Source organism: Scyliorhinus torazame, chromosome 19, assembly GCF_047496885.1.
Source record: "Scyliorhinus torazame isolate Kashiwa2021f chromosome 19, sScyTor2.1, whole genome shotgun sequence".
Classification (NCBI taxonomy): domain Eukaryota; kingdom Metazoa; phylum Chordata; class Chondrichthyes; order Carcharhiniformes; family Scyliorhinidae; genus Scyliorhinus; species Scyliorhinus torazame.
Genome location: NC_092725.1, coordinates 140,212,144 through 140,788,859, shown reverse-complemented (window position 1 = coordinate 140,788,859; position 576,716 = coordinate 140,212,144). Strand labels below are relative to the sequence as shown.

The 576,716-nt window shown below is 47.5% G+C and overlaps 5 protein-coding genes and 1 long non-coding RNA gene across 14 annotated transcripts in view; 3 read left to right on the top strand and 3 right to left on the bottom strand.

The window, feature by feature from the left end:
* Nucleotides 1-6,602: 6,602 nt before the first annotated feature.
* LOC140395973 (uncharacterized) lies at nt 6,603-13,015 on the bottom strand. The gene is made up of 3 exons (XM_072484000.1): nt 12,706-13,015; nt 8,878-9,012; nt 6,603-7,258 (listed from the first exon to the last, which is right to left on the bottom strand). Exons 1-3 carry the CDS (start codon nt 13,013-13,015, stop codon nt 6,603-6,605), a joined length of 1,101 nt encoding a protein of 366 aa, XP_072340101.1.
* A 29,439-nt stretch (nt 13,016-42,454) lies between these two features.
* klhl42 (kelch-like family, member 42) lies at nt 42,455-56,963 on the top strand. The gene is made up of 3 exons (XM_072485331.1): nt 42,455-43,295; nt 50,099-50,292; nt 55,085-56,963. Exons 1-3 carry the CDS (start codon nt 42,535-42,537, stop codon nt 55,528-55,530), a joined length of 1,401 nt encoding a protein of 466 aa, XP_072341432.1. The 5' UTR covers nt 42,455-42,534; the 3' UTR covers nt 55,531-56,963.
* A 13,148-nt stretch (nt 56,964-70,111) lies between these two features.
* Nucleotides 70,112-76,755, bottom strand: LOC140395972 (galanin receptor 2a). The gene is made up of 2 exons (XM_072483999.1): nt 76,639-76,755; nt 70,112-71,092 (listed from the first exon to the last, which is right to left on the bottom strand). The coding sequence occupies exons 1-2, from the start codon at nt 76,753-76,755 to the stop codon at nt 70,112-70,114; spliced, it is 1,098 nt and encodes a 365-aa protein (XP_072340100.1).
* A 53,723-nt stretch (nt 76,756-130,478) lies between these two features.
* LOC140396561 (coiled-coil domain-containing protein 91-like) lies at nt 130,479-397,076 on the top strand. Of its 5 annotated transcripts, none has more exons than XM_072485328.1 (14): nt 130,479-130,584; nt 170,909-170,952; nt 175,479-175,557; nt 209,864-210,048; nt 229,207-229,407; nt 241,656-241,793; nt 243,853-243,954; nt 261,211-261,288; nt 287,982-288,089; nt 324,756-324,848; nt 324,933-325,001; nt 338,317-338,493; nt 344,177-344,290; nt 395,725-397,076. In XM_072485328.1, exons 2-14 carry the CDS (start codon nt 170,923-170,925, stop codon nt 395,845-395,847), a joined length of 1,497 nt encoding a protein of 498 aa, XP_072341429.1. In that variant the 5' UTR covers nt 130,479-130,584; nt 170,909-170,922; the 3' UTR covers nt 395,848-397,076. The 5 variants fall into 5 exon arrangements, with proteins under 5 accessions (XP_072341429.1, XP_072341428.1, XP_072341427.1 ...); XM_072485327.1 differs by lacking the exon at nt 130,479-130,584 and adding an exon at nt 167,834-167,920; XM_072485326.1 differs by lacking the exon at nt 130,479-130,584 and adding an exon at nt 167,844-167,950.
* Nucleotides 397,077-545,054: 147,978 nt separating this feature from the next.
* LOC140396559 (fatty acyl-CoA reductase 1) overlaps nt 545,055-576,716 on the top strand; it is a 328,616-nt gene continuing 296,954 nt past the window's right edge. Inside the window, exon 1 of one of the 5 annotated variants that reach the window (XM_072485319.1) lies at nt 545,055-545,158. Coding sequence is in view for 2 of the 5 variants with exons in the window: in XM_072485324.1 (XP_072341425.1) it covers nt 545,150-545,158 (9 nt within the window). In the remaining 3 variants the exon portion in view is untranslated. Of the gene's footprint in view, nt 545,159-549,247; nt 549,352-573,293; nt 573,317-576,716 lie in introns of those variants that run through there. The other 4 variants (XM_072485324.1, XM_072485320.1, XM_072485325.1 and 1 more) reach the window with 4 other exon arrangements.
* The window catches only part of LOC140396560 (uncharacterized), a 119,928-nt gene continuing 94,780 nt past the window's right edge, over nt 551,569-576,716 (bottom strand). The window contains exon 3 of the long non-coding RNA XR_011936570.1: nt 551,569-551,962. This is a non-coding gene — a long non-coding RNA (uncharacterized lncRNA). The remainder of the gene's footprint in view (nt 551,963-576,716) is intronic.

Below are 576,716 nucleotides of genomic sequence, written 5' to 3'. Positions count from 1 at the left end.
ATTTTCTGATAATGCTAATATGTATGCAAAAAATAAGTTCCTGTCGTACTGGGAAACAATGCTATTTATTTTCAGATTCCATAGTCACCATCTTATTTATCCTTTCAATTATGTTATACAGTCTCTGCCACACAGATCCACGCTTCATGTGTTCAGAACATAAGACTCAAAGTGACATTTTAAAACAGAGACTAGATAATATTTACAAAAGGGAATGGGAGAAGGTCTTTATGATAGTAATTTAACCTCTCGGTTTTGCTGTTAGTAATTGGTCTTGCAGACTGAAAACAGAAGCAAGCCATGGATTGAAATATTCCTCTGTCCAAGTGGACCTTCATCTTTACCAACTCATCCAACTGCTGCTCTTCTAACCTCATCGTGTTTTAAATCCATTTTTATTTAAGTATAAAGTTTCTAAAACATTAGTTTTTATTTGCTATATTCTTCCTTCATTCTTAAAATACATAAATTCTTCAATTTTGGCATTTTATGCCACCCCAAACCTCAGCCAGTGATCATTTTCATGTTTGAGCCTAAATGATGACAAACTGTTCAACTGTTGGGCAACATAATCTATGTTATCGGTGGTGGCAGCAACGCTAAGGATCTGGGACCAGTGGAGACGGCACAGGGGTGCAATGGGAGCCTCGGTGTGGTCCCCGATCAGGGGTAACCACCAGTTTGTCCCGGGGAGGATGGATGGGGGGTTTCAGAGCTGGCATTGGGCGGGGATTAGAAGAATGGGGGACCTGTTCATTGACGGGACATTTGCGAGCCATGGGGCACTGGGGGAGAAGTTCGAGATACCCCCAGGAAATGCTTTTAGATATATGCAGGTGAGGGCGTTTGTGAGGCGACAGGTGAGGGAATTCCTGTTGCTCCCGGCATCATGCATCAGATGCTGTAAAGGAAATTAATGGATGAATCTTTCATATCTTGGTGTGATATTTTTTAAGAACATTGTGCATTAAAATAACAGTCTCAATGATGCAATACGATTCGCCTGCTCTGCACGTTCTCCCCGTCTGTGCATGGGTTTCCTTCGGGTGCTCCCAAAGATGTGCAGGTTAGGTGGATTGGCCATGATAAATTGCCCTTCGTGTCTAAAATTGCCCTTAGTGTTGGGTGGAGTTACTGGGTTATGGGGATAGGGTGGAGGTGTGGGCTTGGGTCGGGTGCTCTTTCAAAGAGCCAGTGCAGACTCGATGGGCCGAATGGCCTCCTTCTGCACTGTAAATTCTATGAACCCCCCAAAAACATATTGCACCCACAGTAATTATTATAAACATGATTGAAATAGGCCAAAATCTTTAAACTTAAATACTGTGTATATGTTGAAAAAAACTCGATGTTTGGGCAACACGGTAGCATAGTGGTTAGCGTGTGGCTTCACAGCGCCAGGGTCCCAGGTTCAATTCCCTGCTGGGTCACGGTCTGTGCGGAGTCTGCACGTTCTCCCCGTGCTTGCGTGGGTTTCCTCCGGGTGCTCCGGTTTCCTCCCACAGTCCAAAGACGTGCAGGTTAGGTGGATTGGCCATGTTGAATTGCCCTTTGTGTCCAAAAAGGTTAGGAAGGGTTATTGGGTTACGGGGATAGGGTTGAAATGAAGGCTTGAGTGGGTCGGTGCGGACTCGAAGGGCCGAATGGCCTCCTTCTGCACTGCATGTTCTGTGTGTGTAATCTGCTAAATAAACTTTATTACTCACTTGTACAGATTTAGGGAAACCGTATGGCAGCCATGAAGTGCTTAGTACTAATTCTACAACATCCCTTATTTTAAATGCCAATTTTGCATTTCATCTCCAAATGTTGCATCAGTTTAATCCCTGAAAGGCCAAGAGAGAATGGAAGGCTTTGTTGATTGTCTTGTAAGGGAATAACAGCTTTGTCCCTTTAGGTTATTCAAGGTTTTGCTTGACTTACCTTCCTGCACTTCAGCAGCTTTCAAGGTCTTTCACTTGAGGATTTTCTCATAAGTATATCAAAGCAAAGCTGGAACATTTCATTTTTGGTTCAATCCTACAACATGTACTCGTGGATAACCACAGCGACACACATAGTGAGATTTTAAAAATAACTGATTTGTGAAGAACTGTCAACCTGGTTTTCATAGAAACTTTTTTTTCCCCGTTGCCTTAGAGATTCTTGACTCAAGGTTAAGGAACTATTGTTTTTTTTTTAAAACAACAGGAATTCAGGAAACGCTCAGCAGGTTAAGCCCACCTGTGGAGTCCGCAACAGGTTGGTGACCTATCTTCACATCTGGAGAAACGTTGGCAAGTAATAGGTTTTAAAAAATTATAGGAACAGGGAAACGAGAGAAGGAAAGAACAAAAAGAGCGGCAGGTCTGACAGCATCTGTGGAGAGAGAAGGGAGTTAACATTTTGAGTCTGGATGACTCTTTTCATAGCTGGAGAGAACTGGTGGGAGGGGGCACAATGGTGGGTGAAAAACAGATCAATGGATCACTCACCTTTGTTCTGCCATTCACACATAATAAGACATAGAAGCAGAATTAGGCCACTCGGCCCATCAAATCTGCTCCGCCATTCAATCATGGCTGATATTTTGCTCATCCCCATTCTCCTGCTTTCTCCCCATAACCCCTGATCCCCTTATTAATCAAGAACATGTCTATCTCTGTCTTAAAGACACTCAGTGATTTTGCCTCCACAGCCTTCTGCGGCAAAGAGTTTCACAGATTCACCACCCTCTGTTTCAAAGGATCCTCATCTCTGTTTCAAATGATCGTCCCTTTAATCTGAGATTGTGTCCTCTGCTTCTCATTTTTCCTACAAGTGGAAACATCCTCTCCACGTCCACTCTATCCAGGCCTCGCAGTATCCTGTAAGTTTCAATAAGGCCCCCCCCCCCCCCACTCATCTTTCTAAACTCCAACGAGTACAGACCCAGAGTCCTCAACCGTTCCTCATACGACAAGCTCTTCATTCCAGGGATCATTCTTGTGAACCTCCTCTGGACCCTTTCCAAGGCCAGCACATCCTTCCTTCGATATGGGGCCCAAAACTGCCTCACAATACTCCAAATGGGGCCTGACCAGAGCCTTTTACAGCCTCAGAAGTACAATCTCTTTATGTGCCACTATCAGCACCCTTCTCAGCCTTAATCACCCTTACATTCCTTTTGTCTTTCTGTCCACAGCATCTTTGTCAATCTCCACCTATGGCTGGCCCCCGATCCAACCCCACCACTCAACGACCCCCCCCCCCCCCCCCAACAGTATAAAGGTGACCCTATTTCCAGTTCCCTCCAGCTTTTATAAAGAGTCATTCGGACTCGAAATGTTAGCTCCCTTCTCTATCTGCAGATGCTGCCAGACCTGCTGTAGATTGTCCAGCGTTTTCTGCTTTTGTTTATGATTCACTTGTCTTTTTTTTAAATTATGTCCATTTCCAGGTTATCTAAAGATTCCTATGTCAACCTATAAATTATTTCCTTGTATTGACAACTTTCCATTGTTGCTTTTGGTATTTTTGTACAATATATTGGCAATTTTGTTTTTCACTATTTGATTGCTCTGCCCTGGATGGGTTGGTTAAATTGGAAGCATGGGATGGCAGTATGAGGAGAGATAGGGTCGACTAGGCCTGCATTCACTGGAGTCCAGAAGAATGAGAGGGGATGGCATTGAAACATATAAACATCTGAGAGGGCTGGACAGACTGGATGCAGGGATGATGTTCCCCCTGGGTGGGGGGAGGCGGGGGTCTAGAACAAGAGGCCACAGTCTCAGGATGTGGGGTAGGCCTTTTCAGATTGAGATGAGACGAAATCTCTTCAAAGGGTGGTGAACCCGTGGAATTTCCTACCACAGAAGGTTGTGGAGGCTAAGCCACTGAATAAATGTGAGTAGGAAATAGATTTCCAGACACTAAAGGTGTCAAGGGTTTGGGAAGGGTGCGTATGGTGTTGAGATAAAGGATCAGCCATGATCATATTGAATGGTGGAACAGCCTCGAGGGGCCGAATGGCCTCCTCCTGCTCCAACTCCTGTTTCTATGTCGGTATTTCATCTGTGTACCATACGGTAGACACATATGTATGAATACAGACAGATGTTCATAACTGTTCATTTTTTAAAAAACATTATTCTCATCATAGTCAGTAAAACTGGGCAGCACGGTAGCAGTGTGGTTAGCACTGTTGCTCCACAGCTCCAGGGTCCCAGGTTTGAGTCCCGGCTTAGGTGACTGTCTGTGCGGAGTCTGCACATCCTCCCCGTGTCTGCGTGGGTTTCCTCCGGGTGCTCCCGTTTCCTCCCACAGTCCAAAGATGTGCAGGTTCGGAGGATTGGCTAAATTGCCCTTAGTTTCCAAAAAGGTCAGGTTGGGTTACGGGGATAGGGTGCTCTTTCCAAGGGCTGGTGCAGACTCGATGGGCTGAATGGCCTCCTTCTGCACTGTAAATTCTAAGATATGAACAGGTAGAGCACGTCAGTAAAAAAAGTCTTGAGGCATTCGTGAGCAATTTTATTATGTGAAGAACTGTATTCACAACTTTCATTAAAAGCATTCACAAAAGAAAAACCTTTTTTTAAATATGGAATAAATGAACAATAACTTTGGCTAGACTGTGGATGTCCTTTTTTAATAGTGCAATGTTGATGCTTTGCCACTAGTGGCCACTAGCATTTGTAGTAAAAGACTTCTTATAAAACCAGCCTATGCGCAAATCATAACAGCAAAGGTCGCTTCAAAACAGTTCAGGGCAGACAACAAGATATTTTCTTTAATTTCACGGCATGAATCGATGTTGGGTGTGAGATTCAAAATAGATTCTTGACATTCCCAGATGTCGATGTTGAGATGGATCCATCCATCGGATTGGGAAACATTTGAAATGGATGGTTAGATCAAATCTTGGATCCAAGGTTTGATTTGATCAAATTCAGTCTATATACACAGACCACTACAGAAACATTTGCAAAGGGAGACAGACATCTGATCTGATGCTCTATACCAACCATTTGAATCAATGTGATGTTTCCTGTTTTATTATAAATAGAAATCAGGTAGCATAATATAGGATATAGTTCAAATGGTAGGCAGGGTGCGTTTAGATCACATGCAGAAAGGGTGTTGGATATCAATCCTCGGCGTACCTGGAATAAATGGGTTCCCTCGGGACTTTCCTGAAGTTAGGCTGTATTTACATTGTAAACAGTTTCAATGTTCAGCCAAGTCAATGATAATGTCAATGCTTCTTTGGAGTGATGCATTTTTTAAAGTGATTATTGATTCACAACATTTAGTCCAATCAGTTTTCAATAAGCACTCATCTTCTTATTATTTTCTCTAGCCAGTAAGAAGTCTTACAACACCAGGTTAAAGTCCAACAGGTTTGTTTCGATGTCACTAGCTTTCGGAGCGCTGCTCCTTCCTCAGGTGAATGAAGAGGTATGTTCCAGAAACATACATATAGACAGATTCAAAGATGCCAGACAATGCTTGGAATACGAGTATTAGCAGGTGATTAAATCTTTACAGATCCAGAGATGGGGTAACCCCAGGTTAAAGAGGTGTGAATAGTGTCAAGCCAGGACAGTTGGTAGGATTTCGCAGGCCAGATGGTGGGGGATGATTGTAATGCGACATGAATCCCAGGTCCCGGTTGAGGCCGCACTCATGTGTGCGGAACTTGGCTATAAGCTTCTGCTCGGCGATTCTGCGTTGTCGCGCGTCCTGAAGGCCGCCTTGGAGAACGTTTACCCGGAGATCAGAGGCTGAATGCCCTTGACTGCTGAAGTGTTCTCCGACTGGAAGGGAACATTCCTGCCTGGTGATTGTCGCACGATGTCTGTTAATTCGTTGTCGCAGCGTCTGCATGGTCTCGCCAATGTACCACGCTTCGGGACATCCTTTCCTGCAGCGTATGAGGTAGACAACGTTGGCCGAGTCGCACGAGTATGTACCGCGTACCTGGTGGGTGGTGTTCTCGCGTGTAATGGTGGTACCCATGTCGATGATCTGGCACGTCTTGCAGAGATTGCCATGGCAGGGTTGGGTGGTGTCGTGGTCACTGTTCTGAAGGTTGGGTAGTTTGCTGCAAACAATGGCTTGTTTGAGGTTGCGCAGTTGTTTGAAGGCAAGTAGTGGGGGTGTGGGGATGACCTTGGCAAGATGTTTATCTTCATCGATGACGTGTTGAAGGCTGTGAAGAAGATGTCGTAGTTTCTCCGCTCCGGGAAAGTACTAGACGACGAAGGGTATTCTGTTGGTTGTGTCCCATGTTTGTCTTCTGAGGAGGTCGGTGCGGTTTTTTGCTGTGGCGCGTTGGAACTGTCGATCGATGAGTCGAGCGCCATATCCCATTCGTACAAGGGCATCTTTCAACGTCTGTAGATGTCTGTTACACTCCTCCTCGTCTGAGCAGATCCTGTGGATACGGAGAGCTTGTCCATAGGGGATGACTTCTTTAATGTGTTTAGGGTGGAAGCTGGAGAAGTGGAGCATCGTGAGGTTATCCGTGGGTTTGCGGTAAAGCGAAGTGCTGAGGTGACCGTCCTTGATGGAGACGAGTGTGTCCAAGAATGCAACTGATTTTGGAGAGTAGTCCATGGTGAGTCTCCACATCATTTTCTCTAGCCAGTACCAGCTTGCCGGAGCGGTCCATAGTAACCCCTCTTCCTCCAAGACCGGGCTGCTACCCAGAGCAGAGGGCACACACAACACAATATGATTAATGAAACCATCAACCAGGATGTCAGCAAAGCCTCCGGGCCCAGTGGGGCTGTGGTCCCACCAACATTGCTGTTCTTTCCAGAGGACCCCGCAGTGAGGTGTTCTGAGTTCAGAGGGAGGTGGTTAGAATTCGCTGTGACATGAGCAGATCCTTCATCAAACGCGGTGGCCCAGGGGCGGGACGGCAGCCCGATGACTTGCAGTGCGCTGCTCAGGGTCACTTCATCCTCGGCGAAGGCTGGAGCATCTGGTGGCCCCGTCGAGCTGATTCGGCTGCTGTTTGTGCCGCTGGGATTGTTCTGGAAATCGGTGCCTGCCGCCGGGGTCAGTGTGGAAGGAAGTGTTGTCTGTGGTGTGAGAGAGACATGCGTGTCCTTGTTGGAGGTGGGAAGAGGTACTTGTGGTGGAAGAGAGACGAAGCTGCTGTAATGGCGTTGTTTGTCCAAACCGGGATATTCTGAATGGTTGAATCTTGATATATTGGCAGAGGAACGGGAGCCTGACTCTCTGCCTTTACTGCGACCCTTTCCAAAAATGAGCAAATCTGGATCCTCTCCTGTGGGACAATTAAACAAAAAATAAGGCCAGGAAATTGAAGTAATAGGTCAACATCAATAACATTGGGTGTAAGTGATAGCAGTGAAAAGGTAACATCACCATCTGCTGAGTGGTCACTCACTAGAGAAAGCTTGTATTTATAAAGCACATTTTAGATGATCTAACTGTTACAAAGCACGTTGCATTCAATTAATTGCCTTTGAAGTAAAGTCATGGTTAAGTTGGTTTTGTGAAGGCCACGAAGAATCCAGCACGAGTTTCAAGGATACAAAGAAATAACATCTATTTACAATAACATATATACAACAGCAGCAGCAACCTCGCTTGCTACATACTCCTTCCTGCTGGTTCCAAACTGGCCAGCTTTATTTATACAGGGAGTCTGCTAATGATTTCTCCGCCCCCCTCATTGGGGAAGCTCATACTCCCACAGGATTGTGGGATTGTCATTAGTCCCCAGCCAATGGTAAGCAGGCAGGTTATAACATCTGGCAAATAGCAAAAGGCCAGTTTACACCAGGTTCCACAAACAGCAATGAGATAAATCCAATCATAGAAGGGGAGGCCATTCGGCCCATCGAGTCTGCACCGACCCTTGGAAAGAGCAGCCTACTCATGTCCCTCCACCCTCTCCCGTATCTCCATAACCTAACCTGCACACTAAGGGGCAACTTAACTTGGCCTAACCTGCACGTCTTTGGACTGGGAGAGAAAATGCAAACTCCACAGATGGTCACACAAGGCTGGAACTGAACCTGGGGCCCTGGCGCTGTGAGGCAGCAGTGCTAGCCACTGTGCCGCCCGATCATTGTGCCACCTTGCCGCCCAATCTATTTATGGATGTGTTTGTTGAAGAAGAAGGTTAGCTATGGTTTAATTTAAATTATTTCCTGGACTGCGGGTGCCCACTGTCAGAGCCGATTTATATTTGTTGCCCATCCCAAATTGTCATTGAATTGAACATTTCAGAGGATAGGTCAACCAGATTGCTATGGGTCTGACGTGACAGGTAGGCCCAGACCAGATAAGGACGGCAGATTTTCGCATCCTAAAGGATGTTAGTGAACACGACGATAGTTTTAAGGTTTTAAGGTCACCATTACCGAGATGAACTTTATATTCTAGATTTATTACTTCAATTTAAATTCCACCCGCTGCCGTGTGATTTGGACTCTGGAACGCACTTCCTGGGAGGGGGGTAGAGACGGGTTGCCTCACATCCTTTAAAAAGTACCTGGGTGAGCACTTGGCACATCTTAATATTTGAGGCTATGGGCCAAGTGCGAGTGAATGGGATTAGGATTGGCAGATCAGGTGCCTTCCATGCGGTGGTGCCGACTCGATGGGCTGAAGGGCCTTTTCTGCCCTGTATTTTTCTGTGATCCTGTCATTTGAACCAATGCACCAGAGCCCACCCATCCGCCTGGATCACTAAACCCGGCGAGCAACAAGTCACCATCTTCTCCATCAGACTGTGTAGCCAGACTATGCAGCAATAATTCATTGTTGGTGTTCAAATTACAATCATCCTGCACTTTCAATAAAATATAAAGACAATCGTATGGATATTATACACTCTTTGACATTTAAATGTGGTGAAGCGGCGGGCGTCCTTACCCTTTGTAACGTTAAGCAGGATGAAATCAGCCTCCCTTCTCATTATGCAACTTTCCTGACTTGGGCAGTTCAGGTGAAAACAGTTGGAATTGCCCTGACTTTGAGCAAAGTTGAAAACAGCGACATTACATGTCCCTGGAATAAATGGTAGGACAGGTTAGTTTACAAAGTTATTCAAAGGAGCAGAAATATGTGGCGATGTGAGCGAGGGGGAAATAAATGTCATGCCCACTGATTGAACTTAGAACATACAGTGCAGAAGGAGGCCATTCGGCCCATCGAGTCTGCGCCGACCCACTTAAGCCCTCACTTCCACCCTATCCCGGTAACCCGATAACCCCTCCTAACCTTTTTATTCACTAAGGGCAATTTATCATGGCCAATCCACCTAACCGGCACGTCTTTGGACTGCGGGAGGAAACCGGAGCACCCGGAGGAAACCCATGCAGACACTGGGAGAACGTGCAGACAGTGACCAGCGGGCAATCGAACCCAGGACCCTGGCGCTGTGAAGCCACAGTGCTAGCCACTTGCACTACCGTGCTGCCCACTAATTGGAAAGATACACTTTAAGGGAGAGCTGGCTAGGCCCACACAAGCACATCATTAGAACGGGAGAAGGTAGAGTGAGTGGCGCTCTGTGACTGTAGGAGGGAAAGGTGGTGCAGGAACACAACCCTCATTGTCCTGCAAGAGAACAGGCTTCAGTTTCATGAAATTTAAGCTTCAGCCAGAATGTCAGCAGGTTTCCTGACTGCTTTAGTCAAACCTGCTTCTCCTGTGCTCTTCTTGGTCTCGTTTGATATTAGCTTTAAGAAACTCTTTTTTAAAAATTGAATTGAAATCGCTTTTTTAAAAGTCAAACCTCGGAGCCAAGTACATTTATTTCGAGCTGTTGCCATTAAAGTTGTGATTGTTTCAGCAAATGTCTGTAACAATCCATAAACTGTTTCCCAGACCAATAATCAAAGGTGGTTGTGATCAGTTTGTGAGTCCTCAAACTCTCTGACCTGGGAGGGGGAGGGGAGGGGGAGGGGGCTGGGGAGGGGAGGGGAGGGTGAGGGGGGGGGGGGGGGAGGGGAGGGTGAGGGGGCGGGGAGGGGGCTGGGTGGGAGGGGAGGGAAGGGGAGGGGGGGTCCAGCCCCGAGGGGTGGGGGAATGGGGCTGGGTGGGAGGGGGCTGGGGCGGAGGTGGGAGGGGGCTGGGGGGAGGGGGGAATGGGGCTGGGGGGAGGGGGCTGGGTGGGAGAGGGGAGGGGGCTGGGTGGGGGGGAGGGGGCTGGGGGGAGGGGGCTGGGTGGGGGAGGGGAGGGGAGAGGGCTGGGTGGGGGGGGGCCAGCCCCGAGGGATGGGGCTGGGTGGGAGGGGGGGCTGGGGTGGGAGGGTGGAATGGGGCTGGGGTGGGAGGGGGGAATGAGGCTGGGGGGGGGGAGGGGGCTGGGGGGGGAGGGGGCTGGGTGGGAGGGGAGGGGGCGGGGAGGGGGCTGGGTGGGAGGGGGGAATGGGGCTGAGGTGGGAGGGGAGAATGGGGCTGGGGGGGGAGGGGGCTGGGTGGGAGGGGAGGGGAGGGGGCGGGGAGGGGGCTGGGTGGGAGGGGGGGTGGGTGGGAGGGGGGAGGGGCTGAGTGGGAGGGGTGGGATAGGGCGGGGAGGGGTGTTCCTGCCCCGGGGGATGGGGGAGGGGGCTGGGTGGGGGGAGAGGGGAGGGGGCTGGGGCGGGGGGTTCCTGCCCCGGGGGATGGGGCGGGGAGGGGGCTGGGTGGGAGGGATGGGGCTGGGTGGGAGGGGGGAATGGGGCTGGGGGGAGGGGGCTGGGTGGGAGAGGAGAGGGGAGGGGGCTGGGGGGGCGGGTCCTGCCCCGGGGGATGGGGAGGGGGCTGGGTGGTGGGAGGAGGTGAGGGGGCTGGGTGGGGGGAGGGGGCTGGGTGGGAGGAGGTGAGGGGGCTGGGTGGGAGGGGGTTCCCGCCCCGAGGGGTGGGGGCGGGAGGGGGCTGGGGGGGGGCTGTGTGGGGGCGGGAGAGGGCTGGGGGGGAGGGGGCTGGGTGGGGGGGGAGGGGGCTGGGTGGGGGAGGGGAGAGGGCTGGGTGGGGAGGGGAGAGGGCTGGGTGGGTGGGGGGGTCCAGCCCCGAGGGATGGGGCTGGGTGGGAGGGGGGATTGGGGCTGGGGTGGGAGGGGGGAATGGGGCTGGGGTGGGAGGGGGGAATGGGGCTGGGGTGGGAGGGGGGAATGGGGCTGGGGGGGAGGGGGCTGGGTGGGAGGTGCGGGGAGGGGGCTGGGTGGGAGGGGGGAATGGGGCTGGGGTGGGAATGTGGCTGGGGGGGGAGGGGGCTGGGGGGGAAGGCGGGGTGGGGGCTGGGTGGGAGGGGACGGGGCTGGGTGGGAGGGGGGTCCAGCCCCGAGGGGTGGGGGAATGGGGCTGGGTGGGAGGGGGGAGGGGCTGAGTGGGAGGGGTGGGATAAGGCAGGGAGGGGTGTCCCTGCCCCGGGAGATGGGGGAGGGGGCTGGGTGGGATGGGGGAGGGGGCTGGGTGGGATGGGGGAGGGGGCTGGGGCGGGGGGTTCCTGCCCCGGGGGATGGGGCTGGGTGGGGGGAGGGGGCGGGGAGGGGGCTGGGTGGGAGGGGGGAATAGGGCTGGTGGGAGAGGGGAGGGGGCTGGGGGGGGGGCGGGTCCTGCCCCGGGGGATGGGGGAGGGGGCTGGGTGGGGGGAGAGGGGAGGGGGCTGGGGCGGGGGGTTCCTGCCCCGGGGGATGGGGCGGGGAGGGGGCTGGGTGGGAGGGATGGGGCTGGGTGGGAGGGGGGAATGGGGCTGGGGGGAGGGGGCTGGGTGGGAGAGGAGAGGGGAGGGGGCTGGGGGGGCGGGTCCTGCCCCGGGGGATGGGGAGGGGGCTGGGTGGTGGGAGGAGGTGAGGGGGCTGGGTGGGGGGAGGGGGCTGGGTGGGAGGAGGTGAGGGGGCTGGGTGGGAGGGGGTTCCCGCCCCGAGGGGTGGGGGCGGGAGGGGGCTGGGGGGGGGCTGTGTGGGGGCGGGAGAGGGCTGGGGGGGAGGGGGCTGGGTGGGGGGGAGGGGGCTGGGTGGGGGGGAGGGGGCTGGGTGGGGGAGGGGGCTGGGTGGGGAGGGGAGAGGGCTGGGTGGGTGGGGGGGTCCAGCCCCGAGGGATGGGGCTGGGTGGGAGGGGGGATTGGGGCTGGGGTGGGAGGGGGGAATGGGGCTGGGGTGGGAGGGGGGAATGGGGCTGGGGTGGGAGGGGGGAATGGGGCTGGGGGGGAGGGGGCTGGGTGGGAGGTGCGGGGAGGGGGCTGGGTGGGAGGGGGGAATGGGGCTGGGGTGGGAATGTGGCTGGGGGGGGAGGGGGCTGGGGGGGAAGGCGGGGTGGGGGCTGGGTGGGAGGGGACGGGGCTGGGTGGGAGGGGGGTCCAGCCCCGAGGGGTGGGGGAATGGGGCTGGGTGGGAGGGGGGAGGGGCTGAGTGGGAGGGGTGGGATAAGGCAGGGAGGGGTGTCCCTGCCCCGGGAGATGGGGGAGGGGGCTGGGTGGGATGGGGGAGGGGGCTGGGTGGGATGGGGGAGGGGGCTGGGGCGGGGGGTTCCTGCCCCGGGGGATGGGGCTGGGTGGGGGGAGGGGGGCGGGGAGGGGGCTGGGTGGGAGGGGGGAATAGGGCTGGTGGGAGAGGGGAGGGGGCTGGGGGGGGGGCGGGTCCTGCCCCGGGGGATGGGGGAGGGGGCTGGGTGGGGGGAGGAGGTGAGGGGGCTGGGTGGGAGGGGGTTCCCGCCCCGAGGGGTGGGGGGCGGGAGGAGGGGGCTGGGTAGGCGGGGGGGGGGGGGGTAACTCACCATGGTGGCGGTGGCAGCAGTTGGTGCCACACTGGCGGGCGCTCTTGGCGCTGTAATCAGTGACCAGGTTGGCACCTCTGCCCCTGGAAAGCGGCAAATCTATCAGCACCCCCGGAACACGGCGCATCCAACAGTTGCTACGGGGTCCCGCCGACCGACACCCGCAAACTGATCCCTGGAAAACCGGGAATAGCAGCAGCAGAGGGAGGACCATGTCTCCGGGCTGTGCGCGGGGCTCAAAGCTGCGATCCAGGCGCTTCACACAAGCTGCAGCCTGTGTGTCTGACCCATGCCCAGCATGGCACAGCATCGCGGCGTTATACTGAGAATGGGCAAGGTGGGAGCGAGCACAGACACTGCCACCTTGCAGAGAAACCTCTTATTCCCCATCACTTCATTATTGACAGACACGTTTCTGAGCCCTGAAGAAGTAATCAATTCGCTTAATGCTGCCGCACACAACCTCCAGTTAACGGAAAGGTCGTTGTGAGAACTTCACAGTTTGCAAAGAGTTCAGATAAAATCGCTTGGATCTTAGTTGCATTTTCCCCAGTCATAATTAAAGTGACTTTGGATCTGGAGGTTCTGAACTGTGCCCAATGTGGCCCCTCTTCACAGCTAACCCAGGACAAGTGCAGAAATACATGTATCCCTGGGATTTTCCCAAATGGACGAGTGTTTTGATAACAGGACTTTGTAGGTCACACCAACCAGAATGTCCAAGTTTCAAAATGAAGTAGGTCGAGCCAGTGGGACCTCTTGCACAGACAGGTTTAAATCGCCTTCTCCTGTTTCGGGAGCGGGTTTGTGGGGAACTTTTCCCTTCGTGGTCGGTTCTTTTATGTATTAACACAAAGTATAAAATTCGAAAATATGAAGTTGCGAATCCAAATGAGATTTAAGTGAGTTTGCTTCTCGGGGACTAGACTTAGACTGAGCTCTACATCCACAAAACTAACAATGCCGAATAAACTGGACAATAATCACAGATAGACAAGCCCGACCCGCACAGTGTTGTCAGATTTCGTTACTGGGAGAACAGGTTTGCCCAGTATCCACCACCGGGGTGAGTTCATCCCCACTCGGCGAAGCTGAAAGAAAACCTTGTTCTCGAGGGGGCGCTTAAGTTGTACATGGTGTCGTTTAATTCGGAACGGATACATCAGCACATTTCTGACCGGGAATTTCAATCGCAGCGAAGGGTCGCGTTTCACAACTCAGCCTTCTCTTCATTCGCACCTGCGTAATAAAAGTTCCTGGAGACCAGTCGGCATTTGTTCAGCAAACAGCGCCGCCTTTGAAATTTCTCATTTGATTCTGAAGTGCCGCGAGTGGTCGGATTTACCTGGAAAGAGCTTTGCCAGGACCACAGAGAAAGTGGGCAGGTAATTCTGTTTGTAAATGCAGCAGGAAGTTTTAAACAAGGGCCATTCTCTAACCGAGTTACACTGATCTGGGTTAGAGTAAATCTCTCTCTTACATTCAACGGATTTATGACAGCATACATATATCTGGATCAATAATGTTTACTCGTCCTGAGCATTTGCATCCAAATATTCCGAGTTAGCTACAGCACCTGGGCTGAGTGTACGGAATAGGTTGTCTGTGGTTGACTGTAAACTGAGAAGAATATTCCAATTTTGGTTGAACAGTTCAGAATAATGATGTGGAGATGCCAGCGTTGGACTGGGGTGAGAACAGTAAGCAGTCTCACAACACCAGGTTAAAGTCCAACAGGTTTGTTCAAACATTAGCTTTCGGAGCACTGCTCCTTCCCCAGGTGAACGGGTATCGCGCGACAATCGCCAGGCAGGAATGTTCCCTTCCAGTCGGGGAACACTTCAGCAGTCGAGGGCATTCAGCCTCTGATCTCCGGGTAAGCGTTCTCCAAGGTGGCCTTCAGGACGCGCGACAACGCAGAATCGCCGAGCAGAAACGTATAGCCAAGTTTCGCACACATGAGTGCGGCCTCAACCGGGACCTGGGATTCATTTCGCATTACATTCACCCCCCACCATCTGGCCTGCAAAATCCTACCAACTGACCTGGCTTGACACAATTCACACCTCTTTAACCTGGGGTTACCCCATCTCTGGATCTGTAAAGATTTAATCACCTGCTAATGCTCGCATTCCAGGCATTGTCTGGCATCTTTGAATCTGTCTGTATATATGTTTCTGGAACATACCTCTTCATTCACCTGAGGAAGGAGCTGCGCTCCGAAAGCTAGTGTTTGAAACAAACCTGTTGGACTTTAACCTGGTGCTGTGAGACTTCTTACTGAGTTCAGAAGAAGACATATTGGGCTAGAAACGTTCTCTCTCGTTTCTCCCCACAGATGCTGCCAGACCTGCTGAATCCTTCCAGCATTTTCTATTTTTATTTTGCATTTCCACAGACCTGAAACATTTTAACTCAATCTCTTCACAGATGCTGCCTGACTAATTTCATATCAAATGTCAACAGCCAGCAGGGACAGGGGGAGTTTTTGCCCCATTATTCACCACTGGGTTCATATTCAGGTCCAACAGTTCAACATGAGTACACCTATCAAAAAGAGTGGAAAAGAACCGACCATTCCTGCCTTTCCCATTCAGAGATATTGCAACCTGTTTGCACCAGAAACCCACTTCCCATGAAATTAACAGCAGCAAAAACAAAAAGGAAAACTTTAGGCTCATTTAGGAAATGTTTTTAATAAATATGTTTTCATATCCTTCCCCCAGAATAGAATATAAATGTAAACTGGCAAAAAACATAAAGCGAACTGTAAAAGCTACTTTGGGTACGTAAGATGGAACTGTTTGGCAAAGACAAATAGATCATAGAGTGCAGAAGGAGGCCTTTCGGCCCATTGAGTCTGCACCGACCCACTCAAGCCCTCACTTCCACCCTATCCCCATAACCCAATAACCCCTCCTAATCTTTTTGGACACTAAGGGCAATTTAGTATGGCCAATCCACCTAACCTGCACGTCTTTGGACTGTGGGAGGAAACCGGAGCACCCGGAGGAAACCCACGCAGACACGGGGAAAACGTGCAGACTCCGCACAGACAGTGACCCAGCGGGGAATCGAACCTGGGACCCTGGCACTGTGAAGCCACATGTGCTACCGTGCTGCCCTAAATGTGGGTCCATTACAGGCAGACTCAGGAGAATTTGTCATGGGGAACAGAGAAATGGCAGAGAAGGGAAATAATTACTTTGTGTCTGTCTTCACTGAGGAAGATACAATAAATCTCTCAGGATTAGAGATCCAAGGGTCTAGGGAATTAAGAATTAGTAAGAAGCTGGTATTTAGTAAGTTTTGGAGCATTTAATGGGACTGAAGGTTGCTAAATCCTGGGGACCGGATATTCTTCGTGCTGAATTCTCCGCCCCGCCACATTTCTGCCCCGCCGGGATTCTCCGTTATGCTGGCCGGTCAATGGGGTTTCCCATTATGGGGCAGCCCCACAACATCGGGAAACCCCTGGGCGGAAAATCAGGCCGGAAGAGAATCCCGCCCCAGATCCCAGAATGTTGAGAGAAATAGCCATGGAGATAGTGGCGGCATTGGTGATCTCCTTCAAAACCTCTACAGATCCTGGAACAATCCTGCAGATTGGAGGGTAGAAAATGTCAACCTACTATTTATGAAGGGAGGTAGAGAGGAAACAGGGAATTGCGGACTTTCTTTGCCTTACATCAGTAGTAGGAACATCCTAAGATCAATTCCAAAGAATGTGATAAACGGAGACTTGGATAATAATGATCAAATTGGGCATGGTGAATATGGAGTTATGAATGGGGAACCATGTTTGATGAACCTGTTTGAGTTTTTCTGAGGATATTGCTAACAGAGTTGATAAAGTTTGGACGTAGTATACTTGGACTTTCAGAAGGCTTGGGCTGGAGGTTAGGCAGCAAAATTAAAGCACATCGGATAAAAATATACTGCCATTGATCAAGGATTGGCCAACAGGCAAGAAGCAAAGTAGGAATAAACATATTGTTCTCACATTGGCAGGCTGTGACTCAGTGGGTACGGCAAGAATAAGCACTTGGGCTCCAGCTGTTCACAAAATATATTAATTATTTGGGGACCAAAACAATATTTCCCAGTTCGCAGATGACACAAAGCGAGGTGGGAATGTGTGTTGTGAGGAAAATGTAAAGTGGCTTCAAGAGAATTTGGACAGACTTAATGAGTGGCCGAGAACATGGCTGATGGAAAATAAAATGGAGAAATATGAGGTCATCCACTTTGGTAGGAGGAACAGACGTGCAGAGTATTCTTGTACGATCAGAGATTGGAAATATAGATGTACAAAGGGACCTGGATGACATTGTCAATAAGTGACTGAAAGCTAGCCTGCAGGTTCAGCAAGCAATTAGGACTGCTATTGGTAAGTTATCCTTTATACAAAGAATATTTGAGTACAGGAGTAGCAAAATCTTTCTTCAGTTGTGTAGTACCTAGGTTAGACCGCACCTGGTGTGCTGTGCGCAGTTTTGCTCCCTTAGGCATTATTGCCACAGAGGCGGTGCAATAAAGGGTCAGCAGACTTGTTCCCGGGATGCCGAGACTTTCATGGAACATAGAACAGTACATCACAGTACAGGCCCTTCAGCCCACAATGTTGGGCCGACCATTTATCCTAATCTAAGATCAACCTAACCTCCACCCCTTCAATTTACTGCTGTCCATGTGCCTGTCCAAGAGTCGCTTAAATGTCCCTAATGATTCACCTCTGCTGGCAGTGCATTCCACACACCCACCACTCCCTAAAGAACCTACCTCTGACATCTCCCCTATACCTTCCTCCAATCACCTTAAAATTATGTCCCCTCGTGACAGCCATTTCCACCCTGGGGAAATGTCTCTGGCTGTCCACTCTATCATGCCTCTCATCACCTTGTACACCTCTATCAAGTCACCTCTCTGCCTTCTTCGCTCCAGTGAGAAAAGCCCTAGCTCCCTCAACCTTTCTTCATAAGACATGCCGTCCAGTCCAGGCAAATCCTGGTAAATCTCCTCTGTACCCTCTCCTAAGTATCCACATCCTTCCTATCGTGAGGCGACCAGAATTGGACACAGTATTCCAAGTGTGGTCTAACTAGAGTTTTATAAAGCTGCAGCAAAACCTTACGGCTCTTAGACTCAATCCCCCTGTTAATGAAAGCCAACACACCATACGCCTTCTTAACAACCCTATCAACCTGGGTGGCAACTTTGAGGGAGCTATGTTCGTGGACCCCAAGATCCCTCTGTTCCTCCACACTTCCAAGAATCCTGGCTTTAACCCAGTATTCAGCATTCAAATTCGACCTTCCAAAATGAATCACTTCACATTTATCAAGGTTGAACTCCATCTGCCACTTCTCAGCCCAGCTCTGCATCCTGTCAATGTCCTGTTGTAACCTGCAACAACCCTCAACACTATCTACAACTCCACCAACCTTCGTGTCATCGACAAATTTGCTAACCCACCCTTCCACTTCCTCATCCAAGTCATTTAGAAAATTCACAAAGAGCAGAGGTCCCAGAACAGATCCTTGCAGGACACCACTGGTCACCAACCTCCTGGCGGAATTCTTTCCATCCACTACCACTCGCTGTCTTCTTTTGGCCAGCCAATTCTGTATCCAGACAGCCAAATTTCCCTGTACCCCATGCCCCCTAACTTTCTGAATGAGCCTACCATGGGGAACCTTATCAAATGCCTTACTGAAATCCATATACACCACATCCACCACATCCACTGCTCGACCTTCATCAATGTGTCTCGTCACATCCTCAAAGAATTCAATGAGGCTTGTGAAGCATGACCTGCCCCTCACAAAGCCACGCTGACTATCTTTAATCAAACTATGTTTTTCTAAATAATCATAAATCCTATCTCTCAGAATCTTTTCCAATATTTTGCTCAACACAGATGTAAGACTGATGGGTCTGTAATTCCCAGGGATTTCCCTATTCTCTTTCTTGAATAGGGGAACAACATTCACCTCCCTCCAATCATCTGGTACTACTCCAATGGAGAGTGAGGACGCAAAGATCAGCGCCAACGGCGCAGCAATCTCCTCCCTCGCTTCCCATAGTAACCTTGGGTACATCCCATCAGGCCCAGGGGACTTATCTATCCTGATGCTTTTCAAAATTTCCAGCACATCCTCCTTAATATTAACCTGTTCGAGTCTATTAACCTGGTTCACACTGTTCTCATGGGCAACAAGGTCCCTCTCTCTAGTGAATACTGAAGCAAAATATTCATTTAGGGCCTCCCCCATCTCTTCAGACTCTAGGCACAAGTTCCCTCCACTATCCCTGATCGGCCCTACTCTCACTCCGATCATCCTCTTATTTCTCACATAAGTGTAGAACGCCTTGGGGTTTTCCCTAATCCTTCCCGCCAGGGCTTTTTCATGCCCCCTTCTAGCTCTCATCAGTCCATTTTGAGTTCCTTCCTGGCTACCTTGTAACCCTCTAGAGCCGAGTCAGATCCTTACTTCCTCAACCTTACGTAAGCTTCCTCTTGACTAGAAGCTCCACTTCTCTTGTCATCCAAGGCTCCTTCACCTTACCATTCCTTCCTTGTCTCAGTGGGACAAAACTATTCAGCACTTGCAGCAAGTGCTCCTTAAACAACCCCCACATTACTGTTGTGCATTTCCCCAAGAACAATTGGTACCACTTTATGCTCCTCAGCTCCTGTCTAATAGCAGTATAATTTCCCCTCCCCTAATTAAATACCTTCCCATACTGTCTGTTCCTATCCCTCTCCATGATTATGGTAAAGGTCAAGAAGTTGTGGTCACTCTCCCACCAAGATATCTGACACCTGGCCTGGTTCGTTGCGAGCACCAAGTCCAATATGGCCTCCCCCTAGTCGGCCTATCTACATATTGAGTCAGGAATCCTTCCTGTACACACCTGACAAAATCTGCTCCATCCAAACCATTTGCATTAAGGAGGTTCCAGTCAATATTAGGGAAGTTGAAGTCACCCGTGACAACAACTCGGTTACTTCTGCACTTTTCCAAGATCTGCCGCCCAATCTGTTCCTCTATCTCGCTGCTGCTATTGGGGGGTCTATAGAAAACTCCCAATAAAGTGACTGCTCCTTCCTTGTTTCTGACTTCCACCCACACTGACTCAGTAGACAAACCCTCCTCAACTACCTCCTTTTCTGCAGCTGTGGTGCACTCCCTAATTAACAGTGCCACTCCCCCTCCTCTTTTACCTCCCTCCCTGTTCTTCTGAAAACATCTAAACGCGGAACATCTAATAACCATTCCTGCCCCAGTGAAATCCATGTCTCCGTAATGGCCACAAAATCGTAGTTCCAAGTACTGATCCATGCTCTACGTTCATCTCCCTTATTCCTGACACTCCTTATGTTGAAACAGACACACTTTAACCCATCCCATCGAGTGCAACTTTGCACTATCTACTGTCTATCCTTCCTCACAGACTTGCTGCATACTATTTCTGCCTGTTCAACAACTACCCTATCCTCTGATTCATAGCTCTGGGCCCCATCCCCCTGCCAAACTAGTTTAAATCTTCCCAAAGAGCTCTAGCAAACCTCCCACTCAGGATATTGGTGCCCCTCCAGTTTAGGTGCAATCTGTCCTTCATGTACAGGTCCCACCTTCCCCAGAAGATATCCCAATGACCCACATATCTGAAGCCTTCCCTCCTGCACCAGCCCTGTAGCCACGTGTTCAGCTGCACTCGCTCGCTGTTCCTTGCCTCACTTGCACGTAGCAATCCTGAGATCACTCCTCTGCTTGTCCTGCTCTTTAGCTTCCAACCTAACTCCCTAAAATCACTTTTTAGATCCTCATTCCTTTTCTTAGCTATGTCGTTGGTGCCAATGTGCACCATGGCTTCTGGTTGCTCCCCCTCCCCCTTACAAATCCTGTAGATTTGATCTGAGACATCCCTGGCCCTGGCACCCGGGAGGCACCATACCTTCCAGGAGTCTCGCTCGCGACTACAGAACCTCCTATCTATTCCCCTAACCATTGAGTCTCCTATCACTATTGCTTTTCTATTCTCCCCCTTCCCTTCTGAGCCACAGAGCCAGACTCAGTGCCAGAGACCTGGCCGCTCGGGCCTTCCCCCGGTAGGTCACCCCCCCCAACAGCATCCAAAACCGTATACTTGTTTTGAAGGGGAGCGGCCACGAGGGATCCCTGCACTGTCTGCCTGGTTGTTTTCTTTCCCCTGACTGTAACCCAGCTACTCTTGTCCTGTACCTTGGGTGTGGCTACCTCCCTGTAACTCTTCACTATAACCCCTCTGCCTCCCGGATGATCCGCAGTTCATCCAGCTCCAGCTCCAGTTCCCTAACACGGTCTCTGAGGAGTTGAGTTGGGTGCACTTCCCGCAGGTATAGTCAGCGGGGAGTATCCCTTACCACCCACATCCTACAGGAGGAGCATGCAACTGGCCTAGCCTCCATCTCCTCTTACCTTACAGAATATAGCTGCCATGTGGACCAACTGGACCTCCGCCCTTCGTCCCTGCTCCCAGTCAGCTGCACTCTCTGTAAACTCCCGGCTCCCTTCAGGCTCTTTGAGGAAATGTAGGAAATGAAATGAAAGGAGGACCTTACTCCCTCCTCACCTAACTCCCTCAGTCACCAAACTCTCACTATAGCACTCAAATGCACCCACATTCAGCACTCTTTATCCTATAAAGAGAGATTGGGCAAACTGCGAAGGATGAGAGGTGATCTCATTGAAACGTACAAAATACTGAAAAGGAATAGACCAGGTAGAGGCAGGTAATATGTTTCCCTGATTGTGGAGCCTGGAATCAGTAGGCACAATTTCGAAATAAGGGGGTAGCCATTTACAACCAAGTTGAGGAGTCATTTTCTTTACTCGGAGGGTTGTGAATCTTTGCAATTCTCTACCCTAGAGGTCGGTTGAAGATCAGTCATTGAATATGGTTAAAGCAAAGATTGACAGATTTCTACAAAAACAATGGTATGAAGGGATATGGGGATAGTGTGGGGAAAAAGGCATTGAAGTGGATGATCAGCCATGATCGTACTGAAAGGCAGAGCTCGCTCGATGGGCTGAATGGCCTACTCCTATTTTCCGTAATGGCAATCTTTAGGAGGGTGCAATACACTTAAACTTCCATAAACACCTTCCTTCTGTTACTTAAGAATTCCTGGGGCTTTTTTTCTTATAAAGTAACTTAATATATCTTACACCTGCTTGAACTCTGCCAACTGAAGGTCTGTTATGAAACCGCATTTATATATGTCCTGCCAATCTACTCAAGGGCAATGGCTGCAAAAGGAAATGCTTTTTGGCATCTAACCTAACTCCATGTTGTTTTCACTTCATACAGTACCTGCTGGGTTGCATTCACCCCCTTCCATTTCCATTCAATGAACCTATCCACATAAAGAAAGTCAATTTCCTTTATCACTTCAATAATCTCAGCCAGATCCTCTCAAAATCTATTCACCTCCAATGAGAAGACTACAGCTCCTCTCATTTGTCTTGGTAACCAAGACACTTAAAACTTTGTATCGTTCTGTTGGGCATCCTTCTCTGAGGCTTCAATGTTCCTTGCTATCTAAAGCACCAAACTGAACATAGTCATAGCAGAGAAGTAATATCTGTTTAGTTTTATATTTAATTCCCTTGCTAGACATCCGAACACCTTATCTGCTTTCCTACGGCCTTGTGGAGCACCTTCAGCATTTCATGACCACAATCTCAGGTCCTCATTTAGCTTACCAAGGGACATGATACATATGCCTAAAAGAATCATAACCAAAATACATTCAACTGCATTTATTCCTATTGAAGTCCACCTTGACAACCAATTCTTTCAACTTTTCTAAATCAACCTGCAGCCTTTATTTAATCTAAAGTGCTAATTCCCACAGACAGCTTAATGTCAGCAACAAAAGCGAGGAATGTTTTCCTGATACCTTTTTTGAAAATGCACATGAAGATAGTGAAAAGTAACTGTGTTAACCACAATCCATGCGGCGCTCCGCTGATAAGGACCCCATATAGAGCTGCTACCATTAAAATCTAACCTTTCATGTTGATATAATTGCAGGGTGTCAGAGTCAATGGACCTGCCAATCCCTCCACTCTCATGTTCCAAAATGATCCCTCATTGGTGACAGTGCTCACATTACACTCAGCTTTATTGCATACTAAAGTCTGAATTGTCGTATCAAAGCACAACAGCAGTACTGTTACACCCTGGGTACAACCATAATCTCAACTATTGCCTATGACTATCCCGCTAGTCAATGTGCAGGTTCTACTGCAAGGGTTCGTCTGCAAGATAATCCTAAGCTCCTAGTCAAGTACTTTTATATCTTATGTTCATAGATCATAGAAACCCTGACAGTGTAGAAAGAGGCTATTCGGCCCATGGAGTTTTCTCCGACCTTCCGAAAGAGCACTCTACCCAGTTCCACGCCCCCATCCACCCCACCCTATCCCCATAACCTAACTTGCTCATCCATAGACACTAAGAGGCAATTTAGAATGGCCTATCCACCTAACCTACACATCTTTGGACTGTGGGAGGAAACCGGAGCACCCGGAGGAAATCTATTCTCAAGGCATTCTTTCTGATATATTTGTTAGACAGCAAAGGTTTATGGAGACTGATTTAACTCAATCATTTCCTGTTATGATTTGAGCTGTTCAATTACAAAATATTGCACATCCTCATCTGCTCACCTAGACCAGGTCAGTGTCTCATTATCCCTAACGTTGCTTGCTTAGACTTATTAGCATGTCAATAAGGGCAGCACGTTAGCATAGTGGTTAGCACAGTTGCTTCACAGCTCCAGGGACCCAGGTTCCATTCCCGGCTGGGTCATTGTCTGTGCGGAGTCTGCACGTTCTCCTCGTGTCTGTGTGGGTTTCCTCCGGGTGCTCCGGTTTCCTCCCACAGTCCAAAGATGTGCGGGTTAGGTGGATTAGCCATGCTAAATTGCCCTTAATGTCCAAAAATAATGTTAAGTGGGGGTTACTGGGTTATGGGGATAGGGTAGATACGTGGGCTTCAGTAGGGTGCTCTTTGTAAGGGCCGGTGCAGACTCGATGGGCCGAATGGCCTCCTTCTGCACTATAAACTCTATGAAATCTATGAAGTATTTCAATACTAGTTCCTGACCAAAAACAAGAAACATGGTGGCCTTGGTAATGATGATCTTGTCTGGCTTTCAAGGTACGATTGATTTCTCTGGCCTTTTATCGAGATTGCGAAAATCATACCAAGATTTATCGAAATCATACCAAGGTGTGATCTTTTGGTTCTCATGCATCTCACCTGTCTGTTTTCACACTCCACTTAAATTTTGGCTGAATTTTATTTTTTGACAATTTGATCAGTTTTGAACATTTTTGGTCAATAAAACATTAGCTGCATGAAGACACAGGCTATCATTTCCCACCGTGTCACCTCTCAGCCACTCCTGACCTGTGCATATCACATGCCGTGTTAAAGATACAGTAAATTCTGAAGTAAGAATTTCTTGTGGCCTCTACGCTATGTGAATATAACCCTACTGTCAATCCCAAAAGATGCAAGCTTATTTATTAGATGTCCATGCACTTTATCAGATGACCCTTTGGAAGCCAAGATACGTTAAGGGGAGATGAAGAGAATTTTTTTACATTTTCACGGAATCATAAAATGGTTATAGATAGAAGAAGGCCAACAAGCCAGCCTTGACTGTACCAGCTCTTTGCAAGAGCCATTCCCCCATCCCAGACCTTTCCCCATTTGCCTGCAATTTGTTTTCTCTTCAGGTGCTTAACCAATTCCATTTAGAAAGCCATGATTGAATTAGCCTCCATTGCAGTCACCGAGAGTGCATTTTAGGCCCCAGCGTCTCGCTTCCCTCATATCCCCATCGGTTCTTTTGACGTCCACCTTACATCAATGTCCTCCTTCAATAATGAAATCTCTATCAAATCTCTTCTCAATCTTCTATTCTCTGAGGAGCGCAGTCTCCGTTGCACCAATCTATCCTTGTAGAGTGCCTCATCCATGGAACTTACACCTGATCTGCAATGCGCTGCCAGAAAGGGTGGTGGCAACAGGTTAAGAGTAACTTTCAAGAGGGAAGCAGCAAGCAACAAGACTAATTGGACAGTTCTTTCGAAAAGCCAACACAGATGTGATGGGTCGAATGGCTTTCTTCTGTGCTATGATCTACCAGGCAATCGCCTTCATGCAATTTTACAACCTCTTCAAAAGGAATTGGCTAAATTGGTGGGACAGGACCCCTGTTTCCAAAAAAATCATATTTGAATTCCCGAATAACTGCTACTGCTTCCGAATGACAAAGCAACACGTCTAATAATTCCTTCCAGCAATTTGCCCGTAGCCAACATCAAATGAACTGATCAGTAATTCCCATCTCACTGCCACGTGGTCCTCAGACATTAAGAGTATCATACATTGTTCCATCCTAATTTTGTCATACTATATAGCTGCTGTTTTATACTGTCTACACCTCCCGCTACCTTGGGAAAGCGGGCAACATAATCAAAGTCCCCGTCCCCCCCACGGGGTTATTCTCTCTTCCAACCTCTTCCATCGGGCAGGAGATACAGAAATCTGAGAACTTGCACCAACAGATTCAAAAACAGCTTCTTCCCCGCTGTTACCAGGCTCCTAAATGACCCTCTTATGGACTGACCTGATCTCTCCACGCATCTCTACTGAGTAGTACTACACTCCTGTTTGCTTCACCCGATGCCTGTGTCTATGTATTTACATTGTGTATTTATCGTATGTCCCATGATTTTCATGTATGGAACGATCTGTCTAGACTGTACGCAGAACAATACTTTTCACTGTACCTTGGTACATGTGACAATAAATCAAATCAAATTGAATCATATTGGAAAGCCAAGAGTCAAAGGAATGAAAAGAGATGACTTTTGGGACTTTAAGTGGGACACTCCCATTTCCACGCAAATCCTTTCCATTCAGACAACTAGACAGTCGCAAGGTCAAAGAATGAAATAACTGATTTTAAAAAATCAGAAGCAGGAGAATTTAAGAGAAGTGATAAGTTTCTTGACCTGCCAGTCTGAAACTAAATGCTACTTACCTGACAAAACTAACTTTGCAATCATATTTCTTTTGATTCATCTATTCTCTAAGGAGAGAAGTCTCAGTTTCACCAATCTATCCTTGTAGTTTAAGTGCCTCATCCATGGAACCATGGATATGAAGGAAAGTCCTTGTGGCTGCGGCAATAGTAGATGCATTGGTTACAATCTTTCAAAATCCCTTAGATTCGGGAAGGGTTTTGGTGGATTGAAAATAGTAAATGTAACATCTTTATTCAACAAAGAAGGGTGACAGAAAGCAGAAAACATAGGCCAGTTAGCTTAACATCTATTATAGAACATTTTCTAAAATTTATTAAGAAGGAGGTTAGAACAAGATACATGATTTAATTGCTGGCAGTTTGGACGAGTAAAGGGATGTTAATTTCTTTGTGAAAATCTAACGTCATTTGTATTTAGTATTTAACAGAAACATTCTGTCTAAATTCTACATTTTGCAGCCTGGAGCAGGGGTTTCGGAGCGCTGCTGGATGAACAGCTGAAGCCAGCTAATCAAGGAAAGCAGCTTAAACCAGTTTTTTGTGCAACTGAGCTAAGCTTGGTTTCAGTCGAATATATAGACAGACATTTCAGTGCTACTTCGCACAGAGTGTGACTTTGAACAGAGTGTTGGGGTTGGGTGGTCAGGGAAGGATGTGCTCCTTTGCTTTTGCCTTTTCTAACTTTTTCACCCGGTAGGAGTTGGTTCATTCTCTACTAGAGGGGTACAAGTCATTTAAGACTTCCTAAATGAGTGTCTAGGATCTAAAACTTATTGAGAGTAAGACTGCACAGTTTTATTTCTAATAGTATTTTTATTATAAAATACTCTCAATTGATACATACAGAATTGCAGAGTTAAAAATATAAATTGGTTAACAGTCCTTTGTTATCTGTAAAAAATATAAATCAGTTAACAGTCATTTGTAATCTGCTCACAAACTAACTTCGCTAAGAGCAGGATATATCTAAACATGGAAAATCCTAAAGGATCTCATAACAATTTCTAATACGTTTCTAAGAAGTTTAATAGAAACATACTTCAAAAACCACGATGGTCTTTGTTTGACGAAGCAGGCTGAAGAACAGAACGTTGACTGCACTCTTAGCAGAGAGTTGGGATAAAAGGCTCTTTTTCGGAATGGCAACCAGTGACAAGTGGTGTCCCGCAGGGTTCAGTGTTGGGGCCACAGCTGTTCTCTTTATATATTAACGATCTAGATGACGGGACTGGCGGCATTCTGGCTAAGTTTGCGGATGATACAAAGATAGGTGGAGGGGCAGGTAGTATGGAGGAGGTGGGGAGGCTGCAGAAAGATTTAGACAGTTTAGGAGAGTGGTCCAAGAAATGGCTGATGAAATTCAACGTGGGCAAGTGCGAGGTCTTGCACTTTGGAAAAAAGAATAGAGGCATGGACTATTTTCTAAACGGTGACAAAATTCATAATGCTGAAGTGCAAAGGGACTTGGGAGTCCTAGTCCAGGGTTCTCTAAAGGTAAACTTGCAGGTTGAGTCCGTAATTAAGAAAGCAAATGCAATGTTGTCATTCATCTCAAGAGGCTTGGAATATAAAAGCAGGGATGTACTTCTGAAGCTTTATAAAGCATTAGTTAGGCCCCATTTAGAATACTGTGAGCAATTTTGGGCCCCACACCTCAGGAAGGACATACTGGCACTGGAGCGGGTCCAGCGGAGATTCACACGGATGATCCCAGGAATGGTAGGCCTAACATACGATGAACGTCTGAGGATCCTGGGATTATATTCATTGGAGTTGAGGAGGTTGAGGGGAGATCTAATAGAAACTTACAAGATAATGAATGGCTTAGATAGGGTGGATATAGGGAAGTTGTTTCCATTAGCAGGGGAGACTAGGACCCGGGGGCACAGCCTTAGAATAAAAGGGAGTCACTTTAGAACAGAGATGAGGAGAAATGTCTTCAGCCAGAGAGTGGTGGGTCTGTGGAATTCATTGCCACAGAGGGCGGTGGAGGCCGGGACGTTGAGTGTCTTTAAGACAGAAGTTGATAAATTCTTGATTTCTCGAGGAATTAAGGGCTATGGAGAGAGAGCGGGTAAATGGAGTTGAAATCAGCCATGATTGAATGGTGGAGTGGACTTGATGGGCCGAATGGCCTTACTTCCACTCCTATGTCTTATGGTCTTATGGAGAGGGAGTGAGTGCCAGTTCTGTGAAACTGCTCCTCTTTTTATACACAATTTTCCCTATTTAGTGAACTTTAGAGAGCTTTCCTGTATCTTACCTTTTGATACTGGCTAATTTCCTATAGCCAAATGGTCAGATTTGTTGCTTTATCAACAATATGAGATTTAATGACCTTAGTGTCTGCTTGAATGTCAGGTGTCTAAGATATATGGTCGGACAGAGAGTTGTTTGAGACACATTTCTACCTCTGCCTATTTCCAATGTGTCAAGTTTCTTAGATATGTAGACATCCAAATCGCCACTATTCTGAATAGTGTTATCTTACGTGTCAAAAGTTATAAAGCTAAGGAAGAAGTTTGTTAATTTATTTTAGTTGCTATCTATGAGTGTTCTTCCCGCAGTCTAGCTTTTGATTATGATTGCAGGAAGGTAATTTTAAAAAATTTCGGGCTGTCAATTCAAGGATTTTCCTTATGCCGTATTTGTGTGGAATGGCTGAATGATCCGAGGGGTCAGCTAAAGTTTTTTGCAGCTCATGGTGACTTTTAAGAGACATTTCACTGAAGTGGTTTTATTCTACTTTGAATTAAAATACTTGATGCATTAATTTTTGCTGCTTATACATGTCCTTATTCTAAACCGAACTCTGCGGACAGTGTGATCTCCATCACACCCTGATATAGTGATAACATTCTATGAGCTTTCCTAATTACTTGCTGTACCTGTGTTACATTTTTAGGGGTCCCGTTCTTCTTTACATTAGAAACTAAGGATGAAAAAGTTGCCACACTGTCGGTTGCTTAATCAGTTGTCAGACTTTATTGGAAAGGTGTTGCAGGCTCACAGTCTAAAGTGAAAGAGAGGGAAAATCTCCCAAGTGCCTCTGATGTGACCGTGTAGTCATGTGACACACTACACAGAGATGCATTGGTTTACAATAAATAACCAATAAGTAACCCCTTTACTGCAGCAGTACGACAGCTTGAGACCAAGATTAAAGTGAGACATGTTTGGACATGTGAGCCGCTGTCTGCTGATGCTGCCGCGCCTGTGGCATGTTCAGCTGAAGGTCTGAAACCGACTCTAAACCACTGCTGCGGAGAAATTTGGGATCATGATCAGCCTGTAAAAGATGGTGTTAATGACTCAAGGTGGACAGACTGGGGCAGCACTGCAACCGAACAACCCTGAATTGAAAGATAGAGACAAATTCAGCAAATGGTCTCAAGTGAAATGGAACCTGATGGGAAGTTTCCGACTTGTAATCTTGGCCGGCTGGTGCAGCTTCAGCTAAGAGCCTGAAAACCCTCAAATGCACATATCTAAGAATCTATAATGCCTGCATGCTAAGTAGACTTCCAAATCATGCTGAAACCTGTATTAAAATCAGAAGCAGGAACACTGATTGAATTCATTTCATATGTGTTGCTTGAGAAAGATCGTTGAAATCTATTGGCAGAATAGAGACCCCAACACAGATGTTTTTCAACTCCGAGGATATCAGGCAATGCTTGAGCATTGACTATGTTGTTGGAGTGGATGATGGTCCCCCAGCGGGGTGCATTGGAGGAGGGTGCTACACCTGTGCCATGTCTTTGCAGACTTGGAGGATAGCCCCTCCCGCTGGCTGTCAACATCACTGCAGCCCTCAACTTCTACACCTCAGGGTCATTCCCTGGGACTGGGACTGCCCAACATCAACAGGAAGGGGTTCCACTCCCTGAACGTCCAACTCGTCTGTGACACCACATGAAGATCATGCACGTGTGTGCCCGCTTCCCAGGGAGTGTGCAGGGCAGCTACATCCTGGGGCAGTCGGTCATCCCCGGCCTCTTTGAGGACCACCCCAGGATGGCCGGCTGGCTCTTGGGAATAAGGGGTACCCACCTAGGGCCTGGCTAATGATGCCAGTATGGAGGCTGGTAACCGATGCAGAGACCCGGTACAATGAGACCCATGTGGCCACCTGGTCTGTAATTGATCAGTGCATCGGACTCCTCAAAATGCAGTTCCAATGCCTCGGCCACTCTGGTGGTGCCCTGCAGTACACCCTTCCCAGAGGGTGGCCCACTTTGTGGTGGTGTGCTGTGTCCTCCACAACCTGGCACAGCAGCAGGGAGACGTGCTGGGCGTGAAGGGGAGGAATGTGTGGCCACCTCCAAGGGTGAGGATGAGGAGGCGCCAGACCAAGAGGGGCTGGAGGACAAGCTGGGCGAGGACCTGCAGGACCAGCTGGAGGATGGTGGGAGCGGCAAGGGTCCGGCAAGCCCTGAGGGCCAGGGGGACTCTCACCCTCGTCCGCTTCACCTTGGACATGGCCTCATGCATCATCCGCCCCTCTTCCCAAACACTCCCCTCTTCCCACCCCCTTCCCCCTCTGCTTTCCCCCCGCACCATCCCCCTCCCCCCCCTCCCCACCCCCTGCCATTTCCCACCTTAGGTCTGTGTCACATCACTCAAGGGTGATGGGACTGTGTTGGCACTGTCATCGGGTCACGGTTGAGCACAGGGGGCGATGATAACCCACAGAGAGCTGAGCGCTGATGCTCCTCATTCTATGCCATTGTCTGACCACTGCTCGCTCACACCCATCAACTGCACGCTGTGTGCCGGTGGGGGCTGGGGGAAGAAGGGTCCAGGACCTCCATGTCCAGGGAGATGGGCATGGAATTGATGCTTGGCCCGCATTGCACAGGAACGTGCTGGAGGCATCAAGGTCAACACATTTTTCAGTTACAGAAATGTCCTCAATGTCCCCACTCTCCCGATGGTGCCCCCTATTCTCCTCACCCTCCCTGGCCTGCCCGCACCCTCCCCCACCAATGCACCCTCCCCCTCAACTCCCTACTCCTCTTACTCCCTACCCCCTCCTCCCCATGCCCTCTCAGTGATCCTCAATGTGCTTAGCCTTCTGTGCACTACTGCTGTGCCTAGGTGTGTCCCAGGATGCACATCACAGGTGGAAGAAACCTGCTGCTTGCCGCATGCCGTGACCTTCGATGCTCCTGGCGGGTGTCCTCTGGGTAGACGGCCATGGCACACTTGCCCCACTGTGCCACACTGTATCGGGTGCTGACTGCGGGATGCGCTGTTGTCAGTGGGCTGGAACTCGGGGGAGCGAGTGGCCCCCATCACCACTCCGTAGGATGGCTCTGGGTTGACACCCAGTGTTAAGTAATGGGTTAGGAGACATTGCAATTAGTTGTCTCATTTATGTTAAGTATCCATTAATTGACACTGATATGTAAAGGGGCTTCAGGTGGCCTCTGTCCAGTGGTGTGTTGTTAAGAGTTTTGTGCAGAAGCTGTGGAAGTGAAATAAATGGTGTTTGGTGAAAAGGAACAAGAACTTTAGACTATTCATTTCACAGCAACTAAAACGTCTAACAATTGGTAGCAGAGGATGGTTGCTGTGTAAATGTGAAGGGTTGAAAGATACAACTTTTCCAGATCAAACCAAGGAGTGAGTGAGAAAGAAAAAAGAGGGATATATGGCTGAACCGGGGATAAAGATGGCCGGATATGACTATCCTCCCTTATTTTCTGAAAGGGAATCGTACGACCAATGGAGAAGTGCAGTAGTTATGTGGACTAAAGTAAGTGCCTTGGGAAAGAGAAAACAAGGTATGGCATTGGCTCTTTCTCTACCTTATGACAGTAAAATCCGAAACAAAGTACTTTCTGAGCTGGAATTGGAAGAGTTAGACTCAGAAGAAGGTCTAAAGACTTTATTACATTATATGGATAAGATTTATAAGAAAGATGACTTGTTAAGTGCGTATGATGCATGGTCGGATTTTGATAAGTTCCGGAAAATGGAGGATATCTCCATGGAAGACTATATAATGGAATTTGGCAGACTATATAAAAGGCTGCAGAAACACAACCTGGAATTTCCACAGTCTGTGTTGGCCTTTAAATTACTTGACTGTGCTAGAGTGAGCAACATGGATAGGCTCCTGGTTTTGACAGGAGTTCAGTTTACTGATAAGGATACCTTATTCGAACAGATGATAAAATCTTTACAAAAGTTTCTGGGGAAACATTCGATTCCGATGGCTCTGATGACCCAAATAGGTCAGCCTGCTATGAAGCAGAATATGGAAGATACACTAGTAACAGGATGGCAAAATCGCATGGCTACGAACAGGGCTCAAGACTATAGAAGGAGACCGAGACAAGGACATTATGAAGACAGAAACCCAGTTGGAACCTACATTAGGAAGATGAACCCCAGAAATGCACGGGGCATGATAAATCGATGTTTTCGATGTGACTCTCAATACCATTATGCTTTCAACTGTCCAACTCGTTATGATAGAGTCTTTGAAGCGACACATGACACTGAAGAGTCAGAAGAGGAAAAAGATAGTGACCAGAAAGAAGGCATTGTCTTATTGACAAGCAGTTTTACGCTGGTAATGAGGGTGTTGGTTGCAGAATCCTTCAACTGTGCTGTATTGGACAGTGGCTGCACATCTACTGTGTGTGGAATTGACTGGTTAAAATGTTACCTGGACTCTTGGAATGCTGAAAATCATAACAAGGTTAAGGAATTTGAAAGTTCCACAAGTTTCAGGTTTGGGGATGATAATACTCTGAAGTCGCTGAAAAGAGTGGTGATCCCTTGCAATATTGCCGGAGTGAATCATTTCATTAGCGCGGATGTTGTATCAAATGAGATACCTTTGCTTCTGAGCAGACCGTCGATGAAGAAAGCACACATGAAACTGGATATGGAACAGGATAAGGTAACAGTTTTTGGAAAGACGGTGGACTTACAATTTACACAGTCGGGACACTATTGTATTCCATTACTGACAAATACTTTTTCAAGTAGAGTGGTTAAGGATGTGTTAATGGCAGTTGAAAATGGGACTTTAGCTGATAAAAAGCTTGTGGTATTAAAACTGCATAGACAATTTACACATCCTTCCCCTCGGAGGCTGAAAATTTTATTAAAGGATGCAGGGGTAAGGGATGACGATTATACTAAACTGATAGAACAGGTTAGTGACCGCTGTGAAGTTTGTAGGAAGTACAGAAGGACACCAGCACGACTGATAGTAACCCTACCTTTGGCCAGGGATTTTAACGACATTGTGGCCATGGACCTTAAGATCTGGGATAAAGCAAATAATATATTTATTTTGCATTTTGTAGATTTAGCAACCAGATTTAGTCAATCAACGATTGTACGAAGTAAAGAATAGAGAGTAATTCTGGATCAAATCGTGGAAAAATGGATAGGGACAGGAATGGGTCCGCCGGCAAAATTCCTTACGGACAATGAGGGAGAATTTGCTAATGATGAGTTTAGGGATATGTGTGAAAACATGAATATCAGAGTTATGAATACGGCTGCAGAAAGCCCATTTAGTAATGGTGTCTGTGAAATAAATCATGCTGTCATCGATGACATGCTTCGGAAAATTTTGGCAGATCGACCAAATTGCAGGCTAAATTCAGCTTTAGCATGGGCAGTACATGCAAAGAATTCATTGCAGATGGTTGGAGGCTATAGTCCTTATCAATTAGTGTTTGGTAGAAATCCTAAAATTCTGTCCATTTTGGATGACCAGCCTCCAGCTTGGGAGGGCATTACAATTAGCTCTGGTTTTGCTGAACATTTAAATGCATTACATAGCAGTAGAAAAGCTTTTTTGGAAGCAGAAGTCTCTGAAAGAATTCGCAGAGCTTTAAGACATAACGTGCGGCCATCAGATGCCGTTTTTCAGCAAGGAGGCATGGTAGACTATAAGAGAGACAATTCTAATGAATGGAAAGGCCCAGGGAAGATCATAGGCATAGATGGCAAAACAATTATTTTGCAACATGGTAATCAAACTGTTAGGGTACATTCATCAAGGATAATGGGTACAGATTACAAATTTTCAAATTTAGTCAGAGCATACAGACATGACGAGGAACCAGAGTTACCTGGTACGCATGTGTTACAGAACTATGAGGACCAATTAACTGATATAGACAGAGTTTCTGTGGAGGAACACAACACTTCTGGTGAATTAGAACAGGCCATTTTTCCAAAAGGGCAACTGCCAAAAGTTGATACAAAAGTGACATACTTGCCTGAAGGGTCTAGTCACTGGAAGGATGCAACTGTTATTAGTAGAGCAGGGAAGGCCACTGGAAAGTATAAACATTGGTTGAATGTACAGCATTCAGGGAAAGGAGTCAAGACAATGGATTGGGAAAACGAAGTTCAAAAATGGAGGGCACAGAAACGCAATGCCAGTTCAGATAGTACATCGGATAGTGAACAGGTCCGCAGGAAAAGGTCGAGAACTATTGAAAGGACATCCCACAGCAGAAGGGAAAGATCAAGCAGTAGCAGTACATAACGAGATACCAGGCGGGAGAGGGGACGTAGTTTGTCAAGATCTCAGAACATGAGTAAGACTACGAATGCTAATAGGAGTAGAAGCCCACATGCACGTGAGATTTTGGTGGCTTCAAATAAATTAGATGAAAAGTTATTAAAGAAGCTAAACAGCAAGAATTGCATAGTTGGAGTGAATTTGGGGTATACACGGAAGTACCGGATAGGGGACAAAGAGCTCTATCCCACAGATGGATTTGCACAGAAAAGGTTCTTCCGGATGGAACTTACAAGGCAAAGGCCAGGCTTGTGGCAAGGGGATTTGAAGAAAACTTAGAAGATCAGGATTTAAGGGTAGATTCACCGACAGCAGGAAAGGTTATTTTAAGGATCTTCTTGGCTCTATTAGCCACAAAGGCATGGGAATGCAAATCTATAGATATTAAAGCTGCCTTTTTGCAGGGACATCAGCTCCAGAGAGACATTTTTCTCTGTCCTCCTAAAGAAGCAGCTAACACAGAAGGGGTACTCGGGAAGTTGAACAAATGTGTATTATGGATTAAATGATGCATCTAGAGTCTGGTATTTTTCGGTAAGGTCAGTTTTGTTAAAGTTAGGCTGTTGCCAGTTGAAAGCAGATCCTGCAATGTTTTACTGGCACTATAAAGGAAATATTTCTGGCATTTTTACGATGCATGTCGATGATTTTTTGTGGGGTGGGACTAGTGATTTTGAAGCTATTGTAATCTCTGGTTTGAGGAAAGAATTAGGGTTGGAAGTCAGGCTTCTGGTGCATTTAAATATATTGGACTGGAAATTGGACAGACTAAGTTAGGGGCAACTTTACGTCAGCAATCGTATTTGGAAAGCATCAGCCCAATAGCAATTAGTCGTGGCCGAGTTTCACAAAAAGACGCAATGGTTTCAAAGATAGAAAAATAGCAACTGCGAAGTTTAATTGGGCAACTGAACTGGTTAGGTAGACAGACTAGACCGGACGTGAGTTTTGATGTCTTAGAGTTGAGTACAAAAATGAATGATCCCAAAGTGGAAGACATAATTAGAGTAAATAAAGTGTTGGCCAAACTAAAAATGCAGGAGTGTGTTTTGAAGTTCCCGGTTTTAGGTGACCTTAAGCACTGGAAACTCATAGTTTATAGTGATGCGTCCTACGCAAATTTATGTGATGGGGTTTCAAGCGCAGGAGGTTTTATAATTTTCCTTTTGGGGAACAATGGTAAATGTTTCCCGCTTGTGTGGGAAACAAAGAAAATAAGGAGAGTGGTAAAAAGCACTTTGGCTGCTGAGACGTTAAGCCTTGTAGAGGCAGTGGATATGGCCTTTTATATAAGTATGATATTGACAGAAATTTTGGGATTTGGGTAATATACCTATTGACTGTCACATTGACAATAAATCCCTGTGGGAAAATGTGCACTCTACAAAAAGTGTCAATGAAAAGAGGTTACGGATCGACATCGCAAGTTTGAAGCAGATGTTGGACAGAGGGGAAATAACAAAAATTAAATGGGTCGACAGGAGCTATCAACTGTGAGACTGTTTTACGAAAAGAGGGGCGAGTTCACAGAAACTTTTGGATATTGTTAATGAAGGGCGCTTGTTTTTGTGACTGTTTTTTTTTTCTCTTTCTCGTCCAAACAAAAAAAAAGGGGGGGAAATCATGTGTGTGTTTTTGAGTTTCTTGAAATTTTGTTTTCGCCTAATTATTTTTTTTCTCCAAGGAAGGGGAGACTGTTAAGTAATGGGTTAAGAGACATTGCAATTAGTTGTCTCATTTATGTTAAGTATCCATTAATTGACACTGATATGTAAAGGGGCTTCAGGTGGCCTCTGCTAGGTGGTGTGTTGTTAAGAGTTTTGTGCAGAGGCTGTGGAAGTGAAATGAATGGTGTTTGGTGAAAAGGAAGAAGAACTTTAGACTCTTCATATCACAGCAACTAAAACGGCTAACACCCAGCACCCACTACTCCTGGTATAGGATCCTGGGGTTCACTTTGGGATGGAGGGACAGCTGATTGAGCCCCGGCTGCCCCTGCACCATCTGGCTCTGCCAGCCCTGGCTGCTCCCCAATGTCTGTCCCATGGTGTTGATGTCCTCAGTGATGCTCCTCAGTGACTGGGACATGCTCTGCAGTGCCTCATCAAGGTCCACCTGGGTGACGTCCCTCAATAACTGGGACACGTTGCCGAGGTGCTGAGCCATGGCCGTCACCGACTGAGCCACGCCTTGGACAAGTTCACTCATACTGCCGACATCACCCAGCACCTGGATCCCATGAGCTCTTACCTTCTTGACCAGTCTCCCAGACAAAACCTTGTCAAAAGCCTTACTGAAGTCCATGTAGACTACATCAACTGCACTACCCTCATCTACACATCTCGTCACCTCCTCAAAAAATTCATCAAATTTGTAAGATTTGTAATTTGACAAAACCATGTTGACCATCCTGGATTAATCCTTGCCTCTCCATGTGGAGATTAAGTCTGTTTTTTACAGTAGTTTTCCTATCACTGAAGTTAGACTCACTGGCCTGTAATTTCCTGCTCGTCCCTACTTCGTTCTTGAATAATGGCCCCATATTAACTGTCCTCCAGTCCCCTGGTACCTCTCCTGTGGCCAGAGAAGATTTGAATTTTTTTGTCAGAGTTGCAGTAGTCTCCCCCCATGCCTCCTACAGCAGCTTGGGATCATCCCATCTGGTACTGGGAATTTATCCACCTTTCTGCCGACTAAAATCGTTAATACCTCCTCCCTCTCAATCTTAATCTGTTCCATTATATCTCTGTCCCCCTTCCAGATTTCTATACCTACATCGTCCTTCGCCACAGTGAACACAGATGTAAAGTACTCACTTAAAACCTCCCGTACACCTTCCAGCTCCATACACAGATTGCCATTTTGATCCCTAATGGGCCCTACCTATTCTCTGGTCATCCTCTTGCTCTCTAATATACTTATTTTAAAAAATATATTTTTATTAGGGTATTTGTGTTTTTATAATAATAACAATAACAGCGACATAAACATGGTACAATAAACATTTCCACCCCATCCCAATCTTCACACACCCCAACCACAAAAACAGTCCCCCCCCCCCCAGCTCCCCCCACCCTCCCCCCACCTTTGGAATGCTGCTTCTGCTGACATTTTAATTTCCCCCGAGATAGTCGACGAATGGCTGCCCCCTCCGGGTGAACTCTAACATTGACCCTCTTAAGGCGAACTTTATTTTCTCGCGACTGAGAAACCCAGCCATGTCACTAACTCAGGTCTCTACACTCGGGGGCTTCGAGTCCCTCCACATTAATAAGATCCGTCTCCGGGCTACCAGGGAGGCAAAGGCCAAGACGTCGGCCTCTTTCGCCCCCTGAACTCCCGGCTCTTCCGACACTCCAAAGATTGCCACCTCCGGACTCGGCATCACCCGTGTTTTGAGTACCGTGGACATTGTCTTAGCAAAACCGGGCATGCCAAAAACATGTGGACATGATTTGCTGAGCTTCCCGCGCACCTCGCACGCCTGTCCTCTACCCAAAAAAACTTGCTCATCCGGGCCACCGTCATGTGTGCCCGGTGGACTACCTTGAATTGTATCAGGCTAAGCCTGGCACATGATGAGGATGTGTTAATCCTGCTTAGGGCATCCGCCCAGATACCCGCCTCTATCTCTCCTCCTAGCTCATCTTCCCACTTGCCCTTAAGCTCCTCCACTGGAGTTTCCTCCGCATCCAAAAGTTCCTGGTAAATATCTGATACCTCCCCCTCTCCCACCCAGGTACTGGATACAACTCTGTCCTGTATACCCCGTGGCGGCAGCAACGGGAAGGCCAGAACCTGCCTTCTCAAGACGTCTCGCACCTGCAGACACCTAAACCCATTCCCTGTTGGCAATTCAAATTTATCCTCCAAGGCTTTCAGCTGGGGAAGCTCCCATTATAAATAGATCCCCCATCCTCCTAATTCCTGCCCTTTGCCATCCCCGGAACCCACCATCCAGCCTACCCGGTACAAACCGATGGTTATTATAAATCGGGGTCCAAACCGATGCTCCCTCCACTCTCTTATACCTCCTCCACTGCCCCCAGATTCTCAGAGCTGCCACCACCACCAGACGTGTGGAGTATCGGGCCGGCGAGAACGGAAGAGGTGCCATTATCAGTGCTCCCAAACTTGTGTCTTTACATTACGCCGCCTCCATCCGCTCTTAATATATTTATTAATCACCTTTGGATTTTTCTTTATTTTACCTGCCAGTGTTTTTTCATGTCCCCTTTTCGCTCCCCTAATTTTGTTTTAAAGTAATTTAAACTCTCTTTACTCCTCTAGTGCTTCTGCTGTTTTGAGCCCTCGCTGTCTGCCATAAGCCTGCCTTTTTTCCTTATCCAACCCTGGATGTCCCTGACATCCCTGGGCTTATTGCTCCCACCCTTCACTATCATGGGAAGATGTTGGCCCTGTACTCTCTCTATTTCCTTTTCGAATGAATCCCACTGCTTTGATATAAATTTTCGTACAAGCCCTTGCCTGCGTGGGTTTCCTCCGGGTGCTCCGGTTTCCTCCCACAGACCAAAGATGTGCAGGTTAGGTGGATTGGCCACTCTAAATTGCCACTTTAGTGTCCAGGATAGTGCTGCTCAGGTTATGGGGTTACGGAAATAGGGGGGAAGTGGGTATGGGTAGAATGCTCATTTGAAGGGTCGGTGCAGACTCGATGTGCCGAATGGCCTCCTTCTGCACAATTAGGATTCTAGGATTCTAGCTGCTCCCAGGCAACCTTTGCGATGTCCTCTTTTATCCAATTAAAATTGGCCTTCCCCCAACGAAGAACATTAATTTCAGGCCCATTATTGTCCCTTTCCTTAAATCTTACTGAGTTATGATCACTGTTTCAGCCACGGAAACAATTACCACTTATCTGGCTTCATTCCCTAAACCTAGGTCCAGCAGCGTCCCCTCTCTTGTCAGACTTTCTACATACTGGCATAAAAATCTCTCCCGGATGCATTTTAAGAATTCCACCCCCTCTCATACTTTGACTGTCTTAAATTTTTATTCATCTTTACGGGATGTAGGCGTCGCTGGTTAGGCAAGCATTCCAATCCCATTGATCCTGCGCTAAGCTCCCAATTACAGATCCTCTCTGTCACCAAGACTACCCATTTCCGCCAACATACACATCACCGCTGCCTCTGCCCACCTGCTGCTTGTGATCTCTTCCACATCGTACCTCCAAACCTGACTGCTCCAATATTTCCTTTGGCCACCAGCCCACCTTCTCTGAAGTTAGAAACTCCTCCAAAACTCAGCTGTCAATAACTTAGCCCCATTGTGAGTGCTGCTCAGTCATCGCCTCTGTGTTCATTGACCTGCAACTGACACCTGGGGCGGGATTCTCCGATATCGGCGCGATGTCCGCCGACCGGCACCAAAAACGGCGCGAATCAGTCCGGCATCGCGCCGTCCCAAAGGTGCGGAAGTCTCCGCATCTTGAGGGGCCGAGCCCTCACCTTGCGGGGCTAGACCCACGCCGGACTGATTTCCGCCCCTCCAGCTGGCGCAAAACTGACTTTGCCGTGCGGCGCATGCACGGGAGCGTCAGCGGCCGCTCACGGCATCCCCGCGCATGCGCAGTGGAGGGAGTCTCTTCCGCATCCGCCATAGTGGAGACCATGGCGAAGGCGGAAGGAAAACGGTGCCCCCACGGCACAGGCTCGCCCGCGGATCGGTGGGCCCCGATCGCGGGCCAGGCCGCCGCGGGGGCACCCTCCCCGGGGCCAGATCGCCCCGCCTTGTCTCGCCGTCCCAAAGGTGTTTCAATCCACGCCGGCTGTCGTGGGTTGACAGCGGTGGGACTTCGGCCCATAGCGGGCCGGAGAATCGCCAGGGGGGGGGGGCTCGGACCCGGCGGGGGGTCGGAGAATCCCGCCCATGGTCTTCTGCACTACAAATTAAAATTCTTATGCTCACATTAAAATTATTTAATGCCCTTGCCCCTCCCAATCCCTGCAAGCTCTTCAAGCTCACTAAGGACGCAGCATTCTTCCAAACCTGGCCTACCCATCGTCCGTTACCTTCACCCTAGCATTGGCATCTTTCTGATCGTCCACATTGGTGCTCAGCAGTGGGCTTCTCTCCCTAAAGCTTTCTGACCTTTAAACCCTACCCTTTTGACCGTGCTTTAAGACGTATCTCCTAACATCTCCTACTCTGGCTTGCTGTCAGTTTTGGTCTGATTCGACCTCTGTGAAGAAGCATGAGAAATTGTTCAACTTAAAAGGCACTCGATAAGGTTGCTGCGAGCAGTGATTGTACTTACCAAGACGAATGAAGATGAAAGCGGGCATTCACCTCATCTGACGTATCCCCCCAGGTCAGACTAAGTTGCATCTCTGTCATTCCCATCATGGTATCAGATTGTCCCCTGAATGATTCCAGAGATTTTGCCTCTTTTTTGCCTTTTATTTGTTTGTAGCACGTTTATTCCCTGGTATTATTGTTTTGGTTTACTCTGAAAATGTTTGGATGAACCATTTCTGATCCATCTGCTACCTCGAAGGACCACTGACCTCCTTGGAATAGACAATGTAGGATAAATGACCGCCTTCTAGAATCTGTGGCACTCTTTCTCTCTGTAGATGTATTAGATTTTCAGCTGATACTTGATGCGGTTTAAGGGAAGGTGACATTTCAGAGATAAGACATTAAACAAAGGTCCTGTTTGCCTATTTCAGTGGAAGTGAAATATTTTGTGGCAGTTACCTGAAAGGGGAGGTGACCAATATTTATCTCTCAGCCACCAGCCAAAAAAAAACAATAATTTAAGGGATCTTACTGTGCCTAAATTGGCTGCCTTCATAGCAGTAGTCAAACTTCAAAACTAAGTAATTTGATGTGGAGCATTGTGAGATGTGAAGGATCCGATACAATAGAAGTTAGGAGCTTTTTCTTGCATATCCCAATGGGGACCCTGGCATTCACCTCATGGTTAAGTTTTTTTCCTCTTAAGGTCCCTTCACTTCTCTGACACTAATACCTTTATTCTGCAGTCCCTTCAAACCCTAGAGGTCACCGTTGGCCATCGCCCAATAGGTGATCTCAGCAGAATACCAAACATGGACATGATGTTGCAATTGGGGTTTATAATGCGCACACTTGCTGTTGGTTGCACAGGTATAGCTGAGTTATTTATTCAGGGGGAGCGCGTATAAACATTTCTCATCTGTTTAAAATAGTGTGTTTTATAATTTGGGCATCTGCATTCGGCTGTTTTAAAATATCCGGTGGTTTAGAAAGACAGGATTGGTGAAACAGCCTTTGCAATAACACGTTGCTGTTTTGCAGAAACATCGGTGAGTGTGTAGCAACTTGCAGAGAGTGTGTCTGGGAGGCTGTCAGAAGAGCAGAAAGTGCCGGGTTGCTGCCTTCTCCAGCAGCAGATTGGTTGTGGGAGCGGAACAAGAAGTGACGATCCCCGAATGACAAGGAAAGGGGATGAAGCGAGCGGAGACTTGAAACTTCTTCCTCCCGAGTGTGCAGCCGGGGTTAGTTTCAGCAGCTGTGTGTCCGGGTGGCGGGGTGCAGCCAGCCCGGGACCTGTCCTGTCCAACCTGTGAGTGGGCAAGGGGAGGGGCGTCCACACTGTGAGTGGGCAAAGGGAGGGGGGGGCAGCCAGCCCGGGACCTGTCCTGTCCACACTGAGTGGGCAAAGGGAGGGGTGTCCACCCTGTGAGTGGGCAAGGGGAGGGGCGTCCACACTGAGTGGGCAAAGGGAGGGGGGCAGCCAGCCCGGGACCTGTCCTGTCCCCACTGAGTGGGCAAAGGGAGGGGCGTCCACACTGTGAGTGGGCAAAGGGAGGGGGGGCAGCCAGCCCGGGACATGTCCTGTCCACCCTGTGAGTGGGCAAAGGGAGAGGGGTCCACCCTGTGAGTGGGCAAGGGGAGAGGGGTCCACCCTGTGAGTGGGCAAGGGGGGGGCTCCACCCCGTGAGTGGACAAGGGGGGGAGGGCAGGCATTGCATTGCCCGGGACCTGTCCAGTTACCCTGTGAGTGGGCAAGGGGAGGGGTGTCCACCCTGTCAGTGGGCAAGGGGGGGGGGAGGGCAGGCATTGCATTGCATTGCTGCAACATTAATAAAAGCTGATCCAGCCGCAGGGACGGGTGCCGGGAGTCCCCAGTCTGGTCCATGCAATGTCCTCCGAGGAAACCGTGGCCATCACCGTGGGGGACAAGACGTACAGTGTCAGCAAGAGGAAGCTGATTGAGAAGAGCGACTATTTCCGAGCCCTCTACAGCTCTGGGATGAAAGAATCGGCAATGGACTCGGTGCACTTGCAGGGTCTGAGCCCCCACGGGCTGGGGCTGGTCATTGAATTCATCAACACCTCTAAAGTACACTTCGACAACGAGACCTTGGAAGATTTGGTTGAGACGGCGTCTTTCCTCCAGGTCACCCCCATCTTGAAGCTGCTCCTCACTGAGGTCAGGGTGGACAACTGTGTGGAGTTGTACAAACTCTCTGAAATGTACGGAATCAATGATCTACTGAATGCCTCTCTCAGGTTCATGGTGCACCATTACCACCCTCTGCTGACCAGGCAGGAATTCAGGCATCTGACCATCACCGTGCGCCAACAGGTGAGGGAGAGGCGCCTGAACGGCACACCAGTCTTGGTGGCAGTCGGGGATTTCTTTAGCAGCTCCTTGAACCAGGCTGCGGATGAGGCCTGGTCAATGTTGAGATATGAGGAGGCCGCACAGAGGTGGCTGCCTCTGGCCAACAGCCTGCCTCCGGATATGGTGAACGTGAGGGGCTATGGTTCCACCGTCCTGAATAATTACCTTTTCATAGTTGGTGGATACAGGTTGAGCAGTCAGGAGATCGCGGCTGCACATTGCTACAACCCCTGCAAAAACGAGTGGAACCAGATTGCATCAATGAATCAGAAAAGGTACAAAGATGACACTCTTGTCGTCCATTCTCACCACAGGATGATTTCACAAATGCTATTTTTCGCAACCATCTCCTTGTGTTTTTAAAATGGGGCAGCACGGTGGCGGTAGTGGTTAGCATTGCCTGCCTCACGGCGCCGCAGTAGTTAGCACTGCTGCCTCGCGGCGCCGAGGTCGCAGGTTCGATCCCGGCTCTGGGTCACTGCCCATGTGGAGTTGGCACATTCTCCCCGTGTCTGCGTGGGTTTCACCCCCACAACCCAAAGATGTGCCGGGTAGGTGGATTGGCCGCGCCAAAATGCCCCTGAATTGGAAAAAATGAATTGGGCACTCTAAATTTATGAAAAAAATATGTTTTTAAAACAATGTTGCCTGTGTCAAATGTCAACATTACAGTTCTGCAGCATTCCAAAGAAAGGGCATGTTTCTCTTAAAAGGCCTGAGAAACAATCTTACATCATTAATACTAAACAACAACCAAGAAACACATATATCCTAGATGGGGGTGTGTGCAGCAAGAACAAAGTATTCAGATCCATATTCTGTGGAGGCCTCATTTGCACATGTCCTGTAGCAGAAATGAGTCCCCAGGTACACGTTTTTACTAATTCCCAGTCTTGGAAAAGCTATCTAAGCAGGAATTCCCCTCACCCACAAAGCTACAAATTGGTGTTTTATTGCTGCACATTTCCAATAGGCCTCATTTGCAGTGAGACAATGTGGTAAATGGGAGCACTGTGCAATGCCTGCGTTATGTGTCACTTCACAGTATTGCTGAGATTGTTTTACAAATCCTGGGCCCCATCTTTCTTTTTAAACCACCAAATACGTTTAAACAGCCTGTTGACCAAATAGGAATAAACAACTTTTGGAGTTCATCTATTCGTTCCTTGAATGCTGCTGTTGCCTGTCCACTGTCCTTCCTTTCAGTAATGTCCCCCAGTCCATCCTAGCCAGCTCATGCCTCATACCATCATAGTTAACTTTATTGAGGTTCAGGACCCTGGTCTCAGAATCAACTACCTCACTATTCACCTTGATAAAGAATTCTACCATATTATGGTCACTCATCCCCAAGGGTTCTCTCACAACTAGATTGCCAACTAATCCGTTCTCATTTCACAACACCCAGTCCAAGATGGACTGTTCCCTTGTTGGTTCCTCAACATACTGCTTCAATAGGGCGGCATGCAGCGCAGTGGTTAGCACTGGGACTGCGGCGCTGCGGACCCGGGTTTGAATCCTGGCCCTGGGTCACTGTCCGTGTGGAGTTTGCACATTCTCCCCGTGTCTGCATGGGTTTCGCCCCCACAACCCAAAGATGTGCAGGTTAGGTGGATTGGCCTCGCTAAATTGCCCCTTAATTGGAAAAATAAATAATTGGGTACTCTAAATTTTAAAAAAAATACTGCTTCAGAAAACCATCCCATATACACACTCCAAAAATTCCTCCTCTATTAAACTGTAACTAATTTGACTCACCCAATCTGCAGGTTAAAGTCACCCATAATCCCACATGTGCCTTTATCACATGCATCTCTGATATCCTGTCCAGTGCTATTCCCAACATCACCACTGCAGTTTGGTGGTCTGTGTACCACCCCTACGAATGTTTTTTGCCCCTTGATGTTTCTTCACTCGACCAACAAAGATTCCACATCATCTGTGCTAATATCTTTCCTCAATATTGTATCAATATCTTCTTTAATCAACAATGCAACTCCACCAACTTTTCTTTCTGTCTGTCCTTCCTAAAAACTGAATAGCCCTCAAATATTCAGTTCCCATCCTTGGCTACCTTTAGGGCCGCACAGTAGCTACAAGTGGCTAGCACTGTGGCTTCACAGCGCCAGGGTCCCAGGTTCGAATCTCCGCCAGGTCACTGTCTGTGCGGAGTCTGCACGTTCTCCCCGTGTCTGCGTGGGTTTCCTCCGGGAGCTCCGGTTTCCTCCCACAGTCCAAAGACGTGCAGGTTAGGTGGATTGGCCATGATAAATTGCCCTTAGTGTCCAAAAAGGTTAGGAGGGGTTATTGGGTTACGGGGATAGGGTGGAAGTGAGGGCTTAAGTGGGTCGGTGCAGACTCGATGGGCCGAATGGCCTTCTGCACTGTATGTTCTATGTTCGATGTACCTTGAAGCCATGTCTCCGTTATCCCAACTATATCATATCTCTTTACATTTATCTGCACAACTAATTCATCCATTTTATTTTGAATGCTTCACGCATTCAGGTACAATGCCTTAAGGCTAGTCCTTTTAATGTTCCTTGCCCCTATTATTTTTACAGTGTCATTATCTGATACAGGCCCTTGATTTCTCTGCCTATCACGTTTCTTGTTCTCCTTTCTGTCTTCTCTTGTTTGTGATTCCCTCTGCGCTTAATCCTTCCATTGGTTCCCACCCCCCTGCCATATTAGTTTAAACCCTCCCCAACCGCTCTAGCAAGGACATCAGTCCCGGTCCTTCCTAGGTGTAACCTGTCCAGTTTGTACAGGTCCCACCTTCCCCAGAACCGGTCCCAATGCCCCAGGAATTTGAAAACCTCCCCCTCACACCATTTCTTCATTCGATATATCCTCCTATTTCTACTCTGACTAACACGTAGCCCAGGTAGGAATCCTGAGATCACGATCTTTGAGGTCCAACTTCTCAACATTTTCCCTAACTCCCTATATTCTGGTTTTAGGACCTCATCCCTTTTTTACCTATGTCATTGGTATCGATGTGCATCACTGGCTGTTCACCTTCCCCCTCCAGAATGTCCTGTAACCACGCCGAGATAACCTTGACTCCAGCACCAGGAAGGCAACATATCATCCTGGAGTCTCGGTTACGCTCACAGAAACGCCTGTCTATTCCTCTTACAATCGAGTCCAATAACTATTGCATTCCCACACATTTACCCCTCCCCTCTAAAACAGAACCAACCATGGTGCAAAGAACTTGGCTGTTGCTGCTTTCCCCAGAGAGATCTGTCCTCTTAACAGTATCCAAAACAGTATATCATGTTTTGCAGGGGAATGGCTACAGGAGATTCCACCACTTCAACTGTTAATGTATCGGCGTTCAAAAGGCATCTTGACAAACACATGGATAGGATGGGTATAGAGGGATACGGCACAAGGATGTGCTGAGGGTTTTGGCCAAGGTTGGTATCATGACCGGTACAGGCTAGGAGTGCCGAAGGGCCTGTTCCTGTGCTGTATTGTTCTTTGCTCACTGCCTGTCTAGCTCTCTTGCTCTGCCTGGTGGTAACCCACTCCCTTCCTGCCTGTGGAGTTTGACCCTGCAGTGTGACCACCTCTCTATACGTGCTATCCATAACACTCTCCGCCTCATGGATGCTCCTAAGTATCCATGACTGCCGCTCCAGCTCCGAAACCCGGGCTTCCAGGAGCTGTAGCTGGAGACACTTCCTGCACACATGCTGAGCCTCGGTACTGGAAATGTTCCAGGCCTCCCACATGGAGCAAGAGGGGCAAACCAATGCTTTGAGTTCTCCTGCCATGACTTACCCTTTTAAGCTAAACCTTTGGAAGATGCTTGATATTAGATTAAATCCAATTCCCTGTGGCCTATCTTTGCTTGTCCTCGTTACTACCAATTAGAGCCTTTATAGATTATAAACCACAAAACCTATTTTCAAACTACAATTGATGAAAGTTGTCAAGTCTTACCAACCTTGCCCACTACTTACCAACCAGCACGTTCATGTACAAAGACATCCAGCTCCTTCTGTACTGAAGAATTCTTCAAACTCTCTATTTAAATGCCAATCTGCTTTCCTATTCTTCCTGCCAAGATGGGCAACCTCACATTTTCCCACATTACACTCTGTTTATCAACATTTTACCAACTCCCTAACCTACCTATATCCCTTGGCAGACTCTTTGTGTCTTCCACACAACTTGTTTTTCCACCTATCTTTGTATGGACAGCAAATCAGGCTGCAATACACTTCATCCATCATCCAAGTCACTGACATCGGTTGACCAACTTGAAAATGACCTATTTATCCCAACTAGAGCCAATCCTCTATCCATGTTAATATGTTGTCCCCAACATCATGAGCTCTGGTCTTGTTGAGTATAATTTATATTTGCACTAGCAAACTTCGTGCCAGCATTTAAAATAAAACACAACTGTTTAACAGCAATGGTTTGGCATCATTGCAGAATATTGGTCCACTGGAATTCTGATATTGTCCGAGGATAATTTTGTTGGCAGTGGATTGTCCATAGCTTTTTGTGATGCACAAAAGTTTACTTTGTGTAAAGGCCTATTCCTAACCATGTGCCTTATTAATCAAAACATCACTGTTCAAAGTGCAGGTGAACTATTAGCCATTATCAAGATATTATGTAAATTATTACGTTATTTTAATAAAATCTTTCACAGGTCAGAACTGGCCACATCCAGTAGGAAGTACAAATTCACAAGATTTTGCACTCTTTATAACAACAAAGTTGTACCCTTTTCCAAAGACTGTATTCAGGAAATCGGCAGGCGGCAAAGTGTTGCAGTTGTCTCAACATTCCAAATTTCCAAAGATGATCCTATCTGGATTCCCTTTCTGCCCCTAGCACAATGTCATAAACTTGGGTACTTTTTCGGTAAAAGTGTTGGTTTAGAGGACAGTACACGTTTTTCCACCTCTTTACTTCACGCATCATAAATCTCAGCCACCCTCAGAAAAGTATGGACGCGTTTACTTTTAAAACTGTGCCAGCCTGGCCTCCAATTCTAATTGAGTCTTTCAAATCATTTACCGTAGGAATGTGTCCTCAAGCAAGAGGCCTGAAGGAATTCCTGTGGCCTTTTCCCCCTGCCACAAAAGTGCCTTGACAGAACTTTGATATAATGAAATGTTTGTGGAAAGGATGAGAGGGATGAACAAAGGCATCCACCAAGAAAGCACAACAGCGCCTATACTTCCTCAGGAAACTAAGGAAATTCAGCATGTCCACATTAACTCTTACCAACTTTTACAGATGCACCATAGAAAGCATCCTATCGGGCTGCATCACAGCCTGGTATGGCAACTGCTCAGCCCAGGACCGCAAGAAACTTCAGAGAGTCGTGAACACAGCCCAGTCCATCACACAAACCTGCCTCCCATCCATTGACTCCATCTACACCTCCCGCTGCCTGGGGAAAGCGGGCAGCATAATCAAAGATCCCTCCCACCCGGCTTACTCACATTTCCAACCTCTTCCATCGGGCAGGAGATACAGAAGTCTGAGAACACGCACGGACAGACTCAAAAACAGCTTCTTCCCCGCTGTCACCAGACTCCTAAATGACCCTCTTATGGACTGACCTCATTAACACTCATTAACCCTGTATGCTTCATCCGATACCGGTGTTATGTAGTTACATTGTATACCTTGTGTTGCCCTATTATGTATTTTCTTTTATTCCCTTTTCTTCTCATGTACTTAATGATCTGTTGAGCTGCTCGCAGAAAAATACTTTTCACTGTACCTCGGTACACGTGACAATAAACAAAATCCAATCCAATCCACATGCCAGCTGCTGCTTGGAATCATTTGGGAAATATACACATTGACGGGCATCAGGCTACCCAGACATGTGGTACAAGTAAGGTTAGGAAGATAGCTGACTATTCAGAGAAATTAGAGAAGACAGTTGTGATAATTTCAGTGGACCTTCAGCATTTCAAGTATTGCATGAACCACATCATCCCAGAAGTTTTGTTATACCCATCCTTTCATGCCAGTCCTCTGGTGGCCTGATGTCATCTGGACTCTGATTACAGAGTCAAATAGGTATCGAGCCTGCTGCCTTTGACATTAACTTGTGCCATCCCAAAGGCAGAGAGATGTTTGTAGATGAGGGCAGCACATTCTTTACTAATGATAATGTTTAGAAAAAATATATGCTGTTCCAACAAGGTCCACCTTTTCATTGGGGTGACGGGACGCAATAGCAAGCATGTTCATTTTCACTGCAGTTTTATAATCTACTCAAACCTACATCTGAATTAAGTGTCCCTTGACAGGATCCAACTGTCCTGTCTCTAGGCTATGAGTGTGAAATGAGTCAGGGCAATCTCAAGCTATGAGGTATTAGCACACCACCCAAAAGTGTCCTGATTTTAGCACTAGAATTTACAGTGTAGAAGGAGGCCATATGGCCCATTGAGTCTGTCCCGGCCCTTGGAACGAACACCCTACTTAAGCCCACGCTTCCACCCTGTAACCTGGCAACCCCACCCAACCTTTGTGGACACTAAGGGGCAATTTAACATGGCCAATCCACCTAACCTGCACATCTTTGGACTGTGGGAGGAAACCGGAGCACCCGGAGGAAACCCACGCAGACCCACGGGGAGAACGTGCAGACACCGCACAGACTGACCCAAACAGGGAATCGAACCTGGGGCCCTGGTGCTCTGAAGCAACAGTGCTAACCACTGTGCTGCCATGCCGCCCGTAAATTGTCAATCTCACTCGCTGTTGTGAGATATGGGAAGCGATTCACTAGTTCTGTCGAGATTGAGGATAAGGTACATTGTTGAGACACTAGAGAGGCCTGACACTGCAGAGTGAACCTTTCTCTGCAACTATAACCATATTGCCTCTGAACTGTGAATCTTTGATGCTAATGGTGGGCAACCAAAATAGAGAATATACTATTGCCTAACTTCACTCTTGAGCACAAAATATATATTTTGTCACTTAAATAGCCATTCTTAACAGCTCTCATTGACACTGCAAATGTTATTGAAAAATACAGAATTGAACATTTCATATTGTTCCCATATTTCTCTCTCTTTAGATCAAATTTTAAACTGCTAGCTGTAAGTGAGAAATTGTATGCAGTCGGTGGACAGTCGCTTTGTAATGTCGAATGTTACAATCCTGAGATGGACTGGTGGAGTTTTGTAGCCTCAATGCCAGATCCACTTGTGGAGTTCTCCGCCTGCGAATGCAAAGGGATGATCTATGTAATGGGTGGATACACAACACGAGGTAGGCTGCGTTTAGTTCTGGGGTGTAAAGATTTGTTGACTGCTTAATCAATATATAAATGCTAAAATATAATCTGGAGTGATGTGTTTGTTCACCGACAAGTGACATCATCACAATGATGAGTCACTGCTTTTATTTCCCTCACAAATGGAGGCGTGTCATGTTTGTGCAGCCAGCAAAGAAAAGATGGACAGAAGGTGATCCTGGGCAAAGCTTGCTGGGCACACTGTGCAGATGTGCACAAAAAGTCCACTGCAGGCTTTACCTGCAGGTTTAAACACTTTCAAATCAACTTTTCAAAACACAAAGGATTTCTTGGGAAAAAAAACATTATTACAGTAGCCTCAATGCCCCTATTCACCCTCGCGGAATTTACTAACTGACATTCCCACAGGTTTTAACAGAAAAGTAAATTTCTTACATTTTTCTGAGCATCCCCATCGACTGCATGTCACTGGTTCCCCTGTGATCACTGATATATTTTTCGCCATTATGGAGCTGCCCAGGATGACCTTTAAATTTAACTTTCTTCGCTTTCCGATGAGATTTGATCTTGTTACAGAAGCTTCACATCTGCCACAGATGTTTGTATGTTCTTATGGGTGTAACTGAGTAACAGGGAGTCATAGGGGCCATAAAAGCGATGAGAGTTTAGTGAGAAGGAGCTTAAAAACAGCAAAAAATTCACTGAGAGGGGCTTTAGCACCAGAGAGAGTTAAGTGGGAGGGGTTAGGGTTCGCTGGGCAGAGTTGGGTCAAAGTTCAATGGGCCGGGTTAGGGTTCAGTGGGTGGGATAAGGTTCAGAGTTGAGTGGGCAACATTGGGGTCAGAGTTCAGTGGGCGGTGTTGGAGTCAGAGTTCAGTGGGTGAGGTTAGGGTTCAGTGGGTGTGGTTAGGGTCAGTGAGTGGGGTTATGGTTCAGTATGCGCATATAGGCTTCAGTGGGTGGGGTTAGGATTCAGTGGGCGTGGTTAGGATCAGTGAGTGGGGCTATGGTTCAGTATGTGCATATAGGTTTCAGTGGGCGGGGTTAAGATTCAGTGGGCCAGATTAAGATTCAGTGGGTGGGGCTAGGGTTCAATTTACGGGGTTAGGGTTCAGTTGGCAAGGTTAGGGTTCAGTAGACGGAGTTCGGGTTCAGTAGACGGAGTTAGGGTTCGATGGGCAGGGTTAGGGTTCAGCGGGCATGGTTAGGGTTCAGTGGGTGGGGTTAGGGTTCAGTGGGTGGGGTTAGGGTTCAAGTGGGGTTAGGGTTCAGTGGGCGGGGTTAGGCTCAGTGGCTGGGGTTAGGGTTCAGTGGATGGGTTTGGAGTTCAGTGTGCAGGGTTAGAGTTCAGTGGGTGGGGTTAGGATTCAATGGGCAGGGTTAGGGTTCAGTGGGCAGGGTTAGAGTTCAGTGGGTGTGGTTAGGGTTCTGTGGGCAGGGTTAGAGTTCAGTGGGCAGGGTTAAAGGTCAGTGGGCGGGGTTAGGAGTTCAGTGGGCGGGGTTAGGGCTCAGTGGGCGGGGTTAGAGTTCAGTGGGTGGGGTTAGGCTTCCGTGGGCGTGGTTAGGGTTCAGTGGGCGGGGTTAGGGTTCAGTGGGCGGGGTTAGGCTTCCGTGGGCATGGTTAGGGTTCAGTGGGCGGGGTTAGGGTTCAGTGGGTGGTGTTAGAGTACAGTGGGTGGGGTTAGAGTTCAGTGGGCGGGGTTAGGGTTCAGTGGGCGGGGTTAGGGTTCAGTGGGCCGGGTTCTCTGGGACAGGCAGAGCTCACATTCCGAAACAAAATCAAGATGTGACATCGCTGGGAAGCAGGTGAATGATTGGCTGGAGAGTTTCCATATCTTCAGCAGTCCAATCATAAGAGTACCAACCTTGGCCGGCTTTTAAGAGCCTGGTTCACGAGTCCCAAGTGTTAGGCCTCCGCCCCCCAGCGGGAGAGCTCCTATTCCATGGGGAGATCAGTTTAGACACCCCGTAAATCTTGTCAGTTATTATAACCTTCAACCCTCCCCCTTGAAGTCCGTCAATCCCCCTGTTATTGGCGGTGGAGGTGGTCTCCTTCACCACTTTATTTCCAGCGGTCGTGGGGTGTGGGTTTTTTATTAGTTTCTCAGAGTTACAAAGCCAGGGCTCAGAGTGCAGACAGGGGCAAACCCCTAATCCAGCTCCTTGCCTGCTCCATAAACCAATTCAAATTGAATCCCCACAAGAGAGACATCCCAGATCCAGGCATTACATCTGCTCTCACGCTCATCTTCGCCAAATGGCCGAGAAGCAACAGGGGTGTGTGTGTTTTTTTTTCATTAACGGGATGTGGGCCTCGCTGGCAGGGCCAGCATTTATTGCCCATCCCTGAGGGGGTTTCAGAGTCAACCACATTGCTGTGGGTCTGGAGTCACATGTAGACCAGACCGGGTAAGGGCGGCATATTTCCTTCCCTAAAGGACATTACTGAACCAGGTGAGTTTTTATGACAATCGGCAATGATTTCATGGTCATCATTGGACTTTTAATTCCGGATTTTTATTGAATTCAAATTTTACCATCTGCCCTGGGGGGATTCGAACCCAGTTCCCCAGAGCACGACCCGGGGTCACTGGATTACTCGTTCAACGACAGTACCACTACAACACTGCCTCCCCTAACACGGCGGGGAACGTTGCTTCCGCGGCGATCACCTGGGGGGTCCTGTCTCTCCCTGACCAAGCTGTCGTCTGAGACTACGGATGCTTCTGTCACATGTCTGACCCAGAACCCTCCATCTCAGGTGTATCTAAGCCTGGCCCTTGGGGATTGTTGCTCCTTGGCAACACAATGAGTCAGGACAAAGGGCACCAAATGTGGAAAAACGTACCATTAAACACTTATGCCACCAGCAGTCCATTCTGCCTCTCTCTGTTGTCCAGTGGGTGGGAAGGTTGGGCGGGAGCTGGGTCTTGGGATGTGACGGTTGTTGCGGGGGGGTGGGGGGGGGTGGGGGGGGGGGGGTGATTGCATTGGGAGGATGTTCAGGGCCCATCGGACCACCGATGTCCCACAGGTTCTTCACCCTCACCCAGGAGCGACAAGTGAGCTGCAACGTGAGACAGCCGAGTATGACAGCATCCCCGGCCAATGACCCCAAACCCGGCCCCATCCTGCTCCGCCCCTCCTTTCCGAAGATAATGTGACCCATGAGGAGGAGTCCCCATCACAGAACCAGGGATCATCCGAGTGGACAGCGGAATGGTATCTAAAAGGCAGGAGTCAGACTTTGTCGCACATTGAGGAGTACCAGAGCTCATCTCACAGTGAGTGGTCATCATCCTTCGTCCCGCCGACAAGACCCGCTGACACTGCCAACCCGGGGCCAACACCCTGTTGTGATGTTGAGATGTTCCTTGGAAGGGGGGCTGTGGTCATGGGAAGGGATGACAGGCTAGCAGGAAGTTGGGGTGAAAGGCTAAAGGGAAGTTGGGGTGAAAGGCTAAAGGGAAGTTGGGGTGAAAGGCTAAAGGGAAGTTGGGGTGAAAGGCTAAAGGGAAGTTGGGGTGAAAGGCTAGCAGGAAGTTGGGGTGAAAGGCTAGCAGGAAGTTGGGGTGAAAGGCTAGCAGGAAGTTGGGGTGAAAGGCTAAAGGGAAGTTGGGCACGGGTGCGTTGCGGTGGGACCAGAGAAACCCGCTGTCAGTGAACGGCGGGAGAATTCCAGCCGCTTTTTCCAGTTTTGTTTAGGAAGTAAAAGAATGGGGGAGGCAGCCATATTGTTTGCGGAGTGACACAGGAGAGTCCCCGGGTCCAGCAGCAAGGTGCTGTCGATGAAGACCAGCTCGGCCTGGAGGTGGAGGCAGGAAGCGGCCTACCCTGGCGGAGTGGTGAACAGCGCACCAGGAGCAGCGCTGTGGCAGAACGTTGTTGCACTCACCCTGAAATCTCTGAGACCCGCCTCATGCACGCCACTCATTCGCAACCGGGCTTGGCGACGGCATAAATTCCCACTGGCGTGACCCAAGATCGAAAGGCCTGATGGGATGCCAGTCATAATAGTAATAATAATAATCGATTATTGTCACAAGTCGGCTTCAGTGAAGTTACTGTGAAAAGCCCCTAGTCGCCACATTCCAGCGACTGTTCGGGGAGGCTGGTACAGGAATTGAACCCGCGCTGCTGGCCTTGTTCTGCATTACAAGCCAGCTGTTTAGCCCACTGCGCTAAAGCAGCCCCAGTGGGCAGCTGTTTTAATGAGCATCATGAGATGGAATAAACGTAAATGGCTTTTGTGCCACCTGCCAGTGGGAAGACCGACTCGCCACCCGGTGAACTGAGACGGGATTTTACACCGGTGCGCTCCAGACCTTCTGGCCCTCGCCAGATTTACCGCCTGCCTCCACCAAACCTGCTGTGGGCTGGTTGGGAGAATTCCACCCAATATGGCTGCCACCCCCACTGTGATAAAGATTCGTGCGACCATAATGTGGAGAATAAGATAGTGGAGCAGCGCGTGTGAACAGCAAACCGCTCAGCTGCATTTTAGCCACCCTGATGTGCCCTGATATCAATATTTACTCTGAACCCGTAGCAATTGAACTCGTTTGATTGCCGGAGATCCACTTTGGGTTAATTGTGTATGGATTGCATTTTTCTTTTCAGCTTCTTGAAACTATATTTTGGTTTTATAAGTCAGTAGCCTTCCTGCTTTGAAACTGAAACGAGGAATTTAAAATTATGCTGCCCAACTTTGAGTGTCCTAGTGTCCGTTTTATAATTCTATGTATATTTATGTGTATTTAAAAGTATCTTGTTTTTACATTCATTGAAAAGTACTTCTAATTCCAGATCGAAATATGAGCATACTGCGATACTGCCCGACCTCAGACGCCTGGACTGTATTAGAATCCTGTCAGGTCCATGTTCGGAAACAACAAATGGTCTCTGTGGAAGATACAATTTATCTTGTGGGCGGCTGCATACACAAGCAAGGTGCAAGTCGCAAGGGAAGCCAAGGCGAAGATATGCTGACTGTCCAGTCCTACAACGTCACCACGAGGGAATGGCTTCCTCTCAAGGAAAACACATCCAAATCCGGACTAAACCTAACTTGTACGTTGCACAACGATGGGATCTACATTATAAGCAGAGATATCGCACCCTCAACCAGCCTTGAACATCGTGTATTCTTGAAGTACAATCTGTTTGCAGATATGTGGGAAGCATTTCGCCGTTTTCCAGCATTTGGACAAAACATTTTGCTTTGCTCACTGTATTATCCTGACGTCATTTAAAAGTCAATGTTTCGTGGGGAAATGCAGCAAGGCCTGGAATGAGATGGGGTGGTGAAAGTGGGTGAATTTAGTGGAGCCAGACTGCTCTGCGACGGAAGAGTTTGGTACTTACCATTATCCTTGGGCAATTAGTAAAGATTTGAAACTTCACAATTGTTAATACAAACAGCTGTAACAATTCTGTGATCAGTTGGCCCCTACGCAATGGGATTTGGATGGGAAATTGTAATTGGGGAACAAAGTCAGTAATTATTTTTTTTAAAGACTAAAAAGGCTTTGGATTAATAATGCAAATGTTCTACATTTCTTGAAAGGCAAAGAACAGAAATGTTAATAATAATAATGATCTTTATTAGTGTCACAAGTAGGCTTACATTAACCCTGTCATGATGTTACTGTGAAAAGCCCCTAGTCACCACATTCCGGCACCTGTTCGAGTACTGTTAATGGAAAGGCTGTCTTCAAGTGAAGGATAACCTTCGGCCCGTGAGGGAGTTCTAGTGCTAAATACTTATTACCTAAAAAAGCTTAATTTTGCTCCTCTAAAATCCTCCTACTGCTCCTGAAAACACTAATAATTTCCAGTTTACTTCATGCAGGCATTTCATCAGCATCTTACAAAATGTACAGTACCAACCTGGCTTGTTGATCACTGCTGCTTTACATATGAGAGTTATGGGGCAATGAAATAAGATTCATTCTGAAAAGTCTGAAGATAGGGGTGGCACGTGGCACAGTGGGTAGCACTGCTTCCTCACAGTGCCAGGGACCCGGGTTCAATTCGAACCTTGGGTGACTGTCGAATGGAGTTTGCACGTTCTCCCCGTGTCTGCGTGGGTTTCCTCCGGGTGCTCCGGTTTCCTCCTACAATCCAAAGATGTGCAGGTTAGGTGGCTAAATTGTCCCATTAGTGCCCGACGGTTAGGCGGAGTTATGGGGTTACTGTGACAGGGTGGGATAGTGTGCCTAGGTCGTGTGCTCCTTCAGATGGGCCGAATGGCCTCCTGCATTGTAGGGATTCTATGATTGCCGGAACGAAACAGTGGGCGGTCTGCTCCGGTCCGCCAGCCCCGCTTTCCTGAGCGGGGTGAGCTCGCCGGCAGTGGGACCCTCCGTTCCAGCAGCCGACCAATAGGATTTCCCATTGTGGCCACCCCACGCCGTCGGGATGTGGGTGCGCTGGCGGCAGGGCGGAGAATTACGCCGACGGAGAATCCCGTCCTGTGTACTTTGAAATGGAATTGTCTCTTGTCAAGTTTTCTGTTATTAATGAAATCATTTCAATCTTAATCTTGATTAATTTCAACATTTTTCAGTGTTCACATTATGTATTTAATTTATTTTTGTTGAGCAGTTCTGTCAAAGTATTGAGTGAAGAAGAGTGATCGCATTGTTGGGGCTGAATTGACCCTGAGTTAAATAAATTTATTCTTTCCGCATTAAAGTTTCCACTTCACTGCCAGAAAGCAGCCCTGATATTATATAATGACGTTAGTCTTGGAAATCTCTGATATATTCAGTAGTTTGATACTGTCATGTATTTGTCACATTTTGTGCCAACTTCAACTATAAATTCCGGTGTCGACAATTAGATTGGCAATTTCCCATGGGAGCTTGTCGCACTGGAATCACAACCTCCCGACAGTGTTACGATCCCAGTTGATGTTATAACTGGACAGGCTAGGATAGTGGGCAAAGAAGTGGCAGATGGAATACAAGTGTGAGGTTATGCACTTTGGAAGGAGGAATGGAGGCATAGACTACTTTCTAAATGGGGAAATGCTTTGGAAATCAAAAGGACTTGGGAGTTCTTGTTCAAGATTCTCTTAAGGTTGATGTGCAAGTTCAGTCGGCAGTTAGGAAGGCAAATGCAATGTTAGCATTCATGTCGAGAGGGCTAGAAGACCAGGGATGTACTTCTGAGGCTGTATACGGCTCTGGTCAGACCCCATTTGGAGTATTGTGAGCAGTTTTGGGCCCCGTATCTAAGTAAGGATGTGCTGGCCTTGGAAAGGGTCCAGAGGAGATTCACAAGAATGATCCCTGGAATGAAGAACTTGTCGTATGAGGAACGGTTGAGGACTCTGGGTCTGTATTTGTTGGAGTTTAGAAGGATGAGAGGGGATCTTATTGAAACTTACAGGATACTGCGAGGCCTGGAGAGCGTGGACGTGGAGAGGATGTTTCCATTTGTAGGAAAAACTAGAAGCGGAGGACACAATCTCAGACTAAAGGGACGATCCTTTAAAACAGAGAAGAGGAGGAATTTCTTCAGCCAGAGGGTGATGAATCTGTGGAACTCTTTGCCGCAGAAGGCTGTGGAGGCCACTGAGTGTCTTTAAGACAGAGATAGATAGGTTCTTGATTAATAAGGGGCTATGGGGAGAAGGCAGGAGAATGGGGATGAGAAAAATATCAGCCATGATTGAATGGTGGAGCAGACTCGATGGGCCGAGTGGCCTAATTCTGCTTCTATGTCTTATGGTCTTATGAATGGGAAGATCCCAGAATGGAACCCTGACTCAAAAGACCATGGGCACAATTCACCCCAAAAAATCGCCAAGGGCACGATTCAACGGAACCATTTCCAAATGTTATTTTGGGTGAATTTGGCGGGGTGTTCCTCGACGGCCATGTTGGCGAGATCGCGGCCCGTATGAAACGGCACTGAGTGCTGAAAATGAGCCGACACTTGCGTCTTGCCATTACTGGCTGTCTCGCCATCTGATTCGCCATACTGGCACCTCAGCATCTCGCTGCTGACAAGGGGAGAAGATACTTTTAAATGCTCCCTCACCACTCACTCTGCGAGGGCTTGATCCAGATGGCACAGGGTAAGCCGGGTGCAATGCGGTGGTGAATTGTGCCTGAAAGGTTTGACTGCATGCCTCTACTCCCGCTTAGCTCCTCACGTGTATACAGGTTTCACAGCTAACACCCCATTCTGAAACCAAATGGCCGATTCCACTCAAACTTCCACGGATTTCTCTCCCAGATGATTGTCATATTCTCAAATTTCTCAAATTCCACTCCCAAAAATACACGCTGTAAAAGTGCTACGGGGCTCAGGAAACGTGGAATTGGTTGAAATTTCAGACCAGCCATTTAATTAGTTCAGAGGCTGATCCCCATTGGGTAATGTATTTTCTGTGTGGTATGAATGACTTTGGGGATGAAATGAATGAATTGGCCGAGATCTTCTGTTCCTGCTGAAATCAATGGTCATTTGCGACGCTCGCCAGCCGTGCCGCCGTGGATCCCACGGCTAGGGGGGGAGGGAGGCTGGGGCTCACTTTCAGCCGGACCGCAAGATCCCACCAGTGGGAAGGGCCTGAAAATCCCAGCTATTATTAAAAGTTTGAAGAATGTCGAAGAGAAGCTGCCACCATGAATGAGGGCGGCTTGTGTCTCGTGCAAATGGTGCCATTGGATTCTGTGCATGCGCAGACAGGTATCGATGGCTATCTTGCATTGGCAGGGGCAACAAGGTGGTGCAGTCGGTTAGCACTGCTGCCTCACGGCGCCGGGTCCCAGTTACGATCCCGGCTCTGGGTCACTGTCCGTGTGGAGTTTGCACATTCTCCCCGTGTCTGCGTGGGTTTCGTCCCCACAACCCAAAGATGTGCAGGGTAGGTGGATTGGCCGCGCTAAATTGCCCCTTAATTGGAAAGAAATGAATTGGGTACTCAAAGTTATATTTTAAAAAATCTTGCATTGGCAGGAGATGCGGTGTAATATAAAAATCACAGACGAGGAAGTGAAAAAGTCGTCCCTTCATGTTGCAGCAAGAGGAAACTGAGCTCTGTACCTGAGTGAACAACTGAGCCAGTGAGAATTTCCGTGATCAGATTGAATGGACTGTGAGAGAAGAATAAATTGGAGGGGGTGAACTCAATGTCATGTCAAGTACATAAGGAGAAATAGAGGGAAAGAAAGATTAGAGTAAGGGAGAGAAAAAAACAAGGGAAAAGGAAAAAAAAAAAAATCAAAATTATTTAAAATCACTGATAATTCACACCAAAAAGGGGGTGGCAACATTTTCAGTGCCAGGGAGGTTGGCAGTCATCAACACTTTGTCATCCGTTCTGTGCTTTGCAATTATTTGCTGATTCACAGCTAAGTGCTGTGATCTTTTACCGTGGGTAGCGTAAGGAGGCAGGCCCGGATTTACCTCTGCTGGAAACAGGGATTGAACTCTGTGCTGTTGGTGTTAACCTTGTTCATATGCTAGTCATCACGCCAACTGAGCTGGCCACCCCCACTCGCTAACACTCAACACATCATTGACAGGGTGACTGCTTTTGAAATGGCGAGTGTTAAATTTCTGTGTTGAGTTTAGATCATATCTATCACACAAATAGAGCAACTTCTCGGTGTTCAATGCTTATGACTGGGGAGGCAGACAGGGAGATGCCATTTCGGGAAGGTCACGGCAGGGCAATACCTTTTAGACAGCAGCTATTGGATATTGATACTTAAACGTGCACCTGCTCCTAACCTAAAGTTGCTGCACCGGTTAAAAATAAATTGCATCATTGGCCTCACCATTATTTTACTAGAAAACATCAAATTATTATTTAAATTGTTTAATTTTTATTCTCAATTGATCCTGATTGCTCGTGAGATTACTGTTTTAATAGGAGTGTAAGAATAAGAAGCCATTTAGTCCTCAAACATGTTCTGCCATTCACCAGGATCATGTTTGATCCTCAACACCATCCAACGGCCTTCGCTTGGGAGCTTTTAATATCTTATTCTAGCCAAAATCTATCAATCTCAGAATTAACGTTATTCATCAAGCCAGCATCTACAGCTTCATGTGGGATGGGAGAGAGCTCCATACTTCTAGCATCCATTGCATGGTGTTTCTTAACTTCCCTCCTGGATGATCTGGCTTGGTTTTTAAGGTCTTTTCCTGGACACCTCAACCAGTCGGGAAAGCTTTTTCTGATCTACCCTACCAACTCTTTACAAGGTCTTAAAGGTCACTGTCAATCAGCCCCCCCCGCCCCCCCCCCCCCCCAACCACCACTCTCTCCCCCCACGATGTTGTGCCAAACTAGTCTGAAACTAAAGAACAAAGAACAAAGAAATGTACAGCACAGGAACAGGCCCTTCGGCCCTCCAAGCCCGTGCCAACCATACTGCCCGACTAAACTACAATCTTCTACACTTCCTGGGTCCGTATCCTTCTATTCCCATCCTATTCATATATTTGTCAAGATGCCCCTTAAATGTCCCTATCGTCCCTGCCTCCACTACCTCCTCCGGTAGTGAGTTCCAGGCACCCACTACCCTCTGCGTAAAAAACTTGCCTCGTACATCTACTCTAAACTTTGCCCCTCTCACCTTAAACCTATGCCCCCTAGTAATTGACCCCTCTACCCTGGGGAAAAGCCTCTGACTATCCACTCTGTCTATGCCCCTCATAATTTTGTATACCTCTATCAGGTCGCCCCTCAACCTCCTTCGTTCCAGTGAGAACAAACCAAGTTTATTCAATCGCTCCTCATAGCTTATGCCCTCCATACCAGGCAACATTCTGGTAAATCTCTTCTGCACCCTCTCTAAAGCCTCCACATCCTTCTGGTAGTGTGGCGACCAGAATTGAACACTATACTCCAAGTGTGGCCTAACTAAGGTTCTATACAGCTGCAACATGACTTGCCAATTCCTATACTCAATGCCCCGGCCAATGAAGGCAAGCATGCCGTATGCCTTCTTGACTACCTTCTCCACCTGTGTAGCCCCTTTCAGTGATCTGTGGACCTGTACTCCTAGATCTCTTTGACTTTCAATACTCTTGAGGGTTCTACCATTCACTGTATATTCCCTACCTGCATTAGCCCTTCCAAAATGCATTACCTCACATTTGTCCAGGTTAAACTCCATCTGCCATCTCTCCGCCCAAGTCTCCAGACAATCTAAATCCTGCTGTATCCTCAGACAGTCCTCATCGCTATCCGCAATTCCACCAACCTTTGTGTCGTAAGATCAAGTCAACCTACTCCCAATCATTCTAGTGCACTCCATATGCCTATCCAATAACCGCTTGAAAGTTCCTAAAGTGACCGACTCCACTGCCATAGCTGAGAGTGCGTTCCACGCCCCAACCACTCTGAGTAAAGAATCTACCTCTGACATCCCTCCTATATCTTCCACCATGAACCTTATAGTTATGCCCCCTTGCAACAGCTACATTCACCCGAGGAAAAAGGTCGCTGAATTTCCATTCTATCTATCCCTCTCATCATCTTATACACCTCAATTAAGTCACCTCTCATCCTCCTTCGCTCCAATGAGAAAAGCCCTAGCTCCCTCAACCTTTCCTCGTAAGACCTACCCTCCAATCCAGGCAGCATCCTGGTAAATCTCCTTTGTACCCTTTCCAATGCTTCCACATCCTTCCTATAATGAGGTGACCAGAACTGCACACAATACTCCAAATGTGGTCTAACCAAGGTCTTGTACAGTTGCAGCATAACCTCACGGCTCTTAAACTCAATACACCTGTTGATAAATGCTAACACACTATAGGCTTTCTTCACGGCTCTATCCACTTGGCTGGCAACTTTCAGAGATCTATGGCCATGAACTCCGAGATCTCTCTGCTCCTCCACATCAGAACCCTGCCGTTAACCCTGTAATCCGCATTCAAATTTGTCCTACCAAAATGAATCACTTCACACTTATCAGGGTTAAACTCCATCTGCCGCTTTTCAGCCCAGCTCTACATCCTATCAATGTCTCTTTGCAGCCTACAACAGCCCTCCACCTCATCCACTACTCCACCAATCTTGGTGTCATCAGCAAATTTACTAACCCAACCTTCAACTCCATCATCCAAGTCATTGATAAAAATCACAAATAGCAGAGGACCCAGCACTGATCCCTGTGGTACACCGCTGGTGACTGGACTCCAGGATGAAAATTTACCATCTACCACCACCCTCTGTCTTCTATGTGATAGCCAGTTACTTATCCAATTGGCCAAATTTCCCTCTATGCCATGCCTTACTTTCTGCATGAAGGCATGGGACATCTTATCAAACGCCTTACTAAAATCCATTTATACGACATCGACTGCTCTACCTTCATCTATGTACTTAGTTATCTCCTCAAAGAAAACAATCAAACTTGTGAGGCAAGACTTACCCCTCACAAATCCGTGCTGACTATCCTGGATTAAGCTTTAATTACATTTGTAATTGCTTATTTAATCTCTCCTCATAATCTAACCATCGGAGTCCAAGTAACGTACTGCTGAACAAAATATGCTGGACTCTTCCCAAGGCGAAAATATAATTTCTAAGGCGTGATTCCCAGAATAGTACTCCAGATTTAATCTCATCAGCGTTTTGTATAGTTGTAGCATAACATCCTCCATGTTATAGTCTAGCTCACTAGTTAGAAAGGTTAACTTTCCATTGGCCTTTTTGATAAAGTTTTGTACCCAATTACTGTATGTTAGTGATCTGTCTATATGGATGTTAGTGATCTGTCTATATGGATGTTAGTGATCTGTCTATATGGATGTTAGTGATCTGTCTATATGGATGTTAGTGATCTGTCTATATGGATGTTAGTGATCTGTCTATATGGATGTTAGTGATCTGTCTATATGGATCATGCCTGATTCTGGTTTGTCACCATTTCAATAATACTCGGATCTGCATTTATTTGGTCTAAATGGACGACCCCACACTTAGCTTCTTTGAATTCTAATTGCCACAGTTTTGTCCACTCACTTTATCAAGCAATTTTCTTTGTAAGTTTATTCTCCCTTCTACACTAATTACTGCATCGTTAATCTTTGAGTCCTTAGCAAACTTGGATATATTGCTCTTAATTTCATCAGCTAAACTATGACTAAATATTGTCAATTGTTAAAGGCCTCAGCACAGATCCTTGTGAGAAACCCATGTATCACTTCCTTCCAATTTGGATAGTTGGCCATTATCGTCCTCGCTGCTTTCTCGATCACTTAACTAATCTTCCACAGATATTTTTTAAAATGCATTTAGGGGATGTGGGTGTCGCTGATTAGTCCAGCATTTACCAGTACCAGTACCCGTACCAGCCTCCCCGAACAGGCACCGGAATGTGGCGACTAGGGGCTTTTCACAGTAACTTCATTGAAGCCTACTCGTGACAATAAGCGATTTTCATTTTCATTTACTATCCATCCCGAGTTACCCTTCAGAAGGTGGGGGTAAGTTGCCTTCTTGAACCCGCTGCAGCCCCTGAGGTGTAGGTACACCCACTGTGCTGTTGGGAGGAAGTTCCCGGATTTTGACCCAGCGACAATGAAGGAATGGCGATATGTTTCCAAGTCAGGATGGTGAGTGACTTGGAGGGGAACCTCCAGGTGGTGGGGTTCCCAGGTATCTGCTGCTCTTGTCCTTCTAGATGGTAGTGGTCGTGGGTTTGGAAGGTGTTCCCTAAGGAACTTTGGCGAGTTACTGCAGTGCATCTTGTCGATGGTACACACGGCTGCCACTGTTCATCAGTGGTGGAGGGTTTGAATGTTTTTAGAAGGAGGAGCTATCAAACGGGCTGCTTTGTCCTGGATGGTGTTGAACTTCTTGAGTGTTTTTGGAACTGCACTCATCCAGGCAAGTGGGGATTATTCCATTACACTCCTGTAGATGATAGACAGACTTTGGGGTTCAGGAGGTGCGTTACTCACCGTAGGACCCCTAGCCTTTGACCTGCTCTGGTAGCCACAGTATTAATGTGGCTAGTCCAGTTCAGTTTCTGATCAATGGTAACCCCCAGGATGTTGGCTGTTGCTAACTTTTGGTTGGCTCTTAATTCGTAATTTGCTCTGTTTGTTTAACCTTTACTCTAGAGTCGCCAGGTATCTTTATGATACCGCCACGAGTTTCAAGTTCAAGTAATGATCAATAACTCAGTACACCAATTAGCAAGATTCAAATCAAAACACATTTATTATACACAGTAAATCACTACTCATGCATAAACTCTACTTTCTAGATTATTCTCTATCACTAAAAGGCCTATACTTGGCTTCGGAGTTGGCCCAGTAGGTCAGGGGTACAAATGGCCTTTCGTTCGAACTGAGTCTGCAGGATTCAAAAGTTGGTATGGACTGGTAGCTAGGAGCACCTATCTCGTAGCGTGCGTTGACTGGAGACTTACTTGGTTGATGCGGCAGCTTAGACAGTTCACTCTCACGGGTTGATTCGAGTTGCTGAGTGACCCTGCCAAGAAGGACGATTTGAACTTGGGGACTCTACTTTATAGTCCCCAGGGGCTTCCTGCCCTTCGGGGCAGACCCCGTACCTGATTCCAAGTGATTGGACTGCTTTCCGATCACTTGGATCGATTTCTCCAATACTGGAGTTGTCCCCTGATCGCTGGGCGGACCCTGAGTGTCCGTTGGCCTTCCTTTGTCTTGGTTCCTGCTGGCGCCGAGGAGTCTGGCTTGGCTTTATTCACCTTAAGTGTTGCAATTATGCCCAGGGATCGCTCATTACTATGCAGATGGCTGCTGGTTTCAGTGCTGTCTGGGCTTTTGCAAGTTCTAATACACAGGATTTCTGCACTTTCTAGTTTTTGCCTGTGTTGGCTGAATTTCCCTGTAGTCTCTGCGGTTCTCCATTTTAAGTCGGGAAGTGGCCAACCCAGGTGGCTACATGGCTAAGCTATCTGTCACACATTGCGGGAAAGGTAGCACAGTGATTGTGTTCTGGGGCTAGTAATTTAAACATCTGGGCTAAAATTCTGGAGGTAAGAGTTCAAATTTCATGTAACTATTAGATTATTGTAAAAATCTCTCTGGTTCATTAATGTCCTTTTGGGATAGAAATTTGTCATTTTGTCTGATTTATATGCGACTCAGACTCGCAGCATTGTGTTTGACTACTAAATGTCCCGTGAAATGTTAATGCATTAGAATTTCATATTGGCTCTCTGTAATAATCCCAACTTTCTCTCCAGCTGCCTACTTTCACCTTCCTAAATTATAGATTCCAATATCTTTCCTACAACAGATGTTAGACAATGAGATCTATGTCTCTCATCTTTCTGAAGTAATGGAGCTACATTTGCAATCTCCTAGCCTAGAAACAATTCTTGAGTAAAGAGACCGTTGGAAGATTATGACGAAAGCATCTTAATCTCCTCACTTGCTTTTGTTAATACCTTAGGTTGGAAACCATTAGGTCCTGAGGATTTGTCAGTCTTCTGTAGCATTTCTTTTTTCTGAAACTGTTTTCTTGTTCACATTATTTTTAGTGAGCTCCAGTTCTTGATTCATTATTCATCTCCCTGGAATGTCACATATATTATTACTTTCTTCCTCTTCTATGAAGACTGACCCAAAGTATTATTCAACAGGTTTGCCAACTCCTTATCTTCTTTTGCAATATTGTCCTCTCTATTTATAACAATCCCACATACCATTGACTACTCTTTGTCTTATATAATTGTAAAGGCATTTGTCTTTATCCTGATATCCTTTGTCTAGTTATTTTATTATTTTAATACTAATTGACAAAATACTATAGAATTGAAATTTGAGTGATTTCATTGCGGGTGTTGTGAAACTGTCCTTATTAAAATTAAAAAGCAAATAATCTGTCAAAAGGTTTATTTCTCAATAATGTGTACAAAAGGTATGAAATGTTTTGTTGCTGCCCACACTCTGTACACATAAACACAACTAAAGAGGAAAGGTTACAAACAAAATCACAGCTCTCCAGAAATGAGGAATATAACATTGTTATGGGCATGGGGAGATGATGGGATGGCTCCTCTTTTTTATCCACCTCTCAATTGGCCGCAGACAGCATGCATAAACATGCTTTAACCACAGTGCTGTAATGGTCAGAAACAGATACATGATAGGTTTTCTCATACGTTGCAAAAGAAGGATAAATGTTTATATTTCAACACCCCAATATATTTGCGACTGAACCCACTATCACAATTAGATACACATTCTCTCAAGAACAGATTGTGCTTTCGGAAATAGCATGCAAAGTTACAGAGTTCTGTATCACATTTGCATTAGTCCCAGGGCAGAAGACTAAAACACAGCAAGCCTGTGATCAGTTTTGGGCTAATTGAAGGAAATTATCTAGAGGTTCAGGAAGATCGATTCTCTGGAGTTTTATGTTTGCAGGAGCAGATTAATCTTGGTTTTCTCCAGTCAGGCCACAATAGTAAAACCCATGTAACAAATGGTTTAACTGGTTTAGCTCAGTGGGCTAGACAGCTGGTTTGTGATGCAGAACAAGGCCAGCAGCACGGGTTCAATTCCCATAAGCAGCTGAGAATTCTCCCTCTGTGTACCCGAACAGGCGCCGGAATGTGGTGACTAGGGGATTTTCACAGTAACTTCATTGCAGTGTTCATGTAAGCCTACTTGTGACAATAAAGATTATTTATTTTATTTATTAACAAAGCCCAGATACAGTTTGATTTTACTCTTTCACAGGACGTGGTTGTCGCTGGCTACCCCAGCATTTTCCATTGCCTATCTCTTATCACCCTTCCAAAGGTGGCGATGAGCTACCTTCCAGAGCTGCTGCAGTCTATTTGGTATTGGTACACCCACAGTGCTGTTTGGGAGGCAGTCCCACTTCCTCAGCTAGAGAGGTCAAGACCAACCTTGTCACTGCCTAATGGTGTATCTTAGGCAGGGACTTTCACCGCTGCTGTCCAGGTATTTCTCCACCGTATGCTCCAAAATTATGCTTTAGTAAATCTCCTTATCAGAAAGCTAGTTTTAGTCATGTGACCTGAGCATTATTTTCCTCTGGTCCTCCTAAATAGTTTCTGATGGCTAAGCCATCATCAAACAATGAAGTCCAGGTATTATTCAATCACTTACCACCACAATTGAAATTTTGAGTCAAAGAATCAGCAAACAGTATTGCGAAACCAGGCATTTAAATTAGTCGGAGAAGCACTGCTGTTTGCATTTTAAAGATTTTTCAAAGATATGTCCAAAAATGCCATTTGCATTTGAACAATTTTGTTAAGACTTGTTTAGACACAAAGATTAATTCTGGGGTGCTTGTATTTCAATCTGCCTCAACAGGTAAAAGGTCACCTGACCTCTCAACTCCATTTGATTGGAAACTGTCCATTTTGGGTTTGATAGGTTTATATTTAGCTCCTGTGTATGTATGGCGTGACCATGGCAACACCGATAAACTAAGCTGTTTTAAACCTGTACAAAATGTTTGCATCTTTTCCATGTTTTTCTTTTTCCTGGTGATATTTAAATTTGTTTTATTACAAAAATAATTTGAATACGGATGACATAATTTCTCTGGGTTTAGACAAAAATGAAAAAGCCACATGAAAAACCAATGGTGATTTCTGCCACTCATAGATTTTTTTATTCCACAGTCATGATGAAAATGAACTCCCCACTTTGGTCTGGAGCACGAACACCTTTTTGATTCGAGAAGTTTGATGTGAATGGTTCAGCTTCTGATTGTCTCTGTTTAAAGATGTTTCTCAGGTATATGACAATCCTTTCTTTGTTTGCAAGGTCAGGCCAGTAAGCTAGGCAGGTAACGAATGAAGTTCAAATCATTGTGCTATTATACTGTTTGATTGGTTTTGCTTCAAACATTCATTTTAAACCATATTAATTTATTTTATAGATATTCATGGAATAATGTATTTTTAATTAGACAGAAAGCAGACAATCGGCAGGATCTTCCGTTCTGAGATTAAGCGTTGATGCCAGGGCAAGATTTGTGGATTTCCACGGCCGCAAATCTGGTGTCGCAGCTGGACCGATTCTGTGACCGTGGACAGGCTAGCACCAGCTCCACGTGGAACACAATTGAACGGTGCAGGATTGGCCGGGTCCGTGATTGACACTCGGGAGGCTGACAAGTTGCATACACACCTCACTCCCCAACCAACAAGATGGCACTGGTTGCGCTGGAGCGCGCCCGTACAGCTGATGAGTCGGCTGGGGCCAGGGGGCACCTCGGGGGAGTGCACTGGGGAGAGGGGGGAGAGAGGGGGGGGACTCATATGACCTGTGGCCCTAATATCACAGTGGGCACTCAGCGGTGGAGAAATGGTGTTCCATGCCCGTCCACCCTGGGCCACCCCCGCTACCCCTGACCCCACAGCCCACCTCCTGGCCATCCCCAGCCCTGGCAGAAGGGCCAGCGACACAACTGTCAGTGAACTATGGTGATGTTGGACACTTTCCGTAACCCCACTCTCTCCCTCAGCAATCCTGGCGCCTGTTTCACGATCTTTAAAAGCACAAGGGAACCTCGCCAGTGGGAATTCGCCCCAGTGGAGGCGGAGAATCGCGGAGGCCCAGGTGAATATCAGGTCGGGCCCCAATGATATGCTACGGGTGTTTATTGTACATGCGTTCTGGAACGCAGTGCTGCTGCTGTCGAAGCGATGGAGAATTGCGATTTGGTGTCATGGTTTCTCCGCCCAATCGCGTTTCCCAATTCCGCCGTCCACTGATGGAGAATTCTGTCCAATATATGGGTGTCACTGTGGCACGTGGTTAGCACTGCTGCCTCACAGCGCCAGGGACCTGGATTCGATTCCGGACTTGGTTGACTGCCTGTGCGGAGTTCTTCCCATGTCTGTGTGGGTTTCCTCCGGGTGCTCTGGTTTCCTCCCCCAGCCCAAAGATGTGCAGGTTTAGGTGGATTGGTCATGGTAAATTGTCCCTTCGTGTCAAAAAGGCTAGGTGGGGTTACAGGGATAGGGAATGGCTAGGTCGGGTCCTCTTTTGGAGGGTCAATTCAGACTTGATGGCTGGATGGCCTCTTTATGCACTGTAAGGATTCTATGAATCTATGGTATGTAATCATGTTAGCTGATTAATAATCATTATTTTTAAAAGTCTTTATTATTATAATGAATAGGCTTACATTAACACTGCAATGAAGTTACTTTGAAAATCTCCTAGTCGCCCCACTCCGGCGCCTGTTCGGGTACACAGAGGGAGAATTTAGAATGTCCAATTCACATATCAGCACGTCTTTCGGGACTTGTGGGAGGAAACCGGAGCACCCGGAGGAAACCCACGCAGACACGGGGAGAACGTGCAGACACCGCACGGACAGTGACCCAAGCCAGGAATCGAACCCGGGTCCCTGGCGCTGGGAAGCAACAGTGCTAACCACTGTGCTACCGTGCCGCCCAATATATTCTACGATTTCTGCATGGTCGTTTACAGTTCAATGTAGTTGAATAAATTAGCAGAAAATGCAATTCTCTTTAATTCTCCATCTTATTGTGACTTTCTGTTATCTATATATTTTCTTGCATATAATGCAGAAACCTTCGCTATAATAATGATATATTTTAGGTTAAATTGGGAAGTGCTGCCTGGCAGATATGGAAGTAAATATTTGCCAAATAGAATTTAAACAGTGTACCTTCGGATTTCAATCTGGCTTCTGCTCATTTAAAAGGACTGAACTGTCTGATATCCTGATTAAAAACAATTCATTCGTATAAATCCTCCAATGAAGGTACAGAGAATGTTACTGGGATCATACTAAATCTTCCACGTTGAGGAGGTCTGGCTATCTGAGGTTCAGACTGGGGTTCAGTGGTGTGAGGACATCTCCTGTGGATCTGAAGCTCTGTTCCTGGGGTGCACTCTGTGAGATTTGAAAGGCAGGCTCCAGGATGCAGCTCCCCGGTATCTCTGGGCGAGCAGAAGATAAATGACTGGGTTGACACATGGGTAGAAATAGTTGAGGATGGTGCAGATGAAGTGGAGAATGTCCCAGCTGTTGCCGCGGTGGCAGGAACCCAGGTAGACACAGAGCTCCAGGATGTAACTGGGCAGCCAACAGGCAGAGAAGGAGCCGACAGTGAATATAATCATGATGGAAGCTCTCCTGGTGTTCCTGGAGCTGACCAGGGACAGCATGGGGCTCTTCAGGAGGAACACGGCGAGGCGGGTGTAGCTCCAGGCGATCAGCAGCATGGGGAGCAGATAGTGGAGGAGGAACTGGACCAGGAGGGTCTGGTACTTGTGTTGGTAAAATCCAGAGACGCAGATGGTGAGGTTGTCGTTCCCTGTCCCTGTTGTGGAGTTCATCCGGAGAGGGATGGTCACCCCCAGGCTCAGGACCCAGACCAACACCAACATGAGGATGCTCCACGTGACTGACGGGGGGCTGTGGGGATTGAGGATGATCCTGGCCCGGGTGAGGGACACTGCACACAGGGAGTAGACACTGGCCGCCACCGACCACGCCAGGAGGAACTGAAATATTTTACAGAATGTCCTCCCAAAGGGCCAAGTGTGTCCCAGGACAGCCAGGACCAGGAAAGGGTCCAAGAGGAGAGAGGTACAATCTGCCAGGGCCATGCTCACCAGCAGCATATCCAGGCGGCTATTGCGGAATGAAACAAACTTGGCGAAGTTGTAGAAGACCAGCCCATGGGCGGATAACCCAGCCAGCACGATGGCAGCGCAGACACAGGTGAAGATCAGCCCGTAAGCGGTGGACATGATGAGAAATCCCAATAACCAGAGTCTTCGCGATGAATGAATGACTGTGTCTAGCTGCAGAGACTGGGGGAATAATCCTTGTTGTTGGCCTCAATTCAGGTTTCACAAACCGCCCAATGATGCAGGGCAACAGCTGATTCCAGGCGGTTCGAATCTGTTCAGGGACATTCACTGGACTGGATCTCTCTCCCTGACCAGCACAAAGCAAAGAAATCGCTCCAGCTTCCTGTTCGCCTCTATCATTAAGTAAATACTCCAAACGATTCAATATCGACAAGTTCCATCCTCAAACACAGTCAGAGCCACATTCACTGACACATCCCAGCTCCTTGTCAATGATTAACTCTGCTCGATGAGCGACTGAGCTCCACTTCCGCAACAACACCCTCACCCCTGCACTTTCCCGAAATTAGCAGGCTGCTTTTCCCAAATCCAGCCTTTTGGTTAAGGAGATGGGGCTCAGATTGGGGACCTCAGGCAAGGGATGAAAGCAAATCACTGCGGATGCTGGAATCTGAAACCAAAAGAGAAAATGCTGGAAAATCTCAGCAGGTCTGGCAGCATCTGTAGGCAGGGAAAAGAGCTAACGTTTCGAGTCCGATGACTCTTTGTCGAAGTTTTGACAAGGGTTTGATTTTAGTATAATTAGGGGGTTGGACGCTTCATGCTCCCACCTTCCGCGATGCTCCACGCCTCTTAGGCAGACATCTCGTGGCCACAAATTGGTGCAGGTATTTACAAGCGGGGCCTGGGCCCCAAGACTTTCGAGGTGGAGTGGGTGGCAAAAACCCTCTCAAAAAGCCTCAAACCTTGTTTTAATAATAATCTTTATTGTCACAAGTAGGGTTACATTAACACTGCAATGAGGTGAGGATGTCAGTGCCGACTGAGTGTGTGGTAAGTGAAACACTTAGAAACAGCTCCGGCTGCCAGTCTCTTTAGCGTTAACTCTGGCCCCAGCCTGGGCGGGATTCTCCCCTACCCGGCAGGGGGTCGGGGAATCCCACCCCCTGTGTCAGCTTAAACACCAGCTTGAGACAACTTCTTTCCATAGAAAGAAATTACAGAGAATTAAATTTTAGTAACATTGGTAGCAGTATTTACAAAGGTAATGAAGATCTTTAGTTACAAATGTAAGTTTATACATTATTTTACACTTTTTTAGAATTAAAACTAACTTTAGAAGTTAAAACTAACTTTAGAAGTTAAAACCTTTTAGCAAGTAGTCGAATAAGAAGGATCAAGATTTAATGTCCCAGTTAGGTAACAATAAAGTGCATGTGTGAAATACTGACGCCAGTTAAATGCAGAGATTCAGAGGGCACTGCTTCAACAAAAAACAAAGAAATGTACAGCACAGGAACAGGCCCTTCGGCCCTCCAAGCCCGTGCCGACCATACTGCCCGACTAAACTACAATCTTCTACACTTCCTGGGTCCGTATCCTTCTATTCCCATCCTATTCATATATTTGTCAAGATGCCCCTTGAATGTCCCTATCGTCCCTGCTTCCACTACCTCCTCCGGTAGTGAGTTCCAGGCACCCACTACCCTCTGCGTAAAAAACTTGCCTCGTACATCTACTCTAAACCTTGCCCCTCTCACCTTAAACCTATGTCCCCTAGTAATTGACCCCTCTACCCTGGGGAAAAGCCTCTGACTATCCACTCTGTCTATGCCTCTCATAATTTTGTATACCTCTATCAGGTCGCCCCTCAACCTCCTTCGTTCCAGTGAGAACAAACCGAGTTTATTCAATCGCTCCTCATAGCTTATGCCCTCCATACCAGGCAACATTCTGGTAAATCTCTTCTGCACCCTCTCTAAAGCCTCCACATCCTTCTGGTAGTGTGGCGATCAGAAATGAACACTATACTCCAAGTGTGGTCTAACTAAGGTTCTATACAGCTGCAACATGACTTGCCAATTCTTATACTCAATGCCCCGGCCAATGAAGGCAAGCATGCCGTATGCCTTCTTGACTACCTTCTCCACCTGTGTTGCCCCTTTCAATGACCTGTGGACCTGTACTCCTAGATCTCTTTGACTTTCAATACTCTTGAGGGTTCTACCATTCACTGTATATTCCCTACCTGCATTAGCCCTTCCAAAATGCATTACCTCACATTTGTCCGGATTAAACTCCATCTGCCATCTCTCCGCCCAAGTCTCCAGACAATCTAAATCCTGCTGTATCCTCAGACAGTCCTCATCGCTATCCGCAATTCCACCAACCTTTGTGTCGTCTGCAAACTTACTAATCAGACCAGTTACATTTTCCTCCAAATCATTTATATATACTACAAAGAGCAAAGGTCCCAGCACTGATCCCTGTGGAACACCACTGGTCACAGCCCTCCAATTAGAAAAGCATCCCTCCATTGCTACCCTCTGCCTTCTATGGCCTAGCCAGTTCTGTATCCACCTTGCCAGTTCACCCCTGATCCCGTGTGACTTCACCTTTTGTACTAGTCTACCATGAGGGACCTTGTCAAAGGCCTTACTGAAGTCCATATAGACAACATCTACTGACCTACCTGCATCAATCATCTTAGTGACCTCCTCGAAAAACTCTATCAAGTTAGTGAGACACGACCTCCCCTTCACAAAACCGTGCTGCCTCTCACTAATACGTCCATTTGCTTCCAAATGAGAGTAGATCCTGTCTCGAAGAATTCTCTCCAGTAATTTCCCTACCACTGAAGTAAGGCTCACCGGCCTGTAGTTCCCGGGATTATCCTTGCTACCCTTCTTAAACAGAGGAACAACATTGGCTATTCTCCAGTCCTCCGGGACATCCCCTGAAGACAGCGAGGATCCAAAGATTTCTGTCAAGGCCTCAGCAATTTCCCCTCCAGCCTCCTTCAGTATTCTGGGGTAGATCCCATCAGGCCCTGGGGACTTATCTACCTTAATATTTTTTAAGACACCCAACACCTCGTCTTTTTGGATCACAATGTGACCCAGGCTATCTACACCCCCTTCTCCAGACTCAACATCTACCAATTCCTTCTCTTTGGTGAATACTGATGCAAAGTATTCATTTAGTACCTCGCCCATTTCCTCTGGCTCCACACATAGATTCCCTTGCCTATCCTTCAGTGGGCCAACCCTTTCCCTGGCTACACTCTTGCTTTTTATGTACGTGTAAAAAGCCTTGGGATTTTCCTTAACCCTATTTGCCAATGACTTTTCATGACCCCTTCTAGCCCTCCTGACTCCTTGCTTAAGTTCCTTCCTACTTTCCTTATATGCCACACAGGCTTCGTCTGTTCCCAACCTTTTAGCCCTGACAAATGCCTCCTTTTTCTTTTTGACGAGGCCTACAATATCACTCGTCATCCAAGGTTCCCGAAAATTGCCGTATTTATCTTTCTTCCTCACAGGAACATGCCTGTCCTGTAGTCCTTTCAACTGACACTTGAAAGCCTCCCACATGTCAGATGTTGATTTGCCCTCAAACATCCGCCCCCAATCTATGTTCTTCAGTTCCCGCCTAATATTGTTATAATTAGCCTTCCCCCAATTTAGCACATTCATCCTCGGACCACTTTTATCCTTGTCCACCAGTACTTTAAAACTTACTGAATTGTGGTCACTGTTACCGAAATGCTCCCCTACTGAAACATCTACCACCTGGCCGGGCTCATTCCCCAATACCAGGTCCAGTACCGCCCCTTCCCTAGTTGGACGGTTTACATATTGTTTTAAGAAGCCCTCCTGGATGCTCCTTACAAACTCCGCCCCGTCTAAGCCCCTGGCACTAAGTGAGTCCCAGTCAATATTGGGGAAGTTGAAGTCTCCCATCACCACAACCCTGCTGTTTTTACTCTTTTCCAAAATCTGTCTACCTATCTGCTCCTCTATCTCCCGCTGGCACCAGGGAGGCAACATACCATCCTGGAGTCTCTTTCACGTCCACAGAAGCGCCTATCTGTGCCCCTGACTATAGAGTCTCCTATTACTATTACTCTTCTGCGCTTTGACCGTCCCTTCTGAACATCAGAGCCAGCCGTGGTGCCACTGCTCTGGCTGCTGCTGTTTTCCCCTGATAGGCTATCCCCCCCAGCAGTATCCAAAGGGGTATATCTGTTCGAGAGGGGGACAACCACAGGGGATTCCTGCACTGACTGCCTGCCCTTTCTGGTGGTCACCCATTTCTCTGCCTGCACCTTGGGTGTGACCACATTTACATAACTGCGATCTATGACGCTTTCCGCCACCTGCATGCTCCTAAGTGCATCCAATTGCTGCTCCAACCGAACCATGCGGTCTGTGAGGAGCTGCAGTTGGGTGCACTTTCTGCAGATGAAGCCATCCGGGACGCTGGAAGCCTCCCGGACCTGCCACATCTCACAGTCAGAGCACAGCACCCCTCGAACTGACATTGCGTCAATTAATTAAAATTAAAATTTGTCTTTTTTTTAAAAATACTTTTTTTTTAAATTGCAAAGTTACTGTCAACTATCTGTTTCCTAGCACTAGATTTCTAATAGAAATGCGATAGCTAACTATAATACTCTCCGATCTCTGGCTTAGATATCCTCTAAATTATAATTAAGTTATTATGTTTAATTAGTTCCCAAATACTCAAATTTTTTTTAAATTTAGGTTAGAATCCCAACCAGCCACTCTGGCCACAGCTTTTCTGTGATGTCACTTCAGTTTCCCCCCGACACACACAATTTGAAAAAAGGTATAAAAGTAAAAATCACTTACTTACCTTCTTACCGTCTGAGTATCTGAGATGTTCTCAGGTTCTCTCGCTGACAGAGACTGCTCCTCCACCTCCGATCCTTGACCTGCACAATGCTAATAATATAATAATATAATATGGCACTTACCTTACACCAATGGGTCTTATTATTAGGTTAGAGGAGGAGGGCGGGTGGGAGACACTACACGTGTAGTGTCTCGGGTTTCCTCTCCACCAGAATTTATTGGTTGGGGGGGGGGGGGCGGGGGGACTTGCCAGAGGTCGAACTTCCGGTTCCCGCCTTATATAAAAACAAATAAAACAGAAAAGAAGAACAGACACGGGACCAGGCAAGGCTTTTTAAATTACTACTCACCTCCCAGAAGGTCCCTGCGCACCGCTGCCGCCGAAATCCAAAGGGCTGCTCCTGTAAAGGTAAGAGCTTTTAAACTCACTACTCACCTCCCAGAGGGCCCCTGCGCACCGCTGCCGCCGAAATCCAAAGGGCTGCTCCTGTAAAGGTAAGAGCTTTTAAACTCACTACTCACCTCCCAGAAGGTCCCTGCGCACCGCTGCCGCCGAAATCCAAAGGGCTGCTCCTGTAAAGGTAATAGCTTTTAAACTCACTACTCACCTCCCAGAAGGCCCCTGCTCACCGCTGCCGCCGAAATTCACTGAACACAAGTTATCATCAAACATTGGGGCTGGGAAGATAAGACTATGGTTTGATATCAGAACATTTGCTGATGAGGCAGGACCCAAATTTATTACCTGCCAACCGATTTTATTACCAGTCAAGCAAGATCCGATAGAACAAAGACTAAATGCAATTAGGGTCCGGTAACTAAAGGTTGTATTAGACATAAGTAGGACCAAATGTAAAAAGAAGTCACTTGTCAGCGCATGAAAGTTACTTTCAATAATATCATGTAATCACTTGGGCTGCTAGAAGGGCAATATAAATCCTGAATCGCATTCAGCCAGTGCTCACTCTCAGTTAGCAGAGTGATCTCGGTACATGGGATGGACATCATTCGGAAACCACAGCAAATCCATCAGGAGAAAATCAAAAGATAAAGAAGGGAGATTGTCAAGGTAGACCAGGAAGGTCGAATCAACCAACCAGGAGAATCCAAAAGCAAGGGGCGGGGTTCTCCGACCCCTGCCGGGTCGAAGAATCGGCGGGAGCTGGCGTGAATCCCGCCCCCGGTGGTTGCCGAATTCTCTGGCACCGGATATTCGGCGGGGGCGGGAATCGTGCCGCGCCGGTCGGCGGGCCCCGCCCCCCCCGGCGGTTCTCCGGCCCGCGATGGACTGAAGTCCCGCTGCTGTCATGCCTGTCCCGCAGTCGAGAATCAAACCACCTCTCTTACCGGCGGGACTAGGTGGCGCGGGCGGGCTAAGGGGTCCTGGGGGGGGACGTGAGGCGATCTGGCCCTGGGGGGTGTCCCCACGGTGGCCTGGCCCACGATCGGGGCCCACCGATCCGTGGGCGGGCCTGTGCCGTGGGGAAACACTTTTCCCTCTGCCTCGGCCACAGCCTCCGCGATGGCCGACGCATAAGAGACACCCCCCTGCATATGCGCGGAATGACGTCAGCAACCGCTGACGCTCCCGCGCATGTGCGGACTTCCACCGCCCGGCAAAGTCCTTTCGGCCCCGGCTGGCGTGCGCTGAAGGCCTTTCCCACCAGCCGGTGGAGCGGAAACCACTTCGGCGCGGGCCTAGCCCCTCACGGTGAGGGCTTGGCCCCTCAAGGTGCCGAGAAATCCGCACCTTTGGGGCGGCCCGACGCCGGAGTGGTTCACGCCCTCCATCCCGCCGGGACCCCCCGCCCCGCCGGGTAGGGGAGAATCCTGGCCAAGATCTTTTTATTTTTCTGTAAAGACAGTGATTTTATCTTTTAAAAAAAAAGAAAAGATAATAAAATAACTTAAAAATTTAACCTGAAACAGTGGTTATTACAAAGTTTACTTTACTTACTCAGCAACGCGGGACTCAGGATCAAAGCAACTAAGTGATAAGAATCTTCTATGAAGATATAGGTTATACCGGGGGACACCTTGAAGCACTAGATTGACCCGAAGAGCACCGACTTAAGTCTGCATAGGAGTCAGGGCGTGAGAATCCCTGTTCACTATTTATAATATCTTATTGACACTTTTCTGGTATAGGGGGAATTGTAAGAATAGTGGTGAGTTTGTTTACTTCACCATGCCTCCACAGACTCTGTGACAGGTTTCAGCACATCTCAAGACCAGTGGCAAGCCAGGGGTGGGTTCTGACATGCCAATGGGTTAAAGGTTAGACACGGTGAGGGGAGACAGGACAGAGGCAAGGGAAGGGCTGGACTGGCACTGGGGGAAGACTGGGGAATGGTGAATGCAGACAAATGACTCAAGCGTGGGGTGAGGGTGAAGATTGGGGCAAATAATACAGAGATTGAAGGGCAGCAGTCTCAAGTGACCAGGCAGAATGGTATGAGAGCCTGAAGGTTACGCTCCTCCAGGATGGTGGGAGGGATTTCCACAATCGCAGATGGGGGGTAGAATCTGGTCTGGTAATAAATCCTGAGGTCCACCATCTTGGAACCTCAAGCAATGGAGCAGTGGAAGATGAAACTCGAAACAATGCTGTTGGGGAGGGCTGTTGGGGCTCCGGGAGGCGTGACTCCCAGCAGTGGGGGGCCAACAAAAAGGAGCACCCATATGACATTATATTCCCAAATGCGGAGGCTTGCACAACTGAGACATGTCAGCAGCTTCACTACTTTAACAGAGGCAATAATGAGCCATCCATGTAAAAGTGTATTCTTGTGAGATTAATTCTGTGAATTCCAATTCTGGATCTCTGTGCATTAACGCTTTGCTACAATTGTGTTTATTGTCCTCGGTCATATTGACTCCAAAAACAAGTGGATAAGGAGGAGAATCCTTTTCTGAACATCAGCTCAGAACCTCATTACTGCCGGGTTCCGCACCACCCAATAAGAATCTCATGACCTCCCAGAACATCTGCCCACACGGAACATTTGCCCTGACGGAACATCTGCACTCATGTATATTGCAAAGGGTGTAGTCGTTCAGTTTTACTGAATGAGTAATTTGAAAACTGGAATAAATGCAGGCCATCCAAAGGCCCGACCAAGTCCATTCCATAGCAGTAAGCTCACTGAAATGGAGCAAGCAGGGGCTGGGTGGATTTGGGCATTAGAGGAAGGATACGGTGATACTGAAAGCTTCCACAGCCATAGCCACAATTGCACTGGTTAATAGGTGCCTATAATACAGCATGTCCTTAAAGCCCCAGTCACTCACTAGTCAGTAACAGAAAAATAATTGTTTGGGGACTGCTACTAACTTATTTTTTATATTCATTCCTGGAATGTAGGCTTCGCTGGCCAGGTCACATTTATTACCCATCCCTAATTGCCCTTGAGAAGGCGGTGGTGAGCTGCCTTCTTAAATTGCCACAGTTCAAGGGTTCCTGCACAATGATCCAACGGAGAGGAGAGCGTGAAGAAAATGGGGGCTGCATCGTTAGAAGGTAGACAGGAACATGCATGACCGCTGGCTGTGGCCTTTTTCAGTGCAGGGCCTCAGAGATGGCGGTGTGTGGAGAGAAAGAAGAGGTGACCCTTCTCCATGCATATCCTCATCTCTCCTTGCACACCTACACCTGTCCACCATACAGACAGGCTGTGGGACTACATGAGCCTCCATCTTATATAACCAAGAATGAACAGAATGTTTACCCACAACGCTTGTCAACAAGACATCGCACACAACCACATATTACACAGAGGCTGAGACACCACTGATGTTGCAGAGGAACTGAGAAGGGACATGGATTGTGATGAGATGGTTTCACACAGCATGGACCAAATGCACATGATGCAAGATTAGTGATAAGTGGGGAGAAGGAACAGGGTTTGACCCCGATAGACCACAACAAAACTCAACGTCCAGAAGAGGTATACGCAAGAGGAGATGTGGAATGGGGGCTATTTACACAGGGGGGAACTATAAACATGTGGTAAACACTGTTGTGCTCTTACTATTTCTTGATCTTCCTCACGCTGTCACTATGTCTTTGTGCTTCCCCAACATCCACAGCAGAGGTGGGACAGTTGCTGGCTTCCATGCCCTGTCATCTGGAATCACTTTGTCAGATGTCCTCTAGAGGACTTGGACTTGGAGGGTCCCGGCCAGCTTTGGACCTTCTGTTGTGGACAGATACACCCTTCTTTGCCTGTGGAGCTGGCGATCACAGGATCACAGTCAGATTGGGATCGGCTGGACAATTGCAGAGTCACCAGGGCCCTCCAGCTGCTGGTTCTTGTATATAGGCTGGTGTATGAAGGGTTAACAACTGCAGCACAGAGTAAGACAACCGCTAGATGGCAGCACTAGATTCATGTACAACCTGTGACCCTGGAAGATCCTTCCTCTCTTCGAAGCAGGAGTGACTGGACAGTAGTTAGAGAGATGTAGCTCAGGTAATTCTTATTGTTAAATACAGTTCATCTTTATTCTGATTTACTTTATTATCAGTGATAGTTCTGAAGAGTGAACAAACTCATTATTATTTAACTCGTTATTCATTAAACCTATTTTGCTGTGAATAGGGGCAGCATGATAGCACAGTGGCAAGCACTGTGTCTTCACAGCGCCAGGGTCCCAGGTTCGATTCACTGCTGGGTGACTGTCTGTGCGGAGTCTGCACGTTCTCCCCGTGTCTGCGTGGGTTTCCTCCGGGTGCTGCGGTTTCCTCCCACAGTCCAAAGACGTGCGGGTTAGGTGAATTGGACATGCTAAATTGCCCTTAGTGGCCAAAAAGATTAGGAGGGGTTATTGGGTTACGGGGATCGAGCGGAAGTGTGGACTTAAGTGGGTTGGTGCAGACTCGATGGGCCGAATGGCCTCCTTCTGCACCGTATGTTCTATGAATTGAAGATTGTTAGTTTCTGTGAAATCTAACCATCAGGAAGTAAAGCGAAGAGTAACAACATATTACAAACATGTAATGTAACAGTTATTATTCCTCTCGGTGCCCAAGGGCCCTCAACTGACTCTGAGAAGGGGAGATCGACGTGCCCTGGCCCCCCTCGCATAGCCACTGATAGGTTCCACCAATGCCTACAGTAATGGACCATAACCCCTGGCGCAGTGCAGGACCTAACTCCTGGACAACATTTCTAAGGGGACCGCCATCCTCCCTGTGTTGACCTTCATGCCCTGTTAGGCCGGCATTGTGACCCCAGACTGAACACAGAGGGACTCCTCCTCTGTACGTTGTAATCTGCTGAATGCACCTGACATCTCTGCCTGATGTTCCACTGTCTTTTGCTGCAGCTTCAACGCCTGCCTTAAGACCGAGTCCAGAGACTCGACCGAGCCCAGAGACTCGCCGTGTGACTCAGGCTCAGCAGAATCCTCGCCACCAGCCGTCCTTCGAGTGCCTGTGATCTTGATGTCCCAGCCTCCACTTACTGTGGACCAGAATCTGTACTATGCTCAGAGGGCCCCAGCAAATGGGAGGGCTCCATACTGAGGGGTGGCTCTGGTTTGGAAGCACCAATCAGAGCTTGGTAGCTCTGAATTTGCTGATAGAATTTCGAATGAGCCTATCAGCAGGCAACACCGGGCTCTGATTGGTGGACTCCCCTTTAGAGTGGGTAAACCGAGCCAGATGTTGAGAGGTGGTGAGGAGTTTGAGCCGTTCAGACACGGATCTCCATTGTCTGCTGTGAAGTTTCAGAACTTCCACTGAGTGGAGCAGCAGCCAGGTTTGTGACATTGAGCCTGGCAGCCTGAAGTAAAAGTGAGGTCGCCGACCTTACATCAGAGTGTCAGCCACGGAATCCTTCGGCGAGGCAAAGAGGAGGCCCTGGCCAACGTCTGTCAATGGGAGCAATGGGGCAACTCCCCAGGCTGAGAGGGCAGGTGGGGAACGAACTGAGGCTAGGCCTGGGCAGGCCAGATAAAGCCAACACCAGCAGCAGCCAGAAGCCGTACGGTTGTCAACGTTTGAGGCCCAACCACCTGATCAAGAGGTGAGCAGTCAGGAGGTGTGAGGGCCAGGTCAGCACTGGCATTGTGGTTTTCAGGAAGCTGTGGCCAGCTGGGTGACTTGACCAGAGCCAGTGGCCAATGCTGACAGTGAATGGGCTGGGAGACAACTGGACTGGCACGTGAGAGAGCCAGATGGCCAATAGCAGTGACCGGGCAGCCAGCAGGAGCACTCGAGGGTCGAAGCTCAGTCACCTGAGCAAGAAGTGAGCAGTAAGGAAGTGTGAGGGCCATGATGTGTTGGGTGCTCTGTTACACAGACGAACCAACACGGTTGCGAATGGTACAACTCAGTTTTATTACTAATATATATTTACAGTGGTAAACTGGTTACTGAGGTTCGATCATAACCCTAGAATCTGTGGACCTATTCCTAATACTATCTTGTAGTGGCACTCAGCACATGGTGGATGTCTGAGTGGCTTGCTGTGAGCTCTGTGCCCTGAGCTGTCTCCTGCTGGAATGAGCGGGAAGTGTCGTGTTCCCTGTTTTGTACTGTGTATGCTCTTGCCTGTGATTGGCTGTGGTGTTGTGTGTGTTGATTGGTCCGTTGATCTGTCCATCAGTATGTATGTATGTTTGCACCATGGGGCGAAATTCTCCATTATCGGCGGAAAGTCCGCCGATCGGCGCAAAAAACGGCGCAAATCCCACTTGCGTCACGTCATAAAAATGGGCCGATAGTCTGTGGCCCGAAATGGGCTAGCAGCGACGTATCGGGATCCGCGCTTGCGCAGTGGTTCACGCCGTGCAGCGTCATACGCGCCGCACGACGTGACGCCTCATAAGGCCGCGCAGCTCCCCGCCACCCGACCGGAACAGCCGACCGCAACACCCGACTTGATGGCTGGCCGTCGCTCAGCCCCGAGGTTCGAGTCATGCGATGTGGAGGCGCTCCTGGACGCGGTGGAGCATAGGAGGGACGCCCTGTATCCCGGGCACGGCCGCAGAGTTGCCCCACGCCACAGCCGGCGTCTGTGGAGGGAGGTGGCAGAGGCCGTCACCGCTGTGGCCCTAACACCACGGACAGGCACCCAGTGCCACAAGAAGGTGAACGACCTCGTCAGAGCAGGCAGGGTGAGCCTCCCCCATATCCCCCATATCCCCCCCTCCCCATATCCCCCCTCCCCCATATCCCCCATATCCCCCCTCCCCCATATCCCCCATATCCCCCTCCCCCATATCCCCCCCTCCCCCATATCCCCCTCCCCCATATCCCCCATATCCCCCCTCCCCCATATCCCCCATATCCCCCCTCCCCCATATCCCCCATATCCCCCCTCCCCCATATCCCCCCCTCCCCCATATCCCCCATATCCCCCCTCCCCCATATCCCCCCTCCCCCATATCCCCCATATCCCCCCTCCCCCATATCCCCCCCTCCCCCATATCCCCCCCTCCCCCATATCCCCCATATCCCGCCCTCCCCCATATCCCCCCCTCCCCCATATCCCCCCTCCCCCATATCCCCCCCTCCCCCATATCCCCCCCTCCCCCATATCCCCCCCTCCCCCATATCCCCAAGTGAATCCAGCCCTAACCTTAACCTCTGCAATGCACGCGCAACCGATGGCGTGCATTCATATACCTGCCTAACACTGTTGCCTTTTACCCCTGCCACCACCCCCCCCCCCCCCCACAGGAGAAGCGCGCACACAACAATAGGGAGCATGTGAGGACTGGAGGAGGGCCCGCTGATGAGAGGCCACTGACCGTACACGAGGAAAGGGCCCTGGAACTGGCTGGCGGACCTGAGGACCGGGAGGTTGCTGATGCAGAGGTCGGGGCCCCACGAGCAAGTGAGCCACCAACAGCCCGTCCCCATATCCCCCCTCCCTATATCCCCCTCCCCCGTATCACCTGATCACTGCCTGATGTCTAACCATGCATGCTTCATTGTGTATCGCAGGACCAAACGTCCAGGCACCCATCCCCGCAGATGCAGACCGCCCGCAGGATGCCCCTCGGAGACCACAGGAGACGGAGAGACCCGCACCCTCCAGCATGCGACGCCCGCAGGATGCCCCTCGGAGACCACGGGAGACGGAGAGACCCGCACCCTCCAGCATGCGACGCCCGCAGGATGCCCCTCGGAGACCACGGGAGACGGAGAGACCCGCACCCTCCAGCATGCGACGCCCGCAGGATGCCCCTCGGAGACCACGGGAGACGGAGAGACCCGCACCCTCCAGCATGCGACGCCCGCAGGATGCCCCTCGGAGACCACGGGAGACGGAGAGACCCGCACCCTCCAGCATGCGACGCCCGCAGGATGCCCCTCGCACACCACGGGAGACGGAGAGACCTGGAGCAACAGGGAGACGACACCCCCGTCATGTGCGGGAGCGACCACCCAGCGATGAGGGGGGCAGCCACAGGCCCCCGTCACATCCGAGCCAGGACACCACTACCCAGGACACCACTACCCAGGACACCACTACCCAGGACACCACTACCCGGGACACCACTATCCAGGACACCCCTACCCGGGACAGCACTACCCGGGACAGCACTACCCGGGACAGCACTACCCAGGACACCCCTACCCGGGAAGACGAAATACCGGACAGTGACTCAGAGTGGATGGGTGGAGACGAACCCCCACCCCAAAGTGCCATGGACTCAGAGTGGGACGAAGAGCACGACACAACGCCACTGCTGTCACCAACACCCTCCACCATCGCAGAAACACTCACCACGGTTGGGCACTTTAGTGATGAGGCGTCTGGTACACTCACTGGTGCGCACAACACAGCCGTCCCGGTACAGCAGGTGGAGGTAGGAGCAGCAGAGGGACCGGGCGGTCGGAGGGCAGCCCAGGCCAAGCGAACATCTGCCGCCCAGATGGATCCCGGGTTCCTGCAGTTACCACACCCACACATAGATCCGATGCAACCACCGACACGGAGACGAGCGAATAGGGTGACGGGTGGCTTGCGGCGGCTGCGGTCGCAGGTGGAGGAGTCCACCCGCGTCCAGGAGCTGGGAGTGGTCCCGGTCATGCGTGCCACCCAGGCTGACACCGCATGGGTGGCGTCCGCGGTGGAGGCAATGGGTGCGACGGTGTCAGACATGGGGAACGGTTTGCGAGGCCTGGGGCCTTCCATGCAGGCGGCGTCTGTGGCCCAGGAAATGGCTGCCCTCTCACAGGAGGCCATGAGCCAGTGCCAGCGCCAGATGGCAGAGGCGCTCAACGCCATAGCCCAGTCTCAGCAGGCCATGGCCCAGTCTCAGCAGGCCATGGCCCAGTCTCAGCAGGCCATAGCCCAGTCTCTGCAGGCCATGGCCCAGTCTCTGCAGGCCATGGCCCAGTCTCAGCAGGCCATCGCTGAGGGCATCGGCACCAGTGGCCATGTGCGAGCTGGCGTCGCACTGTCGCAGACAGGGTTCGACAACCCCCTGGGCTCCATGGCTGCAAACCTGCAGACCCCTGTCGATACCAGCACGGGCCTCCAGGACTGGCAGCGCCAGATGTCGGGGGCGCGTCGGATGGCCAGTCCGTTCGCATCCCCCACCCATGTAGAGGCCTGGGGGCCATCGGGCACCCCGAGGGAGGAGGAGGTGGTGTGGTCCGTCCCGGCTCCCTCTGTAGGGGAGGTCCCGGTACACCGCGACACCTCGGACTCCCCTCCTTCCGTCCCAGGTGCATCGGGTGGGCAACGGGCAGGACAGGCTGGCAGCTCGCCATCCCAGTCGCCCGGGCCGCAGCCTGGCCCATCTAGGCCAGGACGCCCCAGGAAACGGCCGCCAAAGGGATCCAGTGTCAGAGGGCAGGAATCACAGGAGTCCACCTCCAGTTCTGCTGTACCGTCTGGGGAACCACGTAGACGTAGTCAAAGGGCCCGTAAGGCCAAACAATTAGACACTGAGTAAGTTGGCACGGGTGCAGGGCACAGATGAGTTTTAGGGGCTAGGGCACGTGCATGAACTCCTTTGGTTATTAAAGTCAATGTTACACCTACCGAAGCTGCCTTTGTGCTCTGTCCAAAGTGTGCGGGCGTGTCATGTACGTTGAGCGCAAGTGTGTGTGTGACGGGTGGTCTTACCTCAGCCCCAGGTGAGTCTGCCCCCTTCCCCCTGGGCCGCCATCAACATCCCCCGGGCAGAGGACGGGACCGTGCGCTGCAGTGTCACAGCCGCATGCAGGGATGGTCCGGGTGGATGGTGGTACTGTGGCCATGGGTCAGACATAGTCCAACGATGTAGAGCCAGGAGCTCATCGGAGGCGGGTTGTCATCATCCTCCATGGCCTGCGATAGACACGCGTCCACCCGCAACTGGGTGAGCCCGGCCCATTGTGCCGCCGGTGGATCGGCAATTGGGGGTGGGGGGGTGGTGTGCATGCGGGTGGGGTGTGTGTGGTTGGGGAGGGGGGTGAGGGTGCTGGGTGGGTGGATGGGTGGGGGGTGTGGGTGGTCGGCTGTTGTCATGGTGTGCGGTCTGTGGCCATACTACCCAATTCCCACGCCCATCTAGTCAGTGAAGCGGGCGTCTATCAGTCTGTCCCGTGCCCGCTGGGCCAGCCGGTAACGGTGGACAGCCACCCGCCTGTGTCTACCCCGTCTGCCCTGACCATTGCCCCCATCCCCCTCATCTGGGGAGGACTGGGCCTCTTCCTGCTGCTCCTCCACTCCGCCCTCCTCTGCCTGCGGCACATCGCCCTTCTGCTGGGCTATGTTGTGCAGGACGCAGCACACCACAATGATGCGGCCGACCCTATCTGACCGATACTGGAGGGCGCCCCCAGAGAGGTCCAGGCACCTGAAACGCATCTTCAGCACGCCAAAGCACCTCTCGATCACTCCCCTTGTCGCTACATGGGCATCATTGTAGCGGTTCTCCGCCTCATTGCGTGGCCTCCGTATAGGCGTCATCAGCCACGATCGCAATGGGTAGCCCCTGTCGCCCAGCAACCAGCCCCTCAGCCGGGGATGGCGTCCCTCGTACATGCCGGGGATGGATGACCGTGACAACACGAATAAGTCGTGTACACTGCCTGGGTGACGGGCGCAGACGTGCAGGATCATCATGCGGTGGTCGCAGACCACCTGTAAGTTCATTGAATAGGTCCCCTTCCTATTAGTGAACACGGCCCTGTTCTCTGCAGGTGGCCGCACGGCGACGTGCATCCCATCAATCGCGCCCTGGACCATGGGGAACCCGGCAATGGCAGAGAAGCCCACGGCCCGGGCATCTTGGCTGGCCCGGTCCACGGGGAAGCGGATGTAGCGGTGCGCCATGGCAAAAAGGGCATCTGTCACTGCCCGGATGCACCGATGCACCGATGTCTGCGATATGCCGGACAGGTCCCCACTCGGTGCCTGGAATGACCCCGTTGCATAAAAGTTCAGGGCCACCGTAACCTTGACGGACACGGGGAGAGGGTGTCCCCCGCCAGTGCCACGCGGTGACAGGTGTGCCAGCAGGTGGCAGATGTGTGCCACGGTTTCCCGCCTCATCCGGAGTCTCCTCCTGCATTCCCGGTCCGTGAGGTCCTGGTATGACTGCCGGGGCCGGTACACACGGGGCGCCCTCGGGTGCCTCCGTTGCCGTGGGGCCGCGACGTCCTCCTCCCCCTCCTCGTCCTGTCGGTCAGGTGTCCCTCCAGCCTGGGCGGCTGCCGCCTGCCCCTCTGCGGCAGCCTGCGCCGCCTCTCTGGCACGCTCCTCCTCCTCCTCCTCATCCAGGGCAACATAGACATGAGCGGCTACCACCACGGCGGCCAACATCGCTGGATGGTCTGAAAACATGACGGCCTGGTGGGGGGGGAGGAGAACGACGACATGTCATCATTGCCCATATCCCCTCCTCCCCCCAGCCAGGTGGCATGGACCGCATGGGTCCAACTGTTGGAGGCTGGCACCTGGCCAGGTGGACCAACTCATTTGCCCTCCCATCACCCACCCCGGCACGGACCCCCTCCCCAACCTCCACCCCAGCACGGAACCCCCCCAACCTCCACCCCGGCACGGACCCCCTCCCCAACCTCCACCCCAGCACGGACCCCCCCCCAACCTCCACACCTGCAGCACGGACCCCCTCCCCAACCCCCAACCTCCACCCCAGCACGGACCCCCCCCCCAACCCCCAACCTCCACCCCGGCACGGACCCTCTCCCCAACCTCCACCCCGGCACGGACCACCCCCAACCCCCAACCTCCACCCCGGCACGGACCCCCTCCCGGCACTCCCCCGGAGCCCAGCCTACTCTAACCACCGCCCCCCCCGCCGCACACACACCCAAGCCGAGACACACCTCTCCTCACGCAATCAGTCTGCGGCCACGCCATTTCCTGCCCAGAGCCAACCCCCCAGGCCGTCACTCACCTCCTCGCTGGTCGGCGTGAGCCTGGAGCACTGGGTCACGCCGATGAAAAGGAGGTTTGATTGACGTCGACGTGAACGGTCATCACGTCGTCGGGACTTCGGCCCATCCGGAAGGGAGAATATCGGCAGGCCGAAAATCGGCTGCCTTGCGCAGACCCGTGACATTCTCCGACGGCAGCGGCGACATTAACGCCCCGCCGACTTTTCTCCCTTCGGAGACTTCGGCGGGGGCGGGGGCGGGATTCACGGCGGCCAACGGCCATTCTCCGACCCGGCGGGGGGTCGGAGAATGACGCCCATGATGTTTACCTGAATATCATGACAGGCCAGGCAGTTACACACTTGTTCTCATAAGTTAAAGAGCATTAAAACAGTCAAGCAGTGATTTCTGGGTCTGTGACTTGCATTTTGCAAGCTGAGGATGGACGGGGTAAATGGGCATTGATATCATTGGGGGCCGATCGTGATGTCATTGGGATGGGGTTTGACGTCATTGGGGGCAGGGCTTGACATTATTTGGGGTGGGGCTTGATGTCAGTTGGGGGCGGGCCGCCATGTCACCAGATGACGGGGTGTGATGTGGGGGTCCCGCAGAGAGGGAGAACATGGCGCCTCCAGAAGTGTAAGTCAACCTCTACTTGTACTCATCAGATTGTGGCCCCTGCCAGCTCTCTGTCTACGTCCTACTGAGATGTGTGCCTCTGCGGTGGTGGAGGGAGTGGGTGAGCGATGTGATGGTTCCTCATTTGTTGTACCCTCAGGACCCTCATCCGAACAGGCTGGGGATGAGGGGCTGAATCTCAGTGGTACTCGACAGAGGTACCCCTGAATGAAAGTCACGATAATGAGCATCAAAATACAAAACATCAAGGGCTGGATTGTCCATTTCAGTGGCTCAGTGCCGGTGCCAGCGGAGGATGTGTGGGTCTTGTACCCCCCCCCCCCCCCCAAATCACGTGGGACCCTAACCGATTCCAGGAACAGGTGAGGGACTAGCACCGGCGCCGGGTGAAACTCCCGCGTCCCGCACCGAAAACGGCTGGAGAGTGGCCGGGCCCCGGGCCGAGCATGTGCACGGCTGATGACCTGTAGTGGTCGTGCCGTACAGCTTGGCGCCGGTGTGCGTGGACCAACCCGCCATCCGCGAACCCACAGTCCACCCCCTGCCCACTCCCTGGTCAGCCCCAACCAGTCCCCCCAGCCCGCGGCACAGATCCCGGCGGAGTGTGGCAGAGCTGGACACATTCCGCAGCCACCACGCCGGGTTCCCGCACGTGTCCCGCGCCATCGGGAACTCAGCCATCGGGGGAGGAGCAATGCGGGTGGGCTGGCCAGTGACGCGCCAACGGCGCGCGGCATGCGTCGCTGTGATGCAATTTATGAGGGGGCGGAGCATGGCTGACTGGCGTCAAACCGCCGCCGGCCCCGATTTCGGCGTCGGAGCCCATTCGCCGCTCGATCGCCGATCACGATTTTGGCGTCGGGCAACGGGGAATCCCGCCGCACATTGCACTCGCAGTCTCGGAGTGTGGAGAGTGAGCTGGGGCAGGGTGAGCACTGTCGGCCTCACCATTACCACAGGCAGGGTCCCGGCGCTCTCGAGCACGCTCCTCGCACTGGCTGAAGGCCCTGATCTCCGCTATACCCCAGCATTCCGGGTCCTCTGCCTTTTATTATGAGTGAGCTTGGCCTGCAGCAAGAGAGACGGAGAGAGTGTGAGCAGGAGACATGTTAAGACGGATGTTAAGGATGGTTAAGTGTGTGTGCTGAGTGGAGCAATGTTCTGGATGAGTACACAAGCGACACAGGATTTGAGGCGAGATGGAAGTGATGAAATGTGTGAAGGAGGGTGAGTGGTAAGTCCCTGGTGATGTCAGTGTGTGAGATCCCTGTGGAGTTTGTTCCTCTGAATGTGTGAGGAGCGTGTGAGCTGAGAGTAATGAGAAGGATGACATACCCTGGCTGTGTGGATGGGATGATTCTGCACTGTATGGCTGATCTCCTCTGGGTGGAGTTGACATTCACAACCAGAGGCGTCCCTGCCAAGCCAGGTTGGGTACTTTTTTGAACCCCCTGTGGCCATGACGAGGGTGCAGAAGGTCTCGATGGGCCTCGACGGAGCCAAGCAGGTGTTCCAGTGAAGCATTGCTAAATTTTGGGGTCAGTTGCTTCTTCCTTTTGTGGGTCACCTTTGTCCTGCTGCAGTCCTGGGCTTCAGGGATTGAAGGACGTATTTCGTAGTGCGGTTAAAATATGGTACCCGGCGTGCAAACCCGCTGATGTCACGGCAAGGCAGGCGAATCGCAGGCCACCTACTAATTATACGACATTGATAAATATTTAAGGTTGTGTCTGGAGATAATAAAGATATGGATGTGTATTTCAGTAACAGGTGGACATTCAGGGTGGGGACCTGCAATGTTATGGAGGTGGAAATAGGCAGTTTTTGTATTGGTTGATATGAGGTTGGGAGCTCAGTTTTTACACATCTCGGATGCTGAGGTTGTGGCTTCAACCAGGAAGGGGTTGACATGGTAATGAGAGTAAGGAGGGGGGCTGAAGATCATCGTTCTGGTCTTCCCAATATTTATTGAGGTAACTGTGGCTCATTTGGGACTGAGTGTTGGGCTTAAAGGGCGACAACATAGAGGCAGCGTGGGCTGGTGTAGGGAGAGGAAGGTTCGGGGGGGGGGGGGGGGGATTCACACCACTGGTAAGAGAGATAAATCTGGGTATCATCAGCTTACACGTGAAACCTGGTGGCAAATGGGACAGAATTGTTTGCTCATTGCAATCGTTGAGTAGAAACTTTGCTTACATTAATAATCTGGAGGAAGGAACTGAAGGCATTGTTGCTAAGTTTGCAGATGATACAAAGATCTGTAGAGGGACAGATAGTATTGAGGAAGCAAGGGGGCTGCAGAAGGACTTGGACAAGCTCGGAGAGTGGGCAATGAAGTGGCAAATGAAATACAATGTGGAAAAGTGTGAGGTTACGCACTTTATAAGGAGAAATGGAGTCATAGACTATTTTCTAAATGGGAAAATGCTTAGGAAATCACAAGCACAAAGCGACTTGGGAGTCCTTGATCATGATTGTCTTAAGGTTAACGTGCAGGTTCAGTCCGCATTTAGGAAGGCAAATGCAATGTTAGCATTCATGTCGAGAGGGCTAGAATACAAGACCAGGGATGTACTTCTGAGGCTGTATAAGACTCTGGTCAGACCCCATTTGGAGTATTATGAGCAGTTTTGGGCCCCGTTTCTCAGGAAGGATGTGGGGGAATCTTAATGAAACTTACAGGATACTGCGAGGCCTGGATAGAGTGGACGTGGAGAGGATGTTTCCACTTGTAGGAAAAACTAGAACCAGAGGACACCATCTCAGACTAAAGAGACAATCCTTTAAAACTGAGATGAGGAGGAGTTACTTCAATGAGGGTGGTGAATCTGTGGAACTCTTTGCCGCAGAAGGCTGTGGAGGCCAAATCACTGAGTGTCTTTAAGACCGAGATAGATAGGGTCTTGATTAATAAGAGGATCAGCGGTTATGGGGGAAGGCAGGAGAATGGGGATGAGAAAAATATCAGCCATGAATGAATGGCGGAGCAGACTCGATGGGCCAAGTGGCCTAATTCTGCTCCAATGTCTTATGGTCTTAATCATTAATCCTTCCTGAATATCCTCACTCTTCCCCTGCACCTCACTGTGATAGTTCATATTACAATTAAAACTCTTAAAAACCATTGCAATCTTATCCGTGTAAATATTCTCCATGTGTGCAATGGTGTTTCATAAATTTAATACAACAAGTCTTTTACAGCATCTCCAGTACAATCATGTCCAGTTCCTCGATCTCTATTAAGATCTGCAGATCCCCAATTTGTATTTCAATCATCTTTCATTAATGTGCTGTTAAACCCAGAGAATTGACTCCCTGTGTGATTTCCACAAAATTGAGTTAATGTCTGTTATCAGAGTGCAACTGTGATTCCTTTTTTGCACGACTGCGTTCATTTTGTTAACATAACCCCCACCTTATCAGCGGTTTATAGTCCAATTCGCAGGTTTGAATCTAAACATTCCATGTTGGTGATATTTGATGATATGAAGGTACACACTTGTTCAATATCATTTGCTGTTTGATTTTCCACATGTTTTCTGCATGAGCAGATTTTAGGAGGTTTTTTTTCTTTATCAGAAAGTACCCTCCAGTTGTATAGTGCTTACCTTTGACAGAATGATATCAGATGCCTGGCTCCAGCATGCCTGTTATACACGGTACAAAGCAGAGGAAATCTCAAAAGCAAACATGATCACTGAGCACTGTTTACTCTCCATTTACATTTGCTGGAACAGAGACTGTCAAAGCAAAGGATTGGCCATGTAAAGGTCTGCTTTTAATATCCTGACATCAGGGCAAATCATTCCATTGAGATGGGTAAAACAAGAGACCCATTATCGTTTTAAAATGATTGCACCAGTTAAACTCTTTACAGATTCAAATCTTATTTTATACCAATATTACCCATTCAACCTCTAATTGTCCAGCTCAAAAAAAAAATCACAGAATTGTTTGTGCACAGAAGACCATCAGTCCTTTGTGTCTGTACCAGCTCCCCTGGGCGGCATGGCCGCTTCATTGTTGCTTCACAGCGCCAGGGTCGCAGGTTCGATTCCCGGCTTGGGTCACTGTCTGAGCAGAGTCTGCACGTTCTCCCCGTGTCTGCGCGAGTTTCCTCCGGGCGCTCCGGTTTCCTCCCACAAGTCCCGAAAGACGTGCTGTTAGGTGAATTGGACATTCTGAATTCTCCCTCCGTGTACCCGAACAGTAGGCGGAATGTGGCGACTAGGGGCTTTTCATAGTAAGTTCATTGCAGTGTTAATGTAAGCCCACTTGTGACAATAAAGATTAATATTATAATTATTATAAATGAGCAATTTATCTAGTACCATTCCCCCACTTTCTCCCCACAATCCTGCAGATCCTTCCTCCTTGGATAACAGTCTTTTGAATATTTTGATTGAACCAGTCTCCACCACACTCTCAGGCAGCGAATTCCAGACATCCGCTGTCTGCAAACAAAACCTCTCATTTTTTTCTCTCATATATTTAGAGTACCCAATTAATTTTTCCAATTAAGGGGCAATTTAGCATGGCCAATCCACCTACCCTGCACATCTTTGGGTTGTGGGGGCGAAACCCACGCAGACATGGAGAGAATGTGCAAACTCCACACGGACAGTGACCCAGGGCCAGGATTCGAACCCGGGTTGTGAGGCAGCAGTGCTAACCCACTGCGCCACCGTGCTGCCCACAAAACCTCTCATATCACTTTTGCTACTTCAAACCTGTGCCCCCTCATTCTCAATCCTTTCACGTGTGAAACCTGTTTCTCTCTCCTCTCTACTCTGTTCACACCCATCGTGACCTTTAATTCCTCTCTGAAATCTCCTCTCAGTCTTCTGTTCTCTGAGGATAACAGTCCCAACATCTCCAGTCTAGCTTCGTAGCCTCACCCCTGCAACCATTCTCGTGAATCTTTTCTGTTTTGCTGTCGGAGTATTGTGGGACCTTTATTTATTTTTAAAATCAGAATTTCATAAATCAGAGTGTATTAATGGTCCAATGAAAATTCGGGGAGCTGCGACCACACTGGCTGTAATGGGCATTTTTCAGACTGTGTGTAAGGGTATTTGCGAATTGACTCAATTCAGCCCATTCTAATGGGCTATTTCACAAGTACTAAACTCCTCACAATCTGCACAAATTTCCACTAACTTGACAAATTCCCAGAGAGAAGTAAGGAAGGTCGATGTGGGAAACTCTAATAATCATAAAATCATAGAATTTACAGTGCAGAAGGAGGCCATTTGCCCCATCAGGTCTGGACCAGCCCTTGAAAAGAGCAGCCCCATCCCCGTAACCCAATAACCCCTCCTAACCTTTTTGGAAACTAAGGAGCAATTTAGCATGGCCAATCCACCTAACCTGCACATCTTTGACTGTGGGACGAAGCCGGAGCACCCGGAGGAAAACGTGCAGGCTCCGCACAGACAGTGACCCAAGTCGGGAATTGAACCTAGGACCCTAGAACTGTGAAGCAATAATGCTAACCACTGTGCAGTAATAGTACAGCAATGTTCCTGATGAAAGAAATTAAGATGTTACTTAATAAAATGGAGTTTATTTTTGATCTATCTGTGTCGCATGTAACTATTTAGCTAGATTCACTTTCTTCATGAAGGAAGCATAAATCATCCTGCCTACACTGTTTATATCTCCCTTTCATTGCAATGTATTTTTCAAATTTTATAAGTTGCTTTTCTAATTCTTTATTGTACACCTGCAAAGAAGCTCTGCCAAGAATATTTTTACATCAACTCAAAGAAGTTGTTTTCCATTGGTAGGTTTTAATTTATAAGCTGCACATCCTTCAGCATGTCCATTACAATATCATTATGCTGCACCGGAGGAGTGAGATCGAGGTTAGGGAGTGAGAGCCAACATTTTTACTATTGATCTTTTTCTTTTATTTTAATTGAGTATAAACCACATGCTCTAACTCTATTCTTTGATCTGTGTGTGCCTAACTGAAGGGCAATGGGTGTAGTTAACTTTGGAAGAAAACAAATAAACAAAGCACATGTGCAACTGATCTTTTTAATGTGTTTTTTAGTTATTTTGGAAATTGAAGTGAAGATTTTAATTAATGACAGCTTTACAAATGTTTGATTGACCTCCGATCACCCCAGTCTCAACACATGTTCACTGTCTTACACATAACTGTGGAGAATTAAGACTTGGGGGAAGCATTGCAGAAGAAGTACGAAGGAAACGTTTATTGTCTTGATTACAAATGATACTACGAAACATCATCTTGAAAAATATTAGCTGTGGCATCTCCAATGTCAAAAATATCTTCAACTTTTCACTCCGGCAAAAAAAAAATTAGCCACTTTTTAAAGGCCTTTAACAATTTTGATAAGACATTGGAAATCTATACTTTCTAAGTCTTGAGAACATAGATGTCTGCGGGAGTAGGCCATTCTGTTTTTCAAGATGATGTTTAGTAGTATCATTTGTAATCAAGACAATAAACGTTTCCTTAGTACTTCTGCAATGCTTCCCACAAGTCTTAATTCTCCACAGTTATGCGTAAGACAGCATTCTGTCCTTTGAACCTGCTCCACAATTAAATGATCTGACATCCCGACTTCTCTCTCCTGCCCAATCTCCATATTTCTCGAATCCCTTTGTACCGTGCTTACGGGCACCGTAGTGTAGTATGGGTGGCATGGTGGCAGAGTGGTTAACACTGCTGCCTCACTGCGCCAGGGACTCGGGTTCAATTTTGGCCTTGGGTGAATGTTTGTGTGGAGTTTTAAAAAAATATATATTTATTAAAGTTTTTTAACAACACAATTTTTTCCCTTACAGACAATAACCCCCCCCCCCGTAACAAAATAACACAAAATTGCACTGAGCAAGATATATACGTGGCAAAATGGTATATTTACATAGCTTTATACACTGGCTCTCGCCCGCAACGTGCCAGTTTCCCCCACCCTCCATGTTATCTCCTGCTCATCCATCCCCTCAAACAATCTCTCGTTCCCTCCCCCCCCCCCAGGGTTGCTGCTGCTGCTGACCGACCTTCCTCTAACGCTCCGCGAGGTAGTCTAGGAACGGTTGCCACCGCCTGTAGAACCCCTGCGCAGACCCTCTCAAGACTAATTTTATCCTCTCCAGCTTTATGAACCCAGCCATGTCGTTTATCCAGGCCTCCAGGCTAGGGGGCTTCGCCTCCTTCCACAATAGCAAGACCCTTCGCCGGGCTACTAGGGACGCAAAGGCCAGAATTCCGGCCTCTTTCGCCTCCTGCACTCCCAGCTCATCCACTACTCCGAATATTGCTAGCCCCCAGCTTGGCTTGACCCGGACTTTCACCACCTGAGATATTGCTCCCGCCACTCCTCTCCAGAACCCCTCCAGTGCCGGGCATGACCAAAACATGTGGACATGGTTCGCCGGACTCCCTGAACACCTTCCACATCTGTCCTCTACCCCAAAGAACCTACTCAGCCTCGCCCCCGTCAAGTGCGCTTTGTGGACAACCTTAAATTGTATCAGGCTGAGCCTGGCACATGAGGAGGAGGAATTAACCCGACCCAGGGCATCAGCCCACAAACCTTCCTCGATCTCCTCCCCCAGCTCCTCCTCCCATTCAGCCTTCAACTCTTTTGCTAACGCTTCCCCCTCTTCTTTCATCACCTGGTGTATTGCCGAAACCTTGCCCTCCCCGACCAATACACCCGAGATCACCCTGTCTTGAATTTCTTGTGCCGGGAGCAACGGGAATTCCCTCACCTGTCACCTCACAAAAGCCCTCACCTGCATTTATCCCGGGGGTAACTCAAACTTCTCCTCCAGTGCCCCTAGGCTCGCAAATGTCCCGTCAATGAACAGGTCCTCCATTCTTCTAATCCCCGCCCGATGCCAGCCCTGGAACCCCCCGTCCATCTTCCCCGGGACAAACCGGTGGTTACCCCTGATCGGGGACCACACCGAGGCTCCCACTGCACCCCTGTGCCGTCTCCACTGGCCCCAGATCCTTAACGTTGCCGCCACCACCGGGCTCGTGGTATACCTTGATGGCGAGAGCGGCAGCGGTGCCGTCACCAACGCCCCCAAGCTCGTTCCTTTACAGGACGCCATCTCCATCCTCTTCCATGCCGCCCCCTCTCCCTCCATAACCCACTTGCGGATCATCGCCACATTTGCTGCCCAGTAGTAGCTCCCTAGGTTTGGCAGCGCCAGCCCTCCTCGGTCCCTACTGCATTCCAGGAACCCTCTCCTTACCCTCGGGGTCTTATTCGCCACACGAACCCCATAATACTCCTACCTACTCTCTTGAAAAAGCCCTTGGTGATCACGATGGGAAGGCACTGAAACTCAAACAAAAACCTCGGAAGGACCACCATTTTGACCGACTGCACTCTACCCGCCAACGAGAGCGGCAACATGTCCCATCTTTTGAACTCCACCTCCATTTGGTCCACCAACCTCATCAGATTCAACTTGTGTAGGGCCCCCCAACTCCTGGCTATCTGGATACCCAGATACCAAAAACTCCCCACCGCCCTCCTCAGCGGTAGGTCCCCTATCCCTCTTTCTTGGTCCCCTGCCTGTAATACAAAAAGCTCACTCTTCCCTACATTGAGCTTATAGCCCGAGAACTCCCCAAACTCCCTCAGAGTCTGCATGACCTCCACCATCCCCTCCATTGGGTCCGCCACGTACAGCAGCAGGTCATCCGCGTATAGCGACACCTGATGCTCTTCTCCCCCACGGACCACCCCCCTCCATTTATTAGACTCCCTCAGTGATATGGCCACGGGTTCGATCGCCAATGCAAACAACAGGGGGGACAGATGGCACCCCTGCCTCGTTCCTCGGTACAGCCGAAAGTACTCCGACCTCCGCCGGTTCGTCACCAGTTTGTGTGGAGTTTACACGTTCTCCCCGTGTCTGCGTGGGTTTCCGCTGGGTGCTCCGTTTCCTCCCACAGTCCAAAGATGTGTGGGTTCGGTGGATTGGCCATGATAAATTGTCCCTTAGCGTCCATAGATGTGCAGGTTTGGTGGATTGGCCACGATCAATGTGTGGGGTTACAGGGGTGGAAGAGTGGGTCTAGATTCGGAGGGCTGGCGCAGACTCAATGGGCCGAATGGCCTCCTTCTGTACTGTAGGGATTTTTTGATACTCAAAAATCTATCAATCTCTGTCATAATGATTAGGTAGATACAGTCTTCTGAGGAAGGGAATTCCAAACATTTAGAACCCGTCAAGTGAAGAAATTCCCCCTCATCTCATTCCTAAATGGACTCCTCTGCCCGGGAAAAAACATCCTCCCAGTTCCACCCTGTCAAGCCCCTGAGAATTTTGACAAAGGGTCATCTGGAGTCGAAACGTTAGCTCTTTTCTCTCCCTGCCAGACCTGCTGAGATTTTCCAGCATTTTCTCTTTTGGTTTCAGATTCCAGCATCCGCAGTAATTTGCTTTTACCCTGAGAATTTGTATTTGCTTCAACGAGACCTGCTCTCATCCTTCTTAACTCCAGGAAATGCTGGCCTGGTCTAATTAATCTCATCTCATAGGACCAGCCCCTCACCCCAGGCATCAGCTTAGTGAGTTTCTGTTGCACACCCTTGAAGGTAAGTATATGTTTCCTTAGGTAAGGATATCAAAACTGTACATGATTTTTTTTATTTAACAAAAATATATTTTTATTGAAGCATTTGCAAAAATTTTATAACAATAACAAACAAAAGAATAATAACATAAACATCAACATGGTAAACTAGACACTTCCCACCCAAACCCCTTCTGCACATCCCTTAACCATATTGCACCTACCCACCCCCCCTCCCCCCCCTTCAGAATGCTGCATCTGCTGACATTTTAATTTTCCCCGAGAAAGTCGACGAACGGCTGCCACCTCCAGGAGGTCCGGGATCTTTTTTTTAAAATGAATTTCGAGTACCCAATTCATTTGTCCAATTAAGGGGCAATTTTAGCGTGACCAATCCACCTAGCCTGCACATTTTTGGGTTGTGGGGGCGAAACCCACGCAAACACGGGGTGAATGTGCACACTCCACACGGACAAGGAGGTTCGGGATCTTGCCTAACACCCGTTTCATAAATCTCACATCGTCCCAGTTCGGAGCGTATACGTTTACAAGCGCCACCCGTACACCCTCCAGCTCCCCACTCACCATAATATACCTACCCCCCTTATCTGCCACAATTCTTCCAGCCTCAAACGCCACCCGCTTGCTGCTCAATATCGCTACCCCCCTGGTCTTTGAGTCCAGGCCAGAGTAAAACACCTGACCAACCCACCCCTTTCTCAATCTCGTCTGCTCAATAATCTTTAGATGTGTCTCCTGAAGCATTGCCACGTCTGCCTTCAGCCCCTTTAAATGCGCGAAAACGCGAGCACTTTTGACCGGCCCATTCAGACCTCTCACATTCCACGTAATCAGCCTGGACGGGGGGCTGCCCCCAGCCCCCCCCCCCCCCCAACCTGCCAACTAGCCATAACCTTTTTTTTGTCCAGCCCAGAGCCCGCGCCCCCCGCTTCCCTGAGCTCCCCCACAAGCAGCAACCGCCCCCGACCTCCCTTTTGTTCCCTGATAATAGTTCCTCCCCTGTCAGCGAAGCAGCCTCCCCCTTCCCCCCTTCCCCCCCACACAACAGCCCCCGAAACCTAATCCCCCAGGTCAAGCATCATCTTAGCACATGTACACCCCCCAACACGCTTCCGAGAGTCAGCTGACCCATGCTGACCCCGGCAACCCCGCCCTGGTGCCAAACAGTCTGGTTCTCTATTGTTCAAACCCCTCTCCCGACATGCATACACCATTTTAAAACATCGCAGTCCCTAGTAATTAAACAACCTCAAGTAAAAGAAATTAACATAAACCAATACAGAAACAGTCGCTTGAAACTAGACCCAACCTCCCACAGAATCGGGGGGCCCCTCCCCTCTCCGCATCCAATCTCTGCAAAAAACAAGGCACCCTCAAACCACCACCCCAGCCCAATACTTAACCCAGAACCACATACAGTTTTATTTGAACCAATACACAAATTACAAAAATTACAAACCGCCGCCACATAACTTCTTCAAGACTTAAGTGTCCTTTAAGACACTTCCAACTTCTTGTCCTTGATAAAAGACCGTACATCGTCCGGTGCCTCAAAGTAAAAGTGCCGGTCTTTGTGCGTAACCCACAACCACGCTGGATACAGCATCCCGAATTTCACCCCCTTCTTGAAGAGGATCGCCTTCACCTGGTTAAACTCAGCACATTTCTTGGCCAGCTCCGCTCCCAGGTCCTGGTAGGTGCGCACCTCGCTGTTCTCCCATCTGCTGCTCCGCTCCTTCTTGGCCCACTGCAAGACAAGTTCTTTGTCCGAAAAAAGGTGGAAACGCACCACCATGGCCGTCGGCGGGTCGTTCGCCTTAGGTTTCCTTGCGAGGGCTCGATGCGCTCCGTCCACTTCCAGGGGCCGGGAAAACGCCCCGGCCCCTATCAGCGTCTCCAGCATGCCCGCCACATATGCTCCTGCATTCGACCCCTCAATTCCTTCAGGGAGGCCAACGATCCTTAAGTTCTGCCTCCTGGACATGTTCTCCAGGTCCTCCAACTTCTCCTGCATTCTCTTGTGTCACTCATCCAACACCTCCACCTTGTGCTCCAGCACGGTTAGATAGTCCTCCTGGCTGGACAACCTTAGCTCAATTTCTTGTATCGCTTTCCCTTGGGCCGCCTGGTTCAAAACCACTTGATCGATCGCAGCCTTGATCGGGTCCAATGTTTCCTTTTTCAGCTCAGCGAAACAGTCCTTAAAGAACTTCATCTGTTGTTCCTTAGACCACTGAGCCCCCGCTCCCTGGTCCGGACCCTCTACCATGCTGTGCCTTGATACCAGCTCCGACTGCTTCACTCTATCAGAGCTGAGTCTTTTCACACGGCCACTTCTAGTCCAATTAGCCATACATCGGAGAGGAAATCCTTCTTAATATTGTCCACTTCACCGATCGATCCCATAAAGTCCGAGAAAAGTTGGGAAAAAGGTCTGAAAGTCCGTTTCAAGCGGGAGCTATCGAATGTGCGACCTACTCCTCCATGGTTGCCACCGGAAGTCCCCTGTACATGATTTTGAGATGTGGTCTCATCAGGGCTCTATATAATTGTGGTAAGACTTGTATACATTTATACAGCAATTACTGTTAATAGAAGCTAATGTGCCATTTGCTTTCTGTAATTCAAGTACAAGGGCATTCAACAACACTGCTTACCACCATTTCCAATCTCTCACTATTTTGAAAATATTCTGTTCTGGGGTTTTGTGAGGGTCACAAAGAGTCCAGCACGCGTCTGTAAAGTCAAAGAGTAAGTTACTTATTTCAAGCAATATTTACACAGCACCAGCAGTTTACTGCTGGTTCCCTCTCCCTAGCTGGTACTACACTGGCTAGCTCTATTTGTACAGCTGTAAGGTTACTGATTGCCCCACCCCTCCCCCCTCATCGGGGAACTCATATTTCCCAAGAGTAATGGGGTAATCAATTGTCCCTAGCCAACAGGATCCGGACAGGTTATAACATGGGGTGATCTATTTTTCTTACTGAAGTGAATAACTTCACACTTCCTCAGGTTATATTCCATTTGCCACCTTTCCCATTCACTTAAAATATCTATTTCCCTTTGCAGCCTCTTCACATCTTAACCTTATGCCATCACCAAGCTCAGATATATCACACCTGGTCCCCTCATCTAAGTCATCGATATAGATTGTAAGTAGCTGGAGACCAACCAATTATCCCTGCAGTGCCCCACTAATTACAGTGTGGAAACCTGAAAATGTTTATCCCTACTCTGTTTTCTGCCCATAAACTGATCCTCAATTCATCCAAATCTATTGCATGAGTCAGAATTTTGTACAGTAACCTTTGTGTGGTACCTGACTGAATGATTTTTGAAAATTCAGATACACTATATCCACTGGTTCTCCTTTATCTACTATGCTCGTTACAACCTCAGGCAACTCTAATAGATTTGTCAATATGGGTTTCCGTTTCATCAATCCATGTTGACTTTACCCAATCATATTATGATTTTCAGTGTGACCTGGTGCCATGCATTTAACAACAGATTCCAGAATTTTCTACTATTGATCACAAGTTATCTGGATGACAGGGCAATGTTTTCTGTCACCCTCCTGTCTTGATTAGCTAAATTACATATGGGAACTATTGCAAATCCTGGGGAATTCTGGAAGATGTAAAACTAATTATATGCATAGAGTCCCTACAGTGCAGAAGGAGGACATTCGGCCCACTAAATCTGCACCGACCCTCCGAAAGAACACCCTACCTAGGCCCACTCCCCCGCCCTATCCCTGTAACCCTGAACATTGATCCTGGCCAACCCACCTAAACCTGCACATATTGGATCATGGGAGGAAACCGGAGCACCCGGAGGAAACCCTTGCAGACACGGGGGGAACGTGAAAACTCCACACAGTCACCCAAGGCCGGAATCAAACCCTTGACCCTGGCAGTGCTAAACACTGTGCCACCGTGCCGTTCATTATCTCTGCAGCAACATTTTTAATGTAGGCCATTAGGTCCAGTAGATGTGCAAGATTTTAGTTCCATTAATTTCACCAGTACTATATCTCCAAGTTTATCATTGTCACTAAACCCTTGGTTCCCTATGAAGCACTTGTTTAATACCTCAAATACTTCCTTACTTCCTGTCATAATTTGTTTTACCTGTAAAGGAAGCACATCTTACTTTGATAATCTCGTTTTTACATTTCTTTTGAAGCTTTCATGATTTTTTAAAGTCTCTTGCTAATTTACAAAAAACATTTGTAGGGGTGGTATACTGCTGTGGTAATTTTGGGAATAGCATTTGATGGGAAACCACAGATTCATATGATAAAGGAACATCTGTGATAATGGGTGACTTTAATCTTCATATACAAAGAACAATATTGCACAGGAACAGGCCCTTCGGCCCTCCAAGCCTGATACCAACCTTTGCCAAAACCCTCAGCACTTCCTTGTGCCGTATCCCTCTATACCCATCCTATCCATGTGTTTGTCAAGAAAAGACATATAGATATAGATTGGGTGACTCAAATTAGTTCCAGTACAATTCAGAAGGAATTTCTGGAGTGCACACGGGATGGTTTTCTGGACCAGTATATTGAGGAACCAACAAGGGAGCAGGCCATCTTGGACTGGGTGTTGTGCAATGAGAAACGATTAATTGGCAATCTAGTTATGAGAGAACCCTTGGGGATGAGTGACCATAATATGGTAGAATTCTTTATCAAGGCAAATAGTGAAGTAGTTGATTCTGAGACCAGGGTCCTGAATCTCAATAAAGGTAACTATGATGATATGAGGCATGAGCTGGCTATGACAGACTGGGAAACATTACTGAAAGGAAGGACAGTGGACAGGCAACAGCAGCATTCAAGGAACGAATAGATGAATTTTAAAAGTTGTTAATTCCTATTTGGCGCAAGAGTAGAAAGGGAACTGTGGCCAAATCATGGCTTACAATGGAAATTAGAGATAGTATTAGATTCAAAGAAGAGATATACAAATTAGCAAGAAAAAGCAATCGAGCCGAGGATTGGGAACAATTTAAAATTCAGCAAAGGCAGACTAAGGGTTTGATGAAGAAACAGAAATATAGTTTGCAATTAAAATAGCGGGGGACATAAAAACTGACTGTAAAGGTTTCGCGAGGTATATAAAGAGAAAAAGATTGAAAACTAATGTAGGCCCCTTAAAGTCAGAAATGGGGGAATTCATAACAGTGAACAAGGAAATTATGAGGAACTAAATTTGTACTTTGCTTCCGTCTTCACAAAGGAAGACATAAGTAATGTCCCAGAAGTTCTTAGAACCACAAGTTTCAGTGAGGAGCTGAAGGGAATTAGTATTAGCAAAGAAATGGTTTTGGGGAAATTAATTGGATTGTAGGCGGACAATCTTCATCCCAGAGTACTTGAGGAAGTGGCCCTAGAAATATTAGATCCATTGGTGATCATTTGCCAAATTCTTTGGACTCTGGAATGGCTGCTACAAATTAAAGGGTAGCTAATGTAACCCCGTAATTCAAAAAGAGAGGTAGAGAGAAAACAGGGAACTATAGACCAGTGAGCCTAAGGTCGGTAGTAGGGAAGTTGCTGGCGTCCATTATCAAGGGTTTCACAGCATAGCATTTGGAAAGCAGTGGTGTAATCAGACAAATTCAGCATGGATTTACGAAAGGGGAAGCATGCTTGACAAATCTACTAGAATTCTTTGAAGCTGTAACTAGTAAAGTTGACCAGAGATGTGGTTTATTTAGACTTTCAGAAGGATTTCAACAAGGTTTCACATAGCAGATTAATGTGTAAAGTTAAAGCGCATGGTTGGAAAGCTGGTTAACAGATAGGAAGCAAAAAGTTGGAATAAATGGTCCTTTTTTCTGATTGGCAGGTAGTGACTAGTGGGGTACCGCAGGGATCTGTGCTAGAACCCCAATTGTTTACATTATCTATTAATGATTTGGACAAGTGAATTAAATGTATTATCTCCAAATTTGCAGATGATAGAAAGTTGGGTGGGTGAACTGTGAGGAGGATGCAGAGATGCTTCAGCAGGATTTGAACAGGCTGAGTGAGTGGGCACCTGCATGGCAGATACAGTATAATGTGGATAAATGTGATGTTATCCACTTCAGTAGAAAATATAGGAAGGCTGATTATTATTTGAATGGGTGTAAATTGAGGCGGATACTGAGCAAGACCTTGGTGTCCATGTGCATCAGTCGCTGAAAGTAAGCACGCTGATACAGCAGGCAGTAAAGAAGGCAAATGGTACATTGGCTTTCATAGCGAGGGGATTTGAGTATAGGAATAGAGATGTTTTACTGCAATTGTATTGGGCATTGGTGTGGCCACACCTGGAGTATTGCCTGCAGTTCTGGTGTCCTTATCTAAGGAAGGATATTCTTACTATTTGGGAGTGTCGCGAAGGTTTACCCGGCTGATTGCTGGGATGGTGGGACTGTCATATGAGGAGAGACTAAGTCAGTTTGGATAATATTCATTAGAGTTCAGAAGAGTGAAAGGGGATCTCACAGAAACTTACAAAATTCTAACAGGATTAGACAGGGTAGATTGCCTCACAGCGCCAGGGACCCAGGTTCAATTTTCGCCTTGGGTGACTATCCGTGTGAAGTTTACATGTTCTCCCCATGTCTGCGTGGGTTTCCTCTGGGTGCTCCGGTTTCCTCCCACAGTCCAAAGAAGTGCAGGTTAGGTGGATTGACCATGCAAAATTGCCGTTATTGTCCAAACGGTTAAGTTGGGTTACGGGGATAGGGTGGAGGTGTGGGCTTAAGTAGGGTGCTCTTTCTGAGGGCTGGTGTAGACTCGATGGGCTGAAAGGCCTCTGTCTGCACTGTAAATTCTATGATTCTATGAGTCCAGAAGTAGGGGGTCACTGGACTGAGGTGAGGAGAGTTTTATTCAGAGTGGGGAATCTGTGGACTTCACTGCCACAGAAAGTAGTTGAGGCCATTTCAAGAAGGAATTAGATATTGTTCTTGGGTGAAAGGGAAATGGAGGGAAGGCCGGGGAATTAAACGTGATGATCAGCCATGATCACAATGAATGGTGGAGCAGACTCGAAGGGTCGAATGGCCTTCGCTTCTATTTTCTCTGTATGTTTCTGTGTTTACTGCTGAGATGGACAGTGTTTGCATTAGGACATCACTCGGGAACCTGAAGCATAAACCTTTATATGCTGTCACGTGTCCTCGTTCAGGACAGACTCAGGAATTGTCCCCATCAAATTTCGGGTGATTGATATGGAATCGAATTAAAAATGGTTGGGTCATAGATCAATTGAGGGTCTTACAGCACAAATTGGAGTCGGTCTCCCCCTCAGACTTTAATCTGAAGGTTAGGGCAAGGGTTTCACCATTAATAGCAACGCTGGTTTTGCCATCTTTTCCCGTACCAGCCTCCCCGAACAGGCGCCGGAATGTGGCGACTAGGGGCTTTTCACAGTAACTTCATGAAGCCTACTTGTGACAATAAGCGAGTATTATTATTATTATCTAAACGTTTAGAAGCTCTGACGCCAAGGAAAATAATTATTCCTGGAGAGTGAAGATGTTGCAATTCACTTCTTGGTTGAGAGTCGTGTGCAGCAATAAACAATAAAACCTGTGCAAAGACTAACATCATACAAAACAGACTGAATTCCAAAATAAGAAACGTAATTTTTTTCTTTATGGAGGTTGATGTGCCGAATAACCTGGACTGTCTCATAGGCTGTGCATCGATATTTATTACACTTTCAGTATTTGCTTAATTCCTATCTGCGGGCTACTATTTGACTCAAAAGGTACAAGCTGCTATCGGCTGTTAAATAAGAAGGTTTTTGGGAACAAGGGGAGCGGGAGGCGGGTTGGTGTATCGAAGTCTAGAATAATAGTTGATCAGATAGCACTCATTAAACCGCCTGGACGAAGCGATCTCCCTCCAGTTGGCCCCTTTTTGATAATACGCTGACAAAAAAATGTTTCATTCATATCATCTTTCAGAGCCCCAGATTGAACCCGTTTGTATTGCTTTTGGCCGCTTGAATTGGGAAATGAATTCGTGCTGGGATCCGTGCTGCCTTCCATTGGGCAGATAGGAACTGAAGCTTTTCATCCTCGTGAGGGTTTCAGATCGCGGTGCTGAATACGCCGACATGCAGACAGACAGCCAGACATACTGACTGATCAATGTGTCTCTCCACAGAGCCACAGAATCCCTACCGTGCAACAGAGAGTTCCCCAGCTCGGCCCACTCTGTCCCAGTAACCCCACCACCCCACCCAACCTGCAGGGCAGGGAGAGAGTGCAAACTCCACACAGTCACCCAGGGCCAGAATGGAAGCTGAATGCCACCGTGCCTCGCGGGAGCAGGTTTGTGGCACTGATTGTTGCAAAGGACCGCGCCTGGCCTCAATAACAGTGACCCCACGTTACCAAATACCTTATTAATAAAAATATCACTCCGAAGATCCTGCTTATGATAGTTACTTCATATCTAAATATAAATGTCACTGCACTCACTTTCTTGTTGCAAAGCCAAAATTATCCCCTCCCCCCCAAAAATAATAAAATCAAAAGTTGGCATTTTTCGCTCGCAAAGATTTTGTTTCCAGGTAGGCATCACAGAGCATTCCTGAGTAACCAGGTGGGCCCAACACTTGTTCTGAATGCTTTTACCCGAGCTCTTTGTCAGTAATTATGGCTCCAGGTTACTGCCCCTGTTATTATTTCCCTAATCCCCGGTTGCTCTGAAGAACTGGATGCTCTGTCAGGCATTGCAGTGCTCTTTGCCAAATACTCTGAACTGTTCCGTCAACTTCTTTTTTCTAGTACGAAGTCTTACAGCACCAGGTTAAAGTCCAACAGGTTTGTTTCGATGTCACTTTTTTCTAGTTTCACCAGATGCTTCAGCAAAGTGTATAATTCATGTTATTAAAGCAGCAGCCACTTTCTTTTCCAATTCAACGAACGACGAAAACACTTTATTATAGGTCATGTAACAACATTACTTGAACTGTAAAGTGCATATATTTACAATATATCTATATATTAGCAGCACCAAGATACATCATTCAAATAAATAGATGATTTAACAAATAAATTACGGTATGTGACATTAATCATGGATTGTCAAATATTCACAATGTATAGTCCCATAGTGTACACTTACTTTTTTTTATTCTCGTGTTTTTTTAAATATTCACAATCAATAAATACGTTTAATACTTTAATTATGATCACAAATACAGAATACTGCAAAATATTTTTTTTCGGTCTTTCCTGGATAGCAGACCTGCCTGGAAAAAAAATGGAAAATTTGGGGTTCACTTTACATTCAAAACAAACAAAATCCATAGAAATATAATTAATAAGCAATGATATTGATAACTTTTGTCATATCTTTGAATCTTATCTAAAATACCAACAGCCGCGCGAGCTAGTTGTGTTACATCTACATTTTGTATCTACTGGAAACAGCTTCATCCGAGTCTGTTTGCATGTGTACAATTTGCTGTGTCCAGTGCAGCTTCGATCTGCTGGGTCCTAGTTCATTTTGCTGTATATTTCAAAGTTAACTGTAGTATGCTGATTACAATAACTGAACACTTGTTAGCTTATATTTTGAGTCATGTGGGAGGTGGTTGACGAAAATCTATAAACTAGTCAGAGAGGAGTGAAAATATATTTCTCTCCTCGTTCAGCTACCTATGGAGGGCCTTGTGGCACATTGTGCCACTTCAAATGTGTTCTAGTTCTCATGGGACGAGCTCAAGGTATAAACACTCTTTGGATGGTTACTCAAAGAGATCACAAGATGTGTTTGATTTGGCATCTTTTGACATCTGAAATTAAAAATTGTACTTCACCTTGATAGGCAGAGTTACACAATATAGCAAAAATGCCAACGTGTTGGAAATGTTGGTGTTCTCGTCCATCAAATAGGTCAGGAGGGTGAATTGCATGAGATTGCCTAATGCCTTAAAACTGTCTCAGGCTGAACTCAACTGTTTGCAACTTTGGAGTCATATTTGACTATGAGATGAGTATCCAACCACATAACTGTGCCATCACTAAGTGCACTAACTTCCACCTCCGTAAAGTCACCGACTCTGCCCATGCATCATCTCATCAGAGGCTGAAACTCTAATCAATGCCTTTGTTACCTCTAGCCTTGACTATTCTAACAAATTTTTGGCCAGTCTCCCACATTCTACCTTCCACAAAAAGCTCTGCTGCTTGCATCTTTACTTGCACCTAATCACATTCGCCCACCAAGACATACTCGCTAATAATACAAGACCGTAAGAGGCAGGATCAGAAATAGGCTATGGCCTATTGAGTCTGCTCTGTCATTCAATGAGAGCATGGCTCAACTCCATTTTCCCACTTATCCCAATAACCCTTGATTCCCTTACTGATTGAAAATCTGTTTATCTCAGGCTTGAATATACTTAACGACCCAGCCTCTACTGCTCTCTGTGGCACAGCATTGCACAGATTCACTACCCTCTGAGAGAAGAAATTCCTCCTCATCTCTGTCTTAAATGGCCGACACAGGGGGCGAAATTCTCCATCCCGCCGCGCCAGATTTCTGCCCCGACCCGCTGGCGGGATGCTCCGTTACACCGGCCGGTCAATGGTGTTTCCCAATGTGGGGCAGCCCCACGCCGTCGGGAAACCCCCGGGCGCCGGCAAAACGGAGACTCCCGCTGGCGGAGAATGACGCCCCCTGACTCTGATATTTTGCCCTCTGGTCCTAGACTCTCCCACAAGGGGAAACAATCTCTCAGCATCGACCCTGTCAAACCGCCAGGGAATCCCATATGTCTCTGTGAGGTCCCCTCTCAGTCTTCTAAACTCCAATGAGGACAGGCTCAACCTACACAACCTCTTCTCATAAAAAAGGTCCCTCCATACCGGGGTCAACCCTAGTGAACCTTCTCTGAACTGCCTCCAATGCCAATATTTCTTTCTTTAGATAAGAGGACCAAGGGCAGCATGGTGGCACAGTGGTTAGCATTCCTGCCTCACGGCGCCGAGGTCCCAGGTTCGATCCCGGCTCAGGTGTGGAGTTTGCACATTCTCCCATGTTTGTGTGGGGTTTGCCCCCACAACCCAAAGTTGTGCAGGTTAGGTGGATTGGCCACGCTAAATTGCCCCTTAATTGTATAAAATGAATTGGGTACACTAAATTAAAAAAAAAAGATAAGGGGACCAAAACTGTTTGCAGTATTCCAGATGTCGTCTAACTAGTGCCTTGTATAGTTTTAGCAGGACCGCCCTACTTCCATACTCTATTTCCTCTGAAATAGAGCCCAACGTTCCAGTTTGTTCCACTATTACCTGATGGACTTGCATGCTAGTTTTTTTTTAAAAATCATTTGCGCATGGGAACCCCCAAAGTTTGTGTGGTAGCTTATTGAATGCTCTTTGGAAATCCAAGTATATTACTTCTACTGGTTCTCTTTCATCTACCCTGCTGATTAATACCTCAAAGAATTCTAATAAATGTGTCAGGCGTGATCCAAATCCCTCCAAGACAAGTGCTTTTGGTCTCTTGAGCATCCCGGATTTGAATTATTTAACCACTGGTGATTCTGCCATTAGCTGTCCAGACCGAAAGTCACTCTCTAAACCTCATCACCCCACTTTCCTCCTTTAAGATGCTGTTTAAATCTACCCCTTTGAACAAACGCTTGGCCATTTCCCCCAATTTTGCCCCATGCGCCTTGTAAAACATTGCTTTGGTCCATTTTATTATTATAAAAACGCTATATAAATACAGGTTGTTGAAGTTGTTGTTACACTGTACCCACAAGACAGGCTGGTTTATGTTGTCGCTGCTCTAAGTGTTTAAAAGTGAGCAGTTTTGAAATGGGAGTTGGCCGCTTTGTGGAGTTACAGTCTTTGTTGGGTCAAGCCCAAGGGATCTGAGACTGTGACCTCCACAGAGTCTCCACTCACACTGCCATTGGCCCTGACTACAGATTCCTATCGCAACCTTTTCATTCCCATGAAGCCTATTTTAAAGTAACTCTAAAGTTCAACATAGGCACTTGTAACATGCGGGTTACTGCTATCACAGGTATGGGCTGAAGGTGGTTGTGAATCGGATGATGCTGGTTCAGCTTCTCATTCATTCCTCCCCATCTTTGGAAATCTCCAACAGCCCTCCGGAAATTCAGCACGTTTCAGATATTCTGGTCCTGGGTTCGGGAATTCCGTTTTCAAACTCTCTCTGTCTTTCTCTCTCCTCTTTCACCCTCTTTAACCTCCACTACTTTGATGAAGCTTTTAGGCCCCCTTCTATTATCACCGTCTTTAGCTGAATGAGCAGTTTCTAGGAAGTTCTTTGGGACCTTTCCCCTGTTAAAGGGCGGACAAGCTGTGCGAATGTTTGCACAGAGCTCCAGCCACTACTGCAGGAGTAATGGGCATTTCCTCAGTCCAAAGATGGGCAGGTTAGGTGGATAGGCCATGACAAATCCTCCCTTAGTGTCCAGGGATGTGTAGGTTAGGTTACAGGTTTGGGCAGAGTGGATCAGTGCCAACTCGATGGGCCAAATGGCCTCTTTCTGCACTCTAAGGGTTCTATGGTAACATGTAAATATTCACTGGACAAGTATAAAGAGTGTACAAGAAATGTATCTCAACAGCTTTGAAATCTGCTACACCGAACACTGGAATTAACCTGCCTTTCGTGACCTGGGCCAATCGGTGCAACATTGGATTCTGGGGAGATTTAACACCTTCCCGGCTTTAGGTGTGCAGGTTAGAATCATAGAATTTACAGTGCAAAAGAAGGCCATTTGGCCCATCGAGTCCACACCAGCCCTTGGAAAGAGCACCCCACCCAAGCCCACGCCTCCACCCCATCCTCATAACCCAGTAACCTCACCTAACCTTTTGGACACTAAGAGGCAATTTCGCATGGCCAATCCACCTAAACTGCACATCTTTTGGCTGTGGGAGGAAACAGGAGCACCCAGAGGAAATAGGCAGCAGTGCTAACCACTGTTAGGTGGATTGACCATGATAAATTGCCCCTTAGTGTCCAAACGGTTGGGTGGGGTTGGGTTACGGGGATAGGGTGGAGGTGTGGGCTTAAGTAGGGTGCTCTTTCCAAGAGCTGGTGCAGACTCGATGGGCCGAATGGCCTCCTTCTGCAGTGTAAATTCTCTGATTCTAATGGTCCTGTCAAACCAGCTTTGTGCGGAAGTGACAGCATCAATGCAGCGGGAGGACAACTTGCGAATGTTTCTGAAAAGTCGATTAGATTCCAAGATGCGACAGCCTCTGGCTAGAGTTACTGTCACTTTTTTGAAAAGAATTTTGGTTCGTTGACCATTGAAGCAAAACAAATCTGCGGCTGTATTAGATCTGGAGCACCGACTGTGAAAATGAGGAAAGTCTAAAAATAATAATACTGATGCAGATCTGACATCAGAATAACCTCCCCATCCAGGCCTCACAACGCTGGGAAGTTTGCACCGGACGGAAAGCCTAGTGCAAAAGTGCATTTGGGGGTCACCCGTTTAAAATTGGGAACAGAGTCAATTCTCTGGAACATTATGAGTTAACATTAAAAGTGCAGATGTGAACATACCGCCTGGAACTCGAATCTAACCTGCCCCCTGCTCGATGTGTGTGTGTTCCTCAACCTCTGAGATCATTGCGCACCTTTTGCGGACTGCATATCACAGCTGTGATTTTCCAGTCCCGGTTTTCCTGACTGTATATCACAGCGGTGATTTTCCAGTCCGGTATTCCCAGTCAGCTTTTCCTGGCTGTATATCACAGCTGTGATTTTCCAGTCCGGTATTCCCAGTCAGGTTTTCCTGGCTGTATATCACAGCTGTGATTTTCCGCTCCCGGTTTTCCCAGTCAAGTTTTCCTGGCTGTATATCACAGCTGTGATTTTCCAGTCCCTGTATTCCCAGTCAGGTTTTCCTGGCTGTATATCACAGCTGTGATTTTCCAGTGCGGTATTCCCAGTCAGGTTTTCCTGGCTGTATATCACAGCTGTGATTTTCCGCTCCCGGTTTTCCCAGTCAGGTTTTCCTGGCTGTATATCACAGCTGTGATTTTCCAGTCCCTGTATTCCCAGTCAGGTTTTCCTGGCTGTATATCACAGCTGTGATTTTCCAGTGCGGTATTCCCAGTCAGGTTTTCCTGGCTGTATATCACAGCTGTGATTTTCCGCTCCCGGTTTTTCCAGTCAGGTTTTCCTGGCTGTATATCACAGCTGTGATTTTCCAGTCCCGGTTTCCCTGGCTGTATATCACAGCTGTGATTTTCCAGTCCGGTATTCCCAATCAGGTTTTCCTGGCTGTATAATCACACCCGGGATTTTCCGCTCCCGGTTATTAAGCAGCTAAGTGTTTGTCATTTACCTGAAGGTGCGGTCTACGGGTTGGCGCCTCGGTTCCACGAGCGGCCCCGGGTGGCGGTGGGGAGCCGCGGGGACTGGGCTCGGCTGCCCGGGTCCCTCACCTCGGAAGCGGCGGAGCGTGCGGGCCGCCTGGAGCTCCTCTCCTCCCGGGCTCTGTGCGCTCTGCGCCGGCTGCTCTTGCCGGCTTTCCTCCTCCTGCCGTTCCTCCTGGCGCTGTGCTGTTTGGAGGCAGCAGGGTTGCTGGTGTCTTGCTCCTGTTCCAGCAGAGTCCCGCTGCCCTGCTGGGGGCTGCTGCTGGCCTCCAGGCCGAGGAGAAGCACCGCCAGCTCCGGAGAATCCCGCCCTGCCGCCCGCTGGCGAGCCGCCCGCCCGCCCTCCGCCGTGTGCAGCTCGCCTATCACATTGTGCAGCCAGATCCGCCGCTGCAGCTCCTGCATTGCTCTGCTCCTGTCGTGCATGAACTGGTGCTCGGAGACAGACCTCTTCCTGCAAAACACACACACCCCGGGTTATTATTGAATCAGACAGCTGGACACAGCGCAAAGCAGCCCCATCACCCCCCACACCACACCCAACCCCACCCCACAGCACACCCCACCCCACCCCCCACCCCACCCCACACCAACCCCCCCACCCCACACCACACCCCCCACACCACAGGCAGCACCCCCCACACTACCCCCAACCCCACACCACACCCAACCCCACAGCACACCCCACACCACAGACAGCACCCCCCACACCCCACCCCACACCCCACCCAACCCCACCCCACAGCACACCCCACACCCAACCCCACACCCTACCCCACCCCCCACAGCACCCCCCACCCCACCCCACAGGCAGCACCCCCCACACCACACCCCACAGCACACCCCACCCCACAGCACACCCACACCCCACAGCACACCCCACACAACAGGCAGCACCACCCACACCACCCCCCACACCCAACCCCACACCTCACCCAACCCCACACCACACCCAACCCCACACCCCACCCAACCCCACACACCACCCCACAGCACACCCAACCCCACACCCCAACCCACAGCACACCCCACCCAACCCCACACCCCACCCAACCCCACACACCACCCCACAGCACACCACACCCCACTCCACCCAACCACAAACCCCACCCCACACCACAGGCGCCCCACACCCCACCCCACAGGCAGCACCCCCCACCCCACCACAGAGAGCACACCCCACACCACAGAGAGCACCCCCCCCCCCCCACACACCACACCCCACCCCCCACCACAGACAGCACGTCCCAGGGAACCTCTCCAGTCCGACCCCGCTGCAGGAATTACACACTCAACATGTTCAATATTGTTCTCTTTTCATTGTCACTGACACTCCCCAAATTGAGTCCGAGGTGCGGCAGAAAATCTGAAGCAAGGGATCAGCAAATAGGTGAGGGAGCGAGAGCCCGCCGCCAGCAACCCGCTGAATCCCGCCGCCAGCAACCCGCTGAATCCCGCCGCCAGCAACCCGCTGAATCCCGCCGCCAGCAACCCGCTGAATCCCGCCGCCTGCAACCCGCTGAATCCCGCCGCCAGCAACCCGCTGAATCCCGCCGCCTGCAGCCCGCTGAATCCCGCCGCCTGCGGTTCACCGCAAACCTCCCACCTGAGGGAGAGGGCGCCCGGTTAACAAGCGGGAGCCGGATCCATGAATGGTCCTGTGCCCCACTGCCTCATTCCCACCATCTCCCCCAGTCGCCGCCACCCCCGGACTCTCCACTTCAAACTCTGCAAACTCCTCCTCATCAGACTCGACTGAAAAACAAACTGCGTCTCCAGGAATGGATGCACCGGGAGACACTCAATGCAGCATTTAAACCTGCAGAGTGTGCAGGCACTAAATAGGCAGCTCAGAGTAAAACAAGACAACTTACTGTATGGTGGACAGTCCATCCAGCGGCTTGCTGTTGGCGGGCACTGAGCAGCAGAACAGTAATATCGCCCAGTTCAGCTGCCGAAACCACCTCCTGCTGCTCCACATCTCACTTTGCTCAGCCTGGGGGGAGAATTGGCGGAGTCAGAGAGAAACGCGGGATAGAATCCTCACTCAGTCTTTACACACACAACTCTTCCCACAAAACCGCCTGGGAGAAAAATGTAAACCCAGAGCCCACTTTCAATCCACCGCCCCCCCTCCCCTCACCTACCCCTGGGCTGGGGGTCTGACTGAATTCGGTTTCTTCCAAAACAGCAGAGACCTCTCCAGGTGGCCTGTCTGTGGGACAGACAATAAAGTGAATTGCGGGAGGTTTACCCAGTCATGCTGAGCTTTCAGAGGCAATCTGCTGGGTGGAATAGCTGCAAGGGCGGCTCAGTGACTGGCTGGAGCTGGCGGGGTCTGGGCTGGGCAGCCGGAACACACTGGGCGGCAGCCCAGACGTTTCTATCCCAGCCGTTTTAAATTCTGAGAGCTATTCGGGGACATGCTCTTAGCTCGAGCCGTTTGTGTTTGTGGGAACATTCAGATCTGATCTAAGAGTTTACTCTGTGTCTGTTCAGTTCTGCACCGGTTATTCCAGCCAGACAGTTCAGCTCTCAGCAAAGCCAGGTGGTACCTGACCCAACTGGGAAAGAAAATCGGCTAGAATCTCCCCGGAATTTGCTGGAATCTCCCTGGAATCTGCTGGAATCTCCATGGAATCTGCTGGAATTTCCCTGGTATCTGCTGGAATCTCCCCGGAATCAGCTGGAATTTCCCCGGAATCTGCTGGAATCTCCCCCGCTAAACACTCACCAGGCAGCGGGATGCCGAATTGGCCAAATCTCTGCTACTCTCAGTGTTGTCCAAAAGTTCTCCCCTGAACGGGAACTTCACCCAAAAAGGTTCTAAACGGATGCGAAAGTGAGCGATTCTAGTTCTGGCACATGCTCCTGCACCAATGTCAACTCTTTCTGCGGGGGGGAGCTGAGGATTTTCCCTTGATAAGCACCTTTTCCATGACATCACAGGGCGCAAATCTGCGTTTGGGTAAAGTCATCACCGGTTTAATGATGACCAACACATCCGAACACTGGTTCAGAACCGTTCAACTGGAACAAATATGGTCAATCATTAAAGGAAACAAAAAAAAAGGCTGGCTGTGGTATGCAAGAAAGTTGAAAAAGAAAGACTTCAGGTCTTAGCCCGTGGATCCAGATTGGGCATCAGTATTCACCCCTGTCAGCAGATAGAGAAACAAAATGCTGCCAGATCTGTGGAGGACAAACCTGTCCCTCATTCTCAAAACCAGCCCCTGCCCCCTCTCTGATGAATCAATCTGACCTGGACACCAAATAAGTGAAAGTGAAGTGACACCCAGTAATCGGATTAACTCCCACAGTTCAGGGATAATTCAGTAAACCTTCGTTCGACAATGTTTTATCAACACAAATACATGCAATGAGACACATTATATTGCGGAATAACATCAGTATTTGGGAGTGATGTTGCTCCGCCTATATTGCAGAGGAATCCCCACCCCCTCTCCGAGTACCGAACTCTGTCCCAGCCTAAATTTCAGCTCGATGTGTGAATCCAGCTTGCACATCTGGCAGCACAGACAGAGAGAGCACCGACCGCCTGATAATCAGGCTGTACAGGAGCACATGGCCACCGTCCAAATGCCATCGGAAAACACCAGAAACACTTCGATTTTCAGTGATTGGCGTTGCACTGAGAGCTGTCCATGGTCATTACCACATTCAGTTCTTCCCGCAGCAAATCACTGGGAAAATGGCAGCTAGTCGCTGGGACCTGGGTGAGAGTGGGTTCCACTTGATGTTCCTGGTTGATTCTCGAGGGCAGGGACTAACAACTCACACACAGCACCATGGACAACTTCAACAAAAACCCTTCTGGAATATATCAAAGATGAGACTAAAAATAAAACTTTCAACCTGGTTTTCTTGTAGGTTTGTTTCGATGTCACTAGCTTTCGGAGCGCTGCTCCTTCCTCAGGTGAATGAAGAGGTCTTCATTCACCTGAGGAAGGAGCAGCGCTCCGAAAGCGAGTGACATCGAAACAAACCTGTTGGACTTTAACCTGGTGTTGTAAGACTTCGTACTGTGCTCACCCCAGTCCAACGCCGGCATCTCTACATCATGTTTCAGTCATTTTTACAGCGCAATTAAAAGCAAAATACTCCGGATGTTGGAATTCTGAAATAAACACAAAAGTGCTGGATGAGCTCGGCGGGTCGGCATCACCTGGGGAGAGAGAATCCGAGATTTACAGTGCATTCGCTGGCACCGACAAGACCCTCCCTCACAGGGTACCGTCAATCTGCCAGATCTAAACCCAAACTTCAGCCAAGGTGGCACACAAAGAAAGTATGGACTGGGGGAGACTCATTGGCCCCAGGAAATCCATTCCAGCCAAATATCACAATGTACACACCCTATTTGATCAACCTCCCAGGGTGGACGAAGGCAATGGGCATTTTCTGCATTGTTGTCTGAAAACAATCATTGTATAATTAACATCTGGCATCATCCAACTGAATTCACTCTTCACCCCATTTTCTGGTGGTAGCTCCCATGGCCCGGGTCTCCCACAAGCCTCTGCATATCTGCCAGGAAGCCCATTTCCCGTTGTTCCCAGAGTTATGCTATCTATCTAACTATGGCCAGTGACAGTGTTAAAGTGGCAACGTTTCAAGTGGAGCGTTGGCATCTGTGATGATGTCATGACGTGTATGTTGTCCAAAAACAATGGACAATTTGCAATGGCTTATCTGACCACTGTGTCTCTCAGAATTGATTCCAATAATTTGCCCACTACCGAGGTTAGACTGACTGGCCTGTAATTATCCGGCCTAGCCCTCACTCCAATTTTAAACAAAGTTACATTAATAATCCTCCAGTCCTTGCATTCAGTGAGGAACGGCTAACGATGATCAGATATTCTGCTATTTGCTTTCTGGCTTCTTTTAGCAGCCTGGGGTTTATTCCATCTTGCCCTGGTGACTTAGCCACCGTCAAAGATGATATTCCCCTTAATACTTCCCTTCCCCCATTTGTTTATGATATCCAATATTTAACACTCCTCCTTAATGACAATGTTCCTCTTTTGTGAAGACAGGTGCAAAGTATTCAATAAGAACCAAACCCACATCTTCTCCCTCTACACATGGATTAAAGGTAAGATAAAGTTGCTATAGTCTCAGATGACCATAGGCTGCTGTTCTCTTTGACGGGGAGAGCTGACCGGTGGTGGTTTAACCTGAGGATCACCACACCTCAGGCAAGGAGCAAGGTTGAGAAGGTGGAGCCTTCATGAATAACTTCAGCCGGCACATAAATTGAACCCGCGTTGCTGGCCTCGCTCTGCATCATGAACCAGCTGGCTAGCCAAGTGAACTAAATCGGCCCCCAGGGATTAACCTTTTGCTCTTTTACAGGCCCTACTTTATCTTTAGTTATCATCTTACTCTTAATTTATTGATAAAATATGTTTGGGGTCACCTTGATTTTGTTTGCCAATATTCTTTCATGCCCTCTCTCTTTGATTTCACCTCTCCACTCTCTGTAGCCCTCTTGGCATTTGGCAGTACTGGATTCTCAACACCTGACATCAACTTCACTTTCCTACTTTATCTCATCCTGTAAGTGCCTTGACATCCAGGGTGCTGTAATTTTGGCCATCACACCCTTTTTTCTTTTGAGAAGGTTTACTTTGAACCCCTTAAATGTGTCCTCTGAAGCCGCCCACTGCCCTGACACAGATTTTCCTTTAGCTGTTTTCAGTCCATTTTTGCTAAATTGCCCCTCGGTTTAGTAAAATTTTACCCTCATTTCGGACTTTAACTCCCACTAATTATGTTAAAACTAACTGAGTTATGATCGCTACTACCAAAATGCTCTCCCACTGTCACTTCCACCTGCCCAGCTTCATTTTCTAAAACTCCACCCTCTCCCGTTGGACTTCCTACCCGCCTGACCAAGAGTTCCCTTCAGTTGCTTTTTCACTAAAACTGTCCGGTTAAAATCCCCTGTAATCATTGTCCTATTGTGCTTGCCTTTCTCATGGACTTCTCTCCATATTTGTTCTTCTATAATCAAAGCAAGAAACTGCAGATACTGGAATAAAATCAGAAAATTCTGGTCACTGCCTCCCGGACGCATTCACCAAATTTCCTGCCTTCCATTTCCATTTCTGGTTGTGTCCCATCTGAATTGACTCTCAGGTCCCTGCCAAACTAGTTTAACCCCTTGCTCAGCAACACTAGTCAAATGTGCAAGATTGTCTGAAAACTGAAATTGATGTAACCAAAATAAATCCACTTTAGATGAGCCAAAAACAATGCTGCAAGTCAACCAGATTCGACCTTTCCAATTTGACCTGTCACTCTGGACCCGGTATCGAGGTTTCAAAGATCACACGCGTTACCCAGCACCCACAGCTGCAGGACCGGAATGTAACTCCTGAAGATTCCTGCTTTTTTATCTCGCGTTCAGGATGAAATGGAATGCACGTGGAAGGAACGTTCAGTGTGACAACTTGCAAGGCTTCCGCGGGGGATCTTTTTGTGAGCTCGATTGGCAGGGAAGGAGGCGAAGGGAATGGTTGTAGTATCATGTGAAAAATCTGTTCCCCCCCCCTTTCCAACAGACATCTTCAAGGGCAAACCTTTCAGCCTATCCGCCAATCGTGTGCCGCTGATTTCAATTGCCTAGAGTCACACAATCATGTTGTGTGATGGAGTTTGGGATAAGCCAGGGTCGGGGGTGGGGGGGGGGGGGGGGGGGCGGGGTGAAGATTTCATTTTTTAAAAACGATGCAGAACAAAGTCATTGATGTCACAATGTTTTCGGCATACCTATTAAAGTATAAAGGGAATACGAACAATCTGATTGATGCAGAAAACAGGTTCTGAATATCTGGAATGAAACTATTTGAACAGAAAATGGCAGAGCCAATGGTAAAACCGCCTGGAAGAGCTTTTTGGACCAGAATGTCTGAGGTGACTGTCCAGAGAGTCTGTCCACTAACACATGCAGTGAACTCGGTGAGATGAACATGGGGACAGGCATGAGTAATTTGCCTCTCTCTCTTTCCCCTGGCAGTGGCTCTGGAGATTTTTTCTAGCTTGATTCTTTATTCTGTACAAGCGGCCCTGGACTGGCTGCCGCTTCACTGTGACAGTCACAGCTCGGAAATCTGCAGGACGTCCCAATCTACGTTCTATCGCGCCCGTTAAAGCAAACCTGCTCCGGAATGAATGGGGTTGTTTGTGGAGATATCGGAGGACTGCCCCATGCTCCGCGCAAAGCGCCTTTGGGCGGCTGAATCGCAGCTGGTTTGAGGCAGCAAGCGGTCAAAACCCAGGTTCCAAACTAATTTCGTTAGGAATGTAAACCTGTTCGTTCCCCCACCCCTCCTGCTCCACCGCCGCCCAATATTACTCATCCTTCCCGGGTGAAACCCGAGCATTCGTTAATTCAGAAACAACTTTATTGGGTCTGAATCTAGTTTTGGGGCAAAGTGTCCCCCGGGGCAAAGAAACATATTTATTCCACGATCATTTAAAATAAAATTTCTCTCTGCTTTCTCTAAAATCTGTCAGTAAATAGCCACAGTTAGGATGTGACAGTCAACATTTCCTCATGTTTTCACACTCTGGGACAGGGAACAATTAAATGCATGTTATCACCGCAATGGTGAGTTCTTGGGGAAGTCAAGGACAATCGGGAAAAAAATAACTTACTTTGTCATAAACTGTACATTTAGTGGTGCATAATCTGCAATATTAACTCGACCTTTCTCATCTTTGAAAGTTTTTCCCCCAGAAATTGAATGGGTAACGACAGCTAGGATTGGCAATGTAACAACTCGGTCATTCCGTGCATTCTCTCTATTAATAACCAGGACAAAGAGTTTTAATGGGCACTTTACCCCTTTGGAGAGATAGCGAGGAACATTGCCAGTGCTCACAAAGTCTTCCTTTTTCCTCCAACGGGGGATTCTCCTCCCATCTACTTCACAGGACAATTAGTTTATTCTTTCCTGGGATGTGAGTGTCACTGGCTGGGCCAGTGTCCATCCCGAACTGCCCTTGAACTCAATGGCTTGTTTGACCATTTTAGAGGTAGTTAAGAGTCAACCACATTGCTGTGGGTCTGGAGTCACATGTCGGCCAGACCAGGTAAAGAGGCAGATTTCCTTCCCTAAAGGGCATTAGTGAACCAGATGGTTTTTTGTGACAATTCAGCTTTTATTAATTGAATTTAAACTCCACCAGCTGACATAGTGGATTTGAACCCATGTCACTGGGGCTTTAGTCTGGGTTTCTGGATTACTAATCCTGGTGCATCTCCACCTTCCATCCCACCAACCTCCATATTCACCAGATCATCCTGCACTATTCCCACCAGTTCCAGTGTGATGTCACCCCAATCACATCTCCCCTCCCCTCCATCAGAAAGGACTGTTCCCTCTGCAACACTCTTGTCTATCCTTCCATCACCTCTAACAATGTTTCCCTTCCCATGGCACCTTACCGCACATGTGTAAGAGATGCAATACCTGCCTTTCAGTTCCTCACTTTCCACTATCAAAGACTACAAACACCCCTTCTAGATTAAACTGTTATTTATATGTACCTCTTTCAATTTAGTATCCAGAATTCACAGCTCAGAATGTGTATCCTCAGGTGGTTGTTTTGTGAAATGCCTCAATTTGGTCTGAAAACACGATCGTGATAGAACCATAGAAAAGTGATGATGCAGAAAGAGGGCCATTCAGCCCATTGTGTCTGCGTCGACCATGAAAGGAAAAAAGGAAACTAGCCGCTTGTTTTGATCCCACTTTGCAGCACCTGGTCCGCAGCCTTGCAGGTTCCAGCACTTCAGATATAGATCCAGGTACCTTTTAAATTAGTTGACCATTTCAATCTAGATTACCAATTTAGGCAGTGAATTCCAGAAGCCCACCATCCTCTAAGCAAAAATGGTTTTCCTCAGGTCGCCCTCTAATCCTTCCACCAATCACCTTAAATGTATTCTCCCTCTTGATTGGCTCCTCAGCTGATCTTCCCAGTCAGTTGTCATTTTAATTCTTTGCCACATTCCTACTCTGATTTCTCTGCCCTTGTGTTCTTACACTGCTCCAATGAAGCTTAATCAAAGCTCCAGCAACAGCACCTCATCTTTCAATTAGGCAGCTTCTGGACTCAATGGCAAGTTCAACAATTTTAGACCATCAGCCCTGCCCTTATTTTCCAGGTTCTAGAATAAACTGTCCATAATTCAATATAATTGGCATTCACTTAATAATTTCATGACAAAAGGCTGGTATGGTGGAAGTTAAAAAATTGCTCGTGCAATGTAGGGTGTTTTCCTACAAGCATAAAGCGCAGAAGAGGAAGAAGCTGGTCAACAGAATTTGACTATTTTGAGTGATTGGAACATCAACCAACTTCCACCAGCAAGGCCCACGTTGGAAACTCCTTGCTCCTTAAATCTCGAAAAATTTCCATCCATTACATCTTCTTCTTGAACAGAGGAACAGCTCTCACCAGCATCCTGCTTGGTTGCTAACAAAAAATGTATTTTCCTGTTCTTCACGGAAGCTGCATTGTTTTTCTCTTAGCATCTCTGTGTTCCCCAAAAAACTGCTGTCCTTTGTCTGTGGCAATGTGTGAAAGCCGTCACTTAATTTTGAATGGGCTTCAGTAGGGGTTCTTTCCATAACAGATCAGATGGGCCTGCCTGTGGGCAAAAGCCCACCATCCCCCATTATCCAGAACATTCTATTTTACCTTAAATTAAAGAAAACATTATAAAAGATAAGTATTTTATAAAGTCCTGCATTCATATCACAATGTCCTCTGGTTCTTGACTCTTTTGTCAATGGGAATACTTTTCCTTATTTATTATGTCCAGACCCCTCATGATTTTGAACAGTTTTATTAACTCCCTCAACCTCTCTTCTCCAAGGAATACAGTCCCAGCTTGGCCAATCCATTCACACAATTGAAGTCTCTCATTCCCAGAACCATTCTTGTGAATCTTTTCTGCTCCCTCTCCATTGCCTTTACATCCTTTTTTAACAGTGGTTCCTGGAATTGGACATAATGCCCCAGTTGAGGTCCAGTCAGTGTTTTATAAAGGTTCAACATGACTCCCCTGCTCTTGTACTATATACCTCTATTTATAAATCTCAGGAGCCTTTTTTCCTGATTAACCACATTCTGAACCTTCCCTGACACATTCAATGACTTGTGTACAAGGATCCCCACTCCTCCACGCCCTTTAGAATTGAATCCTTAATTCTGTTGCCTTTCTTCATTCTTTCTACCGAGATGTATCACTTCACATTTTGCTGCATTCAATTTTGGCTGCCATGTCCGTCCATTTCATCAGCTTGTTTGTCTTATTGAAGTGTATAATTACTGTCCTCATAGTTCACAATACTTACAAGTTTTTTGCCATCTGCAAATTTTAAAATTGTGCCCTGCACACCCAAATCCATACATTAATATGTATCAAGAAAAACAGTGGTCTTAGGGCTAACCCCTGAGGGACCTCACTATATACTGTCCTGAAGTTCAAGATATAACCGTTCACACGATCTGTTCCATGTCACTCAGACCACTTTGTACCTACGCTGTCACCGTCTCCTTTATTCCATGGACTTCAACTTTGCTGACAAACCTGCAAAAGGCACTTTAACAAATGCCCTTTTGGAGTCCATACACACAATAGTAGCACAATAGCACGGTAGCACAAGTGGCTAGCACTGTGGCTTCACAGCGCCAGGGTCCCAAGTTCGATTCCCCGCTGGGTCACTGTCTGTGTGGAGTCTGCACATTCTCCCCGTGTCTGCGTGGGTTTCCTCTGGGGGTGCTCCAGTTTCCTCCCATAGTCCAAAGACGTGCAGGTTAGGTGGATTGGCCATGATAAATTGCCCTTAGTGGCCAAAAAGGTTAGGAGGGGTTATTGGGTTACAGGGATAGAGTGGAGGTGAGGGCTTAAGTGGGTCAGTGCAGACTTAATGGGCCGAATGGCCTCCTTCTGCACTGTATGTTCTATGTACTACATAAACTGTATTACCCTCACCAACCCTCTCTGTTACCCCATCAAAAAATCGCAATGAAATTAATTAAAAACAATTTGCCCTTATCAAGTTTGTGTTCTTCAGATATGTTTGGTTGCACCAACATATTTTCTTCTTGCACATGCCAAATATAGATCAAATGTTCCTTATTACATACACATAGCTGAGTTCTGATGTAAACATCACACTGTGCCTCAATATCTACTGTGTTCATATACATTTACAATGTAGCAATTTTCTAAGCTAATTTCAGCAGTACCCCTCAAGTCTGTAACCCCTACCACCAAGGTGTACAAAGGAAGCAAGTTCTTGGAAACAGTATCACCCCCGGCTTCTCCTCCGAATCACATACCATCCTAATTTGGATATGCACTTTTTTACAGCTCCGGCGGGAGAACATTGGGCAGAGTTCTCTGCCCTGCCACACCCATTTTCTGGTGCAGTGCTCCCTCACCGGCCATGGGATCCTCCACGCCATCGGGAAATCCACGGACAAAAGCGCGCTGCCGGGGAAACGGAGGATCCCGCCAACGGAGAATCCTCATTGTCTAGGACACCTCTGTGCTGCTGCAAACAACCAAGGCCTCAGGTTATCGGCCATCAATACAGATAGTCTCCCAAACGGAGAAACCTGCCCCTGATCTCCAATTGATTTCAGGATATTTTAACACCAATAGGCCTAGTGACCCTAAGCAAAGCACAGTAATTAAATCTAGTGGTTTTTAAGGGTCTATCAAGATGCCCACAAGTACACTTTAGCAATACAATAATATATTTTAAATGAGATGGTACATTACCACTATCGTTGGAAAATGGGTGGATTTTCTGCTTGCTAAAACTAGCACTGTGGACCCACAGTCACTTATAGAAATTACTTGATTTTCATTGTCATTATAAACAACCAGAGACCAGAGCAGGGTCATTGGCGATCTACATATCTATATCTATCACACATAGATACTGCTGCCTTCACCTGGCATTTGTTAATGTTTTGACTATTATGTTAGGTACTGTGTTAGCTGTGGATGGAGGCTGTAATTTATGTGTTAAGTTTGGGTCAACAATTCTGTTCACTCAATGGTTGGTATAAGGACAAAAATGTTGGAAAATCTCAGCAGGCCATGCAGCAGAGGGAGGCTATCCCACCTCTGTAAGTCGGCCTTAATGCTATTCACCAGGCTGGTAATGTTCAATGTACGAAGCCGAGCCCAAACCTGAGCTATCTGCACCCTAAATACCTAAAACGAGTGTCCATTAAACAGAGTGTCCATTAAACACCCCAAAATTGGCTCCTTTCCCCAGTGGAGTGACCGAAAAACACTCTCCACCAAATTCAATTTATATGCTGAAAAAGCGCCAAACCGCTTCAACAACCCCATTATGTCCCCCAATGTGGGGACTGGGTCCATGACATACTGAAGAAGATCATCAGCGTATAGGGACAACCTATGCTCTGCGCCTCCCCCTCAAAATTCCCCTCCACTTATCCAAATTCCTCACAGCGATGGTCAAAGTCTCATTCGTCAAAGCGAAAAGGAGAGGGGACATATGGCAGCACTGTCTCATTCTCCCCTGTGTCGCTGAAAATATCTCAAACTCACATTGTTTATGCAGACACTAGCCTTAGACGCCTTATATAGTAACTGGACCCATGCCACAAATTTTGGCCCTATTCTAACCTATTCCAACACCGCAAGCAAATAGCCCCACTCTACCCTATCAAAGATCTTCTCTGTATCCAAAGCCACAATAACCTCCTGTTTCCCCCCTTTCGACGGGGATAGTACCACATTTAACAGTCTTCGCACATTAGGGAACAAACGCCTAGCTTTTACAAATTCTGTCTGAACTTCCCCAGCAACCTGATGGAGAGACTCCTCCAACCTAAGCACCAGTACTTTGACCAACATCTTAGCATCCACATTCAGTTAGGAGATACGTCGGTGCGATCCACACTCCACCATGTCCTTATCTTTCTTTAATAGAAGCTAAATTCATGCCTGCCTCATTGTCTCCAGGAGAGACCTCCACACCACTGAATCCTCAAACATCTCCACCAACAATGGTACCAGCCGGTCAGCAAACATTGAATAAAATTCCACTGGGGACCCATTGGGCCCTGGTGCCTTACCAGTCTCCATTTCTCCTGTACCTGTCTGAATCTCCTGAACCCCCAGCAGCACCTCCAACCCTTCCCAATCCTCCTCCTCCACGTTTGAACACTCAAATCGCTCCAGAAACTCTGCCATATCTGATTCATCCCCAGATGGCTCCAACTTATACAACTTTTGGTAAAATGGTTTGAACACCCCATTCACTTTGTCCGTCGCCGAGACCTCCCATACCCCAAAGCTGAACGATCTCTCAGGAGGCCTTCTCCCCATATTTGTATATTGAGCGCCGTAAATGGCACACTGCCTTATCAGTGGACAAGTCAAACTGTGTCTACAGTTTCTTCCTGCTGGCCAGGAGCTTTGGGGAGGGCATCCTCTGAATATTTGCCATTTATGTGGGCGGCATGTGGTGCAGTGGTTAGCATTGGGACTGCGGCGCTGAGGACCCGGGTTCGAATCCCAGCCCTGGATCCCTGTCCGTGTGGAGTTTGCACATTCTCCCCATGTCTGCGTGGGTTTCACCCCCACAACCCAAAGCTGTGGCAGGGTAGGTGTATTGGCCACGCTAAATTGCCCCTTAATTGAAAAAAAAATATTTGCTATCTACCTCCAAAATCTCATCCAACAACTGTTCGAGTTCCTCCCTTGCCTCCCTATCTACCTGCTCCTTATGCAAGACTATTTCTTTTCTCACCACCGCCTTCAATGCCTCCCATAACACAAACGGCCAAACCGCCCCATTCGTGTTAAATCCTACCCAAGGTCAATCACTTGCCAACTTCACACACAATCCAAGATCGGTCAACAACCCCACATCGAAGCTCCACGACGGCCATTGAGCTGGCATCCACCAGGGACAGAGAATGATCCGAGATAACATTTATGGAATAATCGGTTTCCTCATCCCCGGCAACAAAGACCACCCCAATATAAAAATTAGCACTGCTGCCTCACAGTGCCGAGGACACGGGTTCGATCCCAGCCCAGGGTCTCTGTCCGTGTGGAGATGGTACATTCTCCCCGTGTCTGCATGGGTCGCACCCAGCAAACCCAAAGATGTGCAGGGTAGGTTGATTGCTCACGCTAAATTGCTCCTAAATTGGGAAAAAAAAAGAATTAGGCCCTGTACATTAAAAAAAAATGTAAAGAAATAGATCCACGAGTATACATTGTGTACCGGTGAAAAAAAGAACTCTCAGTCTTCCGGGTGTAAAAACTGCCATGAATCTGCTCCCCCCCCCCCCCCCCACTGCCCCCCCCCCCCCGGCCCCTCCCCCGTCTCCCTCATGAAGGCCGCAACAACCTTTGCTCCTCCTGAAGGGCTTAGACCTATCCATTTTCTGATTCAAGACTGTATTCAAATCTCCCCCCCTAAGATCAATTGGTACATGTCCATGTCCGGAATGGCCCCCACCGACTTCATGAACGCCACATCGTCCCAATTTGGAGCGTATAAATTCACCAAAACCACTGACTTGCCCTTCAACGATCCTGTAACTGTGACATGTGTGCCCCCCTGATCCGCCACCACCTTATCCATAAGAAACCAAACTCTTTTGTTGATCAGTATTGCTACCCCCCGGGCCTTGCTATCAAAGCCTGAGTGGAACACCTGACTCACCCAATTCCTTTGGAGCCCTACCTGGTTCATCGCCCGCAAGTGGGACTCCTGCAATAGCACCACATCGGCCCTCAAATTCTTCAAATGAGAGGAAACTCTTGCATGTTTGACTAGACCTTCAACCCCTGCACATTCCACCAAACCAATTGAATCAGGGGTCTCTCCTTCAAGTCAGTAATTTCCACCGTGAGAAATTATCCCCTCTCCCCACCAAACTCCTGGAACCGAAGTCCACTCAAGGTGGCACCCAGTCCCATCCAACGGATGGGACATAGAACAACTCCCAGTCACCATCAGCAAACTACCCCTTCCCCATCCCAGAAACCCCCTGACAACGCCCTCTTGAAACAACCACTCTCTTCACTATCCCCATTCCCTGACCAATAATAAACCTTTTTGGCTCACCGGAACCTGCCTAAACGGGCTAAGCAAGCCGCAGCCCCTCTCCCCCACCTTGCTCCCCCTGCCAGAGCCCCCCTCTCCCAGGTGAACAGCAAAGAAAAGACAAAACCCCTCATACCAAACCGTCCACCTCATGTACCGAAACTCCCCGTCCCTCACATCAACACAGGAACTGCAGATCTCCCATCCCCTCCCCGTCTCCATATACTTTCACAAACCCCTCAAAACGCCGGAGAAGGAGAGAAGAAAAAGAAAAAGACATAACCCCCCAAATATCAATTTCAATAAATAATAACTATATACAAAAAGTAAGGGCCGCATGATAATTAAACAAAGACAACACAGAACTTGTTACAACAATGTCCCCAAACAAACCCAGCCCAACCACAAAGTCCCTGTTCCACCACTCTCAGTTCAGACCAAATCCTTGAGCTTTCACAACCGTCTCTGCTTCCTCCGCCAGCTCGAAGAAATGATCTCTGGAGCTATGCGTAACCCTCAGCCTTGCCAGGTACACCACATCAAAACGCACTCCACTCTTGTGCGGCGCTGACTTCACCTTATTGAAGGCCGCTCGTCTCCTTGCCAGCTCTGCCATGACACCTTGTTATATACAAATACCACTTCCTTCCCACCTCACTCTCCTTGGTCCATCTCAGGACCTTCTTCTTCATCTGATAGCTGTGAAAACAGACTATCACTGCTGTTGGTGGCCCCTTCGCTCGTGGTTTTGCTTGGAGCGACCAGTGGGCCCTATCCAACTTAAAGGGGGTTGTTGTCTTCATGCCCCAACAACTCCAACATTGTCACAAAATACTTTGTTGGCCTTGGACCCTTCACACTCTCAGGCAACCCCATGATCCTGAGGTGCTGCCTCCGCGACCTATTCTCCAGGTCCTCGACCTTAGCCCTCAGGCCCTAATTCCGATCCTCCACCTTCAATAACTCTGCTTCCAATGAGGAGAGCTGATCACTGTGCTGCAACAGTGCTTTCTCCACCCCCTTCAACACCTTACCATGCTCCCACACTGTTTCCGATATTTTTCCAAGAGCTTCCTTTATTGGGGATAGTGCATCCTCCACCGACTGCTTGAGGGTCTCCAACATCTCCCTCCCTTGCTGTTCAAAGTGTTTATTGAACTGCCTTTCGAATTCACCTGCTATCACCTCCGCTAGCTTATCCAGCATAATAGGTGCCGTCCCATCTGATGAGTCTGCCTCCACCATCTTCTCTCCCAATGGACTCCACACCTTGCTCAACTTTGCAGGAGGACTAACGTTCGCACCCTTCTTCCCAATATTCCGTCTTGGGTTTTTTGACATTCTTTTGCAAACAGCTCTCCACCAGGACAAATGTGTACACCAATTATTCTTGGAAACCGGGTAAAAAGGGCCCAAACCGAGGACTCTAGCGGGAGCTACATTACGTGCGACCTCCTCCTACATGTCGCCACAGTATGTCGCTAAGTTAAAAGTTAAGGTGCTGTTCCAGTTTGGTATGATGGATTTCTATATTTGGACCAGGATTCTGTGATTCTATGATTATTTGGATTCGGTGTTAATCTGAAGTCAAGTGTACCAAAAAAAAGGGAATGACAATCCCTTAGCATATCCGTCCATCAGATTATCAATCTGTTTAAACAATGATTACTTGATCAACACAATGAAATTCTATTTTATGTGGAATTTCACAGAACACTGGGCGGGATTCTCCACTCCCGTGCCGAAGTGGCTGCGCCGTCGTGAACGCCGTCGAGGTTCACGACGGCGCCGATCCTGACCGATTCAGGCCCTGACAATGGGCTAGGATTGGGGCCGCATCATCTACACGCGCCAGGCCTTGTCGCCCGCATAAAGGCGGCGCCGCATAGATGACGCGGCCGGCGCCGCATAACTGGCGTCATCCGCGCATGCGTGGTTGCCGTCCTCTCTAAGTCCACCCCGCAAGAAGATGTCAGACGGATCTTGCGGGGCCGCGGAAGGAAAGAGGTCCTCCTTCAGAGAGGACGGCCCGACGATCAGTGGGCACCGATCGCGGGCCATGCCACATTTGAGGTACCCCCGGCGCAGGATCCCCCCTACCCCCCCCCCCCCCCCCCCCAGCAGGCCGCCCCCCAGCATTCACGCACCGTTCACGACGGCAGCGACCAGGTGTGGACGGTGCCTGGGGGAACCCGCCGTTTTGGCCTGGCCGCTCGGCCCATTCGGGCCTGAGAATAGCGGGGGTGCCGGAGAATCGCCATTTTGGGTGTCTCCGGTGATTCTCCGGCCTGCGGCCCGCGGAACTCGACAGGGCCGTTCCCGCCGCTTGGGAGAATCGTGGGAGGGCGTCGGACCGGCGTCCCGGGAAATTTTGGCGGCCCAGGCGATTCTCCCAATCGGCGCGGGAGAGGAGAATCTCGCCCACTATTTGCACATGGTGAACTGACCACACACTGGAATTTGGGTTTGGATTTTTGTGCTTCCAGTTTAGGAAATGTTATCCCTGAGCTATTTTGGGATGTTGCGTTTTGAAAATTAATTGCATCTTTGCTTTTAGTGCAACAGGTTGATGTTGAAGAAAAGTAAAAGCAGCAGCTGGAAACAATCGAAACCTCACCCCATGAAAAATGGTCTCACTCAGCAACCACCACACTGCTCTCAAGGTCACAGCCTTTGATTAAAAAATGGTAAGGGGAAATTAACTACATTTTCTGTATATCAGGTACACATTGTAGTATTTGCCCAAATTTTAACTGTAGTTCAAAAGCTTAAAGAGAGATAAAAGCATGTGTAAATATCTATGCAATTGTTGCCAAGCACTTCCGCTATTATTAGTGGTTGTGATGTGAATCTAAAGGTACTTATTATAAAAACATTAGACAATGAGTGAGTCATCATTTCCTGAGGGAGTCCATTCTAAGTTTTTATTGTCCCCGGAGAAAGGCTATATTTAAAACTGTTTACTGAAGCATAGAATTGAATATGTTGAACTTGCATCTTTTAGTGATAATTAATTTTGAAACATAATTCAGAGGAGGGCGGAGAAATGCCCCAAGATGTTTGCACAAAGAAACTTAATGGACCTAACTTTTCCCTTTAGGGCACAGGTGCAATTTTCGTCACAGCACAAATTTTCCATCTGGCAGACAGCTATGTAAAATTCCTCAACATTGCATTGCTATATCCATAGCATCACTTACTTTGTTATGTGCATGTACAAGAAGTAAAGGAAAATTTTCTTAACTCCTCATGCAGTAAGTTGTCCACATTTGAATTGGAAATTTCAGACATTGTATCTTGTACTAATTTGTAACCATAAGTAGAACTGTCAAATTAACAGATTATAATTGTACCAGCTGAGTCGGAGGTCATTTGAGGGTGTTAATACTGGTTCACTCATCAAGATGTATGCAATACAAGAATAAGTCCACCAACTATTGTTTTGTTAACTAACAAAGTACATTGATGTACATGCATTTTTAGAGACATATGGAGACATTGGGCTGGGGTTCAGGAGGAGGGAGGGGGGAAGAGTGTACATTGGACTGTGTTATTTCTTTTTTTGGATACGACACAGCCATCTAACACTCATATGGGGTTTGAGATGCACATGCACGCTTCTAACGGGAAATGCGCAGACAGCATCCTGGTAAGAGAGTTGTGCATGTACCAAATGACTGGTGTCAGCATGCAGAGGAGGCAGATGATGACACGATCAATTGTTATTTGACACCTGTGCTGCCATTTCAAACTGCATACTCATGCCAACACCTTGCCGTGACCTGGCACTAACGAATGCAATGTTAAATAGGATGACCAAACCCCACTAACTCTAGATTATTACTTCTGGCTGCTTGTGCCATGGTTTGTGCATGTGGAACTTATCATGCTTGACTTAAGTATGGGTTGTCTACAGAGAGTGGCTTGGCTTGGTGGGGTTTTCTCTGGGATTTGAACTCGGGGAATGAACAGGCACAAAGCAGGACAAGTTGCTAGAACAGGGTAGAGAAGGAAGGGGACAATATCCACCAAGTTTGTTTTTGTTCAGGAGGTGTGGGTGTTGCTGGCTGGGCAAACATTTATTGCCGATCCCGAATTGCCCTTGAACTGAGTGGTTTGCTAGGCCATTTCAGAGGGCATTTAAGAGTCAATCACATTTCTGTGGGTCTGTAAGCTGGACCAGGTAAGAGTGGCAGATCTCCTTGCCTTAAGGACATTAATGAACCAGATGGGTTTTTACGACAGTGAATTAGATTTTTAATTTCAGATTTTTTTACTGAATTAAAATTTCACCATCTGCCATGGTGGAATTTTAACCCAGGTTCCCAGAGCATTACCTGGGTCTCTGGATTACTCGTCCAGTGGCAATACCACTACACCACTGCCTCCTCTTATATTCAGAGGGCCATTTTCTGATTTCAGCTTTAGTGAGGAAAAATGCATGAGATGTCTTCATTTAATTAAAGAGGTCATGGCTAGAATCTTCCAACTGCAGTATCCACCATTGCAACCTTAAAGCAGGGCAAGAATCTGTACCTGTCAAGGTGACCGTGATCCTTGTATTTTATGTATCTATCTACTCCCAGGTGATCCTGGAGATTTAAGCATCATCCCACAGTTTGCAGTCCACTGATGCATAAGGGAGGTCATCAAGGCTGATTATACACAGAGAAACACTTCATCTCATTGCCTCTTGCCAGAGACAAACAGGTCGAGATTGCACAAGGACTTGCATGGATTGCAGGCTTCCACATGTGCAGGGTGGCTGCACACTGACTGCATGTGTATAGTCTTGTGAGTGCCACATGCACTGAACTGAAAGGAATTTCACCACCTTGATGGGCAGCTGGTGCATGACCACAGGCAGTTCATCATGTAAGCCCGATGTACAAACAAACAACAGTCACAATTCCTTCATTCTGAGCGACTCTCAGTTCCACCTCTCTTTGCCCCACCATGGCTATTGGTCAACAAGAATTATCCACTCACAGGGCAGCACGGTGGTGCAGTGGGTTAGCACTGTGGCCTCATGGCGCCGAGGTCCCAGGTTCGATCCCGGCTCTGGGTCACTGTCCGTGTGGAGTTTGCACATTCTCCCCGTGTTTGCGTGGGTTTCGCCTCCACAATCCAAAAGATGTGCAGGGTAGGTGGATTGGCCACGCTAAATTGCCCCTTAATTGGAAAAAATGAATTGGTACTCTAAATTTAAAAAAAAAATCATCCACTCAAGATGTGGTTTATAACTCTGGTTCAGAGCCCATGCGCACGTGCACCGCATGCCTACAATGAGAACCATGATGCTGCAAGGAACCTTTTAGGACACACCATCGGTGTCCTCAAACAACGTTTCCACTCCCTGAACCATTCAGGAGGAGCCCATCACTACTCGGGTAAGCAGGAACTAGGATTTGTATAGCTTCACCATAATGAGGTGGTGGCAAGAGGCTAAACAGCAGGAGAATGAGGAAGAGGAAGAAGTGGAGGAGCAAGAGGGAGGGAGGATACAACACAGACAGCCCCTTGCTGCCTGGGCTCTCTGAAATTATTCATGAGCGATACCAGCAACCTCAATTACAGCTCTTCATTCACCAACAATCCCGCATGCCTTACATTTCTCCTATCACTGATCATTACACAGTGCTCTTTCTGACAACACAAAAACAATAACCACCAGAAAATCCACATTCCAATTGTAGAAAGGTAACCATTATACTATACAAAATTAAAATAATCATCCTTCCAATCCATTAGTTTCCCTTGCTCCTTTGCTTATCCCAGTGTTGTACGAAGGGCTTCTCCAGTGGCTACATCATGGGCGGGGGAAGGTTGCTCACCTTCATTTGGCGAAAAGGCAGGTGGCTTCGGAGATCGACCTTGATCAACTTAGAAGAAAGGGGACCCAGTTTCAGACAACACTCTCTTCGCCTTGGCAAAAGCAAGGGCACGGGCAGAGTGACATGGGTGGGAGCAGCAGTGCTGGCATCTGGAGAGAGGATTACAGTTTCTGTTATGTGGAGCTACTGACACTCTCCTGGGATTGCCTCAACAATCCTATTGATCTGTTGGAGAACAGATTGTTGAATGGCTCTGAGAGCAGTATCTAAATCCATGATGGCATCAGTCCGAGATTCAACTGCATCGCTTAGGCTTTTGATAGAATCTGTTTATGCAGCAATGGATGCAGTGACATCAACCATCACACACTACATCGTGGTATGTTCCATGGGTATCCTGGTGGAAATTCATGTTGCAAAGGATGAACTCTAAGCTCTGCTTGGAGTTGGTGTTGGACTTACAGGTTCCTTGATGTAGTGAGCAGACTTTCTGACAGAATTCTCAGTACACCAAACATTGGACTGTGAACACCCTAAGTCTGCTTCTGAAACTTGACACATCCAAGGCCTCATCTGAAGTCCGTCCTCAAAAAAACTAGTGAGAGACCTCACCCTCCAGCAAGTATTATCCTTTATTTCTTAGCTTCTGCACAATTTGTGTCAGACCATGTGAAAATCCCTCATTTATTCTTGTCTCCAAAATATATAATGGTTGCAGTTCCCGCTTATCTGAACTGAAAAGGGGGCAAGGAATGGGTTGTAATGAGGGGAGAGGAAAAATGAAGAAATCTGTACTTATTCCATCTGCAGCTTGTGAGTCAGAAGAGATTGTGGGATGAAGAAAAAGTGGATCAGAGAAGGAGGATTAGGTATGCGCAGACCAACATCATTAAATCCCCCATCATGCCCGTGGCCACAGCACCAGCAGTGTCCCATCTTGGATGGCTTGTCTTCCTGAAGTTCTTTGTTGCTGCCCACTTTGTTATGTGCTAACTTTAACCGAAAGAAAGTGTCAGTGAATCCCCTGCAAAATGTTTGGGTGATGTGGCTGTCATGGTTGTATAGCTGCCGGTGAACACAAGCTATGAGTTGTGGTTATCAGCCTTACGACAACACTAAATGTGTGAGTGTGAGGTAAAGCCATTGTATTGATGGGGTGAGTATTGATTGATAGAGATTGTTATGGGTGCTGAGGTTTAGTGAATTGAGCAGTGGGTAGTTGGCCGGAAATGTCGTTTGAACTTTAACTCACTCACCTTGACAACCAAAATTGTTTGCGTGCGGTTTAGGTCCATTGTGTGCAGTTTTGGTCTCCTTTTCTGAGGAAGGATGTTCTTGCTCTGGAGGGAGTGCAGCAAATGTTTACCAGGCTGATTCCTGGGATGGCAGGATGGGCGTATGAGGAGAGATTGAGTCAGTTACGTTTGTATTCGCTGGAGTTCAGAAGAATGAGAGGGGCTCTCGTAGAAACCTATAAACTTCTAACAGGACTGGACAGGGTAGATGATGGGGGTGTATAGAACCAGGGGTCACAGTCTGAGGATACATTTAGGACAGGGATGATGAGAACTTTCTTCACCCAGAGCGTGATGAGCCTGTGGAATTTGTTACCATCGGAAGTAGTTGAGGCCAAAACATTATGTTTTCATTGAAGCAGTTAGATATAGCAGTTGGGTCGATGGGGATGAAAGGATATGGGGGGAAGGTAGGATTAGGTTACTGAGTTGGATGATCAGCATTGATCATAACGAATGGTGGAGCAGGCTCAAAGTGCTGAATGGTGTAGCCACCTGGGTTGGCCAATTCCCGAAGTAAAATGGAGAACAGCAAAGGCTGCAGGGAAAATCAGCCAACACAGGCAGAAACTAGCAGGTGCAAGTTTACTGTGTATTAGACTCTGCAAAAGCCCAGACAGCATCGATACCAGCAACCATCGGCATAATAATGTAGCAGCTATCTACATACTAATGAGCGATCCCCGGGAACAATCGAAACATTTGAGATAAACAAGGCCAAGCCAGACTCCTCGGCGCCAGCAGGAGCCAACACAAAAGAGGTTAACGGACACCTAAAGATCGGCCATCGAACAGGGAACCGCTCCAGTATTGGAGAAATCGAACCAAGCGATTGGAACGAAGTCCAATCACTTGAAACCAGGTACGGGGTCCGCCCCAAAAGGCGGGAAGCCCCTGGGGACTATAAAGTAAAGCCCCCAAGTTCAAATCGTCCTTCTTGACAGGGTCACTCAGCAACGCGAACCAACCCTTGACAGTGACCTGTCCAGCTGCCGCCAAAGAACGTAAGTCTCAAGTCAATGCTCGCTACGAAAGAGGCGCTCCTAGCTATCAGTCCATACCAGCTTTTGAATCCCGCAGACTCAGAACCCGAACAAAAGGCCATTTGTTCCCCTGACCTGGTGGGCCAGTCCGAAGCTAAGTATTGGCCTGTTAGTGATAGAAATAGCTTAGAAAGTAGAGTTTATGCATGAGTAGATTTCACTGTGGGTAAATAAATGTGCTTTGATTTGAATCTTACTAATTGGTGTACTGAGTTATTGATCATTACTTGAACTTGAACCTCGTGGCGGTATCATAAAGATACCTGGCGACTCTAGAGCAAAGGTTATAAAACAGAGCCAATTGAACCAACCAAAAGTTAGCAACAATGGCCTCCTCCTGCCCCTATTTTCTATGTTTCCATGTTCTTGGAGCTACAACCCCCTCATTGCCCTCCATATACGTCTTCCCACCGCATCATGAGCATGTGTTTGGATGCCCTCCTGAACCTCTGTGAATAAAGAATATCTAGTCTTCTCTCCACATCTTACTACAAGTCAACCAGTGTTGTGTGTGAAAACATTGATCACACTTTCATATGTTCAGTCATTCAAAGTGTAAGGGTCCTTCCTGTTTATTCCCTTATTTGGATTGGATTGGATTTGTTTATTGTCACGTGTACCGAGATACAGTGAAAAGTATTTTTCTGCGAGCAGCTCAACAGATCATTAAGCCTTCCTTTTATTTTTGCTGTTTCACTTTTGATCCATGGGTGATTTATGGACATGTGTCTTTAAGGTAGCGTCAATCTTTAGTTCATGCAGAAGAAAGCAGTGGCCTGTGCCTTTAATTCAAGCATTGGATTTCAGCAGCAGGAGAGACCACTGTGTTAGTTTGTGCTGATTCAAACCGGAGCTGTGGACTACCCAACATCAATGACAGAGATTGGCTGGGACTCGGTTTGTTTCATTTGGCTGGTGGCCAATGAATTGGCCCAACAGGCTGTGCTCTGCCCAATGACAGGTGGTAATTTGATCTGGTCCCACTGGAATGTTTTCAGAGTCACAAAGATTCCAGTTCTGTTTTGGTTTTGATTTTGGCAGCCTGGATGAAGAGATCTAACTAATTCTCTCCAAAAGGATCTAATTAATCTTCTCCAAAAAGCCTCTGTGGGGGCTGACTCTTTCTCCAGCAAGTATGGGAACCATTCTCTTGAGACTGCAGCGACCTGAGGTCAAACCATAAGCTTGAAGCAAGGTTTGATGGAAAACAAAGTGTCTGTCCAGAGAGGTATAGGCCTGAAGGTGAATCATGAGTTTAAGAGCCAGTTTGATAAGAACTAAAGTGTCTCTCCAGAAAGCCAGCTGCCTGTGGGTGCTGAAGTTTTTAATCTGAAGGGACTCTGAATGAATGACTCTATAAAGAAGATCATTACCAGCTGTAAACCAGAGACTTTAATCAGCAAGCATGCTGTGAGAAGAGCATGCTAAAGAACATGTAAAGACATTGTTTTACCTTCATCCTTGTCATTTTTACCCCTTCCCCCTCTGTGTTGTCTTTTTTTGGGTGAGTGGGTAGAGGGTGCAACAGTTAAAGTGGGTAGTAGGTATTAGCTTGTCATTGGCCAGTTGTATTTACTGCATATTTCATGATATTGTGTTTAAATTTACAAAACTGGTTTCTGTAATTATTGGACAGGCAAGGGCCAAAGACTTTGGGTATTTCTAAAAGAATTAATGGTTAATTCACTTGTGTTGGACTCCAGGACATGCGGGGCTGGAATTGACCGCATACTTGCCCAGGGTGTCTCAACAAACGTATCACGGCACAAATTAACTTTTCAAAAATAACCTCTCATTTCTTACAAGCAAATTGGACCTCTCATTTAAGAGATCCATAAAATTACTATTTTGCTGAAGCATTTATTTTTCTTGAAGTGTACTTACCATTCCAAAGTAAACATTTTGGCAAATAGTTGACCACAAATTTACTTTTGTTTATATTTAAAATTTGAAAAAAGTTCAAACAACACCAACAATTGTAACCCTCAGGCAAAATGCACAGCCAGCCAAAGAGGCAGAAATTAGTCGAGGTAACATTTTAGAATTATTGATACCGTTTTTATGACAATCTTGCAGTTTCATGGTACTTTACTGACACCGGGCGAAATTCTCCCCCAACGGCGCGATGTCCGCCGACTGGCGCCAAAAACGGCGCCAATCAGACGGGCATCGCGCCGGCCCAAAGGTGCGGAATGCTCCGCATCTTTGGGGGCCAAGCCCCAACATTGAGGGGCTAGGCCGGCGCCGGAGGGATTTCCGCCCCGCCAGCTGGCGGAAATGGCGTTTGTTGCCCCGCCAGCTGGCGGAAATGGCGTTTGGTGCCCCGCCAGCTGGCGCGGAAATGCGGCGCATGCGCGGGAGCGTCAGCGGCCGCTGACAGTTTCCCGCGCATGCGCAGTGGGGAGAGTCACTTCCACCTCCGCCATGGTGGAGGCCGTGGCGGAGGCGGAAGGGAAAGAGTGCCCCCACGGCACAGGCCCGCCCGCGGATCGGTGGGCCCCGATCACGGGCCAGGCCACCGTGGGGGCACCCCCCAGGGTCAGATCGCCCCGCGCCCCCCCCCCAGGACCCCGGAGCCCGCCCACGCCGCCTGGTCCCGCCGGTAAATACCAGGTTTGATTTACGCCGGCAGGACAGGCAATTTCTGGGCCGGACATCGGCCCATCCGGGCCGGAGAATTGAGCGGGGGGTCCCGCCAACCGGCGCGGCCCGATTCCCGCCCCCGCCCAATTTCCGGTACCGGAGACTTCGGCGGGAGCGGGGGCGGGATTCACGGCGGCCAACGGCCATTCTCCGACCCGGCGGGGGGGTCGGAGAATGACGCCCCAGCTTTCTATTTCCAGATTTCCTTAATTAACCAAAATAAAATGATCAAACTGCTGTGGCATTATGTGAACTAAAAAATTGGTCAAAGAGATGGGTTTTCAGTAGGGTCCTAAAGGGGGGAAGTGTGGTTCAGCTTGCTACAGAATGTGGTACCTTGGTGACAGAAGACAAGACGGTTGGTGGTGAGGTGAAGGGAGGAGGGATTCACAAAAGCCGGAATTAGAGGAAGTGGAGGGTGGTGGGACCAAAGGCATTTATGGTTAGGGAGGAGATGAGGCCATGAAGAGATTTAAGCATTGGGTTGAGAATTTTAAATCGGAAGTACTGGAAGACATCAGGACAGACTTTTAACACTCAGACCCTCTGGGGAGGCTGGTAGGTCAGGAATCTGAAATTCGCTTGAGTGGGTTTTGCTGTGGTTTTTGTTTAACTGAGCCACAGCATTTAACATGCAACTTCCAACAATTTTAGTTGGAAACCATTTTCATCAGATCACAAACTTAAAAAAATATATATTTTTTTATTCTCCTCCTTTTTCACATTCCCTCCCAAATTTACACCCACCAACAATAAACAATAATCAGTAACAAATATGTCAATCCCCATATCAATAATAACGATCCCATCCTCCCACCAAACCGCAAACATTAGCCCGCATGTTCACATAAAAAAATTACAAAAAGTATTCAGGAATCACCCATAGTCACCATTAACACACACCTGACCTGCTGAGCATTTTATTTCAGATTTTTACCATCCACAGTAGTATGGTACAGTTTTGTATTGCTGGTTTAGTAAAGGCTTTCTAGTCTGTCAATTTCACAGCCCCCCTCGATCCCCACTGTGTCCTCACCTTGTTGTCCCTCGTATGCATGCAAGTAAAATCAGAATGCAGGGCTAAATTTTCCTTCAATTGGCACTTTAGATGTTCTCATTGCCACCAGCACACTCCACATTGGCTTAAAACCATGCATTGCTTAAATGTGAAAGTGAGCAGAATAATATTTGGTTTCCCACGCTCCTGCATTTTTTGTTGTTTTTGCGCCTGTTAGGAAATCGAGCTTAAACAATTTATATTTGTATTATGGATATTAGAAATGGTATCAGTTTAAATTTAGTTTGTGTTTCTGAACTTATAAGAAAGAATTGAAACTTCAGTTAGCTAATGTTAAACAGCGGTGCTTGCATGTCTGTGGGGTTTGGCTTCACTTTAAATTGTAATTAAAGGTTTACGATGTAAAAGCAATTTTAGAGATTTTTTAAAAAGCAGAAGCTGTTGCTTAGCAACCAGGGGCCCACACTGAAAAACATAAGCACCAGGTATCTAAGAAGAAAACAGCTCTCACAGAAACTGTTAGCACAGGTAGGTCAATGGAGTAAGGGGTAGAAATCCAGTCTGGAACTGGAATCTGGACAAGTAATTGTTCACTCGAGTTGAAGAAATGAACAGAGAGAGAGAGGCTCCCAATTAAAGATGGAACTGCAAAGCTCTTATGACACCCTGGAATAGTACGCGGTCAATTCCAGCCCCACTTGACCTGGAGTCACAACACTAGTGAATTAACCAATAATTCTTTGAAAAATACCTAAAGGCTTTGGCCCTTGGCTGCCCAATAATTAGTCACCAGGTTTGTAAATGTAAACACAATTACTGTTTATTTATAACAAGAGCTGAAATGAAATATGCAGCAAATACAACTGGTTAACTATTATTTAATTCCTAATAACCCACTTTAACTTCCGCCCTACCCTCTACGCAGACACACACAAGTCAGACAAACACCGAGGGGAAGAAAGGGGTCAAACAAAATCATAAATGAAAGGAAAAAAGTCTGTATTTCAGATGGTAGTTTCTAGCACCTTACTTCTCTTCAAGCTCTGCTTTTAGTTTGTGGTTGGTATTCAGTCCTCTGTAATTTCAGGAATACAGTGCTCACAGGGTTTCTGGAGAGAGATGGCAGGGTCTGGTCTTTGATTGCAGCCTATAATGGTTTTCCTATAGATAGATTCATTCAGGTTCTCTGCAGTTTCAGAAATACAGCCTTTATGGAGAAAACACGGTGGAGAGTAAGACCTTGTTTCTGTCCTGCCAGGATCAAACTGAAACTCCTTGGGACTCTGAAAAGCATTCCACTGGGATGTTATCCAATCACCACCAGTTACTGGGTAGAGTACAACCTTTTGGGCCACTTCATTGGCCATCAGCCAATTAATCAAACCGAGTCTCATCCCATCTCTTTCTCTGGTGCCAACAAGTCTGCAGCCTCCTGTTCAAACCAGCTGAGACCAGAAGAATGTTCTCTTCTGTAACTTCTGAATTCTGCAGCTTGTCTTAAAGAGACATCTCCATTAATCATCCATGGATCAAAAATAATAATGTCAAAATAAAAGAAAGGGGAAATAAGGGAATAAACAGGAAGGACCGTTACAAGGTGAAGACCTGGAGAATTCGGCTAGCGAGATGCCAGATATCTGAAGTATTCCTAAAGCTGGTGACACCTCAGTACAGTCTGAAAGGAGAGTTTGAAATCCTGGATGTGGATCCTTGGTGAAGGCATCTGAGGGAAAACCTTGTGTGGGAGAAGATTTCAAAGCGTGTTTTTTCGAGAGTGGTGATTGGAAACCCTCGTGTGGACGTCAGATTCCAGTAGCTTATAGTTTAACAAGTGTCTGGGGGGATTTAATGAGAGATCCGCAGAAGTTATATTGAGTGGCATCTGCCACTTGGTTTCAGAGTGTGGCGTGTCAGACCGCATTTTGCCTATTGGTTTACATGGAATGTATTTACTGAGAACATTAGAGTATAAGATATCTTGTAACTTGTGTCAGCCTTATACATCTGTGTATACCTGTAAAGGTGTAGTGGAAGTGAAGGAGTAGTGCATTATAGTTTATCTTTTCTTGTTGAATAATTTTTTTATTATCCTGTTAAAAGTTAATCAGCAGTGGTGCAACTCTGTTCATCCACGTCTCTAAACAAACAATAAAAGTTACTGTCTATTGAGCCACCAGTAACATCAACATGGACAGCTGTTTCCTGTCACTCACCTACTGCTTGCAGGTTAAAATTTGCCTCTTTAGTCATGGAGCAGCAATCAAAACAAATGGGGTTTGTCAAACCTCACTTAAGTTCAGTGAGGCATATTTCTGTGAAAAGTATATAATCTGATTTCTATGTGGCTCCCTTTTTAAAAAAAAACTGCTCCATCATTACCAAGGTCAGGTTTTCAAAGCAGTGAAGGGTTTTGAGAAAATGCAGGATCATAGAATGGAAGTCAATTCAAATTAATGTGAGGTGTTCATGGAAATATTATTTTTCCTGTTGCAGGATTTAAGTCATACTACACAGGTTTGCAGCACGATTCATTTTAATAGGTTTGCAAGAGATCTTATTGGTTCTCTTAAGGCCTGACTTTTGGCAGTGACCTTGGTAACTCAGCAAAGGTCACATTTAAATGCCTGCTCATTATATTCTAATTCTGCATCTTTGCAGCATGTCTGTCTGCTGGCAAGTTGATTTGCTTTACAATTTTCTATGATGGACCAGGTGTTTCAAAGTCCGTAATGAACAACGCAGGTTGTCGGACAAGTTGGACCCAGACTCTTACAGTCCCATCTTGTCTTCAGTATACAAAACAAATGTTTATCACAAAACCATAAAAAAATAAAAGCACAGGAGGAGGCCTATGGCGGCTGTGCTGTATTTTTCTCTTGCTTTTTCCCTCAGTCCTCCTTTTTGCACATATATTGGACAGGATTTAGCTATGGACCAGGTGCTGGAAGGTGGGATTAGAATGGGTGCCTAGTTTTTGATTTTTTTGTTTCTTAGCCTGGCAGATATGATGAGTCGATTGACCTCTTTCTCTCTGTGGCGTGACTTTTCGATGGTTTTATTCTTCTAGTGGGGAAGCAAGATGGTTGTCACCAACCCTGAATAAAGCTGCAAAGATCTAGTTGGGTAGATTTTCCCTCTGCCATTGTTAGTTTGATTCTGGCGCCAACTCAGGGGGCCCAGCAACTGTCATCTCATAAAACAGGTTAAGCAGCAATTACAGAATCATAGAATCCCTACAGTACAGGAGGTCATTTGGCCCATCAAGCCTGCACCTCCGAAAGAGCACCCTACCTAGGCCCAATCCCCGCCCTATCTCCAAAACTCCACCTAACCTTTGGACACTAAGGAACACGGCTAATCCAACTAACCTGCACATCTTCAAACTGTGGAGGGAAACTGGAGCCCATGGAAGAAACCCACAGAATCACTGGAGATTGTGCAAATTCCACACAGACAGTCACCCGAGGTCGGAATCAAGCCCAGGTCCCTGGCGTTGTAAGGCAGTAGTGCTAACCACTGTTCCTCTGTACCGTCCATATTGTAGAAATCTTACAGACAACAAACCAAGAAGTATAATGCAGTGATTTCTTTCACTTTTCATCAGATTTTACAGACAGTGAAATAAATGACTGGAGCATTCATATAGGATCAATGTAGAAACTTAAATGTCTTTTCTGTCCATGACATCTTTGTCTGGCCCTCTATCCAGCCCCACTGCCCAACCCCCCCCCCCCCCCCCCCCACCCCCCCCCCCCCCCCCACCCCCCACCACCACAACAGTATAAATCTGATGTTCTCTCCAGGTTTGACAAAGAGACATCCAGACTAGAAACGTTAGCTCTTTTCTCTCTCCACAGACGCTGTCAGACCTGCTGAGATTGTCCAGCATTTTCTGTTTTTGTTTCAGATTCCAGAATCCGCGGTAATTTACTTTTACCCACCATTACCTTTATGGGCATCATTTTACCATTTTCACGGATCATCAATCCTTGACTACAATCTTTGGGCCATATAGAACCATAGAATTCATGTGGTTCTGAAGGAGGTCATTTGGCCCATCAAGTATGCACTGACCCTCTGAAAGATCACCCTACCTAGGTCCACGCCCCCATGCCATCCCTGTAGCCCCATAACCCCACCTAATCTGTACGTCCTTGGACACTAAGGGACTATTTAGCATGTCCAATCCATCTATCCTGCACTTCTTTGGGCTGTGGGAGGAAACCAGAGCACTCGGAGGAAACACACGGGAGAAAGTGCAAACTCCACACAGACAGTAACCCGAGGCCGGAATTGAACCCGGGTACCACTCTGGCATTTCCTTCTTTGGCAGCTTGTAGATTCCAAAGATGGTCATTGATGTTGTTGCCAAAATCGCAAGTCAGAGCAGCATTCAAATGCTAATGCTTTATCACGGTTGCCGTTACAAGTCAAGGATGACCCCGAGGAATATTTTACCTGTGACATCATCTGAAACTAAAAGGTTTGTAAGAACCGATCCAATGATGGGGAAGGCGATGGGCTTGGTTGAAAAATGAACGCTGTCAGACGCTGATAGGAAAAATCCGGATTTCAAGCCCTACATCACTTGAAGACTTGAGTTGACAGTGCAGAATAGAGTTCTATTGTGGGGAATCCGTGTGGTTATTCGCCCGTGCTTACGTAGTAGAGTGTGGCTGAAGGAATTAGCATGGAGTTATTTTTGGTGGACTGAATTAGATGCTCAAATTGAAGAGAAAGTTGGGCCATGCCAATCTTGTGAAAAACTAAGGAACATGCCACCATTACAACCATTACACCCATGGTAAGGGTCGGCTCAGCCACGGCAGAGAAGTCACATTGATTATGTTGGTCCATTGGAGAGACACATGTTCTTAGTGATGTGGGTGCGAACTCAAAATTGCCAGAAGTCGTGATAATGAAGTCAACAATGATTGAGCAGCCCATTGAGAAACTAGATGAAGTATTCACAAGATTCAGAACACTGAAGCAGATTGTCAGTGATAATGGTACACAGTTTACATCAAAATAGTTTGAGGACTACGCGAAAGGGAACGGTATACACCATATCAAGTCAACTCCATAACACCCAGTGATGAATGGATTGGCTGCATGTTTTGTGAAGTCATTAAAGCATTCTATCAAAGCATCAAAGAACCAGGGGACATTGGCAAGAAGAGCAAACACATTTCTAATGTCTTATCTGAACACTGCATATGCTACCATGCAGAGTTCACCGGCAATGCTGTTGTTCAAGAAGAAACTACAAATGCAGTTTAATTTGTTAACTCCACCTGATACTTCAGAGATTGTCAAACGATAACAACAAACACAAATTGCTAGAAGGGAAAAATCTCTAAAAGACTAGTATTCAACCAAGGAGAACAAGTGTTGGCTAGGAATTCACCACTAATGAGAAATGGGTATCAGCTATGATCCTAGCAAAGGCAGGTCCAATATCATACACGGTACAGACAGATAATGAAAGAGTTTGGCAATGTCATGCTGATCGGTTACTTGTTGCACAAAGTGAGTTTGCAGAAGTTTCTCAAGAGGTTCTGTTGTTAGAAGATCTGGAGAGCTGTATTTTGGAATAGAGACGAGAGACAGCGACGAGTTCAGGTTCTGAGGACTTTTCAGTTCTAATAGTGGCAGATATCGAAGTGACTACTCATGAAGTACCATCTATAGAAAGGAATGAGGACACTTCTGAGATTGCAAGTAGCTGAGTTCAAGAATGCAAAATTCTACTAAAATAGAATAGACATCCAACACAGGGACTATCCTTTTGAATTGTATTTATGTATAGAAATAATCTATCAGGGGATCTGTTGTATAAATGTTAATTGCTGTCATTGCACTAATGGAAGTAAAGAGGGAGGGGTGGTATGTATCCAGGAATATATTCCTGCTGGTTCTGTGTCACTTGGTGTGTAGGTATGTCAGCAGAGTGTTTGCGTGGACTTTGAACAGATCACCATCTTTATTGTATGAGCAACACCTTTAATAAACCTCTTATTGTGTTTTACAAGAATCCAGAGTGTGGGCACCTGATGGATCTGTGTGTCTATTCGGAACCCTGGATATCTGTTATCCCTTCTCAGTTCCCAAATAACAGAGGTCAAGTCTGTGCTTTTTGGCAAAGTCCACTTGTACTTTATTTGTCAACTGTGCCACTGGTAAACCTATTTTCAATACAAAATTTAGAAAGTTTCCAACTAGCCCTGCAGAAAGCTGGTCAGATTGGTTGTCTTTAGCGAATACAATAGTTGAGTTTTCATTCAATTACAGATTGTAGTAATTCTTCAAATCATAATACACAGGATAAAATAACGAAGTAATTTAAACAAAAGAAAGATGGCAATTAACAAAAGCAGCAGCATAGAAAATAGGTTTCAGAAATATAGATGGAGTGATCCCGGGATGAGTTTTCCATCCCGGTAAGTAATTCTTAAGGAGAATATTATCTTAAGGTCTAGCCTTCCTTTTACTTCTGACTGGCTTTGACTAATTTATAATTTACGCAATTCGGCCAAAATGTCTGTCCATCAAATTAAGAGATATATGTTTTTAAATGTATTGGTGCAAATTTCCCATTCCATCGCTTGCCAATTTTCCAAATGGTCCACACCTGCATCTAACATTAATTAGAAAAACAGTTTTCGTTAAGACATTATCACCCTAAACTGGCTGTTACCATAGAAATGGGACAACCCGTACTGGGACAGCAGCACCAGTTCTTACAATACAATGGGGCCTTTTAGCTGGTTGAAGTCACTGACCTTGCAGCCTCAAGCAACTTGCAGATGTGAAACCTCAGTTGAAGAAATAAATTAAAGTGTATGATTTGGATTAACTCTTAGTGGATTCCCAGCTATTGTTGCACTCAAGTAATGCTTAATATGATTGTAGTTAATTATTCTTAATGAGTTCTCATTTAACCCTTTTACCTCTATCATCTTCCCTTACTCTCATGGTTGTAGCTGACTAGAAAAGTCAATTTCTATCAGCACCTCAATACCTTTTCTTGCTGTGGCAGGTGCCAGCTCATCGGCAAGTCCCGGTGGAGGTCGTTGATCAACTTATGGCACAGGGTGATGGTCCTCCTGGTGACCCTCCCCGAGTTGACGGCTGCTGTCACTTCCTCCCAGGCGATACTGGCTGCCCTTCTGAGCCCCTCAGAGGAACAGGGCATCCGGTCCGGACTTGACCGTGTCCAACATTCTTGCCAGGTCGGCATTCCTGAATGGTGGGCCGGTCTCCTCAGTGACATGTCTGCGAGCTGTGTGGGGTTTGCTCCAATTTAATTGCTGCACCCCCTTGTTAGCGGGAGGCTGGCGGGTGTGTCCCAGCAAATGAGCCGGTAGGACCACCATTTGCGGCGTGAAGCCCTTGGGGCCTCGCTAAGTGGACCGATTTACGTTTCATACCGGTGACGGCCTCGCCAGGTCGAGCGTCAGGAAGCTCGCAGCAGTTCCCGCTCGCGACAACACTTAGAAACCTTTCTGTTAAATCGCGCCCGGGGAGTTTTCAGGCTTTACCATCAATCAGGAACAAAGTGAATTTATGCTGTTCACCGCTAACCTTGAATCTATTTTGTAACGCACTGTACCATTCAGAATTACAAAAGGCCATATTAAATAAATGGGAATTAATATACCTAGAAATCCAAAAAAATATTGCACTGATTTTTTTAAAGAAATGTTCAGCAAACTGAAACAAAATATTGAAAAATGGAGAGTACTCCCACTTTATATGACATGGAGCAGGCATGCCATTAAGATGTGTACCTGCCAAGATTTCTTTACATCTTCCAGAATTTGTCAATCTTTTTAACTGAATACATTTTTTCCAAAGCTTTGGACTCTATCATAAGGTCATTTATTTGGGGTCATAAAGCACTTTGGACAGCCAAGGTGCAATCCCAGATATACAGGTGGCGTGGGACTGCCACATTTTCAGCTTTATTAGTGGGCAGCTAATACAAGAGCATTGCATGGCTTTCCAGGAGACACTCCAACAGAAATTCCATCATCGCTTGCTATTGAAAAAAGTGTCAACATTAGCACTTCCATAGAACATAGAACATACAGTGCAGAAGGAGGCCATTCGGCCCATCGAGTCTGTACCGACCCACTTAAGCCCTCACTTCCACCCTATCCCCTTAATCCAATAACCCCTCCTAGGTTTTTTGGTCACTAAGGGCAATTTATCATGGTCAATCCACCTAACCTGCACGTCTTTGGACTGTGGGAGGAAACCGGAGCACCCGGAGGAAACTCACGCAGACACCGGGAGAACATGCAGACTTCCAGCATTTTAATTTTTCGTAGCGAAATCACGTAATGGAATAACAGATAACTTTCTACTGAAAAATTCTTTGAGAATATGGAAACAGGGGTAGCACGGTGCTGGAGTGATTAGTACTTCTGCCTCACGGCGCCAAGTTCCCAGGTTCAATCCCTGCCCTGGGCCATTGTCCATGTAGAGTTTGCACATTCTCCCCATTTTACGTGGGTTTCGTCCCCACAAACCAAAAGATGTGCAGAGTAGGTGGTTTGGCCATGCTAAATTGCCCCTTAATTGGGAAAGATGAATTGGGTACTCTAAATTTATTAAAATAAGAGAATATGGAATAAAGGATACCTTTATTCATAGCCCAATATGTTATAGCCACGTTTCCTCCCATCCCATAGATAAAAGCAAATTACTGTGGTGCTGGAATCTGAAACAAAAGAGAAAATGCTGGAAAATCTCAGCAAGTCTGGCAGCATCTGTGGGGAGAGAAAAGAGCTAACGTTTCGAGTCCGATGACTCTTTGTCAAAGCTAACAGACAGAGAAAGTGGGAAATATTTATACTGTGGAGTGAGAATGAAAGATGAGTCATAGCCACAGAAACCCAGGGAAACCGGGTGCTAATGGCCACAGAAACCAAGGGGAAAGAGTGCTAATGGCAGTCCCCCAGAGAGGACAAAAGATGTGAAAGGTCAAACAGCGGAGAAACTAACATCAGAGGGTGAACTGTAGATGTGGGGGAAGGGAAAGGGGTGCAAAGGGGAGAAAGGTGAAGGAAAGGTGGATAAGATGGGGAGCGGAATTTAAATGTATATTAAGAAAGAAAGAAATGGTAAAAGACAGTTAAAATGAAATGGAAACAAATGGGTCGAGGTGGGGTAGAGTTGATCATCTGAAGTTGTTGAATTCGATGTTCAGGCCGGAAGGTGCCTAACCGGAAGATGAGCTGTTGTTCCTCCAGTTTGCTTTGCGCTTCACTGGAACATTGCTGCAGGCCAAGAACAGACATGTGGGCATGGGTAAGCAACAGGAAGGTCAGGGTCCTGAATACGCTCAGACTGAAGATGCTCAGCAAAGCGATTACCCAGTCTGCGTTTGGTCTCTCCAATATAGAGACCACATTGGGAGCAGCAAATGCAGTAGACCAAATTGGAAGAGATGCAAGTGAAACGCTGCTTAACCTGGAATGAGTGTTTTGGGCCTGGGATGTTAAGCATGGAAGAGGTAAAGGGGCTGGTGTTACACCTTCTGCGATTGCATGGGAAGCTGCTATGGGTGATGGGAGAGGTACTGGGTATGGTGGAGGAGTGGACTAGATTTTCTCGGAGGGAACGGTCTCTACGGAATGCTGACAGAGGGAGTGAAGGGAAGAGCCCGCTGAAGGGACATCCCGCTTTTACCTACTTCGCAAAATCCACAAAAAGGACTGTCCCGGCATGCCCATTGTGTCAGCATGCTCTTGCCCCACCGAACCTATTTCCTCTTATCCTGACTCCATCCTCACTCCTCTGGTCCATTCCCTCCCCACCTACATCCGGGATTCCTCTGATGCCCTGCGTCATATTGACAGCTTCCAGTCCGCGGGCCCTAACCGCATTCTATTAACCCGGGCTGTGCAATCCCTCTACACCTCCATCCCACACCAGGATGGCCTGAGAGCTCTTCGCTTCTTTCTCGAAAAGAGGCCCGGACAATTCCCATCCACTACCACTCTCCTCTGCCTGGCTGAACTCGTTCTATCTCTCAACAATTTCTCCTTTAACTCATCTCACTTTCTCCAAATCAAAGATGAAGCAATGGGTACCCGCATGGGTCCTCGCTACGCTTGCCTTTTTATGGGGTATGTGGAACATTCCTTGTTCCAGGCCTATCCGGGCCCCCTCCCACAACTCCTTTACCGATACATTGATGACTATTTTGGTGCCGCGTCATGCTCTCGCCCGGACCTGGAAAAATTCATCAACATCGCTTCCAGTTTCCACCCCTCCATCACTTTCACCTGGTCCATCTCAAGACACTTCATATCCCTTCCTTGATCTTTCTGTCTCCATTTCCGGCAATAGACTATCCACTAATATCCACTACAAGCCCACTGACTCCCACAGCTATCTGGACTACAGCTCTTCGCACCCTACGCCCTGTAAGGACTCCATCCCTTTCTCTCAACTCCTTCGCCTCTGTCGCATTTGTTCCGATGATGCCACTTTCCAAAATGGTGCTTCGAAAATGTGTTCCTTCTTCCTCAACTGTGATTTCCCACCTACAGTTGTGGACAGGGCCCTCAACAGTGTGCGGTCCATCTCCCCCGCCACTACCCTCGCCCCCGCCACTACCCTCGCCCCCTCCATTCCCTCCCAGAACAAGGATAGAGTCCCCCTCGTTCTCACATTTCATCCCATCAGCCTCCGTATGCAAAGCATAATCCGCCGCCATTTTCACCAGCTCCAGCGTGATGCCACCACCAAACACATCTTCCCTTCATTCCCTCTGTCAGCATTCCCCAGAGACCATTCCCTCCGAGACAATCTAGTCCACTCCTCCACCATACCCAGTACCTCTCCCATCACCCATGGCACCTTCCCATGCAATCGCAGAAGGTGTAACACCTGCCTCTTTACGTCTTCCATGCTTAACATCCCAGGTCCAAAACACTCATTCCAGGTTAAGCAGCGTTTCACTTGCATCTCTTCCAATTTGGTCTACTGCATTCGCTGCTCCCAATGTGGTCTCCTCTATATCGGAGAGACCAAACGCAGACTGGATGATCGCTTTGCTGAGCATCTTCAGTCTGAGCGCATTCAGGACCCTGACCTTCCTGTTGCTTGCCCATGCCCACATGTCTGTTCTTGGCCTGCTGCAATGTTCCAGTGAAGCGCAACGCAAACTGGAGGAACAACATTTCATCTTCCGGTTTGGCACCTTCCGGCCTGAACATCGAATTCAACAACTTCAGATGATCAGCTCTACCCACCCCAACCCATTTGTTTTCATTTCATTTTAACTGTCTTTTACCATTTCTTTCTTTCTTAATATACATTTAAATTCCCCCCCCCCCCAATCTTAGCCACCTTTCCTTCACCTTTCTCCTCTTTGCACCCCTTTCCCTTCCCCCACATCTACAGTTCATCATCTGATGTTAGTTTTCCTGCTGTTTGACCTTTCACATCTTTTATCCTCTCTGGGGACTGCCATTAGCACTCTTTCCCCTTGGTTTCTGTGGCCATTAGCACCCGGTTTCCCTGGGTTTCTGTGGTTATGACTCATCTTTCATTCTCACTCCACAGTATAAATATTTCCCACTTTCTCTGTCTGTTAGCTTTGACAAAGAGTCATCGGACCCGAAACGTTCGCTCTTTTCTCTCCCTACAGATGCTGCCAGACTTGCTGAGATGTTCCAGCATTTTCTCTTTCGTTTCCTCCCATCCCAATCAGATGCAGAATTTACAAATTGGAGAAATAAAGGAAGAGTTATACTTTGAGACTTGTACATAGATAGTCATTTAGTCTTGTTGTGTTTGGTCTACTATGCCTTGCTATGGAATCCACCAAATACGTAGACTTGTCCAAACCAGGATCTTTATTGAATCACACGTGGTAAGATAGCGATCTGTTGCAGAGCAAGTTATCATGGAGTTTCTTTGTACTTCTCTGGAACTATACCTAGCACAACTGTTCACCTGTATGTCTTACTACTATTTCCTACAGTCATAATAATAATATCTGGTGATGGCCAATGTGCCTCCACTTATAAAGGAGTCCCTGGTCACATGACCATGGTCTTGAGATTGCATGGTATGTCTGCACTGCCACCTGTTGGAGGTCGCCCACTATCCATCTATGATATTGCTTACAGGCATATCACTACAAGCCTCACTTGAACAATTGTGGGAAAAATTTGATCTACCTTCAACACATTTTTTCCAATATTTGCAAATAAGAAATTCTGCACAACAAAGCATACACTTTCAAACCTTCCCAAAGGAATTGGAAATGTATAGCCTTTTACTGAGCCCACCCGGGTCAAAGAAATTAATTTATTGGTTTGCAGTATTATTTTCTAATGAAATTAATGATTCCACTAACTTTCTTAGAAATACATGGGATGAGATGGAGTTGCAGATCTCAGACAAGATATGGGAAGAGGCTCTGAGAAGAATACATACCTGTTTCATAAGTGTTAGGCACCATCTATTTCAGTATAAAATAGTGCACAAACTCCATTATTCAAAAGCAAAGTGACATAGGATTTCTCATAGATTACCCCAAATGTAAATCTGATGAGGGCACCTCAGTGCATTTTTTTTGGACATGTCTCAAGTTTCACAGATTTTGGCAATCAGTGGCATTCTGATGTAGGGGATTAATGGGATTTTCCCCTTACTGAGATCGCTGTATTGGAATGTGCTGATAAACGAAACTGAATGGGAGTGATGAACTGTATCATTTGGGATGGTGATAGTGAAAAAAAGTATTTCTGAAAGTGTGGGAGACAGAAACAATACGTCTTTCATGGTGAATGGAATTAATATGTGCATTTGCACATGGAAAGGATCCACTTCAGCGTTAATAACAAAATGGGTCAATTGTTTTGAAAAATGGCAGTCATTTCTGAAGCACTTGGATAGTGGCAAAATAGAAGAGGGGCCAGGGACTGCACCATAATTGTCTTATAAATGACAATATAAAGCGGTGACTAAATTCCTTCTGTGTACTTCCCCGTTAGGAGCAACCAGCCACCTGCTGTTCCTGTTTGTCGGTGCGTTTCTTTTGTCTGTTTAAGCACTCTGTTGTCATTTAATAATAATAATCTTTATTGTCACAAGTGGGCCTAAATTAACACTGTAATGAAGTGACTGTGAAAATCCCCTAGTTGCCACTCCGGCACCTGTTCGGGTACAATGAGGGAGAATTCTGAATGTCCAATTCACCTAATAAGCACGTCTTTCTGGACTTGTGGGAGGAAACGGGAGCACCCGGAGGAAACCCACGCAGATACGGGGAGAATGTGCAGACTCCACACAGACAGTGACCCAAGCTGGGAATTGAATCCGGGTCCCTGGTGCTTTGAAGCAACAGTGCTAACTAACCACTGTGCTATTGTTTGCATTTTTGTATCCCTGATGTGAGCGTTTCACATTTTTGATATCCAGTGTGACTTATGTTTGTTGTGGAATCATAGAATCTACAGGGCAGAAGGAGGCCATTCGGCCCATTGAGAAAAAAAGGAAAAAAAACTTTAAAATATATTTTAAAAATCCAGGCCTGATTGTTCCTTTTCTGATAAACCTTCTGGCAATTTGGTAACAAGGCACCCAGTGCCTTCTTACAGCAATGTTTAAATCCACGGAAAACTTTGGGCCTCTCAGACCTGCTTCTCTGGAGCAGCATGCATTGCAAAGTCTGCTCTCTTTACAGAGGTCTTTTTTTGTTACGTTTAAGTGTTTACCTTCTCTCAGCATTACCTCATCATTGATCCGTGTTTTGTTCTGTTATTTCTCAAACTGATCCAAGAGTTCAAGGCAAGGAGCCCTCAGGGAGGGGAAAGAGTGGCAACAGAAAATAATCTCTCCCAATTCAATCTGTGCAGTTTAAATTAAAAGAAAAATTAATTATGCAGAAAGCTGAAATTCCTCAGGCCATTTCTTTTGAACAGACCCTTGACATGCACTGGCACCCTGCCTCACTTTCCTTTGCAACTCAGCACCTTGTTCTCGCTCCACCAATAGTTGGCATCCATAGAGCACACATATTTTAAAATAAAGGTCCTGCCAATGAACCAAGAGCAGCAGATGTCATGGTCTGTACTTGTTTGACTCCCCAGTATTGAATTTTATTGCACTTTATAGGAAAAGTAAACTATATAGAATGAAGGAAGTAGAGAATAGAAATCTGGCATGAGGAACATAGAAGCAGGGTTAGACCCTTCAGCCTCTTGAGCCAGTTGTGCCATTCAATGAGCGCATGGTTGATCTAACTTAACTTCATCCATATTCTTTCATATTTTTGTCTAGCAAAAATCTCTCGATCGCAGATATAAAATTATTAATTGAGTTATCATCTACTGTTTTCTGTGGGAAAGAGTTCCTTACCTCTTTCACCCTTTGCATGAAGATGTGTTTCCCAACTTCTCTCCTGAATGACATGACTCTGATTTTAACATTTATTCCCCAGCGGGAAAATAACTTGCTGTCTAGCCTATCAAGTTCTTTTGAAATTCTAAAGTCTAATGACTCCTTGAGCTTCTACATTCCAGTGAATTCCAGCCTACTTTTTTACAATCTCTCCTCGTAATATGATTCTTGGTTCCCTGGTAGCATTCTGGTAAATCTGTGTGACATCGCTTCCCAAGCTAAACCTTTCTAAGGTTCGGTGTCCAGGACTTGTACCCAGTACTTCAGATGTAGTCTAATCTCGTCTTTGTATAGCTGTGGAAAAATATTCTCCTCTTTAAGCTATAGCTGTCTCGTTATAAGGGCAATCATTCTATTCGCCTTTTGGATTACATTTTGTACCTGACAAATATATTTTAGTGATCTATGCATGGACATCTAAATCTTGGAATTGCCCTGTTCCTAACTTTTCACCATTTATGCAGAAAATTGAGAAGATAGATCAAATTAAAGTTAGCTTAGTAGAAAGTTGCAGTGCACATAAAACAGGAGTGTGAGAACTGGGTAGAGCTGTGAGTTAGCACACACTATGTTGTAGCTAATGATGCCAGATGCAGATCAGTGGGAACACTCTTGTCCCTCAATTAGAAGGTATGCGTCCAAGTCCCACACCAGAGACTTGAGTGTATGATCTTGGTTGACACTTCTGTGCAGTACTGGCGGAGTGGAGTGCTGCCTTTTGAGTGAGACATTAAATCAAGCCCCTATCTGCCCTCTTAGGTGGATGTAATTGGATAGCATAATTCAAAGTAAAGCAGTTGAGTTCTCCCTGTTTACTGATATTTACTAAATGATTTATTGTTTTTTGGACTGGAGGAGGGTATGAAGTGGGATTTCCAGTGCTCGTTACCAGAACCATTGCTTTTCTTGATTCAGATGTGTTACAGACATAAACGTGGCTATTCACAGCTCAATTTCAATTTTTTTTTAAAAAGAGTACTCAATTATTATTTTCCAATTAAGAGGCAATTTAGCGTGGCCAATCCATCTAACCTGCACATCTTTGGGTTGTGGGGGTGAAACCCATGCAGACACGGGGAGAATATGCAAACTCCACACAGACAGTGACCCGGGGCCGCAATCGAACCCGGGTCCTCAGCGCCATAGGCAGCAATGCTAATCATTGCACCACCATGCCGCCTTCGCACAATTTCAAAATTTTAAGATAACACAAAATTTGGAAATATTGTGAACTGTGAGAAGCACAGTGAAGGATTTCAAGAGGATGTGGGCTGGAGGAACAAATGGACAGAAAAGAGAACATAAACTAAAAGGAACATTTCTAAAGGAGATGGAGGAACATTTGGGGGTATATGTACACAAATAGTTGATGAGGTCAGAGCAGGTTGAGAAAATTATTAATAGGGCATAAGGGATCTTCAACTTCCTCAAGGGAGGGAAAGAGTGGAAAAACAGGGACGTTATGATGAACTTTTATAAAATGATAGTTCGGCCTCAATTGGGCACCGCACCTTAGGAGATTTCAAAGAGGGTGGAGACAGGTTCCAGAGGTGAGGATCTCTGGTTATTGCGATAGATTGGAGAAGTTGAAATTGCTCTCCTTCGTGTTACGACACCCTGGGCTAGTGCACGGTTAATTCCAGCCTCCGTTGAGCCAGAGTTGCAACATAGTTGACAGTAACTCAATTTTAAAAGTACCCTAAATGGTCTTTGGCTGCCCAATAACTACAATCACCAGGTTTGTAAATTTAAACACAATTAACTTTTACTAATAATAATAATTATAAGTAAATAGGCAGCAAATACAACCGGTTAACTTTTATTTGATTTCTAACGCCCCCTCTTTAACTTGCTCCACCTCTCACACATTCATAAGACAGACAAACACAGAGGGGAAAGAGTGGTGAAAAAACAATACTAAAAGTAAAAGGATAAAAGTATCTTTTTCAGATGGACGTCTTCCAGTTAGATTCAGTCAAGGCCTCCAGTTGGATGTCTTTGATTTCAGTCTGTAATGGTTTTCACTGCAGGTTCATCATGGTCTTGAGACTTCTCTGCAGACTCCGAAACAGCAGGCAGGGGACATTTGAAAGAGGGAGAGAGTGAGCAACACACAGCCTAGCCTTTCAGTGTCCAGGAGCTTTCTCTGCTGGGTCCTCTCAAAACCCCCACATGGTAGAAAACAATCACTATCTGTTGCCGGGTAGGATACGGTCCTTGGCCAATCCACTGGCTGTCAGCCAGCTAATCAAACCAATTCCCTCCAATCTTCTGGGTGACAAAGTCTGAGTTCTGCTGTTCAAAATCTAAATCTTTATAGAACAGTGTACTATATTGAAACTTTTTAGTTCCTCACTTCCTCTGCTCAACTTAAAGTTATGTCTCTGTTAAAGATCAATTGGACCAAAATCAATAATGACAAAGTGGAAGAAATGGGATATAAGGGAACCAACAGGAAGGGACCTTACATTATAGAAGAGAAGGTTGAGAGGAAATTGGCTAGAGATATTCAAAATTGGGAGGAATCGGAGAAACTGTTCCAGTTGGTGGAAGGTTCAAGAACCAGAGGACACAGGTATGAAGGTGAATGGGAAAAGAACCAACAACGGCACAAGGAAAATGGTTTTATGTAGTGAGTGGTTAATCTCTCAAATGCACTGCCTGAGAGTGTGATGGAGGCAGATTCCATTGGGGCATTCAAATGGAATGAGATGACCATCTGCAGAGAAACAATCTTCAGGGCTATGAAGAACGGGTGCGGGAATAGTATTAACTGAGTTACTCTTGCAGACAATCGGGAGGGACACAATGAGCCAAATGGCCTCCTTCTATGTTGTATGGAATTCTATGGTTCTATGACTGCTAGCATCCAGGTTCAAATCCAGCCAAGACTGATGGGATCAAAGTCTGTTCTTGTTGCTGATTTAAAGGTCCAAGAGAAGGTTAATTAGTTGTTAATGGATTAGGGGTTGTACACGTGGCCCATAAATTCTAAGAGGTTACCAAAATAGTTGTTGGCAAATAGTTGAAGGAATAAAGTTGAGCTTGTGGCAATGGCATTTTGGTGAGAAAACCTCTGCTTCTCAGTTGTCGTAGCGCAAGCTTGGAGGGCCGAAGGGCCTGTTCCTGTGCTGTACTTTTCTTTGTTCTTTGATGCCAGACCTTAAGAAGGACACAAGTGAAATGTGGAACTTGTTCAAGGAACAGGTGCTACGTGTCCTTGATATGTATGTCCCTGTCAGGCAGGGAAGAGATGGTCGAGTGAGGGAACCATGGTTGACAAGAGAGGTTGAATGTCTTGTTAAGAGGAAAAAGGCGACTTATGTAAGGCTGAGGAAACAAGGTTCAGACAGGGCATTGGAGGGATACAAGATAGCCAGGAGGGAACTGAAGAAAGGGATTAGGAGAGCTAAGAGAGGGCATGAACAATCTTTGGCGGGTAGGATCAAGGAAAACCCCAAGGCCTTTTACACATATGTGAGAAATATGAGAATGACTAGAGCGAGGGTAGGTCCGATCAAGGACGGTAGCGGGAGATTGTGTATTGAGTCTGAAGAGATAGGAGAGGTCTTGAATGAGTACTTTTCTTCTGTATTTACAAAGGAGAGGGGCAATATTGTTGGAGAGGACAGTGTGAAACAGATTGGTAAGCTCGAGGAAATACTTGTTAGGAAGAAAGATGTGTTGGGCATTTTGAAAAACTTGAGGATAGACAAGTCCCCCGGGCCTGACGGGATATATCCAAGGATTCTATGGGAAGCAAGAGATGAAATTGCAGAGCCGTTGGCAATTATCTTTTCGTCCTCACTGTCAACAGGGGTGGTACCAGGGGATTGGAGAGTGGCGAATGTCGTGCCCCTGTTCAAAAAAGGAACTAGGGATAACCCTGGGAATTACAGGCCAGTTAGTCTTACTTCGGTGGTAGGCAAAGTAATGGAAAGGGTACTGAAGAATAGGATTTCTGAGCATCTGGAAAGACACTGCTTGATTAGGGATAGTCAGCACGGATTTGTGAGGGGTAGGTCTTGCCTTACAAATCTTATTGAATTCTTTGAGGAGGTGACCAAGCATGTGGATGAAGGTAAAGCAGTGGATGTAGTGTACATGGATTTTAGTAAGGCATTTGATAAAGTTCCCCATGGTAGGCTTCTGCACAAAGTAAGGAGGCATGGGATAGTGGGAAATTTGGCCAGTTGGATAACGAACTGGCTAACCGATAGAAGTCAGAGAGTGGTGGTGGATGGCAAATATTCAGCCTGGATCCCAGTTACCAGTGGTGTACAGCAGGGATCAGTTCTGGGTCCTCTGCTGTTTGTGATTTTCATTAATGACTTGGATGAGGGAGTTGAAGGGTGGGTCAGTAAATTTGCAGACGATACGAAGATTGGTGGAATTGTGGATAGTAAGGAGGGCTGTTGTCGGCTGCAAAGAGACATAGATAGGATGCAGAGCTGGGCTGAGAAGTGGCAGATGGAGTTTAACCCTGAAAAGTGTGAGGTTGTCCATTTTGGAAGGACAAATATGAATGCGGAATACAGGGTTAACGGTAGAGTTCTTGGCATTGTGGAGGAGCAGAGAGACCTTGGGGTCTATGTTCATACATCTTTGAAAGTTGCCACTCAAGTGGATAGAGCTGTGAAGAAGGCCTATGGTGTGCTCGCGTTCATTAACAGAGGGATTGAATTTAAGAGCCATGAGGTAATGATGCAGCTGTACAAAACCTTGGTAAGGCCACATTTGGAGTACTGTGTACAGTTCTGGTCGCCTCATTTTAGGAAGGATGTGGAAGCTCTGGAAAAGGTGCAAAGAAGATTTACCAGGATGTTGCCTGGAATGGAGAGTAGGTCTTACGAGGAAAGGTTGAGGGTGCTAGGCCTTTTCTCATTAGAGCGGAGAAGGATGAGGGGCGACTTGATAGAGGTTTATAAGATGATCAGGGGAATAGATAGAGTAGACAGTCAGAGACTTTTTCCCCAGGTGGAACACACCATTACAAGGGGACATAAATTTAAGGTGAAAGGTGGAAGATATAGGAGGGATATCAGAGGTAGGTTCTTTACCCAGAGAGTAGTGGGGGCATGGAATGCACTGCCTGTGGAAGTAGTTGAGTCGGAAACATTAGGGACCTTCAAGCAGCTGTTGGATAGGTACATGGATTACGGGAAAATGATATAGTGTAGATTTATTTGTTCTTAAGGGCAGCACGGTAGCATTGTGGATAGCACAATTGCTTCACAGATCCATGGTCCCAGGTTCGATTCCAGCTTGGGTCATTGTCTGTGCGGAGTCTGCACGTCCTCCCCGTGTCTGCGTGGGTTTCCTCCGGGTGCTCCGGTTTCCTCCCACAGTCCAAAGATGTGCGGGTTAGGTGAATTGGCCAATGATAAATTGCCCTTAATGTCCAAATTGCCCTTGGTGTTGGGTGGAGGTGTTGAGTTTGGGTAGGGTGCTCTTTCCAAGAGCTGGTGCAGACTCAAAGGGCCGAATGGCCTCCTTCTGCACTGAGAGTGTTGGCTCAAGGGTGTTGGCTATGAGGAGAGGTTGAATAAACTAGGCTTGTTTTCACTGGAAAGACGGAGGCTGAGGGGAGACCTGTTAGCGGTCTACAAAATTATGAGAGGCACAGATGGGGGGTGGATAGTCAGAGGCTTTTTCCAAGGGTGAACATGTCAATTACAAGGGGGTACAGGTTCAAGGCGAGAGGGAGAAAGTTTAAGGGAAATATGGGATGTACGTTTTTTTATGCAGTGAGTGGTGGGTGCCTGGAACGTGCGGCCAGAGGATGTGGTGGAAGTGGGCACATCAGCAACATTTAAGAGGCACCTGGATGGGTACATGAATCGGGAGGAAATAGAGGGATACCGACTGAGTAAGAGCAGAAGGTTTTTTTTAGTTGGACATCATGATCGGCACAGGCTTAGAGGGCCGAAGGGCCTGGTCCTGTGTTGTACTTTTTTTTGTTCTTTGTAGTCACTGTTAGTGCCTGAAATTAGGAATGGTGTGGAGATGGTGGCGTTGGACTGGGGTGGGCACAGTAAGATGTCTTACAACACCAGGTTAAAGTCCAACAGGTTTGTTTCGAATCATTAGCTTTCAGAGTGCAGCTCCTTCCTCAGGTGAATGAAGAGGTGGGTTCCACAAACATATATATAGACAAATTCAATGATGCAAGATGATACTTTGAATGCAAGTCTTTGCAGGTAATTAAGTCTTTACAGGTCCAGACGGTGCGACTAGAGAGAAGGATAATCGCAGGTTAAAGAGATGTGAATTGTCTCAAGCCAGGACAGTTGAAATCTGTGTTGTTTAAGAGTCTCCGTGATGTATTGTTCATCCTTCACATATGTAAGCGAATGTGAACTACCTCTCAGACAGATATCACAAAATCCAGTGCAGATTCCAAATCAGTAGTCAGGCTTCACCTCCGCTTGGGCATCACACTTATAGCTTGGCTTCTTAAAAGCCTTGAACTTCTTTTGATGTCTTCGACGTAGGCGCAGGGATCATGAGAGAAGAGCCAAACTATATCTCTGCCTGGCGAGGAAGCAAATCAATTACCCACCCCTAAGAGTGTACAGGCAAAGGACATCATATGAAATGCTGCCAGGGGAGATATGTGCCAGGAGACTGCACTTTAGCAAAGAAGCAATGAGACGCCTTTGTGAAATGTTGAAAGAAGTCCAAAAGCTGAACTCTAACCGCCGCACTGACTTAACAGTGGAAATGAAACTCCCGACAGCACTGAATATTTTTGCATCTGGGTCCTTTCAGAATTGGCGGCCTGTGACTTTCCGCAGATAATCGGAAGTTACGGGCCAATAAGTTGCCTTTCTATTTTTCTGACGAAAGTAGATAACCTCACACTTATCCCCATTAAACCCCACCTGCTACATTTTGGCTCACTCACCTAACTTATCCATAACCACTTGTAAATTTCTTATTTCCTCACTGCAATTTACTTTCCCAACTTCCTGCGCGCTCCTCATAATCCTTCATCCTGCTAATAATTATAAACCTATCTATTTCCTCCTTAAATTTGTTTTGGGTTCTGGCATCCACTGCACTTTGGGGTAAAGAATTCTAGATTTACGGCCATTTGTGTGAAGTAATTCCTCCTCCTTTTGGTTTTAAATCTGCCACCCCTTATCCTAAATCTATGACTTCTTAGTCTAGAATGTCCAACAACGGGAAACATCCGTTTTATGTCTACCCTGCCAATCTTCTTTACCATTTATATACCTCAATTAGATTGCCTCACATTCTTCTAAACCCCAGTGAGTATAGGCCTCAACTGCTCAATCTCTCTTCAATCTAGTGAACCTTCTCTGAACCGACTCTAATGCATTTACATCCTTCCTCAAGGGGACCAAAATAGTGCACAGTACTCTGGATATGATCTCACCAATGCCCTGTAAAGTTAAAACAGTACTTCCCTACTTTTATACTCTATTCTATTTGCAATTAATCCAAAATTCAATTTGCCTTCCTTATTACTTGTTGCACCTGCATATTAACTTTCTGTGATTCATGCATGAGGACATCCAGATCTCTCTGCAGTGCAGCATTTTAAACTTTCTCTCCATTTAGATAATAAGTTGCCTTTTTATTCCTCTGACCAAAATGGATAATGTCACATTTATCCACGTTAAATTTGATCTGCCAAATTTTGGCCCACTCATGTAACCTGCCCATATCCATTTGTAAATGTCTTGTTTCCTCTTTGCAACTTACTTTCCCACCGATTTGAGTGTCATCTGCAAACTTGGGTATAATACATTATATCTCTGCATCCAAGTCATTAATATAGATTGTAAATAGTTTGAGTCCTGAGGACCGAACCCTGTGGCCCATCACTAGTTACAGCTTGCCAACCAGGAAACAAATCACTTATCCCCACTCTCTGCTTTCTGCTGGTTAGCCAATCCTCTATCCAAGCTAATAAATTACCCCCAACCCAATGAGATCTTGCTTTGTATATTGACCTTTTGTGCAGCACCTTTTCAAATGCCTTCTGTTAAGAACCCTGTTGATGTTACCTGCGAGAGTATCTCAAAACTCTGTACCATAACTTAAAACACTGGCTCTTAGTGGTGTATTTTTGTTTGGAATAACGTGAAGACCAATGTACAACCCAGTGAGGAACCAGAACAGTCATTGTGTAAACAATTAATAAAGAATATTTATTCAAGTAAATGAAAAGAAAAACACACACAACAAAAGAATATACATTATGATACTTAAGTATATTAATAACTAAACACTGAAGTTACCTCTTGTTCCCAAAGTATAACCATGTTCCCTGAACTCACTGAGATACCCTTTTTCCCAAGCAACATCCAATTTTAGTAACTCTATACAGATCAAATCCAGCTAATAGTTATTGTTTAGGTGACCAAGTCTGGGAATCGTCTCTTCCTGGACTGGCAAAGGCACAAAATTACATCTTTTAGAGGAGAATATTTGCAATCTGCCATTGCTCTAAATGTCTGCGCATTCTCCCTGTGTCTGCGTGGGTTTCCTCCGGGCACTCCGGTTTCCTCCCACAAGTCTCGAAAGACGTGTAATGTGAATTGGAAATTTTAAATTCTCCCTCAGTGCACCCGAACAGGTGGCATAGTGTGGCGACTAGAGGATTTTCACAGTAACTTCATTGAAGTGTTAATGTAAGCTTACTTGTGACACTAATAAAGATTATTATAAATAATATAGATGAGAATGTTGGGGGGAATAATAAGTAAGTTTGCAACAACATAAAGATTGGCAGGCTGGTTAATAGTGAGGAAGAAGGTCTTAGGTTGCAGGAAGAGAAAAACGGGTTGGTCAGATGGGCCGATTAGTAGCAGATGGAATTTAACCCTAAAAATGGAGTACTCAATTAATGGCTTGACACCAGGAAGCTCAGAAGGATCCTGGGGTGCTTGTTCACAGATCCCTGAAAGCGGTCAAACAGGTTAGTGTAGGCAGTTAAGCAGGCAGATGGGACACTTGCCTTTATCAGGAGTGGCATAGATTAGCAGAGCAAGGGATGTTATGTTGGAGCTGTACAAAACTTTGGTTCGGCCACAGCTGGAGTACTTTGTGTAGTTCTGTTCACCTCCTTATGATTTCACTGGAGAGGGTGCAGAGGAGATTCCTGGGATGGAACATTAAAGCTATAAAGAGAGGCTGCATAAGCTCGGGTTGTTTGCTTTAGAGCAGAGAAGGTTGAGGAGGACCTGATTGAGGTGTATAAGATTATGAAAGCTATGGACAGGGTGGATAGGAAACAGCTGTTCCCATTCGTTAAAGAGTCAATAACGAGGGGGCATATTTTAAGGTGGAGGCCGGAGGTTTAGAGCGGATTTGAAGAAATTGTTTTTCACCCACAGGGTGGTTGGTGTCCAGAATGCTCTGGGCGGGTAGTAGAGGTGGGAAATCTCACAACCATTAAAAAGTACATGGATGTGCACTTGAAATATAATAATATTCAAGCCTATGGGCCAAATGCTGGAGAGCGGGATTAGTGTAAATTTAGTATAGTTTTGTCTGTGCAGATTTGAAGGGCTGAAGAGCCTCTTCTGTGCTGTATGATCATCTCTCAAATTCCTTGCCGTTAGAAGTTATCATTTGTATTTCCCACTGATCTCTGGTACACACTGTTTGTGATATGGCCATTCACACCTGAATGTCTCTAGATGCCTGCTAGTCTTGCTATTTGTCTGTTAATTTGTTTTCATCTCAAGTTTACTTTTAACCTCGTTGATTTCCTGAATTCCTAACATCTGGAAGTCCCGATACACTACATCTACAGAACCCCCATTATTCACTGGTGCAGGCTTTCATGCCATATTATTGCTGATATATGCAACCCTCTGGAACAAGACGTTCTTCCTTGTAGGTCAGGGTGTCATACATTGCTGGGTGTCGCTGAAGGGCCAACCTAGGGTCCCTGCCTCTTCCTGTGATTGTATACTCTCTTCTCCTTCAAGGAAAGAAAGCAAATAGTTTGATTAGTAATGGGTAGTGGGGAAGGCCAATATTTGTGGAGGGCGACTCAAGGATGCAATAGGATAATGGGATGAGGTTGAATGAGAGTGTTGGCTGTGAGATGCCTGGAGAGAGAGGAATGAATGCAGCCACAAGATGTATAGTTCTGAGAAGTGTTATAAAGCAGGCTTTTTCAAACTGTGGGTCGCAAGCCATGGGTGTTGGGAGAGTTGTGGATTTCCCGATCGCAAGAAAAGTACCCATCGGCTATGACCAGCTTTTAAATTGAGAAAGCCGGCTGCAACAGACTTTTAATTTGAGAATGCCGGCCGCGACCGACTTTTAAATTGAACAATGCAGTCTTCTGGCCAGAAGCAGTTGTAGCCATCTGGGATGGCCACTTCCCGATTACAAAATGGACACTTTGCAAAGATTGCAGAGAAAATGGACAATACTGAGAAAACAAGCAGGTTCAGGGTTTGTCTGTTGATTGGAGCCGCAACTCCCAGACAAGACCAAAACTGTAGGCCCATTAGCGTACTAATGGCCCCTCTCCGGGAACAAAAGAGTAACATTTGAGTAACCGATACTAAGGCAGACACACCGGCGCCAGAGGAGACCAGAACAAAGCAGGCCAACGGCCACCTAGGACACGCCCAGCCATCAGGGCACCCACCCCTTTATTGGATGAAATCGATAGGAACGATCGAGAAACGGCTCAATTGATTGGGGCCAAGTTCAAGGCCCGCGCAAAAGTGCGCAAAGCCCCTTTGGGTATAAGAAGGAACCCCCAAGACAGAATCGTTCTCTTGGCTCCGGCTCTCACCGAGGCGAGACCTGCCCAACAGCTGCACCAGAACAAGTAAGTCCAAGATCAACGCACGCTACCAGACAGACGACCTTAGCTGTTCCCCTTCACCACTTCGACCTCAGCAGCCTCAGAACCGAACAACAGCCATTGTTCCTCTGACTGAGTGGGTGCCGAAAGCTAAGTATAGGCTTTAGCAGTAGTGATAGTTTAGTCTGTCGTATTTGTGCATGATTATATTGAACTGTTTGTGTAAATAAATAAGCATTTGACTTTGAACTAACTGGGCAGCACGGTAGCATTGTGGATAGCACAATTGCTTCACAGCTCCAGGGTTCCATGTTCGATTCCGGCTTGGGTCACTGTCTGTGCGGAGTCTGCACATCCTCCCCGTGTGCGCGTGGGTTTCCTCCGGGTGCTCCGGTTTCCTCCCACAGTCCAAAGATGTGCAGATTAGGTGGATTGGCCATGATAAATTGCCCTTAGTGTCCAAAATTGGCCTTAGTGTTGGGTGGAGGTGTTGACCTTGGGTAGGGTGCTCTTTCCAAGAGCCGGTGCAGACTCGATGGGCCGAATGGCCTCCTTCTGCACTGTAAATTCTATGAAACTGGTGTATCGTGTCTTTGATCAGTATTCGGTTTGAACCTTGTGGCGGTATCGAAAGATACCTGGCGACTCTAGAGCAAACGTAATTAGAATTAAGGAAGGCGACCATATTGACCGCCAAATTCAGAGTCAACGAAAGAGCCAAACATTTAGTAACACAGTGTAGGGAGCAGGCCACACTCCAGGCACGGACACTGTATGTCCGTGCTTTTGGCGCAAACTCACGGGGGAGAGATTCCTCCATTTTCTAGCTGTGAGAAAGCAAGGCAACAGGACTGTGAAGAACAGAACATGGATCATGTTAAACTAAGAAAAAACTGAAATCGGGAACAAAGCAGTGTAAAGATACTTTGTTAATTGTGCCAATGCAAATCAGGATGCAAAGCCTATGTGTGCTATATGCAGAGAAGTACAGGCAAAAGGAAGTTTAAAACTCTCAAAACTTCAAAGGCATTTAAAGGCTATGCATGGAGAGTTAGAGGACAAACCTCTTGATGTTTTTCAAAGGATGCAGTGAAAACTTAAATCATCAGCTGAAATCCTAAGCAGAAATGTAACATGGAATGTCAAAGCAAGCGAGGTCATGAGGACCAAGCAGACTCAACTGGCGTATTAAAGGTGAGTGTAAATGGTATGTTGCAAAGGTCGGCTGGCGTGAGTTGCACAGGTCGACTGCCGTGGGTCGTGAAGGTCAGCCGTTTGGGAAAAGTGGGTCCAGGGAAAAAATGTTTGAAAAATACCGCTATCCAGGATAATACTGAGGAAGCCAGGATACAGGGTTGGGCACCTGAACTTGCTGTGCCACTCACCTTTTCTGCCTACCCGAGGTCCTAGATCCCAGATGAGGCAGCATGGTAGCACTGTGCCGTCGCAGCGCCAGGGTCCCAGGTTCAATTCCCGGCTGGGTCACTGTCTGTGTGGAGCCTGCACGTTCTCCCAGTGTTTGCGTGGGTTTCCTCCGGGTGCTCCGGTTTCCTCCTTCTAATTCTGAAAGACGTGCTGTTAGGCAATTTGGACATTCTAAATTCTCCCTCCGTGTACCCAGGCGCCGGAATGTGGCGACTAGGGGCTTTTCACAGTAACTCCATTGCAATGTAAACCTACTTGTGACAATAAATATTATTATTATTAGAGCCTCTTTGATGCACTGACCACATTTTTACTGCTGATTTCTTCATTCACGTCCATCCACATTGGCTTGGCTGGAAAGGCTACCCTCTTCCTTCCATCCTTGGGAAAACTCCATTGCAGTCCCTGAAATCCTGGTAAGACCCCTAGGCAAGATCTTCCCAAGTCTCGTCTCCATTTTTGTACTGTTGAATGTCAGGGGAAGATGGTTAGATTCTCTCTTGTTGGAGATGGCCGTTGTCTGGCGCCATGTTACTTTGCACTTATCGGCCCAAGCCTAGATATTGTCCAGGTTTCGCTGTATATGGACATGGACTGCTTCAGTGTCCGAGGAGTCGCAAATGGTGCTGGAAACATTGTGCACTCATCAGCATATGAGTAATGTGATGAACTGTACATGATACTCCAGGCTGTGGCACTAGTGCTTTGGACAATTTGAGCACAATCTCGTTGATCTTAAGACTTCCCTTCTGTACCAAGGTTTGTCACTGACCATGAGTGACCCAGCCACACATTTCTAAATTGTAAACCATACACTAACACTTTAGCTCTCGGGGTTAAACGTTCCCGCACACTATTTTGCTGTCAAATAAAAGGTCCACAAGCAGCTGGGAAATTCATGATGTTCCCCTCTCCTCAGATGGAGATTTTCCAGCTAGTTGAGATTCGTGTTTGGGGTGGATGGGCGAGGAGTGCGGCCGGGTGGGATGAGGGCCGGGGCGGTGACTGGGGGCCGGATCCGGGGCAGTGACTGGGGGCCGAGGCCGGGGCGGTGACTGGGGGCCGGATCCGGGGCAGTGACTGGGGGCCGAGGCCGGGGGGCCCGGGGCCGGGGCGGTGACTGGGGGCCCGGAGCCGGGGCGGTGACTGGGGGCCGAGGCCGGGGCGGTGACTGGGGGCCCGGGGCCGGGGCGGTGACTGGGGGCCCGGAGCCGGGGCGGTGACTGGGGGCCGAGGCCGGGGCCGGGGCGGTGACTGGGGGCCGAGGCCGGGGCCGGGGCGGTGACTGGGGGCCGAGGCCGGGGCCGGGGCGGTGACTGGGGGCCGAGGCCGGGGCCGGGGCAGTGACTGGGGGGGGCCCAGAGCCGCGCTCGGGCTCAGGGAAAGTTGTTGTCGTCGGTGGAGCTGAACGCGCGGCCCGGGGAGAGCACGTGTCCCGCTGCCGGCCGCCCATTGGCTGCGAGCGCGTCCGGGGGGAGGGCGCGAGCTCGGAGCCGTCAACTGCCGGCGCGAGACGGAGGCAGGAAGCGGACAGGTGAGCGGCTCCCCCTCCCCCACTGCACAGGTCAGCGGCTCCCCCTCCCCCACTGCACAGGTGAGCGGCTCCCCCTCCCCCACTGCACAGGTGAGCGGCTCCCCCTCCCCCACTGCACAGGTGAGCAGCTCCCTCCCCCCTGCGCAGGTGAGCAGCTCCCCCGCCCCTTGCGCAGGTGAGCAGCTTCCTCCCCCGGGTGCAGGTGAGCAGCTTCCCCCCGCCCCCTGCGCAGGTGAGCAGCTTCCCCCCGCCCCCTGCGCAGGTGAGCAGCTTCCCCCCGCCCCCTGCGCAGGTGAGCAGCTTCCCCCCCGCCCCCTGCGCAGGTGAGCAGCTCCCCCGCCCCCTGCGCAGGTGAGCAGCTTCCCCCCGCCCCCTGCGCAGGTGAGCAGCTCCCCCCGCCCCATGACGATATGCAATGCATTGTCCAGTTTGATGGCTCCACTTTTGGCAAGTTCAGAGTGAAGGATGGAGTAAAACATGTAAAAACTCCGCACAGATTTCCTAAATGTTTTGGCACTAATCAACCAGAGGTGGGTTTGGTGGATCAACATATCTGTAGGATGAAAGGCAGTTACATACCGAGAACTTTTGAATGGTGAGCTGACCGTGGGCAAGTGGGGAAATCTTGCAAGTGTGCCATGAAGGTCCTACACATCGATTATTGCACTTGGGAGTCACTAGCTGGCCTAAGAGGGAAAGTGACCATTCCTATGGGCTGGCGTGCACTATCACCAAGACCAGTGGCTACAACAGCTTGGCAACAGGTGCCAGTGCCAAAAACAATTACCTGCAACGTCACTTGACAGCTTCATGTGTAGCACTTTTGGCAGAATATGCCCCTTAAGGATTGGATTTCACAGTCTTCAGCAAAGGTGCACTAAGTGAAAACACCTCACCTAAATGGATTGTTTGCTGCCTGTCCATCATTTCTTGTAGATGGAAGGATGATAACAACACTGGTTGTCTGCTAGAAATGGCTGAAGAGCTAAAGGTCACTAAAGATTTATCAATGCCTTTATCTAAAAATTGGCAATAATTGCAGAATATTAACTACTGATATTCCATCTATGAAGATTTGAACATAGCTAACAATAACAACTTGCATTTATGTAGTGTAAAGCGCCCAAAGTACTTGACAGGAGGCAATCGGACAAACAACGCAAGATTAATGTTAGATAATTGTGACTTTTCTGTGAAACAGTTACCTGTGACATGTTTCTGTCAACCCCTAATTGAAACATAGAGCTTCATTTAAGGAAGTCCGCTGAAGTGGGAAATCTCTGGATAAAGGTAGCAAAATTTTGCAGTAAAAATGTTCGCTGTCCTATTCATACATTATGCCTCTTTTGCATTCCATCCGGGTTAGAATGGCAAAGAAAATGTTTTTTTTCTTCTTCTCCTCCATCTTTGGATCAACAGTCGGGGCCAATCAGCCAGGATTTCCATTCCAAATATTAAAAGCAAAACACTGCAGATGCTGAAAATCTGAAATAAAAACAGGAAATGCGGCGAAAAAGTCAGCAGGTCTTGCAGCATCTGTGGAGAGATAAAGAGAGTTAACATTTCGAGTCCAGACGAAGAGTCATATGGCCAAGAAGCGTTAAATCTGTTTCTCTTTCCCCAGATGTTGCTAGACCTGCTGGGTTTTTCCAGCATTTTTTGTAATAATTTTCCCATTCCAGAACCTCAAAAGATTTGACAATACGACTGGGCTTGGCTGTGATGTTTCTCTCCTTTGTCGTGCATAGCTTTGTAACCTCTACTTTTAAATAATAAATAATAATCTTTATTGTCACAAGTTTGCTTACATTAACATGGCAATGAAGCTAATGTGAAAATCCCTGAGTCGCCACATTCCGGCGCCTGTTTGGGTACACGGAGAATTCAGAATGTCCAATTCACCTAACAGCACGCTTTGTGGGAGGAAACCCATGCAGATACAGGGAGAACGTGCAGACTCTGCACAGACAGTGACCCAAGTCGGGAATCGAACTTGGGACACTGGCTGTGAAGCAACAGTGCTACCCACTGTGCTACCGTGCGCTCATACATCGTAGATATTAGAAATGCTCTAGTCTGTTGTCCTAATGTTTGGAATTGTGCGTTTAAATTGTACAGCCAAAATACTGAAGTGAAAACATTCCGAAAATAAAAGGAAACGTGTTATGAGATTTAAGAACTTTTTTTCATTTTTATATGCTATTTATTACCAACTCTGTACACCTAGTGGATGATCCCATTGATAACATAATATAATCTCGAGCAAGATCTTTGGAATAATTGTTCAATTTAAAATGCTCTAATAATTACAATAATCGCTTATTGTCACAAGTAGGCTTCAATGAAGTTACTGTGAAAAGTCCCGAGTCGCCACATTCCGGCATCTGTTCGGGGAGGCCGGAACGGAAATTGAACCCGCGCTGCTGGCCTTGTTCTGCATTACAAGCCAGCTGTTTAGCCCACTGTGCTAACCCAGCCCCTCTACCGTGCAAGGAGGTTGCTCGAGATTATATTATGTTATCAATGGGATCATCCACTAGGTGTACAGAGTTGGTAATATAAAAATGAAAAAAAGTTCTTAAATCTTATAACACGTTTCCTTTTATTTTCGGAATGTTTTCACTTCAGTATTTTGGCTGTACAATTTAAACACACAATTCCAAACATTAGGACAACAGACTAGAGCATTTCTAATATCTAATGTCAAAGAGGAGTATTTTGACAATGAAACTGAAATTTCAGATCCAGAATTTTTATTTTAGATTTTTCGATGTATGGGGAAATCCTTACTGTTTTATTTTTAAATCACAAAGGTCTGGTTTTATAGACTATCAGAAAGATAACATTATGTGAGATAAGGCTAATACATTTTTGGGTAAAAACTACGATGAAAGTTTAGCTAACATTTCTATTGATTTTTGAATGAATATTATGGTATATTATAATTGCTAACATATGTAAAATGATATTGTTATGTGATCTTTGTAGGTGCACAGTCAAAGATGGATGATGATGAATTTGGAGGATTTGAGGTATGTATTAAAGTCTACAGAATAGGTTCATGTGCAGCTTCAGACTCTTGTCTTTATGCTGGTTTAAGTATTGGACATCTACCATACAAGTGATGGGTGGTACAATGTGGTGGATTTGTGTGGTTTGTTTTTGGAATCATGTTTTGAATTCAGCCCAGACAGATGGGAATAAAAATCTCAGCTAGCTTAAGGCAATGAAGGTTTGAATTGGATTTTGGCAGTCTCATTGCAGTTCCCAGAAGAAACTGGTACACAGAATTGCTTTCACATTTGCTACAAAGGACCTCATTCTGGCTAATTACCAAGACAAGGTGAATGTTAATTTCTCCTGGAGCTGCTTGTGGAGGGTAACCAAGTGTTTTTCTTGCACCTCCTTAGAGGCTACCCTTATATTTAAGAAGGGACCCTGGATGCTGAGTTTTACGCCAAATGCTTTAAGTTGATCTTGATCTGAGTTATATTTTTGTGTTTTTCAAATATAAATTATTTCTGTGGAATGGAAACCATTTCTGTTTTTTACACACATTTTCAGACTCCAGTTCAAAAACATTATGGATGAAAATCCCTCTCTTTTGCTACCACAGAGATATTTTATATACCATTCTTTGCACCAGCAGGATTCTTTTTTCTTTCTGCACATGAGCCAATGTGTGAAATCCCTAGTTTATAAGCAATTGTAAAGTATGGCAAACGCGTTGAGATTGCCCAATTCATTTCAAGTGGAATTCTTGCAGCCTGCAGAGAGAAGAACTCTTCATTCTGAAAGTCTGGTCTGGATTCATACTCTGCTCCAAAGAGGAAAGGATAATGTGCCAAAACATGATGTATATTCAGAATGGTAAAAAAGGTCCATCTTTTTCACCATCCCATCTGTGCTTACTGTGGGGTCCCATATTGGATTGTGAGGGACTTGAAGCATAGAACATAGAACATTACAGCGCAGTACAGGCCCTTCGGCCCTCGATGTTACGCCGACCTGTGAAACCACTCTAAAGCCCATCTACACTATTCCCTTATCGTCCATATGTCTATCCAATGGCCATTTGAATGCCCTTAGTGTTGGCTAGTCCACTACTGTTGCAGGCAGGGCATTCCACGCCCTTACTACTCTGAGTAAAGAACCTACCTCTGACACCTGTCTTATATCTATCTCCCCTCAATTTAAAGCTATGTCCCCTCGTGCTAGACATCACCATCCGAGGAAAAAGGCTCGCACTGTCCACCCTATCCAATCCTCTGATCGTCTTGTACGCCTCAATTAAGTCACCTCTTAACCTTCTTCTCTCTAACAAAAACAGTCTCAAGTCCCTCAGTCTTTCCACACAAGATCTTCCCTCCATACCAGGCAACATTCTGGTAAATCTCCTCTGCACCCTTTCCAATGCTTCCACATCCTTCCTATAATGCGGCAACCAGAATTGCACGCAATACTCCAAATGCGGCCGCACCAGAGTTTTGTACAGCTGCAACATGACCTCATGGCTCCGAAACTCAATCCCTCTACCAATAAAAGCTAACACACCGGACGCCTTCTTAACAAACTTCTCAACCTGGGTGGCAACTTTCAGGGATCTATGTACATGGACACCGAGATCTATCTGCTCATCCACACTGCCAAGAATCTTACCATTAGCCCAGTACTCTGTCTTCCTGTTATTCCTTCCAAAATGAATCACCTCACACTTTTCTGCATTAAACTCCATTTGCCACCTCTCAGCCCAGCGCTGCAGCTTATCTATGTCCCTCTGTAACTTGTAACATCCTTCCGCACTGTCCACAACTCCACCGACTTTAGTGTCATCTGCAAATTTACTCACCCATCCTTCTACGCCCTCCTCCAGGTCATTTATAAAAATGACAAACAGCAGTGGCCCCAAAACTGATCCTTGTGGTACACCACTAGTAACTGGACTCCAGTCTGAACATTTCCCATCAACCACCACCCTTTGTCTTCTTCCAGCTAGCCAATTTCTGATCCAAACTGCTAAATCACCCTGAATCCCATGCCTCCGTATTTTCTGCGGTAGCCTACCGTGGGGAACCTTATCAAACGCTTTACTGAAATCCATATACACCACATCAACTGCTTTACCCTCATCCACCTGTTTGGTCACCTTCTCAAAGAACTCGATAAGGTTTGTGAGGCAGGACCTACCCTTCACAAAACCGTGTTGACTATCTCTAATCAAATTATTCCTTTCCAGATGATTATACATCCTATCTCTTATAAACCTTTCCAAGACTTTGCCCACAACAGAAGTAATACGACCGAAGATTGTGCTTTATTGAAAAGAGCCCCATGTAACTGTGCTAGCGCTTGATCAAAGGAGTTGAAAATGAAAATGAAATGAAAATCGCTTATTGTCACAAGTAGGCTTCAAATGAAACGCCTCTAGTCGCCACATTCCGGCGTCTGTTCGGGGAGGCTGGTACGGGAATTGAACCGTGCTGCTGGCCTGCCTTGGTCTGCTTTCAAAGCCAACGATTTAGCCCTGTGCTAAACCAGCCCCTAGTTGAACCTCTTTGTACCTCTGAACATTTAATTTACTCACTGAGGGCCCAAAACATACAAACATACAGATTAGGAACAGGAGTAGGCCACTTTGTCCCTCAAACTTGCCCTGCAATTCAATAAGATCGTTGTAGCTCTGATTTTAATCTCAATTCCACATTCCCACGTACCCCGGTAACCTTTCACCTCCTTGCTGATCAATAATCTATCTACCTTTTTCTTAAAAATACTCAAATATTCCACCACCTTTGAGGAGGCGTTTTAAAGATCCAAGACCCTTGCAGAGAAATAAAATCTCCTAATCCCCGATTTAAATGGGCAAACCCTTAATTTTAAACAATGACACTTCGTTCCAGATTCTCCCATAAGAGGAAACCCCTCGCCACATCCACCCTGTCAAGACCCCTCAGGATCTTGTATATTTCAATCAAATTGTCTGTTACTCTTCTAAGCTCCAATGGAAGCATATCCAACCTTTCCTCAGAAGACAACCCTCCCATTTGAGGGATTAGTCTATATGGTGATATGCCTGTAAGCAATATCACAGATGGATGGTGTGCAGCCTCCAACCAGTAGGTGGCGATGCAGACACCCCATCGGTCTCCAGACTGTGGTCATGTGACGAGGGACTCCTATATAAGTGGAGACACATCCAGCCATCAGCAGATGGTTGTAGGAGATGGTAGTAAGACATACAGGTGAACAGTTGTGCTAGGTGCAGTCCCAGAGGAGTACAAAGAAACTCCATGATAACTTGCTCTGTAACAGATCACTATCTTACCACGTGTGCTTCAATAAAGATCCTGGTTTGGACAAGTCAAGGTTTTTGGTGAAGTCCTTTGCAAGGTATAGAAGACCAAACACAACAGTCTAGTAAACTTTCTCTGAACGGCTGCCAACTCATTTACTAGACTGTAAGAAGTCTTACAACACCGGTTAAAGTCCAACAGATTTGTTTAGAATCATTAGCTTCCTTCATCGGGTGATTCACCTGAAGAAGGAGCTGCGCTTCGAAAGCTCGTGATTCTAAACAAACCTGTTGGACTTTAACCTGGTGTTGTAAGACTTACTGTGCCCACCCCAGTCCAACGCCGGCATCTCCACATCATGTTTATTAGACTGACAAGTTTCTTTCAGCATATGTGAATTGACTCTTGTGTTAATCTTTTGGAGTAGATTCTCTCCTCCCACTTGGCTGGAACTGACATTTATTGAGTAAATTGTTCACATTGCAAGAGCTCATTTCAGTTTTGAAAAGGAAAATCAATCAACGCCTTAGAATGCAAGTTTTTTTTTCCACTAGAAAGAAATAATTAGCAACTTGGCGTAATTCCTCCAAGAGGGGATCTTCACAGTTTTCTTCTTCCCTGCCCCTCCCCAAGCTTTGAGAAGCAGGCCAATTGTAATAGCCAACCCAGCTCAGATCCGCCAACACAGCACAGACCGCATCTATTGTAACTGTCTTGCTGGTTTGTATGGCTCAGTGCAGCCCTAAACAGTGAATTTACCCTCTGAACCATCGGGGGAGGCATTATTTTTATTCAACACAGCACAGAATGTTTTCAGAACTTTGAATGTGTGCCTTGAAGGCAGTGCGGCACAATAACATTATTGTAGATGTGCAAAATTTAGATTACTCTTGGTGCTGTTGTTTTATTTGGTATTTACGCACATGGGAGAATAAGACATTTCTTTGTCAACTGTTTGGAGGGCAGTTTGGAAGCTTGCTTTGCATTGGGGGCAGAGGATTCATTCCATAATGAACAACTGTTCAAAAATTAAATATTGCATCAAGATATGACTTCAGAACATTTAACATGCCTAACTGCATTCAGCTGGACATTTATAAACTGGCTTCCAAGTCAGCCCCAAGCTAACTTCAACCAAACACTTTCTCATCTTTCATTTGGATTTGCCTTTCTATTCTGAATTCTTCATTCTTTTGTTAAATATATTTAGGAAATAAGTTAGTACTGCCAAATTGAACTGTGCTTTTTAAAAAAAAATTGCTTAGGCAGCAGAGAGCTTTGAAGATGGTGAAATGGGAACACAGTCGATCTCACCAGCCATCCCCTGGGCAGCATTTTCTGCAGGTAAATAAATCTTATTAATTTATTGGTTCTTTCTACCCTGGTCACTTTGCATGTATTTTAAATAGTATGTTTGGCTTGGATATATTTTGTATTGAGTCTTAATTCTGAAAATAGATAACTCAGTAACTTTGTTGCATATACATATTATGGAAGGAAGGGATTTTTTAATAAAGTAATCTGTCACGTATATTTCATTGCTTGAATTTAGGTGACTGTCTGTGGTGCCATAAATGGTTTATATTTCATAATCATGCACTTGTCCATCCTTTATTGCACCATGTGTCTGGAGAGCTTGTGTTTGTTTGGTAAATGTGTTATGATAATTACTGTTGCTCATTGGTTTCATGATCTTTTATATTTACGGTTCAACATACTGATATTTAAACTGTGTTCACTTACTGCAGACCGATTAAGATTTCTTCCTGCCATTAGTGTCCCATCCGCTTCTCAAAAAAACAATTGTTTGGGGCAGCATGGTGGCGCAGTGGTTAGCACTTGTGCCTCACGGTACTTCGGACACAGGTTCAACCTCGGACACAGGTTCAACCTCGGACACAGGTTCGACCTCGGACACAGGTTCGATCCCGGCCCCAGGTCACTGTCTGTATGTATTTTCACATTCTCCCCGTGTCTGCGTGGGTCTCACCCCCACAGCCCAAAAGATGTGCAGGGTAGGTGGATTGGCCACGCTTAATTGCCCCCCTCATTAGAAAAACAATAATTGGGTACTATAAATTTACAAAAAAAAAATGGTTCGCAATGACAAGTATTGCCAATACATCAGCACATTTGAACTGCAGTTTGAAAATTGCCATTCGTTGATTTGACTGTTCACATAATACTCTTGGAGGGTGGGGGTGGTGCTATGGTCACCAAACATTTGAAACCATTGGCTGAACTTGAGGGACAGCAAGACAAATGTCAGACATAATCTTCAGTTGGGTCTGAATTAAATGATAGTGGTGTTTCCAGCAATTTGTGGTTTTATTTTAATTTTGCAGCATTTGTTTATTTTCCTTTTATCTCAAAATTTATGGAGCAAATGTATTCCACTGTATATGCCCTAATAAGTGGGCCAATCTCCCATTAGTTCTCGTCTCTGTAGTCAACTGCACTGCACTGAAAAATTTATCTTTTCTGTTCTTTTATGCACCTTCATTCTTTTAAGCACCTTCACTCACTTTAGGTTAATATATTATAGTTTACTTAGATGAGTTAGAAATGACTACAGATTGCAATAATAAATTACATTAATATAAATATTTCTACCTTCATAGAAGTAAGTTATTAAATTAATTCACGTATCAATTATTTCCTTTGGTCCATTTACTGATTGGAAATGGCAATTTAGATGCGTCTTTGAAAAATTCAGTAAGAATGCTGAGACAAAAGTTTCAATTGTCTGACTTGTAGTAGGAGTTAGTTACAATTTGGATCTAGTTAATTCTTAGCAAATGTTGGAATTACATTAATGTTTCACACGAAAGCAAAATCCGTCCATCTCCGCTGCAAGACTATTGTACGGCTAAATGATAGTTCGGCATGAAACTTAATGAAGGATATTGCAATGAGTACTGTGGGTTGAAAGAGTTGGTATTGGAGTAATTCCAGATATTACTGAGGGAATGCTTATTTTCAATGCAAGTATTTTTCTGCTGACTTTGTATCATTTAAAAGTACAGGTATCATCCAATCTTGGCATTAGATTTTCTTTTAAGTAGTCATATATGCCAAGAGTAAACCTTGTACAAACACTGAACAGGATATTTTGAACAAGTATCAGCAATATTGAATTCAAGAGAAAAATGCCTCAGGGTTGCATGTGGTCTTTTCAGATTTATAGAACATGCAGATCTTTGGCAGTTCATTTGTATCACTCATGTGGAAAATGAGCATGAATATTGAATGGAGGTATTCAAGGCATGATTCCTGGAGTTAGCACCTGTGTAGGTAAGTGGCTAGGCTGGGGTTTAGGAAGCATAATTAAATATGTATTCCTACAATTTTGGTTTCGATGTTTTTATTTAAAGGTTCTGGAATTTTAAGTAACATATATGCTATTTAAAGATAAAAAGACTTCAGTTACATTTTGGACGGTCCAGAATGGAAAGGAACTCAGTAGTAACCTTGCAAACACATCATTGCTTCTGTATCATAATTCTGTACAATCCATACTTTAAATGGATTCCAGACCTGCAAATAAATGATGTTCTGTGGTTTTATATGACAACATGTGCTTGTTCATTCAGAGGAGGTTGTTGTTTGCAAATGATGTGCTGCGGGTGAGAGAGGGGGAATCCTAGTTTTGAGCACAGCAACAAAAAGGTACAGGATGCTATTTTTCACTTGAATGCCTCGCTAGCAGTGCTTTTTAAAATTCCCTCCCCAAACTTCTACAGATATGATTGCTTTTGACACCCAGCCTTTTCTCTCCTCCAGTCCCTTTACTGTCTCTGTACTGTCAGCCTACTTATCCAACATCCAGTCTTTGGTGAGTCACAACTCCCTCCAGCTTAACATTGAGAAAACAGAAGCTATTCTCTTCAGCTCGCGCTGCCACATTTACTGCTTTGCTGGTGACTTTATTCCCCTTTCTGGCTATATTGTCTCATGGTGACCATGCCATTCACAGTTTTGGCTTCCAATTCAATACTATTCTGAGCTCAAAAAGACAGGAACCAGGCAGTTGGAATTTCTCAGCCAACTTCTTAAAAATAGCAAATCTCCCCTCCACGAACAGGTCCTCAAACAAACAAAGAACAAAGAAATGTACAGCACAGGAACAGGCCCTTCGGCCCTCCAAGCCCGTGCCGACCATGCTGCCCGACTAAACTACAATCTTCTACACTTCCTGGGTCCGTATCCTCCTATTCCCATCCTATTCATGTATTTGTCAAGATGCCCCTTAAATGTCCCTATCGTCCCTGCTTCCACCACCTCCTCCGGTAGCGAGTTCCAGGCACCCACTACCCTCTGCGTAAAAAACTTGCCTCGTACATCTACTCTAAACCTTGCCCTCTCACCTTAAACCTATGCCCCCTAGTAATTGACCCCTCTACCCTGGGGAAAAGCATCTGACTATCCACTCTGTCTATGCCCCTCATAATTTTGTATACCTCTATCAGGTCTCCCCTCAACCTCCTTCGTTCCAGTGAGAACAAACCGAGTTTATTCAATCGCTCCTCATAGCTAATGCCCTCCTTACCAGGCAACATTCTGGTAAATCTCTTCTGCACCCTCTCTAAAGCCTCCACATCCTTCTGGTAGTGTGGCGACCAGAATTGAACACTATACTCCAAGTGTGGCCTAACTAAGGTTCTATACAGCTGCAACATGACTTGCCAATTCTTATACTCAATGCCCCTGCCAATGAAGGCAAGCATGCCGTATGCCTTCTTGACTACCTTCTCCACCTGTGTTGCCCCTTTCAATGACCTGTGGACCTGTACTCCTAGATCTCTTTGACTTTCAATACTCTTGAGGGTTCTACCATTCACTGTATATTCCCTACCTGCATTAGACCTTCCAAAATGCATTACCTCACATTTGTCCGGATTAAACTCCATCTGCCATCTCTCCGCCCAAGTCTCCAGACAATCTAAATCCTGCTGTATCCTCCGACAGTCCTCATCGCTATCCGCAATCCCACCAACCTTTGTGTCGTCTGCAAACTTACTAATCAGACCAGTTACATTTTCCTCCAAATCATTTATATATACTACAAAGAGCAAAGGTCCCAGCACTGATCCCTGTGGAACACCACTGGTCACAGCCCTCCAATTAGAAAAGCATCCCTCCATTGCTACTCTCTGCCTTCTATGACCTAGCCAGTTCTGTATCCACCTTGCCAGCTCACCCCTGATCCCGTGTGACTTCACCTTTTGTACTAGTCTACCATGAGGGACCTTGTCAAAGGCCTTACTGAAATCCATATAGACAACATCCACTGCCCTACCTGCATCAATCATCTTAGTGACCTCCTCGAAAAACTCTATCAAGTTAGTGAGACACGACCTCCCCTTCACAAAACCGTGCTGCCTCTCACTAATACGTCCATTTGCTTCCAAATGGGAGTAGATCCTGTCTCAAAGAATTCTCTCCAGTAATTTCCCTACCACTGAAGTAAGGCTCACCGGCCTGTAGTTCCCGGGATTATCCTTGCTACCCTTCAGACCTCTCCAGACCCTTCCCTTCCCACGACTTAAACATCAAGTCCAAACCAGCTGATAGGAAAAGGTGATTGTTGCAGATGAGGGCTAGTGAAGACAGGGACCGAAGCTTGAAATGTTGACAGAACTACCTCCAAACCCTCAGAGTGGGGATCACAACTGGATTCATTGAAAATCTCACCGGGGAAAAGGCAACAGGGCAATAAGTATTGCACGAAGACTAAAAGCAGTGCAGGAGCTTGCTTCCATTTGTCCCCATATGGAACCAGATCGCTAAACCACAACAATATCTTCTGAATATTGGCTGCCCAATAGTAAAACAATAAAATGGGTAGGGCCAGGCTCCCTGTCTGTATATATCTCTTGGAGCAAAAACCCATAGATTCTGGAAGTCTTACCCGCCCAAATGAAAGAGGCCATCAATTTGTTGACTTTAACACAAAAGGACTTCGGGAGAAAACAGGGAGGTACTGAAAGAGAAATAAAAATCTCAGGAGCACATTCATTTTAATAGCCTGAATCCTACCCACCAAGGATAAGGGGAGGTTATTGCACCTCTGCAAGTCTGTTTTGATAATGTCTACCAAATAAGTTAATTTATGAAGGAAGACCCAGTTGTGGACCACCCGGACTGCCAGATAAAGAAAGTTAGTCTTGACAAGGCAAAAATGTAACGTCTCCAGTTGGGCTCTCCTCCTAGGGGGTTGACCGGGAAACATTCACTCTTGCCCGAGTTCAACTTGCGCCCTGAAAAAGAGCCAAAATATGAAGCAACTTCACTATCTTGAACGGAGGGGACCGGGTTCCTAACATAGAGAAATAGGTCATCCGCATAAAGGGACACTTGGTGCTCCACCCCTCCCCGATTTACCCCCCCTCCACTTAACAGAGGATCTCAGCACTGTAGCGAACGGCTCTATTGCCAAAGCAAACAGGTGTGGGGACAGTGGACATCCCTGTCTCGTGTCCCTATTCAACCAAAACTAACCAGAGTTCAGGGCATTCAAACGAACACTTGCAATGGGGGGCCTTATACAGTAGTCAAATCCAAGAAATAAATTTGTGTCCAAACCGAACCTCCAAAGAATCTCAAACAGATACTTCCACTCCACTCTGTCAAATGCCTTCTCAGCATCCAGGGAAACAATCACCTCCAGTTTGGGCACTGAAGAGGGAGAAAGGACAACATTCAGCAGGCGACATATATTGGCCAACAATTATCAACCCCTCACAAAGCCTGTCTGATCCTACGAGATTACATTGGAGAGGCAGGGCTCCAGCCGAAGCGTCCTTGGCAAGTAGCTTAACATCAGCGTTCAACGGTTAGATAGGTTGCTATGGTCCACACTAATGCTTTGTCTTTGTCCTTCTTAAGAATCAAAGAGATAGAGGACTATGTGGGTGGAGGGCAACGAGCCCTGGGATAAGGAGTCTTTAAACAAGCGTTGATAGCCTTTCTGGAAAGAGAGAGAAAAGCAGATCCTCGTCTTTCTGTGTCTAGGACTCAACTGCTCCTTCAGGTCTCTGAGAACCATCCCACTGGGATAGGATCCAATCACCACCTGTTACAGGGCAGAGTACAGCCTTTTGGCCAATTCATTGGCCACCACTCAACAATCAGTTTGAGTCCCATCCCACCTCTCTCTCCACCTCTACTAAAATCTACTTCGAACAAACTTAGACAAAACAAAAACTCTAAGCTCATAATCTAAACAAATGATGATTATGAACTGCAGCCAACCTTTCAAAACGCTTAGGTCCGCAGTCAGGGGCAAAATTCTCCGGAAACGGCACGATGTCCGCCGACTGGAGCCCAAAATGGCGCAAATCAGTCGGGCATCGCGCCGCCCCAAAGGTGCGGAATGCTCCGCATCTTTGGGGGCCGAGCCCCAACCTTAAGGGGCTAGGTCGGCGCTGGACTAATTTCCGCCCCGCCAGCTGGCGGAAAAGGCCCTTGGTGCCCCGCCAGCTGGCGTGGAAATGACATCTCTGGGCGGCGCATGCACGGGAACGTCAGCGGCCGCTGACGGCATTCCCGCGCATGCGCAGTGGAGGGAGTCCCTACCGCCTCCGCCATGGTGGAGACCGTGGCGAAGGCGGAAGGGAAAGAGTGCCCCCACGGCACAGGCCCGCCCGCGGATCGGTGGGTCCCGATCGCGGGCCAGGCCACCGTGGGGGCACCCCCCAGGGCCAGATCGCCCCGCGCCCCCCCCAGGACCCCGGAGCCCGCCCGCGCTGCCTTGTCCCGCCGGTAAGGTAGGTGGTTTAATCTACGCCGGCAGGACAGGCATTTTAGCGGCGGGACTTCGGCCCATTCGGGCCGGAGAATCACGGGGCGGGCCCGCCAACCGGCGCGGCGCGATTCCCGCCCCCGCTGAATCTCCGGTGGTGGAGAATTCGGCAACCGGCGGGGGCGGGATTCACGCCAGCCCCCGGCGATTCTCCGACCCGGCGGGGGTCGGAGAATCTCGCCCCAGGTTCCTGACTGGAGATAATAAAAATGGTTACAGGCAACAAAATCCCCAAACCCATCAATCTTATGCTCCAAAAGGGATCTATATATTACAACAAACAGGCAGAGCCCCACGTGGAACTAAACCCAAAATCTAAACAAGAACTATAAAAATTCAACCCCAACAAGAACAAGAGAATAGAGGAACAACCATGAAACTCCAACAAATTAACATGCCCGTCAACAGAACCAAAAATTCAAATACACTGTGCCCAGCCTGTTTCCCTTGACGAAAGAGCCTGCCTCTCCCGGCGCTTCAAAAATTACTCTAAGCCGAGCAGGGTGGACCACACCAAACCGGACCACCTTGGCTCTTGAATGCAGCTCTCGTCTTCACCAGCTCCGTACCAACGTCGTGATAGAACCTGATGGTGCGGCCTTCCCACTTAAAGTCACGGTGTTCCTTTGCCCCATCTTAGAAGCTGTAAAACCTCACTATCGCTGCACACGGGAGATCCTCAGGACGAGGCCTCAGCTGGAGTATACAATGGATTTGGCCCAATGTAGGAGGGGATGTGAATCCCCCCATACCCACCATCTTACCGAACATATTTGTGAAGTACTCTGTGGGCGTTGGGCCTTCCAACCCTACATCAGCCCCACAATTGCTTTGCCTGCTGGTCCTATTCACTCGGTCATTCATCTTGGCCTTTAACGACTTGTTTGCTTCGACCACCAAAGGTAGCTCCGATTCCAGTGAGGCAATCTGATTGCTGTGGCTCGAAGTGGCCACTTTCATACCTTTGAACGTGACCCAATGGGCTTCCACAGTTTCATTGATTTTCCCCAGAGCCGCTCGAATGGGGCCAAGGCCTCTTCCATTGATTTCCCAAGGTCCTCCGTCACAATTCATTTCGAATTCCTTCGCCATGGTACTAGCAAACGCCTCGTCCGTTAGTGGTGTAGCTAGAGCACCAGAGACTGACTCTGCCATTTTACCTGACGATGAACTCTGAGGGGCCTCAGACTCTGTCGACAAACCACTGCTTTCCCCTGATTCTTTGGGGCACTTCAGTGATACAAGATCCTTATAACATTAACTAATTATGTGGGTTTTTTCCAAAGAAAATAACCTGTGGTACTAAGAAAAGGGGCAAAAAGTACAGTATTCTAGTGGGAGCCACCTCGGGCACGTCTTCCCCTACATTACCCCACCGGAAGTCCACATTTATCTCTTCGCTGCTTCGACTCTGAACTGCAACTATCTCTGTTCCAAAAGTGAATTGATGACTTCAAAGATGTGTAAGAAAGCAAGTTGTGAGGAGAATACAAAGAGCATGCAAAGGGATATAGAAAGTTTAAGTGGAGCAAGCTCACTGGGCCAAATAGCCTACTACTCCTAATTCTTTGTGAACTGGCTCATGCTAGTGTTTATGCTCCACACAAGTCTGCTCCCATTCTATTTAATCAAACCCTATTTTCATAACCTATTCACTTCTCCTCCGTGTTGATATGGGTTTCTCTTAAAGGACCTAGGAATCCTTCAACTATTTCAGGTAGTGAATTCTGCATTCCAACCAATCTCTGGGTAAGGAGGTTTCTCCTGAATTCCCTGTTGAATTTATTAGGGACTTTAATGTGATCCCTACTTTTAGACTTGCCCAAATTTGAAACATCCTCTCTGTGCTTAACTTGTCAATTCCTTTCATAATTGTAAAGGCCACTCAGTCTGTAGCAAAATGAGTCTATCCTGTTAAATTTCTCCTGATAGGTATAATCTCTCAGTTCTGACAATTCTTGCAAAACTTTATTGGACCTTCTCCAGTGCCTCTCTATCTTTACTTTAATATGGAGACCAACTCCATAATAGAACATACAAATGTTGGCTCTAGTTGTGATGGGAATATTCAAACAGTTGCCCTGAGGATTATACTAAATGCTATGGAATGCGATTGATGCATTGAAGGTAGTTCAAAGAGCCACAACCAGGATAATTATAGGAATTGGAGCTCCAAATTATGAAGATTTTCTCTCCGAACTGCACCTGTTTTTATTAGAAAAGAGATTGAAAGGATATGGTTCCGATCTTCAATTTGATGAAAGGCATAGATAATGAAAATAAAAGCAGACTATTTAACTTGTACATTGATCACATCGCTACTTTAGAGGTGACTTACTCATACTGCAATTCTGTACTCCCTTGAGAACAATTATGTAACTTGAGTGTCGAGTAGCTTACTGACTAGAGCCAGAAGTTGTAGTTCATTGCCTGTATTTATTGTGCCGTAAGGTTAAATGCTCATTTATCGAGAATAAATCACTGTGATGTTGGAGAATACAGTGTTGATTGTCTTCTGAAGTCACTATTAAAAAGGAAGAAAAGTCTTTAAAGTTCATTGAGTTGCAATACTGAAAATAATAATTTGATGGTTCTTTGCATTAGCTTTACTGTATGAGAACAAATACATTCATTGAAGGCTGTACACTAGGAATAATAACGGTACGAAAATATGTAGAGACCAAAATTATTATTTTTATTAGTTCCTGAGATGTGAGCGTCGCTGACGAGGCCAACATTTGTTGCCCATCCTTAATTGCCTTTGAGAAAGTACTGGTGGGCCCTTAAATCTTTCAGTTCATCTGATGTAGGTACACCCAGACTCCCTGGAAGGGAGTCCCAGGCGTTTGACTGAATGACAGTGAAGAAATGGCAATATAGTTCCAAGTCAGGATGGTGTGTGGCTTTGAAGCAATGTGCAGGTGGCAGTGTTCCTATGCTTTTGTTGTCATTGTCCTTCTAGAACAAAGAGCAAAGAACAAAGAAAAGAACAGCACAGGAACAGGCCCTTGGGCCCTCCAAGCCTGTGCCGACCATGCTGCCCGTCGACACTAAAACCCTCTACACTTCCGGGGTCCGTATCCCTCTATTCCCGTCCTATTCATGTATTTGTCAAGATGCCCCTTAAACGTCACTATCGTCCCTGCTTCCACCACCTCCTCCGGCAGCGAGTTCCAGGCACTCTTGGAATTGGCTCTTTTGTCCATTTTTGGACCCCCCCCTGCCCCCCCCCCCCCCCCCCCCCCCCCCGGGTTGCTGCTGCTGCTGACCACCTCGTAACGCCCCGCTAGAAAGTCTAGGAACGGCTGCCACCGCCTGAAGAACCCTTGCACAGACCCTCAAGGCAAATTTTACCCTCTCCAATTTAATGAACCCTGCCATGTCGCTGATCCAGGCTTCTACGCTCGGGGACCTCGCATCCTTCCACTGTAGCAGAATCCTCCGCCGGGCTACCAGGGACGCAAAGGCCAGAATGCCGGCCTCTTTCGCCTCCTGCACTCCTGGCTCGTCCGATACCCCAAATAGTGCTAACCCCCCAGCTCGGCTTAACCCGGGTGTTCACCACCTTAGACACTGTCCTCGCAATACCCCTCCAGAACACATCCAGCGCCAGGCACGCCCAGAACATATGGGTATGATTTGCTGGGCTCCCCGAGCACCTCCCACACCTGTCTTCCACCCCAAAGAACCTGCTCAGCCTCGCCCCTGTCATATGCGCTCTGTGAAGAACCTTAAATTGTATCAGGCTAAGCCTGGCGCAAGAGGAGGAAGAATTAACCCTACCCAGGGCGTTCGCCCACATACCCTCGTCTATCTCCTGCCCAAGCTCCTCCTCCCATTTACCCGTTAGCTCCTCCACCGAGATCTCCTCCTCCTCTTGCATCTCCTGGTAGATCGCCGAGACCCTGCCCTCTCCAACCCACACCCCCGAGAGCACCCTATCCTGGATCATGAGTGTTGGAAGCAGATGGAACTCCCTCACCTGCCATCTTACAAATGCCCTTACCTGCATGTACCTGTTGGCATTTCCGGGGGGAAGCCCAAATTTTTCCTCCAACGCCCCAAGGCTCGCAAACGTCCCATCTAAAAACAGGTCCCCCATCCTTCTAATTCCTGCCCTGTGCCAGCTCAGGAACTTAAGAACATAAGAACTAGGAGCAGGAGTAGGCCATCTGGCCCCTCGAGCCTGCTCCGCCATTTAATGAGATCATGGCTGATCTTTGTGGACTCAGCTCCACTCTCCGGCCCGAACACCATATCCCCGAATCCCTTTATTCTTTAGAAAGGCATCTATCTTTTTCTTAAAAACGTTTAAAGAAGGAGCCTCAACTGCTTCACTGGGCAAGTAATTCCAGAGATTCACAACCCTTTGGGTGAAGAAGTTCCTCCTACACTCCGTCCTAAATCTACCTCCCCTTATTTTGAGGCTATGCCCCCTAGTTCTGCTTTCCCCGACCAGTGGAAACAACCTGCCCGCATCTATCCTATCTATTCCCTTCATAATTTTATATGTCTCAATAAGATCCCCCCGCATCCTTCTAAACTCCAATGAGTACAGTCCCAGTCTACTCAACCTCTCGTCATAATCTAATCCCCTCAACTCTGGGATCAACCTAGTGAATCTCCTCTGCACTCCCTCCAGTGCCAATATGTCCTTTCTCAGGTAAGGAGACCAAAACTGAACACAATACTCCAGATGCGGCCTCACCAACACCCTATACAATTGCAGCATAACCTCACTAGTCTTGAACTCCATCCCTCTAGCAATGAAAGACAAAACTCGATTAGCCTTCTTAATCACCTGTTGCACCTGCACACCAACTTTTTGCGACTCGTGCACCAGTACACCCAGGTCCCTCTGCACAGCAGCATGTTTTAACATCTTACCGTTTAAATAATAATCCATTCTGCTGTTATTCCTTCCAAAATGGATAGCCTCACACTTGGCAACATTGAATTCCATCTGCCAGACCCTAGCCCATTCACCTAACCTATCCAAATCCTTCTGCAGACTTCCGGTATCCTCTGCACTTTTTGCTTTACCACTCATCTTAGTGTCGTCTGCAAACTTTGACAAATTGCACTTGGTCCCCAACTCCAAATCGTCTATGTAAATTGTGAACAACTGCGGGCCCAACACTGATCCTTGAGGGACCCCACTAGTTACAGGTTGCCAACCAGAGAAACACCCATTTATCCCCACTCTCTGCTTTCTGTTAGTTAACCAATCCTCTACCCATGCTACCACTTTACCCTCAATGCCATGCATTTTTAGTTTATGCAGCAGCCTTTTGTGTGGCACCTCGTCAAAAGCTTTCTGGAAATCCAGATATACCACATCCATTGGCTCCCCGTTATCTACTGCACTGGTAACATCCTCAAAATATTCTACCAAATTAGTCAGACACGACCTACCCTTTGTGAACCCATGCTGCGTCTGCCCAATGGGACAATTTCCCTCCAGGTGCCCCGCTATTTCCTCCTTAATGATAGATTCCAGCATTTTCCCTACAACCGAAGTTAAGCTTACCGGCCTAGAATTACCCGCTTTCTGCCGTCCTCCTTTTTTAAACAGTGGTGTCACGTTTGCTACTTTCCAATCCTCTGGGACCACCCCAGAGTCTAGTGAATTTTGATAAATTATCACTAGTGCGTTTACAATTTCCCTAGCCATCTCTTTTAACACTCTGGGATGCATCCCATCAGGGCCAGGAGACCTGTCTACCTTTAGCCCGATTAGCTTGCCCAATACTGCCTCCTTAGTGATTACAATCATCTCAAGGTCCTCACCTTTCATATCTTTATTTCCATCAATCACTGGCATGTTATTTGTGTCCTCCACTGTGAAGACTGACCCAAAAAACCTGTTCAGCTCCTCAGCCATTTCCCCGTCTCCTATTATTAAATCTCCCTTCTCATCTTCCAAAGGACCAATATTTACCTTAGCCACTCTTTTTTGTCTTATATATTTGTAGAAGCTTTCACTATCTGCTTTTATGTTCTGAGCCAGTTTACTTTCATAGTCTACCTTACCCTTCTTTATGGCTTTTTTAGTAGCTTTCTGTTGTCCCCTAATGACTTCCCAGTCCTCTAGTCTCCCACCAATTTTTGCCACTTTGTATGTTTTTTCCTTCAATTTGATACTCTCCCTCACCTCCTTAGATATCCACGGTCGATTTTTCCCCTTTCTACCGTCTTTCTTTTTTGTCGATATGAACCTTTTCTGAACACTGTGAAAGATCGGTCGGAAGTTTCTCCACTGTTCCTCAACTGCTTCACCATGAAGTCTTTGCTCCCAGTCTACCTTAGCTAGTTCTTCTCCCATCCCATTGTAATCGCCTTTGTTTAAGCACAAAACACTCGTGTTTAATTTTACCTTGTCATCCTCCAACTGTATTTTAAATTCCACCATATTGTGGTCGCTCCTTCCAAGAGGATCCCGAACTATGAGATCATTAATAAATCCTGCCTCATTACACAGGACCAGATCTAGGACCGCTTGTTCCCTTGTAGGTTCCATTACATACTATTCCAGGAAATTATCCCGGGCACATTCTATAAACTCCTCCTCACGGCTGCCTTTACCAACCTGGTTAAACAAATCAATATGCAGATTAAAATCTCCCATGATAACCGCTGTACCATTTCTACATGCATCCGTTATTTCTTTGCTTATTGCCTGCCCTACCATCCTGTTACTATTTGATGGCCTATAGACTACTCCTATCAGTGACCTTTTCGCCTTACTATTCATGATTTCCACCCAAATTGATTCAACCTTGTCCTCCATAGCACCAATATCATCCCTTACTATTGCCCGGATGCCATCCTTAAACAACAAAGCTACACCACCGCCCTTACCGTCCATTCTATCCTTTCGTATAGTCTGATACCCTTGGATATTTAACTCCCAGTCGTGACCATCTTTTAACCATGTTTCAGTAATGGCCACTAAATCATAGTCATTCACGATGATTTGCGGCATCAACTCATTTACCTTATCTCGTATACTCTCCCCGGGACGAACCGATGGTTCTCCCGGATCGGGGACCAAACCGAAGCCTCTACCTCACCCCTGTGGCACCTCCACTGCCCCAACATTTTCAAAGTCGCCGCCACCACCGGACTCGTGGTGTACCTAGTCGACGGGAGCGGCAGTGGTGCTGTCACCAGCGCTCCCAGACTCGTGCCCACACAGGACGCCATCTCCAGCTTCTTCCACACCGCCCCCTCCCCCTCCATTACCCACTTGTGTATCATCGCCACATTGGCAGCCCAGTAATACCCACACAGATTAGGTAACGCTAACCCTCCTCTGTCCCTACTCCGCTCCAGAAACACCCTTCTCATCCTCGTGGTCTTTTTCGCCCACACGACCCGCTCTTACTGACCCGCTTACAAAAGGCCTTGGGGATCAGGATGGGGAGGCACTGGAATATAAAAAGAAACCTCGGGAGCACCGTCATCTTCACCGACTGTACCCTACCCACCAAGGAGAGTGGCAGCATATCCCACCTTTTAAACCCCTCCATCTGCTCCACCAGCCTCGTCAAGTTAATCTTGTGTAGGGCACCCCCAGCTCCTGGCCACCTGGATCCCCGGGTACCTGGGAGGGAGGTTTTCTAGTACTCTTCGGGAGGGTTTAAACTAATTTGGCAGAGGAATGGGAACCGGATTTGTAGTCCAGCAACTAAGCTAGCCGATATTCAGGACGCCAAAGCGTGTAGTGAGGCAGTGGGGAAGGGAACACTGACAAAGGAGAGTACTTGCAGGCACGGAGATGGGTTGAAGTGTGTATACTTCAACGCAAGAAGCATCAGGAATAAGGTGGGTGAACTTAAGGCATGGATCGGTACTTGGGACTACGATGTGGTGGCCATCACGGAAACTTGGATAGAAGAGGGGCAGAAATGGTTGTTGGAAGTCCCTGGTTATAGATGTTTCAATAAGATTAGGGAGGGTGGTAAAAGAGGTGGGGGGGGTGGCATTGTTAATTAGAGATAGTATAACAGCTGCAGAAAGGCAGTTCGAGGATTATCTGCCGACTGAGGTAGTATGGTTTGAAGTCAGAAATAGGAAAGGAGCAGTCACCTTGTTAGGAGTTTTCTATAGGCCCCCCAATAGTAGCAGAGATGTGGAGGAACAGATTGGGAAACAGATTTTGGAAAGGTGCAGAAGTCACAGGGTAGTAGTCATGGGTGACTTTAACTTCCCAAACATTGAGTGGAAACTCTTTAGATCAAATAGTTTGGACGGGGTGGTGTTTGTGCAGTGTGTCCAGGAAGCTTTTCTAACACAGTATGTAGATTGTCCGACCAGAGGGGAGGCAATATTGGATTTGATACTTGGTAATGAACCAGGGCAAGTGATAGATTTGTTAGTGGGGGAGCATTTTGGAGATAGTGACCACAATTCTGTGAATTTCACTTTAATAATGGAGAGGGATAGGTGCGTGCAACAGGGCAAGGTTTACAATTGGGGGAAGGGTAAATACGATGTTGTCAGACAAGAATTGAAGTGCATAAGTTGGGAACATAGGCTGTCAGGAAAGGACACAAGTGAAATGTGGAACTTGTTCAAGGAACAGGTACTACGTGATCTTGATATGTATGTCCCTGTCAGGCAGGGAAGAGATGGTCGACTGAGGGAACCATGGTTGACAAGAGAGGTTGAATGTCTTGTTAAGAGGAAAAAGGAGACTTATGTGAGGTTGAGGAAACAAGGTTCAGACAGGGCATTGGAGGGATACAAGATAGCCAGGAGGGAACTGAAGAAAGGGATTAGGAGAGCTAAGAGAGGGCATGAACAATCTTTGGCGGGTAGGATCAAAGAAAACCCCAAGGCCTTTTACACATATGTGAGAAATATGAGAATGACTAGAGCGAGGGTAGGTCCGATCAAGGACAGTAGCGGGAGATTGTGTGTGGAGTCTGAAGAGATAGGAGAGGTCTTGAATGAGTACTTTTCTTCTGTATTTACAAATGAGAGGGGCCATATTGTTGGAGAGGATAGTGTGAAACAGACTGGTAAGCTTGAGGAAATACTTGTTAGGAAGGAAGATGTGTTGGGCATTTTGAAAAACTTGAGGATAGACAAATCCCCCGGGCCTGACGGGATATATCCAAGGATTCTATGGGAAGCAAGAGTTGAAATTACAGAGCAGTTGGCAATGATCTTTTCGTCCTCACTGTCAACAGGGGTGGTACCAGGGGATTGGAGAGTGGCGAATGTCGTGCCCCTGTTCAAAAAAGGGACTAGGGATAACCCTGGGAATTACAGGCCAGTTAGTCTTACTTCGGTGGTAGGCAAAGTAATGGAAAGGGTACTGAAGGATAGGATTTCTGAGCATCTGGAAAGACACTGCTTAATTAGGAATAGTCAGTACGGATTTGTGAGGGGTAGGTCTTGCCTTACAAGTCTTATTGAATTCTTTGAGGAGGTGACCAAGCATGTGGATGAAGGTAAAGCAGTGGATGTAGTGTACATGGATTTTAGTAAGGCATTTGATAAGGTTCTCCATGGTAGGCTTATGCAGAAAGTAAGGAGGCATGGGATAGTGGGAAATTTGGCCAGTTGGATAACGAACTGGCTAACCAATAGAGGTCAGAGAGTGGTGGTGGATGGCAAATATTCAGCTTGGATCCCAGTTACCAGTGGCGTACCGCAGGGATCAGTTCTGGGTCCTCTGCTGTTTGTGATTTTCATTAATGACTTGGATGAGGGAGTTGAAGGGTGGGTTAGTAAATTTGCAGACAATACGAAGATTGGTGGAGTTGTGATAGTGAGGAGGGCTGTTGTTGGCTGCAAAGAGACATAGATAGGATGCAGAGCTGGGCTGAGAAGTGGCAGATGGAGTTTAACCCTGAAAAGTGTAAGGTTGTCCATTTTGGAAGGACAAATATGAATGCGGAATACAGGGTTAACGGTAGAGTTCTTGGCAATGTGGAGGAACAGAGAGATCTTGGGGTCTATGTTCATACATCTTTGAAAGTTGCCTCTCAAGTGGATAGAGCTGTGAAGAAGGCCTATGGTGTGCTCGCGTTCATTAACAGAGGGATTGAATTTAAGAGCCGTGAGGTGATGATGCAGCTGTACAAAACTTTGGTAAGGCCACATTTGGAGTACTGTGTACAGTTCTGGTCGCCTCATTTTAGGAAGGATGTGGAAGCTTTGGAAAAGGTGCAAAGGAGATTTACCAGGATGTTGCCTGGAATGGAGAGTAGGTCTTACGAGGAAAGGTTGAGGGTGGTAGGCCTTTTCTCATTAGAACGGAGAAGGATGAGGGGCGACTTGATAGAGGTTTATAAGATGATCAGGGGAATAGATAGAGTAGACAGTCAGAGACTTTTTCCCCGGGTGGAACAAACCATTACAAGGGGACTTAAATTTATGGTGGAAGATATAGGGCGGATGTCAGAGGTAGGTTCTTTACCCAGAGAGTAGTGGGGGCATGGAATGCACTGCCTGTGGAAGTAGTTGAGTCGGAAACATTAGGGACCTTCAAGCAGCTATTGGATAGGTACATGGATTACGGTAGAATGATATAGTGTTGATTAATTTGTTCTTAAGGGCAGCATGGTAGCATTGTGGATAGCACAATTGCTTCACAGCTCCAGGGTCCCAGGTTCGATTCCGGCTTGGGTCACTGTCTGTGCGGAGTCTGCACATCCTCCCCGTGTGTGTGTGAGTTTCCTCCGGGTGCTCTGGTTTCCTCCCACAGTCCAAAGATATGCAGGTTAGGTGGATTGGCCATGATAAATTACCCTTAGTCTCCAAAATTGCCCTTAGTGTCGGGTGGGGTTGTTGGGTTATTGGGATAGGGTGGAGGTGTTGACCTTGGGTGGGGAGCTCTTTCCAAGAGCCGGTGCAGACTCGATGGGCCGAATGGCCTCCTTCTGCACTGTAAATTCTATGATAATGACAATGTATTTAGCCCTTGTAACTTGGCTCTTTTGGTTGCAGATTATTCAGTTTTGCCTTTTTCTGGATGTGCAGGACTCCTCCATCATTGATGATGGGATGTTGGTTGAGCCCCTCCTCTGGTTAGCTGTTTAATTATCCAAAACCATTCATGGCTGGTTGCGGTAGAATTGCAGAGCTTTGATCTGATCCTCCTGCTGCTTCTCGTGAGCTATTGTCCCTGCTTTCAGCTGCTAGATCTATTCTGAACCTGACCCATTTAGTACAAAGGCAATGCCGCACAACACAATGGATGATATCCTCAGTGTCAATAGGGAGCATTGTCTCCACAATGACTGTGTGGTGGTCTATAATAGCAATGCTGACATGGATGGATCCATCTGCGCCAAATTGGTGATGTTGAGGTTGAAGAGATTTTCCATCTAGTTGGTTCTCTTTCCACCTGAAGCAGGCCTAGTCTGGTAGGTACGTCCTTCAGGACTGTCAGCTCAGTCATTCGTGGTGCTAGGGAGCCACTCTTTGTGATGGAAAATTATGTCACCTACCCGGAGTATATTCTGTGTCCCTGTTACTCTTGATGCTTCTTCCAAGGGGTATTCAACATGAAGGAGTCATGACTCATCAGCAGAGGGAAGGTGGCAATCACCAGGACATTATCTTGTCCATGTTTGACCTGATGCCAAGATGCTCCCTCTTGAACATACACCACGGTCCCTCTGGTGGGTCTGCCCTGCCGGTGGGTAAAGATATGTGGATGAAGAGGATTGGGACATGAGCTGTATGTATGATTCAGTGAGTATGTCAATGTCAGGCTTGACTGGGCTCTGGAACAGCTCTCCTGGCATAAATCCTCAGAGTGAGGAGGATTCTGCAAATCTACTGGGCACTATGTCCTTTGTCATTTCTGGTGCTTAGGTTGATGTTCAGTGTCTTCATCTTTTTCAGCTTTTTCAGCTTTTCTGTAGCAGTTTGATGCAACGGAGTGACTTGCTAGGCCATTTCAGAGGGCCGCTAAATGTCAATCGCTTTGCGTGGGTCTGGAATCACTAATAGGACGGACCGAGTAATGTTGCTGATTTTCTCCTTGGTTCAATTGCTCTGTTTTATTACCTTTGCTCTCGAGTCGCCAGGTATCTTTATGATACTGCCACGAGGTTCAAGTCCGAGTAATGATCAATAACCCAATACACCGATTAGTAAGATTTAAATCAAAGCACATTTATTATACACCGTAATCGCTACTCATGCACAAATTCTACGTCTAAGCTACTTCTACAACTAACAGGCCTATACTTAACTTCGGACTGGCCCACCAGGTCAGGGGAACAAATGGCCTTTCGTTCGGGTTCTGAGTCTGCGGGATTCAAAGTTGGTACGGATTGGTAGCTAGGAGCGCCTATCTCGTAGCGAGCGTTGAATTAAGACTTACTTCTGTCGGTCGTCACTGCACCGGTCACGGTCAATGTTGGTTCGTGTTGCTGGGTGACCTGGGCAGGACGCAGAGGTGAAGAAGAGCGTGAAGAGAGAGCGATTTGAACTTGGGGCTTAACTCTTATAGTCCCCAGGGGCTTCCCGCCTTTCGGGGCGGACCCTGTACCTGGTCCCAAGTGATTGGACTTTGTCCCAATCGCTTGGTTCGATTTTCTCCAATACTGGAGCGGTTCCCTGATCGATGGGCAGTCTTGAGGTGCTCGTTCACCTCCTTTGTGTTGGCTCCTGCTGGCGCCGAGGAGTCTGGCTTTGCTTTGCGTGTCCAACATGTTACTTATTGTTCCCGGGGATTGCTCATCAGTATGCAGGTGGCTGCTACTTTGTTATGCTGATGGTCGCTGGTATCGATGTTGTCTGGCCTTTGCAGTGGTAAATACACAGCAAACCTGCAGCTGCTGGTTTCTGTCTTGTTGGCTGACTTTCCCACCAGCCTTTGCCGTTCGCCATTTTAAATCGGGAGTTGGCCAATTTAGGTGGCTACAGTAAGGCTGCCAGATTTCCTTCCCGAAAGGACATGAGTGAATCATATTGGTTTTTTTCAGCAATCTGGTAACCCTATGATCATTGCAAGTGAGATTAGCTGCCTATTATAGATATATGCTCCCATCCCTGTATACTTCAGAGTAACTGCATTTTAATAAAAAGGCATAGGTTTGAATGGAGATCTAATGTAGTTCATTATTTTGAGGCAATTTTCAGTCAAAGGGTGATGATTAGAAAACACTTATTTTTTTTCAGTCGTTAATAAAATGTATGGGCTATCTGTCAGTTGGGAGTTTTTCTTTTGTAAAATAGGTGTATATTGTAAACTGGTAAAGTAAATAACTAATGTAAACAACATATTCTGGAAATGCTCAGCAGGTCAGGCTCTCTCTCTCTCTCTCTGCATGGATGCTGCGAGTTTTGCCATGTATTTCTAGCATTGTCTGTTTATATTTCAGATTTCCAGCATCCGTGCTATTTTGCCTTTTGAATTAAGTTTGAATTGTGGTTTGGGTTAGTGCATAAGTATCATTGTCAGCTGTAAAGTACAGAAACTGACTTCAGTTAGCGTGGATTCAATCAGCTGAATGACTTTCCTTTCTACTATAATGACGAAACTGCCAGCTCCTTGTCTTAACGGTAACACCAAAGTGTTACTGGGGGAGATGGGAATGATGAAGAAAGCTGGGAAGTTGGCAGCAGAGCGAGAATTCCGAATTTGGCTCATGCATTACAGCCTGAGGTTCAGATATGCTACATCTATCTCTGATCAGCGATAGGATATTGTAGACTTATTTGCTGGGTGATAGGGAATCCTGGCTCTCTCTCACCTAATGCATGCTCGAGCCTATCTATGCTCTATAACATCACAGATGTGGCTAGGATGAAAGTCTTTTGTGTCATTTCATGATTGCGTCACAAGACTCAACAACACTTAAGGGAGTTGAAAAATCTTTGTGTAAAGTATTCTTTTATTGCCCTCCGCTCAGTCCAGGCAAGAGATGCGCAAATATCAACTTTGCTCAGTTGGTAGTACTTAGCAAGTCAGAAAGCATTGGGTTCAAGCCAAGCTCCGGAACAGAATATTTAATCTGTGAAGTTAAATCTTTCTGATGAAACCTGAAACCAAGATCTCATTCACTGGTTCAGTGATAGGAAAGAAATAATTTGGCCCTGCTATTTTTAAAAAAAAGCAAAACCTTCTTCTGGTGTCCTTGTCAAGATTTCTCATTGAACAAATACAAACTATTTGTGGGTCATTGCAGTTTGAGGAACTGTGCTGTGTGTTTTGGTACATCCCGGGGGTAAGGTGCCATGTAAATCAGTTGTTTCATGCTCCAGTTATGGTTCCAGACTTGATTATGCAGCAGAGTCAATTCAGTATGATATTTATGGTACAAAACACTGACCCTCTGATCCAATTTCACCGATTCTACAGAGGAATACTCTGAGGGAGCTCTTGGCCATGGAGTGAAGCTCTGTTGGCTCCAGTTTAATAGCTGGAACCGAAACAACAGCCTGGAATACAATATTCATCTTTCTGTGCAGTGAAAACTCTTCACTATTGCTGTGAGTGTGAATCAGACATCTCAGCTAGACCACGAGCTCCAGTAAATGGATTTAGTGCATTTATGTTCATTATCCATTCTGCTTAGTCGGTGCTCCTTATTTCTTTGAAATGCTGAATGCTGTTCAGTGTATACTTGTGATTAAAATTTTGTTTGCTCATTAAGGTAATCTGGCCATCATAAGTTAGGTGGTAGTTGTCGGTCCCTCAATTGCTTAATCTGGAGGCATAATAATCAGATAACATATATCATATTGGCTCTGGTCAATAATTTATAAAGAAGCAAACTCCCCCCCCCCCCCCCCCCCCCCCCCCCCCCCCCCCCCCCATGAAGATGTCATTTTACTTGCCAAGGAATCATTCAGCTTGGCCTCTGAACCTGGAAACTTCAGTAACAGATGACTAGTGCCACATACCCAATCAGGATTGAAGTTTATAGGTTTGGAAAGGAAGAAATACTGGTCTATATTGTTCCCTTTGGAGCTGCTTGCTGATGCAATCTTTAGTTAACCTCATAACATAAGAACTAGGAGCAGGAGTAGGCCACCTGGCCCCTCGAGCCTGCTCCATCATTCAATGAGATCATGGCTGATCTTTTGTGGACTCAGCTCCACTTTCCGGCCCGAACACCATAACCCTTAATCCCTTTATTCTTCAAAAAACTATCTATCTTTATCTTAAAAACATTTAATGAAGGAGTCTCTACTGCTTCACTGGGCAAGGAATTCCATAGATTCACAACCCTTTGGGTGAAGAAGTTCCTCCTAAACTCAGTCCTAAATCTACTTCCCCTTACTTTGAGGCTATACCCCCTAGTTCTGCTTTCACCCGCCAGTGGAAACAACCTGCCCGCATCTATCCTATCTATTCCCTTCATAATCTTATATGTTTCTATAAGATCCCCCCTCATCCTTCTAAATTCCAACGAGTACAGTCCCAGTCTACTCAACCTCTCCTCGTAATCCAACCCCTTCAGCTCTGGGATTAACCTAGTGAATCTCCTCTGCACACCCTCCAGTGCCAGTACGTCCTTTCTCAAGTAAGGAGACCAAAACTGAACACAATACTCCAGGTGTGGCCTCACTAACACCTTATACAATTGCAGCAATGAAGGACAAAATTCCATTTGCCTTCTTAATCACCTGTTGCACCTGTAAACCAACTTTTTGCGACTCATGCACTAGCACACCCAGGTCTCTCTGCACAGCAGCATGTTTTAATATTTTATCATTTAAATAATACTCCCTTTTGCTGTTATTCCTACCAAAATGGATAACCTCACATTTGTCAACATTGTATTCCATCTGCCAGACCCTAGCCCATTCACTTAACCTATCGAAATCCCTCTGCAGACTTCCAGTATCCTCTGCACTTTTTGCTTTACCACTTATCTTAGTGTCGTCTGCAAACTTGGACACTTTGCCCTTGGTCCCCAACTCCAAATCATCGATGTAAATTGTGAACAGTTGTGGGCCCAACACTGATCCCTGAGGGACACCACTAGCTACTGATTGCCAACCAGAGAAACACCCATTAATCCCCACTCTTTGCTTTCTATTAATTAACCAATCCTCTATCCATGCTGCTACTTTCCCCTTAATGCCATGCATCTTTATCATATGCAACAACCTTTTGTGTGGCACCTTGTCAAAGGCCTTCTGGAAATCCAGATATACCACATCCATTGTCTCCCCGTTATCTACCGCACTGTTAACGTCCTCAAAACATTCCACTAAATTAGTTAGGCACGACCTGCCCTTTATGAACCCATGCTGCGTCTGCCCAATGGGACAATTTCCATCCAGATGCCTCGCTATTTCTTCCTTGATGATAGATTCCAGCATCTTCCCTACTACCGAAGTTAAGCTCACAGGCCCATAATTACCCGCTTTCTGCCTACCTCCTTTTTTAAACAGTGGTGTCATGTTTGCTAATTTCCAATCCGCCGGGACCACCCCAGAGTCTAGTGAATTTTGGTAAATAATCACTAGTGCATTTGCAATTTCCCTAGCCATCTCTTTTAGCACTCTGGGATGCATTCCATCAGGTCCAGGAGACTTGTCTACCTTTAGCCCCATTAGCTTGCCCATCACTACCTCCTTGGTGATAACAATCCTCTCAAGGTCCTCACCTGTCATAGCCTCATTTCCATCAGTCACTGGCATGTTATTTGTGTCTTCCACTGTGAAGACCGACCCAAAAAACCTGTTCAGTTCCTCAGCCATTTCCTCATCTCCCATTATTAAATCTCCCTTCTCATCCTCTAAAGGACCAATATTTACCTTAGCCACTCTTTTTTGTTTTATGTATTTGTAGAAACTTTTACTATCTGTTTTTATATTCTGAGCAAGTTTACTCTCATAATCTATCTTACTCTTCTTTATAGCTTTTTTAGTAGCTTCCTTCAATTTGATACTCTCCCTTATTTCCTGAGATATCCACGGTCGATTTTCCCTCTTTTTACCGTCCTTCCTTTTTGTTGGTATAAACCTTTGCTGAGCACTGTGAAAAATCACTTGGAAGGTTCTCCACTGTTCCTCAACTGTTTCACTATAAAGTCTTTGCTCCCAGTCTACCTTAGCTAGTTCTTCTCTCATCCCATTGTAATCTCCTTTGTTTAAGCACAAAACACTAGTGCTTGATTTTACCTTCTCACCCTCCATCTATATTTTAAATTCCACCATATTGTGATCGCTCCTTCCGAGAGGATCCCTAACTATGAGATCCTGAATCAATCCTGTCTCATTACACAGGACCAGATCTAGGACCGCTTGTTCCCTCGTAGGTTCCATTACATACTGTTCGAGGAAACTATCGCGGATACATTCTATAAACTCCTCCTCAAGGCTGCCTTGACCGACCTGGTTAAACCAATCAACATGTAGATTAAAATCCCCCATGATAACTGCTGTACCATTTCTACATGCATCTGTTATTTCTTTGTTTATTGCCTAATGTTACTATTTGGTGGCCTATAGATTACTCCTATCAGTGACTTTTTCGCCTTACTATTCCTGATTTCCACCCAAATGGATTCAACCTTATCCTCCATAGCACCGATGTCATCCCTTACTGTTGCCCGGATGTCATCCTTAAATAACAGAGCTACACCACCTCCCTTACCATCCACTCTGTCCTTCCGAAAAGTTTGATACCCTCGGATATTTAACTCCCAGTCGTGACCATCCTTTAACCCTGTTTCAGTAATGGCCACTAAATCATAGTCATTCACGATGATTTGCGCCATCAACTTATTTACCTTAATCCGAATACTACGAGCATTCAGGTAAAGTACACTTATGTTGGCTTTTTTCCCTCTGTTCTGAATCTTAACACCTCGATCGGTAAACTCTCCTAAGTTATATTTCCTCTTAACCTTTCTCCTAATTTTCCTTGTCGTTGAACACATATCTTCATGTCACAACCTGCCGCGTCGCTTACCATTAATGTTTTCACTTCCCGTTTTATTTCTTTTAGTATTCCTGGTCCTATTCACTGAGCTCCCCTCAGTCACTGTACCTTGTACTGTCGCCCTTTTCGATTTTTGACTATGGCTTCTCTGCCTTACACTTTCCCCCTTACTGCATTTTATTTCTGTCCCTGTTTTACTACCTTCCAACTTCCTGCATCGGTTCCCATCCCCCTGCCACATTAGTTTAAACTCTCCCCAACAGCTCTAGCAAACACCCCCCCAGGACATCGGTTCCAGTCCTGCCCAGGTGCAGACAGTCCGGTTTGTTCTGGTCCCACCTCCCCCAGAACCGGTTCCAATGTCCCAGGAATTTGAATCCCTCCCTCTTGCACCATCTCTCGAGCCACGCATTCATCCTCTCTATCCTGACATTCCTACTCTGACTAGCTCGTGGCACTGGTAGCAATCCTGAGATGACTACCTTTGAGGTCCGACTTTTTAGTTTAACTCCTAGCTCCCTAAATTCAGCTTGTAGGACCTCATCCCGTTTTTTACCTATATCGTTGGTGCCTATGTGCACCACGACAGCTGGCTGTTCACCCCCCCCAGAATGTCCTGCAGCCGCTCCGAGACATCCTTGACCCTTGCACCAGGGAGGCAACATACCATCCTGGAGTCTCGATTGCGTCCGCAGAACCGCCTGTCTATTCCCCTTACAATTGAGTCCCCTATCACTATAGCCCTGCCATTCTTCTTCCTGCCCAGCTGCGCAGCAGAGCCAGCCACGGTGCCATGAACCTGGCTGCTGCTGCCTTCCCCTGATGAGCCATCTCCCTCAACAGTATCCAAAGCGGTATATCTGTTTTGCAGGGAGATGACCGCAGAGGACACCTGCATTGCCTTCCTACTCTTGCTTTGTCTTTTGGTCACCCATTTTCTATCTCCCTCAGTACCTTTCACCTGCGGTGTGACCAACTCGCTAAACGTGCTATCCACGACGTCCTCAGCATCGTGGTGCTCCAAAGTGAGTCCATCCGCAGCTCCAGAGCCGTCAAGCGGTCAAACAGGGACTGCAACTGGACACACTTCTTGCACGTGAAGGAGCCAGGGGCAGTGGAGCTCCCACATCGCACATGAGGAGCATGACACGGGTCTGAGATCTCCTGCCATGTCTTAAACCTTCGGTTAACTTCAAAACTACAATTTCAACCAAAAAAACAACAAAGAAAAAATAAATAAATATACCAATGAAAAGAAACAGAAAAACAGAAACTCTACTTACCAGTCACTTACCAGGGATAAAAAGCACTTCCTCCCCACCCAGCTTCGAATTCCCACCTAGATTCAAATTCCCAAACTCATACTTAGCTATGTCTCACTCCTGGCTCTGTCTTCTCTGGCTCACTGGGAGAACTCTCATATGTGTTAAATATGAAGACCTAGAATAATGTGTCTCCATGGAAGAGAAGAATTTTGAAATTATAATATTGCCTGCTAGGCAGAATTTTTTTGAAAATTAACCTAGGCATTTGGGAGGCAAAAGGGTGAAAGAGAGAGGATTGACCATAAAAAATAGGAACAGGAGGAGGCCGTTCAGCCACTCGAGCCTACTCCGCCATTCAATAGGATCATGGCTGATCAGACATTCCTCACGTGCACTTTCCTGCCTTCCCGTAACCCTCGATTCCTTACTGATCAAGAATCTGTCTCTCTCGGCTGTAAATATATACAAGGACTCTGCCTCCACAGCTCTCTGTGGCAAAGAGTTCCAAAGACACTCAACCCTCTGAGAGAGGAAATTCTTCCTCATCTCAGTCTTAGATTGGCACCCCTTTATTCTGAGACTCTGCCCTCTGGTCCGAGACTCTCCCATGAGGGGAAACACCCTCTTCCCCTGTCAAGCTCCTTTGGTTATAGCTCTTTCATTTCCTTCCTCCAAGTCATTAATGAAATGAAATGAAATAAAAATCGCTTATTGTCACAAGTAGGCTTCAAATGAAGTTACTGTGAAAATCCCCTAGCTGCCATCTTCCGGCGTCTGTTCGGGGAGGCTGGTACGGGAATTGAACCGTGCTGCTGGCCTGCCTTGGTCTGCTTTAAAAGCCAGCTATTTAGCCCTGTGCTAAACCATTATGTTCTCAGTACTGACCCCTGTGGAACCCATCTGGTTACAGCTGGCCAACCTGGAAAAAAACCCTTATCCCAACTCGCTGTTTGCTGCCCATCAGCCAATTCTCTATCCATGCCAATATACTACCTTCAACACCATGAGCTCTTATTTTATGAGTTAACCTTTTGTGAGGCATCTTGTCGAGTGCCTTCTGGAAGTCCAAATACTTAAAAACTAAATTCAATTAAGGGGCAATTTAGGGTGGCCAATCCACCTACCCTGCACATCTTTGGGTTGTTGGGGTGAGCCCCATGCAGACACGGGGAGAATGTGCAAACTCCACACAGACAATGACCCGGGGTTGGGATTGAACCTGGGTCCTCGGCGTCACGAAGCAGCAGTGCTAACCACTGCGCCACTGTGCCATCTCTGAAAGTCCAAATGCAATACATCTAATGGTTCCCCTCAGGTTGACCCTACCTAGAGAACTCGAATAAATTAGTCAGATACGATTCCCTTTTCATGAAGCCATGCTGACTCTGCTTGATTCGGTTATTATCTTTCAAATATGCTGCTATTACTTAATAATTGATTCCAACATTTTTTCAACAATGGATGTTAGGCGAATTGGCGAATTTTTGGAAAATTGCAACCAATGCATCTACAATCTCTGTAGCTACTTCTGTTAGGATCTTAGGATGTAAGCCATCAGGCTCAGGGCACTTATCTGTCTTTAGTCCCATTATTTGGCTAATATTACGTCTCTAGTGATGGTGAAGGTATGTTATTCCCGGGATTCTTCCGGGTGCTCTGGTTTCCTCCCACAGGTCCCGAAAACGTGCTGTTAGGTGAATTGGACATTCTGAATTCTCCCCCCCGTGTTCCCGAACAGGCGGCGGAATGTGGCGACTAGGGGCTTTTCACAGTAACTTCATTGCAGTGTTAATGTAAGCCTACTTGTGACACTAATAAAGATTATTATTATTATTAATGGGATGTTTGTAGTATCTTCCACTGTAAAGACTGATGCAAAATGTTTAACTCCTCTGTCATTTCCTTATTCCCCATAACTACCTCCCCAGATTCGTTTTCTAAGGGGCCTATGTTCACTTTGACCTCTCTCTTTTTTACATACCTAAAGAAGCTCTTATTGTCAGTTTTTATATTCCTCGCTAGTTTGCCCTCGTAGTTATATTTCTCTCTATTTTTTAGTTCTCTTTTGCTGGATTCTGAATATATCCCAGTCTTCGGGACTATCAGTGAGTTTTGCCTCCTTATATGCTTTTCTTTCAACTTAATACTCTCTTTAACTTCCCAGGTTAGCCATGGTTGGTTTATCTCTCTCTTAGAATTGTTCCTCCTTACTGGGATATATTTTGCTGAGAGTAATGAATTAACTCCTTAAATGTTTGCCATTGCTTTTTTACTGTCTTTCCTGCTAACCTATTTACCCAGTCCACAACTAACTCTATCCTCATTTCATGTAGTTCCCTTTATTTAAGTTAAACACAGTTGTTTCCAACCCAAGTTTCTCACTCTCATACTGAATATTACATTCCATCATGTTATGATCACTACTTCCGAGGGCATCTTTTACTCTGAGGCCATTTATTAAACCTGCGTTATTATCCATTACCAGATTCAAGAAAGCCTGTCCCCTGGTTGACTCCATATTGCTTTAGGAAACTATCCCTAATGCACTCTATGACTTTGTTGATATAGCTATCCTTTCCAACTTGATTAACCCAATAAACATGAAGATTACAGTCACCCATTATTTTTGCTCAATTCTTTTTACGTTTTCATATTATTTGTTGATTTATACCCTTTCCTCCAGTGTGGCTAATATTTGGGGGTCTATGCAATACTCCAACCAATGTCTTCTTTCCCATGCTTTTTTTACCTCCATCCAAATGGACTCTACATCATTCGGATCTATATTGTCTCTCACAACTGTCCTCATTTAATCTTTTATTAACAGTGCTACCCCACCACCTTTTCCTTCTCTTCTGTCCTTCCGAAAGGTTAAATATCCCTGAGTATTAAGTTCCCAGTTTTGATCTCCTTGTAGCAATGTTTCCGTAATGGTTATGAGATCATATCCATTTACCTCGATTTGTGCCACCAGTTTGTCTATCTTATTCGGAGTGCTTCATGCATTCAGATACAAAGCCTTTAGACTTGCCTTTTTGCCATTTTTAATCATCCTAACTTTTCTTTGTACTGTGGCCCTATTTGTCTCTCTCTCTTGATTACCCCGTCTACTGTTTTTACATTTTACTCATCTTTTATTACTGTCTTTGTTTCTCTTTCCCATTGTCACCCTGCTTAGGTTCCCAACCCCCTGACGTTCTTGTTTTAGCCCTCCCAAACCACACTAACAAATACTTATCCTACGACATTAGTCCCAGTCCTGCCCAGGTGTAACCTGTTCAGTTTGTTCCAGTTCCACCTCCTCCAGAACTGGTCCCAATGTCCCAGGAATCTGAAACCCTCCCCTTCACATTGCCCTTCCAGCCATTCCAGTATCTATTCGATATATCCCGCTTTCTCTCCCTGACTAGCATGTGGCACTGGTAGTATTACTGAGATAACTACCTTTGAGGTCCTACTTTTCAACTTACTTCCTAGCTCCCTATATTCAGCATTTAGGACTTCATCCCTTTTTTACCTATATATTTGGATTTGATACTGATGTGCACCATGGCCACTGGTTGTTCGCCCCTCTCCCTCTAGAATGTCCTGTAGCCGCTGTGAGAAATCCTTGACGCTGGCACCAGGGAGGCAATATACCATCCTAAAGTGTAATTTGCAGCCACAGAAACATTCCCCTTACATTTGAATCCCTTACTATTGCATGCCCATGCTTTTTACTCCTCCCCTGTGCTACTGTGATGCAATGGAATTGGCTGGTGCTGCTTTCCCCTTAGGCCGTTCCCCTCAACAGTATCCAAAGTGATATATCCGTTTTGCATGGGAATAGCCACAGGAGATTCCTGCACTGCCTGCCTAGTCCTCTTGCACTGCTTGGTGGTCACCCATTCCCTTCCTGCCTGTGGACTCTTAGCCTACAGTGCAACCACCTGCCTATGCGTGCTATCCATGATATTCTCTGCCTTGCGGATGCTCCACAGAGTCCCCAGCCGCCAGTCCAGCTCCAAATCCCGGGCTTCCAGGAGCTGTAGCTGGAGACGTTTCCTGCACACATGCTGGCCCCTGGGCACTGGAAACACGCCCGGCTTCCTACATAGAGCAGGAGGAGCAAACCACGGCTTCAAGCTCTCCTGACATAACTTACCCACTTTGAATTAAACCTTTTAAAGGACTCTTAAAATCAAACCTACTTTCTTCCTTTGACCTCGTTAATACAGATATAGCCCTTCCAAACTGTAAACCAATGCTGTTAGGGAGAGGGTCATCTGGGATATTGACCTAGCAATAGTGAAGGAACGATGATATATTTAAAAATCAGGATAGTGTGTTACTGGAGGGAAACGTCCAGGTGGTGGTGTCCGCATGTATCTGCTGCCCTTATCCTTCTAGATGGTAGTGGCTGTGTGTTTGGATGATGCTGTATGAAGATCCTTGGTGAGTTCCTGAAGTGCATCTTGTATATGGTACACACTGCTGCCACGGTGAGTTGATTGAGGAGGGAGTGGATGTTTGTGGATGGGGTGCCAATCAAACGGCTGCTCTGTCTTGGATGAAGTCAAGCCTTTTGAGTGTTGTTGGAGCTGCACTCATTAAGGAAAGTGGATTGTATTCCATTGCATCCTGACTTGTGCCTTGTAAACTGTGGACAGGTTTTGGGGAGTCAGGAGGTGAGTTACTTGATGCAAGATTCCTAGCATGTGGCCTGCTCTTGTAGCCACAATATTTATGTAGCTGGTCCAGTTCAGATTCTGGTCAATGGTAATCCTCAGGATGATAATAGTGGAGGATTCAGCGATTGTAATGCCGTTGAATGTTAAAAGGCAATGGTTAGATTCTCTTTTGTTGGAGATGGTATTACAAATGGAGGATTTTAGGAAAATTGGCTTCTAAATATTGGGGCAATTTATGGCCTGGGGTTATAGTAAGTTTGACTGCAGTGGGCATGTTTTTAAAAAGGATTTTGTTTTGCAGGGCTTGGGTGATCTTAGGAGCCAAAAGGTGAAATTGACCAAAGGAATGTGTTTTTCAGTCTGGGCTAATGCACTGTGCTTTGACTGGGGGATGTCTGGGGAGTTAATGTGCTTTTACTCTGCAGAGTTCATTTGCTTTTCAGCTTGGGGAGATGATTTCATTGTTGAGTGTAGCTGAGGGATGTAGAGACACAATTTGGAAAAGCTGAGGAGAGGAGTTGAAGTCTGACCTGTTTGACATTGAGTCCACTATCCTTCACAGTAGGATAGCTAGAAAAAAAGTAATAATATTTAAAGCAGAGCAGTCCTGCCTAAAGACCAGGAAGAAACTGAAACACACCAGGTGAACCAGCTTTTTGAAGATATTCAGCCAGAGTCTGAAGGGGTTCTGACCAGAGCCACATCAGTTCTGTAAAGCAAGTATTATTCTATGTCATGCTGAATATAAGATGGATTTAGAGCTGCTTGTTCCTTGTTGTTTAATGGGGAATTGAGTAGTAGTGTTTAAGAGGTAATTGTAAACTGTTCTTTTCAGGTAAGAAGTTAAAGAGTTTAATATTGTATTCCTAATCAAATTTTGTTTTAAAAATACCAAATCACTTTCTTCCTGCAATCACTCATTTTTCCCACACCGTCTTAACTGTCCAACATCCTAGCCACTGTTGGGATCTGGTCTGGGATCATAATAATGGGCATTGCCTAGCATTTAATTGTGTGGCCTGAATTTTACTTGCCACTTAGCAACCCAAGCATGGACATCGTACAGACCTTGCTGCATTTGGACATGGACTGATTTGGTATCTGAGGAGCTGTGAATGATGCTGCACATTGTGTAATCATCAGCGGACATCCCCACTTCTGACATTATGATGGAAGGAAGGTAATTGAAACAGCTGAAGATGGCTGGGTCTCAAACACTCCCCTGAGGAATTCCTGCAATGATGTTCTGGACCTGAGACGATTGACCTCCAGCAACCACGACCATCTTCCTTTTTGCTAGGTATGACTCGAACCAGTGGAGAGTTTTCCCATTGATTCCTGTTTTACCAGGGATCCTGGATGCCATACTCATTTAATTTTTGATTCCAGATTTGTATTGATTTAATTCAAATTCTACTATCTGCTGTGGTGAGTTTGAACCTGGGTGCCCAGAGCATCCCTGGGTCTCTGGATTAATAGTCCAGCGACAATACCATTCTGCCACTGCCTCCCTTAAAGGCTGAGATTTTAGATAAATCTTAAGAATAATGTTTATCACTCTGTTTGAAGCACTGCTTGACCAGTGGAATGTGAAGCAATGGACTTGGATACATGCCTCATTTTAGGATTCATTTTCTCTGTCTGTCACTCTGTGGAAAATCTATTAAGTCTAAAATTTAGTAGAACCTTCTTGTCGTTGGTGATTGGATTCAGGTATGTCCAGTTTCAAAAGAAAATCCTGCGATTTAATATGTCAGCTTAGCCGGGCTTAGCCGGTAGCCCTCTCACATCTGAGTCCGAAAGTTATGAATTCAAGTCCCACTCTAAGGGTGAAATTTTCCGATCGGAAGTCTAAGTTTGGTGGCAAGCGCAGAAGTGGGAGTGATTCCCACAACATGGACGGGATAGCAAGCCATGAGAGAACTTGCATGGTCATTAAATATGCATCTGTGCAGGCTTTGCTGATTAAGAACAAAGAACAAAGAAAAGTACAGCACAGGAACAGGCTCTTTGGTCCTCCAAGCCCGTGCCGACCATGCTGCCCGACTAAACTACAATCTCCTACACTTCCTGGGACCGTATCCCTCTGTTCCCATCCTATTCATGTATTTGTCAAGATGCCCCTTAAATGTCACTATCGTCCCTGCTTCCACCACCTCCTCCGGCAACGAGTTCCAGGCATCCATTACCCTCTGTGTAAAAAACTTGTCTCGTACATCTCCTCTGAACCTTCTTGCATGGGGCTAGATAGGAAGTCACCATTTTATGGGCAGGAAGTTCCAGGCATCATATTTAAAAGGCATCCAGTCAACCATTAACTCACTGCAGCCAGGATGTCTGGATTACTTGTTCAGCATGTCATTGAGAAGAAAACAACATGTGGCCCTTCGGTTCAGCGAAGCCTCCTTGCAGACTCTCCGTGCTGTCTCGGAAAGGTGCTGTTTCCCCAGGATAGAAGCAGGGGGCCCTGTCGACTGACCGCGACCACCTGAATGGAGGTCGCAGCGGAGGTTAGCACCCATTGGACCCAGTGCAGAAATGCCCAGCAATATCACAAGAGGATGAATGATCTGCCGCACTTTTCTAGGGTATGTGCACCATCTACTGTCACTGCAAATTGACAATCTTATAATGGCATCAGGCAGTGTAAGTGTGTGCATTCACAGGTATGTCACCCAAGGGTTTGGATTGCATCACATCTTCTCTGAACCTTCTTGCAAGGGGCTAGATAGGAAGTCACCATTTTATGGGCAGGAAGTTCCAGGCATCATATTTAAAAGGCATCCAGTCAACCATTAACTCACTGCAGATGGGACATCTGCATTGTGTGCCAACCACTTCATACTCTCAGTTGTACATCAGTTGCAGGACAACCTGCTACTTTACTGCTTGATGGAGAGGGCTCAGCAACTGCCATAGACATGCATGCTCCTGAACTCATCCAATCATTGGCATGACAGTCAATCCTTCTGTCTTTCTTTAGGGGAAGAATGCCCACAACAAGCACTCGTGCCACCCCTCCCCCAATCCCCCATTCCCCCCTCACACACACGCACACACTTTCCTGGACACTCTGTTCCCCCTTCTTCCCCTGCCCATCTTAATGGACACACTTTCCCACCTCTTCTGCCTTTGCCTGCCTCCCTGGTGCAGCCTTGGTGCAGTTTTTGCTACTGGCACCTGATATGAGTGAAGCTATGAGCAGTGCCCAAGGAGACAAAAGTAACATCCACTCACTTTAATGTCATGGAAGAAGTGAAGCTCGCCAGTTGCATGCCAATGTTTTACATACGATCATAAAAAATTAACCTTCTCATTTTGACGTGGAACATAATTCTGATGAGGAGGCCTTTTGATGAGCATGCAGGAGGGCTTCCCAACATTATACATCGGGAAGCTTGAACCCCCTTTAAACCATCTTTAGAGTCCTGAGCATTTAATTCCAAAAGTTAATTCCAATGCTGGGTAACTGATTTTTGGCCTCATGCCAAATTCTGTTTCCCCACTGTCACACTGACCGCCGTTGGCAGGACCGGGAGATTTCTTTCACGGCTTGAGCACAAATATCTAGGATGATGCTCTAGTACAGTGAGAAGGGAGTACCTAACTGTCAGATGAAATGTTACATCAAGGTCTTATCCAACCTCTCAGGTGGACTTAACAGATCTCGTATCACTATTTCAAGAAGACCAGAGTTATCCCTGTTTTCCTGCCCATTATATAACTGTCAATTGACATCCCAAAAATAAGCCATCTGGTTATTATCACATTGCTCTTTGAGGGAACTTGCTGTGTGCTAATAGGTTGCTGCATTACAACAGTGATTACATTTCAAGAGTACTTCATTGCCCGTAAAGCGCTTTGGGATGTCTTTTGCTCATGAAAAGTACTATATAAATACAAGTAAATATTTTTCTTGTAACTTTACCTGTATATGATATCACAAGTTGCCAATGTGCTCAGAAACTATTCTTGCAATTGTTGTTAACATACTATATTACTTTGACTACCTCTGTAATCCTGAATTTTTGTGTATTAGGGCCAGGAGTGGAGCTGACTCAAAGTTCTTCTGCAGATGTCATTGTTGTCCAGCCTGCACAATCTGTTGAAAACTACACTTCAAAACCTGCTCTCTTTCCAGAAAATGAGTCTGACTCTACCTTGGGAGTTGAATCAGGAGACAATGCCTTTGTGGAACAAGTGGCAACAGAAAAGGGAAAGCATGTAAGTTTACTATTGAATTTAAGAAAATGGATAACTGAAAAAAAAATTAAAATGCAGACTACTAAGAAATCCCTTAATTGATTGGTCCAGTAGGACAGAGGTTATAAAGCATTATTGAAGGTACAATCCCATTTCTGCTCTTGCACATATTTATGTTCTCAGTCATACAGTCTGGACGTCAGTTGATCTTTGCAAGTGGTGAAGAGAAAAGCAGAATGATCCTGGGCTCTCGCACTGATCAGTTAAGAGGATACATTGGCAGAGAATCTGAGCAGATAATTAAATTAGAAAGGCGGTCCAATGTGAGAAAAGATCGAGAGGAAAAATAACTTTAGAATTCGACTGAAGAAAAATTGATCAGTTGAGAACAGATAACATGCAGTATCATTCTCCAACTTGTGATGGGTGGGGCAGAAAAGGTGATTTTTTTTTTTGTGAATACAATATGTTACCCCTGAAGGAATTGCTTGTTTTAAAAAAAATTATCTTGAAGCGCCTATTTGTCGAGGTTGAAAATCATTATAGCAGTTACACAGGGTGCGGTTAGTGTGGCTTTAGAAGTAAAGGATCTATCAAGCATGTTTGCAAAATGTATGCTACCTAATTTAAACTGTTTCTATGTTAGTGTTTGGGCTCTCTCTGTGATAGGTTTGTATGTAACTGAGTACTGTGGTTTTAATTTTAAGCTTGATGGAAGTTGTCAGTTACATAAAGTTAGCCCATTTAAACTCTAGTTGAAATGCATGTTGCACAAGTTTTCTTTGTAGCAGATGTGGGTAAGGAGGACAGGGGTGAGTAGGGTGATATGCTAACCTTCCCTGCCCTCATGATGTTCTTTAACTTCTTTCCGCATTATTGATCAGTCCTAGGTATGAGGGAATAAGGAGTCAGTGCCATTTCTCTGCAGGTGGCCTGACTGTTGTCTGACATGGCGAAAGATCCAGGGATGTGAAGCTCTTGTCTGGTTGGGCATGTATTGTTGGGGCATATATGTTGGTCTTCAACAGAGAAGACTATTGGGGCGGCAGGGTGGTACAGTGGTTAGCACTGTTGCTTCACAGCCCAGGCTCCCAGGTTTGAATCTGGCTTGGGTCACTGTCTGTGCAGAGTCTACACGTTCTCCTCATGCCTGCGTGGGTTTCCTCCGGGTGCTCTGGTTTCCTCCCACAAATCCCAAAAGACGTGCTTGTTAGGTGAATTGGACATTCTGAATTCTCCTTTTGTGTACCTGAACAGTGGCCGGACTGTGGTACAAAGAACAAAGAAAAGTACAGCACAGGAACAGGCGCCCGTGCCGACCATGCTGCCTGTCTAAACTAAAATCTTTTACACTTCCCGGTTCCGTATCCCTCTATTTCCATCCTATTCATGTATTTGTCAAGATGCCCCTTAAATGTCACTATCGTCGCTGCTTCCACCACCTCCACCGGCAGCGAGTTCCAGGCACCCACTACCCTCTGTGTAAAAAAAACTTGCCTCTCGCTGCTCCTCTGAACCTTGCCCCTCGCACCTTAAACCTATGCCCCCCTAGTAATTGACCGCTCTACCCTGGGGAAAAGCCTCTGACTATCCACTCTGTCTATGCCCCTCATAATTTTGTATGATGTGGAGATGCCGGCGTTGGACTGGGGTGAGCACAGTAAGAAGTCTTACAACACCAGGTTAAAGTCCAACAGGTTTGTTTCGATGTCACTAGCTTTCGGAGCGCTGCTCCTTCCTCAGGTGAATGAAGGGGTATGTTCCAGAAACATATATATAGACAGATTCAAAGATGAATCTGTCTATATATATATATGTTTCTGGAACATACCTCTTCATTCACCTGAAGAAGGAGCAGCGCTCCGAAAGTTAGTGGCATCGAAACAAACCTGTTGGACTTTAACCTGGTGTTGTAAAACTTCTTACCATAATTTTGTAGACCTCTATCAGGTCGCCCCTCAACCTCCGTCGTTCCAGTGAGAACAGTCTACCATGAGGGACTTTGTCAAAGGCCTTACTGAAGTCCACATAGACAACATCCACTGCCCTACCTGCATCAGTCATCTTTGTGACCTCTTCGAAAAACTCTATCAAGTTAGTGAGACATGACCTCCACTTCACAAAACAATGCTGCCTCTCACTAATACGTCCGTTTGCTTCCAAATGGGAGTAGGTCCTGTCTCGAAGAATTCTCTCCAGTAATTTCCCTACTATTGACGTAAGGCCCATCGGCCTGTAGTTCCCGGGATTATCCTTGCTACCCTTCTTAAACAAAGGAACAACATTGGCTATTCTCAAGTCCTCCGGGACATCCCCTGAAGACAGTGGGGATCCAAAGATTTCTGTCAAGGCCTCAGCAATTTCCTCTCTAGCCTCCTTCAGTATTCTGGGGTAGATTCCATCAGGCCCTGGGGACGTATCTACCGTGATATTTTTCAAGACGCCCAACACCTCGTCTTTTTGGATCTCAATGTGACCCAGGCTATCTACACACCCTTCTCCAGACTCATCATCCACCAATTCCTTCTCTTTGGTGAATACTGATGCAAAGTATTAATTTAGTACCTCGCCCATTTCCTCTGGCTCCACCCATAGATTCCCTTGCCTATCCTTCAGTGGGCCAACCCTTTCCCTCTCTACCCTCTTGCTTTTTATGTACGTGTAAAAAGCCGTGGGATTTTCCTTAACCCTATTTGCGAATGACTTTTCGTGACTCCTTCTAGACCTCCTGACTCCTTGCTTAAGTTCCTTCCTACTTTCCTTATATTCCACACAGGCTTCGTCTGTTCCCAGCCTTCTAGCCCTGACAAATGCCTCCTTTTTCTTTTTGACGAGGCCTACAATATCTCTCGTTATCCAAGGTTCCTGAAATTTGCCGTATTTATCCTTCTTCCGCGCAGGAACATACCGGTCCTGAATTCCTTACAACTGACATTTGAAAGCCTCCCACATGTCAAATGTTGATTTCCCCTCAAACATCCGTCTCCAATCTATGTTCTTCAGTTCCCGCCTAATATTGTTATAATTAGCCTTCCCCCAATTTAGCACATTTACCCTAGGACCACTCTTATCCTTGTCCACCAGCACTTTAAAACTTATTGAATTGTGATCACTGTTCCCAAAATGATCCCCTTCTGAAACTTCTACCACCTGGCCGGGCTCATTCCCCAGTACCAGGTCCAGTACAGCCCCTTCCCTAGTTGGACTGTCTCCATATTGTTTTAGTAAGCCCTCCTGGATGCTCCTTACAAACTCTGCCCCGTCTAAGCCCCTAGCACTAAGTGAGTCCCAGTCAATATTGAGGAAGTTGAAGTCTCCCATCACAACAACCCTGTTGTTTTTACTCATTTCCAAAATCTGTCTACCTATCTGCTCCTCTATTTCCCGCTGGCTGTTGGGAGGCCTGTAGTAAACCCCCAACATTGTGATTGCACCCATCTTATTCCTGATCACTCCCCACATAGCCTCGCTGCCCTCTGAGGTGTCCTCCCGTAGTACAGCTGTGATATTCTCCCTAACCAGTAGCGCAAGTCCGCCACCCCTTTTACATCCCCCTCTATCCCGCCTGAAACATCTCAATCCTGGAACGTTTACCTGCCAATCCTGTCCTTCCCTCAACCAGGTCTCTGTAATGGCAAGTACTAATCCAAGCTCTAAGTTCATCTGCCTTACCCATAATACTACTTGCATTAAAACATATGCACTTCAGGCCACCAGACCCGCTGTTTTCAGCAACATCTCCCTGTCTGCTCTTCCTCAGAGCCATACTGGCCCTATTCCTTAGTTCTCCCTCAATGTTTTCACCTTCTGACCTATTGCACCGGTACCCACCCCCCTGCCATACTAGTTTAAACCCTCCCGTGTGACACTAGCAAACCTCACGGCCATGATACTTATTCCTCTCCAGTTTAGATGCAACCTGTTCTTCTTATACAGGTCACACCTGCCCCAGAAGAGCTCCCAGTGGTCCAGATAACGGAAACCCTCCCTCCTACACCAGCTGTTTAGCCACATGTTTAGCTGCTCTATCTTTTTATTTCTAGCCTCACTGGCACGTGGCACAGGGATTAATCCCGAGATTACAACCTTATAGATCCTGTCTTTTAACTTTCTGCCTAGCACCCTGAACTCCTGCTGCAGGACTTCATGCCCCTTCCTGTCTGTGTCATTAGAATGTACCAATATGTACAACGACCTCTGCCTGTTGCCAATCCCCTTTCAGGATGCCCCCTACCCGTTCGGATACATCCTGGACCATGGCACCAGGGAGGCAACATAGCATCCTGGAGTCTCTTTCACGTCCACAGAAGCGACTATCTGTGCCCCTGACTATAGAGTCCCCTATGACTATTGCTCTTCTGCGCTTTGACCCACCATCAGAGCCAACCGTGGTGCCATTGCTCTGGCTGCTGCTGTTTTCCCCTGATAGGCTATCCCCCCGACGGTATCCAAAGGGGTATACATGTTCGCGAGAGGGACAACCACAGGGGATTCCTGCACTGACTGCCTGCTCCTTCTGGTGGTCACCCATTTCTCTGCTGCACCTTGGGTGTGACCACATTTATATAACTGCTATCTATGACGCTTCCTGCATGCTCCTACGTGCATCCAACTGCTGCTCCACCCGAACCATGCGGTCTGTGAGGAGCTCTAGTTGGGTGCACTTTCTGCAGATGAAGCTATCTGGGACGCTGGAAGCCTCCCGGACCTGCCACATCTCACAGTCAGAGCACTGCACCCCTCTAACTGACATTGTGTCAATTAATTAGTAAATTAAATTTAAATTTAAAAAAAAGAGTTACTGTTTCCTAGCACTAGATTTCTACTATAAATGTGAAAGCTAAATACAGTACTCTCCGATCTCTGGCTTAGATACCCCTCTAAATTATAATTAAGTAATTATGTTGAATTAGTTTAACAATGCTTAACTTTTAAATTTAGTGTAGATTCCCAACCAGCCAATCAGGTCACTGCTTTACTGTGATGTCACATCAGTCGTCGTCTCCGCCCCCCCCCCCCCCCCTAATTTGAAAAGGTAATAAAAATGCAAATAAATAAAAATCGGTTACCTTCCCAGGTTCTCAGATGCTCTCTGGTTCGCTCCCTGCAGATTAACAGTTACAGGCCAGAAGAAAGAGAACAAAACAGTAGGGAAAAAGCACCTTCTCCCACTCTGCACCGAATTACCAAGTTCCAATTCCCACTCAGGATGTGTCTCCTTCACCTGCGCAAAGCTTACTGAGTGCGCTTTCTGTCTGTCTTTTATACAAACCTCAGCTAACCAGGGTGACTCTCACTACTTAAGCTTCAAGGAGACGAATACAATGTGCACCTTTGTGCCACTAAACAGGCCTCAGGTGACTGACAGATAACGGCCTCTCAGCAATTAGGTGGGGGCAGCTTCAGCCAATCAGACACTAAGCTACACACTGCACTTTTTACTGACTTTTCACAGCAACTTCATTGCAGTGTTAATGTAAGCCGACTTGTGACACTAATAAAGATTATTATTATTAAATTGTGTGGATTCTTCCTGCTACCCTAGCATATCTATTGGATTCAATCAGTAACTAAATGGGCATGTTGATTCTATTCTAGACTGATGCTGACGGTGCAATATTATTTGGAGATTTGGTGCAAATAGCAAGTTACAACTATTTGTCAGTTGATTGCCTTGTTCCTAGACAGTGTTCAGCTGCTGTCAGAAATCAGTGGAGTACTTTTGAAGAGTTGAGCAGTTGTTGCATGGAGTTTTCTTGAGGGGGTAGGTGAGCAACTTATACGGTTTCTATACTTAAGTTACAACAAGAATATTAAAATTAACTAACCCGGGAACTTGTTCTCCTGATGAATATCTCTGCTATGGTGTAACAATGGCATAATTGACTTTGAGGCAATTCAAGACTATTGACCAACGTTTCTTTCATTTGTCATTTCATCTGATTATTGGTGGGAAACCTTACTGATTATTAGCATAGATCAGAAATTGGTACAGCTGCCACTAATGACATTTAAATGTTACTCCTTTTGATGCTGGTAAATTTCCTTGTAAAGCAAGGATCATAATTACGATATTTGGGTTGTTAAGAATTCTATCAGGTAAAGTAGAATCGTTCCGGGTCAGCTCTGACGCTGCTGCTAATTTATGCGTGGCAAGGAACACCCGGGATTCCATTACGAATCCTGCTATCGGGCACCATTTTGAGCAGGTGGCCCGATCCTGAGGTCTGGCTGGGTCAGTCCCCTACAGCACGCCACATGAGGGCAACCTGAACCCACCCTGCACCCCCCATATAGGGGACCACCCCTCCCCCACATTGGAGACCCCCCCCCACATCAGAAACCTCCATCCCCATATCGGAGGCCTCCACCCCCATATTGGAGACCTCCGGACCTCCCATATTGGAGACCCCCCCATATTGGAGACCCCCCCATATTGGAGACCCCCCATATTGGATACCCCCCCATATTGGATACCCCCCCATATCGGAGACCCCCCCATATCGGAGACCCCCCCATATCGGAGACCCCCACATATCGGAGACCCCCCCATATCGGAGACCCCCCATATCGGAGACCCCCCCATATCGGAGACCCCCCCATATCGGAGACCCCCCCATATCGGAGACCCCCCCCATATCGGAGACCCCCCATATCGGAACCCCCCCATATCGGAGACCCCCCCCATATCGGAGACCCCCCCCCATATCGGAGACCCCCCCATATCGGAGACCGCCCATATCGGAGACCCCCCATATCGGAGACACCCCCTTATCGGAGACCCCCCTTATCGGAGAGCCCTCCCCATATCGGAGAGCCCTCCCCATATCGGAGCCCCCCCATATCGGAACCCCCCCCCCCACATCGGAGCCCCCCCATATCAGAGACCCCCCATATCGGAGACCCCCCCCATATCGGAGACCCCCCATAATCGGAGACCCCCCCCATAATCGGAGACCCCCCCATAATCGGAGACCCCCCATAATCGGAGACCCCCCCATAATCGGAGACCCCCCCATAATCGGAGACCCCTCCATAATCGGAGACCCCCCCATAATCGGAGACACCCCCATAATCGGAGACGCCCCCATAATCGGAGACGCCCCATAATCGGAAACCCCCCCCATAATCGGAGACCCCCCCATAATCGGAGACCCCCCCATAATCGGAGACCCCCCCATAATCGGAGACCCCCCCATAATCGGAGACCCCCCATAATCGGAGACCCCCCCTATCTGGGCCCCCCCCATATCTGAGACCCCCCATAGCAAAAGCAGTTAAGTGCTTTCTGCAAAAAAAAATCAGGGAGTCCTCCCATATCAGAGACCCCTCATCAGCTAATGATCGTTACCACATCAAAAGTGCTTTCTGCTAATAAAAAAAGAGAAAGTGAAAGCACTTATCCCTTAGGTGATTATAAACAGTGTAGATTGCTTCACAGCAGAGTATTTGAGATATGTTCAAGCATAAATAAACAATCCAAACACCTGGCTGCGTGGAAAGAGCTTCCTAAAAACTATATCTCTTTGAAAGTTAATAGAATCCTCGCTGATCAAAGGATCTGGTGGGCTTTGTGATGTGTTTTGGCTTTCTACGAAGTAACAGCTGCGCTTTGTACACTTCTGTTTAAGGCAGCAGTTGTAAGGAAAGGGAAGTGAAATAAAATGCGATTTTTCAGTTTCTACCTGGACTACCCTTTTGCTTCCAGAGGATCTCTAATAAGAGGGAGGGTCTCTGATATGGGGGGGGGGGTTCTGATAGGGCTGGCAGGATTTCCATTGTGAGGGGGGTCCTGTGATAGACTTTAGGGTACCTATGTGAAATACATATCACCGTGATCCATTGCAAGGTCCACCGCATCAGGACTACGCTTAAAAATACTCAAATGGGAAGAGATGGGGATTAAGACTCTAAAAGATTTGTTTCTTCGGGGTCGGTTTGCAGGATTGAGGGAGCTGGAAGCGAAGTATGGGCTAGAGCAGGGAGAAGTGTTTAGGTACATGCAGGTTCGGGATTTTGCCGGGAAGGAGATACAGAGCTTCCCAGAGGAACCGGCCTCCACATTGCTGGAGGAGGTGTTGACGACAAGGGGACTGGAGAAGGGGGCAGTGTCAGCGGTGTACGGAGCTATTTTGGAAGAGGATAAGGCACCACTGGAAGGGATCAAAGCAAAGTGGGAGGAAGAGCTGGGAGAGATTATAGAGGAGGGGGTCTGGTGTGAGGTGCTCCGGAGGGTGAATGCCTCCACCTCATGTTCGAGGTTGGGGCTGATACAGCTGAAGGTGGTATATAGAGCGCACCTCACGAGGGCGAGGATGAGCCGATTTTTTGAAGGAGTAGAGGATGAGTGTGAGCGTTGCGGGGGGGGGGGGGGGGGGGGGGCTGCGAATCACGTTCATATGTTTTGGTCCTGTCCAAAGCTAGGGGAGTACTGGAAGGAGGTGTTTAGGGTACTTTCCAAGGTGGTACGTGTGAAACTGGACCCGGGTCCCCAGGAGGCCATATTCGGGGTGTCGGACCAGCCAGGGTTGGAAACGGGAGCGGAGGCAGATATCATAGCCTTCGCCTCGTTGATCGCCCAAAGGCGGATCCTGCTGGGATGTAGAGCAGCCTCTCCACCCAGTGCCCTGGCGTGGCGGGGGGACCTGTTGGAATACTTGACCCTTGAGAAGGTTAAGTTCGAACTGAGGGGAAGCTCGGAGGGGTTCTACAAGTCATGGGCACTATTTATTATGCACTTTCAAGAACTGGATAACATCGAACATTAGTTTGGTGGGGGGAGGGGGGCTGTGTAGATTAAGGGTGACTATGGGTAATCCCTGATTCCTTTTTGTCATTTGTTTATGTAAACATGCGGGCTGATGTTTGGGGGTTGGTGGGCGGATGGGATTGTTGTTATTATGGGGATTGACATATCTTGCTGATTATTGTTTATTGTTGATGGGTGTAAATGCAGGAGCAAATGTGAAAAAGGAAGAGAATAAAAATATTTAAAAAAAATAAAAAATACTCACACCAAGGGCAGCACGGTGGCACTACTGCCTCATGGCGCCGAGGTCTCAGGTTCGATCCCGGCTCTGGGTCACTGTCCATGTGGAATTTGCACATTCTCCCCGTGTTTGCATGGGTTTCGCCCCTACAACCCAAAGATGTGCAGGCTAGGTGGACTGGCCACGCTAAATTGCCCCTTAATTGGAAAAAAATGAATTGGGTACTCTAAAATTGAAAAAAAAATAAAATAAAATACTCGCACCAATCCACGCGTGCGTGAATCCTGGCTGAGAGGGCAGGAGGCGGTATGGAGAATCAGGCATTCAGCCTATTAATCGGATGCAAATAGATTCAAGTGACCCATTTGTATCCTCCCACTGGCGCGAGGCTGTAGCTCATTGTCGGTGGGGACCAGAGCATTTACCAATCCTGTTCTTTGCCCAGCACGTGATTCTCCGCCGAATTGGGAACTCCGCTACCGGTGGAGGGTGGCATGGACAACCCCCACACATACATACAAAACACCTTTGTCCAACATGAATCTAACAAGAGGTTTTACCCTTCCAGGCACTGAAACATTAAATTAAATCCACTTAAAACTAGACCTTATTTCTAATGTTTACCATTGCAAATATAAACCTTTTAACACTACCTTTGTTTTCCTAACATAAGGAACACTCTCATCTAGATAATCAAACCCCTCACAAATGATTCAGATCGTACTTTCTCCATCCACCTCTAAACCTAAAGAGACCAGCTCGCCCCATTAGTACCTATGAGCTAACGTTGTGATGCATAACAGAGGCGGAAGATTTTTGACATTGCTAATAGCAGAATCCCAAAGGCAGAAGATTTTGCCTACTGAAGGATTTCAATGCGAGTGGTCCAAAACAGGAGGTACGTCCTTCCTGCTTTGGACAATCATGGTTTGGGAAGATAAATGAGAACGGGCCGAGACTACTCGAGCCTAGCTCCTACCTTGAACTTGAGCAACAACACCTTGTTCTAGAACAGAGACATCTGGAATGAGGGCATTGGCACCAGCTGGATCTGATCATCATCAAATGCAGCTCTCTGAACAGCATCCTCAACACATGCAGCGACCACAGTCTTGACTAACACACTTTTTGGTGTGCACCAGGTTAGGATCTAATACTTGAAGTTTTTATCATTCAAAGCAGAAATGCCATCCTGTATCAAGACCAGCCTTATCCAGATAAAAGCTAATAGTTCCCTGATTTGATTGAACAGATGCTCTCTGGCAGTGAAATGGTACATAATTATGACACCATCTACAATACCGCATTCGCAACAATTATTTTAATTTTAATTTCGAGTTACCCAATTATTATTTTCCAATTAAGGGGCAATTTAGCATGGCCAATCCACCTACCCTGCACATCTTTGGGTTGTGGGGGTGAAACCCACGCAGACACGGGGAGAATGTGCAAACTCCACACACAAAGTGACCCAGGGCTGGGATTCGAACCCGGGCCCTCAGCACCGTAGGCAGCAGTGCTAACCACTGTACCACCCCTTTCTCAACAATTATAAGAGCAGGGGCAGCATGGTGGTGCAATGATTAGCACTGCTGCTTCACGGCGCCGAGGTCCCAGGTTCGATCACGGCCCTGGGTCACTGTCCGTGTGGAGTTTGCACATTCTCCCCGTGTTTGCGTGGGTTTCACCCCCACAACCCAAAGATCAGAAGGCGAGGTGGATTGGCCACACTAAATTGCCCCTTAATTGGAAAAAGCGAATTGGGTACTCTAAATTAAAAAAAAAAAGAATTATAAGAGTGATCTGAGCGAGAACATTCTAAATGCATTGTGAACCACTTGAAGTAAAGTCTACTAGACTGCGGGGGCGGTGCGCCAATGATAACTGTTATGTTTCCAGAACTTCCAGATGTACTTTGACACCGCAATGCTAGAGGCATGTACAAAAAGACAACCGGTCCTTCAGCAAAGAAAACAAAGGCAGGAAGGTCAGCACCGACTGCAATAAACAGTTGGAGGGATGTGTGCAAGACTACCTTGAGTTGTACACAAGGGAGAACACTCACTGAGGAAGCTCAAAACACAAAAGAAAATCTGCCTATCATGGAAGAGATGGATATTGAACCAGCATAGCTAAGCTACGCACTTGTGTGCGTAAGAAAGCAAATGCAATGTTGTCATTCATCTCAAGAGGCTTGGAATATAAAAGCAGGGATGTACTTCTGAAGCTTTATAAAGCATTAGTTAGGCCCCATTTAGAATACTGTGAGCAATTTTGGGCCCCACACCTCAGGAAGGACATACTGGCACTGGAGCGGGTCCAGCGGAGATTCACACGGATGATCCCAGGAATGGTAGGCCTAACATACGATGAACATCTGAGGATCCTGCGATTATATTCATTGGAGTTTAGGAGGTTGAGGGGAGATCTAATAGAAACTTACAAGATAATGAATGGCTTAGATAGGGTGGATGTAGGGAAGTTGTTTCCATTAGCAGGGGAGACTAGGACCCGGGGCACAGCCTTAGAATAAAAGGGTGTCACTTTAGAACAGAGATGAGGAGAAATTTCTTCAGCCAGAGAGTGGTGGGTCTGTGGAGTTCATTGCCACAGAGGGCGGTGGAGGCCGGGGCGTTGAGTGTCTTTAAGACAGAAGTTGATAAATTCTTGATTTCTCGAGGAATTAAGGGCTATGGAGAGAGAGCAGGTAAATGGAGTTGAAATCAGCCATGATTGAATGGTGGCGTGGACTCGATGGGCCGAATGGCCTTACTTCCGCTCCTATGTCTTATGGTCTTATGGGCAAAGCTGCAGGTTCTGATGAACTCCTCAAGAATGGGAAACCAGCACTCCTTCAGCAACTCCACAAACTTCCCGGTTTCAGCTGGAGGGGGGAGTTGGGTGCTGTGCCGCAGAATATGTGTGTACAAAGACTGTGACCCTGTGCAAGCACAAGGGTGACTGCTGCAATTGCAACAGCTATTGAGGCATCTCCCTGCTGAGTGGTGTGTGTTGCCCTTGTCAGACTTCAAATTCCAGACGAACACATCTACCCTGAATCCCAGAACTAGAATATCTACAACTGGCATGACCATTTTGGTCCAGCAGCTGGAAGAGAAATGCCGTGAACAAAGGAGACCATTATATATTGACTTCATCGATCTCATCAAAACATTTGACCATGTGAATAGAGTTGATCTATTCAAGCTTCTGGAAAAATTGGCTGTCCACTGAAGCTGCTCAATGTGATCCCCTCTTTCCATGACAATATGATGGATAAAGGTAGCTAGTAAAGGGGCAACATCAGAATGCTTTGAGATCTGCAGTGGGGTCAAACAGGGTTGTGTTCTGACACCAAAACCCGTTTGGCATATTCTCTTTGTTGCTGTCATATATCTCGGGTCATGATTTAGCACAGTGGGCTAAATAGCTGGCTTTTAAAGCAGACCCAGGCAGGCCAGCAGCGCGGGTTCAATTCACATATCAGCCTCCCCGAACAGGCGGCGGAATGTGGTGACTAGGGGCTTTTCACAGTAACTTCATTTGAAGCCTACTTGTGTCAATAAGCGATTTTCATTTCATTTCATTTTTCATTCTCAGAGTGTGATGATAAATAGATTGTGATCTATATTATCATCTGTATGTGAATAATAATATATGTATAACTGTTATAGTTCCAGCACCCAACCTGCAGGTGGTGAGAGTATGCAGGCACATGACCTGGAGGCACCATGTGTTCCGGGAGAAGGTGTCAGTAAAGAGTTTGTAGCAGTCCCATATTAGAATAGCTCTGTAATATCTTTGTGTAAGTTAGTGTTAGACCATTAGAACATAGAACATTACAGTGCAGTACAGGCCCTTCGGCCCTCGATGTTGCGCCGACCTGTGAAACCACTCTAAAGCCCATCTACACTATTCCCTTATCGTCCATATGTCTATCTAATGACCATTTGAATGCCCTTAGTGTTGGCGAGTCCACTACTGTTGCAGGCAGGGCATTCCACACCCGTACTTCTCTCTGAGTAAAGAACCTACCTCTGACATCTGTCCTATATTTATCTCCCCTCAATTTAAAGCTATGTCCCCTCGTGCTAGACATCACCATCCGAGGAAAAAGGCTCTCACTGTCCACCCTATCCAATCCTCTGATCATCTTGTATGCCTCAATTAAGTCAACTCTTAACCTTCTTCTCTCGAATGAAAACAGCCTCAAGTCCCTCAGCCTTTCCTCATAAGATCTTCCCTCCATACCAGGCAACATTCTGGTAAATCTCCTCTGCACCCTTTCCAATGCTTCCACATCCTTCCAAAATGTGGCGACGAGAATTACACGCAATACTCCAAATGCGGCCGCACCAGAGTTTTGTACAGCTGCAACATGACCTCATGGCTCTGAAACTCAATCCCTCTACCAATAAAAGCTAACACATTGTACGCCTTCTTAACAACCCTCTCAACCTGAGTGGCAACTTTCAGGGATCTTTGTACATGGACACCGAGATCTCTCAGCTCATCCACACTGCCAAGAATCTTACCATTAGCCCAGTACTCTGTCTTCCTGTTATTCCTTCCAAAATGAATCACCTCACACTTTTCTGCATTAAACTCCATTTGCCACCTCTCAGCCCAGCGCTGCAGTCCCTCTGTAACTTGTGACATCCTTCCGCACTGTCCACAACTCCACCGACTTTAGTGGCATCTGCAAATTTACTCACCCACACTTCTACGCCCTCCTCCAGGTCATTTATAAAAATGACAAACAGCAGTGGCCCCAAAACAGATCCTTGTGGTACACCACTAGTAACTGGACTCCAGTCTGAACACTTCCCATCAACCACCACCCTTTGTCTTCTTCCAGGTAGCCAATTTCTGATCCAAACTGCTAAATCTCCCTGAATCCCATGCTTCTGTATTTTCTGCAGTAGCCTACCGTGGGGAACCTTATCAAACGCTTTACTAAAATCCATATACACCACATCAACTGCTTTACCCTCATCCACCTGTTTGGTCACCTTCTCAAAGAACTCAATAAGGTTTGTGAGGCACAAACTACCCTTCACGAAACCGCGTTGACTATGTCTAATCAAATTATTCCTTTCCAGATGATTATACACCCTATCTCTTATAAACCTTTCCAAGATTTTGCCCACAACAGAAGTAAGGCTCACTGGTCTATAGTTACCGGGGTTGTCTCCACTCCCCTTCTTGAACAAGGGGACAACATTTGCTATCCTCCAGTCTTCTGGCACTATTCCTGTTGACAAAGATGACTAAAGATCAAAGCCAAAGGCTCAGCAATCTCCTCCCTAGCTTCCCAGAGAATCCTAGGATAAATCTCATCCGGCTCAGGGGACTTATCTATTTTCACCCTTTCCAGAATTGTTAACACCTCCTCCTTATGAACCTCAAGCCCTTCTAGTCTAGTAGCCTGAATCTCAGTATTCTCCTCGACAACATTGTCTTTTTCCTGTGTGAATGTTGACAAAAAATATTTATTTAGCACCTCTCCTATCTCCTCGGACTACAAGCATAACTTCCCACTACTGTCCTTGACTGGCCCTACTCTTACCCGAGTCATTCTTTTATTCCTAACATATCTATAGAAAGCTTTAGGGTTATCCTTGATCCTACCTGCCAAAGACTTCTCATGTCCCCTCCTGGCTCTTCTTAGCTCTCTCTTTAGGTCCTTCCTAGCTAACTTGTAACTCTCGAGCACCCTTACTGAACCTTCATGTGTCATCTTTACATAAGCCTCCTTCTTCCTCTTGACAAGTGTTTCGACTGCCTTAGTAAACCACGGTTCCCTTGCTCGACCACTTCCTCCCTGCCTGACAGGTATATACTTATCAAGGACACGCAGTAGCTGTTCCTTGAACAAGCTCCACATTTCCATTGTGCCCATCCCCTGCAGTTTTCCTCTCCATCTGATGCATCCTAAGTCTTGCCTCATCGCATCATAATTGCCTTTCCCCCAGATATAACTCTTGCCCTGCGGTATATACCTATCCCTTTCCATCACTAAAGTAAACGTAATCGAATTGTGGTCACTATCACCAAAGTGCTCACCTACCTCCAAATCTAACACCTGTCCTGGTTCATTACCCAGTACCAAATCCAATACGGCCTCGCCTCTCGTTGGCCTATCTACATACTGTGTCAGGAAACCCTCCTGCACACATTGGACAAAAACGGACCCATCTAAAGTACTCGAACTATAGCGTTTCCAGTCAATATTTGGAAAGTTAAAGTCCCCCATAACAACTACCCTGTTGCTTTTGCTCCTATCCAGAATCACCTTTGCAATCCTTTCCTCTACATCTCTGGAACTTTTCGGAGGCCTGTAGAAAACCCCTAACATAGTGACCTCTCCTTTCCTGTTTCTAACTTCAGCCCATACTACCTCAATCGACGAGTCCTCATCAAATGTCCTTTCTGCCACCTTAATACTGTCCTTGACTAACAATGCCACCCCTCCCCCTCTTTTACCACCTTCCCTGAGCTTTCTGAAATATCTAAATCCCGGCACCTGCAACAACCATTCCTGTCCCTGCTCTATCCATGTCTCCGAAATGGCCACAACATGGAAGTCCCAGGTACCAGCCCATGCCGCAAGTTCACCCACCTTATTCCGGATGCTCTGGCATTGAAGAAGACACACTTTAAACCACCTTCCTGCCTGCCGGTACATTCCTGCAACTTTAAAACCTTACTCATGACCTCACTACTCTCAACCTCCTGTATACTGGAGCTACAATTCAGCTTCCCAAGCCCCTGCTGAACTAGTTTAAACCCTCCCGAAGAGCATTAGCAAATTCCTCCCCAGGATATTGGTACCCCTCTGGTCCAGGTGTAGACCATCCCGTTTGTAGAGGTCCCACCGACCCCAGAATGAGCCCCAATTATCCAGAAATCTGAAACCCTCCCTCCTGCACCCATCCCTGTAGCCACGCGTTCAATTCCTCTCTTTCCCTATTCCTCGTCTCGCTATCACGTGGCACGGGTAACAACCCAGAGATAATAACTCTGTTTGTCCTAGATCTAAGTTTTCCAACTATATTGATTTTAGACATTTTAGTAAGCCGTTAGTGTAATGTTGGTAATAAATAACTTTGTTTATAAAGCAAAGTCTAATGTTCTTTGTTCACACTACAAGATTCAACATCAGCCCAATCAAAGAACATTACACAGAGGGTCTTTACTTACATACAAAAACAGACAGAAAGATGTGCCCCTTTGCTTGTCTGAGATACAAGGCAAAGTTGCGCCAAGTTGTCATTAGAGTTGCTCTACGCTGACAGTGCCACACGAGCATTCCGTATCAAGGAACATCTTCAGTGGCAAATGGACAGATCCTTTCACGCTTGTAAAGAGTTTGGTTGGACCATCAGCAGCAGGAAGACAAATGCCATGGCCCAGGATATTGCCGTAACACCATCTATCAGTGTTGACAATGTGACACAAGAGGTTGTTGTTAGCTTCACACATCTCGGCTCCACAATCAGCAGCAATCTCTCAGTTGATGCTGAAACCAACACGCGCTTTGCAAAAGCTGCAGCTGTCATGCCCAAGCTGAGTAAGAGTGTGGAACAACAGCAACTAAACTGAGAAGACCAAAATATGAGAATAACAAGCCTGCATCCTCAGTGCAGTCCTCTACCGTGGTGAGATCTGGACAACATGTGGCTCTACACGAGTTCCACCATTTCAGATGTGCCATTCGCAACTCTTGGCAGAATGAGGTCACCTTCTCCGAGGTCCCTGAACATGCTAATTCCATCAGCGTATAATCATTGCTAAGGCAATGACGTCTGTGTTGTGTCATGTAAGAGTCCCTTAAAAAAATGTGTGTTTCTCAAATGGCAGCAATGATGTCAGCGTGTGGGTGGAGCTGGGCTGTTTTTCTGTCTTGCACTTTGATTTTGAGCTGAAAAGCTGCTTTGTGGCTCTGTTTAGTTTTGTTTTAGATTTGGAGAAGCTGCAGTCACAGCAAGATGTGAAATGAAATGAAATGAAAATCGCTTATTGTCACAAGTAGGCTTCAGTAAAGTTACTGTGAAAAGCCCCTAGTCGCCACATTCCGGCGCCTGTTCGGGGAGGCTGTTACGGGATGTGACTGAATCTCTGCAAGCTAAAGAATATTCATTTGATGATTTCAAAGTGGTAACTGTTCTCAGTAGAGAATTTAAACCTGCTGTCCTTATGTAAAAAGGGTTTTTGTCTTCTGGATGTCTTATAGAGTACTGTATTCTTTGGGGGGGGGGTATTTGAATTGATGGTTGGTAAGATGTTCACTGTATGTTTATAAAAATGTTAATTGGGTTCATAGAATAAACATTGTTTTTGTTTAAAAATAATCTTAGATCTCTGTTGCATCACACCTGTAAAGTGGGCCCTTGTGTTCCCCATAACCAAAATCTATTAAAAGTTGTGGGTCAGGTGAACTCCATGATACACTTTGGGGTTCTCTAAACCCTGGACCATAACAGTTGGCTCGGCCATATTGATCGGATAGATGACAACAGTATACCCAAAGACATTCTTACGGTGAGCTGGCCCCTGGGTCATGACGTCTTGGGCGTTCATACCCCCGCTACGAGGACACTTGTAAATGAGATATGAAAACGGTGGACATTAACACTTGAGGTACAGTCACTGACAGCTGTGTCCCTTGGCCGCTGACTGTTTGGAAGGGAATTTGGTGAGACAGGCAGAAACAAAAATCATAGCAGGCAGAGAAGAGGGCCCAGAGGAAACAGAGGTCAGCAAATCATGCACCTTCTCAGCCCACTGTTTTCCTCTGCAGCAAATGTGGCAGAGACTGTCATGCCAGACTGAAACTCCTGATTCACACCAGGCAATACTTAACGTAGAGTTGACCGCCACAGCGCAAAGAACTGGAGCATTTTGCTCTTGAGAACAATATACAAGCATACGAACAAGGAGCAGGAGTAGCCCATTCAGCTCCTCGAACCTGCTCTGCCATTTAATAAGATCATCTGATCTGATAGTAACCTCAAATCTACCCCCCACCTACCCCTGATAACCTATTGCCCCTTTCTAACCAGAAATCTATCCTTCACTTGTCTTAAAAGTATTCAAAGACTCTCTTCCTGAAAGGCAGTGGAAGCAGAGCTCCAAAGACCGTGACCATCCGAGAGAAGAAATTGTGCCTCATCTCCATTGTAAATGGGCGATCTCATATTTTTAAACGGTGACTCCGAGTTCTAGATTATCCCACATACACCCTGTCAAGACCCCTCAGGAACTTAATCAAGGTGATTAAGGGAGGACTTCATGAAAATGCTGAATTTTCTGGAAAAAATAATCAAAAGTTATTACGGGACCTTGAAACCAAAGGATTTCAAATCAAACTGATGCAGACAAATTTAGGAGTCTGTTGCCATCCCAATTGGTGTTTTAACTGGATGGGAATATCCCAGAATGGAATCCTGGCTCAAAAGACTAACTTTTGTTTATAAAACGTGGAGGAACTGAGTCACAGAATTAGTTTTAACACCAAGAAACATTTATTTATTAAACATGAAAAAAATTGGATTATGATACATACACCTTCACTCTTCCCTTAGCATTACCAAGACACACAGATTTTAAGATTATGGATTACAGAGTATGATACTCCTTTACTCTTCCCTTAGCTTAACAAAGACACACGGGGCGTAATTCTCCGTTCCTGAGGCTAATGGTACCAACAGAGAATCCGCGGGTGATTCACGATGGGAAAACAGGCACAAACCTCTCATCAATTCTGGTACCGGTGACGGGCTAGCATCGGTGTCGCGTGGAGCACCCGCGGATTGTGCGGTAAACGACCGGAGAATCGCCGGATCCCGGACCACGCATGCGCAGGGCTGACAATCTTTAATATTTTTGTTGTGGAAAAAATATTTCAGAAATTTCCCTAATCTTGTGGCTGGAGAGGTACCTAATTTTTGTTTCCCAGGTAGCCTGGTTGAGATGGAGAATAATCGTTCCAAGAAGCATTGGTAAACATGATTCTCTCCTTGTATCTCAGGAGTCACGAGGTTTATTTCAATAGCAAAGATGAGAATGGCATCACTACAGATAATTTTGAGTTCTAGTATTCATCAGATTGTAATTTTTCTTTTACTTGTTTTATAGTGTGAAGTTCAAATTAATCATTAAGAATGATTTTACATTTCAAATACAGGTTCAACCATCAGTGGATTTTGCACCTGTACCAACAAGCTCACAAGAAATAGATCCACAACAGTCTGCATCTGCAGATGTCCTTGTCGGCCACGTGGTGCCCAAAGAAACAAACAAAATGGAAGCATGTTACAAAGAATCGCTGGAAAATATGGAAGCAAAGCTTTCTGCTGCAGAAGAGGAAAAGCTCAGAATTAAAGAGGTACTGTTGTCGCATGTGTAAAGTCTACATTGTGTGTCATAGTCATTGGGTAAAAAACATTCCGCAGTTAATTAGAAACAATTTTCACAGGGAAGATGTACCTATTTTGGAACTTGCAATATTTACATTTTTTGTGCAGGCAGTCCTCAACTTTGTGACATTCGAGTTACGACAAATGGCACTTACGATGTTTATAAATTAATACCATGCTTTGACTTTACAACTCTACGGGGAGGCGGTGGCGTAGTGGTATTGTTTCTGGACTAGTAATCCAGAGACCCAGGATAATGATCTGGGGGCCCAGGTTCGAATCTCACCACGCAGGTGGTGGAATTTAAACTCAATAAAATAGCTGGAATTAAAAGTCTAATGATGACCAGGAAACATTTGTCATAAAAACCCATCTGGTTGACTAATGCCATCCTTACCTGGTCTGGACTACACGTGACTCCAGACCCAGTGCAATGTGGTTGACTCTTAAATGCTCTTGAAATTGGCCTTGCAAGCCACTCAGTTGTTACAACTCTGTATTCAACAAAAAAGAAATGAAACCGGATGGACCACCCGATCCAGGCACTGGAAACGACAACGGCAAATCCAGCTCTGCCGACCCTGCAAAGTCCTCCTTACTGACTTTTGGAAGATTGTCCCAAAGGTGGGAGAGGTGTCTCACAGACTAGTCAAGTAACTGCCTGACACAGACATACTCACAGATTTATGTCCCAGCCACCACTATCATCGTGTCTCACTGGCAGGACAGACCCAGCAGAGGTAGTGGCACACTGGATGGAGTTGCCCTGGGAGTCCTCAACATCGTCTCATTGCTTCAGGCTAAACATGGGCAAGGAAACCTCCTGCTGATTATCATGTTGAACACCACTTGGAGGACGCACTGAGGGTGGCAAAGGTGCAGAATATGCTCTGGGTGGGGGACTTCAATGTCCATCACCAAGAGTGGCTCGGTAATACCACCACAGACTGAGCTGGCTGGGTCCTAAAGGACAGAGCTGCTAGACTGGGACTGCAGCAAATGGTGCGGGAACCAACAAGAGGGAAAAACAAACTTGACCTCCTCCTTATCAATCTGCCTGCTGCAGATGCATCTGTCCATGACAGTATCGGTAGAAATGATCACCGTACAGTCCCTGTGGTGACAAAGTCCTGTCTTCACGTTGAGGATACCCTCCATCGTGTTGTGTGGCACTACCACCGTGCTAAATGGGACAGACTTCAAACAGATCTAGCAACTCAAGACTCGGTATCCATGAGGCGCTGCCGGCCATCAGCAGCAGAATTGTATTCAACCAGAATCTACAACCTCAACCTGGCATATCCTCCACTCTACTTTTACCACCAAGCTAGGGGATCAACCCTGGTTCAATGAAGAGTGCAGGACAGCATGCCAGGAGCAACATCAGGCATACAGAAAAATTAGGTGTCAACCTGGCGAAGCTATAACACTTGTGTGCCAAACAGCATGAGCAGCAAGTAATAGGCAGAGCTAAGCGATTCCACAACAAGCGCATCAGATTTGAGCTCTGCAGTCCTGCTACATCCAGCCGTAAATGGTGGTGGACAATTAAACAACTCACTGGAGGAGGAGGCTCTGCAAATATCCCCTTTCTCAATGATGGAGGAGCGCAGCACATATGTGCAAAAGACAAGGCTGAGGCATTCGCAACAATCTTCAACCAGAAATGCCAAGTGGTTGATCCATCTTGGTCTCCTCTGGAGGTCCCCAGCATCACAGATGTCAGTCTTCATCCAATATGATGAACTCCATGTGATATTAAGAAACGGCTGAAGGCACTGGATACTGCAATGGCCCTAACAATATTCCGACAAGAGTACTGAAGACTTGTGCTCCAGAACTTGCTGCACCCCATGCCAAGCTATTCCATTCCATTACAACACTGACATCTACCCAGCAATGTGGAAGATTTCCCAGGTGTGACCTGTACACAAGAAACAGAGGTGAAATCCAACCCAGCCAATTACCACTCTTATCAGTCTACTCTCCATCATTAGCAAAGTGATGGAAGGATTCATCAATAGTGTTATTAAGCGGCACTTCCTCAGCAATAACCTGCTTACGGATGCTCAGTTTGGGTTCCGCCAGGGTCACTCAGCTCCTGACCTCATTACAGCCTTGGTACAAACATGGACAAAAGAGCTGCATGCCAGAGGTGAGAGTGATTGCCCTTGACACCAAGGCAGCATTTGACCAAGTATGGCTTCAAGGAGCCCTATCAAAACTGGAGACAATGGGGAACAGGGGGAAAACCCTCCGCTAGTTGGAGCCATACCTGGCACCAAAGAAGATGGCTGTGGTTGTTGGAGGTCAATCATCTCAAGCTCAAGGGCATTACTACAGGAGTTCCTCAGGGTAATGTCCTAGGCCCATCCATCTTCAGTTTCTTCAGCAACAACTTCCCTTCCATCATAGGTTCAGAAGTGGGGATGATAGCGGAATGTTCAGCACCATTTGCAACTCCGCGGATAATGAAGCAGTCCATGTTCCAAATGCAGAAAGTCCTGGACAATATCCAGGCTTGGGCTGACAAATGGCAAGTTACATTGGTACCACACAAGTGTCAGGCAATGACCATCTCCTACAAGAGAGGATCTAATCATCACCCCTTGACATACAATGGCATTACCATCACTGAATCCCCCACAATCAACATCCTGGGGATTACCATTGATCAAAAACTGAACTGGACTAGCCATATTAATACTGTGGCTACCAGGGCAGGTCAAAGGCTAGTAATCCTATGGCTTGTAACTCACCCCACCCCCCTACCCCCAAAGCCTACCCACCATCTACAAGGCACAAGTCAGGAGTGTAATGGAATACTCTCCACTTGCCTGGATGAGTGTGACTCCAACAATACTCAAGAAGCTCAATACCATCCAGGACAAAGCTTGATTGCTCCTCCTTCCATAAACATTCAAACCCTCCATCATCGACGAACGATGGGAGCTGTGTGTACCATCTACAAGATGCACTGCAGTAACTTGCCATGGTTCCAGAGACAGCACCTTCCAAACCCACTACCATCTTGAAGGACAAGAGCTGCAGATACCTGGGAACCCCACCATCTGGAGGTTCCTCTCCAAGTCGCTGACCACCCTGACTTGGAAATATATTGCTGTTCCTTCACTGTCGCTGGGTCAAAATCCTGGAACTCCCTCCCTAAAGGCACAGTGGATGTATCTACACCTCAGAGACTGCAACGGTTCAAGAAGGTAACTGACCACCACCTTCTGAAGGGTAACTTGTGATGGGCAATAAATGCTGGCCTAACTAGCCACACCCACTTCCCGTAAATGAATTTAAAAAAAAATGACTTTATTATGCCACGCCAGCGACAAGTTGGTCTTTACCAAATGTATGTTTCTTTATGTTCCACCTTTCACAACATCAGGAACTGCAAATTGCTTCTTAGATACAGCATAGAAATGTCTTTGAAATTGTAGGCGCTATTGTATAATGGAAAAAATTACTTTAAGAACATAAAACTGAAGCAAGATCTGACAAACATAATGTGACAAAAGTTCCAGTTTACAACTAACTGACTCAGCAGAAATTGGTTGGTCGGATATAAAAACTTACCTCGGGAATTCTGCATGCAGCCTGGGAAGGTAAGTGATACTCTGGAGTGTTGCAACTGGGGAAAAAAAACTGAGAAGTAACATCACAGGAAGGCTGTAATTTGATTTGCTAATCGGAAGCTGTGCTATATCTAAAAATCCATTTAAATTGCTGGTTATAAATTGCTTTCAGATTGAGGTAATGAGAGATGTTAAAAAAAAGTTTTAAACAAAAAGTTAAAAAACAAATTAGAAACTAATGAAAGAAAATCAAGGTGGAGGGTTGGGTGATGCGTTGTTCCTGCATGATGTGGGAGCTGATGGACGTTATTGTAATTGCCAGATACCAGATCTGTAATAAATGTTGGTTGCTTGAGATACTCTGGCTCAGAGTTGATGAGCTGGATTCTGAGCTTCGGTCGCTGCGACACATCAAAGGGGGGTGGGCGGTGGTATAACCTGGACATTGCGTTTCTGGAGGCAATCACTTAGATTAACTACCTTGAATTCGGCCAGTGGTCAGCGTGTGACTGCGAGTGAGGCAGGTAAAGGGACCCAGGAGGTTGGCCTTTGTTCCTGTCCAACAGGTTTCTGATTCTTGCTCCCTGTGAGGGACTGCAGGGAGGATGAGCAAACTGACCACAGCGCCGTGGTACAGGGAGCCGTTCAAGTGGGGGAGGGGAAGAAAAGAAATGTAGCTGTAATTGGGGACAGTTTAGTTAGGGGCATTGACACTGTTATCTGTGACAAGGAGCGAGCATCCTGAAGGATGTGTTGCCTGCCTGGTGCTCGGATTCAGGATATCTCATCTGGGTTGCAGAGGACGTTGGAGTGGGAGGGGAAAGATCCAGTTGTTGTGGTCCACATAGGTACCAACGATATAGATAGAACAAGGACAGACCCTCTGCTAAGGGAGTATGAACAGCTAGGAGTTAAATTAAAAAGCAAAACCAAAAGGTAATAATCTCTGGATTACTACCTGAGTCATGCCTAATTGGCATAGGGTCAATAAGATTAATGAGATAAATGTGTGGCTCAAAGATTGGTGTGGGAGAAATGGGTTTGAATTAATGGGGCATTGACACCAGAGAAGAGGGGACCTGTTCTGATGGGATGGTCTTCATCTGATTTATGCTGGGACCAGAGACCTGGTGAATCTCATAACTAGGGCTGTAGATAGGGCTTTAAACTAATAGTGGAGGAAGGGTTCAGATGTCCGGAGAATTAGAAAACAAAGTTAGAGCAGGTTGAAGTGCAGGTTAATGACGAGGACCTTAAACCAGTTAAAGGGGGCGAGGGTTCAGGAAACGTTGGTAAAGTTTCCAGAACACTTAATAGAACTGAGAGTATAGAAGGTGGCAGGAAACTAACTTCAGGCAGAGCAAAAATGGGGAATAATATGAGAAGGGAGGTGGGCAATGCAGGATTGAGGGTGTTGTATCTAAATGCACGCAGTATACAGAACAAGGTAAATGTGCATGTTGCGCACATCAGAATTGGCAGGTATGATGTTGTGGGCATCATAGATGTGGCTGCAAGAAAATCAGGGCTGGGATCTAAATATATAAGGGTATGTGTCCTACTGAAAGGATGGGCAAAGTGGGCGAGGTTGCATTGTTAGTAAGGAATTAAATTAAATCGATAACAAGAATGATAATAATATAATAATAATAATCACTTATTGTCACAAGTAGGCTTCAATGAAGTTACTGTGAAAAACCCCTGGTCGCCACATTCCGGCGCCTGTTCGGGGCGGCCAGTACGGGAATTGAACCCACGCTGCTGGCCTTGTTCTGCTTTACAAGCTAGCTGTTTAGCCCGCTGTGCTAAACCAGCCAGCGATTATAGGACAGAAGGCATATAATCTGTGTGGGTGGAGTTGAGGAATCGCAAAGGAAAAAATACCCTAATGGGAGTTATGTACAGACTCCCTAGTAGTAGTCAGGATGTGAGGCAGAAAATAAATCAGGAGATAGAAAAGGCATGTAAAAAAGGTAATCTTACAATAATCATGGGGGACTTTAATATACAGGTGGACTGGGAAAATCAGGTTAGCAGTGGAGCCCAAGAAAAGGAATTTGTGGAATGACTAAGATGGTTTTTGGAGCAGCTTGTGACAGCCCACTAGGGAGCACACTATTCTGCATTTGGTGATGTGTAATAAGGGGGGGGATGGGGAGAGAAGATGAAATATGAGTGTAAGCTTGCTCGTAATATAAAAAAAGATAGCAAGAGTTTTTTTCCAATATATAAAAGCTAAGAGAGAGGCAAGAATATACATTGGATCACTGGAAAATGAGGCTGGAGAAGTAGCAATAGGAAAAAAAGAAATGGCAGAGGAAACTGAATTGTTACTTTGCATCAGTCTTCACAGTGAAAGAGACCAGTGGGATATCAGACCTCCAGGAGAATCAGAGGGCAGAGGTGAATGTAATGGCCACCACTAAGGAGAAAGTTCTGGGGAAACTGAAAGGTCTGAAGGTGGATAACTCACCTGGACCGGATGGATCACACCCCAGAGTTCTAAAGGAGATAGCTGAGGGGATTGTGGGGGCATTGGTGGTGATCTTTCAGGAATCACAGCAGGAAGGAGGGTCCTAACGTAACACCCCTGTTTAAGAAGGGAGGGAGGCAGATGATGGGAAATTATAGGCCGGTTCGCCTGACTTCGGTCATTGATAAGATTTTAGAGCCCATTATTACAGATAAGATTGCGGAGTACTTGGAAGTGCATGGTAAAGGGCAGCACGGTGGCGCAGTGGTTAGCACTGCTGCCTCACGGCGCCGAGGTCCCAGGTTCGATTCCGGCTCTGGGTCACTGTCCGTGTGGAGTTTGTACATTCTCCCCGTGTTTGCGTGGGTTTCACCCCACAACCCAGAGATGTGCAGGATAGGTGGATTGGCCATGTTAAATTGCCCGATAATTGGAAAAATGAATTGAGTACTCTAAATTAAAAAAAAAGAAGTGCATGATAAAATAGGACTGAGTCAACACCGTTTCGTCAAGGGGAGGTGATGCATGACAAATCTGTTAGAATTTTTGAGGACATAACAAGGAAGTTAGACAAAGGAGAACCAGTGGACGTGGTGTATTTAGATTTTCAGAAGGCCTTTGACAAGGTGCCGTATAGGAGGCTGTTAAATAAGTTAAGAGCCCATGGTGTTAAGGATAAGATACTGTCATGGATAAAGGATTGACTGACTGGCAGAAGGCAGAGAGTGAGGATAAAGGTGTCTTTTTCAGGATGGCAACCGGTGACTAGTGGTGTGCCTCAGGAGTCTGTGTTGGGACCACAACTTTTCACAATATACATTAACGATCTGGAATGAGGACCTGGGGGCACTGTCGCTAAGTTTGCAGATGATACAAAGATATGCAGAGGGACAGGTAGTATTGAGGAAGCAGGGGGGCCTGTAGAAGGACTTGGACAGTCTAGGAGAGTGGGCAAAGAAGTGGCAGATGGAATACAATGTGGAAAAGTGTGAGGTTATGCACTTTGGTGGGAAGAATGGAGACATAGACTATTTTCTAAATAGGTAAAAGGCTTAGGAAATCAGAAGCACCAAGGGACTTGGGAGTCCTAGTTCAAGATTCTCAAGATTAACGTGCAGGTTCAGTCGGCAGTTGGGAAGTCAAATGCAATGCTAGCATTCATTTCTTGAGGGTTAGAATACAAGACCAGGGATGTACTTCTGAGGCTGTACAAGGCTCTGGTCAGATCCCATTTGGAATATTGTGAGCAGTCTTGGTCCCCTTAACTAATTAAGGATGTGCTGGCCTTGGGAAGGGTCCAGAGGAGGTTCACAATAATGATCCCTGGAATGAAGAGCTTGTCATATGAGAAGCTGTTGAGGACTCTGGTTCTGTTCTTGTTGGAGTTTAGAAGGATGAGGGAGGATCTTATTGAAACTTACACTATACTACAAGGCCTGGATCGAGTGGACGTGGAGAGGATGTTTCCACTTGTAGGAAAAACTAGAACCAGAGGGTACCAGCTCAGACTAAAGGGACGATCCTTTAAAACAGAGATGAGGAGGAATTTCTTCAGCCAGAGGCTGGTGAATCTGTGGAACTCTGACACAGAAGGTTGTGGAGGCCAAATCACTGAGTGCTTTAAGACAGAGATAGATAGGTTCTTGATTAATAAGGGGATCAACGGTTATGAGGGGAAGGCAGGAGAATGGGGATGAGAAAAATATCAGCCATGATTGAATGGTGGAGCAGAGTCGATGTGCTGAGTGGCCTAATTCTGCTCCTATATCTTATGGTCTTGTGCGTTTTTTACAAAAAGTTTGAGTTTACTTACCACTTGAGTCCTTTGAGTAACTATTGCTGAGTTATCGAATGGTTAGGTGATCCTAAGCAAGAAAGAATATGTGCATCAATCATTTTACCACGAACCTCATTATGACCTTTCAATGATAAATGCACAGTGCATTTGGGGGACCTTAGAGAGAGAAACAAATTTGCAAACCAGCAAATAAGGGGTGATTCTTTACCTGTGTTCATGGGCACATGGTGACTACGTTAAGTTTTTTCTACCAGAGCTGCTTGGTAGCCTCCTGTGCACATTGCTCTTTCACTTTTGGGGTATCCATTTTTGTTACTGTTTTGTCTGTTTATTTTGGTGATTTTCTGACTTTATCCCTCTCTCTTTCCCTGCATCTTTATTGATTTCCGGTTTCTGTGTTACTCTATCTTCATATCATCGTGCTCTCCACTTCAGTGATTTGTGTCGCTTTCTTTAAATAAAGTTAGCTGCTTGCATTGCCCTTTCTTCCAAGATGTTCTTTTAGTGGGACCAGAAGCAAGTGGATAACTATGGGGAAAAGATAATGTAGAACAGCTGGATTAGGCATAGGTGTGTGAGGCTGGCAGTATGTACGTAACCTTTGTAATTTAACCAGCAACGGACAGCCTAGTACCTTAACCCACCTGGTGAAGAAACTATTTCCCTTTGTACAGTTGTGTGCAGAGATGGGAAATCAGATGAACAAACTTTATCCCATCACTCTAAGTTGGGACTTTGAAATTTAGAAATTTCTTAGTTCCCCCATGCGTTTTTCCATATCTTCGGTGTTGTAAAGCTTCAAGTGTAAGTTGTTTATTTTGCATCAAAAGCATGGCATTAGCAACAATAGCATCAGCAACAGTAGCATGCTTCTCCTGAATAGCAACTCCTCTCAATGCCAGTTTCAGAGATTTCATAGAATTTACAGTGCAGAAGGAGGCCATTCGGCCCATCGAGCCTGCTCCGGCTTTTGGAAAGAGCACCCTACCCAAGGTCCACACCTCCATCCTAACACCGCAACCCCAAGAGCAATTTTGGACACTAAGGGCAATTTATCATGGCCAATCCACCTAACCTGCACATCTTTGGACTGTGGGAGGAAACCGGAGCACCCGGAGGAAACCCACGCACACACGGGGAGGATGTGCAGACTCCGCACAGACAGTGACCCAAGCCGGAATGGAACCTGGGACCCTGGAGCTGTGAAGCAATTGTGCTATCCACAATGCTACCGTGCTGCGCTATGCTACCGTGCTGCCCAGTTATTGCATTTGTGATGCTAATCTTAATTGTGGCTTTAATTTGATAGGATAAAGATGGAAGCTGCAAAAATGTTATTATGAATAAAGCCATGCAAGAATATTAGAATGATGCACAAAGTGAAATACTGGGAAAATACCAGTGTTTGAGCTAGCAATGAGCATCAATTTTTGTGATCCTTGTTGCTTGGATCAGTTTTTAATTGCACATAACTTTTTGCTTGGAAGAAGTTAATAGTTCATCTACATCCCTTGTGGTGAGTCAGTTGGTGTGCCAAATGGGAGTTTCATAACATTACATAGAATCATAGAAATATGTAGAACAGTGTGTCCATGCCTGCAGAAAACGGAGTTACCCAGCCTAACACCATGTTCCAGCTCTAGGCCTGCCATACTCTAGGGTATGTCATCTCATGTGCACATTATGGTGTTTATAAATCTGATGAGGGCTTCTGCCTCTAAGTGTTCCAGAACTCCACAATTATTTTGGTGCAAAAAAATACTCCCAACCTCCTTCTGCCATTACTAATGGAAAATGGTCTTTCCATTCCACTCTCTCTAGGCACTTCTTAATTTTATATGCGTTAATTAAATCTCCCCTCAGCCTCCTCTGTTCAGAAGAAGGATGCCACCCTATCCAATCATTCCCCATAACTAAAATTTGTATCACCATCCTCATAACCTTTCCTCTACTATCACCATAACCTTTGTATCATAACTATATGTAGTACTCCAGCTGTGTTCTAACTAGCGCTCTAGCATAATCCCCCCCCCCAGCTTAATAACTTGTTTTTATTTACATGTTCTGCTACCTTCAGGGGCCTGTGAATGTACACTGCAAGATACCTCAGAATCCTACCCTTCATTGTGTATTCTAGTCTAGCAAATGGAAGATTTTAGGAAAATTGGATTATAAATGTATTGGGCAATTAAAGGGTTAAACGCCTGGGTTAGAATCTACAAGTAAAGGCAGTTTTCGTTCCCAGCAGTTTAAAAAAGAGTAATAATATTGTAAAGCAGAGCAGTCTTGTCTGAAGACAAGGAAGAGGCTGAAACAACCCATTTGAAGCAGCTATTTGAGGACATGCAGCCAGAGTCCGCAGGGGTTCTAATCGGGGCCCAAATCTGTTCTATAAAGCAAGTAATACTCCACACCCTGCTGATGTTTAAGATGGATTAAGAGCAGTATGTTTATTTTCTTGTTGCTTAATGACGAATTAAGTAGTAGCATTACAGGGTAATTGTAAGCTGTTCTTTAAGGTGAGAAGTTGAAGAGTTTAATATTGTGTTCACAATAAAGTTTTAAAAAAAAATACCAAAGCCCTATTTTTTTCATGCGATCACTCCTGGAGCGAATAATTCTTTCAGCACAGTCTAAAAAATAAACTAAAATATTGGGGTTTTGGTCCAGTATCCTAGCCACTGTTGGCGTCTGGCCTGCGATCATGATACTAGAAAGCAACTAACACTTCCATAATTTTAGCCCAAGAACCACTAGAAATTAGTCAGAAACAAACCTGAAAGTAGTTGATGATCCCTTCAAATGGCACTGATAGGGCACCTGCTTGCTGCTAACAGAGGGCATTAGCTGGGACATTGTTCATCATTACAGACTGGTAGACGTAATTATCTGCCTTCTCTGTATAATTCTGACACATGCTCGCTGCATATGTACCAACCCTTTCAGCAATATGGCTTCTGGCACGACTGATTAGGAATGTTTGGACGCACCATGAATGCCGTTTTGGACTTTTGAGACCTGTAGCACCCGATAAAATGGATGCTATGTACCTGACTTTTGCAGTTGAAGTGACCGTAGAGGTATCTGTGATTGTTGTAGTTATACAAAAGGGTAACACAGAATATTGCTTAAATTCAAATGTGAGAGTAAAACAGCTAAAGAGGGATTTTCAGACTGAAATTATGAAATTCATGTTCATACAAAGAGGATCATTAAATGATAGAAATGATGTTGCAGGGAAAAAATAGAATGCAAGTATTTCAACCCTAGAACATTCTGTACTGCTGGTCCAATTGGTTTATTTTTCAAGAACCAGATTGTGGTCATAAAATCTGAACACTTTATCCTGTTAACGTTTGCTAGCACTGCTAGTCTCTCCTCGTTCTCAAGTTTTTGATTTTAATTTACTTTTTCTAACTGGTTCATTTAATTTAATATATTGATGCTTCCCACTAGTTCCTCTCAGATTTAATTTTTGTAAAATCTCTTATCACTGCAAGTGAATTTATATCATTTTCCAAAAATGAATATTTTTAAAAAAACTTTTAAAAAAAAATAATCTTTATTGTCAAAAGTAGGCTTACATTAACATTGCAATGAAGTTACTGTGAAAATCCCCTAGTCGCCACATTCTGACGCCTGTTCGGGTACACTGAGGGAGATTTCAGAATGAACAAATTACCTAACAGCATGTCTTTCGGGACTTGCGGGTGGAAACCGGAGCACCCGGAGGAAACCCACACAGACACGGGAAGAACGTGCAGACTCCACACAGACAGTGACCCAAGTCGCGAACCTGTGACCCTGGAGCTGTGAAAGAACAGTGCTAACCACTGTCCTAACCACTGTGAATATTTGACTAATTGGCTACAATTTGCTTCCAACGGCCCCAGCAAATAGTACTGAAATGGAGATTGGTGGGGCTAAGTCACTGACCCAGTGCTGCTGAGGGGCCACAATTATTAATATCAAAGCCAAGAAGAGTTATTGAATGCATACCGTGGCAGCATTACAGCGCTTACATAAGCACGCTGATCTGTGGTTCTTGGAGAGTTCATATTTGAGTCAATGAAGGGAATGATATTGATCAAGAAGTCGCTGTTTCCAAGCTAGGCCAATTTCAAATTTAAATTTTTAGCATTGAGAATTAATGACTTTATTTGTCATTGTTTTTGCTGCAGAGGAAATTGGAAAAATTGATTTTGGAATCAATGTGATTCTATCTTGTGTTTTGTACAGAAATTGGATAGTGTGCAAAATGGTTATTGTCCATTCTGAGATCCCAGTTTTAGATGCATTAAGGTTTTCTCTTAATGGGAGCATTGCAAAATAATTGCTATTTTTGATTTTTCTTTTATTTAGGACATTGGCAAAGTGGAAAAATCTGTGTTTATTTTCCATAGAATCCCTAAGTGCAGAAAGACGCCATTTCACCCATCGGGTCCACACCGACCCCCTGAAAGAGCATCCTACACAGGCCCACATCTCCATCCTATCCCGGTAATCCCACCTAACCTGCACTTCTCTGGACACCAAGGGGAAACTTTAGCATGGCCATCTGCCTAACTTGCACATCTTTGGTGGGAAACTGGAGCGCCCAGAGCAAACCAATGCAGAACAGGGAGAACGTGCAAACTCCACACAGTCACTCAAGGCTGGAATTAAAGCTGGGTCCCTGGCACTGTGAGGCAGCAATGTTAACTATTGTGCCACTGCGCCAGGAACCCGGGTTCAATTCCCGCCTTGGGTGACTGTCTGTGTGGAGTTTGCACTCCCTCTCCGTGTCTCTGTGGATTTCCTCCGGGTGCTCCTGTTTCCTCCCATTGTCCAAACATGTGCAGGTTAGGTGGATTTGCCATGCTAAATTGGCCTTCGGTGGGGTTACAGGGGTAGCGTAGGGTTTGGGCCTTGGTAGGGTGCTCTTTCAGAGGACCGGTGCAGACTCAATGGGCTGAATGGCCTCCTGCACTAGTGATTCTATGATCAAACGGGGTGCCTCGGTTTTTCCGGCCTCGGTTGGGAACACCCCGCCATGGCTGCACTTACCTCACTTCCTGCACTGGCTCGGGAAGAGATTAGGGCGCCATTTTTAAATGTGCCTTGATCTCTCGACCCTGCCATACACCACACCGCAGCCTCCGGGACCCCCCCCCCGGCCCATACCCCAACACTTAAGGGCATGGCACCACCGGGCCCAATCTCTGGCATGGGCAACATGGCACCTGGGCACCTTGGCTGTGCCAGTCTATATTGTGTGACTGGCAGGCATTATTTAATATATATAGCATAAGGTAATAAACTTTATACTCTGAAGGAGTATTGCTGCTAGGATTGAAATTGAATTTAATTGTGTTTTCTAAACATAAAACATGAAACTAGCCTGATTTTAAAAATTACATTTTGCTTTGTAAGTGTTTTCTCAGTTGTTTCTGCTGCTGTAATAAGGCCAATTTGCATGTTGCAATTCTTTACTCTATTGATATACATTTCATTATGTGGTGTCAAATTCAACACAACAGGACAGTCTAACCATTTGGCTTTGTGAACCATCTAGGCAGGGCTCCAGGGACAACATATTAAGTTAAAATTTACGTTCCATTCAGCTCATAAAATTGGTGTTCTGATTTTGTGTTATCTACTGTTGAGGCGAAAGTGTGTGTTTTAAAAAACAATCTCTCCAGACCACTAGGTTCATGAATTCCAAATAAAACAAATCAACAGCTAAGCAAAACAGCTGTTCTTCGGGCCATATTGCCAACTCGTTACAGGTTGCATTTGGCTGTGCTTTGTAGGCTGAGTTCATCGCTGTGGCTAGTGCTATTTCTACTTCAGACTGGCATTTACCGAATCATGGTAGCCACGCAAGCTACCTAATCATAATGATAGTATCCATAACATCCACATTATAAAGATCATTCACTACAGACTCATTAACAATATAAGAACTTCAACATCTTTCACCATCAACCACAAATTATATTCTTGTTGTTTTTCGTTAACAGTGAGAATGTGAATGTGGATAACCTTACTGACCATTTAGGTGCTAGTCATTCTGCAACAGGTATGGTCGCACCGGAGTTTGTGCACACATGTGCAATATTTTGGTGGGTTTGCCCGTCCAGTGAGATCGGACACAATTACCATTTGAATTTATTGATCACTTGCAAAGAGATTGAGTAGTTAGCAAATTGTTTCCAATCTCATCAGGCAGAATGGTTTTGTCATTGACTAGTGTTCAGCTACTAATGTTGTCTTGCCTCACGCCAGCCACTTTGTAGCTGGAAGTGGATACACTGGCATAATGGAATACACAACACTCCATACTGGGTTATTTCTTTATGTGAATCTGGGTTCATACCCAAAACCACCATAATAAAGAAAAGAGAACAGGAAGAACCATGTGAATCATAGTCCATTTCGTCTTACCTATTTGATATTGCCTGACTTTGAGAAGATAGTACACAATGTAGGTTAGCTAATTTTCATAAGTTGTTGATTATGTTGCATATTTATGTGGCAAGCCTTTTTTTGATTGCCAAATTCTTCTATTTTTTTTAAGGAATTGCAGGAGATGTTTGAGAAGTACTCAAAGTTAGAGGAACATCTGCAAGAAAAAAAAGCAGAGGAAATTTCATATGAAGACCATTACAATCAGCTCCAGGTAATTAAAGCTTGCATGAGTGCATGAATAATATTTGGGTTGGTAAAACGTGCAGTTTGCACTATATATGAAAGGTCTGTATTGGCCATGTTACACCATCGATCACCATTACCACTGATCTTATTTCTTAATTTTAAAATGGTCAGCCTTTGGAAATTGGGGAATTAGATTGTTTTGTGGCCTCAGTACAATTTGACAATTTGAATGCATATAAACCATGTCAACTCTGACCCCTTGAACTCATTTGGATTGCCAGTTGTAAGGAACATCTTTCCAATCCTTGTTTTCCTTTTTAATTCATGCCTTGCCTGCTGCCTCAGAATTACAGTCCTTGTTCTAAACTATAGACTTTGGGTTTTCAATTGAAACCCCTCCGCCCCCCCCCCCCTCCCCCCTCCCGTTGCTGCAAGTTGCTATGTACAATTACTCAGGCACACCCCTCTACCATGTGCTCTGTCACATTTTGATGGACTTGGCTAGCAGCCAATCCCCTCTACGTAAACTCTGGGACATCTTCTGTTTTCAATTGGATTTGGTGGAGTCCTTCAGAAGCTTCTGGAAGGTTCCGGAAAACCCAGGCGGGTTCCATTTTGCCTTTCAGTGTTTCTGCTTGAGACCTGGAAAGCAGCATGGCTGGGCTCTCTCGATTAACTATCTGCCTAGCGATTTAAAATGCTTCCAATCAGCTTCTGAGAAGTCCCACTAGAAGCGAAGGCACATCTCTACACAGCCAGGCCTGTGAAGGTAACTTTGATTAAAAGGCTGGGGAGCTGAATCTGATCTTTCTCAACTGTTGATCTGTGTTCAAAGGCCTTTTTCTCTGCAGTCAGTTCAACCTGTGAGGAGGTCTAGTTCAGTGCCACCTGTAGGAAGAAGAGGTTGGTTTAAAAACCTAGTGAAATCCTCAGGTGCAGAATTCTAATATTACCTCAGAGAGTCTGGGAGCCAGTCTGTTGGAGGTCATTCAACTGAAAGTGACTCCCCAGAGAGAATTCTACAGCCTGCATGTTCTAATTGAAGACAACCTTAAAAGATCGAAACTAACTAATGATTTCAAGAACTCCGACTACAAAGACCACTACCTCCGCAGCAAAGATTCACCTCTGCCCTTTTAATTCCTGTTATTTTTGAACCATTCCTTCCCGCTCACCATGTCTCGGCCTTGTGTGGAAGGAGAGTAGGACTGGGTTTGGGGATAGTTAGATTAGTAAGCTACTGTTCTATTGTTTCCATTACATGTTTATCTCTTCTCTTTTATAAATAAATAGTTTTTAAATGTTTTACGTACAAATCTGTTGCCTGTAAGTCATTGGAGCAGTTGAGGGTTGAAGATCTCAGGAAAATATATAAATTATTGGTTAATTCCCACTTGCGATGGGACTCCGGGGTCTATGGGGCTGGAATTGACCACGCACTTGGCCAGAGTGTTGTAACACAGTTGTATTGAGTTTTTAAAAAAAAGGAGAGGCAAGTATTTGTTAAATGCTGCGCTCTAGTGCAACAAGACCCAATTGTGATACATCCCTGCCATTTCTGGTTCAGTCTTGATCATATAGAAATGCTGGAAATACCCCTTTTGTTACAATTACGCTGAAGCTGGATCTTAGATTTTTGCTTTTATAGTAATGGAAGTCTCAACGATGTTAAGCTCAACAATGTAAAGCTTTGAGGCAGCTCAATGACTCAATTGCAGGTCACAGTGTATTCTCATAATGCCCTCTGTAGTGGGATTCCTGTTGAATTAAGCAAGATGGCAGGACGAAATGATTGATTTTTATCGTGTTTGAACATCCCCACTCCTGACCTTATGATGGAGGGAAGGTCATTGATGAAACAGCTGTAGATGGTTAGGCCTCAGACTACCCTGAAGAATTCCTGCAGCAATATCCTGGGACTAAAATAATTGACCGCCATTTTTCTTTGTCCTATTTATGACTCCAACCAGTGGATGGATTTCCCCCCAATTCCTATTCACTCCAGTTTTGCTAGAGCTCCATGATGCCTAAATTGTGTCACTGAGCAGCTTATTACTGAGTAAGTGCTGCTGATAGTACTGTCGACACTGCCTCCTATCATTTTATTGATGATCGTGAGAAGGCTAATGGGGCAAATGTTGGTGGGTTTAGATCTGTTCTGCTTTTTGTGGACCAGACATACCGGGCAATTTTCTATATTGCCATGTAGATTCCAGTGTTATTGCTGTACAGGACAATTTAGTGAGGGGGGCACGGCTTGTTCTGGTGTACAAGTCATTTGTACACTTCAGAAAACAGAATGTTGTCAGGGCCCATAGCCTTTGTAATATCCAATTCCTTCAGGCATTTGGTGTCACGTGGAGTGAATTGAATTGGCTGAAAACTGACATCTGTGATGCTGGAGACCTCGGGGAGACCAAGATGGATCATCCATTCAACACTTCTATCTGAAGATGTTTGCAAACACTTCGACCTTGTCTTTTGCACTGATGTGCTGGGCTCCTCCGTCATTGTGGATGGGGATAGTTGTGGAGCCTCCTCCTCCAGTTGTTTAATTGTCCACCACAGTTAACGACTGGATGTGACAGGATGCAGATTTAGATTTGATCCATTTGTTGTGAAATGGCTTCGTTCTGTCTAATGCATGTTGCTTATGGTGTTTGGCATGCACGTAGTCATGTGTTGTAGCTTCCTCAGGTTGACTCCTCACTTTTACGTATGCCTGGTGCTACTCCTGGCATGCCCTCCCACAATCTTCATTTAACAAGCGCTGATCCCTCAGCTTGATGGTAATGGTAGAGTGAGGGATATGCATCGGCCATGAGATTGTGGTTGAATATATTAACGCTGGCGCTGATGGCCCATATTGCTTCATGAATGCCTAGTTTTGAGTTACTTCTCTGAATACTGTTTAAATAGGTGCACAGACAATGCTGTATTTCTTGATAGGTTCCCTTCAATTGTACCAAAACACTCATACTGTGAAGGGAGTGAAAGATCCCAGTAAATGTATCGGGAAACTATGGCAACATTACAATATACATTGATTACTGTGATTTATTAGAAAAAGTGTTTTGTCATGCATACTTGCTGGAATGGACTTATGCCTGTGCAATGAAACATTGAATCATAGAAATTTTAGGCACAGAGGACTATCAGTCCATTGTGTTTGTGTGACTTAGTTCTCCAACTGGACCTGTCTCCTGTAATCTCATTCCCTTGCACTTTCTCTGTATCATTAAACAAATGAAGGATTGTGAATTGACCAACAATTATTTTCGACATTATGCATTGTTATGACATCCTGGGCTAGCGTAGGGCAAATTCCAGCCCCACTTGTCCCGTAGTCGCAGCGCAATTGAAATTAACAATTAAGTCTGAGAAGTTACCCGAAGTCTCTGGTCTTTGGCTGCCCAATAACTACAGTCACCAGGTCTGTAAAGGAGCAGTGCGGTTCTGGCCTCAGGAAAGGAAAAGTGCGATTCGGGCATTGAGAAAGGAGCAGTGTGGTTCGAGCCTTGGCAATAGAGCGGGGCGGTTCGGGCCTTGGGAATGGAGCAGTGCGGTTCGGGCCTTGAGAAAGGAGCAGTGCCGTTCTGGCCTCAGGAAAGGAGCAGTATGGTTCGGGCCTTTGGAAAGGAGCAGTGCAGTCCGGGTCTTGGGAATAGAGCAGTGCGGTTCGGCCTTGGGAATGGAGCAGTGCGGTTCGGGCCTTGGGAATGGAGCAGTGCGGTTCGGGCCTTGGGAATGGAGCAGTGCGGTTCGGGCCTTGGGAATGGAGCAGTGCGGTTCGGGCCTTGGGAATGGAGCAGTGCGGTTCGGGCCTTGGGAATGCAGCAGGGCGGTTCGGGCCTTGGGAATGGAGCAGTGCGGTTCGGCCTTTGGAAAGGAGCAGTGCAGTTCTGGCCTTGGGAATGGAGCAGTGCGGTTTGGGCCTTGGGAATGGAGCAGTGCGGTTCGGGCCTTGGGAATGCAGCAGGGCGGTTCGGGCCTTGGGAATGGAGCAGTGCGGTTCGGGCCTTGGGAATGTTGCGGTTCGGGCCTTGGGAATGGAGCAGTGCGGTTCGGGCCTTGGGAATGCATCAGGGCGGTTCAGGCCTTGGGAATGGAGAAGTGCGTTTCGGGCCTTGGGAATGGAGGGTTGCGGTTGGGCCTTGATAAATAGAAGTGCGATTTAGGCCCTTGGAAAGGAGCTGTGCGATTCGGACTTCGGGAATGGAGCAGTGCGGTTCGGGCATTGAGAAAGGAGCAGTGCGGTTTGGGCCTCGGGAATGGAGCAGTGCGGTTTGGGCCTCTGGAATGGAGCAATGCGGTTTGGGCCTCTGGAATGGAGCAGTGCGGTTTGGGCCTCTGGAATGGAGCAGTGCGGTTCGGGCATTGAGAAAGGAGCAGTGCGGTTTGGGCCTCTGGAATGGAGCAGTGCGGTTTGGGCCTCTGGAATGGAGCAGTGCGGTTCGGGCATTGAGAAAGGAGCAGTGCGGTTTGGGCCTCTGGAATGGAGCAGTGCGGTTTGGGCCTCTGGAATGGAGCAGTGCGGTTCGGGCATTGAGAATGGAGCAGTGCGGTTTGGGCCTCTGGAATGGAGCAGTGCGGTTTGGGCCTCGGGAATGGAGTGGTGCGGTTTGGGGCCGGGGAAGAAGCAGTGTGGTTCGAGAATGGGACGGTGCAGTTCGGGCTATGGGAAAGAGGTGGTGTGGTTCGGGCATTGAGAAAGGAGCAGTGCGGTCTGGGCCTTGGGAATGGTGCGGTTCGGGCCTTGGGAATGGTGCGGTTCGGGCCTTGGGAATGGAGCAGTGCGGTTCGGGCCTTGGGAATGCAGCAGGGCGGTTCAGGCCTTTGGAATGGAGCAGTGCGGTTCGGGCCTTGGGAATGCAGAAGGGCGGTTCGGGCCTTTGGAATGGAGTGGTGCGGTTGGGCCTTGATAAAAAGAAGTGCAATTTAGGCCCTTGGAAAGGAGCTGTGCGATTTCGACTTCGGGAATGGAGCAGTGCGGTTTGGGCCTCGGGAATGGAGCAGTGCGGTTTGGGCCTTGGGAATGGAGCGGTGCGGTTTGGGGCCGGGGAAGAAGCAGTGCGGTTCGAGAATAGAACGGTGCAGTTCGGGCTATGGGAAAGAGGTGGTGTGGTTCGGGCATTGAGAAAGGAGCAGTGCAGTTCGGACCTTGAGAAAGGAGCAGTGCAGTTCGGGCCTTGAGAAAGGAGCAGTGCAGTTCGTGCCTTGGGAATGGAGCAGGGCGGTTCGAGCCTTGGGAAAGGAACAGTGCGGTTCGGGCCTTGGGAATGCAGCAGGGCGGTTCGAGCCTTGGCAAAGGAACAGTGCGGTTCGGGCCTTGGGAATGCAGCAGGGCGGTTCAGGCCTTGAGAAAGGAGCCGTGCGGTTCGGGCCTTAAGAAAGTAGCAGTGCGGTTAAGGCCTAGGGAAAGGAGCAGTGCGGTTAAGGCCTTGGGAAAAGAGCAGTGCGGTTAAGGCCTGGGGAAAAGAGCAGTGCGGTTAAGGCCTTTGGAATGGTGCAACGCGGTTCCGGCCTTGGGAAAGGAGCAGTGTGGTTAGGGCCTTTGGAATGGTGCAATGCAGTTCCGGCCTTGGGAAAAATGCAGTGCAGTTCGGGCCTTGGAAAAAGAGCCATGCGGTTAGGTTCTTGGGAATGGTGCAATGTGGTTCGGGACTCTGAATGGAGCAGTGCAGTTCGGCTTCGGGAAAGGAGCAGTGCGGTTCGGGCCTTGAGAAAGGAGCAGTGCGGTTAGGGTCTTGAGAAAGGAGCAGTGCGGTTAGGGTCTTGTGAAAGGAGCAGTGTGTTTCGAGCCTTGGGAAAGGAGCAGTGCGGTTAGGGTCTTGGGAAAGGAGCAGTGCTATTCGAGACTCGGGAAAGGAGCAGTGCGGTTAGGGTCTTGGGAAAGGAGCAGTGCGGTTCGAGACTCGGGAAAGGAGCAGTGCGGTTAGGGTCTTGGGAAAGGAGCAGTGCGGTTCCGGCCTTGAGAAAGGAGCAGTGCGGTTAGGGCCTTGGGAAAGGAGCAGTGCGGTTAGGGTCTTGGGAAAGGAGCAGTGCTATTCGAGACTCGGGAAAGGAGCAGTGCGGTTAGGGTCTTGGGAAAGGAGCAGTGCGGTTCGAGACTCGGGAAAGGAGCAGTGCGGTTAGGGTCTTGGGAAAGGAGCAGTGCGGTTCCGGCCTTGAGAATGGAGCAGTGCGGTTCGGGCCTCAGCAAAGGAGCAGTGCGGTTCGAGCCTTGAGAAAGGAGCAGTGCGGTTCGGGCCTTGTGAAAGGAGCAGTGCGGTTCGGGCCTCAGCAAAGGAGCAGTGCGGTTAGGGCCTTGGGAAAGGAGCAGTGCGGTTCGAGCCTTGAGAAAGGAGCAGTGCGGTTAGAGTCTTGGGAAAGGAGCAGTGCGGTTCGGGCCTTGGGAATGCAGCAGGGCGGTTCAGGCCTTGGGAAAGGAGCAGTGCGGTTAAGGCCTTGGGAAAAGAGCAGTGTGGTTAGGGCCTTTGGAATGGTGCAATGCAGTTCCGGCCTTGGGAAAAATGCAGTGCGGTTCGGGCCTTGGAAAGGAGCCATGCGGTTAGGTTCTTGGGAATGGTGCAATGTGGTTCGGGACTCTGAATGGAGCAGTGCAGTTCGGCTTCGGGAAAGGAGCAATGTGGTTCGGGTCTTGAGAAAGGAGCCGTGCGGTTCGGGCCTTGGGAAAGGAGCAGTGCGGTTAGGGCCTTGGGAAAGGAGCAGTGCGGTTAGGGCCTTGGGAAAGGAGCAGTGTGTTTCGAGCCTTGGGAAAGGAGCAGTGCGGTTTGAGACTCGGGAAAGGAGCAGTGCGGTTAGGGCCTTGGGAAAGGAGCAGTGCGGTTAGGGCCTTGGGAAAGGAGCAGTGTGTTTCGAGCCTTGGGAAAGGAGCAGTGCGGTTAGGGTCTTGGGAAAGGAGCCGTGCGGTTAGGGTCTTGGGAAAGGAGCAGTGCGGTTCCGGCCTTGAGAATGGAGCAGTACGGTTCGAGCCTTGAGAAAGGAGCAGTGCGGTTTGAGACTCGGGAAAGGAGCAGTGCGGTTAGGGTCTTGGGAAAGGAGCAGTGCGGTTCGGGCCTTGTGAAAGGAGCAGTGCGGTTAGAGTCTTGGGAAAGGAGCAGTGCGGTTAGGGCCTTGGGAAAGGAGCAGTGCGGTTAGGGTCTTGGGAAAGGAGCCGTGCGGTTCGGGCCTTGGGAAAGGAGCAGTGCGGTTCCGGCCTTGAGAATGGAGCAGTACGGTTCGAGCCTTGAGAAAGGAGCAGTGCGGTTCGGGCCTTGAGGAAGGAGCAGTGCGGTTAGAGTCTTGGGAAAGGAGCAGTGCGGTTCGGGCCTTGAGAAAGGAGCAGTGCGGTTAGAGTCTTGGGAATGGAGCAGTGCGGTTCGGGCCTTGAGAAAGGAGCAGTGCGGTTCGGGCCTTGAGAAAGGAGCAGTGCGGTTCGGGCCTTGAGGAAGGAGCAGTGCGGTTAGAGTCTTGGGAAAGGAGCAGTGCGGTTCGGGCCTTGAGGAAGGAGCAGTGCGGTTCGAGCCTTGAGAAAGGAGCAGTGCGGTTAGAGTCTTGGGAAAGGAGCAGTGCGGTTCGGGCCTTGAGGAAGGAGCAGTGCGGTTCGGGCCTTGTGAAAGGAGCAGTGCGGTTCGAGCCTTGAGAAAGGAGCAGTGCGGTTCGAGCCTTGAGAAAGGAGCAGTGCGGTTCGGGCCTCAGAATGGAGCAGTGCGGTTCGGCTTCGGGAAAGGAGCAGTGCGGTTCGAGCCTTGAGAAAGGAGCAGTGCGGTTCGAGCCTTGAGAAAGGAGCAGTGCGATTCGGGCCTCGGGAAAGAAGTGGTGTGGTTCGCACCTTGAGAAAGGAGCAGTGTGGTTCGGGCCTCGGAATGGAGCAGTGCAGTTCGGCTTTGAGAAAGGAGCCGTGCGGTTAGGGTTTTGGGAAAGGAGCAGTGCGGTTCAGGCTTTGAGAAAGGAGCCGTGCGGTTAGGGTTTTGGGAAAGGAGCCGTGCGGTTAGGGTTTTGGGAAAGGAGCAGTGCGGTTCAGGCTTTGAGAAAGGAGCCGTGCGGTTCGGGCCTCGGAATGGAGCAGTGCAGTTCGGCTTTGAGAAAGGAGCCGTGCGGTTAGGGTCTTGAGAAAGGAGCAGTGCAGTTCGGCTTTGAGAAAGGAGCCGTGCGGTTAGGGTTTTGGGAAAGGAGCCGTGCGGTTCGGGCCTTGAGAAAGGAGCCGTGCGGTTAGGGTTTTGGGAAAGGAGCAGTGCGGTTCGGGCCTCGGAATGGAGCAGTGCAGTTCGGCTTTGAGAAAGGAGCCGTGCGGTTAGGGTTTTGGGAAAGGAGCAGTGCGGTTCGGGCCTCGGAATGGAGCAGTGCAGTTCGGCTTTGAGAAAGGAGCCGTGCGGTTAGGGTTTTGGGAAAGGAGCAGTGTGGTTCGGGCCTCGGAATGGAGCAGTGCGGTTCGGGCCTTGAGAAAGGAGCCGTGCGGTTAGGGTCTTGAGAAAGGAGCAGTGCGGTTCGGGCCTCGGAATGGAGCAGTGCAGTTCGGCTTTGAGAAAGGAGCCGTGCGGTTAGGGTTTTGGGAAAGGAGCCGTGCGGTTCGGGTCTTGAGAAAGGAGCAGTGCGGTTCAGGCTTTGAGAAAGGAGCCGTGCGGTTAGGGTTTTGGGAAAGGAGCAGTGCGGTTCGGGCCTCGGAATGGAGCAGTGCAGTTCGGCTTTGAGAAAGGAGCCGTGCGGTTAGGGTTTTGGGAAAGGAGCAGTGTGGTTCGGGCCTTGAGAAAGGAGCCGTGCGGTTAGGGTCTTGGGAAAGGAGCCGTGCGGTTAGGGTTTTGAGAAAGGAGCAGTGCGGTTAGGGTCTTGGGAAAGGAGCAGTGCGGTTCGGGCCTTGAGAAAGGAGCCGTGCGGTTAGGGTCTTGGGAAAGGAGCAGTGCGGTTAGGGTTTTGAGAAAGGAGCCGTGCGGTTAGGGTCTTGGGAAAGGAGCAGTGCAGTTCGGCTTTGAGAAAGGAGCCGTGCGGTTAGGGTTTTGGGAAAGGAGCAGTGCGGTTCGGGCCTTGAGAAAGGAGCAGTGCAGTTCGGGCCTTGAGAAAGGAGCCGTGCGGTTAGGGTCTTGGGAAAGGAGCAGTGCGGTTCAGGCTTTGAGAAAGGAGCCGTGCGGTTAGGGTTTTGGGAAAGGAGCAGTGCGGTTCGGGCCTCGGAATGGAGCAGTGCAGTTCGGCTTTGAGAAAGGAGCCGTGCGGTTAGGGTTTTGAGAAAGGAGCCGTGCGGTTCAGGCTTTGAGAAAGGAGCCGTGCGGTTAGGGTTTTGGGAAAGGAGCAGTGCGGTTCGGGCCTTGAGAAAGGAGCAGTGCGGTTAGGGTCTTGAGAAAGGAGCAGTGCGGTTCGGGCCTTGAGAAAGGAGCAGTGCGGTTAGGGTCTTGAGAAAGGAGCAGTGCGGTTCGGGCCTTGGGAAAGGAGCCGTGCGGTTCGGGCTTTGAGAAAGGAGCCGTGCGGTTCAGGCTTTGAGAAAGGAGCCGTGCGGTTAGGGCCTTGAGAAAGGAGCAGTGCGGTTCGGGCCTTGAGAAAGGAGCAGTGCGGTTAGGGCCTTGGGAAAGGAGCCGTGCGGTTCGGGCCTTGAGAAAGGAGCAGTGCGGTTCGGGCTTTGAGAAAGGAGCCGTGCGGTTCAGGCTTTGAGAAAGGAGCCGTGCGGTTAGGGCCTTGAGAAAGGAGCAGTGCGGTTCGGGCCTTGGGAAAGGAGCAGTGCGGTTCAGGCTTTGAGAAAGGAGCCGTGCGGTTAGGGCCTTGGGAAAGGAGCCGTGCGGTTCGGGCTTTGAGAAAGGAGCCGTGCGGTTCAGGCTTTGAGAAAGGAGCCGTGCGGTTAGGGCCTTGGGAAAGGAGCCGTGCGGTTCGGGCCTTGAGAAAGGAGCAGTGCGGTTCGGGCTTTGAGAAAGGAGCAGTGCGGTTAGGGTCTTGGGAAAGGAGCAGTGCGGTTCGGGCCTTGAGAAAGGAGCAGTGCGGTTCGGGCCTTGAGAAAGGAGCAGTGCGGTTCGGGCTTTGAGAAAGGAGCCGTGCGGTTAGGGTCTTGGGAAAGGAGCAGTGCGGTTCGGGCCTTGAGAAAGGAGCAGTGCGGTTCGGGCCTTGAGAAAGGAGCCGTGCGGTTAGGGTCTTGGGAAAGGAGCCGTGCGGTTCGGCCTTGGGAAAGGAGCAGTGTGGTTAGGGCCTTGAGAAAGGAGCAGTGCGGTTCGGGCCTTGGGAAAGGAGCCGTGCGGTTCGGGCCTTGAGAAAGGAGCAGTGCGGTTCGGGCTTTGAGAAAGGAGCAGTGCGGTTAGGGTCTTTGGAAAGGAGCAGTGCGGTTCGGGCCTTGAGAAAGGAGCAGTGCGGTTCGGGCCTTGAGAAAGGAGCCGTGCGGTTAGGGTCTTGGGAAAGGAGCCGTGCGGTTCGGCCTTGGGAAAGGAGCAGTGTGGTTAGGGCCTTGAGAAAGGAGCAGTGCGGTTCGGCCTTGGGAAAGGAGCAGTGTGGTTAGGGCCTTGAGAAAGGAGCAGTGTGGTTAGGGCCTTGGGAATTGTGCAATGCGGTTTGGGCCTTGGGAAAAGAGCTGTGTGGTTCGGGCCTCGGAAAAGAAGCCGTGCGGTTAGGGCCTTGGGAATGGTGCAATGCGGTTCGGGCCTCGGAATGGAGTGGTGTGTTCGGGCCTTGGGAATGATGGTGCAGTGCGGTTTGGGCTGCAGAAAAGGAACGGTTCTGGCCTCAGGAAAGGGAAGGGTTGGTTCTGACCTCGGGAAAGGGGTGAGGCTCTGACCTCAGGAAAGTGGGAGAAGTGGCCTTGCGAATGGAGTGGGGGTTGGGTTCTGGCCACGGAAAAGTGGGGCAGGGTTCTGGCCACGGGGAAAGGTGGAGGAGGGCTCTGGCCTCAGGAGAGAGCGGGGGGATGTGTGGCGGAGAAGGGGCAGATTCCACCCTCAGAGGTATGTGCATGTGAGTATGTGTGTGAGTTTGAGAGTGTCCGTGTGAGTGTGTGAGAATGTAAGGGAGAGAGACGTGAGCGTGTGTCCGATTTTAGAATTAGCCTTTCAGCATAATTCCTCCCATTAAAAATGACAAAGTGTGAGAGTAATATATTTTTAATCAGAGTATTTTAAAGTTATTACCAGATTAATATATGCACAGATATAGCTAGAGAAGACTTGTTTACATTTAATTTCTGTGTTCGCACCTACTTCATGGCAGAAAAAAGGGAGCTGACATGAGAATGCTTGGGGTTTCCCGATGCTTTTGGTAGGTCACTAGGGATTCCTCAGCTCAAAATGTTTCTAAAACATTGCTGCAGCTCAATATACTCTGACTAATGTTGTCTGAAATACCCTTGGTGCTGAAATTCAACTCTCGATTGAAGTGCACATTCTTTTCCCGTCAAACAACTAGTTTCAAGCTCAGATTGAATATGTTCATCTTCAGCAATTTTATTAATATAGTTCTGCAAATCAAATGTTCCTTATGTATGTCTGTTTCCCATCAAATATAGATTAAATATGATTCAATATTAGGGTTTCATGGTGAGGGTTTGCAGTTGCTGTGGGTAATGTGTAGTATTGAGTCCTGCTCATTCATGCTGGCATGATGACAGGTTAAAGATATTTACATTTCTCTTGAATACAATATTTTTTAGTCACATTCCCCTGTTTCCCTTCATTGTTTATTTGTCTTTTTAGGCATCCCGTTCATCATCATTCACGTTTTCCTAATTGAGTGGGAAGGAAGGTGCCTGCTTCCAGGCTTCTGCTTTCTGTAACAAACTTTTATGAACAATTATGGCAAAATGGTGCAGTGCTGTCTCTTTTCTTTGTCAAATTCTATTTGCTAAACATTCCTGCGAAGCCCCTTGGGATGTTTTACCATCTTAAAGCTATTTAAATGCAAGTTGTTACTACTGTCCTACTATCAGTCCCTGTGTGGAAATGTTCATTTTAATACTCAATAGGGGTTCGAGTATGGAAAGGTCATAGTACAACTGTAAAGTTGATTTACTGAACTGTGCTCTCTGCCAATGTTTTCCACTTTCTTCAGGGAGCTCAGCTATTTTTAAGATGGGGTGAATTGATGAATGTCCATCACACGGAACTGTTGTGATTCATCCTGGTGGTTCTTCATCTTCTCAATTGGTAGTTTGTTTTTCATTTACATTTTGTAAATATTTCAGGTATTTGCACAGTTCAAAGCATAAATGCAACAATGCTGGACTTGTTCTCAGTATTGCTGACAGTGGGATTATCTTTTCACAGTTCATTACTGGTTGTTTCGTGACATTGATTCTCATCTTCCCTTTATAGCTGAACCCTTGTCATTCACCTGTTAATAACATTTTAAATTTCATTCCGTGATCATAACATGATAGAATTTTATATTCAGTTTGAGGGTGAGGATCGTGGGTCCGAAACTAGTCCCTTAGACATAAATAAAGGCAATTATAAAGTTGTGAAGAGTTCACTAATGTGGACTGTGAAAATAGGCTCAAAGGTAAGATGGTAAATAAGCAGACATTTTATAATGCTCAGCAAAGATAATTCCATTACAAAAGAGAGATTCTATGAGAAGGCCACATCATCCATGGCTAATTAAGGAAGTCAAGGATGATATCAAATTAGAAGTAAAGGCTTACAATACTGTGAAGGTTAGTGATGGGCCAGAAGATTTGGAACAAAGAACATTACAGCACAGGAACAGGCCCTTCGGCCCACAAGCCTGTGTCAATCCAGATTCCTTATTTAGACCTCCTACTTATTTCCCAAACGCTCCTTCCATTATAATCCGGCAAAGGATGCCTACAAAAATAGATGTCAAAATTAAGAGAGTAAACTGGTTGAAATATAAAAATAGACTGTCAGAGCCTCTACAAGTATATAACATGGAAAAGAGAATTTAAAGTAAACATTGCCCCTTGGGGAATGAGACTGGAGAATTAATTGGAGATTCTGGAAAGGTCCCAACAGATTGGAAAACCAGAAAGGATGGAATGAGACAAAAAACTGGACACTATAGACCAGTCATCAAATTAATGTGCAGGTGAACATCACGAGTAGAAACAAAAATAAATGACATGTAATATATATTTATAAAATGTGACCAGAGGTAGGTAGAAAGAAAAAAGAACAAGACCCTCAGCCATTGGCACAGTAAGATGCTAGTTCACAAATTATTCGATTTTCTGAATTAAATTTTAAATTAACCTTGGTGGTATTTTCACTCATGACCCCCTAAGATTTTAACTTCATAACCATAGTCACTACATTAGAATACATGAGAGAGGCGTTTGTTAGGTTTTATATTGCAGCTTGTATTTTAGGAATTTAACAGAAGAAGTGTTGAATTGGTAACAATGGCTCAAGGCAAGAGGAAGGCCTTTTGTTTCAATTTGACAAGTGCAAAATATGAAGAGCTAAAAGTGTGGAAAGAGCAACTTTTATTTTTTTCAGACTATTGGGTATTTTCTTTACTGTACTTCCAATAGCGAGGAAAATAGCTCCGTATTATCTTCACATCGACAAACATAATCAGGTAAAGGTAAATTGTCCCGTGAATTTGACTCTTGTGAACTGGAGGGTGAAGGTCAGAGAGGCACAGTGTCTGTGTAAATTAAGTGAATATTGAAGGAGGAAACTACATTTGGAAACTGGGAAGGAGAGTGTTGTAGTGAAGAGAGAAAGGAATCCCGGGGGGGGGATTTTTTTTTAGATTAAAAATCTATGAACTGTGAAGTAATAAAGCGTTACACTGTTTTTGAAGTAAACTATCTGTCACAGTGCACACAAAAGTGAATTGGGGAGCGGTAGTATTTCGAAGTGTGCATGGTTTAAAATGTCCCATGAGAGAATTTCACAAGAAACTTTGCATTATTCATTGAACACCTGGGCCAGGAATCTAAAACTTTTACAAACTCCCGAGACTTGTGGTTTTATGTGTCAGATGTGTTTGAGATCAATCTTCCTTCAATAATTCTAGACAACCAGCTGCAATAGAATGGCTAGATCAATATAGTAACTGCCTCAAAGATCCTCTCAGCTACTCGCGATGATTTATTAAGAGTAACGTTATTAACTCTAAACTCTTAATAACTGACTAGACCTTTCAATTTATCTCCTGCTCGCCGCTTCCCACCTCCAACTTGCCACCTCTCCTGACGTGCCGCTTCTATCCCCGACCCGCCTGTTCCCCTTTTCTCTCCCTCCCTCCCTGACCCTCCCGCTGCCACCTTTCTCCTTCTCACTACTTTCCTCTCAACCCATCCGCCAGCCTCCTCTCCCACTTGCTGCTCCCCTCACTGTCTCTCCCATTTTGCTGCTTCTCCGGTTCACTGCTTCTCTCCCGTTGCTGGTCCCTCACTAATCCTCCTGCACGGTGTCTCGCTCTCTTGCCTGCCTTCCTCGTGCTCACTGCTTTGCTCATTTGAATGCTTGTTGTGGGTGGGGGAGGTGAAGGGGAAAGTGAGCAAGTGAGTTAGGGGTTTGTAAATGGGAATGTAGGGGAGGAAGTAGCCAATAAAGGGCTCAGGGAAGGAGGTGATGAGCAAGACGGAGACGCTAGAGAGGCAGCGCATAGGAAGCTTCGGAAGGGAAGTGGCAGGTGGAACAATTGAGAAGGGAAGCGGCAAGCGACAGGATTGGGGAGGGAAGTGGCAGGATCGGTCGGGGAGGGGTGAGCGGGGGCGGGGAGAGTCTGGGGGGGGGAAGAGTCGGGGGAGGGGAGAGTCGGGGGGGGGGGAAGAGTCGGGGAGGGGAGAGTCGGGGAGGGGAGAGTCGGGGGAGGGGAGTCGGGGGAGCGGATAGCGGGAGAGTCGGGGAGGGAAACAGTGAGCGGGAGAGTCGGGGAGGGAAGCGGATAGCGGGAGAGTCTAGGAGGGAAGCGGATAGCGGGAGAGTCGGGGAGGGAAGCGGATAGCGGGAGAGTCGGGGGAGGGTAGCGGATAGCGGGAAGGTCGGGGGAGGGAAGCGGATAGCGGGAGGGTCGGAGGAGGGAAGCGGATAGCGGGAGGGTCGGAGGAGGAAGGAAGCGAATAGCGGGAGGATCGAGGAGGGAAGCGGATAGCGGGAGAGTCGGAGGAGGGAAGCGGATAGCGGGAATGTCGGAGGAGGGAAGCGGATAGCAGGAAGGTCGGGGGAGGGAAGCGAATAGCGGGAGGGTCGGAGGAGGGAAGCGGATAGCGGGAAGGTCGGGGAGGGAAGCGGATAGCGGGAGAGTCGGGGAAGGTAAGCGGATAGCGGGAATGTCGGGGGAGGGAAGCGGATAGCGGGAGGGTCGGAGGAGGGAAGCGGATAGCGGGAGGGTCGGAGGAGGGAAGCGGATAGTTGGAGGGTCGGGGGAGGAAAGCGGGTAGCGGGTGGGTCGGAGGAGGGAAGCGGATAGCGGGCGGGTCGGAGGAGGGAAGCGGATAGCGGGCGGGTCGGAGGAGGGAAGCGGGTGGGGGGAGGGAAGCGGATAGCGGGAGGGCCGGGGGAGGGAAGCGGATAGCGGGAGGGTCCGGGTAGGGAAGCGGATAGCGGGGGGGTCGGGGATGGAAGCAGATAGATGCGGGGTCGGAGGAGGGAAGCGGATAGCAGGAGGGTCGAGGGAGGGAAGCGGATAGCGGGAGGGTCGAGGGAGGGAAGCGGATAGCGGCAAGGTCGAGGAAGCAAGTGGTGAGTGGAAGAGACGGGGAGGGAAATGGTGAGTGGGGGAAGCGGCGGGTGAGAGGGTTGGGCAGGGAAGCAGATAGCAAGAGGGCCGTGGTGAGTGGGAGGGTAGGGAATGGAAGAGGATTGCGGGGCTGGGGGGTCGGAGGAGGGAAGCGGCTAGTGGGACAGTCGGGGGAAGGAAGCGGATAGCGGGAGGGTCGGAGGAGGGAAGTGGATAGCGGATAGTTGGAGGGTCGGTGGAGGGAAGCGGATAGTGGGAAGGTCGGAGGAGGGAAGCGGATAGCGGGAGGGTCGGAGGAGGAGGGAAGCGAATAGCGGGAGGATCGAGGAGGGAAGCGGATAGCGGGTCGGAGGAAGGGAGCGGATAGCGGGATGGTCGGAGGAAGGGAGCGGATAGCGGGAGGGTCGGAGGAGGGAAGCGGATAGCGGGAGGGTCGGAGGAGGGAAGCAGATAGCGGGAGGACCGGGGAGGGAAGCGGATAGCGGAAGGGTCGGAGGAGGGAAGCGAATAGCGGGAGGATCGAGGAGGGAAGCGGATAGCGGGAGGGTCGGAGGAGGGAAGCAGATAGCGGGAGGGTCGGAGGAGGGAAGCGGATAGCGGGAGGGTCGGAGGAGGGAAGCGAATAGCGGGAGGGTCGGAGGAGGGAAGCGGATAGCGGGAGGGTCGGAGGAGGGAAGCGGATAGCGGGAGGGTCGGAGGAGGGAAGCGGATAGCGGGAGGGTCGGAGGAGGGGAGCGGATAGCGGGAGGGTCGGAGGAGGGAAGCGGATAGCGGGAGGGTCGGAAGAGGGGAGCGGATAGTGGGAGGGTCGGAGGAGGGAAGCGGATAGCGGGAGGGTCGGAGGAGGGGAGCGGATAGCGAGAGGGTCGGAGGAGGGAAGCGGATAGCGGGAGGGTTGGGGGAGGGGAGCGGATAGCGGGAGGGTCGGGTGAGGGAAGTGTCGAGAGACAAGTTTGGATGGGAATAAAATCGGACAAAAATTTTGCCAAAGGAGCAACCACTTCAGTCTGAATCAGGTGACCATTCAAATAGTTCCAGCATTCATCCATAGTTTTTATTTTGCTTAGTCAAGTTTATCAGGATGTGAAAATGTGCAATTTTTCGCAAACAATTTACATTATTTCCATGGATGTGACAAATATATCGCTGCAGGTAAATCATGTGAACATTCCTTTAGAGTGATATAAATGCCGATACTTTAATTGCTGTTTGATTGTATCATCTTTTTGATTGTATCATCTAGTGATGAAAGTTTGGTTACCTTGTCTTACTTTGAGTTGCTTAGAGTTTTAGCGTTTCTAAAATTATTACCATTATCATGCTTATCCTTTTATGGTGATAATGGAAAACTTCACCCATGAACAGATGTAATGGTATTATTTCCATGTTCAGCGCAAAAATAACTGGAGGGGGGGTCTCCCACGCTCCCGTGGCGTGTTTCTCGGCAGCTGAAGGCGACCACCATTGCCTGGAGGTGGGATCTTCCGGTTGCACCGCTGTCATTTGGGCTTCCCATTGAATCAACCCCCCCATCAGGAAACCGCTCGGCGAGGATTCACCGTCGGCAGCAGCGGAAGAGATCCCGCTGATCAGAACGGCCGTAACAGTGTTGACAGCTGAATTCTGTTGTAACATCTTTAATAGTCTCACTTTGAAACTTTAACAATATGTAATACTCTGTTTGCAGGAGAAACATAAACTAGAACTGGAAGACTTGAGGAAAGCTGGTCATGATGCTCTCAGCATTATCATTGAAGAATTTAAGGTTAGTATTCTGCATGTTAGGGCAGCACGGTGGCGCAGTGGGTTAGCCCTGCTGCCTCACGGCGACGAAGTCCCAGGTTCGATCCCGGCTCTGGGTCACTGGCCGTGTGGAGTTTGCACATTCTTCCCGTGTTTGTGTGGGTTTCGCCCCACAACCCAAAAGAGGTGCAGGCTAGGTGGATTGCCAAGCTAAATTACCCCTTAATTAGAACAAATGAATTGGGTACTCTGAATTTACTTTTAAAAAGCATTCTGCATGGTAGAAGGGGCTAAATAGCCTTCTCCTGTTCCAGTGCCTGATGGCGTTTCATTAACTCAAAAGAAAATTTGTTCCCACAAGTTGTAAACAAAAGTGAATAATTAATTGATTTATACAGAACTTCAATTGCATAAAACATAGCCAAATACTAATCGTATAATCCATTCCAAAGTTAAATGAGAAGAATCCAGCTTGCATCATAAAATGGGCTGAAATTCTCTGGCTATTGGCGTCCTCTTCTGCCAGTGGCGCACCCCCGCCCAGGGGTTTCCTGGCGGCATGGAGTGACTTAAATGGGAATCCCATTGACAAACAGCGGGAGAAGAGAAAACGGTGCGCTGCCAAGAAACAGGCGGCTGGGGGGCCATAGTATCCCACCCATGGTTACTGAAGAAAAAATTGTTTTTGTTGGCTCTTCAGAAGAACTCTGCCTTCTAGTGTACTTTTGGATATCTGTGTAAAACAATTACTTTTGTCTGATCACGTCATTAAATTACAAAGCGGTTCTCAGTTGAAACAGGCAAAAGGTTGTAACCTTATAATCTTTTTGAAGTTGAATTTTCTAACTTGATGTTGCTTTCTAATATACAAAATCATAAAGATAAGTAAATTAACACCAACAGCTTGTTTAAACAGACAAATTAAGAGCGGCAGTAGGTCAGTCGGCCTCTTGAACCTGTTCCACCATTCAATAATATAGCTGATTTGACTATGGCCTCAGTACCACACTGCCCACATCAGTACCCTTTGATTCCCCTGTTAATCAAGATCTAACCACCTCTGCCTCAAAAATATCCAATGGCCCTGGAGAAGAGAACTCAGGCCTTCTGAGAAAAAATACTTCTCGTTTTCATCTTAAGCGCTGGGTTGGAGAATTGGCGGGGACGCGGGAAATTCCCGCCAAGCCGCAACGCGATTCTTTGGCAACCGGGGAATCGGCGCCAATCGTGGCCGCACAGTCGCCGCTGTGCTGGTCGGGGGCCGCTGAAAGAGGCCCCCGCGGCGATTCTCCGCGGTCGACCGGGCAAACTCCCGCCGCGTCCCAAGCGTGGTTCCAAGCTGGTACCACCCGGCAGGAGCTCGGACCCGCGGCCGCGGTGGACGTCGTGTTGGGGGGCGGGGGGGGGGGGGGCGGGGGCGAGGGGATTTGACTCCGGGGGGAGCCTCGACGGTCCCCAGGCCTGCGATCGGGAGCTTCCGATCGGTGGGCGACACGATCTAGAGGGGGGCCTATCTCCTTCCCCGCGGTTCCGCTGTGGTCTCCGCCATGTTGCATGGCGCTGGCGCGGAGACGGCAACCAGGCGCTGGCGTCAGTGGGTGCATGCGCGGATCCGCGCCGGCCATGCTGGGTTGCCTTTCGGCGCCGGAGTAGTGCGCAGCACTCCGGGGCCGTGCTGGCCCCCTGAAGACCGTTGAATTGCTGGGCCAGGAGGCCCATTGACGCCAGCGTGCACCACTCCAGTATTCACGCCGGTGTCAACACTTGGTCGGGATTTCGGAGAATCCCGGCCCTTATCTTTAAACTATGTGCCCTAGTCCTGGTCTTTCTGGGTATTGGTTAAGTGAATCTTCTCTGAACTGCATCTAAAGCAATTATGTACTTTCTTAAATAAGGAGACCAAAACTTTACAGTATTCCAGGGGTGATCTCACCAGTGCCTTGTACAACTGTAGCAAAACATCCCTATTTTGTATTCCATTCCTCTTGTAATAAATGATAACATTCCATTTGCCTTCCTAACCACTTGCTGTTCACATTTTCCCACATTATACTCCCATCTGCCAAGTTTTTGCCCATTCCCTTAACCTTTCCATGTCCCTTTTCAAACCCCTTGGGCGTCATTCTCTGACCCCCCAGCGGGTCGGAGAATGGCCGTTGGCCGCCTTGAATCCCGCCCCCGCCGGTTGCCGAAGTCTCCGGCACTGGATATTCGGCGGGGACGGGAATCGGGCCGGACCGGTTGGCGGGCCCCCCTGCTCGATTCTCCGGCCTGGATGGGCCGAAGTCCCGCCGAGAAATTGCCTGTCCCGCCGGCGTAAATTAAAGTAGGTATTTACCGGCGGGACAAGGTGGCGTGGGCGGGCTCCGGGGTCTTGGGGGGTGCGCGGGGCGATCTGACCCCGGGGGGGGTGCCCCCACGGTGTCCTGGCCCGCGATCGGGGCCCACCGACCCGCGGGCGGGCCTGTGCCGTGGGGGCACTCTTTCCCTTCCGCCTCCGCAACGGTCTCCACCATGGCGGAGGCGGAAGAGACTCTCCCCACTGCGCATGCGCGGGAAACTGTCAGCGGCCGCTGACGCTCCCGCGCATGCGCCGCCCCGACATGTCATTTCCGTGCCAGCTGGCGGGGCAACAAACGCTGTTTCCGCCAGCTGGCGGGCGGGAATCCCTCCGGCGCCGGCCTAGCCCCTCAATGTTGGGGCTCGGCCCCCAAAGATGCGGAGCATTCCGCACCTTTGGGGCGGCGCGATGCCCGTCTGATTGGCGCCGTTTTGGGCGCCAGTCGGCGGACATCGTGCCGTTTGGGGAGAATTTTGCCCCTTATGTCCTCTTCACAACTTACTTTCCTTCCTGTTTTTGTGTCATCAGCAAATTTTTAATCTATACATTCTGTTCCTTTATCCCAAATCATTGATATAGATTGTAAACATTGAGGCCCCAGCACTGATCTCTATGGCACTCCACCCGTTACATCTTGCCAACCTGAAAATCACCCATTGAATAAACAAATTGAGTTTATTCAACCGCTCCTCATAGCTAATGCACTCCATACCAGGCATCATCTTGGTAAATCTCTTCTACACCCTCTCTAAAGCCTCCACATCCTTCTGGTAGTGTGGCGACCAGAATTGAACACTATACTCTACACTATACTGTAGAACTAAGGTTCTGTACAGCTGCAACATGACTTGCCAATTCTTATACTCAATGCCCCGGCCAATGAAGGCAAGCATGCCGTATGCCTTCTTGACTACCTTCTCCACCTGTGTTGCCCCTTTCAGTGACCTGTGGACCTGTACACCTAGATCTCTCTGACTTTCAATGTAGGAATGGTGTATTGATTGTAACTTTAATTCAATTTTACCCTTTTGATATCCTGTCCACCACGTCCTTGTTACCTGCTGAATTTGTTTTTCGCTTTTTGATACTGTATGAGCGTTGCATGTTTCTATGTTTTTAAGCTGAATACTTAATCTATGTGTAAATTTCTTTTCGATGTAAGTTACACTGCAATCCAATCTGGAGCGTATGTGTTTCTTGAATAAAATACCATTGTTAATAAATCTTTTTTCAGTTGAGGCACTATCCCAAAGAGGAAAACTGCCTGGTGAATTCCCACTCTATATGGAGGGAAAATGAGTTTCAGTCTGTGAAAATATAAAGATAATCAAATAATTCTTTGATCTAAAACAAAAAACTACTCTTTTAATTACAAATGCTGAGATCAATCCAAAGGTGTTCCATCTAGTAGTTTGTCTGAAAATGTTATTTAAATGCCCATTTTAAGACCTGGATGAGTGACCAATTATTAAGAACAAAGAACAATACAGCACAGGAAAGGCCCTTCAACCCTCCAAGCCTGCGCCGATCACGTGTCCCATCGAGACCAACAGCCTGTATCCTTCTATACCTCATCTGTTCATGGGCCTATCCAGATAAATCTTAAAGTCGCTAATGTAACATTGTGGGCCGAAGGGCCTGTTCTGTGCTGTATTTTTCTATGTTCTATGTTCTATGTATGTGCCTCAACCACCTCACTTGGCGGTATATTCCAGGCCACCACCTGGAAAAAACTTCCCCCGCACATCTCCATGGAACCTTTCCCCTCTCACCTTGAACTTGTGCCCCCTTGTAATTGTAATTTCCGCCCTGGGAAAAAACCTCCAACTGTTCACCCTAATAATTTTATAAACTTCTATCAGGTCGCCCCTCAGCCTCTGTCTCTCTAGGGAGAACAATCCCAGTTTATTCAATCTCCCCTCATAGCTAATACCCTCCATACCTAGCAACATCCTGGTAAACCTTTACTGTACTCTCTCCAAAGCCTCCGCATCCTTCTGGTAGTGCGGTGACCAGAATTGATCACGGTGTTCCAAATGTGGCCTAACCAACATTCTAGATAATTGTAACATAATTTTTGAGCTTTTATACTCAATACCCTGTCCTATGAAGGCAAGCATGCCAGATGCTTTCTTTACCACCATTTCCACCTGTGCTGCCACTTTTAAGGATCTGTGGACCTGCACGCCCAGATCTCTCTGTCTCTCTATGCTCGTGATGGTTCTGCCATTTATTTTATAGCTCCCACCTGAATTGGATCTACCAAAATGCATCACCTCGCATTTGTCCGGGTTAAATTCCACCTGCCATTTCCCTGCCCAATTTTGCAGCCTATCTATACCCTGTTGTATTCTCTGATGATCTTCATCACTATCCACAACTCCTGCAATCTTAGTATCATCCGCAAACTTGCTCATCAAACCCGCTACGCTTTCTTCCAAGTCATTTATATATTACAAAGAGCAGAGGTTCCAGAACTGATCCCTGCGGAACACCACTAGTTACAGACCTTCATTTGGAAAAACAGCCTTCCACCGCTACCCTCTGTCTTCTATGACCAAGTCAGTTCTGGATCCATCCAGCTAGTTCACCCCTGACCCCATGTCATCTAATCATTTGCACCAGCCTGCCATGAGGGACCTTATCAAATGATTTACCAAAATCCATGTAGACAACATCCACAGCCCTTCCCTGGTCAATCATTTTTGTCACCTCCTCAAAAAATTCAATCAAATTAGTGATACATGACCTTCCTCGTACAAAGCCATGCTGCCTGTCACCAGTAAGACCATTCACTTCCAAATATGCATTCATCCTGGGCGGGATTCTCCCCTACCTGGTGGGGCGGGGAGTCCCGGCGGGACGGAGTGGCGTGAACCACTCCGGCTAGGCCCGCCCCGGAGTGGTTGGCGCCCCACCGGCTGGTGTGGAAGGCCTTTGGCGCCACGCCAGCTGGGGCCGAAGGGACTCCGCCGGCCGTCAGGAGTCCGCGCATGCGCGGGAGGGTCAGCGGCTGCTGACGTCATCCCCGTGCATGCGCGGGGGGGGGGTGTGTCTCACCTACGCGTCGGCCATGGCGGAGGCTGATGGTCGCGCGTAGGAAAAGAGTGCCCCCCCCACGGCACAGGCTCGCCCGCGGATCGGTGGGCCCAGATCGCGGGCCAGGCCACCGTGGGGGAAGTCCCGGGGCCAGATCGCCCCCCCCCCCCCCCAGGACCCCGGAGCCCGCCCGCGCCGCTAGGTCCCGCCGGTAAGGGACATGGTTCAAATCACGCCGTCGGGACCAGGATAAAACCAGCGGGATTTCGGCCCATCGCGGGCTGGAGAATCGCTGGGGGTGGGGGGGGCTTCCGACCGGCGCGCCGTGTTTCCCGCCTCCGCCGAATCTTATGTGCCGGAGAATTTGGCGGGTCAGGATTCACGCCGCCCCCTCCCGGCGATTCTCCGACCCGGCAGGGGGTTGGAGAATCCTGCCCTCTATCTCTGAGAATCTTTTCCAACAATTTCACTATCACTGACGCCAAGCTCACTGGCCTATATTTGCCCGGATTATCATTGCAAACCTTCTTAAATAACGGTACAACTTTGGCTATCCTCCAGTCCTCTGCGATCTCACCTGTGGCCAATGAGGACACAAAGAATTCTGTCAGAGGCCCAGCGATTTCATCTCTTGCCTCCCTCAGAAATCTGGGATAGATGCCACCTGGCCCTGGGGATTTGTCCACCTTAATGCTTTTTAACACACCTAACACTTCCCCCTCGTAATAACGATCTGTTCTAAAGTGTTTACACATCCATCTGAGACAACACCAATCAACATGTCCCTCTCCTTTGTGAATACTGATGCAAAATACTCATTAAGGATCTCACCTACTTCCTTTGATTCTATACATAATTTCCCTCCTTTGTCCTTGAGTGGGCCAGCTCTTTCTCTAGCTACCCACTTGTTCCTAATATATGTATAAAATGCCTTTGGATTCTCCTTAATCCTGTCTGCCAAGGACATTTTGTGACCCCTTTTTGCCCTCCTAACTCCCTGCTTGAGTTCTTTTCTACTTTCCTTGTGCTTTATCTGTTTTTAGTTGTCCGTACCTCACATATGCATCTTTTTCCTTTTTGACAAGATTCTCAATTTCTCTGGTCATCCATGGTTCCCGAATCCTGCCTTTGCTGTCCTTCCTTTTTACAGGTACATGCCTGTCTTGCACTCCTATCAACTGCTCCTTAAAAGACTCCCACATGCCAATTATCGAATTTATCCTCAAACAGCCTCTCCCAATCAGCAGCCTCCAAATCCTGCCTAATCTGGTTGTAGTTAGCCTTCCCCCATTTTAGCACCTTAGCCCGAGGACAACACTCGTCCTTTTCCATGAGTATCCTAAAGCTAACGGAATTGTGGTCACTGTTCGCCACATGTTCTCCCGCTACAAGGTTGATGACTTGGCTGGGCTCGTTCTCTAGTACTAGGTTCAATATAGCCCCCTCTCTAGTCGAACTATCCACATATTGTTGCAAAAAACATTCTTGGACACACTTAACATATTCCTCACCATCCAGACCCCGAGCCCAAAGGGATTTTCAGTCAATATGAGGAAAATTAAAGTCTCCCACTACAACAACCCTATTATTTCTACATCTATCCGGAATCTGCTTAGATATCTGTTCCTCAACTTCCTGTGGGCTGTTGGGAGGCCTGTAGTATACCCCCACCATAGTGACTTCCTGTTTCTGAGCTCTACCGATAGTGCCTCATTACTTGATTTTTTTTCCATGGTGTCCTCCTCCCTCTGTACATGTTCCCTAACCACAGTGTTGCAACTCCCCCACCTCTTTTACCTTCCTTCCTGTCTCACCTAAAACACCTATTTCCTGGAATATTTAGCTGCCAGTCCTGTCCCTTTATTAACCAAGTCTCCGTTACAGCAACCACATCCAAGTTCCGAGCGTGAATCAAGGCTTCAAGTTCATCTGAATCAAGGCTTTAAGTTTCTCTGAATCATTGGATTGGATTAGATTGGATTTGTTTATTGTCACGTGTACCGAGGTACAGTGAAAAGTATTTTTCTGCGAGCGGGTCAACAGATCATTAAGTACATGGGAAAAAAAGGGAATAAAATAAAATACATAATAGGGCAACACAAGGTATACAATGTCACTACATAAGTACTGGCATCGGATGAAGCATACAGGGTGTAGTGTTAATGAGGTCAGTCCATAAGAGGGTCATTTAGGAGTCTGGTGACAGTGGGGAAGAAGCTGTTTTTGAGTCTGTTTGTGCATGTTCTCAGACTTCTGTATCTCCTGCCCGATGGAAGAAGTTGGAAGAGTGAGTAAGCCGGGTGGGAGGGATCTTTGATTATGCTGCCCGCTTTCCCCAGGCAGCGGGAGGTGTAGATGGAGTCAATGGATGGGAGGCAGGTTTGTGTGATGGACTGGGCGGTGTTGACGACTCTCTGAAGTTTCTTGTGGTCCTGGGCCGAACAGTTGCCATACCAGGCTGTGATGCAGCCCGATAGGATGCTTTCTATGGTGCATCTGTAAAAGTTGGTAAGGATTAATGTGGACATGCCGAATTTCCTTAGTTTCCTGAGAAAGTATAGGCGCTGTTGTGCTTTCTTGGTGGTAGCGTCTACGTGGGTGGACCAGGACAGATTTTTGGAGATGTGCACCCCTAGGAATTTGAAACTGCTAACCATCTCCACCTCGGCCCCGTTGATGCTGACAGGGGTGTGTACAGTACTTTGCTTCCTGAAGTCAATGACCAGCTCTTTAGTTTTGCTGGCATTGAGTTGGCAAGGCTTTTAAGTTGGTGAATGTTGCCACTACATATTTTGTATATATTTCAGGTCAGCATTTTTGGCAAACTGGTCCATACTTCTGAAAGATTGTTCTGTCTTTGCTATTGTATTTGCGGTGCTCAACACAGGATGAACAATACTTTATCTGCTGTTGTGTAAATTTTAGAGCAATGGATACAGTCATTATTATTAATGCAGGCTGCATTGTCCTGTGTGTTGAAGAAGAGGTTTGTTTTTTCAGAATCCCAGCATATTGATACCAAACTGCATCCTCAGTTTGTTTCAAGCTTTACCGATCTTGGCGAGAAGTCGGTTGAAATTAAGTTTTAAACGGATGGTTAAACTTAGTATTTCACAATGCAGGACAAAGTAATTATTGTTCCTTTGTGGCTCTATACACTATTTTTGACTTGATTCTCTGGCAGATATGGTTAATTAGTGGTTCATATTTTTATGACTGTACAGGAAAACTGCCTGGTGTAATCTGATAAGTCACAATCAGCAAATCCGCTTTTGCCCATTTGATGGAGTAAAAGTCTGGAATGTAAAAATAGTTCATTAATTAGGGTATTAAAATTCAAATGCCTTGTGATTTAAAACAAACTTTATGGATGTTGTAAGTGAATAACATCGTTAATTACATGCTGTTGTCAGCCATGCATATTTCAAAGTTTCCATTCTGGGTAGAACATTCTTAAAGGGACACTCATCTTTTCAGGCAGTTTCATGGGCCAACTCATTTCTTGGCGTAGGTTATTTAAAAATCTTTCTTCCACAGACACTGGGAATAATCCTGCTTTAGCAGATGTGCCATTTCAATTGAATATATTTTCCTTCTCTTCGATGGAGATATGGGACTAGATTCTCAGTTCTCCCGATGGAGTCGGCACTGGCACTGTGAGCAGTGCCCAGAAGCGATTCACTCTCCCTTCACCATGCAAATCTATGCATGGTGGTGGGGATCGCATGGGTTTCCGTTACGAATCACGCTATCGGGCCGCCCGATAGCGAGGGCGTCTGGGTCACTTCGCACCCCTCCCTCACAGAACTCGTGCGTGGGGTGACCAGAAACCCACATCAGGAGTTGGGTCCCATGGACAAGAGAGAGCATGAGCAGAGAGATAGGAGAGAAACTTGAGAAATATGCCCGTCAAGGACTAGTGCAGGGTACGTTTGGAGAATGTTTGGCCAGGTGGACCCGGGGAAGGTGAACTCGGTGAACAGCAGAGACAGGAAAAGGGATAGTCGCACTCTTTGTGACAAGGAAGTCCACCATCTCCTCGCTCTTGTTTTTGGTCATGAGGCTGGAGGTGAAAGGGGAGAAGAGTTTAAGGAGACAATTTGAAGTGAAGAAGAGAATCTAGGGGATAGTGGGAGCTTTATGTGGTTTACCCAAATCAGGGGCGTCATTCTCCGACCCCCCGCCGGGTCGGAGAATGGCCGTTGGCCGCCGTGAATCACGCCCCCGCCCCCGCCGAAGTCTCCGAAGGGAGAAAAGTCGGCGGGGCGTTAATGGCGCCGCTGCCGCGGAGAATGTCACGGGTCTGCGCAAGGCAGCCGATTTTCGGCCTGCCGATATTCTCCCTTCCGGATGGGCCGAAGTCCCGTCGACGTGATGACCGTTCACGTCGACGTGAATCAAACCTCCTTTTCATCGGCGTGACCCGGTGCTCCAGGCTCACGCCGACCAGCGAGGAGGTGAGTGACGGCCTGGGGGGTTGGCTCTGGGCAGGAAATGGCGTGGCCGCAGACTGATTGCGTGAGGAGAGGTGTGTCTCGGCTTGTGTGTGTGTGTGTGCGGCGGGGGGGGGGGGTGGGGTGGTTAGAGTAGGCTGGGCTCCGGGGGAGTGCCGGGAGGGGGTCCGTGCCGGGGTGGAGGTTGGGGGGGGGTCCGTGCTGAGGTGGAGGTTGGGGGTTGGGGGGGGGTCCGTGCCGGGGTGGAGGTTGGGGGGGGGTCCGTGCTGGGGTGGAGGTTGGGGGGGGGGTCCGTGCTGGGGTGGAGGTTGGGGGTTGGGGGGGGGGGTCCGTGCTGGGGTGGAGGTTGGGGGGGGGGGTCCGTGCTGGGGTGGAGGTTGGGGGTTGGGGGGGTCCGTGCCGGGGTGGAGGTTGGGGGGGGGGTCCGTGCTGGGGTGGAGGTTGGGGGGGGGGTCCGTGCTGGGGTGGAGGTTGGGGGGGGGGTCCGTGCTGGGGTGGAGATTGGGGGTTGGGAGGGGTCCGTGCTGGGGTGGAGGTTGGGGGGGGGGTCCGTGCTGGGGTGGAGGTTGGGGTTGGGGGGGTCCGTGCCGGGGTGGAGGTTGGGGGGGGGTCCGTGCTGGGGTGGAGGTTGGGGGGGGGGGTCCATGTTGGGGTGGAGGTTGGGGGGGGGGGGTCCGTGCTGGGGTGGAGGTTGGGGTGGGGGGTCCGTGCTGGGATGGAGGTTGGGGTTTGGGGGGGTCCGTGCTGGGGTGGAGGTTGGGGGTTGGGGGGGGTCCGTGCCGGGGTGGAGGTTGGGGGGGGGTCCGTGCTGGGGTGGAGGTTGGGGGGGGGTCCGTGCTGGGGTGGAGGTTGGGGGGGGTCCGTGCTGGGGTGGAGGTTGGGGGGGGGTCCGTGCTGGGGTGGAGGTTGGGGGGGGGGGTCCGTGCTGGGGTGGAGGTTGGGGGTTGGGGGGGTCCGTGCTGGGGTGGAGGTTGGGGGTTGGGGGGGGTCCGTGCCGGGGTGGAGGTTGGGGGGGGGGTCCGTGCTGGGGTGGAGGTTGGGGGGGGGGGGGGGTCCGTGCTGGGGTGGAGGTTGGGGGGGGCGTCCGTGCTGGGGTGGAGGTTGGGGAGGGGGTCCGTGCCGGGGTGGGTGATGGGAGGGCAAATGAGTTGGTCCACCTGGCCAGGTGCCAGCCTCCAACAGTTGGACCCATGCGGTCCATGCCACCTGGCTGGGGGGAGGAGGGGATATGGGCAATGATGACATGTCGTCGTTCCCCTCCCCCCCCCACCAGGCCGTCATGTTTTCAGACCATCCAGCGATGTTGGCCGCCGTGGTGGCAGCCGCTCATGTCTATGTTGCCCTGGATGAGGAGGAGGAGGAGGAGGAGGAGGAGGAGGAGCGTGCCAGAGAGGCGGCGCAGGCTGCCGCAGAGGGGCAGGCGGCAGCCGCCCAGGCTGCAGGGACACCTGACCGACAGGACGAGGAGGGGGAGGAGGACGTCGCGGCCCCACGGCAACGGAGGCACCCGAGGGCGCCCCGTGTGTACCGGCCCCGGCAGTCATACCAGGACCTCACGGACCGGGAATGCAGGAGGAGACTCCGGATGAGCCGGGAAACCGTGGCACACATCTGCCACCTGCTGGCACACCTGTCACCGCGTGGCACTGGCGGGGGACACCCTCTCCCCATGTCCGTCAAGGTTACGGTGGCCCTGAACTTTTATGCAACGGGGTCATTCCAGGCACCGAGTGGGGACCTGTCTGGCATATCGCAGACATCGGTGCATCGGTGCATCCGGGCAGTGACAGATGCCCTTTATTCCATGGCGCACCGCTACATCCGCTTCCCCGTGGACCGGGCCAGCCAAGATGCCCGGGCCGTGGGCTTCTCTGCCGTTGCCGGGTTCCCCATGGTCCAGGGCGCGATCGATGGGATGCGCGTCGCGGTGCGGCCACCTGCAGATAACAGGGCCGTGTTCACCAATAGGAAGGGGACCTATTCGATGAACGTACAGGTGGTCTGCGACCACCGCATGATGATCCTGCACGTCTGCGCCCGTCACCCAGGCAGTGTACATGACTCATTCGTGTTGTCGCGGTCATCCATCCCCGGCATGTACGAGGGACGCCATCCCCGGCTGAGGGGCTGGTTGCTGGGCGACAGGGGCTACCCATTGCGATCGTGGCTGATGACGCCTATACGGAGGCCACGCAATGAGGCGGAGAACCGCTACAATGATGCCCATGTAGCGACAAGGGGAGTGATCGAGAGGTGCTTTGGCGTGCTGAAGATGCGTTTCAGGTGCCTGGACCTCTCTGGGGGCACCCTCCAGTATCGGTCAGATAGGGTCGGCCGCATCATTGTGGTGTGCTGCGTCCTGCACAACATAGCCCAGCAGAGGGGCGATGTGCCGCAGGCAGAGGAGGGCGGAGTGGAGGAGAAGCAGGAAGAGGCGCAGTCCTCCCCAGATGAGGGGGATGGGGGCAATGGTCAGGGCAGACGGGGTAGACACAGGCGGGTGGCTGTCCACCGTTACCGGCTGGCCCAGCGGGCACAGGACAGACTGATAGCCGCCCGCTTCACTGACTAGATGGGCGTGGGAATCGGGTAGTATGGCCACAGACCGCACACCATGGCAACAGCCGACCACCCACACCCCCCACCCACCCAGCACCCTCACCCCCCTCCCCAACCCCACACACCCCACCCGCATGCACACCACCCCCCCCCCCCCCCCAATTGCCGATCCACCGGCGGCACAACGGGCCGGGCTCACCCAGTTGCGGGTGGACGCGTGTCTATCGCAGGCCATGGAGGATGATGACAACCCGCCTCCGATGAGCTCCTGGCTCTACATCGTTGGACTATGTCTGACCCATGGCCACAGTACCACCATCCACCCGGACCATCCCTGCATGCGGCTGTGACACTGCAGCGCACGGTCCCGTCCTCTGCCCGGGGGATGTTGATGGCGGCCCAGGGGGAAGGGGGCAGACTCACCTAGGGCTGAGGTAAGACCACCCGTCACACACACACTTGCGCTCAACGTACATGACACGCCCGCACACTTTGGACAGAGCACAAAGGCAGCTTCGGTAGGTGTAACATTGACTTTAATAACCAAAGGAGTTCATGCACGTGCCCTAGCCCCTAAAACTCATCTGTGCCCTGCACCCGTGCCAACTTACTCAGTGTCTAATTGTTTGGCCTTACGGGCCCTTTGACTACGTCTACGTGGTTCCCCAGACGGTACAGCAGAACTGGAGGTGGACTCCTGTGATTCCTGCCCTCTGACACTGGATCCCTTTGGCGGCCGTTTCCTGGGGCGTCCTGGCCTAGATGGGCCAGGCTGCGGCCCGGGCGACTGGGATGGCGAGCTGCCAGCCTGTCCTGCCCGTTGCCCACCCGATGCACCTGGGACGGAAGAGGGGGAGTCCGAGGTGTCGCGGTGTACCGGGACCTCCCCTACAGAGGGAGCCGGGACGGACCACACCACCTTCTCCTCCCTCGCGGTGCCCGATGGCCCCCAGGCCTCTACATGGGTGGGGGATGCGAACGGACTGGCCATCCGACGCGCCCCCGACATCTGGCGCTGCCAGTCCTGGAGGCCCGTGGTGGTATCGACAGGGGTCTGCAGGTTTGCAGCCATGGAGCCCAGGGGGTTGTCAAACCCTGTCTGTGACAGTGCGACGCCGGCTCGCACATGGCCACTGGCGCCGATGCCCTCAGCGATGGCCTGCTGAGACTGGGCCATGGCCTGCTGAGACTGGGCCATGGCCTGCAGAGACTGAGCCATGGCCTGCAGAGACTGGGCTATGGCCTGCTGAGACTGGGCCATGGCCTGCTGAGACTGGGCTATGGCGTTGAGCGCCTCTGCCATCTGGCGCTGGCACTGGCTCATGGCCTCCTGTGAGAGGGCAGCCATTTCCTGGGCCACAGACGCCGCCTGCACGGAAGACCCCAGGCCTCGCAAACCGTTCCCCATGTCTGACACCGTCGCACCCATTGCCTCCACCGCGGACGCCACCCGTGCGGTGTCAGCCTGGGTGGCACGCATGACCGGGACCACTCCCAGCTCCTGGACGCGGGTGGACTCCTCCACCTGCGACCGCAGCCGCCGCAAGCCACCCGTCACCCTATTCGCTCGTCTCCGTGTCGGTGGTTGCATCGGATCTATGTGTGGGTGTGGTAACTGCGGGAACCCGGGATCCATCTGGGCGGCAGATGTTCGCTTGGCCTGGGCTGCCCTCCGACCGCCCGGTCCCTCTGCTGCTCCTACCTCCACCTGCTGTACCGGGACGGCTGTGTTGTGCGCACCAGTGAGTGTACCAGACGCCTCATCACTAAAGTGCCCAACCGTGGTGAGTGTTTCTGCGATGGTGGAGGGTGTTGGTGACAGCAGTGGCGTTGTGTCGTGCTCTTCGTCCCACTCTGACTCCATGGCACTTTGGGGTGGGGGTTCGTCTCCACCCATCCACTCTGAGTCACTGTCCGGTATTTCGTCTTCCCAGGTAGGGGTGTCCTGGGTAGTGCTGTCCCGGGTAGTGCTGTCCCGGGTAGTGCTGTCCCGGGTAGTGCTGTCCCGGGTAGGGGTGTCCCGGGTAGTGCTGTCCCGGGTAGGGGTGTCCTGGGTAGTGGTGTCCCGGGTAGGGGTGTCCTGGGTAGTGGTGTCCCGGGTAGGGGTGTCCTGGGTAGTGGTGTCCTGGCTCGGATGTGACGGGGGCCTGTGGCTGCCCCCCTCATCGCTGGGTGGTCGCTCCCGCACGTGACGGGGGTGTCGTCTCCCTGTTGCTCCAGGTCTCTCCGTCTCCCGTGGTGTGCGAGGGGCATCCTGTGGGCGTCGCATGCTGGAGGGTCCGGGTCTCTCCGTCTCCCGTGGTGTGCGAGGGGCATCCTGCGGGCGTCGCATGCTGGAGGGTCCGGGTCTCTCCGTCTCCCGTGGTGTGCGAGGGGCATCCTGCGGGCGTCGCATGCTGGAGGGTCCGGGTCTCTCCGTCTCCTGTGGTCTCCGAGGGGCATCCTGCGGGCGTCGCATGCTGGAGGGTCCGGGTCTCTCCGTCTCCCGTGGTGTGCGAGGGGCATCCTGCGGGCGTCGCATGCTGGAGGGTGCGGGTCTCTCCGTCTCCTGTGGTCTCCGAGGGGCATCCTGCGGGCGGTGTGCATCTGCGGGGATGGGTGCCTGGACGTTTGGTCCTGCGATACACAATGAAGCATGCATGGTTAGACATCAGGCAGTGATCAGGTGATACGGGGGAGGGGGATATAGGGGAGGGGGGATATGGGGACGGGCTGTTGATGGCTCACTTGCTCGTGGGCCCCCGACCTCTGCATCAGCAACCTCCCGGTCCTCAGGTCCGCCAGCCAGTTCCAGGGCCCTTTCCTCGTGTACGGTCAGTGGCCTCTCATCAGCGGGCCCTCCTCCAGTCCTCACATGCTCCCTATTGTTGTGTGCGCGCTTCTCCTGTGGGGGGGGGGGGGGGGGGGGGGGGCGTGGTGGCAGGGGTAAAAGGCAACAGTGTTATGAATACACGCCATCGGTTGCGCGTGCATTGCAGAGGTTAAGGTTAGGGCTGGGGGAGGGGGGGATATGGGGAGGGGGGATATGGGGGAGGGGGGATATGGGGAGGCTCACCCTGCCTGCTCTGACGAGGTCGTTCACCTTCTTGTGGCACTGGGTGCCTGTCCGTGGTGTCAGGGCCACAGCGGTGACGGCCTCTGCCACTTCCCTCCACAGACGCCGGCTGTGGCGTGGGGCAACTCTGCGGCCGTGCCCGGGATACATGGCGTCCCTCCTCTGCTCCACCGCGTCCAGGAGCGCCTCCACATCGCGTGACTCGAACCTCGGGGCTGAGCGACGGCCAGCCATCAAGTCGGGTGTTGCGGTCGGCTGTTCCGGTCGGGTGGGGGGGGGAGCTGCGCGGCCTTATGAGCCGTCACGCTGTGCAGCGCGTATGATGCTGCACGGCGTGAACCACTGCGCAAGCGCGGATCCCGTTACGTCGCTGCTAGCCCATTTCGGGCCGCAGACTATCGGCCCATTTTTATGACGTGACGCAAGTGGGATTTGCGCCGTTTTTTTGCGCCGATCGGCGGACTTTCCGCCGATAATGGAGAATTTCGCCCCAGGTGCTTGAATGCATAAACCACTCCCCTCTACACTTCCTAATTTCTCAGCATTTCTTGGATCCAACATGGATGACCTCAGAGCAAACACCAAATTTCACCTACCGTAGTTTTGCTCATTCACTTAATTTGTCGATATCCTTTTGGAGATTCCTCCTCCTATCTGCACTACATGGTGTCCCTTCTAATTGAATTTCATCTTCAAGCTTGAATATATAATTTCCTATACCTTCATCCAAGTCATTAATAAATGTGAAGCATGGGGAACACCATGTGTCACATAATGCTACTCAATAAGTACATACCGTATACCTCAACTCTTTGACCAGACTTTTCCGCCCGTTCGCTGGCGACAGGATTTTCTGGTCCCGGCAGCGCTCCCGCACCGGCAGGTTTCCCTGCGGCGTGGGGTGGCTTCAATCGGAATTCCCATTGACAATGGCAGGAGCTGAGAATCCTGCTGCCGGCAAACGACGTGTTGTCTCCCGCTGCCAATAAACACATGGCTGGGAGGCCGGAGACTCCAGCCCTTTGTCCCTGAGCTCCCAATCAAGCTGACCAATGAATGATTAATCTGGAGTACAGTCCAGTAGTTTAAGATTTACCTTGCCTATTTATTAGAAAAAAGATGGAGATAAAAAGGATATGAACAAGTCGCTTCTTGGATGAAATCAGAAACTCCAAAACTAAATTCGGTTTGGAGGCATGAAGCAATCACCATATTTGTCGAGTTATACGTTTGGGGCGAGATTCTCTGGCCCTCCCCACAGCGTGTTTCTCGGCGGTGGGAGGCAGCCCACGTTGTCCGGCAGGGCGGGGAGGTCCTCTAGTCCTGCTGCTGTCAACGGGATTTCCCATGGAACCCACCCCACGCCACCAGGAAACCCATGGCGGTGGTGCACTGTCGGCGGGTTCGGAAGATCCTGGTTGTGTGAACAGCCATAAGATCTTGCCCGCAGAGCCCTTGATGTTCAGATAAAGGTTGATTATGAAACTGTGTCCCAGTATTGCAGTTATGTAGACTAGAAATATAAATCTTGCTCAGGAATTTCACTTTTTAAAATAAACTTAATTTACTGGGAAGGGAAGAATGCTTGTGAACATGAATTTTTTAAAAAAGCATTCAAAAATCTTTGAGTTGCAAATCAAACTTGTATCTGCATAATTATTGCCTTTTGACGTCAATAAGTTAAACAGTTAGATTTTAAACTAAGGTAGAGGTAACGTCTTGCCATCAGTGGATTCATTGAACAGAAACAAAGTAGATGGGAAGTTAACATAGTTGGAACTTTCCATTTGTGCACAGGCAATCATCTTGAAAGCACAAGTTGGAAAGTTTTGCATTTGGTGAAACTTTATTAGAACATAGAACATACAGTGCAGAAGGAGGCCATTCAGCCCATCGAGTCTGCACCGACCCACTTCAGCCCTCACTTCCACCCTATCACTTTAACCCCTCCTGACCCTTGCAACAAAGTAATATTTGTCATAAATAAAAGTTGTTTGTGTTAAGGCAGCCTCTTTTTGTTCAGGCTTATCGAGTTCATTCTTTGAAGTTTGGTATAGATGTTTAGTTTTATAGAATTTGCAGTGTAGAAGGAGGCCATTCAGCGCAGCAAATCTACACTGACCCTTGGAAAGCGCACCCTACTTAAGCCCACGCCTCCACCCTATCCCCGTAACCCAGTAACCCCACCTAACCTTTTGGACACTAAAGGGCAATTTTGCACGACCAGTCCACCTAACCTGCACATCTTTGGACTGTGGGAGGAAACCAGAGCACCTGGAGGAAACCCACGCAGACACGGGGAGAACGTGCAGACTCCGCACAGACAGTGACCCAAGCCGGGAATCAAACTTGGGACCCTGGAGCTGTGAAGCAACAGTGCTAACCGCTGTGAAGCAACAGTGCTAACCACTGCGCTACCATGCTGCCCACTCAGCCGTATACCGATCTTAAGCAGATTTTAATCAGATCTACTCTGATGCTGCTCATGAAGATTCAGAGATATATACGTATAGGGGCATTAAACCAAATTGTATCACCAAGCACACTGATGTGATGGTCAGTCTTTCAAATGGAAAAGCCTAGCATCTAAACGAAGTAGCTGCAGAGTGGATGCATTGGTTGTAATTTTCCCCAAATCCTTGGGTTCTGGAGAAGTACTGGAGGATTGGAAAGCTGCCAATGTGGCATCCCCATTCAAAAAGGGTGTGCGGCAAGGTGGGTAACTGTCGACCAATTAGCCTAACACCTATTATTGGAAAAAAATTGGAATCAATTATCAAGAAAGTAATAGCAGCACATTTGTAAAATCATAATCTAATCAAGCAGAATCAGATTTACTTTGTGAAAGGGAAATCGTGCCTGACTTAACGTATTTGAGTTTTTCGAGGAAGTGGATAGAGGAGAACCAGTAGACGTGTTGTATTTCGACTTCCTGAAGGCATTTGACAAGATATCTCACGAAAGCTTAAGTCATAAGACAGGACCCCGTGATGATGGAGGTAGTATATTGGCATAGATAGAAAATTGGTTAATGGGCAGGAAACAGCAAGTGGGGATGAGGGGTTCTTTTTCTGTGGGGTTCCACAAGGATCAATGCTGGGACCACAACTGTTTACAAAGTATATGAATGACTTGGAGGAAGGAAGCGAATATCCTGCAGCCAGGTTTGAGATGACACAAAGATATGTGGAAAGGCAAGTTGCGAGAAGGATACAGATAGGTTGCAGAGACATTGGTAGGTTAAGTAAGTGGGCAGAAAGTTGGCAGATGGAGTGTAATGTGCTAAAATATTGGGCGGGATTCTCTGATCCTGAAGCTAAGTGTTGACGCCGTTGGAAATGCTGTCGCGTTTCTTGACGGCGTCAACACGGCCCCAGGATCAGCAATTCTGGTCCCTAAAAGGGGCCAGCAGGCCACTCCAGCTGCTGATCCGGCCGTGGCATGAGTGCCGGGAGATGCGTGCATGCGAAGTGGGTCCGGCGCGAACCTGTGCATGCGCTGGCCTACCGGCACGATTTCCGCACATACGCGGTGTCTCTTTTGTCCGCGCAGGCCCCGAGCCAACATGGCACAGGAGTACCTGAGCCGGCGCGGAAGAAAGGAGGCCGGGAGACAGAGAGACCGGCCCGGCGATTGGTGGGTCCCGATTGCGGGCCAGGCCACATCGGAGGCCGCCCTCCCCCCGGGGTCAGACCCCCCCCTTACAGGCCGCCCCCGGATGCTTCAACGCCGAGGTCCTGCCGGCAGGACTCGGGTTCATTTCTACAACTACTCGGACCATCCAGGCCAGAGAATTGCGAGGGGGGGGGGGGCGCGTAGAGCGGCCTCCGATTGGCACTACTCCGGCCCCAATGGCAATCGTGTCCTGGCGTCGGGGCGGCGTGGCGCGATCCGCGCGGCCCCCTGGCGATTCTCCGACCTGGCGCGGGGTCGGAGAATCCTGCCTGTGAAGTTTATTTTGGAAGGAGAACAAAAGAACAGAATATTTAAATGGAGAAAAAGTGCAGAAATCTGCAACATAAGGACTTGGGGGTACTTGTGCATGCAGCACAGAAAGCTAGAGCACAGGCACAGCCGGTAATCAGGAAGATGTGGCAAGGTAGTACCGTGGTTAGCACTGTTGCTTCACAGCGCCAGGTTCGATTCCTGGTTTGGGTCACTGTCAGAGGAGTCTGCACGTTCTCCCTGTGTCTGCGTGGGTTTCCTCCGGGTGCTCCGGTTTCCTCACACAAGTCCCAAAGATGTGCTGTTAGGTGAATTTCACATTCTGAATTCTCCCTCTGTGCACCTGAACAGGCGTAGGAGTGTGGCAACTAGGGGATTTTCACAGTGACTTCATTGCAGTGTTAATGTAAGCCTACTTTTGACGATACTAAAAATTATTATTAGGTTAATGTAAGGTTGGCCTTTATTTCAGGGGGATTGGAGTATAAGAGTAGGGAAGTTTTGCTGCAACTGTACAAGGTACTGGTGAGACCACATCTAGAGTACTGTGAGCAGTTTTGGTTCCCTTGTTTAAGGAAATATATTATTTCATTGGAGGTGGCTCAGAGAAGGTTCACTGGGATGATCCCCGGTATGGAGGGATTGTCATATGAGTAAAGGTTGAACAGGTTGGGACTCTACTCATTGGAATTTAGAAGAATGAGAGGTGATCTCATTGAAACATATCGGATTATTAAGGGTCTTGACAGGGTAAATACTGAGAGGATGTTTCCCTCTTGGGAGAGTCTAGGACCAGAGGGCATAGCCTCAGAATATAGGGGTGCCAATTTAAGACTGAGATGAGGAGAAATTTCTTCTTTCAGAGTTGAGACTCTTTGGATCTATGGGGGCAGATTTGTGTATATTTAAGCCTGCAATAGATTCTTGATCAGTAAGGGAATCATGGTTTATGGGGAAAGGGGAGGAAAGTGGACATGAGGAATGTTGGATCAGCCATGACCCTATTGAATGACAGAGCAGGCTCAAGGGGCTGAATGGCCTACCCCTGTTCCTATTTCTTATGAGGCCCAGGAAGGTAGGGAGCGATGTTCTGGGAATCAGGGGTACTGAGAGGGGGGGGGGGTTGTGTTTGGGGGGAGGGGGGTGCAGATCTCAGAATCTGGTAGTGTTTTCAGGATGAGGGAAGACTGTTCCAGGGTGTGTGATCACAGAGTGTTTTTTGGGAGTGCAGGAGAAATCGCTGGAAAGGAACCTGGGGTCGAACTGAGATGTTCGGGTTTTGGAGCATGTCTGGTTGGGAGGGGGGTGAGAGTTGGAGAAAAGTCACAATATATGCAGAAGCAGGGTCTAATAGCTTATTCGGGAATGTAGCTCCTGAGAATGAAACCCATACTATTATTTATCCCTTTCGAATTATTGAATTCAAATTTTTCATGTCTGGTTTATCTACCATGACTCTGGGTCTCTGGATTATTAGTCCAGTGACAATACCACGACGCCACTACCTCTCCTATAACCCCCATGAAACTCACGGGACAACTTAACTGATCTCCCCATGGGGCTCGTGGAATGAGGGTCCCCTGCTGAGGGGCACGGCCCAACAGTGGGATTCATTAAAATCCACAGATAATAGCCAGCCAGGAGGGGAACCGGTATCTTTGGATGGTTCCAACTGGAACTAGTTGTACTCCCCGCCGCTTTGTGGCTTGCATTTCATTTTGGAATAAACCAATTTGCTTTAAACCATTTCAGATCGCCTGTGATTGTAATAGACACATTTGCATTCGAAACGGTACAGCAAAGGTTCACTGGTTAGGTCCCTGAGATGGTCTCTAGGTGTCCGATGATGACAGGATAAATAAACTGGGCTTATGTTCTCAAAGTTTAGAAGAATGAGAGGTAATTTCATTGGACCTTCCAAAATTTTGAAGGGGTTTGATAGAGTGGACGCTGAGAGATTGGTAACATGGTGGCACAGTGGTTAGCACAGCTCCAGGGTCCCAGGTTTGATTCCCGGCTTGGATCACTGTCTGTGCAGAGACTGCTCATTCTCCCCGTGTCTGCCTGGGTTTCCTCCGGGTGCTCCGGTTTCCTCCCACAGTCCAATATTGTCCGGGGTAAGTGGATTGGCCATGATAAATTGCCCCTTAGTGTCTAGGGATGTGCAGGTTGGATTATGGGGATAGGGCGGGGTGCACGGGTGAGTGGACATGAGTAGCGTGCTCTTTTGAAGGGTCAGTGCAGACTCAAAGGGATGAATGGCCTCCTACTGCACTGTCGGGATTCTATGATTCCAATCTATGATTGTTTCCACTGTTTGGTGAATCTAAAACATGCGGGGCAGAGTCTCCAGATTAGGGGCTGATCATTTAGGACCAAAATGAGGAAAAATGACTTTACTCAAAGGGTTGTGAATCTTTGGAATTCTCCAACCCAGAGGGTGGCTTGTACTGCACCATTGATCACGTTTAAAGCTGGGCGTTTTGGTGTCTCAGCAATATGGGGAGTGGATGGGAAAATGGAGTCAAAGCCCATGATTCGCCATAATTGTATTGAATGGCAGAGCAGCCTCAACTGGCCGTATGGTATACTCCTATTCTCATGTGTTTGTGTTCTGCAGCACAGTCACTATTGTAAATCAGAAAGCTCCACAGCCAATTTGCACATGGTAAGATACTGCAAACATATCAGGATAAATGATCAGATAAACTGTTTTAGTGGTGTTGGTTTGAGATGAATGTTGGTGGGGAATTACTTGGTCTTTTTTTGAGTAGTGTGATGAGGTCCTTTACATGCATCTGAGAAAGCTTGGTTTAATGTCTCAGCTGATAGATGGTGCCTCCAACAATGCTGCGGCCCTTCATTACCGCAGTTGGCTGGATTACGGGCTCATGTCTTTGTAGTGGGCTAATAACCTGATTGGAAGGTGAGTGGGCTACGAACCGAGCCATAGCTGATACCTGAGTGGGGTAACTTGTCACGGGCAGAATTCTACCAGGAAGCTTGCAGAAAAAGGGGTTTCATAGACTTTGTCCAGTGGTAGTAATTTTTCTTCCTGTGTTTATTTTTATAATAAACATGCTGTAAAGAGCTGGAGATGTGGAAAAATGCCACGAGAAGTTTTATTGGTCAGAAAAATAAACCTGCAAGTCACTTCTCTGTGCCAAACAGTCCACGTTTTTCAGTTATTTACCAAAATGCAATAGTTTCGAACTCCTGTGATACTATGTTATTCATTATTGTATTTCTCGAATTGTGGACTGACAATAATTTCAAACAAAACAAAAGCAAAACCACAAAGGTTCTCTGCCGGTAGTGTCAGGCTGCTCGCATACTTGCATCAGAAAGGCCTGTAACAATATAGGAATGGTGTCCAAAACCAGCTGGCAAGTTAGTTAAAGTAACCTTGGATCAGACATTCTTCTCAAACTTTTGTTTCTTGTTGATGAAAGATGACATAAACGTCTGCTGTGAACTTGAATGGAATAATTAACAGCACCTAACCAGACATTGCAGGAAACTGGGTAAATGTTATTTTTATCTCTAGGTCTGTGGATTAAATTATATCTGTCAATTTGGTATATATTTTTCAAAATAATTGCCAGGGGAATGTACAGCATACTTTGCAAACCAAGAACGTACATCTTGAGATAACAGCAAAAATGTGACATGCACGTGTTAACATTAAAATTTCATGGGATGTGTGTGCTGGAAAAAATATTTACGATTGCTAACACTTCATTTCAAAGAATATCTTTGAAGTAATTAGGAAGCGAATTATGGAACAGTGTCAAGAATATCCAATAGAAGAGTAAGGTCTATAATGACAATAGGAAGTTAGCTGAGAATTCTTAGAATTTGTAATGCTATTGTTCATTTATTGGCAAGAATTCCTGTGCTGCTTGAAGTAAGCAAGTGTTGGTGCTGATTATTGGAGCACTTATCCAGTGTCAACATATACTTGAACTCGATCAGCTTTAACATCACTTATATGCAGATTCAAATTCCCTTTGCTTTGCCCTGAAATACTTCAGCACTGAAAAAGTATCCTCTGTGCATCAGTTTGAATCTCATGTTTTCTACATCAGCCATCATCTCTGTTCTGAGTGATGTTGCCTATTTAGCGGAACAAAAAAATCCCGATGTATATGTTTGTGGTTTTAGCGTTGACTTAGTCAGTTGATGGACTAATTTTGATCTTCTAGTCAAATCTGTATTATATATTTCTGAGTCATAGTCATATTTCTAAGTCCCCATCTCAGTCTTCTTCCTTCATTGTTTTGTTTCCTCGACGCAGTGTCCCAGGATGAATGCACGTTCACAATTGTTGGGGGCTCTCCAGTATCTCTCATGAGTAACAATCCTTCATGTGTGACCCTGTCAGTGAACCTTTATAGATGGGAGGACATCACAGGCATACATGATCCTGTTCTCATTCAATGTTGACATAAATTCAATGCACCAGAGGCTACTGGATAGTGAACAAGAATAGGAATACTAGATGATTTATATTCCCTCCCTTGCCTCGGGCAAGAAATCTTTAGTGTCTCAAACATTGCCTTGGATAAAGATAGACTGGGTTGGTAAACATGGCGTGGTCCCGAAGGTTGTTGGGTTTTGACAATTGTTAATTGACAAGCTCACCGTCCGAAAGCAGCAGCTGCTGAAGCACCGTGTCCTGACACACATCTTCTTTTGGGATATCCTTTGGCAGTGCGCTCTTAAGGGTGGGTGATTGATTTGCTGCAATACCAGAAGATAGTTAATATTAGCACACAGGAGGCTTGCATCTATCAACTGAGGCATTAAAGCATTAAACTTTTTTAAAGCATTTGAAGTAATCTCTGAGGCTTCTAAGGACAAACATCACATCAGGGAGACTAATGTACAACTCAGCTTAAAATACATTGCAAAATCCAAATATACTTTAGCTCTGAATCACCTACGAGGACAGGCGTGCTAGCATTAGTGTCTTTGAAAGAGTCGACAGCAGCAGTGTCGAGGCCATGATCATCCAAAATCAATTCTGCTTGGCTGCCCATATGCTTAGGATGTCAAGAGTCCCAACTTCCAAAGCAAATCTTCTTTACCAGGTCAAGGAAAGATCCTGAATAAGAGGAGGGCAAAGGAAGCTCTTCAAAGGCACGTTCCAGGCTTACCTCAAGAAATAGAACATAGACGCCAATGCATGGGAGACCTTTTCTCAGAAGAGACCTACTTCGAGGAACCTCCTGATTGAAGGGTCACAATTCCTCGGGAAAACCCAATGGCAAGAGGAGGCTGAGAAAAGAATGCCCACAACTTTGTGTCCAAGGTCCGATGATATCTTTTGGAAGCTTCTGCTAAGTGAGTGATTGAAGATGCGGCTCTAGGATCAGGCTTATCAGCCATGCAAGGGCCCACAGAATCCATGACCAGTAGCACGGAGTGTCAGGAAAAAAAACAGCCAGGTGTTTGAACGCCGTGCTTATAGTGCGCATGCCTGAACGGCCATGCTTCGGGTCGTCACGCCACACATGTGAAAGTTACAGGCCAATATTCTGGAAAGAGAGGGCGAAGGAATATCAAATTAAACATTCCTCCAATGCTCTCTACTTTCTCCCATTTTGATGATCTCCTACATTCATCGTGCAATTCATTCTTGTTATTGATTCCAATTCAGGTTTATCAACTCTTTCAGTTTGTCATTTGTTTTCCTGATTGTAGATCCTCAGTGCTCACAGTATTCAACCCTCTTACACTGTAAAGGTTGAGTCATGGCCAGTTGTTGCCTTTTGTCTTCAGAGTATTGACATTCTCGAACAAACCTGCTCTTCTGGTCTACGTTGGAATTCCTCCATCTTGATTTGCTGAATGTGCTCCGGAAGTCTTAATTTCCTGTTTTGTAACTAGCTTTTCTTTTCACTTTAACCATTTTAACTTTTCATAAAGTTTTTCTGATTTTTCTATATTTGCCAGGAGTATTCTGTTTAGTGATCTTCTGAACTTTCTGTTTTTGGTATTCTGAAGGCCTAATTACAATATTTTCCATATTCTGTCCTGACTCATTCTGAGCAGTTCCAAAAATGGATTACTTTGCTGACTTCTATAATCCAAAGTTCTTGAAACCCTGCTTGATACATCTAGTTTAATCGAGCCTTCAATCTAGCGTTTCAATCTTGCTTGTGTACTATATTTGGACCACAATCTTGATTAATCTCAGTTGTTACCTTGTTTTATTTTGGTAAAACCTTAGTTCTAATTGGACTTTTGTTTTTTAGGGATATATTAAGTGGGAATGATCTTTTCAACCCTTTTCACTTACTTTGGAACTTTAGACACAAATTAGATTCTTCCAAAACTTATAAGTTTTGCTTTTCATTTTCTTGAAGCCTGATGGTGTTGATCTTCCTCGTCAATAAATGTTGTCATCATTCTGTGTAATAATTGAAACCCGACAATTGTGGGTTAATTTATAACCAAAACACCATGAAAGAAAGAAATGTGGTCTGATGAAAAGTGTTGAACAGCATCACTTTTTCAAAATGGGAAAATAATCATTAAGGTTCACGTTTAGCAAACTCACAATATTCCATTTAATCTAGAGAAGGGATGGAAGGAGTCACATATTTCAAAGTTATGTTCTTGAATTGGAAAATGATCTGTGGACCTTTGTCCAACCTGAGCACTTGCATTTTGGAGCATCTGTAGTTCCTTACCCACAAAACCAGGGCCCTGGAATGGTTTTGTATTAGGATACTATAGTTGTCCTACCACACCCACACAATAGAGTGTCTGCCTCATTGCCTTTAATGCTCCACTTCTCAGAATTTCCATCTGCTTTTACTTGGCTTGACGTTTTTAGCATCATCCTGTCCCATGGGATTTCACAGCATGCAGATTTAATGTGCAGAGGATGTGGTATTTGTCAGTTGGTGAAATATGTCTGGTGGTTCTTCCTTCAGCAGTTTTCATTTGCCTGCGTCCTGTGTGGTCTGCCTTTAGATCACTAAATTGAGCCCACTTTAGTCAAATGAACCCACTACCTTCCCAGCTGCTTGTGATATGTCTGGATTTGCAGGAGAAACAGTCTTTGAAATGGGAATGCTGACTGTGATATGAAGCATGCGGAAACCTCGGTTTTGTCAATTTATATTAGGCTGAATTTCATTACTTTATGTGAATAACTTTCAAATCAAAAGAGTAAATGCCCTAATCAATGGTTTCTGAAAGATATGAATCTAATTGTGATTTTTTTTTTAGTCTGAATAATTTGAGAAAAATAAATGTGAATCTGCTTGACAATATGATCTGTTTTACTTGGCTTGTTCTCTTTCTTTAAGGCATTAACAAAGTCTGCTGTACAACAGCAGCAAGAAGCAAGCAAAAAACAGCTTCAGTCAGCCATAGAGAATCAAATGCAGAAATGTGAAGAATTGCTTAACACACAGGTAATGTTATTGCATTATGTTATTGACAAAGATCATGCTATGAGACTGTGACAAAGGTAAAGTTTTCCTCTTTGTCCTTCACCTGTTTGTAGCCATTGACACAGTTAATTGCAGCATCCTTCTCCAACACCTCCACTGTCATTTAGCAGGGTGGGACGATTTGTCTGGCACTATTCTTGTCTATCTAATTGAATCAGAGTATCATTTGGAATGGCTTCTCTTCCTTCTCCCGCATCACTGCCCTTCATGTTTCTTATCTACTTGCTGCCCATTGGCGGAAAAACCTGAAAGCATACCGTTAGTTTTCACAAGTATGTTGCCGACTCCCAACTCTACATCAACTCTTGAACCATCTCCCTCCACCCCATCGCCGTTACTAAATTATCAGACTGCTTATCCAACATTGAGTGCTGGATAAGCAGAAATGTGCTGCAAATTAATATTGGGAAGATTGAAACCATTGTTTTTGGTCCCTTCTCCAAACTTTACGAACTCCATCCTTCTCTCTGGCAACAATCTGAGATTAAATAATCCTGTTTGAAACCTTGGACAGACATTTGTTCCCACGATGAGCTTCTAAAGGAGCCCCGAGGTGGACCTTGTAGTAAAGAAGCCACTGAGGATCATAACATAATGGAATTTCAAATTCAGTTTGAAGGAGAGAAGAGCGTATTTACAATCTATATTAGTGACTTGGAGGAAGTGACCAAATATACAGTTGCTATATTTGCTGCTGATACAGAGATAGGTAGGAGAGTAAGTTGCAAACGGACTTGAGGGTCAGTATTTTCTGGCCGTTCACACCGGCGGGATATTCCTGTCCTGACAGCGCACCCCTGCCGTGTCTTTGCCGACAGGGGATGCATTCAATGGAAATCCCGCTGAGAATGGCAGAAGATTCCGTCGCTGGCCAACGTTGGACCACCTCTGCCACCGAGGAGTGCGTGGGTCGTCTCGCCCATGCAAACATTTGTTTACGTTGAGCTCCAGCAACCTTCCAACGGCTGATGGATAGGATGTCGATAGGATGTTGAAAAGCTGTGAAAAATTCCCATGTCATCTGGAAGTAGCATCAACTGTATATGCAGAAAGAACTTTCAAACAACACAGACAGCAGACTTCAGGATCACCCACACCAGCCGCAATCTCCAACCCGGAAATTGGAGCTCTCAGGTCGTGGCGCCTGGCTCCCATTTTAAAAAAGCTGTAGTAATTTGCGACAGCGTGACGTCACGCGTGGCAGATGGGAAGATTCAATGAGGACTGAAGATGCGACATTAACCACGCTGGATATATTATAATGGATTCAAATTCATGCAAATCAGGTTCGTGCCCTCCTGATCACTTCATCGGGGAGGGCCCGGGAAGATTGTGTTCCAAAATATCAGGGGCGTAAATCCCGTTTTTGGCCTCTCGTGAGATTTAGCGGTCATTACAGGATTCGTACCCGTGGCTAATGCGGCTGCTACATCCAGCCCCATTTCTGGAGTACTGTTTACAATCTTGGATTTCTTATCTAAGAAAGGATATATTTGCATGAGAGGCAATGCAGAGCAGGTTCACTCGACTGATTCCTGGAATGACGGGATTGTCTTACAAGGAAAGGTTGGACCTGTATCTATTGGAGTTAGAAGAATTAGGTAACTTTATTGCATCATATAAGATCCTGAGGGAAATGTGACTGGATGGATTCTAAATGGGTCGTTAGTCTTTGTAATTCTCTTCCCCAGAGAGCAGTAGAGACAGAGTCGGTGAATATTTTTAAAGCTAGTTAGATCGATCCTTGACTGAGAAGGGAGCCAAAGGTTAAAGGGGTAGGCAGGGAAAAAGAGGTCGCAATCAAATCATCCATAATCTTATCAAAGGAAAAAGTAGGCTCGATGGGCTGAGTGACCTACTTCTGCTTCTAATTTGTATGTTCGTATGTACCTCCATACATCGCTTGTCTTCGCCACTGCCTCAGCATATGTGCTCCTGAAACCCTCATTTGTTCCTTCATTTCCTCCAAACCTGACTATTCCAAAACTGGTCTTCCACATTCTACTCCCCATAAACGTGAGGACATCCAAAACTCTGGTGTCCACGTCTTAATTCACACCAAGAGCCGTTCACCAAGCATTACTGTGTTCGCTGACCTACATTTGTTCTTGCTCAAGCAACATCTTGATTTTTGAACTCCCTTCCTTGTTTTCAAATCCTCCATGGCTTCACCCCTCCCTATCTCTGTAAGCTCCTCCAGCCTCACAACCCATGCAAAATATTTGCGTTCCCTTTTGAGCATCCCCAATTTTAATCGCTTCACTGCTGGTGGCCGAGCCTTCACTTACCCAGGCTCAAAGCTCTGGAATATCCTCCTTGCACCTCTCTGCCTCTCTACCTCACTTTCATACTTTCAGACATTCCTTCAAACCTGCCTCTTTTAGTTTTTGTTCATCTGACCTAATGGGCTGGATTCTCCGCCAGCGGGATGCTCCGTTTTGCCGGCAGCCAGGGGTTTCCCGACGGCGTGGGGCAGCCCCACAATAGGAAACCCCATTGACAGGCCGGCGTAACGGAGCATCCCGCCGGCGTGGTGAAACAGAAATGTGGCACGGCGGGGCAGAGAATCCAGTCTAATATCTTATGTGACTCAGTGTCATATTTTTTTTCGAATGCTCCTGTGAAAACGCCCTGGGAAGTTTTATTACATTAAATGGTAATATATGAATATAGGTTCTTGTTGTTATAGATACTTTTTGTGTGAAGTCAGCACCCTGAGTAATTAGTTCAGTGTGAGTTTGAGAATCTTAAGTTTTACTACATCATTTGTTGCTACTTCTACTCATTCTCTCCTAATTCTTGCTGCTTTTCACATGCTGGCTGTCAAACAAAGTAGAGTTATTACTTCCAATGGTCAGTAGTAAACTTACTGTCAGACAGATCCGTTCACGTTTTGTGAATTAAGTAATTAAATCTATAAATTGCTACTAGTCTTGAATTGAAATTGCACCAATGTTTCTGAGTTTAAAGGCACAGGTAATTTGCATCAATTTGACACATTTCTCTCATCAAAGCCATATTGGAACACTATAGGCGGGATTCTCCGACCCCCCCACCGGGTCGGAGAATCCCCGGGGGGGCGGCGCGAATCCCGCTCCACCGCTCCGACGCAGGCTGCAGTATTCTCCTGCGTCGGTTTTCGAGCGGGGGCGGGGATAACGCCACCCTGGTCAGGGGCCGTTGGCAGCGCCCCCCCCTCCCCACCCCCGGCAATTCTCCGGGTCCCGATGGGCCGGGCGGCCGTCGGTTTCTGGCCAGTCCCGCCAGTGTGGATTGGACATGGTCCCACACGGCGGGACCTGGCTGGTAGGCCGGCATGTGCGGTCCTCGGGGGGGGCACAAAGGGATCCGGCCCTGGGGGGGGGGGGGGGCACGGTGGCCTGGCCCGCGATCGTGACCCGCCGATCTGCGGGTGGGCCTGTTCCATGGGGGGCACTCCTTGCTTCCACGCCGGCCCCTGTAGGGCTCCGCCATGGCCGGCGCGGAGAAGACACCCCCCTGTGCATGCGCTAAACCACGCCGGCGGTTCTGCGCATGCGCTAACTCGCGCAGTCCCTTTGCCGCCGGCTGGCGCGCCGCCAACCCCTCCGGCACCGGCCTAGCTCCCGGAATGCGGAGAAGTCCGCAACTTCCGGTTGGCCTGAAGCCGGAGTGGTTCGTGCCGTTCTTGGCGCCGACGTCAGGCTAATTCGCCGATTGCGGTGAATGCCGCTCTGTATATGTCCAGTTAAAGCTGGTCCATCTTGACTTTCTGAAGCTAGAGCTTTGCATAGCACCAGCCTGGTAGTGGTTGAAGTATATGAAATAAAGAGAAGGAACTTGCATTCATATGATATCTTAATGACCTCAGGATGTTCCAAAGTGCTTCACAATCAATGAAGTACTCTTGAAATGTAACCACTGTCGCAATGCAACACGGCAGCCAATTTGTGCATAACAGCAATGAGGTAAGTGGTCAGCAATGTTGATTGAGGGACACTGGGGAGAACTCCCCTGATTTTTAAATGGTGGCACAGGGTGAGAGGGTGGACAAGGCCAGAGTTTAACATCTCATCAGAAAGATGGCACCTCCAAAGTGCTGCACTCACTCAGCACAGTACTCCATTGAAATGTCAGCCGAGATTTTGTACCGGTCTCTGGAACCCACAATCTTCAGATTCTGAGGCAAGAATGCGAACATTAGGGAAAGACTAACACCTGCTGCAGAGCAATAATTAGGAAAGCAAAATATTTCAATTAAAATTTGAAAAAAGTGAAAAGGTTTGCAGCCGATCTATTTGATTACTTTGTTGTATTTTATCCACACCTCAGCCCATCGTCAACAGAGCCCGACGCACCAGCAACATTGCCCTTCTGAACAGAATAAAAATAAGAAAGAGTATTTTCTCTCTCTTCCCCCCCCCCCCACCCACCCACATGGACAAGCCCCCCCCCCCCCCCCCCCCACAGTACCCCTGTAACTGGGATGAATGCAAATTGCATTTAATAATGAATAACGAGACAGATTTATGATGTGGAGATGCCGGCGTTGGACTGGGGTGAGCACAGTAAGGGGTCTTACAACACCAGGTTAAAGTCCAACAGGTTTGTTTCAAATCATTAGCTTTCGAAGCACTGCTCCTTCCTAAGGTGAATCCTGAGGTTTCCTCACCTGAGAAAGGAGCAGTGCTCCAAAAGCTAGTGATTTGAAACAAACCTGTTGGACTTTAACCTGGTGTTGTGAGACAGATTTAGTTCATAGTCTCACAGCCTGTGAATATTTATCAAAAAGAAATAATAATTGGCATGGTGGCATAGAGGTTAGCACTGCTGCCTCAGCGACACGGACCCGGGTTCAATTCCGGTCTTGCATGATAGTCTGTGTGGAGTCTGCATGTTCTCTCCATGTTGCGTGAGTTTCCTCCGGGTGCTCCAGTTTGCTCCCACAGTCCAAAGATGTGCAAGTTAGGTGGATTGGCCATGCTAAAATGGCCCTTAGTTTCCAACTGGTAGGTGGTGGTTCGGGAATGGGTGGGCAGTGGACCTGTGTGGGGTGCACCTTCGGAGGGTCGGTGCAGACACGATGGGCCGAATGGCCTCCTTCTGCACTGTAGGAATTCTATGAGTCTATAATATTATACTCAAAAGGGGAAACATGAAAATGAGTGAGAAGTAGGTGAGAATAATACAGGTGTCCTAACAGGCGTTCCAATATTCTCTGAATTCTGGAACCATTCCTTTGGATTGGATAGTTGCATGTCACTCCACTGTTTAAGGAAGTTGAGAGAGGAGAAATCAGAATTGTAGGCCAGTTGGCTTCACACCTGTTGTTGGGAAATTACTGGAGTCTGTAATTCAGAATAGAGTGACTGAACACCTTGAAAAACTTTAGCTGCTCAGAGAGCCAACATGGGTTTGTAAAGGTTAGATCATGCTTGATGAACCGGATTGAATTTTTGTTTACGGGACGAAAGTAAATGGACAAGGAAGGTGCCGAGAGATGGCAGTTATATGGACTTCCAGAAGGCATTTAGTAAAGTCCCTCATAAGAGACTGTTGACTAAAGTTGAAGCTCATGGAATTGTCGAACTAACTTGAGCAGCAGGAGACAGCGAGATGGGATAACGGGCAGGACTCTTATTGGCAGGATGTGACTAATGATGTCATGTAGGCATCTATGTTTGACCCTCAACTATTCATGTTATTTATTAATGACTTGGATGATGGAATAATTAACCCCAAGTTTAGAACATAGAACATTACGGCCCTCGATGTTGCGCCGACCTGTGAAACCACTCTAAAGCCCATCTACACTATTCCCTTATCATCCATATGTCTATCCAATGACCATTTGAATGCCCTTAGTGTTGGCAAGTCCACTACTGTTGCAGGCAGGGCATTCCACGCCCTTACTACTCTCTTGAGTAAAGAACCTACCTCTGACATCTGTCTTATATCTATCTCCCCTCAATTTAAAGGTATGTCCCCTCATGCTAGGCATCACCATCCAAGGAAAAAGGCTCTCACTGTCCACCCTGTCCAATCCTCTGATCATCTTGTATGCCTCAATTACGTCACCTCTTAACCTTCTTCTCTCTAACGAAAACAGCCTCAAGTCCCTCAGCCTTTCCTCATAAGATCTTCCCTCCATAGCAGGCAACATTCTGGTAAATCTCCTCTGCACCCTTTCCAATGCTTCCACATCCTTTCTATAATGCGGCGACCAGAATTGCACGCAATACTCCAAATGCGGCCGCACCAGAGTTTTGTACAGCTGCAACATGACCTCATGGCTCCGAAACTCAGTCCCTCCACCAATAAAAGTTAACACACCGTACGCCTTCTTAACAACCCTCAACCTGGGTGGCAACTTTCAGTGATCTATGTACATGGACACCGAGATCTCTCTGCTCATCCACACTGCCAAGAATCTTACCATCAGCCCAGTACTCTGTCTTCCTGTTATTCCTTCCAAAATGAATCACCTCACACTTTTCTGCATTAAACTCCATTTGCCACCTCTCAGCTGCAGCTTATCTATGTCCCTCTGTAACTTGTAACATCCTTCCGCACAGTCCACAACTCCACCGACTTTAGTGTCATCTGCAAATGTACTCACCCATCCTTCTACGCCCTCCTCCAGGTCATTTATAGAAATGACAAACAGCAGTGGCCCCAAAACAGATCCTACATAAGAACATAAGAAGTAGAAACAAGAGTAGGCCATCTGGCCCCTCGAGCCTGCTCCGCCATTCAATTAGATCATGGCTGATCTTTGTGGACTCAGCTCCACTCTCCAGCCCGTACACCATATCCGCGAATCCCTTTATTCTTTAGAAAGGTATCTAGCTTTTTCTTAAAAACGTTTAAAGAAGGAGCCTCAACTGCTTCACTGGGCAAGGAATTCCAGAGAATTCACAACCCTTTGGGTGAAGAAGTTCCTCCTCAACTCGGACCTAAATCTACTTCCCCTTATTTTGAGGCTATGCCCCCTAGTTCTGCTTTCCCCGACCAGTGGAAACAACCTGCCCGCATCTATCCTATCTATTCCCTTCATAATTTTATATGTTTCAGTAAGATCTCCCCGCATCCTTCTAAACTCCAATGAGTACAGTACTCAACCTCTCGTCATAATCTAATCCCCTCAACTCTGGGATCAACCTAGTGAAACTCCTCTGCACTCCCTCCAGTGCCAATATGTCCTTTCTCAGCTAAGGAGACCAAAACTGAACAGAATACTCCAGATGTGGCCTCACCAACACCTTATACAATTGCAGCATAACCTCCCTAGTCTTGAACTCCATCCCTCTAGCAATGAAAGGCAAAACTCAATTAGCCTTCTTAATCACCTGATGCACCTGCACACCAACTTTTTGCGACTCGTGCACCAGCACACCCAGGTGCCTCTGCACAGCAGCATGTTTTAACATCTTATCGTTTAAATAATAATCCATTCTGCTGTTATTCCTCCCAAAATGGATAGCCTCACACTTGGCAACATTGAATTCCATCTGCCAGACCCTAGCCCATTCACCTAACCTATCCAAATCCTTCTGCAGACTTCCGGTGTCCTCTGCACTTTTTGCTTTACCACTTATCTGTCTGCGAACTTTGACACATTGCACTTGGTCCCCAACTCCAAATCATCTATGTAAATTGTGAACAACTGCGGGCCCAACACTGATCCTTGAGGGACCCCACTAGTTACAGGTTGCCAACCAGAGAAACACCCATTTATCCCCACTCTCTGCTTTCTGTTAGTTAACCAATCCTCTACCCATGCTACCACTTTACCCTCAATGCCATGCATCTTTGGTTTATGCAGCAACCTTTTGTGTGGCACCTTGTCAAAAGCTTTCTGAAAATCCAGATATATCACATCCATTGGCTCCCCGTTATCTACTGCACTGGTAACGTCCTCAAAAAATTCTACCAAATTAGTCAGACACGACCTACCCTTTATGAACCCATGCTGCGTCTGCCCAATGGGACAATTTCCCTCCAGGTGCCCCGCTATTTCCTCCTTAATGATAGATTCCAGCATTTTCCCTACAACCGAAGTTAAGCTTACCGGCCTATAATTACCCGCTTTCTGCCGACCTTTTTTAAACAGTGGTGTCACGTTTGCTACTTTCCAATCCTCTGGGACCACCCCAGAGTCTAGTGAATTTTGATAAATTATCACTAGTGCGTTTACAATTTCCCTAGCCACCTCTTTTAACACTCTGGGATGCATCCCATCAGGGCCAGGAGACTTGTCTACCTTTAGCCCCATTAGCTTGCCCATTACTGCCTCCTTAGTGATTACAATCATCGCAAGGTTCTCACCTATCATATCTTTATTTCCATCAGTCACTGGCATGTTATTTGTGTCTTCCACTGTGAAGACTGACCCAAAAAACCTGTTCAGCTCCTCAGCCATTTCCCCGTCTCCGATTATTAAATCTCCCTTCTCATCTTCCAAAGGACCAATATTTACCTTAGCCACTCTTTTTTGTCTTATATATTTGTAGAAGCTTTTACTATCTGTTTTTATGTTCTGAGCAAGTTTACTTTCATAGTCTACCTTACTCTTCTTTATAGCTTTTTTAATAGCTTTCTGTTGTCCCCTAAAGACTTCCCAGTCCTCTAGTCTCCCACCAATTTTTGCCACTTTGTATGTTTTTTCCTTCAATTTGATACTCTCCCTCACCTCCTTAGATATCCACGGTCGATTTTTCCCCTTTCTACCGTCTTTCTTGTTTGTCGGTATGAACAGGCGGGTCTGGTGGCCTGAAGTGCATATGTTTTAATGCAAGGAGTATTACGGGTAAGGCAGATGAACTTAGAGCTTGGATTAGTACTTGGAACTATGATGTTGTTGCCATTACAGAGACCTGGTTGAGGGAAGGGCAGGATTGGCAGCTAAACGTTCCAGGATTTAGATGTTTCAGGCGGGATAGAGGGGGATGTAAAAGGGGAGGCGGAGTTGCGCTACTTGTTCGGGAGAATATCACAGCTGTACTGCGAGAGGACACCTCAGAGGGCAGTGAGGCTATATGGGTAGAGATCAGGAATAAGAAGGGTGCAGTCACAATGTTGGGGGTATACTACAGGCCTCCCAACAGCCAGCGGGAGATAGAGGAGCAGATAGGTAGACAGATTTTGGAAAAGAGTAAAAACAACAGGGTTGTGGTGATGGGAGACTTCAACTTCCCCAATATTGACTGGGACTCACTTAGTGCCAGGGGCTTAGACGGGGCGGAGTTTGTAAGGAGCATCCAGGAGGGCTTCTTAAAACAATATGTAGACAGTCCAACTAGGGAAGGGGCGGTACTGGACCTGGTATTGGGGAATGAGCCTGGCCAGGTGGTAGATGTTTCAGTAGGGGAGCATTTCGGTAACAGTGACCACAATTCAGTAAGTTTTAAAGTACTGGTGGACAGGGATAAGAGTGGTCCGAGGATGAATGTGCTAAATTGGGGGAAGGCTAATTATAACAATATTAGGCGGGAACTGAAGAACATAGATTGGGGGCGGATGTTTGAGGGCAAATCAACATCTGACGTGGGAGGCTTTCAAGTGGCAGTTGAAAGGAATACAGGACCGGCATGTTCCTGTGAGGAAGAAGGATAAATACGGCAATTTTCGGGAACCTTGGATGACGAGTGATATTGTAGGCCTCGTCAAAAAGAAAAAGGAGGCATTTGTCAGGGTTAAAAGGCTGGGAACAGACGAAGCCTGCGTGGAATATAAGGAAAGTAGGGAGGAACTTAAGCAAGGAGTCAGGAGGGCTAGAAGAGGTCACGAAAAGTCATTGGCAAATAGGGTTAAGGAAAATCCCAAGGCTTTTTACACGTACATAAAAAGCAAGAGGGTAGCCAGGGAAAGGGTTGGCCCACTGAAGGATAGGCAAGGGAATCTATGTGTGGAGCCAGAGGAAATGGGCGAGGTACTAAATGAATACTTTGCATCAGTATTCACCAAAGAGAAGGAATTGATAGATGGTGAGTCTGGAGAAGGGGGTGTAGATAGCCTGGGTCACATTGTGATCCAAAAAGACGAGGTGTTGGGTGTCTTAAAAAATATTAAGGTAGATAAGTCCCCAGGGCCTGATGGGATCTACCCCAGAATACTGAAGGAGGCTGGAGAGGAAATTGCTGAGGCCTTGACAGAAATCTTTGGATCCTCGCTGTCTTCAGGGGATGTCCCGGAGGACTGGAGAATAGCCAATGTTGTTCCTTTGTTTAAGAAGGGTAGCAAGGATAATCCCGGGAACTACAGGCCGGTGAGCCTTACTTCAGTGGTAGGGAAATTACTGGAGAGAATTCTTCGAGACAGGATCTACTCCCATTTGGAAGCAAATGGACGTATTAGTGAGAGGCAGCACGGTTTTGTGAAGGGGAGGTCGTGTCTCACTAACTTGATAGAGTTTTTCGAGGAGGTCACTAAGATGATTGATGCAGGTAGGGCAGTGGATGTTGTCAATATGGACTTCAGTAAGGCCTTTGACAAGGTCCCTCATGGTAGACTCGTACAAAAGGTGAAGTCACACGGGATCAGGGGTGAGCTGGCAAGGTGGATACAGAACTGGCTAGGCCATAGAAGGCAGAGAGTAGCAATGGAGGGATGCTTTTCTAATTGGAGGGCTGTGGCCAATGGTGTTCAACAGGGATCAGTGCTGGGACCTTTTCTCTTTGTAGTATATATAAATGATTTGGAGGAAAATGTAACTGGTCTGATTAGTAAGTTTGTAGACGACACAAAGGTTGGTTGAATTGCGGATAGCGATGAGGACTGTCGGAGGATACAGCAGGATTTAGATTGTCTGGAGACTTGGGCGGAGAGATGGCAGATGGAGTTTAATCCGGACAAATGTGAGGTAATGCATTTTGGAAGGTCTAATGCAGGTAGGGAATATACAGTGAATGGTAGAACCCTCAAGAGTATTGAAAGTCAAAGAGATCTAGGAGTACAGGTCCACAGGTCATTGAAAGGGGCAACACAGGTGGAGAAGGTAGTCAAGAAGGCATACGGCATGCTTGCCTTCATTGGCAGGGGCATTGAGTATAAGAATTGGCAAGTCATGTTGCAGCTGTATAGAACCTTAGTTAGGCCACACTTGGAGTATAGTGTTCAATTCTGGTCGCCACACTACCAGAAGGATGTGGAGGCTTTAGAGAGGGTGCAGAAGAGATTTACCAGAATGTTGCCTGGTATGGAGGGCATTAGCTACGAGGAGCGGTTGAATAAACTCTGTTTGTTCTCACTGGAACGAAGGAGGTTGAGGGGAGACCTGATAGAGGATTCCAAAATTATGAGGGGCATAGACAGAGTGGATAGTCAGAGGCTTTTCCCCAGGGTAGAGGGGCCAATTACTAGGGGGCATAGGTTTAAGGTGAGAGGGGCAAGGTTTAGAGTAGATGTACGAGGCAAGTTTTTTACGCAGAGGGTAGTGGGTGCCTGGAACTCGCTACCGGAGGAGGTGGTGGAAGCAGGGACGATAGGAACATTTAAGGGGCATCTTGACAAATACATGAAGAGGATGGGAATAGAAGGATATGGACCCAGGAAGTGTAGAAGATTGTAGTTTAGTCGGGCAGCATGGTCGGCACGGGCTTGGAGGGCCGAAGGGCCTGTTCCTGTGCTGTACATTTCTTTGTTCTTTGTTCTTTGAACCTTTCCTGAACACTGTGAAAGATCGCTCGGAAGGTTCTCCACTGTTCCTCAACTGCTTCACCATGAAGTCTTTGCTCCCAGTCTACCTTAGCTAGTTCTTCTCTCATCCCATTGTAATCCCCTTTGTTTAAGCACAAAACACTCGTGTTTGATTTTACCTTGTCATCCTCCAACTGTATTTTAAATTCCACCATATTGTGGTCGCTCCTTCCAAGAGGATCCCGAACTATGAGATCATTAATCAACCCTGCCTCATTACACATGACCAGATCTAGGACCGCTTGTTCCCTTGTAGGTTCCATTACATACTGTTCCAGGAAATTATCCCGGACACATTCTATAAACTCCTCCTCAAGGCTGCCTTTACCAACCTGGTTAAACCAATCGACATGCAGATTAAAATCTCCCATGATAACCGCTGTACCATTTCTACATGTATCCGTTATTTCTTTGCTTATTGCCTGCCCTACCATCCTGTTACTGTTTGGTGACCTATAGACTACTCCTATCAGTGACCTTTTCGCCTTACTATTCCTGATTTCCACCCAAATTGATTCAACCTTGTCCTCCATCGCACCAATATCATCCCTTACTATTGCCCGGATGCCATCCTTAAACAACAAAGCTACACCACCGCCCTTACCATCCATTCTATCCATTCATATAGTCTGATACCCTTGGATATTTAACTCCCAGTCGTGACCATCTTTTAACCATGTTTCAGTAATGGCCACTAAATCATAGCCATTCACGATGATTTGCGCCATCAACTCATTCACCTTATTGCCTATACTACGAGCATTCAGGTAAAGTACACTTATGCTGTTTTTTATGACTTTGTTATGAATCCTAACACCTTGATCAGTAACTTTTCGCAAATTATTTTTCCGCTTACCCTTTCTCCTAATTTTCCTTGTCTTTGAACCCATATCTCTCCATAATAACTTGTCACGTAACCTGCTACCTTGCTCTCCATTAACCATTATACTGTCCATAGCTTTACCCTTCCCTTCCCCCCCAACTTGCTAGTTTAAAGTCCTTGTGACCAACCTATTTATCCTATTCGCTAGAACACTGGTCCCAGAATGTTTCAGGTGAAGACCGTCCCAACGGTACAGGTCCCTCCTGCCCCAGTACTGATGCCAATGCCCCATGAAATGGAATCCCTCTTTCCCGCACCACTCCTTTGGCCACGTGTTAACGTCCCTAATTTTCTCAACACTATACCAATTGGCACGTGGCTCTGGTAGTAATCCAGAGATTATAACCCTGGAGGACCTGTCCTTTAATTTAGTCCCTAGTGCTTGATAATCCCCAAACAGGTCCTCTTTCCTAGTCTTACCTATGTTGTTAGTCCCAACGTGGACCACAACTGGATCCTCCCCCTCCCTCTCCAAAATCCTTTCAAGCCGATCAGAGATGTCCCTCACCCTGGCACCGGGCAGGCAACATACCATGCGGGACTCACGGTCTGCCTTACAAAGGATGCCATCAATCCCCCTAATTATAGAATCCCCTACAACTACCACTTGTCTTTTTGCTCCCCCCTCTTGAATGGCTTCCTGTACCACGGTGCAGTGGTCAGTCAACGCATCCTCCCTACAACCATAAGACATAGGAGCGGAAGTAAGGCCATTCGGCCCATCGAGTCCACGCCACCATTCAATCATGGCTGATTTCAACTCCATTTACCCGCTCTCTCTCCATAGCCCTTAATTCCTCGAGAAATCAAAAATTTATCAACTTCTGTCTTAAAGACACTCAACGTCCCGGCCTCCACCGCCCTCTGTGGCAATGAATTCCACAGACCCACCACTCTCTGGCTGAAGAAATTTCTCCTCATCTCTGTTCTAAAGTGACTCCCTTTTATTCTAAGGCTGTGCCCCCGGGTCCTAGTCTCCCCTGCTAATGGAAACAACTTCCCTACATCCACCCTATCTAAGCCATTCATTATCTTGTAAGTTTCTATTAGATCTCCCCTCAACCTCCTAAACTCCAATGAATATAATCCCAGGATCCTCAGACGTTCATTGTATGTTAGGCCTACCATTCCTGGGATCATCCGTGTGAATCTCCGCTGGACCCACTCCAGTGCCAGTATGTCCTTCCTGAGGTGTGGGGCCCAAAATTGCTCACAGTATTCTAAATGGGGCCTAACTAATGCTTTATAAAGCTTCAGAAGTACATCCCTGCTTTTATATTCCAAGCCTCTTGAGATGAATGACAACATTGCATTTGCTTTCTTAATTACGGACTCAACCTGCAAGTTTACCTTTAGAGAATCCTGGACTCGGACTCCCAAGTCCCTTTGCACTTTAGCATTATGAATTTTGTCACCGTTTAGAAAATAGTCCACGCCTCTATTCTTTTTTCCAAAGTGCAAGACCTCGCACTTGCCCACGTTGAATTTCAGCCATTTCTTGGACCACTCTCCTAAACTGTCTAAATCTTTCTGCAGCCTCCCCACCTCCTCCATACTACCTGCCCCTCCACCTATCTTTGTATCATCGGCAAACTTAGCCAGAATGCCCTCAGTCCCGTCATCTAGATCGTTAATATATAAAGAGAACAGCTGTGGCCCCAACACTGAACCCTGCGGGACACCACTCGTCACCGGGTTGCCATTCCGAAAAAGAACTTTTTATCCGAACTCTCTGCCTTCTGCCTGACAGCCAATCGTCAATCCATGTTAGTACCTTGCCTCGAATACCATGGGCCCTTATTTTACTCAGCAGTCTCCCGTGAGGCACCTTATCAAAGGCCTTTTGGTAGTCAAGATAGATAACATCCATTTGCTCTCCTTGGTCTAACCTATTTGTTATCTCTTCAAAGAACTCTAACAGGTTTGTCAGGCATGACCACCCCTTACTAAATCCATGCTGACTTGTCCTAATCCGACCCTGCACTTCCAAGAATTTAGAAATCTCATCCTTAACAATGGATTCTAGAATCTTGCCAACAACCGAGGTTAGGCTAATTGGCCTATAATTTTCCATCTTTTTCCTTGTTCCCTTCTTGAACAGGGGGGTTACAACTGCGATTTTCCAATCCTCTGGGACTTTCCCGGACTCCAGTGACTTTTGAAAGATCATAACTAACGCCTCCACTATGTCTTCAGCTATCTCCTTTAGAACTCTAGGATGTAGCCCATCTGGGCCTGGAGATTTATCAATTTTTAGACCTCTTAGTTTCTCTAGCACCTTCTCCTTTGTGATGGCTACCATATTCAACTCTGTCCCCTGACTCTCCGGAATTGTTGGGATATTACTCATGTCGTCTACTGTGAAGACTGACGCAAAGTACTTATTCAGTTCCTCAGCTATTTCCTTGTCTCCCATCACAAAATTGCCAGCGTCATTTTGGAGCGGCCCAATGTCAACTTTTGCCTCCCGTTTGTTTTTAATGTATTTAAAGAAACTTTTACTATCATTCCTAATGTTACTGGCTAGCCTACTTTCAAATTTGATCCTCTCTTTCCTTATCTCTCTCTTTGTTATCCTCTGTTTGTTTTTGTAGCCTTCCCAATCTTCTGACTTCCCACTACTCTTTGCCACATTATAGGCTTTCTCTTTTGCTTTGATGCATTCCCTAACTTCCTTTGTCAGCCATGGCTGCCTAATCCCCCCTCTGATAACCTTTCTTTTCTTTGGGATGAACCTCTGTCCTGTGTCCTCAATTACTCCCAGAAACTCCTGCCATTGCTGTTCTACTGTCTTTCCCACTAGGCTCTGCTCCCAGTCGATTTTCGTCAGTTCCTCCCTCATGCCCCTGTAGTTACCTTTATTTAACTGTAACACCTTTACATCTGATTCTACCTTCTTTCTTTCAAATTGGAGATTGAATTCGACCATATTATGATCACTGCCTCCTAAGTGCTCCCTTACTTTAAGATCTTTAATCAAGTCTGGCTCATTACATAACACTAAGTCCAGAATGGCCTGTTCCCTCGTGGGCTCCATCACAAGCTGTTCCAAAAAGCCCTCCTGTAAACATTCAATGAATTTCCTTTCCTTGGGTCCACTGGCAGTATTATTTACCCAGTCCACCTGCATATTAAAGTCCCCCATGATCACTGTGACCTTGCCTTTCTGACATGCACTTTCTATTTCGTGGTACATTTTGTGCCCCTGGTCCTGACCACAGTTAGGAGGCCTGTACATAACTCCCATTATGTTTATTTTGCCTTTGTGGTTCCTCAACTCTACCCACACAGACTCCTCATCATCCGACCCTATGTCGTTTAGTGCTATTTTGATTTAATTTCATTCCTAATTAACAAGGCAACCCCGCCCCCTCTGCCCACCTCTCTGTCTTTTCGATAGGTTGTGAATCCCTGGATGTTTAAATGCCAGTCCTGAACCCCCTGCAATTATGTCTCTGTGATGCCTACCACATCATACCTGCCAGTCACAACCTGGGCCACAAGCTCATCTACCTTGTTCCGTACACTGCGCGCATTTAAATATAGCACCTTTAATTCTCTATTGACAATCCCTTTTTGTTTTCTTAGTGTGGTGGACCTTGGTTTACTGAGCCTTTCCATACACTGTGTCATATTTTGTGGGATGGGGACAATCGTAACCACTCTTGAGTTTTGTCTGTTCGTGTTTTTTTTTATTCCTAAGCAGCTACGCTCCCCGCTGATTACTTCACCTCTTGGTTCCCTGACTTTCCCTTCCCCCCCAATCTTTAGTTTAAAGTCCTATTGACCACCCTATTTACTCTTTTCGCCAGAACACTGGTCCCAGCTCGGTTCAGGTGGAGACCATCCCAACGGTATAGGTCCCCCCCTGTCCCAAAACTGATGCCAGTGTCCCATGAAAAGGAACCCCTCATTCCCACACCACTCTTTCAGCCACGTGTTAACTTCTCTTATTCTTGCCTCCCTATGTCAATTTGCACGTGGCTCGGGCAGTAATCCGGAGATTATGACCCTTGAGGACCTGTTTTTTAATTTGAATCCTAGCTCTTTATAATCTCTAAGCAGGTCCTCTTTCCTAGACTTGCCTATGTTGTTGGTACCGACATGGACCACAACAACTGGATCCTCCCCCTCCCTCTCCAGTATCCTTTCAAGCCGGTCAGAGATGTGCACCCTAGCACCGGGCAGGCAACATACCATGCGGGACTCTTTATCCTGCTCACAAAGGATACTATCTATCCCCCTGATAATAGAATCCCCTACAACTACAACTTGCCTATTTACTCCCTCCCCTTGAATGGCCTGCTGAACCATGATGCCTTGGTCAGCTGACTCATCCTTCCTGCAACCCTGTTCGCCATCCACACAGGGAGCAAGTGCCTCATACCTGTTGGACAGATTCAAGGGCTGAGGCTCCTGAGTTCCTGACTGCTGGTTTCCTTTACCTGCTTGACTTGCAGTCACACCCTGCTGCCCCTGGCCACTGGCAGGATTTAAACTACTTACTCTGACAGGTGTGACTGCCTCCTGAAACACAGTGTCCAGGTAAGTCTCCCCCTCCCGGATGTGCCTCAGTGTTTGAAGCTCAGACTCCAGCTCATCAACTCTGAGCCGGAGCTCTTCGAGCAGCCAACACTTATTGCAGACGTGGTCGCTGCAGCTCGCAATGGGAAGCCCTCTTCCTCATCCACACAGGGAGCAAGTACCTCATACCTGTTAGACAAGGTCAAGGGCTGAGCCTCCTCAACTCCTAAACTCAGGATCCCCCAGTCACACCACTCTGTCCCTGACCACTGACCGAATTAACAGTACTTATTCTACTGGGTGTGACTGCCTCCTGAAACAATGCGTCCAGGTCATTTTCCCCCTCCCTGATGTGCCGCAGTGTGTGCAGCTCGGTCTCCAGCTCATCAATTCTGAGCTGAAGTTCCTCGAGCAGCCAACACTTGCTGCAGATGTGGTCACTGACGGTCTCAATGGGATCCACCAGTTCCATCATCATACAGCAACAGAACATCACCTGTCCAGCCATATTCAACTAGTTAATTAATTTAAATAATTTAAAAAACAGAACCATTTTTAATAGAACCTCAAGGATAAACCCAAATACGCAGCCCTCTCTCGCCACTCACCCAAACTCAGTCACTCACCTAAACTCAGATGCACTCAGTCACTCACCTAAACTCAGATGCACTCTGTTCCAATCAGCACTCAGTCACTCACCTAAACTCAGATGCACTCTGTTCCAATCAGCACTCAGTCACTCACCTAAACTCAGGTGCACTCTGTTCCAATCAGCACTCAGTCACTCACCTAAACTCAGATGCACTCTGTTCCAATCAGCACTCCGTGACTAAAGGCACTCCTGCCACACCTTTTGTACCCTGCCTGATTTCCAATGAGCCAATAGGCCCGCTCCAGGAAGTGAAGTCTCCAACTGCCACTCGACATGTAAACTAAGCACTTTTAAATATGCACTCACCTCTCCCAGCAACCCTGCAGCCTGTGGCCTGCTCCAGGAACTGAAGTCTCTTTTAAATATGCACTCACCTCTCCCAGCAACCCTGCAGCCTGTGGCCTGCTCCAGGAACTGAAGTCTCTTTTAAATATGCACTCACCTCTCCCAGCAACCCTGCAGCCTGCTCCAGGAACTGAAGTCTCTTTTAAATATGCACTCACCTCTCCCAGCAACCCTGCAGCCTGTGGCCTGCTCCAGGAACTGAAGTCTCTTTTAAATATGCACTCACCTCTCCCAGCAGCCCTGCAGCCTGTGGCCTGCTCCAGGAACTGAAGTCTCTTTCCTTGTGGTACACCGCTAGTAACTGGACTCCTGTCTGAACATTTCCCATCAACCACCACCCTCTGTCTTCTTCCAGCTAGCCAATTTCTGATCTAAACTGCTAAATGACCCTGAATCCCATGCCTCCCTATTTTCTGCAGTAGCCTACCGTGGGGAACCTTATCAAACGCTTTACTGAAATCCATATGCACCATATCAACTGCTGTACCCTCATCCACCTGTTTGATCACTTTCTCAAAGAACTCAATAAGGTTTGTGAGGCACGACCCACCCTTCACAAAACCGTGTTGACTATCTCTAATCAAATTATTCCTTTCCAGATGATTATACATCCAATCTCTTCTAAACCTTTCCATGATTTTGCCCACAACAGAAATAAGGCTCACTGGTCTATAGTTACCGGGGTTGTCTCTACTCCCCTTCTTGAACAAGGGGACAACATTTGCTATCCTCCAGTCTTCTGGCACTATTCCTGTAGACAAAGATGACTTAAAGATCAAAGCCAAAGGCTCAGCAATTTCCTCCCTAGCTTCCCAGAGAATCCTAGGATAAATCCCATCCGGCCCAGGGGACTTATCTATTTTCACATTTTCCAGAATTGCTAACACCTCCTCCTTATGAACCTGAAGCCCTTCTAGTCTAGTAGCCTGAATCTCAGTATTCTCCTCGACAACGTTGTCTTTTTCCTGTGTGAATACTGACGAAAAATATTCATTTAGCACCTCTCCTATCTCCTCGGACTCCAAGCACAACTTCCCGCCACTGTCCTTGACTGGCCCTACTCTTGCCCTAGTCATTCTTTTATTCATGACATATCTATAGAAAGCTTTAGGGTTATCCTTGATCCTACCTGCCAAAGACTTCTCATGTCCCCTCCTGGCTCTTCTTAGCTCTCTCTTTAGGTCCTTCCTAGCTAACTTGTAACTCTCGAGCACCCTAACTGAACCTTCATGTCTCATCTTTATATAAGCCTCCTTCTTCCTCTTGACAAGTGTTTCGACTGCTTTAGTAAACCACGGTTCCCTTGCTCGACCACTTCCTCCCTGCTAGACAGGTACACACTTATCAAGGACACACAGTAGCTGTTCCTTGAACAAGCTCCACATTCCATTGTTCCCATCCCCTGCAGTTTTCCTCTCCATCCGATGCATCCTCAGTCTTGCCTCATCGCATCATAATTGCCTTTGCCAATTGTTTTTGCACAAACTGGGCTAGAAAAAGGATAAAACGGCAATAGATTGACAAATGGATTTCAATGTGAAGTCATCCACTTCAATGTAAAGTCAGAAGCAGTAGTGATCCCAAGAGTCTTAGTGGTACATAGAGCATTAAAATGTCCTGAACAGGTACAGAAAATAATCTTCAAGAATAATTAAGTGCTGGCATTTGTATCTAAAGAGCTTGGAAATAATTCGACAGTTACCTAAAGCCCTGCTTAAACCAAACCCGGAGTACTGTGAGCTGTTGTGGGCATCACACCTCAGGAAGGATAATATTGGCTTAAGAGGGAATGCAGCATAAATTTGATAGAATGAAATCTGGACCCAAATTATGAGAAGAGATAGCACACATTTGGGTTGTATTCCCTAATATTTAGAAAATTAACACGTGGCTTGATCAAAGTTTTCAAAATATTATGGGGAACAGATGGTGTAAATAGCGAGAGACTGTTTCCATTTGCCTATGAGTAGGAGACATAGATATGGATTCTCCTTTGCCCTACACCTGTGATTTTCAAACTTTTTTTCCCTGGACCCACATTTGGCAACATTGGGACCCATGCTCGCTGACCTTCAGGACCCACGCCTCATTCGCCTTACCTGTCAAAGCAGTGTTTAGGCCACTAAAGTTTTCTTGCCCTAGGCAAAGGAGGGAAGAAAAATCATCTAGTTTTCTTGTTCATAATCACTATGCAGTAGCACCTGGTGCATTGAATTTATCCTGAAAAGTCCTTTGGATTTCGGCGGCAGAGGTGCGCAGGGGCCTTCTGGGAGGTGAGTACTTACTTTAAAAAGCCTTACCTTTACAGGAGCAGCCCTTTGGATTTCGGCGGCAGCGGTGCGCAGGGGCCTTCTGGGAGGTGAGTACTTACTTTAAAAAGCCTTACCTTTACAGGAGCAGCCCTTTGGATTTCGGCGGCAGCGGTGCGCAGGGGCCTTCTGGGAGGTGAGTACTTACTTTAAAAAGCCTTACCTTTACAGGAGCAGCCCTTTGGATTTCGGCGGCAGCGGTGCGCAGGGGCCTTCTGGGAGGTGAGTACTTACTTTAAAAAGCCTTACCTTTACAGGAGCAGCCCTTTGGATTTCGGCGGCAGCGGTGCGCAGGGGCCTTCTGGGAGGCGAGTACTTACTTTAAAAAGCCATACCTTTACAGGAGCAGCCCTTTGGATTTCGGCGGCAGCGGTGCGCAGGGGCCTTCTGGGAGGTGAGTACTTACTTTAAAAAGCCTCACCTTTACAGGAGCATCCCTTTGGATTTCGGCGGCAGCGGTGCGCAGGGGCCTTATGGGAGGTGAGTACTTACTTTAAAAAGCCTTACCTTTACAGGAGCAGCCCTTTGGATTTTGGCGGCAGCGGTGCGCAGGGGCCTTCTGGGAGGTGAGTAGTGAATTTAAAAACCCTTACCTGGTCCTGTGTCTGTTCTTCTTTTCTGTTTTATTTGTTTTTATAGAAGGCGGGAACCGGAAGTTCGACCCGCGGACCTCTGGGAAGTCCCCCCCCCCCCAACCAATAAATTCTGGTGGAGAGGAAACCCGAGACACTACACGTGTAGTGTCTCCCACCCGCCCTCCTCCTCTAACCTAATAATAAGACCCATTGGTGTGAGGTAAGTGCCATATTATATTATTATTATATTAGCATTGTGCAGGTCAAGGTTCGGAGGTGGAGGAGCAGCCTCTGTCAGCGAGAGAACCTGAGAACATCTAAGACACTCAGAAGGTAAGAAGGTAAGTAAGTGATTTTTACTCATTTTTACTTTTATACCTTTTTTCAAATTGTGTGTGTCGGGGGGAAACTGAAGTGACATCACAGAAAAGCTGTGGCCCGAGTGGCTGGTTGGGATTCTACACTAAATTAAAAAAAAATTTGAGTATTTGGTAACTAATTAAACATAATAACTTAATTATAATTTAGAGGGATATCTAAGCCAGAGATCGGAGAGTACTATAGTTAGCTATCGCATTTCTATTAGAAATCTAGTGCTAGGAAACAGATAGTTGACAGTAACTTTGAAATTTAAAAAAAAAATAATTTAAAAAAAAGACAAATTTTAATTTTAATTAATTGACGCAATGTCAGTTAGAGGGGTGCTGTGCTCTGACTGTGAGACGTGGCAGGTCCGGGAGGCTTCCAGCGTCCCGGATGGCTTCATCTGCAGAAAGTGCACCCAACTGGAGCTCCTCACAGACCGCATGGTTCGGTTGGAGCAGCAATTGGATGCACTTAGGAGCATGCAGGTGGCGGAAAGCGTCATAGATCGCAGTTATGTAAATGTGGTCACTCCCAAGGTGCAGGCAGAGAAATGGGTGACCACCAGAAAGGGCAGGCAGTCAGTGCAGGAATCCCCTGTGGTTGTCCCCCTCTCGAACAGATATACCCCTTTGGATACTGTCGGGGGGGATAGCCTATCAGGAGAAAACAGCAGCAGCCAGAGCAGTGGCACCACGGCTGGCCCTGATGTTCAGAAGGGAGGGTCAAAGCGCAGAAGAGTAATAGTAATAGGGGACTCTATAGTTAGGGGCACAGATAGGCGCTTCTGTGGACGTGAAAGAGACTCCAGGATGGTATGTTGCCTCCCTGGTGCCAGGGTCCAGGATGTCTCCGAACGGGTAGAGGGCATCCTGAAGGGGGAGGGCAAACAGGCAGAGGTCGTTGTACATATTGGTACTAATGACATAGGCAGGAAGGGGCATGAGGTCCTGCAGCAGGAGTTCAGGGAGCTAGGCAGAAAGTTAAAAGACAGGACCTCGAGGGTTGTAATCTCGGGATTACTCCCTGTGCCACGTGCCAGTGAGGCTAGAAATAGGAAGATAGAGCAGCTAAAAACGTGGCTAAAAAGCTGGTGTAGGAGGGAGGGTTTCCATTATCTGGACCACTGGGAGCTCTTCCGGGGCAGGTGTGACCTGTATAAGAAGGACGGGTTGCATCTAAACCGGAGAGGCATAAATATCCTGGCCGCGAGGTTTGCTAGCGTCACACGGGAGGGTTTAAACTAGTATGGCAGGGGGGTGGGCACGGGAGCAATAGGTCAGAAGGTGAGAGCATTGAGGGAGAACTAGGGAATAAGGACTGTGTGGCTCTGAGGCAGAGCAGACAGGGAGAAGTTGCTGAACACAGCGGGTCTGGTGGCCTGAAGTGCATATGTTTTAATGCAAGGAGCATTACGGGTAAGGCAGATGAACTTAGAGCTTGGATTAGTACTTGGAACTATGATGTTGTTGCCATTACAGAGACCTGGTTGAGGGAAGGGCAGGATTGGCAGCTAAACGTTCCAGGATTTAGATGTTTCAGGCGGGATAGAGGGGGATGTAAAAGGGGAGGCGGAGTTGCGCTACTTGTTCGGGAGAATATCACAGCTGTACTGCGAGTGGACACCCCAGAGGGCAGTGAGGCTATATGGGTAGAGATCAGGAATAAGAAGGGTGCAGTCACAATGTTGGGGGTATACTACAGGCCTCCCAACAGCCAGCGGGAGATAGAGGAGCAGATAGGTAGACAGATTTTGGAAAAGAGTAAAAACAACAGGGTTGTGGTGATGGGAGACTTCAACTTCCCCAATATTGACTGGGACTCACTTAGTGCCAGGGGCTTAGACGGGGCGGAGTTTGTAAGGAGCATCCAGGAGGGCTTCTTAAAACAATATGTAGACAGTCCAACTAGGGAAGGGGCTGTACTGGACCTGGTATTGGGGAATGAGCCTGGCCAGGTGGTAGATGTTTCAGTAGGGGAACATTTCGGTAACAGTGACCACAATTCAGTAAGTTTTAAAGTACTGGTGGACAAGGATAAGAGTGGTCCGAGGATGAATGTGCTAAATTGGGTCAAGGCTAATTATAACAATATTAGGCGGGAACTGAAGAACATAGATTGGGGGCGGATGTTTGAGGGCAAATCAACATCTGACATGTGGGAGGCTTTCAAGTGGCAGTTGAAAGGAATACAGGACCGGCATGTTCCTGTGAGGAAGAAAGATAAATACGGCAATTTTCGGGAACCTTGGATGACGAGTGATATTGTAGGCCTCGTCAAAAAGAAAAAGGAGGCATTTGTCAGAGCTAAAAGGCTGGGAACAGACGAAGCCTGCGTGGTATATAAGGAAAGTAGGAAGGAACTTAAGCTCGGAGTCAGGAGGGCTAGAAGGGGTCACGAAAAGTCATTGGCAAATAGGGTTAAGGAAAATCCCAAGGCGTTTTACACGTACATAAAAAGCAAGAGGGTAGCCAGGGAAAGGGTTGGCCCACTGAAGGATAGGCAAGGGAATCTATGTGTGGAGCCAGAGGAAATGGGCGAGGTACTAAATGAATACTTTGCATCAGTATTCACCAAAGAGAAGGAATTGGTAGATGTTGAGTCTGGAGAAGGGGGTGTAAATAGCCTGGGTCACATTGTGATCCAAAAAGACGAGGTGTTGGGTGTCTTAAAAAATATTAAGGTAGATAAGTCCCCAGGGCCTGATGGGATCTACCCCAGAATACTGAAGGAGGCTGGAGAGGAAATTGCTGAGGCCTTGACAGAAATCTTTGGATCCTTGCTGTCTTCAGGGGATGTCCCGGAGGACTGGAGAATAGCCAATGTTGTTCCTCTGTTTAAGAAGGGTAGCAAGGATAATCCCGGGAACTACAGGCCGGTGAGCCTTACTTCAGTGGTAGGGAAATTACTGGAGAGAATTCTTCGAGACAGGATCTACTCCCATTAGGAAGCAAATGGACGTATTAGGGAGAGGCAGCACGGTTTTGTGAAGGGGAGGTCGTGTCTCACTAACTTGATAGAGTTTTTCGAGGAGGTCACTAAGATGATTGATGCAGGTAGGGCAGTAGATGTTGTCTATATGGACTTCAGTAAGGCCTTTGACAAGGTCCCTCATGGTAGACTAGTACAAAAGGTGAAGTCACACGGGATCAGGGGTGAGCTGGCAAGGTGGATACAGAACTGGCTAGGCCATAGAAGGCAGAGAGTAGCAATGGAGGGATGCTTTTCTAATTGGAGGGCTGTGACCAGTGGTGTTCCACAGGGATCAGTGCTGGGACCTTTTCTCTTTGTAGTATATATAAATGATTTGGAGGAAAATGTAACTGGTCTGATTAGTAAGTTTGCAGACGACACAAAGGTTGGTTGAATTGCGGATAGCGATGAGGACTGTCGGAGGATACAGCAGAATTTAGATTGTCTGGAGACTTGGGCGGAGAGATGGCAGATGGAGTTTAATCCGGACAAATGTGAGGTAATGCATTTTGGAAGGCCTAATGCAGGTAGGGAATATACAGTGAATGGTAGAACCCTCAAGAGTATTGAAAGTCAAAGAGATCTAGGAGTACAGGTCCACAGTTCATTGAAAGGGGCAACACAGGTGGAGAAGGTAGTCAAGAAGGCATACGGCATGCTTGCCTTCATTGGCCGGGGCATTGAGTATAAGAATTGGCAAGTCATGTTGCAGCTGTATAGAACCTTAGTTAGGCCACACTTGGAGTATAGTGTTCAATTCTGGTCGCCACACTACCAGAAGGATGTGGAGGCTTTAGAGAGGGTGCAGAAGAGATTTACCAGAATGTTGCCTGGTATGGAGGGCATTAGCTATGAGGAGCGGTTGAATAAACTCTGTTTGTTCTCACTGGAACGAAGGAGGTTGAGGGGAGACCTGATAGAGGTACACAAAATTATGAGGGGCATAGACAGAGTGGATAGTCAGAGGCTTTTCCCCAGGGTAGAGGGGTCAATTACTAGGGGGCATAGGTTTAAGGTGAGAGGGGCAAGGTTTAGAGTAGATGTACGAGGCAAGTTTTTTACGCAGAGGGTAGTGGGTGCCTGGAACTCGCTACCGGAGAAGGTAGTGGAAGCAGGGACGATAGGGACATTTAAGGGGCATCTTGACAAATATATGAATAGGATGGGAATAGAAGGATACGGACCCAGGAAGTGTAGAAGATTGTAGTTTATCCGGGCAGCATGGTCGGCACGGGCTTGGAGGGCCGAAGGGCCTGTTCCTGTGCTGTACATTTCTTTGTTCTTTGTTCTTTGTTATCAGGTTTGTTTGGAATCACTAGCTTTCAGAGTGCAGCTCCTTCATCAGTTGAGTGAAAAGGTGGGTACCACAAACACACATATGGACAAAGTCAAATGATGCAAGATGATACTTTGAATGGGAGTCTTTGCAGGTAATTAAGCCTTTACAGGTCCGGACTGTGTGACTGGAGAGAGGGATAATCACAGGTTAAAGAGGTGTGAATTGTCTCAAGCCAGGACAGCTGGTAGGATTTTGCAAGCCCAGGCCAGATGGTGGGGGGTGAATGTAGTGCGACATGAACCAAGGTCCCAGTTGAGGCCATGCTCATGCGTGCGGAACTTGGCTAACAGTTTGTGATCAGCGATTCTGCGTTGTCGCGCATTCTGAAGGCCGACTTGGCGCGCGTCCTGAAGGCCGCCTTGGAGAACGCTTTTGTTAGGTAATATGAACATTCTGAATTTTTCCTCCGTGTACCCGAACAGGCGCCGTAGCGTAGATTTTCACAGTGACTTCATTGCATGTTAATGTAAGCCTACTTGTGACACTATTAAAGATGATTATTATTAATAATAAAATCCATTTAACTGAGGTTCCCACCCTTTGTTGTTGGGAGGCTCGTTACATCACCAGCGAGAGGCATAGAAAATCGGGGAACAACATGTAGCCGGCGAGAATTACATTTCCCAACTCTAGATTTTGCACCGGTGGCGCCGATTATTATGATCAACTGTGACGTTCTACTAGCACACATTCAAAATGGTATCTATTTTCCCTTTCCTCCTGCTCGCTGAAAATGGTTACTTATTGTCTGATGGCCAATGGTTGTGCTAAGCACTATTAAATGCAATACTTTTAATATTATTACAGGGGTTTCTTTCAGAAGAAAAATCAAAACACTTGTCTTGTGGATAAACACACACAAACTATCCAATCTCAGTTGTTGGACTCAAGGCAGCAGTGTACAATTGTGTGTAGAGCATTCTTGTAATTTGCAGCATCTGTGCAAAAGATCTAGTAAATCGATTTGTTTGTATTTAGTCACTATTTCTCATTGATTATTTATCTTGGCCAGCCTGTTGTAATGGGCATGGCGCAGTTATGTACATGCAGCATGTTTGTGGTGGCTCTGCAAAAAGCCTGATTGCAATAAGAATGATTAAGTACTGGCATGTTATATTTTTAGATGAACAGTTGGCATCTCTATTTCCTGGAAAAGTGCAATCCTTCCCTTCACTGTGTACATCTTTTAGTTGACTTCACACAAAATGAACATTTTTAACGAGCAGTTCTCTCCATCAATGGCACAATGTGGACAATATAAAGATGACGATTCCTTGTAAGTTTCCATGGTGTACGATTATACTCCAATGTTAAATGGATGTTGCATTGAATTTGTAGCCTCCTCTGGTTATCCAGTTACTTAAATAACTCTTTGATATTCGGTGATATGAATTTAAGGAATAAAGTGCACATAGGTGCAGCTTGGCACTTTGTTTTTAATCAGCAGTTAATATTTTAGTTTGTTATCAACTTTGTGTTTTACATCCATATAATTCCAGAATTAATTTTTCAAAACTTCAATGTTTAAAGATAAAAGATCAGCCTATGTTCAGAGGAAAAGTCTGGTATGGTTTACTGGAAATAGTAAAACCAAATAAATGGTTCTCTGGAGTGTTTTGCAGACTCTAACATGTAGAATGTGTTATGATGGAGATTGTATTGACAGCTGCTGCTCCACATGTGTTTAACTTGGAAGTGCCATCTAAATACAACCTGTGTTATACAGTGCAACTGTTAAGGGCATTTTTAGTTGGATTTATTCAACAAAGCTGAAAGAATAAATAGTTACTAGCCTTAGTCTTTTTAGTAAGTTTTTTTTGTACGATTTCTTTGAGCTTGTTGCAATACAAGGTGCTTATGAGGGAAAAAGCCATAAACCATGTTTAAATTGCTCTCCTTTCCCAGGGTCCCTCATATTTTTGGCACTTTATGTCAAAGTTTCTCAATAAACAGCAGGTTAATGAGATTGTTGTCACCATTTTATAAACTGTGAATTCAGGCTGCTGAATGGATAAAAGAGGCAGTGGTATTACACAAAACCCGAGTTAATATTTTTGAAGGCAGTGGCTTTTTAAATATAAACCTTCAGCCCTGGACAACCAGTGCAACATAATAGACGCCAAACTCACATAAAAAGCTTAAAACCATGAAGTTAAATTACACTGTTCATTTAGTTGAGGTGGAAGTTGCTGAAATACAAGGACAGTTTAGAGACAGTTTAGTCAATGTTGGCGTTTATGGGATACTATGCAAAGAAATTCATAATAAATGTATTTCACAATGCCTGAGTTAATCGATGACAGTCAGCACAACTTTGTTAAAAGCAAACTTGGTTTTCGAAATTTAGTAAAAGTTATTCCTAGAACTGTGCATAAATCAAAGTAAATGCAGTGCATGTAGCATAAAGAGATTTAAAGAAGGCGTTTGTGCCTCACATACGAGGCTTGTTAGAAAAAGAAAAATTGAGCCATGTTGGGAGCGATTCTCTGATATTGAGGCCAAGTGTTCTCGCCGTCGTGAACGCCGTCGCGTTTCACGACGCCGCAAACAGGGCCCGGACTTGACCTATTCAGGGGGCCAGCACAGCGCTGGAGCGGTTCACGCCACTCCAGCGACCGTACGCGGCTCCAAATGGGCACCGCGCCAACCCGCGCATGTGCAGTTGGGGCAGCCCAATCCTGCGCATGCGCTGTTGGGCCGCGCCATCCTGCGCATGCGCAGGGAACGTCTTACGCACGCCGGCCCCTCACCAACATGGAGCCGGTGTTCTGGGGCCGCGCGTGGAAGGAGGTAGTCCGGGGGGGAAGAAGCCAGCCCGCCGATTGGTGGGCCCCAATCGCGAGCCAGACCCCATCGGAGGCCACCCCGGTGAAGGAGCCGCCACTCCCCCCCAGCGTTCCCGCAGAGTTCCCACCGGCAGCGACCAGGGGTGGGCGCCGCTGGCGGGAACCTGTCGTGTCGTAGCTGCCGCTCTCGCCGGTTCTCCGAGCGGCCCGGTGCGAATCGCGCGCCGCTGGTTTCCGGGGGGTGGGAGAATCGCGTGCGGGGGTTGGGGCGATGTGGCGCGATTCGCGCGGCGCCCCGCCGATTCTCCCACCCGGCGTGGGGGGTGAGAATAGCGCCCGTTGTGTATGTGGCAGTGTTAGGTGGAGACACAATGCAAAGTGTTAAGATAAATTGATTGGAGAATGGTGCACCCCAGATTCACTGCTTCTTTCACTATTTTCTGCGGTTGGCGTAGATTTGGATTTGGGTGTCGGAAATACAGTCACAAAATTACGAACCCCAAAGTAGGAGGCTTGATTATTATTTTGATTAAGTAACAAAGAAAGGTGGATGTCGAAATGAATTTTAATAAAACAGTTGACAAAGTACCAGAAAGAAGACTGGTTAATAAAATTCATGGAATAGGAGTAAAACATTGTCTTAAGGACAGAGAACGGCAATATATCAGGATAAATGGTTATTGTTCAGACTGGTGGATGGTAGACAGTGGCGTTCCTCAAGGTACAGTGCTAGAATTGTTTCCGTTGCTACATGTAAATGGCTTGGATCTTGGAATACAGAGTAAAATTTTTAAATTTGCTGATTATACTAAACTCGGAGGAGTGGTGAACAGCTCATGTGAATTGCCTGCAACAGGACTTAGACAGGCGAGCAGAATGGACAGACAAGTGACAGGTAGAATTCAATATCAGAGAAATGTGAGGTGATGTATTTTGGAAGAAGAGATAGGGAGAGGCAATGTAGACTTAATGGCACAGTTTTAAAGAGTGTGCAGGAACTGAGGGATCTGGGGGTTCATGTGTATCGATCATTGAAGGTGCGAGGACATATTGAGAGTTAGTTGACAAAAATTGGGGGACAGTTTAAAAATCAGGGACCTTCCATTTAAGATGGAAATGAGAAAAAACCTTTTCTCTTAGAGGATCATGAATTGTTGGAACTCTCTTACCCATAGAGTGGTGGAGCCAGTCTTAATGAATATTTTTAAGGTGGAGGTAAATAGATTCTTGACTAACAAGGAAGTTAAAGGTTATTGGGAGTAGGTAGAACGTGGAATTGAGGCCAGAATCAGATTAGCCAGGATCTTATTGAATGATGGAGAAACCTAGAGGGGCCGAATAGCCTACTCTTGCTCCTAATTCATACCTTCATATGTATGATTGTAAAAATAGAGGCATTGTGTCCAATAGCAGTAAAATTCTGCTAAACCTTTATAATGGTTAAGCTCCTGCTAGAGAATTACATACATTTCTAGTCATCATACAAGAATGTGAGGATGCAAAGTGATTTACCAGAATGGTTCCAAGGATGGGGATTTTTGTTCACAAGGTTAGTTTGGAAAAGCTGGGGTTGTTCTACTTTTCTTATTCGGAATGTGGCCATTGCTGGCTGGGCCAGCATTTGTTACCCATCCCTAATTGCCCTTGAACTGAGTGGCTTGCTAGGCCATTGCAGAGGGGGGCAGTTAAGAGTCAACTGCATTGCTGTATGGGTTTGGAGTCACATGCAGGCCAGACCGAGTAAGGATGGCAAATTTCCTTCTCTGAAGGACATTAGTGAACCAGATGGGTTTTTACGACAATCGACAGTGGTTTCATGGTCATACTGAAACTTTTAATTCCAGATTTTTATTGAATTCAAATTCCACCATCTGCCCCGGTAGTATTCTAACCCAGATCCCCAGAGCAATACCCCTGGGTCTCTGGATTACGAGTCCAAAGATAATGCCACTACGCCACTGCCTCCCCCGAGTGAGATTTGACAGAGGATGTACAAGATTATGACAGGCTTAGATAAGGCAGACAGGGAACAATTGTTTCAATTAACAAGGAATGAGGGATAAATATAAGGTCTTGCAAAGTGGAATATGATGAAGAAGGTTTTCACGTAATGGCCTGGATCTCACTGCCCACGAGCATGATGGAAGTTGAAACTTGAAGGAAAAAAACTTGGAGATCAAGCAAAGAATGGGATTGACAGGATTGCCTGCAGAGAGCTGGCATGGATTTGATGAACTTGATGGCCTCCCTCTATCCCATAAATGACTGTATGGCTTGTGTTTTTGGTAAGTTGTGGAGACTTTGCAGAGCTTCCGAATGATGCGTGGGACCTAGAAGTGGAAGACCCGCCCTCATTTCTGACATTCTACTTTTGTCAGTCGGGGAAGGGAGCGGAGTATGATTGACACATGAGGGAATCTTGAACTCAGGAGAGCCATTTGAACTCAATGCTGAGTTCGATCATTTTGGTTGTAGTAAGGGCCTTTGCTGTGTGTTAATCACAAATTTTTGGAACCATAGAATCACTACAGTGCAGAAGAGCACCCTACCTAAGTCCGCTCCCTCGCCTTATCCCTGTAACCACGCAACCCCACCTAACATTTGGACGCCAAGGCGCAATTTTGCATGGCCAATCCACCGGATCTGCACATCTTTGGATTTTGGGAGGGAACCGGAACACCCGGAGAAAACCCACTTAGACACCGGAAGGACATGCAAACTCCACACAGACAGTCGCCTAAGGTTGGAATTGAACTGGGTCCCTGGCACTGTGAGGCAGCAGTTTGCTAACCACTGTGCCACCGTGCCGTAGGCTGAAAGGCTCTTGACGTTAGGGTAAGGTTGATATAATTGTCATGTTACGATGTTATTTAAATCCCTCACCCTTTAAAAATGAAAATCTAACACGCTACCGATGTCAGTGGGAGTTTAAAAAAAAACCTGGGGCGAGATTCCCCGACCCCCTGCCGGGTCGGAGAATCACCAGAGGGTAGGGTGAATCCCGCCCCCTCCGGCTGCTGAATTCTGCGGTGCCGGGGATTTTGCGGGAGCGGTAATCGTGCCGCGCCAGTCGGCGGCCGCTGGCAGCGCCCACCCCGGCAACTCTCCGGCCCGCAATGGGCCGAGTGGCCGCACGTTTTGTGCTGGTCCCGCCGGTGTAAATTAGAGTAGGTCCTTACTGGGGGGGGGGGGGGGGGGGCGCGGAGGATCTGGCCCCAGGAGGTGCACCCACAGTGGCCTGGCCCGCGATCGGGGCGCACTGTTCTGTGGGTGGGCCTGTGCCGTGGCGGCACTCTATTGTTCCTCGTCGGCCGCTGTGGTCCTCCGTGCTAGCCGATGCAGAAAATATCCCCCCCTGCGCATGCGCTGGGATGACGCCAGCACACGCTGGCGCTCCCGTGCATGCGCCGGTTGGCGTGACGCCAAGCCCCTTCTCCGCCAACCGGCGGGGCGCAAACCACTCCGGGGCCGGCATAGCCCCTGAAGGTGCAGAGGATTACGCACCTTTGGGGCGGCCCAACGCCAGAGTGGTTCACACGACTCCTCGGCGCCGGGACACCCCGCCCCGCCGGGTAGGGGAGAATCCCGCCCTTGTTCTCTCAGTTATAATAGCCGCTTGTTGACATTTCACTAAGGGCACTTTCTGAATTTCCACAAGCTTTAATTATCTTAGCATGAGTATTCTAAGTTACAGATTGATTGACAGCTTAAAGAAGCAATTGAAGGGTTTTGTCCTTTAGCAGGGCTGGTTTAGCTCAGTGGGCTAGACAGCTGGTTTGTGTTGCAGAACAAGGCCAGCAGCGTGGGTTCAATTCCCGTACCAGCTGAGAATTCTGAATTCTCCCTCTGTGTACCCGACAGGTGCCGAAATGTGGCAACTAGGGGTTTTTCACAGTAACTTCATTGCAGTGTTAATGTAAGCCTACTTGTGACAATAAAGATTATTTATTTAATTTAAAGGGTTATCTATGGTTGATGTTGGGTTATGAATAGAAGTTTATATTTATAAGAGATTAACCATTGAAAATTAAAAGTGTTGAATTGGCTTTCCTGAATGGGAGTGTTTCAATATAATGAAGGCTTTATTACAATTTTAGGTCTTTATTTCATCTCACTATAGTTTCTGAGACCTGCCCATTGTGAAGACTGTGTGAGTTGACATTGAGGGTGTAAGGGCCCAAGGGTACTGGATGGGTAGGAATTAAGTTGGTAGTTACCGGGACCATGGGGGTGGGTGAGGGGCATGGGGAATGGGTTTGGTTGTGAGGGTTGAGGGATAGAAGGCCAAAATTTTAACAGAACAGGGACAAAGTCCCAGAGAGCCACGGCGAGCCTTTTGGGCACCTGCTTCGGCACTTGGCCAACCCATGGGGCCTCTGATCTGTTTCCAAGAGCGGCGGGCCTGACTCTATCGTGCACCAGCCCCTCCTGTATTGGGTCTGATGGGACATCTGCTACTGAGGTGGATCTGCTGATTTGGAAAATTTCCTGACTCTAGCTACCTGCCTCGGTAGTGGAGAAAATGGTCTGGCAAATAGTGAGAAGCCCTGTAAAATACATGAGGAAACATAGGTCAGTGGAATGGGCAGATAGGGTATCAGTTACAATGTACATTGCACACTGAGGTCATACATTTGAGCTGGAAAAAAAGCAATGCGTAGGGTTAATGTAAGGACACTGAATCGTGTGAATGAAAAGAGACACACGAGATACTTAAGTCTCTCTATACCCATTATGAGTAGCTATCCGTTTACTAGAATATTACAATATTAGCTATGGATGTTTATTTATGTGGACTTCCAGCAGGCATTTGATAAATTTCCACATTAAAGATTGTTAATTCAGGTAGAAGCTCGTGAAATTAAGGGCAAATTACTGACATGGCTGGGAAAGTGGTTGAGTGGCAGGCGACAGAAAGTAGGGTTAATGGGTAGGTACTAAAATTGGCAGGATGTGACTCGTGGTGTCCAACAGGCATCTGTGTTTGGGCCTCAATTTTTCTCATTCATTAATTACTTGGCTAATACCATAGAAAGTCATCTATCCAGATTTGCTTATGACACAATGATGGGTGTCATTGGAAACAGTGTTGATGACAGCATAAAATTACAAAGAGATATTGATAGACTAGGTGAATGGACAAAAACATGCCCGATGGATTTCAGTGTAAGCAAGTGAGAGGCTATTCATTTTGGACCAAAAAAGGATGGATTAGGATACTTTCTAGATGGTATTAAGCTAAATTCAGTGGATATCTAAAGAGACTCAGGGGTTCAGATGCATAGACCTTTAAAATTCCACCAACAAGTGCAGAAGCCGAATGGAATGCAGGCCTTTATATCTGGAGAACTGGAGTATCAGTACGTAAAGGTTATGCAGCAGCTTTACAAAACCCTGGTTAGACCCCACTTGGAGTACTGAGAGCTAATCTGAGCACCACATTTTCAGAAGGATATTTTGGCCTTGGAGGGAGTGCAACATAGGTTACAAGAATGATATCTAAACTTCAGGGGTTAAGTTATGAGGAGAGATTATAGAAATTAAACCCGTTTTCTCTAGAATTTATAAGGTTAAGGGATGGTCTGATCAAAGTCTTCAATATTTTAACAAGAAAGACAGGATAGATAAAGATAAACTGTTTCCACAGGTTGGAGATTCTAGAACTAGGGGACATAGTCTAGAAATTAGAGCCAGACCATTCAGGAGAGATTTTAGGAAGCACCTCTACACATAAAGGATGGTAGTGGTTTGGAACTCTCCTCCACAAAAGGCAATTGATGCAAGGTCAGTTGTTAACTTTAAATCTAAGATAAGATACATTTTTGTAATGCAGCGGTATTAAGGGATATGGGCCAAGGGCAGGCATATGGAATTAGGCCACAGGTTTCCCATGATCTCGCTGAATGGCGGGACAGGCTTGAGGGGCTGAATGGCCTACGCCTGTTCCTACGTTCCAATTAACAGGCAGTTTATTCTATATTAATGAATGACCATAAATTATTTTTAGGCACTCTGCATGTTTTGAGCAATTTTAATTATTCAATAAAATAGGCAAAAATATTATCTTATTGGAATAATTGTCTAACAGAGTAGAAGATTCACCACGGGCTCATACTCAGTTAGAACATTTAACCATCTTGTCTATGCCTGTCCTATCATCTATTTCAATGGTGCAGATTTTTTGCTAGTTTGCATAATGCATGCTTCAGATCGTCAATACAAATGAGAACTTCCACCCCCAATAGTCATGTAGTAGAAAATCGACGAAACTGTTTCTTGTGGTGATCGACATGTTCTGCATTCTAAGCAGCAGGTGGCAGCTTATTCCACTAGCCAACAATCTTTCATACGAAGTTAGCTCTTAATTTCGATTTCACTCTCCACTCCATCGTTTTAAAATCCTGCCTCCTGTTACTTTTAGCCGGGTTGCTGTTATGCTTCGTCTTGATGGGGGAACCAGCTTTGGCGAGAGTTTGGCAAGGAGATTGGAGAGGAAAGCAAGAGGGATGGGAGAAAGAAGGAAATCACAGAATAACCCTTGCTTCCTTTTTAACTTTTTCAGATCCCTGATAATAGTGCTTTTACTTGCGTTTTGAGATTCATTGCTTCACAGTGATACCTGCCTAAGAACGGATGGATAACAATACAAATCCTCTGTTAATACTGCTATTGAATTTCCAGTTCAGAACTATGTACAGACTGCTTGGAGTGACCATCCAAAAACAACCAGAAGGCATGTGTGTGTTTCTCTGGAGCATCCACATGATGTGTCAAAGCTACGCAATAAATACAATCACCTATTTGCACATGATAAAACAAAAACTACTTCAAAATATTTTCTGCTTTCTCAAGCGGCAGGCTAAATACAAACATTCAGCTCTGATGTGAAATTCTTTTAAATTCATGGATATATTTGAGCTTCATGCACACTTTAACAGCGTACGTTTCAGGGTGTGTGACTTGTTTGCCATCCAACTTAAACCCTAAAGGAGAAGGCTTCATACTGTCATAACCATTACGTTAAAAAAATTAAAAGTCAGGATGGCGAATGGCCCTTTAAAGCTGAACGTTCTGCTTTAACTCTCCTATCATGAATCAAATTTATTTCTGCACCATGGTGTCCATTAACACCGTAATATCTTGCATTTTTACAGTGCAAGTAGATTTGAAGGAGGCAATTAAGTCCATAAATTTGTTAAACTCTGTTAAAGCTGCAATATATGGTAAATATTAATTGTATTTTCATATATTCATTAAGCATGTTTAAAGGGAGAAAAATGCTACTAAATATATTCTATTCTAAAGTTAATGGGGTGCTAATAGCCTTTCCAACCAGCAGCCAGATAGTTGACTGAATCCCCCTGCCCAAAATCTTTATTTGTGCTTGTGGATTGGCGGATCTGCTGCCTGTCCAAAGCTGACAGAATTCTTCCTAAATATGCAGATTGGAGTAAATGGGTAGCACAGTGGTGAGCACTGTTGCTTCACAGTGCCAGGGACCCGGGTTCGATTCCCGGCTTGGTCGCGGAGTCTGCACGTTCTTCCCGTGTCTGCTCCAGTTTCCTCCGGGTGCTCCGGTTTCATCCCACAAGTCCCGAAAGCCTTGCTGTTAGGTAATTTGGACATTCAGAATTCTCCCTCTGTGTACCCAAATAGGCGGTGGAGTGTGGTGACTTGGGGATTTTCACAGTAACTACATTGCAGTGTTAATGTAAGCCTACTTGTGATCTAATAAGGATTAATATTTTTATTATTATTATTAAATGGGTCTTTTTCGCAACTTTCCCTTCGGCCTGAGTGAGAAAACCGTGCTGCTTTCCCACCCAGCTGGAGAGAGACTGGATTTGCTGTAAATATGAAGAGGCCCAAATATTTTTCACTTTGCTTTGTAGGACTGGGAAGAACAAGAGTGTTCCTCCCATCCCCAAAGGAAAATCGTGCAGCCCCTCCAACGTGACCCATCCAGAATTCTCTTGCACACATCGACTGCCAGATTTTCTGGAAAGCTGCTTTCCATTGTCGTCTTGCCTGAGATGGGTGGGAACTGGCCTGGCAACGGTGCCAATGGTGCCCAGGCGTGCAAGAATTAAAATCAGTAATCGCATCTTTTTGCAATTTAAGGTAATTATTTATTGCTTTATGTCGGAAAAATCACATGCTACGTGATTTGCTGCTGATGCTGTCAACTGTATGATCTTCCAGCATGAGCGACTGCTTGACTTACTGGAGAAAGAAAAAAGTGTATTGCAAGAGAAGATTAAGGAAGCTTTGGAGGAACAAAAAAAACAGCATAAGGTGAATTTTCACTCATTTTATAAAATAATCCTTTTTTGATATTGTTGATGGCACATATCTGAACATTTGCTGAATTATTTACAGGACGCATTAGAAAGATGTGTTGCTGAAGAAAGGCGACGGAGCACAGAGGCAATGGGAAAAGTTGTAAAGGTATTTTGCAATCTCGCTTACCAGAATTTCTGCGTCCATGTTTTCCTTTTTAAATAAGAGGTGCTGACATTTTGCCTTTGCTTGTCATCTTTCATTTGCATTGCAATAATGAGTGGCAATGTGATCTGATGAAGAATTTTACTGCAATCAGCGAGAGACAAACTTCCAAAAACAATGACTTAAGCTAATGCTTTGGCTTTCCTACCCACTATCTGTTACATATTTTAAAATAATTCTGTTGCATATTTTTAAATAATTCTGTTGCGAATGAGCTAATATGCAGTTAGACCCTTCAAAATCACCATATGGAGTTTTCATACGACATGAATATATAGATTTAAATTAAAAATACTATGAACAACCAGTAACTATCATAGAATTTACAGAGAATCATAGAATTTACAGCGCAGAAGGAGGCCATTCGGCCCATCGAGTCTGCACTGTTGCTCATTCTGTTCTCACTTAATTTGACTCTGTTTAATTATGTTTGCTCAAGAGTCCCCAGGTATCTTTCGATACCGCCACAAGGTTCAAAACCGAATACTGATCAAAGACTCGATACACCAGTTAGTAAGTTCAAAATCAATGCTCATTTATTTATACACACAGTCAAATATACTCATGCATAAAACTCTACAACTTAAACTATCACTATTACTAAAGCCTATACTTAGCTTTGGGTGCCCACTCAGTCAGAGAAACAATGGCCGTTGCTCGGTTCTGAAGCTGCTGGGTTGAGCTGTTTACAGGATAGCAACTAAGAGCGTCTATCTCGTAGCGTGCGATGACTTGGAACTTACTTGGTCTGCAGCAGCTTTGGCACGTCTCTCTCTCACTGAGAGCCAAGGCCAAGAGTGCGATTCTCGGGGAATCCTTTTTATACCCAAAAGGGATTTGCGTGCTTTTGGGCGGGCCTTGAACTTGGCCCCAATTAATTGGGCCGTTTCCCAATCGTTCCTATCGATTTTCCTCCAATAGGGAGGTGGGTTCCCTGGTTGCTGGGCGTGGTCCTAGGTGGCCGTTGGTTTGCTTTGTTTTAGTCTCCTCTGGCGCCGGGGTGTCTGTTTTAGCATTGTTTACCTAAATGTTGCCTTTTGTTCCCGGGGATACAAAGAACAAAGAAAAGTACAGCACAGGAACCGGCCCTTCGGCCCTCCAATCCCGTGCCGACCATGCTGTCCGACTAAACTACAATCTTCTACACTTCCTGGGTCCGTATCCCTCCATTCCCATCCTTATCATGTATTTGTCAAGATGCCCCTTAAATGTCACTATCATCCCTGCTTCCACCACCGCCTCCGGCAGCGAGTTCCAGGCACCCACTATCCTCTGTGTAAAAAACGTGCCTCGAACATCTACTCTAAACCTTGCCCCTCGCAGCTTAAACCTATGCCCCCTAGTAATTGACCCCTCTACCCTGGGGAAAAGTCTCTGACTACCCACTCTGTCTATGCCCCTCATAATTTTGTAGACCTCTATCAGGTCGCCCCTCAACCTCCGTCGTTCCAGTGAGAACAAACAGAGTTTATTCAACCGCTCCTCGTAGCTAATGCCCTCCATACCTGGCAACATTCTGGTAAATCTCTTCTGCACCCTCTCAAAAGCCTCTACATCCTTCTGGTAGTGTGGCAACCAGAATTGAACATTATACTCCCAAGTGTGGCCTAACTAAGGTTCTATATAGCTGCAACATGACTTGCCAATTCTTATACTCAATGCCCCGGCCAATGAAGGCAAACATGCCGTATGCCTTCTTGACTACCTTCTCCACCTGTGTTGCCCCTTTCAGTGACCTGTGGACCTGTACACCTAGATATCTCTGCCTTTCAATACTCCTGAGGGTTGTGCCATTCACTGTATATTCCCTACCTGCATTAGACCTTCCAAAATGCATTACCTCACATTTGTCCGGATTAAACTCCATCTGCTATCTCTTCGCCCAAGTCTCCAAACAATCTAAATCCTGCTGTATCCTCTGACAGTCCTCATGGCTATCTGCAATTCCACCAACCTTTGTGTCGTCTGCAAACTTACTAATCAGACCAGTTACATTTCCCTCCAAATCATTTATATATACTACAAACAGCAAAGGTCCCAGCACTGATCCCTGCGCAACACCACGAGTCACTCCAATTAGAAAAGCATCCTTCCATTGCTACTCTCTGCCTTCTATGACCTAGCCAGTTCTGTATCCACCTTGCCACCTCACTCCTGATCCCGTGTAACTTCACCTTTTGTACTAGTCTACCATGAGGGACCTTGTCAAAAGGCCTTACTGAAGTCCACATAGACAACATCCACTGCCCTACCTGCATCAATCATCTTTGTGACCTCTTTGAAATCAAGTTAGTGAGACACGACCACCCTTCACAAAACCATGCTGCCTCTCACTAATACATCCATTTTCTTCCAAATGGGAGTAGATCCTGTCTCGAAGAATTCTCTCCAGTAATTTCCCAACCACTGACGTAAGGCTCACCGGCCTGTAGTTCCCTGGATTATCCTTGCTACCCTTCTTAAACAGAGGAACAACGTTGGCTATTCTCCAATCCTCCGGGACACCCCCTGAAGACAGTGAGGATCCAAAGATTTCTGTCAAGGCCTCAGCAATTTCCTCTCTAGCCTCCTTCAGTATTCTGGGGTAGATCCCATCAGGCCCTGGGGACTTGTCTACCTTAATATTTTTCAAGACGCCCAACACCTCGTCTTTTTGGATCTCAATGTGACCCAGGCTATCTACACACCCTCCTCTAGACTCAACATCCACCAATTCCTTCTCTTTGGTGAATACTGATGCAAAGTATTTATTTAGTACCTCGCCCATTTCCTCTGGCTCCACAAATAGATTCACTTGCCTATCCTTCAGTGAGCCAACCCTTTCCCTGGCTACCCTCTTGCTTATGGCAAGATGAGCTTATGGCTCATTAGTATGTAGATGGTTCTGCAGTACCGGTCTTGTCTGAGAGCTACAGCTCTAATCAACAGAAAGACCTTGCACCTGCTTGCTTTTTCGGTATTGTCCAATTTTTCCTGCATTCTTTGCAAAGTGTCCATTTTGTAATCGGGACGTGGCCATCCCAGATGGCTACACACCCCCCTTGTGATCCTCAACACGAAGCGTGAAGGATCACATTACTGCGTCGTCTTCGTTCTCTGACTAAACGGGGCACCCATAATCAGGCTCTACTCTGCCCTTTCCTATGAAACACAATTTTACCTAAATCATTTTAAATACATACATTATTATAAAACTCTACGGGGCGCTATGACATTAATGCATGCATTCCAGAAAAATAAGAAAAAAACTGGAACCTCTAACTGTCCTCAATAACTATCCTCACTCAAACAATCAAAAATAATCTACAACATTTTAAATGTACAAAATAGCAGCACACAAATTTCTCTGGCCTGGCAGTCAGGCACAGAGGTTTACATTTCTTTATTTAACAGAATACATAAAGAGAAAACGGATGCACTTTAATTCATGTCAAGGGGTTTGGTGAAATGCGAAAATAGGGGACCTAATCCTGTATACCGGGGTGCGAGAGCGGTAGGCTCTCTTTCGACATTCCCTGACTCTGACTGCAAAGTATCGCCAGTACTAAGAGGGCTTCTACTACATACGATAGTGAGTACCAGGTGATAAACTTATCATATCAGGTCGGGGTATTGTTAGCTGTCGCGGGGCTAACTATCTCGGGGTTCTGTGTATTGCAGGGGTGGGAATCATTCACGGCTTGTGTGGTAGGGGTCAGGGGGGTAGCGTCCGCGCGCAACTGAAGGGATCCCGCTAAGATTCAGGTGAACAAGATGGAGGTTGTCTTCGTCTTTCTGTCTTCTTCTTTGTCTTCCTCTGGGGTTCCTGAGGTTCCGGAGTACTGTGAACACAAGCATAATATCTGTTATTATCTTGCTTAAGATCGCGTATGTCTGACTGTCTGTCCTTTGTTGCCAATCTGTGACTCCTTCATTTTTTTTTTATAAACCAAATATTTGGGACAAGACATCCGTGAAAAATACTGACATAGTGCGAGCTGTCTCGCAGCCTGTGTGATCTACCATCCTAGTGTTTGAGGATGCAAATAGCATACGGAAGCAACCTAAGGGTTGCCAAAACCAAACAAAAGAATTTTGAAGTGAAAGTGCCAAAATGGGGTGCGTATGGGCCGCGGCGGGTAAGAAATGGGTGGAATCCCCGGTTAGGACGGTGATCAATGCCTTATGTGCCCGACTCAAGCGTAGCTGACCAGAGGGGGGGTCCTCAGGCAGGGCGGGGACCAATGCCGTTTCTCCACTGCCTGAGCAACCGGCAAGAACGGGTAAGAATGTGGTCATCGTGGGGGTTGCCTTGTTGTCTGCTGACAAACTTGAACCTCTAAACTGGTTTCTGTTGACAAACTAGTCCCTCTGAACTGGTTTCTGTTGACAAAGTAGTTCCTCTGAACGGTTGTCTGGGGACTAACTTGTTCCATTAACTGCCAGTGGGCGTTAGAAGAGTGGTGGCATGGGGCCATGAAAACTGAAATTCACAAACAACATTTAACATGTACATTAAACGAACAAACATACAACAAACATGGTGCAGGTTCCATCAGAATACAGGACATCATAAATCACATTTGGACTGGGGTGTAACTAGCATATGGAGGGCGTGTAGTGTGACCGAAGAAGAGGGGAAGGAGGAGCGAAACAAAAATGAAGTGGCATTGCTGAGGTAACGCTGCCATGAGAAGTGGTGGGTAAGCGTTCACAGTTTGCATAGGGCAGCTGCGACCTTGTAGCTGCTGTGGGTGGTGTTCTCTTTCATATCTGGGGGCGAGTCTAGCTGGTGGTGGGGGTCTCCTGCAGTCTCGTGCAAAGTGTCCTGGCTGCCCACAGTTGTAACATGACCCCTAGGGCACGTGAGGTGGAGCAGGCTCTCTGGGGTATTGCTCCCTTGGGCATGGTTCCCTGGTGGGGGGTCGGGGCTGTTGGTGTTGTTGTGGTTCGGGGGGCATTGGTGGGCTAATTCCATTGCTGTTACAGGGGGGCTTGACATTCTCATGCGTAATGTCCTAACTGTCCACAATTGTAGCATTCCTGAGATTTAGGCTGTCGTGGGCTGTTCCTGCCCTCGTTTACCCATGCGGGGTTCTGGATTCATGTCTGCCTGCTCTTCATCGGGTTTTATAAATGCGGTTTTGTCTTGGACTGATTGGTCCCAAGTGCGGGACAACCTTTTCAAAACCCATTTTTAATTGTGGGCATCGTCTGAGGGGCCGTAATTTGCGCAAACTTTCTGTCCTGCATCTGTCGCGTGAGAGACTAGGATTCGAGTCCATTTGGCCATATTATCTGGGGACAAATGGGTGCGGGCTAACTCTCCGAAAACTGCTGGGAAGTGTATCCACAAGCGTCCAGCAAACGCTGTGGGGTGCTCTGTTTTCTTTTGCCTACACTTGTTTAGGCCTTCTACGGGGTCTCCTTTGTTATAGCCGATCGCATCAAGGATCGCTGTGTGCATCTCTTGGAGTGTGCCTCCTCCTACATTCTGTGGGTCGGGAAGGGCTGCCATGACTGAAGGGTCGAGGCTTAAAACTGAGCTTCACTTGTTCCTTTCCGTCCAGGCCGTACATGGTTGCCTGTTGTTTGACTTTCGCGAAAAATTGGTGGGGGTCTGATGTGGGAAGGAACGGTGTAATTTTTCCACACGCGTCCTGTAATTGGGTCGCGGTTAAAGGGGTTGTGTAAAGGAAATCTGCGTCTCCTGCTGTGGCCCTGCAGTGTGTGGTTACAGGGTTCATGGGGGTGTGTTCTGCCTGTTCGGTTGGGAGTTGTGCGCTTTCCTTTCTGGGGTTTTTCCTGCGTACATGTCCCATGTACGTATCTATGGGCAGTCTCGTTCAATTCCTGCCAATTGGGGCCGTTTTCCTGATCTAGTTGGAGTCCAAATGTGCTTTGAAACCCATTTTGAATGGAAAGCAGAGATTGCAATTCTGCAATTTGCTTCTGGCACTTTGCGTAGTCTACGGAGCTCTGTCTTTGTTCCGTCGTGGAAGTATGGAGTGGGCTCGTAGGGCTGCTTTCAAATCATTGCACTGCTTCTGCAATTTCTCAACTTGTTGCTCGGTCTCTTCTCTTACCAAGACCGCACATTGCGTGTCCTGGTAGGCCTTATCATATTGCGTTTGGAAACTACTCTAATGCGGGAGACAAGACTGGTGTGCCCTCTTGTCATCATCCACCTCTCTGTCCCTTGCTGCTAACTGCTCTCTCAAATCTCTATTCTCCTTCTCTACTTCGCTCACGTCTACCTCACTACTTTTGCCTCTCTCCTCTATCTCTCTATGGAGCATCCTAACGATCTCCTCTGTGCCTCGCAATTGTGCCAAACAGGACACGATTGCCATCGGTTTGCGAGCTTTCCCCAAGCTCTTCTTGTGTATCTCTGACAGATTCTCCCACCAAGTATGTCCTATACTCCCGGGACCTTTTCGTCATTGGTGCAGAATTCACTCCAAAGGGGCCATCCTTTCCCTTTGAGATATTTCCTGATCTCATCTTCCCAAACGGGACACTGTCCTACTCTACTGGTCGCTGCAACCTCGAATTCCTGGGGGTTCATAAGGCGTTCCATTGCCTTCATTGCCATTTTCTCTATCTAGGTTCTCTACTGAATTTGGAACAGGGGGTGATAAAGCGGTGATGTAAACAAGTGTACGGCTTACGCTATTTTCCGGCCTACAAAGCTTCCGACAGTTTTACGCAACAAAATCTCCCAGGTTTACCTTATATCCCTGTTAGTACGCATGCATTAACACACTTCCGAATCTCGGAGGCTTGATCAGTATTGTTCTTACACTTGTGGTTTTTCTGTTTCCAATTGGATTCTCAATTCAAATTTGGGTTCTCTCGGAGTGGTTAGGCCACTTCTAAGTCGAGTCCGGTCAGATGTCACCAGTAAATGTTGCTAATTGTGTTCTCTCTTAATTTGGCTCTGTTTAATTACATTTGCTCAAGAGTCGGCAGGTATCTTTCGATACCGCTACAAGGTTCAAAACCGAATACTGATCAAAGACTCGATACACCAGTTAGTAAGTTCAAAATCAATGCTCATTTATTTACACACAGTCAAATCTACTCATGCATAAAACTCTACAACCTAAACTATCACTGCTGCTAAAAGCCTATACTTAGCTTCGGGCGCCCACTCAGTCAGAGGAACAATGGCTGTTACTCGGTTCTGAGGCTGCTGGGTTGAGCTGTTTACAGGATAGCAACTAAGAGCGTCTATCTCGTAGTGTGCGTTGACTTGGAACTTACTTGGTCTGGAGCAGCTTTGGCACGTGTAGCGCACAAAGACTCACGTGAGATGAAGTCGATGAGGCTTTATTAAGCGTGACTTGTTCCCCGCAGTTCAGTAGCTGACTGGCCTGCGGGGGAGAACTCCAGGTTCTTATACTCCGCCTTCAGGGCGGAGCTAGAGGTCAACAGCCAACCAGGACCCGGGATCTGTCAGCCAATGACATCACGGCTTCACAGTCCCACATGACCCCTAATGCATACTACCACAGCACGTCTCTCCTCGCTGCGAGCCAAGGCCAAGAGAGCGATTCTCTCTTGGGGAATCCTTTTTATACCCAAAAGGGATTTGCGTGCTTTTGGGCGGGCCTTGAACTTGGCCCCAATTAATTGGGCCGTTTCCCAATCGTTCCTATCGATTTTCCTCCAATAGGGAGGTGGGTTCCCTGGTTGCTGGGTGTGGTCCTAGGTGGCCGTTGGTTTGCTTTGTTTTAGTCTCCTCTGGCGCCGGGGTGTCTGTTTTAGCATTGTTTACCGAAATGTTGCCTTTTGTTCCCGGGGATGGCTCATTAGTATGTAAATGGCTCTGCAATACCGGTCTTGTCTGAGAGCTACAGATCTAATCAACAGACAGACCTTGCAACTGCTTGCTTTTTCGGTATTGTCCAATTTTCCCTGTATTCTTTGCAAAGTGTCCATTTTGTAATCGGGACGTGGCCATCCCAGATGGCTACAGCACCTAGCCACTGAAAGAGCACCCTACTTAATTCCACGCCTCCCCTTATCCCTTAAACCCAGTAACCCCACGTAACCTTTTGGACACCAAGGGGCAATTTAGCATGGTCAATCCGTCTAACCTGCACCTCTTTGGACTGTGGGAGGAAACCGGAGCACCCGGAGGAAACCCTCGCAGACACGGGGAGAAAGTGCAAACTCCGCACAGACAGTGACCCGAGGCTGGAATTGAACCCGGGTCTCTGGAGCTGTGAGGCAGCAGTGCTAACCACCATGCCGCCCTATCATATTCATTCTACCAGCCTGATATTATTTGCGCAGTTAAGAAAGAAGAAAACAATACAGGAGTGAGTAGCAAAATGTTAGTGGGTTTTTGATGGGCATCACAGTGAATTTTTAATTGTTTTTATTAAAGCTTTATTCAACCAGAATTTTTACATAACAGAAAAATAAACGAAAAATATTTAACAAAACTAGATGGCTGTTATCATTGTACAAAAAGAAAATATACATTAAATAGACAATTTTCCCCACCTGAGCCCCCCCCCCAGTTGTTGTAGCTGCTGACATTTTACCGCTCCCCTAGAAAGTCAAAGAAAGGTTGCCACTGCCTGGAGAACCCCAGCAAGGACCCTCTCAAGGCAAACTTTATTCGCTCAAGGCTGAGGAATCCAGCCACATCACTAGCCCATGCTCGGGGGTTTCGAGTCCCTCCACATTAACAAGATCCGTCTCCGGGCTACCAGGGAGGCAAAGGCCAGTACCTCGGCCTCTTTCGCCTCCTGCACTCCCGGATCCTCCGACACCCCAAAGATCGCTATTGTTGGCCTCGACTTCACCCGAAATCCTGGACATAGCCCTCGCAAAACCCTGCCAGAATTCTTTAAGCGCCGGGCATGCCCAATGGACATGGTTCGTCGCACTCCCTGCACATCTCTCGCACCTGTCCTCCATCCCAAAGAACTTGCTCATTCTCGCTGTCGTCATGTGAGCCTGGTGTACCACCTTAAACTGAATTAAACTGAGCCTGGCACATGATGCAGACGAATTCACCCTGCCCAGGGCATCAGCCCACGGGCCCTCATCTCGCACCTCACCTAGCTCCTCCTCCCACTTGCCCTTCAGCTCCTCCACTGAGGCTTCCTCCGCCTCCTGCAGCTCTTGGTATATGTCCGACACCTTCCCCTCTCCTACCCAGATGCCAGACACTACCCTGTCCTGTATCCTTCGAGGGGGTAGCAGCGGAAATGTCCCCACCTGTTTTTTGAGGAAGTCCCGGACGTGGAGGTATCTGAAAGCATTTCCCGGGGGCAGGCCGAACTTCTCCTCCAGCGTCTTCAAGCTAGGGGAAGTCCCATCTATAATCAGGTCTCCCATCCTTCTAATGCCTGCCCTATATAGCCTTGGAACCCCCCGTCCATCTTGCCCGGAGCAAATCTATGGTTGTTCCGTATCGCGGTCCAAAATGAGGCCCCCTCCTCCTTCCTGTGCCTTCTCCACTGACCCCAGACCCTCAGTGCCGCCGTCACCACCGGGATTGTGGTGTATCGTGCTGGTGAGAACGGCAGTGGTGCCGTTACCAGTGCCCCTAGGCTGGTGCCTTTGCATGACGCCGCCCCCACGCCGATCCCTCCTCCATTACCCATTTCCTAATCATGGCCACATTAGCTGCCCAATAGTAGTTGCAGAAGTTCGGTAGTGCCAACCGCCCCCCCCCCCCGGGCTACGCTCCAAGAACAGTCTTTTGACTCGCGGGGTCTTGTTTGCCCACACAAATCCCGTGATAATCCTGTTCACCCACTTGAAGAAGGATTTGGGGATGAAAATGGGGAGGCACTGAAAAACGAACAGGAATCTGGTAAGAACCGTCATCTTCACTGTCTGCACTCTTCCCACCAGGGAAAGCGGGAGTATGTCCCACCTTTTAAAGTCTCCCTCCATCTGCTCTACAAGCCGAGATAAATTGAGCCTGTGTAGGGCATCCCAGTTCCTAGCCACCTGTATACCTAAGTAACAAAAGCTCCTCTCCACCATCTTGAGCAGGAGCTCCCCCCAGTCTCTCTTCCTGGCCCCTGGCGTGGATTACAAGCAGCTCACTTTTCCCCACGTTCAACTTGTAACCCGAGAAGCTCCGAAAGTCCCCCAGGATCCGCATGACCTCCCCCATCCCCTATAGCGGGTCTGAAATATACAATAGCAGGTCATCCGCGGCGAGGGAAATCGGGTGCTCCCCGGACCAGCCCCCTCCAGTTCCTTGAGGTCCTCAGCGCTATGGCCAATGGCTCAATTGCCAGAGCAAATAGTAATGGGGATTGGGGCACCCCTGCCTCGTCCCTCGGTGCAGCCTGAAATACTCTGGCAGGTTCGTGGACACACTTGCTACGGGGGCCTGATACAGTAGCTTGACCCACCCTATGAATCCATCCCCGAATCCAAACCTACCTAACACTTCCCACAGCTACTCCCACTCCACCCTGTCAGAGGCCTTCTCTGCATCCATTGCAGCCACTACTTCTGCGTCCCCTCCCTCCGAGGGCATCATAATAATATTCAGGAGCCTCCTCACGTTTGTGTTCAATTGCCCGCCTTTGACAAAACCCGTCTAGTCCTCCTCGATCACTCCCGGGACGCAGTCCTCTATTCTGGTAGCCAGAATCTTTGCCAGCAGTTTGGCGTCCACATTCAGGAGCGATATCGGCCAGTAGGACCCACATTGAAGCGGATCCTTCTCCCTCTTCAAAATGAGCGAGATCAATGCCTGTGACATCGTCAGGGGGAGGGTTCCTCTCTCCTTTGCCTCGTTAAAGGTTCTTAGCAGGAGTGGGCTCATGAGCTCCGAGAACTTCTTATAAAATTCTACAGGGAAGCCGTCCGGACCCGGGGCCTTGCCCGACTGCATACTTGCTAGTCCCTTAACTATCTCCTCCAACTCAATCGGGGCACCGAGTCCCTCCACCCGATCCTCGTCCACTCTTGGGAACTTCAATCGATCCACAAATTGCTTCATCCCTTCCCCTCCCCTCGGGGTTCTGACTCGTACAGCTTCCCATAAAACTCCTTGAAGACTTCATTGATCCTCGTTGGGCTCAACACCGTATTACCTTCCTTATCCCTCACTCCCCCGATCTCCCTGGCAAGTCCACCCAGTGCGGGGCATGGTCCGAGACCGCAATGGCCGAATACTCGACCCCCTCCACCCTCAGTATTAATGCCCTGCTCAACACAAAAAAGTCAATCCGCGAATAGACTTTATGGACGTGGGAGAAAAAGGAGAACTCCTTCGCCCTTGGCCGCGCGAATCTCCACGGGTCCACACCCCCCACCTGATCCATGAACTCCCACAGGGCCCTGGCTGCCGCCGGTCTCTTTCCCGACCTGGACGTCTAAGCGCCGGCCGGTCCAGCGCCGGAGCCAAGACAGTATTAAATTACCCCCCCCCCCATGATCAAGTTATTTGACTCCCAAGTCTGGGATTTTACCCAACATGCGCCTCATGAATTCCGCATCATCCCAGTTTGGGGCATACACGTTCACCAACACCACCCGGGCCCCCTGTTTGCCACCCACCATTATGTACCTGCCTCCCTTGTCCGCCAATGCTCCCTGCCTCAAATGCCACCCGTTTACTAACCAGAATTGCCACCCCTCTGGTCTTTGAGTCTAGCCCCGAGTGGAACACCTGGCCCACCCATCCCGTCCTTAACCTCGTTTGGTCAGCGAGTTTTAAGTGCGTCTCCTGCAGTATGGCCACGTCCGCCTTCAACACCTTTAAATGCGAGAACACGCGGGCCCTCTTGACCGGCCCGCTCAGGCCCCTCACATTCCACGTGATCAGCCTGGACTGGGGTTGACCCCCCCCCCCCCCCCCCCCCTGCCGACTAGCCATCTCCCTTTTTCGGCCAGCCACGTGCCTGCGCCCCCCGCTCGCTCCAGCCCTCCTGCCAGAGGCCCCCCAACCCGACTGTCCATCCGTCCCCAACAGTTGGCTCCACTTCAGTCAGCAAAGCAGCACCCCATCCCCCCCCCCAGCCCCGCAATCCCAACCCCCCATACCAAGCACCCGCTTAGCACTGATTTCCCCCCCATTACGCTTCCGTAAGTCAGCTGACATAGTGAACAGTGTTTAGATGATGGTATAGACAACCAAAAATTCATGATTAATTCTCCCCTTTAACTTCTGCAAGGTGGATTTTCCATCTACCATCTTACCTAACTCCTGTGTGCACATTGGTTGATGGAGATCCTAGTATTGGTCATTGAAAACATGGAGTTAGCGTGTTTTTTTCTTGGGGCTTTGAATGAAGTGTTTGGTAAAAGGAGGTTGATACGGTGCAGCACACTGATGTACCAAGCTATGGAATCTTGGATTGCAAGGTCACAGTGCAGTTGCACTCTGTTAATTTCTCACGTATCCTTGCATCTCATTTTAGCTGTAGACTTTTTAGCGCTTAATCAATATTTGGCACCATTGAAGAGAAAGGAAGGATAATCAATTGTGATAATTTCCAAGACCTGTTGCACAACCCCAAGCGGTCAGGTATAAAGTAGGTTTAAGACCTACATCTTTCATCAAGCTTTTAATTTATCTTTCCTGATGTCTCCTTTTTGGCTTGGTGTCAGTTCTTTTCTGATTAGGCTTCTGTGAAGCTCCTTGTAGGAAATGCTATTAAGTTGTTGAAAACTTCAGAGTAGTCAATCTTCAGAGTAGTCAACAATGATTAACAACATGGAGGGTAATTAGAATATATCTTTCTAATGTGTGTGTAAGTTGATACTAAATATGATTATTAACGTGCTGTGCCCTCAATTCAGTCTAACATTATACTTGACGCGGTAGTACAAAGTAAATTGTAGAGTGATAATTAATCATAAAAAATTGTAACCTTGTTTTAATTCTTATTCGATGCTCTAGTATTCTTGTCATCTGTTTTATGTAGGCTTTTGAAGATTTATTCTTCTCTTGAAATTGTAGATGGTCTCTGTGGTTGCCAATGGCAGCCATTTTCCTAACATCGCCACTGTATCAATATTGTAACAAGAAAAATTTGCATTATTGGCAAGTAATGCTGTAATAACAGGGACAACAATATTTCTGAAGCATCTGCTTCCAGCTTTGTAATCCAATTCCTGTTGAATTTGGCAGACGCATTTCATTTTTCAACATACAACATTTGTTAGTTTCTCTGATCTTTTATTTAGTATATGGCCATGGATTTTTATGTGGTATTATATTTGGTTTAAATGTCTTTTGATTTTTTTTTTTCATAAAATCCCTTTTGAACAATGCTCTGTTGCACAGGCAGAAAAGGAAATCATTACGGAGGCTGTTTTGAAAGCTGTGCAAGAGGAGAGGGAAAGGATGGAAAAGATCCAGTTGGAGAAGAGGGAACTATGGGAAATCGAGCGGAGTAAGGACCAAGAGAAATTGAGGCAGGCTATCCAAGAAGCATTGCAAGAGGAGAGGAACAAAAGCCAGGTAAAATGTATATTGCGCAAATTAAGGTCTTTCAAATCTGTTGTTCTGTAAAAAAATCTGAAGTAACATACTCATTGGTTGCTCAGGTTAATTTTAAAGTATGGGCGGCACAGTGGCGCAGTGGTTAGCACCGCTGCCTCACAGCACTGAGGTCCCAGGTTCGATCCCGGCCCCGGGTCACTGTCCGTGTGGAGTTTGCACATTCTCCTTGTGTCTGCTTGGGTCGCACCCCCACAACCCAAATATGTGCAGGTTGGGTGGATTGACCACGCTAAATTGCCCCTTAATTGGAAAACATAATTGGATTCTCTAAATTAAAAAAAAGAAGGTTAAGTTTAATGTTATAATTTGGAAAATATTTTAGTATGGAATTATATGACCTGATTGTTTTGGAGAGAAATATTTGAAAGGGTGAAAACACTAGAGCATCTCTGCTTCATAAATGGAATAATTATTGGAATAGAACATAGAACATAGAATAGTGGCATGTCAGTCAATCATAGCTGGACGGATACCCTACCAAAACTCACCATCATCTTCTTGCTCTCAGTTTATGTGGTTGACTGCAAGTTCACCCCTTTTTTGCTCAGGCAGTCTTGTACATAATGCCACCACCTCAGTTCTTGCTTCATGTGCAGTCTTTTATTTTGGTTCCATTTTCTTGCTTCTCATCCACATCCATCGCTCGGTGCTATAGTACTCGTGTACCACTATCACACCCATCTAATCCCCTATATTCCCACAAGCAACCAACTTCTTCCCATTGTTCCCATGTTGTTCATTGCCCCTCTCACCTTGTCCGGGAGGTGTTCATCCTGGAAATTGTGGCTCTTCAGCGAGGGAAAGATTGAACTCAGTTCCGTTTCCCCAAAGCTATTTAATAGACTGCCTATGCTGCACTCATTATCCAGGCACACATGAGGGACCATACAGGTGAGGTGCCTGTGCATTGTTGGGGCTTGTGTAGCTGTAAACCAATATAAACAAATGTATTCAGGAAATGAGGAAATGATGGAGGGAGGAGGTTTTCTCTTTAGCATTAATAACGTGCAGTATTCTAATGTCCGGGGATTCAGAAACTGTTAACATTGTCTGTGTAGTTTGCTTTTTTTCTTATAGTTTTTGAGAAGGATTTATATGGAAACATAGGCATGTCTTAGCATGCATTGCTTCTTTGAAGTGCTACACACTACAGAGTGTAGGGAAAGTGTGGTTCTCTAGAAATTGCCCAGATTTATCCATCAGGTATCAAATGGTGGACTATTTGCATCTAATTGATTATATTCTGACTGAGTTTTGGAATCAGCTTCATTCCCATCTCTGGTTGCTCTTGCAAGAAAGGGTGCAGGAAATTGAGTGTAAATCATCTTTAAAGGCTGCTTACAATTGGTGGGGGGTAAACTTAACGCAATGTAGCCCCTAAATGTAATTTGCCACATTATGCAAATAGAAGCGCTTGGCAACTTTGTAAAGGCTGTTTCTGCATTAAACGTGCCTGGTAAAATCCAGTGGCTGGCACAACAAAAACAAAACACTACACTCCGTGTAGTGGCAAGAATCTAATGATGTGGTTGAGTGATGGAGTAGCACACCACCCCAACACGGTTTGATTGCATGAAAAGTGAAGTACCACAAAATAAGATCTTAATACAGATAGTGGGCCATGCGCGCCACTTGAGGACACCCTGCCCATTGAACAAATTGCACATGATGTGTAAGTGGCAGTTAATGCTATTGGCATTGCCAACCTTATGGTTTTTGTGAAATTTAGATGTCCTTGACAGATGGCAAAGCTCTGCATTTGTCAGCTTGCTGACACCCAAGTCCACGGAGCCAATTCTGCAATTCATTGTTGGGTAGGTGCGCCTTTGTCTGTAATTACAGGTAGGAAAGTACTGGCTGGCAGGATGTGGCCTGTTGTGTGGTTTGACCTGCCGGCTACCCTGCCATTTCTCCTTTTACTTAATCAAAAACATAAATAATTGTTTTTCTTTGGGAATATTGCACTGTCACCTGACTAGCTAAATCGAAACAAGAAATTAAACCCCCAAAAAGTAGCAAAGTGAGTTCAGAAATAATCACAGGTCTTTTTAAATACATTTCTGGAAATGTTGCATCTTAACAACTTTGCACACCCATCCTAGAAGGGTGGATAATAATAATCTTTATTGTCACAAGTAGACTTACATTAACACTGCAATGAAGTTACTGTGAAAATCCCCTAGTCACCACATTTCGGCGCCTGTTCGGGTACACAGGGAGAATTCAGAATGCCCGTAAGTCCAAATTACCTAACAGCATGTCTTTCGGGACATGTGGGAGGAAACTGGAGCACCCGAAGGAAACCCAAGCAGACACAGGGAGAACATGCAGACTCCGAACAGACAGTGACCCAAGCCGGGAATCGAACCTGGGAGCCTGATGCAATGAAGCAACAGTGCTAACCACTGTGCTACTGTATTATTAATGGTTCCCTCTCCTCGGGTACTGTCCACCCTCTCAGATTTAAATCTCCAGTCAGCACCCCTCTGCTCACAAAACCCACCCGTAACATCTCTCTGCAAACTACTGTCCCTTATCCAATCTCCATTACCTCTCCCATATTTGTTGCCTGCTACATTCATGTCCACCTCCCCTGCTATTGCATGTTTAAATGCCTCCAATCAGGTTCCAGCTCCAAAAGCCCAAAAGGTATTTTTTAAAGTGGCAAATGAAATTCCATGTTCCTGTGACTGTGGTAAGATGTCTGTTTTCATTCTTCTCGACTGCAGCTTCTGAAACAATTGACCCCAACTTCTCCAGCACCTCTCCTCCTTTGTCCAGCTCAGTGGGACTACTTTCACTTGGTTCCTCTCAAATCTATCCAGCCATTGCCAAGCAATCGGCAAACTGCGCCCACACTTCTGGAATCCCCCAATGGTCTATGCTTGGCCTTCTTCTGTCATTCTTCTCATGCTGCCTCTCGCTGACGTTATCAGAAAATATGTCAGGATCCACATATATGTGGACGACACCCAGTTCACCACCGTCTTTCGACGCTCCAGCTGCCTCTGATTTGTTACAATGACTGACATAAACTGTTGTTTGAGCAGAAATGACCCCCAATTAAATATTGTGATGACTTGAAACATTGGGTGCAATTCTCCCAAAATATTTCTAAGTGTGGGCTCTGGCGGGATTCCCGTCAGACAGATCGGAGCGATCCAGATTGCAGTCCACCCACACTTCAGTAAATCTTTTTGGAGGGGGTGGTGAGCTTTGCACCGGCACTGAGAAGGGCGGAACCTAAACAAGCCGGCAAGCCAGCTTCACCGAGAAAGAGGACACCCCGATCTGAAAGTTTTAGTAAACGCCCCCCACCACCATCACCATCCTTTCCAGCATTGGAGCTTCAGTGCCATTCTCCTGCCCCCCCCCCCCCCCCCCCCTCCCCCCACAAAGATCGCTGGTATCAGGGTCCTTCGAATGGATCACCCCTCACCTCCCTGCATCGCCAACCTGGCACTGCCCTCTGGTACTCTGGCAGTGCCAATCTGGTCGGGAGCCACGCGCATTGTTTGGCCCCCGGCGCAGATTCCGTTTCGGGCCTCCCACTATTCACCCAACATAGCGGGACTTGCAACACAACTGGAGAATTACCTGCATTGTCTTTGGCCCCCATTGCAGACTTTCTTTAACCCTTGTTAAGCCAAGCTGTCAGCCGTGCCATCCTATTTGACTCCATATAGTTCCAATTCCATATCTCCTCCGTGATCAAGATTGTTTACCTTCACCTCCATAACATTGCACATCTCACTTGGTTATTCATATCTGCACTCCTCTAATTCTGGCCTTTTATGCTTCCCTAATTTCCTTTGCTTCACCATTAGCTGCTGTGCCCTGAAGCTGCTTATGCCTTCTCAATCTTGCCTCTCGCCTGAGGCGTGCCCTGAAGCTGCTTATGCCTTCTCAATCTTGCCTCTCGCCTGAGGCATGGTGATTTTCAGGTTAATTCACCACCAGTCAGCTTTCCCCCTCAAAGGGGAAAACAGCCTATGGTCTACTGGGACTATGGCAGCTTTACCTTACCTTTACATCCACTGAAACTATTACCTGGGTCGTTCTTACCTGTCAATTTAACTATTCCAGTGCTATCCTGGTATGTCTCCCATCTTACACCCTCCATGTGCTTGAGCTCATTTAAAACTCTCCTGTGCGTATTGCAGTAAGTTCCATTCACCCATGACCCTTGTGCTTACTGACCTACGTTGACTCTGGGTCTACAGATACTTCCATTTTAATATTTCTGTTTTTATTTTCAGATTACTCCATGGCCTTTCCCCTTTATACCTTTGCGGCCTCCTCCAGCCATCCAATGCTGCAATATTTCTGCATTTCTCTAATTCTGGCCTTTTATGCATCACTAATTTTCTTTGCTTCACTGTTAGCTGCTGTGCCTTAAGCAGCTTATGCCCCAAGTTCTGGAATCCCTCCCTCAGACTTCTCTGCTTCTCTATCTTTCCTTCATCTTTCCAGGTGCTCTTTAAAAACCTATCCTTTTGATCAAGCTGTTGGTTATCTGATATCACTTCATTTGGTTTGGTATCAAATTTTGTTTGATAATCACTCTTATGAAGAGCCTTGGGATGTTTTACTATGCAAAGGTGCTGTATAAATGCAAGTTGTTGTCTGCACCCATTTTCTGATTGATTGACACCTGGGGCGAAATTCTCTGGAAACGGCGCGATGTCCGCCGACTGGCGCCCAAAACGGCGCAAATCAGACGGGCATCGCGCCGCCCCAAAGGTACGGAATGCTCCGCATCTTTGGGGGCCGAACCCCAACCTTGAGGGGCTAGGTCGGCGGCGGGTGAATTTCCGCCCCGCCAGCTGGCGGAAAAGGCATTTGTTGCCCCGCCAGCTGGCGCGGAAATGACAGCGGCCGCTGACGGCATTCCCGCGCATGCGCAGTGGAGGGAGTCTCTTCCGCCTCCGCCATGGTGGAGACCGTGGCGGAGGCGGAAGGGAAAGAGTGCCCCCACGGCACAGGCCCGCCCACGGATCGATGGGCCCCAATCGCGGGCCAGGCCACTGTGGGGGCACCCACGGACCCCGGAGCCCGCCCACGCCGCCTTGTCCCGCCGGTAAGGTAGGTGGTTTAATTTATGCCGGCGGGACAGGCATTTTAGCGGCGAGACTTCGGCCCATCCGGGCCGGAGAATCGAGCGGGGGGGCCCGCCAACCGGCGCGGCGCGATTCCCGCCCCCGCCGAATATCCGGTGGTGGAGAATTCGGCAACCGGCGGGTGCGGGATTCACGCCAGCCCCCCGCGATTCTCCGACCCGGCGGGGGTTTGGAGAATCTCGCTCCTGTTTCCTGATCTCAATGATCTTTGAGAACCACTGACGTGTTGATGAGATACTTTTCCTTCACTGAGAATTGATGTGCGTGGCTCCTGGGGACTTCAAAATAAAACAGTATTTGCAGGAGTCCTGGTGAGCAGGTCATGGTTTTCCAGACTTAATGGCTGCAATATTTTTGCAGAACTATTTTCATTTTATTCATTTTACTTCAGCTGTTGTGATACGATGATGACACCAATTCTAATGCATATATTACTGACTAAGTGTGGGGAACAGAGGGGCGAATAATCAGAAAATGCTGGGTTCATTATCTACCATTCCCCCCCCACTCTCCTCCACCAGGAAGCCATAAGAGAAGCTGCAAATCAAGAAGGAAGAAGAAGTGAAAAAGCGATAGAAGAGGCAATTCAAAAGACCAGGGAGGACATGATTAAATATACCAAAGAACAAAAAAGGGTAAATTATTCCAATTATATATTTTATGAACAATGATATATAACTTATACTTTTACCCCACTTTTTGACTTGATGCAAGTCTGATTTGAGCCTGTAAGGTGTCTACACTTATGTGCACTCTTATCGCAACAATTGCTGAGATCAACTAACTCAGCACAAACCTGGGACATTTCTGACTTGTATGGTTCAGGACCCTATAAAGTATTAAATTTAGCTGACAAGTGATTGAACGCATAAAGATTGAGATTTTTGAACACAGAATTATGAATCTGATTGTTTTGTCAGTTTTTAAATTCCTCCTTCTCTGAGTGAAGGATTCTGAACTCTACGCAGCACATTCATTTTTCCAAAGGGCCAGTGCAGACTCGATGGGCGGAATGGCCTCCTTCTGCACTGTAAATTCTATGATAATAAGATCTTCTATATAACTATGGCACCGCTCAGGTGTATGAGGGATACAAGTATTAAGTAGCGCAGGTGGCATTTGCACATTGTTTAGGTTCTGGTTCATTGTAAGCACTTCAACAACCCCTCCCCAATAACCTTTAAGACGCATAAAACAGCTCTTCTGTTGTGCTATTTTTATACCACATGCTGGAACTATGGGATAATTAATGTTGTCATTAAATCATCATCATTTACTCATTTTCAGAGGCTGTGTGGTAAATTCATTCAGATTCTTCTTGCATTGTGAACAGCCATTAAACACGGATCTTGCCTCTGGGATGTAGGTTTACTCAATACTGCAAAAAGAGACACTAATAGTTGCCTCTATACCACTCATCCAGTCTTGGTCTGATCATTTATAACATGACATGCCACTTAGAATATGTGTCGGAGAAGTCAGTTTTCTCCCAGTAAATGGAACAGTTAGGGAAAAAATGGAAAGTTTCATCAGGTTTTCTTTCTTATATAAAATGATCAATGAAAAATGAAAATTGCTTATTGTCACAAGTAGGCTTCAAATGAAATTACTGTGAAAAGTCCCTAGTCGCCACATTCCGGCACCAGTTCGGGGAGGCTGGTACGGGAATTGAACCGTGCTGCTGGCCTGCCTTGGTCTGCTTTCAAAGCCAACTATTTAGCCCTGTGCTAAACCATTGCTGACATTTCGCTGGGAAGAATGAAACAAAAAGATCTTTTATATGTTATTGCTTTTTAAATTTGAAAATACGTATGAGATCTATAAAATCCTGCAGATATTCTACTATATTTAAAGATTCAAATCAAGATTGTGGAATGCAAATCGTCATCAAAGATTTGTGACTGATTACCAGTTATTATAATAGCATGGTCTGAGCAGATCCTATCCCAACTGCAAAGTTATTTTTATTTTTCCACCGGGACTATTTTGATTCAAGCTATCAGCCGAGACACAGCAGGAGATGCAGCATTGTATCCTGAGTTCTCTGATGGTCCAAAAGAGTCAGTCGAGGTTAATATTTAACCATATTTGGACACCTGCTGCCCCCAGTGAATAATCTAAAGTAGCAGGTAATTGAGAGACTTGTATGGAAAATCATAGTACAACAAAGAGAATACTTAAACTGAAAAACAATATTTGGACTTAAAAGGACACGGTGCTACCCTAACAGAAAGCTTTGCAATAGGGCTGTACAATCATGTATAAATTCCTGTATTGCAGCTTTTTTGAAGAATAATTAAAGAAAAGTAAGTGATTTCCAATCAACAGAAAATAGCTCCTATTGTAGAATCCTTTCACCTTTTCAGTTGATGTGTGTCCTCTACACACCACAAACCCACCCATATACACTTATGAGGTTACAATATTGGTACTTGGAAAGTTTCCGTTTAGCTTTGTGCCAAGATTCAACTGGCATTGTGGTGTGGGTCTTGGCACTTTGTAGTACAGGGTATTATAGGATAGCAAATGTACCACCAAGCTATACCTTTGTGACATCTTTATGCCCAAACACATGGTTCTCTCCAGAGCGAGTCAAATCATACTTGACTCCTGTAATGTATATTAATTGAAGAATGAAAGATCTTACAACAGTAGGTAATGTATCCTCCATGTGTGCAGTTCACATGTGGCAGTCGTGGGTCATTTGCATCTTCAGTGAACTGTAGCCCTTCCTGTTCATGTAGGTACGGCATTGTGTGCAGGTGCTCAAAAGGCTACATCTGAAAATTCTGATTTTCTTTACCCCAGGGAAATCGTACTGCATGCAGTATTGCATCTGTCTTTCCTTCTGTTTTCCATAAGACAATTTGTGCACATTCTCCTATGTGAGTCAGTATTAGAACTGAATTTGTGCAAACAGTGATTCTTAACACACTGAAAAACTGTAGTTCTGTGGTGGTATTTGTTGATTCTTGTACCTGCTCCAGAGCTAGTTTAAGCGGTGCTGAAGTTCTAAAACCCGTGCATTCCTTTCCCCTCCCTCATCTCAATATAAGAGAGCATGAAGTTAAATCTGTCAGGTAAAATGATGGACTTACTCGGTCCTTTTTTTTGTCTTACGTTTATGTCAATGTTCAATTTCAGTGCAATAAACAGGATACCATCAGGCCTTGGTACAGTTTGTCAGGCAGTACCACAGTAATGGAATCATCCCTTTATATGTATTCAAATCTCTCACTTATTTCTCTTAACTCAATGATTGATTAGAAATCTGTACACTGCCTTTCATGGTGCATCAGCAGTGGGAGTGTGGGGAGCAAGTCTGGGAGGGAGCAGTCACACAGCAGTGAGAGACGCCAACCCCCGGTTTGAGATTCTTGTACGTTGTGTGGACAAAAGCAGGGACTGCAGGGTGAATGAGCGAACTGACCATGGCTTGTGGTGCAGGATGCCATTCATGTGGGGCAGAAGGGGAGTCAAAAGGAATGTAAGTGTATATGGAACCCGATAGTCGCGGGGAGGATTGATACTCTGCAGTCGATGGTCTGATTTTTAAAAATTATTTTATGGGACGTAGGCATCACTGAGAAGATCAGCATTTGTTGCCCATCCCTAACTGTCCTTGAACTGAATAACTTGCTAGGCCATTTCAGCAAACAATTAAGAGTCAACCACATTGCTCTGGTTTTGGAGTCACTTGTAGGTCAGACCAGGTAAGAATGGCAGATTTCTCTCCCTAAAGGACATCAGTGCTTTAACCAGGTGGGTTTTTACGACAAACAATGCTCGTTTAAATATAGCTGATACAAACAATATATTTCATTTTAATTTAATTTTATTAACTGAATTTAAATTCTACTAGCTGCCATGGTGGGGTTGAATTATGTCCTCTGGGCATTAGCCTGGGCCTCTAACATTACCACTATACTGCTGTCCCCCCTGTATTGCCTGACTGGTGCCAGGGTTCAGGTCATTGGCTCGGAGTTGGAGAAGAACTTTCAGTGGGCGAGAGAGGATCCGGTTGTCATGATCCACATGGTCCAATGACATAGATATGACTAGGAAAGAGATTCTGCTCAGGGATTATGAGGGTTAATTTAAAAAGCAGAACCACAAAGGTATTACCCCTGGATCACTACCAGAGACACAAATTAGCATGGGGTAAATATGATCAGGGAGTTGATTGCATGGCTCAGAGATTGGTGTGGGAGAAATGGGTTTTAATTCATGAGCCATTGCCACCAGTACTGGGGGAAAGAGGGAGCTGCACCATCGGGACGGTTCCTGCAACATGCAAGTTCCCACACAGGCCGCACACAAGCTGGCAGCTTCAGGTTGCCACATGTGCATTGCCGCGCTGAACTTGCCATATGCAAGAAAATGAATGAAAAGGTACAATGATTGTTGGTTTTGCTGTGGAATTCATAATTCCACGAATAATATGGGTGGCACGGTAGCACAGTGGTTAGCACTGTTGCTTCACAGCTCCAGGGTCCCAGGTTCGATTCCCGGCTTCGGTCACTGTCTGTGCAGAGTCTGCACGTTCTCCCCTGTGTCTGCGTGGGTTTCCTCCGGGTGCTCCGGTTTCCTCCCACAGTCCCGAAAGACGTGCTGTTGGGTAATTTGGACATTCTGAATTTTCCCTCCGTGTACCAAACAGGCGCCGGAATGTGGTGACTGGGGGCTTTTCACAGTTACGTCATTGCAGTGTTAATGTAAGCCTACTGTGACAATAAAGATTATTATTAATTCATAACAAATATCAGAAATGTTTAAATCTCAATAGAGACCAGAAAGAGGTTCAGAATTGAAAGAGGTTGAGACACTCCTCACATTTCGGCGACATGGGTTGATGTGACATTAAACTAGTGAAGTGAACAAATTCAGATTGGTTAATATGAATCCTAAAGGAAGAAGCCATAGACTTTCAAACCGCATGTCTGATATAAACTAGTTTGGTTTCAAATCTTCAAACCGTTTATAAATCTTTATAAATAGAATAAATTGGGATGATCTAATTTGAAATCTACTTCTGATGCAAACCTTTTAGTGTTCATTATGATTTGCCCAAAGGGTCAATCATGCCTAAAATTAGCTTACCATCGTAGATTTAAATCAAAGCCAAATTCCGGATGGAATTAAATTATATCTGCATTTGTACTGCAGATTTGGAATTGTTCTGCATTCCCTCTGGTCAACCATCTTTGTCCATATTTTTAAAATTAATTTTTCTTATTGCTTCGGAGTGTCATTGTCAGTATCCCTTAAAAATCAGATGACACTAATGGATCATCATTGACCTTTAGCATACTTCAGTTTGATTGAGATTCTTTTGATTCACTTTTCCCTAGCAGTCTAATAAATGTCACTGAAATTAAAAATCAATTGACCGATGCCCAGAAAACGCAATGTTAAAGGTGGAAGAACAGCGGCAAAGCTTTGACTGAGACACTGTGATGGAATTTGTGGTCCAAGGTGAAGGAAAGGCATTTGCTGTTCATTACACCGACAGCTGCCCACAGTGCCTCCACTGGCTGTTGAGCAAAGACTTGGGGCGCAACTTTACGGCCTCACCGGAGCATGAGCGGGACTGGAAAATGTACCGAGCCATTCCAAGGTCGATTGACTTTGGCGAGCCTGGAAAATCCTGCTGGCAGGCGGGATAATAAAGTTCAGCCCTTAGAGTCATCAAGCCTCTGCTTTGATCGAGTGCAATGCCATCTACAGAGGATCTGTGATTGTGTGAGAAGAATAGGACAGCAACATGGGACTGGATTCTCCGGCCTCCCAGCCGCGTGTTACTCGGCAAGGGGAGGCAGCGCGCTGTTTGCAGGCAGCGGGATTCTCTACTCCCGCAGCTGTCAACGGGATTTCCCATTGAAGCCACCCCATGCCGCCGGCAAACCCGTGGGTGGAGGTGCTCTGCCGGCGGGACCAGAGAATCCAGCCGCCAGAGAATTCCGGCCATAGTGAGGCTTCTCAACCAACCAGGTTGAAGAATTCTCACTAAGATGTTCAGAGTATAAACCAAGAAATATAAATTAGATTTAAATCCTGAACAGAGAAGGCAATAAAGAGTGGGAATGAAGAATGGATTTAAGAAAGGGATAAAAGAGTAAGAAAAATTTAAAAAAATATTATTTGTTAAAATCTCGAACACTAATTAATTTCTGAAGGAATGAAAATCGCTTATTGTCACAAGTGGGCTTCAATGAAGTTACTGTGAAAAGCCCCGAGTCGCCACATTCCAGCGCCTGTTCGGGGAGGCCGGACTTGAACCTGCGCTGCTGGCATTGTTCTGCATTACAAGCCAGCTGTGTAGCCCACTGTGCTAAATCAACCCAGGCTCCATGGGCAGAATCCCCCCCCCCCCCCCCCCCCCCGCCGCCGGGTGGGAGAATCGCTGGGGTGCCGCGTGAGTCGTGCCCTGGCACCCGCACGCGATTCTCTCACCCCCCAAACCGGCGCGGCGAGAATCACGGCTGCCCGCTGGGAGAATCGCCGCTCACCGTTTGTAACGGGCGAGCGGTGATTCTCTGGCCCGGATAGGCCGAGCGGCCTGCCCAACACGACGGCTTCCCACCGCCGCCGTCCACACCTGGTCGCTGCCGGCAGGAACAGCGCGGGAATGCTGGGGGGGAGGGGGATTCCTGCACCGGGGGCGGCCTCAAAAAGGGTCTGGCCCGCGTTCAGTGCCCACCGATCGGCGGGCCGGCCTCTCTGAAGGAGGACCTCCTTTCCTCCGCCGCCCCGCAAGATCCATCCGACATCTTCTTGCAGGGCGGCCTCGGGGAGGACGGCAACCGCGCATGCGCGGGTTAGCGCCGGCCACCCTGCGCATGCGCGGTTGACATCATTTACGCGGCGCCAAGGCCCGGCGCGCGTAAATGACGCAACGCTGCTACTAGCCCCCCAGGGACGGGAGAATAGGGGGCTGGGAGCGGCCTCCGACGCCGGAGTGAAACACTCCGGTTTTCATTCCGGCATCGGGACTGTGTCTCCCGATGGGAGAATTGCGCCCCATATTTGAAAAAAACATATTTTCAATGCTAATGAGGTAACTCTGGCCTATCCCATCCTTAAAAATTCGCTTATACCTGAATGCCCCAGCCCTAATATTTTCTGCCATGTTTAGTGGATAATTAGTAGAACTTCATAACATGAGGTACTGTTGTAGCACAGGCTGTGGGGAATTCGGGTTTCTCTGACTTAACTTCTGGATTTTTATGTGTGACTGTCCGTGTGCATATTCCAGAAATTGCTGTCTGTGGCACTCCATAATGACAGTTAGCTTCATTGTTATTTTCAATGCAAAATCTGCGTCACTATCTTTTCACCTCTTGGCAAGAACAAGCTCATCCTATTGCTTTGTGTCATCTTCATTCCTGTGCCCAAAGTAATGCTGCAAGACTGAAAATAGAGACATTTTGATTGTACTACAACAAGGCAAATTACGTCAATTGTGGGGAAAATATTCCTGACCAAAATCAAACTTTATAATCACATTAGAACCCACAGCCTGTATTAAATTTAAATGAATTGTACGTTGTCATTATTGACAATGATGGGCAAAAAAACATTATCATCAGGAACTACTTCCTGACGAGTATTTTTTTTCTGACTTTGAGTCACAGAGTCAGACAGCACAGAAAAGGCCCTTTAACCCCGCAAGTCTGCACCGGTCAAAAACAACCACCGAACCATTCTAGCTCCATTCCCCAGCACTTGGCCCATAACTTTATATGCCTTGGGATCGCAAGTGCACATACAAATACTTCTTAAATGTTATGAGGGTCTCTGGCTCCACCACCCTTTCAGGCAACAAGTTCCACACTCCCATACCCACTGAGTAAAAAAGGTTTTTCTTCACATCCCCTCTAAACCTCCTGCCCCTTACCGGAAATCAGTGCCCTTTGGTCATTGATCCCTCCACCGAGAGGAAAAGTTTCTTCCTGTCACTCTGTGCCCCTCATAATTTTATACATCTCAATCACGTCGCCCCCCCACCTCAGTCTCCTCTGCTCCAAGGAAAACAATTTGAGTCTATCCAATTTCTCTTCATAACTAAAACTCTGCAGCCGAGGAAAATCCTGGTAAATCTCCTCTGCACCCTTTCCAGTGCTATGACATCCTTCCTACAATGTGGATTCCAGAACTGCACACAATATCCTAGCTATGGCCTAACCAACATTTTATACAGTTCCAGCATAACCTCCTGCTCTTAAACTCTATGCCTCGGCTAATAATAATAATCTTTAGTAGTGTCACAAGTAGGCACTGCAATAAAGTGTGAAATTCCCCTAGGCGCCACACTACATCACCTGGTACACTGAGTGAGAATTCAGAATGTCCAATTTACCGAACAAGCACGTCTTTCGGGACTTGTAACTACTTCACTGGGCTGGTTTAGCACAGCTGGCTTGGAATGCAGAACAAGGCCAGCAGCGCGGGTTCAATTCCCGTACCAGCCTCCCCGAACAGGCGCCGGAATGTGGCAACTAGGGGCTTTTCACAGTAACTTCATTGAAGCTTACTTGTGACAATAAGCAATTATTATTATTATTATTGTGGGAGGAAACAGACGCAGACTCCGCACAGACAGTGACCCAAGCCGGGAATCGAACCTGGGAGCCTGGCGCTGAAAGGCAAGTATACCATAAATGAAATGAAATTAAATAAGCTTTCTTAACCACTGTATCCACCCGCTCTGCTATCTTAAGGGACGGGTGTACATGCTCACCAAGGTCCTGCCATTTATCATGTATTCCTTTGTTTGTCCTGCACAAGTGCATCACCTCACACTTTTCTGGATTGAATTCTGTTTGCCACTGATCAGCCCACCTGACCAGTCTGTCTATAGCCTCCTGTAATCAAAAGCTATCCTTCTCACTATTTACCACCCCACCAATTTTCGTATCATCCACAAACTTACTGATCAACCCTCCTACTTTCCTATCTAAATCATTTATATGAACCACAAACAGCAAGGGCCCCAACACTGATCGCAGCGGGACCCCACTGGACACAGGCTTCCAGTCAGAAAAACACACTCGACCATCACCCTCTTATTGCCCTCTGCATTTGCTCTAGTAATATTTTCACAGCTCCATCAGAAAAATAAAATCCCGTGCCATTCCCTCAATCCACAGGACATGTCTATCAAGCAATTTAGCTGTAAAAGTATCTCTTTAAGACGCTGCTAACGTTTGTGTGAGCAGTCAAATCCAGGTATTATTCACATGCAGGATTTGCCCACATTTTGTTTTATGCAGAACGTGGGGCTTGTAATCACAGGCGGAATACAATCCAGTTGCACACATCTCCTGCATATTCTGTACTGGACCCAAAATCAACGCTATTCGTCCAAAACTGTGCTGAACTACAGCTGGTTCATTGAAGCCTGAAATGCAGAAGATAATAAAACTCAATGTGTATACAAGGATGCTGGAAAGTTATTGAGAACGGAGGGAAATTGGTTTAATTAGTTGAAATAATTCATGTGTATTGATGTAATAAAACATGTAATATTAACAAAACTAAATGTGGCAATACCAAAGGGAAAATCCCAAGTATTATTTAAAAGAAGTCTAATGATCAGTTTGAGAATGAAAGAAAACCGATCAGAGAAGTGAATTGATGGCTCCATAACTTGCAGCTGTTGTCTGAATTGCTTCCGGTCAGTGAATTGTTTTTGATCTAATTGAGGAAGAGGATGCAACGATGGTCGTGCATGCTCACAACCAGGTTTGTGGGGCATGCCCAGGTGGCAGGGGGCGGTCGCTGAGGGCAAGCCCCGCTGATGCTGCTGAGTTAAGGAGTGCCCTAAAATGGGGTGCTTCCCACTGGAGCCCATTGGAAAGCCACCATTGCTGAACTGGAGGACGGAAGAAGTCCTTAAATGGCCACTTGCGCAGCTCTATTTGGCTCCAGGTGAGCTGGCCATCTACCTCCTTTCCTGCTTCTGGCAAAATGGCATGGTGTCAGGAAGATGTCGGGCACGTCATCCACAGCTCTCCCCAGGCATTCCGCAAGCCTTCCTGCCACCGCGCCTTATCCCTAAAGGCCCTGTAAAATTAAGCCTCATGTACTTGCATTTGTATTTGATGCCTTCGCTATTAGTTATAATGTGAGAGAACAGGAAAAGGGGATAATGCTGTAAAGTGGTATGGTTTGATAACACGTCACACAAATAATGTTGCTACATCTTTTCAGTGATTTCTGCCTTGCTAACCACTGTGGGTGCCCTTTTAAATGTGGAGAATTTTCGAACTACTCAGATGTGGCCATTTACCCAATGTGAAAGCCAAATGCCTAGAGCTGGGATATATGTCGTTATTTAGTTTGGAGAATAGGAGTATTTTATTTCTACTTTTGTTGCGCCACATAACTGAACTGCCTTTTTGTTTGTCAATGCCAGGTACTTAAAACTATAACTAGCGGAAATTAATCCTTCAAAAGATTGACTAGATTATACCTTTGCTATACGGCAGCACGGTAGCATTGTAGATAGCACAATTGCTTCACAGCTCCAGGGTCCCAGTTTCGATTCCTGACTTGGGTCATTGTCTGTGCGGAGTCTGCACATCCTCCCCGTGTGTGCGTGGGTTTCCTCCGGGTGCTCCGGTTTCCTCCCACAGTCCAAAGATGTGCGGGTTAGGTGGATTGGCCATGCTAAATTGCCCACAGTGTCCAGAATTGCCCTTAGTGTTGGGTGGGGTTACTGGGTTATGGGGATAGGGTGGAGGTGTGGACCTTGGGTAGGGTGCTCTTTCCAAGAGCCGGTGCAGACTCGATGGGCCGAATGGCCTCCTTCTGCACTGTAAATTCTATGATATCTGAACTGATCTTTATGGTGGGAGAGGAATAACGATATCAGCCACATCAAAACACAAAATTAGGTATTTTTAAGGGCCCTAAATATATTCCAATTCCAATTCTTGTCTTGCACCAAGTGGTGCACTAAGGCAGATTCGTCTGTTTCCATAGCTGTCAATTCCTGGAACAGATTGCTTATCTGTCGCCAGAGGGCGTATAACTTGAAGGGGCGCTAATCCACATCAAGCATGGCTGACCAGGAGTCTCTTTCGCTCTCAGCACCAGCCATTGCGTGCTGGAAGGATTTGCAGGTTGGCACTCAACCTGTTTGGCCACGGGATGCAACTGAGATCCGAAGCTTCTGGCTCAGAGGCAGCGGCGTTCCCCACTGCCCACTGAATATCTCCCTAAATATATACTAGTGACTAACAAATCTAATAGGGAACAAATCCAAATGGGAACTCGGAGTAGCTGAGTGCATAGCATCAGGAAGAAAGTAACGGAAGGAAATGTTGATGGGGTTGGTAGGAGCCTTGTGTGGAGCATGATTGTCATTGTTGGTCTGAATGGATCTTTGCTTTAAATAGTTTGTAACACATTAGAGTCCGGAGTCATTTGCAAGTTGAAGATGCTTTGATTTTCAGTTTGCTATCAAGAAATGTGTCAACATCAGATTCCTTTGGAGATCAGTTTGGTGTGCAATATTCTATAGATAGTTGTGTCCATAACCAAACCACAGTCTTAGATGTTGAGAATATTAAAAACATGACATTTTTCAGATTGTGACTCTAATCTTCTGCATTGAACACTAAGGGAGATGTTCTCTGGTCTCCCTGGCATGTTTCTCGATGGCGGGGGGGTGACCCTTTGGCTGGCAGTGGGATCTTCTGGTCCTGCCGTTGTGAAATGGGATTTCCCATTGAATCCACCCATGCCACTGGGAAGCCACGGGAGTGCGCCGTCAGCAAGAGTGGAAGATCCTACCACTTGAAAGCTGGGAGATCGCACCCTAAATTATTGGTGCATATACTTAAATTTTCTATTACCTTTTCAGCTAAGTTAAGGGACCATTTCCCTTTTTATAAACACTGTAGAAAAGATTTAGATTTTATGATTTATAATTGATTGATCACATTTGTTTAAAGTGATCCATATGGTGCAAATTTTCTATTTCCATTTGCTTCATTACTTAAACTCTCTAAGCATTGTGCCTAATTTGAATTGCACCAAAGTAACCTTTATATTGGCGGAAAATGAAATGTATAACTACAAAAACGCTGTAAACTTATTTTATTCCTCAGACTAGTACCAACAGACATTTGGGCAATTACTGAAAGACATTTAGGCAAGCACTAAGTTGTTGGAAATTGGTCATTTCAGTGCACAGTAACATATAACATTTATGTTTTCATTACATTTTTAAAGATTCCAAGATCTTTTGTTGGAAGGTGTCGGGGAATGGAGTGAGTTACCAGGATTTGCACTTACATTTCGAGTGTGTTGAGAGCCAAGCAAATGTATCCCATTCTATTTAGTTATGTGCCTTCCAGAAGACTGGAGCAATATTGCAACATCAAGCCACTCTTGCAGTGTATGGCATTTAGAGTGTGGGCTGGATGTACAGACATTTTGTACTGTACTATACAGTATGTGTTTAAAACAACTGCATTTCTTTTATATATTTACTTGAATGAGAACCTGAAAGTATATTCTCAAAGGATTTTGTGTGAAAGAGAGTGTTGTGTAATGGGAGGGTTGGATATCATGACAAATTCAAATATGGGGCGAAATTCTGCGTAATCGGCGCGATGTCCGCCGACCGGCACCAAAAACAGCACAAATCAGTCCGGCATCGCGCCGCCCCAAAGGTGAGGAATCCTCCGCATCTTGAGTGGCCGAGCCCTAACCTTGAGGAGCTAGGCCGTGCCGGACTGATTTCCGTCCCGCCAGCTGGCGGGAAAGGCCTTTGGTGCCCCGCCAGCTGGCGCGGAAATGACATTGCCGGGCGGCACATGTGCGGGAGCGTCAGTGGCCGCTCACGGCATCCCCGCGCATGCGCAGTGGAGGGAGTCTCTTCCGCCTCCGCCATGGTGGAGACCGTGGCGAAGGCGGAAGGAAAAGAGTGCCCCCACGGCACAGGCCCGCCCGCGGATCGGTGGGCCCCCATCGCGGGCCAGGCCACCGTGGGGGCACCCCCCTGGGCCAGATCGTCCCACATCCCCCCCAGGACCCCGGAGCCCGCCTGCGCCGCCTTGTCCTGCCAGTAAGAGAGGTGGTTTAATCCACATCGACGGGACAGGCATTCTAGCAGCGGGACTTCGGCCCATCCGGGCCGGAGAATCGCCGGAGGGGGGGGGGGGGGCCCGCCATCCGGCATGGCGCGATTCCCGCCCCCACCGAATCTCCGGTGCCGGAGAATTCGGCAACCGGCGGAGGCGGGATTCACGCCAGACCCCGGCGATTCTCCGACCCGGTGGTGGACGGAGAATCTCGCCCATGGTTTAGGTTGTTACAAAATGTAATTGGCGGTGTTCAATCATTCGTTCACAATTGATTGAATCTCGCCCATGGTTTAGGTTGTTATAAAATGTAATTGGCGGTGTTCAATCATTCCTTCACAATTGATTGTGATGTGGCATTTGTAAAGAAAAATCTTATACTTCTGTACCACTTTATTTTTGTCCTCTGGTTGCCCAAAGTACTTTACAGCCAATGAGTTGACTCTGGAATGTGGTCAGTATTACTATTTAAACAAAGTTATGCAGCGTTAGAAATAGATGAAAGTGCTCAGTAAAAAGAAGCTTGAGATGATTATTATAAAAATGTTACATCCATCCATGGCCTCATCTCTCTGCAATCCCTTTAACCAGTAGTTCTGCGAGACATCTACACTCCTCCAATTCTGGTCTCCTGAGCATTCCCGGTTTGAATGCCTTCAGCTGACAAGGCCCTAAGCTCTAGAATTCCCTCCCTAAAACACCTCGAAATTTCTACAACTTGTTCCTTATTTAAGACGTTCTTTAACACCCAAAAGCCCAATAATTAGGAGCTGGAGTATGCCATTTGTCCCCTCGAGCCTGCTCCGCCATTCAATAAAGATGGCTGATCTGATTGTGGCATCATCTCCACTGTTTGCTCCCCCATGACCCTTAACGGCCTTGCTGATCGAAAATGTATCTAATCAACGTTGAATATATTTAATGACCCACTCTTCATTGCTCGCTGGGAAAGAGAATTCCACAAGCTAACAGCCCTCCGAGACAGATTCCCCTTACGTCGGTCTTAAATACGATTTTTAAACTGTGTCCCCTGGGTCTAAACTTCCCCACAAAGGTAAGCATCTTCTTGGCATCCAGCCTGCCAAGCCGCTCCAAGATCTTAAATGCTTCAATAAGATCACCTCTCGTTTTGTTCTTCTAAACTCCCACACAGAGGCCCAACCTGCTTGACTTTTCCTCATAGATAACCCCTTCACCCCAGGAATCAGTGAGTGAACCTTCTCAGAACTACTTCTAATGCAATGATATCCTTAAGCAAGGAGACCAAAACAGCACACAGTACACCAGGCGTGGTCTCACCAACGCTCTGCACAACTGTTCACAAAGCTTTCCATCTTTTATACTCGATTTTATTATCGTAATAAATGTCAATATTCTATTTGTCTTTCTAATCACTTGCTGCACCTGCAAACCAAATTTTTGTGATCGGTGTACCAGGATGTCTAGATTCCTTTGTACCACAGGGTGGGATTTTCCGGTCGTTCCCACTAACCCCTGCCGCAGATTCCCCGGTAACAGAGGGTGTGAACAACAGGAAATCCCGTTGACAATGGCGGGACCGGGGGATCCCACAGCCAACCAATGGTGGGCCATCTCTGCCACCACAAAACCCGCTGCGGAGGGTGGGGGAATATCCTGTCCATAAGAGACCTGCAGTCTCGCCATTAAAATAATCTAATGAATATGGGCGGGATTCTCCGACCCCACCGCCGGGTCGGAGAATCCCGGGGGCGGAGCGAATCCCGCCCTGCCACCCCGACTGCGGCTGCCGTATTCTCCGGCGCCGGTTTTCGGGCGGGGGCGGGGTTCACGCCACGCAGGTCGGGGGCCGTTGGCAGCGGCCTCTCCGGCAATTCTCCGGGCCCCGATGGGCCAAGCGGCCGTCGGTTTCTGGCCAGTCCCGCCGGCGTGGTTTAGACATGGTTCCACATGGCGGGACCTGGCAGGTAAGTCGGCTGGGGCGACCCTCAGGAGGGAGCGGGGGGATCCAACCCGGGGGGAGGCCTCCACGGTGGCCTGGCCCGTGATCGGGGCCCACCGATCTGCGGGCGGGCCTGTGCTGTGGGGGCAATTCCTCCTTCTGCACCGGCCCCTGTAGGGCCGCGCCATGGCCGGCGCAGAGAAGACACCCCCTTGCGCATGCGCCAGAATACGCTGCCGGTTCCACGCATGCGCGGGATCGCGCCGGCCCTTTGGCACAAGCGCGTACTCGCGCAGTCCCTTCGACACTCGCGCAGTCCCTTCGGCGCTGGCTGGCATGCGCCAACCCCTCTGCCGTCCACCTGGCCCCCAGAATTGTGGAGAATTCCACTACTTCTGGTCGGCCCGACACTGGAGTGGTTCGCGCCGTTTTTAACGCTGGCATTGGGCCATCACGCCAATTGCGGAGAATCCTTCTGTATATCTCTACTGGTGGAACATCACGTGATCTGTAGTGACAGCAGCGGAGAGTGTTTGCACAGGCTTCAGTTCTCCAGCTTTAATTGTTTGAACAAAGTCTCCGAATAAAGAGTGAAATTGTGTACGGTTTGCGTTCCATTGAGGATTGGATTGGATTTGTTTATTGTCACGTGTACCGAGGTACAGTGAAAAGTATTTTTCTGCGAGCAGCTCAACAGATCATTAAATACATGAAAAGGAAATAAAAGAAAATACATAATAGGGCAACACAACATATACAATGTAACTACATAAGCACTGGCATCGGATGAAGCATACAGGGTGTAGTGTTAATGAGGTCAGTCCATAAGAGGGTCATTTAGGAGTCTGGCGACAGTGGGGAAGAAGCTGTTTTTGAGTCTGTTCGTGCGTGTTCTCAGACTTCTGTATCTCCTGCCCGATGGAAGAAGTTGGAAGAGTGAGTAAGCCGGGTGGGAGGGATCTTTGATTATGCTGCCCGCTATCTCCAGGCAGCGGGAGGTGTAGATGGAGTCAATGGATGGGAGGCAGGTTTGTGTGATGGACAGGGTGGTGTTCACGATTCTCTGAAGTTTCTTGCGGTTCTGGGCCGAGCAGTTGCCATAACAGGCTGTGATGCAGCCCGATAGGATGCTTTCTATGGTGCATCTGTAAAAGTTGGTAAGGGTTAATGTGGACATGCCGAATTTCCTTAGTTTCCTGAGGAAGTATAGGCGCTGTTGTGCTTTCTTGGTGGTAGCGTCGATGTGGGTGGACCAGGACAGATTTTTGGAGATGTGCACCCCTAGGAATTTGAAACTGCTAACCATCTCCATCTCGGCCCCGTTGATGCTGACAGGGGTGTGTACAGTACTTTGCTTCCTGAAGTCAATTACCAGCTCTTTAGTTTTGCTGGCACTGAGGGAGAGATTGTTGTCACTAAGGGTGCTAATTGTGGAGCAATTCAGGACAGGCTAATGGGCCAGCACTTTGCTGCCGCGAATTCCGACCAAGTCTCAGCCCAGCAGGTGTTCTAAATGCTGGGGCTGCAGTGCGCAACAAAGAGCCCGTCCTTGGAGCTGTTTTTAAGTGTTTGCTTATCACTCACTGCAGCCACCAAGTTGGCTCAGAGAAGACCTGCTCCCCGATGTCAGGAGTCCAAGGTGAACCCACAGTTCCCTCTTCCCCAGCCTGGGCTGCAGACTCAAGCCTGCCCTCTTGAACACTGCCTGGGAGCTGGTGGCAGAGGCATTCAGCATTGTCAGTCTCACCAGGAGGAGACAGCTGGTGGTCTGGAGGGTTGAGGGTCACTGGTGAGTCCTCTGCCCTGAGAGGGGCAGAGAATAAGGGAGGATTTCAATGGCTGCGGTGCAGGTGTCCCCTGGTTGCAGTGATCTCTGCTGATCCACTGCTTCCTCTGCAATGGGGTAGTGTTTCTGAGGAGGACCAACACCTACCTGGTGGGTTCCTGATTGAGCTTGGCCCTTGATAATACACCTGGGGTATGAGGGTGTCCAGAGGAGCAGCCTGGGTGGGCTCCCAGATAACCAGAAGCATTCAGAGCATTTAAAGGACAAAGGCAGCGCTCAGCAGCGTGAGCAGCCAGAAGCCCGTAAGTAGCACCAAAGGGATGCTTTTAAAAGACAAACTCCAGCAATGGCGGTCTCAGCCAGACCACCCCGATCCCGAGGGGGGACACCCCAAGTCTGTGATGACCTGTCCAGGCAGCCATTCCCCAGCAAGCCCGACAGTTTTCAATGGTTTTTCGTTTTTTGTGTTTCCCCCTCCGCAGCCATGGCGCCCAGTCCACATTGTAAATACGTGTAGTAATTCATGTCCGCGAGACTTTCACCTGAGAGGAGTGGAGCCTCATGGAAGCATACTGTGTTTAACTTGCGAATCACATGAAAGCTGACTGTAATAGTTTCTAACAGTATGTGAAGAGAAAAAGATTGGTGAAGACAAATGAAGAATAAATGTATGAGCAGCATGGTAGCACAGTGGTTAGCAGTGTTGCTTCACAGCGCCAGGGACCCAGGTTCGATTCCCGGCTTGGATCACTGTCTGTGCAGAGTCTGCATGATCTTCCTGTGTCTGCATGGGTTTCCTCCGGGTGCTCCGGTTTCCTTCCACAAGTCCCGAAAGCTGTGCTTGTTGGGTGAATTGGACATTCTGAATTCTCTCTCTGTGTACCCGAACAGGCGCCGGAGTGTAACGACTCGTGGATTTTTATAGTAACTTCATTGCAGTGTTAATGTAAGCCTACTTGTATCAGGGGAGAGCTAATTTCCATTAGGGCTCATAGGGAGAAGACAGAGGGTATGGAAAGGGAGAGGTTAGTGGGGGAGATTTTGGGAGTGGACGGGAGATGTGCAGAGGCCCCGGAGGAAAGATTACTTGGGGAAAGACGACGGCTCCAGACGGAGTTTGGCCTGTTGACCACAGGGAAGGCGGAGGCACAGTGGAGGAAGGCGCAGGGGACGACCTACGAGTATGGGGAAAAGGCTAGTCGGATGCTGGCACACCAGCTCCGTAGGAGGATGGCGGCGAGGGAAGTGTGTGGGGGGGGGGGGGGGGGGGGTCGGGGGTGGAGGGGGAGCCGCGGTTCGGAGTGCGACGAGGATAAGCGAGGTGTTCGGGGCCTTTTATGAAGAGCTGTACAGATCCCAGCCCCCAGCGGGGGAAGAGGGGATGAGACGATTCCTAGATCAGCTGAGATTCCCGAGGGTGGAGGAGCAAGAGGTGGCTGGTTTGGGGGCACCAATTGGGTTGGAGGAGCTGAGCAAGGGTTTGGGGAGCATGCAGGCGGGGAAGGCCCCGGGACCGGATGGATTCCCGGTGGAGTTCTACAGGAAGTACGCAGACCTGTTGGCCCCGCTACTGGTGAGGACCTTTAACGAGGCAAGAGAGGAGGGGACCCTGCCCCCGACAATGTCGGAAGCGACAATTTCTTTGATCCTAAAGCGGGACAAGGACCCACTGCAATGTGGATCGTACAGGCCGATCTCGCTCCTCAATGTGGATGCAAAGTTGCTGGCAAAAGTGCTGCCCACGAGGATCGAGGACTGTGTCCCGGGGGTAATCCACGAGGACCAGACAGGATTTGTAAAGGGCAGGCAACTAAACACCAATGTGCGGCAGCTCTTAAACATGATAATGATGCCATCGGAGGAGGGAGAGGCGGAGATAGTGGCAGCTATGGACGCGGAGAAGGCCTTTGACCGAGTAGAGTGGGAGTACCTCTGGGAGGTGCTGCGTAGGTTTGGGTTCGGGGTAGGGTTTATCAATTGGGTTAAGCTCCTTTACAGAGTCCCGATGGCGAGTGTAGTGACGAACCGGCGGAGGTCGGAGTACGTTCGACTGTACCGAGGGACGAGGCAGGGATGCCCCCTGTCCCCCCTGTTGTTCACATTGGCGATCGAACCATTGGCCATGTCATTGAGGGAGTCTAATAAATGGAGGGGGGTGGTCCGAGGGGAGAAGAGCATCGGGTGTCGCTATATGCGGATGACCTGTTGCTGTACGTGGCGGATCCAATGGAGGGGATGGTGGAGGTCATGCAGACTCTAAGGGAGTTTGGGGAGTTTTCGGGCTATAAGCTCAATGTAGGGAAGAGTGAGCTCTTTGTATTACAGGCGGGGGACCAAGAAAGAGGGATAGGGGACCTACTGCTGAGGAGGGCGGAGGGGAGCTTTCGGTATCTGGGGATCCATATAGCCAGGAGTTGGGGGACCCTACATAAACTGAATCTGACGAGGTTGGTGGAGCAAATGGAGGAGGATTTCAAAAGATGGGACATGTTACCGCTCTCGCTGGCGGGTAGAGTGCAGTCGGTCAAAATGGTGGTCCTTCCGAGGTTTCTGTTTGTGTTTCAGTGCCTTCCCATCGTGATCACTAAGGCCTTTTTTAAGAGAGTAGGCAGGAGTATTATGGGGTTTGTGTGGGCGAATAAGACCCCGAGAGTAAGGAGAGGGTTCCTGGAACGCAGTAGGGACCGAGGAGGGTTGGCGCTGCCAAACCTGGGGAGCTACTACTGGGCAGCAAATGTGGCGATGACCCGCAAGTGGGTTATGGAGGGAGAGGAGGCGGCATGGAAGAGGATGGAGATGGCGTCCTGTAAAGGAACGAGCCTGGGGGCGTTGGTGACGGCACCGCTGCCGCTCTCGCCGACAAAGTATACCACGAGCCCGGTGGTGGCGGCAATGCTAAGGATCTGGGGCTAGTGGAGACGGCACCGGGGTGCAATGGGAGCATCGGTGTGGTCCCCGATCAGGGGTAACCACCGATTTGTCCCAGGGAAGATGGACGGGGGGTTCCAGAGCTGGCATCGGGCGGGGATTGGAAGAATGGGGGACCTGTTCATCGACGGGACGTTTGCGAGCCTAGGGGCACTGGAGGAGAAGTTCGAGTTACCCCCGGGAAATGCCTTTAGATATATGCAGGTGAGGGCTTTTGTGAGGCGACAGGTGAGGGAATTCCCGTTGCTCCCGGCACAAGAAGTTCAAGATAGGGTGATATCGGGTGTATGGGCCGGGGAGGGCAAGGTGTCGGAAATACACCAGGAGTTGAAAGAAGAGGGGGAAGCGCTGGTAGAAGAGGTGAAGGGTAAATGGGAGGAAGAGCTGGGGGAGGAGATCGAGGAAGGTCTGTGGGCTGATGCCCTAGGTAGGGTTAATTCCTCCTCCTCATGTGCCAGGCTCAGCCTGATACAATTTAAGGTGGTCCACAAAGCGCACTTGACGGGGGCGAGGTTGAGTAGGTTCTTTGGGGTAGAGGACAGATGTGGAAGGTGTTCAGGGAGCCCGGCGAACCATGTCCATATGTTTTGGTCATGCCCGGCACTGGAGGGGTTCTGGAGAGGAGTGGCGGGAGCAATATCTCAGGTGGTGAAAGTCTGGGCCAAGCCAAGCTGGGGGCTAGCAATATTTGGAGTAGTGGACGAACCGGGAGTGCAGGAGGCGAAAGAGGCCGGCATTCTGGCCTTTGCGTCCCTAGTAGCCCGGCGAAGGATCTTGCTAATGTGGAAGGAGGCGAAGCCCCCCAGCCTGGAGGCCTGGATAAATGATATGGCTGGGTTCATAAAGTTGGAGAGGATTAAGTTTGCCTTGAGAGGGTCTGCGCAGGGGTTCTACAGGCGGTGGCAACCGTTCTTAGACTATCTCACGGAGCATTAGAGGAAGGTCGGTCAGCAGCAGCAGCAACCTTGGGGGGCGGGGGGGGGGGTGGCGGGGCAGTGGAGGGGACGGCCTGGGAGGTGGGGGGGAAAGGGGGGACTGCCTGGGAGGGTGGATGAGCAAGAGATAACATGAAGGGTTGGGGAAACTGGCACGTACGGGTGAGGGCCAGTGTACAAAGCTGTGTAAATATATCATTTTGCCATGTATATATCTTGTTTTTCGCGATTTCGTGTTTTTTTTTGTTACGAGGTGGGGGGGGGGGGGGGCGGTTATTGTTTGTAAGGGAGAAAAATTGTGTTACAAAACTTTCATAAATATATATGTTTAAAAAAAAATGTAAGCCTACTTGTGACACGGGTGGAGAAGGTAGTCAAGAAGGCATACGTCATTGAGTATAAGAATTGGCAAGTCATGTTGCAGCTGTATAGAACCTTAGTTAGGCCACACTTGGAGTATAGTGTTCAATTCTGGTCGCCACACTACCAGAAGGATGTGGAGGCTTTAGAGAGGGTGCAGAAGAGATTTACCAGGATGTTGCCTGGTATGGAGGGCATTAGCTATGAGGAGAGATTGAATAAACTTGGTTTGTTCTCACTGGAATGAAGAAGGTTGAGGGGCGACCTGATAGAAATCTACAAAATTATGAGGGGCATAGATAGAGTGGATAGTCAGAGACTTTTTCCCAGGTAGAGGGGTCAATTACTAGGGGGCATAGGTTTAAGCTGTGAGGGGCAAGGTTTAGAGGAGATGTACGAGGCAGGTTTTTTACACAGAGGGTAGTGGGTGCCTGGAACTCGCTGCCGGAGGAGTTGGTGGAAGTAAGGACGACAGTGACGTTTAAGGGGCATCTTGACAAATACACAAATAGGATGGGAATAGAGAGATCCAGACCCCGGAAGTGTAGAAGATTGTAGTTTAGACGGGCAGCATGGTTAGCGCAGGCTTGGAGTGCCGAAGGGCCTGTTCCTGTGCTGTACTTTTCTTTGTTCTTTGTTCTATTATTATGTCCCTTACAGTCAGAAACAGGGGAATTTATAATGGGGAACAGATAAATAGCTGACCAACTAAAGACAGACTTTGGTTCTGTCTTCACAAAGGAGGACACAAATAAGATACCAGAAATGTTGGGGAACGCAGGATTTAGTGAGGGGAGGAACTGAAGAAGATCAATATTAGTAGAGAAATGGTGTTGGGGAAATTGATAAGATTGAAGGCTGATAGATCTATGTAAGCCTACCTGTGACAATAAAGATTATTATTATTATTTAATACTATTGGTAACTTCCTTAGTTAGCCAGGAATGGTAAAAGAAAGAGAATTTCTTTCCCAATGGAATATATCTGCACTGAGAGTTAATAATGATCATCTTTATTAGTGTCACAAGTAGGCTTACAATAACACTGCAATGAAGTTACTGTGAAAATCCCCTAGTCGCCACACTCGGGTGCCTCGTACATCGGGTACACAGAGGGAGAATTCAGAATGTCCAAATTACCTAACAGCACGTATTTCTGGACTTGTGGAGGAAACCGGAGCACCCGGAAGAGATCCACGCAGACACAGGGAGAACATGCAGACACCGCACAGACAGTGACCCAAGCTGCAAGTGAACCAGGGTGCCTGGCACTGTGAAGCAACAGTGCTAACCACTATGCTACCGATGACAACACTGCACCATGCATAGAAATGCTGTTCAAAAAATGCTACAGTCAATTACACAAAGAATGCTAAAGCTCTCACCACAAAGATTGTGATAGCTAGGCTTTCTTTGTGGTCAGTGGCAACAGCATTTGGCTCACTGCTGACTGCAAAATCTAGGGCAATACCTACTTTCGTGACTCATTGTCCAACTTGATAACAATCCTATGAGGTGCTTTGGGATGTTTTACTATGTTTAAGGCCTTATATAAGTGCAGGTTATTGCTATTGTTGGGTAATATAAATACTATGCAATAACAAAGAGGACCGAAGGGCCTCTTCTGTACTTTATGACTCTGGAGCAACTTTCTTTATTTATGAGGGCTTGTCAATTCTTCAAGTTACAATATCATTGTGCTGCCATTATCAGCCCATGACTTTCCAATCGAAAATAGGTCCCCGTCTGATAGATCTCTTCTAGGTCTGTTCTCAGGTAAATACAGGAACACATTATAAATTTGTCCTCTTTGCAACACAGATAATTTATGTGCTTTGTTATTCCTGCGTATTTGGGAGAAGGATCGTACACATATTTTTTTAAGGTGGTATACGCTGCTTGTTTTACCCTCACAGTCCTTCCTGTGCCCTGCACGGTCCTTGGGTGGGTAGGTAAGTGTTCTTTTCTTCCCATCAATATCGCTCTGCAAATGAACAAGAAGGCCTGAGTGAGTGACATCAACTTGCGTGATTTTTGCCTTTTCAGTTTTACTCCTTCCATCCATGTGGGTTGTACCTTGCTTTTCTCTGAACTATTCCATAATGAGCATGGTTGAAATTAGAAATTCCAATGTAAGAAATATTGCATGCATTATGAATTTGAGGCAGTAAGTGAAAGATGTGCATATCTCAAATTTTATAATGCAGATCATTGTAATAGAGCTTGTCTATCCTTTTAGGTCAGTTAAAGAGAGGAGTTGGACTGTTGAAGACATTAGGTTCTGTTTGAAATTAACTTATTAACTTGTCTCTTTTGCAAGGAGGTGAGTTGTGGGGAGGAGGGATACTCTATTTACAACTCTGGTCATTTCCAATTGATTTGTCGTTGGAAACGCTGTTCTACGATGAAAACAGAAAGTACTGGATAGCACTGCAGGTCAGCAAGCAACTGTAGAGCATTCAAAGAGAGATTTGGTATGTTTCTCCATAAGACTGGAGCATTTGAGATATTTGCTCTCCCAAAACAAAACCAAAAAATCTGAACATGAAGTACACAATCCTGAAAAATAAACCCATAGATTTACTTTTGTTTTGAATCATTAACAAGGGAGAAATATTCTGATCACCAGTGTCTTCAGTAATCTGTTTTCTTACCTAATGCAATATCTGCCTTCTTCCTTTCCAGGTTCTCTCAAACATTACTCAACCATGTTTGTACAGATTCCCTAATTCACCCAGAAAAGTTCTTCACAGTGCTTGAACAGGGAGCCCTGATGATTTAAGAATACTTTACAGTCTCTCTCCTGATCTCATTTGATTCTTTATATCTTTTGAGTAAATTGTTCACTTTCTCCATATCAACAATAACTGCTCCAACAGGCACCCCTCAGTTTAGTGCTTGTGATAATAGTGCTCATCGAAAGATGCCCATTCCTGGGTAATTTTAGGACAGGTTAGCAATAATTGAAGTGTTAAATGTATAGATTTCAATGTCTCCACATGAAAGTTTTTGCTGTTTCCAAAAGGCTACTGCCATGAAGTGACTCATAGGTTCATGTGTTTAGATTAGAAGATTTCTTTATATAAGCAGCCACTATTTAATCTAATTTTGTGATGTATTTATTGAGGGCCTCTAGGGTTCTGCAAGTAAGTGATGTGACGAAGGATATTGGGAATCAGCTGTGTGATTGTGCTGGAAAAACTTGAAATATTTTACTCTGGGTGGCTGTCTCAGTTTGCTCTTATTAATTATTTCCTGGAGTAGGTTGTAGCAGCTCATGTGGGATAGATACTGTGGCAAAAGTATTTGCTTTGTAGCAGAAATAAATTAATTTGAAATTCTTGCCAGAGGTCCTCATATATACGAGCCCCTAAATATAGATTTTTCACTCTGATCAGTTATGGGCTGCCAGGGTACCCTGAACACGAATCTCCGGCTTCGAACGGAAGGAACAAATAAGTGAACTCAAAAAGTTGTTTATTCCTATTTGGCGCAAGAGTAGAAACCATGCCTTACAAGGGAAATTAGTGATAGTATTAGATTCAAAGAAGGGGCATACAAATTAGCTCGAAAAAGCAATAGACCTGAGGATTGGGACCAGTTTAAAATTCAGCAAAGGCGGACCAAGCGATTGATTAAGAAGGGGGAGATACAGTATGAAAGTAAGCTAGCAGGGAACATAAAAACTGACTGTAAAAGTATCTATCGGTATGTAAAGAAAAAAAGATTGATAAAAAACTAATGGAGGCCCCTTATAGTCAGAAACGGGAGAATTCATAACGGGGAACAAAGAAATGGCTGAGGAACTAAATTTGTACTTTGCTTCTGTCTTCACAAAGGAAGACTTGAATAATGTACTGGAAGATCTGAGAAACACAAGTCTCAGTGAGGAGCTGAAAGAAATTAGTATTAGTTAAAAAAATGGTTTCAGGGAAATTAATGGGATTCAAGGCAGATAAATCTCCAGGGCCTAATAATCTTAATCCCAGAGTACTTTAAAAAAAATTTGGAGTACCCAATTTTTTTTTCCAATTAAGGGACAATTTAGCGTAGCCAATTCACCTACCCTGCACATCATTTTGGGTTGTGGGGGTGAGATCCACACAGACATGTGGAGAATGTGCAAACTCCACATGGATCGAACCCAGGACCTCAGTGCCGTGAGGTGGCAGTGCTAACCACTGCGCCACTGTGCTGCCCCCTTAGGAAGTGGCCCTAGAAATAGGCCAGTTGGAGGGCTTTATGATCCCAGGGAACAGTTGCCCCCAAGACAGATGTCGTGCCTCTGGAAAAGATGACACCATCGCTGGTCCAGATGCAAACTCAGAGCCAGAATTTGCAGGAGGTGGTGTCAGCAGCATTCCAGCACCTTCAGGTCCAACTGGAGGAGTCTAATTGCCTTCAGGCGCAGGACATGGTACCGACAATGTGTGGCAAGCAGTCAGGCCAGCATTAAGGGTGGCGTCCGCAGTGGAAGGACTGAGGCAAGAAGTCAGAACAATATGTCATGACGCCCAAGGTTTAGGTCACACTGTGACGTCCATGGCTAAGGCCAGGAAGGCCCAGCCACAGGCGTCATTTTCCAGACACACATGGACATTGCTGCGGTGCTCCAGAGATTGGCCCACTTACAAAGGGTCATGGCTGAGGGCAATCAGAGCATTGGCCAGGCACTGACTGATCATAACCAGACACAGAGGGACATTTACTAGGCACTGAGGGGTATGGCACAGTCACAGAGGGTCATGACTGAGGCAATGAGAGACATGGCTCATTCATTGAGGAACATGTCCCAGTTACAGAGCATCTTGGCTGAGGGTATAGACACCATGGCTCAGGTAATGGCAGGCCTCCAGGACTGACAGTGGCAGATGAAGTTGAGGCCTCTGGAATTCACTCCATCTGCCCCTCTGTCCCATGGTGTAGCCCAGGGGCCAGCGAGCACCCCAAGAGAGGAGGAAGTGTTTGGGCCCACTCCGGCGTCTACGCAAGGGAGGACCTGGAGCACTCCAACCCTTCTAAATCCACCCCCCCCTCTTGACACTGGCGCATCTGCTAGGCAACAGGCAGAATAGGCTGACACGTTGTCACCTGTGACACCCAAAAGGGTCAGCCGGGTCCATTCAGGCCCAGTCCCTCCAGAGGATGCCGGCCAAGGGCATCACAGGCCAGAGGATGAGAAAAGCAGCAGGCCGCCTCCACTTCTGATGTGCAAGCTGAGAGAATACCTAGAAGGCGCAGGAAGCCATGGAATGTTGGAAAGATAGACGAACATGAATTGGCACGGGTGTAGTTTCACATAGTTAGTCAGCAGGAAGGGGACATTGATTGGAAAATCGCACTTTTAATTCTCTTTGATGCACCAGTCTGAGCTGCCTTTCACTGTCTGCGCACGAGTGGGAAGCTTAGGCTGGGGCTGCGGAGGTGGGGGGGTTAATGCACATCGGACTCATGTATGCCCCACTCGTCGTCCACTCTCACCCAGGAATGACAGGTCAGGGGAGCTTCAGTGTGATGCAGCCTAGTATGACAGCATCCCCAGTGTATGACCCCAAACCTAGCTTCATCGCACCCCACCCCACCCCAAATAATGTGGTCCATGAGAAGAAGTCCTCACCGCACAACTAGGAGGACAGTGGTAAGAGTTATCTATATGACATGAGTCAGACTTGTCACGCAGACAAGACCCCCTGACACTGCCAACCAAGGTCTATCCGTGGTGTGATGCTGAGGGCCGTGCGCGGGGGGGGGGGGGGGGGGGGGGCGCGTCGGAGAGCTCTGGTCGGTGGGAAGGGGGGGAAGAGGTCGGGGGGGGGTTGGGAACGGTGGGGGGTCACAGGGTGATGAGGAGATGAAGTGAAAGGGTGATGGAAAAATGGGGTGAAAGTGTAAAAGGCAGTGGTGGAAAGGGCTGTGGGACAGATGGAGCTGCCGGACCTTAGGCCTCCTGCACATTTTTTGGGTTGTGAGGGCAAAACCCACGCAAACACGGGGAGAATGTGCAAACTCCACACGGACAGTGACCCAGAGCCGGTATCGAACCCGGGACCTCGGCGCCGTGAGGCAGCAGTGGTAACCACTGCCCTTACAAAACACAAATTAGCCTGTCTTCTCGCTCCTGTCTTTGTCAACATCTTTCCTGCAAGAGCAAATGTTCCTTCATGTCTATTTTATCAGTAATGCAAAGCATTAGTCATTGCAGGCAGCAGGTCTCTGTAGCAAGTATTTTCATTTTATGGCCAGAATCAGTTTTTGTCATTATTCTGGAGTGTCTGATCGTTCTTTACCCCCTGCCAGTGGAAACTAATAGGCATTTATTAATTGTGATGTTTCACTTCCCAACCGGGAAAATGTACTTCTTACAATGTGGGATACACAGTTTAGAAAGCCATATGTTCACTAATTGGTCAGTGCTGAGTTTAAATCAGCTGGGACAATGGTGAAGGCAATACAGTCACACTCTGTCACTTGAGGAGAAAATGCATGTTGAGTCTTGCTCCCGGTGACTATTCACTGACCCCTGTTAGAAAGCAGACACGTGAATGTCAGGTGAGGGAAGGATTGGGCTCAATTGTCATATATCCGCACTTGAGTTGTTTGCGGACATTCACTGTTCAACCTTTTGCATGAAAAATAACCATCTGGGAAATGTGCTGAAGAGCTGTCAGCACATGTAGAACTGTGACCTATCAGAGCCTCGGCCAAATTAAGAACAGAAAATTGGGAGAGGGAGAAAATAATTTGGTGAGTGCAAAGTCACATCATTAAATGTTTTACTTTGGCAGAACATTCATGTTCTATTAAAAACAACACTTAAAAGATTTCAAACAAAATGTGTTTGACATAACTGGGTACAACAAGCTTGCTATTCAGTTCCGTTATTCTGATTGCTTCCATTTGCTAATGGTCTTTTCTCATCATTAACATTCCGAATAGTTGGAAAGCAACTTCTGATTGGAGAAGAATGTAATACCGTGTATGAATAAACGTGAAGCCACCTGCGAATGTGGTAATCAGTTGTAGCCTTGCCAGATATTGGCTGAGCTACCTGCTGCGACCACGATGTAGAGCTCAAATGGCAGAGTTCAGTGCCAGCAATTCATAGTAAAACTAGGACATTGGTGTGAGACTAATAATATTCTTGAAGAAGCCGTGTTTATACTTTCCCAGGAATACGTTTAGTGGGAATCTGAGCGCAGGAATCTACCTCCAACAGCCAGGCGATTTCTTTTTTAAAGTTGTAAAACAAAGGTATTAATTTCAGTGTTCTCAAAACAGTTTTCTTTTCCTTTAGGTTACAAAGAAATAAGGTCTTAACGTTTCTTTTTATTGGCCTGCATAGATTATATTTCAAATCATCAAAAATATAAAATCACCACCAAAACCTTTTTAATATAACTCAGCTACTTTACAAAATGTTCCCTATAAATTATTTTTATTTCTTTGATTACTGAATTTTTGTCACCACTGGGAGGTTTTGAATAGGATTTTCATCGTGTATTGTAAAAATATTTTGGGGTATAATTAAATTGCTGTAACGAAATACAGCACATGATGCATAGATCAGATCTTTTTCAAAGAAATTCTAGCCTTGTATTTTTCTGATATGGTGTAACAAATAATCTGATGGTCTGGGGCTTTTTTTCAAAATTCGTTTGAAGTTGTTTTTTACAGTAACAGATTCACTTTGAGTGCAATCCTTCCCTCAGTGTATTTATTTTAAAATATACATGCAAGGCAAATAGCTAGCATACACAGAAAGCTTATCCAAAAAGTCATCCAGTGCAGTGTAATCCAGAAGTTTAGCAGCTTTGATAAACTGAATATTCACTTGTGTTTATGCATTTGCATGAAATAAGCTACCATCACTGGCTTAGAAGTCACTTGAGTTGAAGGATTGAAGAAGAAATTAGACAAATTGCTGGTTCAACTAAAGGGAAATCATTGCAGCTGAATGGGTCACAAATGCTGGGGTAGCCTGCAATGCCCACATCTCATCAACAAATAAAAAAAAAGTACCAATAATTTCATTGGGGAATACCAGTTTAAACAAGCAAGTGCACTGTGCAGATTGAGAGAAACAAGTAAAAAAAAACTTGATTGATGTACCAGAGGTCTGTCAGGTAGCCACTGGACTGCATAAGTCTTTGTATCAGTGGAAATTAAAACATTACACAAATAGAATTATTCTGTGAAATCATGCTGAATTACTATCCCTCCTAATGTTGATTTTAATCACTCACCGCATCAGGATGCACAAGTTTTGTCTGCCTGCCAACGCCCCCCCCAGTTGCAACATTAGTATTTGCCTATAAACAAAAGTATTTTGTTTAAAAGTCATAAAAAAACAGAAAAAAATACTTAATTAAGACCATAAAACATGTATGGAGCAGAATTAGGCCTCTCGGCCCATTGGGTCTGCTCCGCTATTCAATCTTGGCTGATATTTTTCTCATCCCCATTCTCCTGCCTTCACCCCTAACCCCTGATCCCCTTATTAATCAAGAACCTATCTATCTCGGTCTTAAAGACACTCAGTGAATTGGCCTCCACAGCCTTCTGCGGCAAAGAGTTCCACAGATTCACCACTCTCTTGCTGAAGAAATTCCTCCTCACCTCTGTTTTAAAGGATGATCCCTTTAGTCTGAGATTGTGTCCTCTGCTTCTAGTTTTTCCTGCTGGTGGAAACATCTTCTCCACGTCCACTCCTCGCAGTACCCTGTACGTTTCAATAAGATCCCCCCTCAGCCTTCTAAACTCCCAACGAGTACAGACCCAGAGTCCTCAACCGTTCCTCATGCGATGAGCTCTTAATTTCAGGGATCATTCTTGTGAACCTCCTCTGGACCCTTTCCAAGGCCAGCACATTCTTCCTTAGATACGGGGCCCAAAACTGCTCACAATACTCCAAATGGGGCCTGACCAAAGCCTTATATAGCCTCAGAAGTACATCCCTGCTCTTGTATTCTGGCCGTCTCGACATGAATGCTAATATTGCATTTGCCTTCCTAACTGCCGACTGAGCCTGCACGTTAACCTGAAGAGAAATTTGAACACGGACTTTGTGCTTCTGATTTCCAAAGCATTTCCACATTTAGAAAAAAGTCTATGCCTCCATTCCTCCTTCCAAAGTACGTAACCTCACACTGTTGCACATTGTATTCCATCTGTTACTTTGCCCACTCTCCTAGCTTATCCAAGTTCTTCTGCAGCCCCCCTGCTTCCTCAATACTACCTGTCCCTCTACATATCCTTGTATCATCTGCAAACTTAGCAACAATGTCTTCAGTTCCTTCTTCCAAATCGTTAATGTATATCGTGAAAAGTTGTCGTCCCAGCACCAACCCCTGAGGCACACCACTAGTCACTGGCTGCCATCCTGAAAAAGACCCCTTTATCCCCACACTCTGCCTTCTGCCAGTCAGCCAATCCTCTGTCCATGCCAGGGTAGTACCCTTATTACCATGGGCCCTTAACTTATTTAACAGTTCCTATGCGGTACCTTGTCAAAGGCGATCTGGAAATCTAAATAAATCACGTCCACTGGTTCTCCTTTGTCTATCTTCCTTGTTACCTCCTCAAAGAACTTGATGTGGAGATGCCGGCGTTGGACTGGGGTGAGCACAGTACGAAGTCTTACAACACCAGGTTAAAGTCCAACAGGTTTGTTTCGATGTCACTAGCTTTCGGAGCGCTGCTCCTTCCTCAGGTGAATGAAGAGGTCTGTTCCAGAAACACATATATAGACAAATTCAAAGATGCCAAACAATGCTTGGAATGCGAGCATTAGCAGGTGATTAAATCTTTACAGATCCAGAGATGGGGTAACCCTAGGTTAAAGAGGTGTGAATTGTCTCAAGCCAGGACAGTTGGTAGGATTTCGCAGGCCAGATGGTGGGGGATGAATGTAATGCGACATGAATCCCAGGTCCCGGTTGAGGCCGCACTCATGTGTGCGGACCTTGGCTATAAGTTTCTGCTCGGCGATTCTGCGTTGTCGCGGGTCCTGAAGGCTGCCTTGGAGAACGCTTACCCGGAGATCAGAGGCTGAATGCCCTTGACTGCTGAAGTGTTCCCCGACTGGAAGGGAATATTCCTGCCTGGTGATTGTTGCGCGATGTCCGTTCATTCGTTGTCGCAGCGTCTGCATGGTTAGCCTGGTTAGCAGCGACCATGCAGAAGCTGCGACAATGAATGAACGGACATCGCGCAACAATCACCAGGCAGGAATGTTCCCTTCCAGTCGGGGAACACTTCAGCAGTCAAGGGCATTCAGCCTCTGATCTCCGGGTAAGCGTTCTCCAAGGCGGCCTTCAGGACCCGCGACAACGCAGAATCGCCGAGCAGAAACTTATAGCCAAGTTCCGCACACATGAGTGCGGCCTCAACCGGGACCTGGGATTCATGTCACATTACATTCATCCCCCATCATCTGGCCTGCGAAATCCTACCAACTGTCCTGGCTTGAGACAATTCACACCTCTTTAACCTGGGGTTACCCCATCTCTGGATCTGTAAAGATTTAATCACCTGCTAATGCTCGCATTCCAAGCATTGTTTGGCATCTTTGAATTTGTCTATATATGTGTTTCTGGAACAGACCTCTTCATTCACCTGAGGAAGGAGCAGCGCTCCGAAAGCTAGTGACATCGAAACAAACCTGTTGGACTTTAACCTGGTGTTGTAAGACTTCGTACTGTCCTCAAAGAACTGTAACAGATTTGTCAGACATGGCCTCCCCTTGATGAAACTGTTCTGACTCAGTCCTATTTTATCATGCACTTCCAAGTACTCCGCGATTTCATCTTTAATAATGGACCCTAAAATCTTGCCAATGACCGAAGTCAGGCTAACCGGCCTATAATTTCCCGTCTTCTTGCCTCTCTCCCTTCTTAAGGCGATGTTACATTAGCCACTTTCCAGTCTTCTGGGACCCTCCCTGCCTCCAGTGATTCCCAAACGATTACCACCAATGTCTCCACAATCTCGTCAGCTAACTCCTTTACAACCCTGGGGTGTAGTCCATCTGGTCCAGATGACTTATCCACCATCAGACCTTTCAGTTTCCCCAGAACTTTCTCCTTCGTGATGGCCAGCACACTCACCTGCGCCCCCTGATTCTCCTGGAGCTCTGGCATTCCATTGGTGTCTTCCACCGTGAAGACTGATGCAAAGTAACGATTCCATTCCTCTGCCATTCTTTGTTTCCTATTATTACTTCTCCAGCTCCATTTTCCAGTGGCCCAATGCCTATCTTTGCCTCTCTCTTACCTTTTATTGTCATGTGAGAGTACCTTTAAGAAATGAGTGTTTATAAATAGGTGTGTATATAAATATCTGTAGTGAGAGTACCTTTAAGAAATGGGTGTTTACTATTGCAGTGATGTCAGGAGAGTGGGTGGAGCTGGGCTGTCTGTCAGCTTCTTGTTTTAGGCTGTTTGCTACAGGATGTGTTTTAGTTTCGTTTTCAGTGTTGGAGTTGAAGCCAGCCAAAGCAGGTGTACTGCTGTTCTCTCTGCCATGAAAAGACTATCTCTTGATCATTTGGTGAATTCAGAATTATAAATATTCTCAGTAGTGAATGTAAACCTAATGTGCTTCTGTTAAAAGGTGTTCATTTTGTCTTCTGGATGTTGTTTGGGAAGTTATGGAGGATTACTTAGTGTTGTATTCTTTGGGGGTTGTATTTGAATTGATAGTTGCTAAGATGTTCACTGTATGTTTTAAAAAGGTTAACTTGAGTTCATAGAATAAACATTGTTTTGCTTTAAAATATACTTTTTGATTATTGCTATACCACACCAGTAGAGTGGGCCGTGTGCTCCCCATACAGCAATCTATTAAAGGTTGTGGGTCAGGTGAACTCCATGATACACTTTGGGGTTCTCTAAACCCCGGCACATAACAAATTGGGGGCTTGTCCGGGATAAAAGTCTACCTATTGGATTGGCTTAGTGAACTTAAAGACAGTGAGGGGTGAGCATATTGTGGTTGCTTTTCAGATGTGGTATTCTAGTTTAAGTGGGGAGTGTGTTGTGGACAATGGCTCTTTCAGGGGCTCTGATGCTTTCGGGGGTGGAGACGGTCACACGCAGTACCTTACGGACAGAGACTAAAAGCAGACTGTTAGATTTGGCAAGAACATTGCAGTTAACATTACCTGACAAAATGCGAAAGGACGAGGTAATTATGGCGGTGGCTAAGCATTTAAAGTTGCCTGAGATACAGTTTGACTCATTAGAAATGGCAAAAATTCAGTTACAAATTAAACAAATGGAACATGAGAAAGAATTAAAGCAGCTTGAATATGAAAGAGAGGAAAAAGAAAGAGAGCGCGGCAAAAGAAAGAAAGAGATAGGGAGGAAAAAGAAAGAGCGAGAGAGCGGAAAAAGAAAAGGAGCGAGAAGAAAGGAGAAAAGAAAGAATAGCCCGAGCAGAACTAAAGAAGGAGAAAGGGAGATACAGATCAGGGAAAAAGATAAAGAGAGAGAGTTTGAACTTCAGAAAATGGCCATGAAATATGACAGTCAGTTAAAATTGGTGGATGTAAAGGGAAATGTACAGTTGGAAGATAGTGATGAGGATAATGAGAAAGAGCGTCAAAGTCGAAGGCTTGGTGGGGATCTATTTAAATATGTCCAAGCATTGCCAAGGTTTGATGAGAAGGAGGTAGAAGCCTTTTTCATTTCATTTGAGAAGGTAGCTAAACAAGTGAAATGGTCACAGGACATGTGGGTATTACTGATTCAAACAAAGCTGATAGGTAGGGCTAGTGAAGTGTTTGCATCACTACCGGAGGAGGTATCTGGGACGTATGAGGAGGTGAAAAAATCCATCTTGGGTGCATATGAACTAGTGCCTAAAGCCTACAGACAAAGGTTCAGAAATTTAAGGAAAGAATTTGGTCAAACATACATGGAGTTTGAAAGGCTCAAACAAGTAATTTTGATAGGAGGATAAGGGCTTTGAAAATAGACCAAACGTATGAAGCTCTCAGAGAAATTATACTTTTGGAGGAGTTTAAAAATTCAATTCCTGATGCAGTGAGAACTCATGTGAAGAGCAGAGGGTTAAAACTGTGAGGTTAGCAGCAGAAATGGCAGATGATTATGAATTAGTTCATAAATCAGCTTGGTTTCCAACATCAGTTTCAGCATGTGAGGGATAGAAACTGGGGACATGAGAAATACTCAAGTGGTAAAAGTAAAGGTGATCTGATGGGGGACAATAAAGAGAGTGTACCTCAGATTAAAAAAGAAATCCAGGAGTGTGGAAGAGACATGAAACGTTTCAAATGTTTTCACTGTAATAAACTAGGCCATGTAAAGTCACAGTGTTGGTGGTTGAAGAAAAGCACTGGGAAGGCTGATGTGGTGAAAAGGATAAGACAGTGGGGTTTGTTAAAGTGGTAAAGGAAAGCCCAAGTGAAGCGAAGGAGGTACAAAAGATTGTACAGCCTGATCAAGAGATGATTGATAAGAAGGTGCCAGATCTCTTTAAAGAATTTACTTGTGTGGGTAAAGTTTACTCATGTGTGTCAGTAGGAGCAGGTAAAGAAGTCACGATTTTAAGAGATACGGCAGCTAAGTCAATCTTTAATGGTAAGAGGTGAGGAGTTATGTAGTTTGGGAAGAATGTTGCCAGAAAAGGTGGTAATATGTGGAATTCAGGGTGAGCGGAGTAGTGTTCCATTATATAAGGTAAGATTGGAATGTCCAGTGAAGACTGGTGAAGTGGTAGTAAGAGTAATAGAGAAACTATCTTGTCCAGGGATACAGTTTATCTTGAGTAATGATATAGCTGGATCGCAAGTGGGAGTGATGCCTACTGTGGTTGATAAGCCAGTGGAAAATCAGACAACTGAAGTGTTGAAGGACGAATATCCTGGGATTTCTCCAAATTGCGTAGAAACAAGGTCGCAAAGTCACACGTTAAGACAAGAGTAGAAATCAAGGAGTGAAGATGAAGTTGAAGTGCAATTATCAGAAACGAATTTTGATCAGATGGTTGAAAAAGAACAAGAACAGGTGGAGGATGAGGCGGATATTTTTAGTTCAGGAAAATTGGCGGAGTTACAACAGAAAGATGTAGAAATAAAATGAATGTACCAGAAAACATACACGGAAGAGTAAATGTGATGTCTTGATGAGAAAATGGAGACCTTTACTTATGCAGGCGGATGAAAAGTGGGCAGATGTTCATCAAGTAGTATTGCCGGTAGGGGGTGTTGCGAGTTGCACATGAGGTACCAGTGGGAGGTCATTTGGGAATAAGGAAATCTCAAGCTAAAATCCAAAAACATTTTTATTGGCCTGGACTACATAAAGATGTAGTTAAATTTTGTCAATCATGTTACACATGTCAAGCGATAGGAAAACCTCAAGCAGTGATAAAACCAGCGCCCTTAATACCCATTCCAGCATTTGAGGAACCTTTTACAAGGGTCCTAATTGATTGCGTAGGACTGCTTCCTAAAACGAAAAGTGGGAATCAATATCTTTTGACTATAATGGATGTGTCTACTAGGTTTCCAGAGGCCATTCCAGTACGTAATATTACAGCTAAAAAGATTGTGGAGGAGTTAATAAAATTCTTTACCAGATATGGACTACCCACAGAAATACAATCGGATCAAGGATCAAATTTTACCTCCAGGTTATTCAAAGAAGTTATGGATAGCATAGGAATAGAACAATTTAAATCAACTGCGTACCATCCAGAATCGCAGGGAGCTATAGAAAGATGGCATCAGACATTAAAGACAATGTTGAGGGCTCATTGTCACAATTATCCAGAGGATTGGGATAAATAAATTCCATTCGTACTGTTTGAAATTAGGGATGCACCTAATGAGTCAACCAAATTTAGACCTTTTGAACTAATTTTTGGTCAGGAGGTAAGAGGACCACTTAAATTGATTAAGGAAAAATTAATGAGTGAGAAATCGGAAATTACATTATTGGTTTACATGTCAAATTTTAGGGAACAATTAAATAGAGCAGGTGAATTGGCTAGACAACATTTGAAGGTTGCACAAAATGTGATGAAACGGGTCGCGGACAAGAAATCCAAAGTTCATCGTTTTGCCAGTGGGTATAAAGTTTTAGTTGTTACCAGTGGTAGGTGAGCCTTTAAAAGCAAGGTTTTGTGTACTTTATCAGATTGAAAGGAAATTAAGTGAGGTGAATTATGTGGTTAAAAATGCCAGATAGAAGGAAGACTCACCGAGTGTGTCATGTGAATATGCTTAAAAGATACTTTGAAAGGGAAGGAGAGTAAAAGTAGGTTTTAATGATTCTAACTCAAAGTGACGAACCAAATCCAGATGACTTGGAATTTGACATACCTCAAATTAAATTGGACATCGAGGATGTTCTTAAAAATTGGGATAAGTTGTTGAGTTACCTTCCAGAGGAAGAACGAACTGACCTGAAAGAGTTCTTGATATCACATGGGTTAGTTTGTAGAGATAAATTGGGAAGTCCTAAAATGTCTATACATGATGCAGATGTCGGAAATGCTGTTCCAATCAAACAACATCCATATAGACTTAACCCTTTAATATTGGCATAGATTAATTAAAGGGATTGAGAGTATGCTTAAAAAATGGCATAATTGAAGTGTGTGCATAGTGATGGTACCAAAACCAGACGGTACCCAACGGTTGTGTGTGGACTATAGAAAGGTTAATGCAGTTACAAGAACGGTCTCTTATCCTATCCCACGTTTGAAGGATTGCATTGAGAAAGTGGGACAATCAGCTTTTATTTCCAAACTGGATTTACTTAAAGGTTACTGGCAGGTACCTTTATCCGAAAGAGCGAAGGAGATTTCAGCTTTTGTGACTCCAGATGGTATATACCAATTCAAAGTTATGCCATTTGGCATGAATTGTGCGGTATACATCGACGATCTGGTAATTTTCAGTCAGACATGGACAGAACATTCGAAACATCTGATGGAGTTATTCGATCGACTTCAGGAGGCGGGTTTGGTGATAAACCTAGCTAAAAGCCCAAGTCACTTTCTTTGGCCATACAATCGGATAGGGTCGAATGGTCACACGGGATGTGAAACCAACAGTTATTGAGGAGTTTTCAATACCCTCAAGACGAAGGGAAATAATGCGATTTCTTGTCATGAGTGGATTTGATCGAACATTTGTCAAAGGTTTTGTAGCGTGATTGCTCCAGTGATGGACTTGCTGAAGAAACGTCAAAAATGTCAATGGACAGTGGACTTTCAACAGGCATTTGACTGCCTGAAAGCTGTGATAACCAATGCTCATGTGTTGGAGAATTACAAGGGACTCTGTGATCAGATTGAACTAAAGTATCTGACTTTAAAGAGAAATGCCGAGGCATAGAGAAATGGATGGATCGTGCAGAGACCACCTTGTTCAAAGAGAAGTATTTCAGTTGGAGGAACGAAAAAAAAATGGACTATATTATTATCCCTGTTTGCGTGTGTTGTTTTTCGAAACAAAAGAGTATATTTACTGTGTGCATTTCTTAAAGGATGGTGAAAAGCTGAAAAATGAAACCATCTTGAAGTTGATGGTTTATTTTTTCTTCTTGGGGGGAGGTGTCATGTGAGAGTATCTTTAAGAAATGGGTGTTTATAAATGGGCGTGTATATAAATATCTGTAGTGAGAGTACCTTTACGAAATGGGTGTTTACTACTGCAGTGATGTCAGAGAGTGGGTGGAGCTGGGCTGTCTGTCAGCTTTTTACTTTCGTTTTAGGCTGTTTGCTGCAGGGTGTGTTTTAGTTTTGTTTTCAATGTTGGAGCTGAAGCCAGACACAGCAGGTGTACTGCTGTTCTCTCTGCCATGAAAAGACTATCTCTTGATCATTTGGTGAATTCAGAATTATAAATGTTCTCAGTAGTGAATGTAAACCTAATGTGCTTCTGTTAAAAGGTGTTTCTTTTGTCTTTTGGATGTTGTTTGGGAAGTTATGAAGGATTACTTCGTGTTGTATTCTTTGGGGGTTGTATTTGAACTGATGGTTGCTAAGATGTTCACTGTATGTTTTAAAAAGGTTAACTTGAGCTCATAGAATAAACATTGTTTTGCTTTAAAAAATACTTTTCGATTTCTGCTGTACCACACCAGTAGAGTGGACCGTGAGCTCCCCATACCACAATCTATTAAAAGTTGTGGGTCAGGTGAACACCATGATACACTTTGGGGTTCTCTAAACCCTGGCCCATAACATTATATATTGAAACAAACTCCTTCTATCTTCTAATATATTACTAGCTAGCTTACACTCATATTTTATCTTCTCCCCCTTGTTGTTTTATTAGTTGTCCTCTACTCACTTTTAAAGGATTCACCAATTCTCTCGCCACTTCGTATGCTTTTTCTTTTTCTTTTATGCTGTCCTTGACTTCCCTCGTCAACCATGGATGCCTTGTCCTCCCCTTAGCATGTTTCCTCCTCCTTGGGATGAATTTCTGTTGTGCCTCCTGAATAACCCCCCAAAACCTCTGCCATTGCTGTTTCACTGTCTTCCCTGCTGGCTCCCTTTCCAATCAACTCTGGCGAGCTCCTTCCTCATATCTTTGTAGTTACCCTTATTTAATTGTACTACTATTACCTCGCTGATTCCAGCTTCTCCCTCTCAAACTGCAGGGTAAATTGTATCTAATTGTGGTCACTGCTCCCGAAGTGTTCCTTCACCTTAAGTTACCGAATCAAGTTTGCCTCATTACACATCACCAAACCCAGAATTGCCTGTTCCACCTGCATATTGAAGACCCCATAATTATTGTAATATTGACTTTCTTATATGCCTTTTCTATCTCCTGATTTATTTTCTGCCCGACATCCAGACGACTGCTAGGGGGCCTGTACAGAACTCCCATCAGGGTCTTTTTACCTTTATTAATTTATTTTTTTTACAGGCCCTGTTGATCAATCTCCCTCTCTCAATATTTTTTCCTGGAGTTAAAATAACCGGTGTTGTTAGAAGAAAAGGAAATCGTAACAAACTGTAAGAGACACTATTCAAACACATGTGACTGATTTCTGGAAAGAAGGGAAGAAAGTGTGCCAATCTTGAAAGGAACCACGCTGTGTCCCAACTGAATCCCGGAATGAAGGAAAACAGCAGCTTAGTAAAAAAATTTAAAAGCCAAATTAATACACAAGTTTCTCCTTTTAAGTAAAAAGGTTACAAAGAGTCCTCACCAGCTTAAATTGCACCTGCAATAGGCATAGAAAGAACAAAAGAATAGCACACCCGTTGCATTCACATTTAGGCCCAGATTTTTGCTCCCGAGGTGGTAATGCGATTCAGGGGATTTCCTGGCCTGTTGAACCCACCTCTGAATAAACTCCACTGAATGGCAGGATCTTCGTTCCTGAGCAAGGGATGGGTGTGGTGCATTTACGGGGTGAATTTAGACCTGCCACCCCCAGACACAGATTAGAGGTGGTCACAGGGGTTGCCACGTGCCGAGGTGGGCCTTTTAAAAGGCCCACCTTAGTTGTAAGGGTCTTTGCTCATCTCTTAGACCCTCTATCCTTCACTCCTCACACTGCCTCACCCACTCTCATGCCCCATCCATGCCAACCCACCCACCCTCAATGGCCCCTCATATCTTTTATACCAACCTACACCCCCACCCCCAATGGCATCTCATATCTTCTGTGTCAACATGTGACCCCTACCCACCCACTATGGCACCCTGTTTATTTATTTATTTTCCTTTAAACACGGTAGTGCACATCTTGCCATCCAAAGATAACATCAGCAAAATGGCTGGCTCAGGGATGGTGACACTTTGCCTTTATTAATGCCACCCCACACTATAATTTTTGCTTTCTGACCCATCTGAAACACTGGTGACGATGTAGCTCTTATCACCATATTACACTGTGGTCTCTCACAATTCCATTCTGGCACTTTATCCCCCTTTTGAGCACTTCACCCTATTTTGCTTCTCTTGTCTTTCATTTACAATCCTTATTCCCATTCCTCCGCCCACACTCTCGCCCAAAGATCCACCCTGAATTCCTCACTCAGATATCCTCCATCTTTTTTCCTCTAGGCCCCTGCAATCTTCCATAGAAATGTAGAAAATACGAGCAGGAGGAGGCCATTCAGCCCTTCGAGCCTGCTCCACTATTCATTATGATGGCTGATCATCCAACCCAATAGCCTGATCCTGCCTTCTCCCATATCCTTTGATCCCCTTCGCCCCTAATGCTATATCTAACTGCTTCTTAAAAACATGCAATGTTTTGACCTCAACTGCTTTCTGTATCAGTGAATTCCACAGACTCACCACTCTCTGGCTGAAGAAATTTCTCCTCATCTCAGTCCTACATGGTCTACCCCGTATCCTCAGACTTTGACCACTGGTTCTGGGCACCCCCACAATCGGGAATATTCTCCTTGCAACTGCCCTGTCTAGTCCTGATGGAATTTTCTCGGTTTCTATGAGAATCTCCCCACCCCCCTCATTCTTCTGAATGTCAGTGAATACTGATCCAATCTCTCCTCATACGCCAGTCTTGCCTTCCCAAGAATCAGTCTGGTAAACCTCCTCTGCACAGCCTCTATTGCAACAACATCTTTCCTCAGATAAGACTAAAACTGCACACAATATTCCAGGTGTGGCCTCACCAAGGCCTTGTATAATTATAGAAAGACATCACTGCTCCTGCACTCGATTCCTCTCACTATGAAGGCCCACATACCATTTGCCTTCTTTACCACCTGCTGCACCTGCATGCTTACCTTCAGTGACGGGTGTGCAAGGTCACCCAGGCATCATTGCACATTCCCCTCCCCTAATATATGGCCCGTTTTGCAACCGAAGTGGATAACCTCACATTTATCCAAATTATACTGCACCTGCCATTCATTTGCCCACTCACTCAACTTGTCCAAATCACACTGAAGCATCGCTGCATCCCCCTCACAGCTCATCCTCCCACCCAGTTTTGGATCATCTGCAAATTTGGAGATATTACATTTGTTCCCTCATCTAAATTATTGGGAATAGCTGGGAATCTCCAGGTCTGTGGGGGCGGGGAGGACTCTTAATAGGGGTTTTGCATTGTTTGGGGGGGTGGGGGGGTAGGGTGGCCACCCAATAGACATTTGAGGCAACTCCCTTAAAGAGCTACCCCCTTGGCCCACCGGGAGGTCCACAGTGTCAAATGCACGCTTGTCAGGACCAGCACCAATTCTCGCCCACATGATTCCCAGTCCAGAGGACCGGAGAATCACTATGGCCCTGAGAACACGGTGCTTGGCCCGGTAAATGGATGCAAATGGATTTAGTGACACATCTGCATCTTCTTGAAAAATCTCCCCAGGATACATATCATGGCACTTTCAAACTTCCAATTGGTTAGTTTTTTGCCACCAAAGTTCTGCAGCTGTCAGGCTCCTCAATCACTCCTTCGACTTTGCCTTCAATGTCCTTGCCCCCAGTCATGTCCTTGCACTGCCCCACACTGGTGATTTCCACCAGTACAACCATCATCTCATTCTCAAGTACAGAGTGTGAAGACATGAGTGTATCTGGTGCATTCCTGGTTAAGCCATCCATTGCTAGTTCTGGCCAGAAAACATTGAAATAGTCACGGTAACAAAGGCATGAATGAGCGTCTCGGCTGTAGTTGGACTGAGATGGGTGGAACCATAGAGATGGAAATAGGTAATAGATTGTGAACAGTCCATTTCAGCCTGACGCAGTGGCCAAAGTGGGGGATAGAATTAGTAACGAGGGAACAGAGTTTACAGTGGGAGTCAAAGTCAATGGGCGGAACTGGAAACATCGAAACATACATTCGTCCCTTCGAGCCTGCTCCTCCATTCATTATGATCATGGCTGCCCATCAAGTTCAATACCTTGATCACCCCCCCCCCATATTCTTTGATCCCTTTAGCCCCAAGAGCTGTTTCTAATTCCTTCTGAAATTGCACAACTTTTGGCCTCAACTACTTTCTGTGGTAGTGAATTCCACAGATTCACCGCTCTCTGGGTGAAGAGATTTCTCCTCACCTCAGTCCTGAAAGGTTTACCCCTTATCCTCAACCTATGACCCCTAGTTCTGGACTCAACATCGGGAACATTCTTTCTGAATCTACCCTGTCAAATCCTGTTTGAGTTTTGTAAGTTTCTATGAGATCCCCTCTCACTCTTCTAAACTCCGATGAATATGATCCTAACCGATTTAGTCTCTCCTCATATGACAGTCCCGCCATCCCAGGAATCAGCCTGGTAAACCTTCGCGACACTCCCTCCATAGCAAGAACATCCTTCCTCAGATAAGGACACCCAAACTGCACACAACACTCCAGGTGTGGCCTCATCTATGCCCAAACATTAGCAAGGCCAATGCCTTCAATCTTCCCAATGTTTAAATGGAGCAAATTCAAACTAACTTATGACTAGGTGGCCTGACATCACAGAGGCAGTGACAGAGACCAAGCAGTTGCCATAATTACCTCCAATTCAGAAAATTATTTAGACAAGCGTTGTCTTCCTCAATCTCCCAAATTGTCTGGCAAAAATGCATTGGACAACTTGATTGGTTGAAATATGCTATGGGCTTGAAATTTCAGGGTACATAATGGCCGATTGCACCATATGGTAGAAATACCACTTAAATGGTTTCCTCAGGGATTAGTTCTGCTGCCACTCCTTCTCAAGCTGTCCAGAAATGCAACCAGATAGTGGACATTCATCAATGCTAATGACAATACCTTTGATATTCAAGTGATTTGTCCACCTCAGAAAACATACTCAATAATATGTAGCTTATACTGCCTGAAATCAAGTACGCTAAAGACTGTTTGCCTTTATTTTTCACTTGTATAATTCTAGTGCCTCCAGTGAACTCAACTAAAATAGTCAACTCCTCAAGCATGATGCTCACCCACTCTATTTACGCATTGTCTTCAACAGGTTACTGACCTCCAAAACCACCTATTGAAACATTTTTGCAAAATAAAAACCCCAAATCAGCTAGTCATGAAACTTGCAGACTGTAGCTCTCCACTTTATGCTCATCTGCTCTCGGACTTTGTTCCATCTGGACTTGCTTATTGCACACCAAGCAGTTCTACCCAAACTTTTCCCGGTGTGGCCTCATTTTAATGCCCCAGACTTTGCGTGACCCCAGAGTGAAAATCTGAGGGGTATGAGAGCTGTTGAGGTTTGGAGGGGTTCTCCATTAGGCCACATCCGTCATTAGAAAAATAAAGAGGATTTAAAGGGGCCTTGCACATATTCATACTCAGTCTGAACTTTCTGGTAGCCAATGTTGGCTCGGAGCCCCTGGGGTTGTGATGCACAGTTTCTTTTTCTTATTCATTCTTGGAATGTGGGCGTCGCTGGCTAGGTCATTTCAGAGGTGGCCAGTTAAGAGCCAACCACATCACTGTGTGGATTTGGCGTCACATGTAGGCCAGATCGGGTAAGGATGGCAGAGTTCCTTCTCTGAAGGATATTAATGAACTAGCTGAATTTTTACGACAATCGACAATGGTTTCATGGCCATCATTATACTTTTAATTCCGCACCACTAAGTCACTGCCTCGGAAAGTCCGAAGGTAGATGATTAACTGTATGGCACTGTGTTTTTTGTCAGATATTTTTTAACCTAGTCCCCTCCCATGGGGTTACCTCATCCACAACTTTGTTGTTCAAATGTAATAGACAAATTGGGGAATAGATTGTGACAAAATTATGTAGCCAATTTAGATTTGTTCTATTCACCAACAGAACAGCTCTGTTTGAGGCATCCATTTTTCTCAACCTTTTCTGATCCCTTTAACTTTTCTTGAACTCTCTGAAGACACCCTGACAAATCACCATTTCATCTCTGATCTCGCTCGACTTCATTTTAGATTTAACTGACCACATTGTAGTTGGGTCACTTCTCAACTGCTTTCTAACTGGGAAGGGTCAGTGCACCGCTAATCTTCACTCCTGGGCCTTTTTGACTATCATAAATGTCCTTGTGGACAAATACAAGCCACATTCCACAATCAAATTTGTATCAAACCGACTATTTTACCTGGTGGTCCACACGCTTTACATGCTGATTATGACTATACTTCAACGTGTCTAAAATCCTAAGAATTGGTTATTGTTTTGGCTTCCAGTGGATTATTTGCGGATTGGAAAGTATTGCTCAAAATTCCTGATTGCTTGTCTCATCGATGGCTGATCCCCTGTTTAACTTGGCCTGTTGGGTCCTGCAGCTGGTTTTCTTTAACTGTTCTCTGGAGACTGAATGCTGACAATTGATACCACTTCATTAATGAGCAGCAAAGGAGTTGTAAACATCGTGGTTGATAATGTCCCCCATTCAGCTGAAAATATTCTACCCTTCAAGTCCTTTCTTATTTAGTCGGTTCACAAGACTGAGATGATGAAGTGGCCCCAGGTTTAAATCAGCATCGCAGTCACCATTGTCCCATTTTGTGGAACACTTGCAGTGAAGCAGCGTGCTGTTGTAAACTGGCTCCACAATTTGGGCTGGGACATGGAGGAAGAGAGTGGAAGGTTGAATATTGAGCAACATGGCACTGATGTACCTGCTGAAAGACTAATGCCAAAAAAATGTTGTGCCAATCCGGAGAGGTCTTTTGGATATTCTAAAAGTCTCCAAAGAGAAGGGGGAAAAACGCTTAATGCTCGCAGGAAAGAATGATTTCATTCAGTGAAAATGAACAACTGTTTAGAGCACTGGGAAAGTATCCACAAATATCACATTAAATGACTGATGAAGTTATATAGATGTCTGACAACCTGAATTTGTTGCAAGCCCACATAGAAATCTGGCAAGCTCTCAATTACCCAACTGCTGAAAAGGTATTTGAGACCTTCATATTTCACCATTACTTTCAGAAATTATTTCACGGTGCCAGACATCTTGTGTGCCATTATGACGTGTACGAACATGTTTAATTTAAAATTTTTGTTAACAGGATAATTATGTAAGTTTTATCTTTCTGTGAAAATACTACAGAGTTCTTTTAATTAAAAGATAATTGTAGTAATTCCTTTTTTGTTAAAGCAGCTTCACTAATCCAAGATGTCTGTGTGTTCATTGCAGCTTCTGTGGAATTAAATGTCAGCACTCTATCCAGTAAAGCTACTTTCACTGTTAAATGCTTTAACGTTTTGCAGCTGAAATGAAGGTGCCACATAAGCCCCAAAGTATCAGATTATACACAGAATTTGTATTGATATTTCCAGTCATCAGACGATGTGACTACAGCTGTTCCAGACTCTCCCATATCATTTTTAATGAATCTGACTGAAGTTAATGTATACCTGTGGACTTCACATATGCTTGTGATAAAAGAGTAACATACCTCTCTCACTTTTTATTCTCTGAGAAGGTTAATAGGGCAATGCCCAATTTTTGGTTCCTTTGGGGTAGGTTGGTATTTGTAAACTTATTGTCCTAAGGCCTTGGAGACGATATGGAGTATTTAAATAATAATAATAATCGCTTATTGTCACAAGTAGGCTTCAAATGAAGTTACTGTGAAAAGCCCCTAGTCGCCACATTCCTGCACCTGTTCGGGGAGGCCAGTACGGGAAGTGAACCCGTGCTGCTGCCTTGTTCTGCATTACAAGCTAGCTATTTAGCCCACTGTGCTAAACCAGCCCCTTTTAGGAGAATTCAAAAATGTTATCATCCACACATTATTTAACTACACAACATTCCCAATGGAAAAATAGCACTTTCCTGTACTTCTGCAATAAATGTGCTTGTGGTTATTGCTTACTCTTAGGTTCAACGCATTATCCTTTTGGTCAGGAGAAAGATTTATTTTCTTGAAATGGTGGCTGTTTACTTGACATCTTAAACCCTTGGCATTTTGAATTGCAACACAGGTAAAGCAATTTGGAATCCTGAAACATTTATGTATGATTTTTAGGTCAGTTCTTGACTGAATGCTGAGTAAAATAGAGATTCATTAGAAATCAACATTTTGCTTCGATCCAGACCTCTGGTACTTTTTATTTGGAGAGTAGCTGAGCTTTACAGATCAGAAAGGTTCCAGCTGCTGGCTTAACTGATCTCAGCCTGAGTAACAAAAGTTGGTGCTACAGTTGGCTTTAGTTTGCCTGCATTAGAGAGGAGAAAATGGGCCACGGTTCTTCTTCGTTATTGAAAACTAGTGTCTTATGGAGGTACATGTGTGTGGGTGTTGAGAAAAGATTGGGCTTAGACTGTGGTGGCCAATGTGATTAAACAGCCTGCCAGCACATTCAATCAGAGTTCACAGCTTCCTAATGTACTGGAAGACAACCAACATGCATGTAACTGTACGCCAGTGAAGAATCAATACCCAGAGAGGAAAGAAAATTTCTAAGGAGCCAATTTTCAAGAAAGACCTGAGGTAAGAAACTGTACAAGTGAACATTCTTTTTCAGACTTAGTTCCACCACGGGTCCTGCATCCAAGTGGCCATTTTCACATGTGTTCCTCTGAATACTCAAATGTCTGTGGGCAGTTTTACTATGGGGAATATCGTAGCCAAAATCAGTTTGGTTACCACCCAACATGCACTTTCTACCACACAAAGACCTATGCAGTTTTAAGTTTCCCCAGAATATTGCTGTGCTATTGCAATACAACCTGTAGTGCTTTATATTTTTGATGATTTTGTTTCTGAATTGTTCTGCTGTGAAGAATTACTGTTTGAATAGTAGTTCTGGTTGGCTGCTCATGGTTTTGTTTAGGATTTCAGAATGTCTGTGGCAAGAGGGTCGACACTCAGTCCTCCTGTACTGCCCAATACAGTGACTCAGAAAGAAGATTCTGCCTAGATCTGATGTGTTTGTACTGTGACATTATTAATGCAGTGACGTTACATTCTAATTAAACTGTTTTCAATATTAAAATTAATTTTTTTGCCTGTCAGAAAATGACTGTCATCCTCAGCATGATGGTGGTTTGCTTGAGTCCTATAACATATTGCTTCACTTGCTCTCACTTATTGGATATACATAACAACTTATGGCTTTATTTGCAAGGCGTGCACATTTATTTTATTATTTCTGAATCTTATAATATGTGAAAAAATAGGTTGTATCTTGGGATGTCGGGATAATGTTTCATGCCAATTTGTATTGGTCACCCTTATATTATCCACACGACTGGATAATACTTCTGATAATTCTGAATACACATAGGGGCAGAAATTTCCTTCAAGCAAATAAATAAATAATTCCTCAACTTGAAACAAGTTACATGTTTAGAAAATACGAGGCATTGAAGGGAGTCATGTGTTTTAGGATTTTACTAATATTTAGAATTAAAATAAAACCTAAACTCGAATGTATGTAAATTGTATCTTTATATCTTTTACTTTTAAGCCCTTAAAATCAACTTCCATTCATCTGTCTGACAGTATAGTTTTGGATAATTAGGTTAGGAAATTAGGAAGGTTTAAAAACGAGACCCAACAACAACACACCCTGACTCTCTACTTGATATCTGGTTTACCTCCTTCCTGGTCACCATTTCATTCTTTCTCCTTGTTTCCAGAAATACATTTACATGTCCCTTGAGCTATTTAGGCAAACGCATGAAATGGTTAACAAAAACAAGCAACCTATTCTTGTTAACCCTATCCATCAGATTTTTAAACAAACATTTAAAAGTTTTGGGTGTCGCTGGCTAGGCCAGCATTCATTGCCCATCCCTAATTGCTCTTGAGAAGGTGGTGTTGAGCTGTCTTCTTCCAATCGCTGCAGGCCCTGAGGTGTAGGCACACCCACGGGTGTTAAGGAGGGAGTTCCAGGATTCTGACCCAGCAACAATGAAGGAACGGCGCTGTACTTCCAAGTCAGGAAGGTGAGTGGTTTGGAGGGGAACTTCCAAGTGGTGGTGTTGCCATGTATCTGCCCTTGTCATCTAGATAGTAGACGTCATGGCTTCAGAAGGTTCTGCCTCATGTGCCTTGATGAGTTCCTGCAGTGCGTCTTGTAGCTGATACACACTGCGGCCACTGTTCATCGGGGATGGAGGGAGTGAATGTTTTTTGTGGAAGGCATTCAAGAAGGCGGCTTTGTCTTGAAACTTTAAAAGCTTTGGACATCGCTGGCTAGGCCAGCATTCATTGCCCATCCCTAATTGCTCATGTCAAGCTTCTTGAGTGTTGTTGGATCTGCACTCATCCAGGCAAGTGAAGAGTATTCCATTGCACTCCTGACTTGTGCCTTGTAGATGGTGGACAGACTTTGGGGAGTCAGGAGTGAGCTACTCGCTGCAGAATTCCTGACCTCTGGGCTGCTGTTGTAGGCACAATATTGCTTTGGTTAGTCCAGTTCAGTTTCTGGTCAATGATAACCCCCAGAATGATGACAGTCAGAGAATTAAGCAATGGTAATGCCATTGAATGTCAAGGGCAAATGGTTAGATTCGCCTTTGTTGCAGATGGTTATTGCCTAACACTTGTGTGGCGTGAATGTTATTTGCCATTCGTCAGCCCAATCCTTGGACATTATCCAGGTCTTGTTGCATTTGACGTGAACTACTTCAGTGTCTGAGGAGTTGCAAATGATGCGGAACTTGTGCAATCATCAGCGGACATCTCACATCTGACCTTCTGATGGAAGGAAGGTCATTGATGAAGCAACTGAAGATGGTTGGGCCTAGGACACTACCCTGAGGAACTCTTGCAGTGATGTCTTGGAGCTGAGATAATTGCCCTCCAACCATCACAACCATATTCCTTTGTGCCAGGTATGACTTCACCCAGCGGAGAATTTTCCCACTGATTTCAGTTTTGTTCGGACTCCTTGGGCGGGATTCTCCCCTACCCGGCGGGGCGGGGGGTTCTGGCGTGATGGAGTGCCGTGAACCACTCCGGTGTCGGGCCGCCCCAAAGGTGCGGATTTCTCCGCATCTTTAGGGGCCAAGCCCTCACCTTGAGGGGCTAGCCCCGCGCCGGAGTGGTTGGCGCGCCGCCAGCCGGCGGGAAAGGCATTTGACGCCACGCCAGTCGGGGCCAAAAGGTCTTCACCGGGCGGCGGAAGTCCGCGCATGCGCGGGAGCTTCACGGCTGCTGATGTCATCCCCGCGCATGCGCAAGGGTGGTGTCCCCTCCGCATTGGCCATGGTGAAAACTGTGGCGGAGGGAAATGACTGCCCCCATGGCACAGGCCCGCCTGCGGATCGGTGGGCCCCAATCGCGGGCCAGGCCACCATGGGGGAACCCCCCGGGGCCAGATTGCCCGTGCCCCCCCCCCAGGAGCCCGCTCCCTTGTCCTGCCGGTAAGAAAGGTGGTTTAATCCACGCCGGCGGGACAGGCATTCCAGCAGCAGGATTTCGGCCCATCACGGGCCGGAGAAACGCCGGAGGGGGGCCCGCCAGAACGGCGTGGCGCGACTCCCGCCCCCGCCGAATATCCGGTGCCAGAGAATTCGGCAACCGGCGGGGGCGGGATTCACGCCAGCCCCCGGTGATTCTCTGACCCGGCGGGGGGCCGGAGAATCCCGCCCCTTGATGCCACACTTAGTCAAATGCTGCCTTGATGCCAAGGGCAACACTCTTACCGCACCTATGGCTCTTGCGTCCATGTTGATGATGCAATTTAATGCACAGCCATCCCCTATTACTAGTGTTGTAACTCCTTAATAGGAAAAGATAAATATACTCTGGGAATTTCACGAATACTCTGGAAAGTTATTTGACTCCTTAACACAAATAAATAAACTCCAGCCAATCAATGGCATCCACAACTCATGAGTCGACACACTTAACTAAATAGGTTCCTCCCCCAATCTACCTTGTTAACTTGTTTGAATCAATTTGATCACTTATTGTATTTGACTCAATTAGCTTCAATTGAACAAAGGATGCATGCTACTCTGTTTCTAAAGCAGTTTTTCTCAATTGCTTTAATTGTGTTACTGTACCAAACAGCTTAGAATTGTGAACAGTTTAACTATTTTGTAAAGTTGAGATATGTGAAGAGATTGTGAGTATCGAGGCACCGGTTGGGATTTTCTAACTCCCTTCTGTTTAGATTTTATACGCATTTTGTGAACTGAGATGAGAAGAAATTACGTCCCTCAAAAGTTGGAATCTTAGAAATTCCCTACCCCACAGGTTAGTGGATGCTCCCCGATTAAATACATTGAAGGCTAATATAGGCAGTTTTTTTGGCGGAATCAGGGAATATGAGGAATGGGCAGCAAGGTGAAGCCAAAGGTGAGCCATGATTGTATTGAATAACTGAGCAGGCTCGAGTGACCATTCAGTCTTTCCCTATTTCTTGTGTTCCCATGTTAGGGCGGCATGGTGGCACAGTTCGCACTGTTGCTACACAGCGGGTCCCAGGTTCGATTCCCGGCTTGGGTCACTGCCTGTGTGGAGTTTGCATGTTCTTCCCCTGTCTGCGTGGGTTTCCTCCGGGTGCTCCGGTTTCCTCCCACAAGTCCCGAAAGACGTGCTTGTTAGATGAATCGGACATTCTGAATTCTCCCTCTGTGTACCCGAACAGGTGCCGGAATGTGGCGGCCAGGGGATTTTCACAGTGGCTTCATTGCAGTGTTAATGTAAGCCCACTTGTGACACGAATAAATATTATTATTTAAGATGACCTTGTCATAATTGCACAAGTTGACAAGTGTTTTTGCCCAACACGGATGTCAGGAATAAATTCACGACGCTTGACAGATATTTTGCTCTGGCTATCGAAAGGACTATCTGAATGGTTGAGTCTGAAAGGATTTTCAAATTTTGGTTGTAATTAATCCCCAAGTTGTATGCAGGATGTTGTGTGTACGTAACCAAGAGTGGGTGAAGGAAAGCCCAAGGTGAACTGTCTACACACACTCAATAAGTGGCAGAAAAATGAAATACAGCCAGAGATTGCTTTTTGGCATGCACAGGATTCTACAAACTGCTCTTCGAAAGAAAAAAACTGAAAAGGAAGATGAAAATATTTAGGCACACTATTTTCCTTCATCTGTGTACAGGACCAGAACCTGAAACCAGTCGGCTGGGATGAATGGTTTCTTCATTTTGCCTGCCAGGACTTGTTTTGTAAGATATTTGTATTGTATTTTACGTCTCAGTTTTGACTGCATTGATTTTTTTTATTGTGCTGACATGATCTTGAAAGTAACAACTTAGGTTTTTCTACCTTATTTTTCATATTTTTTAAAAGCCAAAAGAAACTCCTGTACCACCCTTCTATTCACTGATTAAAATGTCTGGATGGACTAAGGTGATTGAATGAATAACATTTCATACGCGGAGTGGGATTCTGCGGCCTCCCAGCCGCATGTTTCTCGACAGTTTGATTCTCTGTTCCCACTGCTGTCAATGAGAATTCCCATTGAAGCCACCCCGTGGGGAAACCCACGGGCGGGGGTGGGCTGCCGGCAGGACCATCGAATCCCGCCGCCAGTGAATGGCTGGAGAGTTTTGACCAAAGACTAAAGCAGATGTTAATAGCGGCATAAAGGTCAGCCCTGTATGTTTGATCCAGAATGGGTGGGTGACTGAATAGTTTGATCAGAACTGGATCGATGCACTGTGGAAAAATTGGCTACAGGTACAAAGGTGTTTGTATTTCAGCACTGGAATCGAGGTATGTGATTAGATAAACAGTAAGTGATACTTTCATGTTACACCTTTTTAATACAACTATGCCAGTAGTTGTTCTTCACTGCCTACGTGTGGCTTTGTGAGATTGAAAAAGCAGAGCATTAATCCCATGCACTCTGCTGTTTAACTTTTTATTGGCTGGAACAGGATAATGAGATAGTTGAATCTTCTCAATTATAGAACTGTCACTGGCATCAAAGTGAACTATCAGAGTTTGTATAAATTTATCAATTTTAGCTTTTTGTGAAGCTGCACTAGCTGCAATAGCCCTGTCACTATTGTAAGAATATTTTGCCATATATTCTGTATTTATGTTAATATGCTGATGGCATCAGCAGTGTTCTGTTTTCATACGTGTGTTTTCAATCAGATTTTGGTTCTAATGTGGTGTGTAGCAATGGTTTATTTTGCATGTTTTTGTCTTGCAGCTTGACCAGGTGGCCCGTCAGCGTAACCTAGCCAGTTTGGGACTGTTTCTATCATGTGCACAGAAGCAGTTATCTGCTCTGCTGGACGATGTGCCAGTAGCTATGGAACAAGACAGCGAGTAGCTTTAAGTAGATTAAACAGAAGAAGCAAGTAAACACAGTAATACAATAAATCTGACACAACCCATTTTGTCTCTGTGTGTTGGAAAATACCATTCCTTATTGTGCATGTTAGTTAAAAATATTTAAATATCAGTATCAACTTTACAGACCGTCTCAGACTATTTTATACACAACAAAATTCATATACAGGCACAATGCAAGCTGTTGAATAAAGAAGTAATATTGAAAGTTTATAAGCACTGACTTTACACAAAAGATGCCAGCCTTGCACCAGACAGAGCGGTATTAGATACTAAAGACCTGAACCTGGTCTTGAGAGAACTTTGTGCATTAGATGTGAGAAATCTTTAATTTCGTAAATTTGTTCTTGCCTTTGCATCTTCTGAGAAATGACACTATAATTTTTATATAGGCAGTTCAGTGTTTTATTTTTTGTGGCTTTGGGATCAACCTTAGAATGTACTTCAATGCACTTGGTTTAAATTCAGGTTGAGTCCATCACTGTAATATGAAAAACTTACATTTTATTTTAGGTGAAGCATTCACATAGGCAACCCTAAAAAAAGAGTGAAATTATAGGCCTGGCTTATGTGATGGTAATGGTGATGCCAAACTGTCAGCACTCATCAACGTTATCCCATTGGGCAGCACGGTGGCGCAGTGGGTTAGCATTGCAGCCTCATAGCGCCGAGGTCCCAGGTTCGATCCCGGCTCTGGGTCACTGTCCGTGTGGAGTTTGCACATTCTCCCCGTGTTTGCGTGGGTTTCGCCCCCACAACTCAAAAATGTGCAGGGTAGGTGGATTGGCCACGCTAAATTGCCCCTTAATTGGAAAAAATGAATTGGGTACTCTAAATTTTGAAAAAAATCATTATCCCATTGAAGCTGATAGCAATTTCGGGAATCCGTAAATCTACAGAAAAATGTGAAAATCCAGACGCTGCTGTCAATGAATCCATACTCCTCCAGACATTGTAATGTAGATGTATTTAAGAACTAATTGAAGAACTGCAACCTCTATTGCAATCATGAATTGACAAAATCTTGCACTTCTATGCTGTTAATCTTGCTGTAACGTTTATGCACCATGTTGAATGAAGTGTAACAATGTTTTTAATGACATACTAACTTCAGAATTACTGGTGAACATCCTTGCTAGACCTAAAAACTAATTTTATATTCACGGATTGTCAAAACTCTTCATAATAAATTCTGCATATTTTGAAAAAGGATTTATTTTCACTTCTTTAAAAATTATTTTAGCTTGCATCGTAATACCTTCATCGTCATTTATTTCACAGTATGTAAATTTAAGTTACAAGAGGATATTGGGTGCTTTTAACTTCCTGGTTTGCAATGTGAGAGTATTCCAATGTGATTGGCTCCTAACCTGTTTGCTGGCATCACAGCTGCTGTATGCTGTATGTCAGGACTTCCTTTTGGCACCATGTTTAAACTCTGCCATTGGGAGAGGGGAAATCCACATCTGAGCGGGTGGCTAGATTTTTGTGAGCAGTGTTTTTTGAGGTCACTTGCTTTGACCCCTGCTTTGTTGTTGAAGGCTCAAACATTTAGTACAAATCGAAGGAGGAGGCTACCTTAAAGTAAAGAATTGCCGATCGGTTAAAGTAGCATCCTTTCCATAAACATTCTAAACAATGAAATTTGCATTGCAAAAGATTTATATATATATATATGAAAATATAATAATTTTTTTAAAACTTTTTATTGGAGGCATTTTCAAATTATACATAATGAAGAAAAAGCAACCACAGCAACAGCAAAACAGCCCAAACATCCTTACACCATCCCCTCCCATTCTACCCACTGCCACCCCTTTTAACTTTTAACCCAACCTGAGATAAAAAGAACCCCCCCACCCCCACTCTGATTCCATTGAAAAACATTAGTGTTGTTTATGCTTGGTGTTATTGGGATGTGCCATACCAACGAAGTTAATGGTTCTAATCTCTTTTCCCTAACCATGAAACTCACCCGTTAGAATATTTGTTGACACAATGGATTGGCATGTCTGGCAAGTACACTAACAATTTAATTTTCATTATTTTTTGGGAAACTGGGAAACTTTCAATGATTTTTACATGCTAAACTTGAGACCAATTACACTGAATCCAATTAAAAATTAAAAGAATTCAGTAGTGTACTATTACGTGCACAGGGAAATTGACACATGAACAAATCTGCTACATTACCATAGCTTGGCAGCTAAAATGAGTGGATAGTTGACTGTTGTTATTAGTGAGAGTGACTGTCCCGATTTTGGCTAAGCTTGTTGCCATGCTGTGTTTCACTAATTTTGGTTATGTTTTAAGAAACCTGCGATTACAGAACGAGTGTCCTGGTATTTTAACAATGGAGTGATATGGACAAATCCTCCTGAAGAACTCATTTCTCTCTCATAATTTAGGCCTGCTTTTTGGCAAGGGAAGAAGTTGCAGGTGAAAATTCAGTAAGTCGCCACTTAATGTTTTAAGAAATATCGTTAAGCACTGGTAACGGCACCTCTGCCGTTCTCGCCGGCCCGATACCCCACACGTCCTGTGGTAGTGGCGGCTCTGAGGATCTGGGGCCAATGGAGGAGATATAAGAGAGTGGAGGGAGCATCGATTTGGACTCCTATTTATAATAACCACAGGTTTGTACCGGGTAGGCTAGATGGCGGGTTCCGCAGTTGGCAGAGGGCAGGAATTAGAAGGAGGAGGGATGTATTTATAGACGGGAGCTTTCCCAGCTTGAAAGCTTTGGAGGATAAATTTATATTGCCAGCAGGGAATGGGTCGAGGTATTTGCACGTGCGAGACTTCCTGAGAAAACAGGTGCCGGCCTTTCCGCTGCTGCCGCCATGGGGGATACAGGATAGAGTAGTCTCCAGTACCTGGGTGGGAGAGGGGAAGGTATTGGATATTTACAAGGAGCTTTCGGAGGCGGAGGAAACCCTGGAGGAGAAGCTTGAGGGCAAGTGGGAGGACGAGCTAGGTGGGCGGATGCCCTAGGCAGGGTTAATACCTTAGGGACTTTTCACAGTAACTTCATTTGAAGCCTGCTTGTGACAATAAGCGATTTTCATTTCATTTCATTTCCTCATCATGTGCCAGGCTTAGCCCGATACAATTTAAGGTAGTCCACCGGGCACACATGACAGCGGCTAGGATGAGCAGGTTTTTCAGGGTAGAAGATAGGTGTGCGCGGGAAGCCCAGCAAATCATGTCCACATGTTTTGGGCATGCCCGAAGCTTAGAGGGGTTTGGCAGGGTTTTGCTCAGGCAATGTCCACGGTGCTAAAAACAGGGGTGGTGCCGAGTCCGGAGGTCGCGATCTTTGGAGTTTCTCCAAAGTAGAGTAGTCCGGAGTAGCGATCTTCGGAAGAGCCGGGAGTTCAGGGGGCGAAAGAGGCTGACGTCGTGGCCTTTGCCTCCCTGGTAGTCCGGAGACGGATCTTGTTAATGTGGAGGGACTCAAAGCCCCCGAGTGTAGAGACCTGGGTTAGTGACATGGCTGGGTTTCTCAGTCTCGAGAAAATAAGGTTCGCCTTAAGAGGGTCAATGTTAGATTCACCCGGAGGGGGCAGCCGTTCGGCGACGTTCTCGGGAAAAATTAAAATGTCTGCAAATGCAGTATTCCACGGGGGTGGGGGAGCGCGGATTGTTGTTGTGTGGTTGAGGTGCGTGAAGATTGGGCTGGGGGGGAAATGTTTATTTTACTATGTTGTTGTCATTGTTTGTGTTACTGTTATAAAAATGTTCAAATACCTCAATAAAATATTAAAAGAAAAAGAAATATTGTTAAGAAATATGCATTGAAATATGAAATGTAATTATATCACTTTTTAAACAGGCTGATGAAAACCTGTTAGCCATCAGAATCTTGTATTGTGCATAAAACTTTAAGGTCTGTTTGCAGTGAGACGCTGAATATTATAACTGAAATATGGAAACGTTCATTTTCTTTTTCTGCCTTTATAGACATGTACTTATATACTGTTAGGTAAAGGTAAAGTCGCCATAGTCGACCATAGGCTGCTTTCCCCTTTGAGGGGAGAGCTGACTGGTGGTGATTTTCACCTGAGGATGGGAATAGAGGGTTATGGACCCCGGAAGTGTAGCAGATTTTAGTTTAGACGGGCAGCATGGTCGGCGCAGGCTTGGAGGGCCGAAGGGCCTGTTCCTGGGCTGTACTTCTCTTTGTTCTTTGTTATGACCACACCTCAGGCGAGGTTGAGAAGGTTACATGAATAACCTCAGCCGGTACGGGAATTGAACCCGTGCTGGTGGCCTTGCTCTGTATCACGAACCAGCTATCCAGCCAAGTGAGCTAAACCAGCCCCCCCCCCTCCCATTATATATTGTACTTCGCACTATATGTGCATGGGTGCGACTATTCCATACTCCCATCACTCCATTAAAATTTAAAAGTTGTACTGAAAAGTATACCAGCAAAATATTTATGGCAGAAACTGAGCAATGCTTAATGGTAATTAAAGCTTCCCTAGTAAACCCAATGACAATTCAGGAGTTTTATTTTGTTCCTCCTTCTTTTATCCCACCTTACCACCATTCCATACAAATGTGAAAAAATGACATCCAGGTTAGAAATTCCAATACAAAGTTCACCTACCATCTTGCAAGGCATCTGAAGTGCACGCTCAAATACCAGCAAATTATACAACCATCTGTCAGCCCTGTCATTCATCTCTATTTGTTGCAATGTTCAGGAATATCTATCATATGAAAAAAGGAAGAGGTTCACACTTCAGTTGCATAACTGAATGATAAAGTACGGAAATATGTGAGGCATGAGAAATGTTGTGCAAGAATCTTGTTTAATTCAGGGCCACTGCAGAACAGGAAACCATGACAGGAAGCTTAGTAATGTTAGAAGCCATTGCTAGAAACTAAGGGGGCGATTTTGAGCCCGCAGTAGCCACGGCGACGGGACGGGACGGGACGGGGGGGGGTGTGGGGGTGGAGAACCCCTAAGCTCAGGCAGCACTGAAGGCAGAGGACATGAGCTGTATGGATGCTCAAGGTCAAGCTGTCAGTTGTTAATGTCTGTACGGTTGGCTGTTTCGGTTGAAAGGCTTGTGTACTCTGAAACTCATGAGAGCTGGAGGAATGAGGGTGCACTCTAAGGATGACATCGAATGCTAGTCACAGTCTTCACACGAATCAGACATGTCCCGCCTGCCACAAGGAGAAACAGTTGCCTGATCATCTCCCTGACCATTGATAGTCAATTGTGTGAATTAAGTCAGCATTGCAATGTATGAGTGTGCCACTGATTGCTGTGAAATTTTTAATCCTTTAACCATTGAACTCCAAGGCTCATACTCACAACTACATAATAGAGAGGTGTCAGATATGTGTCCCACAATACAAGTTGTTATGGTGAAGTCTCTCATCAGTCACTTCGTTCAAGGGATTACAGGCGACAGCATCTTGTTTCCCCCATGAGGTTAGGATGCAGGTCCTTTGCTGCACTCACCTCACCATTTTGGAGGGGGGGGATCGCACATATTCACATTGAGGATGCCATTCATCGTGTTGTGTGGCACTACCATTGTGCTAAACGGGATAGATGCAGAACAGATCCAGCAACTCAAGACTGGACATCCATGAGGGACTGTGGGCCATCAGCAGCAGCAGCATTGTACCAGGCCACAATCTGTAACCTCGTGACCCGGCATATCCCCCACTCTACCATTGCTGCCAAGCTAGGAGCTCAACCATGGTTCAATGAAGAAAGCAGAAGGGCATGCCAGGAGCAGTACCAGGCATATCGAAAAATGAGGTGTCAACCGATGAAATTACAATGCAGGACTACTTGTTTGCCAAACAGCACAAGCAGCAAGCAATAGTCAGCTAAGGGATCCTACAACCAACAGCTCAAATCTAAGCTCTGCAGTTCTGCCCATCCAGTCGTGGATGGTAGTGGACAATTAACTGATATCAAGAATCAGCTGAAGGCACTGGATACTGCAAAGGCTATTGTCCCTGACAATTTTCCGCCAAATAGTACTGAAGACTTGTGTTCCAGAACTTGCCGTGCCCCTAGCTAAGCTGTTCCAGAACAGCTACCATACATCTATCCAGCGATGTAGAACATTTCCCAGGTATGCCCTGTTCACATAAAGCAGGATAAAACCAACCTGGCCAATTACCTCCCTGTCAGTCTACCCTGAATCATCAGTAAGGTGTTAGCAAGGGTCATCAACAGTACTATCAAATGGCACTTACTAAGCAATAACTTGCTCACTGACACTCAGTTTGGGTTTCGCTCAGGTCACTTCTTATCTCATTGCAGCCTTGATTCAAACATGGACAAAAGAGCTGAAACCCCGAGGTGAGGTGAGATGTCCTTGACAGCATTTGGTCAAGTATGGCACCAAGGAGCCCTAGCAAAACTGGAGTCAAAGGGAATTGGGGGAAACGCTATGCTGGTTGGAGTCATACCTGGCACAAAGGAAAATGGTTGTGGCTTTTGGAGGTCAGTCATCTCAGCTGCAGGGCATCACTGCAAGAGTTCCTCAGGGAAGTGTCCTAGGCCCAAATACCTTCAGCCGCATCATCAATGAACTTCCAACATAAAGTCAGATGTGGGGATGCTCGCTGATGATTGCACAATGTTCAGCACTTCAGAAACTCAAGAAGTCAATGTGCAAATGCTGCAAGACCTGGACAATATCCAGGCTTGGCCTGACAAGTGGCGAGTAACATTCACACCACACAAGTGCTAGGCAATGATCATCTCCAATACGAGAGAATCAAACCATCAGCCCTTGAATTCAATGGCATTACCATCACTGAATTCTCCACTATCAACATCCTGGGGGGTTACCATTAACCAGAAACTGAACTGGACTAGCCATATAGATACTGTGACTGCAAGAGCAGGTCAGAGGCTGGGAATCCTGCAGCGGGTAACTCAGTTCCTGACTCCCCAAAGCCTGTCCACCAGCTACAAGACACAAGTCAGAAGTGTAATGGAATACTCTCCTCTTGCATGGATGAGTGCAGATCCAACAACACTTGAATAGCTCAACACCATCCAGAACAAAGCAGTCCACTTGATTGGCACTCCTTCTACAAGCATTCACTCCCACCATCACCGACGCACAGTAGCAGCAATGTGTACCATCTACAAGACACACTGCAGGAACTCACCAACTCCCCTTAGACAGCACCTTCCAAACCCATGAACACTACCATGAGAAGGACACAGGAAGCAGATACCTGGGAACACCACCACCTGGACGTTCCCCTCCAAGTCACTCACCATCCTGACTTGGAAATATATATCGCCGTTCCTTCACTGTCGCTGGGCCAAAATCTTGAAACTCCCTCCCTAACAGCACTATGGGTGTACCTACACCACATGGACTTCAGTGGTTCAAGTAGGCGGCTCACCACCACCTAAAGGGCAATAAGGGATGAGCAACAAATGCTAGCCTAGCCAGTGAAGCCCATCTCATGGAAATTAATTTTAAAAATGAAGTTTATTTAAGGTGGAAGATCAGGGACCAAATTGGAGTGCATAATAGTAGAGTATGGAGTTAACAAAATCATGGTTTCAGCAAAGATAGGCTGGGGAAGTGGCTGATATGGATGTTACTATAGATAGAGAAGGGATTAGGTTGATCATGTAGTGGAGAGGACATGTCTTGGGGAAGCTCAGCTCAGGAGCAAGTAGAATGGCAAGTTTGCAAAACAATCTAGTTCAGTCTGCAATGGGAGATTGACTGAATCAGTGGTGAAAACCCCAAATAGTTAGATAATAACTTTCAAGACTGTGGGGGAAAAGCTAATTCTAGCATAGGCTCACCAGATATAGCAACTAATAAATATCAGTTAATTTCAGCAAATTTCACATTGTATGCAATGGCAACCTATTGTAAAACTGTATGCTCGCTAAGCTGATTAAGGTTTGTGAGAAGATTTGTTGCAATAGTCTAACGTCATTCTGTAAATAATGTTGTAGCATCTTCATCAAATAAGAAAACTCCTGACATTCTAAGATTTCGCTGCTCTTTCCCAATCAGAGTGAAAAATGAGTTATTTTCGAAAAGGCGAAACTGTTTCATTGTCTTCATTAACAGTTTAATTATTTGTGTTCCACTGTATCTGCACATCAGCAGATGCATTGGATCCATGAGAAAAGTTCACCCTGTGTGGTGATGTTGCAGTGCAGACAGTGCATTATTTTTCCTTTGAGACTTGTGCAGTGTTTTCTGCCCGCCGTATTGTAACCCTCAAAATATGCACCTGTTTGGTTCAACGCCAAAGGAAACCTGACATTCTTTGCATTCTAATGGGGATCAGTAGGAAATGCAATTACAGGAAAAGCATTGATTTCTGGCATTAATTAGATGAACCAGTTAACTATCATTTAGCACTGGTGGTCCCACGGTTATATTCCAAAAACAGTTTGTCCATTTTGTATGGATTTTCTCATAGGAGGGAGATAGTTGGATGGCTTGCGTGTTTATTTAAGCAGTGGTGCAAAGCGGAGGCTGGCAAACACCTGACAGCCAAGCTCAGCTTTGCCGCACATGGCCTCTGATAAACACCATCCACTGTGTGCTCAACTATTTTTAGGAACAAACTGAAAACTATTCATTCTTCAAATTGTTTAAACTTCCTGTTCCAAGGTCCACCAGACATTAAGCATGAGGTGGAAAGTAACATGCCGTAACATAGACAAGTATGTGAACATGTAGCTGGTGAAAGGGTTATCCTCTTGTGTCAACAATTACTCTCTAGCATCTTGAATCGCTGGGTATTAGAGGCACATTTAATCTGGAGAGAGGAATCCCATTAAATCCCTGCACCATTTGGGGAAATACTGTCCTAAACTTCCTGTCTGTTTTGCAGTTCACTCATCCACTCTTTTCCTTGGTGTCCAGCTTACGAAAACTTGAGGGCCATGTTAACTTTTGTGAGTTTCTTTTTTCTGACAATCTTTGCTGTAACATTTAACAGCTGTATTACTTCGAGCTCAGAGGAATCTCCAATCTGGAAGTGGTTGCTTATGTTTCATCATTGGGCTAGATTTCCAAAGCTGTCAGCAGAATGTCCCAATCCAGATGGTAATGTGGTTGAATATCAGTGACAGATAAATAGGACATTGAAATGGGCTTGCTGAGAGCAAGTTGCTGCCGGACACTTTTTATTTTCTAATAGGCAGCTCCCCACAAACTGCCAGAATCGCCAACCCTGTAAACTTGACATTTCCCAAAACAGATTCTCCTGATTCCAGTTGTTTTCTGACGCAGCGGGGACATTTTAATGTGAGGGCGAGTGTTGCGTTTGGGTGCAGGTGAGGAGTGAAATCCTGTTGACCCCAACCTTCACTTCTAAATTTCGCTCCAACAGGCTGACCTTCATGCTGCAATGAGTTTATTGCTCAGTCAGAGTGACATGGATGTTCTTTTGCAATTTAACTTTGGGCTCCCACATTTCCTCGAACAAGAAAGCAAGAAACCAGCAACAAGTCTGGGGGGTGAAATCATGACAGGGAAATCTGCTGGTAAAAACTCGGCTCTTAGCTGCTTTCCTACCTGCTTATGTGACAGAGTTTGTTCATAAAACTGATAGTGAGAGGTTACTTTACACGCCACACGTTGGTGATTTGATGGTCTGATTTGCACATCGAAGCTCTTATTCTTCATAGAATCATAGAATTTACAGTGCAGAAGCAGGCCATTCGGCCCATCAAGTCTGCACCAGCCCTTGGAAAGAGCACCCTATCCAAGCCCACACCTCCACCCTATTCCCGTAACCCAGTAACCCCACCCCACCTTTTTATTTTGGACACTAAGGGCAATTTATCATGACCTGCACATCTTTGGACTGTGGGAGGAAACCAGAGCACCCGGAGGAAAACCACGCGGACACGGGGAGAACGTGCAGACTCCGCACAAACAGTGACCCAAGCCGAGAATTTAACCCGGGACCCTGGAGCTGGGAAGCAACTGTGCTAACCATTGTTCTGTTGTGCTGCCCCTTGTATCATATTAACAAAGGTCCTGTGATGCTGTGTTACTTTGGGCCTCCAATGAAAGCCAAGTTGACCATCACCCTCACCTGCAGCAACAGGACCTGCCTTGCAGTAGAAGCATTGGATTTGCAGCCTGTTTCTCACAGACCTGCAACTCCATAGGAGAACAATCAGCAGAGGAGGTGCAACCTGTAGGAGGCCATACCTCTCACACACAGCGGACAGGTAAAGCATGAGCTTCTTCGACATGCCTGTTGTATGCCATGAACTTTAATATATATTTCTACAATTCTGTATACTTTCCTGTATTCTAAGTAATTGTTGCCACCGCTTTGGGTGGGCCAAACCAGGTGAGGATAACTATCTCACCTCCTCAGCGACTTGGGGATTTGCCTACCCGGGAATGTGAAGACTGATTTCAGCAGATTGGGCAGATGAAACCTATCCAAGGTCCAACAGTTTTGAAGGCTGACGCAGCACTGGGCTGTGGAAGATTTTGAGCTTAATGAGACACAGAAGACATACTGATCACCCACTGCATCCGGATCTATCTCCAGCTATCTAGACTCATCTTGCAACTGGACAAAGATAGGTCAAGTCAAGTGAATGAGGTTGACAATACACAACTCTCCTCTTGCAGGTCATGCTAATTATCTTTCTATCATCAATAATTCACCATCAATCTGCCACAGGCCCTGCGGAAATGGGCAAGTGACGAGCAGCAGGTGGGGGGGGGGGGGGGGGGGGTGAAGGTGGGGGTTGGATTCATCAGCAGTAGGAGCATTGGATTTGCAGCCTGTTGCTCACAAACCTGCAACTCCACAGGAGAACAATCAGTAGAGGGGGTGCAACCTGTCGGAGGCCATACCTCTCACAAGTGGCTCAAGTCCTGGGTTGTTTTCCACTGGAAGGAAACACGCGTGGAACTTGGCAATTTCCTGAGCAACTAACCAGCTCTTTTTAGGAGAGCACTATACTGCTTACTCCCCAGTAGGAGGGAGGGACAGAAAGGATGCCCTGAACATTGTCTGCTTCATCTCCCTGGCACAGTTCCCTAAATCATGGCTGTAAGTCAAGAAGAGAAAATGTTGAGGGTCCTTCCTGTTTATTCCTGTTTAATCCCTGTTTATTCTCCTGCTTTCCCCTTTTGCTGTTGCATTTTTGATCCATGGATGTTTAATGGACCTGTTACTTTGAGGCAAAGCAGCCTTTGATTCAAACAGGAAGATCCAGAGGGTTGTGCTGTTTTGACATCAGTGATGACTCGGGTTGATTGGTGTGGCTGGTGGCCAATGGATGTGCCCGCAGGGCGATGCTCTGTCTGATAACTGGTGGTGAATGGATCTGATCCCACTGATGTGTTTTTCAGAGTCGCAAGGTTTGTGTTTCATTTCACTTTTGGTTCTGCAGCCTGGGTGGAATATTCCCACTAATTCACTCCCAAACGATCCAGCTAAACTCACTTCATAAGGCCACTGCGACGGCTGATTCTCTCTCCAGTAAGTCCTGGGTGCTATTCTCTCGAGACTGCAAAGGCTTGAAGTCAAAGCCTGGGCTGAAGACGAGGTTTGCTGTGGGGCAGAATGTCTCAGGAAAGAAATAGGCCTGGATGTGAACCTTTGAGTTGAAGGCCAAGTTTGATCAGAACTGAAATGACTCTCTGCAAGGCCTGCTGCCTGTTATTACTGTACTGACTGAATAACTCTACCAAGAAGACTATCACCGGCTACAAACCAGAGGCTTTGATCAACCAGCGGACTGTGAGGAAAGTCTACCACCATCCGGAAACAATGTCGCTTAACCTTTGACCCTCATCCTTATTATTTTTTACCCTTCCCTCCCCCCTCTGTATTTGTCTGTCTTGTGTATGTGGGTAGAGGATTGGACAGTTAAAGGGGGTAGTAGGTTAACTTTTCATTATTCAGTTGCGTTTACTGCATATTTCATCATTAACCTTGTTATGAATAAATAGTAATTGCGTTTCAACTTACTTTGGGCAGCCAAGGGCAAAAAGATTTCAGAACTTTTAATAAGAATTATTGGTTAATTCACTTGTGTTGTGACTCCAGGGCCCGTGGGGCTGGAATTGACTGTGCACCTGCCCAGGATGTCGTAACAAAATAAAAGTGACACTGGTCATTATTAGTGGACGTACATGCCCTCGTGAACATCCCTACAGCTGACAAAGTTGAGAGAAGTACGAGTCTTGTAGATGGAGAGCCGGCTCGATACAATATCCAGACCACCGCCCTCAGAGACACTTGTCTATCTGAGGAGGGTCAGCTCAAGGCGATTGGCGTAGGTTACATATTCTTTTGGAGTGGCTGTGAAAAAGAAGAATGGTGCAAAGCTGGTGTCGGCTTTGCTGTTAGGAACCGTCTCAAGAATAAGTTGACTTGCATTCCAAGGGTATTAATAGTCACCTGGTTAAACTCCCTCTGCATGCAACAAGCAAACAACCCTCGTAAATGTAAGAGTTCGTATGCCCCTGTTTAAGACTGAAATTATCTTAACTTAAGGAATAATATTTATTTGATTGCTAAATTAAAGAAAAAATAAGAGACTTTAGACAGAACTTGGCCCATGAAACTCCCTCACTTGCTATTTACCAGTCCTCGGTCTGCACTGGAAGCTGCTGAGTAAGGTGATTGAGGGAGTTTTGAGATTTAATATCTGTCAAGTCAATTTTTTTCTTGTAATTTCGTAATCAACTAAAAATTACTCCAGAGATGTTAAGCTTTTCACAGCCTTAAACAGGGGTATACAAGTTGTCTGAAAGCTGAAGCTAATTAATTAGGGTTAGGGGAAACTGGCTTTCAGAGGTGGGATGTTTTCAGCAAGTATATAAGCAGGGCTCGCTCAGCGCCGCTAGGTGTGCCTTTGACGCTGCTTTGAGTGCACATATTGTCAAGCAGGCTCGATTTTTAAAACATTTTCAGCCTCCAGTTGGCTATTCAGTACAGAGGAAGAAGCAGGGCTTGGTGAGTAACAGGTAGGTTATTCTAATTGTAATAAACAGTTTTTACAGTTACTGTACGGCTGGTCAGCTCATTGACGCACACATCTGGAGAAAGTGTCACCAGCTGCAGAAGCTTGAACTCTGGGTTTCGGAACTCGAGTGGTGGCTGGAGTCGCTGTGGTGTATCTGTGAGGCAGAGAGCTACGTGGATAGCACATTTAGGGAGGTGTTCACACCTCTGGTTAGGAGCATGCAGGCAGAGAGGAAATGGGTGACCAGATAATCGAAGAGAAGCAGGCAGACAGTGCAGGAGGAGTCCCCTGTGTTTATCTTGTTTGCCGATCGATTTTCCCATTTTGGATAATGGTGAGGGTGATTGTTCCTCAGGAGAGTGTAGCTAGGGTCAAGTCCAGTGCACCATGGGCCGCTCAGGTGCAAAGGAGGGAGGAAGAAGGGTAGAAGAGCAATAGTGACAGGAGATTCACTAGTCATGGGATCAGACATGTGTCTTTGTGGCTATAAATGTGACTCAATGATCATGTGTTGCCTCCCCAGTGCCAGGGTCAAGGATGTCACAAGAGAGGCTGCACGTCATCCTTCTGGGGGGAGGGTGAACAACCAGAGACTGTGGTCCACATTGGTACCAATGACACAGGTAGGAAAAGTGATGAGGTGCTGAAAGCAGATTTTAGGGATTTTGCCTAAGAACTCAAAATCTGTAATTCCTTGTTATCGGGTATTCAGACGAGTAGAGAGGGAACAATTTTGATCAAGGAATCAATTATCGCAGTGTGGAGGGATGATATCCTGAAAGGATCATCAAATCAGACCAATGGGTAAAATATGGCCAAAATGTTGTGGGGTGTGTTTCCTCGGCACCACACAGTCAGGGAGAGATAGAGGATAAAATTTCTAATCAAATTTCAGAAATGTGCAGGAACAATCAGGCAGTAATAGTCGGGGTTGAACCACCCAAATAGGTCGCATAATTAGCACTGCTGCCTCACTGTGCCTTCCAGCCTTGCGTGACTGACTGAGTGGACTTTGCACGTTCTCCCTCTGTCTCCTTGGCTTTTGTCCAGGTGCTTCGGTTTCCCTCCACAGTCCAAAGATGTGAGGGTTAGGTAGGGTTATTCGGCTGCCGTCGGGGAAAGAGAGCGATCGCGGGTGGCGGAGCTCCTAGAGGGGAACAAACTTGCAGCCAAGTGCGCAAATTCGCCCGTTGCCGCCGCCCCCCCCCCAACAAGAGAGTGGGGACGAAGAAAAACCCAGACTCCAAAGCTCATTAGAGCGGGAGAACTGGGCGCTCGGGAGCGGAGCGATCCGGTGCCCCCCACCCTCCCCCACGCACGGCAGCAGAGCGCAGGGCAGGACGAGCGGCGGCCCGGACCAAAGCAGGGACCGAGCCAGCAGGAACGACCGCGACCCCCCCCCCCCCCCCCCCCCCACCGGGCAGGACAACGCAGGGTAAGACGAGCGGCGGCCCAGACCAAGGCGGGGACCAAGCCAGCAGCAAGGACCGACACCCCCACATCCCCCACCCCCCGGTGGCGACCACCACGAGGCAGGAACAAAGAGGGACTCCTGGCCAGAAGCCTCTCTCTCGCTCTCTCTCTCTCGACCCTGGGTGAGTGAGGGAAAAGAAAAAAGAACTTCCCTTTTTGCAAAAACAAAACTTTGAAAAGAAAACTTCAAAAGAGAAAGACATTTTTTCACTTTTTGTTTTCACATTTTTTTAAAGAAAAAACATTCTCTTGAAAATAATTTTATTTTAAAAAAGTGGTAAAGGAGAGAAGGGAGGGGAAAAGACAAAGGGGGGAAAAAGGGGGACAAAAAAGGGAAGGACGAAAAAAAAGGGCAAAAAAATGCCAGAAGGGAGCCAAAGCAGAGGGAGTAGGAGCACCAAAAGCAGACGGGGCAATGTGCGAGCCCGTTCAGACGAGCTAATCAGCGCACGAAGCGGCGGAACGAAAGGTGCGCAGCAACAAAAAGAACTGGGCAAACAGGAGCATTTTCCCCCTGGGCCAGGGGGGAACTGGAACTGGAAGGCTGCCTTTGCCGAGGCGCTGAGGGAACATCAGCAGGAAAACAAGGCAGAGGCGAGGGCAGACATAGAGGCCGCAGTGCAGGCAGCAATGGCCAAGGCCCTGGCGGAGGTGCAGCAGGCCCTGGGCAGAGCAGAGGAGAAATTGGACGCCCAAGGGAAGAAACTGGAAGCCCAAGAGGTGACCATTCAGGAGCTGGAGAAAGCCACAACTGACATGAGCGACCGGATCACGGCCCTGGAGAAGGAGGTGGCGAGACTGGGCACAACACAGGGGAGCCTGAAGGGCAGAGTGGACGATCAGGAAAACCGCTCGAAAAGGCAAAATGTTAGGATAGTGGGCCTACCAGAGGGGATCGAGAGTAGAAACCCCACGGCATACGTGGCCGAGATGCTGGGCAACTTAGTGTGGAGGAAGTGATAGAGGCGGCCATCTGGTTCGAACGGAGTGCATTGGCGGTCCTCCTTGCGGATGGGGAGCTGGTGGTAGGTGGACTTCAAGTCCACTGTGGAAAAGACCTGGTACTGTGCAATCTGATTGACCATATCAGATATGCGTGGGTGGGGCACGCGTCGAACTGCGTGTACCGATTGATGGTCTGACTGTAGTCAATGACCATCCTGTGTTTCTCCCCAGTCTTTACTACTACCACTTGGGCTCTCCAGGGGCTGTTGCTGGCCTCGATGATGCCTTCCCGCAGAAGCCGCTGGACCTCCGATCTGATGAAGGTCCTGTCCTGGGCAATCCGGGGTGAGGTTTGCAAACAAGGAAGGTGGATCGACCTTAAGGGTCTGAGGCCGCATACAGTGACGGGGGGTGGGGGGGGGGGGTGGCGTAGGGGTCCGCCGAATTTTAAAGTTACACTTTGGAGGTGGCACTGGAAGTCCAGGCCGAGTAACAGGGCAGCGCAGAGGTGGGGGAGGACGTAGAGCTGGAAGTTGCTAAACTCTAATCCCTGGACGGTGAGGGTCGCGATGCAGTACCCCCGGATTTCCACGGAATGGGATCCGGAGGCCAGGGGGATTTTCTGGCTAACGGGGTGTACCGCGAGGGAGCAGCGCCTTACCGTATTGGGGTGGATGAAGCTTTCCGTGTTCCCGGAGTCAAAACGGCAGGAAATCTTGTGCCCATCGATTTTCACTGTTGTTGCGGTTGCGAGGTTTTGGGGCTGGGACTGGTCGTGGGCGATCGAGGCGAGCTGCGGATGATGCCGGGAGGCCCCAGGCTGGTCAGTGGTAGTGGCAGGCGATGAGCGGCCAGACAAGCTTTCCAATGAGCAGGGGTCCTGAGGCACCATCCAAAATGGCGCCAAAGATGGCGGCGCCCACATGCCGGGCGGCATTAAAGATGGCAGCGCCCACGGGCCATACATGGCCTGCGGAGAAGAAGATGCTGGTGCCCACGAGCTGCACGTGGGAGGTGTAGGAACGCTGGGCCTAGAAACAGCGGCGACTGACTGGGCCTGGCATACAGCAGCAAAATGTCCCTTCTTTCCGCAGCCGTTGCAGGTTGCGCTCTGCGTCGGGCAGTGCTGCCGGGGGTGTTTGTTCTGCCCGCAGAAGTAGCATTTTGGCCCCCCGGGGTTGGCTGGCTGCCGCGAGGCGCAGGCTTGCGGTGGGCTGGGGTCGGTAGCTGGTGGGGCCCACGATGCGCATGAGGGTGCCGTGCAGTCGGGGGCGTACGACTGGAAGTTACGAGAGGCCACTGTTAACGAGTTTGCGAGCTGCCTGGTTCCCGCAAGATCAAGCGTACCCCCCTCCATAGGCGCTGGCGGATGTACGCCGACCCCATGCCTGTAACAAAAGCGTCTCTGATTAAAAGTTTTGTATGGTGGTCTGCCAAAACTGCCTGGCAGTCACAGTTCCTCGCCAGGATGTGCACGGCATACCAGAAATCGTCTAGGGATTCACCGTGGGGTTTCTGTCTATTGGACAGGAGGTGCCTGCCGTATAGTTTGTTGACCGGCCGAACGTAATGTCCTTTCAGGAGCTCCACTGCTTCAGCATAAGTGGGCGCATCCTGGATGAGAGGAAAAATGTCTGGGCTCACCCATAAATAAAGGACCTGGAGCTTCTGTGCGTCCGAGGGTTCTTCAGCAGATGTTCGGAGGTAGCTTTCGAAGCAGGCTAGCCAGTGGTCAAAAGCGGACGTAGCGTTGGCTGCTTGAGGGTTCAACTGTAGGCAATCAGGCTTGATGCGAAGTTCCATCGTTTTAAAATCCTTGCTCAATAAATTGATGCACTATCAATTACTACAAAGAAGTGAATAATCGAAGCTTTATTGAGCAAAGATGTGTGGCCTCATGTAGCTGCTCCCAGAATGGGAGCAGCACCGGCGAGCGCACACATTTATATGCCACTTATTGGGCGGAGCCAGCAGGCAGGGATTTACCCATGTACCTCTAGTACAGGAGTCTTATCGTACTACATCTAATATACATCTAATACAGTTAGTGGTGACTACCACACAGGGATCTATACACGGACGGCAGGATCGCAACACTGGACAAACTGACAAGAGAAATTCCAGCTAGCCAGGGGGAACGAGCTCAAATACTTCCAATGAAAGGAGACAAGGACGTACACACAACCGCCACGACAGACATTACTGGAAGGGTTACTGGACGCAAACATACTAGATAAAGGAAACTAGCGACATGTATGACCGACTGGTAGAGAGTGCCGACACCATACTGGATGAAACGAGAAAGAAATGGGAGGAGGATCTTGGGATTGAAATAGGGTGGGGACTCTGGAGCGAAGCACTGCACAGGGTCAACACCACCTCCACGTGCGCAAGGCTCAGCCTGACGCAGCTAAAAGTGGTGCATAGAGCCAACTTAACAAGAACCCGTATGAGTAGGTTCTTCCCGGAGGGGGAGGATAGATGTGAGCGGTGCCAAAGAGGCCCGGCCAACCACGCCCACATGTTCTGGTCTTGCCCCAGACTTGCAGGGTACTGGACAGCCTTCTTTGAGGCAATGTCCAAAGTGGTGAGGATGAGGGTGGAGCCATGCCCGAAAGTGGCGGTCTTCAGGGTATCAGACCAGCTAGATCTATTCCTGGGGAGGAGGGCGGACGCCCTTGCCTTTGACTCCCTGATCGCCCGCCGTAGAATCCTGTTCGGCTGGCGGTCAGCAGCACCGCCCAAAGCTGCAGACTGGCTGTCCGACCTCTCGGAATCTCTCCTAATGGAGAAAATCAAATTCGCCATCCGAGGATCAGACAACGGCTTCCACAGAACGTGGGAGCCATTCACCCAATTGTTCCGGGATCTGTTTGTGGCCAACGAACAAGCAAAAGAATAGCCAGGTAGCCAAGAATCACGGGAAAGTAGCCAAAGCATGAGAGGGAGAGATAGACCGGGAGAGGGGGGGGTAGTGGGGAGGACAGCTAAACCTAAGAGGAAAGAAAGGCGAACCACAGGAGGGGGAGGGGGAGGGATAGGGAAGGGACAGGGAACAAGAGAGGAGAACCAGAGAGGTGGGGGGGGGGGGGGGGGGGGAGGCAGGGAAATGACAGCCGGAAGGAGGGCACGGGATACGATAACAAACTTGGCATCTCCAGGAACAGAGAACAAGGAGAATACAGGCGAAAGACGGGAGGAACTGCAGCGCGATCCGTCCGGGAGAAGCAAGTGACAACACCAACACCAAACCTATTCGAGTATTGCCCACTGTAATTGTTTCTCCGGCACCCAAAAGTATATTTACCTCCCCAGTCTCCACCACCCCCCTCCCCCCCACAAACAGTTGCCTACTTATGTGTTGTAAATAATTTTGCCAGTTGTACAGATTTGCTGCTGTTGAGCTGGTGCACAATACCCTACCAGTTATTCTATTTTATTTTTTATTTTATTTTCTATTATTACTTTTTTGTTGGTATGTTTGGGTGTGACCTTCTTTTCTATATATGTATATATATATATTTCTTATTCTGTGTACATAACGGTAAATATACTTTGTTCAAAAACCCAATAAAAACATTTATTAAAAAAAAGGTAGGGTTATGGGGATAGGGTGGGAGAATGGACCTAGGTAGCGTGCTCTTTTGGAGGGTCAGTGCAGACCAGATAGGCCGAATGGCCTCCTTATGCACTTTAGGAATTCTGTGCTTTAACAGGAATGATTTTAGTGTGCAAGTCTTACAACACCAGGTTAAAGTCCAACAGGTTTGTTTCGATGTCACTAGCTTTCGGAGCGCTGCTCCTTCCTCAGGTGAATGAAGAGGTCTGTTCCAGAAACACATATATAGACAAATTCAAAGATGCCAAACAATGCTAGGAATGCGAGCATTAGCAGGTGATTAAATCTTTACAGATCCAGAGATGGGGTAACCCCAGGTTAAAGAGGTGTGAATTGTCTCAAGCCAGGACAGTTGGTAGGATTTCGCAGGCCAGATGGTGGGGGATGAATGTAATGTGACATGAATCCCAGGTCCCAGTTGAGGCCGCACTCATGTGTGCGGAACTTGGCTATAAGTTTCTGCTCGGCGATTCTGCGTTGTCACGGGTCCTGAAGGCCGCCTTGGAGAACGCTTACCCGGAGATCAGAGGCTGAATGCCCTTGACTGCTGAAGGCAGCCTTGACCCGCGACAACGCAGAATCGCCGAGCAGAAACTTATAGCCAAGTTCCGCACACATGAGTGCGGCCTCAACCGGGACCTGGGATTCATGTCACATTACATTCATCCCCCACCATCTGGCCTGCGAAATCCTACCAACTGTCCTGGCTTGAGACAATTCACACCTCTTTAACCTGGGGTTACCCCATCTCTGGATCTGTAAAGATTTAATCACCTGCTAATGCTCGCATTCCTAGCATTGTTTGGCATCTTTGAATTTGTCTATATATGTGTTTCTGGAACAGACCTCTTCATTCACCTGAGGAAGGAGCAGCGCTCCGAAAGCTAGTGACATCGAAACAAACCTGTTGGACTTTAACCTGGTGTTGTAAGACTTCGTACTGTGCTCACCCCAGTCCAACGACGGCATCTCCACATCTTTAGTGTGCAAGGTAGGGAGGGAGCAAAATTCTTCAATTGCATCCAGGAGAATGTTTTTAGCCAATACATAGAAAATCCAACAAGGGAGGGGGCAATAGGAGGATTAAACGACTGAACGTGTGGCTGGAGAATTGGTGTAGGAGGGAGGGCAACCGATTCCTGAGGCATTGGGATGGGTTCTGGGGCAGGTGGGACCTGTACAAAATGGACGGATTACACCTTAACAGCAGCAGGACTAATATCCTCTCGGGGAGATTTGCTAGTGCTGTTGAGGAGAGGGTTTAAACTGGATTGTCAGTGGGATGGGAACCTGGAGGTAGCTCAAATTGGCAGGAAGTAAAGCTGGTAACAGGAAATAGACAAGAAACAAGTGAAATTACAAGACAGATGAAATAAAGGTGGGCATCAACTAAGCTTAGAATGCAAAATAATGTTTAAAATGGTACTCTTCCTGAATGCACGCAGCATTGGGGCTGGTTTAGCACAGTGCTAAATCGCTGGCTTTGAAAGCAGACCAAGGCAGGCCAGCAGCACGGTTCAATTCCCGTACCAGCCTCCTGAACAGGCGCCGGAATGTGGCAACTAGGGGCTTTTCACAGGAACTTCATTTGAAGCCTACTCGTGACAATAAGCGATTTTCATTTTCATTTTCATTTTCCATTCACAAGATAAATGATTTAAAGGCACAAATAGAGGTAAATGGGCACAATCTAATTCCCATTATGGAAACATGGCTATAGGGTAACCAAGACTGGGCACTGAATGTTCGAAGATGCTCAACATTTAGGAAGGACAGGCAAGAAGGAAAAGGAAGTGGTGTTGAATGCTGCTCGGGGATGGGACAATACATTAGTAAGTGTCAGGACCCTTCCTGCTGATTCCCTTATTTCCCATTTCTTTAACTTTGTCGTTATCATTTTTGATATTCAATGAACATATTTGGATGTTTAATGAACACATACCTTTAAGTCGAGCAGAGGAAGTGAGGAACCAAAAGTTGCAAAATACTAAACTGTGCTATTGGAGATTTAGCTTTTGAACAGCAGAACTCAGACTTTATGCCACCCGAGAGATCGGAAGAATTTGGTTTGATTGGTTGGCTGGTGACCAATGGATTGACTAAAGACCGTATTCTGCCCAGCGACAGACTGATTGGATCGAGCCAGGTGGGATGGCTTCAGAGGACCGGAAATAGAAAGGCCCTGGATTCTTTCTTTCTCTCTCTCTCTTTCCCTTTCTTTCTCCAAAACGTTGTTCTGCCTGCTTTTTCTGAATCTGCAGAGAAGTCTTGAGATCCTGATGAATCTACAGTGAAAACCATTACAGACTGAAAGCAAGAACTTTCAATAGACAAAAAAGAAGGATGTACTGAAAGATGTCTGAATCAGAGACTTTTATCCTTTCACTTTTAGTGATATTTTCTTCATCCCCTCTTTCCCCTCTGTGTTTGTCTGTCCTGTGTGCTATAGAGGGTGGGGCGAGTTAAGGGGGAGGGGGGTGGTTTAGGAATTAGATAATAGTTAACCAGTTGTATTTGCTGCCTATTTAATTATAGTTATTATTCTTAATAAAAATTAATTGTATTTAAATTTACAAACCTGGTGACTGTATTTATTGGGTAGCCAAAGACCAAAGACTTTGAGTATTTTCTAAGAATTGATAGTTAATTTCAATTGTGTTGTGACTCCGTGTCAAGTGGGGCTGGAATTGACCGCGCACTAGCCCAGGCTGTCGTAACAGTAAGGGAGGATGTCAGATCGCAAGAACAAAATGTGGAATCTGTTGGGGTGGTGCTAAGAAACAGCAAGAGTCAGCAAACATTGATAGGAGTTGTTTATAAGCCACCAAATGGCAGTGGTATTGTGGGGCATGGTATGAGGAGATTAGAGAAGCATGTAACATGGGTGGTGCAGTAATCATGGATAACTTCAATCTGCATCATAGAATTTACAGAGCAGAAGGAGGCCATTCGGCCCATCGAGTCTGCACCGGCTCTTGGAAAGAGCACCCTACCCAAGGTCAACACCTCCACCCTATCCCCATAACCGAGTAACCCCATCCAACACTAAGGGCAATTTTGGACACTGAGGGCAATTTATCATGGCCAATCCACCTAACCTGCACATCTTTGGACTGTGGGAGGAAACCGGAGCACCCGGAGGAAACCCACGCACACACGGGGAGGATGTGCAGACTCCGCACAGACAGTGACCCAAGTCGGAATAGAACCTGGGACCCTGGAGCTGTGAAGCAGTCGTGCTATCCACAATGCTACTGTGCTGCCCATATAACTGGTTAAATGTAATGAGGTCTAACTAATGCTATGGAAGATGAGTTTCTGGAGTGTGTTAGGGATGGCTTTCTAGAGCAGTAGGTAGAGGAGCTGACTAGAGAACAGGCTATTTTAGATTTAGCATTATGTAACAAAAAAAGGATCGTCAATAATCTTGTGTGAAAAAACTTTTTGGGACAAATGATCATAATGTATAATTTTACATTCTGTTTGAAAGTGCAGTAGCTCAGTCTGAAGCTAGGGTGTTAAGTTTGAGCAAAGAAAATTAAGCAGGTTTGAGGGGAAAATTGGCTGAGGTGAATTGGGAAAATACATTAAAAGGTACGATAGTACACAGGCAATGGACAGTTTTTAAAGAATTATTACATAGTTTTCAGCAATTGTACATTCCTTGAAGGCACATCAACCCAAAAAGAAAAGTCAGTCAACAAGATTAAAATAAGCAATAGTAAACCCTGAGGTTTGGGAGCATTTTAAAATAAGAAATTGATAAAGAAAGGGAAAATAGAATATGAATGAAAACTAGTAAAAAACATAAATGTTAAAGCTTCAATTGGCAAATAGGAAACATTTGGCCAAGACAAATGTGAGTCCGTTGCAAGCAGTCAGGAAAATTTATAATTGCAAATAGAGATATGGATGATTACCCTGTCTGTCTTCACTGAGGAAGATACAAGAAATCTCCCAGAATTAGAGATCCAAGATACTAGGGAGAATGAGGAATTGAAGGAAATTAGTATTAGAAAGCACATTGCAATTGGAGAAATTAATCGGCCTGAAGATTGATGAGTCCCCTGGACCTGATATTCTTCATCCCAGAGTTTTGAAAGAGGGAGCTATGAAGATAGTGGATGCATTGGTGATCATCTTACAACATTCTATAGATTCTGGAAGGGTTGCTACAGATTAGAAGGTACATACATAGATACATGGAATATACGGTGCAGAAGAAGGCCTTTTGGCCCATCAAGTCTGCACCGACCCACTTAAACCTTCACTTCCACCCTATCCCCATAACCCAATAACCCTTCCTAACCTTTTTGGACACTAAGGGCAACTTAGCATGGCCAATCCACCTAACCTGCACGTCACCCCACTATTTAAGAAGGGAGGGAGAGAGAAAACTGGAAACTACAGACTTATTAACCTTGTAGTAGTAGAGAAAACACGAGAATCTATTACAAAGGATGGGATAAAACAGACACTCGGAGAATCTGATTGGGCACGGTCAACATGGATTTATGAATGGGAAATCACGTTTGACTAACTTGAAGTTTTTGAGGATGTTACTGTGTTGATAAAGGTGAGTTGGTGGACATGGTATACTTGGATTTTGAGAAGGCTTTCGATAAACCACGGGCGGGTGGCTAATATACTTAAAACACACGGGATAGGAGATAATATACTCATATGGAATAAGGTTTAGAAAACAGGCATAAATCAATCCGAATAAATGGGTCATTCTCGCATTGGCAGGCTGTGACTTGTGGATTTCCGCAAGGACCATTACTTGGGGTGTAGATGTCACTGGCCAAGTCAGCATTGATTGTCCTTCCCTAATTGCCCTTGAGGTGGTGGTAAGCTGCCTTCCTCTCCCGCTGCCGTCCAGGTATTCCCACGGTGCTGTTAGGAAGGATTTTGACACAAACAGTGAGGAATGATTATATGCGAACGTTAAGATATTGACAAAGGTATTGGCTCTTAGATTAGAGAGGCGCGTGCCACGGGTAGTAGGGGAACACCAGATGGGATTCGTAAAGGGGAGAAGGTTACCTTCAAATGTATGACATCTGTCAGCTGTGGTTTTGACTCTGGCAGAGGGGAGGAAGTGAGAGGTGATACTGGCATTGCATGCAGAGAAGACATTTGATGAAGTTGAATGGAAGCATTTGTTTGCAGTGTTGGAACAGTTTGGAATTGGACCTAATTTCGCAGCTTCGGTCAAATTATTGTAGCCAGATCCAAGGTCGAGTGTGTGAATCAACAAAATGAGCTTGGAGTACTTTCGGCTACAGAAGAATACAAGACAGGGGTGTCCCATGTCCCCTCTACTATTTACGTTAGCAATAGAACCCTTGGCCATTGCGGTCAGGAACCCGAATATTGCTTGCGGGTCAGGCCCAGGAGGTCTTGCCAGGTTGAGGGGGTTTCCCAAGGACCTCCATATGATTACGGGGGGCGGGCGGGGGGGGGAGTGAGGGGAAGGGGGTCAAATGAGCTTGGGGGGTCCTGAAAAAAGGTGATGGGGAGATCAGGGCCGCCACACAAAATGGTGCCCCTATCTACGAGGAGCAAGCTCGCCAGCAGGAAACCCCTCCCTTCATGGGGAGAAACTACCAGAGGCCAGAAAAAAAAAGACAAGATGCCGTTGGATAGCGCCGTGATTCTCCATGCTGCAGCCAGCGAGAAACACCCCGCTAAATGCTTTGTTTAGCGGACTTTAACCTGAGTCTGCTGGCTCACACCCATTGTTTTGGAATTTATTAGCACCACTTCCTAGGAGGTTGTCAACATGCGTCATAAAGATGCCCAACATATTCCTACGATGGGACCAATCCAACATGACCAGATCTGCCTTCAGATGGAGACACAACTTTTAACAACATTGATCTTTCCGCTTACTGAAAAGTACCACACTCTGGAAGCATTGTTCAAACTGTAAACACACTTATTTAACATCCAAAGTCCTCCTACATCTAGCACCTTAGGAAGTTGATGTAACCCTACCCTCTGGAGGTGAGCCCTCTGCATGAATGCAGCTTTTATGTCTATTGCCTTATATTTCCAAGAAAGTGCTGCTAAAATGGTAAAAAGATTACCTTTCCGGCCATGGGTGCATCAACTCGAACCCGTTTATCTCCTCAGCAATTTTCAACACACCAGACCACTAATCTAACCTTGGCCTTAAGTTTCAACTGATAGGATATTTTCTGTGCCAATCCAGCTGTGCGATAATACAGGTTGACCCCCATTTGGGTGCTCTGAATGCGCACCAAACTGTATCCAACTGCCTGACCTTTTTTTAGTCTTTATAGCTTTATCGCCTCAGTTCTTTGCAGCTACAAAAAACCCTCAGCCATGGGGGCTCCTGCTTCTACTGCTTTCTCTGTATGCTTCTGCATTCTCCATTCTACTGTGCTGTCAAGTCAGACTGTCTCCTCTACTCAACTGTTAAAGTCTTTCTGGGCTGCCAACGTGAATGTTTCCTTAACCGGGATTCATCCCGCTCCCCATTACTGTAACTCGAGCTACACTTCCTTATTTTCCATTCCCATACTCCAATTTTCTCAGTCCATGGCCTTCACTGCTTGTCTATCACCCTGACATTAGATTAATTCTTATATTTTCCAGTAGATTTCCCTGTCTATTCCATTGTTGTTGCATCGCTCAAGTTATTTGTTCTTTCTAGGCAGTCCGATACCCAGGACAAAAAAGCCTTATCCTGTTCACCATGATCGGTTTTTCGACTGGCATCTAACCTCTGAGCTAAGCAAGACCATATCTTGCAAAATCTATTGAGAGGAAAAAGTAGATTTCTCAATATGTGTGCAATATCATTGCCATATACTCTGAAACATGCTTCTGGGAGTGCTGCTGTGACTGTGTAATTCAATTACACAGACTTCAACGGTCAAACACCAATAAAGATTAACAGCTGGAGCCTCCGTTTCTGAGACTTAAGTGTTGACACTGGGGCAGGATTTGTGGATTTCCACGACAGCAAAACTGGCGCCGCACCGGGCCTTCAGCGACCGCGGAGGGGGGAGAACTGGCGCCACGTGGAACACAATCGATTCCAATGATAAACGGTGGGGGATTCGCCAGGTCCGTGATTGACACTCGGGAGGCTGATAAGCTGCAGCTGCACAGACACATTACACTCCCCGCACACACCTTCCCAGCCAACAAGATGGCACTGGTTGCGCTGGAGTGTGTCCAACCCGCTGATGAGGTGGCTAGGGCCAGAGGGCATCTGGAAGGGTGCCCTGAGGGGAGACCCATTCGACCTATGGCCCTAATCTCACAGCGGGCAGTCAGCGCCGTGCATAGCTGAATGGCTGCCTTGCAGGCCGCGGCAATGGTGCTCCATGCCCATCCACCCCAACCCCACAGCCCACCTCTTGGACCCCCCCCCCCGCTACTCCACCCGACCCTGGCAGAAGTCCCCCAGCCAGCACAACGATTGTCAGCAAACTATGGCGATGTTGGGCACTTTCCGTAACCCCTCTCTCCCCCTCCGCAGCCACAGCACTCCTGTTTCATGATTTAAAAAAACACAAGTGAACCTCACTGTCGGAGAATCGCGGCAGTCCAGAGAATACCAGGCCGGGCCCACTTATGATATGCCAAATGTGCTTACTGTATGTGCGTTCTGGAATGCATTGGCGCCACTGTCGAGGCACCGGAGAATTGTGATTTGCCGTGAACCCGGCGCCCGCCATGATTTTGGTGCCAAAACCGACTCTCCGCCCAATCGTGTTTCCCGATTCCGGAGTCAGCCGACAGAGAATCCCGACCCTGTCAAGACAAGTGGTTGAAGTGGAAATGAACAGAGTACCAGGGAGCAGCTGGAATAGGCGGCAGATGAAGGATATAATTTGAAGTTAACTGTTGTATTTCAAAAGGAACATATACAATTGGAAGATTGTAAATGGGTGAGGCAAAGTAGTAAGTTTTCTTTTATAAATATAGTATCCGGAATGTTACATGAAAGGTTCATCAATTCTGGGGGAAATTAACTTCTAAAGGACTGCAGAAACGATAGAATGGGAAATCAATGGGAAAGAACCTGTTTAAAGAAGAACTGAAGGCTGTTGTAGCATGGCTATGAGATCTTGACAAATGAAATTCGCTTATTGTCACAAGTTGGCTTCAAATGAAGTTACTGTGAAAAGCCCCTAGTCGCCACATTCCGGCACCTGTTCGGGGAGGCTGTTACGGGAAGTTGTATGGGCTAGAGACAGCCCGTGAACACAGCTGCTGTCACCCTCCAAGAAATGTGTTTTTATCTCCAAGGCTGTCGAAACACATTATGTTCACGCTGTGGTCTCAGGATCGAATGAACGAGGAGCACCCATTGTGTGGCAGTGTTACCGGAATTTTTATAAATTAAAAAATCTGAGGACTGTTGCCATCAAAAGCGAGTTTAACACTGAGTTTATTTAAATAAACTCCAAGGAACATTTGTAGGAGTACTGTTAACTGTATAAATATGTTCTTGTGTCATTAATTTTTTTCTTTATTTCAATAAATGTTTAGTCTTCACAATTAGTCTGAAATTTACTTATCTTGACTTCTGACACTTCCTTATATACAAATTGCAAACCATTGTGGCAGCTTGTTTATTTTTCCCCTTCAGATTTAGGAAGCCTAGTACTTATCTGCCATGCCCATAACACTGAGTATGTGATGCACAAGGTGCTTTGTCATCCTCTATCACATAATAATAATCTTTTGTTAGTGTCACAAGTAGGCTTACATTAACACTGCAATGAAGTTACTGTGAAAACCCCCTTGTCGCCACATTCCGGCGCCTGTTCGAGGGAGAATTCAGAATGTCCAATTCACCTAACAGCACGTCTTTCGGGACATGTGGGAGGAAACCGGAGTACCCGGAGGAAACCCACGCAGACACGGGGAGAACGTGCAGACTCCACACAGGCAGTGACCCTAGCCGGGAATCGAACCCGGGTCCCTGGCGCTGTGAAGCAACAGTGCTAGCCACTCCGGTGGCCCATGAGGAATGGACTTTTATTTGTTAAGTTCCCTTGTTGGATAATCACTGTTTTCCCCTCCCATCCTACACTCTCCCTGGACCTTTCCACTCTCAATGCTCCAGATCACTGGAAATAATGCCTTCCTTTTGTGATGTTGCAGTGCTCTCCAAATTGTGCCTGAAACTTCAGTCATCATGAAAGCTAACCAAGCTGCATGCAGGCATTCAGATGGGTGGAAAAAATAGAACTAATGGTTGTTTTTTTCTCGAGCAGTGTAATCGTCAGACTGAAAACAACTTCTGATTTCTTCCACAAACCAATTGGTACAGACTATGCTGCCAAACCATTTGCAAAGAACATTTATCATATGGGCAACACAGTGGCGCAGTGGTTAGCACTGCTGTCTCACGGCGTCGAGATCCCAGGTTCGATCCCGGCTCTGGGTCACTGGCCGTGTGGAGTTTGCACATTCTCCCCATGTCTGCGTGGGTTTCACCCCCACAACCCAAAGATGTGCAGGGCAGGTGGATTGGCCACGCTACAATTGCCCCTTAATTGGAAAAAATGAATTGGGTTCTCTAAAGTTATTTAAAAAAAGAACTTTTTTTTTAATAACATGTTTTTTTAAAAACTAATTTTTACAGTTACGGGATGTGGGCTTGTTGCCCATCCGGAATATCATCCTGGACAGAGCAAAAATATCACCATGAAGTATTGGAAAATGTGCAGTGTAGAATTATCAAATCCTGATAATGATTTTCTCTTGGTTGGTTTTGCTACATCTTCGATTTTTCTTCCTCCTGTCCAGCTGAGTTGGAAGAATTTTCATTCATTTCCGAATTATTTCTCACCCAAAGTCCCAGCTCTGCTTTCCCAGAGTGTCAGTTACAGAGTAGCAATGGTCACAATGAGAATAAATTGCTTGTTTGCTGACCACTGGATTAGGGATAGTGTTTGATATTGGAAAACTGAAAGGGTCGGCATTTAAACACACAAAATACTATTTTTTTGTGCTCAGTTTCGCTGGCTTCTGCTTTTCTCTTTCTGTCCAGTGTTTATTCTCCCCGTTACTCTTTGTGTCTCTGCTTATACAAATACTCAGCATCTGAATTTTTTGGATAAGTTTTTTCATCATAGAAAATGCTGGTAGTGTTCTTTTCTAATTAATTTTTACGGGATGTGGGCTTCGCTGGCTAGGACGGCATTTGTTACCCATCCCTAATTGCCCCTTGAGAAGGTGGTGGCGAGCTGCTTTCTTGAACCGCTGAAGTCCATGTGATGTAGGTACACCCACTGTGCTGTTAGGGAGGGAATTTGAAGATTTTTGCCCTGGCCATAGTGAGGGAACGGCGATATATTTCCAAGCCAGGGTGGTGAGTGACTTGGAGGGGAACCTCCAGGTGCTGGGGTTCCCAGGTATCTCTGCTCTTGTCCTTCTCGGGGGTAGTGCTTGTGGGTTTGGAAGGTGCTGTCTAAAGAGTCTTGGTGAGTTTCACAGTGCATCTTGTAGATGGTACACACGGCTGCTACTGTGCGTCGGTGGTACAGGGAGTGAATATTTGTGGATGGGGTGCCAATCAAGAGGGTTGCTTTGTCCTGGATGGTGCTGAGGTTCATCAGTGTTGTTGGAGCTGCACCCATCCAGGCAAATGGAGTGTATTCCATTACACTCCTGACTTGTGCTTTGTAGGTGGTGGACAGGCTTTGGGGAGTCAGGATGTGAGTTACTTGCAGCAGGATTTTAACCTGCCCTGGTAGCCAGAATATTTATATGGTTAGTCCAGTTCAGTTTCTGGTCAATGGTAATCTCCCAGGATGTTGATAGTGGGGGATTCAGTGATGGTAATGCCATTGAATGTCAAGGGGTGAGCACATTGAGTAATGGAAGTGTCAGAATGCACCCTAGTTCATGAAGAAGAGAAATATTAGCAATGAAATTGACCTATCTGTTAGCAGCCTCCAAGGGCTTCATTAAGGATGTTGGTTATGCTACTGGAGATCCGAAAAAAAACTGAGTGACACATGACGGAGCTCCGCGAGGTTTCACATGCCCTGGCAACAAAATGTGCAAGAAGTGCCACCGGAAGAACTTGGGCATTGCTTTTTAGAGTTGAAGCAGCAACTGGCGTCACTGCAGTGCATCCATCAGACTAAGAACCTGATGGCTCGTGGTTTTTGAGAGGTGGCCACCCCACACCTTGAATGCTCAGAGGGAGTGGGTGACCTACAGACAAACCAGGAAGACCTGGCTGACGGTGCACAAGTCTGCAGATCAAATCTTGCTAGCCAGGATGATAGTTCGGGGGAGAGGCGGTCGTTGGTGGGGAGTTGGACCCGGCAGGATGTCGAGTGGTGTGGCCAACCTGGACAGGTCGGCAGAGGTAGTCAGTGGTGGTGTGGTTGGGTTTGGTCATTGAGTTAGGTCAATGCGGGTAGTTGGGTCTGGTGAGGATGGTAGTCAGGAATCTGGGGGAGGTAGTGATGGAGGGGCTGATTGGGAATTACCTAGGTGTTAGGCCAGGTTTTAAACTATCTAATATTTATTGAGTTACTATCGAGGTACTAAATCTGTCCCAAGTCTCGGAGACATTCACTTTTCAAAAAAATTTAGAGTACCCAATTATTATTTTTTTCCAATGAAGGGACAATTTAGCGTGGCCAAACCACCTACCCTGCACATCTTTGGGTTGTGGGGGCAAAACCCACTCAAACACGGGGAGAATGTGCAAACTCCACACGGACAGTGACCCAGAGCCGGGATTCGAACCTGGGTCCTCAGTGCCATAGGCAGCAGTGCTAACCACTGTGCAAGTGCCGTCCTCAGAGACATTCTCACAGGGTCCTTGGCACAGGGAATTCCTCAATGGAACTTTAAACTGCCGATGGGCAATTCTCAGGTTGGTTTGCGTTCTCAGGTCTTTCGCCGGGTCCTGACGCGCATCTTCCACTGTGCGTCCGGCCCCGGACCATCCAGAGACCAGAGGATCTGGGGAGGGATTCTCCCCTACCCTGCGGGGCAGGGGGTCCTGACGGGACGGAGTGGCGTGAACCACTCCGGCGTCGGGCTGGCCCAAAGGTGTGGAATCCTCTGCACCTTCGGGGGCTAGGCCGGCGCCGGAGTGATTGGCGCCCCGCCGGCTGGCGGGAAAAGGGCTTGGCGCCACGCCAACCGGCAGCGAAGGGCCTCCGCCGGCCGGCGCGAGTCGGTGCATGCGCGGGAGCGGCAGCGCATGCTGGCGTCATCCCCGCACATGCGCAGGGGGGGGGGTTCATCTCCGCATCGGCCATCGCGGAGGAATAGCAGCCGATGCGGAGGACTAGAGTGCCCCCACGGCGCAGGCCCGCCGGTGGATTGGTGGGCCCCGACCGCGGGCCAGGCCACCGTGGGGCCAGATCCCCCCCCCCCAAGAACCCCGGAGCCCGACGTGCCGCCAGGTCCTGCTGGTAAGGGACCTACTCTAATTTACGCCCATTTCGGGCCGGAGATTTCGGTCAGCCCCGGGGTCCATTGAGTCGCGCCGGACCCCGCCATTCTCCGAGACGGGCAGCGCGACTCACGCTGGGGCATTTTGGGGGGGGTGGGAGTATTAGGAGGACGGCGGGGGCGGGATTCACGCCGAGCCCCGGCGATTCTCCCATCCAGTGGGGGGTCGGAGAATCCCGCCCATCAGCTGTTGCATAAAAAGCAAAAATGGTTAGATCAGGCCCTGGAGTGAGGGGGGAGTTGGAAAGGCAGAACGGTCTCTTGATCATGAGCGAAACAATAGTCGATAAACCTGTGCAATGATCTGCAGTTACATATTCAAACTGGGAAAAGTATTCCTGAAAAAGCCCTAATTTTTCAACTTTTTCCACTCCTCTTACCACCAGCCCAGTCTATGCTGGGGTGTGACCACCTACAAGCCACCTGACTCAAACAGCTATCAAGGCACTGACATTTCCGGGTTCATGTCGAGGGTGAACTGACCTATTACCTGTAATTAGCCACTCACCTAATAGTGGGAGAAATTCCTGAGCAACAGCAGCTTAAATGACAATTAGCTGCAGGTATGTATGTGTGTATATAATATTTATGAAACGCAATGAAAGAAATGACAGGAAACCTTATTCGCCATGAAATGGTAACAAGTCTTGTCAAAGCACCTGAAAAATAGGCAATGAAATAGCTTACAGAAATCATTATGTGTTTCTTTAGGGGCAGCACGGTAGCATTGTGGATAGCACAATTGCTTCACAGCTCCAGGGTCCCACGTTCGATTCCCGGCTTGGGTCACTGTCTGTGCGGAGTCTGCACATCCTCCCCGTGTGTGCGTGGGTTTCCTCCGGGTGCTCCGGTTTCCTCCCACAGTCCAAAGATGTGCGGGTTAGGTGGATTGGCCATGCTAAATTGCCCTTAGTGTCCAAAATTTCCCTTAGTGTTGGGTGGGGATACTGGGTTATGGGGATAGGGTGGAGGTGTGGACCTTGGTAGGGTGCTCTTTCCAAGAGCCGGTGCAGACTCAATGGGCCGAATGGCCTCCTTCTGCACTGTAAATTCGATATAATTTTTATTAAAAATGACAATTTTCCAAAATGTAATGGAAACGTGGACCATGCAGCTATGTTGGAAGCCGAGGTGTGTATCACAAGGAGTGCCGACGAAGCACCAGCTTTTTTGTACCATATACCTTAAGTTGGAATGATTATGCTGCCCGCTTTCCCCAGGCAGCGGGAGGTGTAGATGGAGTCAATGGATGGGAGGCAGGTTTGTGTGATGGACTGGGCTGTGTTCACGACTCTCTGAAGTTTCTTGCGGTCTTGGGCCTAGCAATTGCCAGACCAGGCTGTGATGCAGCCCGATAGGATGCTTTCTGTGGTGCATCTGTAAATGTTGGTAAGGGTTAATGTGGACATGCCAAATTTCCTTAGTTTCCTGAGAAAGCTGTTGTGCTTTCTTGGTGGTAACGTCGACGTGGGTGGACCAGGACAGATTTGTGGAGATGTGTATAGCTCTAGGTATTTGTACAACAACATGTAGAAATATGCCTCAATTTTCTTTATTGGTCCATAAACCTGTACATAGTGCCAATGGTGAAGTGTTTTCTGCAGATTTCCTTGCCTGCAGGGCTGTTGTCCAGCAGAATTTTCTCTCGTCTTGAGGATAAGTTCGTAAGACATAGGAGCAGAATTAGGCCATTCGGCCCATCGAGTCTGCTCCGCCATTCGATCATGGCTGATCTCATCCTGGCCTCAACATCCACCGTCCTGCCCGTTTTCCATAACCTTTCAACCCGTTACCAATTAAAAACCTGTTTAACTCTTCCTTAAATTTACTCACTGTCCCAGTATCCACTGCACTCTGGGGTAGCGAATTCCACAGGTTCACAACCCTTTGGCTGAAGTAGTTTCTCCTCAGCTCCGATTTAAATTTGCTCCCCCTAATCCCAAGATTTTGTTCTAGAATGCCCCACAAGAGGAAGCATCCGCTCCACATCTACTTTATCCATATTTTTTAACATCTTGTATACCTCAATTTCATCTCCCCTCATTCTTCTAAACTCTAGAAAGTATAGGCCTAAACTGTTCAATCTCTCCTCATACGACAAACCCCTCATCTGCCCTTTGTGTACAGAATCCGAATTAACCACCGTTTAATGTGCTTTTGTCTGTGGGACGATGCAGAGATTTTCTCTTGGCTTTCGAACGGAGAAACGACTTGGGTTAACTTGATCAGATAGATAAGACCTGGCATTTATATACTTGTCTCCAACTATATCTAGTTGTTCTCCCAATTTTATCAACAAATATTATTAAGTGCAACAATAATTAGGTGGGCTGTGAGTTTAATAAAATCTCACTATGAATAATCAGATTACTCATAAAATTCAAGATTTGTGTCCAGCTGCCTGATGAAGTGTTTTGTTAACTGAGTTACGATTATACATGTATGAGGTGCCCTCTAGTGAAAATCCAAAGTTATAATTTACCTTTTTCATGGCATATCTGCAACTTAACTGAGGATACAAACGTAATAGAAAGAAAGCACTGAATAAAACAAGGCCTGCTACATATTTACCAATGCCTTAATGATGAACTATAGATTAATCCTTTCATGGATTTTCACCCAGCAGGGGATGGGAATAGGTCATTTAATAATGACGAACGAATTGGTACTTTGAGCGTGGTCCAGCCGTTGATCTGGCAGAATGTTGAAGTCGCAAACAAGCTCATGAATTTAGAAGAGTTAAGTTGGATAGTCTCTGGAAATGGGCATTGGAATCACGATGGACACAAGCCTGTGTCTGTTGATTGCAATGCAGGAAGCACACCAACTTCATGCTGCCTGCTCATTTCCATCATCTCTGCATCGACCTAAAAAATAACCACACCGCTCATTGACTGGGCACGTTAGTAGGGGGCTAATAATGTGACTGGCTCATGCAAAGTTCGCCTGCTCTGATAAATCCAGACTGCATCCCTCAAAAGGGAAATATATTGTGGCTGGAGTAACTGCTGGGAATTATGATTGAATATAATCTTTTTGATTTGATTTGATTTATTATTGTCACATGTATTGGTATACAGTGAAAAGTATTGTTTCTTGCATGCGGTTCAGACATACCGTGCATAGGGAGAAACTGCAGAATGTAATGTTACAGTCAAAGCTAGGGTGTGTAGAAAAGATCAACTTAATACGAGTTAGGTCCATTCAAAAGTCTGATGGCAGTAGGGATGAAGCTGTTCTTGAGTCGGTTGGTACGTGACCTCAAATTTTTGTATTTTTTTCCTGACGGAAGGAGGTGGAAGAGAATAAGTCCGGGGTGCGTGGGGTCCTTAATTATGCTGGCTGCCTTTCTGAAGCAGCGGGAATTGTAGATAGAGTCAATGGATGGGAGGCTGGTTTGCGTGATGGACTGGGCTACATTCACAAACTTTTGTAGTTTCCTGCGGTCTTGGGCAGAGCAGGCTCCATACCAAGCTGTGATACAACCAGAAAGAATGCTTTCTATGGTGCATCGGTAAAAGTTGGTGAGGGTCGTAGCTGACATGCCAAATTTCTTTTGTCTTCTGAGAAAGTAGAGTCGTTGGTGGGCTTTCTTAACTATAGTGTCGGCATGGGGGGACCAGGACAGGCTGTTGGTGATCTGTACACCTAAAAACTTGAAGCTCTCGGTCCTTTCTACTTCGTTCCCATTGATGTAGACAGCGGCATGTTCTCCACTACTCTTCCTAAAGTCGATGATAATCTCCTTTGTTTTGTAGACATTGAGGGAGAGATTATTGCCGTCGCACCAGTTCACGAGATTCTCTATCTCATTCCTGTACTCTGTCTCATCATTGTTTGAGATCCGACCCACTACGGTGGTGTCATCAGCAAATCTAGTTGGAGAGGAATTTGGCCACACAGTCATAGGTGTATAAGGAGTATAGTAGCCGAGGCCCAGGCCAAGGAGTTTGGAGATGCGTTTCGTAGGAATAATGGTGTTGAAGGCTGAGCTGTATTCAATAAATAGGAGTCTGACATAGGTGTCTTTGTTATCTAGGTGTTCCAGGGTAGAGTGCAGGGCCATGGAGATGGCGTCTGCTGTGGACCTGTTGCAGCGGTAGGCGAACTGTAGCGGATCAAGGCAATCCGGGAGGCTGGAGTTGATTCATGCCATGACTAACCTTTCGAAGCACTTCATAATGATGGATGTCAGAACCACTGGATGATAGTCATTAAGACACTGCTTGGCTTTTCTTTGGTACTTGCAAAAGGGAAGCGACACATCAGGGGACACCAATGTTCACAGATGCTGCACTTGGTGGAGCAGATGAAAAGGAGGAGAGATGTCTGGTATCTATGGGCAGAAGGAGGCTTTCGAAATGCACAGTTAAAAGACAACGGGAACACATAGCTGTGGAGTCACTGCCAGTAGTCAGCTCTCGAGGACATGGATGCAATTCTACAGAATGTTCAATGACCTCAAGACATGGTCACGGTCAGTGAATTGATCTTCACATGCTACATATCCGACCAAATTGTATCGCAGACTCTGCTACTGCTGAGGAATTACCGCACCCTCAACAGTTATCTACCAACAATCTCCATCAATCAGGCCTTATATCGAAGATTGATATGCTTCACCTCGCCTACACACACACAACGCTTCTGCCTCAACCCTTCATCTCTCAGACTGCACACATTGCCGGCAATTCAACCATGACAGCCACAACCAAACAGGACGCACAGCGTTCAGTGGCACACTTCACTCTTTCAGGACAAGATAGCAGATGACCTGAGGCAACAGGATTTAAGAGGGATATAGGCTGATGTCTAATGGAGGGAGACAGTGTTGGTTATTACTGGGATACTTATTACAGATGTGGCCAGTGGCAAAGTTGAAACCATAAAAGATGATGGTATCCTTATCCCTAAACCACCTCACATCCCACTTCCCCCTTATCCCACTTCCCTCTCGCTCCAGCTCCCCCTTGTCCCAGCTCCCCCTTGTCCCAGCTCCCCCTTGTTCACTTCTGATTTACAAGCTGCGGACTGTGTAAACATGCACCTCTTATTTTCCCCACCACTCTCCTCTCTTCCAGTCCCCTTCCCTCCCTGCACAACAATCCCAGCCTTTTTCCTTTCAGACATTCCCAAGCCTGGCCAGCCAGTGGTGAATCACCAAGAAGAGAATGATGCTGAAAATGTGATTTCACAGTCACGATGTCTCAGAGGATAGATTAGTGATGGGTTCTCTAGGTAGTGAGACACCAAGTGAATGTTGACTGGATGGTCTTAGCTCTCTGGAGGTTCCACTGTGCAGGAATTGGATAAGGACATCAGTGGGAAAAGCTGTGGAACAATACTGATAAGAAGGTAAGTAAGTGATTTTTACTCATTTTTACTTTTATACCTTTTTCAAATTGTGTGTGTCAGGGGGAAACTGAAATGACATCACAGAAAAGCTGTGACCTGAGTGGCTGGTTGGGAATCTACACTAAATTAAAAAAATTAAGCATTGGTAACTAATTAAACATAATTACTTAATTATAATTTAGAGGGGTATCTAAGCCAGAGATTGGAGAGTACTATATTTAGCTCTCGCATTTATATTAGAAATCTAGTGCTAGGAAACAGTAACTTTGAAATTTAAAAAAATATATATAAACTTTTTTAAAAAAACGTTTAATTTTAATTAATTGACGCAATGTCAGTTAGAGGGGTGCAGTGCTGTGACTGTGAGATGTGGCAGGTCCGGGAGGCTTCCAGTGTCCCAGATGGCTTCATCTGCAGAAAGTGCACCCAACTAGAGCTCCTCACAGACCGCATGGTTCGGTTGGAGCAGCAATTGGATGCACTTAGAGCATGCAGGTGGCGGAAAGTGTCATAGATCGCAGTTATATAAATGTGGTCACACTCAAGGTGCAGGCAGAGAAATGGGTGACCACCAGAAAGGGCAGGCAGTCAGTGCAGGAATCCCCTGTGGTTGTCCCCCTCTCGAACAGGTATACCCCTTTGGATACTGTCGGGGGGAATAGCCTATCAGGGGAAAACAGCAGCAGCCAGAGCAGTGGCACCACGGCTGGCTCTGATGTTCAGAAGGGAGGGTCAAAGCGCAGAAGAGCATTGGTAATAGGGGACTCTATAGTCAGGGGCACAGATAGGTGCTTCAGTGGACGTGAAAGAGACTCCAGGATGGTATGTTGCCTCCCTGGTGCCAGGGTCCAGGATGTCTCCAAACGGGTAGAGGGCATCCTGAAGGGGGAGGGCAAACAGGCAGAGGTCATTGTACATATTGGTACTAACGATATAGGCAGGAAGGGGCATGAGGTCCTGCAGCAGGAGTTCAGGGAGCTCGGCAGAAAGTTAAAAGACAGGACCTCTAGGGTTGTAATCTCGGGATTACTCCCTGTGCCACGTGCCAGTGAGGCTAGACATAGGAAGATAGAGCAGCTAAACACGTGGCTAAACAGCTGGTGTAGGAGGGAGGGTTTCCATTATCTGGACCACTGGGAGCTCTTCCGGGGCAGGTGTGACCTATATAAGGACAGGTTGCATCTAAACCGGATAGGCATAAATATCCTGGCCGCGAGGTTTGCTAGTGTCACACGGGGGGGTTTAAACTAGTATGGCAGGGGGGTGGGCACGGGAGCAATAGGTCAGAAGGTGAGAGCATTGAGGGAGAACTGGGAATAGGGACAGTGGGGCTCTGAGGCAGAGCAGACAGGGAGAAGTTGCTGAACACAGCGGGTCTGGTGGCCTGAAGTGCATATGTTTTAATGCAAGAAGTATTACGGGTAAGGCAGATGAACTTAGAGCTTGGATTAGTACTTGGAACTATGATGTTGTTGCCATTACAGAGACCTGGTTAAGGGAAGGGTAGTATTGGCAGCTAAACGCTCCAGGATTTAGATGTTTCAGGCGGGATAGAGGGGGATGTAAAAGGAGAGGCGGAGTTGCGCTACTGGTTAGGGAGAATATCACAGCTGTACTGCGGGAGGACACCTTAGAGGGCAGTGAGGTTATATGGGTAGAGATCAGGAATAAGAAGGGTGCAGTCACAATGTTGGGGGTTTACTACAGGCCTCCCAATAGCCAGCGGGAGATAGAGGAGCAGATAGGTAGACAGATTTTGGAAAAGAGTAAAAACAACAGGGTTGTGGTGATGGGAGACTTCAACTTCCCCAATATTGAATGGGACTCACTTAGTGCCAGGGGCTTAGACGGGCCGGAGTTTGTAAGGAGCATCCAGGAGGGCTTCTTAAAACAATATGTAGACAGTCCAACTAGGGAAGGGGCGGTACTGGACCTGGTATTGGGGAATGAGCCCGGCCAGGTGGTAGATGTTTCAGTAGAGGAGCATTTCGGTAACAGTGACCACAATTCAGTAAGTTTTAAAGTACTGGTGGACAAGGATAAGAGTGGTGCTAGGATGAATGTCTGCGTGGGTTTCCTCCGAGTGCTCCGGTTTCCTACCACAGTCCAAAGTTGTGCAGGTTAGGTGGATTAGCCATTTTCATTTGTCCCTTAGTGTCCAATGGTTAGGTGGGGTTATGGGGTTACAGGGATAGGGCAGGGGAGTGGACATAGGTACGGTGCTCTTTCAGAGGGTCAGTGTCGACTCAATGACCTCCTGCTGCATTGTAGGGATTCTATGATCTTATTGGACTAGAGCTATTTTGGAAGATACATGTCATCACTAACTGGATCAAAGGGCCTGTTTTCCATGTAGCAATTCCTATGTAATTCTCTGATATTATTCACAGTGGTTAACAGTCACTTCACACTGCCAAGGCCCCAGGTTCGATTTCTGGCTTGGGTCACTGTCTGCGGAGTCGGCACGTTCTCCCCGTGTCTGCGTGGGTTTCCTGCGGATGCTCCGGTTTCCTCCCCCCAAGTCCCGAAAGACGTGCTTGTTAAGTAATTTGGACATTCTGAATTCTCCCTCTGTGTACCTGAAAAGGCGCCGGAATGTGGCGACTAGGGGATTTTCACAGTAACCTCATTGCAGTGTTAATGGAAGCCACTTGTGACAATAAAGGTTCTTATTATTAAATTGTTTTTTTGGCTAATCACAATCTTTGACACCTTGTCCTTCTCTTGCATTTAATTTGAAGTAATTTTCTCAGACCTTAATACTGAGGAAGGAGAGAAAGTTATTCGTTTTGGTGAAGTGGGGATCCACGAACTGCGATTTGCAGCAACACACTGACAATTGATGAATGTTGTAGCCGAACGACCCAGCAACAACCTGCCTGTAACATCCTGCCCACTGAGGTGGAGCTGCCAGATTTACTGGGGGGATTCTCTGGCCATTCTAACCGGTGGGATCCTCCTCTGACAGTGTCAGAGAGTGCGAACAATGGAAACCCCTGTAGACAGCAACGGTACTGGAAGATCCCTCTGCCGGCCAATGGCCGGTTGTCTTTGCAACTTCAAAACAAGCTGGGGGAGAGGGGTGGGGGTGGAGGAGTGTGCGTGGAAGATCCCATCTGCTGTGGGTAGGGTGGGAGGGGGTGAAAAATCCTGTCCACTTTTCCTCATATAGCTGGAAATACAATGAGTTTGCCATGTAAACTCATGTCTATTGTGCCCTCCTCTGACCAACATTGCCAGGAATGAGCATAAAATTCCATGAGAAGTGGAAAATGTTTGCTCTGGCTTAATGTAGCCGAGAATCCCCTTTAATAATGTTGGCCCAATGTCCCTCCCACCTGGGTGAGTTTTGCAAGAATGACTCCAACGTGCCAATTTAAAAATGGAGGCCATGAAACTGGACAAGAAAACCATTTGCACACGTTTATTGGGTTCTCTTGTCCACTCTGCCTTGTTTGGGGCTAGTGCTGTATTAATAAAACGCGCAGTACTGAAAATAGCATGGGGAGCACCGTGGGCAGAAGTTCGGCATGGGCAACGCAGGTCTACCATCTGAAGCAGTCTCAGGGATCTAAACTTTGTGGTAAAGATCCTTCTTTCGTTGTATGGTTAGTCTGTGCCTCAATTTAATTCCAACGACTGTTTCCCAGCTGTTCTTTATTCCACTAGTCTGGAGAATTTGAGGTTTATTTATTCAGGTCACTGACAGTGTAATAAGAAATTTCCATGCTCAAAAATCTGCACAAAAGAAATCGCAGTCCTTCCTGTTCTCACTGTTACCTCCAAATCTGCCGAATGCCAAGGGTTGGCCTTGTTGAACTGGTCCTCAGCATGATACAAGCACTAAGTCGATAAGGTGTTTATGTTTTAGGGCTGTCTCTTTAATTTAGGGTAAAGTGGAGGAATGAAGGGGGCAATTTGACCAATTCGGAATTCTGCCTGATAACAGTCTTGTATCGTTTGGTTGTTGAAGGTTAAAGGGGGACCCATGTTCTTTCTGGGAAGAACGTGCAACATCTGCCCACCTGTAGGCAGTGGCAATAGCATCTGTATTGACTTTGTTTCACAAGTGGGTGTTGGGAATGTCAGCTTTTACAAATGGATATACTTCAAGCTGTCTATTTAATTCCAAGATAAAATGGAATTGGGGGTCTAGAGCACAGCTATTTAACATTTCTCCCTGGAGACGAGGCCCATATTATTCACGTTGCTGTGGCGGCAAACTTTGAGAGGGGACCAGTCCACAGCAAGCCATTATATTGTCAACTTGCAGGGATTTTGAAGATATTGCTGAACCTGACCAGAGTAGGTCAGTCTGCAAGAATCCGAAAGACCGATTGAGAGACGAAGGCAACCAGTCCTCCAGCTGAAGCAGAGAAAATGCTGTGTCTATTTTATCCACCACATGGAAGGTGGTTGAGAACTTGTTTTCAGATTAAAGGATCCAAATCTATGAGGATTTAAAAGAGGTTGAAGATTCACCTAGCTTTGGCTGGAGGGAGGAGTCTTCATGGTCGCCTTCACTGTGAAAGTCAATTTTGGGGTAAAAAGCTACCCAACTGGGAAAGGAACAAGGAGCAGACCATCTGGAGTGGAGAGGTACTTTAAAAGGTCACGTGAGAATTAAGTGGCCACTTGAGACAAATTAAAGTATTACTGTGGTATGGGATTGTCAGTGATATTAAAAGTCACATGGGAATATTCTCTGTAATTTAAAATATAAATGGCTTGCTAAATAGTGGTTAGTCATGGTTGCTTTTAACTTTTGATGTAGTAAAAGTCTTAATGAAATCTTGTGTGATCCTTCTGGTCACAAGAAATTCAGATTTTTTTTTAAAGTTATCAGTCTCTACGGGGATAATAAAAAGTAGGATTATTCAGTGATGTTAACAAGGAATGTTTGTTTTATCTCTTGCACCCAATTAAATGATGTGGCAACAAATTCACACAGTTGAACATCCTGTGGAAAATGCAACAGATCCCTGCCCTTTACAACAATGTGGTTGATAAAATCTTCTACTCCAATTATTTTCCCTAAACTGTCGTTTTTTGATCATTATTTCCAGTTCAGCATCTTCGTCTAGTATCGGAGCCCCAGTTCACAACCATTTGTGGACCTTTTGGGGTACTTTCTTTGTCCCTGAGCTGACTCTCCAGTCCAAAGTTTGTACGTAACTAATCAACGTCATGTTTAAGCTTCATTACTCGGAAAGCTGAAATCATCTGTTTTGAATCGGAAAAGTATAATTGCAGCTTTGAGTGTTCTTGGCCTGCGAAAGTCAGAGGAGGATTAAATAAAGCATAATCAATATTAACTTGTTGGCAAAGTTCAGGAAATAACTTTTCCAGCCACTGGATTGGAAGTGATCCAGACTAGATTGGAACAGCAACGGCAAAAAAAACTGATCCATCATTTAATTAACTTCATGAGACCTACAATAACATTTCTGCATGAAAGTAAACTTTAACTTGAACAAAATATATCCGTTTAAGTCAGAAACTGTTGTAAATGAAGAATATAAGATATTGCATTATCTGCAAATGTATTCAGCTTCTCATTGATTGCTGGTGATCAGTGCTCAACTGTATTTTTCTCTAATTTCTCTTCACCTTGGGGAGATCTGCATCCTGAACCCATGGGGTCGGCTTTCAAACTTCCATTTTGAGAGTTACAATTCCTCAGTTCTCTTTGCAAAGGACACTGTTTTCCCCACGCTGCCTCCTTCCCTCCATCCTTCCGCTCCTGTTCATTGAGGGACTCCTGGTCACCGCACCCCTCAGTCAGCGGCGGGCGAGGTCTTGCCATGCAGGAAGCCCATCAAGAAAGCCATGCGTGAGGGCCTCCTGGGATGAGGGGGTTGTGGGCCTTCCCGAAAGGAGGTGATGTGGGGCTCATGCCAACTTCCTAATTAGTAGGTACCCCCTTCCCCCACCCCCACCCCCCCATCCCCGCTATTAAATACTGCCCATGATTGGGCAGCACGGTAGCACAGTGGTCAGCACTGTGGCTTCACAGCGCCAGGGTCCCAGGTTCGATTCCCTGCTGGATCACTGTCTGTGCGGAGTCTGCACGTTCTCCCCGTGTGTGCGTGGGTTTCCTCCGGGTGCTCCGGTTTCCTCCCACAGTCCAAAGACGTGCAGGTTAGGTGGATTGGCCAGGATAACTTGCCCTAAGTGACCAAAAAAGGTTAGGAAGGGTTACTGGGTTACGGGGATAGGGTGGAAGTGAGGGCTTAAGTGGGTCGGTGCAGACTCGATGGGCCGAATGGCCTCCTTCTGCACTGTATGTTCTTTGTATCTGTGTATTGTTCCCCCTCTTGTTGATTTACATCATGAAGACCTCCAATGCCACATCTGGGAAACTCCCTGGTGTTCCCAGGCTGGAATTCTCTGGCTGTTATGATTCTCTTTTCCCGCCGGTGGCATGGTGTTCACTGGGAAATCCCATTGCCAAGCGGTAGGTAGAGAGAATACCCCCCCCCCCCCCCCCCGACACACCCGGGTGCAGGCAGAGACCACGACCTCGGACCCAAACACTGCCTTGACCTCGTCGTCCAGTGGAGGACAAGGTCCATGCAGGCCCAGGGTAAAGTCGAGGCGGGCCCAGTAAGGGTGAGGTGTCATTGTGAGTGTGTGACTCAGTGTGAGTGTGGGTCTGCCTTACGCGCAATCTAAGTTTTCTCCTCTCTCACTGCCGCAGACTAACTCACACACGCATCCACTAACACTCACACTAATCCCACACACAAACTCTCTCACACTCTGTACATTTTCATTACTTACTCTTTTTAAACTGAACAATGTATTGCTGTGGTATTGCTGTACTTTTTCCTCACTTATTTTCTCAGGGCAGCACGGTAGCATTGTGGATAGCACAATTGCTTCACAGCTCCAGGGTCCCAGGTTCGATTCCCGGCTTGGGTCACTGTCTGTGCGGAGTCTGCACATCCTCCCCGTGTGTGCGTGGGTTTCCTCCGGGTGCTCCGGTTTCCTCCCACAGTCCAAAGATGTGCAGGTTAGGTGGATTGGCGTCTGTCAATGTTGAGTGAAAAGATTGGCGAGGCTGCTCTCTATATCAGCATTTTCAAACTTGTTTTCCGACCACCCATTGTTACAGAATGGTCGACTCTCGCGACCCACACCACGTTGACAATAAATTCTCCGTAGTGACTTTTAAAAACGTCACATTCATTGTTAGAAGTTTTACAACACCAGGTTAAAGTCCAACAGGTTTGTTTCGATGTCACTAGCTTTCGGAGCGCTGCTCCGAAGGAATTATCCGGTGGAAGGAGTAGCGCTCCGAAAGCTAGTGACATCGAAACAAACCTGTTGGACTTTAACCTGGGTGTTGTAAAACTTCTTACTGTGCTCACCCCAGTCCAACGCCGGCATCTCCACATCATGACATTCATTGTTGGCAGTTCTGTATTATTAAATGTAAAAATTGTGAATTTCGCTGCTGTTTCACCTGAGAGGACAGTTCTATCCTGATACCTTGCTGAAGAGTGTAACTCAGGATTATTTGATTATTTTATGTCTTCACACCCATTGTTAGCATTTGCGCGCAAGGGGTGGAAAGATTAACGCGCTGGACTAACAGCACGGTCAGACAGAATGTTACTGGATGCCTGTCAGTACCGTTTCCCAGGTAAATGTGTAACAGACTGAAAACATGCTCAACAAACAACGCTGGGCACAACTCAGCTGCCCAATATACAAAACGTGCAGATTCCATACACCTGCAACATTTTACCGGCTCCTGTATACATGAGTGTAGCTTAGTCGCCAGCTAATGCCATCCTTGGTGAACAAATGAAGTCCCGATAATGCTAGAAGCAAAAGTCCTTGCGACACAGGAACCTATTCAGCTGATGGAGTCCATGTAACCACATGGCAGAGACGGGTGCTTGGGGAAGAGGACCTGGGAAGAGGGGGTGGATAGCGGCGGGGGAGGTGATGAAAAAAAGAAACGTCCTTAAGAGACAAGAGCCCCGATGTGGAGAGACAATTCGGAAGTGGAAGGAATGGATATAGGGGCTTTTAGGGGTGGAGGAGGCTGTATGTCCTGGTTAACTGAGAGAATGATAGAGGTTTCTCGGGGTTTGTTAGTGACACACTGAACTCAAGAAATAAAACAGATCCTGACGCTGAACACAGCCACCCAAAGAGAATTTTACAGGTCACTGGCTGCAAACTGCCCCAACCGCACTGTGGCCCAGAGAGACAAGGATGCCCCTGGCTCCGGATTCTACGTCAGCCTCATGTGGTCATACACTGTACTGCAGTGAAAATTTACCAAGATAGAAAATGGGAAAAATGGTCAGGTGACCTTTGGGGATCCTTTCTGGTGACCCTTTGGCGACCCATTTGACGCCATCCCGCAACCCCCACTTTGAAAATCACTGCTCTATGCCATAATGTGGGCGGTAAAGTTTCCCCAGTCCCACACTAACCTTCACAGTTCCGTACATCTTTATTCCTACACCTTGCTCCAAGCCTCTACTGTGTTGTTATGAGTAACATATGCCTCTACTTGGTGTAGGCGTTGCTGAAGGGTACTCCAGACCTTGAGGTAAGTTGAATGTATTTATTGAGCAATTGACAAAGCTCGTAAATGAGTTCTACACTCTACTAATTTGACTCTAGTAACACAGTATACTCTACTAACTATATGAACTTGCTCTGGACCACGTACTAGGGTGTAACGGTGCTGCTAACCACACACGTCTTGCCCTCTAGGTTTCTGCCGGTGGAAGAGGCAGGGTCTGTGTGCCTTGTCCTTTTTATAGTGGTCATGTGGTGCCCTCGTGTGGTGATGCCACCCCTGGGTGTTCTGATGACCCATTGGTTGTGTCCTGTTCTGATGACCCATTGGTTACGTATCTGCATATCATTACATCTAAGTAAATGTATTTACTATAATATTTATTTACGAACCACCCTTTCTTCCCCCGCAAGTCTCTGATTCTAGAGGTTCAGACAGTCTGGAGGGTTTATGAGTCTTACAGATGTCATTCTTTTCACGTTTGAGGGAGTGATGGTCTCAACTGTTTTGGGCTGACTTTATTGGTCTGGAGTTAATGATGTAGTACTTGGTCCTGATGATAGTCCCTGACCTCCAACCTTGGGATTAATTTCTTCAGCAGCATGGGAAGTTGAGTGCAAAGTTTTCTGCCTAACAGTGGCCCTGATGGGCCCAAAGCACATTGCAGTGGGCGAGTGGATCGACATGTCAAAAGTGCCACTGTAAAATCAGCATTTTTTCTTCAAGCGTTTTAATAGTGCGGACATCCATTTTTTGCCTCATGTTAGATTGCGGAGCTGGTGAGGCGTTGTAATCTGTACTTCCTCGTTAAATGAGTGAAGTATTCATTAGTGAATGGCAGCCTGGTGTCAGTCACCGCCTGGTTAGGGATGCGGTCGATCACCTCCATATCTATTTGTTTTTATACTGAAGCATTGCCTAGACTGGAACTTGAAGCCAGCTGATTCAAAAAACTGAGTTGTAATTGTCTTTCGACATTGTTTCACAAGCTGCGATTCCTTATCTGACAGAACTGTCGCAGTGGCTCCTGTGTCTATTTTGAAATTCATGAGGTGATGATTTCCAGATATGTTCGCAATCCAAAATGTAAATCTGGACTCCTTAATTTCTCCCAAGAAGCAGTGTTAGACTTCTTGGTGTGGCTCATCTATCTCATGGGATCTCTGCACACCTTGTTGCTTTGGACTTACACATCTTTTCGAAGAAGGGGGCAGCACGGTGGCGCAGTGGTTAGCACTGCTGCCTCACGGCGCTGAGGACCCGGGTTCGATCGCAGCCCCAGGTCACTGTCCGTGTGGAGTTTGCACATTCTCTCCGTGTTTGCGTGGGTCTCAGCCCCACAACCCAAAGATGTGCAGGTTAGGTGGAATGGGCACGCTAAATTGCAACTTAATTAAAAAAAAAAGAATTGGGTACTCTAAATTTATTTTTAAAATATATATTTTTGAAGTGAGCCAGGCGGTCACAGTGAAAGCATTTCACACTGATTCCCAGACGCTATTCGACCCTGTGAGGTGTTTTGGCGACACAGCACTGACATGATCTGCCACCATCTTGTGTTTTACTTGGGAATTGTTTTCATTGCCCTGGAGTCTCCTTGCCCTTTTGTTGTTTTATGAGTTGGACTGTTGTAGATTCTCTGCACCGTGGTTTAACATCGCCATGAAAAATGGATCGGTTTTACAAGTGGTTTCCGATTGTCTGAGGATTTGGATGGCCCAAAGTCTGATTACCCTCAGATTGGGGGACATCTGATAGAGTATCATTAGTCGCTCCCACTGCTCTTCCATCTCTTATGAGCTCCAACCTAAAGTCACCATTGGCCTTCAGCCAATCCGCAAAATTCATTTGTGAAAGAGTCTACGGGGTGGATTCTCCGCCATGATAGCAGGGTTCCCAATCCGGCCGAGAATGGAGTGTTGGACTGAAAATGGGATTGGTGCCGATCCCATTCCAATGCTCGGGGGCCCCGGTGGTGACAGTGAGCTACACTCCCCACGCCGGTCTGAGGATACAATGTGTCATTTGAACCTATTTGCTTCTAATCAATGGGTTGGAAGACAAATTCTCTATGTCCCCGTGATGCTCCGGCCTCTCAGCCGGGATTCATGAGGACGTGGATTGGGGCAAGCATTTTCAAACATGGCCCTGACGCGGTGGATCCGTGCTGGATCACGCTGCTAAGTATGTAAGGTGCCCTCCAAAGTCTATTGGAAGGCCCTCCTATCCCCCAGCACAATTAAAATCAGCAACATCAGACCCTCAACAGAGACACTCCCAACAGAACACCCCCATCAGACCTCCAAAAGAGATCTCCCCCAACAGAGACACCTCCAACAGAGATCCCCTCATCTGACCTGCAAAAAGAGATCCCCCCACCCCCCCCCCAATTGGAGACACCTTCCTGAAAGCTGAAGACTAGTCCAGGCAAAATCACTGCATTTTAACTTACCCTTTCCCAACATCTGCTGCCTCAGACACAAGTGTTCAAAGCAGCAGCTGTTCCAAGTGTCAGAGGCTTCCTGGAAAGCCCAGGCCACTTGAAAGGGCTTTAAATCCCTTGACAGTGGATGAAATGCAGATCTTCCATTCAATTTCACACAGAAATAGATTGCGTTAACCAGTGATTGACAGTTTTATTGTTCCAGAGACAGCTGCTTGGTGCATTGTTCTTTGATCTTTCCTGTCATGCTTGAATGTATCTCCATTACCCGGTTTTGATGCTCACCACAATGTTTATAAATACTCTTGCTATGATTGACAGCCCCTCACCACATCAAAGGCAGCTAAGTGTTTTGACTTCCTCTTCTTTTTCACAGCAGGAAGCTCTTAGCTGCCTGGGGATCTCAATTGAGGGCTTCTTTTGGGTTTGATGGGATCTCTGTTGTGGGCTTTCTTGGGTGTCTGATGGGGGTCTCTCTCTGTTGGGTGTCTGATGGGGGTCTCTCTCAGTTGGGTGTCTGATGGGGGTCTCTCTCTGTTGGGGGCCTGATGGGGGGTCTCTATTAGGTGTCTGATGGGGGTCTCTCTCTGTTGGGGGTCCCTCTCTGTTGGGTGTCTGATGGGGGTCTCTCTCTGTTGGGTGTCTGATGGGGGTCTCTCACTGATGGGGGTCCCTCTCTGTTGGGTGTCTGATGGGGGTCTCTCACTGATGGGGGTCCCTCTCTGTTGGGTGTCTGATGGGGGTCTCTCTCTGTTGGGTGTCTGATGGGGGTCTCTCTCTGTTGGGTGTCTGATGGGGGTCTCTCTCTGTTGGGTGTCTGATGGGGGTCTCTCTCTGTTGGGTGTCTGATGGGGGTCTCTCTCTGTTGGGTGTCTGATGGGGGGTCTCTATTAGGTGACTGATGGGGGTCTCTCTCTGTTGGGTGTCTGATTGGGGTCTCTCTCTGTTGGGTGTCTGATTGGGGTCTCTCTCTGATGGGGGTCTCTCTCTGTTGGGGGTCTGATGGGGGATCTCCTTTGGTGGGTCATGGGGGGAGTTGGGTCACCCTCATGCATGTGTGCTGTGGGAGGGGGAGAAGGTGACTCCTAATGCCCATGGTGGTGGTGGAGGGGAGGATGCCTCTACTTGTCAGTGGGGGTGGGGTGGGGGGGCAGGATTTGCACTGTGGGGGACGGGGACTAGCTGCCAGATGTTGGTATCAGGCTATCCATTCAAAATGGCAGGTCAATAGCGGGATTCCGACGGACTCCTGCAAGCTCCCTACCAGTTTGCATGGCTAGGGAGAGGGAAACCCCTTATGGCCACTGCTCCTAGCGCCAACGCAGACCAGAAGTGACTCTACTCTGAGGGGAGAACTTAGTCTCTTGACCCGTTCTTATAACCAGCCTGTTTACCACTGGCTGGGGACTAATGGCAATCCCACAATACTTAGGGAGTATGAGCTTCCCCAATGAGGGGGGAATCATTAGCAGATTCCTTGCATAAATAGAGCTGGCCTGTATGGAACCAGCTAGAGAGGAGTGAGCAGCAAGGGAGTTGCTGCTGCTGCTGTATACATATATATATATGTTATTGTAAATAAATGTTATTTCTTTCTACCCTTCAACTCGTGCTGGATTCTTTGTGGCCCTCACAAAACCCGTGAATCCAGCCCTACAGGTTCCCCAGGATTTTATGCTCTCTTGTTAAATTTTGCTCATTCCAAGATTTTATTGTTTGCTCAGTCACAGTAGATGCCAATGGGCTTCATGGCTTCTTATAAGTTACCACAAGATATGTTAATTCCTTGTCTGGCAATCATGTTGTGGGCTATTGGATCTACTGAATATAATAGTGTATTCACTTGTCCAGCCTCGGTTTTCTTATTCAAGCCTGGTGTCATCATCTATCTTAAAAATTCTCCATAATGTCTGATTTTGTGCTTGATCTGGCCGCTGCCCCTGCCTTGATTGGCCTGGCATTGTTAATTTACCACCCCTGGCTGTTTTCAGCAGAGGGTATAACACCTTTACTTTTGTTTTTAATGGTGTCACAGTAATTGTTTTATTCCCTCTTTCTGTTTTTTTCCCGGGATTTGACAGGCTCCCATCGTGGTTATGGAACCGTTTTAGATTTCAGCAAGTCGGCGGAAAATCTTTCGGACGAATCCTTTTGGCCAGCTGGTTGCTTTCCTGTGCTTGGAGAATCGAATCGAAGCCAAACTTTTTCTCTGACTTATCTTTCAAAAGAACTTCTTTCGTTTGTGCCAATGCCACATCCGGGCTGCAGCGTTCCTCAAGCCGTGCTCGTTAAGACTGCTGTGTGGTGTTGCTTATGGTGTTGCTTACGGGATGAATGCAGGCTTCTTGGTCAGACATAGGTTAACCGTGAGTCTTTATTGACTCTTAGACCCATTTACAAATGTGCAGTAAAGGATGCAAGCTCGGAGCTGCCTCCACGCTGTCTGGTACACACAGATCTGTCCAACTCTACACTGACTCTGGCTGGGGGTCATGTGTTGTCTTCCATCACTTTGTGGGAGGCACTCCCCCCCCCCCCCCCCCCCCCCCCCCCACCACCATCAACCCCCCCCCCCCCAAAGTCTTTATCCAATGTATTTGAAATGATTATAGTTTACCTTATGTCTTGCAGTTTTATTACTATCCGAAATTTAAATTGTCACTATTATATTATCACTACCCCATCCCCACCCCCTGCCTTTCAAGTCCTTGGATTCAAAGGTGAAGGTGGTCAGGAGGCCCTAGAGCCCTTCCATTTGTTTTTTGCATTATTGCTGGCGGAGTGGTGAGCTCTGTTGCTGCTGATTCTTCCTGTAGGTTTGAAGGTTGTTCTGTGTGTTGAATACGTCCCTTCCATTCTTTCCAGTCGAACCATATTTGGTAGTTTCGGCTGTCTGGTTGATTAGTTTTTTTTACCCTAACTCGTCTCTTACCAGGTGGACAAAGATAGTCCTCGTCTCTTTGTCATTTCATTCGCTTCTCCAATCATCATGTGAGTCATGGCGAAGATGTGGAAGTTTATGTTTGCAAAGTAGAACTCACATCCTCATTTGTTTCACCACTTTACCCATGTTTTTGAACACTTTCTTCTTTTCCAGTTGATTTTGGAGCTTAGGATTTTTTTTTCAGCTCAGCAACTCAGAGTTGTCTTTGTTTCAGAATTAGTTATCTGCAGAACTCGGTTATAAGTTTGACACCTTCACCTGGACGTTCGGTTCTGTTCAGAGTTTTTCTTCCCAGATTGCTCCTTGGATTCTTTCAGTTCATTCCTCAGATTGTCAGTCTGTTTCACAGAGTTTCTCTTACCCGCCTTCAAAGTCTGGATTTGCTCTTTCACATCGTGCATCCCAGCCTTCACGTTGTTCAGAGTGGGCTGAAATTGAAGAAGTTGGTCAGTTTCGGTTGTTAATTCTGCTTTCAAGCAACTGTTCTGATCCATCAGCGATTCTTTCTCCGGTGACAGGCATTTTGCACAATGCTTACTGGAGACGTCTGCTGCTTGAAGTTCATCAAGTTTTAAGTGAAGGGCTATCTTTGTTGGATTTGCTTCTGCAAGTTCATCATTTAAGCGTTTCAAGTTCTCTTCCTTTGAGTGACATTCCAGTGTTCTGATCCATTCTCGTTTTGCCTTTACAAATTCATCTTTTGTCCATGAAAGTTGGTTCTCTTTGACGGTCAGATTCCCCTGCGCTCTCCTTCAAGCTCACATTCTGTAGTTACATTTCTGCTCATTGTTTCTGAGACTCTTCGCTCACTTTTGTGAGAATTATCCATTCTATTATAGGTTCTCAATTTTCATCTCTTCACTTATACCTTTGGACATGTAGGGCGCGATTCTCCCAGCCTCGCACCTGGCCGGAGAATGGCCGCAACCGTGCCAAGCCGCCCCGACGACATTGCCTGATTCTCCGAGGTGCGGAGAATCGGCACCATTTGTGCCGGCGCGGCACTGGTCGCGGGCCGCTAACCGCGGCGGGGCCGCCGATTCTCCGGTTCGGATGGGCCAAGCGGCCGCGCGGAAGAAGCAGAGTCCCGCTGGTGCCGTCCACTCCTGGTCACTGCCGGCGGGAACTCTACGAGAAGGGTCGGGGGGCGGCCTGTGGGAGGGCCTCCGAGGGTCTGGCCCCCAATCGGGGCCCACTGATCAGCGGGCTGGCCTCTCTTCACCCCCCCCCCGGCCTACTTTGTTGCGCGGCCGGCCCCTGAACCCCCACGCCGTGTTGCATCGCGGCCGGCGCGTTGAAGAAGTTCCCCGCGCATGCGTGGGTTGGCGTGGCCCAACTGCGCATGCGCGGGTTGGCATGGTGCCCATTTGGCGCCAGGAAGGGGGGCTGAAGCGGCGTGAACCGCTCCATCACCGTGCTGGCCCCCTATGAGGGCCAGAATCGGTCGTCCTCGCGCCCGTTTCACGCCATCGTGAAACGCGACGGCGTTCACGACGGCGCGAACACTTAGTCTCCATTTCAGAGAATCGCGCCCGTAATGTTTACCCAAGTTTCCAAATGTCCAAACATATTTTTCATCTCTGTCGTCTCTTTCTTGGACCTCTTAACTTTCTTCTGGAATTTAGAATCTTAACTGCCAACTGATCCTTCAGTTCTTTCAAAGCCACTTCCTTGAGTACATGATCTACCTGCTGTTGTGTGAGACCTTACTTCTGATTGAGTTTCCCAACACTCACTTCAATTTGCTAATATTGGAATTTCTAAATTATTATTTCCTCCTGGTATCTTTGTGCCACCTCAGAGATGTGTTTGTGCAGATCTGAAACAGTTTGGTTCATTGAAGGCATTAGTTTATTGTGCATTTTCAAAGGTCTGGGGCGAAATTCTCCCGAAACGGAGCGATGTCCGCCGACTGGCGCCCAAAATGGCGCCAATCAGACGGGCATCGCGCCGCCCCAAAGGTGCGGAATGCTCCGCATCTTTGGGGGCCGAGCCCCAACATTGAGGGGCTAGGCCGACGCCGGAGGAATTTCCGCCCCGCCAGCTGGCGGAAACGGCCTTTGTTGCCCCACCAGCTGGCGTGGAAATGACATCCCCGGGCGGCGCATGCGCGGGAGCGTCAGCGGCCGCTGACAGTTTCCCACGCATGCGCAGTGTAGGGAGTCTCTTCCGCCTCCGCCATGGTGGAGACCGTGGCGGGGGCGGAAGGGAAAGAGTGCCCCCATGGTACAGGTCCGCCCGCGGATCGGTGGGTCCCGATCCCGGGCCAGGCCACCGTGGGGGCACCCCCCGGGGCCAGATCGCCCCGCGCCCCCCCCCAGGACCCCGGAGCCCGCCCACGCCGCCTTGTCCCGCCGTTCAAAAGGTGGTTTAATCCACGCCGGCGGGCAGGCAATTTATCGGTGGGACTTCGGCCCATTCGGGCCGGAGAATCCAGCGGGGGGGCCCACCAACCGGCGCGGCCCGATCCCCGCCCCCGCCGAATATCCGGTACCGGAGACTTCGGCAACCAGGGGGGGCGGGATTCACGGCAGCCCCCGGCGATTCTCCAACCCGGCGGGGGGTCGGAGAATGACGCCCCTGTACTCATCTTTTGAGTTTCAAATCTTACAAATCAGCTTTGATGCAAACATTTTCCAACCTTATTTCATTTTACTTTTGTAGGGCCTGTGTATTTTGGACTTCATCAGATAGCTTTCCTTCATTCACAGTCAGCTGCTCACTCTGTAGAGCCACCTGCTGTTTTAGTTCGGGTAGTGTGTCAGGGTTTCTAAACATTTCTATTTTTAGGACTTCCAGAAAATACTCTCTAGTGCCATTGTGTGGTTTGCTCAGGTAATGTCTTTTTCCTTTTCATAGTTTCACTGAGGGTTTTCTTTCCATATTTTTAAGCTTAAAGATTAAAATCTTCATCAAAGGTTTTTAATATTTCATCGAAGCTGGTTAAAGATTCATCAATGTACTGCATTAGGATTACTTAATCCTCAAATTCACCAATCCAGCCTAAAAAGGCATTAATCTGGACTTTCTCTGATTTCCTACTCAGACATGGTACATTCCAGTAGTTTAGAAATTCTCTTGCTGTGCTACCTAAACATTTGTTAGTTTGGCCCTTTGGAATGTTTGAGTTGTTCCGGATGAGTAGAATTCTGATCGATGGGTAAAAATTTGAAAGTGTACGGTCTTGAAGCGTTTCTAAATTTCAGGATGGTGTCGTTCTTTACTTGGAGATAAAAGGATTTCCCACATTTGCCGGTTTCGGCAGGCCCCACTACCCCGCACTCAGCTTGAAGACAAGTTTCAACAATGGCTGCCTGGGTCAACTGCCTGCAGAGATCTCCTGCTCAGCCTTTTACTGTGAAGTTGTGAATTTGTCGAATCCTGGCTTTTTAGTTTCTCCCAGCTGATATAGAAATTGTAATTCTTCCGGATGATTTAATTAATTATTTTTTGTTTTGGAGTTGACCGAGCTCAGATGTCACATGCTCAGGTGTCGACTCGGGGATAATAATAATATAATAACCGTTTATTGTCACAAGTATCAAGTGACTGTGAAAAACCCCTCATCGCCACATTCCGGCATCTGTTCGGGTAAGCTGGTATGGGAATTGAACCAGCGCTGCTGGCATTGTTCTGCAACACAAACCAGCTGTCTAGCCCACTGAGCTAAACCAGCCAATAGCTAAACCAGCTCCATTGCAAGACCTGAAAACATAGTCAAAGGACCGAGCCAGCTTGCAAAAGGGTAAGCAACCCCCCCCCCCCCCCCAAACCCCTCCCCCCCCCAGCTCAAATAAGCTTTTCAATTTGGCGTAATAATCAGGCAGGGCTGTTTTTGTAGGAAAAGGACCTGGCAAGGTTAATATGGAACTGAGTACAGTACCAGCCATACACTGATGTAAGAGAGCACATGACCTGCACCCAGGGTCAATCTAGCCTTGGAGAGAGCCATGTGTACCAGAAAACATGGAGGCAGCCCCTAGCTTGTAACCAAAACTGTATATTTTCAAACAGTTCTGAGAGTCAATAAAGACTTCAGTGATAGGTTTTAGCGACAGGTTTTTTTTCAAACTGTACTTCTGAATCTGAATTCTTTAAATATTTCTCAGGACTTGCTGCAGCCTGGAGTTTCAAAAGATTTAGATCACCCCTGCTAGGTCTGCTGACTCTGCATTGTGAGATTAGAAGTTGGACTTGCACAGGAGATGCAATGGAGTCTTCTGCTGCAGTCAGGAATTTTAATTTCCAGTTAGCGTCCAAGCTTCACTTTGGAACTTTTTCCTGATGATGCTTGCTCTGTGCCTTTGTCTTCTAGCGTTTTCATTTTTCTCTGCATTTTCTGCGAGTTCTTGGATTTTTCCTCAAGTTGCCACCATGTTTTGGGGTGTTGGTTACCATTCGATAGCACTGAAGAAATCTTGTTAGTTATACTTAGGTTAAATGTCAGTCTTTATTGACTCTCAGAACTATTTGCAAATATACAGTTTTGGTTACAAGCTAGGAGCTGCCTCCATGTTTGCTGGTACACATGGCTCTCTCCAAGGCTAGAGTGACCCTGGGTGCAGGTCATGTGCTCTCTTACATCAGTGTATGGCTGGTACTGTACTCAGTTCCACATTAACCTTTTCCAGATCCTTTTCCTACAAAAACAGTCCTGCCTAATTATTACGCCAAATTTAAAAGCTTATTTCAGCTGTTTTTTGGGAGGTTTTGCTTGCCCTTTTGCAAGCTGGCTCGGTCCTTTGACACTGTTTTCGGGTCTTGCACTGGAGCTCCAAGTTATCTGGTGGTCCTTTTACGTTGCACAGTGGACCTTTCCAATGCCCTTCACGCTTATGATGGAGCTTCTTGGGGATCTCCAGCTGTTTATTCAAGGTACAGGCTCTTCTCTCAGATCAGACTGCATCTCTTTATATCTTCATGGTGAATTCATAATGGGAACAAAGAGATGGCAGACCAGCCGAACAAATACTTTGGGTCTGACTTCACGAAGGAAAACACAAATAACCTTCTGGAAATACTGGGGCACAGAGGGTCTAGCATGAAGGAGGAACTGAAGGAAATCCTTATTAGTCAGGAAATTGTATTGGGGAAATTGATGGGATTAAACCCAATATGTCCCTAGGGCCTGATGCTCTACATCCCAGAGTATTTAAGGAAGTGGCCTTAAAAATAATGGATGCATTGGTGATAATGTTCCAGTGTTCTATAGACTCTGGAGGAGTTCCAATGGATTGGAGGGTAGCTAACGTAACCCCACTTTAAAAAAAAGGAGGGAGAGAGAAAACGGGGAAATATAGACCGGTTAGCCTGACATCGGTGGTGGGGAAAATGCTGGAGTCAATTATTCAGGATGAAATAACTGAGCCTTTGGAAAGCGGGGGCAGAATGGGTCCACGTCAGCATGGATTCGCTAAGGGGAAATCATGAAATCATGCTTGACCAACCTTCTGGAGTTTTTTGAGGATGTGACCAGTTGAGTGGACAAGGGTGAACCAGTGGATGTTGTGTATCTGGACTTTCAAAAAGCTTTTGACAAGGTCCCACACGAGATTAGTGAGTAAAATGAAAGCTCATGGTATTGGGGGTAATGCATTGACGTGAATAGAGGACTGGTTGGCAGACAGGAAGCAGAGAGTGGGAATAAACGGGTCCTTTTCCGAGTGGCAGGCAGGGACTAGTGGGACAGTGACCGCAGGGTTCAGTGCTGGGACCCCAGCTATTCACAATATACATTGATGATTTGGACGAAGGAATTACATGCAATATCGCCAAGTGTGCAGACGATACTAAGTAGTGTGTGCTGTGAGGAGGATGCAAAGAGGCTGCAGAGTGGCTTGGACAGGCTGGCTGAGTGGGCAAATACTTGGTAAATGCAATACAATGTGGGTAAATGTGAGGTTATCCACTTTTGTGGCAAAAACAGGAAGACAGATTATTATCTGAATGGAGACAGTTTTTAGGAAAAGGGGAAGTGCAACGAGACCTGGGTGTCCCGGTGGAACAGTCGCTGAAGGTTGGCATGCAGCCTTCCCCTACGTTTGCCAAAGTGGCAGGCCATCAGTCCTTCACTTCAGTTACATAAGAACTAGGAGCAGGAGTCGGCCACCTGGCCCCTCGAGCCTGCTCCGCCACTCAATGAGATCATGGCTATTAAATTGGTCACCCACCTCCAGTTGGCAGGCAGCCGAGCTGCTTTCTGTGTCGCCACTGGGAAAATGCAGCCGGACCGCATCGGGGAAACCTTTTGATTCAGTCCCCGACATTGTAATGGCGTTCCTACCCCACCTGCCAGCTTGCCACTTGGGGTAAAATTCAGAATGTCAACAGAAAGCCTCCACAGCACTCTGACAATTACATTAATTAATGAATAACGAAAAAGGCATTTCTTGGCAGCATTTTACCAATGTTTACACTAATCTCCCAGGAGATAAACAGCCAGTCTGCACAATCGCTGTTTTGTTAAATTGCACCTTAGTTAAACCAATAAATGAATTGGCCCAGGAGGCAGTGGGCCAGCCAGCGATTATATTTACATTCTAAAGCAAGCGCATGTCTGACAATAGCAGTTCCTCGATTACAAGCACCTGACATTTATTTTCCTGGAATGAAACATTTTCTGATGGAAACAAAGGCAAAGGTGGTGGCGTCTGGCAGCGGCCACTTAGCAATTCCAAGAAATGGCAACGTAGCTTTGAACAAAAGATTGGCAGGTTAAGAGGGAAGCAGTTTTAAAAAAAATGTTTTGTGGGGGTGAGCGAAGGTACATATTGTCCATTTGCTACTTAGACCACTAGTCCATTCAATTGATTTTATCGCAGATAGGTCACTGGCTGGCAGGTCATGGAGATGGATTTGACTTCCGGCTGCAACTTCTAGACTGACTGCTCGCACTTCCCGCTGGAGTTCCACCAGAACTGTGTGACTTAAGTGCAAAAACTGCCTATGACTGTTCCATTGACTGGATTATAAAATATATCATTGTGACAGACAGCATAGTGTTTTAACATCTGTCTTTACTTGCACAAAATTCTGCACAGCCAAGGCAAATCTTTTCCATTAAAATTGCATTTTAATTGCCTTCGAGAAATTGCCTTGAGGGTGTAAGATGGGAATGGATGACATTGTGATACAAGGATTAGACCATCAATCTCATTCCCACCACCAGGAGTGAGGATTAGTTATTAAAAATGAAGTCCTCAGCAGGCCTGGCAGCATCTGCAGAGGGAAACAATTAATGTTTCAAGCCCATTAACCCTTATTTCAGATATCCAGCATCCGCAGTACTTTGCTTTTATTAAAAATGTGCATCCTTTTAAATTTGTCAATCAGGATGGGTCGGGAGCTAGGTTCCTGAGAACACCACTTCCGATACAAAATGCTCCTCTGCCCCTTATAATACTTCGCAACAGCAGTAACAATTCAACAAATCAAACGTACTTCATTGGTTGTCAAATGCTTTGAGACTCCTTGAGGTCACGGCACTTTATAAATTGAAGTTCTTTCTAAGCGACTCCTATCCCAGACCTTTTGTGAAACAATAGATTAGAACAGGCATTGTCAAACTCGGGGGCGCGACCCGCGGGTGGGTCACGGACGGGTGTCGGGAGGGTCGCAGAGCCGTCCGTCGCAGCGCTCCCGATCGTGCAAATCCATGCGCAGCAGCCGGCCTTTAACTACGCCGGCTGCAAGCAGCCTTCAAAATTGCAAAACTATGCGCATGCGTACCGATGATCGGGCACGCATTCGCAGTACGGCCACATTTTTAAAATGGCCGGTTGGTAAAAATGGGTCCCCGGAAAATAAGTTTGAAAAACACTGGATTAGAATGCCTTTCTCTGCCTCTCTTTCACTCACAAAGTTTTTGAAATTGAAATTGTGGCCAAAATGTCAGCTCTCAAATATTGTTGGATGGTCGCTGGTGCTTGGGCTTGGCCCGTGTTCAAGATTTTATAAACATAAATCCAGATAGATTGATAGAGGTAGAGATAGAGATTGGATTTCTGACTAAGCTGAAGACTTTTTTGTTGTCAAAGTTCAACCCCTTTTATTCGATTGAGCAGATCGACTTTCCTATTCTTCATTTGATTCAGCCAGAAGATTGTGGTCTGATGGCCCACACCAGAGACTTAAGCACACCAATCTAGGCTGGCGCTCACTGCAGGACGGAGGTGAGGCCTTTTGAACACAATATTAAATGAGGCACTGCCTCTCAGGCGGGCGGCAGATCCCATGTTAGTCGTTTGAAGAAGAGTGTGCACGTTATCACAGATGTCCTGGCCACCATTTATTCCTCAATCAACATCACTAAAACAGTCTATCGGGTCAGTATCACATCCCTGTTTATGGGAAAATGCTGTGTGCACATTGGTGAAGTGTTGGGTGCTCTGCTACACAGACGAACCAACACGGTTGCGAATGGTACAACGCAATTTTATTTCAAACATCTATTTACACTGGTAAACTGTTGTATTCAGCACATGGTGGATGTCTGAGTGGCTTGTAATGAGCTCTGTGCCCTGAGCTGTCTTCTGCTCGAATGCCCAGGAAGTGTTGTGTTCTTGCCTGTGATTAGCTGTCGTGTTGTGTGTGTGTTGATTGGTCCGTTGATCTGTCCATCAGTATGTATGTATGTGCTATGATGTTTACCTGAATATCATGACAATTGGGACTGCGTCATTTCCTACATTAGAACAATGACTAGATTTCTAAAGTACTTCATTAGCTGTAATGTGTCTTTTGATAGCCTGATCTCGCTTTATAAATGCAAGATTGTTTTGAAAGCTGCAAATGTGGGTGGCACGGTAGAACAGTGATTAGCTTTGTTGCTTTACAGCGCCAGAGTCTCAGGTTCGATTCCCGGCTTCGGTCACTGTCTGTGCGGAGTCTGCATGTCCTCCCCGTGTCTGCGTGTGTTTCCTCCGGGTGCTCCGGTTTCCTCCCACAAGTACAGAAAGACGCGCTGTTAGGTGAATTGGACATTCTGAATTCCCCCTCTGTGTACCCGAATGTGTCGACTCGGGGATTTTCACAGTGACTTCATTGCAGTGGTAATGTAAACCCACTTGTGACAATAAAGCTTATTTAAAAAAAGATTCTAGGAATGCTCCTGAATGTTTTGGAAAAACCTATTATGGCGTTCCGCCACTGAAGTGCTGCACACCACACCTGATGTCTTTGAGTGCGTCCTGTTATTATGTCATTAATGAAACAAAATGCCTAGGAAAACAATATAGATGGCCAGGCAAAACATTTTGAAAATACAGTTCTTTCATATGTGGAAAATCTCATGGCTGAGCACATTTACACCCTGGAAACCTTACCAATAGCATACAAAATCTTCTGTTGTTGTAGATTGGGTGTCGACATTGATATTTGTTCTATTGACGTGGGGGTAAAGCCCACAAGACTGGAAGAAAGGCAACGGGATAGTGGTGGTAAGGATGAAAGTGACTAGGATTGTGGAACTGTTGGTGTATTAGGGAGGGATGGTTAACATTAACTCGCCTCAATTAGATGCTCCCCGAGAGCCCCAGCTACAGGGGTTTGATGTAAAAGCTCCGCGGCATGCAGAATCTAACCAGGAATGTGGATATCCGCTTTGGGTTGTACTACAAAGCTCCTCTTGAAAGGGCATGGAAGTGGAACCATTGCAGACTGACTGCTCAATGTTGTTTCTCGTGGTGCTGTGGCTTTCACACGACAGCTCTGCTCCGATTCGTCACAGGAGCCCTGAGCTAAGTCTAAAGTAATTGTCTCTTGTTATCCCTGTACCAGTAACCTGATGACCTGGTTAGACAATCATCAGACAAAGATGGACTTCAAACTGATGTCACCTGGAAAGGTGGCGATGGCATAAAATTAAAATCTGCAATGACTTTGGCAGCACAGGCACTTCTGTTAGTTCCTTGGTTCAAAGCTGCAAGGGACATAGTTTGTTGATGGCCTCCTTTAAGAAATGAAATCACTTCCCAGAGATATTGGGCTCTCTGAAGATCTGCCATGGCTGTGGTCTCCCGCTCAGTGTCCTCCTCACTCTTCTCCCAGTTTCCTCTGCTTCCTTGTGTCTTCCCTGTTGCTGCCCCGGACATCCAGCCCTGAAGGCTGCGATACCAGATCACCAGTAAAACTGATCTGTAGACAATGAGCGCAATTCAGCGGACGTAAATTCCGCTGAACGGCGCGGTTAGCGGGGTGTTTCTGGTCGGGGGTGGGGGGAGGGGCTGCAGCAGCGGATAACATCTCGCTATCCAACAGAACTTTGCATGATTTTTTTTAACCTCGGGGAGTTTCTCTCCACTGAGGCCGCACTTAGAGGAATAACTTAGAATTTACAGTGCAGAAGGAGGCCATTCGGCCCATCGAGACTGCACCAGCTCTTGGAAAGAGCACCCAACCCAAGGTCAACACCTCCACCCTATCCCCATAACCCAGTAACCCCACCCAACACTAAGGGCAATTTTGGACACTAAGGGCAATTTATCATGGCTAATCCACCTAACCTGCACATCTTTGGACTGTGGGAGGAAACCGGAGCACCCGGAGGAAACCCACGCCCACACGGGGAGGATGTGCAGACTCCGCACAGACAGTGACCCAAGCCAGGAATCGAACCTGGGACCCTGGCGCTGTGAAGCCACACGCTAACCACTATGCTACCGTGTTGCCCTGTTAGCGAGCTTCGCAGATAGGGGCATCATTTTATCCGGCCTGGAAGCCTCCCTCATTCCCACTCTACTTTCCACCCGGGCCTGACCCCTCGCAGTGAAAACTTGGCATCCAGGCTGGCTGTACCCCTTTCCAATGCCACACTGGCACCCTTGCAGTGCCAACCAGCCCTGCCCCTGACCACCCGGGGTCTCCATGGGAGACCTCATCTCCCCATGTGCCGTTACGACTGGTCCACATTTGTTTGAACCAGTGCTAAATGGCGCCCTGATGAGGTCTCCCAGGCGCGGCAGTGAGTCCTGGGGGAGTCCGGATATTTAATTATCGCCACTCCAGCAAAATTAGCTCAGTGGGCTGGACAGCTGGTTTGTGATGCAGAGCGAGGCCAGCAGCGCGGGTTCAAGCTGAGAATTCTGAATTCTTCCTCCGTGTACCCGAACAGGCGCCTGGATGTGGCGACTAGGGGCTTTTCACAGTAACTTCATTGCCGTGTTAGTTTTCAAGATAAAGATAGATAGTTTTTTGATGAATAAAGTGTTCGGGCGGGAAAGTGGAGCTGAGCCCACAAAAGATGAGCCATGATCACATTGAATGGTGGAGCAGGCTCGAGGGGCCAGATGGCCGACTCCTGATCCTAGTTAGGATCATAATATAAATATAATAGTTGTATATTTGCCCTGGGTTGTATTACATGGGTAGAACCCCAATATAACTATTTTAACCAGGGTTTAACGTACCTGAATACCTATGGAGCAGCCCAATCCAATATGGTGGGCAGCACAATGAGCAAAGTGAAATGGGCTTGGGGATAATAAATTTCTCGGCCTGTGTGCGCGCAGAGCAGGATTTTCCCAGTTGATTGCTCTGCCCACTAGATGACAGACAGAAAGTAGTTTGTTTGGAGAAATGAAACGAGGAATAACCTCGTTTCAAACTATTATCCGCACCTGGTTGATTTGTGCTGTAACTTTCACCCTGTGCCCATTAACAGTACTGTCAATTCGAGTCTGGGAGTGTGTAATATCCAGCACGGGACCTACGGGATGGGAATACTTGTTTTCCCCGTGCTCCTTGCAGAGTATGGGCTCCCCCGCTAGGGCCGGGATATCTCAATTACCAATGTATACAAGGTCAGCCAGTAAGGCACCGCCCAGGCAGGTACCCGGTATGGGTCTACCGGGGTGTAACTTTTGTAAATAAAACTTTGTTCTTCATTTTACCCTGCGTGGACTCCCTGTGACTTTGTTAAAGAGTATTTAATGGATATTGTCTGGCTGTGATTGGAAGCTCCTGCCCAGGATAGTGTCCTACACATCTGTGCATACAGACATCGACAAGAATTGCCTCCCTGACCTTTTTATTTGAAGATCATGAGTGTAACTTCGTAGTTATGGATGTTCTAATCTTTAAAGAATTATCTGATTCTTACATTTTCTCCTGGAGAAATTGTCACACCATAAAAGTAAGAACGGACTTGTGCAACTTTGTGAGACATCAGAGACTCTTAGACCAGTTGAAAAACACACCCACATATTGTCAATTTTTATAGAAAACCATTTAAAAATTGACTATATGTTATTAAAAATAGAAATACCAAATTGGGAAGATTTTGGGCAGGAGTGTTTGCGGTTAGCCAGGACAGTGGAGGAGGGGCAGCACAGTGGTGCAGTGGTTAGCACTGCTGATTCACGGCGCCGAGGTCCCAGGTTCGATCCCGGCTCTGGGTCACTGTCCGTGTGGAGTTTGCACATTCTCCCCGTGTTTGGGTGGGTTTCGCCCCCACAACCCAAAGATGTGCAGGCTCGGTGAATCGGCTGCATTAAATTGCCCCTTAATTGGAAAAAATGAATTGGGTACTCTAAATTTATTTTTAAAAAAGGATAGTGGAGGAGGCGGTGGACCTGGACCCATTTGTGGCAATATTTGGGGTTTCAGAGAAGCCGGAGCTCATGGAGAGGAGGAAGGCCGATGTCGTGGTAGTGAATAAATAAACAAATAAATAATCTTTTATTGTCACAAGTAGGCTTACATTACATAAGAACTAGGAACAGGAGTCGGCCATCTGGCCCCTCGAGCCTGCTCCGCCATTCAATGAGATCATGGCTGATCTTTTGTGGACTCAGCTCCACTTTCCCGCCCGAACACTTTATTCCTTTTTTCTTCAAAAAACTATCTATCTTTATTTTGAAAACTAACACGGCAATGAAGTTACTGTGAAAAGCCCCTCATCGCCACATTCCGGCGCCTGTTCGGGTACACGGAAGAAGAATTAAAAGTTCTCAGCTGGTACGGGAATTGAACCCGCGCTGCTGGCCTTGTTCTGCATCACAAACCAGCTGTCTAGCCCACTGAGCTAATTTTGCTGGAGTGGCGGTCGGCATCACCACCGGGGTTAGCGGCTTGGTTGAGTGACCTGTACGACTTCCTGCGGTTAGAGAAGGTAAAGTATGAGTTAAGGGGCTCAGCAGGGAGGTTTGAAAAAAGGTGGGGGATGTTTGTGACCGTGTTTGAGGAGCTGTTCGTCGCAGGGGTGGCGGAGGGGGGAGGGGGGAGAGGAGAGGAGGGGGGGGCGGGGAAAAATGGGGAAAATCAGTACAGACTGTGTAGTTGATTGTTGGGGAGTATGTTTCCCGGGACGTTTATTTGCTGTAACCTGTTTTGATACTTGTTTGTAATAAAATACATTAAAAAAAAAGAATAGAAATACCATTTATCACCTTCAATCCCTTCGCTATCTCTAAATTTCAGACTGCTTGCCCAACCAACGTTCAGTACTGGATGAGCGGAAATTCCCTTCAACTTAACATTGGGTGGACCGAAACAATTACCTTCAGTCTCCACCACAATTTCAGCACTCTAGCCATCCACGCCGTCTCTCTCCTGGCCAATTGCCTGAAGCTGAACTGGACTGTTTGTAACCTTGGTGAGCCAGGATGAGCTTCTTCCCCATCTGTGCCATCACTAAGGTGTCTGTTTCAGCCTCCGTAATTATGTCCGATGCTGCCTATGCTTTAACTAATCATAGAATCCCCACCGTGCAGGCAGAGGCCATTCATCCCAGCATGTCTGCACTGGCCACCTGAAACCCTACCTAGATCCAATCCCCCGCTCAATCCCTGTAACCCCACCCAACCTTTGGACACTCAGGGGCAATATACCATGGCCAATTGACCTAACCTGCACATGTTTGGACTGTGGGAGGAAACTGGAGGAAATCTACTGCTGAAAATTCATCATGTCTTTGTAATCTCTAAACCTGACTATTCTTGGAAAAACAAAATACTGTGGATACTGGAACTCTGAAATCAAAACAAAAGACTGGATAAACTCAGCCGGTCAGGCAGTATCAGTGAAGAGAGAAACAGTTACCGTTTCGAGTCTAAAAGGGCGCCCCGCTCCACAGATGGTGCTAGACTTTCAGAGTTTTTAGAGCATTTTCCATTTTTCTCTCCCACATTCTCGCAAATATGAATTTGACACCATCCCCCCCAAAAATGCAGCCCCAGTCCTAACTCCCAACATGTCCCATTTATCCAACAGCCCTGATTTTAAAATTGGTTACACGTCCCTCGTGCCTACTTATCTCTCTAATCTCCTCCAGCTGCACAACCTTCTAGATATCTGTGCTCACCTAATTCTGGGCTCTTGGGATACTGAATTTTAAATTCTCCACCATTGGTGGCGTAGCCAAGCTATGGCACTAAGTCTTCCTGGACTGGAATAGAAACGCAAAGTAACTCAAGTAATAGGGATTAGTCATCATCAACTTCGGCACCAAAAACTTTCAACAGTAAGGAAAATAAGGAATTCCACAACTTTGAGGATCTTAGCGGAAATGATTTAGAGGAGATAGTGTAATGAACGCCAATATATTAAAGGCAAATGATGAATTCTGATGAGAGTCGTGAACACAGCCCAGTCCATCACACGAACCTGCCTTCCATCCGTTGACTCTGTCGACATCTTCCACTGCCTTGGGAAAGCGGGCAGCATAATCAAAGAGCCCTCCGCCTGGGTTATTCTCTCTTCCATCGGGCAGGAGATACAAAAGTCTGAGAACATGCACCAACAGATTCAAAAGCAGCTTTTTTGCCCGTTGCTACTAGACTCCTGAATGACCCTCTTATGGACTGAACTGATCTCACCACATATCATCTCTACTGAGCAGTACTACACTCCGTAAGCTTCACCTGATGTCTGTGTCTATGTGTTTACATTGTGTATCTATCGTATGACCTATGTTTTTCATGTATGGAATGATCTGTCTGGACTGTATGCAGAACAATACTTTTCACTGTACCTCGGTACAAGTGACAAGAAATAAATCTTTTTCAGTGTTTCCCTCCCTACCCCCTCCTCTAACCCAAAAAAACAACCGCTGTAAAGATCAAGAGGAAGGCTCGAGGGCAGGTAGAAGTAGAAAGAAGTTGAACCGTGATGTCACAGCCTGCAGGTAAGGGATTGGCTGGTGACTGGTAAGTAGTTTTTCTTTTATTTTCCCTCAGGTTGCTGAGTGAGTGCTTGCTGAGAAGGGGAGTGAATAACAGGTAAGCTCTTTCTTTCCTTTTCTTTTTTTATCTAGAAGGGATGGCAGGGAAAGTAGTGCAATGTTCCTCCTGCAGAATGTTTGAGGTGAGGGACACCGTCAGTGTCCCTGCTGATTTCATCTGTGGGAAGTGCACCCATCTCCAGCTCCTCAGAAACCATGTTAGCGAACTGGAGCTGGAGCTGGATGAACTTCGGATCATTCGGGAGGCAGAGGTGGTTATAGATAGAAGCTTCAGGGATGTAGTTACTCCAAAGAATAAAGATAGATGGGTGACGGTGAGGGGGCTGGGAGGAAGCAGTCAGTACAGGAATCCCCTGTGGTCATTCCCCTTAGTAACAAGTATACCGCTTTGGATACTGTTGGGGGGGGGGAGACTTAAAGCCATGGGGTACAGGTCTCTGGCACAGAGTCTGTCCCTGTTGCTCAGAAGGGAAGGGGGGAGAGGAATAGAGCATTAGTCATTGGAGACTCCATAGTTAGGGGGATAGATAGGAGATTATGTGGGAACAAGAGAGCCTCGCGGTTGGTGTATTGCCTCCCAGGTGCCAGGGTGCGTGATGTCTCGGATCGTGTTTTCGGGATCGTTAAGGGGGAGGGGGAGCAGCCTCAAGTCGTGGTCCACATAGGTACCAACGACATAGGCAGGAAAATAGATAGGGATGTAAGGCAGGAATTCAGGGAGCTAGGGTGGAACGTTAGATCTAGGACAAACAGAGTTATTATCTCTCGGTTGTTACCCGTGCCTCGTGCTAGCGAGATGAGGAATAGGGAGAGAGAAGAGTTGAACACGTGGCTACAGGGATTGTGCAGGAGGGAGGGTTTCAGATTTCTGGATAATTGGGGCTCATTCTGGGGTCGGTGGGACCTCTACAAACGGGATGGTCTACACCTGGACCAGAGGGGTACCAATATCCTGGGGGGGGAATTTGCTAATGCTCTTCGGGAGGATTTAAACTAGTTCAGCACGGGCTTGGGAACCTGAATTGTAGCTCCAGTATACAGGAGGTTGAGAGTAGTGAGGTCATGAGTAAGGTTTCTAAGTTGCAGGAGTGTACCGGCAGGCAGGAAGGTGGCTTAAAGTGTGTCTTCTTCAATGCCAGGAGCATCCGGAATAATGTGGGTGAACTTGCGGCATGGGTTGGTACCTGGGACTTTGATGTTGTGGCCATTTCGGAGACATGGATAGAGCAGGGACAGGAATGGTCGTTGCAGGTGCTGGGATTTAGATATTTCAGTAAGCTCAGGGAAGGTGGTAAAAGAGGGGGAGGGGTGGCATTGTTAGTCAAGGACAGTTTTCCGGTTTTCAGAAAGGACGTTTGATGAGGACTCGTCGATTGAGGTAGTATGGGCTGGGGTTAGAAACAGGAAAGGAGCGGTCACCCTGTTAGGGGCTTTCTATAGGCCTCCAAAAAGTTCCAGAGATATAGAGGAAAGGATTGCAAAGATGATTCTGGATAGGAGTGAAAGCAACACGGTAGTTGTTATTGGGGACTTTAACTTTCCAAATATTGACTGGAAACGCTATAGTTCAAGTACTTTAGATGGGTCCATTTTTGTCCAATGTGTGCAGGAGGGTTTCCTGACACAGTATGTAGATAGGCCAACGAGAGGCGAGGCCATATTGGATTTGGTACTGGGTAATGAACCAGGACAGGTGTTAGATTTGGAGGTAGGTGAGCACTTTGGTGATAGTGACCACAATTCGATTAAGTTTACTTTAGTGATGGAAAGGGATAGGTATATACCGCAGGGCAAGAGTTATATCTGGGGGAAAGGCAATTATGATGCGATGAGGCCAGACTAAGGATGCATCGGATGGAGAGGAAAACTGCAGGGGATGGGCACAATGGAAATGTGGAGCTTGTTCAAGGAACAGCTACTGCGTGTCCTTGATAAGTATGTACCAGTCAGGCAGGGAGGAAGTGGTCGAGCAAGGGAACTGTGGTTTCCTAAAGCAGTCAAAACACTTGTCAAGAGGAAGAAGGAGGCTTATGTAAAGATGAGACATGAAGGTTCAGTTAGGGCGCTCGAGAGTTACAAGTTAGCTAGGAAGGACCTAAAGAGAGTGCTAAGAAGAGCCAGGAGGGGACATGAGAAGTCTTTGGCAGGTAGGATCAAGGATAACCCTAAAGCTTTCTATAGATATGTCAGGAATAAATGAATGACTAGGGTAAGAGTAGGGCCAGTCAAGGACAGTAGTGGGAAGTTGTGCGTGGAGTCAGAGGAGATAGGAGAGGTGCTAAATGAATATTTTTCGTCAGTATTCACACAGGAAAAAGACAATGTTTTCGAGGAGAGTACTGAGATTCAGGCTACTAGACTAGAAGGGCTTGAGGTTCATAAGGAGGAGGTGTTAGCAATTCTGGAAAGTGTGCAAATAGATAAGTCCCCTGGGCCGGATGGGATTTATCCTATGATTCTCTGGGAAGCTAGGGAGGAGATTGATGAGCCTTTGGCTTTGATCTTTAAGTCATCTTTGTCTACAGGAATATTGCCAGAAGACTGGAGGATAGCAAATGTTGTCCCTTTGTTCAAGAAGGGGAGTAGAGACAACCCCGGTAACTATAGACCAGTGAGCCTTACTTCTGTTGTGGGCAAAATATTGGAAAGGTTTATAAGAGATAGGATGTATAATCATCTGGAAAGGAATAATTTGATTAGAGATAGTCAACATGGTTTTGTGAAGGGTAGATCATGCCTCACAAACTTATTGAGTTCTTTGAGGAAGTGACCAAACAGGTGGATGAGGGTAAAGCAGTTGATGTGGTGTATATGGATTACAGTAAAGCGTTTGATGAGGTTCCCCATGGTAGGCTACTGCAGAAAATACGGAGGCATGGGATTCAGGGTGATTTAGCAGTTTGGATCAGAAATTGGCTAGCTGGAAGAAGACAAAGGGTGGTGGTTGATGGGAAATGTGCAGACTGGAGTCCAGCTACTAGTGGTGTACCACAAGGATCTGTTTTGGGGCCACTGCTGTTTGTCATTTTTATAAATGACCTGGAGGAGGGCGTAGAAGGATGGGTGAGTAAATTTGCAGATGACACAAGTCGGTGGAGTTGTGGACAGTGCGGAAGGATGTTACAAATTACAGAGGGACACAGATAAGCTGCAGCGCTGGGCTGAGAGGTGGCAAATGGAGTTTAATGCAGAAAAGTGTGAGGTGATTCATTTTGGAAGGAATAAAAGGAAGACAGAGAACTGGACAGTGTGGATGAGCAGAGAGATCTCGGTGTCCATGTACATAGATCCCTGAAAGTTGCCACCCAGGTTGAGAGGGTTGTTAAGAAGGCGTACAGTGTGTTAGCTTTTATTGGTAGAGGAATTGAGTTTCGGAGCCATGAGGTCATGTTGCAGCTGTCCAAAACTCTGGTGCGGCCGCATTTGGAGTATTGCATGCAATTGTGGTCGCCGCATTATAGGAAGGATGTGGAAGCATTGGAAAGGGTGCAGAGGAGATTTTCCAGAATGTTGCCTGGTATGGAGGGAAGATCTTATGAGGAAAGGCTGAGGGACTTGAGGCTGTTTGAAAATCACTTGAAATGAAAATCACTTATTGTCACAAGTAGGCTTCAAATGAAGTTACTGTAAGAAGTCCCTAGTCGCCACATTCCGGCGCCTGTTCGGGGAGACTGGTACGGGAATTGAACCGTGCTGCTGGCCTGCCTTAGTCTGTTTTCAAAGCCAGCGATTTAGCCCTGTGCTACACAGCTAACATTTTCGTTAGAGAGACGAAGGTTAAGAGGTGACTTAATTGAGGCATACAAGATGATCAGAGGATGGGATAGAGTGGACAGTGAGAGCCCTTTTCCTCGGATGGTAATGTCTAGCATGAGGGGACATAGCTTTAAATTGAGGGGAGATAGATATAAGACAGATGTCAGAGGTAGGTTCTTTACTCAGAGAGTAGTAAGGGCATGGAATGCCCTGCCTGCAACAGTAGTGGACTCGCCAACACTAAGGGCATTCAAATGGTCATTGGATAGACATATGGACGATAAGGGAATAGTGTAGATTGGCTTTAGAGTGGTTTCACAGGTCGGCGCATCATCGAGGGCCGAAGGGCCTGTACTGCGCTGTAATGTTCTATGTTGTAAATCTAACTATGATTTTTGAAAAGCAATTCAGTGACACTTACAACTGTGAAGGAGAAAATAAAACAGTACCACTTGAACATAGTATAACAATCAAAAGGAAAAGAGACTTCAATTTGTTAGCTTTATCTACTTGTCCAATCTGATAACTTTACTTAAGTAAAACTTAAATCGGGCTTCTCCTAACTGGATTATTTCAAATGAATAAATGAATTTTTTTTTTTTACTCTGCATGCACCACGCTCACCCAAGACCCAAGCTCTAATTAAAAAAAACAGAAAAATAATCCAGAGAGGTTCATTCCTCAGGTGGTGACCGGAGTCATGGATATTTCTTTTGGCCTCATTGTTGTATGAATGTCGCTTGGTTCTCTCCAGACCTGTCACCCTCTCTCCCCCCCCCCCCGCACCTCTGGACTATTTCATTTTTACTGGTGTTACTCCAGACAGGCTTTGGGAGGACTTGTTTAAGAAAACAATTATAATTGCTGTACCACATAAAAAATGAGCGAAAGGTAAAATGTAGTATATTTTGCTGTAATTACTGGCATGATTTGAATCATTCTGGAGTGCAGATTTACTCAAGTGAATCACAACGGGACACCATGCTTCCTCGGTCTTCTGGGGTCTCCTTGTTTCTGGTACAGGTATCTAATTCATTTTATATCCCTCTTAAGGGAGATCCAAACCTCAATGATGAAGTCATTCCTTTCTTCAGCTGACACTGTTTCCTTCCCCTCTCAGCTCAACTCTTTTATATTTGTACAGTCGAATTATCTTATTTTAAACAAAAGCGTTCCATGTCCTCCCTTGGCAAATACTACACTGAGCTCAGCATTAACCCTTCGGCTGCCAGCTGTCCAGGGAAATTACCACACACTTACCAGTTTCTTCAGTTCACATTAAGCCAAATTTACAATTTGGAATAAGAAAACATTTTAAATAATTCAATTCTAACACCATCAAGAATAATCCCTGGAATGAAGAGCTTGTCATATGAGGAACGGTTGAGGACTCTGGGCCTGTACTCGTTGGGGTTTAAAAGGATGAGGGGGGATCTTATTGAAACTTACAGGATACTGCGAGGCCTGGATAGAGTGGACGTGGAGAGGATGTTTCCACTTGTAGGAAAAACTAGAACCAGAGGACACATTCTCAGACTAAAGAGACGATCCTTTAAAACTGAGATGAGGAGGAATCTTTTCAGCCAGAGGGTGGTGAATCTGTGGAACTCTTTGCCGCAGAAGGCGGTGGAGGCTAAATCACTGAGTGTTTTTAAGGCAGAGATAGATAGGTTCTTGATTAATAAGGGGATCAGGAGTTATGGGGAGAAGGCAGGAGAATGAGGATGAAAAACACATCAGCCATGATTGAATGGCGGAGCAGACTCGATGGGCCGAGTGGCTTAATTCTGCTCCTATGTCTTATGGTCTTATGAAGTTTCCCCGCTGCCCTTTCTCTATCACCATTCAAAAAGAAATCACACTTGCAATCTTCAAATGCAAAATGGTTTCAAGTTGAGGTCAATTTAAATAGTAACCTTAATTATTGCCACAAGTAGGCTTACATTAACACTACAATGAAGTTAATGTGAAAATCCCCCAGTTGCCACACTCCGGCGCCTGTTCGGGTACACAGAGGGAGAATTCAGAGTGTCCAATTCACCTAACAACATGTCTTTCGGGACTTGTGGGAGGAAACCGGAGCACCCGTAGGAAACCCACGCAGACACGGGGAGAACGTGTAGACACAGACAGTGACCCAAGCCGGGAATCGAACCAGGGACCCTGGCGCTGTGAAGCAACAGTGCCATGTACAGTCCTCCGCTCTACCAGCTCAGCTACCGAAGGATTGGGCGTTCAGTCTAGTTTATTCTTGAGTCTCAAATTATATGGACAACATTGCTCATGGAGGTGGAGAATCACATGAAAGGACAGCCGTTCAGTGTCTTAGTTCAAAGTCAGGGCTTGCAGCCCACGCAGCAAGATAGTGAGAGTAGGAATGTGATCCTCGTTTGTACATTAACATTCTTGGAGGCCAACAGCTAACCAGCTTTAAGCATAGCAATTTCTTTCAGTGTCTGCTGGAAAAATGTTGAGTATTAATTAGAGGAGTGAGGGGGAGTGAGACCTGTCTGTTTTTCTCTTGTAACAATACTGTTTTTGCACCAGCAGTAAGGGATGAAGTACAGTATTGTGTCACAAATTGTATTTGACATTGGAGAAGGGAACATGTGGAAACGAGAATATTTTCTGCCGGAAAGATGTTGAGTTGATAACCTCTGGAATCATTCTCCGTGACTTAGTTTAGTGCATTATTAACAATATTTCTAGATTTGACGTTGGCAGCAAAACCGGAGGCAGAATGAAAACAACATAACCAGATCGAGACGAATTTGAATATTTTAGTAAATACAGATCAGTGTGGAAAATGGTAAAGGAATTGGTGATAATTAAGGGTGTACAGTTTGGAAATTGGGGCAATCAAATTTACTGCAGGTTAATCCGATACGCGTGATATTCTTCTTGATATTGGTCCTCGTGCTCTTTGCAAAGGACTACATGCCAGAGGGTGCAAATGAACTGGAAACATGTCCGGAGCTACAATGTCAACTGGAGGGAGTGTCTTTGAACTGAACAAGTATCTGTAATGCCAAGTTGTATATGAAAGAAATCAGTCATGGAATGTTTCTGAAGTATCGTTGCCAATGGTCCCAGGATGTGTTTAACAGAAACCGCTCGAAACAAGGTCTGTAGGAACTTTCAAAAATGTATTGACTGCATCCAGGGATAAATACTCACAAAGCTTCTTCCTGAACTGCAGGAGAGCACGGCAGCATGGTAGCACAAGTGGCTAGCACTGTGGCTTCACAGCGCCAGGGTCCCAGGTTCGATTCCACGCTGGGTCACTGTCTGTGCGGAGTCTGCATGTTCTCCCCGTGTCTGCATGGGTTTCCTCCGGGTGCTCCGGTTTCCTCCCACAGTCCAAAGACGTGCAGGTTAGGTGGATTGGCCATGATAAATTGCCCTTAGTGGCCAAAAAGGTTAGGATGGGGTTATGGGGATAGGGTGGAAGTGAGGGCTTAAGTGGGTCGGTGCAGACTTGATGGGCTGAATGGCCTCCTTCTGCACTGTATGTTCTATGTTCCTAACTACCTCTGGACTCTGGTCATACGTGATCTAATGTACATTAGCTATTAGCAGTATAGCTATTATCCCTTTATACTACATCTCCCCCAATGTCTTTAACCCTACCCGGTTGAACATTAACACTTCATCCAGTTGGACTGTTTCAGCTTGACTTGGGTTTCTAATGTAACAGACGAATAAAGGAACCGCACCCCCTTATACACGGTACTCTAATTAATATTGAGCAATGTACAGAATGTCAGGAAGTTCTCTTTCATAACATTGAAGTTTAGCAGTCGTCTGCCCTTGTAACCTCAGTGGGGTCGGACGGTAGACGGCTGGAGAAAGTCATGGTCCAGCTATTGTGCTGTATCAGAGAAAACTTACATCCCTGTTCCTGCGTCTGACTTAAAATTCATCCTGTGGGCATTGACCATGACACCTGTGCCAATAAATGTCCCTTGGACTTTGCAACCCTGTCCAAGAAATGCACTTCATGTCCTTCAAAATCTTCTATTTCTTGGATATTGCTTGACTTGACTGGTCTCTGTGTAACATTTTGAACGGGTGTTGAAAGCTTTCTGCTGAGCCATGCCACTTTAACATGGTCCTATCTCCTGTAGGCACTCTGCATTTATGGTCGGGCAGTCTTTGCGTTGATGGGATTTTTCCCAGACCGCAACAGTCGCATTTGAGAATGAGAGCAACTGTTCCCTCTTCATTCTGGGTCTTTTTAGTCAGTGCATGTTTATCTCTATTGCTCACAAGCTGGATTGAGTCAGTGGTCTCTATCACCCTTGGTGAATACTCTGTTCTGTAGCTCAGCCTGTCTCGCTAATTGCATTGTCTTCCACATTGTTACATCCTGTTCGAAAGAAAATCAAATAAGGCTCCATCAAGCACTTGCACCACAATACGCCTCGGATTAGGTCATCTTTCAGACCCACAAATGCGTCACTAGCAGCCAAACAAAATAGGTGAAAAATTCAATATTCTCTCCAGATTTCTGAGCCCACCTGTTAATCATTCCACGGCCCATAATAATGTATTTCTGAAGACTGAATTATGAATCAAAAACCTTAATAAGCTCTTCATAGCCTGCTGTGTCCTCATTAACATGTCATTAAATTGTCATCTGTGCTGTTGCCGACGGAATACAGCAGTGTGCTGACCTCTTTTTATCAGGGTTCCATGCTAACCGTGAAGTGATCCTACCTGTTGATTCTATGATGCCAGTTTTGCCCGGGTGCTGCATGGTCAGGCGCTTCCACGTAAGCAAAGAATACAGGTAGAGGTAAGACTTTCTTCCCTTGACAGTATTAATCTTGCAGCTTGCAGTCCAAAGGGTGGCAAGGTGGTTAGTACCCTCCCAGAAATTGGTGCAAAGGTGCTGGGGTGGGGGGTGGGGTGGTCTTTCACGGGAGATGGGGATCAGGGGTGCTTGTGCTGGACTGGAGGGGCTCAGGTCGGGGATTCTTCCTGAGGTGGTGCTCGTTTGGCTGCTTTCCCCATCTGCAACCTTTAAACCCATTCAACTTCGGTGTGAAAAATTAAGGTGTTCTCATAATAAAGTGAAAGTGTTCTCATCTGTACCCCTCAACCATTTAAAAAGCCGGTCAGTATAACAAGTGTAAAGGCCTGTGAAATGTAGGTAAAAATTATCACTTTGAAGTGGTTTTCGCATAGTCAATTTCATTGCCCTTTATAGTATAGAAGTCTGTGTGTATGGATAGAAGGCCGAAAGCTTTGAACGAGATTGTTTACATTCAGTTTCACACTCCATTGCCTGCTGAAATCTTTTTGACTGACAGTTTCAAAAGTGAGAATCAGATTATTTATTTTTATAGCTCTTCCGGGATACATTAATTCAGGGGTGCAGGTGTTTTCCTAACTACAGTTTCTTTTATGAATATGCCTCTTTGTTCTCAAGTGCTTCTTAGAAAGTGCCAGAGGAAGCACTTGAGAACAAAAAGGGGAATGTTTTGTAGTGTACAGTATAAGTTGCCCACGACAATAGTGTTTAGTCAATAGATCTGTCTCAAGTGTTGTTCATGTCAGACAAAATGATCCTTCCCTCTCACTGACCACATGTCCATTGTCTCGCAGGATCTCCACCTGATGGGGCCGGGGCCATCCGGAGTCGTTTCCCCCTCCCCCGCCCCCGCCGCCACCCGAGAGACCACCTCGGAGGAGAGCTCCGAGGAGACCACAAATGAGACTACACCGTTATCACCCGCACCTTCCGCCAGCACGGAGGCACACACCTCATTGGATGAAAGTAGTGGACAGGCTTCTGGGGCACAATCTGGTGAGCACACACAGTTACTGATGCACATCAGGAGGAGGCAGGAACATCCAGGTGAGACAGCAGTCGGAGGTCGGCTGGATCCCAGGACCCAGCTGAGTCCCGCCAGCTGTTGAGCCTCTTGCCAAGGTGCTCCCAGAGCTGATGCAGATGATAGGATACAGCCGTGCAATTCAAGAGGGGGTGTCAGTGACATTCCAGTGACTGCAAGGCCAAATGGAGGAGTCCCAAAGGCTTCAGGCGTAGGAGGTGGTGCCGGAAATGTGTGGCAGTAAGGCCAATACTGCTAGGGTGGCGACCGCAGTGGAAAACCTGGAGCACAACGTCCGCACCTTGACTGGTGGTGTCCGAGACATGGCTCAGTCTGCTACGACCATGGCTGAGGGCCTTGACGTCATCTCCCAGTCGCTGAGGGCATGTCCCACATTCAGGTGGACATTGCTGAGGCACTGCAGAGCGTGGCCCAATCACGGAGGAGCATCGCCATGGGGCAGACAATGGGGAGCCTCCAGTACTGGCAGCACTATATGGCTCAGAGGCTTCTGAAGCTCACTCCAGCTGCCTCTCCCATGGAGACCTCCAGGGCTCTACGAGTATCTCCTCTACGGTGGAGGCCAAGCTGGATTCTGGCACCAAGGAGGCGACGGAAGTCTCCTTTTCTTCCGGATCCCCCCCTCTCGCCACCGGCACATCTCAAGGGCAGCGGGCAGAACAGGGTGGCACGGTGATGGCAGTGACACCGGTAAGTCGGACGGAGGCCCCCTGCTCCAGGCCCTCCAGAGGACGTCCGTGAAGGGCATCAAAGGCCACAGGGCTTCAAAAGCAGTGGGCTGCCTCTGATGTGCACCCTGGGGACACACCAAGACTTAATGAGAGTGAGGAGAACTAAGTGGGCACTGGGGGGTGGGGTGAGGGGGGGGGGGGGGGTGAGGGGGGGGGGGTCACTATCTGTAGCTCAGAGGAATGGAAATCTGACACAGGAAAATGTTCACTAAAGTGCGGCCTCGACAGAGCGTTTAACACCCCAAACAAAACTGGGCGTGATCCAGGTAATCATATTTAAATAATCTATTAGGGGGTCAATGGTTGGGGATGCTGCCCATGTTGACTGCGGGGGGTCGCACTGTCCGCAGTTTGAAGTCAGGGCATCTTCCAAAACGGCCCCCCGATCCCTCAGATGCCGGTCTGGTCGGCAGGGTTAGTTCACCACAGCAGAAAAAAATTCCAAGTGTGGGATTCACCGGTGAGAAACTCCCCAAACTCAAACAAAAAGACATTGGCCGCGATCCAGTGACCACACAGCTCTCCGTGGTACAGCGCGGCCGATAAAAGCTGGGAGACCCCACTCCGGGGATCTATCCGGCTCACAATGCCTCACGAGATCCAATGTGACCTCGCGGGACGTTGCGATGTAAATCCCGCCCATCGTGGAAAAGCTGCATATTGGAGCGAGGCAGCTTGTCGAAGCTTTGAGTTTCCCCCCCACCCTTTGCCTCACAGACCTCGGGCGAGCGCCGTTCAGCATTGTCCCCGCAAACGGGGACCAGAGGGAAGGGCACACGTGGGGGTCTCCAAGGGGTTCGGAGGTCCCCAGCTGCTTTTTCAGAAGGGTTTGGGAAGGGTGTTGCCCTTGCACTGCCCTTGCACCTGGGCACCCTGGCAGTGCCATCTGAGCGCCAGGAAACATGCGGCTAAACGCGCTCGCTATTGGACTTTGTTCCCATTTGGGTGAATCGCGCTCAAATGAAGTATGGGTGAGGGATCCCACCAAACCCGCCCAACGTGACGGATGAAGTCTCCCTTGGTCAATACGTCGACAGCAATTTCGTGGCTTTACTCGTTTCAACTTTGGTGTCATACATGATGGGATTTGTGCTTACCTTTTTTTAAATTTAGGAAATGTGATCAGCACATTCTGCCATGCCCACAATTTTTGAAATGCCAGCAAGAAATTGTTTCTTATTGGCCTTATCTCGAGAGCCAAGAGCTCGGTCTGGGCAAGCAACAGGTTGTCATTCTATATTTTAAAAAGGATAAAAGAAAGGCAAGGAATGTCAAGGAGCACGCAGGCGGTGATCGTTGATTTCATCCATTACACTCATTAGTTTGACAATGTGTTGGATGATGTCAATACCCATGATGCACTCACACAGTCTGGTAGGCTGGCTAGATGTCGTTCACTGTATGAAATAAGCCCTTCATTGGAGATGCATTAATGTGGGAGTTGAGTTGAGATTATCCACCACATGTTTTAGATCTCTCAAACTCTATTCAGTTGTATTACAGACAATTATACTGTTCAGGGTGTGTAGTGAATCTCTGCTACTGTTTTAAATACAACACTGATTCTCTCTCCCTCTCTCTCTCTCTCTCTCTCTCTCTCCACCCCCCCCCCCCCCCCCCCCCATCTACGTGAGATCACCCCCCGCATCTACGTGAGATCAGGCAAGAGTTTTATCTCCTTTCTGTTTTCCTGACCCAAAAACAACCTCCACAAAGCCACGTAAAATGCTTAACCCTGACAAACACTCTCAATGTTGGTTTTAACACAAATAACACAATGTCCGATCTCTTTTCTATCCTGCTTTCTGAATAACTTATTAAATGATGGATTTCTTGGGATTTAACGACAAGAACAGATTTTGTTTCTTGCAGCCAAAGTGGCTGAACGTCATGTGGTCTGAAGCCAGGAATCACAAATCTAATCCATCTATTCTAAACACTTTGAATGGAAACAGAAGTTTGATAGAGATTCCTTGGGATTTCTGATGAATTGACCAATTCATTGACAAAAATTAAAAGCCAGCTCACAACCACCGACAAGTTATTTTCTCCAATTTGCCCCTGCCCCATTCTCTCCCAATTTTCATTGCTGAAGATGTTAATTTGAAATGAAAGTCGCTTATTGTCACAAGTAGGCTTCAATGAAGTTACTGTGAAAAGCCCCTAGTCGCCACATTCCGGTGCCTGTTCGGGGAGGCTTGTACGGGAATTGAACCGTGCTGCTGGCCTGCCTTGGTCTGCTTTCAAAGCCAGCAATTAGCCCAGTGCTAAACCAGCCCCTTTGTGTCAAGGTATAATTCTGCATGGAATTGTTGCCTCTTGTGCCTCACCCAGCCAGTCACACTGAATGTGTTAGCGGAGACAATAAGTATCGTAGGTTATTTAATTGTGGAGAACATTCCAGCCCTGTTTAATCCTAACCTCACTCAATGTCCACACAAGCACTTTCTAACATTGTGTTACCAGATAGTGATCAAAAACACAAGCGACTAATGTTTTGCTGGTTATTCTTCGACAAGCAGGGCAGGGGCCGGTTGTTTATTAGTTTTTTAAAGCATATTAATGTTTATAATTATATTTACACTCTTTTTTTTTTTAATTAAATATTTTATTGAAAATTTTTGGTCAACCAACACAGTACATTGTGCATCCTTTACACAATATTATAACAACACAAATAACAATGACCTATTTTATAAACAAAAAATGAATAAATAATAAATAACAAAAATGAAAACTAGCCCTAATTGGCAACTGCCTTGTCACAAGTAACACTCTCCAAAAATATAATTTAACAGTCCAATATATAATTATCTGTAGCAACGACCTATACATACTATACAGTATATATTAACAACCCTGAGAGTCCTTCTGGTTCCTCCTTCCCCCCCCCCCCCTCCCTCCCCGCCCCCCCCCCCCCCCCCCCCCCCCCGATCCTGGGCTGCTGCTGCTGCCTTCTTTTTTCCATTCCATCTATCTTTCTGCGAGGTATTCGACGAACGGTTGCCACCGCCTGGTGAACCCTTGAGCCGACCCCCTTAGGACGAACTTAATCCGCTCTAGCTTTATAAACCCCGCCATGTCATTTATCCAGGTCTCCACCCCCGGGGGCTTGGCTTCTTTCCACATTAGCAATATCCTGCGCCGGGCTACTAGGGACGCAAAGGCCAAAACATCGGCCTCTCTCGCCTCCTGCACTCCCGGCTCTTGTGCAACCCCAAATATAGCCAACCCCCAGCTTGGTTCGACCCAGACTCCTACTACTTTTGAAAGCACCTTTGTCACCCCCATCCAAAACCCCTGTAGTGCCGGGCATGACCAAAACATATGGGTATGATTCGCTGGACTTCTCGAGCACCTCGCACACCTATCCTCCACCCCAAAAAATTTACTGAGCCGTGCTCCAGTCATATGTGCCCTGTGTAATACCTTAAACTGAATCAGGCTTAGCCTGGCACACGAGGACGACGTGTTTAGCCTGCTTAGGGCATCTGCCCACAGCCCCTCCTCGATCTCCTCCCCCAGCTCTTCTTCCCATTTCCCTTTTAGTTAATCTACCATAGTCTCCCCTTCGTCCCTCATTTCCCTGTATATATCTGACACCTTACCATCCCCCACCCATGTCTTTGAGATCACTCTGTCCTGCACCTCTTGTGTCGGGAGCTGCGGGAATTCCCTCACCTGTTGCCTCGCAAAAGCCCTCAGTTGCATATACCTGAATGCATTCCCTTGGGGCAACCCATATTTCTCGGTCAGCGCTCCCAGACTCGCGAACTTCCCATCCACAAACAGATCTTTCAGTTGCGTTATTCCTGCTCTTTGCCACATTCCATATCCCCCATCCATTCCCCCCGGGGCAAACCTATGGTTGTTTCTTATCGGGGACCCCCCCAAGGCTCCAGTCTTTCCCCTATGCCGTCTCCACTGTCCCCAAATCTTCAGTGTAGCCACCACCACCGGGCTTGTGGTGTAGTTCCTCGGTGAGAACGGCAATGGGGCTGTCACCATAGCCTGTAGGCTAGTCCCCCTACAGGACGCCCTCTCTAATCTCTTCCACGCCGCTCCCTCCTCCTCTCCCATCCACTTACTCACCATTGAAATATTAGCGGCCCAATAATACTCACTTTGGCTCGGTAGTGCCAGCCCCCCCCTATCCCTGCTACGCTGTAAGAATCCCTTCCTCACTCTCGGGGTCTTCCCGGCCCACACAAAACCCATGATGCTCTTTTCAATCCTTTTAAAAAAAGCCTTCGTAATCACCACCGGGAGGCACTGAAACACAAAGAGGAATCTCGGGAGGACCACCATCTTAACCGCCTGCACCCTCCCTGCCATTGACAGGGATACCATATCCCATCTCTTGAAATCCTCCTCCATCTGTTCCACCAACCGCGTTAAATTTAACCTATGCAATGTGCCCCAATTCTTAGCTATCTGGATCCCCAGGTAACGAAAGTCCCTTGTTACCTTCCTCAACGGTAGGTCCTCTATTTCTCTACTCTGCTCCCCTGGATGCACCACAAACAACTCACTTTTCCCCATGTTCAATTTATACCCTGAAAAATCCCCAAACTCCCCAAGTATCCGCATTATTTCTGGCATCCCCTCCGCCGGGTCCGCCACGTATAGTAGCAAATCGTCCGCATACAAAGATACCCGGTGCTCTTCTCCTCCCCTAAGTACTCCCCTCCACTTCTTGGAACCCCTCAACGCTATCGCCAGGGGCTCATTCGCCAGTGCAAACAATAATGGGGACAGAGGGCATCCCTGCCTTGTCCCTCTATGGAGCCGAAAATATGCAGATCCCCGTCCATTCGTGACCACGCTCGCCACTGGGGCCCTATACAACAGCTGCACCCATCTAACATACCCCTCTCCAAAACCAAATCTCCTCAACACCTCCCACAAATAATCCCACTCCACTCTATCAAATGCTTTCTCGGCATCCATCGCCACTACTATCTCCGTTTCTCCCTCTGGTGGGGCCATCATCATTACCCCTAACAACCTCCGTATATTCGTGTTCAGCTGTCTCCCCTTCACAAACCCAGTTTGGTCCTCGTGGACCACCCCCGGGACACATTCCTCTATTCTCATTGCCATTACCTTGGCCAGGACCTTGGCATCTACATTTAGGAGGGAAATAGGTCTATAGGACCCGCATTGTAGCGGGTCCTTTTCCTTCTTTAAGAGAAGCGATATCGTTGCTTCAGACATAGTCGGGGGCAGTTGTCCCCTTTCCTTTGCCTCATTAAAGGTCCTCGTCAGTACCGGGGCGAGCAAGTCCACATATTTTCTATAGAATTCGACTGGGAATCCATCCGGTCCCGGGGCCTTTCCCGCCTGCATGCTCCTAATTCCTTTCACCACTTCTTCTACCTCGATCTGTGCTCCCAGTCCCACCCTTTCCTGCTCTTCCACCTTGGGAAATTCCAGCCGATCCAAGAAGCCCATCATTCTCTCCCTCCCATCCGGGGGTTGAGCTTCATATAATTTTTTATAAAATGTCTTGAACACTCCATTCACTCTCTCCGCTCCCCGCTCCATCTCTCCTTCCTCATCCCTCACTCCCCCTATTTCCCTCGCTGCTCCCCTTTTCCTCAATTGGTGTGCCAGCAACCTGCTCGCCTTCTCCCCATATTCGTACTGTACACCCTGTGCCTTCCTCCATTGTGCCTCTGCAGTGCCTGTAGTCAGCAAGTCAAATTCTACATGTAGCCTTTGCCTTTCCCTGTACAGTCCCTCCTCCGGTGCTTCCGCATATTGTCTGTCCACCCTCAAAAGTTCTTGCAGCAACCGCTCCCGTTCCTTACTCTCCTGCTTCCCTTTATGTGCCCTTATTGATATCAGCTCCCCTCTAACCACCGCCTTCAACGCCTCCCAGACCACTCCCACCTGGACCTCCCCATTATCATTGAGTTCCAAGTACTTTTCAATGCACCCCCTCACCCTTAGACACACCCCCTCATCTGCCATTAGTCCCATGTCCATTCTCCAGGGTGGGCGCCCTCCTGTTTCCTCCCCTATCTACAAGTCCACCCAGTGTGGAGCGTGATCCGAAATGGCTATAGCCGTATACTCCGTTCCCCTCACCTTCGGGATCAATGCCCTACCCAGCACAAAAAAGTCTATTCGCGAGTAGACTTTATGGACATAGGAGAAAAACGAGAACTCCTTACTCCTAGGTCTGCTAAATCTCCACGGGTCTACACCTCCCATCTGCTCCATAAAATCTTTAAGTACCTTGGCTGCTGCCGGCCTCCTTCCAGTCCTGGACTTCGACCTATCCAGCCCTGGTTCCAACACCGTATTAAAATCTCCCCCCATTATCAGCTTTCCCATCTCTAGGTCCGGAATGCGTCCTAGCATCCGCCTCATAAAATTGGCATCATCCCAGTTCGGGGCATATACGTTTACCAAAACCACCGTCTCCCCCTGTAGTTTGCCACTCACCATCACGTATCTGCCCCCGTTATCCGCCACTATAGACTTTGCCTCGAACATTACCCGCTTCCCCACTAATATAGCCACCCCCCTGTTTTTCGCATCTAGCCCCGAATGGAACACCTGCCCCACCCATCCTTTGCGTAGCCTAACCTGGTCTATCAGTTTCAGGTGCGTTTCCTGTAACATAACCACATCTGCCTTAAGTTTCTTAAGGTGTGCGAGTACCCGTGCCCTCTTTATCGGCCCGTTCAGCCCTCTCACGTTCCACGTGATCAGCCGAGTTGGGGGGCTTCCTACCCCCCCCCCCCCCCTTGTCGATTAGCCATCACCTTTTTCCAGCTCCTCACCCGGTTCCCACGCAGCTGTATCTCCCCCAGGCGGTGCCCCCCCGCCCATCCTCTCCCATACCGCTCCCCCCTCTCCCCAGCAGCAGCAACCCAGTAATTCCCCCCTCCCACCCCCCCCGCTAGATCCCCCGCTAGCGTAATTACTCCCCCCATGTTGCTCCCAGAAGTCAGCAAACTCTGGCTGACCTCGGCTTCCCCCCGTGACCTCGGCTCGCACCGTGCGACGCCCCCTCCTTCCTGCTTCTCTATTCCCGCCATGATTATCATAGCGCGGGAACCAAGCCCGCGCTTCTCCCTTGGCCCCGCCCCCAATGGCCAACGCCCCATCTCCTCCACCTCCCCTCCTCCCCCCATCACCACCTGTGGGAGAGAGAAAAGTTACCACATCGCAGGATTAGTACATAAAACCCCTCTTTGCCCCCCACATTCGCCCCACCACTTTGTTCGAGCATTCTTTTTAATAACCCGCTCATTCCAGTTTTTCTTCCACAATAAAAGTCCACGCTTCATCCGCCGTCTCAAAGTAGTGGTGCCTCTCTCGATATGTGACCCACAGTCTTGCCGGTTGCAGCATTCCAAATTTTATCTTCTTTTTATGAAGCACCGCCTTGGCCCGATTAAAGCTCGCCCTCCTTCTCGCCACCTCCGCACTCCAGTCTTGATAAACACGGATCACCGCGTTCTCCCATTTACTACTCCGAGTTTTCTTCGCCCATCTAAGGACCATTTCTCTATCCTTAAAACGGAGGAATCTCACCACTATGGCTCTGGGAATTTCTCCTGCTCTCGGTCCTCGCGCCATCACTCGGTATGCTCCCTCCACCTCCAACGGACCTGCCGGGGCCTCCGCTCCCATTAACGAGTGCAGCATCGTGCTCACATATGCCCCGACGTCCGCTCCCTCCACACCTTCAGGAAGACCAAGAATCCTCAGGTTGTTCCTCCTTGCGTTGTTTTCCAGTGCCTCCAACCTTTCCACACATCGTTTCTGATGTGCCTCCTGCGTCTCCGTCTTCACCACCAGGCCCTGTATATCGTCCTCATTCTCGGCTGCCTTTGCCTTCACGACCCGAAGCTCCCGCTCCTGGGTCTTTTGTTCCTCCTTTAGCCCTTCGATCGCCTGTAGTATCGGGGCCAACAGCTCTTTCTTCATTTCCTTTTTGATCTCTTCCACACAGCATTTCAAGAACTCTTGTTGTTCAGGGCCCCATGTTAAACTGCCACCTTCCGACGCCATCTTGGTTTTTGCTTGCCTTCCTTGCCGCTGTTCTAAAGGATCCACTGCAATCTGGCCACTTCCCCCTCCTTTTTCCATCCGTATCCAGGGGGGATTCCCTTCTGGTTTACCGCACAGTGTTTTTAGCCGTCAAAATTGCCGTTGGGGCTCCTATCAAGAGCCCAAAAGTCCGTTTCACAGGGAGCTGCCGAAATGTGCGACTCAGCTGGTCATCGCCGCACCCGGAAGTCCTATATTTACACTATTGATGAATAAGCAATCATATGCAATCAAATTTCCAATTGAAATTATTTTTATTCTATGGTTTTCTTTTTATTTTGGCCTGTACCACATTTTTCCTACCTAATATACTTTGCCTTTTCTACTGGAGAATAACACTTCATTGAGCAGCATCCAATTCCAGCTGGTTCATGATGCAAAGCGAGGCCAGCAGCGCGGGTTCAATTCCCGTACCGGGTGAGGCTATTCATGAAGGCTCCGCCTTCTCAACCTTGCCCCTCGCCTGAGGTGTGGTGATCCTCAGGTTAAATCCCCACAGGTCAGCTCTCCCCCCTCAAAGGGGAAAGCAGCCTATGGTCTTTACTTTTGCTGTCATTTTGAAAAGCAATGTTATTTGCTGTTAAGTTTTCAATTTAGGGCCAAGTTATCTTTCTAAAAATGCAACAATATATTTTCTTATTTATGGGCAGCACGGTGGCGCAGTGGGTTAGCACTGCTGCCTCACGGCGCCTAGGTCCCAGGTTCGATCCCGGCTCTGGGTCACTGACCGTGTGGAGTTTGCACATTCTCTCCGTGTCTGCGTGGGTTTCGCCCCCACAACCCAAAGATGCGCAGGGTAGGTGGATTGGCCACGCTAAATTGTCCCTTAATTGGGTACTCTAAATTTATAAAATAAAATATATATTTCCTTATTTTAATTCCAACGTTTATGGATATTAGCAAATCTCCAGTGGGCATTGCATATGGTGTTGCTCAGGGTGTTTTACAGTGACAGGACGGAGCATTCGAGCACAATATACACAATTGTATAATAAAATGGAACAGTAATTATATCTTAATAGCCCTTCCTTAATCAATGTAAATGGCTGAGTCTGAAGAAGGTTGTTAAGACGGTACCATTCCTTCAGATCTGCAAGCTGTAACTGGAAAAAGGCAGAAACATAGGTGAAATGTAACTGTTAGGAGGCGGAGCAGGGGGCTGGGTTCGGAGGTGCGTGGTGATGTTAAAATCCTGGGAAGTGTAGATGGATCAGAAACCTAGTACGATCTCACTCATTTCCTAGTTTAACTGGGGCATGTTTGCGGTGAATGGGAAACCCCCAAGGAGCTGTTGAACAAGTGATTTAAATTGACATTTAATTGTGGATTTAACCCAGGATTCTGACTTTAACAGGTAAAGAAGCTGTACGCAACTGACCAGGCTCAACAAGGTGATAGCACAGGAGCGAGCCATTGTTCATGAAACTATGGCAGGCTTGAAAACGTTTAAATAATGAAACTGAGTAGCTGCTGTCCTGCCTATGTGAAAGACTCAAAGCACTTGTTCAGAGAGCCTGGTTTCATAGCCTCACTGGTGATTTCACCCACCATGGACTTTACTGACCTTGATCTGATCCTCCCTGTTGTCAGCCTTCACTGTAACATGGCAGCAACTTATTCAGTTGTACCTTGGACATTTGATAGGAAACAAGAAGAGTGTCACCCCCACATGGACAGCACCAGGAGCAACACCAACAGCAGCGCCACATAGCACTCCACTCTACAAAGGGGATAGACACTGAGATCCACCTTGAAGGAGGTGGTACCCCAATACAGGGTCAGGATACAGTTACGAGTGTGAGAAATGGATTGCGTGAGGGTAGCGCTGCTGCCTCACTGCGCCGAGGTCCCAGGTTCAATCCCGGCTCTGGGTCACTGTCCGTGTGGAGTTTGCACGTTCTCCCCATGTCTGCGTGGGTTTCGCCCCCACAACCCAAAAAGATGCGCAGGCGAGGTGGATTGGTCAGGCTAAATTGCCCCTTAACTTGAAAAATGAATTGGGTACTCTAAATTTTTTTTTTTTTTAAAGAAATGCATTGTGTGGGGGATGGCATGGCATCATCTGTAGAAGGTGTGAGATGCCAACAAAATATGTGAGTGTTGGCTGTTTGGATGGGAGTGTGAGGAGGTGCCCGGAGAGGGAGGAATCATAGAATTTACAGTGCAGAAGGAGGCCATTCAGCCCATCGAATCTGCACCGGCTCTTGGAAAGCGCACCCTACCTAAGCCCACACTTTTACCCTATCCCCGTAACCCAGTAACGCCACCCAATCTTTCTGGACACTATGGGCAATGTAGCATGGCCAATCCACCTAACCTGCACATCTTTGGACTGTGGTAGGAAACCGGAGCTCCCGGAGGAAACCCACGCACACACGGGGAGGATGTGCTGACTCCGCACAGACAGTTACCCAAGCCGGAATCGAACCTGGGACCCTGGAGCTCTGAAGCAATTGTGCTATCCACAATGCTACTGTGCTGCCCCTATGGTGGAGTTGTAAGGTGTACTGCTGAGAGGAATGTTGTGCAGGGAGGTGGGCGGCATGGTGGCACAGTGGTTGGCACTGCTGCCTCACAGCGCCAGGGTCCCAGGTTCGATTCCCCACTGGGTCACTGTCTGTGTGGAGTCTGCACGTTCTCCCCGTGTCTGCGTGGGTTTCCTCCGGGTGCTCCGGTTTCCTCCCACAGTTCAAAGTATGCAGGTTCGGAAGATTGGACATGCTAAAATGGCCCCGTAGTGTCCGGGATGTACAGGTTCGGTGGGGTTACGGGGATAGAACAGGGGGAGTGGGCCTAGGTCTGGTGCTCTTTCAAAGGGTTGGTGCAGACTCGATGGGCCGAATGGCCTCCTACACTATGGATTCTGTGGGCTGATTGAACCTGTTGAAATACAGTACCCAAGGTCAAGGGACCAGATTCCCGATGCTCTAATACGCAGTCCCTTCCAATAGCACGTGTTTGGTTTGAGAGTTGGACCTCTTCTTCCCACCCAGGGGGGAAACAGCCCATCAGATTCCATAACTGGAGCCCGAGTGAAGAGTCGGTGACCCAGCTCTGGGGAGGAGACTGCCTCCCCATGTTTTATTTCCGTTTCTGTGGTTGCAGAAGCCTCGGAGAGCAATGTGGAATTCAGACAGTCTGACCCCCAACCTGCTCGAGTCCATTTGAGCAGAAACCCTTTCCTTTGTCAGCGTGTGAGTCATTGTCACGTATGGACTCTGTGATTATTCGGGAAACCTGGAATTGGAATACTAATCCTACAGCAAAGTTAAAGAGCCACAGCCAAGTCTGCTGCTAAAACAGCCAAATTTCCAACTCACTATCGCCATCTATCCTGCCCACCCCTCACTTCGGATAGATCTACTTTGATAAAATTCTGTTATCAGTCTGGGGCATGAATTCCCCACCTGGCCAGTGTGTCTGGTTCGCTCTGCCAGGGGCATTACTGGGTGCCAGGCTGGCAGAGCTCAGGTGCCGGGTTGACACTGACAAGGGCTGGGGCCTGGAGGGCCAGTCCTATGACGAGGGCGGTACGGGCGGACTGCAGAAAAGTTGGGGGGGGGGGCCTGAAAGGGGGGCGTTGTAAAGATCGGGTCAGCCTTTCAAAATGGTTCGCCAATCTGTGAGGAGCCGGTCCTGCTGGCGAGCTCAGCTGGTGAGCTGCTCCTGCTGGTGAGGTCAGCTGGTCCTGCTGGTGAGCTCAGCTGGTGAGCTGCTTCTGCTGGTGACATCAGCTGGTCCTGCTGGTGAGCTCAGCTGGTGAACCGGTCCTGCTGGTGAGATCAGCTGGTCCTGCTGGTGAGCTCAGCTGGTGAGCTGGTGCTGCTGGTGAGATGAGCTGGTGAGCCGGTCCTGCTGGTGAGCCGGCCCTGCTGGCGAGCTCAGCTGGTCCTGCTGGTGAGATCAGCTGGTGAGCTGGCCCTGCTGGTGAGATCAGCTGGTGAGCCGGTCCTGCTGGTGAGATCAGCTGGTGAGACGGTCCTGCTGGTGAGCTCAGCTGGTCCTGCTGGTGAGATCAGCTGGTGAGCCGATCCTGCTGGTGAGATCAGGTGGTGAGCCGGTTCTGCTGGTGAGCTCAGTTGGTCCTGCTGGTGAGCCCAGCTGGTGAGCAGGTCCTGCTGGTGAGATCAGCTGGTGAGCTGGCCCTGCTGGTGAGATCAGCTGGTGAGCCGGTCTTGCTGGTGAGATCAGCTGGTGAGCCGGTCCTGCTGGTGAGCTCAGCTGGTCCTGCTGGTGAGATCAGCTGGTGAGCCGGACCTGCTGGTGAGATCAGCTGGTGAGCAGGTCCTGCTGGTGAGCTCAGCTGGTCCTGCTGGTGAGATCAGCTGGTGAGCCGATCCTGCTGGTGAGATCAGCTGGTGAACCGGTCCTACTGGTGAACTCAGTTGGTCCTGCTGGTGAGCCCAGCTGGTGAGCAGGTCGTGCTGGTGAGCTCAGCTGGTGAGCAGGTCGTGCTGGTGAGCTCAGCTGGTGAGCGGGTCCTGCTGGTGGGCTCAGCTCCCCAGTGCAGGAAAACCTTCTCTCAAAATAAATATTTTAATTCACGTTTTTAATATTTTAACATAGAAAAAAACACCAACTCCCAACTCCCCTCCCCCGCCCGGTAACCTCATCAAACACCCCACTTTGCGCGCCCCCCCCCACCTAACAGCTGACTGTAACAAGCTCCTTGAAATGCAGAACAAACAAACCCCCATCTCTTGTGGAACCCCACACTCCCACGCCCCCTCCAAAGCAAATTTCACCTTTTCCAGATACAAAAACACCGTTTGATCCCCCAGCCACAGTGAGGCACAGGGTGGAACTACTGACCTCCACCCCAACAGGACCCACCTGCGAGCGATCAACCAAGCGAAGGCTAAAACATCTGCCCAAAATATGGCCCGAGGGGACTGGGCTCCAAATCCAGGTGCAAAACTGCTGACTTGGTGTTGAAGAACGACCTCCAAAATTCCCCAATTTCGGGCAAGTCCAGAACATCACATGCGTGTGTGATTGGCCGGCTCCTGTCCTCCACGCCTGCAAACAGCCAGCTCACCCTCGACACCATCAGGTGAACTCTGTGTATTACCTGTAGCTGTACCAGCCCCAGCCTCGCGCACGAGGTTGAGGCATTCCCCCTCCGCAACACCTCACACCACAACCCCTCCTCGAGCACCATCCCCAACTCTGCCTCTCACTTGGCCTTTAGCCCTTCCAGAGACGCCATATCCTCCTCCAAAATCCTCCTGTAGATCGCCAAGACGACCGCCTCCCCACCCCCCACCCCCATCACCGGCAGCACCCCCTCCAACAACGAGGAGGACGGTGCCACCAGAAAAGTCTGGAAAACCTTTTTCACGAAATCCTGCACCTGCTGATATTTGACAACCTCCCCCTGCGGAATCCCAAATATCTTCCCCAGCTCCTCCAAACTGGTAAACCGCCCTTCAAGAAATAAGTCCTTCATTTCCATCACCCCCTCACTCCTCCCATCCCCAAAACCTTCCATCCAACCTCAAACCCCTGGTTCCCTCTGATCAGCAGCAACTTCAACACCGTCGTAACCTAAAGTGCTGCCGAAACTTCCTCCATATTTTCAACCTGGCCACCACCACCGGATTGCCGAGTGTTTCCCTGGGGAGTCGGTGGTGGAATGGTATTGTCACTGGACGTGTACACCAGAGACTTGGAGTGTGGCTCTGGGGACCCGGGTTCAAATCCCACCTCTGCAGGTAGTAAAATTTGAATTCAATAAACATCTGGAATTAAAAATCTGATGACTCTGAAATCATTGCCGATTGTCGTAAAAACCCATCTGGTTCACTAATGTGCCGTCCTTACCTGGTCCATTGTTGACTCTTAACTGCCCCCTCGAGGGCAATTAGGGATGGGCAATAAATGCTGGCACAGCCAGTGACATCCATATCCCATGAATGAATAAATTTAAAAAAAACATTAACCCAGATCTTCCTTGGATTGGATTTGTTTATTGTTTATTCACCGAGGTACAGTGAAAAGTATTTTTCTGCGAGCAGCTCAACAGATCATTAAGTACATGAGAAGAAAAGGGAATAAAAGAAAATACATAATAGGGCAACATAACATATACAATGTAACTACATAAGCACCGGCATCGGGTGAAGCATACAGGGTGTAGTGTTAATGAGGTCAGCCCATAAGAGGGTCATTTAGGAGTCAGGTGACAGCGGGGAAGAAGCTGTTTTTGAGTCTGTTCATGCGTGTTCTCAGACTTCTGTATCTCCTGCCCGATGGAAGAAGTTGGAAGAGTGAGTAAGTCGGGTGGGAGGGATCTTTGATTATGCTGCCCGCTTTCCCCAGGCAGCGGGAGGTGTAGATGGAGTCAATGGATGGGAGGCAGGTTCATGTGATGGACTGGGCGGTGTTCATGACTCTCTGAAGTTTCTTGCGGTCCTGGGCCGAGCAGTTGCCATGCCAGGCTGTGATGCAGCCCGATAGGAGGCTGTGGTGCATCTGTAAAAGTTGGTAAGGGTTAATGTGGAGCAGCGATCATTCTTAGATTGCCCTCTCAGTGTTGTTCTGCATTTCTTTCAAGATCTTTTGAGACCGGCTTTCCCAGAAATGTAGAGGGCAGCATTGACCTGGTGTGGAGGAAAGTATACTCCACTCTTCCACTTACAAGAAACTAGACAAAGACTCATAAGACCATAAGACATAGGAGCAGAATTAGGTCACTCGGCCCATCGAGTCTGCTCCACCATTCAATCATGGCTGATATTTTCTCATCCCCATTCTCCTGCCTTGGAAGAAAATAGACTTATCAGTGATAGGCAGCATGGTTGTGTGCAGGGAAGGTCATGTCTTGCAAATCTAATAGGATTCTTTGAGGAAATGACAAAGTTAATTGATGAGGGAAGGGCTGTAGATGTCATATACATGGACTTCAGTAAGGCGTTTGATAAAGTTTCCCATGGCAGGTTGATGGAAAAAGTGAAGTTGCATGGGGTTCAGGGTGTACTAGCTAGATGGATAAAGAACTGGCTGGGCAACAGGAGACAGAGAGTAGTGGTGGGAGTGTCTCAAAATGGAGAAAGGTGACTAGTGGTGTTCCACAGGGATCCGTGCTCGGACCACTGTTGTTTGTGATATACATAAATGATCTGGACGAAGGTATAGGTGGTCTGATTAGCAAGTTTGCAGATGATACTAAGATTGGTGGAGTTACAGATAGCGAGGAGGACTGTCAGAGAATACACCAAAATACAGAAAGATTGGAGAGTTGGGCAAAGAAATGGCAGATGGAGTTCAATCCAGGCAAATGCGAGGTGATGCATTTTGGAAGATCCAATTCAAGAGCGGACTATACGGTCAATAGAGGAGTCCTGGGGAATATTGATGTACAGAGCGATCTGGGAGTTCAGGTCCATTGTACCCTGAAGGTGGCAACGCAGGTCGATAGAGTGGTCAAGAAGGCACACAGCATGCTTGCCTTCATTGGACGGGGTATTGAGTACAAGAGTCGGCAGGTCATGTTACAGATGTATAGGACTTTGGTTAGGCCATATTTTGAATACTGCGTGCAGTTCTGGTCACCACATTACCAGAAGGATGTGGATGCTTTCGTGAGTGTGCAGAGGAGGTTCACTAGGATGTTGCCTGTAATGGAGGGTGCTAACTATGAAGAAAGGTTGAGTAGATTAGGATTGTTTTCGTTGGAAAGACGGAGGTTGAGGGGGGGACCTGATTGAGGTCTACAAAATTATGAGAGGTATGGACAGGGTGGATAGCAACAAGCTTTTTCCAAGAGTGGGGGTGTCAATTACAAGGGATCACGATTTCAAGGTGAGAGGGGGAAAGTTTAAGGGAGATGTGCGTGGAAAGTTTTTTACGCAGAGGGTGGTGGGTGCCTGGAACGCTTTGCCAGCGGAGGCGGTAAAGGCGGGCACGAGAGCATCATTTAAGATGCATCTCGACAGATATATGAATGGGCGGGGAACAGAGGAAGTAGATCCTTGGAAAATAGGCGGCAGATTTAGATAAAGGATCTGGATCGGCACAGGCTGGGAGGGCCGAAGGGCCTGTTCCTGTGCTGTAATTTTCTTTGTTCTTGTTCTCCCCATAACCCCTGATCCCCTAATTCTCCCCCACGTGGTGCCAGATCCGCAAGATTGTGGCATTGGTGCTGCACTATCTCTTTAGTCAGTCAGAATCTTCAGCAGTTCATGGTGTCTGACAGCTCAGTGTAGGACATGCGAGCCCTGTACATCTGTGATCTCCTTCGGTGTTGTCTCTGGGACCCCTCCTCAGCCTGATGGGCGACCATGTCTTAAGCCTGACCAGTGGCCCCTGTTGTTTTGGTGTAGGATCCATCCAGGGTTGGCCTTGCTGCCGTCAACAACGTCTGTCTTCCTCCACTGCATTAATAAGGACAATTTCCACCTCCACTGGCTCAAATCTAAAATTCATCATTACTCTGGGAGGAATGGGAGAAGGAGAAAGGGAGAGACTCAGTAAGGTTATCCATCCCAGGACCCTTTGTCCCTCACAAACCCCTTGTCCTCATGATCCTGGAGTCCGACGACCCTACTCATGCACCTTTCAATTAGCTGAACACTTAATCACCTCAACAGCCATGGGCACTGCCCATGCCCCCACATAATCGCCAATGGCCTCCCGTCTGATTGTTCCCTCCCTTCACATCAGCAGCAATGGGGTCCTTCATGAGCTATGGCACAAGGGTGCCCAAGTGAAGCATGATGGTTCCTGGATTCAGTGCAGTTGGGTGTTGCTGCTGTGAGGTGCTGACATAGCCTAACCGATGTCGTGTACCCAACTTTCAAGCCTTGACAATTAAGGATTCTGCCACTGACCCTGACTTGTAGAGTGAGGTAGCTGAGAGTGGCGAAGGATATATGATGATCTCCAATTGGTTGGACGAGCGTGACTCGCTGGAATGCGAGAGCCCTTTCAGAGGCAGACAAGGGTCTGACCATTATGCACCATGAATACAATGGTGTGTGGGGTTGGAATTGACTGCACACTATCCCAGTAACAACTTGCGATCTGATTGCTGTCATTGCCATAACACTTAATGCATCTGGGAAGTCAGTGCATGACCTGTAGCGCACAAAGACTCCGTGAGACGAATAGAGTGAAGTCGATGAGGCTTTATTAAGCGTGTCTGTTCCCCCGCAGCTCGATAGTAAACTGGCCTGCGGGGGAAGACTCCGGCTTCTTATACTCCGCCTTCAGGGCGGAGCTAGAGGTCAACGGCCAACCAGGACCCGGGATCTGTCAGCCAATGACATTAGGGCTTCCAGTCCCACATGACCCCCAATACATACTACCACATTCACCCCTTGTCAAAAATGAACCCGGCGGGGTGACGCTTCGTATGGTGGTAAGGGTTTACAGGGCTGGTCCTGGGAGGAAAAAAAAAACATTCACAAGGCAATACAGTATTGTACAATTTTGTCCTGTGAGGAAGAAAAGCAAAATGTTCTTGTGAAAAGTCCATATTTAGTTTTAGATCAATGCCACGAGTCGGTCGGGTGGTCTGGTCGTCCGTGTCGATCGCCTCAGCCCCGGTGGTGGTGGTGCTTGTACCGGTGTTGTCGCCTCCAGGAGCCTTACGGTTTCAGCTTGGGCTTTATTCTTGGTCGGTGCTGAGGGGAGGGGAACCGATCCTCCTGGGAAGGGGGCGGTCGCGGGGTTCGGTGGTGGCAGGAAGGGGGGGGGTTGGGTTGATGGTGTCGGGGGGGTGTGCATGTTGCTGGCGGGCGCCAGATCCCGCAGGGAGACCGTGTCCTGTCGGCCGTCGGGGTACTCCACGTAGGCGTACTGGGGGTTCGCGTGGAGGAGGTGAACCCTTTCGACCAACGGGTCTGCCTTATGTGCCCGCACATGCTTTCGGAGCAGGTTGGGTCCTGGGGCCGCCAGCCAGGTCGGCAGCGACGTTCCAGAGGAGGACCTCCTAGGGAAGACAAGGAGACGCTCATGAGGCGTTTGATTAGTGCTCGTACATAAAAACGACCGGATGGAGTGGAGAGCGTCCGGGAGGACCTCCTGCCACCGTGAAACTGGGAGGTCCCTGGACCGTAGGGCCAGTAGGACGGCCTTCCAGACCGTGCCGTTCTCCCTCTCTACTTGCCCGTTCCCCCGGGGGTTGTAGCTGGTCGTCCTGCTTGAGGCTATGCCCTTGCTGAGCAGGAACTGGCGCAGCTCGTCACTCATGAAAGAGGACCCCCTGTCGCTGTGGACGTAAGCGGGGTAACCGAACAGCGTGAAGATGCTGTTCAGGGCTTTAATGACTGTGGCCCCGGTCATGTCAGAACAGGGAATGGCAAAAGGGAAGCGGGAGTATTCGTCCACCACATTAAGAAAATATGCGTTGCGGTCGGTGGAGGGGAGGGGCCCTTTGAAATCGAGACTGAGGCGTTCAAAGGGGCGGGAAGCCTTAATCAGGTGCGCTCCATCTGGCCTGAAAAAATGCGGCTTGCATTCCGCGCAGATGTGGCAGTCCCTTGTGACTGTACGGACCTCCTCTAAAGAGTATGGGAGATTGCGGGACTTGATGAAGTGGTAAAACCGAGTGACCCCCGGGTGGCAGAGGTCCTCGTGGAGGGTTTGGAGGCGGTTAATTTGTGCGTTGGCACATGTGCCGCGGGATAGGGCATCGGACGGCTCGTTCAGCTTTCCGGGACGATACAAAATCTCATAGTTGAAGGTGGAGAGCTCGATCCTCCACCTTAAGATCTTGTCGTTTTTGATTTTGCCCCGCTGTGCATTATCGAACATGAAGGCTACCGACCGTTGGTCCGTGAGGAGAGTGAATCTCCTGCCGGCCAGGTAATGCCTCCAATGTCGCACAGCTTCCACTATGGCTTGGGCTTCCTTTTCTACTGAAGAGTGGCGGATTTCTGAGGCGTGGAGGGTCCGGGAGAAAAAGGCCACGGGTCTGCCCGCTTGGTTAAGGGTGGCCGCTAGAGCTATGTCGGAGGCGTCGCTCTCGACCTGGAAGGGGAGGGACTCGTCGATGGCGCGCATCGTGGCCTTTGCGATATCCGCTTTGATGCGGCTGAAGGCCTGGCAAGCCTCTGTCGACAGAGGGAAGGTCGTGGTCTGTATTAGGGGGCGGGCCTTGTCTGCGTACTGGGGGACCCACTGGGTGTAGTATGAAAAGAACCCCAAGCAGCGTTTCAGGGCTTTTGGGCAGTGCGGGAGGGGAAATTCCATGAGTGCGCGCATACGTTCGGGGTCGGGGCCTATTATCCCATTGCGCACTACGTAGCCTAGAATGGCTAGCCGATCGGTGCTAAAAACGCACTTGTCCTCGTTGTACGTGAGGTTCAAGGCTTTGGCGGTCTGGAGGAATTTTTGGAGGTTGGCGTCGTGGTCCTGCTGATCGTGGCCGCAGATGGTTACATTGTCGAGATACGGGAACGTGGCCCGCAACCCATGTTGATCAACCATTCGGTCCATCTCCCGTTGGAAGACCGAGACCCCGTTTGTGACGCCAAAAGGGACCCGTAGGAAATGGTATAATCGCCCGTCTGCCTCGAAGGCTGTGTACTTGCGGTCACTTGGGCGGATGGGGAGCTGATGGTAGGCGGACTTGAGGTCCACGGTGGAGAAGACTTTATATTGGGCAATCCGGTTGACCATGTCGGATATGCGGGGGAGAGGGTACGCGTCTAGTTGTGTGTACCTGTTGATGGTCTGGCTATAGTCAATGACCATCCTTTGTTTCTCCCCTGTCTTCACTACTACCACCTGCGCTCTCCAGGGACTATTGCTGGCCTGGATTATGCCCTCCTTTAGTAGCCGCTGGACTTCGGACCGAATGAAGGTCCGGTCCTGGGCGCTGTACCGTCTGCTCCTAGTGGCGATGGGTTTGCAATCCGGGGTGAGGTTCGCAAACAAGGACGGACGTTGCACCCTGAGGGTTGCGAGGCCGCAGATAGTTAGTGGGGGTATTGGGCCGCCGAATTTGAACGTAAGGCTCTGTAGATTGCATTGGAAATCTAATCCCAGCAAGGTGGGGGCACAGAGTTGGGGAAGGACGTTTAGTTTGTAGTTTTTGAACTCCCTCCCCTGCACCGTTAGGGTAACTATGCAGAATCCCTGGATCTGTACGGAGTGGGATCCTGCAGCTAGGGAAATCTTTAGTGCGCTGGGATAGGTGGTCAAGGAACAGCGTCTTACCGTGTCGGGGTGTATAAAGCTCTCCGTGCTCCCGGAGTCGACTAGGCATGGCGTCTCGTGGCCGTTTATTAGCACCGTTGTCGTCGTCGTCTGGAGTGTCCGGGGCCGAGCCTGATCGAGCGTGATTGAAGCGAGACGTGGTTGTAGTAGTGGAGTGGGGTCCGTTGTTGCCATCCAAGATGGCGTCGGGGATGGACAAAATGGCTGCCCCCATACATCGCACGTGGCTGGGGGGTCACAAGATGGTGGCGGGGGTGGACATCTGTGATCTCCTTCGGTGTTGTCTCTGGGACCCCTCCTCAGCCTGATGGGCGACCATGTCTTAAGCCTGACCAGTGGCCCCTGTTGTTTTGGTGTAGGATCCATCCAGGGTTGGCCTTGCTGCCGTCAACAACGTCTGTCTTCCTCCACTGCATTAATAAGGACAATTTCCACCTCCACTGGCTCAAATCTAAAATTCATCATTACTCTGGGAGGAATGGGAGAAGGAGAAAGGGAGAGACTCAGTAAGGTTATCCATCCCAGGACCCTTTGTCCCTCACAAACCCCTTGTCCTCATGATCCTGGAGTCCGACGACCCTACTCATGCACCTTTCAATTAGCTGAACACTTAATCACCTCAACAGCCATGGGCACTGCCCATGCCCCCACATAATCGCCAATGGCCTCCCGTCTGATTGTTCCCTCCCTTCACATCAGCAGCAATGGGGTCCTTCATGAGCTATGGCACAAGGGTGCCCAAGTGAAGCATGATGGTTCCTGGATTCAGTGCAGTTGGGTGTTGCTGCTGTGAGGTGCTGACATAGCCTAACCGATGTCGTGTACCCAACTTTCAAGCCTTGACAATTAAGGATTCTGCCACTGACCCTGACTTGTAGAGTGAGGTAGCTGAGAGTGGCGAAGGATATATGATGATCTCCAATTGGTTGGACGAGCGTGACTCGCTGGAATGCGAGAGCCCTTTCAGAGGCAGACAAGGGTCTGACCATTATGCACCATGAATACAATGGTGTGTGGGGTTGGAATTGACTGCACACTATCCCAGTAACAACTTGCGATCTGATTGCTGTCATTGCCATAACACTTAATGCATCTGGGAAGTCAGTGCATGACCTGTAGCGCACAAAGACTCCGTGAGACGAATAGAGTGAAGTCGATGAGGCTTTATTAAGCGTGTCTGTTCCCCCGCAGCTCGATAGTAAACTGGCCTGCGGGGGAAGACTCCGGCTTCTTATACTCCGCCTTCAGGGCGGAGCTAGAGGTCAACGGCCAACCAGGACCCGGGATCTGTCAGCCAATGACATTAGGGCTTCCAGTCCCACATGACCCCCAATACATACTACCACATTCACCCCTTGTCAAAAATGAACCCGGCGGGGTGACGCTTCGTATGGTGGTAAGGGTTTACAGGGCTGGTCCTGGGAGGAAAAAAAAAACATTCACAAGGCAATACAGTATTGTACAATTTTGTCCTGTGAGGAAGAAAAGCAAAATGTTCTTGTGAAAAGTCCATATTTAGTTTTAGATCAATGCCACGAGTCGGTCGGGTGGTCTGGTCGTCCGTGTCGATCGCCTCAGCCCCGGTGGTGGTGGTGCTTGTACCGGTGTTGTCGCCTCCAGGAGCCTTACGGTTTCAGCTTGGGCTTTATTCTTGGTCGGTGCTGAGGGGAGGGGAACCGATCCTCCTGGGAAGGGGGCGGTCGCGGGGTTCGGTGGTGGCAGGAAGGGGGGGGGTTGGGTTGATGGTGTCGGGGGGGTGTGCATGTTGCTGGCGGGCGCCAGATCCCGCAGGGAGACCGTGTCCTGTCGGCCGTCGGGGTACTCCACGTAGGCGTACTGGGGGTTCGCGTGGAGGAGGTGAACCCTTTCGACCAACGGGTCTGCCTTATGTGCCCGCACATGCTTTCGGAGCAGGTTGGGTCCTGGGGCCGCCAGCCAGGTCGGCAGCGACGTTCCAGAGGAGGACCTCCTAGGGAAGACAAGGAGACGCTCATGAGGCGTTTGATTAGTGCTCGTACATAAAAACGACCGGATGGAGTGGAGAGCGTCCGGGAGGACCTCCTGCCACCGTGAAACTGGGAGGTCCCTGGACCGTAGGGCCAGTAGGACGGCCTTCCAGACCGTGCCGTTCTCCCTCTCTACTTGCCCGTTCCCCCGGGGGTTGTAGCTGGTCGTCCTGCTTGAGGCTATGCCCTTGCTGAGCAGGAACTGGCGCAGCTCGTCACTCATGAAAGAGGACCCCCTGTCGCTGTGGACGTAAGCGGGGTAACCGAACAGCGTGAAGATGCTGTTCAGGGCTTTAATGACTGTGGCCCCGGTCATGTCAGAACAGGGAATGGCAAAAGGGAAGCGGGAGTATTCGTCCACCACATTAAGAAAATATGCGTTGCGGTCGGTGGAGGGGAGGGGCCCTTTGAAATCGAGACTGAGGCGTTCAAAGGGGCGGGAAGCCTTAATCAGGTGCGCTCCATCTGGCCTGAAAAAATGCGGCTTGCATTCCGCGCAGATGTGGCAGTCCCTTGTGACTGTACGGACCTCCTCTAAAGAGTATGGGAGATTGCGGGACTTGATGAAGTGGTAAAACCGAGTGACCCCCGGGTGGCAGAGGTCCTCGTGGAGGGTTTGGAGGCGGTTAATTTGTGCGTTGGCACATGTGCCGCGGGATAGGGCATCGGACGGCTCGTTCAGCTTTCCGGGACGATACAAAATCTCATAGTTGAAGGTGGAGAGCTCGATCCTCCACCTTAAGATCTTGTCGTTTTTGATTTTGCCCCGCTGTGCATTATCGAACATGAAGGCTACCGACCGTTGGTCCGTGAGGAGAGTGAATCTCCTGCCGGCCAGGTAATGCCTCCAATGTCGCACAGCTTCCACTATGGCTTGGGCTTCCTTTTCTACTGAAGAGTGGCGGATTTCTGAGGCGTGGAGGGTCCGGGAGAAAAAGGCCACGGGTCTGCCCGCTTGGTTAAGGGTGGCCGCTAGAGCTATGTCGGAGGCGTCGCTCTCGACCTGGAAGGGGAGGGACTCGTCGATGGCGCGCATCGTGGCCTTTGCGATATCCGCTTTGATGCGGCTGAAGGCCTGGCAAGCCTCTGTCGACAGAGGGAAGGTCGTGGTCTGTATTAGGGGGCGGGCCTTGTCTGCGTACTGGGGGACCCACTGGGTGTAGTATGAAAAGAACCCCAAGCAGCGTTTCAGGGCTTTTGGGCAGTGCGGGAGGGGAAATTCCATGAGTGCGCGCATACGTTCGGGGTCGGGGCCTATTATCCCATTGCGCACTACGTAGCCTAGAATGGCTAGCCGATCGGTGCTAAAAACGCACTTGTCCTCGTTGTACGTGAGGTTCAAGGCTTTGGCGGTCTGGAGGAATTTTTGGAGGTTGGCGTCGTGGTCCTGCTGATCGTGGCCGCAGATGGTTACATTGTCGAGATACGGGAACGTGGCCCGCAACCCATGTTGATCAACCATTCGGTCCATCTCCCGTTGGAAGACCGAGACCCCGTTTGTGACGCCAAAAGGGACCCGTAGGAAATGGTATAATCGCCCGTCTGCCTCGAAGGCTGTGTACTTGCGGTCACTTGGGCGGATGGGGAGCTGATGGTAGGCGGACTTGAGGTCCACGGTGGAGAAGACTTTATATTGGGCAATCCGGTTGACCATGTCGGATATGCGGGGGAGAGGGTACGCGTCTAGTTGTGTGTACCTGTTGATGGTCTGGCTATAGTCAATGACCATCCTTTGTTTCTCCCCTGTCTTCACTACTACCACCTGCGCTCTCCAGGGACTATTGCTGGCCTGGATTATGCCCTCCTTTAGTAGCCGCTGGACTTCGGACCGAATGAAGGTCCGGTCCTGGGCGCTGTACCGTCTGCTCCTAGTGGCGATGGGTTTGCAATCCGGGGTGAGGTTCGCAAACAAGGACGGACGTTGCACCCTGAGGGTTGCGAGGCCGCAGATAGTTAGTGGGGGTATTGGGCCGCCGAATTTGAACGTAAGGCTCTGTAGATTGCATTGGAAATCTAATCCCAGCAAGGTGGGGGCACAGAGTTGGGGAAGGACGTTTAGTTTGTAGTTTTTGAACTCCCTCCCCTGCACCGTTAGGGTAACTATGCAGAATCCCTGGATCTGTACGGAGTGGGATCCTGCAGCTAGGGAAATCTTTAGTGCGCTGGGATAGGTGGTCAAGGAACAGCGTCTTACCGTGTCGGGGTGTATAAAGCTCTCCGTGCTCCCGGAGTCGACTAGGCATGGCGTCTCGTGGCCGTTTATTAGCACCGTTGTCGTCGTCGTCTGGAGTGTCCGGGGCCGAGCCTGATCGAGCGTGATTGAAGCGAGACGTGGTTGTAGTAGTGGAGTGGGGTCCGTTGTTGCCATCCAAGATGGCGTCGGGGATGGACAAAATGGCTGCCCCCATACATCGCACGTGGCTGGGGGGTCACAAGATGGTGGCGGGGGTGGACAAAATGGCCGCCCCCACGCGTCGTACAGGTCTGGGGCGGTCCAAGATGGCGGCGCCCCTCCTCCCCTCGTGGTGGCCGGGACCCAAAATGGCGGCATCTGCGGGTCGCACATCGGTGCCCCTCCTCCCCTCGTGGTGGCCGGGACCCAAAATGGCGACACATGGTGTGCTGGGGGCCTGGGGAGCGCTAGGACCGCGAGCGCTAGGACCGCGCGGAGCTCCCTCACCGGGGACAGCGGTGGTCGGGGCCCAAGTAGGTGGCGCCGGCGGGTCAGGCGTGGGGCGCGGGGTGGGGTTAGGGTGGCGTTAGGGACGCGCAAAACTCCCTCCTCTCCGTGGAGAGTGTTGGCCGGGACCCAAAGCGGTAGCGCCGGCGGCAGTTCATACATGGGCTGCGGGGAGGGGGGTTGGGGAGCGTAAGCGGCGTGCAGAGCTCCCAGATCTCCCGGGACCGCGGTGGTCGGGACCCAGAGCGGCTGCGCCTGCGGGTCGTACATGGCGTGCTGGGGGGGTTGGGGCGCGTAAACTGCTTGCAGGGCTCCCTGTGCTCCCGGGACAGCGGCGACCTCGCGGGACCGGCACACAACCGCATAATGGCCCTTTTTCCCGCAGCTTTTGCAGATAGCTGCGCGGGCCGGGCAGCGCTGTCGGGGGTGTTTCGCCTGGCCGCAGAAATAACAGCGGGCGCCCCCGGTGCGACTCGGCGTTTGGACCGCGCAACCCTGTGGGGTGTCCGGGGGGGGGGGGTAGGGGGTTTGCCGCGACGAGTACGTACGGGGCCCAATGTGTTGCCGCGCGGTCGGGGCCGTAGGCGCGGGTATTACGCCCGGCCACGTCTAGGGAGGCTGCTAGGGCCCGTGCCTCTGAGAGTCCTCGCGACTCTTTTTCTAGAAGTCTTTGGCGGATTTGGGAGGATTGCATACCTGCCACAAAAGCATCACGCATTTACATGTCCGTGTGTTCGTTTGCGTTCGCCGACGGGCAGCTGCAGGCACGTCCCAAAATCAGCAGCGCGGCGTAGAATTCGTCCATCGATTCTCCGGGAGCTTGCCATCTCGTCGCGAGCTGGTAGCGAGCGTAGATTTGGTTAACTGGGCGGACATAGAGACTTTTCAGTGCTGCGAACGCCGTCTGGAAATCCTCCGAGTCTTCGATGAGGGAGAAAATCTCCGTGCAGGACCTGCAGTTTTTGGTCTTCTGTGACCCGGCCGGTGGTCGTTCTGAGGTAGGTCTCGAAGCAAGTCTGCCAGTGCTTGAAGGCTGCTGCCGCGTTCACTGCGTGGGGGCTGATCCTCAGGCATTCCGGAATGATCCTGAGCTCCATAGTCCTTTTTAGGCACGCTTAATAAATTGTAGCGCACAAAGACTCCGTGAGACGAATAGAGTGAAGTCGATGAGGCTTTATTAAGCGTGTCTGTTCCCCCGCAGCTCGATAGTAAACTGGCCTGCGGGGGAAGACTCCGGCTTCTTATACTCCGCCTTCAGGGCGGAGCTAGAGGTCAACGGCCAACCAGGACCCGGGATCTGTCAGCAGATGACATTAGGGCTTCCAGTCCCACATGACCCCCAATACATACTACCACATGACCTATGACTTAAAATACAATGGGGTGTCAGATATCGCCGTTCTCCCCGCCCTCAAAAATAATAATAATAATCTTTATATTGTCACAAGAAGGCTTACATTAACACTGCAATGAGGTCCCTGAGTGACATGGCCCTGGGGCTGGCAGCTTTCAGTCTTTAGGCAGCCTCCCGCACTGATCACGAGCCCTCATCCCCCAGGCCATTGGCAACACCATGTGGTGCTGAGCCCCACCCACTCATGTAGAGAACAGCGGCGGCTGTGAGAAGGTCCCCATTGAGGAAACTTCCCCGAAAATGTCTGAGTGGTGCCACCTGCTTGGATGGTCAAGACGAGCTTCCAGGAAACGCATGCAGTTCAAAACAAACCCACTGAAAACCAATGAACTCAAACAGGACAGGTGCGCATTCGAGGAGCACTTGAGAGTTAATGGAGTGTGACGTGCTGTGTTAATATCTGAAAAGCTCCTTTGAATGAAGCAACAGCAGCCAGGCCAGGGGCTTGTAAAAGTTAATGAGGCGAGATCGGGAATATCAACACGGAACCGCAAAGCCTTGGAAGCAAGCAGAGAGCAGACTAGCATTGCAACCTGACTGACCTTCGAAATTGACCTCAAATGAAATACTTCAAAGGTTTTTTTACATAGAACCTACAGTGCAGAAGGAGGCCATTCGGCCCATCGAGTCTGCACCGATCCACATAAGCCCGCACTTCCACCCTATCCCCATAACCCAATAACCCCTCCTAAGCTTTTATTTTTTTGGACACTAAGGGCAATTTAGCACGGCCAATCCACCTAACCTGCACGTCTTTGGACTGTGAGAGGAAACCGGAGCACCCGGAGGAAACCCACGCACACACGGGGAGGATGTGCAGACTCCGCACAGACAGTGACCCAAGCCGGGAATCGAACCTGGGACCCTGGTGCTGTGAAGCCACAGTGCTAGCCACGTGTGCTACCGTGCTGCAAACAGAGAACCCAGTAGTCACAAGACCCCCATCCCAGAGGGGACCCCTCACCTGAAGCCCTCCAGCTTAGCCCAAATCCCCCTAAGCCCCATCCCCTCTGCACCTTGGCAGCGATGGACCTGTCCTTGAGCACCATGGAGGTAAGCGCTCAGCGACACTGACCTCCCTACTCCCCGTCAGAGTCCTTGCCACCTGGTCCCCGCTCTTTTGAACCAGTACTGATTTGCGTCCAGGTGACAGCCCACTGTCAGTTGGGGTGGGGGGGTGCGGGGGGTGGGGGGGTGAACTCTCTGGGAGGCCGAAAGCTTGCTAATCATATGAAAATGTATACAATTGCACACTAATCAGCTTCACGCCCTGTACGGACAAGATCCAGTTCAGCCGAGCGGGGAGGACCCGGGAAGATCGCAAACTATTTTGCACCTGGCACGAATCCCGCTTTTTGGGCCTTGCGTCAGATTCTCTCGGCATAGCGGGATTTGCGCCGGGTTTAACGCAGCCGGCAAATCGCCCCCATAATTTCAGATTAACCTTTTTGACATGCTTATGGTCCTTTGCCTAATCTCTCCGTATGACTTCACCCCCTTGATGCTCACTGAGCCGGTTTGTTACATGGAAGAGACTTTCCAAGTATAAGTTATTGTTCGTACCCCATAAAGAATGATTCTATTCATTGTGAATAAAGAATTTCGATGTTCCCTCCAGCGTACTATAGATGGAGCTAGTGTTCTATTGAATGGTCTGTACTGAAAGACGCCAGAGTTTGCAAGGCTAAAAGGAAGCTCTCCAAATGTGACTCTGAATACAAGGATGTGAAACAATGTTTTCCAATAATTTTGACATAGCTTAAACCATATTACATACCGGACTAATTCAAACAATTTACACAAAGGCATCCAGTTTCACAAGTTTTCACTGCAACAGAAGCTATTTTGTACTTTTTGGCCTGAATTGCTTTTTCCACTTCCTTTGCTGATTTCAAAGCCTCGATTCCTACAAGAATAATAGGCAAATATTTTTTTAAGAGCGGTGAACTGCAAGGAAATGCCTTGTTAGCCTATCTTCATGTGAACCACTGTTCGGAAATGCAAATGTGGAGGAAAAGCGCTGTGTGAGGTTGCTTCAGACGCTTCACGGAATTAAATATAATCGTAAATATCTGTAAATTGATTTTATAAATCAAAAAAAAAAATAGTTGATCAGCAACATTCAATGTGCTGGATTTTAATACCTTGGCCCATGCAATCACGTGACTTGATTTTATACTTCTGACCTTTCAATCGTGATTAACATTCTTATAGTGACATTGAGGCTGTGAATGATCGAAAGGTACTTCACAAAGTGTGGGAGGCATCAACCTTGGCGTCATAGTCATAGATGTTTACAGCATGAACACAGGCCCTTCGGCCCAACTTGTCGAGTTTTACCACTGAGCTAGTCCCAATTGCCCGCATTTGCCCCATATCCCTCTCTACCCAGCTTTCCCATATAACTGTCTAAATGCTTTTTAAAAGACAAAATTGTACCCGCCTCTACCATTGCCTCTGCCAGCTCGTTCCAGACACTCACCACCCTCTGTGTGAATGAATTGCCCCACAGGACACTTTGTATCTCTTCCCTCTCACCTTAAACCTATGCCCTTAGTTTTAGACTCCCCCACATTGGGGAAAAGATGTTGACTATCTAATGACCAGGCGCTTTAAGAGTTTGGGGTGTTGGCCATAGTTCTCTCAAAAAGGGAACTTTCAAAGATTCATTTGAAGGTGGGGAGGGATGCAGAGAGGAATTCCAGAGCGTACAGCAGCGATGACTAATTGTTGCGCTTTTGAAGGTGATGTGGACCAGGGCGTAGAGTGATGTATAGAGCGCAGATCAAGCCCTTCTACAGCAGTTGATGAAAAGGACATCAGAAGACACGTCAGCTGGAGTCTCATCTGACAGAGCAGCGCCGGCTGAGGACTGGACACTGTGGATGATCGTGATAATCCCTTAGTAAGGGGATCAGGGGTTATGGGGAGAAGGCAGGAGAATGGGGATGAGGAATATATCAGCCATGATTGAATGGCGGAGCAGACTCGATGGGCAGAGTGGCCTAATTCTGCTCCCATGTCTTATAGTCTTATGGTCTTACGGTGAATGGACACATTAACTGTAATGAGTTATCATCATCGTCATGATTGGAAATCATGGTGCAGCTTGCCTGCCTGCCTGTCCTCTCAGTGTGAGATCATTTGAAGAGCACGATAAGAAGAGGACAAAAATAATTGGGACTGTTTTTTTAAAAATTCGGATTACTGTAATGGTTGAATCCAAACATTTAGTTTATTTCGGAGAAATCTCTTCTTTACATTTTATTTTTCTTCCTATTGCTACAATAATCTTCACCTGCTGAAAGGTATTTATCATGATTAGCAAGGCAAATTACATGTTGGACTTTATTCCAAGGGGATTGGAGTACATTGATATTGTTTGATATTCAGTATCTTCCAAAAGGTTTAATTTAATTCAAAGGGGTAAGTCAGGAAAGGAGAGCTCAAAGCCATTGTGTGCTCCTCCTGCTCAATGTGGGAATCCATGAATATTTCCATTGCCTGAGGCCAGCATGTGTGCAGGAAGTGTATCCAGCTGCAGCTCCTGGAAGCCCCAGGTTTCTGAACTAGAGTGGCAGTTGGAGTCACCGTAGAACATCCAAAAGGTGGGGAGTATCATGGATAGCATTTCAATAGAGACGGCCTCACCGCAGGTTATGTGTCCACAGGCAGGAAGGGAATAGGTGACCAGCAGGCAGAGTAAGAGGACTAGGCAGGCAGTGCAGGAATCTACTGTGGCCATCTCCCTGCAAAACAGATGTACCATTCTGGATACTGTTGAGAAACAAATGCTTCTCAACCACGTTTGTTGCACCACAGTTGGCTCTGTTGCACAGGGGAGGAGTAAGAAGTGTGAGAATGCAATAGTTATAGGGGATTCAATTGTAAGGGGAATAGATAGGTGTTTCTGTGGCTGCAAATGAGACTCCAGGATGACATGTTGCCTCCATGGCGCTAGGGTCAAGGATGTTTCAGTGGCTACAGGACATTCTGAAGAGAGAGGGTGAACAGCCAATGGTCGTGGGACACATTAGTAGAAACAAAATAGCTTAAAAAAGGGATGGGGTCCTAAAAGCAGAAGATAGGGGGTTAGGAAGAAAGTTGAGAAGTCGGACCTCAAAGGTACTGATCTCAGGATTACTGCCAGTGCCACGTGCTAGTCAGAGCAGGAATAGCAGGATGTATCAGATAAATACGTGGCTGAGGTGAGGGGGAGGGTTTCAGATTCCTGGGGCATTGGAACCGGTTCTGGGGAGGAGGGACCTATACAAACTGGACGGGTTACACCTGGGCAGGACCGGGACTGATGTCCTCGGCGGAATATTTAGCTAGTGTGGCTGGGGAGGGTTCAAACTAATATGGCAGAGGGATGGGAACTTATGCAAGGAGTCAGAGGAGGGCAGCAAGGACAAAAACAAAATACTGAAAGGAGAATAAGAAAAGTGACAGAGGAAGCAAGGGCCAGAATCAAACAGGGCTTAAGTGAACAATAATGGGGACGAGACAAGTAATGTTAAAAAGTGGATGAATTAATCGTGCAGATAGATGTAAATGGGTATGATACTCCCAGAATTACCCCCTCAACCCCCTCCATCTGGTAAGGCCCCCTGGGCCTAATCTCTGGCAGTGCCAACCTGGCACCCTGAACACCCTAGCCATATCGCCAGGGTGCCAGGTTGACTGGGTTCCAGGTGGAGTGCCAGGGTACCACCCTGCCCTGTCCCCGATGACCCGGGGTCTCCAATGACCCAAACTCCCCCCTTCCCCCAGGTGCCATTAAAATTGGTCCACATTTGTGGAAATCAGTACTAATCAGGTTTCCCAGACACGGCCGTTAGATCCCAGGCACCCGCAGAATCCCGTAACCGCATATGTAAATGAGCTGAATTAAATCTTACGAGGCATTTTAAGCTTTGAAAATCTCGCGAGAGGCTTCTCACGGCCGGCCTCCAGATGATTCAGAGACTAGGTTCCTGAATCTTAAGAAAGGAAATTACGATGGAATGATGCGTGATTTGGCTTTGATGGATTGGGAGACGTTACTTAAAGGGATGACAGTGGATAGACAATGACAAACATTCAAAGAGCACATGGAGGAACTGCTACAATTGTTCATTCCTGTCTAGCACAAAAGTAAGATGGGAAAGGTGACCAGCTGTTTAGAATTCAGCAAAGGAGGACCAAGGGATTGATTAAGAAGGAGAAAATAGAGTACCAGAGTAAACTTGTAGGGAACAGAAAACACGACTATAAACGTTTCTATTGGTACATGAAGAGAAAATCATTGGTGAAGGCAAATGTAGGTCCCTTACAGTCAGAAACAGGGGCATTTATAATGTGGAACAAAGAAATGGCTGAGCAACTAAATACATACTTTAATTCAGTCTTTACAAAGGAGGACACAAATAACATACCAAAAATGTTGGGGATCACAGGGTTTAGTGAGAGGGAGGAAGTGAAGGAAATGCTGTTGGGGAAATTGATGGGATTGAAGGTTGGTTAATCCTCAGGGCCTGAAAATCTACATCCCAGAGTATTTAAGGAAGTGGCCCTAGAAATAATGGATGCAATGGTGGTCACCTTCCAGGATTCTGTAGAAATTGGAACAGTTCCTATGGATTGGAGGGTAGCTAATATAACCCCACTATTTAAAAAAGGAGGTAGAGAGAATTATAGACCAGTCAGCGTGACATCGGTAGTGGGGAAAATTCTAGAGTCCATTACAAAAGATTTAATAGCAGAGCACTTCGAAAACTGTGGCAGAATCGGACAGAGTCAGCATGGAGTTTATGAAGGGGAAATCACGCTTGACAAATCTACTGGAATTCTTCGAGGATGTTACGAGAAGAGTTGATGAGAGGGAGCCAATGGATGTGGTTTATTTGGTTGAAAGTTTCACATAAGTGTGTAAAGTGAAAGTACATGGAATTGGGGGTAGTGTATTGAGATGGACAGACCAGGAAACAAAGAGTAGGAATAAACCAGTGTTTTCCTGAATGACAGGCAGTGACTAGTGGAGTATCGTAGGGATCGGTGTTGGGACCCCAGCTATTCACAATGTATATTAATGATTTAGATGAGGGAATGAAATGTAACATCACCAAATTTGCAATTGACAGAAAGCTGGGTGGGAGGGTGAGCTGTGAGGAGGATGCAGAGACCCTTCAGTGTGATTTGGACAAGCTGAGTGAGTGGGAAAGTGAATGGCAGATGCCGTATAATGTGGATAAATGTGAGGTTATCCACTTTAGTAGCAAAAACAGGAAGGCAGACTATTATCTGAATGGCTATAAATTGGGAGAGGGGAATGTGCAACGAGACCTGGGTGTCCTATCACACCAGTCGCTGAAGGTAAGCGTGCAGGTGCAGCAGGCGGTACAGAAGGCAAATGGTACGCTGGCCTTCATTGCGAGAGGATTCAAGCACGGTAGCAGGAATATCTTGCTGCAATTATACAGGGCCTTGGCGAGATCACTCCTGGAATTCTGTGTGCAGTTTTGGTCTCTTTACCTGGAGAAGGATGTTCTTGCTCGAGAGGGAGTGCAGTGAAGGTTCACCAGACTGATGGCGGGACTGACATATGAGGAGTGATTGATCAATTAGGATTGTATTCACAAGAGTTCAGAAGAATGTGGGGGGTGGGGGGGGATGACTTTGCTAGCACAAAAAGTAGTTGAGGCCAAATTGTTATTGTTTTCAGGAAGGAATTAGATACAGCACTTGCAGCCAAAGGCTTCAAAGGATATGGGGATAAGGCGGGATTAGGCTATTGAGGTGGATGGTCAGCCATGATCGTGATGAAGGCAGAGCAGGCTCGAAGGGCCGAATGCCCTCCTCCTATTTTCTATATTTTATATTTGTGTTTATCGATGAAGATGTCTGGCTGCAATTGTACAGGGCTTTGGTGAAACCACATCAGAAGTACTGTGTGCAGTTTTGGACTCATAGCTAAGGAAGGATTTATTTGCATTGCAGGAAGCACAACAAAGGTCGATTAATTGGTTTAGGGCATTGTCCTTCAATGAGATTCTGGGTAAATTGTGCCCAAAGGCTCTGGAGTTGGGCACAAAAGGAGGTGATTTTATCAAAACAGGCAAGGTTCTGAAGGGGCTTGGCAGGCACATCAATGAGGGGGGTATTTTCCACCGCGGGGTGTTTGTCGAAGGCCCACTACTGGCCCCAGGTGGTACGCTCTGGCCCTGCAGCTGTCAATGGGATCTCCCATTGAATTCACCCCCGGCAGGAGTTCACTGGTAGGTCCCGCTGCCGAGAACAGCTGTAAAACCTCCTCCCCGACCCCCCCCCCCCTCCTCCCCGAGACTCTAGAACATGGGGACACAGCCTCAAAATAAAGGTTTGATTATTGAGGACTGAGATAAGAACATAAGAATTAGGAGCAGGAGTAGGCCACCTGGCCCCTCGACCCTGCTCCACCATTCAATGAGATCAATGCTGATCTTTTGTGGACTCAGCTCCACTTTCCGGTCCGAACACCATAACCCTTAATCCCTTCATTCTTCAAAATTGAGATGTTGAGGAATTATTCAGGACTCTGTGAATCTTTGGAATTTTGTACCAAAGAGGATCAGGGGGCTCCACCATGAAATACGTTCAAGGTTGAGATTGGTAAATTTTTCACCTCTGAGGGAATCGGGGATGCAGGGAATGATCGGGAAAGTGGAGAGGTGCTGCGGGATCAGCAATGGTGGGTATTAAACAGTGGATCGGGCTCGAGGAACTGAACAATCCATTCCTGCTCCTATTTTAGCAGTTCAATAATTAATTTTGTCATTGATCAAATTCACCATTTGTGGTTCACTCGGATGCAAAGAGCAAACATATGTGAGCATAAGCTGCAGGACAAACACTGGCTTCAAATAAAACAGTACAATGCTGGCTCTATTCAATTCTGCCCTGTGTGTCTGCATTTCTCTGCACGGTCAAATAAATGAAATAACTTGAAGGGATTGTGTAAAAGTTTTGTGTTATTTCAACAAGAACATCTCTGAAGCACATCTTCCAATTTTGTGAAACTTGCTATTTAATCCAACATTTATGAAATGTTTGAGTGGTGAGTGACATCATTTTGTATTCATTCCAAGTTCTCTTGTACTTCTCCCGAAGGTGGGACACTGTCCCACATGGAGCTCCAAGGTGGTGGATTCCTGGCCTCAGTTCACATCTTGAAGGATAACGTAAGTGAAGCCTATTTCTGTCTTTTCCTTTTTCAATTAGCGCAGGAGGAGTCCATTCGGTCCAACGGGTCTGCACTGACCCTCCGAAGGAGCTTTGTGCCCAGATCCACTCCCCCGCCCACGCCTATCCCCGTAACCACGAAACCTAAACCGCACATCCCTGGTGTTACTTGCAATAAGGAGAAGGAACAATTGTAAGACATGACAACTTCGTCTTAGAAAACATTGTTACTTTTGGCCAAAAAAATGGTCAGCCTGGCCATTCTCTCTTGGTCAGAGAAGTGCTCTCCTCCCAAAAAGCATTATGACTTAGTGGGGAAATGCAGTGTTTGGAACTGACTCATGCAGATGCACAAAATTCAGATTTTGATCCCTGTTAATTTAGCTGATCATATCTCGGGGGATGTTAGAACACTCACTCCAAGTTAGTCTCAGCAACTCTGGGCCAAGGGCGAGAAGAAAAATAGCTGGGTCCCTGTTTTTGCTTGGCACCCACTTTCTTCTTAAAAACTGCTTGTGTATGTGTATGTCAGCTGTAGGACTTTCAGACATATTGTGGTATATGTATTTGATGCAGTAAGGGTTTAAAAACCTGGGTTAGTGTGTGTAACTGCTGCCGTCATGTTTTTACAAATCTTGGTTTGAAAGACAGCTCGGCTTTTTGGGAGTAGGATGTGCAATTAAAGCATCGTAAAAGCTTGGGCTCATGGATTTTTGTTTATATTAAGAGGGTTTCCTGCGGAGTCGTTAATTAGAGACTTTGTGCTCAGTTTAGTGAGCCACATTAGTCTTTAATGGGCGGAGCTAGGGATTGAAGCAGTCAGGTGTTAAGGTTCAGCTTTTGGCTGGAAGTTGAGTCGAGAAGGTCTAAAGAAATGCAGCCAGGGTTTCTGCATTATTCTGACAGGGGGTCCAGTCTCTTTCTTTCAAGCAGTCTTAAAAGATCTTTCTTTCTCAAAGAGGAGTATTCAAGACACCTCTATACAGCAAGTATTCTTGAGTGCTAAATGTATTTAAAAGTGGATTGAGAGCTGAGATGGTTTGTTGTTTGAATGGGAATAAAGAAAGCAGTTAAGGGTTATTGTCTCACTGTGTTAACCAACATTGTTTAAGGGGTAATTGTAAACTATTTTCTTGGAGTGATATGAAAGATATTTTTATACTGTATTAGTAATACTGGATCGTAATACAGCTGAGGACAGAATTGGGCTTGTCAATGATATTCCACCTGTCCCCAAAACTCCCTCAGTATTAAGAATATCTCCACTTCAATGTTCAAAATAGGTGACTTTAAAAACAGCTCCCAAAAGGGAACAAAAAGCATAAACAGGGAGACACATGGGCTCAGTGGAAAATTGGATGAAGCTATTGAAGAAAGAAATTTAAAAACAGTGAAGGGAAGCAAAGACCTCTTTTTAAATTCATGCCTAGGGTGTGGGCGTCGCTGTTTGGGCCAGCATTTGTTGCCCATCCGCAATTGTCCTTGAACTCAGTGCCTCGCTCGGCCAGGGGCAAGTTAAGAGTCCACCACATTGTGGATTTGGAATCACATCGAGGTCAGACCAGGTCGTATTGGCAGATTTCCTTCCCAGGTGGGTTTTTGAATCATGCCCCACTTTATTTAAGTGACTATATTTTATTTCAGCTTATTACACATTATAGCAGTTCATTTTTAGTAATAATTTACTTTAATTCTTCATTTTAAATTTGAAGAATTATATGGAGGTTGGGGTCACGTTATAAACAGCGGGTGAAATGTTTCTATAGAATCATAGAATTTACAGTGCAGAAGGAGGTCATTCGGCCCATCAAGTCTGTACCGGCCATTGGAAAGAGCACCCTAATTAAGCCCAGGCTTCCACCCTGTCCCCGTAACCCAGTAACCCCACCTAATCTTTTGGACACGAAGGAGCAACTTAGCATGGCCAATCCACCTAACCTGCACACCTTTGGACTGTGGGAGGAAACCGGAGCACCCGGAGGAAACCCACGTACACACGGGGAGGACGTGCAGACTCCGCACAGACAGTGACCCAAGCCGGAATCGAACCTGGAACCCTGGCGCTGTGAAGCAACTGTGCTAACCACTGTGCTACCGTGCCACCCACTGTAGAAATTATATTCCCGGTCTACCAGAGAAGTTGGGAGGTGTGAGCAACCACACCCCAGGACATCCACAGATGCCTCTGGCATTGGCTTTAGCTCATTTCTAGATAAGACCATTGCCTGTGATGTACCCAAACTTGGGCCAATTCCCCCCATTGCAGTGGACCCTGCTTCTGAGCATCTTGACTTTCTTGAGGCACCGCTACCTCTTGCTGCTCAGGCCATTGCTCCCCCTGACCCTCTACCAGATCCTCCCTCTCCTCATCTGGATGAGAGCCATTGCCAAGGTAGGGTTGACTGCAGCCTGCACACTGTATGTGTGAATGAATTAAAGTGGCAAATTGAGTGAACATGCCCTTGACAGGGTTCCCTCCATCCCAAAGCCTCCATCTCGACATGGCATCTCTGGAGATCAGAGATGTTCCTGCAACTGTTCATGGAGACACTGCTCTTTGACCAAGGTGATGAGTCACATGGGGGCAGCATGGTAGCACAGTGGTTAGCACAGTTGCTTCACAGCGCCAGGGTTCCAGGTTCGATTCCGGCTTGGGTCACTGTCTGTGTGGAGCCTGCACATCTTCCCCGTGTGTGCGTGGGTTTCCTCCGGGTGCTCCGGTTTCCTCCCACAGTCCAAAGATGTGCAGGTTAGGTGGATTGGCTATGCTAAATTGCCCTTAGTGTCCAAAAAAGGTTAGATGGGGTTACAGGGATAGAGGGGAGGTGTGGGTTAGGGTGGAGGTATGGGCTTAGGTAGGGTGCTCTTTCCAAGAGCCGGTGCAGACTCGATGGGCCGAATGGCCTCCTTCTGCTCTGTAAATTCTATGATTCTATGAGAACTATGTGCATGGAACCTCCCTCTGTCACTATTACACTATTACACTTCAGATACAGATTCTATGCAAAGATCATTGCCTTGGCAGCATTGACAGACTAACCACATGAACCCTTGTCTGCCATGACCATTCGGCCCAGAGGATGGGGGTTTGGGCTTGCAAGTTGGCTGCCTCTCGGATACATCCACCTTCGACCCCCCTCTTCATCCCTGCCTTTGACTACAGGATATGAAAAATGTCATTGAATGAACTGCAGCTCCACACTTTGTTGGGATATCTATGTTACGAGACTCACGATTTGGGAACAAAGCTGCTGTCTTGAGATGAGAATACAGCTGAGCATCCAGGTGCCTCATAATTATTAGGCTATAACTTGAGACAGCCACTTGTGCTGACCTTGAACTTCATCCACCCGAAAAGAGCCCCCCCCCCACCCCTACCGTCCACACCGAGGGACCTCACCTTATGACTAACTGTGTGGTCACGGTTATGTTACCTTCTAGTGTTTGGCCGGTTGGAATAAATGCACTAAAGAACGTCTACTTCTTAGACTAGTTCAAGTTTTATTGTTAAACAATTGCGTGGGTTAGATAATCATGAGAATATTATCAAAAACTACTAACGACAATAAATTAATTACGAGCAACTACAAATTGTGACTATCCACTACGAAGACCCTCTACCAACTCCCCGAGGTAACAGTGTCACGTGGCTGTTCTCAACTGCCACCTGCTGGTTAGAGGTCTTGCCTATCACTATGTACATGACTAATTATGCATGTCATCACAGGTTAGATTTGAAAAATGGCGCGCACCACCTCCCAGACGCGGTCCACCGCCTTCTACCTTCCTCTATAACGCACCAACACACTCTCCATCACCGTTAACCCCCAATATCATCATTCCTCGCCCCTCTGTCACCCTTCAACCTCCTCAGTTACCCTGCACCCTGTTACGATCCACTTCCACATGCCTTGCGTCCCCTCAGAACTGACACCTGTTACCATCTTCGTGCCCACACCGCCCCTGTCCACCTGACATTGTTCGATGGGAATCTCAACCCACCTTGAAGGTTGGGAGAACCAAATCCCAACAGTTTACCCCGCTGTCAGGGAGCAGAGGTTTTACCTCCTGCCAGATTAAGTCTCTCTGCCTACCACAAGCTCCCTCCCATAATCACATTTTTATTGATTAAGGAGGTTGAAGATTAATTGAGTGCGAATTCTATTCATGCACTGTTTAGAAAAATAACTTGCATTCCTAAAGTGCCATGCGAAATGTGCCAAAACATTTGATAGTCAACTCTACTTTTGAAGTGCAGTCATTGTTGTAATGTGGGAAATATGGTGGCTAATTAACTAATTTATTATTATAGCACATCCACGCCCTACAAACGGCACTGAAATAATGATAATGATCAGATGATCTGTTTTGCTTTACTGATATTGGCTGAGAAATACGTATTGGCCCGGACAAGGAGAAAAACATCTCTGTTCTCAGAAATGGAACCACAGAATCTTTACTTCAGCACTTTCAAACCTCCCTTCTTCAAGTTGCCAGCTCTCTCCCTTCACTCATACGTCATGTGCCGGATAGGGGTTAGGCTCAAAGAAAGATGGTCGATCCTTTCAGTTCCACCAAGCCCTTCTCACCTCAATAACTTTGCAATCAATATTTTGTGTCATTCATCCTCTTGCTAAGAACCGACTTGTAACAAAACTCATTTCACTCAGAAACGTTGCAGCAAACGAAGAGAACAGGTTTGCAGCCTAAAGGCTGAGCCAAGTTCTGGTATTAAAGGTGAAAGGGTAGCGCGGGTGGGCTGGATCCTCCGTTTGGGAGACGTTGGGTCGGATTCTCCACCCAGTGACGCAGAATATTGGAATACGACTGGACAGAGAACCGCGTGTGAGCTGAAAATCGCGGCCGGCACATTGCCACGTTCCGGCGCCCCGACAGCAGCGTCAATGTGTTCTACTCCGCACGTACAGTAATCGGCGTTGGCATAGCATTAACCGGCCTGACCTGGTAGTCTCCGGGGCCTCCGCGATGCTCCGTCTTCACCAGGAGGGATTGCCGACGGCGAGTTTCACTTGTGGTTTTAAGAATCGTGAAACAGGCGCTGTGGCTGCTGAGGGAGAGAGAGGGGGTAGGTCATGTCCCCAGAGAGTGGGTAGCTCATGAGTGGGTAGCTCATGTCCTCAGAGAGTGGGTAGGTCATGTCCCCAGAGAGTGGGTAGGTCATGTTCCCAGAGAGTGGGTAGATCATGTCCTCAGAGAGTGGGTAGGTCATGTCCCCAGAGAGTGGGTAGCTCATGTCCCCAGAGAGTGGGTAGGTCATGTCCCCAGAGGGTGGGTAGGTCATGTCCCCAGAGAGTGGGTAGGTCATGTCCCCAGAGAGTGGGTAGGTCATGTCCCCAGAGAGTGGGTATGTCATGTCCCCAGAGAGTGGGTAGGTCATGTCCCCAGAGAGTGGGTAGGTCATGTCCCCAGAGAGTGGGTAGGTCATGTCCCCAGAGAGTGGGTAGCTCATGTCCCCAGAGAGTGGGTAGGTCATGTCCCCAGAGGGTGGGTAGGTCATGTCCCCAGAGAGTGGGTAGGTCATGTCCCCAGAGAGTGGGTAGGTCATGTGCCCAGAGAGTGGGTAGGTCATGTCCCCAGAGAGTGGGTAGGTCATGTCCCCAGAGAGTGGGTACGTCATATCCCCAGAGAGTGGGTAGGTCATGTCCCCAGAGAGTGGGTAGGTCATGTCCCCAGAGAGTGGGTAGCTCATGTCCCCAGAGAGTGGGTAGGTCATGTCCCCAGAGAGTGGGTAGGTCATGTCCCCAGGGAGTGGGTAGCTCATGTCCCCAGAGAGTGGTTAGGTCATGTCCCCAGAGAGTGGGTAGGTCATGTCCCCAGAGAGTGGGTAGGTCATGTCCCCAGAGAGTGGGTAGGTCATGTCCCCAGAGAGTGGGTAGGTCATGTCCCCAGGGAGTGGGTAGCTCATGTCCCCAGAGAGTGGTTAGGTCATGTCCCCAGAGAGTGGGTAGGTCATGTCCCCAGAGAGTGGGTAGGTCATGTCCCCAGAGAGTGGGTAGGTCATGTCCCCAGAGAGTGGGTAGGTCATGTCCCCAGAGAGTGGGTAGGTCATGTCCCCAGAGGGTGGGTAGGTCATGTCCCCAGAGAGTGGGTAGGTCATGTCCCCAGAGAGTGGGTAGGTCATGTCCCCAGAGAGTGGGTAGGTCATGTCCCCAGAGAGTGGGTAGGTCATGTCCCCAGAGAGTGGGTACGTCATATCCCCAGAGAGTGGGTAGTTCATGTCCCCAGAGAGTGGGTAGGTCATGTCCCCAGAGAGTGGGTAGCTCATGTCCCCAGAGAGTGGGTAGGTCATGTCCCCAGAGAGTGGGTAGCTCATGTCCCCAGAGAGTGGTTAGGTCATGTCCCCAGAGAGTGGGTAGGTCATGTCCCCAGAGAGTGGGTAGGTCATGTCCCCAGAGAGTGGGTAGGTCATGTCCCCAGAGGGTGGGTAGGTCATGTCCCCAGAGAGTGGGTAGATCATGTCCCCAGAGAGTGGGTAGGTCATGTCCCCAGAGAGTGGGTAGGTCATGTCCCCAGAGAGTGGGTAGGTCATGTCCCCAGAGAGTGGGTAGCTCATGTCCCCAGAGAGTGGGTAGGTCATGTCCCCAGAGAGTGGGTAGCTCATGTCCCCAGAGAGTGGTTAGGTCATGTCCCCAGAGAGTGGGTAGGTCATGTCCCCAGAGAGTGGGTAGGTCATGTCCCCAGAGAGTGGGTAGGTCATGTCCCCAGAGGGTGGGTAGGTCATGTCCCCAGAGAGTGGGTAGCTCATGTCCCCAGAGAGTGGGTAGGTCATGTCCCCAGAGAGTGGGTAGCTCATGTCCCCAGAGAGTGGTTAGGTCATGTCCCCAGAGAGTGGGTAGGTCATGTCCCCAGAGAGTGGGTAGGTCATGTCCCCAGAGAGTGGGTAGGTCATGTCCCCAGAGGGGTTTCCGTGGGCTACCAGACCTGGTGGAATAGCTGGGGGGCAACTAGGGGATGGGCCATAGGCCTTCCAATTCCACCCCCCCCTTTCCTGGGACCAGAATGTCCAGGAATGGACTGGCATTGCCGCAACCTGCAAGGAAGCCATCTTGTTGCGCACACCAGTGACCGCACACTGTGGCCCATAGTTGCGCAGTGACACCGGCCACATGGGTGCCCCCACCCCACCAGCCCCATACTCCACCCCCCCTTCAACCCAGTAACCCCCACACCCTCATAACCGAGTGCACCCTCCCAGACCCAACAGGAGGGCGCCAGACCTCAAAGCGTACCCCTAGCATGTGTAGTGCCAGCCACAGGTACCACTGCCAGGAGGGAAGGATGCTGGGGCCAGAGGTCTCCTTGGTGCCGGCACCGACGGGCCCAGGGGTGGGGTGCAAAGTACAGAGTGCCAGGGAAACGGCCGGGTGTGGGCATTGGGATGGGGGCGGATGGAGGGTGGGGAACATGCGGAGGGCAGGGACTGCAGTGAAGGCCATTGGACCTTGTTGGGCATGGGGGCACGCACAATGTTAACATGTCTGCCTCTCACCCCATGCAGACTTTGGGATCCAGTCAGGAATGGTGGGCTCCATGCCAGTCACTGCAGCCCTGGGGGGTACACTGAGGGTGTACGAGTAGCAGCAGCTCTGGGAGGATCCTGCCGCGACCAGACCTGCCCAAGAGAATCATGAGCCAGCCGGTGAGGATGGAGAGCTGGCCGCCCAACAGGCGGAGGAGGAGGAGGAGGAGAGGAGGCGCCGCATCAGACCTCGTGTGTACCGCCAGCGCCCATCCTCCGATGACCTGTCGAACCAGGCATGTTGACTCCGGCTGAGCAGGGGGACAGTGCGACATATCTGCCAGATTATGGTGCTCCTGGCAGCGCAGGGAAAGGGGGGAGGACACCGCTCCCAGTGGCCGTCAAGGTGCTGTGGTGGTATGTATTAGGGGTAATACGGTACACCATGAATGCCGAGGAGCTATTGAAGGACAGATGCTGGGTCCCGATTGGATCTGCCGCCTACTGGGCTCCACCCAGATAGGCGGGGTATAAGAACCCGGTTTACTCCCCGCAGCTGCATTCTGTGACTGAGCTGCTGGGGAACAAGTCTGAACAAGTCTGCGCAATAAAGCCTCGATTGAAGTTCTCTCCATCTCGCCTCGTGTGTGATCGATGGTGCTAGAATTTATTGAGCAGACTTGTCTGCGTACCCTCTCCCCCGCATATCCGACATGGTCAATCGGATTGCACAGTACAAGGTCTTCTCCACCGTGGACCTTAAGTCCGCCTACCACCAGCTCCCCATTCGCCCCGGTGACCGCAAGTACACTGCCTTCGAAGCAGACGGGCGGCTATACCACTTCTTAAGGGTTCCATTCGGCGGCACGAACGGAGTCTCGGTCTTCCAACGGGAGATGGACCGAATGGTTGACCAGCACGGTTTACGGGCCATGTTCCCGTACCTCGACAACGTCACCATCTGCGGCCACGACCATCAGGACCACAACGCCAACCTCCGCAAATTCCTCCAGACCGCTAACGCCCTCAACCTCACCTACAACGAGGAAAAATGTGTGTTTAGCACTGACCGTCTAGCCACCTTGGGCTACGTAGTGCATAATGGAGTGATAGGCCCTGACCCTGAACGCCTGCGCCCCCTTATGGAGTTCCCCCTCCCCCACTGTTCCAAAACCCCGAAACGCTGCCTGGACTTCTTCTCTTATTACGCCCAGTGGGTCCCCAACTACGCAGATAAGGCCCGCCCGCTAATTCAGTCCACTACCTTCCCCCTGTCGACAGAGGCCCGCCAGGTCTTCAGCCGCATCAAAGCGGATATCGCAAAGGCCACGAGGTACGCAATCGACGAGTCCCTCCCCTTCCAAGTAGAGAGCGACGCATCCGACGTAGCTCTGGCGGCCACTCTCAACCAAGCGGGCAGACCCGTGGCCTTTTTCTCCCGGACCCTCCACGCTTCAGAAATTCGCCACTCCTCAGTGGAAAAGGAGGCCCAAGCCATAGTGGAAGCTGTGCGACATTGGAGGCATTACCTGGCCGGTAGGAGATTCACTCTCCTCACTGACCAACGGTCGGTAGCCTTCATGTTCGATAATGCACAGCGGGGCAAGATAAAGAACGACAAGATCCTGCGGTGGAGGATCGAACTCTCCACCTACAACTATGAAATCTTGTACCGTCCCGGAAAGCTGAACAAGCCGTCCGATGCCCTATCTCGCGGCACATGTGCCAACGCACAAGTGGACCGCCTCCAAGCCCTCCACGAGGACCTCTGCCACCCGGGGGTCACTCGTTTCTACCACTTTATAAAGGCCCGCAACCTCCCGTACTCCGTCGAGCAGGTCCGAACAGTCACCAGGAACTGCCAAATCTGCGCAGAATGCAAACCGCATTTTTTTCAGGCCAGATAGAGCGCACCTGATAAAGGCTTCCCGTCTCTTTGAACGCCTCAGTCTGGATTTCAAAGGCCCCTCCCCTCCACCGATCGCAACACGTACTTTCTTAACGTCGTTGACGAATACTCCCGTTTCCCCTTCGCCATCCCCTGCCCCGACATGACTGCAGCCACGGTCATTAAAGCCCTCTGCACCATCTTTACCCTGTTCGGTTTCCCCGCCTACATCCATAGCGATAGGGGGTCCTCCTTCATGAGTGACGAGCTGCGTCAATTCCTGCTCAGCAAGGGCATAGCCTCGAGCAGGACGACCAGCTACAATCCCCGGGGGAACGGGCAGGTAGAGAGGGAGAACGGAACGGTCTAGGAGTCTCTCAACTTCCCGCTGACAGGAAGTCCTCCCGGATGCCCTTCATTCTATCCGGTCCCTGCTGTGCACCACCACGAACCAAATGCTTCACGAGCGCCTCCTTGTCTTCCCTCGGAAGTCCGCTTCTGGAACGTCACTTCCAACCTGGCTGGCAGCCCCGGGACCCATCCTGCTCCGGAAACATGTGCGGACGCGCAAATCAGACCCGCTGGTGGAAAAGGTACATCTACTCCACGCCAACCCGCAGTACACCTACGTGGCGTTCCCAGACGGCCGACAGGACACGGTCTCTCTGCGGGACCTGGCGCCCGCCGGAGCTCCCCACACCCCCCCCAACACTAATCACCACCCCCTCACTCCCGCCGGTGCACCCCACAGCCACCCCCTTCCCGGGGGGATTGGTTCTCCTCCCAGGCCCGCCCAGGAGCAAGGAAACAGAGAGGGACAGCGCGATGCTCCCAGAGTCGACCGGACCCGAGCCAGCACCACCACCACCACCACCCGGGCTGAGACGATCGGAAAGGGCGACCAGAGCACCATCTCGACTCATCGAGTCGACTTAAAATGTATATAATTCAGTGGCCCAGTAAAGCGGCATTGTTGTAAATAGTTAACGCTGTTAATCGGGTAAAATGTGAATAATTCGGTGGCCCAGTAAAAACGGCATGATTGTATATAGTTCAATGGTTCAGGCACCGACCCTGTAAACCCCGACCACCCACCACCCACCACCCCGCCGGGTTCCTGTTTAACAAGGGGAGAATGTGGTGGTATGTATTAGGGGTAATACGGTACACCATGAATGCCGAGGAGCTATTGGAGGACAGATGCTGGATCCCGATTGGATCTGCCGCCTACTGGGCTCCACCCAGATAGGCGGGGTATAAGAACCCGGTTTACTCCCCGCAGCTGCATTCTGTGACTGAGCTGCTGGGGAACAAGTCTGCTGGATAAAGCCTCGATTGAAGTTTTCTCCGTCTCGCCTCCTGTGTGATCGATGGTGCTACAGGTGCCGAGTGCAGATTCCGATTGTTCCTTCATCTACGATTTTCCGCCCGATCGCGATTCTCGCCGTCGGAGACGGGCAGCAGATAACCCAGCCTGCATTCATTCACTCAGGGTGATAACCCAGCCTGCATTCATTCACTCAGGGTGATAACCCAGCCTGCATTCATTCACTCAGGGTGATAACCCAGCCTGCATTCATTCACTCAGGGTGATAACCCAGCCTGCATTCATTCACTCAGGGTGATAACCCAGCCTGCATTCATTCACTCAGGGTGATCTATTCACTCAGGGTGATAACCCAGCCTGCATTCATTCACTCAGGGTGATCTATTCACTCAGGGTGATAACCCAGCCTGCATTCATTCACTCAGGGTGATCGCTGGCTGTTGTTTGGTAACTGTCATTGTTTTGTTTTGGATGAATACAGAAACCATTGTCCTACTGGAACTTTCTAAACTGTCTGGGACATTGAATAGAAAATTGCGTAGGCTTGATACATGCTGAGATCCAAACTATTTGGAGGCAGTTATTCATTTTGTTTTAAGGATTTAACATAACGTGCTAATCCTATTGAACAGCTTTGAGGATTTATTTTAGAAAGAATGATTATTGTCTTGTGTTAATTAACAATTTTGTGCTTCAAAATATTGGGCAATGTATTTGTAAGGCAGTGTTTTTGTTCTCTCTGTCTCTCTGTCTGTCTCTCTCTTTCTTTCTCTCTCTCTCTGTCTCTCTCTGTCTGTCTCTCTCTTTGTCTCTCTCTCTTTCTTTCTCTCTCTCTCTCTCTGTCTGTCTCTCTCTCTCTCTCTCTGCCTGTCTCTCTCTTTCTTTCTCTCTCTCTGTCTCGCTCTGTCTGCCTCTCTCTCTCTGTCTCTTTCTTTCTCTCTCTCGCTCTCTAACTCTCTCTCTCTCTCTCTTTCTTTCTTTCTCTCTGTCTCTCTCTGTCTGCCTCTCTCTCTCTGTCTCTTTCTTTCTTTCGCTCTCTCTCTCTCTCTTTCTTTCTTTCTCTCTCTCTCTGTCTCTCTCTCTCTCTGCCTGTCTCTCTCTTTCTTTCTCTCTCTCTGTCTCGCTCTGTCTGCCTCTCTCTCTCTGTCTCTTTCTTTCTCTCTCTCGCTCTCTAACTCTCTCTCTCTCTCTCTTTCTTTCTTTCTCTCTGTCTCTCTCTGTCTGCCTCTCTCTCTCTGTCTCTTTCTTTCTTTCGCTCTCTCTCTCTCTCTCTTTCTTTCTTTCTCTCTCTCTCTGTCTCTCTCTCTCTCTGTCTGTCTGTCTCTCTCTCTCTCGCACTCTCTCGCTCACTCTCTATTGTGGTTGCCAGTCCTTCAATATATGTCAAAAAGACAAAGATTTTGATCATTTTGAGATTGTTACAATATTTTCAGCAGATTTGTTGGAATATTTAGTTCTGCTGAAGCCCTGTTCACATTATGCTTATTCACATCAGGAGATTACACACAACAATGTTTTGTGATTGAGCTGCATTGCAGCTGCTTGTTTTTTGTTCGCAATTCCAGAGAATCCCTCCAGTGGAGAATGAGGCCCTTGGCTCATTGAGTCTCCCTGGCCTTCTAGCACCCTGTCGAGGCCCACTCCCACTCCCTTCTGCCGCAACCCTGTGCATTGATCATGGCCAATCCACCTAACCTGCACGTCTTTGGACTGTGGGAGGAAACCGGAGCACCCGGAGGAAACCCACGCAGACACGGGGAGGATGTGCAGACTCCGCACAGAGGGCTGGATTCTCCGCACCCCGACGCCAAAATCTCGGCTTGCGTGGGGACAGAGAATACATTTTCCCGCCAGAAATCGGGACCGGCGCCGATTCCCCGATTCTGCGGGCCCCGAAAAGCTGCGTACTCGGGGAGTACGCCGCGCCGCCTGGGCCATACCTGGGGCCAATGCCAGAGACCCGCTCAGCCATCCTCCACCCTGACCGGCCAAGGTCCCGACAGCGTGGATCTAATCTGCTCCCGCCGGTCGTGATACTCGCGCGGCGGCTGCAAACTCAGTCCGCGGTCACACTGGTTGGGGCAGGCTGTTCGGAGGGCAGAGTCCTTATATGCGGCCGGTAAATGCTTGTGCATTGAAGGTCGAGTGCGCGGCCAATTGGGGGGATTCTTTTTTGGGCCCCGCTCCGCGATCTGAGTCCGCCATGGAGCAGGAGTTGGGAAAATACTAGGATCGATCATTATGGATGTGTTAAGAACACAGAACATAGAACGTTACAGCGCAGTACAGGCTCTTCGGCCCTCGATGTTGCGCCGACCTGTGAAACCACTCTAAAGCCCATCAACACTATTCCCTTATTGTCCATATGTCTATCCAATGACCATTTGAATGCCCTTAGTGTTGGCGAGTCCACTACTGTTGCAGGCAGGGCATTCCATGCCCTTACTATTCTCTGAGTAAAGAACCTACCTCTGACATCTGTCCTATATCTATCTCCCCTCAATTTAAAGCTATGCCCCCTCGTGCTAGATATCACCATCCGAGGAAAAAGGCTCTCACTGTCCACCCTATCCAATCCTCTGATCATCTTGTATGCCTCAATTAAGTCACCTCTTAACCTTCTCTCTAACAAAAACAGCCTCAAGTCCCTCGGCCTTTCCTTATAAGATCTTCCCTCCAGACCAGGCAACATTCTGGTAAATCTCCTCTGCACCCTTTCAAATGCTTCCACATCCTTCCAATAATGCGGTGACCAGAATTGCACGCAATACTCCAAATACATGGACACCGAGATCTCTCTGCTCATCCACACTGCCAAGAATCTTACCATTAGCCCAGTACTATGTCTTCCTGTTATTCCTTCCAAAATGAATCACCTCACACTTTTCTGCATTGAACTCCATTTGCTACCTCCCAGCCCAGCGCTGCAGCTTATCTATGTCCTTCTATAACTTGTAACATCCTTCCGCACTGTCCACAACTCCACCGACTTTAGTGTCATCTGCAAATTTACTCACCCATCCTTCTACGCCCTCCTCCAGATCATTTATAAAAATGACAAACAGCAGTGGCCCCAAAACAGATCCTTGCGGAACACCACTAGTAACTGGACTCCAGTCTGAACATTTCCCATCAACCACCACCCTTTGTCTTCTTCCAGCTAGCCAATTTCTGATCCAAACGGCTAAATCACCCTGAATCCCATGCCTCCAGATTTTCTGCAGTAGCCTACCGTGGGGAACCTTATCAAACACTTTACTGAAATCTATATACACCACATCAACTGCTTTACTCTCATCCACCTGTTTGGTCACCTTCTCAAATAACTCAATAAGGTTTGTGAGGCACGACCTACCCTTCACAAAATGGTGTTGACTATCTCTAATCAAATTATTCCTTTCCAGATGATTATACATCCTATCTCTTATAAACCTTTCCAATATTTTGCCCACAACAGAAGTAAGGCTCACTGGTCTATAGTTACCGGGGTTGTCTCTACTCCCCTTCTTGAACAAGGGGACAACATTTGCTATCCTCCAGTCTTCTGGCACTATTCCTGTAGACAAAGATGACTTAAAGACCAAAGCCAAAGGCTCAGCAATCTCCTCCCTAGCTTCCCAGAGAATCCTAGGGTAAATCCCATCCGGCCCAGGGGACTTATCTATTTTCACACTTTCCAGAATTGCTAACACCTCCTCCTTATGAACCTCAAGCCCCTCTAGTCTAGTAGCCTGAATCTCAGTATTCTCCTCGACAACATTGTCTTTTTCCTGTGTGAATACTGACGAAAAATATTCATTTAGCACCTCTCCTATCTCCTCTGACTCCAAGCACAACTTCCCACTACTGTCCTTGACTGGCCCTACTCTTTCCCTAGTCATTCGTTTATTCCTGACATATCTATAGAAAGCTTTAGGGTTATCCTTGATCCTACCTGCCAAAGACTTCTCATGTCTCTCCTGCTCTTCTTAACTCTCTCTTTAGGTCCTTCCTAGCTAACTTGTAACTCTTGAGCGCCCTAACTGAACCTTCATGTCTCATCTTTACATAAGCCTCCTTCTTCCTCTTGACAAGTGTTTCGACTGCTTTAGTAAACCACGGTTTCCTTGCTCGACCACTTCCTCCCTGCCTGACAGGTACAGACTTATCAAGGACACGCAGTAGCTGTTCCTTGAACAAGCTCCACATTTCCATTGTGCCCATCCCCTGCAGTTTTCCTCTCCATCCGATGCATCCTAAGTCTTGCCTCATCTCATCATAATTGCCTTTCCCCCAGATATAACTCTCGCCCTGCGGTATATACCTATCCCTTTCCATCACTAAAGTAAACTTAATCGAATTGTGGTCACTATCACCAAAGTGCTCACCTACCTCCAAATCTAACACCTGTCCTGGTTCATTACCCAGTACCAAATCCAATATGGCCTCGCCTCTCGTTGGCCTATCTACATACTGTGTCAGGAAACCCTCCTGCACACATTGGACAAAAACGGACGCATCTAAAGTACTTGAACTATCGCGTTTCCAGTCAATATTTGGAAAGTTAAAGTCCCCCATAACAACTACCCTGTTGCTTTCGCTCCTATCCAGAATCATCTTTGCAATCCTTTCCTCTACATCTCTGGAACTTTTCGGAGGCCTATAGAAAACCTCTAACAGGGTGACCTCTCCTTTCCTGTTTCTAACCTCAGCCCATACTACCTCAGTAGATGAGTCCTCATCAAACGTCCTTTCTGCCACCGTAATACTGTCCTTGACTAACAATGCCACCCCTCTCCCTCTTTTACCATCCTCCCTGAGCTTACTGAAATATCTAAACCCCGGCACCTGCAACAACCATTCCAGTCCCTGCTCTATCCATGCCTCCGAAATGGCCACAACATCGAAGTCCCAGGTACCAACCCATGCCGCAAGTTCACCCACCTTATTCCGGTTGCTCCTAGCATTGAAGAAGACACACTTTAAACCACCTTCCTGCCTGCCAGTACACTCCTGCAACTTAGAAACCTTACTCATGACCTCACTACTCTCAACCTCCTGTATACTGGAGCTACAATTCAGGTTCCCAAGCCCCTGCTGAACTAGTTTAAACCCTCCCGAAGAGCATTAGCAAATTTCCCCCCCAGGATATTGGTACCCCTCTGGTCCAGGTGTAGACCATCCCGTTTGTAGAGGTGCCACCGACCCCAGAATGAGCCCCAATTATCCAGAAATCTGAAACCCTCCCTCCTGCACCATCCCTGTAGCCACGTGTGGCCCCTCAGATGCTACAACAGAACATCTAGATAGGAATGAGAGACCAGGGACAACCTTCCCAGTTTTCCTCTCCATTCCTGTTATTGGTGAAGTCACAAAATTCCAAGTGCTGGTGAACCATTGAAGCTGAATTAGAAATCCTTCCTTTGATGGAGCCCATGCATCATTTCACCCACCCTCCCTCCCTCCCCGTCGGATACGTGAGACCAGGGGAGGGCTGCTAATGCTGTGGTTCTGCTTAAGAGTCATGACAAAGTCTACTCATTAACTGTTCAGGTGCCCAACCCACCACTGCCGCTGCTATTCGGCCAGGGTCAAAATTGCAAAAATTCAACCCATCAATTCAGGTTAATGACTTTTGTGGTTCAGCCAGAGACAGTTGCTAGGACGGAGGATGGCAGCAGTGTCAAACGTTGTGCTTTTGGTCATGTGTGAAGACAATGGATGGAATTTTTCGTTTTTTCCTCTAGGTGTTGTCTTCAGCGGGAAAGGCCGAGGGCAACCCGCCAGCTGCATGGCCGAGTTTCCCGCCATATTACTGAACACTGAGCAGAGGCGGGTCCCACGACATCATGCTGGCAGGGTGGGCATGAAACGGGCGCCCCGATCTGAAAAGAAATTATGTACAAAAGGAACCCCCCTCCCCCGACATGGACACAGGACCCCCCCCACCACCGGGAAACTCCCCACGCCAAACCTTCCTAACTGAGGTCCATCCTGATGCTGGGGTACTGCCCGGGCATGATCCTCCCCACCCCCCCCCCCCCCGCCCCGCCCCGGGCCTTACTTACCTCTGTGGCCCCGGCAGCTTCTGTTCGCCAGGTCCCCGGTTGTCCAGACCTGTTGTATCACCACCGACCTGACGTCATACCGGAGGGGGATAACTCCCTACATGGGGGGATGATACAGTAGGGAGTCCGCCGAATGTAGACACATGCTTGCGGGGTTCCTGAGCTCTCATGGCGGAATCCCCATTGCCTCATTGGCCGGGGGGGGGGGGGGGGGGGGGGAGAACCGGGGACGATCTCAACGGGAAACCACAACAGCGTCAAAGAGCCATTTTGAGACTTCCATTATTATTATTATTATTATCATTGGATTCACCTCCTGCTCCGGCATTCCTGCTGGAAATGGGGCAAAAATTCCTCCCAATGGCTTTTAATTTCTCAATGTTTAACAGCTGGAAATTGAAGCACATTCCATGACTGGCATTGGGCAGGTAGTCTGACAATACAAGGGAAGGGGGGGAGGCCCTCTACCTTTGTCTGTGAGAAAGGTGGCCGAGCTCAAAATCCAGAATCAAAAAACACAATTCTCTCCGGTGTGACTGGGTTTTGGAATCCGCCCCCTGTGAAGTCGTGAGAATCGCCCCTGGGGGGGGGGGGGGGGGGGGCGCGAACCTCCTTTTCATTGAAGGGGAGGGAATCTGCCAGCAATGACAGTCAGGGGGGAGAGCCCTGGGGCCTCTGAGATGTGGCCCAGGTGCCGTTCGCCTTTAAAGATGGCATCCCGATAGAACATAGAACATAGCACATAGAAAAATACAGCACAGAACAGGCCCTTCGGCCCACGATGTTGTGCCGAACCTTTGTCCTAGATTAATCATAGATTATCATTGAATTTACAGTGCAGAAGGAGGCCATTCGGCCCATTGAGTCTGCACCGGCTCTTGGAAAGAGCACCCTACCCAAGGTCAACACCTCCACCCTATCCCCATAACCCAGTAAGCCCACCCAACACTAAGGGCAATTTTGCACACTAATGGCAATTTATCATGGCCAATCCACCTAATCCACCAATTCACCATTTCTCGTCTCCCGCTGACCATATCCCTTGGTCCCCGAGGCAAACGTCTGTCGCCCTGTTTTCCTGGCCAAGCAGCTGCTTCCGGGCAATATCCCAACCATTGTGGTTGGAAAGTGATACGTTATTGAGGCCCAGTTGGTAAAATCAGTCCGCACAGCTTGTGACTGCCTCTCATACCCTGCTCATGTTGCTGCATTTTCAACCTGCAGTTCAAATTGTGCCCACAAAGTCCGTGTATATAAATTGTGACAATCTAAAACAGATTTGGAAGGAGTATAATTGTTAAAATATCATTTAACTTAGTATTTTTAACCTTCAAATGAAATGTTGTATTTTGATGTTTAAGATGTTATATATTTTACGTTATATATGTGACTTGGTGATCAGTAAATATTTTTTTGAGACAACACAGACCCGATACGTGTACAAACTGGGGTCAAACTGGGCTGCGTCATTGCAGCAGCATTCTTCTCCGTCTTCTTCGCAGCTACACTCCACCCCGCCACCCTGAAGCCTCTCGCTGCAGTGGAGCTAACCTACCGGACAAGCGGGAAACTGTTCAATCTCCGACGTCTCCAGCCCAGAACTAAGACCACCTCAACCTCTGTCATCGAGCTTCAGTCCACAGCGGATACCTGTGTGTGCGCACACTCAGAGACCGCGCTACAGACCATCGTTGACGCATTCACCGAGGCATCTGAGAGAATGAGTAATGAAGCATTATTATTATTTTTTTTAATTTAGAGTACCCACTTCATTTTTTTTCCAATTAAGGGGCAATTTAGCGTGGCCAATCCACCTATCCTGCACATCTTTGGGTTGTGGGGGCGAAACCCACGCAAACACGGGAAGAATGTGCAAACTCCACATGGACAGTGACCCAGAGCCGGGATCGAACCTGGGACCTCGGCGCCGTGAGGCAGCAGGGCTAATCCACTGTGCCACCGTGCTGCCCTGTAACGAAGCATTATTGACGTTCAACCAGCTGCGATGGTCGGGCCACATTGTCTACAACCCTGACACAAGACCCCCGAAACAGGTGCTCTACTCCGAGCTCCGCAATGGCAAGCGATCACCAGGAGGGCAGAGGAAACGCTACGAGGACACTCTGAAATCCTCCCTAAATAAATGTAACATCCCATCGACACGTGGGAATTGCTTGCCTTAAAACATACAAGCTGGAGAAAAATCGGCCGCAAAGGCGCGGATCACCTCGAGCGTCACAGGGTGGAGCACGCGGAGGCCAAGCGAAAGGAGGGCGCAGAATCCAGAGCGTCCCGTCCACCTCATCAAACAGCACCTGCAAAACCTGTGGCAGAGTCTGCGGATCCAGGATGGGACTATTCAGCCACCACAGAACCCAGCTCTCCGGTGTGGAAACAAGTCATCCACGACCCTGAGGCACTACCAAGAGGACATTATGTGACATACGTGACTTGGCTCTTAGTAAATATTTTTTTTAAACATTGCTTTTAATTTCCATATCGCCATGAATTGTTGTTGGGTTCAAACTACCAATTTGAGATGGAAAATGGCCATTTATGATGCAATATCCTTCTAGAACGCCACAGGAGCACAGTGGTTAGCACTGTTGCTTCTCAGCGCCAGGGACCTGGGTTCGATTCCTGGCTTGGGTCACTGTCTGTGCGGAGTCTGCACGTTCTCCCCGTGTCTGCGTGGGTTTCCTCCGGGTGCTCCGGTTTCCTCCCACATGTCCCGAAAGACGTGCTTGTTAGGTAATTTGGACATTCTGAATTCTCCCTCAGTGTACCCGAACAGGCGCCGGAATGTGGCGACTAGGCGATTTTCACAATAATTTCATTGCAGTGTTAATGTAAGCTTCTTGTGACACTAATAAAGATTATTATTGTATTTACCTACATGCCACAATCTGACCAAACTTCTAAAAATTATTTTCAAAGCTTTATTTGGTTTAATTAAAGGCAAGGAACATCTGATAACGATGTTAATTATCCGTTGACATGTAGAGGTTTGTGAACGGTTCATTACCATTGAGATGTGTGGGTAGCCAGAAAAGGTTGTTGCGGATTCCGCACCTTCCCGTGTTTGAGATTTGTTGATCGGTAACTTCCCCAAACCACAGATCAGAACCGTAATTTTACAAATTGTAAATTTGCATTAAATAACCATTCCTCCCCAGATACCCTGTGAACTCATGCTGTAAAAATAGCTAATCCACGGTATGCAAAAAATACAAGGCCATCAGGCCAGCGTAATGCTCGAGACCCTCCTGGGGCTATATTGGAGAGACTGACTGGAGCGGTGCAGGCACAGGAAGCACAGCTTAAGGACACCAGGCACCGCTCAATGATGCTCCTGGTTGCTGCATGGGCGGGTGCAAAAGGCTTTGGTGCCCGTGTACTTTGTTTGGGGTGAGCTCTGCTATTCCCCTGCTTCCCCTGCAGTGGGTCTGAGCTTTCCTACCAGCTGGCCAGCCGGAGGAGAGATCCGTGCTGCCGGCTTTTGGGAAGGTCTATGTTATATCCCTACAGGAGGGCCAGGGATCTGTGGCCTCACCTGAGTACGATTTACCCAGGTGAGGGGTGTGGGGCTACCCCTCTTTTCCTACGACTGTTGGTACATAAATACCCCAGCCCGGGTGTGGGCCGAGCGCGGGAGCCCCTTCGGGGAGTGGGAGGTGTAAATAGTAAGGAGAATGAATTAAAACCTTTCTACAGTCATCGCTTCCGGGTGGCCGCTTCCCTGAGACTTGCCAGTCAGCCAAACCTGAAACTGGTCAGGCAGTGTCAAGGCCAGTGGCCGGCCTACCTCTGGAATCAAGATCCTGGGGGCGGAAGTCTCGCCGAACGGAAGCTTCCGCCCAATTACAGGTCAACAGATCTTGTGCTTATCAGCGGCTCTGGGGAGGCCACTGCGACTGCTGAAAGGGCAGGCACCAGACTCCCAGGATGGCAGAGTGATCCAGGCCACGGCTAAATAATGTGTGGGCTGGAGTGGGGGTGGTTTGGTGTGTCGGAGGGGAGGGGGAGGGGTTCGCAGTGACAGCAGGGGGATGGTTCACAACAGCGCGAGAGAAGATCATGAAACCATTGTCGATTGTTGTAAAAATACCCTGGTTCAATAATGTCCTTTCGGGAAGGAAATCTGCCGTCCTTACCCGGTCTGGCCTACATGTGACTCCAGACCCACAGCAATGTGGTTGACTCTTAACTGGCCCTGAGGGCAATTAGAGATGGGCAATAAAAGCTGGCACAGCCTGCGACTCCCACGTGCCATGAACAAATATAAAAAATAACATGAGCTTTTACTCCCAGAACCTAATTTTTCCAAAGGTGGGAAGGTGACAGGGTTCCGGTCCGTCACCATCCCGTCTAATCACATGTCTTTCCAGCCTCCAAGCTTGCCACCAGCGGGAGCAGAAGATTCACTCTTAAGTTTCTGATGTACCACAGCACACCTTCATTCCAATCACTATCGGTTTCCTCCCACAGTCCAAAGATGTGCAGGTTAGGTGGGGTTATGGGGTTGCGGTGATGGAGCGGGTGAATGGGCCTAGGTACGGTGCTCTTCCAGAGGGTCGGTGCTCGATGGGCTGAATGGTCCCCTTCTGCTCTGTAGGAATTCTATGGTTCTATGCTTCTGTATGCCCTACGGAGTTGGTTTTGAGTGACTAGTGGCTCGATGCCAGACATGTTGGCTTGGGAGAAGATACTGTTGTTGGACTACTTTTCTTAATGAGACAATGTAGGCACGAACAGGTTACATGTATGAAGCACATAGCCTGAAGGTGCAAAGACAGGAAATATTTGAGTGAAGTACCCTGATAATGTATGAAGAAGAGGCAATTTCCGCCCACTTATTATTATTTTTTCAAGACTTAACATGATCATTTTTCATTTTTCTGTCCAAGTCTAGTCCCAAAATCCTTTTACAGCTCTGGAGCCTCCCATTCAGATCCCTTTAAAAGCCCCAGTTGAGTCAGTAATGACTTCACTAGGTGGCAGTGTGTTCCATAACTCTGCAAGTATGAAGACAATCGTTCAATCAAATTTAGCTCACAAACTTTCAGTTTGCTGTACACTCTATAGGCAGTACGTCTGTGTCTGTGTTGTACACTCTATAGGCAGTACGTCTGTGTCTGTGCTGTACACTCTATAGGCAGTACGTCTGTGTCTGTGCTGTACACTCTATAGGCAGTACGTCTGTGTCTGTGCTGTACAATCTATAGGCAGTAAGTCTGTGTCTGTGCTGCACATTCTGGGCAGATAGTCTGTGTCTGTGCTGTACAATCTATAGGCAGTAAGTCTGTGTCTGTGCTGTACACTCTATAGGCAGTAAGTCTGTGTCTGTGCTGTACACTCTATAGGCAGTACGTCTGTGTCTGTGCTGTACACTCTATAGGCAGTACGTCTGTGTCTGTGCTGTACACTCTATAGGCAGTACGTCTGTGTCTGTGCTGTACAATCTATAGGCAGTAAGTCTGTGTCTGTGCTGCACATTCTGGGCAGATAGTCTGTGTCTGTGCTGTACAATCTATAGGCAGTAAGTCTGTCTGTGCTGTACAATCTATAGGCAGTAAGTCTGTGTCTGTGCTGCACATTCTGGGCAGATAGTCTGTGTCTGTGCTGTACAATCTATAGGCAGTAAGTCTGTCTGTGCTGTACAATCTATAGGCAGTAAGTCTGTGTCTGTGCTGCACATTCTGGGCAGATAGTCTGTGTCTGTGCTGTACAATCTATAGGCAGTAAGTCTGTCTGTGCTGTACAATCTATAGGCAGTAAGTCTGTGTCTGTGCTGCACATTCTGGGCAGATAGTCTGTGTCTGTGCTGTACACTCTATAGGCAGATTGTCTGTGCTGTACACTCTATAGGCAGTACGTCTGTGTCTGTGCTGTACACTCTATAGGCAGTACGTCTGTGTCTGTGCTGTACACTCTATAGGCAGTACGTCTGTGTCTGTGCTGTACAATCTATAGGCAGTAAGTCTGTGTCTGTGCTGCACATTCTGGGCAGATAGTCTGTGTCTGTGCTGTACAATCTATAGGCAGTAAGTCTGTGTCTGTGCTGTACACTCTATAGGCAGTAAGTCTGTGTGTGTTGTACACTCTATAGGCAGATTGTCTGTGCTGTACACTCTATAGGCAGATTGTCTGTGCTGTACACTCTATAGGCAGTAAGTCTGTGTCTGTGCTGTACATTCTAGAGGCAGATAGTCTGTGTCTGTGCTGTACATGCTATAGGCAGTAAGTCTGTGTCTGTGCTGTACACTCTATAGGCAGATAGTCTGTGTCTGTGATGTACATGCTATAGGCAGTACATCTGGGTCTGTGCTGTACACTCTGTAGGCAGTAAGTCTGTGTCTGTGCTGTACACTCGAAAGGCAGATAGTCTGTGTCTGTGCTGTACACTCTATAGGCAGTAAGCCTGTGTCTGTGTTGTACACTCTATAGGCAGTACGTCTGTGTCTGTGCTGTACACTCTATAGGCAGATTGTCTGTGCTGTACACTCTATAGGCAGTAAGTCTGTGTCTGTGCTGTACACTCTATAGGCAGTAAGTCTGTGCCTGTGCTGTACACTCGAAAGGCAGTAAGTCTGTGTCTGTGCTGTACACTCTATAGGCAGTAAGCCTGTGTCTGTGTTGTACACTCTATAGGCAGTACGTCTGTGTCTGTGCTGTACACTCTATAGGCAGATTGTCTGTGCTGTACACTCTATAGGCAGTAAGTCTGTGTCTGTGCTGTACACTCTATAGGCAGTAAGTCTGTGTCTGTGCTGTACACTCTATAAGCAGATTGTCTGTGCTGTACACTCTGTAGGCAGTAAGTCTGTGTCTGTGCTGTACACTCTATAATGTGGAGATGCTGGTGTTCGACTGGGGTGAGCACATTAAGGAGTCTTACAACACCAGGTTAAAGTCCAACAGGTTTGTTTCAAACCACTAGCTTTCGGAGCACTGCTCCTTCCTCGGGTGAATTAAGAGGTAAATTCCAGAAACATATATGTAGACAAAGTCAAAGATGTAAGATGATTCTTTGAATGCGAGCATTTGCAAGTAATTAAGTCTTTACAGATCCAGAGATAGGGGTAACCCCAGGTTAAAGAGGTGTGAATTGTGTCAAGCCAGGACAGTTGGTAGGATTTTGCAGGCCAGATGGTGGGGGGTGAATGTAATGCGACATGAATCCAAGGTTCCGGTTGAGTCCGTACTCATGTGTGCAGAACTTGGCTATAAGTTTCTGTTTGGAGATTATGCGTTGTCGCGCGTCCTTAAGGCCGCCTTGGAGAACGCTTACCCGAAGATCAGAGGCTGAATGCCCTTGACTGCTGAAGTGTTCCCCAACCGGAAGGGAACATTCCTGCCCTCGTATGAAAGGGATATGGCGCTCGACTCATCGATCGACAGTTCCAACGCACCACAGCTAAAACCGTACCGACCTCCTCAGAAGACAAACACGGGACACAACCGACAGAATACCCTTTGTCGTCCAGTACTTACCCGGAGCGGAGAAACTACGACATCTTCTTCGCAGCCTTCAATACGTCATTGATGAAGACGAACAACTTGCCAAGGCCATCCCCACACCCCCACTACTTGCCTTCAAACAACCGCGCAACCTCAAACAAGCCATTGTTTGCAGCAAACTACTCAGCCTTCAGAACAGCGACCACGACACCACACAACCCCGCCATGGCAATCTCTGCAAGACTGTTAGATCATCGACATGGATACCACTATTACACGGGAGAATACCACCCACCAGGTACGCGGTACATACTCATGCGACTCGGCCAACGTTGTTTACCTCATACGCTGCAGGAAAGGATGTCCCGAAGCGTGGTACATTGGCGAGACCATGCAGACGCTGCGACAACGGATGAACGGACATCGCGCGACAATCGCCAGGCAGGAATGTGTCGTTCCAGTTGGGGAACACTTTTAAACATTTTAAACTGCTCATTTAGATCAGTTCTCCTTAGTGTTATCTACTCAAGGGAATGAAAGCCACTGTTACGCAATTTAGTCTTATAATTTGGCTGTTCTGCCTCTCATATCACTCTATACTTTAAACTAGTTCAGCAGGGGCTTGGGAACCTGAATTGTAGCTCCAGTAGACAGGAGGTCGAGAGTAGTGAGGTCATGAGTAAGGTTTCAAAGTTGCAGGAGTGTACCGGCAGGCAGGAAGGTGGTTTAAAGTGTGTCTTCTTCAATGCCAGGAGCATCCGGAATAAGGTGGGTGAACTTGCGGCATGGGTTGGTACCTGGGACTTCGATGTTGTGGCCATTTCGGAGACATGGATAGAGCAGGGACTGGAATGGTTGTTGCAGGTGCCGGGGTTTAGATATTTCAGTAAGCTCAGGGAAGGTGGTAAAAGAGGGAGAGGGGTGGCATTGTTAGTCAAGGACAGGATTACGGTGGCAGAAAGGACGTTTGATGAGGACCCATCTACTGAGGTAGTATGGGCTGAGGTTAGAAACAGGAAAGGAGAGGTCACCCTGTTAGGGGTTTTCTATAGGCCTCCGAAAAGTTCCAGAGATGTAGAGGAAAGGATAGCAAAGGTGATTCTGGATAGGAGCGAAAGCAACAGGGTAGTTGTTATTGGGGACTTTAACTTTCCAAATATTGACTGGAAACGCTATAGTTCGAGTACTTTAGATGGGTCCGTTTTTGTCCAATGTGTGAAGGAGGGTTTCCTGACACAGTATGTAGATAGGCCAACGAGAGGCGAGGCCATATTGGATTTGGTACAGGGTAATGAACCAGGACAGGTGTTAGATTTGGAGGTAGGTGAGCACTTTGGTGATAGTGACCACAATTCGATTAAGTTTACTTTAGTGATGGAAAGGGATAGGTATATACCGCAGGGCAAGAGTTATATCTGGAGGAAAGGCAATTATGATGCGATGAGGCAAGACTTAGGATGCATCGGATGGAGAGGAAAACTGCAGTGGATGGGCACAATGGAAATGTGGAGCTTGTTCAAGGAACAGCTACTGCGTGTCCTTGATAAGTATGTACCTGTCAGGCAGGGGGGAAGTGGTCGAGCAAGGGAACCGTGGTTTACTAAAGCAGTCGAAACACTTGTCAAGAGGAAGAAGGAGGCTTATGTAAAACTGAGTCATTAGGGTTCAGTTACGGCGTTCGAGAGTTACAAGTTAGCTAGGAAGAGCTAAGAAGAGCCAGGAGGGGAGATGAGAAGTCTTTGGCAGGTAGGATCAAGGAAAACCCTAAAGCTTTCTAAAGATATGTCAGGAATAAACGAATGACTAGGGTAAGAGTAGGGCCAGTCAAGGACAGTCGTGGGAAGAGTCCGAGGAGATAGGAGAGGTGCTAAATGAATATTTTTCGTCAGTATTCACACAGGAAAAAGACAATGTTGTCAAGGAGAATACTGAGATTCAGGCTACTAGACTAGAAGGGCTTGAGGTTCATAAGGAGGAGGTGTTAGCAATTCTGGAAAGTGTGAAAATAGATAAGTCTCCTGGGCCGGATGGGATGTATCCTAGGATTGTCTGGGAAGCTAGGGAGGAGATTGCTGAGCCTTTGACTTTGATCTTTAAGTCATCTTTGTCTACAGGAATAGTGCCAGAAGACTGGGGGATAGCAAATGTTGTCCCCTTGTTCAAGAAGGGGAGTAGAGACAACCCCGATAACTATAGACCAGTGAGCCTTACTTCTGTTGTGGGCAAAATATTGGAAAGGTTTATAAGAGATAGGATGTATAATCATCTGGAAAGGAATAATTTGATTAGAGATAGTCAACACTGTTTTGTGAAGGGTGAGTCGTGCCTCACAAACCTTATTGAGTTCTTTGAGAAGGTGGATGAGGGTAAAGCAGTTGATATGGTGTATATGGATTTCAGTAAAGCATTTGATAAGGTTCCCCACGGTAGGCTACTGCAGAAAATAGAGAGGCAGTGGATTCAGGGTGATTTAGCAGTTTGGATCAGAAATTGGCTAGCTGGAAGAAGACAAAGGGTGGTGGTTGATGGGAAATGTTCAGACTGGAGTCCAGTTACTAGTGGTGTACCACAAGGATCTGTTTTGGGGCCACTGCTGTTTGTCATTTTTATAAATGACCTGGAGGAGGGCGTAGAAGGATGGGTGAGTAAATTTGCAGATGACGCTCAAGTCGGTGGCGTTGTGGACAGAGGGGAAGGATGTTACAAGTTACAGAGGGACATAGATAAGCTGCAGCGCTGGGCTGAGAGGTGGCAAATGAAGGTTAATGCAGAAGAGTGTGAGGTGATTCATTTTGGAAGGAATAACAGGAAGACAGAGTACTGGGCTAATGGTAAGATTCTTGGCAGTATGGATGAGCAGAGAGATCTCGGTGTCCATGTACATAGATCCCTGAAAGTTGCCACCCAGGTTGAGAGGGTTGTTAAGAAAGCGTATGGTGTGTTAGCTTTTGCTGGTAGAGGAATTAAGTTTCGCAGCCATGAGGTCATGTTGCAGCTGTACAAAACTCTGGTGTGGCCGCATTTGAAGTATTGCGTGCAATTCTGGTCGCCGCATTATAGGAAGGATGTGGAAGCATTGGAAAGGGTGCAGAGGAGATTTACCAGAATGTTGCCTGGTATGGAGGGAAGATCTTATGAGGAAAGGCTGAGGGACTTGAGGCTGTTTTCGTTAGAGAGAAGAAGGTTAAGAGGTGACTTAATTGAGGCATACAAGATGATCAGAGGATTGGATAGGGTGGACAGTGAGAGCCTGTTTCCTCGGATGGTGATGTCTAGCATGAGGGGACATAGCTTTACATTGAGGGGAGATAGATATAGGACAGATGTCAGAGGTAGGTTCTTTACTCAGAGAGTAGTAAGGGTGTGGAATGCCCAACCTGCAACAGTAGTGGACTCGCCAACGCTAAGGGCATTCAAATGGCCATTGGATAGACATATGGACGATAAGGGAATAGAGTAGATGGGCTTTAGAGTGGTTTCACAGGTCGGCGCAACATCGAGGGCCGAAGGGCCTGTACTGCGCTGTAATGTTCTATGTTCTATGTTCTATATATATAAGAATCCACTTCTGGAGAAAACCCCTGCCAAAAATAGCTCAGTAGCAGAAGCGAAAATATATGTGAAATAACGATAAGGCCCCAGAAGTGTCGGAAAGACTGGCATCAAAACCAGCACATTTCATGATGTGAGGAGACCAATTTCCTGTCATGAAGAAGGTCAGGAGTCCAGGAGCAGGTAAATGACTAAGACCACCTGAACGGTAAACATTAACGTAACAGTAATGAAACAAGATATATTCACAAATGAGAATAAAATATGATTGTACAATGTGAGCGAAATTGCATTGTACCGACTCAGAAATGTTAGCAAAACTATTGCAAAACATGACCAAGCCACACAAATAATGTTACACAAAAAACATTGAGCAAGAGGAAATTTCCACAGCTGATCGAACTTGCTGTTGTGTGAAGGAAAATCTCTTACATTATAAAGAACATCATCAGTAAAGTAAGTAAAGCAAAGTCTCCACAGTCCCAGATGATCATAGGCCGCTTTCCCCTTTGAGGGGGAGAGCTGACTGCTGGTGATTTAACCTGGGGGTCACACACCTCAGGCGAGGGGCAAGGTGCTACCTCATCATCTTCACCCTTCTGAAATCTCTGACTTTGTAAATTCAGATGGTCTGGAGCCTTAACAATTCTCCAGGTCTCATTCAGGTCACATTCAGAGGAGCTGTTGATTGAGTCAATCTTTTGTTGATTCAGAGTTTGAGTTGGAATTTGTGCTTCTGCCAGTTGGTTGCCTTCTTCTCATGTTCTCAAATGTGTTCACCTCGAGGGATGAGGAGGAAGCCCCTCCAGATGGTGCCTATCGTGTATGAACGGGAAATGGCCTTGTTTGGTCATCATCTCTCCGGATAATGGCGGTATCCCTTTCAAGTTCGCTAATCCCTGTCCACTTTGTGTGATAACTGTGGCTGGTATCCAGGTGCAGTATCTTCCTTGACTCACCCAAGAAGCATGTTTGGGTCTCTTACTGGCGTGGGAGCTCAAACTCCTGGATTGTCTTGAGATCCTCCTCTGCCTGTGCAGATGTCTTACATTTGCATCTCTTTCCAAAGTGTCCCAGGTGGTTGCAGGTGAAACACTGCACTGAGGTTTCTGGGTATTGCTCCCGCCTATCAGATCATTTAACTCCACAGCACTCTCATGGCCACTCATCCTTTTGTGACCATTTTTGGGTATTGTCTTCCTTGACCCGAGGTCTCGGCCCCAGAGGCTGAACAGTTGGGGCTGCTCTGTACCAAGACTTGTTTTTTGCCATTTACGGCCTTCAGTACTTCAGTACTTCTGAAAGGGCATCATCAGTCACTCCGGCAACAATCCTGTGCCTTTTAAGTTCTGACGTAAGGTTATCCTAGTCACAGCCTACAGCCAATCAGTATCATTTGTTTATAACAAAACTTCAACCCGTTCTCCAGACTATTGGACACATCTGTTGAATTTTGCTCCCACTAAAGTATTGTTCCTTCTTAGATTAAAATATGTACTGAAGGATTAGAGAATTTCTTCAAATTTACCTGAAGATCAATTTATTTCTTGCCTTGCGACAGCATCATTGATGATTCAACCTATTGGATAAAGTAGTGTGTTCACTTTTGTCTTTTTATCTAATCCCGCATTTTAAGAATATTTCGCACCAAATTCCACACTCTTGTGTTTGGTCTGGCCCGTGGATCAGTCCAAATTCATCTGGCAGTGTTGCTATGTGGTCTGTGGTTGCTTTAAGGTTCAGGTGAGTGCAGCAGTAAATGCTGTGCAGGTTTTAAGATGGTGCGGCAGTAACCACTACTTTTCAAAGCGTTTCCCCATGCCTGTCACGTTTTGGCCGGCTCCTGCAGTGTTGACAGTCCTGACTACTTTGCAGTTCCATTTTATTTGCATCGATTTGTTAAATCAATGACTCGGGGCCTTCCTTGCAATATCGGAGGATTCTCAGCTTTAAATTCATTCTTCAAACCTTCTGAATCATTTTTTTCTTTACAATGAGCTTGGCTGCCACATGGTATAACGCCGATTCGGGCTGGCCACGGTACTTTTGGAAACGAGCGGCTCTGACAGTTTTTACAGCACTGGAAGATTTTAAGCCAGTCCTGTCTCTGAACTGAATTCTAGGTCCACCCCCTGCTCAGTCCTGATGCAGCATCCTGTGAACATTCACAATGCATCTCCGCAAAATCTTGACTCAGTTGCACAGTAGAGTCGTTTCTTCTGACTTTCTGCTTTCAATTTTGTGACGGAGTTTCTATCAAGCGACGCCTCTGTGTGCCTTCACTCCAGGTGGTTTAGTCAGGTCAGAATGCTGTTCCTTTAGTTTTCCAGTGTTTCAGTTTCTGCTGCAGTTTCTCGGAGGTACTGGGCTATTCAGTTCACTGCCACCATGTCGTGTGTTCAGTCGATCTCACAAAGAGGTGCCGAGTCTTGTATGGTGGAACATTAAGTATTTATTGATAGCACATAATGATGTACATATATATAGAACATATGAGCTATAAGCTAATTCCATGCTTGCTTCTACACAGGTCTCTGTCCAGTCTGAAACTGACCTAGTCTCATGTTGTGTGTCTCTTTACATCGCACTGTGAGTGGTACGGGTCCAAGTCTCACCCTAAACCTTTCTGTGCCAGATACCCTTACACTACAATACTAACGCACCCAACAAGAAGTCTTACAACACCAGGTTAAAGTCCAACGGGTTTGTTTTGAATCACTAGCTTTCAGAGCGCTGCTCCCTCACTTGCCAGATGAAGGAGCAGTGCTCCGAAAGCTAGTGATTCCAAACAAACCTGTTGGATTTTAACCTGGTGTTGTAAGACTTCTTACTGTGCCCACCCCAGTCCAACGCTGGCATCTCCACATCAGTGCACACAACAACATGCCATTCAGCATGTGCCATGCTGGAAATTGTTAGGAGTGACTTGGTGATGTACCCTCAATTACCACGAGACGAGAATGGTGAAACAATCGAGGCTTTATTGCACAAGATGTTGTGCCTCCTGCAGCTGGAACCAGAATGGGAGAGCATACACTTTTATACGCTGCCTGCTGGGAGGAGCCAGCAGGCAGGGATTTACCATGGTACCTGTAATACATGGGCAGTGCCATAATACATGTAATATGTTACTAGTGGTGTTTACCACTTGGATGCCGTTTTACTTCCAAACTGTTAGCAGTAGCACTGAAAATACTGATTGGAAGTCAAACACTGCAGCCACAATGTGTACATTATAAATTTTCAATGGGAATTTGCTTCGCCACCCCCCAACGAGAAAGTTCAGAGAAGTTTCCCTCGACTCATTGCTGGGATGAGGAGCTCATCCTCTGAGGAAAGGCTGAACAGGTTGGGCCGGAACCCATTGGAGTTTAGAAGAATGAGAGGTGATCTTATTGAAACTTTTTTTTTGGCAAAAATATACTTTATTCATAAAATATCTGGAAGAAACATTGCAAAGGGTTTCAAATTGTCATGACAGGAAAGTACAATGATATTCACATTTTCTCCAGAGATCAAGATGCTCTCTGAGGTACTTCAATTCAGTAATGACACATCGGAGCAGAATTAGGCCACTCGGCCCATCGAGTCTGCTCCGCCATTCAATCTTGGCTGATACGTTTCTCATCCCCATTCTCCTGCCTTCTCCCCATAAACCCCGATCCCTTTATTAATCAAGAACCTATCTATCTCTGTCTTAAAGACACTCAGTGATTTGGCCTCCACAGCCTTCTGCGGCAAAGAGTTCCACAGATTCACCAATCTCTGGCTGAAGAAATTCCTCCTCACTCTGTTTTAAAGGATCGTCCCTTGAGTCTGAGATTGTGTCCTCAGTCTGGTAAACTTTCGCTGCACTTCCTCTGGAGCAAGAACATCCTTCCTCAGAGAAGGAGATCAAAACTGCACACATTATCAGTAGCACAGTGGTTAGCACAGTTGCTTCACCGCTCCAGGGTCCCAGGTTCGATTCCCAGTTGGGTCACTGTCTGTGCGGAGTCTGCACATTCCCCCCATATCTGCGTGGGTTTCCTCCGGGTGCTCCGTTTTCCTCCCAAAGTGCCGAAAGACGTGCTGTTAGGTGAATTCGACATTCGGAATTCTCCCTCTGTGTACCTGAACAGGCGCCATAGTTTGGCAATTAGGGGATTTTCACAGTAACTTCATTGCAATGTTAATGTAAGTCTACTTGCGACACTAATAAAGATTATTATTCCAGGTGTGGTCTCACCAAGGCCCTGTATAATGGCAAGACATCCCTGCTCCTGTACTCGAATCCTCTCACTGTGAAGGCCAACATACCATTAGCCTTCTTTACCGCCTGCTGAACCTACATGCATACCTTCAGCGACTGGTGTATGAGGACACCCAGGTCTCGTTGCACATTCTCCTCTCCTAATGTACAGCCACCCAGATAACAATCTGCCTTCCTGTATTTACTCCCAAAGTGGGCAACCTCACATTTATCCACATTATGCTGCATCTGCCATGCATTTTCCCACTCACTCAGCCTGTCCAAATCACATTGAAGCAGTTCACCCTCCCACCCAGCTTTGTTCATCTACAAATTTAGAGACTTTCCATTTAGTTCCTTCATCTAAATCATTAATATATATTATGAATAGCTGGGGTCCCAGCACCGAACCCCGTGATACCCCACAAGTCACTGCCTGCCATTTGGAAAAAGGCCCATTTATTCCTTCTCTTTGTTTCCTATCTGCCAACCGTTTTTCTAACCATCTCAATACACTACCCCTAATATATCTCAATACACTACCCCTAATATATCTCAATACACTACCCCTAATATATCTCAATACACTATCCCTAATCCCAAGCGATTAAATTTTACACTCTAATCTCTTATGTGGGATTTTGTCGAAAGCCTTCTGAAAGTCCAAATAAACCACATCCACTGGCTCCCCTTCATCAACTCTACTTGTTAATCCTTGACTAGTTCCAGTAGATTTATCAAGCATGATTTCCCCTTCATAAATCCCTGCTGACTGTCTGATTCTGTCAATGTTTTCCAAATGCCCTGCTATTAAATCTTTAATGATAGACTACAGAATGTTTCCCACTGTTGACATCAGGCGGACTGGTAGGTGATTCCCTGTTTTTTTATCCTCCTCCCTTTTTAAATATTGGGGTTACATTAGTGTCAGTGTCCTTCTTGTTAATTCCCTTATTCCCCTTTCTTTATTGTTGCCGTTTTCATTTTTGATCCATGGATGGTCAATGGACATGTAACTTTAAGTCAAGCAGCAGACAGAAGGAGGAATTCAAGGCGTTGCATCAGAGTATATGTTGCTGCTAGCTTTAGACAGCAAGACCCAGATTTCTCGGCACTCGAGAGATGGGGAGGGACTCGGTTCGATTGATTGGCTGGTGGCCGATGAATTGGCCAAAAGGTCGTATTCTGCCCGGTAACCTGTGGTGATTGGATCCTGCCTGAGTGGGATGATTTCCAGATACGGAAGGAAAGGAAAGCGGAGTTTTGACCTGGACACACAGAAACAAGGACCTCTCTCTCTCCCTCGTGTTTTCTCCAGCAATGCGGTGAGCTCCTGTATTTCTGAAACTGCAGAGACCTGATTGAATCTACAGTGAAAACCACTACAGACTGGAAAGCAGAAATCTCGACCTGAAAGCCTGGTTTGAAGGACATTGTGCTAAAGACAACCATCTCAAATAAAGACTCTTTTTTTTCACTTTTACTTATTATTAGTCACCCCTCTCTTCCCCTCTGTTTGTTTGTATTGTGTGTGTGGGTGTGTGGAAGGTGGCAGCAGATTTAAGTGGGGGGATTAGGAATTAGATAATAGTTAACCAATTGTATTTGCTGCATGTTTCATTATAGTTCTGTTGCTGGTAAAATGTTTACATTTACAAACCTGGTGACTGTAATTATTGGGCAGCCAAGGGACAAAGACCCTTGGGTATTTTTCTAAGAATTATTTGTTAATTCAATTGTGTGTGTCCGGGTCAAGGGGGGCTGGAGTTGACCACGCACTAACCCAGGGTGTCGTACCATTAGCTATTCTCCAATCTGTAGGATCTATTCCAGAGTCTATAGAATGTTGGAAGATGACCACCATTACATCCACTATTTCTAGAGCCTCTTCCTTAAGTACTCTTGGATGTAAATTCTCAGGCCCTGTGGATTTATCGACCTTCAATCCCATCAATTTCCCAAACACCATGGGCGAGATTCTCCACTCCCGCGCCAGTTGGGAGAATCGCCTGGGGCGCCAAAATTTCCCAGGACGCCGGTCCGACGCCCTCCCGCGATTCTCCCAAGCGGCGGGAACGGCCCGGTCGAGTTCTGTGGGCCGCAGGCCATTTTGGGTGTCTCAGGCGATTCTCCGGCACCCCCGCTATTCTCAGGCCTGGGTGGGCCGAGCGGCCAGGTCAAAAAGGCGGGTTTCCCCGGCGCCGTCCACACCTGGTCGCTGCCATCGGGAACAGCGCGCGAACACTTGGGGGGGGGGGGCGGCGGCCTGCGGGAGGGCGAGGGGGGATCCCGCACCGGGGGGTACCTCAAATGTGGGGTGGCCCGCGATCGGTGCCCACCGATCGTCAGGCCATCCTCTCTGAAGGAGGACCTCCTTCCTCCGCGGCCCCGCAAGATCCGCCCGCCATCTTCTTACGGGGCGGACTTAGAGAGGACGGTAACCACGCATGCACGGATGACGCCAGTTATGCGGCGCCGGCTGCGTCATCTATGCGGCGCCGCTTTTACGCGGGCGACAAGGCCTGGCGCGTGTAGATGACGTGGCCCCAATCCTAGCCCATTGTCAGGGCCTGAATCGGTTGGGATCGGGGCCGTTTCGCGCCGTCGTGAACCTCGACGGCGTTCACGACGGCGCGGCCACTTCGGCGTGGGAGTGGAGAATCCCGCCCCCTATCCCTACTGATACTGATTTCTTTCAGTTCTTCCCTATTACTAAACCCTGGGCTGAATTCTCCTCTCTCGGGATTCCCCATTTTGCTGGCAGCACGGGAGTTTCACGACCGCGTGGGGCTGCCCCGCAATGGGAAACCCCATTGACCAGCCGTTGAAATAGAGAATTCTGCCGGCGTGCTGAACCAGAATTCTGGTGTGGCAGGACGCAGAATCCAGCCCCCTATGTTTCTCAACATTTCTGGTATGTTTTTGTGTCCTCCTTTGTGAACAGTAAGAAGTCTTAAAGTGCAACAAGTTTGTTTGGAATCACTAGCTTTCAGAGCACTGCTCCTTCCTCAGGTGAGTGAAGAGGTGGGTTCCAGAAACATATATAGAGACAAAGTCAATGATGCAAGATGATACTTTGATTGCGAGTCTTTGCAGGTAATTAAGGCTTTGCAGGTCCAGACGGAGCAACTGGAGAGAGGGATAATCACAGGTTAAAGAGGTGTGAATAAACTTCTTCAGGTAAGCATTCTCCAAGGCGGCCTTCAGGATGCGCGACAACGCAGAATCGCCGAGCAGAAACTTATAGGCAAGTTCGCACACATGAGTGCGGCCTCAACCGGGACCTTGGATTCATGTCGCATCACATTCATCCTCCCACCATCTGGCCTGGGCTTGCAAAATCCTACCAACTGTCCTGGCTTAATAATAATAATAATAATAATCGCTTATTGTCATGAGTAGGCTTCAATGAAGTTACTGTGAAAAGCCCCTAGTTGCCACATTCCTGTGCCTGTTCGGGGAGGCCGGTACGGGAATTGAACCCACGCTGCTGGCATTTTTCTGCATTACAAACCAGCTGTTTAGCCCACTGTGCTAAACCAGCCCCTAATTGAGACAATTCACATCTCTTTAACCTGTGATTACCCCTCTCTGCAGTTGCTCCGTCTGGACCTGTAAAGACTTAATTACCTGCAAAGACTCACATTCAAAGTATTGTCTTGCATCATTGATTTTCTCTATGTATATGTTTCTGGAACCCACCTCTTCGTTCACCTGAGGAAGGAGCAGTGCTCCGAAAGCTAGTGATTGCAAACAAGCTTGTCGGACTTCAACCTGGTGTTGTAAGACTTCTTACTGTGATCACTCCAGTCCAACGCCGGCATCTCCACATCATGGCTCCTTTGTGAAGACAGAACCAAGGTATGTATTTACTTGGTCAGCCACTTATTTGTTCCCCATTATAAATCCCCCTGTTCCTGACTGTAAGGAACCTACATTTCTCTTCACTAAGCATTTTTTCTTCACACACTGGTCTTGCCCCATTGCGCCTTGGCGGTGGCTGCTGCAAACTCGATTGCATTCCTCAACACGTGGTCCTGGACCTTTGACTGTGCCAGTTTGCAACACTTGGTAGCAGAGAACTCTTTGCACTAGGAGATCAGCAAGTTTCGGGCAGACCAAAGAACGTCTTTCACCGAGTTGATGGTCCTCCAGCAGCAGTTGATGTTTGTCTCTGAGTGCGTCCCTGGGAACAGCCCATAGAGCACAGAGTCCTGTGTCACGGAGCTGCTCGGGATGAACCGCGACAAATACCACTGCATCTATCTCCAGACCTTCTTTGCAAAGGGACATTCCACATGGAGGTCAGCGACCATCTCTCCCCTCCCCCTCCCAAAGCCCCCTCAGCCGCTTCAAGGGCACTTGCAGTGGCGCAGACACTTCGGGCGTGCATGAAGGGTCTGACGGGGAGGACCTTTCTCACCACCAGCCAAGCTTGGTTTTCTGCTTGTTTAAAAGTTCTGGTGATAAGGTCTTCTGCCCAATAATTTTGACAACCTGCTCAAGGCACCATCCAACATGATCCACCATCTCCTTTCTCTTCAGGACCTCGAGGATCTTACCTGCAGACCACAGCCTGATGGACTTGTGATCAAAGGTGTTTTTCTGAACAAATGTTTCCACGAGGAACAGGTGATACGGCACGGTCCAACTACTGGGAGCATTCTGCGGCAATGTACCCAGACCATCCTTCGCAACACTGGGGTCAGGTAGAACCTCAGCATTATTGGTGTTTGCATATCGGGGGTCCCCGCACAGCTTTAGTGAAACAAATAAAATCCTGAGGAGATTGGATAGGGTGGATCGCCGATGGATGTTTCTTCTTGTGGCCCAGAGCAGAACCAGAGACACAATTTAAGATGGCAGTGAGCAGTTGTTTTCTCTCAGAGGGTGTTTACTCTGTGGAATCTTCTACCCTGGAAGGCAGTGGGGGCCGGCTCATTGAATTTATCCAAGGCAGGGGTAGATTTTTGATAGACAAGGGAGTCAGGGTTTATGGGCGGGGCGGGGGGGGGGGGGGGGCATTCAGGAACGTGGAGTTGAGACCACAGTCAGATCATCCCAAATCCTACTGAATGGTGGAGCAGGCTCGAAGGGCCAAGTGGCCGAATAATAATCATCTTTATTGTCACAAGTAGGCTTACAGCAACATTGCAATGAAGTTACTGTGAAAAATCCCTGCTGATCCTCAGTCCGATTTTCCTATGTTTGAAATGTTGGACGCTTACTTGATCATGCGTTTTACTTCGAGTTGAAGTGATCCACCCAGCGGATAGTGGTCGGTGATTATTGATCACTGTTTGAACTGCACATAAAAATGCAATAAACTCCTACAAAGTGTAATTTTGCTTCAAGTACAAGTGGGGCAGCATTTACCATCGCAAAAACACTCTGTAATATGTTTAGTAAGAAGTCTCAATACTCTCTCTCTGTATATATACATATATATATTCCCACCGCATTCTAATGCCTTAGCAAAGCTCTGAAGGTGACAAGTGTAAAGATTTTAAATTTTAAAAGTGATGCTTTTAAAGTTCAAACAATGATCAATAATCACCAACCAAGACACGCAGTAATGAGTCAGCACTATGGTTAGCACTGCTGCCTCACAGCGCCAGGGGCTCTGTGTGGAGTCTGCATGTTCTCCCCGTGTCTGCGTGGGTTTCCTCTGGGTGCTCCGCTTTCATAGAATTTACAGTGCAGAAGGAGGCCATTCGGCCCATTGAGTCGGCACCGGTCCTTGGAAAGAGCACCAGACTTATGCCCACGCCTTCAGCCTATACTCGTAACCCAGTAACCCCACCGAAACGTTTATCACGGCCAATCCACCTAACCTGCCCATCTTTGGACTGCGGGAGGAAACCGGAGCACCCGGAGGAAACCCACGCAGACACGGGGAGGATGTGCAGACTCCGCACAGACAGTGACCCAAGCCGGAATCGAACCTGGGACCCTGGCGCTGTGAGGCAGCAGTGCTAACCACTGTGCCAACGCCCAGAGGTGCAGGTTCGGTGGACTGGCCATGTTAAATTGCCCCTTAGTGCCCAGGGATGCGCAGGTTAGGAAGGGTGACAGGGGTAGTTCAGGGGGAGTGGGCCCGGGTGGGGGATCTCTTTCAGAGGGTCTGTGCAGACTCGATGGGCCGAATGGCCCTTTTCTGCAAATTCTTCAAATCAGGTTCTTCAGCGGCAGTGTACAGCAGACTGGCGAAGAGGGGTTTGCAAAGATCACAAATCCCAGTACAGGCGACTGCCGCTGCTGGCCCCCAGTGTGTGTGTGAGAGAGAGAGAGATGTGAATGCTGCCTGGGAGAGAGGCAGAGGGAGCGGCGCCTGCGCTGCGGGAGGAGGGAGGAGGCAGCGGGAGGAGGGAGGGAGGGAAGAGGGAGCCTCACAACCGGCGATCGCCCTTCCCTGGGCTTGTCCTGGAGTAGCAGCGCCGCACACAGCGATCCATGTCCACGGTAAGCACCTCCTGTCCCCCTCCCTCCTTCCCTCTCTCCCCCCTCCCTCCTTCCCTCTCTCCCCTCTCCCTCCCTCCTGTCCCCCTCCCTCATTCCCTCTCTCCCTCCCTCCCTCCTGCCCCCTCCCTCATTCCCTCTCTCCCTCCCTCCCTCATTCCCTCTCTCCCTCCCTCCTGTCCCCCTCCCTCATTCCCTCTCTCCCTTCTTCATTCCCCCTCCCTCATTCCCTCTCTCCCTCCCTCATTCTCTCTCTCCCTCCCTCCTGTCCCCCTCCCTCATTCCCTCTCTCCCTCCCTCATTCCCTCTCTCCCTCCCTCATTCCCTCTCTCCCTCCCTCCTGTCCCACTCCCTCATTCCCACTCTCCCTCCCTCATTCCCTCTCTCCCCCCTCCCTCATTCCCTCTCTCCTTCCCTCATTCCCTCTCTCCCTCCCTCATTCTCTCTCTCCCTCCCTCATTCCTGTCCCCCTCCCTCATTCCCTCTCTCCCTTCTTCATTCCCTCGCTCCCTCCCTCCTGTCCCCCTCCCTCATTCCCTCTCTCCCTCCCTCATTCCCTCTCTCCCTCCCTCAGAGAGGGCAGCACGGTAGCATTGTGGATAGCACAATTGCTTCACAGCTCCAGGGTCCCAGATTCTATTCCCGGCTTGGATCACTGTCTGTGCGGAGTCTGCACATCCTCCCCGTGTGTGCGTGGGTTTCCTCCGGGTGCTCCGGTTTCCTCCCACAGTCCAAAGATGTGCAGGTTAGGTGGATTGGCCATGCTAAAATTGCCCTTAGTGTCCAAAATTGCCCTTGGTGTTGGGTGGGGTTGCTGGGTTGTGGGGATAGGGTGGAGGTGTTGACCTTGGGTGGGGTGCTCTTTCCAAGAGCCGGTGCGGACTCGATGGGCCGAATGGCCTCCTTCTGCACTGTAAATTCTATGATAATCTATGATAATCATTCCCTCTCTCCCTCCCTCCCTCCTGTCCCCCTCCCTCATTCCCTCTCTCCTTTTCCCCCTCCCTCCCTCCCTCTCCCCTCCCTCCTCCCTCTCTCCCTCCCTCCCTCCTCCCCACCTCCTCTCTCCCTCCCTCCCTCCTCTCTCCCTCCCTCCCTCCCTCCTCTCTCCCTCCCTCCCTCCCTCCTCTGTCTCTATTTTCTCACCTCCTGTGCAGCTCGCCTGTCCCTTGGCCAGCCGGCTGTCAGTGGTGTGTTGGGGGTGTTGGGTGTTGGGTGTGTTGGGTGTTGGGGGTGTTGGTGTTGGGGCTGTTGGTTGTTGGGGGTGTTGGGTGTTGGGTGTGTTGGGTGTTGGGTGTGTTGGGTGTTGGGTGTTGGGGGTGTTGGGTGTTGGGTGTTGGGTGTGTTGGGTGTTGGGTGTGTTGGGTGTTGGGGGTGTTGGTGTTGGGGCTGTTGGTTGTTGGGGGTGTTGGGTGTTGGGGGTGTTGGGTGTTGGGGGTGTTGGGTGTTGGGTGTTGGGGATGTTGGGTGTTGGGTGTTGGGGGTGTTGGGTGTTGGGGGTGTTGGGTGTTGGGTGTGTTGGGTGTTGGGTGTGTTGGGTGTTGGGGTGTTGGTGTTGGGGCTGTTGGTTGTTGGGGGTGTTGGGTGTTGGGGGTGTTGGGTGTTGGGGGTGTTGGGTGTTGGGGGTGTTGGGTGTTGGGGATGTTCGGTGTTGGGTGTGTTGGGTGTTGGGTGTTGGGGGTGTTGGGTGTTGGGGGTGTTGGGTGTTGGGGGTGTTGGGTGTTGGGTGTTGGGGATGTTGGGTGTTGGGTGTGTTGGGTGTTGGGGGTGTTGGGTGTTGGGTGTGTTGGGGATGTTTGGTGTTGGGTGTGTTGGGTGTTGGGTGTTGGGGATGTTGGGTGTTGGGTGTGTTGGGGGTGTTGGGTGTTGGGGGTGTTGGGTGTTGGGGGTGTTGGGTGTTGGGGGTGTTGGGTGTTGGGTGTTGGGGATGTTGGGTGTTGGGTGTGTTGGGTGTTGGGTGTTGGGGGTGTTGTGTGTTGGGGATGTTTGGTGTTGGGTGTGTTGGGTGTTGGGGTGTTGGGATGTTGGGTGTGTGTTGGGTGTTGGGTGGTTGGGGGTGTGGGTGTTGGGGGTGTTGGGGTGTTGGGTGTTGGGGTGTGGGTGTGGGTGGTTGGGGATGTTGGGTGTTGGGTGTTGGGGTGTTGGGTGTGGGGTGTGGGGTGTTGGGTGTGTTGGGGTGTTGGGTGTTGGGGGTGTTGGGTGTTGGGGTGTTGGGTGTGGGTGTGGGGGTGTTGGGTGTGGGTGTGTCTGCTGAGTGAATGAATGGAGCTGCAGCCCGGGCAGCCTCTCGGGTTTGGACAATTTCTGGGCAAAATGCAGCAAACGCCAGAGGGACTGGTTGTAAAATCTGTAAAAAAAAAATGCACCCCCCTCCCCAAACCTTCCCGCCCGGCTTGTTCCAGGAGAGAGTGTGTGCAGCTGCAGGGAGCTGGGCAGTTCCTGCTATTCCCACATCTTTTCCCGGGATAACTGTTCCACATTCTCATCCTCCGCTTCTCCACAGTCCCACCCTTGGCAGGGACATCACCCTGACCACAGCCCTGTTCGGCTCTTTAATAAACATCCTTCACGTTGTTGGGAAACGTTTCCCCAACTGCAAGCGGACGAGGACGCCGCTTCGGCCCATCAACTAACCCCGCCTACCCCCTCCCCAGACCTCCAAACCCCCCCCCCCCAATTGAGCTGTTACTGACTGACTCGCAGGATTGGATCAGCTTTGTTAACCGGCCTCGGGTTTCCCTGGCTGGTGACTGGGATGGTGGTGGGGGGGTGGGGGGGGGGGGGGGAGGGGGCACCCCCAAATCATTTCAATTCTGGCCCCAACGTGAGCAAGGATCCTGGTAAGGGCTTTGAGGGTGAGTTAGGAATCTTAACCAAAACAGGGTGGAGGTCTGGGTGAGGGGTGTCTGGGCAAGGGGATGGGGGTCTGGGTGGGGATGGGGGGGGTCTGGGCAGGGGGGATGGGGGGTCTGGGTAGGGGGGTGGGCGGTCTGGGTGGGGGATGGGGGGTCTGGGCAAGGGGTGGGGGGTTTGGGCAGGGGGTGGGGGTCTGGGTGGGGGATGGGGCGTCTGGGCAGGGGTGGGGGCTGAGCAGGGGGATTTGGGGCTGGGCATGGGTTGGGGGGCTGGACAGGGGGATGGGGGGCTGGGCAGGGGGATGGGGGCTGGGGGGCTGGGCAGGGGGATGGGGGGGCTGGGCAGGGGGGTGGGGGCTGTACGGGGGCTGCGGTGGTCTGGGTGGGGGGAGGTCTAGGCAGGGGGTGGGGGGTCTGGGTGTGGGGGGGTCTGGGCAGGGGGTGGGGGGTTTGGGTGTGGGAGGTCTGGGCAGGAGGGTGGGGGGCTGGATGGGGGTCTGGGCAGGGGGTGGGGGGGTCTGGGTGTGGGGGGTCTGGGCAGGAGGGTGGGGGGTCTGGGTGTGGGAGTTCTGGGCAGGAGGGTGGGGGGTTCTGGGTGTGGGGGGTCTGGGCAGGAGGGTGGGGGGTTTGGGGTGTGGGGGGTCTGGGTGGGAGGGTGGGGTGGTCTTGGCAGGGGGTGGGGGTCTGGGCAGGAGGGTGGGGGGTCTGGGTGGGGATCTGGTGTGGGGGATGGGGGGGTCTGGGTGGGGGGTGGGGGGTCTGGGGGGGTGGGGGTCTGTGTCGCACCCTCACTAGGCGGCGGCCGCTCCTGCAGTTTGCTGCAAGCAGCGAGAGGCACCCATTCTGCTTCACTCTGAGCTCCAGCATCAAACCTCAGCCACTGGGACTGGGCTGACTGAACCCCCCCCCCTCCCCTGTGCCAGTGTACCTGCCCCCCCCGTGCCAGTGTACCTGCCCCCCTGTGCCAGTGTAGCTGCCCCCCCCGTGCCAGTGTACCTGCCCCCCTGTGCCAGTGTACCTGCCCCCCCGTGCCAGTGTCCCTGCCCCCCCGTGCCAGTGTCCCTGCCCCTCCGTGCCAGTGTCCCTGCCCCCCCCCCGTGCCAGTGTCCCTGCCCCCCCCCTCCCCCGTGTCATGTCCCTGCCCCCCCCCCCCCCGCCCAGCCGGCAGTGTGTGTGAGTGCCCCCTGCTCCATCGCTGTGTCTGGGGAAATGACACCATCATTCAGTTTCCGTTCCTCATTGCCAGCGCTGGTCACTCCCCCCCGCTCGCAGTGTCCTGTATTGAGATCACTCGGGCAGGTTTACGGTTCGACAATTTACTGCTTTGAAAGACAATTAACGGTAAGGCTTTCACCAAATGTGTTGCAAATCGCACGGCGTCTTCCTGGAAATGCGATCATCTGCGAGTTACTGCCAGAGTTGGGCTGTTCCCCTCCTTCAAGCTGAGGAAATGGTATCTGGCGCCCTGGTTACTTTGCGAACACATTGGGCGGTGGGAACTTCCCTGTACTTGGCATGGTACCTGCCGCTTTGGTCCAGGTATCTCTGAACATTGACTTTTACAAATGTGGAGTTACATTCCTTCATGTTGGTTGAATGATTTAATGTTGGCCAGGGTACTGGGATAACCCCCCTGCTCCTCTTCAAAGACACTTTTAGGTAACCCGTGAGGCAGCTGACCCTCAATGTAACAACTCCAGCAAAGGGTGGCACTTCTGACGCAGAACCCCCACACCCCTCAGTACTGGACTTGGGGTCCTTTAGTTCAGTTGGCAGGACAACTGGTCAGGGGCGGTACAGTGGTTAGCACAGTTGCTTCACAGTACCAGGGTCCCGGGTTCGATTCCTGGCTTGGGTCACTGCCTGTGCGGAGTCTGCACGTTCTCCCCGTGTCTGCGTGGGTTTCCTCCGGGTGCTCCGGTTTCCTCCCACAGTCCAAAGATGAGGAGGTTAGGTGGATTGGCTGAGCTAAATTGTCCTTAGTCCCCAAAAAGTTTAGTTTGGTACGGGGTAGGGTGAGGTGTGGACTTCGGCAGGGTGCTCTTTCCAAGGGCCGGTGCAGACTTGATGGGCCGAATGGCCTCCTTCTGCAGTATAGATTCTATGTGATGCAGAGCGAGGCCAACAGCGTGGGTTCAATTCCCGTGCCGGCTGAGGGTTATTCGTGAAGGCCCCGCCTTCTCAACCTTGCCCCTCGCCTGAGATGTGGTGATCCTCAGGTTAAATCACCACCAGCCTATGGTCATCTGGGACTATGGCGACGTTACTTACTGGACTAAGGTCTGGATCATGTTCACAACCTGTTGCATGTAAATGAGTGCACACAGTAATTCTCGTCAAGCTAGTTTACATTACAACAGAAGAATAATAAAATACAGGAGCCATTCTGATTGAGATCATGGGTTGTTCTGATTGGTGGTTTTGAAGTGTACCTGAGGACAGGTGGGAGGGAGAGAAACAAACAAGGTCTCGGGAGGGAATTCCAGAACTTGTGGCCCAGACAATTGAGCATGCCACCACCATTGGTGGGGCAAAGGTCACACTAGAGGGCAGCACGGTAGCACAGTGGGTAGCACTGTTGCTTCACAACGCAAGGGTCCCAGGTTCAATTCCCGGCTTGGGTCACTGTCTGTGCGGAGTCTGCACGTTCCCCCCGTGTCTGCGTGGGTTTCCTCCGGGTGCTCCGGTTTCCTCCCACAAGTCCCGAAAGATGTGCTGTTAGGTGAATTGGATATTCTGAATTCTCCCTCCGTGTACCCGAACAGGCGCCGGAATGTGGCGACTGGGGGCTTTTCACAGTAACTTCATTGCAGTGTTAATGTAAGCCTACTTATGATAATAAAGATTATTATTATGATTATTATTAACTGGAAGAATGCTGAGTTCTCAGAAAGTTCTTGGGCTGGTGGAGGTAACAGAGATTGGGAGGGTTGAGGCCATGCAGGGAACTGAATGTAAAAAATTGGATGTAAAGATCACAATAGGATCAATAGTCAGCGTAGATCAGTGAACACAGAGAGGTGATGGGCGGAAGGAAATAAAAGTGAGTTTTGGATGAAGTCACAAAAATGGGAGACCAATGTAGTCAAACTGGAAATAACAAATGCATGCAAATTTGAACCTCACTCCCAGAGACCTGAGCACATAGTGCCAACTGACCTTTTATTACAGCACTGAAGTGATTGCTGCACAATTGGAGGTGCTGTTTTCATGTGAGACATTACAATGAGGTCCTGTCTACCATCTGAATGGTTGTAAAAGATCTCACGGCACTTTCTGAAGAAGCGATAGGAGCTTTTCCCTGTTGTCCTGGTCAATATTTATCCCTCAATCAACATCACCAACATGGATTAGCTGGTTTGTTATGTTGTTGTAGAACTTGTTGAATACAAATTGGTTGTTGACACCTCCTACATGGCAACAGTGGCTGAACGTCAAAGGATTATGAAGCTGGTTTGCTGTAGAAGTTCTTTTCTGCACTACATTAAGGTTATGCTTTCTCAGTTTGTGAATACAGTGTCTAGAAATGTCTACAATAAAAACTGAACACTAGAAGTCTAATCAGAAAACATAATTTAATGTTTTCTTACTTAATGCTATGCCTCATGATAATGTTTTCTTACTTAATGCTATGCCTCATGATTTGGGCATGATGTGGTGATGTCGGTGTTAGATTGGGGTGGGCACAGTAAGAAGTTTTACAACTCCAGGTTAAAGTCCAACAGATTTGTCTCGAATCACTAGCGTTCGGAGCGCAGCTCCTTCATCAGGTTGAAAAAAGGGACAAAGGCAACCTCTATTGCTGGCTCCCTCTGAAGGAAAGGATTGGCCAATGAGGTCCTTTGTTGTACTTCTCAAGCTCTTCTCCCATCCGTGGTCTGTAAGAATTGGGTAAATTATTCAACCAGTGGTCTTGCCTGTTGCGTTGGACTCTTAACATTGCTTTTCTGTTCTGCAAAAAAATTGAGAAGTTCGATTTGTTTTGGTGGAAATAGACATTTGGTTGCATTTTTCTTCTATTGAATTGTTGACTGCTAGGCTTAATTCCCAACATCCGAGTCCTAATAATTGGACACATGGGGCGGCACGGTAGCACAGTGGTTAGCACTGTTGCATCACAGCGCCAGGGTCCCAGGTGCGATTCACTGACTGTGCGAAGTCTGCATGCTCTCTCCGTGTCTGCGTGGGTTTCCTCCGGGTGCTCCGGTTTCCCTCCCACAAGTCCCGAAAGACGTGCTGTTAGGTGAATTGGACATTCTGAATTCTCCCTCTGATGCCGGAGTGTGGTGACGAGGGGCTTTTCACTAACTTCATTGCAGTGTTAATGTAAGCCTACTTGTGACAATAAAGATTATTATTATATTATATTATTATATATTGTTGTATTGTATATTTTATTATAATTATATTGATATTACAATTGCTATCAATTACAATTACTTGATACTTCGTAAGAGGACTAACCTTGAAAATTTCAAAAAGATTACAGCTCACTGATGCCTGTGCGGATGGGGCAATATTGCAATTTCAGGGCCCAGAAATACAATTTTACCTTTCACTTTACTTCTATCCGTAACCGATATGATTCCCTGATTGACAAACAGTGGAAACTTTATACCCCTTGCACCTCATTTTCTACTTGCCATGCCAGTACAAATGGTGTGAAGCATATGAACATCTTGTTATAATGGCCTGAATTTTACTTTAATAATGACAGCGCGTGTCATTATTTCAATAATGACTGGCTGTGCCTTCTGCTATTCACAATTGTGCGTTTAAATGTGGAAATGCAGAGGTTGCTGTCGGAGATACGCTGCTCCTCTATACGGTGCAGCCATCACCGATAAACACGACACTGAAATCAATGTAATAGTTTAAACTTAGCCACTAGATAGGAATAATATGATCAGGGATAGTCAGCATGGCTTTGTGAAGGGTAGGACATGCCTCACAAACCTTATCGAGTTCTTTGAGAAGGTGACTGAACAGGTAGACGAGGGTAGAGCAGTTGATGTGGTGTATATGGATTTCAGTAAAGCGTTTGATAAGGTTCCCCACGGTAGGCTATTGCAGAAAATACGGAGGCTGGGGATTGAGGGTGATTTAGAGATGTGGATCAGAAATTGGCTAGCTGGAAGAAGACAGAGGGTGGTGGTTGATGGGAAATGTTCAGAATGGAGTTCAGTTACAAGTGGCGTACCACAAGGATCTGTTCTGGGGCCGTTGCTGTTTGTCATTTTCATCAACGACCTAGAGGAGGGCGCAGAAGGGTGGGTGAGTAAATTTGCAGACGACACTAAAGTCGGTGGTGTTGTCGACAGTGCGGAAGGATGTAGCAGGTTACAGAGGGACATAGATAAGCTGCAGAGCTGGGCTGAGAGGTGGCAAATGGAGTTTAATGTAGAGAAGTGTGAGGTGATTCACTTTGGAAGGAAGAACAGGAATGCAGAATATTTGGCTAATGGTAAAGTTCTTGGAAGTGTGGATGAGCAGAGGGATCTAGGTGTCCATGTACATAGATCCCTGAAAGTTGCCACCCAGGTTGATAGGGTTGTGAAGAAGGCCTATGGAGTGTTGGCCTTTATTGGTAGAGGGATTGAGTTCCGGAGTCATGAGGTCATGTTGCAGCTGTACAGAACTCTGGTACGGCCGCATTTGGAGTATTGCGTACAGTTCTGGTCACCACATTATAGGAAGGACATGGAAGCTTTGGAGCGGGTGCAGAGGAGATTTTCCAGGATGTTGCCTGGTATGGAGGGAAAATCTTATGAGGAAAGGCTGATGGACTTGAGGTTGTTTTCGTTAGAGAGAAGAAGGTTAAGAGGAGACTTAATAGAGGCATACAAAATGATCAGGGGGTTAGATAGGGTGGACAGTGAGAGCCTTCTCCCGCGGATGGAAATGGCTAGCACGAGGGGACATAGCTTTAAAATGAGGGGTAATAGATATAGGACAGAGGTCAGAGGTAGGTTCTTTACGCAAAGAGTGGTGAGGCCGTGGAATGCCCTACCTGCAACAGTAGTGAACTCGCCAACATTGAGGGCATTTAAAAGTTTATTGGATAAGCATATGGATGATAATGGCATAGTGTAGGTTAGATGGCTTTTGTTTCGGTGCAACATCGTGGGCCGAAGGGCCTGTACTGCGCTGTATCGTTCTATGTTCTATGTTCTATGGTCCTGCACTAAACAAACAGTTGAATAACTTCGGACCAGCGCATTCAGCAGTCAGGGAGTTTTTAACAGTGTAATAAGTAGTCATTATTGCTGAAAAATCCCTCTGACCCTGAAAAAATACTTTCACGAGCATGGACATTAATTCTGTCAAATTAATGTTGGAGATTTTCAAAAAAAGTCTTTGATATTTTTTCTGTTTGTATTTACAGTGCAGAAGGAGGCCATTCGGCCCATTGAGTCTGCACCATTCCTTGGAAAGAGCACCCTACTTAAGCCCACGCCTCCACTCTATCTCTGTAACCCAGCTAACCTTTAGGACGCTAAGGGGCAATTTAGCATGGCTAATTCTCCCAACCTGCACATGTTTTGAGGAAACCGGAGCACCCGGAGGAAACACACGCAGTCACTTTCTCTAAATCACATTTATATTCCTTTACCCCTATTTTGCTCTCTGCGCATGTTTCAAATATGATTTCTGCTTTCTGCTTCCTACTTCCTGGTTTCGATTGGTTGATGAGTTTATTTCACAAAGATGGGCCCGGGTAGCCTGCAAATTTGTTGAAAGCCTCTCATTTGCTTTCCCCTGATTTCTGCTCCTTCTAAAGTAATAACTGCAGTTTGAGCTATTGGCTAGGATCCTACTCTCAGCAGGGGAGGAGCTGCATTGGCACTCATCATGTAGCTAGTTGGCCAGAAACTTTAGTGACGATTTCTGCTAATTCACTGTTGGTTTCAGACTGGCTCCCTAGATGTGTAAGCAGCAGTGAAGCAGCAGGGAAACTCATCAACCGATCTAAACCTACGAAAGAGCACCCTCCCTAGGCCCACCGTAATGCCTGTAACGCACCTAACCAGCTTGTTTATGGACACTGAGGGCCAATTTATCACGGCCAATCCACCCAACCTGCAGAAGTTTGGATGTGGGAGGAAACCGGAGCACCCGGAGGAAACCCACGCAGACACGGGGAGAAAGTGCGGACTCCACACAGATTGTGACCCAAGGCCAGAATCGAACCGGGGTCGCTGGCGCTGTGAGGCAGCAGTGCCAACCACTGTGCCATGCAGTGGCAATGTGACTTGATTTGTAAACCAGTGGCCTGCATTAATATTCTGGGGGGGCATGAGATCAAATCCGACTCTGGATTGAATGTTTCGAGATGCTCTTTACTCAGTAAAGTAGCAGAGAGGTGTTGGTGGCCCTGTAATTAACCTGCGTACATATTTACAGAGAAGACATTCATGGTCCCAATCTTTCTACATGCAACAGCAGTAAACATCTCTTAAGCCATTTATTTTGAAGAAAAGTAACATGAAGACTGACTATTGTGCAGAGACGGTTAAAGATTGGAGCCGTCATCTTCAGGTTGATTGAATGGTGGAATTGTAGCTGTGATCATTGTGGGGAACAGACATCAGCTAATTGAACGCGAGCTCCTGCTCGTGCCAGTTTAAATAGTACACATTTAGAATGTTGACTGAATGCACCATTTTGTTGGATGCTTCCTCTTGGTCAGTTCCTTAGAGTCGAGGATGACTTGCATCCACGTTAATGATAAGTTCCCAGGCGACATAGTCCAAGGTGAGACCTACAGCCTCAGCCAGAGGCGAGACAGATAATGTTGAAGGGGTGGGTAGGTGGGATGGACGGGTTGACACAACCTCCTTTTGGTTTTTAACCCTTGGCTTCAGCCTACTCTTGGCGATGAACAAAGAACAACACAGCACAGGAACAGGCCCTTCGGCCCTCCGAGCCTGTACCAGTCATGATACCAACCTTGGCCAAAACCCTCAGCACTTCCTTGTTCCATATCCCTCTGTACCCATCCTATCCATGTGTTTGTCAAGATGCCTTTTGAACACCGTTAATGTGTCTGCTTCCACAGCCTCCCCTGGCAACACGTTCCAGGCACTCACCATCCTCTGTATAAAGAACTTGCTTCGCACATCTCCTCTAAACTCGGCCACTTGGACCTTAAACCTATGCCCCCAGTCACTGACCCCTCCACCCTGGGAAAGAGTGCCTGCCCATCCACTCTATCCATGCTCCTCATAATCTTGTAAACGTCTATCAGGTCGCCCCTCAACCTCCGTCATTCTAATGAAAACAGTCCGAGTCTATTCAGCCTCTTCGCATAGCTAACACCCTCCAGACCAGGCAACATCCTGGTCAACCTCCTCAGCACCCTCTCCAAAGCCTCCACATCCTTCTGGGAGTGTGGTGACCAGAATTGTGCGCAATGGAACCTGAGGTGCTGAGCTCCTTCCGGTGGCCTTGGGTCAGGGATACCCTAGTGTCGTTAAAGATGTTGCACCTATTCAAGGAGGCTTTGAACGTGTCCTTGAAGCATTTCCTCTGCCCTCCTGGGGTTCACGTGCCGTGTCAAAGTTCTGAGTAAGTCTTGTGCCAGGCTTGCGGGCGAAGTGGCCCACCCTGCAGAGTTGATCGAACATGGCCAGTGCTTTTATGCTGGGGATGTTGGTCTGAGCAATAACACTGGTATTGGTATTCTAATCAGCAGGGTTGGTGTGATGAGACAGCCTTGCTTGACCCGACTCCGAATGTGAATTCGGTCTGTGGTGGAGCCACTGATCCGAATCATGGCTTTCACGTCAATGTGGAGCAGACAAAGGATAGTGACAAACCTTCCCTGTGACCTTCCCTGTGACCTTCCCGTGGCCAACAGCAGGGAAATTCCTCTCTAGTTTCTGCAGTTGGACTTCTTGACGATGGCCACGATTACAGTGTCTCTGTGATCTTCTGACGTGTTCTCCTCCTTTCAGAGAAGGGAAATGAGGTTGCGGCAATAGTTGTTCTCTGCCCTGTTTTGCGCCTCACGGGGAATTCCATCTGCTCTTGATGCCTTGTTTTTCTAGCTGTCGAATGGTCTTTTCTACCTCGTGCCAATGTTGGGGGTGTGGTGAGATGGTGGCAGTAGCACACGGCGGGATGGAGTTGAGGACACTTGTGTTGAAGACAGAGTCTCTATTGAGGTGGTCTTTGAAGTGCTCATTGCGGCAGGCGCTGACTGCCTCTCCATTTATGAGGAGCTCCTCTCCACTCTTGGCCAGCAGTGGGGTGGGGCCTCAGGTACTTGGGCCATACGTGGTCTTGACTACGCTAAAGAAACCTCGCGTGTCATGGTCGTCAGTTGACTGCTGGATTGCCTGCACTTTCTCCACCCACCATCGCTTCTTTCAGTTGTGGTTTTTTTGCTGTGCCTCAGTCTTCTGGAGACCTGCTTTCTTGCTCTTGGGTTGCGTTGCAACTGCAAGTTAACATCCTTGCTACTGTTAAGTGGTGGTGGACGTCACAGCAATCGCCAATAGTCAGACAGCTTCAATCTTGTCTGCCCAGGTGTCCCATACGGTAGGGCAGCAGTTTTATCGATAACTACCAGCTCCAGATCCCCTTTCCAGCTATTACTAAGAATCACTATGTATGATGTAAGCATCAACGATACAGGAAGCGGAGCAAACAGGACTCTTTAAAGTTTGTTTCAAAAGCATGGGCTGCCTTCTGCCCTCCCTTCCTGCCAGAGCTTTCAAGAGTTGTAAAGGAGGCACATTTACACCATGTTCTAGTAAAATGTACTGTGATGCTTGCACAGAAAGTTGGGGAGGCAATTGTACTGAAACTACTGTGCTTTTTAGCAACTGTTTTTCGCTTCCGGGCAAACCCCAAACCAGACTGCACCATAAACATGGCGCTTACAATTCTTTTTGTACAATAGCAAAACGTTAAATGTACCGAATGCCGTGCAAAATAGTACTCCAGTGAATGGACAGAAATCCTTTTCCCTAATGCGCCGATTTTTTGGAAGCGTGGAAAAAAGACCTCTTGTAAGATTTCCTCAGGAAATAATTCCTCGTTGAGATTAATTATTTTGTGAAGTTCCAGTATCTATAATATGAAATTAAAAATTAAACATGCAATTGCTTTCACAGGTTAGGTCCAGTTAGAAACAATTGAAGATGTCACTTGTCCCAACTGGAACAGAAATTCCCTGTGACATTTTAGTATTGTTGTCTGAAATGGAAGATTCAACACAATAGTTCAACACAATAGTTTCCTATTTAATTTGATAGGCACATGGGAATGAGATTATCTTTGATCAGCTTTATGCACTGCAACAAATTAAATGAATTTGTTTACAGACTGCTTCTTTTTATTTATGTTCCTGGACAAAGTACTCCCTCTGGGCAGGCTGCCTGTTGTTATGATCCCAACGCAGACCCCCAAATTTCTTATGATTCGGCTGCGGAAAGGTAACTTTTGTTGTAAACTAGATGAAATCGCAATTACTTACTAACAGAATAAAGCCACAAGATTCCACATTTTTAAAGAAACAGGAAGATTTTACCAGAGAAAGTCAGCAAAGCAAGCAATCAACACTAGCTATTTTACGCTCTAACATACAGAATTAACTTGAAGTAAATATGGAGTAACAGACAACCTGTGGTCAAACGCACCACCAACAGCACATTAAATGGCAGACATCACCAAGTCAGGTCCCACAAAATTCTCAGCAACCCACCCAGACGTCAGTGATCACAGTGAGCCACAAAATCCTTTACACCTCTGTCTTCCTCGGGAATCTGTCTATTCCCTGATTTCCCTCAAGAACCACTGCAACTCAAGCTTCCCCAATGACTCCTAGCCTCCCAGTTGCTCAATCTCTTCTCCCTGGACTGCGTCCCACTGGATTCGTAAAGGTGCACCCCACTTGTCAGCACGATTCCAGCTCTCCAGCTACTCTGAGTAGAAAATCTCTGCTCCTGGGCTTTCCTCTGTCTCAACAGTCAGCTTCACTGAGCTGGCACTGCCCCTGGGTTTCTAAGAGCTCCGGTCACCCCTGCTACACTGAGCAGATACTGCTCCTGAGATTCCTTGAGCCCTAACTTTTAGCAGCACGGAGTTACTATTGGTTCCCAGGGCTTCTCTGAGCCCCAGCACCCTGGGCAGCACGGTGTAACAGTGGTTAGCACAGCTACCTCACAGCGCCAGGGACACGGGTTCAATTCTGGCCTTGGATGATTGTGAGTTTTTTCTCTGTGTCTGCGTTTCCTTGGTAGGGTGTTCTTTTACACTCAATGGGCCGAATGGCCTCCTTCTGCACTGTAGGGATTCCATGGAGTTGACTTGCCTGGTTTGGATTTAAACAAAAGCTTGGAATTATAACTGTTCCCTGGTGCATTCTCCATGGCAACTCCTCCACCAATCAGAATCCACTTACCAACCAATCCGCACCTTTTTCTCATGTAGTATCATTTGTTGTTCCCAGTGATATTTGGGACTGAACTCTTCGGCCGCGCCCACTGCAAGATCGCCACGGGTGGGACTCAGACCATGTGAAGGTCCATTTTCCTCGGACGGGAATTTCCGGTCGCAGGTGAATCCTGCCCTTCATAGAATTTGCAGTGCAGAAGGAGGCCATTCGGCCCATCGAGTCTGGACCGGCTCTTGGAAAGAGCACCCTACCCAAGGTCAACACCTCCACCCTATCCCCATAACCCAGTAACCCCACCCAACACTAAGGGCAATTTTGGACACTAAGGGTAATTTATCATGGCCAATCCACCTAATCTGCACATCTTTGGACTGTGGGAGGAAACCGGAGCACCCGGAGGAAACCCACGCACACACGGGGAGGATGCGCAGACTCCGCACAGACAGTGACCCAAGCCGGAATCGAACCTGGGACCCTGGAGCTGTGAAGCAATTGTGCTATCCACAATGCTACCGTACTGCCCTTGGTATTTTGATAATCTGTTCTGGTGAGTGCAAAGGTGAGAAACTTTGGCAACAATTCTCTAATTCTGTATTACCAAGCAACTGATTTTTGATATTTTTGTTGAAGCAGCTGAAGATGGCTGGGCATCGGAAATTATATTGAAGAATTTATTCAGCAATTGTCTTGAGATTGAGTTGATTCCCCTCCAACAACCACAACCATTTTCCATTGTACTCCAGCCAGTGGACAGTTTCATGCTGGTTTCTATTGAGTCCAGTGTTACCGGGGCTCCTTCACCCCACACTTGGTCAAGTGCTTCCTTGAGGTCAAACACAGTCACTCTCACTTCACCTCTTGAATTCAGCTCTTCTATTCAAGTCTGCACCGAGGCTGTAATGCGATCAGAAGCTGAGTTCCTTTGGCGGAACCCAAAATACACATCAGTGAGCAGGTTATTGCTGCGTAAGTGCGATAGCACAGTCAGTGACACCTTCCATCACTTTGCTGATGATCGAGAGTAAAGTGATGGGGGAGTAATTGGCCTGATTGGATTTGTCTTACCCTTTTTGTAAACAGGACATTTCTCGGCAATTTTCTGGAGCTTAAACCTTCAGCATTACAGCCGAAATGTGGCCAGGGTCCATAATCGTTCCTGTACCCAGTGACCTTCAGGCATATTTTAATATCACATGGAGTGAATCAAATTGATCTCTCCACCTAATTGAAGTCTTCCACCTCTGATAACATCCTTGTAAACTTCCTCTGCACTCTCACCATCCTTCCTAGTGCAGTGTTGGCCACAATATTCCAGATAGGAGCTAATCAGTGTTTTATAACGGTTTAACATACCGTTCTTGCTCTCAGACTCTATTAAGCCAAGGATCCTTAAAGCCTTTATTACAACTTTTTGTATGCGTCTTGGCACCTTCTGAGACTTGAGCGTGAAGTCCCTGAAGCCCTTTTTAAATGGTACCATTTAGTTTATATAGCCTCTCCTTATTCTTCCTACCAAAACCAATCACTTCACTTTTCTGTGTTAAATTGAATCTCCTATAAGCCGTGTCCCTTTCATCAATGTGTCTATGTCCTCTAAGTCTCACTGTTTACTACGTTACGGAAATGCAGAAAATCTTATACACACAGAAGTGTGTCTTATATCTAAGTCCAGCCCATCAATTTATATCTGAAAGATCTGTGGTTTCAACACCGATCCCTGGGTGCAATATCACTCCTCGCTTCCTTCTCGTCTGAAAAGCAACTATTCATCATGGGTGGGATTGCCCGGTCCCCTCGCCGCGGGTTTCTCGGTGCGCCGTTCACTGGCGGCAGGGTCTCTCTTCCGTCACTTGTCAACGGGATTTCCTGTTGAAGCCACCACGCTGGGAAATGTGCAGGTGGAGGAGCGCTGTCATGGGAGGAAGAGAATGCCAACGGTTGGAGAATTCCGGCCCATTCATTTCTGCTTTCTGTCCCTGGGCCAATGTTCTATCCGTGCAGTTCCTTCATCCTGGAGCTTGCATTTTGCAACCGAGTCTATTTTGCGGCAGTTTATCAAACACCTTTTGGAAGTCCATATACACAACATCAACTACACTCCCCGAATCCACCCTCGCCGAGACTTTATTGAAGAACTGGATCAAGTCAAACATGATTTGCCTTTCACACATCCATGTTGATTTTCAGTTATCAGTGCATATTTTTCCAAACACTCGTTAATTTTGTCCAAAGCATTACTGGGCTCTACAAGTTCCCCCACCACTGGCATGAGGCTGACTAGCTGGGCCCATTTGTAAAAATAGTGGAAGTGTGACCCAGTGCAGATATCCCAGGTCAGGTGCAGAAGACTGATGTGTCAGAGTTTGCTACTCGGCTAGCTGAGCTTCTGTAGTGAAATGGCAGCTACCTGTGAATATGGAGAGACACCGAATAAAACAAGATAACTCTAAAGTTGACACATAGAGACTGTCCTGTCTTACCCCCAGTCATGAGTTGAGTAATCAAACATAAAATGCTCGAAATGCTCAACCAGTCAGGTAGCATCTATCGAGAAAGGCAGAGGTAATATTGTGGGTCCATAATCTTTCATCAGAATTTTAAAAATGAGCTTTGTGCATCTTCCTGTAAAAGCGGTCTGATTTGCTGAGTGTTTCCAGTATTTAATATCAGGTTTCCAATGACGGATGTGCGTGCCCTGGGCTTTCCAGGAAAACATTGTAGTTGATCGTCAGGAGTGTGTCCAGGAGTGGCGGAGGAGGAGACTGGGAATGAGTTGGAGGTGTAAGGATGGTAGGGTTGGAGGAATGTGACATGGGTCTATCAGAGATGGTGGGGGGAGAATGTCATCCATTATCCCGCCTGGTGACATTCTCACTCATTGTAGGCATTTTCACAGTAACTTCATTGCAGTGTTAATGGAAGCCTACTTGTGACAATAATTAAGGTTAGTATTATTATTCCCACATGCTTTGCTACACCCCACCTTAGTCCTGAATTACGTTCTTTCCCCCTCACCACAGCTATCTTTGCGTTCACCTCCAATTTCCCTTCTTATCCCACCACCCAATTAGAATCATAGAATCATAGAATTTACAGTGCAAAGGAGGCCATTCGGCCCATCGAGTCTGCACCAGCCCTTTGAAAGAGCTCCCCACCCAAGCCCACACCTCCACCCTACCCCCGTAACCCAGTAACCCCTCCCCCCACAAACGTTTTTGGACACCAAGGGTATTTAACATGGCCAATCCACCTAACCTGCACATCTTTGGACTGTGGGAGGAAACCGGAGCACCCGGAGGAAACCCACACACACACACGGGGAGAACGTGCAGACTCCACACACACAGTGACCCAAGCCGGGAATCGAACCTGGGACCCTGGAGCTGTGAAGCAACAGTGCTAACCACTGAGCTACCATGCCGCCCTGACATTCCCTTCCCCCTGCCCTCCCAGCTCATGACATTGCCTGTCTCCCCACCACAGCTCCTGACATTCTCTGGCTCTAAGTTCCCGAGCCTGCCCCGCCAGTGTAACGTCGCTGGTCCCGACCCATAACTCTGTCTTTGATTAAGTGAAATGAAATGACCACTTATTGTCGGCTACAAATATGGCGACGGAAGCCGTCCAGGGCCTGGCGGCCCCTGCCCACTGTGCCACTCTGTAGAAAAACAAAAACACTCCATCCCAAGTTTATTTTTCTTTTTACAATTAGTATAACTCGGCTTACAGGTTAACTTAGCAATAACTGTGAAGCTAGCACAGCATTCTAAACATGGTTACACCTCATTTAACAAGGTTGAACTTGTTCAAGGATTTTTAGTGCTAAAATTTTTGTCCGTTCACTGATGGCTTGGAAATTGGGTGATCCTGGAGGAATGTTGAATCAATGACAGCCGTTTTGAATTTTCACCTCCTCCTGTGCCCATGAGCACTCCAGAACCTTCTGTCAGTTTGAGGGCAGTAATGACAGCAAGCACTAACCGCTTTGCCGTCTTTACAATGCCTATTCTGAGTGAGACTCTTAAGCCCTCTACAAAAGTGCAGGGACTTCTGGCAATCTGAGGTGCATCAGTATAAACGATAACTCTTTTTCTTTTACTCCCAATCTCTCTTTGCTTGTCTGTTGTGGTGAAACACCTGCCTTTTATTCAGAAAATGTTACCTCTACTTCACAGTGACGTCCCTCTGTGAAAATAAAATCAAAAGAACATTATGACAATGCTGTTGACTTATTTACAAACAGCACCGCGTGGAAGTAAGGAGGTGATACAGTGAAGAATCCTTTGCACCTGATGCTGTGTATAGTGGCTGAGGAATAAGCCGTGCTGGAGTTTAGTATGACACAGAATTGTTGTCAATGTAGTCCCGAAAAGGAGAATCAGAAATACTTTATTTCCTACTCGCGCTGGGAAATTCAACAACAGATTAACGGCCCATCCGGGACCATCCTGAGATGCCGGCTCCTCCACACTTGCGGACTTCACCTCAAAAGCCCACAGCTCCTTGGGCAGTTTCCCTTGCCGGCCCCTGAGTAAGTAGACATGGTGTAACTTTGCCAGTACTGTGTCCAGTCGTGTATCTGAGCGGCGATGACGGGCAAAATATCCATAAAGGTTAGGGTCGATTCGACCTCCTCAGTCATTGGTGGAGGTGGGGGCGTGCCATCAATGGGAGCTGGCTCAGAGCGTCCGCGTTTGCGATCTGCGTGCCTGGGCGATGCTCAAGCACGTACTTGTACGCCGCTAGCAACAGGGCGCATCGCTGTATCCGGGCAATGCTACTGGCGGAATCGCCTTGTCCTCTTTAAGCAACCCGAGCAATGGTTTGTGGTTCGATATGACGGTGAACTGGAGCCGATACACATTCTGGTGAAATGTCTTCACCGCAAAGATGACGGCCAGCCCCTTCTCAATTTGGTTACAGTTGCACTCTGCAGCGGCCAAAGTCCGTGAAGCATCCAGCGGTCTCTCCTGTCCGTCAACCATGTGGTGGGATAACATCATCCCAATTTCGTAGGGTGAGGTGTCGCAAATGACAAAAAGGGCTTTGAGGGTGAGGAGTCGTAATGGATCAACAATCCTGAGGACAACAACCGGCGCTTCACCCTGGCGAAGACGGCTTCTAGCGGTAATATCCACGCCCATTCTTGATGCTTCTTCGGTATCACGTGCAGCGGTGCGAGGATGGTCACCAGGTTCGGGATGGATTTCCTACAATAATGCACGGGTCCTAAGGACGATTGCAATTCGGTCGCATTCTCTGGCGTGGGGGTTTGTTTGATTACTCGCATATTCTCCTCCATTGGGTACGTGACCCCTGTGGTGTAGAAAACACATTTCCTCTCTTAAGGTGATGCCTGTCCTAGAAAACCGGTGGAGGACTTCCTCCGAGTTGCTCAGCTGCTCCTTTTCTGGTGGCTCCAGTGACCAGGACATCATCCCAGTAAACCGCCATTCCCGGGATAGTCCTTGGAGGATGTTCTCCGGGAATCTCTGAAAAATAGTGCAAGCTGATGACAGGCTGAATGGAAGCCGTGTGTCGGAAACTGGGCAGCCCCTGAAATACTTTGTTTGGGCCTCAGGGTCTACCTGTATCTTGGCCATGGCACCTTTGATCTTACCCAGGCCATCTGGAAAATCTCTGGGTACTTCCCCAGGACTTCGTATAACCCCCCCCCCCCCCCCCCCCCCCGGTGCCCATCCTGAAATTCCACTGCCAGTCCAAACGGAGCCTCCGTACCCAATCACGGCCCATCAGACTCGGGCTGGGACCCTTCACAATTATCAAGGGCAGCCTGACGGACTGGTGTCCGTAGGTAACTGGGGTCATTGTTTTACCCGCGATGGCTGCGGGTTCCACCGTGTAGGTTGCCAACCTCGCCTCGGTGTCCCACAAGTTCAACTGCTGGATTCCTGTCCTGATCTTTTCGAACATCTGGTGTCCTATCTCAGAGCCTGCGGCCGTGTCCAGCTCCATTTCTGGCGGGTGGTCATCCACCTGGACAGTGATTTTGATGGGGGCAACCCACGGTGTGGCGATGCAATTCAACTGCATTCCCCCGTCCTCTTCGGCTGCTCCACGTGGAGGGTTCTGGCTCTAGGCATCGCCTCCCTTGACCAGGGCGACATGTTTTCTGGCTGACCTGGCGTTGTCTGCCTCTGTGGTTTCTCTGGCCACAGGTGCCGTACCTCCGTGGATCCTCCTTCATTGATTCTGGGCAGATGTCGCACCTGGTTGCAGCGGCCCTCAGCCAACAGGCCCGGTCCTGACGTTATTCGGGCAACGGCGCTGTCCCAGAGGTCCCACTTCTGGTTGCTCGTCTGAATGGGTGGCGTCCTATGCTCTTCACCTGCAACTCTGACATCCCCTGAAACTCCTGAGTCCTTGTTCTGTGCTCTCCCGTGAGAGGGAGATCTCAGCGGCCTTCTTTAGGTCCAGCAGTGGCTCGGTCAGCAATTTCCACTTGTATGTTGTTTACACCGCACACAAGGCGGTCTCGTAGCATTTCAGAAAGGGATGCCCCATAGTTGCATTCCGCCAGTTTGTGAAGCCTTGCTAAAAACTCCGTAACAGAAACCTCCGGGTTCTCTCGGCCGTGTTAAGCGGTATCGTTGAGCAATGACCGACAGTCTGGGGTCACAGTGATTTGTCACGAGCGCCTCTAAATCCTCAAACATCTTGGAGTCTGGGGGCTGCAGGGTAGGTTGGGTTCTTTATGACACTGAAAGTGGGAGCCCTACAGCCTCACCGTAAGGCGATTTTCCCCAGTAATTGTGTTTCCCCTGCGGAAATAACGCGTCGCGTACTGATCCGTCTTCCACATTTGCATCAAACATGTCGCGACTACCAAAGAGCAGCAATTTTTAAACAGTGCAAACCTTTGCGTTGAGAAGCAGCTGCAGTCTGAGTGGACAACAGCGCCGTATGTAGTGCCGTTTTATCCTCGTCGCCAATATCGTTGTGTTTGAGGAGTCCCGACAAAGAAGAGTCAAAATTATGTTTATTTCCTACTCACGCTAGGAAATACAACAACAAGATAACAGTCCATTCCCAGCCGGGACCGTCCTCAGATGCTGGCTCCTTCAGGGGCTGGCTTTTATCTCGGGGAATTAACCAGCCCGCTGATGGGCCTCCGCTGCTCAACAGGAGAGCTCGTACTCCAGGGGCCCCATGGGGAGATCAACCGGGGCGTCCCCGTGGGTCTCGCCGGGGTCGGAACACACACAGCTACTGGTTTTCTCCCAGTCCTAAATGTGCAGCGTTTTGGGGGGGGGGGATCAGGTGGCTGTGGTGAGCCCAAACTGAGCACTTTGATTCCGGGAAGCAAGATTAAAACGTACATTCCCGCCCTGGTCCAAAATAAAAGAGAGAGAGCGATTTGTAAAGTGATCTCAGGAGGGGACGGAAGTCAGCGGCAGGCAACAGACGCGTTTCTGGGAAAGTTCAGATCTGAACATTTATTCTTCCTAGATCTTCTCAAGTTGAAATGATTGTGAGCGTTGTCCGGAGGAAAGTGCCGGCTCAGATTCAAGTGAGTTTACCGTCAGGCAATTCTCTGGATCTGCTCCAGCTCAGCTGGCTGTACTTTGCTGAAACTATGATGGACACCTAATTTGCAACAAAATCACTCCGGTGGAGCAGGAGTAATCTGAGTAATTAACCGGTCATGCAGTTGTGTGCCTCTTCTTGCTTCTGAATGTGATCCTGTTGCGTGTTGTTATGGTTTCCATGGTGCCGTGGAACTACTCGGTAACTGTTGTTTCTTAATGTTCCGTTGTAGTTGAAGTCACAGAACAAGTGCTGGTAAGTGTAACTCTGCTAAAAGGAACTTTGCATCTTCCGAAACATTACAAAAGGATGTACGTCCTATCTGTACACATGCTGCGATCTCTCTCCTTCTTGTTTCACCCTTTGAAATTGCTAACTTGGAGCGTTTGTTTTAAATGGGTTATTGCTGGCATTAAAATAACGTCTGCCCAAATATCTCTTTGTTACTTTCAAGGTTATGCTGCAATAATAGATGGAATTATTATTTGTCAGGAAGAATGCAGCAGACATTTCCCCCGTACATTTCAGTGGCAAAGCATTCTTAAGAAGTAGCTGTTGCTTCATAAAGAAGTTTGATTCTCTATCGCTACACTGGACCCCAGTGATTTAAATTATTAAGACACGTAAAATATTCTTTTCTTTCTACCTGGGAATGTATAACTGAAGTAAGTAATGTATAACAAACATATTTGTCCACTTATTTTGTTTTCCACTTTTAAACATTATTTCCAAGTTTGTTTACAAGTTATTTTTCTTATAAGCCCAAAAGGCCGAGATGGAGCAAAGTACTTCTGTGAATGAGAAAATTAAGCATCATTATCAGTGGAAAATTGAATTTCTGATTAAGAGCAATGCTTGTTGGGGCAGCACGGTGGTGCAGTGGTTAGCACTGCTGCCTCACGGCGCTGAGGACGCAGGTTCGATCACGGCCCCTGTCCGTGTGGAGTTTGCACATTCTCCCCCGTGTCTGCGTGGGTCTCAATCCCACAACCCAAAGCTGTGCAGGGTAGGTGGATTGGCCACGCTAAATTGCCCCATAATTGGAAAAGAAATAATTGGGTACTCTAAATTTATTTCAAAAAAGAGCAATTCTTGTTGAGCAACGTTTTAGTGGACAATTCTTACTACTGGTTAAGAGGAAGTCGTTAAGATCAACCCGTACTATATTTATTCCTCATACATTTATCAGGTCCAAGACCGTTGACAAGGCAAAATGTTTTAACTCAGAATGCTAAGTGTGGACTGGCAGTTTTACAAGGGCAAATTATCCCTTCTCATGGTCCTGTATGGAAACACAGTCCTGTGGGATACTCAGAGGGTTACAGTATTGTCCTAAGTTCTGCTCTGTCAAAGTGAATAATGGTATATGGAATGAGGACATAAAGAGGTGTTCATATAGCATGCATTTATTGCTTCCGATGTTTAAAAACTAATGGGGGGGGGAAAGAAATTCCAGCACAATTGGAAAATCTTTGAATGGATGTAGAACATTCCACAGCCGTCACTCGGACTAGAACTCTTCAGACCAAGACACCATCAAATAAATTCAAAAGCAAAATATTGTTGATGTTGGAAATACCTAGCAGGTCAGGCAACATCAGCTGAGAGAAAAACAAAGTTAACTTTTCAGGTTATTGACCATGGCCAAGTTCGGGGCCATGGACAAATACTTCTGATAAAAGTCCATTGGTCGGAAATATTAACCCTGTTTCTCCCTCCTCATTTTCTGCTGACCGTTTCTACCATTTTCTGTTTTTAATAACATGAAATGAATGCCTTACTCACCTTCCCAATATTTACTCCAAAGATCTTTCTTTTTTTCAGGGTGGCACGTTGGCACAGTGGTTAGCACTGCTGCCTCACAGCGCCAGAGACCCGGGTTCAATTCCGGCCTCGGGTGACTGTCTGTGCGGAGTCTGCACGTTCTCCCCGTGTCTGCGTGGGTTTCCTCCGGGTGCTCCGGTTTCCTCTCACAGTCCTAAGATGTCCAGGTTAGGTAGATTGGCCTTGCTAAATTGCACCTTAAGTGGGGCTTAAGTAGGCTCAGTGGGGCGGTGCAGACTTGATGGGCCGAATGGCCTCCTTCTACACTGTTAATTCTATGATGATTCTATGGAGGTGCAATCTGTACCACATCAAAACTGGAACAAGAAGGAGCTTTTGTTCCATCAAATCTGAATCTTCCACCGGTCATGGACATCTTGTACTGCTGCTGAGCGAGTTCACAAGCAACAGACAAACTTCCAACAACATAACATCTTTTGAAACATCTATTATATGAAGATAGTCAAGCGTATTAACACAGTATGATCCATAATTGTAGTTCTGAATCACTGTTCTCTACATGATTCCACTTAAAACCATCATGTTTATTAGATATTCAAAAATCTGTGCCTATTATTACAACCTCCGGTCCAAACTTAAATATATTTATCCAGCTTTTGATTTTTGAGGGATGAGACTCTTTATGGTTTGATGCAGAGGACATCTAATCTTGTGACTTGCTGCATTCACTCTCCAAGTCTAAAATGCAGTCTTCACCATTCATCATTTGAACACCACGATGGTGGCCCTTTACAATGAAAATTAATTCAGTCCATGGCTCAGTCTGCAGTCTTGAATCCTAAAGACATTTTGGTTGCTTTTTTTTGAAGGTGGGGTATTCAAGTCGCACAGTATCTCCAACATTAGGGCAGCACGGTGGAGCAGTGGTTAGCACCGCTGCCTCACGGTGACGAGGTCCCAGATTCAATCCCGGCTCTGGGTCACTGTCCGTGTGGAGTTTGCACATTCTCCCCGTGTTTGCGTGGGTTTCGCCTCCACAACCCAAAAATGTGCAGGTTAGGTGGATTGGCCTCGCTAAATTGCCCCTGAATTGGAAAAAATTCAGGGGCTGGTTTAGCACACTGGGCTAAATCACTGGCTTTTAATGCAGACCAAGGCAGGCCAGAGCATGGTTCGATTCCCGTACCAGCCTCCCCAAACAGGTGCCGGAATGTGGCGACTAGGGGCTTTTCACAGTAACTTCATTGAAGCCTACTCGTGACAATAAGCGGTTTTCATTTCAAATGAATTGGGTACTCTAAATTTTTTTTAAAAAAAATCTCCATCATTCTTTGCAGGTGACTGGAGGAGTGATAAATGGGGCAGGGCTCAGGCTGGTGGAGGTTTTGTGATGGGTGAAATCTCAGTTTCCTGCTTGGAAGCTGGGCATTTTAAATAAAACAAGGCTGATGGGATGACATCATTTGCTGAATTTTCTGTCATTTCTGCTTCCTACACAAGATATTGGCAGCCGGTTGATTGGAGTGGTGTAGTGGGGCCCACAGAAATGTTTCAGACTGGAGTTGTGGCCTGAAGTACTCCTGAAGATATAACCACCTTCTAAGCCCTCTTACAAAGGGACCAATATCCAAATTTAGTCCAGTCCTGTAGCTTTATATCTGCATTGGTTTCAAGTGCCACGTTTTCCATTTCCTTACTGGCTAACTGGCATCATTCACATTCAAAATCTGCAGCACAAAGCACTTCTCATTTCTTCAGTTCCTCCTTACCACCTCTGAATGATGACGAGGGAGCAGCGCATTGAACATTGTACCTTAATCGTTTCTCTGAGAAATATCACAAAGTATTTCGCAAGAAGTACTTACCAAAATTGTACTTTGGTAATTGTGGCAGTGTGTTTGTTAAATTACAAGATCCAACAAATGGAGAACGTTAGAGCAAAAAGGAGGAAGATCCAATAAGCAGAAATAAAATGAGTTTGGTAATGTTGTTGGATGGAATACTAACAAGCACACTGTATTCGTGAACAGTCTCCTTCGGAGCTTTAATATTTACCTGAACAGACAGAATCCCTGGTTTACTATTTCGTCCAAAATCATACCGTAAGTTCTTTTTGAGAAATTACAAAGTAAATCTACAGGCTGTTTATTAAAGGGCGTTTTGCACAAAGCTTCAACCCCTCTTATGAAACCACCCAAACTTCAAGAGATGGACATGGACCGGACATCAGCACCCCACCCAGAGTCCAAAAGCAAAAGGCCCTGGATGCTGGACATCTTAAATAAAAAGGAAGAATGTTGTAGAAATACTCAGCAGGTTTGACAGCGTCTTTGCAAAGAGTTGGATTGTCCACCCGCAGCGCCAGATTTCTGTCTCACCCCGCCGGCGGGATGCTCCGTTACGCCGGCCGGTCAATGGGGTTTCCCATTGTGGGACAGCCCCACGCCGTCGGGAAACCCCCGGGCTGCCGGCAAAGTGGAGCGTCCCGACGATGGAGAACCCAGCCTGATGTTTCAGGTCAATGTCCGCTTTTTACAACTCAGGAAAGGTCATTGATCTGAAGCATAACTCTGTTTCTCTCTCTGTATATACTGGTGTATCTACCCTAAGTCAAGTGATGTAATCCAAGATGATGATCTTTCATCCCAATATATGAAAAATAAAGTTTGCATTTATATAGCTTCTTTCATCGCCACTGAATGTTCCATGGTGGCTTCCAACCAATAAAGTATTTTTGAAGTGCGCTCACAATAGTAATGGAGGAAACACGATAGCTAATTTGCACACAGCAAACTCCCATAAACACTTGAGAGGCAGCCTTCCATCTCATACGGCAATGGTATGCTTTGAGCTGGTCAACTCTGTTAAGCATTGCCTGCTGTGGCTCAGGGGCAACACCCTGGCCTGACACCCTCTACTGCATTCACTGCAGAGGAAGACATTGAGTTGAGCAGATGCATCGTTCACTGGCCTCTGTGTTCGCTGGGCCATCTTCTCAGCCAGCGGAGCTTTTCACTTCTGCCGCTTCTTCCAACACCCTTCAAGGGGAGACAGTGGCATAGTGGTATTGTCACAGGACTAATAATCCAGAGACCCAGCGTAATGCGCTGGGGATGCGGGTTTGAATCCAGCCATGGCAGATGGTGAAATTCGAATTCAATAAAGACCTGGAATTAAAAGTCTAATGATCACCAGGAAACCATTGTCGATTGTCCTAAAAACCCATCTGGTTCACTAGGGAAGGAAATCTGCCGTCCTCACCTGGTCCTTACCGACAACTCACAGCAATGTGGTTGACTCATTACATAGAACATAAGACTCATATTGTCCTCGGGGGTGGGCAATAGATGCTGGCCCAGCCAGCGACGGCCACAACCCGTGAATGAAAACAGTCAGCCTGTAGAGGTCACTGCTGTCGACAACTGCCCCCCCCCCCCCCCCCCCCCCCCCCCAGTTGCCAGGGTCAGTGTCCACTATTTTCGTATTGTGCTTGCAGGTGTCTTTGTATTTGACGTCGTGACCTCGTTCACCATACTGAAGGTCTTTGGCTATATGGTTATGATCCATCTGATTAACGTAGCCACGTTAGTACAGATGTCACTGGCTTAGCAATGAGGACATGCTGATGGAATTAGCACTTTCCAGCACCTCCGAGTTGGTGACCTTGTTGCCAAACGTCTACCCATTTTCCCATTTATTGCCAGTAGAGAGGTCGCTGAATATACTATCTTCAGCTGAAATTTTGGAGATCAAGCCCACGTCAGCACTGTACTGGAATATTCCCCTCAGCTGTACACAGATCCTGCCTCTAGGTTATTGAGATTCTGTTTCTACTACGTCATCCAGCCTCTCTCCTTTGAATTTGAGAAGTGTCACAAACCTGCCAGGAGACAGCAATGTAAAGTATTCAAAAGGGCGTCTCCCGGTAACGAGTTTAGAATCGCAGTTTAGATAACAATCAAGTGTGAATAGTTTATGGAGAAGAAGCAGATTTTGGATGATAGAGAAGGTCCCTGAGATAAATGTATGTTAATATCTCATCAAGGAAATTGATGGGGAAGACAGGTGAACAAACAGAAGGCATAATCAAAGAACAACGAAGGTACAATTGCCCAGACCCTGCAAAGCCAGGCAAGACAGTTACCACCCAGCATTCTCAGAAAGCAGACAGGCCAGTTTCCAGCCACCAAGCCTGAAGGCCAAGTTTACAGCAAACAAGCTTCTAAGTCTTAGAACCAAGGCAGTGCAGAAAACCTTTGTAACAGCAGTTTTGAAATATCTTCGCTGGACTAGGAAAAGTCGGTTACCAGATTTGAGAATCTTCCCTGTATTGTTTGGTAACTCTAGTTGGTTATATCATTTGGATGTTGTTTGGGGAACTGGGGAAGTCTTCCAGAGTTCACGTATCGTAGATATATTTTGTAACAAGGGGTTGCGGAAGTGGCTGCTGGGAGATAATTCTGTCCTTTAAAAGCACTTGTCTTTGCAGGGGCAGGCCAGTCGATTTCGGCGGGAGAACAGCTGGTGAGTCAGTTTCAGCGGGAGCAGTGCGGAAGTGGCTGATGGGAGGTAAGTCTGTCCTTTAAAAGCACTTGTCTTTGCAGGGGCAGGCCAGTCGATTTCGGCGGGAGAACAGCTGGTGAGTCAGTTTCAGCGGGAGCAGTGCGGAAGTGGCTGCTGGGAGGTAAGTCTGTCCTTTAAAAGCACTTGTCTTTGCAGGGGCAGGCCAGTCGATTTCGGCGGGAGAACAGCTGGTGAGTCAGTTTCAGCGGGAGCAGTGCGGAAGTGGCTGCTGGGAGGTAAGTCTGTCCTTTAAAAGCACTTGTCTTTGCAGGGGCAGGCCAGTCGATTTCGGCGGGAGAACAGCTGGTGAGTCAGTTTCAGCGGGAGCAGTGCGGAAGTGGCTGCTGGGAGGTAAGTCTGTCCTTGTCCTGTCCACTTGTCTTTGCAGGGGCAGGCCAGTCGATTTCGGCGGGAGAACAGCTGGTGAGTCAGTTTCAGCGGGAGCAGTGCGGAAGTGGCTGCTGGGAGGTAAGTCTGTCCTTGTCCTGTCCACTTGTCTTTGCAGGGGCAGGCCAGTCGATTTCGGCGGGAGTGGAGCTGGCTGGTTAGTCAATTTCAGCAGGAGCTGAGAATTATTTTTTTTTTAAAATTAGTGTTTGAGGCGGGAACAGGAAGTCGACCCGCGGACGTCTGGGAAGAACCTCACCAATAAATTCTGGTGGAGAGGAAACCCGAGACATTACACGTGTGGTGTCTCCCACCCGCCCTCCTCCTCTAACCTAATAATAAAACCCATTGGTCTGAGGTAAGTACCATATTTTATTATATTATTATTTTTTATAAAAAATTTAATTTAGTTGTTAGCCAGATCTTGGTAGAAAGTTAGAGGAATGGCAGGGAAGGGAGTGCAATGTTCCTCCTGCAGGATGTTTGAGGTGAGGGATGCAGTTAGTGTCCCTGCTAATTTTACCTGCAGGAAGTGCTGCCATCTCCAGCTCCTCCAAGACCGAGTTAGGGAACTGGAGCTGGAGTTGGAAGAACTTCGGATCATTAGGGAGGCAGAAGATGTCATAGATAGCAGCTTCAGGGAATTAGTTACACCAAAGATTGGAGATAGGTGGGTAACTGTAAGAGGGACTGGGAAAAAGCAGTCAGTGCAGGGATCCCCTGCGGTCGTTCCCCTGAGAAACAAGTATACCGCTTTGGAAACTTGTGGGGGGGACGACTTACCAGGGGTAAGCCATGGGGTATGGGCCTCTGGCACGGAGTCTGTCCCTGTTGCTCAGAAGGGAAGGGGGGAGAGGAGCAGAGCATTAGTAATTGGGGACTCTATAGTCAGGGGCACAGATAGGAGATTTTGTGGGAGCGTGAGAGACTCACGTTTGGTATGTTGCCTCCCACGTGCAAGGGTACGTGATGTCTCGGATCGTGTTTTCCGGGTCCTTAGGGGGAGGGGGAGCAGCCCCAAGTCATGGTCCACATTGGCACTAACGACATAGGTAGGAAAGGGGACAAGGATGTCAGGCAACCCGGAATGTTGCAGGTTCCGGGGTTTAGGTGTTTTAGTAAGCTCAGAGAAGGAGGCAAAAGAGGGGGAGGTGTGGCGCTGCTAGTCAAGAGCAGTATTACGGTGGCGGAGAGGATGCTAGATGGGGACTCTTCTTCCGAGGTAGTATGGGCTGAAGTTAGAAACAGGAAAGGAGAGGTCACCCTGTTGGGAGTTTTTTATAGGCCTCCTAATAGTTCTAGGGATGTAGAGGAAAGGATGGCGAAGATGATTCTGGATAAGAGCGAAAGTAACAGGGTAGTTATTATGGGAGACTTTAACTTTCCAAATATTGACTGGAAAAGATATAGTTCGAGTACAATAGATGGGTCGTTTTTTGTCCAGTGTGTGCAGGAGGGTTTCCTGAAACAATATGTTGACAGGCCAACAAGAGGCGAGGCCACGTTGGATTTGGTTTTGGGTAATGAACCAGGCCAGGTGTTGGATTTGGAGGTAGGAGAGCACTTTGGGGACAGTGACCACAATTCGGTGACGTTTACGTTAATGATGGAAAGGGATAAGTATACACCGCAGGACAAGAGTTATAGCTGGGGGAAGGGCAATTATGATGCCATTAGACGTGACTTGGGGGGGATAAGGTGGGGAAGTAGGCTGCAAGTGTTGGGCACACTGGATAAGTGGGGCTTGTTCAAGGATCAGCTACTGCGTGTTCTTGATAAGTATGTACCGGTCAAGCAGGGAGGAAGGCGTCGAGCGAGGGAACCGTGGTTTACCAAGGAAGTGGAATCTCTTGTTAAGAGGAAGAAGGAGGCCTATGTGAAGATGAGGTGTGAAGTTTCAGTTGGGGCGATGGATAGTTACAAGGTAGCGAGGAAGGATCTAAAGAGAGAGCTAAGACGAGCAAGGAGGGGACATGAGAAGTATTTGGCAGGAAGGATCAAGGAAAACCCAAAAGCTTTCTATAGGTATGTCAGGAATAAGCGAATGACTAGGGAAAGAGTAGGACCAGTCAAGGACTGGGATGGGAAATTGTGTGTGGAGTCTGAAGAGATAGGCGAGATACTAAATGAATATTTTTCGTCAGTATTCACTCAGGAAAAAGATAATGTTGTGGAGGAGAATGCTGAGCCCCAGGCTAATAGAATAGATGGCATTGAGGTACGTAGGGAAGAGGTGTTGGCAATTCTGGACAGGCTTAAAATAGATAAGTCCCTGGGACCTGATGGGATTTATCCTAGGATTCTCTGGGAGGCCAGGGAAGAGATAGCTGGACCTTTGGCTTTGATTTTTATGTCATCATTGGCTACAGGAATAGTGCCAGAGGACTGGAGGACAGCAAATGTGGTCCCTTTGTTCAAAAAGGGGAGCAGAGACAACCCCGGCAACTATAGACCGGTGAGCCTCACGTCTGTAGTGGGTAAAGTCTTGGAGGGGATTATAAGAGACAAGATTTATAATCATCTAGATAGGAATAATATGATCAGGGATAGTCAGCATGGCTTTGTGAAGGGTAGGTCATGCCTCACAAACCTTATTGAGTTCTTTGAGAAGGTGACTGAACAGGTAGATGAGGGTAGAGCCGTTGATGTGGTGTATATGGATTTCAGCAAAGCGTTTGATAAGGTTCCCCATGGTAGGCTATTGCAGAAAATACGGAGGCTGGGGATTGAGGGTGATTTAGAGATGTGGATCAGAAATTGGCTAGCTGAAAGAAGACAGAGGGTGGTGGTTGATGGGAAATGTTCAGAATGGAGTACAGTCACAAGTGGAGTACCACAAGGATCTGTTCTGGGGCCGTTGCTGTTTGTCATTTTTATCAATGCCCTAGAGGAAGGCGCAGAAGGGTGGGTGAGTAAATTTGCAGACGATACTAAAGTCGGTGGTGTTGTCGATAGTGTGGAAGGATGTAGCAGGTTACAGAGGGATATAGATAAGCTGCAGAGCAGGGCTGAGAGGTGG

Bases quoted from the DNA above. Each gene is read 5' to 3' on its own strand.
- LOC140395973 (XM_072484000.1), bottom strand. From the start codon at position 13,015: ATGCTGTGCCATGCTGGGCATGGGTCAGACACACAGGCTGCAGCTTGT. The intron at 9,013-12,705 runs GTGAGTTACCCC...CATTTATTCCAG, and splicing joins CTGCTGCCACCGCCACCATG to GGACATGTAATGTCGCTGTT. The intron at 7,259-8,877 runs GTAAGGACGCCC...ATTGTCCCACAG, and splicing joins CCTGCTTAACGTTACAAAGG to GAGAGGATCCAGATTTGCTC.
- klhl42 (XM_072485331.1), top strand. From the start codon at position 42,535: ATGTCCTCCGAGGAAACCGTGGCCATCACCGTGGGGGACAAGACGTAC. The intron at 43,296-50,098 runs GTACAAAGATGA...CTCTCTCTTTAG, and splicing joins GCATCAATGAATCAGAAAAG to ATCAAATTTTAAACTGCTAG. The intron at 50,293-55,084 runs GTAGGCTGCGTT...TTCTAATTCCAG, and splicing joins GGGTGGATACACAACACGAG to ATCGAAATATGAGCATACTG.
- LOC140395972 (XM_072483999.1), bottom strand. From the start codon at position 76,755: ATGTCCATCCCATGTACCGAGATCACTCTGCTAACTGAGAGTGAGCAC. The intron at 71,093-76,638 runs GTAACTTTCATG...TTATTCCCCCAG, and splicing joins ATTACATGATATTATTGAAA to TCTCTGCAGCTAGACACAGT.
- LOC140396561 (XM_072485328.1), top strand. From the start codon at position 170,923: ATGGATGATGATGAATTTGGAGGATTTGAG. The intron at 170,953-175,478 runs GTATGTATTAAA...AAAATTGCTTAG, and splicing joins ATGAATTTGGAGGATTTGAG to GCAGCAGAGAGCTTTGAAGA. The intron at 344,291-395,724 runs GTAAATTATTCC...TTTGTCTTGCAG, and splicing joins ATACCAAAGAACAAAAAAGG to CTTGACCAGGTGGCCCGTCA.